Genomic DNA, 576,716 nt, shown 5'->3' with positions numbered 1-576,716 from the left:
TGAAAGCTGCCGGTACATTTCGCATCTGTTATTCAGAGAAGGAAATGGAGCAAACCTCCCAGTGCTGGGATCAAGCACAGCGGAGCAGCGCCGTGCGAGCAGAGGGCGCAGTGGCTGGTGAGGATGCCCGGGATGATGCCCACAGGGATGATGTCCCAGGGCAGTGTCCCCTGCAGGCTGGTGACAAAGCTCCCCCCTGTGGGATGTGCCTGCACCACACACGCATCCCAGCCCACCCAGCACCCACCCGTGTCCATATCCAGCAGCAGGCTGGGACATGTACGGCTTGGGTGGCCGGTGGAGATGTATGGATGGGACAGGCTTGAGTACCTCCAGCAGGAGCAGGGATTAAGCCACCCAGCAATCCCATCTGCTGGAGCAACCACCAATGGTGTTTCAATGCTCGTAGCCCATCCCATCCCATTCCATCCCATCCCTGGGTTTTCAGGCTGTACTGAGGAAAAGAAATGCCTGTATTGTGGCTCTGTGGTTCACCTGGCCACGCTCAGAGCAATGAGGAGCAAAATGTTCTTTCAGACAGGAAAACTTGTATGCATGTAACTGTTGGGAAATAATGGAGACGGTGTGAACAGAAGGAAGGATGCCCTGGTGTCTCTTGTGCATGAAGGAGGTTGATAGCTCCACTCCTGACTCCCATGTGGTGGAACCAAACTGCAATGAGATGATGAGGCTTGCTTGATGGGAGAGCCCTGGAGCACAGGTTTCCTAAATCCTGCCTGGTTCGGCTCCCTGGCATCCCACCTCACTTAAATCCCCCCTTGTGCCATTGGCACAATTCATATATACTAACCACAGGGTAAGCTGGATGCTTATTGTCCTATTATGTCTTATTATTATAATAATAAAAAAAACTATTATATGTCTTATTATGTCTTATTATTGATGTCCTTGAACACTGGCTGGAGGCACCCGGTGCCTGTAGGGAACCCCGGCCCTGCTCCCATCAGTGTTTTGGTTCCTCCTTGGCTCATGCAGGGGTTAGTAGTGCCTGGGGGAGTAATCTTCAGGTCCAATAAATCGCCTTCCCAAGGGACCCAAAGCAGAATCCCTCCCCAGGGCCTTGGTGTACACTGATGCAGAGACCAAGGTCACCCATGGGTGTTGGTGGTTGGCACATTTACTTCAGTGTCACAGAGAGATGTTTGGACATGGCTCTGGGGTTTATGTTTTTCAGCCCATTCTGAGGAATGAGTGCTATTTTAGGTGAAGCTCTTTTACTTCCACCTTGGCCGTGCATCACTGAATGCTTCAGACAGAAAGCTGATGAAAGCAGGTAAGGTAAAGCTTTATTAGTCCTTTGTACAGCCAGAAAATAAACGAAGCTGCAGTCAGCACCATCGAGGCAGGTCTTGCTTGAAATGGGCTTCTATTATCTCTTGTGAACAGGGAGGCAGATTCCTGCAGCTGATACAGCCACGCTGGTGTCCTGACACTTCCAATTCCCTGGGTATTCCTGGAACACATTAAGAGGGAAGTAAAACTAAATTGGAGCCCTGGCCGTGCACATTGTTCTTGGGATGTTAAAGCAACCTGGTAATAAAATGGAGCCAAAGGTAGGTTAAAGCAGAGATATGATGATTTTGGGTGTGTTAAAGGAGGTGATGCCAGTGTGGACAAAAGCAAAGTGTTACCAGGTGAGATCCATGCTGAAGCATCGCCATGGGCTTCGGTTACCCAGCTGCTACTGTAACAGGAGCCTGGACAGGACAGAAATCGAGTCATGAGGAGTAATGGAGAGGCTGGAGCTATTCTAAAGCCATTATGGAGCTATTACAGCACTGTCAGCTCTTGCTGCTCCTGCTCCATGGAGGGAAGGGTACCAGGAGCGATGCTGCTGCCTCCATCCCCTGCCCTTGCGCTCAGCTTCACAGGGTCTGCCTTCAGCCAAAGCATCTCACAGCTGATTTCTTCATTGCTAAATGAATGCTATAGGACCCACACATGTGTTTCTTTAACATTGTGAGGTGGTGACCTGGTGCTGCTAGGGATGGGGGAATCAGTCGTGGTCAGGTGTGACCTGGGGTAGCTTCCATGATGAGACTGAACAGAAACCCCCATTTCTCCTCTCTGAGGAGAATTATTTCCAGCCCCACAAGAAAACAAAGCAGACCAAGCGGGATTATTCTCCCCACACGAGATGCTGTTTGAAAACACCCACACGGAGTCACACATCGGTTTTTTTCTTCCCTGCTTGTTACAACATTGCCAAAAAATTGATACTGAGTTGGCCTCTAAATTCTCAAAACCAGCCTAAAATTCCTGAGATCGGTGGTTTATTCTGACAAATCTCAGTCTTTTCATTCAGTGCCTGTTGTTGGAGCCCCAAAAGACCCTGTTTCCATGTGTGTCTGACCACAGAAGCTAGAAACCCCCTTTTGCTCCCCCATCAACCTCTTGTTTCTCTGATTCCCCATCGATCCAATGAATTCTGCAGCCGGGCCTTGAAGCAAACAGAGGTATCGGGAGATTCACAGCCGATAGTAGGAGTTGTCAAGAGCTGCTGTCAGCACAGCGTGCGAGGTGTGTGTGAGCCATCCTCAGCAACTGCTCCTGCCCAAGCCAGCTCCTCTGACAAGACAGAAAGCACACGGAGCCTTTCCCAGCAACAGATTCCTGCTGCAGAAGATGGAAGCAGAGCGTACCCTGCTCTCAGTGGGTTTGAGCTGCGGGAGCACCCACCCACATGCACACCCCGGCTCCTACATACCCTGGCTCAACTCCAATCATCCCCATGCTGTGTTTCACGCTCAAGGCTGAGCAGGTTTTGGTGCTGGGACACATCTGGGTGCCCAGGATCGGGTTGGGACGGCTGGAGCTCACCGAGCACCCATGGACCCGCAGGGTGGGAGCAGGAGCAGGGGCCGGGTGCCCATGCCGTGGGAGGACACAGCGGCTTTGTCTGCTGTGTGCGGTGTGGGAGCCTGCCCCCGCTTGGCACCAGGTTGCTGCTATCAACAGGACCATTGTTTCCACCCTGTGTTTTGGTGAAAACAAGGGGCGAGCTGGCCAGAAGCACGAGAGACACCCTGGCTGCTTCTGCTCCAGTTCATGCTGCCATGGGCGCTCCCCTGGCTGTGCTCCCATGGCATCCTCCTTCCCGTGTGGCTGCAGTGCAGGCCCCGATTCCACTGAGTTTGGGTCAGAGTCCTCGTTCCCCTCATTTCTTTCCCCATTCTCCTCGCAGAGAAGGTCTGTGCTGTGTCAGGAGCACCACTGACAGTGAGCGAACACAGAGGTGAGTGTCTTAACCGGCAAATTGAAGTCTTCGTCTTCATGGAATGGGTAGGGTTGAAGGGACCTTAAAGCCCATCCAGCTCCAACCCCTGCCACAGGCAGGGACACCTTCCACTAGAGCAGCTTGCTCCAAGCCCCTGTGTCCAACCTGGCCTTGAACACTGCCAGGGATGGGGCAACCACAGCTTCTCTGGGCACCCTGTGCCAGCGCCTCAGCACCCTCACAGGGAAGAACTTCTGCCTAAGAGCTCATCTAAACCTGCCCCCTTTCAGTTTAAAGCTGATGGATTGCCCTCATCACTGCAGAGCAGGACCTAAAGATTTGCTGTGAGATGCCTCAGCAGCCACAGGGCCAATGACCCAAACAAGAGAGAAGACCCAAATGTGCTTGGGAAACAATGCCACAGATGCTTTGGGCTCAGTGTGTGGTATCTGAGCTGGGGCTGGCAGGGGGTTTAGCTCCAAGACACACAAACATGTGCCCTTTTCTGAGGAGAGCTGGGTCTAGGGTGTCACTGTTATCCAATGCCTGCTTAATGGGATTTATTAAATCAACCAGCTCCTGTGTAATAATGACAGGAATGTGGATTTCCTCTGCTCACTGAGACAGCGCAGAGCAATTAGAGCTGACTCTCAGGGCAGGTGGACTCAGCCATGATCCCAAGAGGGCTGGCCCTGTCCCTGGGATGCAGGGGTAAGGCTGGCTTCATGGTGGTGCCAAGGAAGCAGGTGTTTATCAGCATATAATGACTTCTTTGCTGTAACTGGATGAGCATGGAAGGTTCTTCATTTAGAGGGGTTGCAAGGTGATGTCTCCTTATGTGAAGGACCCAAATAGCAAAGGGCTGTTGCTAATTGGCAAAAGTATTTAAGTTGCCCACCTGGAGCAGGTTGAGTTTGCTGATGAAGCTGTCTGCAGCTCGGCTGTCCCCAGCATGGTGAATGGGAAAGGACCACAGCTCCTGGAGAGTGGGGTTATTGGAGAGTCTCAGCGCTGGAGGATGCTCTTCTGGGGAGTGAAGGTCAGGAGCAGGTTAACACCAGAACATGTTCCCTAGGTGTGGATAAGGGGTTTGGTTTGTAGCTCCCTGCCAATGGTGGGAACAAACATTTCCTCAGTATAATGGCTGGAATGATGAAAATTCGCTGTCTCAGCCTTAAACATGAGCAGTTTCCTGGTCTGTGTCCCCAGCCTGCCCTGCAGATAAAGGTTGCACTGCTCTTTGGTTAAGATAACACAGAGACAGGCCTGTCCCTGCTCCTGGCAGATCTTAATCTCATGCTCCTGCTCCTGGGCTGAAGTGGTTTCACAGAGCAGCAGAGGGAGACACTTCTCAAATCAGGGTATTGTAACTGCGTGTCCTTAAGCCTCTCTTACCCTGCTGAAGGTGAAAGAAAGCTCCCAGATCCTGCCATAAAGCTGTGTTCCACCTGGGGCAGGAAGGTGAGAGGTGGGAAGATGTGGCCTTTATCCTGGTGGAGTTTATCCTGGTGGAGTTTTTCCTGGTGTGCAGCCGCTGTGCTCTCTGCTGAGCCCTATGGCTTCCGCACTCAGATTCAGGGGTGGGGAGCCTGGCTGGAGTCTCATCTACATCATCCTCCCAATAGGGTGAGATGTGAATACAAGCACTGGCAGTATGGATTTATGTGTCAGGCTTTAAATGCAAACACCTAAATCAGGAGGAGGTTTCAGGGGGGCAGAATGAGTGGCACCAGGAGCAGCCCTGAGCCAAGCGCTTGGATAAATCTGGTATCTCCAGAGCTGTCGGCAGTGCTCTGATTTCCTGCATCACCCCTTACAGCCACGCTGCTCATCTTTTGTACAAACATGAGAGGACAATCTCTGTTTCCTCGCTGTGGCTACGCCTTCCTTCCCTTCTATCCACAAAGTGCAGGCTTGAGGATGCAGCCCGGACCTTGAGTCTCTGGGAGAACCTGTGTGCAGAGACATTGGCCACTGATTCAGTCCTGCCAAAGAGGGGTTTAGTGCTTTACAGTGCTTTGTGCTGAGCGAGTTGGCAGGTGCCTGAGCTGGCAGAGAAGGAGGGAGGTCATTGTGGGGAACAAAGCTCTGTCTTCTGGCAAAACCAAGGAGAGAGTCTGGTCTGTGGGCTTGGGCACCCGCTGAGTGCAATATGGTGCTTAAAAATCACCCTGTGGCACAGCAGTGAGTAATCTGGATGGATGGTGTTACCTGCATGGTTTCCAGCTGGTGGTGTTGCTCCAAGTTCAATCTCTGAACTCCTTCTCCATGAATGAGCCATCATCAAGGCAGATATTTAAACAACGTCAAAGGCTCTTTGACCCATAAGCGTGAGGGGAGGGTGTGAGTCACAAAGAAAATAGCACAGTGTTCCTTGTTGCTCACATTATTCACCTTTTACATAAAAATGAGTATTAATAAACCCAGCAGATCCTAAAAATACCCCAGCCTTTAGAATCGGGCACCAAGGGGAGTGAGGTCCTCAAAGGGGAATGTGCAGAAATCCTTGGTCATGAAAAGAAAGCAGCAGCACCATTGAACTGATGAGGGGTGATCGAGGCAGCAGTCTTTTTGCTCCTTTGAATTCCCCTGCCATTAACAAAGCCCTAACTCCAATCGCTAGTCCTGCGTGCTCTGTGTTCCCTGCGGTCTCTTGGCCACCTCTGTTTACTTTCTGTTGGCACCAGAAGTCACCCATTCTGTGGCTGTGCTGCCATTGTTTAATTGCAGTTGTGACTCTTCACGTTAAATGTCAAGTGTCAAACCACCCTGAAGTAAACACGACCTTTCTAAAGATCACCATGACCATTTGCTGTTGTTTTCTGAAGGCTGGTGTCTGCTTTGCTTTGTGCAGGTATAAACCCAGAGCAACCCTGTGGAAGTACACAGAATCATTCTCGTTCCACAGCACAAGTAGTACCACACCAAAGCTCCAGGGACAGCAGTTCACCTTCCCAGGGTAAGCACTTGCTTTTCTAACATGACTGCAAATTGATTCCAGACATAATGGGATACCCTGTAATTGAGAGTCCCCTGAGCTGGTACTAGGGTCTGGTTTTGCCAATACCAAGGATGCAGTGAGGTGGGGATGTTATAGCACCACCAGCAATGGAGATTTAGGGCATCCCTGCTTTCTTTGAAGGTGTGTGTCCTATGCCTCTGTGCTGCTGAAGGTCTCCCTCTCATCCCAGAAATCAGTGCAGTAATAACTTGTCTTTCCTTCTCCCACCTTCCTGCGTTGCTTGATATTAGATAGGCCAAAGGCTACATGTGCTGCTCTTGTCCCAAAGTTGACTGGATCTTGACAGGCTGAAGAGAGAAAAGATGTTGTGGAGAGGGTGCTGCAGCCCTACTCCCATTTGGGATGTTAATTTGAGCATTTCCTCAGCCCAACCATCAGTTTTTCATTGAATTTATAAGCAGGTTCTTGTCTCTGAGACCTCTAACCTGCTGCTGGATAGGACTGAAGTAGGCCGGTAACTTCCCATTGTATTCATACCTGCTGCCAGGCTGGGTTGATCTGAGTGTGCTCTTTAGATGTTGTGGCAGTGCAAACAGAGCAAGAAGGATGCTAGTAGGAGTTGCAGTGTAAACCCTATTTCTACAAGGCTCAAAGACAGCTCAAGATCAGAAGAAACCTGTTTATTGTGAGGTTTAGGAAAACAATTTTTATGCAAATTGATCTTTTTTTTTGGCAAGTAATGGGGTTGATACAGAACTTGGGATTACAGTTTTAAGAGTACAAATACACAGTATCTTGTTCAACAAACACAAAACAAACTTATTCCCCAGGGAACATTAAATGAGCAAACGTTTGCTAAAATAAATGGGCAACAAACCCATTTTGGGGGGTGGGAGGGACAAAACAAATAACCCAACTTGGAAGCTAAAACCCCACCGAAGAAGCAGCAGTCACATCTCCAGCTTTACACTCAGGCTGTACTTTCACTTTGTTTTTCCTGTTCGATAGCTGCCAGAAAAACAGAGGAAACAAAACCATCATTCAGTAAACATTGTAATGATTCTGTAGGATACACATTTCTGTGGCCATTTTTAAAGCCAGGGGATGGTAAATCCCCACTTGCTCTCTTTGGCCACCCTGGAAATGCCAACTCATTCCCATATAGGGTGTAGTTCACAATGTGCAAACCTCATCTTGTATTTACAGCTTGAGCATTGGTAGGGATAATAAACCAGGAAAAAGCAGGTATCTTATGCTGAGGGACAGTGTGTCTCCATGGCTATCAATATTAACACATCCTAAGCGGCTACCGATAGTGTTACGAAGGAAACTGCTCACAAAGTCCAGTCCAAATGGAGTGAAATGGCATGTTGAATGGGAATTACAACCATCATATGGCTGCCTGTGCACAGCGCATGTATGGGAGACAATCCTGCATGAGGAAAGCTTCCTTCTTAAGGAAGATTGCCTGGTAGATGAGGATGATGATGGGTTTCTCTTCCAGCCTTACTCCCAGAAAAGGTGCCTGGATTATTCACGGCCAGGGCTGTCAGCAGGTACCAGTGGGGGGCAGCAGCTCATTTGCCTGGTAACATCAAATCTGGCGCCCAGGCACCTTTGGGGATGCTGCCAGGGATGCAGAAGGGTTCCCCTGTGCGTTTGTGCCTCCAAAGAGGCTGGTAACATGGCAATTACAAACAGTTTGATCCTGTTACATGCAAGTAGCAGAAAAACTGGTTTTGCTTTTAGCAGAAGCAAGAGCAATCCCATCAGAAAGGCTTTTTCAGGCAAAATACACCACTGGTTACAATTACTCGTATCCTTGGAAGCCCAACACAGAGTACAAGTCTTAGTATTATCCCCAGTTACAGTCAGGGATGAGTTTGAGCCTGTAATCCTGTGATTAGTATTCATTTTGCATATGAACTGCATTACAGATTGTGTCCTTGCCACTCATAGTTCAAAGAGCCTCGTAAGCACTTACTTTCTTTAGTGGGCAGTGGATTTTTCTCTCTGGTTTCTGTCTTCTTCAGCTTGGTCTTGTCAAATGTTTCAATTTCTGCAAAATCTGGTTTGTCGGACATGGTGGGTGCTGACAAAGAAAGGAAAAACACACCCGGGGCTTCATTAACCAGTGCTGCGCTTTCAGCCATCTGCAAAGCATTTGCTGCTTGGAAGCAAGACTATGAGAATACCATCAAAATGCTTATTTAAATAAGCCCCCCCAAATCTACCACCTCGGTCTGGGACCTCTCCCTGAGGCTTGGCTCTTACAGAGTGAAAGAGGAAAGGCATAAATAGGATTTTATCTACATTTCTCAGCTGCAGTTTCTAAGAAAAATCATATTTGACACATGGAAACAAGCATATCTCAGTAAAGACAAGACAATGCATTAACTGCCAATAACCCACGGTGCCTCCTGACGTCAAACCTCTATTTTAAGCAACGCTGCTAACCAGAAAGTCTACAATAAACCTCAAATCCAATCTGAACAAAGAGCTTCGATTCTGATTTGGTTTTAATTCATAGGATTTGTCTTTATTCCAAGCACTCTGTCCTGAGTGCATACATACCCTGTGTCTGGATGAGCTGCTGTGGACACTTGTGCTTAACAATAGAGGACCGGTTCACCCAGCCCTTTGTTTGCTCTCGCACCCAATATCCCAGTCGCAGGCTCAATGGGTTTGATTATACTCTATCAGAAGAGAAATCCACAAAGCACAAGGGCATTCAGCACTTCACCTGTCAAAACTTCCCTAATCCAATCCTTGGTTTTAACAGAAATTCAAGTTAAAATCCAGCCTGGCCATTTTCCCCTTATTTCCATGGAGTTTCCCATCAAGGCGAGGTTCGGCCCGGAGATGGCTGATCTAATTGTATTTTTAGCTTCCTGAAGACAATCAGATTTCATTGCTATCTGCACTGAGACGACAGAAGCAAATATTCACAGGGAAATAAAAGCAATTACAAGCTACCAAACCCACATGGCATTACCGTCTGCTGCTCTCTCCTCAGCTGCTTGGTGGCCGTCTGAGGCAGTGTGAGTTGAAAAAGGTCAGGGTAATCCCTCCTCTCCTCTCCTTTCCTCTCCTCCCCCCGCCCGAGCCCATCGCTATTAATATTGATTAGTTTAGTGCTGGGATTGCTCAGCGTTCAGGGAAAGGACAGATTGCTGCTGCAGAAAGTGCACAAGGGAGGGAAATGGGAAAACTTGACACAGAAAGCTGCCAAAGTACAGCTTGGTTTTTCTTTTTGCCTTTCTCCTCGTTTACCAAGATGATCATATTGAAGTTTCCCTTCCTGCTCTTCTTTTACAATGCTGAGGTTTGGAGTTAAAGTGAGGTTCGAGATCATTTAAGGGCTGCTGCTTCGGGATTAGTTTGTAGGGAGATTCTGGGTGCATTCAGCATCGCATCTGGGGATTATCCCCAACCTGCTTGCCCCCTGTTCTGCACCCATACTGGTGGCATTGACCACACTAGAATTGCTTGTAGGAACATCTTCAGTTGCAGCAAAGGGAGAATGCACTGTGGTGCCATACGGTATAACCCACATAAACTTTTAAAATGGCCATCAGCCTTTGTCTGTATTTGCAAGACACATTTTGTATTAGATGTACAAATAGCTACCTGCTAGAGCTGCTGCTGTTGAGGGCTGAGGACATCCCTGTGACCCTGACGTGGCTCCAGGTACGCAGCACAAAACTTGGGGAATCATTCTTGGGGTTTGGAAGGGCCTTCCTAGATGCTAGCATCAAGAAACCCACCTTAGTCACAAAAAAAGGTGAAACAGAAGCTGATGTGGAGCATGTTAGGGCAAGCTAACAGTAGCAGCTATAAGGTGCACATTGTTTTACTGAATGGACTCTCAATTGTTCAAAGATGAGGTCTGTATTGGTGGACTTGGCATTCCTAGGGTAAAGGTTTGACTTGATGATCTTAAAGGTCTTTTCCAACCTAGCTGATTCTATGATTCTGTGGGTTTCCCCTTGTGTAACTTTAGATGTCTCCATCTGAATTACTTGCCTAGACCCTAATCAATAGGGAGGCTACTAACTTGGGATGAAGTTAATTGTGCCCTACGAGTATCCAGGTTTTTCTGCTGACTATAAAGGGAGCCTGGACAATGAGCTCGGGGAGACAGAGATGTCTCATGGCTGACTGAGAGTGCCAGAAAGGTGCTGTGGATCTTTCTGTTGGCATAATATGCTTGGGTGGAGTGGGTTTGAGACTGAGTTGTGTGTGTAGAGAAAATGGTTCTAATGTGTTTAAACACGGTTTAAAGGACCTCTTCTTCCAAAGGTTGTTTACATTAAAAAGATAAACAGGTTTGCAGTTGGACTGGATGATCTTAGAGGTCTCCTTAAAAGGCCTCTTAAAAGCGTAATGGCTTTAAGTTGAAAGGGGAGATTTAGGTTAGACATTAGGAAGAAGTTCTTCCCTGTGAGGGTGGTGAGGCGCTGGCACAGGTTGCCACTTAGCTCAGCCCTCTGCAAAGCTGGCTGTGCTGCTTCTGGACCTAAGATTGTTCTGGCAGCAATGTACCTACATTTCTGTTATCCTAAAAGCTCCGTTGACTTGTGCAGGCTGGCTCAGTTACCTCTGCACTTGCACTGACTGTCCACACCAAATCAATGTGTGAGTACCAGTCATACTTAGGGTCAGGACTCGGTTCCTTTGCTTCCATCCCATTAGTCCAACCAATTGTCAAAAATAGAAAGCTGTGCTCTTGACCAAAACCCCCTGGGAATAAGCAGGAAGGCAGCCACTGGGTGAATATTCAGTGTAAGCCATGGCTGAGATTTGGCACTGAACAGCCTTAGTGTCTGTTTAAAAAGAGAGCATTAACCTTTTCTTGTTAGGGTAGACACCAGATTTAGGAGATCAGAAAAGACTATAAAACACAATCTGAATGATTCATGAATTCAGGCAGTTCATGAGTTTCAGTTTTCTAAACATTTGTCCATTTTTACAAGTAAAAATTAGAATTCTTATTATGAAGAGCTGATAAGGGTAAAACCTCTTAAACTTTTAGACTGGCACAAATGCTCCTAGATGTAGAAATGAAGTGTTCAGGACAGCAAAGCAGAATAAACTCACTTCTGGCTTTCTGTGTACAGTCACAGGCTGGGCCCCTCACATCCACAGCAGAGATCAGGCTTTTCTAAACACACAAAGACCAGGTGGCCACGCTTGTTTTTCCACCACCACCATTTTAATTGCACGATTTATCAGCAGACCTAGTATTAAAAATAGTTTGAGATCTATTGTTTGAGGTTTAGGCTGCAGATGAGCAGGTTTTTATTTGATATTAGGTTGGGTTTCTCAGGAAGGTGCAACAGTGTTAGTCCATGTAATGTAATGATGAGAAATTACATGTTCCCATCCTCAGTGGAAATTAGTAGATACTCATCTTCATAACAAACATCTTGACCATTGCATAAAGCCCTTGTCAAGTTTCTGTAGCTTTCAAGTTCAGTACTGTGGTCAAACACAGCTCATGCTGGGTTCAGACCTCATGTTTACGTATTCTGTGCCGGACAGAGAGCCTTATGTGGTTTTCATAAGGAAAGTTTGGAGTTTGGCCTGAGGGCATTGTGTACTGCGTTGAGGCTGGTCACAGAAGCAAAGATGGGTAGATAAGATTTTACTCAGCTGCCTTTTACTTTAACTGAGGAATGAAATATCTTGCTATATGAGCAGCAAAGCAGTTATTTGGAAGGTTTATAATGGCAGGATTTCAGAGTCTCCACCTTCAGTAAGGGGAACATGGCATTTACCCGGCCTTGGGACAACTGTGGTAGCAATGAACTTTACAGATCCCATACACATAATGCGTGCAAAGCCATGCTGGTGTGGCTGTGTCTGAAAAGCTGCCTCGGATACAATGGCAATTGCATTTAGTTTCAATTTGCTGCCAAAGGATGGAGAGCTGAGTCAAACCTTCTAGGACTGACACCTCTGATTCCAGTGAGTCACCTGCCACCGAGAGCATTAAACCATGCCTGGCAGCACAAGCCACCGAGTGTCTGTCAGACACCCACAGAGAAACAGAGGAAAACAAATGTTTGCTACCAGGACGCAGTAATAGGCGGGAGGAAATGTTTAAAGGCAGCTCAAGTGCAAAGGAACATTCAGAGGAGAGTCTGAAGGGCATGGCTGGGAGGTTTGGAGCCTGCTGCCACTTGGCTTTGCCACTTGGCTTTTTCCCTTGGCTGCCGTCGCTTGGAAGCAGGGAGCCCAGCCTGCGTGGGGCTGGGGCTGCAGGGACCTATATATGAGGGCTGTGGCCTTTCAATGGGCTGGGAGGATGCTGTGCTCATGAAAATGCCATGTTTCATGGAGATTAGGTGGGCAACTGAAGGAAAAAGAGGATTCTTTCTCTTTGGTGCACCAGTGGGAATCAGATCACATCTCTTTCTATGTGGAGCTGAGGAGAGACAAAGCACCCTACTGCGAGCAGCCGGTTCGAGGAACAGACGCTCGAGCAGATCAGTGTCTGTAGCTGAGCCAATAAGCTGACACAACTGATTTTATAATCACATTAGTGCTGTCTCGAAATACCACACCCACTCAAATATAACAGTGATTTCATTTTCAAAACCTTGTGGTATTTTTGGTGCTAAAGGTAGGGGATTAATTTTTCAAGGTCAAAGGCTGGGCCAGAATCTACAAGCACCCTCATTCCTTTAGGTCCCTATGAGCACTGAGCACCTTCCAGAAAGGTAGCAGGATTGCATGTGTTCTAAACTATCCTTAGGTTTCCCGTCCTTAGGGGAACAGGAGGAAAAAAAAAAAGACTAGAGCTTCACTGAAAGGGTTTTCTTAGTTCTCTTTGTGCCTTTTGTTCCGTCTTGCTGCCAAAAAAAATATCCATGTTTGGGAACAGAGACAGGTTCCCAGGCTAAGAGACAATGAATCCTGGGGGTGTAAGGAAGGAATGATCTCTCTTTGGCAGAGTGTCTGCCGTAATGCTGTGCTGCTGCTGGGTAAATGCTCGACTCCTGTCTTCTACTGTATGTTTTATTACAAACTAAGGTGCTTCATTTTCCTTATCGAGACTGTTGAACCTTAATGGTAGGTGCATACAAAAGATGAGGGCAGAGGATGGTTGTAGATAGTCCTTCTGCTTGGGTTATTTTTTCCAACCCTATGTTTTCAAATAGCTCTGGAGTTTAGACAGTCTCTACTAGGAGTCCCCTTGCAATAAAGAGGAGACAGAGAAAACGTAAGCCAGTGGGACTGGAAATTTCCTCTCCCCCTCTTTTTTTTTGTCTTACAAAACTCAGTGTGGGGGTGAATTTTTACAAGTTTTAAGCAGATGGAGATTCTAGCAACAGAACTTTCTTGAGAGCTGACCCAAAGTGTGTCTTCAGCAGAAAGTACTTGGCTTCAGCCTGGCCTTTTCTAGCAAAATGTGGTGATCCATGTGTGCATTATTAAAGGAAGAAAAAGGAATACAAAATGTCGATGCACATGCTTCTCGTCCAAAGACAGGGTGGGGAAAGAAGCATGTGATGTGTTAGTCACATTAGTTACTATGCTATGGAGCACATGACAGTTTGTGATGAATACGGTCTAGAAATGCTAGTTCAGCATGAATTCCAGTCTTTGCTAACAGTCTTTTTTGTCTCTGTCTCTGGACAGAAGCCTCTCTTAGAAAAAGGATAAGACAGAGAAGTCTTGGGTGAGTGTGGGGAGTGTGCTCAATCAGGGTTCTCAGTGCAGCTGCTCTGGAACTAAAGAATCCACTGTTGCATTTCTCACTCCTTTTGCTTTAAACAAAAGGAAAATCACCATTCCTTATGAAGATTAAATTGTGGCACCCAGTGTGCAAAAAATAGATAAACAACCTAATCCAAGATAAGCTAATACAATCCAGAGATCTACTAACTTAATATTAACTTCAGATTACCGTTTTGTCTGGGGGAAAAAGACAGTGGGTCTGTTTACACGCCACATTGTGCTGGGGTAGATACGGAGGCCATGGTATCCTCAGCCTCTGGGGTACAGGGTTGTGGATGTAGTTTTGATGAGTACCTAACAAGCACTTCTCTTTTATTGCCAAATCAGTCCAGTTTCAGCACCCTCGCAGCTCCTGGCAGCTTAAGTAAGTTTTGCCTTTTGGGGAGAAGAAGATAAACCCTGAAGTTTTTCAGCTGCTTCAGGAAACAGGGCTGCTGAAGCAGAGGAACAAGACTAAGCATTCAAGTGTCTTTTCTAGCTGATCTCTCTGAGCGATTTCCAGAATCAAAACCTGTATTTCTACCTGAAGGGATTCATACTTTATCTGTTCCCAAAATAATTTTCCAATTTTATAATCTTATGATGCAAAGTAAACCAAACACACAGGTCTTACACACTGTGTACAACATCAACAATTATATAAGGAAGGGGTAATCAGTAAGTTCCACATCTGTTACCTTCTGCCTGTTCAAATGAAAGCTGCAAGTATGCCATGTTAAATGCTGGTTTTCTTCTCTAAAATGTGAAAAGAAACCACGCACACACGCAAAAAACAAACCAGGAAAGATGAGACTATTTTCCTCTCAGGGCATCCAAAGTGAACAGTTACAACCTGACCAAACTAGAATGTTTTCAGTGAGTACTTTTACAGCTTTTTCCTTACAAATGTATATAATGTGCAAAAATGGGTTGCAGTCTTATTAAGGTTATGTCTTCATAGGAGGGTTAACTTGAGCTCTGTACACTCAAACTGACTCCTCTGGAGTCAGTATACTCTGTCTGTGAGTGACCACACCATGAAATAACATGGGAGCAGCAGAGGGTGATTGTGTTGGCAACAGGCAAGTTGTACTAACTTGAACTCTAGCTTTCCCTAACTCAAGGTTAAAGCACTACAGCAGCTTAAGATCCTTGTGAGAGCAAGGAAAGCGAATTCAGAAGGGATGGGGATATTCAAGCTTTATTTCAAGTTAACTTGTAAGCAGAGACTAGCTTTAGGGCATGAGTTCACATCCACAGCCCAAACTGGTGAATGCAGAGAAAAGCAAAGAGGAAGTAGAAACCAAAAGTGTGCCATGTTGTCATTTTTGCCTCTCTGATGCATACATTGAATGATTTTTCCCTTTGGATGAATACTAGCTTGCATAAAATTCAAATAACTCAGCTGTCTACAGATGGGGGGAGGGAGTGTGGGAAGAGGAACAGAAGGAAGGAAATGGAACTGAGAAGATTGAATTAACCTTTCAATGTCTTGAATTTCAAGAAGGGAAGAATTATCTCCTTTTAAGTCTGTAAGCATGCAATTAAAATGTGAACAAGCCTTAAAAGCTACATTTGCCCCATATTCCTAGAACTCTACTTTAAAGAGAGATCTTACAAAACAAAGGTTCAGATATAGGAGGCAGGAAAAAAAAAATCTTATCCTTTGAACATCTATTTTAATCACACAACTCTGGTAGAAAAATGAGTAAAAATGTCTGACATTTACATTGATCATGTGCCTTTGATATTGAATTCAGTTTCAAAACATCCTTATGCATGTGTCTAGTAATGGCAGACAATCTTCAAGAAGGTGAATGGTTTTTCTCTGTGCAGGTTTCTGTTTCCATGAAATGGATTCTTTCAGGTATCTGCTTGAGCATTGTGAAGCTTCATTTGTTAATGCAGGGCAAAGCTTTAGAAAGGACTTTGATTCTTAAGTGCTCTGCTGGACTCTGTGAGTCAGAAGAATTAGATACCTGCTGATGCAGGAGCTTCCATGAAGAGTTATGGATGTCCAATGTGGCCAACGGTCTTGTGCTGGGCATCCTGAAATACAGTATTTGTTAGAAAATTTTATAATGCTGGAAAAGACTCAGTTTGGGGGCACATCCCTGTTTCTGTATGAAATATGCAGGAAGGAAAGGCATTTTACAGAGCAACTAGCTGGAACTTGTTACTGTTTGTTAGTTCTTTGGTATTGAAAGGACTCATGTTTGTCAATACTTTTGCAAGGTATCAATAGGATCCATTTAAGACACAAACTGAGCACTTCCAAGTCCAGCATAGTATATCAAATAATTTGCTTGTAGATGAAAAATTAAACCCAAAAGTAAATACTTTGCTGACATAGGGATAATTTTCCCACGAAATAAAAGCTGCTGGCACACAATATACAGGTATTACAGCAGACAGTGTCTTGCTTTGTTTTCCATTTCCTTCTAGTAAGATAATGACCCAGCATGAAGGCAAAGAATTGCATGGCAGGATACCAGCTTTCAAAGGATCAGGAGGCATTGCAAAATTGATTCAAATTCTGGAGTATTCTAGCTTCTATTAAGCTATTAAGTATTCTAGTTTCTATTAAGCCTTGTACAACGGTGAGCACAGTTGGGATAGGGATATTTTACTTTCATTTAGTTCATTTTCTGATGAGGAGTAACACAGGGCTGTTGCTGGAATTAGACTTAAACGGAGATGAAAGTGTTCAGAGAATATTTATTCTAAGGTTGTACTAGGTCAGGGCTGACATAGGGGATCCATGATGGAAATATGGCTTCAGTTCTTCTGCAACAAATACTGGTAATCATCACTTGTGGTCATGAATAGCTCTTCCTGAAAACAAGGGATTTTTTTACTAGTAATCATCTCAGATCTAGTGAGTTACTTTGTAGAATCTCTGGAAAACTTTAAGGCTGAACAACTTGGCTGGACTTGTACGATTACACACTGAGCTACAGAAATGGCTCACCCTTCGTGATGAGACAGGGATGCCATGGTACTCTGGCTCCTCGGTCCTAGGAGCCAGGGGCACCTGCCAAGCTCCTGGAGCTGTGCAGCAGCTGGGGAATAGTTCCTTCTCCTTGTGAGCAGCCTCACACTGGGGCCTTGTCACTGTGCAGGGCAGTGCATTGTCATATGTCCTGACATGTGGGTGACAGTCCGATGTCATGTGGTGGGACTGCAGCCGTGCAGTGCAAGTACTGGGGATGCTCTGCATGTGCCTGTGTGTTCAGAGGGGGAAATGAGCCTGTGTGAGCTCCATGCTGTCTTGTCAAGCTTGCTGAAACTGGGCTGGGTGTCTGCCTGCATGTCATGTAAGCAGGAAGTTACAAAATGCTACCATAAAATTTGACCTGTACCCTGATAAACACAAGGGGACAGATCCCACATTGCTCCATTGCAATTTTAAGCAGTGATCTGAGAGGCAGACACCTTTGATTTAGCTGTATTGTGGGGGTGTAACCACACAGCCACTCATTAAGTCGTTTCCTCCCTTCTCTATATATTTACTGTCTTAGAAAAGGTGTCTAAAGCATCAGGACTCCCAGGTTCTCCTCAACCTTTCAGAAACAGGCAACGAGAACACAAAGTGAGCAGAAAAGACTGAAATGGCAGCCTGGGACTGCATATGTCTGCTCCCTGCAAGGAACATTGGAAGCGTTTGAAAGGGAGGTAGGGTAAGCTGGCACAAAACGGGGCACTCGGAGCCAGTTCAGGGGAGGGAAGACACTGCCTTGGACTCCAAAGCAGTGAGCAGGTGCTGTGCAGTGCCTGCCTACCTGCCTGCCTCTGCTGTTTGTCTCCTCGTGCTGCATGTGTTTTGTGTGTCAGGTTTCTTGCCATTTTAGTCTTGTCAACTGGCCAACGTATCTGCTGAAGAGCCAGCTGGAGTCCGCGCTCTCCTGTGTTTCATCAACAGAATTGCCAGCTTGTTCTGATTCAGTATCTTTATTGTTGTTGATGAGGCTAAACAAATCAGAAAGAACACAGCTATGTATGCACAATACAAATTCAGAAACCTCAGCCTGATGCGAGGAAACGTCATTAGCTGTTCAAGTGGAGAAATCTGCTGTGGAAGCAGACTGGCTGCAAGTACAGACCTCCAGAGAGCTCTGTATCCCCTGATCCTACCCATTTTATTGTCTTTATACAGCACCTCCTAATGATACCAAATCTTCTAGAGGGGAAATATAGGTTTAGATCTCCTTAAAACCTAACCTACTGTGGGATTGTGATTCTCCCTTCTTCAGATTCTAAATGTAAAACCTCTTAATGAGTGTTGTTAAGTATGTCTAGATAAATTTTAGAATCCACATTGGAAAACCTGAAGCAAACCCCTTGCAGCTATTGGCAGTACTTTAGTTTCCATTAATTCCATCCTACATCTTATTGGGTTTTTTTTCCTGTCTCATATATTGTCAGTTTTTCAAAGAGGGGGTTGGAAAAAGCTTTTCCTGCAAGGATTTTTTAGGAACTAAATCCGAATTTCCTTAAATGCTTTATTAAACCCACCTCCTATGGCTGCTGGCACCGCATGACAGAGAAAGCTGTTGTAGTTACAACATGGCATGTGGGAACCGCAGACTGTGAGGCACGGCTTTTAACACTTCTACTGCAAGCTCGCATCTCCTCACTAACTTATGCTAACTTAGTTTAAGGGTGCTAAATTGTGTATTTTGAGACGCATTAGCTCTTTGTCAAAGGGCACTTCATTACTTCTGGTGTGCTTACACATTGGAAATGCTTGGGAGCGATCACTTTTGATGCTTTGATTCAGGAAATACTTAAATATGGTTACGACAAATGGAGAATCACAGAATCAGCCGGGTTGGAAAAGACTTTTACGATCATCAAGTCCAACTGCTCCCCAGCACTGCCAAGGCCACCACTAACCCATGTCTCTAAGGGCCTTGTCTACGTGGCTTTGAACACTTCCAGGGATGGTGATGCCACCATGTCCCTGTGCAGCCTGGTCCAATGCTTGACTACTACTCAGTGAAGAAACTGTTCCTAATAAAAACCTTAGATCGGATATAAGGAAGAAGTTCTTTACCGTGAGGGTGGTGAGGCACTGTAACGGGTTACCCAAAGAGTGGCAAATGCTCCATCCCTGGCAGTGTTCAAGGCTGGGTTGAACAGAGCCTGGGCTGACATGGTTTAGTGAGATCATCCCTGCCCATGGCAGAGGGTTTAGAACTGGATGATCTTAAGGTCCTTTCCAACCCAGACCATTCTGTGATCCTAAGCAGTGGTGACACCAACTGCGGTCACTCTCTGGGCACCTCGCAGCCCGCGGCAGGCGGATGCCTGAGTCACTGTACGGTCGATGAACGACAGAAAAACGCCAATCCCCGGGGTGCGGTTCTCGGGTGCGGTGCGGCAGTGCCTGAGGCGCCGGGCAGCTCGCGCCCATAACGGACAGCAGCCACCCCGCCCGGGGCCGTCGGTTCTCCTTCCTGAGGAGGCGATCCCGCCCGGGGCCCCGCCGACGGCCTGAGGCAGAACCACTGCTACCGGTAGGACCCGGGTCCCCTCAGCTCCCCTCAGTGCGGCCCCGCCCCTCCCCTCAACACGTGACCCTGAGGGGAGGGAAAGGGAAGAGGAGCGGGGAAGGGGGGCCGCGCGCGCGCTGCACCTGTCAGTCAGCGCGTCACTTCCGCCAGTTGCCGCCGCTACCGTTGAGGGACCCCCCGCTCGCGGTAGGCGCGAACGAGCGGCTGAGGGGGCACTGCACGGCGGCCCGGGGCGAGGGCACAGCGGCGGCGTGGCGAGGCCTTGCGACGGGAGAGCGGAGCGGAGAGGAGAGGCCCGCGCCGGCCCCCGGGGTAGGAAGAGGCGGAGGAACCTGCTGCTTCGTGTGCTGAGGACGGCGGGGAGGGCGAGTCACCCGGCAACGGTGAGGAGCAGCGGGGCGCATGCGCGGCGCTGTGCGGGCCGGGGGTTGTGGTGGTGATGGTGGTGGTGGGGTGGGTGTCCGCCCCTCAGCCGCGGAGATGGCGGCCCGGGCCGGGTCTCCGGTTCGGAGGTGGTTGAGGGGTAGGGACAGTGTGGCGTCCGGCTTCAGGAACCTTCTGGCACCGGTACGGGCGCGGGAACTTCCTCATGTGGGCAACGGCGGGCGCGCCGCAGGGCTGCGCGGTGCAGAAGTTGCTAGAGCCTCTCGAAGGGAGCTGTCAAGCGGTGCGCCCGCTTCCCAGTTGCAGCTGTGTGTGGCTGGGACCTCGGAGGCAGCCCTGGTAGCCTGCAGGGTTTTCTTGGCTCTTCCAGCAGAGTTGTCTGCCGAGCCTCTTCCCTCCTCCCACGGTGGATGAGCTTTATTCCCCCCTGCGATGGGGCTTGGCGCGCTGACAGTGTTAGCCTGGTAGCTCCCTGCCAGCGAAGTTGTTCTCAAGAAGTTAAAGAAGGGTAGTCACTAGATCTTGTGTGAATAAGAAGGCAACGTTTGCACCGAGAACACTAGCTTATGGGCAAGGCACTCCATCCTGTGACTAAATGTATCTTCTGAGGAATCTGTCAGTGTGTCTGCTTCCATTGTTCTTGGAAGCTCCTTAGGGGTTTAAACGTTTGAGTGTAAATGCTTCTTGCTACCAAAAAGTTGCTTCAGTATGAGATGCTCCAGTGTTAGAGTACTTCTTCTTCAAAGTTTGAAAAAAAACGCCCAACTCAACCACAAAATAACTGCAATCAAACACTGCAACTTGAACTTTTAAGACTTAATTCTTACTCGAGTTCCATGGTCTGGCAGCGCTTCTAAATTTTAACAAGGGAGGGGAAAAAGGTAATGAATGAAGGAAGTGAATAGCACCGAATCACTCTTGTGTGTTCAAGAAAAACAAAACTGACTATATAAAATGCAACACAGTTGTTTATTTTTTTCAGGCACGTATTCCCAAGTGTCCTCAGGGATGGAATAGTTAGTCTGTGACTGCAGAATAAATTGTTGAACTGGATTAGCATTTAGGGTTGAAGTTTTTCTGTCTTCTGTGCAGTTTAATCTGCCAGCATAAAAAAAAAAAAGAAGAGAAAAAGCTACTTTGTGAGCCTATATTATAACAAATTCACCGTCTTAGTCTGTTTCATATCTCTTTTTTTTTTTACTGCTTATTACCAGTAAACTGCTTTACATGTTCTCTGCTGCATAGCTTTGAAGGTATTTACAGTATTTTCTTACCTGCTTTGTCTGTGTTTTGCATGTTATCTAGCACCATAGGAATCCTTTCCTTGTCTTGACAATGTTACAACAAGGAATCAAATATCCCGATGTTTTGAAAGCATCAAACTGGAAATTCACAGTATTATTTTAGAAAAATCAGTTGAGTGTTTCATGGTTACATTTAAAGATGTTGACTAGGAGAAGCTCCTGATCATTTCTAATGCTTGCAGATTCTGACATGTACAATGTGTCAGAACACCTGAGCTTAGGAAATGACTGTATCTGCTGAGTCAGTTTGGGCTCTTGCTGTATGCACTATAACATTGGAAGACCTTCTAATAGCTCATAAAAAGACTTAATTTGATATTTATGGCTCATAACAGGAGACCCATGCAAGCAGTGAAGCTCTCTTTCTCATGTATATAACAGCATGTTTGCAAAAGCAGGTGAGGCTGAAGAAATATTCCATGCATTTGGAACAGACATTAACTGTCATGAAAGCCCCGACCTTCTGCGTAAAGACTTTTTGTGGTGCTTTTCCCCTTTTCAAATACTCAACCTTTTGATCTCTGCTGAAATGTTTATAGCTCAGCAGTGATGCCCTATTCTAGGACTCATTAGAAAGTGAATAAAATCTGCCAAGCCTCTTCTAGTTTCGGTTTTTGTTATTATTCCTCCTGAGTTCTTGTTTTGGTTTCCCCTCCCCGACCCTGCCCTAAGAAGCTGTAGCTCTAAGGAAGAGGAACTGCTATCAGTAGAAGAATGCCTTCAAGTTGTCCCTAAATCCTGTACATAACACCAGGTTATGTTTTGCTGCCATGTTAGCACACAAAACAAAAGTCTAGCAGCCATTAGGATGAGAGTGAATCGACTTCTTGCAGGGCAAGGCAGTATTTGCATCTGTGAGGGTGGAAGATGGTAAACCATTTTAACTTCTTTTCTCCCCCTTGTATTGCAGGCCCAGTTCTATATTTATTAATCATTTCAAATGTGGAAACTGTTACTTAAGAGCTAAAAAAAATAACACTTTATCCGGGATATTTGAGGAGGAGATATAGAATTGAAGGGGTATTTAATCTTCTGTGAAGGGCTATTAAAGAGGGAGATTTGTTACTTGTCATGCAGTTTTTAAATTAATGAATGTATCAGTTATTCAGCAGAGAGGCTGTATGTCTCATGTCAAAACTGTATCCAGGCAGAGAATCCAGGAATTCTGCATTGTTCCCTGAAAAGTCAGTAAAATTGGGCAAGTCATTTTGAGTCTCTTGCTGACCATTACCACCTTCAGATTCTAAATTTTACCTGCGAAGACTTTGGGACCTGTCTGAAGGCTTTAGCAAGTTCAGATTTGGCTTTATAGTTTTGTGCTGGCCTCATAGCCAACTGCTGGGATTTGTGAGAGTTTGGTCAGTTCAGATGAATTCTGTGTATTCTTACAGCCTAAAAGAGAATCTGTTTGTTCCCGCATCTATTTTTTGTAAAGCTGTTTTTTTTTTAAGTCTTAAACCCCACAGTTTAGGTGATGATAGTGCTGAAAGCCTGTTTTGCTTGCAACATATGGGTGGAGTCATTCAGTACAAGAAATGGGCAGTATTTTGCACCTGGATCTAGGACCATATTCTGATTATAGTGAAATTAATAGTGCTGATAGTAACAAACAAGGCTGCTCTTGAGGTGTCTCAGTTGTGAATGTGTGAAATTTTATATAGTACATTTGTCTTAGAAAAAAGATAACTTGAGCTTAAAATAAAGATGCTGCATTATGTTCATGTTCACACAGCTTGTAACAAAGACTGTGCCTGCAGAGGCTTTTTGGTATGGAGGGTTTTATTTTCCTAGCTATCTGGAGCATTGTAAGGACGTTAGGGTGGGGCAGCTGCTCGGTCAGAACAGAGGATCTGGTGGAAGCCCTGAATGGATTGTCCAGGTTCCAGTCTCCCTACCTGCTCTCTTCACATGTCTCTTCTGTTCAGTGTGTTCCCTGCAGTGTGTTCAGGATTAAATTTTGTGCTCAGCTGTGTAGGATAATAATACTTGGACAAAATTGAAAAGATGAAAGCTGGAATCTTATGAATGCCGTTCTTTCTTCCTTTATTTGCTGCCTCTTTTTTTAAGCATGTATATTTGAAAGGGTTTTTTTCCCCCTTTTTGCTGAACTTCACATTTAATTAAATCTTTTGTTGTCTTGTCAGTCTTTTATTGTCATTGGGTTACTTCATTTTTAGGCTGCAATGTAATTTCTAACCTTGTGATGCTGGTGATATCTTCAGATTTGGTCATGACCAAGTTGTGACAGGAATGGGTTGTGGAGGAGACCTCATTAGCAGTCCCCTCTCTTCTACCCCCTCTCCCCCTTTCTTTTCTCCCCTGCTCTTCCCTTGCAGTTCAAAGAGTCATTGAACTCTTCGTTAAGATGTCTTACTCCTTCAGTGGGGATGCTAAGACTGTCCTTTATATCAGTGGCACATGGTCATGGTGGTCATCGTTATGACAGAGGCAGTGTTTCCATAGCGAGTGGGCCATTTTGTAAGGTGTTGAGTTCCAATGTAAATTTCTGCTTACCTGCTCAGGAGGGAGAGAAACAGGCTGATGATAAATGTATGTAATAGGATAACTTATGTATAATAAATTAAGTGCATTATCTATTAATAGTTCGCTTTTATTGGTGTCTCTGTGGTAGCTTGACTTCTGTTCCAAAGTCTGTCTTAACAGCAGTGACAATTGTTAAGCTGCTTTGGATTTATAATGTGAACCTCGCAAGCTGCATAGTTTTACTGATAATTTCTTCCTGTCTGTTACCTCAGTGTACTTTTATAATGCCATTGCACTTAAGTTATTATCTGATGTACTGGCAATTATACATTTGTGGTTGGTGGAGCACAGCTTTACTTTGGGGGGAGGCAAGTAGCATGAATATAATTAGCTGTTACACAAGATACAAAAGCCTTTTTATTTATTAACTACTGTTGTTAAGAATGTGGCGGGATCTGTGTGAGCAGGAAGTTTCTTTATAATTCTGCACATGTGCATTGGCAGCAGCAGCTGAGAGCAAATCTGGCAGCGTTCAGTGGTGGGTGTGAAGCAGTGAGCAAACATCGACTGCTTTCTGGTATCGCTGATGGTTTTATTGAATTTCTCCTGCTACAGTATAGTTGTAGAAGGATTCCGAGTTGCTGTAATGCTGTTTAAAAGCCTTTGGAGTTCATCTAGTAAGTGAATATAAAATACTATTTTTGCATATCAAACCACTTGAAAATCAGCTCACATTTTGGTGATCTCTCAGCTTGCTCTTTTAAAATGTAAAATCGTTTTGGCATGTTGCTTAAATCAGTCGCTGTGTTTAAGGGTTTACTAATGCTATTGCAATGCAGCTGCTAAATGCTTAATTTGGTGCTTAAAATGTGAACCTTTGTAGGTTTTGTTTTTTTTTTTTCTTTATTTTGCATTTCATCTAACCAAAGCCTGCCCACTTTCCTGACTCTCATGAAGATCTGTATTGAATGATGGGCTTTTTCACAGCAAGTCTAATCGGGTGCTGGCAGCTGAAATTTTAGACTAAACTTTAATGACTGGAAAACAAATCCTAATCAATACTTTGGTTTCTTGGCTTGCAAGTTTTAAAAATAAAATCCCAAATTTCATCAATTTTAGGAATATCTTTTTTCAGAGGAGCTTTCGTGAGTTGTGTTGTTGCTTCCTTCCGTGGTATGGACATCGAGGCTTATTTTGAATTGGTCTAATTTGTAGATTAGGTAGCTTGCTACTGCATTTCCAGGAAGCAAAAATTGCATTCTACTAAATCTGCTGTTGTATTTTTTTTTTGTGCTTTTATTTGCGTTGTCACTATAACCAGCATTTTGAGTGTTTTCTGAGTGCTAGTGGCAGATGATGGAGAATTTCAGCTAATTGAGGTCATGTGTGTGTGTGTGAGAGCACACATGTGAAGGCATGTACATGCAAGTAGCAAGTTTATTAAATAGCTGGTGTTCCTGCTTCTGCTGACTCCTGTGATTGTGTGCAAAACTGCCACAAGCTTGTTGCCTTTTGATTCCAATTTAAGCAGAAAGCAGACGTGTCAGTGAAGAGTTAATAGCCATGTTAAGAAACGAAGGGAGCAGGGACGTCGAATGTGCTTGAAAAGACGTTTATTCTGACATGGTTTCCTTCAATGCTGTGAGTTAAATTCTGTAGTTACACTTCTTTTAAAACATTCTGCCTTCATGGGAATGAGGAGTAAATTCTTAAGAAGTCTAGCTTGTGAAATTTGAAATAACAGCTGAGCCCAATTGTCTGATTTGCCAATCCAGACTTTTGACTAAAATGCCTCCCAATAGCTGATTTCCTGTACAGTCAGAGCAATTCTTGCTTTAAGAGTCTGTTTCAAGCTAATCTTCTGGTTTTAAAAGGTCTATCCTTAAACAGTTTTTGTTTTGACTACTCATTTTAATGAGTGTTTAAATGTTGCTTTAAAATTGATGATCCTTTTTAGTGAAGGATATTCTGTGTGTATATTTAAGCCCTTGCCCAGCTCTGCATGTTTTCAGCTATTCTCTTGAGACAAATAGCACTTGTCCTTTTGTGTGTCCTGAGTTTGTGGTAGTGCTCTGTTTGCTTGCTAAAAGCTTGGGATAGGTGTTTTTAAGGGCTTTTAACTTTTGTTTTTTCTTTTCCTCTAGCTGTGTCTCCTGCCCCAACCTGCCATCTTTTCAATTTTGACTGGACTAATTAAATGAACAGAATACTCTTATTTTTACTTATTAGCCAAATAAAGGCTGAAAATCAAATGAGTGAAGGCTCCTTTTATCTTGTTAAAACTTAAGAGCAAAGAGCAGACTGCTGGTTGCCATTTTTTAAAGCCATAAACTGCATGTAGCAGTTGCCAAGCGGGGCTGTGTGTTCTGCAGGGAGCTGGTACACCAAGGTGTCCCAGGCAAACCCTCTGGCTCATGCTTATGCCTGACAGCCAGATCTGGGTGATATCCCTGCATGAGGAAAGTTTCTGTGACTCGGAGTTGGAATCTGTGTCCTAAGTTTAGGCCATCAGTTTGAAATTCTTAGGATCTGTTATAACTTTGAACATTTCAAACTTAGCTGAAAACAAAATTCTTTATTTGAATTTCAAAGTGTGTTTACTATATGCATCCAGAGGGATATCATGGATTTTTGCTAGTTATAAGAAAGTCATGTAAGTAACAGATGATTTTTTTTTATCAAATATAGAGTAAAAAAATAAAAACTTGGAGGCACCTTAATGTTTTTGAGGAATTTATTTGTAACTAAACCTCCTTGCCTGCAGAAATGATCCTCCTTGGAGTGGAGGATGTATATGGGTTCTGTTTGGAGCCAGTGTGAGGGCATGTGAGTGGGTGACAGGATGCAGCACTACGGACTGAAAAAGCCAGTCTCAACTTGAGGTGTGTTTCCGGAGAAGTAGGGGCAAGCGATTGCCCTTTAGCACTTTTATCCCTATCTCAAAATCTTACTTAGTTTTTACTTTTCATATTTAAAAAAAATCATCGCTGATGTCTCCTAATCCCACAAAATAATACATTAAAAATAGAGCAGAATGGCAGACATTGTTAGTTTTGATTTTGGCTTAACAGATGATAGGAATTTCTTGCTAGATAAAACAAACAAATAAAAGAATTGCTTAAATAGTTGAGACTTGCGGCAGAAATTCTACAGGCAGATGAATGTTTTCATTCTGATGGCATGGTTTCAGTTTGTAGCCTTTTTTTATCTTATTTTTACTTCTTGATTTTTCATTCCCTTGCTTTAAGGGAAGGTGCTGGAGCCTTGAGGACTTTAATTTAAAAAGACACCCATATATTTGTAATTTAGCCAGTAATGTAAAAGCTGAGCTAATTTTAAGTCTAAACTTTCATATGTATTCCTCAGATACTAACAGTTAGCCGTGTATTCTGTGTTTTTTTAGTGGCATTTTATATGTGGGTGTGAATACTTTGGTTGCCAAGATAAGTGAATGCTGTTATGATGGCAAAATGAAACTTGTGGTGCTGTTTTCCCAGCAGACTCTTGCCTGGTACTTGCCTTATTAACAACAGCTACATCAAAGAAACAACAACAAGCCCCCAAACAAAACAACAAAAACCCCCAAAATCCTTTTTTAATAAGGGATAAGAGCACTGAAATACATGGAATGAAACTCAGGGGTTTGCCCTCATTTAAGGTTCTTGGGGATGTTGCATAGGACATAGTAAGGGGTTTTTTTTTCAGCCTCTTTCAAAATTATGGTATAAGATGGTCACAAGAAGGTGTATTTCTAGTTGTCTATAGTTACATTTTGTAGAACATCAGTGTAGCTTAGGGGGTCTTTGGGTTTGTAGTGGGGGAGGGAGGTAGATGAGAAAGGTGCAACCAGACTATTTCTAATAAAGCACAAGCTGGTGTGTTGTTTTAATTACTGTGGTTCCCTTGATATTACTTGTGAGTCATGTAGGCTGTGAAATTGGGAAGCACATGTTCAAAAGGGTCAGGATAAAAGGGGCAAAACTGCAGATAGTTGAATGGATCACTTCCTGTTTTCTGAAATGTTTGATCATGGCAAAAAAACCCCAAACAAACCCAAAAATTAATCCCCCTCAGAGTCTTGCTTAGGATTTGTAAAAGACTCTCGAAGTAATACGGAAGGTTAGATATCTTGTCCTAGTTTTCCTACGTTGTCTTCATTAAAGTGGTGGACATCTTAAGTCAAGGGAGACCAAGTGGAAAAGCTGTTGATCAATATAAGAAGAGAAGATATATAATTATTTCTGAGCCTTTCCTTCAGTGATAGGTGATAGCATATGAATGATGATAAGCCCTATAAAACTATGTTTAAAGTATGAGCTTGGGTTGTAAATCCGGTTTGGCTGTAACAAGGAGACAATCAGGCTGTTTTGACTTCATTGTTACGTTGCCAAGCTAGTGAAAAAAGACAACAGAAAGACTTCTATTTTACTGTCTCTTGAATGAAGTTAATGTTCAGGTAGCCTGTTTGTCTGCAGCACCGGGTGAAAATGACAATGCTTTAATGTCAGCTAACTAAGCACAAAGTTGTCTTTGTTAAGGAAGCTGGACCACAAGATTGTTCATTTGGTGCTGAATTATAAAGAAGTGGTTGCTTCTAATTTGCTTTTTATTGGGTGATGATTGTTTTGATGTATATTTGAAGGTTGGTTAGTTGGTTTGAGCAAGGCAGCCTGAAGCATTGTGGCAGATCCATCAAAGGTTTTTTTCCCAGCTGCCATTAACCCCACTAACATGAGCCTGTCTGGTTCTTTGTGAATACATGGTTGACTTTGGTGGAACTTCAGAAAATAGACTGTGTGCATCTTCAGATCTTGAAAGTTGCATGATGTGTTGGGATTGATTGAAATCTGCAAGAGACAGAGACAGATGACAAAGAACAGGAGAGGATATTGGTCAGCATTGCGTACATCATTAGGCAAAGATTTAACCACTTTTAGGCATGAAATACTTTTTTCCTCTAGGCCTCAATGCAAGAAGATTTTGAGGAGGTTGAAGCAGTGTTGTGTAGAGCTTATGGTCAGCTCAGTGTTAATGCATGGGTGCAGTGTGGGGAGGATTTGGAGCAGGAAAATGTCAGTTTTTTCAGACTACTGGAATGGCTCTGGATTCTTGGTGTCCCAGGCTAGTGAATGGACTCACATTTTAGTACTGAAATGAGTAGTGGGTTTTGAAGATGAAGTTGATTTTTTTTTTTCTGATGTGGAATAGAAACAAGAGCCAATGTGCGGGAACAAAGAGAGGGAAGGTACTTTTCTCAAGTCTGTCAGCTGAATTCTCATCTTGATCTCAAATTATGAAATGGAAGGTTTTAAAGCCAGGGAAAGCTTTTTTTATTGTCTAGCTTTGGTAGTATGTGGTGTGTGTTGTGTTTGTGTGTGTGCATGTATGTCTCAAGCTAGTTTTGCCCAGTTACAGTTGCTTGAGTTTAATTAGAACAGGTAATAGGTGAGATTAAGGGGCTGAGATGACCCTTTGACTGTACGTGGGCATTGAATGAGCTCCACTGTGTCATGAAGCTGCAATTTAAATGTTCAGTACCACACAAGACCAAAAGGCAATTGCTGTGGTTTGTAGCTATTTTGAGAGCTGAGAACTTGAAAAATGTACAGATAATTGGGATTCTAAAAGGTCACAAAAATGTGACTGGTTCAAGGAAACCTAATTTGGGGAAGTTGTTTCCTGTATTTGTATCTCATGATGACTTAGGCTTTGAACGGGAAATTAGGACACATAATCAATTTCCTAGATCTGTACCACTGAAAACTTGTTGACTCTCTATGTTCCTTGGTTAGGACTTTGTTTTTGGTCATACCATTTAAAGATGGGGCGTTAAGCCAGAGATCCTTCTAAAAACTTTATAGCCATGAAATGTTTTAGTATGGTAGGTACTATAAAACAGTTCTGTCCAACCTACTACACCCTTTGTGGTTCTTTAGAAAAAGAATGAATGAGTCTGAAAATCATTTCATAATTGCTAAGGCTTAGCTGTCCCGTGCTTTTGCTTTACGTTTGGTTAACTCATAAGTGAAGAAAGGGATTTGCTTTTTTGTGTGATGAGGTCTTTATACTTTCTTGATCAGAACAAAAAACTGATGATTTAACAGGGAGAATTCCTCAAATGCAATGTTTAGACTTGTGCCTGAGTTTAAAACTGTTGAAAACTTTATGGTCTGATAATATTTTCCTTGTTTTCAGATTAACTGCTGAAGTACTGATCGAGTTCTGCTATTCTTCAATGAGGAACTACAGGCTGATCTTTTGCCATAATCTTAAACAACCATAAATGACAAAAGAATGCTTGGTCAGTGAGGGCAGCTGGCGCAGAAAACGTTTTTCAAACTCGGCTGTTTAAGTACTCTGAGGTGGGTTTCTTCAACTGCTTTACTCAAGCTATTAAAAAAGAAAAGGAAGTGTGGATTTCAGTGTGTCTCATCTGTTAGAATTTGTCAATCCATTAGTAATCAGAGGATTAAATTTGGTTGTGGTGCTTTGTCTGGCAGTCTGTACTTCATGGTCTGTGTGCCATCCTCTATGAAAGTGACTGCTTGCATTTAAGCAAGTATGTTTTCTTTTTGATTATTTATTTTGAAAAGACAGGTTTTTCTTTGCTAAAAGAAGTATTTTGGTTCTGACAGGATAACAGTTTAACTGAAACACAGTGTCTTTGATAGTAATCTACTTAGACCCTTTATCAAGCAGAGACTTGCAAATAAAGCTGGAGCTTCTGCATGGTGGGAAGAATGGTATCACTGAGCATCTAGAAACTAGTTGTGGGGGTTTATGTTTATTAAAATGTTTAATTTGATGCAGGTGTTGAAAGCTCTATTGTACAGACCAGAAAATGCTGAATATATTAGAAGTTGATTGCAGCGGAGTTGTGTACCACAAAATACTTTATCATTTCATGTAACTAAAACCTGTGGGTTTGGTTTGGTATGATCCAGTAGTTTCATTTGCTCTTGAGAGGTTTTTGTGTTGGGTTTCCAAGGCCTGACTGATAAATACTATCAGGAAACGTACTGAAGAATCTCTCTTCTGAAGCACCTTTGGACTTAAGCAATGATGCTATAACTAGAATTATCTGAGTTTTCTTTGCTGTTATATATGTTCTTCTCAGTCCTCTATTGAGGATTGGCCATGACATCTATCTTGGTTATAGTTGTTTCTCTAGTTAGCTGTACTTGGATTCATTATAGAACCTGTCATTAAATCAGTCAACAGACTGAGAGAGACCAAAGAGTATTTGCATTAGGTGATTAAACTAGCGTGCACTGAAGTATGATTTTTGGTTTTAATTCCTCTTACTTGACAGAAAAGACAGCTTTGATTTTTGGCTGCAAAAAGATATGAGGAAGAGCTCCTCCCCTTCCTTGAGTAACTGCAACTCTGTTCTTGCTAACAAAATATTTGGAATTCCACTTGATGAGCTGCAGCAAGAAGGGCAACCAGACAATGAGGTTCCATTCATAGTCCGCCATGTGGTGGACTATATTGAGGAACATGGTATGTATTATCTTGCTGTACTTGAATGTGTTGAGCTGTTATTCTTACAGAATAAATTGTGGGGTTTGTAAGCTGTATTTTTTTGAAGAGTACTTTTTCCTAAAGTTACTTATATTTAATTGGATGTGATTTAGTTGGAATTCTTTTTTGGTGATACACACTTTCTTTAGTCCTTCAGTTACATTTGATTATCACTTTTTTCTAACTGAGACTAATGCAGTCAGCTTATCAGGATAGTTCATAGGAAATGGTATGGTTTAGGTACTGTAACATTCAGCCTACTGTACTGTTAGCTGGGCATAAGAATGTATTTGCTGGGAAAAGGACTGCTGAAGTCTTGCAAAACTGTTGTCCAGGAAGTGTTTCAGTCAGTGTATGAATTGTACATATCTGGTTATCAGTATTTTCTGCAACGTTTGTCCATATTAGATCTAAAAGTTTATTTCTGCAATTTCTTTCTAACTCAGGGGGTCTGGAACAAGAAGGACTTTTTCAAGTCAATGGGAATGCTGAGACAGTGGAGTGGCTTCGACAACGATATGATAATGGAGAAGATGTGGACCTGGTTAAAGAAGCAGATGTACCCTCAGCTATCAGCCTTCTTAGGTTTTTTCTTCAAGAACTTCCAGAGCCAGTCATCCCTGGCAGTTTGCACATACATTTAATGCAACTTTCTCAAGGTAATAATTATTTTTTATTCAATTTTTGTATTATTTGAAGAGTAAAAAACAGTATTAAATGGAGATTTGTAGTGACACTGGGGTGCCTTTGGTGCTCTGTGTAATCATGTGTGTATCAGGAGGCATTTAAATAACCTTTTCTTAGCACAAACCCCAAATAAATAAGTCTTTTTAGGAAACTCAGACCACATTCAAAGGCACAGTTTATCCATCATAGAGGAAAACAGTGAAGCTGCCACATATCATGCTGATTGATTCGGAGTGTTCCATGTTCTTGTGCATGAATAGTGCGACACTACTCAAAGCTACTGGAATCAAAGTTGTGTGACATCTATTGATGCTTCAAAGTACTAGGAATTCTTTTGTCTGCTTTTCTCTTATTTCCTCTTAATTTCTCTCACTCTACCTATGCTTTCCTAGCAGTTAAAGCTTTTGTATACTAGAGATATTGAGCCCTATGCTCATGTTGTATTTGCTCTCCCACTGTGGATTTTTTTCAGTTTAAAACTCATTTGTAGGAGGAATACACACACCCCCCCTCCCCCTGTCACCAGCATATTGTTGTTGCTAAATGTTTTTTCATATCCTGCAAAACCTTGCCCTTTCACATTGATACCCATATGCTGGCACAGTATTTTCCTTACCAGTTCCCAACTTGTCTGTCTGTATCCAGTCTCCTGAGTCTTTTGGCCTCTGCTGTGTTGAGTGGTGTTGGAGTTGATTCATCACTTGACTAGTAAAAAAGCTTGTCTTGCAGCACTACGTTAGTAATGTCATCAAAGGGTACGTTGCTGTTGGAGCTCTGCACCCTGTGACATAACTGAGGGGTTTGCTGGTTGTCACTCTGCAGGAGCGTTGCTCATTTTCCAGTGTCAGTTCATACTTTGCTTCAAGTGCTAGGCTGTTCTGCTTTGGAAGATGCACGTTTTGGTTGTTGAGTTTATTCCTCATAAGAACTTGGTAGCGTTCATGGTTGTCCTGTTCAGAGTAGGAATTGGCTTGTGGGGTGAGTGAGTATAGCATGGTTTTTGTATGCTGTTACTTTGTATTTGCCAACTGCTAAACTGGAGGGTCATCTTTATAGAGTGTGAAGCTGCTTCATTTTCCTCCTTTGGTAGCCCCATACCATGAAATGTGGAATGTGGGGTGGGTATCTGAATAGCTGGTGAGCAGAAGCTGAACACTGATGTGTGAGGCACCAAGTAGTCTTGTGCTAGAAACAATTTTTGGAAGCTGCTGATCAGAGAAATTTGTTAAGGCTGAAGTTCTGTTTGTTTGTCCTGTGCAGTAATGAGAAGCTGAAGTGGACTGGGAATTTCATTAGTGATATGTCTGCTTTTTTGGGTTGTGTTGCTGATGTCATGGTTCCTTGGATCTCAGCAGCTAGTAAACCTGAAAAAGATGATAAATGACAGAAGAATGGTTAAGACAGTAATGCAGAATGCTGCTGGTTGCTCAGCTAATACTGCTATGCACCTTGATTTGCAATATCATGACTGGAAATGGGATTGAGGTGGACTCCCTTGGTGTGACAGTGTAATTCCCTTCTATGACTTGTAAAATACAGTGTGAAAATTGGTTTTTTTCCATTTTTTAATAGATGACTATGTAAAAAATAGATGGGTTTTTTTTACATGGGAGTTGTTTTGGGAAAGGAGTTTTTCTTCAGCATGTAAATCCCATTTAGTTCCTTTCTGTCAAATACACAGAAAAGCTTCTCTTTAACTTGCAGTTTATTTTCTTTACTGTCTTTCTTTAAAGTTTAAAATCAAATGATTTTAGAAAGATTTAAAGTTATTTACACCATGGAAATTGGAACACATGAACCTTTAAATGCTGTTTCCTGATACTAAAATAAGAGTTTCAGTTTCCTCTACTCAGGTTTTGGCTTTTTCACTGTCTGATAGACATAGCTCAGTTTCCAGGAAGAAGTATTTTTCTGTGCCTGGTTGCCTGTGTTCAGATACTGTAGATGTTACCTGTGTCTAGGTAAATGAAGTCCTGCATGTTACTGTTTGGTATTACTGTACATGTACAAAAGGGAATTTGCTACTTGGGAGTTGACATTAAGGACTCAGCAACTGCTCATCATCTTCAAATGTCTTCTTTCCTTTCTAACTGATCTAAGAAGAGTTTTCAAATCCTGAGAAAGGATGAGGGGTCTGTTAGTATCAAGTTTTCTCCCATTTTGGCTTTCCCAACATTTCCTTTATATGGAATTTCTCTGTTAGGTACAAGCAATTGTAAACTCTCTGAACCTTGTTGCTTGTAGGGCTTATAATGTAACAGATGAGATTGATAGGGAGATATTTTGCTGAAGGGTATAGTTAAATGTGGGGTGAGAATGAGGAAGTGTTATGATGAGCCTTTCTCAGGTCTGAAAAGGAGTCAGCAAGCGTCAAGCTAAGTGCATGTTAGATGATTGCATTGAGATTGCTTGTATTTATCAATTAAGTGTTGTAAAAGGAAGTAGAGTGCTGAGAATGGGATGCTTGTAGAGGAAGAAGTGGCAAAGGAGCTTGTGTGAAACAGGGAGAATTTAGGTTTTAAGCTAGCTTGCTGTCTCCGGAGCTGTTGCTGTCTCCGGAGCTCTTCTGAAAAGCAACTGTTGTGCAACAGTGGTAAAATGAAAAGGATATGGAGGAGCTGGCCTATGTAATCAGCATTAACTGGGGAAAACATGCTAAACTGGACTTGCAGAGGAGAATTTGGTGGAAGTCATTGGTTTAAGTTATCAATTTGTTTCACAGAAGAAATTAAACTTACAGTTTATCATTAGGGAAAGTAATCTGATGGTTCTGTGCTATGGAAACAAGACTGGGAAGGGTTTCGGTTTTTTGTTATGTATCCCTGTCTCTTCAACACCCATCCAGACCTTTGACATAGCTGAAGAAGAGTGACAGAACAGGAAAGGAGTTCTCAACCTCTCTTGGAGAGATCAGAGAGTAAGGGACTAACCCAGAGACTGAAATGAGAGGATGAGATGCAGGGACAGATAGATTGTTATGAAGTACCACCACTGTAAATACCCTTCAGATATGTGGGTTGGGTTGGTTTTTGTTTGCCTGGTTGCTTGTTTGTTGAGTTTTGTTTTTTTTTTTACTTTTTCCACGGAGAAATTTAGTAATGGAATCTCAGATCAAACCAACACAAGTCAAATGCTGCCAGTTTAGGCTATATTCTGTCCCAGTCATTTGTACTTCGGAAGCAAGTAATTATTGTCAGAGTCAAAAAGTCAGTCAATATTAAATGTGCAAAAGCAGATATTTATTTCTGTGATTAAAATACTTTTATTACATTTTCCAGATTTTAATAATGAAGATGAATTTGGAAGAAAGTTGAGGTTCCTCTTGCAGCAGCTTCCACCTGTTAATTACAGTTTGTTAAAGTTTCTGTGTAAATTTTTAGCTAATGTAGCATCTCATCATGAAGAAATCTGGTCAGCGAGTTCTTTAGCTGCAGTCTTTGGCCCGGATGTATTTCAGTAAGTTGGTTTTTAAAGTTCATGCAATATTTCTGTGTGAGTTTGACGGAGTACATCTGTAGCATGAACTCATTTCTAGTCCATGAGTAACAGTAGCAAGTACACAAGATGAAGTTCCTGGAGAAGTTATGGCTGCCCCATCCCTGGCAGCATTCAAGGCCAGGTTGGACGGGGCTTGGAGCAACCTGCTCTAGTGAAAGGTGTCCCTGCCCATGGCAGGGGGTAGGAACTGGATGAGCTTTAAGGTCCTTCCAACCCAAACCTGTTTATGTTCCTATGAATATGTTTTGGGCAGCATCTTTCTTTCTGTTCTCCCTACTCCCTCACTCCAGTTTTGTCTTACAGTTTTTGCTTATATTTAAACAACAGCTTGTCTATGAGCTGTGGCGTTAGAAACCAGTGATGTGGTTGTTGCATTACTGTAATAATACTGAGGTTCTCATTTTTTAGAGATAGCCTCTAAGATTATTATTTGTAGTGAGAAAGCTCTTCTGGTGTAAATGTATCCTGGGGATTCCCCTCTACAGGAAAACACTTACATTTTAAATATTTCTTATGAAAAGTTGATTGACAAAATAGTTTGTACTTTGTCACTTCTAAATGTAAGCTAGTATAAAGCTCTATAATGCACTGGTGTGAAGGCACACTGAAAGTTCTCTTGTGTTCTGTGAATGGATTCGGGATAATGGTGTGAAGTACAGCCTTTAGTCATAGAAATCATTCACAGGAGTCTTGGGGGAAACAGTTGAATTCATATCTCTAAACTAACCCAGTGTTGAAATCTTTAGCATTTACACAGATGTGGAGGATCTGAAAGAACAAGAACTAGTGAGCAGAATAATGGCGGGGCTTCTGGAGAACTACTATGAATTCTTTGAAAATGAAGAGGAAGATTTTTCATCCACCAATGATTTAAGCTCAATAACTGAGCAGGTAAGGATATTTTAAATGGCAATATGTTATCACTTAAGTATCTGTTATACACATTTATGATTATGAAAGATAGGTTGAAATATAACTTTATTATGCCTTTCTGTTTCTTGCAAACTGACAAAATGTGGCATTTCCTTATGAGTTTTCCAAACATAGGCATGCCTGTGGAATTGTATAGCTATGCTACGGAGAGACATACACTGGCACTGAACCAACAGTGATATCCTGCCCAACACAAATATGCTACATAAACAGTACAGCTTTTGAGTTACCTTTTTAGGACTGGAGAACTGTGTTTCAAGTGAATGCAGAGCCATGCTAGTGTCTCTCTTGGTCAATAATACATCCAGGTGTGTCTTAGAGGAACATGCAGGGTCTCGCACTCCACTTGATGATGTTATCAGTGTTGTTTCCCTATGCCAGAATTTCTTGAATGGTGTTTCTCATTCCAAGACTTCAAAACAAATTCTTGATATTAGTGAGGAAAAGTGCTGAAATTAGAGAAAAAAAGCCGAGTAGAACAGAAATCCTCTGGGTCTCAGGATTCAGCTGCCAGGCTTGTCAGAGTCACCTCTTCATGTGATTGATGGTATCCAGTGTCACTCTTCTGCCTTTCCTCACAACAAATTTAACTCTGTGCAGTAAAATACCATGTCATGCTGGGATGTATATAAATATCTATATAAATACAGAGATGGAGAGGTGTTAAGGGAAATGAAGATGTAGTATTCTTCTTATGTTCACAGATGTTTTAAATTCTAGGAAGTCATGGTGTATAAGTGATAATGGCGGAAGAAATACTTTTTTGTATTATCAAAGCCAGGTTTGTGGATTTATTAACAAAATCTTGGCTCAAACCCTTCCTCAGAAATACAGAAAGCTATAAACTATGAATTTTCTCATATTCAGTTGGCTTAAGAAGTGATATATTTTCTTTGAAGAGGAAAAAGGGGTAAGTAACAGCACTTGCTAAGGAAGGTAACGAGAAACACTGAGGTTTTTAAAGCCTCGCTGTGCCATGAACCCCTCCTCTAGCAAGACAGGTAAGGCAAGTCCTGAGGCAGCTGATTGCTTCCTCTTAACTGCAGGAGACACCTCTCTCACTCACTGGGCTGCTCTGCCAAGCGTGGGCAGCACGTTCTGGGTTGAGCAGCTTCTGCTCTGCTCGCTCCTATGGCAAAGTGCTGCAGCTTTGCAGTGTTTGCTGTCTCCGGCTCTTTTCAGGAGTGTGTCTAGCACGGAGAACTGACACAGCCCTGCTGTGAGCAGGAAGCTGTTGAATAAAGCTGGGCTGTGTCTTCTGCAGCCAGGCTGAGCGCTGTCACCTGAGGCTGGCATGACTGCTCTTTAAAGAATGGTTAGTCTGCTCTCATGCTTTGAAATTACTGACTTGTCTTGTGGGTCATTCTATGTTTTAGCAAAAGGGTTTCCCAGGCATAGCAGCCCGTTGGGTGTGTGGTTTTGGCTTTGGTTTTTTTCTTGGTGGGGTGTCCCTTTAATTTCGTGGTGTCTCCACCAGATGTCAACAGTGCACTGCTGCTGGGTCCTGCTCCCTCCAGGCCCCTGTGTGCAGTGCAGCAAGGCCCTGTCCCCACTGCGTCCAGCCCCACTATATGGGGCTGGGCTTGCCCGTGGGTCACTGCCACATCCTCTTGCAATTACACAGGAAAGTCAGGGATAAGTATGTTTCTTGACCTGAATGTATTTCCATGTAACACATTACACCTCTTTGAAAAATAAACAGCTTCTCTCTGCCTTCTGTGTAATTTAAAGTTTCAGTTTTTCCTTAATTCAGTGAGTTTCTTTTATACTCATGTAGAAGGTGATATAAAACATATATTCTTGAGGCTGCTGCTGCTTTAATGTTTGGGTTTGCAAGTTTGAGAGATCAGTAATCAATCACAGAGGCTTTGCAATCAGAGTAACTTTCTGTTTACCTTGTTACGGTTTTAACATAGTTGCTTTGTGAAAAGGGAAGGTGCTGTACTGAGGTGTCAGTTGCTATATTGTTTTACTTTTAAATTACCTGTATCTTACTGCTTCAGTAAACACATCTGTGTTTGGAAACAAAGAAACAAAAATAGACAAGAGGCTTTGGGGGAGCTTCTCAATACTCTTACATTTGCCTTCAGAAGTATGCATTCAATACCTTAAAGTTTGGATTCTTAGACTTATATATTGCTTTCCATAAAGCATTTGAAAATGCTTCTCATGTATGAGTAAGGCTTCCTATGGAATAGAGGAGAATTGGCTGTCTCTGTTTCGTATATAAAGGAAGAAAGGTTCTGTGCCTCATGACTTCAGCGTGGCTGGGATATTTTTGTCTTGATTCTGCTTGTGTTAATTTACTGCATTAGAGGTGCTTCTCTTCAGCTTTTGTCCAGTGTTTCAAAAGAGTTCTGTAGCTTTTTAGTGATGTGGAATACATGGTTTGACATAAAAGCAAGTCTAGTGTGCCTGTCTCTTTCTAAAAACTGAAAAATGTTCACCTCTTTCACGTACGTTGTTTTTAGACCTCTCATGCTCTTTTAATTCCTTGGACCTCTTTAAAGAACTTTTCCAGTCAGTAACTGTGATTAAATCCTTTTTAGATCAATGATCTCTTGGAAGAGGAGGAAGATGTAAAGCTTGAGCAGTCTGAAGAACTTCCAGAAGATGGCACAGAGAAACCTGTTGAAAGGCCGGCTGTGGTGCATCTAGATATGACAGGGAGTCTCTCAGATTCCAGGAGTGTTACAGCATCAACAAGGTAACCTGTTCCTGCCTTAGAGTTTGGATTTAGAGTCTGAAGTATCGTCTGTTCTGTCTGAGGGGAGCTGTCAGGCTTTTGAGCGGTGTGTCTACAAACTGAAGCTTTATAAGTAGGTGCAGTTATTGTTGTAGTAAAATACAGAAATAATAGTACAATACAAAAATAAAATAACTGCTCCCAGATTCAGCAGAGAAATGCCTGTAGAACACGGATGGGATTACCAATGTGATTTATGCAGAGAAAGGGAAAAAGGGCATATTGTAGTGAAACTGTAAAGCTGTATTTTGTGAGAGTTCCTGTGCTCAGTGCAGCCACAAGCTGGCTGCACAACGGAGGGGACTGTGTCCATGTGATTCATGTAGTTGTCTTCTACCCCCCTTTATGTCTTTGCCTGCGGGCTCAGTTTGGTGCTGTTGCCATTGCTTTTGGCTTCAGAGCTGCCACCAAGTGAATTTTATCGGAGAAATGTAAAAAGAATGTGAATATTTTTAGATGTGAACCCATTCTGAACCGTCTTTCAGTGGGAAATCCTGGGGCTATTTCTTGTCACGTGCTGGTCAGCAGAGCTGTCCTTGTGCAACCCTCCTTATTGTCTAAACCCGTGAGAATTTGTTTATCCAGATGTCTATTATGACCAGTTTGGTTGGGTGTTAAATGAGGAAAATACTTTCTGATTTCACTAGCATACAGTGGACTATATTGCATTCAGCAATTGTAATGAAGAGTCTATAGATGTGCTTACTTCCTGAAAATATGCTAGAGAGAGAAAACACTGGGGATGAAGAGAAAACTACATATAACCAAAAGGAGAGTGGGAGAGCAAGTGGAGTAATATTGACCACTAATGATTTTTAGGTTGGTATTTAGAGGTTCTAGAAAGGCCTTTAGTAGGAGCAATGCAGAGGAAATCTTGAGCGCTTCAGAGATGGTGTTTGTAAGGTTATATATGAGACTTTACAGAATGGGTTGTTGAATTGAGGGTCCAGAAAGTCACTTTAATATGAGCTGAAATGGAAACTCTGGGTTTCCTGTTTTGTGAAAGTTGACTTGTTCATGTACTTGTAAACACCTCAAGATCAATCTTCAGCTAATTTAAACTCTACTAACTAAATTTATCTCAGAGGCTGATGTTTGTTATATCAGTATAGGAGTGACATAACTGGCACCTATGCACAAGTTGAGGCTTAATTTGTTAACGGCCTTCTAGGAAAGGTTATTAGAAAAATACATAGAAAGCCAAGGTCTTGTGTTGTCCAAACAAGTATAACAGCTGCTGGAGCTGGAGGGCCCTGCGATACCTGCCCAAGGGCCAGATTCTGTAGAGAGATCTGTTCAGATAGGCTCTGCTGGGTGGGAGCTGGGAGCAGGTTTGGGAGCTGCAAAGTGGGATAGAGTGGGATTCAGCTTTTAATTAAGACCAATCTTCATAAAGGAGATGCATATACTTAAAACTGTGCTTCCCTTTGAGAGCTTATTTGTGTGCATTTGTAATACACAGGTTTATATTGTACTTGCTTGAAGAAAGCAGTGTTTTATTTTTAGGTCTGCTTTACTTGTACTTAGAGCTCACATTTTACAGAGAGCGAATTTTACCTTTTCCTCTTTGCAGCATGTGTTTGGTATGGGTATTGCATGTAAGAACTTGTGGGGAGAGATGAGGAAGAATCTATATTAAAAGTGTGACTGAAAGCAGAAGAGATGCAGGGAAAATCACAAATAAGGTTCTACCTAAGACTCAGTAGTCTTAAGAATGTGTATTTTGGGTTCCGTTGAGCTTCATTGCAGGGACTTGTAAAATACAAAATAATGAAAGAAACATTTTGGTCTGTAATTGAAATTCTATTTTAATAATTATCCTTGTCAGTAATGCAGGTGTTTAATCTTGGTTTGAGTTAAATGGAAAACAAGTTGCTGTAATTGGAATTTGTACAATTACAGTTGTAAAGCAGTTTAGCTGTTCGCAGGTATTCACAGGTATTTAGTTGCCTGTGGAATGTGGAAGCACAGCAGTAGTGACAACCTCAACATGTCTGAGAGTTTAATTTTGATAGCCTGAAGAGAAAAACATCTTTCCTCAATGTTTAGGGTTAATTAAATATTAATAGGCTTTAATTATGGTTGGCGTTTTCCATAATTCTTGTGGTGAAGGATAACAAGGAATCCTGCAGAAGAAGAGAGTTGTGACTGTAAAACCAGAACAACTGCAGGAAACATGAAACAAGAAAATACAATTACAGAGTGAGAGAGTGTGCTTTATTAAACCTTTAACAACCATAAATACTGTATGTTTCCAGACTTAAAGGCCTTCATAATACATATTTAATGGCCTTTCTTTGTTTTATTTTGTGCAAAATATAAGTAAAAAAGCAAATGCTGATGCAGCTTTATGGGGCTGTTTGTCTTGACATAGGGCCTGCAGCAGCTTGTAAAGGAAAGCGGAAGAGGAGCAGATCTCAAACGTGATTGTTGTAGTTTCTTAACCTGCAGTTTTGTGGCTTCTTTGCTCCTGACAAATTTTGGGGATGGACTATCTGTATATTTTAGTCTCTTTGTGGAGAGAAAGAGTACTGAGGTTGCATGTTCTGCATGTTAAAGATTGGTTATCTTGATCCATACAGTGCGGTATAGACCTTCCTTCTAGTTATTTAGACTATAACTTCCTTATGACTTTGCTCGCTTGCTTTTTTCTTGTGTTGTTTGTTCTTGCTGAAACACCTGACCTTCACGCACTGCATGGTGTTAATTTGAGTTTGAGAGAAACCGGGTGCGAATATGGATAATCAGTAATGCAGTTTGATTTAGAGACTGCTTGAAAAAGGTATTTAAAATAAACCTGTTGAGTGCTCTTTCAGCCCATTACCCCAGAGGGGAGTGTTTGTGAGTTGACATTGTGCATGTAAAGGAAACACCGTGTTCTGTTATCAGAAGCCTTTTCCCTAGGCTCTCCTGGTTTTGCTGTCCTGACTTTCGGAGGAAGGAATCTCTGACTCAGCACTGCAGCTGACTGTCAAGACGGGCTCTTGAAATAATCACTTTAGAATCCTTCTCTATCATTATTCCAAATATTTAATCACTGCACTTTGCCAAGCAGCATTTGCTTTACTCTTTGCAGTTCATCTTAAATATTGCCAGTCAGGAGCCTAGTGGAAAAAGTCTTGAGACGTTCTTCAGGCTTTTCAAAATGATATGTGTAAAAATATGAGATACGACAAGTTGCAAGTTCTATAAACAAGTTGACCTATATTAAATGCAATATAAGGGTCACATCCTCGCTGCTTGTGTGATATTTGTTAATGCTTTTTATTTCTATTTAGATCAGTGAGAAAGAGGCAATAACAGTAAACAGCAACAAAGCAAGACAAAATGCATCTATAGTAAAGCTGACCAAAGGTTACAACTGCCTGAATGGCTAGAAAATAGGTTATTGTTTTAATGTAATGCTCTCTTTACCATCCCAATACTCATCCCTACCTAGAAAATCTGTCAACAACATGTTGGGGAAGCTTTCAAGTGTTGATTGGGCAGCTTATTGTCAGGAGTGACCTCATGTTGCAGTCTATTTCTAGTTTAGACTGCAGGGTTTAGTGCAGCACTCCAGAAGTGCTGCCTGACAAGCAGCCATTGAAGCCGGGTGAGCAGCATGCACAGCCAGCAGCCAGCACCACGCTTTGCTGCTTTCCAAATGAAGCAGTTTTACATGAAGTGCTCGTTTGGGATAGCAAAAATCATCAGAATGGCCTGTAAAGTTCTGCTGCACAGGTAAATATGTGAAAGGGAAACGTTGCTTTGATTGCAAATAAGACTTTATTTAACTTGAAAATTACGTGTGATTAAATGTGTTTAGGAGATAGCATGAAATGAAATAGTCACAACTGATTTTTTTAATGAGAAATAACAAATTGTGTGAATTACTAGGAAAAAGTTTGATCTGGTTTCTCTCTGGTTAATGTATTTTTCTGTCTCAGGTGTGTTTTCACCGGAACTTTCTATGGGTAGGGAGATAGTGCAAAAGGGCTTCTCAGGACTGGGTTAGCATTATGAAACCAAGCTGTTTACCTTTGTGTGTCTTGCTGTGTCATGCTGCGTGTAGCGGCTCTGTGTGGCAGTATAATTTACAGCTTTTATAAAGTATCCTTGAGCTGTAGTAGCACAGTGGGGAAGTTGGGTTGTATTTTCACTTAAGAGCCATTGACACATTTCTTTCAAAAAGCACTTAATTGCTGAAGGGCTTAGTTGAAGATATCCTGTATGTAGTAAGAGGATTGTAAAGGCTTTGCAATACTGCTGATTTATGCAGATCTTTTGTTGAGTACCTCTAATGTATCTAAAGGTGTTTAACGGGAGCACTGGGGAATGATCCTGTGCTGGGAGCTTGAAGGTTACACAGTAAGATGGAAAATCGTGTTGTGAACCATGTCTGAAATCTTCGTGATTCTTTGGAGAGGAACTTGATTCTCCCCATTCTTGACATAATTCCTCATTGTCTGAAGCGGTAGAATAAAAGGATTCCAGGTCATCAGTTTCCTATAAATAGTGTTTGTACTTGTGCCCTTGACTGAATTACTTCTTTTGCTCTCTTTTACAACTGGAGTGCAGTGTTCTATGCTGTGATTGCCTTCTTCCCCCCCCAGTTTGTCCTAGGAGTGACTGTGTGTTAATCGTAAATTGGTTCCAGTGTATACAATAGTGTATTAGTACTTTTAGAATGTGAGCATACCTTTTATAATGTAGAACTTCCTGAAAACACTGAGATAGGGGCTGTGGTTTGAAATCTGTTTTATTCACTGATGTTTTTGCTCATGTTCCTCTCCTCTCTTGTTTGTGAAGCTGAACTTATTCACAGCTTCATGACTTCATTTTTGTGATTTCAAGTGTGGTCAGATCAAAATGTGTTTATCAAAGATCTTCTTTCGTACCAGTAGTAGGGCTGTGCTGGACTTCTTTGCACAGAAATATCAATGAGATGGATATATGAAGTTGTAAATTTTGTCTTCCCATTCCTTAGTTCAAAAGAAAACAACCAAAGTGCCATTGTATTCGCCCTCAGATGTTTGATCCAGCAGCTTTGAAATCAGTGGCTGCAAGATCTGCCTTCTATATGAGGTGTTTTAATTTTCCAAAGCTATGCAGCTCTGTCTGGTTTGAAATGGTAGTTTTGAGCTGCCTGTTCCGTCAGAGCATTTGGATCTGGATCTGCTTTGGTTTTCCAACAAGGCAAACACACCCATCAAAATGAGCTTGATTAAAATTCAAGTTTCCATTAAGAAGTGCTTGTGTGGGCACCTGCTTGTGCAGTTGTTCCATGGTGGGGTTTGCATTCAGTGCTGTGCTGTGTCCCAGGAAAAGTTATCTAAGGCAAAAGAACATCATTATTTTTAAAGAAATGGTTTAACCACTTTCCTGTCAGCAACTGTTTCAATGGAAATCCTTTACGGTTTGTGTTTCCTCTGCTGAGAGGAAGAGAAAACCAGTCTGCTTCAGGTGGTGTACTTATCTTACCTCTCTGGTGGTAGAACTACTACTACACTTGATAAAGTCTTACCAAGATACTCCTTGCTGCATTAAAACTATTCTTGGGTAAGGAGGGAGACCATTTGTGTGTTTTAGTGCAAGGCAGGCTGGGATCAGTCGGAGTATCTGGCAGAAGCAGAGTACCTATTGAGCTCCAGTGCAGTGGGAAGCTCCTTTGTATTCAGAGTTTACTTTATGCATTCATGGAAATAAGATTTAAAATCAGCTGTGGGTGCCAGCAGTGTTGTTGCATGGTAGTGGGTGGGCTAAAATGTTGGGTTTCAGCTTTTTAAACTTAGTTATATATAATAGGAAGCAAAAGCATTTGTTTACTTCCCTCCCTACCTGCCAGTTGAAATGAAGTTAGTATTTCTTTCTTTTGTTCTAAATGGGATATGTCAGTTGTACCTCACAGCTGTTCATAGTAGGGTTTTCTTCTTTTATTTTGTTTTTAGCATATTTATCATCACTTTGTCTGAAAGTTAAGTATTTTTTTTATAATTAGAGAATTCTGATCATATTGATTTAAGACTGTAGAGGGACCACATACCCATGAGTTAACTTGTGTTAGTTACACTGATCACCACCACCCCCAGGAGTTTGATGGTCTAGGCTGAAGTGGCTTGTGCTGGGACATTTCCAGATGTTCTCCAAACAGCTAGCTCCTGCCTCAAATCCTCTGGAAGGTACCTGCCTTGGACTTGAAATGCTGTAGCTGTCCTTGGAGAGTGCTGCACATCTGTTGAATGGTGCAGAACAAAATGAAGCAGCAGTCTGACAGGCAGGGAAACAGCTCTTATGGATTGCAACTGCAGAAGAAAGCAGTGATGTGGAATGTGCTTTAGGCAGCAAGGTTAAAATCTGCATTCTTAAGCAAGGTGTCAGGAAATCTTTGGAGACTAAGTGATTAGTATTTCCCATGGGAAAGACTGTACCTCTGAGAGCTTACAGCTTCAGAATGTACTGAGACAAATCTGCTTTGCTACTCCTACAACTTTCTGTCTTATGATGGCGTTCTTTAAGATTCCTTCATCTAAACAGTAAAGGGAATGCAAATCAGTGTTTTCTTTATGTATTTATTTTATTAGCTGCATTACATGCAGTCTTTAAATATTTTCTAAGTTGCGTCCTGTTGACTTCAACACTTTCAGTTAGTGTGATAAGTTTTTGCATTACGTTAACTTTCTTTTCTTTATTGCAGTGCTCACATCTCTCCCATAAGTATCTTGCCAGCCTCTGCAGAGTAAGTACAATGAAAATATGAAATGTTTGAGTTGTGCTGTTACTGGAATGTGCATAGAAGATATGTCTGCTTTCAAGAGAAGAAAATGCAGTAGGTTTGATGGTCACAGTTATGAATGAACGTATTCTAGCATGGAGTGTTTCACTTATGGCATTTAACACTAATGCAGTAAAAATGTCTGTCGGTGTTGACTGCAGAAGTGTGGTAGAATCTAGATTCTAAAACGCTTTGGTTTTATGCTTGGATACATCATAGGTTGACTTTTAAAGATCTGATAACATTCACGTTGTATTTTAGCACCACTTCTAGTTGTTAATACTGAGTACAGTTCAGTGGAAATTGTGTGTAGTAATGTTGAGGGGAAAATAAATGCATAATTCCAGAGTTAAAAATGGGATAAAATAGTTTAGGACTCTTACGGGCCTAATTGTGTATTTTGGATGATCTGGCTAAGAACCACTTAACAGAGTCGACTGCTTTAAAACAGTGCAGTATTTTTCTTGATGTATCTTTGGGTATATCCTGTGTCCTTCATCAGGTACTTGCTCATTGTCTCTGCCGTTTGTGGCTCTTGCCTTTTAAGATTACAGCCCTGTTCAGGAGGGATTGCAGCCAGCTGTGCTGAAGTGGTACCTGTGCCAGGGTTCACTCTGACCTCTTACAGACACAGGATTTTACTGGCACATTAATGTATTAGGCTTTCAGAAAACTTTATGTTGTTAAAAAAAATAGGTAACTGTAATGTGTTAATTACTTTTAAATAGATTTCATAATACTTTATGTAAATCTTATGAAATAAAAGATAGGTGCAGTAATTTCTGCTGCCTTTCTGGAAAAGTGAGTCTCTTCTTACCTTGAAGTACTTGTCATCAAAGATTCCTGTTGTGTGTAAAGTTTATCTCTGCCTTTCTGCATATTGATCAATGCAAAAGGAGAGTTCGTAATATGAACTTTTTTTTTCCTTGCAGCATTTTAGAGAGAACAATCAGAGCAGCTGTGGAACAGCACCTTTTTGACCTGCAGAGCAGCTTAGATAATGATCTTAAACACATACAGCAACACAGACTGGGCTGTAACAATGAAGCAAACAATCCCAGCGGGGATGAGGAAGGATCTAACAACCAGTAAGATTTTGTTCTATCTTAGCAAATTCTATAGGATTGTGTATCTTAACTCTTCCAAAACAAACCACCTCAACCCAAAGCAGAAGTTACGACTTTTGCTGTTCAACAGTTTTGCTATGAATTGATTTATCTCTGCATTTTTAACCAAATCAACTTCTGTGAGTTGTCAGTAACCAACAGCTCTTAAAGCAAATACTTTAAATTGATCTTGTAGCTAAAAACGTTGTTGACTGTAACTGCTTCACTGCTGAATTCTATGTAAATACTTAAATTGACCCAAGTGCTTTCATTCTTACATCACTGCTGTTACTTATGACATAATTTTACCATATGAAAGCTCTTGTACATGCTGTTTCAGTTTCTTTACCCTGTCTTTCCACATCAGCATAGCTGTTTTACTGCTCTGGCTGCCAGTGTCAATGAAGTAGCTAAAAATGGATAGAATGAGCACTGTGGGTCTGTTTGCATTGTGTTTCAGCTTCGTTTGATCAGCTTTTCTTTATATTGTAAATCTTGCCGTGTTACCAGTGTAGTGATTGCCATGGCAGCACTGAGAAGCTGGTACATTTTGGTGCTTTATTAAAAATAAATAGTCATGATTAATATCCCCACTCCAAAAATGTGTACTTAAGTAGGACTTCAGTACCTAAATTCCTTGGTTCAGAGCCTGAAATATCCTTTGTTCAGAGCCTGAAATATGTGAAGTATTCAGAGACTCAAGTGCTGTTTTCTAAATTCTTCAATCTTTACTGGTTTTAGAAGTCTCATCTGTGACAAAACGTCACACTAAAGTTAGCAATTGATCTTAAAGGTCATAATCATTGCTGGTGGTAATAAATTAAAACTGAGTTTTAGTGTTAGAGATTTAATGTCTTTGAAGTAATCTATAAGTAAGTGGTTACTTGCCCAAAAGACCTGTTGTAGCTGAGTTCCTTCAGTTACTGCGTAAGTGCTTTAAAGGCTGGCTGACTTCATAGCAGTGGAGGCTAAAAGTGCCATCGCTGCTGGCTGAAACCAGTGTACTCTCCTGGCACAGCAACTACTTCACATGCTCATCGTCATTCCACTGTGGATTAACCGTAATACAGGATCCATGCTAGTGTTCTTGAAAGAGATCGTCTGGGTCCTCTCTAGCAGTGCTGCCAGCAGACTGTACACATCAAAGACGCAGTTAAATGGAGAACTGAAAAATGTGGTGATCCACTGCAGATTTCTTCGAACTAACTTTAAATAATTGCTAAAGTTAAGAAAAAGGAGTTAAAGTCAGAACTGTTTGAGTGAGAAGGAAGTTAAAAGCTTGTGATGAATTAGAGAATCATTTGGTAACAGAGATGGTGGCATGTATAGAATATACGGCCACAATTACGATATAAGTTAGTTTTAATCTGGATGTACTGTTACAAGCCTTAAGTTGAACTCTAGGAAGATTAAATGTTAGAAATGATGGGATTTCTCACTAGAGGGCTATTAACTGACTGGCTTCAATATTGAGAGGAGCATAGGCACAGCAACTTCATGGAGTTGTGATAGTTTCAATATGTTACTGCTTCTGACTGTTGGTGCTTTTATTCCTTAGGTCAGCATAGTAAGGGGGGGTGTATGCCTGGCCCTTGATACAAGAATCAAATAAATACATTTTAATATGTCTTATTACATGCTGTTGGAGAAACCCTCAGAAATATATGTAAACTACATAAATAACTAGGTTTGTCTGCAGGTGATAGAGCTTGTAGATATTACCAGTATCTTTGGTCAGAGTAATTTTGATGAAGGTGGGAAAAAAAACCCCAACAACCCTGATGTTTGATACTCTTTGAGGAAAAAAACCCAAACCTTCCAGTGGTTTTTTTTTTTTTAATTTTAAAGGTGGAACACCAGGTTGCTAAAGCCTTTCTGTTCTTGTCTTTAGGAATGATGTTATTGAAGATAATGACACTGGTAGCAGTGAGAACACAGGAGACTGCTCTGAAGTACTGGTTTGCACTGATTTAAACAGTGAAGCTATGAAACGTGATACTGTAACTGAGGAAGAAGAAAGCGTTCAGGTGAGAGGAAGAGCCTCCTGTATATCATAGAATCATGAAGTGCTGTGGCTTTAGCAAAGTGCTTTGAAGATCCAGGTTTTCCTGGTAGCTCTGATGCAGCCTTACTTGGTGCTGTTGCTCTGTGCAGTTGTCTTCTGTTGTATGTATCATGGACGTGCACAGAGAATGTTTGTGTGCTTTGGGGCAGGCTGTGGGACTCTGACTAATGTTGTTTCTATTGGTCTTTCACAGGTACCAGCCCTTCCTTCTGCTCAGGTAAGTCAGTGTATCGGCACTACATCATATCACTACTACTATTACTGGCACAGCACCAGATAGAATAACATCTTGTGTTAGGAAAGGCTTCCTGAGTAGCAGAAGATGTAGAGCTGTGTCTGTAGCGTAGCCCACACACAGTCACTCCTTTTACTGTATCAAGAAAGGGTAGAAGTAGCAGTCGCCTTGAGACTCTGCAGCCTCTTGGCTATCCTTGTGCGAGGAAGGTGTGGGCTTGTACTTAGCTCACAGCCCTTTCTCACTGTTTCCACTTTCTTCTGTGGACAGGCATCAATGTCCTGTTCTTTTCAACCACATCTCCTTTCGAGTTGAAAGAGGTTCTGTTACTTCTCCTTGGACTTCGTTTAGATATTTGACTTCTGCTGTGCTTGTGTCCCTCCATACTGATGTGTACACTTCCAATTCTTACACTTGAGATGTTTAGCAAAAAAAATGAAAGGAAGTTGAACTTGTGGCCTTTGAGAAGGTTCAGCACTTAGTGGTCATCTTGAAAAGTGTCGGGATTGACCATTTGTATTCCAAAGCAGGAAAGTCTGTCTAGATTTGGCACATATTAGGATGTGATGCTGACATGCTTGTAAATGCAAAATGCTTAGCTGTATTCTTTAGGAACTATTTGACTTGGAAAATACAGTGTTACTGATACTTGAAGTTGCTGTTAAACTTCAAAAATCAACTGAAAAATCTAAACAACAGACTGCAGGATAATCAGGTGTCATAGATTCAATTTTGGCTTTGCTTTTCTGTATCATGCTTGAATTGAGCAGCTTCGTATCACTGAAAGAAGGAAGTATTGAATACAGCTTGAATGGCAGCCCAGTATTGTAGCAGCTGGAAGTGCTGAAATAACTGTTTTCCCTGTACAACAAACATTCCTCAGCTTTGCTTTGAGCTGCAGATTATTAGATCTTTACGTGCAATCCATAGTGAAGGTTTGTAGAACGTGTGGCCTGAATTTGTAATGACGGCCTGAACTGTAGCTGCATTTGTTACTAGTGAGCATCAGTCCAACATTAAGGGTATCCTTATGCAATCCAGCAATGCTATCAGATATTTGCTGACAAAAATGAAATAACAGCAATATGCAAGAGAATATGGTTTCTGCCACTGTATGAATAGCATATACACAGCTGTCAAATAAGCACTTGTAATGAAAAATTCAAGTCTATGCTTCCTTATTTATTTGGTAAAACTTTTGTTGTCATAAATCTAATGATGGATTCTGTGGGAGATTTGGTGTCCATGTGTAGAGAGAACTTTCTGCAGTGATTTTTAGCTTCTTGCCCATGAGACCATAAATCTTTCTGAGGGTTTCCTGAAAGATAACCAGATAAGCAAACCTATTGTTAGGAGCCTTCAATTAACTAGAAGAATTTAATGGGTCTGTGAACTTGAAAAGCTAGAAATGGATGCCTTAGCATAGTGAAAGTGTGAGTCTTGTTGGGAATCTAGGTTTTATTACAACAAAATGTTGCTGTAGTGCTTTTTGCTATTGTGATGTATTCTTCTCCCAGCCTTCTGTTTGCTTTCATGGATCCCAAATGACTCTAGAATCACCTTACAAGCCAAATTTGTCAATTGTTCCCACTAAACTAACATAGTGGTTTAGAATCCCATTCTGCAAATAAGAATTTCACAGGACGTATGGATCGTCTTGGGCTCTTTCCTGATGCATTAGTGCCAAACCTTGTTATAAAAATTACTGCATTATTGTCCTAGAGCACAAAATGCACAAAACATGGTGTTGCAATTAGATGATGGTTTATCCAGTTCAGGTGAACACTGTGTTTACAAGAACTCTGTTGTCAGTATAGGGCAGAGATCCGTATTTCTGCCATAAGCCTTGGTCTGGCTATTTTAAGTCTTGTGTTTGTAGTAGGTTTTCAGTCTGTTGCCATTGGAAGCCTTCAAAAGCAATAGAGAGTGAGTTCCTCCTATTAACTCCTAACACTGTGCTTCTTCCAGTTAAAATATATGTTGAGCTTTAGGAATCAAAACTCAGAAAATATAAACGTAGATGGAGAAACAAAAACCAGTGCAAATTGGTGGCTTTCCAGTGCATTTTATGTGGTTTCTGTGGTTTCAAAGAGCAGCTGAGAAAGGTGAATTATACTTCTTAGGAAGTATGTGCACTTCAGAGTTCCATGTTCATTACCATGCTTAAGAATGTAAAGGGGAACGTGATGCTTGGGGCCACGTGGTCATGTATAGATGCACTTCTGTTGTACCTGATGCCATTTTGAGTGTTTTAATGTTAGTTTTTATACTCTTAATACAGAATTTCAAACGCTATGGGAGTTGGATCTTTCAGGGAGATCTTAAAGGGAAATACACGGATTCTTCTGTGTGAAAGGAGATAGAGAGGAGCATGTAGGGTTGTAGGAAAGAAAGGAGCATGGGAGCTCTCCTTTGAGTCTGAAATAGAAACAGAAGCAGTTGTTCCCACAACTACAATAAGTGTGACTATGCAAGACGCACAGAGCTCATCTCCAGGGTGCACGTTACCTGCTGGAGTATGCTAAATGCTCTGTGATTAGAAATTGTTTCCCCTAATTGGAATTTGACTTGAGGACTGAAACAGTGTAAACAGAGTAATGGAGCTTTGTCTGATAAGGGTGGATGTTAACTGTCAGCAGTGTAGAACTGGCAACTATTTGGACTCTTGAGGTGATTTTATGTTTAGGTACTGTAGTGATAGGACAAGGGGTAATGGGTTAAAACTTAAACAGGGGAAGTTTAGATTGGATATAAGGAAGAAATTCTTTACTGTAAGGGTGGTGAGGCACTGGAATGGGTTGCCCAGAAAGTTGAGAATGCTCCATCCCTCGTAGTGTTCAAGGCCAGGTTGGATAGAGCCTTGGGTGGCATGGTTTAGTGTGAGGTGTCCCTGCCCATGGCAGGGGGGTTGGAACTGGATGATCTTAAGGTCCTTTCCAGCCCTAACTATTCTATGATTCTATGTTCAGACATTTTAAAGATCATTTGTGAGACCTTCTTAAAGTCCAAAACCAAATGTAATGTTACTTTAAAATCTCATATTTAAAATGGCATATAAGATACTGAAGCAATCTAGTACCGGGCTTTGATATAAATACGTAGTCAGTCTTCCTGTGCCAGCTTCACTGAACAAAATGGTGACATGTATTCATCTGAGCTTGTTTTGTGGGATGGTGTCACAGAAATGCCAGTGTTTCTTCATCCCCTTCCAGTTCTGTTGCTGCTTTATTTAGTAACAGGGATTAGTAGCTCCTTTCTGACAGACAGAAAGTCTGTCAGACTTGTTTCATTTCATATATACCGAGCACAAGTCTACATCCAACTGTTTTTTTTGAGACTAGGATATACTTACTGCCATGGTTTCAGTCACCGCAAACTTCATGCTGTGATTGACAATGTGCCGTAGAGTTGTTTGTGCTAATATTTAAAAGAAATGGTAAAATCTGTTTTGTCTGAAGGCAGAAAGTCATTGTCTGTCTTCCACTGACTAAAACACCTGGCTACTGACCTTGGTTATATATATATATAACCGGTATTGCTTGGTTAAAAAGTATGATTTCCACCCCCACACAAGAAGCCATGCTTTTAGTTCTTGAGGGTTTTTTTTGTGGTCAGAGATGATTACAGATATGTTTTCAGCTGAGAATGCCATTCCCAAATCTTGCTAAACGTACTTTTTGCCAACAGGCTGCAGATGTATTATTGAAAACATGTGATGAAGATGCAGATGTTGATGGAGAAAATAATAGTGAAGGGTATGTATGGTTTTTTTAGTCACTTACATGGCAGAATGTGTAACATCAGTTTTGGAACCTAAGTGTACCAAGCTGTGATTTGTGACCACACAGTGTAAGGTGGGGGAGTTGAAACTAAAAGCACAACTCTTCATGTGTGGAAACAGAGGAGATAAGATGGAGTTACCTTTTTATGGTGATGATATAAAAGGCATGGAACTTTATGTACTTAAAAGAGATGATAAATACAAGCCTGTACGATGTGGATCATGGCTTTTTTGAGGTTAAGCCTATGTTCTGGGCAAGAGAAACAAAAGAACAGGTTATTTTCTTTAAAATATTTTGACACATTTTATTGCTGTTAATGAGTAAAGAATTCATGCTGGTAATAGTGATTAGCCAGAAAGCTTTAAATTCACTTGCAATTTGAGTTCAGCACTGATTGAAATCTCAGTATGAGTTGAATTGAGTTTGAAGATATTTCCTCCCAGTTTGAGAATAAAGGTCTAAGCTGGTTTTATTTTATTAACTGGTCTCGGGTATGTAAGAGTAAAATGTAAGGGGAGTGTATAGTATTTACTGTCCATTAAGAACTTGTATTTAAAATTATAACTAGGTCTGTTTCTTCTCTTTAGGCAAAATAGTATATTGCTTGGTGGCAATGATAGAATATCTTCAGAGATGCTTCTGGTAAGATTATGATTTCATTTATATCCCGGTACGCAGCATCTTATAAATTTACATGAAATACAGTTATGAAGAAAGCCAATAAATTCGGCTTTTAACATCTTATGTTTGTTGGGCTCCTGCAAGCTTTGCAAAACCTCTGTTAGAGATCTCAGCATCTTGCATCACAGGATGTTTTAGCAGCAGAGCAAGCTTATACTTATGCATCTTGTAAGGAATATTCTGTAATGCAAATAATTGGTTGCTGTTGGGGGTGGGAAGATTGTTTATAATTCCTTGAGTCAGGAAAGAAGAAATCTTTCTCCAGTCAATTCCCAGCCATGCTGGATCTGGCACTGTTTGGGTACCTCATTTCCAGTTGCTAAATAATAATAACAACATTTTTCTGTTGTTTCAACACAGGATTCAAGTAACAAGGCTTGTGATCTTAACGCAAATACTGATTCAGAGATGTTGGGGGATGGCAACATTAATGTTTCTGAGGAAGCTCTGAGCGTCCAAGTACCACGTCTAGATCTGAAGAATGTGTCTGATGGTGACAAATGGGAAGGTAATTCTCGCCCTTTAGCTCACAACATAATTAGTAATGATAAATAGAATGTTTTATGGAGTAGAAACCAGCAGACAACACTTGTTTCCTTCGGTTTCAATCTGAACAGTATGTTCTGTACACATGGTAAGATGATCCAAGCCATGGCATAGATCCCATCTTGTTTCAGAATTATCTGCAACTTAATTAAGAACCTTAAAAAACGTGTAAAGAAAAAATAGTCAAAGGAGCAAATAAAGAAAGCAAAACAGCCCAAGTTTCATAGCAGAGGTTTTGCTTTGTCTGTTCTTTTTTCTTTCTTATTAATTTTTATGTTTTCAAGGTGACTTGTGGTTCCCAGAACCCTGAGTCTGTCATCCCAATGCTCCAAAACACCTTCTCTAGTTATGTCACACAGTTCATATTCACACTGGCTTGTCTGGTTTTCTGGGTTTTATAAATGTAAGCTGTTGAAGCTCTAATACAAGCTGAATTTGACTTAAAATCACTAAACTGCTAAATGCAGCAATTCATGTTTCATTTATTCTGCGAGATCTGTTGGTTGTTTTGTTTTAAACGTCAGGAATGTCAGATGTCCAAAGACATGGAAACCAACAACTTGAAACAGTTTTAATTTTTCTAATGCTGTAAACTAATTTGTCTAAAGCTGTGAAGCTAAAGTTGTAGATGAATATTATTCCTGTGCCCCTTCTCCCTCCATTGTTGGGATTTTAGGAAAGCAAGATGTTTGGAACACAGTTTTCTCTCAGGCAGGATTCCTTCTGTTTGTTACCTTATTCTTCATGGCCTTCCAGGTTTAACAAGCCCTGAAGCTTGTGACTTTACTGAACTTTGTTACTCAAATATCTGTTGTTTTACTTGTGAAAAAACGTAGCCCTTTCCTAACCAGAGTAAAACACTCTTGTCAGTATCTTCTTTTCAAGGTATTCACGTTTTTATGTGTTCCTTATATCCTGTTTCCTCTGCCTGGTGTTGATATTCTGAATCAACACACCTTAAAAAAAGCAAGTGATAGAGTTTGCTGAAATACTGTGAACTGTCACTGATCAATGGCCACAGTCCACTTGCTTCTAGTCTTAAAAACTTGGAAATGCAACTTGGCAGCTACAATACAGGTTTACTATGCAGGGATGAGGGTTTTACTTCCAACAGGCTGTTCCAGTGACAGCTCTTCAAGATGCCTGTAAGCATCATGGTCAAACATTAGTAAGACACTAGTAATGAAAGAATGGCTGCACTTGACTTCTGGTTGCTCTGTTATGAATACTAAAATCAGTGAGGTGCACCTGAAATGAGTGTAGTTTAACAGTGCAGCATACAATTGTAGCATGTCAGCACATAAAGCTTTTGTCGTGTAGCTCAGATTGTGATAACTTACTGTTCGTCACCAGTGTTGACTGTTTTCCAAATGTGTTGCCTCCTTGAGTCCATATTTCCCTTTCACAAATGATGCAGCTTGCAAATTGTGATTGGTTTACTTGCTGGTTGGCTTTCTTGAGCCCTAGCAAGCTATACATTGTATGTCATGTCACATAGAAACTGATTTGCAGGCATCTGGAGACACTTGAGTCCAGGTTTTTATTCTCATTGCCCAAGTTAATAACTTTGTCTAAAGTCTAAAAGCAAAAAAATAACCCTGCTTATGTTCTCAGTGTTTTATTTACATGAATTGCTTACTTGCACATCACATTTTGTTGCACCCTCTGTTTGTGTCAATCTGATTTAATACGGATTCTCAGAAGGTTTGTGGCTTTCATTTTCATTTTTCCTTAAATCTACTCGTAAAAGTTACTTTGGCTTTACTTACCCAAATAGCTTCATGAGTCTGACTTTGAAAAGAAAGTAGTATATCTGTATACAAACTTATATTATAAGCTTCTTGGTAGTAAAATCTTGATATCTTGCAAGAGGTGTTATTTCATTGCAAAGTATTTTAACTTTGGCTGTTGTTCAGTCCTGTTTAAAATGGTTATCAGGATCTCAGCCTTCCAGGGCACTGCCAGTCCTTGTGGCATTCCATTGAAGTAGATTGGCTTTGTAAAGAAATCTATGCTAGTCCAAATCTTGTTTGGGTTATAAAAGCCTATATAATGTAAAACCAACAGAGTTCTTGGAAATGGTTATCAAATGCTTGCTGGCTTAATGCAGAAATGCAGATCAGTTAATCTATATTTTGAGTGTTTTCTCTGCATTTGTTCTGCCTTTTGGAAATTACCATCTCTATGTAAGAGCCATGAGCAAAAGCATATTGAGAACTTGTCATCTGTTAATGTGAAGATGCATGAGCCTCTTAGTAAAATACAATAAGTCTTTACTATTCCTGTGTCAGTTCTCTGTAAACCTTTTCAGTAAGAAGCTCAGATTCACTAAGAACTGAGCATCCTCACCTGCCATTGAAAGTGCTTGGAAGCTGAGAGTGCTCAGGGCCTGGCCCAAAGGATGGGATGGTTTTCCCTGGTACTGTATCTTCCTGCTTTACATGTGATGTATAGTTTGTTCTGACTGTGCTGTGTGTTCACTTTAGTATTTTTGCCATTCTTTTTCATTTTATTAGCGCCATGCCCTATCACTTTCCCCCTCATTGATTTCAAAACAATGCATCTGCAGAGAGAAGGGGAGGGTAAGTATGGTTCGCCATACGTTCAGTTATCTGCCTTTTGATAGTTTATGGTTTGCTTTCTAACTAACCCTTCACCTGCTGTCCCGTATATCTTGGGAATATTCTGATCTGCAGTTGTTTTGCTTGCTTCTAAACAGTCCCCTCCTTCTATCTTGTTCTGTGTAAACAGGCAAGATCAGAGCTTCAAAACAAACCAAACCCCAATCATACTTAGTCAACATACAGTGGAAAGCAGGTACAAGGGTTATCTGTTTTTATGGGTTTTATTGTTGTTCTGCACACTTTGAACCCAGTTTTCAAATTTCAGATTTGAACTGGGAAATACAGGCAACTCTTTGAAAAGAAAAGGGGGGTGGGATTGTGAATTCAAGTGCTTGGAAGGCCACATCAGCTTCTTGTTAGACAGCAAGAAAACCATATCTAAGAATTGGAAGGGATGTCAGCAGCTTTATATAGGAATTTAAAAGATCTGATTGTTTTGGAATCCCCTGCCTAAAAGAAATCACCTTCCACAAATTAAGAAATCTCTTTTTCTCAGTGGTGTCAAGATGCATTTAAACTTAAAAACCCAACAACACTCCTTTCAGATGACTTAAGCAAATGGATATTGTACCTTAAGAGCTATTGTCAGGCTTAACTTCTTCAAAACCAAGAGGACAGTCTTTCAAAGTACATGTGTAAGGTATAAAAATTAATTTCCACAGCAAAATATCACAATGGACGATAAATACATCCTTCTAACTTTGGATTTCTGATATGTAAATAAGGCGCTCACACTGTTGAAACTGTTCAGAAATGCATACTCCCAAGATACACTTGGAAAAAGGGATCCTAGTGTGCATACTCCATTCTGGTACCTTTTTCTTTCAGTTGCTACATGACAGAATTTGTAGCTTTCTGATGTATTTCAGTGTTTATATCCGCTTTGTGTATGACACCACATCCTTTATAGCATACAAGACTAAGCAGTGGGTACGCAGTTTTGTTTCCTTTTGACTCTTGTTTATAATTCTGTTAACAGCCAAGTACCATTTTGTGTCCCTTTTTTATCTTCTAGATCCTTTTCCTGCTTTCAAGTCTTGGCAGGAGGACAGTGAATCTGGAGAAGCTCAGCTTTCCCCACAGGCTGGAAGGATGACTAATCATCCCTTGGAAGAGGACTGTCATCCGATACTGTCACATCGGAGCCTGGATTTTGGGCAAAGCCAGCGCTTCTTGCATGATCCAGAAACCTTAGATTCATCATCCAAAGCACTTTCTTTTGTTAGGTTTGTATTTTAATGCCATTTGGAGGGTGTTGGGGCAGGAGGTGTTACTACAAGCATGAAAATACAGCTGGTTAAGATCATCGTGGGTTTTCATGAAATGAATTAATTGAAGACCAAGGGCAAATGCAGCATCATATGGCCTTTTGGCTGTTCTGCCTGCCCAGGAACTGCCACAGTGAGTCAGCTCAGAGGTTTATCTGGGATGGTATCGTGTCTCTCAAAGTGGCCACTGGCAGATGCTGAGGGAAAGAGTATAAAAATAGGCTGAGCTTGCAAAGATTTCCCTGGCATTGAGTCTGGGCTGTAATGTTACTTCCTGCACTGAAGATAGTATTTATATCTTTTGTTTACCAGTCTTTACTGAACTGCTGGTCTATGGTTTTATGTAAGTTTTTCCCCCAGTAGCATGAATAGCTATTTTCATGCTGCATCATTTTGGATTTGTTTTGCCTAGCTGTTGTCCGCTCCCAATAAAGACACGAACCATTGCAACTGAAATGTGCAGTAATGGTCAGTGCAGAGGTAGGGTTCTTAGTGCAGGTCCTCTCCTGCAGATTTAGAGGATCAAGCCTGTTCTACCCAGTGTGTTAAAGTAGAGTTGTAACTAAACAAGCTGCAAGTTATTTGTGTGACACTGTTGGGAGTGTGACCCTCCACAACTGTATATAACCTGTGACATGTGCTGTGTACTACTGTTAACTATGAAAGGGAATTTAAGGGTCATTTCTGTGCTTGTTAGGGAAGAAATAAATCTCATAAAAATGAGAAAATCTGGAACAGGAAAGACCAAGTTTTGAGTTTCCAGTTCTGTCTGACATAAATTTATTGATGCAAAAAGGTACTTACCCAGGTTTTCTCCAGTTGGCTGCAGAAGATAGTTGATGAATACTGTTAAAAGGATGCACAAGACTGACCTGCAGAAAAGTGCTGATTGTACTCCTCATTCTGAAACCAATCAGGATCTGCACTAGTAGATGATTAGATTAGTATTTCTAATATCTTGAACTACGTAGATCTCACTAGCTGGGTTAAGGGATCTTTCAGGCTCCTTGTGTAATAAGCGCACCAGAAAGTTTGCATGGTCAATGTTGAAATAAAAAGGCTTTTCACAAGCAGCATCAAGGAGCTGAACAAGTGCAAAAGAGGATTTAAAACCAAAGTCACATTACTCTAGAAATGTATTAGTAAAGCCAACAAATGATGTAGATGTGTTTTAGATTAATATCTGATTACTTGCCTGAGACAGTGAAGCTGTCGAATTACCAAGGACTGTGCTCTTAGTCTCAGCTCTAACTGTGCCCAATACTTCAAGAAGGTATCTAGTAACTTAGATAAGTATCCTAGCCAGCAGAAAGATCTGAACTGGTTTAATGACAATGTAATTAGTGGTACATTAAAAATGCTGGCTTTCTATTAGGTGTATTACAGAAATTAGAGAGGAAAACAATAACACATCACATTTTGAAGGCACCAGATCAAAGCATTTTGATTCAGTAGGTAAATAACTCCTACTGCAAATGTGCCAAGAATGAATTATGAACTGGAGAAAAAAAAATGAAATCAGTCCTCTCTTGCTTAAATACACAAGTTATATGCACTTGTTTAATTTTTTAAATGACATTTAAAAACTGTTTTTAATACAGAACACGAAGAGCATCCTTTAGCTCAAAAGATGACAAAAGGGAAGACAAGACACCTTATCAGCTTGTCAAGAAATTGCAGAAAAAAATAAAGCAATTTGAGGAACAATTTGAAAAAGAGAAAAACAGTAAGGTAAGTTACTTCTGCCTTTACTCAGGATAGAGGGCTGCATGGTGGAGCCAAGTTATTTCTTCTGATTCACCACTGAATAACTGTGGGCTGACAAACGAGAACGATTCTGTTACACACTGGTGTCTGTGAAAGTGAACTGAGTAACGGCAATACTAGAAAATGTGCCATAATGCCTGAGGCCAAGAAAGGGCCGACAGTGTCATTATGCAGTGAAACTGAGAGGATATCAGATAAGTGGAGAGACAGAAGCATATTACCACTCTCTGGTTCAGCTTCTGATCTGTTGTCTCAAGTTATTTTCACAAGTGTTGGCTGTTATGTTGGCACTGAGATCTGACCTGATGCTGAGTCACACCCCTGTTACTAGTCCCATCCCCTATCATGAATATCACCAAATCTTGAAAGAAGTATTTGTAAGCAAGACTTAGGTGTTTTAATAAAACGTTTGTTTGTGTTACTTTTCAGCCCTCCTATAGTGATATTGCAGCCAACCCAAAAGTTTTAAAGTGGATGACTGAACTTACCAAATTGAGAAAGCAAATAAAAGGTAAGAGATGCTACAGCTTCTGGTTTTCTACAAACACAAATTATCTACGTGACTAAAATAGCAAAGTCATTCAGTAAAATTCCACAGACAGTAAAAATACTTCATTTCTATGTTCTGAAATATTCAAAACTCAACTTGTTCCTTTGGCTTTTAATTTTGTTGGTTTTAGTTCATTAGAAATTTTGCTTATGCAGACTGTTATATTCCTTTATTTGCAGTTAAACAAACAGAGTTATTTCTTTTAAACCTTTGGATTGAGCAATTGTTCTCATTTCAGATGCAAAGCAGAGGAGCTCAGATGGAGAATTCATACCTCAAACACGTCCACGAAGTAACACTCTTCCAAAAAGCTTTGGTTCCTCTCTTGACCAAGAGGATGAAGGAAATGGAGATGAGATGCAGGTTGTGCAGAAAGAGAAGAAGCCCACCAAGGAAGCCACACTTGAACTCATTTTGAAAAGGTTAAAGGAAAAACGAGTTGAGAGATGTTTGCCAGAAGATATAAAAGTAAGCATAAAACTACGGATAGGCTGTTTGTAAGAGAACAGAGGGAAACAGATCATTGTCAGGCACTTCAGGTATCACTTTATCAACAAAATGATGCCTGTGTCTAGCAGCCCTTTATAAGGCCCTTGCATTTCAGACTCTGTAGGGAAATAGTGATGAACCACATTTTCCCTCCTCATTCTTTATTAAAATATTCTTAAGTATGTGCTGACAATATTGAACAGCTTTAAATGGATGAAGGTGGAATGAATGGTATCGACTAAGTGTGTCTAAGGCATCCATATAGCTGATAAGGTAGAAAAACTGTTAAAATGACTTGAGTTGGATTAAATGTGAATTATTCTTCTGACAGAAAATGACAAAGGACCATTTGGTAGAAGAGAAAACATCTCTCCAGAAGAGCCTCCTGTATTACGAAAGTCAACATGGGCGGCCGGTAATTCTTGGTTTGCTTCATCAAGCTCTATTAATAGAGCAGTAACTCTTGTGCAGTAGTAGTACCAGAAGCTAGTTCGGGTGGTTTTGGGGCTTTTTAATTCTTCATAACAGAGCTATCTGTTGGTTTCCATATTGCTGTTGGGAATTTATTGTGTTGACTTCAAACTGAAAAGATGTATGTTTTAATAGGCCCTTTGTCCACAGATCAGGAGGTTCTTGGAGTCTGACAAGTGACTTGTGTCGTTTGGTGCCTTATATGTCTGAGGCAAGGAGAAATTGTACAAATAAATGGCTCTATTGAATTTCCTGGGAAAAGGCTTGAAATGTTATTCTGGATTTCACAAAACCAGAAATTAAAAGACTCTTCCCTTCCTCCCAAGTCTGTGGCATGTATCCTCTGTAATTGGAGGTGGGGAGGTTGGAGTGACTAGCAATTAGTGCCTGAAGTTCAGGGCTTTTGTTTTGGACAGTGTTCAGTATTCCTAGTCCAATCACAAGATCTTTCCAGTTTGTATTCCATCAGCCTTCTGGGCTTGGCACACTAGCTTTATAATCAGCACTGCTGTATAAATGTGACCAAGCCTTTCAGTCTTAAAACCAAGGAAGAATAATGGTCCTGGGGATATTGGCACTGTTTCTACAGTCCCTTTAGGGAGAAAATGCCAATAACTGTTGAGGATAGGCTTTAAGATTTGTTATGTTAGAGTACGCAGTGGCCAAGAGTTGAGAGTAAAGCAGATATCAGAGAAAATCTCTCTATGGTTTCATCTCTTTCTTTTCCACCCCCTCTCATTCCTCTAGAGTCATCATCATTGCTAGGCACACAGCCTCCCCCCCCAGTTCTTGGTCCCTTTTTTGGCTCTTTACCACATGTCTTTTAAAGATAGTTTGCTTCTACTGAAGCCCTCTTAACTTTTGGGAAGTCTTTAAAACTGCTTCCTGAAAAACACAGGGAATTAAAGTGAGAAAAGAGAGGAGAAGGAAGCACCAACTTCTTCCCCTTTATCTGCACAAACCCTATTTCATACACAGAGTTTAAACCAGTTTTATGTTCCTTATTGGCCGGTCCATGGCCTGGCATGAGAAGCAAGACCGCTTTGTGTTTGCTTGTATATTATTGAGTGACTGGTATAATTAATTCTGTGGTTTCTCTGCCTTTAGGTTACTAGAGAAGAAAGACATATTGTGAAGCCACTTTATGACAGATACAGACTTGTAAAACAAATGTTAACTAGAGCAAGCATTACTCCTATTCTTGTGAGTAAAACAAATGCTATTTCTATTTTTTTCCACTTTTTGAGCTGCTGGGCTGCCTTTAGAAGAGCTAGTAACACTGTTCCAGAGATACATCTTTCTTATGGAAGATGTAAGATCATGATGTCATTGTACTTGAGGCATTTGATTTACTGCTAAGAGCAGAGCAGTTCAAAGCTGTCTGTGACCTTGATGGCTTTTAGGAAGTACACAGTTCTTGGTGGAAGTAAATGAGCTGTTTTGACTTGTGTGGTTGAGATGCTCCCAAGTCCCTGTGCTGGATATGGATCCACAGTACATACTGTACTTTCAGTCCTCCTAAGAATAGTAACAGCAGTTGCAGTGAAGCTTGCCTGTACTGCAGGGTACTGTCACCAGAGGCATGAGTAATAGGATGGCCCTAACAACCATTTCATTCATTCCTGCTTCCTCAGTGTGAGACACGTTATCAACACCTGCAGCATCTGTACAACATCTGTGCTTTTTCACTGTGTTTGCACTTCATTTCCTTCTAGCTTGCTTTCTGTTCTTTTCTTTCCTCTCTCTGTGCTCTTTTAAGAGATGAGGAAGAAAAGTTCTCATACTGTGCAAGGAGATTGATGTGACCTTGTTTATAGTACCTGTAAAACAGTCGGGGAATGACAACCAGCTGGCTAGCTTTGCTGTTCATGAGTTGTAATCCGGATCTTGCATGCTGACCCAGACTTGCAACAGAACAGATTTGATATTAGCTGTTTGACCCTTTTAGAAGGAAGGGACTGCATAGGAAGGGATGTGAGATAATCTCTTTACGTACAGACAGCTCTCTACCAGATTTATGTAGCTGGCAGTGACTTACTCAGCAGGAACTTAAGCAGCTGTTTATGTGGACTCTGACTGTTTTCAGCTACCCCCTTTAAGCCCAAGTACATTGAGATGAAGAGGCCAGTTCAAGATCATTCCTTTCCTGTACATAGATTTTTGTGTAGTGGCTTTTACAGAAAAATGTTGTTTACACTGCAGTCATAATTCAGTTTAAAGGAGTTTATGTCAGAATCCCTTTTTGAACATTGGCACAGGTTGCATTTAAATACCTAAGCATTTCTCCATGATGAGTTACAGATGGTGCCCTTGACCAGTTGAGTTTTATCCCATCTCTCACCTCAAATCTGACTCTTCAGCTGAGATGCATTTTGTATTATCAGTAGTCTTATGGCTATATTGTAGTCATTCCTTTTTGTTGTTGTTGTTGTTTGTCTGTGAAATAAAGGCATGGCTGATAGGCAACCAATAGGATTTTAAATTCAGGAAAAATGTTGGTAACATAATTCCTAATCTGTGCTGCAGGCAACATCTGTAAAGTGTTTTTCACAGGCTTCTGCTTTTGAAACCTGTAAGAGATGTGGAGCTCTCTAGTTACCAAGGATTGTTCAGTGGCAGCTTCTATATAGACTATATTCAGTGCCAGGTATTTCAAGGGTTGGTCTTTGGTTTACATGATGCTCGCTCCCATGAGATCTCTTATGGTGTCACAATATACTAATCACATATGCTGAAGCCTGTATGGAAATGTCTAAAGAAGCAGGAAGTTTCCTTCCACAAACTAAAGTGTTTTGCCAAGTCACTGTCTCTGTGGCTTTCATGTTGCACTGTCCTCCTATTCAAAGAGTTCATCTGTTGAAATTGCTGTTTGGGGATACTAGAAGAGCAGAGTATAACGTGCGTGTGCTACAGGCAGCTAACGGCAATCCATGTGCAGCACAGTGGCACCTGGTTTAGGCTGAAATTCAAAGGGTTTTGCCTGGAAGGTGGCAACAGGTAACTCTTACACAGCGCTTCCAGTTGTGGGGCTTCAGAGAGGTCTAGAAAAAGAAACTGGCGGTCTTATTCCCAACGTATGCCTGGCAGAAGATAAAAACTGGCTCTGGCTTTGTGTAACTTTATAGTCTCCCTTTGGTTTGGTTTGGGAAGAACAAGAGAAAATGTGAGATTCAGAGATATCATTGCACTTTATGAATTGTCTACAAAACATGGAGTGATTTGTATATTCAAAGAAGAGTATTTTTACGTAGTTTATAAACTACAGTGTTTGATTCTATGTCAAGGATACTTTGGGCATCTGAGCTTTTAGGGTTATAGGTTATTTTGTTTGTACTCTGTAAGTATGTTTGCAGTCTTGTATTCTTCTGAAAGAAGAAATACCCTTGGGTATTAGATGACTTGACCAGAATTCTGACCCACCCAGCATTTAATGTCTAATTGCACATAATGGAACCAGCTTCAATTTTTGCAGGGCTCACCATCAACCAAGAGGCGGGGGCAGATGTTACAGCCCATTATTGAAGGTGAAACTGCTCATTTTTTTGAAGAAATTAAGGTAAGTACAGTGCATATTGTAAAAACACCTCCCAGCACCTTAATAAGGAGCTGAACTGTTTCATATTGGGCTTGAATTTCTGCTTTGGATTTCAGGAAGAAGAGGAGGAAAGTGATGGTTTGTCTGCAGACCTGACCGATATCCTAAAAACTGCTGTCCAAGCGCAGCCTGTTTTAAGCCCAGTTGAAAACTCTGAGTCTGATGTTGAAGATGGTCAAGAGAAACTGACCCGGGACCTTCGGCTATCAAGCACCCGCGCTGCTTCCATGTATGTGGAAATAACAAGTTCCTAATTCTAGTACAGAAGTTGCAATTACTGCACTTAGAGTCACGATACCGAGTATATGATGTTGGGTGGAAGCAAGTGACGTCTTCAGCACTTGTCAGGAAGTGTTTAACTGGAATGAGTTTCAGTTCACAGAGATCTGACTAAGATCTTTTTGTACTCAGTGTATTGTTTAGTGTTTTCTAAACCTTCCTCAGCCTTACTTGAGCTGTGCAGACAGCAGAAAACTTACACCCTTTTATTAACTACTAGTTTGTTCTCAGTATTTCACCATCAGACAGGTAGCATATTCCTCATGAGGAAGGCAAGTTCGTTACTAACGCAGCTCGCTCAGTTGTTTTAGAGCATGCTTTGAAGAATTTGAATCTTATCCTATGGCCAACAGTATTTTTCCTTTCACTTGGAATTTTCAGGCCTGAATTGCTGGAGCAACTGTGGAAAGCCCGAGCTGAGAAAAAGAAGCTACGCAAGACACTACGAGAATTTGAAGAGGAGTTTTATCAGCAGAACGGAAGGTGTGTTGAGCACTGAAGTGTTTGTTTAGCACAGAAGCAGACATTGTGCAGCCTCATTTTGCAGCCAAATATATTTTGAAGTCTTCTACTTGAATGTTGCCAATGGAATCTGATCTGGTTTAATCTCTGCTATGAATAATCTCCTGAAGAAGATGACATTGGTGTGCATTTTTAATAGCGGAGGAAGCTTGCTCCTGAGTTTAGTTTCCTCTGTTACAGTCTGTAAAGCACAAGAATGAAAACAAAGAAGTGAGGGATTTCCATTTAAATAATACCATTTAAAAATATTTACTAAAAAAAGTATTTTTTCATATAACCCCCCCAGATTATCCCTCTGTTTCTAACCCAGGGCAGGGCAATTTGCCCGGTTGTCCTTTATTCTAGTAGGGTATTTGCTTTACCAGTAAAGGGGTGTATAATTTTTATTCTTAACTAGCGGGCATTCTCACTTAACTGCACTTTCTACTGTATTTCTCCATAACTATAAACTCCTGAACCACTGGTCACATAGATTCCACTGGCATGGCTTCATCATGCACTTAATGCATTTGGGACGTAACTCCTTTTGACTTTCATGGCAAATAATGAGGTTAATAAGGAAGGGTTGGTTTAAAGCAAGTCAGATTAATAGATTTTATAATTCAGCGTTAAATAAGAATAATCCTCTGCTGTCAGTTGTGAGTCAGTCTCCATACAGTGAAAATGTAGATCAGTTAAAATTTACCTCTAATTTCCTGCAGTGTATACACAGGATCTGAAATGAAAGTTTTCATATCCTGTTAATCAAATCTCTAGAAGAACTTAGAAGAGCGATTCCTAAACAATGCTGAATAAATGCTCCTGGGTTTTGTAGTCAGTTCCTTAGGTGATGGCAAGTTTAACTAAAATATATTGTATCTATTATTGGTGAATAAGTTGTCAAAAATGTCTTTCCCTTCCCCAAAGTAACTGCATGTAACTGCTGTTGTGTTTGCTTGCTGCAGTGTGGAGGGTTTTCTTGCCACTCAAGTGTGCTTCTTTTTGCAGGAACGTACAGAAAGAAGATCGGGTTCCAATGCTTGATGAGTACAGGGAGTACAAGAAACTCAAAGCCAAGCTTAGGCTGTTAGAAGTCCTTATCAGCAAACAAGATTCTTCAAAATCTATTTAACTTATATTCCTCCAACCCATTGAATAACATGATGTTTCCATATACTACCACTGTACTTATTGGGTGCTTGTGTTCATTTGTCATGCACTGTTGAAAGAATCCAGTTTGTGCACTTTATTGTGGTGCCACTCTAAGGTGTTTGAAGGGTAAGTAGGTCCTGTCTAGAGAGCAAGTAAGGTTTCTGAGTTTGAGACTGCTCTATCCAACTTTAGCAAACACAGTTTCCAGCAGAGTTTTGTCTAACAGATGCATCCATCTTATTCCAAAACCACCATAGCTTTGGTTTTTTTAGCATTCAAGAACTGTGAGACACTTGTTATTACCAACTTTTTGCATTCTTGAAGAAATTCTTAATAACATAATGCTACACTGAACTATTTTTTATTGGGGGGGAGGGGGGTGGAATGTCAGCAAATTAAACGTACTGCTCTTTTTCCTTGGAACTTTAAAAAACCAGACTGAAATTCCTTTTCCAAAGGACTGCTGTGGAACAACTTTAAGCTTTGGTTTTCTAAATTGCACCCATAACACAGTAATAATTAACATCAAATGGATTTTGCTCAGTAGTGGTCACGTTTCCTCCTTGATAAAGATGACAGTGGACAAACCAGAAAGTGACCTTCCTTAGTGTCTTTTAAAACTTGGAAAACTGACAAGTTATATCACACGCTGCCTACAGGACTTACATTACTGTTGTTCATGTTCTCATTTATGGGTTATTGTTTCTCAGCTAGTGGTGACATAGTGTTTTGTCTGAATTGGATACTGCATCTCCACTTTGAGAAGATACGAGGAGCATAAGGAACATTGCAGTGCATGGGAAATCTGATGGCACTCCAGCAGGAAAGAGCTGGCTTAGGACAGTTAAAATTCCACTGTACCTGAACTAAGTTGTGGTATCAAGGGCTAAACTCAGTGTAGTGAATGCGCACCACAGGGTGAACTGTTGGGTTTGAGTGAAAAAGTGACTGCTGTTTCTCACAGTTTTGTTTTACAGTTGGAGAATAAAACTAAGTTATCTAACCCTTACGATGTAAGCAAAACAGTTTATGGGCCTTGCATGATTTAGCTTCAGAGTTGAAACTAAATGTTTTTAAGTATCACATCTGCTGTGCTGAATGATGATTTAGCTACTAGCTTTATGCTCCGCAACAGCCATCAGCAGCTGGTTTTGGATCTGGCAAAATCTAAATGTTAATTTTTAACTGGTGCTTTCTCAGTTCATTTTCTTTTTCTTTCAGTGTATGGGTTTGATTGTGGCCACGTTTTGCATGCACCTACTCTCACTGCATGTTTTTATGACTGGCTAATGTCAACGCAGCTATTATTCACAGTGCTTTCTGAAAGACCAAAAATGAACTTTCTCACCACAGAGAAGAAATGGCTAGCGTGTAACCTCATAGACTTGCTGTTCTGTCATGAAGCATATGAAATAGGTTGGAAGTAGGATTTTTAGTGCTCAGATTTCCTCTGTGTACTGTAGAATACTTCTTGTTTTGTCTTACTCTGCTTGTAGGCATGGAATTTTGGAATTCAGCAAAAGAAAAAGCACTAAAACTATTGAGCACTGATGATATGCCTTTGGTTTGGTTATTTTTTAGCTGCAAAATGATCTGGGACCTTAGAGAATGATGAGGTTAAACTAGTCTTGAGACCATTTCTCAATTTCATTCAGTTCCATTGTGCAATGTACACTTCAGTTACTTTTCTATCAGTCTGCAGACACGGGTGTATCCAAACATTGAAACTAATGTGTACTGTATAGTGTTGTACATGAATGTTTGTGTTTTATATACCACATGCAAAATGTCAATATGCACTATTTAAATGTTTTAAATAATATATTCCTCCTTTATAATGCTTAAATCTATATGATTCCAATATTTTTATAAGTGAGTGAGTGATCAGACTGGTTCCAATTCAGAATTAACAGCTGCTTTGTGTTTGTTATGCAGTGTTTGGCTGTTTATTCAGTATAGTAGATAAGCATGGCAACAGTTATGCTGAGTGTGTTTTGTGCCATCCTGTTGAGCAATAAATAAATGGTAGAACTAGGCATTTTGTGATATAACAGGTTTACTTTGGTAAAAACAAACCCCTATATATCTATATGGATATATAGATATGGAATATATATAACTAAACCAGATATAATTGCATTGCTATGTCTGGTGCTCATTGTATAGACTTTTATAATAAAAGTACCTTAACCTTTATTGTCGTATATCTTTTGTTTCTTATCATGCTTTCTCCTCCACTGCCATGTCTTCAAAACAAGTGTGAGTCCTTCACCTTTCCTGTACCTGTTTGTAGTTTCAAGGTGTTGCTGAGGCAGGTCATGCCAGCAGAGCCATGCATGCTGGTGGGAGCTCAGTGCTGAGACATCTCTTGGTGAAGCTACAGCAGTTTAAGCCTTACTTTACCTGTTCAGAGTGTGCCTCTCAGCAGAGACAGCAGGGAAGTGACCAGATCAGCTTCCAAACCAACACCGTGGCTCGTGGTCCATGTGGGCTTCAGTTCCTGCTAAGTGCCAGCCTGCTGTGCGGTGATGTGGCAGCAAACTGTGAGTCTTTCTCATTCCTGCTCCAACAGCAGCAATTTGAGAGTAGATGGGGCAGGGAGCCAGTTCAGCCATTACTGGGCTAATGAATTCACTGCCAATGAACACATGTCCACTGCTGAGCAGTATTTGGTTGTGTCTCTGGACCCATAACAATCCCTTTGCCTTAAAATCAGCATCACAGCAGTTGTGTTTGTGGCCGGAAAGCACTGTTACTGCACACACTGCTGTAAACACAAGGTGATGCTTTTCCTCTGAACCAAATAGATGTTTATTTTCATGGTTTGTTGATGTCAGTTCATATGAAAAACAATTCAGGGCTTTTGAACTGACTCTTCTGTTGTATTTTGTGGGAATCCACCTTTCTCCACCCTAAGCCCTGGTAGGAGGCAGAAGAACTCCTGAAGGTGAAGACTCTCTGGTTGTGTGGCAGTGCAGGTAAATGGGAACAAGAAAAACAACTAGAAGACTGAGGGAGCAAGTGAGGGAGAGGAGACAGAAGGCAGCTACAGTATGTTATTCAGGGCATCAATGGCTTTCCTCCAGAGATGGGTGGAAAGAAAGCACCAATTCTTTGCACACTGGCTTAAATGTGTTTTCCAATCCTTTTTTTCCTATTTTCTCCTATTTTTTCCTTATTTATTCAATGAAACTTGCTCTGATCAGGGTGCTAATAAGAAGACAAAAATCCTTCAAGTAATGGTTTAGTGGGAACTGCTTCAAATCCATGTGCAAGGAACTAAGAATATTCTAATGAAGAAGAACAACCCTGTGTTGAACACCATTAGAGAAGAAATGGCTATTTTTGAGGGTGCAAAAAGCTCAGTCATACCGGGACAGATCTTTCTTGCTGAAGAGCAAGTTCTGGGACAACACAAATCAATAGTATTCTAAGCTTTACCTCTTTAAACAGGTTTGCTTGAGCTATTATGTTACTGCAGGGCAAGGAGCTTGCTGGGAAAAGTGAGGCAGACTCTAAAGAGGCTTTCCTATGCCTCAGAGTAGAGCAAAGCTGAGGAGTGTTGGAAAGCTCTTCCAGGAAGCTCTGGGTAAGTAACTGTGTTTAAAGGGCTTGAGACTTCTCTGTACAAGGGGTTGCCAAGTGGAGGAAAGGTTGGAGCTTTCAAAGGTGCAATGTGTCTGCTTTTCTGCCCGTCAGGCTATTGAGTGACCAAGTAACACAGGTCATGATCTGTTCTCCTGGGACAAGTGTCCTGGGATACTGCATGGCACCAAGAACCTTTTGGAAGTGAAGGGAAAGGGGTGTTTTACTTTAAAAGAGAGAGGATGGCTTGGCTTTGCCAGGAAAGTGAAATGCAAAATCAGTGAACCCTGATGAGCAAACCAGTGCATGGCAATGCTGTGCCACTGGGCTGGGGTGATCTCTGAGTGCCTCAAGCACCCATCTGCTCCCTTCAGGACACAGCTCCTCCATGCTGTGGTTAGATGCAGAGAGACCTGGGGTCATGTAATACCCCTATAGTGCTCTGCAGGACATAAAGCTTTACAGTAGTATAAATCCATGTAGAATGGATGATTCAGGATACTTTGGAGGCGGGGGGTTGCGTGTTGAAACATACAGCAGCAGAATGTCCCAGGGCAGGGACTGTGTGGTGCAGGTGGGTTGTTGCAGCCTGGAACAGGGCCAGGTTTTCTCATGGTGTGTTCAGGTGGCATTTGTAAATGTGCTCTATTTCTTCCTGTTGCAAAGTCCCAGCAATGAACAAGTATTAATGACTACATAGGAGTAGAGAGCTTCTGGCCACAACTTAAAACCTTGTCTCTAAGGCAACGGGTATATGTGGATTTGGGAATAAAAAGGATGTTTGGAACATGGAGGCTGGCGCAAGGGTGAAGCAAAAGGCCCTCTAGTGGTTCACAATACAAGATTTGTTTCCTGAAAGAAGAATTGTGTTTCCTCTGAAGGCAACAGAAACCTGTTCTGGAAGCAGCAATGCCTGGAACAAGGATTGCTGGGAAGTAAGTGTTAACCTTGGCAGCAGATGCACTGTGTGGTGAACTGTGCTTGTGACTGAGGATTGCACTGGGTTACACAGGGCCAGAGAGGGAGAGGAGGCGGTGGAGTAGGCCCAGTATGACACCATGACTGGTGATCTGCTCTTCTGGTTACACATCAGTGTCTCACAGCAGCCCCCAGACAAGGCACAGGAATCAGTGTTGTACAGGCATCCACAGAGATGCCCACCCAGAACTCCAGCAAGGCTGCTCAGTTCTGAGTTAAAGCAGCACCTGAAGCTCTCAGAGAAGAGACTCAGAAGCAATGGTTATTTTTTAATAATACCTTTAATAACATTCCTGCTTCTTTTAGCCAGAAATAGAAAACAATAAAGGGGGTGGGACCTTTGGATGTATTTAAACCGGAACGAGTTGGGGCCATCTCTGTCACCAGCTGAGCAACCAAGTGTTTCAGCATGTCGGCCTGCCTGCAGCATCCTGCTGTTGCATGTTTCTTATGATTCTCCTGAGTCTTGCATTGGTGGTGTTGAGTTCCTTCCCCAATTCAGCTGTGTAACTCAAGAGCCTAGAACACACAAACACAGCCACATATCCTTGAGATGCTGCTGCTCTTCAACTTGCAGCCTTTTTGCTCACTTGGGTCAGCTGCCAAGGATCTAAGTCCTGAAATGCCACATCACAAGCACAAGGTCCTATGGTCTCTGTCCCCCTCGCTGGGCAGCCACAAGGAGATGTTCTGGAAGTGTTCTTGTCCCACCTCATTCTTGACTGATGTCTTTACAAGCTGCTCTGCTAAATCCTTTTGTTTCCCTTTTCCCTCCCTGAGAGCAGCTGTTATCAGCCAGTATAAAAGGACTTAAAATAGCTTAAAAATCACTGACTTTACGTTGGTCTTCTGTCTGTCAGGTGAGGGTTTCAGCTAAGGCTGCAGCTGCTGGGGGATGGCAATAAGAGTGCAAGAAGAGATCACACATACTTACTGCTGAAAATCTGCAATGGTGACATAGCCCTGAGCTGGGCCCGAGGCCATGTTCTGAGCAGACAGATAAATCATCTGATGTCTTCCTTTTCCTTTCTTTGCCTGTAGCTCTGATACCTTCGAAGGGCTCTGTTCAACGGCAGAGGGATTAAAAAGAAATAGCAAACATAGCCACAGCCAGCATGGCTCACTGGGACACCTGTAACACACTCACTTGTGCAAGGAAAAGATCTGTGCAGCTTTGTTCTCTATCTGAAAGTAGATTTTCCTCCCGGCCCTCCCAAAAAGACAGGCTATAGGAACGCACACTTCTTTTTGGAGTGCAGAGAGATGGCAAGTGTGTGCAGTAGTTTTCACAGTGAGCCAAGGGGGTTCCCTTCCCTTGTGCAAGTGACTGCTTAAAAAGTGTTTTAGAAGTACTTGCACAGGCTTACCCCAGATATGGAGCTACCAAAGACTATTAGAAACCCTTTTGTAAAGCAAAACGAAGCTACAGTGACCTTTCTTCTTCCTGTAGATGCAGCCTCTGACCCAACCAACTGATGTGAAACTTGTTTGTTTTCCATACATCTGTTTCTGTTTAACATTTGGGCAAATGCCCAGCTCACAACTTTATACCATTGCTAAGCCACACTGATCCCACCCTACAGCCAGCTCTGCTGTTGCAGTGTATGACCTTGCCTGAACAGGCTCCCATTTGAAGTGTTGCACATTATTAGGGATTTTTCTTTATTTATAGGTCTAGCTTTTACCATTCCTCTGTTGTTAAAAATAGCATCTTGTGGAGAAATAGCTTTTGTAAGTAACAGTGGGGACAACTGTGACTCCTTTTGTATTATTCAACCTCTGCAATATAATAAGTTTCTAAGAAGACAGGAAAGAATAAAACCTACCTTTTCTGTCTTAGAAACATGCTTCCTTCTAGTGGATGGTAATTCCTTGCTTGTCATTCACACAAATGAGAAGAGACAGAAGTGCTGTGAGAACAGGTCCGTGCTCAGTACAGGGGGTAAAAGCCAATGCTGAGGTCCTACCTTTCCAACTTCTCTGCTTCTGGTTGTGTGTCTTCCTCAGGTTTCTTCAGCTTGAGCTTGATAAGAGCATTATCACAACTCTGGACGTTGACAGGGAGAGTTAAATGTTAAATGGCTTGTGTTTAACCAGAGACATTTTGTACAAGGAGCAAACCCTCAGCACACTGCCTGGGCAGTTCAACAGAAGCCTCACCAGTCTCTCGCTTTCTTTGTTCCCTCAGCTCAACTCAGAGAACTTACCCTGCCATAGCTCAAATTGGTCATGAAAGCCCTGAAGGTAGTAGCCAACCAAACCCAGTAAAAGCTTCTGTTTTCAAGCATATTCAGTTTAATCTTACTGTAGTCATGGTAAGTAGGAGAATGAGCTTGGGTGGGAGAATCTGGACTGGGCTGTTGATGTTGTTGGGCTGAGGTCATGATTTCAGGTTGCACTGAAAAGATTTGTTCCCATTTTATACTCATTTCTGGCACATAAAAATGGTCTGAACTTTGTGGAATTTTAAAGGCCCATATTTCTACTTGTCTTGTCTTCCCCTGCACAGAAGATCTTTAGTTTCTCCATTTAGAGAAGCAACAGTGTTCTGAAGAATATGATGGGACATATCACAAACCAGACTGCTCTTAAATATTGGTTTTAAAAGGGTGAAGTAAAGGTAGGCTCCTTGCACCCTAACTCATACACTGCTCTTACCATTAGGAGCTCGTGGGGACTTGATAGAAGGATGTCTCTGCATCTGTCAAATGTTTACTTAAAGTGGAAAATCAATACTTGAGTGTTCTTACATGTTTATGGCCCAGCTGTTTCAGGCTCTTTGCTACTGATGTAGCTTAGAATTTCTCCTTCTGTCTGGAATTAAATGAGGTAGTTACACAAGTGTTTACTTACATGTCTAAAGAAGTGTCTGATCGGGAGTTTGTGACTGGGCATCACATCGTAGTCTGCTTTGACTTCCGAATAGGTGTCATTTATAATGGCCAAAAACATGTTCTGCACAGGAAGAATGCAGTTAGACATTTGTTTCTGGAAGCTGCATCTGTATTATGCTGGGGCTGTTGTTTGGGGGCTGCTCCATGCTAGGGCACATATGGACTTGAGCTTTTCTGAGTGCAGATGCACCCAATGCAGATACATTATCTGGTAGCATTATTGTCACCATTCAATGTGCTCGTTTTGTGGTGCAAAAGCCCCTTTTTGTGGCAGTTTGGAGGAAGGGAGAGCTGGGAAATGTCAAGGACTGCTGTCTCTGCCCAGATGTACTGAGGGGCAGCCAGGACAAGCCTGGTGTCATCTTAGGTTGAAAACCACTGTCTCAGAGCACTACACAATAGTTCTCTACTGCTAATGCAAAAGGATAAGCATTTTTAAGCTAATACTTACCAACAATATGAAGAACACAAAGAATACGAATGAGATGAAGTAAATGGGTCCAAGGATTCTGTTTACTGCTTCTGTGTTTTCAAACTCAAAATCTCCCAGGACAATACGGAACTGTGTGAAGCTGGGAGTAAAAAGTACCAGAGTCAGGTTGACTGGCTTCTGCTAAAGAGGAGCATTGTAAGCATCACAAGCAAACAAACAAGCTCAAATCAATACATACAACTGAGACTGATTCACCATTACCTTCATCGCTGAAATCAAAAGGTGAGCCAGGATAGTACAGCAGTGATAAACTGGACATTTAGCATATACTTGGGAATTTGAAAGTACAAAGGAATTTGTCCTGGTGTGCTTGTGTGAGAAAATTCCTTCATTTTGGATAAGTCATGTAGCTTATTTTAATGATTTCCCTTCTGTTCTGGCTTCATGATCCGCCACCTTCTCTTAGCACAGAATAAGCACCTTCTCTCAGCACATAGCATCCCCCTATGCTCCCTATAGGGGATTTTATTCCTAGTGAAGACAAATACTCATTTCTCTGTATTGCAACATCTTAAAACCATCTCACACCCGGGTGGGTCTAAACCAAGGTGTTTTTCTGGTTTACAAGTGCCTTAATTTGACATGAAAAGCTGCTTTCAAACAATCTGCTACACTAAAGATCTCTGAATTGTAAGAAATGTAGCCATGGGCTAAAACTCAAGGCTTGATGAGAGTGACAGGTTAGGGACCCTACAAAGTGTGAGGACCATCAAAGCCAGCTCCATCTGGTATCTGGCATTGATCTGATGATGATGCTACAGCGAGTAGCAGAGCCAGCAGATGGGATTCGGGCACCCTTTGCCATGCAGCTGGGTGTGTTCAGCTTGTGCTCTGAGCGTGTCTGCTTGGTGGGTTTATGCCATTCCTTCTGAAAGAGGTGAAAGAGGCAGCCTGCTCCATCACCCAGGGGCTGGTTACATGTGGCAAAGCTGAGAGCTGGGGGGACTAATGGCTCCATTGGGTGACCTGCTCCTGAGCTTCCCTTTCTGTGGCTCCCCTGCATTGTTTAATGCACATACGTCCTTTTCTGAGCACGGGAAGGCTTTGGGAGTCAAAAAGGGGTTTACTCTATGAGATAAGCTAAAGTGCTGGAGCCCTGTACTCTTAAGTTCTGCCTAGCAGAAACTGGTTTGTACCTGCACCAGTTTGTATCCCAAAGTTTACAAAGTACATACATGCATTTCCGGAACGTGGAAAACTCGTCCACTTGTGACCCAAAGACCAGATAGCCAAACTGGGCATAGGCAAAGAAGACGATGAAGAACATGATGGCAAAACCAAAGATGTCTTTGGCACAGCGAGATAAAGTGGAGGACAACTGCTCCATTGTTTTGTTAAATCTCACATATTTAAGTACCTGCAAGAGAACAGAACATATCGTTGTTGGGGGATCAAAATGTGTTGCAATTTCTTAACAGGGGTTTCTGGAATGTTATCTGTAATCATCATTTACAGGTTAAGTTGTACCCAGAAATGGGATGTATCTAGAAACACACTAGGATTGGGTGTGTTTCTGGAGAAGATGAATATTCTCTAGGGCAAATACGTGTCTATGCTAAAGCTAACAGCATGTTAGGTCTTTGCTTGGTACTGATATGTGTGATCAGTTCTAGCAGTTATGGACCCCCGGTCAAGGAGACCACAAGCCATTCCACCCTCCTGTGTCTGCAGAATTGGTAAGGAGCTCTCTTTTACTTTGGGTCTGAAACAAGGCCTTGAACAAGCTTTGCTCAATGACAGTCATTAATGATAAACACAGCTGTGCTACTGACTGAACAGTCTGAAGGGAGGGTGATGCAGGGGCTGGGGTACAGAAGGGATGTAGTGAGGAAGGCTGTGCACAGAACTGGTTAACAGCCAGTGCTCCCAAACAGCTTTTGGTCGGGCTGGGAGGTGGAGGAAGGCCAAAAGCCTGTCAATTTTAAAAGGATGTGACCTTTCACAATAGCCTGTGTTGAGGTACCTGGGACATGACTGTAAAGTGTGATCTCCTCTGCCAGATGTGAGCACCTCCCCTGCCTGTTTCATAGCTGCTTTGTGGTGGATGTTCTATAAATGCATCAGAGCAGAGGGCCTTGGGAAGCTTCGTCCAGTCACTGGGAACACTGAGGCCTCCCAAACTCAAGTCACTGCTGTCTGCTGGGTAAAGGGGAAGGGGAGCAGACCCCAGCCAGCACCAGCAAGGTTTAGCAGATACGGGGCAGTGGCAGGCAAACAGGCAGGGCTGGTTTAGCCCCAGAGCATCTGGTTAGGAACAAAAGTAGCTCCTAATCTTGGAGCAGTTTGCTGTCCAGAGATCAGCAAATCTATTTGCAAGAATGAAATGAAAGGTGGGCACAAAGCCACTTCTGAATCAAGTTCAGACACATTTTGCCTTCCTTTTGGCTACAAAAGCTATGAATAGCTTCACCTATTACAACCATGCCATCTGTATAGGTCAGGCTGTGACCTGGATCATATTGAGTCTAGGAAAATACTGAGTTTGAGGAGGCTCTTTGGCCATGGTCATTTCCCAGCTGCTCCAATGGAGACAGCTGCCCATGTGCAAAATTCCTTTCTAGATGGGCTTGGAATCTGTGTGACCATGTTTATGAGAAGGAGGTAATTTTAAACTCTTCTGGAATCTCATAAACAAAATTCTCCCTTTTAGCCCCACCTTTGCAATTCACCCATGAAAAGGTACAAGTGAACACTTACGCTATGCTTAGAAATGCTGATTCTTAAGTACAAAAAAGGGAATAAGAGCCAATACCTTTATCCAAGCAAAGAAAATGTTGACAGCAATCATATTGTTGTAAAGGACTTGCCAGAACGTAAGGAAATAGAAGTCTGGATATACATTGGCATCAGACAGCAGCTCTTCCATTAGCAGGGACACTTCTACGGTGCTGTAGATATTGAAGATGATGGCAAGGATGGATACCTGAAGGAAAGCAGAAGCCAGTGAAACTCAAGTCCAGTTACATGCCTTCTCCTTCAGGCTATCATTTTGCATGGGAAAGACTTTGATTTCAACATGCCCTTGGCTAGATTTGGAAAACCTGAGCTTTTTTGGTCATAATCCATATATACAAGACTTTATTGCCCAAAACAATTGTAATGGTACTGTAATAATTCCGGCCTTCTGGTATTTAACATGCTGCATACATTCTAATTTACTGTGTTAGCTCTGTTACATGCTACTGCTTCCCTGCTCTGCAAACATTAAGGCTCAAACAAACAAGGTCGATAACAAGTATAAAAGATGTGGAGCCACAGCAAGCTGCTAGCAAAGCTAGAAGAGTTCAGTGTGCTGAACCATGCTGGGCCATGTGGCCTCTTCAGTGCAGAACACTGGGTGGCTGACTCAAACCCGACACAGATTTGGGCTGTTTGGCTTGTTGGCTGTGTATTCAGTGCAAGCCTACACTGGCAAGCACAGAGGTTAAAGTCAAGGGGTAGCTCACCATCAGCAGCATCAAATCCAGCCAGCTCCAACCACTTCTGAAATACTGCCTTTTCAGTTTCACTATTTTTATAGCTTCCTGGATTATAAATGTAATGATAAAGAGGCAAAAGATGATTTCACAAGAAGCCAGGAAGTAATCGTAACTTGTGATGTATCTGAGGAGCTTCACAGAGTAGATATGTATAGAGGTGAAAGCACCACCGGTGGCAGGGAACTCTGCCACCAACCTGAAAAAAATTGGGGACTGGTGTTAGTTACCATCCCTTTAAATCATCTCAGCCCTTTATTTTCAATACTAATCATTACTACATTCGTAATACCTTGCTCGAACTCCTACATCTCTAAGGTCTTCTTGTAAGATACCTTCTCAGTAGAGCAAATGATCACTGTATCCTGAGTCTTTTCCCTCCCCTAGCTGACAACAGGACTACTAATCCATCTCTGACCTTGCGAAAGGCTGTGAAATTCCTTCCAACAGCAGCAACCAGCTGTACAGACCAGATACCCTCTACTAAAAAAAAACATAGAAAGGAAGGATCTGGGTCAGCTCCCTGCACTTCTGCATTCTTTAATGGATTACTGTCTTGCCAGCTACTACCTGGGAAACGTGGCTGCATATGCCTGAGGTGACCAGCCTTCCCTTGTGTCCTTATGAAAGCATCATGCCTCAGTAAACTGGACTTCACATGTAGTGAAGATAAGAACTCACTTGACTATACAGAAGAGGTTTAGGTTAGCGTTGTATGTTGAGAAGTCGATAAATACAACTCTGGTTCCTCTAGTGAGCCAGTTGTTCTCCTTCAGAGATGCCAACTTCTCTATGCTCTCCTGCTTCGATTTAGGTAAGGTGAACAAATACCCTCCACTGCCATACATGCCCATATTTCCCAAGTACCACAGGGTAAACGAATCAGCTGGCGTATATTTCCATCTGTCAGAAATGGGAAAGCAAAGCACTCAGCTTATGGAACCTGGACTGAAGTAAGCTTCACCTTTTATTTTATACAATACTTGCTAGTTCTTGTGTTCTGCATCCACGACTGACCAGTTAAGTCAGACCTTTAAATAATGCGCTTCTTTACATAAAGAATATGGCCTTAAGATACTCACATTTTATTTAGCTGCTCAGTACATTCACAAAACAGCAATTGGTTATGAATATGGATTTTGTCCAATGTGGGCCAGACAGTTAATTACCTTAAAACCTTTGTAGGCAAATGGAGTATCTCTGGTTTCCATAATTCATTGTTCCTGTGGCATGTTCACAGGTTCTTCCATTGCGTTAAATTCATGCTAAATGAAATGTGTGAAGCAGGCCTTTTGGCTTTGTTTTCAGAGCATTTTAGCATGATTCCAATTTATAAACATGGGATTTAAATTCAAGCCTCATATAATTGAGCGTTTCTCCAGAGATGTTAATGGAGATAGACCCACTAATGTGCTTCTGCTGAACTGGGTTTGCTGTTTCCAGTTCTTCCTGTCTCTCCGCTATAGATTTCCCATGCTAAATTCCCATTCATAATGTTGGCATAAAAGCAAATCCATGATTTATTACAATGTAAACAAGAGGAAAAACTCAGCTAACTGCATGCACAGTAGTGAGTAAGTGAACAATAGTGGCATTAAGGCTTTGGTTAGGTTTCCAAAAGCATTTCTGTGCTGGAGTAGGATGACTTACTCAGATTCGTTCCTTAGAGCATCGTCAGACCTGTCTTCAGCTTGGTAATGGTACTCACTGTAACAGTCGTCTAAAAAGCTACGGAAATAGGGGTAGATGGAGCACGTGTTGTTGCGCACTTTCACCTGTCGAACCTGGACTGCTCCTAACAGTAAGTTCTCATAGTAAATATGGCTGTAGTTCTGGAAGGGTAACGTCTTGTTGTTGTACCATTTGTCCCAGTAGAGTCCATCCAACAGTGGTCCCTGTACAAACTGCACGTACAAGTGAGGTTAAGGTTTCAGAAGATTTCAATACCGCTATTGCCCCTCTCTTTAGCATACAGATCTCTGATATCTCTAATATTATCTCTAATAGTCACAAATACAGGGTTCCCAGGTTATTATAGCTACAGAGTCTAAGCTAGAATACAAACAACTCCTGCCGATGTCCTGTCTTACACATATGATATATTTACATCTTTTTGCTATGAGTCAATTCTGTTCCCTATGCAATTCTATCAGGGATGTGTAATGGGATTATTCAGGGTAAGACTCAAACATCTCTTTAGAATTCTCCTGAATTCTAAACAAATATGTTTAAACACAAACACTATATGTTGTTTTAACAAAATCTGTGGGTTATCTTAATCTCTGACAGATCTGGTTTGGGATACGTTTCTGATTAGGGTTTTAGTCATCTGAATGTATTTATTTATGAAGGTGGGGAAAAACAATCCCTCTTTTCCTGGATGTTTCTTAGATGCCGAGAAAGAGCAATTCAATTTTGGGGGAGTATTATTCTGAGTGCAAAACAACACGCCCTCATGGTTTGGGACCATCTCAGCACGCATTACAACCGTGCCCAGTACATCAGCCCACACACTGTAAGAGCAAAGGCTCGCTATTTGATGGACTGGCAATTACAGACACCGTGCTAAGAGGGAGTGCAATTCTTCCCAATGAATTGTTATAGCCAGGCATTTCCATTTGTAAGGAAGAGCAGGATGAGAAACTTCGCCTCCTGCTGGCCGCTGGGCAATGCTGGTCATTTTGGGAGGTCCTCCACCTAGTAGTGAAAACAGAGACAAGTGTTCTGCAGCTGTCACTGACATACAGGATAATGTAACAGCAAACCAGGCGAGCCAAGGTGGTTTTCCACTGGAAATCATAGATCTTGGATTGGTTTTAATACCTGAAAGTCAAAAGAGCTGTAAACCCAAAATCTGTTTTTATTGAAGCTCTTTTCAAGCTTCACTGAGAACACAATGCAGCAATTAACTGGCCTATTGTTTTCTTCCACTGATTGATCAGAACTATCAATATTCGTGTGTGTTTGTACCCAATCCAAATGCATTTTAATAAGTTATTTGCCTTTCCTGTGCTGAAAGCACATCTAGCACATGGCTTTTAGGAGAACCACAGAATGGTTAGGGTTGGAAAGGACCTTAAGACCATTGAGGTCCATGAGCCTGTGTTGCTCGGAATTAACACTAGGAAACTCCTCACTTGTCTGTAACAAAAGCCTTACCTTCCAGAAGTCAGCTTTGCTCCGAATGCTCCCAAAACCCTCCTCGCCCTCAGCGGGCTCCGTGAAGAGATGGGACATGACTGTGTTCAGGTGGTACATGTCTATGCTCACCATGCCAAAGGCCACTGGAAAGAAGGGGCAAAGAGAGGATGCTCGCAGGCTAAAATTAGAGCATGACAACAGCTTCTAACCTTGCTTCGCTTGTCCCTAGGTCATCCTGCTAGAGAAAGGCAATTGGATTGAAGTGATGCTTTGGGGTGGATGACGGGTGGATAAAGGGGATACGGGAAGAGGCAGAGCTCGCACGGTAGGTACTTGTCAGCAGGGCTCAAGCCGTTTAATGACTTACATATACAGAGGTCTATGAGGAAGATGACATAGACAGCCAGCTCCCGCAGCATGTCCTTCAGCTCCTGCTCGCTGGTGCCGGTCTCCCGGGGGCCTGTTTGGGGAAAGAGCAGTGGGGGCAGAGCCTGGTCAGGGCACGGGGCCCTTAGGCCGCGGCTTGGGCCGCACCGGGCCACGGCCCGGCCCTGAGGTGAAGGGAGCGGGCCTGCGCCGGAGGGCAGCGGGGCCGCCTGACGCACCGCGGCTGCTCAGCCAGTGTTTCACCACGGGCAGCTGCACCGCTGCCGTGGGCTCCATGGCGGCCGGGCCGGGCTGGGCCGGCTCCCGGCGCTCCTCGGTGTGAATCTCAACGTGCGGCGATGAGAGCATTCCCCCGCCTCGGGCCGGTTCCCGGCCGCTGCCGCCCTGGGAGGCCGCTGTTCGCGTTGCTGAGTTTCGGTTCGGGTCGGTCCTGCCGCGGCGGGGCCCCGCGGGGCAGCGGTGTCAGGTAGAGCCCGCGCCCGTCGGGCGGGATTAACCGGTGAGTTGCGGCTGGTTGCGTCCGGTTAAACCGAGCCGAGCGAGGAGCGCAGGGAACATGGGAGATCTGCGTTTAAGTGTACAGCAGTGCAGCGCTGAGGTGCAGGTGAGGCTCCCAGAGGAACCGGGGATGCTGCTGTGCCAGAGCTGGAGCTGCTGCTCTGCGCTGACGCCGTGCTCTGGTCCAAGCGGTGCAGCATCTTTATGTTCACGAGAAGCATACGGGTGATGGGGTATCAATCTGATCAGCTCAAACTCACTGAAGGACTTACTTCAGTGTATTGCATTGCTCGGGCAGCCCAGAGGGGAAGGATGGTGACAGACCGGTTTTGCTTAGTTAGGAGTTTAATAGCCAGCGTTGTGCTGTTCAGAGCTGGGGGTTTATTTAATGGCACTGCAGTGTTGGGGGAAAGCTGAGGCTTTATTTTTTCCATGCTGGAAGATGCTGTGGGGTTTGCTGACAAGCAGCAGCATTGCTGTGCAACCCCCAAGAGCTCATCCACCCTCATACATTTCCTTTTAGCAAGTACAAATCTTCAGAGATCAGGTTTGTTGGATTGGGCAAAATCACATTTCATGGTATTTATTATTATTATTGTGAGCAAGGTGGCTTTGAATGGCACCACACAAACCATTTGGACGACTGAGAGCAATAGCTTGTTGAGAGTCAACAGCCAGGGGCCTTGATTAAAGGAGCAAGGAGGGAAAACAGCTTTAAAGCTTCAAATGAGGCAGGGCAGCTTTTGGATCAAGTGTGCAAGGACAAAGAGGATTAATGCTGCCTCATTGACATGGTTTAGTGTTAAGGGAATGCCAGCATCTAGTTTATAGATGTTAGAAGGGAAACAATGGGGGGAGCAGAGAGGGGAGGGAAGCAGTGACAGACTAGATGGTAAGAATCTACCTTTGCCAGGCTGCAGCTGATGCTAGACATGTGCAAGCTGGTTTTAACAGATCAAGGAAGACTCACGGCTGATGTTGGTTACTCAAAGGTTTATTTGCCTCTAATTTATTCTCATAAAAACACTCTAATCTATTTGGTTTTAGTATTCAGACAGCACAGACTTCTGATACGATCAAGAGTGATATTAGAGCAGCAGTACAAACCAACCTACTTCAGCATGTAACCAAGTACAGGTAGAACTAAACCCACCCACACTTGTACAAACTAATTAGCCTGCTTTCTTAGGCTTTATAGTTCAAATACAATACTCAGTAAATGGTTACAGTCACCAAACCATATAAATAAAATCTAACTTGGTAAAATGGGAAGAGCTGGATGTGCGAGAAAGTAAAAATCTGTAGATAGTCATTTTGCTATTTAGGGCAATCACCAGTTAACTGCATCTATGTTGTAATTGTCTCTTACAGGTGTGAGATCTCCTCTTCCAGTTAAAGTTCATCACTTTCATACAGTCCAGACTGCTCAGCCAACCGCTGAAACTCTCCTTCTGGTGAGAAAGCTTGTTTCACATCCAGTCCTCTTCCATTAAGTGCCAAATACTTGCTAAAAGTTGGTCGGACCCGTAACTGCTTTGGGGCTGGAAGTGGCTTGTTTGTATGTGCTGAAAGAGAGAAAAAAGCTTCTTTCAGTGTCTGTGGAAAGACTGAGGGCAGAGCAACCCAGTTCCTTTTTATCTGCAGCAGAAACTGGCAAACCCTTAGAAGAATTTAACAGACCAAGCCCATATCTCAGACACCAGAGATTTATATTCACCCTCCTTCTTGGTATCAAACTGTAGTCTTTAAACAGTGCCGATAACAGACAGTGTTCAAAGGACACGCCACAGTGTCCTGACACTCAACAAAAGAGTTTTTCCTGAGATAGTTACGGTTTTGTCTGGGTCACTGTCTTTGGAAAGCAATCCTCCCAGCACTCTGAGCTTCATTAGGTTCACCTTTAGGGTCTGCTCTGAATGCCAGTGGCAGTTTCAGTTGCGGTTGTGGCACTGTAATGTGGTACTTACTTGCAACCTCTAGCCTGGCGTGGCATGTGGCCACTCCCGCTCCATTGACAGCAGACACAGTGTACCAACCAGCATCTTTCTTGTTTGCATTATGAATCAGGAGGCAAATCCTTCCAGTATTGTCATGTAACAAGCTGAAAAATGAAGGTGTTTGTGTAAGTGCCACATAAGGAGAGAAGACATTGAAATCAGAGAGACAGTTTACACGCTGAGGAGCTGAGCAAGTCCTAGAACAATTCTTGCAGGGCTATTTAGACATAAACACTGCATTTGTATTGTAAGCCACTAGTGATGCCAGGCCAGGTTGGACGGGGCTTGGAGCAAGCTGCTCTAGTGGAAGGTGTCCCTGCCCGTGCAAGGGCTGGAACTGGGTGAGCTTTAAGGTCCCTTCCAACCCAAACCAATCTGTGATTGACATCATGTGAATCATATCATCACATCATTCATGTAGAATCAAGGCCCTTCTGAAGCCCCATTGCATCAGCACATGATGGATGCATTGCATGTTTCAATCCTAAGGCCAGGCTTCTCCATGGGCCTTGTAACTGCTGCTAGAATTCAACACGGCATCTGGTCACAGTTTTCTCCCTGTGCCCTCAAAACCAAGACTTATGGTCTTGTTCACTGTGTGTCAGAAACAAGGTGCAGATCTAGCTTTCCAGCTTGCTACTTTTAAAACCAGCCACTTTTGGCTTAACAAATACTGGTTATTGTTTTCTAACACACCAACTCATTAGCGGGATACCTTATTCGATCTGTATTATATTGTACCATTTCGTTGTTTCTTTTCCAGTAAATCCTGGGTGTTGGGATAGCAGAGATCTGGCATTCGAGTCTGGCTGTATCTCCTTCAAAAACCTTTTTGCTTTGTGGCTTGAAGATGAAAGTTGGCGGCGTGTGATGTTCTTTGGCTAAATTAAAGAAGATAAAGAGGAGTTACTGTAAGTTTTGAATGCCAATATCAGGCCTGGTTTTTAAGATTTCAAAATGTCAGTTCAGTGGGGCACATGTTCCTTACTGCATCTCCTTACCATACAGGCAATTCCCATGAGCATAATGGTGTAGTAGACGCAATCCAGTTCAGGAGGAGAGTAAGACAAAATAAGTTATCCATCTTGGGAGATTAACAACTCCCAAATTCTGGACATCCCACTACATCTAAATGTCCCACCAAAAGTGATTTGAGAAATATGGCATCCTGGATGTATGTTTTAAAACAGTCTTGGAAAAGGTAAGGGGTTTGTTATCATTTGAGTCTGAATATATAGAGATCTAGCTCTGCTTCTTAATTGGTTTATGTTTCATGTGGTCAGGTAGTTATCAGTGCTCTCAGTCTTACCAATGACTTCCACTTTTACTGTGAAAGATGCTTCTCCTGCACGGTTGACAGCCACACATTCGTATGTCCCTGCATCAGATGATTTGACTGCCTCAAAAATAAATGAGTGGAATCCCTTTTCTGACACTATCATTTTATGGAACTGATCTTGATGAACCATTCTTCCATTCTGATACCACATCACATCTGGAGTTGGCAGCCCACTAACCTGTGAAGGAGAGAAAAGCAGTGAAGAGTTAAAACAGGTTTTGGACTATAAAAGGTCTTCAATGCTATTGGGGATTTTGATGCCCATAAATGATCAAATCATGATCCAACCATGAAGTTTTACAGTCTAGCCTACTTTTGAATATTAATGTGGAGCTGCACAGACAGGAAGGCTTCTGAAGTGCTGTGGAAAGATGAGCTTTAGCTACAAGACGATAGAGGCTGTTCCTACAACCCCCTGTAAGTAGCTTTGATTAGCCAGATACTCATTGTGGGTTCATAGAAGGGGAAACTCTCCCTTTTCATCCCACAGCTCACACCGTCAGCAGTGCTGATATCACACTCTTTTGATAATGTATGGAAATAAGCTGTCCTGCAGACATGCTCCAGGTTGCCCACAACATTCAGAAGTTAAGCAATTTGCAGCAAAATGCCAAGTCTAGCGAGAGTTTACTTAAGGAAAGAGATTGGAAGCGATTAAGGGAAACCAAGCCAAACCAAAATCAGCGAACAGCCTTTGCAGTGAAGTTGCATGTGCAGATCTAGGTTCTTTCTTACCCTAGGGTTGAGGCAATGGCCATGCAGTTTCAGGCCATTTTGTCTGTTTGTAATTAGGGCAATTTCTCACCAGATCATCTGCTCCAGCAAGAGCACAGTTACCTCAGAGAAGGTGGTGGTCCATATTTACATATTTACCACTATTAACTTTAACCATATTCTTATGCAGCTCATTCCATTTACATCTTTCAAGGGGAAACCATTTCGCCATCTCCTGCTTCTAGATTTACACTGCCTGGAGAGACCGTGTACCATTTGGCTTACAAACGTGCAAAGGCACTGCCGTGCAGAGACCCTTCCATGCCACACACCCCACAGAGCTAACGGAACCGCAAGGGAAAGGCTGGCATTACTTTGAAGTCGAGCCTGCAGAATCGCCCCTCCTCAATAATTACGTCTTCAGGCACTTGCGTAAAACGTGGCTGGAAAAACTTCTCCTGGATTGAGTCGTGTCCACGTTCATCTCCTCTCGAGGATGGTCTGCTCCTGAAGAGTGGGCAGGAAAAGTTAGTTGTGTAGAAGCTACCACAGCACAAATGACAGAAAGCACTGATTGCAGCTCAAGTCCCTCAACACGTTTGGGAGTCCAACACTACGGTTCTGGTTTGGTTTTCAGCTGGAAGGCACAGGCTTTGACAACCACTTATCTTGCTCAAGTTGTTCAACACAGAAACACAACCTGTGAAGCCTTCATCTTTGGCCTAATATCCAAAAGAACTTACAAGGCTGTGTTTCAGCATTTACATTGTCAGACCTTGCTGTGACTAGAGAGTAATCTTCCAGAATATGAAGCATATTTGCCCTAGGTACACTGAGCCTTTAAACCTCCAGTGTTATACTTAGAATTGACTGGATTAAGATCAAAGGCATCATAAATGGCAGCGTTTTAGTTGAAAGGAAGAAATGGACTTTGTAATTACTACTTTAAAAAAGGTGATAAGTAGTGAAATAAAACCAACATTGTCTAGAAACATTTGAAATAAGGTCTTGAGGAGTAGCACACTAGCTCTTATGTAGTTTATGCATTACCTTATGTGTGTTGTAGGAACCTGCAGCCTGATGTTTTCTGCATTCTGGTGTTTGGAAAGAGAAGAGGAAGAGGTGAGTTAACACAAAGTTTTATCTATAAACTGAACAAGAAGCCATTTTAATTTCATGTACTGATTGCTGCTTGAAAGCAAACTGAATACTTCAGAAGTCATCGGGATAAGAGGTAGAGGAGCTCACATCAGGAGCTAATACACTGCTTTCACCCTCAGCTTTGCCATGACAGTAACAAGTACTATTAATAGAATGGCACAGCTCCTCATCACTCTGCACAGGTGATAGGTGCAGCAGCTTTTGTTTGGCTGGCCAAAGGCCTTGTGTGCCAATAACCTTTGTTAGAAGGGAATAGTACTACCAGCAGTATCTAAAATGAGAGCAAAGTACAAAGTGTCCTTCCCTATAGCAGGAATAGAAGTGGAATCGCTGGCAAGAGTGCCGTATTGTGCCCACTTAAATATGGTACCAAGAGCAATGGACACATGCTGAGCTGGAAAATTTTTCTCTTTCTAGATCACAGCACCAAGTAAGCTCGCTGACAACTCCACCATCACATGAGTGAATCTGCTCCATACCCAGGACTGATCCCTGCTAGGAACTTACATGTCTGGAAATGCAGTTTGTTACCAGTGACTCCTTTTAGCAATGGAGTCAGACAGAGGAGACGCTGCGTGGAAGTTTCTGGTGTGTTTGCAATTAGCCATTATGATGCTTGGTTCTGTGCTTGTAGTCTAGTCCTTAGAACATTTAAGCCAGGGTTTAAGCTTGAAGCACAGAAGCAGCCTGAAGTTCAGGGGAAGCATTACGTGGATGAGGGTTTTGCTGGACTGAACTCAATGCTAAGTCTAAAGGCAATTGCTTGTATCTGCTCATTTACACAAGTTCTGTACAATTATTACTTGTCTTGTGAAATGATGCTGTAGTGATGGAGCTGCTGATAATTCTAATGCTCTTATATGGACTGACTGTGTAGTTAAGCTCCTGAGGAATCAGGAAGCTGAATGGTGCATCAGTGACTACAATATTTAAAAATAAGACTGAACAATGGGAATAAGGTCTCCCCATCTCTCCTCCCAGTGCTCCTTTTTATGCAGCATTTCACACATCCTGAAAGCTGTCAGTTACCCTGTTTTGACTGACTGCTTCCTTGTTCTCTGCAAAAGATAGGGCTTCCCTTGCTCTGACATCCATAATATTCCCTTCTTGCCTGCTCTTGTCAGGTGATTACTGGGGATAAATAGCTCATATGGCATATTCCTCCCTTGCTGTGATCTTAAGTGTTTCTTCTATGGAAGAGTTTTGCTAACTGCACTTTGGAAGGTGCACGCCAGCCTGCTGGCTCTATGGGCACGCAGCAGGAAGGATGTTTTGCTGCACAGGTACCCGATGCCACATCATAGACATTTCCACTAACTTTGATCACAGGAGTGCCAAAGAGAGCTTTTAACTGGCCTAAATAACCAACGAGTGATGCAAGTCTCCAACTAAGATGCTTTTGAAGATGCCAGGAGTGATAGCTTCTCTTCTGTCAGCGTGTGGGCTGCTAAAATAACTGCTTTGCTTCCTCTTAATGAATGCAGGCCCCTGGAGGGGCTAAAACTCAGCCGATCCCACCCCAAGGCCCTGACCTCTTGTAGTGAATGTCACTTGCTCCAAGCAGTGACAGGTGTAAATCTTGCTGCCCTGGCCCTGTCTGAACTCGGGCTGTTAGAGTCGGTACCTGTATCACTCACTGTGCTGCTCTCTGCCTGTCACACAAGTGCTGTGCAGCAGCTGTTGTAATTCTTCCTTGGTGAGGTTATTCCTACAGATCAGGCCCAGCAAGGGGATGGTGTTTAAATTCCCTCCTCCTGCCACCACCACCCAAAAAAACCCCTAAAGTGAGAGCAGTCCGCTTCCATCTGCTGCACTGTCACCAGACAAACCCCATCTCTCTGCCCTGTTCAGGTCCAAGCAAGTCACAGCACAATCACCCATAAATCACTGTTCTAGAGACAGGTCCCCTTTTACCTGTGAGTTCTGCATGTTGTCTTCACTTTGTGTTTCCAACACGGATGCAGCATTTACTGGTCCAAGCAGCCTGCGAGCCATTCTTTCTTCATAAGTTAATCGCTTAAAGCAGAGTGGAGAGGAATTCTAGTCAGAAGTCCATTCACTATTTCAGGTCAGCTTGTAAGAACACATTAATATGCCACAAATTCAGGGTGTTGTCAATGGGAGCAGTGGCTGAATAGAAACTCCCCGTCTGTTCCAGAGGGTTTGCAGTCTGTGATGCCTACTGAAGTCAGCCTCAATATATACAGCACTGAAATGCATCAAAGATTAAACTGCCTGTTCATCAAAGCCTCTCTAATGCCATCTGTGGCCTTCCACCCCTCCTCTTTCTCCACTGGGATTATTTATGGGTAACTGATGGCATTATCTCAGAAGCCAGAGTAAGTCCCAGGGTACCTTTCTGTTAGAGCTGGGAAAACTTCCCAAGTCATTCAGCTGTGGGTTTACTTCAGCATCCATCATGGCTCTAGCTCCTATCTCACATACTCCCAAAAAAGCAAGAGCCACACTAGCAGCAGATACAGCCAGACAGCAGCACCACTACCCCTGAGAGCACAAGGGAAGCCTATGCTGGTGCAACAGCCACCTTATGAAGGCAGCAAGAACATGTTTCAGTAGGAACAATAAGTTTCTATAATATGGATGCAGCACATAGGGATAAATATGAGAGGAGTTAAATTCAAGTTCTGTCATCTGGGTTACTTTAGTCCAGTGTAGTACATGATGCCCCTGAGCACCAGAGCACCTGATTCTTCACTTCCCACAACATTTACCTTGGGTTTGATTTTGTGATGAGAGGACAAGCTCTCACTGGATTTCTGCTCTGTGTATGGGACGTGTCTGTAGCTACTACTCGGTAGGTAAAGGTTTAAGGAGGCTTCTGGGACTTTTCTTTAGAAGAGAAGGAGAGAGCTCTTGGAAAACCTATGACAGCTTAATATCCCCGAGGTCACTGTGGCTGTATCAAGTGTGGCTGAGATTGGCCATTTGGTTCAGGCGTTGTTGGAGGACAAGGGGAGGAGGACACAGCACAGCAATTGCATAAGCCTTATTTTTAGCCTGGCTTCCTATGGGAAGAAAAGCTGGTTTGCAATGGCAGGCTTTCTTACAGCAGATAGGACATTCCTGGTAGGGACACGTTAGGTCAGATTTGACCTCATATATTCTTTTTCCTTCAATGTTTAAAGTAATATATGTGACACAAACCTGTTCTTACTGATGGGAATGGAAAAACTCTCTTCTATTCCAGGGAAAAGAAGATGGAAACTATAAACACTGGGCTTTTACCTGTCTGCCTCCAGCCAGCAGGAAGGTTCCCACATTAGAGACCTGCTCACTTCAGCTTGCTGTTATGGGCTTCCCAACTATTTTTTCTCCTGGATTTGGATTTCTTGGTAAAGGAGATTGCATTTTGCCCCTTTGCAGAACAAATAAGTGTGTAGTGACACTGAGAGTCCTTATAGGAGACAAGATTTAATGATGAAAACTCATGTAATTTCTTTGATTTTCTGTTCATATAAAAAGCAAGCAAAGAGGTTTACCACATGTGGTGATGGTCTCTAGAATGAGCTTTCAAATATTGGTACTTCTCTAAGTGTCTAATGATTTGGGGTGGTTTATTAACCCCAGCATAGAAAGCCAGGGTGAAATGGTGTCTGGAGAACTGAGGGATTCTCCTTGGCTTTCTAGTCTGTAGATGTGATGTTCAGCAGAATCCCCAGCAGAGTTCAAGTTCGTACCATGGCTCTAAACAGGTACCTTTCTCCCAGTCCTGACCTTATTGATTTGATTGCACAAATTCAAAGACAGCTTGAATGGTGCGTGCTAGCCAAGAAGGTAGGATAAGAGGGAAGGCAATAGCAGATTAAACCCATCTTGCTGCATCAGATGGCTTTCAGAAGTTAACACATCCCTTCATGAACTCACGGAAGATGCAGATATTCAGTTGCCACAGTACATGCCTATGGACAGACTTACAGCAACCATCTCTTGCCACACATTCCGTGTCTGGGCAGTGGCATTTCCTTCTGCTTTCCGCTCAGTTTGGAGTGCCTTTGGGCACTAGAACTATTCTCCACATCCCTGCTTGCACTACTGAGAGTCAGAGCAAACTGGTTCTTCCCTCAACAGGTTTCCCTTACCTGGTTGCCATTCTGGAGAAGGTTGTCTTTGCATCGGAGTTTCTTTTCCAAGTCCTGAATGAGGGCCTCTTTTGTTCCTCGAATTTCATGGTCTGATGTCTTCTGCATAGAGTTGATGCTAGCTTGTTTGTTATACATGGGTTGTGAGTAACTGCTCACGCAGGAAGAGAAAACAAAGTTATTCCTGTAGGCCTGCTTGACTGCTACAGCTTCACAGAGCACACACAAGCTGAACCTGCTACCTAGAAACTGTGGTTCAAATGAACACGTAAAGCATTTGGGAGATAGATAGGCTGGGCGGCATAACTGGGTATCAAAAGGGGAAGCATCATGGTCTAACCAAGTCATTGAATTCCTCCCGCAACACTCGCAGCAGTTTGCTGTGGGTGGCTGTTCAGCATCCCTACACCCTGCAGTGGCCCCTGCCAGGACTTAGATGTGCGCTAGCAATGTGGCCCATTTGGGAGTAAGTTCTTCCTCAGAAACTGCATTCCTTTGCAATTACAATTGTTAATAAGGCCCTGGTGCTGCAAATCCTCAACAAGGTCACAAACTACTTGACTGGGTATGAGCAAATAACTTATTAATTGTCCTCTTCTTCTTGGCCCCAGAAAGCTACTTCCCATAGCATTTCTGTCCAGATGGTCAATAGCTGAGCTTACTCTAAACCAGGCTGGGTCTTTCAGACCCCCTCACATTACCTGGTCCTGTAATCCATAGCCAAGAGACACGGTCAAGTTTTGGAGTTAGATAATAGACTTGATTCTGAAAGGCGCTAGGAAAAGAGGAACATCCTTCAAAACACGTTTGCTCGAGGTCAGAGCACTATGCTGACAGGGTCCAACCTGGTTTGTTACACACAGCATGGCCCTGATGCTGCAGTTGTGTTCAGCAATTATTTCTATTCAATTATCATTGAAATATGATGCCATCATCATTCTATTCAAGTTATCATTCTGGCATGTATTCCCAGCACTGCTTGGACTTAATAAATTGCCCAAGTTATAACTTAAAAACGTTAATAATTTGCCCAACAGATTAATACATCTCCTGTCCCCATCTGCCACTTTGTAGCATGATTAGGAAAATAATTCCTCAACTCACGGGAGTTGCATTGAAGAACAGCTGATATGAAAAGCACAATGAGGCACTAAAGCCCTTTGCTATGAAAACAGCCCCACACTACACACAGAACCCAGCAGTTACTCCAGGTGCATAATTAACCCCACACACTCCTGCAGTAGTATTAAGCAACAGCGCACTCAGTCTTACCTTCCAATGCCCACAGTGCTGTGATTCAAAGAAATCCCACAAACATTCAGATTCCCTGACTACAAACTGGCACTTAAACCTGAATTTATACCCAAGCCAGCAGGACCCCAGCCCCTATCACCTTTCTAACATCCTCAGTTGAGTGTGGTGTGTTCTACACTGACTTTCCCCGGGACTTCCAGCTAATATTGGCAGGAATACAAGTTGGTGAGAAGGCAAGACCCAGCTCCCTCTGCCATCTCATTGACCTTGGAAGATATTTGGATTGCAGCCCAAAGGCAAAATGATATAATACATATTCAGGAAAGAATTTAGGCTTTGGTCTGAAGGGGTAAAGTTTTCATGTGGCCGCCTTTCTGTTCTGATTAATGAAAACTGTACTGGAGGGGAGTGTAGAGTCCCATCATGATGTGGAACATGAAAGTACTGCTGAGACTTACTAGGAACCTTGGCTAGATGTGGGATTACTACTGCTTTCCCCCCTCCCTCCCCATTCATGAGCCATGTTTGCTGAGAGAAACTTATTTGAGATGGGTGTCCATCCTCTTGTGAATACCCTTAAATAGGAGATTTCCATCAAATCAAACTGAACTGTTCAAACTGACTCCAGAAAAGCTGCCCAGCACCCCCTGACATCACCGCTGTGCAATTTAATTCCTGGTCGGATACCCATCTGTCCCACACAGACACCAAGGGCAAGCACTCAGCCTCCTAACCCGAATCATGCAGAGTCCTGCCTCAAACATCAGAAGTCAATGGGGGTTGTACCATTGGCTTCGGCCAAGCCGGTGCTTCACCGGATGGTTGGATTTGGGATGGTCAGTGCGTGGGAAAGGCCAGGCCAGAGGAAAGCAAGGGGAGGTTAGAAGCCTGTATATACTTACTGAGGTTCCATAGGAGAAGGAGTTTGGCTGTTATAGTCAGGCTGCGAGGGTAGCACTGAGCACAGGAATGCTGCGGGGGGTTGGTTAGGCATGGATATAAGCCGTTGCCCGGATGAGGAGCTAGCAGGAGACTGCGCAGATGCAGGAGTGACGGGATATGTGGATTCCTTAGGGGCACTACAGGAAGGCGAGGAGAGCGTGATTGAAGAGCTCAGCGATGACGAGGAGGAGAATTTCTGCCCGCTGGGGTTACGAGGCTGTATTAGGATGGAGGATTGTTTGAGTTGTCTGCTTGACTCTGTAGAGGCTGCGGGTCCTGGAGGCTGCTGTTGCCCTTGGCACACATTCTTAGACTGGATAAAGTGTTTTGGACGCTCGTAGTTAAACATGGTTGGTTGACACATAGAGGAAACGGATGGGAAATTAGGGACACTCATAGGAGAAGTTTCACGGCTGTCCTGGGTTTTTGTTGGTGATAACTGGCTTTGGATGGGTGCCTGGTAAAAACTAGGTGGTAGGCCACGAAAGCTGTCTTGGCTGGGCTCCTGGATAGAATGGAACCCTTGCCTTGCAGAATAGAGGCTTTCTTGGTGTGGATTTTCCCTTAAGGAAGACAATACAGATAAAATAAATCGCACATCACCATCTGAACCACAAAAATACTGTGTTGTGAGCAGTCACGAGCAATCCAAAGTGTAGGAAGTTCAGGCAACCGACAATTACAGCTTGAGCTTAAAATGGAGAGATTTAGGATTGATGAGAACTATTCCAGGACTGTATGAACATTTTGGATTCCAGTACCAGGTCATGCACTCTGACTCGGGTGCAGGGCTCTTATCTGCAAGAGCCCAGTAAAGGAAACAGCAATGGGTTTATTGAGATGACCCACACCTTCATAACACTATAGATGACTGTAGGTACTACTGCTAAGCAGGGTAATTTGCCATGTATCATCTTAACTAAAGATCTCTGGCTCGTACAGTTTTGTGCCCTGTCAAAATACTACATGTACTCAGAGAATTGGCCATTTGCGCTGAGAAACTCTTTATTCCACAGGGAAGCATAAAACCAGTTCCACTTTTAAGCCTAAACCTTTGAAACTAAGTATTCTGATTTCTTCTCTAACGGGTTTTGAATTCACAGCTTTTTATACCCAATTCATATTTGGCATTGAAATGCCAAGGATTATGCTTGTCCAGATTTGCTGTTAGGGCTAATAATTGCCAGCATGACATAGTTGCAGGATAAAGGAGGGCAAGCCAAGCTGCTTGGAGGTCCTGCAGTTATTTTGCATGTCCTTAATATCTAACCCCAGGTTTTCCATCAACTCAAAACCCAGGAAAGCTTCACTAGAGAGAGCTGAGCAAGTTTGATCAGAACTGACAACTTGAGCTGCAGGATAACTAAATAACCCCCAGAATAAACGTAAAGCTGCTAATAAAAAGTGAGAATATAAATCCACACCGTTACATGTGCTGGAAAAAATGGTAATCTTGCCCCAGTGAGCTCAGCTGTTTCACTGCTATATATACCCTGTATATTGTATCCCTATCCTTGCCGAGCCCAGGAAGGGCTCCGCGGGGTCATAAATTCCCATGGGGGGAGATGACTGAAGACATCAGTCTCCTTTTAAAGCTTCAGAGCCTTCACTTCCTAAAGGTAATTGTGAACATACGGTGTGAATTAACTGTACAGAAATAGAGGTTTTCTACTAAAAATTCCCTGACTTTCCCTTTGGCGTGCTCTTGGAATCTGGAGCTGGCTTAAATTTTAGGAGCATATCCACAATATGCTCTTGTTTGCTGATGCAGAAAACTTGTTGGATCTTGGTTTGATACCATTTTACATTATTAACTGTGCACAGATCCATTCATTTAACCTCCGGGCTGCGCACAGAAACCAACACTTACTTTGTTCTCTAGAATCAGTTTGATTTCTTGAATACTGCACTCAGACTAGCGCACAGATTCACTTGTCACAGCAAAGGGGAAGTTCCTCAAATTATTGCCCCTTGATGTGGGGTGGAGAAACGCCATAAACCCAAAGAGCCTTTTGACCTTGCAAGCCGAAAACAACCGGTAATAACAGCAAACCGCTTTTTTCCCATGGTTGCCTCCCATGTTCCCTTTGCCACCGCCGCCCCGACGGCGCTCCCCGCTCATCACCATCTCACTGCAGCTCCCTAACCGGCTCCGGAGCGCACAGTGACGTTGAACCCCCCCAGCCGCAGCCCCGTACCTACCGCCTGGGCGCTGTCACCGGGCTGCGACCGGAGGGAGGGTCGAGACGGGGCCTCACCCGCGCACCGCGGCCGCGGCTTTAATGCGCTGCCCGCGGGTGGCACCGCGCTGCCCGTCACCGCTGTCAGAATAAGAGTCTCCCGTCCCCGAGGGGCGGGAGCGGGCTTTGGCAGGTGCCCGCGGTCAGCGATCACCCGCCCGGTCCCGCACTCTCGGGTCTCCCCGCCCCAAGGGGAAGCCGCCGGGGCTCGGTGGTGCCGCTCGGTCCCGGAACGGCCCCGAGGGGAACTGGAGCAGCCGAGAGCTATAGGACAGAGAAGTCCTGGCTGCCCCGAACAGCCGCCGGGGAGCAGAGAGGACGCACCCCTAAATCCTGCTTCGTTATCTCACTGGAATTCCTTTTTTAATCCATTCGCTAATTAGCTGCCTCTGCAGTGACACTGCTCTGCTGCTGCTTGTAAGGCTCTGTGGTTAAAGGCAACACTTGAAAGGCAGAGCTCTCAATAGCCACCCAGCAGCAGACCCAGCCAAGCCTGGTGCTGCCCTTACCTCTGCTTCATCAGAGCAGCGGCAGTGCTGGTGGATCTGTCTGAAGGGTCATAAACGGGGTAACACAAATAAAATACATTTGATGGTAAATGTTATGTGATTATGTTGCTGTTTGTGTATATTGTTGCAGATATTTACTTGGATTACTCGGACCTGTTGGAGTGAGTCCAGAGGAGGCCATGAGGATGCTCAGAGAGCACCTCTGCTCTTCGAGACAGGCTGAGACAGTTGGGCTTGTTCAACCTGAAGAAGGCTCTGGGGAGACCTTATAAGAGTCTTCCAATACCTAAAGGGACTACAAGAAATCTGGAGAGGGGCTTTTTACAAGGGCATGTAGGGACAGGACAAGAGAAATGGCTTTAACCTGAAAGAATGGATATTTAGGTGAGATATTAGGAAATAACTCTTCCCTGTGAGGGTGCTGAGGCGCTGGCACAGGGTGCCCAGAGAAGCTGTGGCTGCCCCATCCCTGGCAGTGTTCAAGGCTGGATTGGACAGGGCTTAGAGCAAGCTGCTCTAGTGGAAGGTGTCCCTGCCTGCTGCCGGGGTTGGAGCTGGATGAGCTTTAAGGTCCCTTCCAACACAAACCAGTCTGGAATTAAAAGATGCAACTGTGCTATTTTCACCCGAACAGCAACGGATCCTGCTGGCTGGCAAATTAGGTGATTTGTATCCCTTTAATCAAGGGCCTCAATGCTTAATTACGTCTTACTTAAAACACTATAATGTTAATTTATCTTAATTATACTTTAGCAACTCTTGCCTAACATACACACTATTATCTAAACCCCCCCATCCCACAGCTGGGCTGCACGGGGTCCCTCAGTTGCCTCCCTTTGCTGCACTGGTGGGTCTTAAAGCAGAGCTGATCTTCAGGAGTTAATCCACACTTCGTGTTTGTATTCAAACATCAGCTCCTCGTTTGTGAACTAAATCTACATGGCAGGTGTTAATTGAGTGCTAATTTACTTGAATTCCTCGTCCTGAGAGTGATTAAGGGAGGAAGTGAGGCGCTGGCTGTTGGAGAGGTAATTTGCTTTTTAAGTAATAACGATTAAAAACCCCTGTAGTTTGCACAGAGAGAGTTGAGTATTAAAAGAAGGTGACTGTAGGGAGCTGTGAGCATGTTAAAGGTCAGGCTCTGTGCTCACACAGGCTCCCTGCTCCTCATCTTCTTCAATGAGAGTGCAGCCTGCTTGTTTCAGAACTAAAGCTGGCTGCAAGGCATCACTTTATGCACCTAAAGACTGGACAAGACTCGGATGGCTTGTGTGGAAGAGAAGGAACAGGAAAACATGAGATCCAGAAGGCAGGAATACCACTGAAAGAACTAGAAACTGGATTGATAGAGGCAGAGGAATAAACCTGCCAGCCTATGCTAAGGTAACTTAATAGCACTGCGAGGGGTTAGAAACAGCTTTTCTGCACTGCTTCCATTTACTTTCTCTGAACAGTGTTGGGTCTGATTGGGTTCTCCTGCTTGAGTCATACAGCAAAAACTGCCTACAAAAACGTTAAGAATCTTTTGCTGATTTATTAAGGCCTCTTAAAAGCTACCTGGGGGTATACTCAGTGCCCAAAGCCTCTTCTTTTGCTTAGATTAAATAAAGCAGTATAGATTAATTCAGGATAATTATTATATATACCTATAAATATAATATATAATGAATATATATAAATATAACATATAATTCATTCAGGATTAATCAGCATAGATTTTGTTCTTCCTCTTTAAGGCTATTGAGAAGGCCACTGTAAGCTGCAGATACAAAGGGCTCAGAAAGGAGTAGCTGGTAGTAACAAGTCCTGTAGAGCTGCACTTTGTAGCTCTTGTAGAGTGACTGTTGCTAAGCAATGATTTGTAGACTATGAGTACGAGGACTCCGTTCACTTTATAGTTATTCTCGGTAGCAGCTTTGTTCTGTCATACACTGTTGGTATTGCTTCTTGTCTCTGGTAATACAGTTGCAACCATGTACGCTACACGGGAGCTGTACAGCTAAATCTGGCTAACAAGACAGTTATTGTACAGCTCATCATTAGAGATGATTGCTTAGTTTGAGGTAACAGCAACATTTACAATGCTGAGTCCTATTCAGAATGATGTTTCAAAGCACATGGCAATAAGATCATGGGCTTTAGAGACATTTAAATTCTCATAGATGGGTATATCTAGAAAATTAAAATAGTTTTCTTGTTGTCTCTTGAGATGTGTAAATGCCTTCCAAAATGTCATTCAGCATTGTTGTCAATCAAAAGCACTCTGCAATTCTAGACTAGTTAATGCTTTAGATAACCCCAATTTTTAAGAGCTATTACATAGCTGATTTTGGTGGTATTTTATATCCCTTCATGTGGGTATCAGGTGCTGCAGCTCCCTGCTACTGCTGCAAGTGATAAACTTTACAAGCAGTCATCCTGAGCAGCAAGTATCTAAACGAGCTTCCCCATAGCTTGCTTGTTATGAATGCCAAAACACAGGCTTCTTGCTGCCTTTAAGAGAGGCTGGAAAGCTACTCCTGTTCTAAAAGGACAGGCAGCAAATATCTCCTCCTGCCCCATCCCTTCCAAGAGGTAATTATGCTAATGATTATTTTATAAAGGCTTTAATTTTGCTCTGCATACAATTAGCAGTGTGCTCGTGCTTCAGTCATCGTGTAATGATTCCAAGCAATGCAGTGTTGTTCTGCATTAGATACTCCCCAGCAAACAGCCTTACCTTGAGGTGTTTGGACCTGGGGTGGTTGAGGGTGAGTTGACTTGAACAGGGTGCTGCCTTCACATGCTTTGCTTGTGATGCTTGAAGGTGACAACAGCACGTGCAGGCTGCATGTAGTGAGTTTGAAGAGGGATGTTCAGAACTGTTAAATAACTGAGTTTAATTAAAGTGGCTGAGTACATCCTAAAGTAATCAATACCACGGAACACTTTCTGTATCGCACAGCCATTTACACACAGTGTAACAGGATCGCTGCAGTGCAGCAGTGGCATTCAGCTGGGAGGAGGCACACGTCTGCCTCATAGCTCTTCCTTCACAAAGACAGCTGAGGACACTCCTCTGCAGGGCTTGGACCTCTTAACTGTCACCATTTGAGGTCTCTGTTCTGCCTATAAACACCTGAGAAACGCTACAGAAATCTGGGATGGAATTGCTAAGATGTGCATTCTGGCTTGGTTTGCTTCTGTGGAGCAATGAAACAGGATAACTAACAATGCAGTAAGCGCATTAGCTACTTGAGAGCTGCATTTGGGGCAGAAATTGGATCGACTCTTGTTATGAGGTGGAACACTTTGTCCTTGGGGAAAGCCTCCATCTCCTGAGCGAGGAGTGTTCTTGCTGTGGCACGGGACAGTTTGCATTCTATCCAGTGGGTTACTGGTTCAGTACTTCTCCTCCACAAAGTCCTTTGCAGGTACCAGCTGCACCACACTTCCAGGATCTCGAGTTTTATTGCTCTCATTCAGAATGGGAAATGGAAACATGAGGTGATGCCATTTGGCTGACACTACAGAACTGTACCTTGACATTTCCCAGGTACTGTCACCTCTGCCTCATGCTCTGCTATGGAGCCAAAAGTCTTCTAGAGACGAATTATTTGGGGTGATGCTTTAAGGTTACTTACAGATAGGCACTGCTGCAAATGCTGTTTACTGCATCTGCCTATTTCCCTGCTCAGGTATGGGGTCTCAGGATCCTTATGGTTGAATTGTGGGGTCACCAGACAGTCCATCCCCTAAGGACTGTATAAAGCTAACCCAGGATGTGATGCTGTCTTACCGCAGAGGTGAAGCCTGAGGTGAATCCTCATAAGCTCCATGAAAATCATCAGCTTCACTCTTGGAATTCAGCTGCCCGAAGTTTGTGGCTTCTCCTCGACTGCCCATGCCCGGGGGCTCTGTGCTGTAGGACAGCCCAGCCGGGTCTCGCTCCTTGGCTCCTGCCTGGCTGCTCCTAGGGAAGGTGGGTTTCTTCATGGTGACTTGCACAGCAGGCCTGTGGGCAGCACCCGCAAAGCTTTCCAGCTCTTTTGCTCCTGGAAGAAGAGTTGTCCACAAGTGAGTGCTGGTTCAGCAGTACAGCAGGATGAGGTAACAGGGCAAGGGAAACTGGTCTGTCTGTGCAGGTGGATGGGAGTTCAGCCGGCCTGTGCTCTGCATAGACCGAAACCTGCACAGCTGCATCAGCCAAACCTGGCTTCTCGGCTGGTGGGCTTTGGTTTACATGTGCAGTGCTGTTCTGTTTGGAGATGCTTTCAGCACAAGCCAGACGAGTCGTGTGCTGTGATAAACAAGGTTAGATACAGACAATATATTGGGCTAAGCTGGAATCCCTGAAGGGATGAAGCTTGGGGATGAGACATCATTTGCACCTTGTCATCCTTGACTTAGGAAGAAGAGAGGCTAAAAGCAGAGACACAGAACAAATGACGTCCAGCTTTGAGAGGTACCCAAGCAGTCTGCATTTTTGGGACATTTCTCTTGAGCCTACAAAAGTGTTCGGATCTGGCTTCTGCTTGGTGAATATCTGTGATTCTGCCTGATGCTGAGCAGCAGCAAATCCTCTTGTGCTTAGCTGCTTAGCTAAGAAACCCACGTGCTTACCTGGGGACACAGAGAGGTGTGCACTGGATGCTGCAGATCCAAATTCATTTTCAGCCACACATTTAAATATCCCAGAGTCTTCTGGAAAAGCTTCTGTAATAACCAGGGTGCAGACTTCCTCTGGAATAACAAATTGAGGCATGCTGTTGTACCATCAAAGCCAAGTGTTCACTTGTGGGAGGTGGTTCTTGCAGAAGGGCTGTTACTTAGTGACGGGGGTTGGCAGCAGTAAAGTGCAAAAAAAGGGATGCAAAGCACATAGGAAGTCAAGGGATTCAGAAGGAGCAAAGTTGAGGAAATAATCTTTCCTCCTGTGACTTTAGTGGAACAAAGCATGTTTTCTTTCGCTGAAGTTTTTCTTCTCTTGCTCAAGTTTAAACCTCAGAAAAGATTACAGGTCAGAATGGGTGATATGTTTGCCCTTGACATACAGGGTACTGTGTTGAGAAAAACTTCAGGGTCTTTCAGATGCTTGTGTCAAAACTAAGAACTGGAGAGCTCTAAATCTGACACTGGATGTTATCTCTGGCTACCCTCTGAGCATTATTGTTTTATCTTGGATAAGGTGACAAGAACTAAGTGTGGGGTAAGTAACTGATGAGATGTCTGACAGAAAACGCACTGTGTACTTACCAGGAAGTGCCGATGAACAAGCCTCTGCTCAAAACAAGAGAGAAAGAAATCCAATGGTTATAATGCCAGAATAAAGACCTTCAGCCCTCGCTTTCTTTCCCACCTCAGCTGCCACCCCTTTGTGTCTATCATGAGAAATACCATCCAGATAGGGGAAGCTCAGGTGTGGATGGGGAACCTGATGGTACAACCACATTTCCACTGAGGTGATACAGAAAGAGCTCCACTGACTCTGGAGTTAGTTACTGTGCATTTGCTTTGCTCCACTGCAGCTATGAGCTCATGCTTGGGAGTATCGTAAGTGGTTTAAAATGTACTTCTATTTCCTAAGTTCATCAGTAGTTATAATATACAATGCCTCCATGGCTCAGTAGTGCTTCCATTAATAACTAACAGCATGGCAGTCTCCTCCCATCATGCCTGATCTGCTCACATGTTGCCAGGGGAAGCTCCAGCACTCCAGTCTGTGATTCCAGCTCATCTGATACTTGTAAACTGAGCTCTGCCTCTATGGACATCTATAATCTCCTAACTTTTACAGCAGTTCTCGTTCCTGCCCTATCACTGCCCCAGTGAAATGACATCAGACAGGCACAGGAATACCTACTTTTCCTTAGGATTCGGAAATCAGCAGAGTCTATGATCTGGTCATATTCTCTGTACCAGTGAACCTGTAAGGTGGGTGTAGCACGAATGCGGCATTCAAACACCACTAACTGACCCTTCGTAGCTCTTATGTTTTGTAGACCCTGGAGGAGGAAAAAATGCTGTTAAACTGCTGATGGAAGCATTTCCCCATTGAAGGAATGATTATGGAATGATGCCCCCTTCAATGAAGATGATCAACTCATGCCCATATTTCTGTTACTTAGGATAGTTGATATGATTCTAAATGCATTTGCAGTGGGTTGTGAGTAGAGGATTTTCTCACCTGTAGAGCTGTGCTCATTAAAGGGCTTTAGCTTACTTATGCATTTAAATAATGATACACAAGCAGGAAAAAAACATCTATTCCAGTGGATACAGCATAGTCAGGGAGGTTACTATGCGAGGTTCCCACTCCAGCCTCTTTTGTAGGAAGTAAATGAGATGAATTCATGTAAGTGGTTCTGTCTGTCTGGATCATTTACTAATTAAGATGTTAGTTTGATAACATCGCTAATGAAGCATGCTGGCTCTTTTGAACCGTGAATGAACCAATGTTCTAACCTCAAGATACCTTTGGATGGAGCAAAATCAAAATCTAATGCTAGTAGTTGCAGAACAAGCTATGTTTGTGCTCTTTACCTTTGTGAACACAGGAGTGCTTCCATAGGCAGACCCGGTCAGGCTTGCTGAGGGACTCTGCATCTATATAGCAAAGAAAAGTGATTTTTGTAGCTTGAATTTCTCATATGCACAGACCCAGCTGTGTTGCTGGCACTTTACTTTGAAACAGAAGAAGATGTCAGTGTGTTTTATCTATTGTTCATGTGCCAGCCTAATAAATACCATGTGGAGAGGCTCCATTTGAGTGCTCCAAGAGGAAATGCCTCTCTGGATGGTGAACACCAAGTTAGCAGAAAGAAGAGCTGATAAGCAGTAAATGCTGCTGATCTTGGAGCTGTAAGCCAGTTAGTGGCCCATATCTTATAGTCTCTATTTAAAAAGCAGTGCTGCTTGCCAGTAGTTGTCCTGTTGTACCGACAGCCCTAAGTAGTTTAGCTCATCCTAGCGACCTGACTACAGTGAGGCTGAACGTAGAGAAATAAGCAGAAACTTTGGTTCTCTGCCTGACATCCTCCTTTAAAGCTCAGCTAGCATACAGGTTACAATCAGGTCTCTATTAAAGCAAGAAAGGCAGTTTTAAGATGATCAAGTACTTGCAGTCCAAGATATGTGCTTGTTCCATGGTGGAGCATTGATGTGCACTCAGGTAAGGGCAGGATGGAGACAGACACTTTAGCAGGCTGATTATACTTGACCCAACAATGTTTGTACTTACTGTGGCATTCCTCTGGCTCTGCCAGGATGCTGGGACTTGCAAGGAGGCTTAGTCTTTGGGTTTATGCTATGAACCTGAAGAGATAAACATTAATCAGCGTGTGTTTAGAGCTGCCTCCTTCCCTTACAATGTGCTGATGGCTCTGTTTGTGAACTGAGCATATGCTGGTTGTGTCAGAGAAAATGAGAGCATCCTTAGTATTTGAGGGTAGGATCAGGTCACTTCCAAAGGATGGAGGCATTTAATCAAGGTTGTTGATACGGATCCAAGTCACCCATAAAACCTGGCTTCATGGTGGAATTAGGGTTTTCTGCATTTAGATGGAAGAGTCTAAAGAAAACCCTTGTTACTCCAGCTGAAGTGAAAACAAATCACCTACCAGATCCTTCTCTATAGGGACTGTAGCATAGTGGATTGACACAAAAGAAGTGGTTACTGGTAGCTTGTTAGCTCACAGTGGCAATAACAGCTTTACGGATTTCATCTTTGCTTCCCTTTGCTATAACAAGAGAGGCTGCTCCTGCTTCTCCTGGGCTCAGCTGCATCAGTAAAGCTGCCTGCCTTGATGAATAGCTTGGAGCAGAGCAGCAGTGCTGTTGTCATATGCTCTGCTTTGGGAGTGAACATTAAAAAGGTGGCTCTGGACTGAGAGACAGCAGCACGTGTGAGACATGGGAATGGTGCTCCTGCGTCTGCCTTGTGCTATAGCTGCGGGGAAGGAGTTGAATGCTGTTTGTCAGCAAAGAGAAGGCGTGGAAGCAACTGGATTGACTTTCTGCTGCCTGTAGGAGCAATATATGGTGTCCCCTGGTGATCTGTTTGGTGTGATGCAATACTCCCGACTTGCTGACTTGCTAATGGGGGCCCTGGGATATGTGTTCCCCATCCATTAACCCAGCCTTTCACCATCTCTCCCATCTTAGCACCTGCGGTGTCAGATTCGGAGCCTTAGTCTACATTGACTGGTAGCTGATGCTGTCATACCAAGTCCTATGTTTGTGTCTGTGGTCATGCAAACAGTACCTTAAGGCATTGGCAGATGATTGCAAAGCTGTTGTTTGTTTAGGGATCAGTTGCTAAGGCCACTGTAACTGTTCCCTTGTGAGCTCCTGCCTGTTCAACCACAGCGGCAGCTTTACTTTGTGCTTGCAGCCTGCTAAGTATTAGATGTGACTGGTCATGGCTTGGCAGGTCAGAAGTCTCTCCTTAAGGCTGCAGTTGTTTCTCTGCTCTAGGTCAGACCAACCTGTGTGTTTATCCGGGGTCTGAATCTTACACTTGATGCTCCCAGTTCTGTATGGCATTGTTTGGTACTTACATTTGTAACACAATAGGTAGAGTAACTGCAGATTTGGGGTCATCCAGCTGACTGCCACCCTGTCTTGGAGTCGTATTTGTAGCTATACAGATAGGTGCTAGGTGTAGAGATACGGAGGCACATCAACAGACTAGGATTTAGTTACCTCAAACGGGTCTGTAGGCTACAAAACCACCCATCTCATCAGATAACACCGGTGCGTGCATCTGAACCCTTCAGAGGCTTTGCATAGCTCTTTGGTCCCAATAATGTATTTGAGATCTGCTCTTTCCTGCTTCCTGTCACTCTCACTGGTTGGATTTGACTGATGCAGCCACGTGACAACTGCAGGCAGGCACGTGAGGCAATCACTGCTGTAAGGCAGTCACACATTCCTGATGAGAGCGCTCGGTGGCTCCTCCAGACCTGCAGTAAGTTCCCCTGTTGCGTATGGACTTGGACCACCCGTGGCTTTCATATTGCTGTCTGTTGCTTTTGAGTTGTAAGTGTCTCTCAAGCCGTTGAAGGGTGGCTCCTGGCCAGGGTTATGTCATGTAGCCATCAACAGGGCTGTGCCGTGATGCAAGGACAGCTTGGATGTGGGAGGAAGGCCTGGGAAGCCAATGTTATTGAGTTGCCCTGGGTTCCCGCCGCAAACCAATCCTGGCTGTAGGCCACCACAGATTCCTGTGGCACTGATTCCATCGCCTCCTTGCAGTCATCACGTAGTGCTCAGCACAGTTTCCAGGACCTGTAAAATTACTTGCTTTGATCTTTCTGGCTTTTTCCCCAAAGAAGAAGGGTTGTGATAAAGCAGATTGTGGAAGGAGTTCCTGGGCTGACGTACCTGCTTTAAACATCCTTCCACACAGGAGCAGCATTAACAAAACTGCATTGGAGGATCTATGGCCCTATTTTTTCTGTACAACAGAAGACTTAATTCTCCTATAGACATGTCCTCACTCTTGGTTGTTCCACTCTGTTTCCAAGTCCGTGATTGGTCTAGAATCAGGCAAGGCACTCATAGAAACAGAAGGCACAGACTTTGCAAGAGCAAGCGGGGTGGTCAGAGTGGACAGCCTGTGGTTTAAGATCAAAGCACAGTGAGGTACTCCAGGAAGCTTGCTCAGAAAGGTTGGACACACTTTATCTGGAGTGAGAAGAGAGAACCTGGAGAGGGCTTGCTCCAGTGAACTGGATAAGAACAGCCTCTGACAAGTTTCCAGCCACCATGAAACAAGAACTGAATTTTAGCACTAAGCAGGAATAGGATTAGCTTCTGAATTTGTGCTCAATACAGTTACTCAGTTGTGTGGCATTAGTTCCTCACTGCAATGGTGATTGCTATGGCCTGACATGGCAGAGTCCATGGCCAAAGATGATGGCTGTCCAAGCTGCATGTGAAACTGGACTGATGCCGTGTAGCGTGCCAAGCAGTTGATGTTCATGCAGTTAATACAGGCAGTTCTATAGGTGATGCTGCAGCTGCCAGTGCTAGAGGAAAGCTTGGCTGATCTCTTGCCAGTGCAGATCCTACAAATTCAACTGAAGGAAGACCCCATCATTGGGAAGTCTGTGCTTGGCTGCTGAAGCCGTCCTTGACACCCACATTGCTTGCAGCACCCTGGATTGTAGACAAACTCTTCCTTCACATGCATGGTTTATGTTTGATGCTCTGTTCTCATCTGTCCTATTCCGTGGTCCTTCCACTTCACAGTTTGCTTCTTGTGAGGGTGTTGAATGCTTTCACTGCTGATATTGGATTTGGGTAAAGGAGAGTTCATGGGAATAGATAAAAGGGTTATAAGCTTCGTCACCAGAACAGTCACTGGTTTAGTCTGAATTTTCTGGTTTTGATTGAGACTTAACAACATTAGAGCTTAGGAAATGTAATAAACCAGGAGACTTTCAGGTGTGCTGAACGCGATGGCTGGTGCTGCTTTACAGGGCAGAGTGAATTTGAGAGAGTAAATGCACTGAGGGCGTTTGGACACGGGCTGCAACGCTGACCAGCCCTGCTACTAGTGACTGGTTTCATGTGACTGAAGTAGTGGGCTTCTGTGCCAGTGCAAAGCTGTCTTGTGTGTGAGACTGTGTCTGTGGCTGTCCAACTTAGCAGTAAAAGCAAGAGAAGGTCATTCAGGTTCCAGGAGGACTCTGAAAGGTCGCTCTGAGGTAGCTGGTTTCTCCCTGACACGTCTCCTTTTCTTTAGTGATGAGCGATGCTCCAGGCTTCTTTACCATGTTTCCAGACTCCTGAGTCCTGCCGAGCTCCACACATGACGTGCCCCTCTCTCTGGGTTTGCCTTGCTAAGCACAGAGCTTTCTACTGCAGGTCAGCAGATCCTTTTCATATGAGAGTAGTGACTCACTCCAACAGGGTGCCCAGAGAAGCTGTGGCTGCCCCATCCCTGGCAGTGCTCAAGGCCAGGTTGGACACAGGGGCTTGGAGCAAGCTGCTCTAGTGGAAGGTGTCCCTGCCCATGGCAAGGGGTTGGAACTGGATGAGCTTCAAGGTCCCTTCAACCCAGATCAGTCTGGGGTTCTATGAAATGTCGGCACTACACAGCTTATGCCCTTGAAAGAACAGATAGCCAAGGTTTTACCTTGGTGAGTCATTTTAGCAGTCCTAGTGTCTCATGTAAATGTCAACCTTTACTTAGTGTAACTCTAGATCTTTGTGAAGGAGACAGAATTAGACTCAGCCAAATGAAGAGCTCAAGGACCTTTGCAACCCAACACCAGAATGATTACAAGGTACATACAGATCACGCTGTTGACACAGACCATAATGATGACATTCTAGCATTACCTGAATAGTTGACATGGCTGCAGAATTATGCTACAGGCAACACTAGGCCAAATTTAACACAGGGTTAGGAAAGTATTAAAGCTGCGTGGAGCTCCTTTGCCAGGTGTTCAGATCATGGAAAAGCCATTAAATCTGTTTTAGGAACTAAATGAGCATCTGCTGGATCTGAAATACACTGCATTGTAAAGAGTGTGCTTAGGGTGGGGGAGAACATGCTAAAATTTACACTTGGAAGTGGGGCAGACCTAGACTGCATCATCATGTTCATGTACCAGCATTAGAGAAGAGGCTCAAATAGATCTATGAACATAACAACTTTCAGTCAATTGGAAAGCAATGCATTTTGCAAGCCATCTGTGTGTACCTGATGGTGTTACTCATTTTCATAGGGGTGTTCAAGCTTTGGGAGTGGATGCTAGACACTTGCATATCTTGTGGCACTACCCTGTGCAGCTTAACAGTGATCTGAACATAGGACTGCAAAGAATGAGACTCTCCCAAAGGCAGTGGGCTGCAGAAAGCTCTGTCTCGAGCTGTATTTCTTCTGTGCCATATGGCTAAACAGGGAAATTATCACCACCACAGCAGCGAGCTTTCTAGTTGTGAGTTACTTGGTGATGTGAACGTGTGAGTTGCAAGTGGCTTCTGTTGCTCCTGGGGTGTGAATAACAGGGTTTCTGTAGGAAGTGAAAAGAGTGTGATTTGATTTCTCTTCCCACACACCACGGGTCCCGAGGTGACCGCTTGGATTGCAGGGAAAGGTGTGATGCTCTCCAATCGTGCAGTGATTTCCTCAAATGAGTGTTCTTTAGGAGGGGAAAAGGGCAGGTTTGCAGCAGTTAGATGTAATAAAATACAGAAAAGAAGCAAATAGCTGGAAGAGGTTATTATAGCCATTGATAAGGCATTAATAGAAATGCAGAATCCTGATTGGATTTGAGGCTTGCCGAGAGTCTTTTGTCTTGTATTTTCAGAACATGTAGCACTGAAATAAACTATTTCAAAGGCTCCTTTTGTATGGATTAGGTTTTTAATGCCTCCCATTGAGCAGGGAGGATATTGGGTTTGCATCTCAAGAATTGTGTATGGCACTCTTGGGGGTATTTCCATACATACTGTTCAGGAAGGCCAGTAAGGAGCACAGGCTTTCCAAGGACAGGCTCCCTCTGGGATTAACAAAGACTCTGAAGCACGGAGAACAGCACGCTGCTGAAATGTGCATCCTATGCTTCATGCTTGAAAGTCTTTGTAAGCTGAAGATGATTTCATGCGTTGTACAGAGCAAAATGTGGCAAGGAAAAGAACATCAGTGATCAGAGGGCTGGAGCAGCTCTGCTCTGGAGCCAGGCTGAGGGAGCTGGGCTGGGGCAGCCTGGACAAGAGAAGGCTCCTGAAGGGGAGACCTGAGAGCAGCTCCAGTGCCTAAAGGGGCTGCAGGAAACCTGGAGAGGGGCTTGGGACAAGGGCCTGTAGGGACAGGCCAAGGGGAATGGCTTGAACCTGCCAGAGGGGAGACTGAGATGAGCTCTTGGGCAGAAGCTCTTCCCTGTGAGGGTGCTGAGGCGCTGGCACAGGGTGCCCAGAGAAGCTGTGGCTGCCCCATCCCTGGCAGTGTTCAAGGCCAGGTTGGACACAGGGGCTTGGAGCAACCTGCTCTAGTGGAAGGGGTCCCTGCCCGTGGCAAGGAGTTGGAGCTGGATGAGCTTTAAGGTCCCTTCCAACTCAAACCAGTCTGGGATTCTCTGATGTGAATATGATGACATTTGGGCAATGGTAGCTTTAATATAGGAAAAAGCACAATAGAAACTTAATCTTGGAATCATTTCAGGCACGTCCGTGATGAGATGCTGAGCATCTGCAAACACACCCTGTGAGTGCCTCTCATGGCCATAAGGTCTGTGGGATGTCGGTGTCCGTGGGCAGCGTGCAGGGGTGCATGTACTCAGGGTGGTTTTGCTCATGGCAGACGTCCCACTCCAAGTGCAGTGTGAGGAGATGGGGCCCCGGAGTCTCTCCCTTCAAATCACCTTTTGATTGCCTTGAAGGTCCCTGATCCAGCCCAGAGTCCCTCCTGGTGTGGCTCTGGGGCCGCCTAGTGGGGTCCGCTCAATGTGGGAGAGCCAGGCTGTCCATCCAATGGCTGGGAATGGCTCAGAAGCAAAGGCTGAGAGGGAATTAATTTTATCCCTCCTATTACATGCCTTTTTGGAGCACAGCTGTTCCTCAGGGCTGGAAAATCCTGGCTTTCCCTCCCCTTATTTGGATAACAGCTGAACTACCGACTGATACTTGAGTCAAACTGGAGTTCCTAGAACCAAGTGACCTAAATCCCTTTTTAAACACCGACATTAAAAGACGCCTAGAGCTTATTTTAAGAGATGCTAAGCTTCCATTTGCAACCATGAGGCTCCATACTTGTTGAAGTGGATAGACCCATGTCAAACAGGGATCCTGCTCATTTGCTTCCTTCCCTATAAAAAACCCCAACCCTACCCCACTTCTTTGCATGCCAGAGCATTACAGGAACGTGGAAGGATTTTGAGCCCAGACTGCCTGACACGTGAAGCCTGCAGGCCCTGGGGAGTGCAGTGTGTGATGGTTCTGGTGCCATGGATGTCCCCTGCAGAGTACGTGCAGATGGGAGTAAAGGCAGCAGTATATGTGGGCATCCTAAGGCACCTGCCTGCTCTCTGCTGCTTGTGCTCTGTGTGCCTTTGGTGCTCCCATTGCACATCCCGGGGGCTGTGTTTGGTGGAGGTTGAGCGTCCTTTGGGTGGACCTGAGGACAAGTGCTCAGTGCTATGGGAAGAACCTGGGAATGGCTATTTCTGCACTTAGTGCTTGCATGGAGAGCTGGTGCACTGGGGCAGTGCGGAGCTGCTCTGCTTTGGTGCAAAGCTGTGAGCCATGTGCATGATCAGTTCCCCTCCTGTCTGCATGAGCCCAGCTGAGGATGAGGAGGGGAGGAATCAAGTTCCTGCTCTCCCTTTCATTGCAGACTGCTGGAGGATGCTATCCCCATTCCTCCATGGATACCTGCAGTGAATAATGGAACAGCATCATCCTTAATACATAAATACAACCCATGTTTTTCCATTTAAAGTAGAAAGCATCCCAGCTCTGCAGCCAGCAGGTATGTTAACCTCTCCACCCTCAAACACACTGATAGCTCTTCGGTGAGTCATGAAGAGGATTAGGTTAATGGAGCCAGTCTAGCCAGCTCCATCCTTCACGTGGGCACACCTTCCCAGGAGGTGGATATGTCATTCCCCCCTTGGGAGAAGGTTGGGATTGTGTGGTCATCGTGTAAGTGTGTGTGACTCATGGCTTTGCTATCCATGCTCCAGTGATGACTTGCTGCTTCTGCAGCCCATGGCTGTACTGTTACACTGGCACTTCCTGCAGAACACGGCGTGTTCTGAGCTCTGCTGTCCCCAGACCAGACCTGTCACTCGTGTCCCCCCTTCTTTGTGAAGTGTAGCACAGGATGTCTTTACTGTACCAGTTGTCACCAAAATGGACAAAGAGCCTTATGTGTCTCAGAGCCTCCTGCTTTGACTTAGCTGATTTAAATTGTTTTGAATAGGAATAAAGTATATCCTCAGGTGGGAGCACGTTCCAGTGTCTGCAGGCTGGTAGCAGTACAAAGGAATCTGCATAGTATTTTTCTCTGAAGTGCTACCCAAAGCAGCGTGTGCTATAACCTCTGTCACCTCCTGTCTCACAGGTGTGTTTTGGGTGAGTGTCCCACAGCATGTCCTGACTGGTGGTCTGATGCTTCTGCCATATAAACCTGTTGTCACCAAAGCTGGTGGATCCAGAGATGAACCAAAACTCCTGAGCCTCCTTATCCTCTCTTCCCACTGCTCGTGAGGCCGCTGTGCTGCCCGTGCTCTTGTGCAATGAGAGGGCTGCAGTGACAATGGAAGTGAGTGACTGAGTTTCATGCACTGTGTCTGATCCCTGGTGCCATAAGTGCTGCTTCCAGCCTGTGCCCCAGGCAGGGAGCCCGTGCACAGAACAGCAGCACTCAGTCCTCCAGGCTACCCATTGCTGCACTTCATCACCTCACATCTGTGCCCACAGTGATTTCTGCCCTAAACCCCTCTGTATTCAGCTCCCCCAGCACCGCTCACGCTGGGCACACGTTTCTATGGAATCACGGCTGAGGGCTCGCTCCTGCTCCAGCATGCCAGGCCTCCAGCAAAGCCAATGCCAGTGCTTCCAGAGTGGGGCAGTCAGTGGGTGAGATCTGAACTCAATGGCACAAGAACCCCAGGATCCCCCTGGAGACTTTTGCCTGAGGGGGCTGTTAGTTAAAGCTCTCTGGTCTCAGTTTCCCTGCTGTGCCGGGGGATGGTTTTAGCTCAAGAGCATCTGAGCTGCTGGGGAGAGCCGTCCCCTGTCCCCGTGTCAGTGGTGTGAGGATCTGGCCAGAGGCATCTTCCTGGAGGTGTCACAGCAGCACTAAGGGGTTTGTGGTGAGCACATGAACCATGCGGGCAGCCACTGCCCATCATCTGCACCACTGCCTGCAGTGCCGTGGGGTGGGCAGGCCTGGGGGTCATCCTATTGCATGTGCTGCAGTATCCCCACGAAGCCCAAACCAGGGACCTACCTGTTGCACTGTGAAACATGGTATAAAAACTATTCCAGCCTCGAAACTCTTCCACAGAGCATAAATCATGCATGAAAAGTGCAAATAACCAGAATATCGCTGAACACTGTAGTTTAGAGGCATGTTTGTAGAACTACGGTGTGGATTACGAAGCAGTTAAAAGTGCCAATTCCCAAACCCATCATTATTCAAGTAGCCTGAATTAAGCCATTGCTGTACAGTCAAAAGAAGCTTTTTCTAGGGAAATAATTTTACAAGCCCCCCCAAGCCATTTCATAGAAACCTGAGCTGGCACCAAGTATGACATACTGTTAAATAACTTGCATGGATGCTTCTTGAATGAAACACAAAAGCGCACCTGGTCTAATGGTTATTTTCTGTCTGCAGGAAGCATCAACGCTGGAGTGTTTAAGCTCTCACAAGCACCTCGTATGACAGTGAATGTGCCATGCCCCGTGCCCAAGGAGGACAAAAGGTGAGTTTCAATGAATGGCCGTGGCATTTGGGTTCCACAGGGTACCGTGTGCCTGGGTTGTGCCGAGCAGGGAACTCCTCATCCCTGGGGAGCCCACACAGGAGGATGGGGGCTGCACAGCCAGACCCACTCCGGGAGATGTGACCAGGCTAATTTTAACTACATGGACAGCATTTGGTATGGAAGCAGCTGGTGTCATACAAATCCACAGGCCTGTCAGGCAGCACAGTGCATCGCTAAAGCAAGGATGTTCATTTCCACCCAAAAGCAACATAGAAAGCCAGCCTTGATTTAGTTTGCTCTTGACCCAATGTTGATCAGAGCTGTAGCTCTGTAACCATAGATGTGCAGTGCCCAAACTCTTAGATTTTAATGCCGTTTCATTAGAAAAGTGAGGCAGGACTCATATTGCATTTCATGCTCGTACATACCTGCTCCTGTTTCCAACTGGTGGAGAGGTTTTCTGGTCATACTCTCTTTGTTCGCCTCTCGTGACAAGGTTTTCTACAGTTAAAAGTTTATCTAATGAAAGCCAGCACCATACCTCCACTCTGCACAGTTCCCAGTGCTATGGAAAGACTCTCACTGAGAAGATGCATTATATTCTCTGGCTCTGTAGCATCTCTATCCCTTCTCTTTTGTTTTTAACCTGCCTGTGAGCCCTGTTTAGGAGGTGGCTGTGGAGCCCAGCTGATGGGCACCTGAGCCCACATTCAGCTGAGTGTCTTGTGGACCACTTGCCTCTTCTCTCAGCCCAAGGTACTAAATGAAGTATTGGTGGATTGGCTGCTTGCAAAATGCCTTGTTAATAAAGCTGGATGTTAAAGGGGGCAAAGCTCATGGCTTCACCCCATGTACATGTGCTGTAGAGCTGGATGCACTCTGGTTGGCAGTGGAGTCCTCTTGCTTTGGAAACCACGGGTCCTGGGTTTCCTTGGTGTGAGGGCAGGAGATGCTCATACAGGCAGGAAGACTGAGCCAAGCTTGCTTTGGGGTAAGAGCTCCTGGTTTGCCAGGATGCTCAACTGACCACCCTTGTGAGCCCATAGGTAAGAGCAGGGCTCAGTGTGCCAGAAAGGGGGATGCTGCTCTCTGAAATCAAAAATCACATCCCTGCCTCTCCTCCCCACCCCTGAAAAGCCCTCAAGTAACAGGAGAACATGATTATTGTGCTAGAAATTAAAGTGTTACTCACCTCTCTAAGCCATCAGTTTGGGTTTGGGGCTCTTGCTGCCAGTGCTGAGTCTTGAAGTGGGAAGTCTCTTCTGCACCAACTCCCCTCTGAGGACTGAGGCTGTCTGGGGTGGTGGGTTACATGTCTAACGTTCACATCCCTGCTTGTGAGTGATGGCATGGCGGGAATGTCAGCTGGATGGGAATAAACTGCAGCAATTTATTCTCCCCAGCCTGTTTGGAAGTCAGCAGAGCGGCACCGTTAGCTGGAACAAACCAGCTCCGCTGTGGTGAGATGCAACAGTGGCCAGATCCGGACTTACTCATAATTTATCAGTCCTGAGCGATGGAAAGATGCCAGCTCAGGTTGATTGTGATTCTCTACTTTGAAAGAGAAGTGTAGTGAAACTTCATTAGAAGCAGGACTCTCATACAGATCTGGAATGTAAAGCATTTCCTATTCACTTGGAATATAAAGAAAACCTGAGCCTCTCCCCTCTCCGCAGATGCTGAGGAATGCAGGGAGATAGCTTGGGTTTGGTATAGCCAATTCAGGTCTTACTGACCTGAACAGTTTCACATTAGCATCCTCCAGGCTTGGTAGAAGAGCTGTGTAAAGCTTATGGGAGCTGAAGTAATGTCCTGATGATGCCAGAAGCACAGTGCCATTGGTGCTGAGGTTTCAAGCAAGGTGCTTTATCCAGTGAGGTGCCATATAGAGAAGGAGCTGAGGGCATTGCTGAAGTGCAGGTTGTGTCTGTGCCCAGTGCCAGTGCAGTGTGCTGCCCTGGGAATTCCAGTGCTCCAAATCACAGTTAACAACTCATTTGGAGGAATTGCTTTGTGTAGATGCATGAAGGGCAGGAGGGATCCCCAAGCAAAGCTGCCCATTGCTCTCAAAGTGTCTGTAAATCAGCTGGATCTTATCTTCTACCCTAGCAGTGCACTCCCAAGGCTGAAGGGGTGTTAGACCATGCAGTCTGGGCGCTGTCAGCCTTCACCAGTTTTGTGACCATGCAAATAACCTTGGTGCTTTGCACAGCCCTGCCCAGCAGTATAAGGTACACTGAACTGGTCACCTTCCGTGGGGTTCTGGAGCTATGGATTCCCAGTGGGAAAATGCAGTTTGCAGACTGGTTCCAGTTACCTGCCTGCTTCGTATGTGCTGAGTGCCAAAAGCTGTGCGAAAAGGTATCAATCACTTCTGGCTAAAGCATCTCTCCTGGCACTGTTATTAATGGCTGTATCACCTTTTTGTGTCCCTGCAAATTGCATCGAGGCCATCTGGGCCTGAGAATGGGTGGATCCTGCCCTCCTGGTGTAGGGATGCTCTGGGAGCTGCCCCTGCTTCCTTTGGCTGTACTTTGCCTCTCTGGTTCTCATCTGTGCTTGAAGACCTGTGAGGGGTCTTGAACTCCAGGAATGCTGCTCTCCCCCTTCTGCGGATAAGGAACTGTGCCACAAGCCAGTGAGATTCGCTTGCATCCTCTGGCTGCACAATCCAGCCCCAGCAATTCCAGCTATTGCTCACCTCTTGATGGCGTAATGGGCAGATGAACTTTTGATGCTGGCTCGAGTGCAGGCTGGTGGGAAGAGACCGGCTTATTCCAGCCATCCTAAACCCTTCCCAAAATGGGAAAGCAGCTGGCGCGAAGGCCACAAGTGCTGGGGCCCTTCTTCCTGAAGTGCTTTGTCAGGGGCCTCTGAAGTGACATTTCAATTTATACCCCATCAGACTCGGGGACAGATGAGCAGTGATTTGGTTTTTCTTTTTCCCAAACTTATTTTTCCAAAGGGATTTCTGAATGGAGGAACGTAGGTAATGAATGGTCTGGGTGTGAAAATGAATGGACCTGCCTTGAAACTAAGTGTCTTCACTGGCAAGTTGCTGTCTAGGGTAGTTTTGGCAGTAAGAGTTGAATTAATTCTTATGGTAGATTCATTGTTCAGGAAGAAACTTCTCACTTTTGTAAGGAAATCCAGCACACATTGCCACTCCTGTGTGAAGAAGCTGAGTGTAACTGCTGTTCACGTCACAGGGAGCTTGGAATGAGGAGAGAGCTTGGCAGAGGAGCTCCTGGTAGCCTGGCAGGCTCCAGTGGCCTTTCCCAAAGAGTGGTTTAGCTCTGGTTGTCAGAGGCTGTCTGAGGATAGATGATGGAAGAGAGGGCACCGAGCAGACAGGTGGGCAAGGACGGTGCTCTGCATCTGCATGCTTGACAGTGGTGATGCCCATTGCTGCTAATAGTGCTCTTCCATTAGATCCTCAGTGCAGTGCAATGGACACCATTGCAGGTAAATAGTAATCATCTACCAACAGAAGAGAGGCCTGGGGAGGTTTAAATCAGGTGGAGGAGCCTTTGCCAGAAGGTGTCAGAGCTTGCCTGTGGTCCAGAGGCAGCAGAGCGTGTGCCGGGAGGCCCCCCAAGCCCTCCCTATCTTCTCCCCACTGAGGTCTCCAGGTGGGTGGTAAACACTGAGGGGCTCAGCCAAGTCTGGCTGATTGCACTCCCTCAAACCTGTCTGAAACCGGCCTCACCGGTAGGCTCAGCCAAGTCAGTGATTGAACTGAACCAAGGCTCTGAATTCAGCGATTGTTGGGCTGCCTCCACCTTTGACAGTTCACTGCTCCAGCCCCAAACTTGGCTTGGGATGGTTCCTCTGGCTTCAGAGGAGCAATGCAGGGTTATGGGAGGGCTGCGTTTGCACCAAAGGACACATTTAACCTCTCTCCTGCCGTTACTGGTTGTTCCGCTACAGAGATGATGTTCTCATCTCATCATAGAGAGATGATGTTCTCACTGAGCCAGATGCTTATCATGAGTATCTTGGTGTAAATTCATATTATCTCAATGATGTTAGGCAAGTACTCATCTCAATTATGCTGGCACATCTTTGTAGACTTCAAGGGGATTGAGCAAGTGGGGTGGAAAAGATTTGCAGATGGGCTTGAGTAACGTGGGACCGTGTTATTGAGTAACCAAAGTGGCATTGCTGGCACAGGTCCTCAATCATCTGCCACTATTAACCTCTGAAAGCAACTTCGCAGAGGTGCCTGCTTGCTCTCCACACACTGAATCCCTGGAGCAGGGTGTTCGTGGGGAGGCTGACTACCCTCAAATTAAATATCACTGACAGCGCTGCAATAGAGCCGTTCCTATGCGATGCCTCGAGGCATCTGCTTATTGGATGATCTTACAGCTATGTGTTAGGGCAGCATTCCCTTGGGTTTAACTACAGACGTTTTGACATATCTAATATATTTTCCACTGTAACTTAAGCCTCTGCCAGTCTGGGCTATACAGACTTATCTATAGGCAATCTGAGGAGTGGTGAGCATGGCTGGATATGTGCCAGTCCTGGGTGGGACACTTACCCTCATACCTATAGAGATAGTGCACTGATGTGCCCCCAGTTGGGTCCTAACAAGCCTCTGCAGGATGCATCATGTTGCAGCTCCACAAAGCATGCCGGAATTGTATGGGAGTGTTGCCCATTGGCGGGGGTCTGGGTTTTTTCCAGCTAGAGCTGTTTCAAGAGAGGGATGTTTTATCCTGGCCTTTCCCTAAGCACCCTAGAGCGGAAAAGATTGCATTCGTCATGATTCTCCTTCCCTTTCCCATCACGACAGTGGTTTTACAATTGGCTTTTACTGGGGTAGAGAAGATGTCTGAAAGCAGAGGCTCTGACCCGGCCGGAGCTGGCCAGGACAAATGCAGTGTGTGGATCGCCTGCACTCGGCTCGCGCCGCCCGGGCGTGCTGTTTATAGCTCCCTCTGCATGCTCCGAATGCCACCCCGACAGCTGCAGCTCCCCATGGCCACACAAGCACCTCTGGCCCTCCAACCCTTGCAGGTTTCAACGCCCATAAGCAAGGACACTTAAAAACTGCGCTGTCTGTGCTCTACCTGCCTTCTCTGTGTGGCACAGCACCTTTTGTCAGTGGTTAGTGGGTAGGGAGAGGCACAGTACGTGGTGTGAAACCTGTGGAGAGCAGGCTTAAGTGCTAAAGGCAGGGCACAGTTGTCAGTACAAATAACCCTCTGGAAGGACAGTGGGAATGATTCTCATACAAAGCAGCTGAATTGGGCCCCAGCAAATTAACACCCTCCTTTGTCTGACTTCAAACCAGTACCCCGGGAGCTGCCATCTCTGTATCAGGTCTGAATGCGAGCTGAGCATCTTGAGAAGGCAGTTCGGCAGTGGTTCTGTTGCAGTCCCACAGGTCACGGGCTGCAGTGGTGTCACCCTTAGCAGAGAGGGGGCAGATCCCCTGTCCCCATGCTGGGTAGAGATACCCCAGCACTTCCATGGGGATTTGTCACCTCCTGCCCCACTGAGGGGGTCCTGAAAGCAGAGAAAGTGGCTTTGCTTGAGGAGGAGGAGGGCGGTGGAGGAAGGCTTCAGGGAGGTGACTCCCAGCAGCATGAGGGATGGGGATCTGCGAGCCTCTGTCAGTGCCTTCAATGGGGGATGAGAGCAGACTGGGTTTCTGTCTGGGTTTTGTGCATGGAGCCGGTTCTGTGTCCCCTCAGTAGCAGGAAAAGTGCTTGGTGTGTTCTCCTGGGGCCTGCTGGGTTTATGAGCTCCAGGAGCCGTGCTCGAGGAGCTAAAACTGAGCTAAACTAAGAGTAATCTCACCCTAAAAGTAAGCACTTATCTCTGTTCTTGCCCCCTCTTTGTTTCTGGAAGGATGCTGTGTCTCATTTCACGCGGCATTAACATCTGTGTCAGCAGGGATTTCCTTGTGATATTTCGCATGTAAATAAATCCTGCCTAAAGCCCCATTTATCCCTAAACTGCCACAGGAGACCCTCGGGCATCCCAAGGGTTTCCTTTTACTCCGGATATTAATTTCTCAAGTCATTCCCTCTTGCAGGCTGTTACTTGGCTTGCCCGTGCTTGCCAGTGCCCAGCAAACGGCAGATGGCACCAGCGCCCTGTGTCTGCTCGGGCCAGCCACAACTGGCTTCAGACCATCTCAGAGCTGGGCCGGTGAGGTGTCGCTGAACGATTCAGCTGTACAGTTACAGCTGCTAGCTCTGAGTCCTCCGGTAATTCTCCTTCTTGGGTGCCTTCCCGCAGTGGTTTGTAGCCAAGCAACCTAAAAGAGCTGATGCCTGCTCTGTGGCTCAGGGATGGGACACTCCTTGTCACCCAGGTGAGCACCAACCGTCCATCCTCAAGGCTGAGACAGGAGGCAGCTTGGTGGAGTCATGGGAAGGGATGAGCTGCTTGGCCGCACCATGTGTCCGTGTGTGACAGCAATGGTTGGGAATTGTAGCCTCTATTTTAACCTGGCCTCCTGCGTGACTTGGTTTTGTGGCTGCGTTCCCAACCTTTACATCATCACAACCCTGTGTCCCACAAACACCCTACCCTCTAGCACCTTGTTATAAGATGGCTTCTTAATTCCTTGTATGGCTTGGAGGCGGTAGGAGCCATAGAAGAAGCTTGTCAGGCTTTGGATGTCAAAGAGTAAGCTGTGATTATATAAACAAGCAGAAGAAACTGTAGTTAAAGACCTCACAAAGTTACAATTGCCATGGCTTGCCTTTAGTTTTATGACAACTCAAACCATAGTGATGGTTCCTTGTGTCCATCCTATGTTTGAAGAGGTTCCTATCCCTGTTTATTTCCTCTGTGTAAATGAGCATCGAACTGCTGCCCGGAGTCTGTTAGTTTGATTTGCATTATGTTGTCCATGTGCTATAGAAAATAACAACCATACACACAAAAAAACCACTTCTGTTCAAAATGTGTCGCCATCCATTTGTTAAATTTCATGTGTAAAATTGAAATGGGCAAAATCCAAACGAGCAGAATCATTAGGCTCTTGTAGAGGTTTCTCATTTGGCAAAGACATGAGCTGTGGCTCAAAGACACCCTTTGTGTGAGTGCCACGAGCAAACACTGTGGCTATTTTTAGAGAACATATTTCCTTCCAGTCATTCCTTTGATAAGGCTCTATCCCAACAGGATTTGATATGATGTTAGGTTTTGCTGCATGTACTAATACACATCCTACCATCGCAATGCAACAGGATCTTGTATTGAGTCTGTTGAAAGCGAGGGCCGAATCTCTCTTTGATTAAACCATGCATCACGTGCATCCTGAGCTATGTAAGTACCCGAGATGTGGCTGCTGCCTGGTCATGGGCATGGCTTGTCCTCCATGTGCGCTGTCCTGGCTCCAAGGGGCAGCTCTGCCCTGGGCACACCAGGGAATGAGAGTGTTTGCAGCAAGGAAGATTGATCTTGAGAGGGGTTGGAATAGCCAAGTCCATTAGAGCTTCCTGGGAAATATCAGCTCGGATTCATGCTGGCGTACTTGGGAAGTGTTTTAAGAAATCAATGCATTGCAAGGCTCCCAGCTTGTCATTCTGACCCCATTAGGAGATTTGTGTGAATTCTGAAGCTAATCTTTCTATTTTAAATATTACTTTGAATGTAGTTTGAACTTGTCTATCTGGCAGAAGGGGAACAATTAAAGGAAAGGGAAGATTACATTGTGTTACTTTAATTGTGATGGATGGAATCGTCTGCTGAAGGAAAATATCTGCAAAGGAGATCTAAATGCAGAAGCAAAGATGAAAACGGGTTTCAGCTATTCCACTCCCTGTGATAGATGTATATTTATGTAATGCACTCCTCGTATCTCGATAACACACTGGGCCCACACTGCAGGGTTAATGCCACTGAGAACAGCAGTGAGATTATCTCTGAGCCTGTGTAAGTGTGAGAAATCAACCTTTAGTTTCAGGTCCTGTATTTATCCATTTATACTTGTAAAACTGCATAAGGGAGAGGAGAAACGTCCCTGACTGGGTGCACTGCACCAATGTCTAGTGTAATTCAGGATACAGGAAGCTATCACTTGGCTATTGCCAGTGCTTGTCCCACTGTCAGTGCCATGGGGCAGAAAGTGCAGGTTGGGGTGCACAGGATTTTATGACAGCTCTGTATTAGGCAGTGGATTTCAGGAGAGCAATTCTTAGGAAGCAGCTTTAGGTGGTTTTCCAGCTGCTTTGCACTGGGGCAAAACATCTCTTGGGAGAGAAATTCTGGCCTAAAAGCTGCCTATGCAGGCAGTTTGGAGAGAAAACCCAAACCTGGCATTGAGGCTGGACGTAATTCACTGATCCCTGTGAGACCAGCTCATCCCGGAGGCCTGGGAAGATGATTCAGGAGCCCCAGATCTTGAGCAAGGACAAACCCATGTAGTCCTATTCTGTCCTGGTCCCCTGCTCTAATCACTGCACAGGACTGGATGAAAAGCAGTGCAATGAATAGGCTGGGTTTGCAGGTACAGCGTGGAATGTCTTGCTGAAGAATAGTTCATATGGATCTGTGGGATGCATACACAATGCTTTGATCCCTGCTTCTCCTGTCCCCAGCTGTTAATTATAATTGTTAACTGCAGGTTTGGTAACAGAGTCCTGCACAACCGCACTGATTGTGAATGGTGGCATTTCTTTAGAGGAAAAATCACTGTGTTTGCAGGAGCACTGTGAGGCTCCAGTCGCTGGTGTAAGTGAATGTCCCGTGGTGCTCTGTAATGAGAGCACAGTGGGTGTAAGTGGGAGGGTTATAACAACTTGCATCCTCTGCCTTCCCAGGGCATTAATGCTGCATCTTGGAAGCTGTAAGAGATTGAAGGAATAGAATCTAATCTTGCCATAGACTCTGAGTTAAGCAAGGTTGCTTCGGTGAGGATGAAATAGAAGCATCAGCTCCCTTTCTCCTCTCCCTTCAGCTGCTGGGAACTGAGGTACTCATAGTCTAAATGTATTCCCATCTCCCTCCAGTGTAAGTTAGGGACATTTGAATTCCCCTTGGACCCTGTGAACACCTTTGCTGCAGTGTGGACAGGGTCCTGCTGGCTCAGTGTCCATCTGGGGCTTCCCCCTCAGTCCCTGGAACCCTAAGTCACATCTAACAGCGTGTCAGGCCCAGTGTTTCAGTGCAGAGGTGCCAGCCAGGCGTTGCAGGGCAGGGAGGGTGAGTGGGGCCGTGCCGTGTGAGGGAGGAGCTGTGGAGCATGCAGGATGCCTCCTCCCGCAGTGAGAGCCCAGCCAGTCCCTCTTTGCACCTTCCACTCAGTGACACGACGCGTGGTGCGAGGCTCTCACTGCCCAGCATAGCTGCTTTGTGACTGCTGTGTTCAGCTGCACACGTGCATTTCTCACCTACTCTGCCATGGTAACTTGCTGCCATCCAAGGGGTTTTGGTGTTTGGGAATGTCGTGGGAACTCGTGTTTGGGGGAAGGAAAATCCCTTTTGTTTTCTCATCAAGCTGTAGGCAGCAAAGCTCGTCCAGCCTGTTCTTTTGGATGTGGCTGGTAAAGAGGAGCACATAGGGAGAAAGGATATCTTCAGTCAACAGCATGTGCTGGGTCAGGGTGGTGAGAGTGTGCTGCTTGTGGGAGCAGAGAAGTTTTCCCCATCTATTCCATAGCTCAGAAAGGTGTTGAGTCACTGGTGAACCTTGTATGACTTCTGCCTTCAGAGAATCAGACAAGCAGTGGCAGACAAGTGATGACTTTATTAAAGCTGCCCTTTTTGGAGCTTTAAACTAATATCTAGACAGTGATCTATACACCAGGGTCTCTGGCTGTAATTTCTGTGGCTTGGCGTTACCTGGAGGTGTGCTGGGTGAGCGCAGCAGTGCAGATCCCAGCAGTGCCATCACCTGCAAGTTCTTGGTACCTCGAGGGACCAGCAGGTACAGACAGAAGCACAGCAAACATATACGCTGTCTGATGCTTATTGTTAGCTCCCTTCAGGATGTATCATCTATCTCTAAGCTATTTCAGTTCCCATTTCAGCCCATACGTTGCTGGCAGCTGCTTTGCTCTGTCACTAGAGCTTCTATCTCGAGCATGGGAGTGACACTGGTAAATGCTGCTGGAGGTGGTGAATGGTTTGTGCGAAGCTGAATGACATTTTGTCCAGGAAGTGATGTTTTATTGTGAAAGCCTCATATGTGCAAAGGCACTGCAGCAGCTTTTGCCTTTAATCAAAGCTGCATATGGAACCTATGGGGCAATTGGGTCTATGGAAACAAAGCTGCAATGTAAGTGTTTAAGTCTGAGTGCTGTGGTAATAAAGCCGTTAATATTTGAGTGTATTGCCAATGTGTATTGGCCGTGCACTGTCCTTTTCTGCTCCTTTCTTGGTTAATGGAAGTAGCTGTTGGATCAAAGTGTCAAGGGTTTGCGTTGTGCAGATGTGAGTTTGCACCTCTCATCACTTGAAAATCAATCTGCAGAAGGTCACTTGCTAGGAGCAGCTGATCAGCGGCTCTCTGTGCTTTCCCCTTTCAATAAAACCCCTGAGTCGAGCAACAGAAGCACTATCATTAAGGGGCAATATTTCCCTTTCCCTTATGTTACCAGCAGGGAACCTGGCATCAAGAGGACAGAAATGCCTCTGCCCCATTTGTGTGAGCCCAGGCTTCCCCTGTGCACAAGGGAGATGAGGATGCTCTTTCTTTGCCAGCTAGCAAGTGGTACCTCGAAGGTAAAACAAGAGCCACAGTAGACCTTGATTCTAGTTTTCTCTGTGCATCTTTCTCAATGGCCCCCAAGTTAGATGATGATGATGGTGCAAAGATCTTCTGACCTAGCAGAAGATAACTTGAAGGTTAATACTCTCTACTCCTGTATTTTACCCTGGAGAGTAATGGCTTGAATGTAAAGGAGTGGTTCTGAGATGCATTAAAATCACAGACTCATGCTCCTCTTACATGACTTCCTTGTTAAAAGGTATATAGTGCAATTTGACCGGCAAGGCCATAAGTAAAAAAGGGGCCTCAGTGAACAAAGCTTCGGGTGTTTTCTGACTGATGCTTTAGATGAGGAAGAGTGGTACCTGGTGTTCCACCAGGCTTGGACTGGAAACTGTGCCCTGAGGGGTGGCACAGGACTGGGCAGTCCTCAGGAGGTCTGTTTGTGCTGCAGAAGTGGCTCCTTGTACTGATGGTGGATGTCTGGTAAATGGTGGAATGAGGCTTTCAAGCAGTGAAAGACTCACTTCATTGCCTAGAGTATAAGTTTGCTTTCTTTCCAGCTGGATAAAGAATGTCAGAATCAAAGCACATTCAGATCCAGGTTTGCAAGAAGAAAGCAATGTGGGGAAAACTACGTATAAGGAATTAGGTAAGGAAGAGCAAAGTGTGTGAACCTGAGTTAGGAAGGGACAAACAGGGGCATCTGAAGGGAGCACGGCACAGTGCTGGTTTAACTACTAGCAGGACAAGTCTATGGTGTGGTCAGCAGACGTCTCAGCAGGACCAAAGCCTTATTCTAAATCTGTCCCTTCCAGTTCCAGTGCTCGAAGCCAGGCACAGCAGGAGCCCCAGATGGTGAGCACAAGGCAGGGCCGGGAATGGGGGCCAGGCTGTGTGCTCTGTACAGATCTCATTTCAATGCTGAGCGTCAGTTCCACACCTTCAGCTTGTACAGCAAACGCGGCGCTAATCTGATTGTGTTAAAGGTGGGATGTGAGCACTGCCTGCCTCAGGGACCCGTGCGATTGCTCTAAAGGTAAGACACAAAAGTCACTATAAAAGGTTGACACATATTTCTGGAGATCAGATTTGACAAGCATCCTCCAGACAGATTTAATACAAATGTAGATGGCAATGATTTGCAGGGTCTCTGGATTCCGATCATCTGAGGCAGTTCTGTTGGTCTCTTTTTCTTATATCCGTACCATGTACTGAAACATTAACTCCCCAACCCATCAGGACCCAACAGATGGAGTGGGCAGGAAGCTCATTTCTATGGATTTCAGCCCTGGTTGGGTCTGTGGGGTGAAAAAAGAAAGATAATGAATTACTTCTTGCCTTTTACATCTGGCCAGATGTGTGAGGCTCCTGCTTTGTCGCAGCTCCGCATCCTGTCTCCACATCAGCTGGTGGCCAAAGTGGCTTCCAATGGGGGATTTTGATTTTGGCTCCTGGTTTGCCAGAAACATGAACAGCGAAAAGGCAGAGATAAAAAAGCAACCTCCAGTGTGAGGAGATGCTGAGCTGGAGCCAGCAACAAGCTTCCCATCGGGATCAACAGTGCTAAGTGCTACGTGATGGCAGGAACACAGGCGCACACCCTCACAGCTCCTCCAGGGCCACATCTCCCAGGAGCAGTGTCTGGTGCAGATTTAATTGGATAAATCTGTGATTATACTTCAGGAAAAGCATTTTATCTCACTGAGCACAGGATGATCTCAAGAGGTCCCTTCCCGTCCTTGGTGATTCAGCCATTCTCTATGGTTTAAAGCCTTCTTAATTATTAAACTACCAGTTGAGTTTTGATCTGTTCCAAGGAAACAAGCAGCTGCTATTATTCCTTAGCAGCAGATGCACTGTAACTCTTGATTGTATTAATTTAACCGTTCATCATTTGGTTATGTTCATTATTTGCTGTTGCTATTCTCAAATGCTTTTCATACAGCTGCTGCAGATCCCTCCATGCAGACACATACTGGAAGTGTTTAATTCCACGCAGCCTTTTAACTCAATGGGAGTACGACTCTTTGTACACTGGATATTTTCCTTTTGGAAAGAGGTGAGGACTCAAAGCTGCCTAAGCAAAAGGTGATGACCTCTGTAGGTTGATGAGTCAGCAAAGGAAATGCTGCTAACAAGAGCAAGAGTTACTTTTCCCTTGAGATATTTGATTTCTCCTGTATTTCAGTGGTTACAGAAGTGAGGTTTAACAGGATGCTTGGGCTCATGTGATTGTTGGGGTTTTCTTCCCTAACGCCCTCAGTACTTCCCTGCTTAGTCTGTTTGCGTGATGGGGATGGGAAGAAAAAACCTTATTGTTCATCAAAGGCTTCCAGAATGCCTTTTTGTTATTGTTTCATTTAAATGTAGTGCCAGAGCCTGGGTTTCCTGGACCATCAAACAGTCTCCCTGCGGCTGACCTTTCAGTCAACTCGGATTGTGCTTTTGGATTCAATACTAATTCTGTGGCCAACTTTCAAAGGAGCTTCAACTTCTTTAATTAGAAGCCAGTAGCTTGTGTTCCCAGTCCGTCACAGGACTCTGACTGGTGATTCAGTGTAGTATGTCGATGGTTTTATGTGCATGCCATCATCTTTACGTAAAGGTAACTTTACAGACAAAGCTTTAGCTGGTTTAGTTAATAAAGAGCACATCCCAATATGGATTTACCCTCATATGCCTCAGGTTTATGGTTTTCTGCCCACCAAGTGTGGGGTCTGACAGTGAGGCTCTGCAGTGCTCAAAGGTTGTGGATGCCCTTGGAGAATGCGCTCTCTCCGGATCACGTTTACGGTCACTACCCCAGATGGCAGCATTCAGAGCTGCTGGAGTGTGACATTTCCCACAGTTCCTGCTCAACAAAGAGCTGGACGCAGGGGGTGCCTGCAGGAATAACCCTATGGAGAGCTCAGGAGAAAGCCCAGCCTGTCTGAGGCAGGTATCTAGTGATACAAGTCCCAAGGAGGAGATCTTTAAGCCTGATTCCTAATCAGTGCAGGAATGTATTTGGTGTAAGTGAGAACTCATCCTGCTCACACAGTCAGAAAGGTCTGTGGATAAAAAGCTAGAAGCAGTAAGACACTAAGCTATCTGAAACACACAGGGTACCACACCGTGCTGACAGCCTTGCTAGGTGGGCTGATAAAGATATGCTTTACAAATAGTGGGATATTAGGCCCGGATATGTTAAGTTTGCTGACTTATGGCAATAGTTGCACTACAGAAGTCTCCAACCTAAAACTGGAGCTGGAAAGGGAGTATAAGCAATTCTCTTTAGAGGGACCCTGGACTCTGGGAGCTGCTTCTGACGCTAGTAGCCATTCCTGGTAGGAAAAACTAATGTGTGGTGCTGTTCCAGCCTTGTCATCTACATGGATTAACAAGTTTTCCTCACTAGGTATGAGGGTGAAATGAATTCTGCACCGAGAACGGCTCCACACAGGTGCCAATTCCATCACATTATGTAAATAGCCTGTGACTAATAGAGAAGCCTATGAAATGGAATAAAAGACATCAGTCTGCATTTGCATGGAAACCAAGCAATATGCCAAAGGAGCCTTGTTTAAAATTGAGTGATAGCAGACAAGATAATTCTAAGGTTGCCATTGTAGAACATATTCAAGGGTCTTATTAGCATAGATTTGAAAGGACAGTGTGGTTTTGTATGTATGCAGTCTATGAGGTTCCACTAAGAACATCTGCAGTCCATCTGACCCTTTGCTGTGAGGTTCCTCAAAGCTTTACTATAGATTTGCTCTCCTTTCCGAGTACTGTTCAAAACAATGAAGAAGAAAATGAGATATTGATATGGTGAAGCAAAGTTCATACATACCTCATGGCTTGGTTTGTTACTCATCTGCTGGGACGGGCCTGGGGAAAGTGGGGACTTGAGATAAAAAGAAGTGAGTCTGTGAATGTGAAGAATGATTTTTCCCCTGAAAGCCAAATCCTATTTTATTTCCCTCAAATAACACCCAGAACTCAAGTGAGAAGATATGTGTATGGTGTTCCAGCAGGGGTTGGAACCCTGCGTTTTGTCTTCTCACCAGCCACCATACTGCCCAAGACAGGGGTGTAATAACCCATGAAACACTTATTCTCTTTCCAAGCTGGTTAAGGTTGGCCAACGACTCAAATGTTACTGGGATCAAAAGGACAGAAGCATAATGCTATAAAGTTGGTTTCTATAGGAAGGTAGGCTAAAATCAAGAGGTGCTTCAGGAGACACAGACCAGAGCTTGCTAAATAAGAACCATGGTGTAAAACAATGCATTGGGATTGCCTTTTATGGCCACATTTCTATGAGTATGTAGTTAATTGCCATAACTTCGATTTCCTTCTAGAATCTGGGTACGATTCAGACACTTCTTGGATGCAAAATCCATCTCCCTGAAACTCAGCTCCGGTGTTTTTCAGGATTCTACCTCTTGTGGGGCTGTTTGGTGCAATGTTAATTTGGAGTCACGTCACAGGGAATTATTCTTGCCTTGCTGCAGCTGTGATGGAACTTCGCAATATATGATGCAAGAAATAGAACCTGGGTGTCATTTGCCACTTGCAGTGGATCAGGGTTGGGTAAAATAAAAGCATCTCATCTTCCAGGCTGGAATGTGTCCCAGTGATGTGTTACTGTTAAATCCCTGGAGTTTTGATCACATGTGATAAAATATTGATAGTGCAGCCAAATGTGGTATGAACATTCTGGCTTAAGCAAGAAAAATCACAAGTGTCTTTCTCCTACTTAGATACCGATGGATTCAAACACAGTAGTAGATGCTGCTTTGGAAATGTTTACTCACCAACTGGGCTGCAGTGCAGCACGCAGAAGAGCTGTCAGTGTTTGTGCTGCAGTTTAGATCTCTGAGCTGCTGAAGGGAAACTTCCACTCTGACAAATGGCACAGATCTGCAAAACGTCTAAGAAAACAGAACTGCAATCACATTGACTGTGTTTGAGTGCAGATCATAAAGTACCAGAGTGAAAAGTCGCTCTGCCCTTGAGGCATAAATTCACTTGAAACCTCCCTGGTTAATGATTCTGTCCTTTTCCACCATAAAGTATGTGAGCACTATGAGCCTCAGGAAGGTTTCTACCTGTTTTTAAGTCCTCCTCTCTTCTGGAACCAGCAAATATCTAACTGTTCACTGATCTCTGTTTATCTGATGAGTGAATATGTGAAATGCTAAACCGGTTCCCAGAACTGTTTGTATGAGAACTGCCCTGTCAGTGTTATAGACAGCAAACTTCAACAGCTGGGCACCACGGCAGCTTTATACAGGGTGATATTTATTTGGCAATAGACAGGAGGAATCAAAGTATTTAACTAACACACAGCAATGGCACTGCTTTTGTCCACGTACACAATTACAGTCAATAATCAATTGAGTTCTCTGTTCAATAGAATTGTTTTCACAAAGAATGCCACTTTCCAAGTAGCTGACTCTAGTTACGTGTGCTTACAGTTAACCCAATCAGCTACAAAATACAAATACATGTAAGGATGTATTCATTCACAAGGATGTTTATAAGTACATTGGTCTGATCCATGTGACCAAACCACTCAGATGCAGTGTTTTAAAAAGCCATCACTGCTACGATGTTGTTGTACATTTGGATGAGATTCTGGAGCTCAGGTTCTCCCTCCAGCTTTCCATAGTTAATTCCATGTTTCTGCTCCCCCAAGGAAGCTCACAATCCTCCAGCTGGTTGCATCAAGTAACAACAGTGTGGTGAGCAAGGCTGTTATAATTTGGTCTAGTTGCTATACCAGTAAAATAGGGAAAAGAAAGTTACTGACATTACCTAACACAGGGCAACAGTTGTCAGTTTAATGTTAGGTTTGAGCACTCTTTGAATATTGGATATTGCAGTTTCATACATCCCCATCACACACTGTGTTGGAGCCCATAATACGTATATATGAACTTCTCTTTGGCTGTTCCTGTTCCTACCAAAGTCAATTCACTCGTATTCACTTGCCTGGAAATTAAACATCAGACTGAGTGCAAAGCCAGTGGATGTAATGAGAGAACATGCAGTGGGAAGGTGATGTCCTTGGTACTCTCTTCAGTTAGCAATGATTTTTAAAGTGCAGCATTAGGGAAAGACATACTTGATAACTGAAAGCTCAGAACAGAAACGGAGCATCAGCACTTGAGTCGGATGAGAGCGTAAGAAAGAAATGATAAGAAATCAAGGCACAAGTGTAATGATTCACATTGGATTCTGAAGCAGTCTCACTGCTCAGAGAGCTTCCTCCTGCTAACAAAGAGCCCTCTTACACCAAGATTCAGACTGGAAAGGCTGATTGCTTCACTCTGATCAGGGTGTCAGGGGCAGGCAACTGGTGCTGCAAAAAGCAATGGGAGCCTTTTTTGCTTTGCTGTTTAATGCCACAGAAACGCGCTGCCCGAGCACTTGTAGGGAGACGCACTAAAGGGAGATCACCCATCAGCAGCCCGTCCCTCCCATAAGGTTACAAGAGTTTCTGCTGCCCCACTGACCATATAATTTAGTCTAGTGCTTATTTTGTGGCTGCATTTAAACCACTTGGGGCCTGACACTAAAACTACTTCTGTAAAACTAAGCAAGATGGTGAAGGCTTAGGACAACTCCAAGGGCCTTCCTTACTCTGTGAATTGCTATAAACTGTTGTACAGATCAACCATAGGTGGGGACAATGGAGGGGTGGAAGATTAAAGGCCAGAAAACAGTGAAAAGGCTGATGCAGTTAGGAATGCTACAGTATTCCTGGTTTCCTGGGGTGTTAATGAAGGACGACTGCATCAGTGGCTGAAATAGAAATATTTTTAGCGGTGCTAAGGTAGCATGCCAATGACTTGGAAATTGTGGATTAAAAAAGTAAGATGTGAATACTCTTTATAATTCATTATTATTAATCTTTAGCACTCCTGGAGGTGGTTTATTAGCATTAATACTGTCATAAGAGTGTGCCTATGGGAGCATAATCCTCTTTTTGCTGAACTAAATGGCAACAACGTCCTCTAAACTCAGTGGTGACATGATGTAGACCTACAGAAAGTGGTTATCTGCACCAAAGTGCAAGACTTTGGAACCTGTTGGATTAGTTTAGATCTCCACTGGGGGATTATTTAATTTCAGAGATCCCTTTGATGCGTCAGTTTGGAGATTTGAAAGGGCAATGTTTTCATATACCTCTTGTGATGCTGAGCATCTGCAGTGGTGCACTAGTACTACCAAATCCTTCTGAAAGTTCTTGTTGAGGAACCCATAAAAGATGGGATTGACACACGTTGAGATCATGGCCACGAGGTGGCATATTGTAAATGCTAGATTATGATTACAGCTCATTAGTGCCTCGTAGTTCCAGTCAAAAACAACATTGAACACATTGAGAGGCAACCAGCAAGCTGCGAAAGTCACAACAATTGATATTAACATCACGTTAATCCTTTTGTTTTCACTCAGTCTGTTCTCATTCTCTCTCATCCTGTCTATTTTCCCGTGTCTCCTTCGAAGACATACAAATATCCTGAGATAACAGATAAATATAAACCCCAGTGGGAAGCAGTACTGGAAAACCAGCAGACTAGTGGTAAAAATGAGTCTTTCTGTAACTGATGGCCATGCTTCGATGCAAGCAACTTTGTTCTTGTAGAAATCACTATGGAAAGACAAGTGTTTGAAAGGTTCATCAGTTAATTGGTGAAATATTAAAAAAGGAATGGATATTACAAGGGAAACCCCCCAGATGAAAAGAATTCCCCAGTAAGCATGTGAAATATTAGGCTTCCAGCCACGGGGGTTCACAATTAACTGATATCTCTCAATAGCAATCAGTACAAGTGAGAAAATGGAGACTGTGACAGATATACTTTGTATGAAGGAACTTATTTTACACATAGCTTCCCCAAATATCCAGTAGTCCATTAAGGTATATGCAACTGTGACAGGAATACACATGATACAGATCAAGACATCTGATAAAGAGAGGTTGGCAATCAAAATATTGGTGACGTTTTGAGCTTCTTTCCTTCTTTTTATTATAACAATCAGGCAAAGATTTCCAAAAAGCCCCACGATTGTAACTAATGTGTAGGCTGTAATAAGCAAGGATTCTGCAAGGAAGGAAGGTTGGCACATATGAAAGTTCAAGAACTGAGAATAGCTGATGTTAGAGATAGTCTGATTAGCCAGAATCTTGCTGGGATCCTGAATGGCTTTATCCATCATGAAGCATTTCCCGTCCTGTGAATGAAACCTAGTATTATTTAGAATGCACTTTGTATGAAGCTTTCCAAGGCAATGATTAACATGAGTCTCTCGTTGTAATTGGTACCCTTTTTCTGTTAATTAGTTTAGTTTAGTTAGTTTTGAGCAAATCTAATGTAATTACAGCGCTGGAGAAGCCAGTGGTTGGGTATTAGTAGTTTTTTGTATATAGGTGAATGGAGGTTGATCCAGGTTCTGCACTGACAGTGTTACAGACCTGTAATGATTGTGGCATATAAGAAAGAGCAGTGATAGCTCTGACTAAACTTGTATGAACATTTTCATACAAATCCTCTTTTACAACTGTCGACAAACTTTGCTTTTCAAAATACAATATTTGAAGATCTGTGTCAGCCAAAGATTTAGCAAGGTTTAAGGAATTCCAATGAGGATAATCTGTTGCTTTTCCAGTATCAGGAAAGAAGAATTGGGTTCTGCCATCATGTTGCTAGCTTAGGCATCACACTTACATTGTCTCTAGAACTAGAAAGTGATGTGAGCTAAAATTCCAGCTCCCTCTGGCTTAACCAAAATGACGTCTGCTTTAGCTTATGGGATATTCAACACCCCAATGAATTACATATTTAAAGGAGTCTCCTGTTCTGCTTGTGTATTACAGATAGTATGTCCTCTTTCCTCCATGTAATCTGAGAAAAATATAAAGCAAACAGGTATCACATCAGTTACACACACAATTATTGCCATATCAGTAGCTGCCAAAGCCTGTCTCATTTCCCTGCACACCATTAACTGTTGTGCAAGTCTGACAAATGAGACCGCTGAAATTTCCTGCAGGGTGTACTCAGGATACACACGGTTGATTCCTCTTTCAGTTCACACTTGAATATGTGTCAGGCTACAATTCTGATATTAGTACAATTCTGTTGTTATAAAACTACTGTTAATGGGAAGAATTAGGCTCAGCAGAGTATCTCGATGGGTTTGAATTTATCACTGAGGAAACAAGTTAATCTTAAATGAAAGGCTCACCAGCTTTCTGGCCAGAAAGAGGTTGTTTCCAAGCTGGCAAAGGAAAAAAGAAGGATGTAAAGCATGACTTTTGAAACTGAAACAAGGGATAAGTATATTCTATACATACACCTTTCAAAACTCTACTGTAACTCACCTTAATTCCTTTTTGAAGTAGGAATTACTGGAAAAACTAGCTGGAAGGAGGTCATTCTTCACCCCTAATAATAAATACCATAGTGTTGGGAGCCTGTGGAGAAAGGAAGATGAAGAAGCAATAGAAAGTTAAAGAGGATGCACAAAAAGAAGGGATAGGTGGATGTTTTGTTATTACTAGAAATAATCTGTTTAGGTGTAGAAGATTTATCAACCTTTTAATAGAAATTATTAATTATTTCTAATTAATTTATCTAATTAACTTAAGATATTATTAAATTAATATATTAATTTTAATAATTAATTAATAATTAAATTCCTTATTTAATCACTAAGGAATAAAAAATGTTTGATTGCTTGCACGAGGTTAAACACCAAATCCAGGGTTAAACTGGCGACTATGGTTCTCTAACCATTTACCCCCAGGCACTGAATGAATATTCCAGCTAGAGTTATATCCTGGACTGCTTTATCCTGATACTTCTGCGAAAGAAGTATCCAAACCAACACAACCAACTTTGGAGCATCTATTACCACTCTCATTCTGATTGAAATATACTTTTCAAGTAGTGTAGTCATGTTGGGGTGAGAAGCAGCTGTAGAGTTACATGACTAGATTGTGGACCTGATGTTCCCTGATGTGACTTTGTGGTCAGGGGCCAACATTAAGCCTAAGTCTCCCTAAATAACCCACCCAGCGTGGCCACAGCTATATTGAGGGCATGGCACAAAACCTGTACAGTCATGCTGCGAAAGCTGTTGAAGTCTAGTGGCTTAGATAGACTTTGTAGTCCCTTGCAGGTGTCCCTGCTCTATAGGACAAGCACAAGAGCTATGTACCCTACAGTATGCGCACCAGCTTGCAAAAACTCTCCTCCTAATGAATCCATGAGAAATGAAAGGGATTCTGAAGCCAGCACAGTCACAGCCTGGAGAAACCAATGCTGTGGCTGGGCAACAGCACCTTCAGGTGATACGTATCCTGTAATCCACTTTTCCCTGGAGCAGTGCTAATTGCCTGGCTGGATTTATCAGCACACAGAAGGATGCATGTGCTGGAAGGAGAAGAGGTCAACCAGTGGCAAATGTTGCTCTGGTGAGTTTTACGGCCACTTCAGATATGTGAGGGTCTAAAGTCTGAGCTGCTTTATCCCAAGGGTGACTTTTCTCTTTGGTATTCACCTGACTCGCACAGATCTGAGCCCTGCCTGGCTTGGAAGCAAGACGGCTTCAAAGATGAGCTTTGCTCTTCCCTGCTTTTTATGTGAGCAGGAGAAGCTGTGGGGACTCAAAGGACATGAGGCTGAGCCAGGTTTGTAATATTTTATGCACTATTTGCTATGCCTGCTTATTTATCTCTGGTTGCATAAGATGGTTTGATGGGAAGTGCTGAGCGTCCTCTCCCAATAATTCAGTGTGGGTGTGGGGCTTCTTTGGCACTTTCAATCATTAGGGAACTGCCTTCTGATCACTTCAATCAGTAGATCAGCTTTAGGCACACTCATCATCTACATTGTCCCTTTTTTCAGCAAAAAGCTTAATTTAATGTCACTGTTTGGTTTGCACTGTGAGTTAAAAGTGTAGCTTTAGTACATGTCATCCTGCAAGGCAATTTAAACATTTCTTTGGCAATAGAACTATTACATTTGTCCTGTTTAAACATCTGGAGGATTCACAGCATTAGGTAAATAAGTTACACAAGTACTTACTGCAGCATGATGGACTATATTGTAATATATACTGTCATTGGTTTAAGCTAATAGATACTAGTGGAATCAGTATCCTTGAACCACAACTACAGCTGATATCAGAATTGGATTGTTTAACAAGAGAACCAATTACTTCCATCTGTAATCCATGCATTTGGAGAAAGATTCTTTGCTATATTAAGAGTATATTATGAGGAAATGATAATCCACTTAACCTACCTGTTTCATTCCTCTGGATGCAGAAACATTACTGAAACATGCGTAAGCAAAAGGAAGTTAAAAACAGAGTCTAAAATTCAAATGAGTTTTTAAAGGCTTTCTTTGCTAAGTATTTGCTTACCTATGTTAAAGATGCATAGTCCCATCCCTTCAGAGTGACCAGTGGATATTTCAGTTGCAAACATCATCTGTTTATTAAGTTCCAAAGTGTTGCACAGATAAAATGTGGAGGAAACTTTCATTCAGTTTTAAATACAGGATGTACAGACTACAACAATCCTTCAAAAGCTATATTTCAGTAACTTTTGCCACAGCTGTATGGATTTTTCTGATTTCTTACCTGATACAAAGTTTAAGTCAAATCCACGCTGCCTTTAACAATTGATCTTTTCCCGTTTTGAGTTGATTACCAAGCCAGCACACACATCTCCTTTGTGCATGAAAGAATCCGAAGCAAAGCCATCTGCTGCTAAAGCAATTCTTAAACTCTCCCTTCTTCTCTTCCTGAAACAATCCACACTTCCACTATTTCCAGCTGCGACTGAATCCACCGGTCTGCTGAAAGGCTGCTGAGGAATAAACCAGGCTCTGGAATCCAGGAAGAGGCGAACAGCAATGAGCAGGGAGGAGAAAGGACCAGGAGTCACGGGGATGGATTTTCCTCCACCGTGTGGCTTCCCTCCACCCTGTCAAACACCTTATCTTGCAATTTCATTTTCAATTATCTTATCTGCTCCACAGTACAAATGTTTTCCCTGTGCTGGATTTCATACGTAAACATCTGCAGATGGCTTATTGCTTTCTTAACTGAGGGAGATAGGAAAACACCGTAAGCTGCCTGGAAAGGGCATGAACATCTTATTAAATGTATTATTTGCTCTATTGCAATTAAGATAATGGTATTTTCATTATAAATTGCTGCTTTAGCTTATACTCCAGAGATATAAAAATCTTCCTGAAAAGCGAAGCATTGAATATTACACTGTCACATATTGAAAGGGGGCTTTATTATTGTCAGTTTTCCCAGTAAAAGCCCAGTATAGCTTTTATAGTCCCTTGTTTATAAAAATCAGCATTTAACATTTCCTTATTAAATATTTACAGTGAATGTTTATGAGACAGGAAAGGAACTGTTTTATTCTTAGGATGTGCTATTTAGTACATTTCTGTTTAAACTTTTGAATTCCTACCTGGATCCTCTTAACCCCTGGTGTCTCAGTCTCATATGAAACAACCTGTGGCTCCCTGGTACTAGGAGAGGTAGAAAATAGCCCAGAGCTAGAATGTGTTTGTGTAGGACAGACTCAGGAAAACTAGATGAGAATTCTCTGTTAAATTAGAGAAGTAGGAACCTGCAGACAAAGCATTTGAGAGTACTCGAGTCCGTCTTACTGTGTCTTGGGTGGTTTTTGAGGGAATGATTTTGAAAAGCAGCAGGATTTGAGGGATGAATGAGACTGATGCTGTATCTAAAGTGCAGGTAAGAGCTTATTATCCCAAAATATTGTTAGTGGTCATGCTATTGTATTTGTAGAATATAGAGGTGGAGGGAGCCTCTGAGACCAGCTGAACCTCCTGCTTCTAGTATGTTTGTATCTATTCATGCTGTCTAATCTGTTTTTAAACACCTGTGGTAATCTAAAATCAGGTATTCAAGTGCCTGATTTACTGTTAGGAAGACATTGCCCCTAAAATTTCCTTTGCTTTAGCCCATTGCTTTATATTCAGAAAATTTAACCAAAATGCTACAATCCAGCAATGTGAATGGACTTTTCTAATACATTTCTAGCACTTGCTGGCTTTGATTATGTCAAAAATACTGGAACAACAAAGCTTTTCCACTGTACTTTAGAATTTCTGCTTCTGGTTGCAGTGTAACCCAGGAAGTTAATCAGGACCTAAACATGCAACATCCTAGGTACACATCAGAACCTGCCATAAAAATGTGTTATCTGTTTATAAAAGAAATAAATCAAGAAAATTAGAAGATGTTCTGATTCTATTTATAAATGTCAAACAAAGGGCAGGCTGCTTATTTACATAGACCTCTGTTTCTAATATAACACTGCATACAGTCCTCCTGTGGGAAGACTGAAGTGTTTAACACGTGAACCCCTTGGTTTTACAGTCATGTCAATCTGCTGCGTTCTCTGGCTTTAATTCTGTTGTAACCTGGTGTGAATTAGGTCACATCTGACATCAGAGGCTTGTGGGCGTAGCTGTTCTTGGTCTGTTTATGCCTGATGTCAAAGGTATGTATGCAAAGTGGAATCTATAACCGGGTAGGAAGGGATCAGGGTATATTGTTTTCAGGTAAATGCTGTAGCGTCTGTTTGTAAAACAGGCTGATGGACAGCAGAATTGTGTTTGCTTTGTATAAATGATCAGGTTATTTCTAAATTGCTCAATATTAAATGATTCAAAAATAGCCTTTATCAGTAGACTCTGATAACCAACTGGGAGGCAGGACTGCAGCTGTAATGGGAAGCAAACTTTATGCGTAACCTGGTAACAAAAAGTTAAAATATATTGCAGATAAGGCTGCAATTGGCTTGGCAATGTCCAGTGTAAATTTAGTAACTCTGCCTTTGTGGGATTTCAGTAGTTCGAAGATGGCTCTATCATAAGAAATGGTAGCAGTTGTGGCATGAGTTTTTAAGAGTTTTATTAGGGATTTCTATCGCAGTTTGCAAGGCAAACAAGTGAATAGGAAACCTCAAAACAATCAGTGTGCTGATTGTCACTTTACTAAATGCCAATCATTAAACTGATTACCACCTAAGCACAATTGTTCCAATAAAAGACTGATCCTAAAAGCTTGCCAGGAATGATATTCATATAGAAATCAATTGGAACATCTTTTCCAAGCATCTGGTTGTACAGCAGCTCGAGGCATGAGCTCTGCTTGTGTAAATGTTCCCAAGCCAGTTTTAAACCAGGTAGCGATCAACCATTACAAGCACAGAGGTCGGGGCACTATTATCTAAACCAGCCAGCTGATAATAAACAGGGTCCACATGTCATCTTGGTTGCAGTGAAGGTGTGCTATTACTCTGGCTCCCAGGCTCCGGCATACAGACTATGGGCAGTGTGGAAAGTCAGGGTAAGTGATTAGGTGTCATAATAAACAGTTTTTCCAACTTTAAGATTGTAACATCTGTTGGGTTGGCAACAGTCTGTTGGTGAAAAAATTCTGTAACATGCAAGTCCTTTGAGTTCACCTTTTGCTTTGGCATTTACATGATTCCTTGCTGAGCAGGAATCTCTGCTGATGGCTGGCTGCTCTTGGTGCAGCTCCCTTCTTCAGAAAGCAAGGTTTAGTAGAGATGTATACATACAATTTCTCAGCCTCCTAGGTGTAATAGTTCTGTAATAGCAGTTTGGCTAAGAGCTGGCTCAGTGACCCATAACATCTGTGAAGGATCTGGAATAGTTCTTCCTCATAACTATTATTCTTTATAGCACTTCAAAGATGCACAGAGAAAGAAGCAAGAATAATTGGGAATCTCTTATTTTAGTGTCAGATGTGCTAGATGGTGTCAATAAAGTGAGATAATATGTTATGATGGAGGAAAACCACAGCCCCTTCTCACTTTCCTGTTTGATGGAGAGATCAACTCCGTATTAAGTATCTTCAGCAAATGGGTTATAATTTGACCAAACTAGCAATATCTGAATGCCAGCTAAGTATGAGCAGTAAATTTTTCTCCAGAGATCACAGAGATGAAGAAGGGTTGATATCTGTGTGTAAGTGGGTGCACTGCTCCATAATTTGGAATTTTTTTTCCTAATTGGAAAAGATCACAAAAAATCACTCGGTTTCACTACCTGGAGTTTAGTTTTCACTCCATGGTATTGCATAGCTCTAGAGAACAGCTTTGCAATACCCTTAAGGCTTCATTCTGTCCATACCTCTCAATTAGGTCATGCTTAGAAATGAAAAGTCAACTGTTTTAAAATGTGCTTTAAGTTTAAATGAGTTACTTATAATAGCATATTCATTTAAAACATTATATTATGCTATGAGCTTTCAGCTGGCACACAGTTGAGATGAAGATTGATACACTCTGGCTTGAAGGTTAGCATCTTTATTTTTGGGGTCAGCCAAGTTACTTTTCTTACTGAAAAACAGATAAGATGTGAGTAATTGTAATAGGAGTGTGACAGCATTAATTCATATTGTATAACAGTTTCCACTGTCCAAACCCTGATTCAATCCTTTGTAGCTCTCTAGAACTTCTCCAGCTGATGTTTCCCAAGAGTGATCTCTGCCAAAAAATGAATTATTTCAATAGCTCATAGATTTTGAGGAAATACAATTTTTATCTCTTATTTTTTATTCTACAGTCTTTTTCTAACAACACAGTGAGCACCAAACCCTGCTGTTCTCACGCCACAGCATCTTTCACTGTCCTAATGGTTAGTGAAGAACTACTTAACTAATCAAAAGGGTTTTCCTGTTAATCTCAGTCTGTTTCAATTTCCCTGCATGTTTCAAACTGTAATGACAGTTTGATTTTTCTGAATGAAAAATATGAATTCTAGATTGCTGTTTTGTGTCTAGGAAGCCTGGCTTTTATGCACCTAGTTCTAAAACTTCTTGAATAGCAGGAATATCTTGCAGCTAATTTCAGGTACTTCATAGCATAACTCTTCCTGCTGTTCCCAAACAAAGCTAAGTATCAGTCATGCACCACAAAAAAAAACCCCACCCTACAGAGGCTCTGTGGAACAAGAAATAGATGGGACCTAGGAATAGGCAAGGGACGAAAAGCAAGCAGATTTTAAGTGGAAAATACGTAAGAAAGATTTGCAGATGAAAAAAGATCAGAGCATGGCTGAGATCATTGCTGGCTCCAGGTCTTCCTTTGGCAAAACTTATGATCCTGGTCTGCTTGGACTAAGATACAGTGAAAGATGTACCCTCTCACATCTGTCCCAGCATTGCTGGGTTCTTTGATCCTTTACAAGAAGCTTGACTTTTGAGATGCAGTTTTGCTGTCTTACTTTCATCCTATCACTCCAAATGATGACCTGATCTTATATGAACTTTTGGGAAAGAGAAGAAAGGAAATCATCAATTATGACAGAAAAGTGAAGAGATGAAAGAGGAAAAGAGAAATTGAGCTTCAGAGAGAAGAGGAGAGAGGCAGGATTTAAGGAAAAATGGTACCGTAAATCCAAAGAAAAGAATGTGAATTCAGTTCTCTGATGTCTTTCTTCTTCATTCTTCACAAAGGTGTGTTCCTCTCTTTCAGCACACTCCCCCTACAAAAGGCTCAGGGAAGGTTTTGTTCAGTAAGATGAACTTTTGAAACTACTTACTGAGAAATAGTTCCTGTGAGTTATTCTGTAGTTACTCTTTTTCCTGTAGAGTATCTTATATTGTATTAAGCAAATAAAAGAGAGGGGTAATGGTTTATTCCCCATCTGAATTTGCATTAAGTAGAAATCTTTCTCCTGAAGAGTCTCATATTCAAACTTCAGGTAGCAAAAGACTATCTAGTTTCCTCTCAGTGCATGTTAATCAATCTTTTTCAATTAAAAGCCTCTCCCAACCAGTGCTAATTCATGATAGCCTCAAAAGTGAGATCACAGGTTGGTGTTTATGTGGATACAAGTGCAATCAGCAGAACAGAGGGAAAGATAAACCTATTGCCAAAAAAGCAAGAGCTCTCTCAAGGATTGCTGCATCTCTTTTAAGTTCTTCAGACTTGTAGCTAAAGCCAGGGGCCAGGATGGGGAAGTCTGTGGTGCTGCTGCATGTTTTATCAAAATGTGCCTTCCTGTGAATTGCAAGATTACTCTCTGCCTGAGGGGATGATTTAGGTAGGAGGAAGGCTTCTACAAGTCTAGTAATAGCTGTTTGAAATGATGAGATTAAAAATCCTTGCCTGAAAGTGTGTGGATCTCGGAGTGATCTGGATAATTATGGTTGAATCTGCTCTATTTCCAGCCATTTCCGCCTATGTATATTTAGAAAAATCAAGATGAGATCTATATCAATGATAATGTTATTACAGTCTGTTGAAAGGTAAAACCAGACCTAAATCTAGAGGATTGCACTATACTAACAAAATATACTAAAAGTCCAGCTGATAAACTTTAATTGTTTTGAAAGAGTGAGTCAATACTTGTTGATTATGGAAGCCAGCCACACTGATATAGGCTAGATTAAAGAGGTTGAAGCAAATTAAAAGCATATGACTTTGTGTTTATACAGGGGTTTAGGTAATTAAAATATTACTTCCTTAATAATTTATTTTGTATCAGCTTTTACTAAACAGTATATGATACCACAGGAAGCTTACCCCTAGAAAGGGACTGTTCAGCTGCCTGTTTTATGATCTCTTGAGCAGTAATGCCCTCCTGTGGACTCTAGGTAGTATGATTTCTACTGGAATAACTGGAATATTTTATGCATAAAAATGATGTGGGTTTCCTTCCAATACTCTAACGCCAACTAAAGTATCCCTAGAAGCCATTTAACACTATGTATTATTTGGCCAGTGCCTCTCATTTGAGAAACACATTTTCTTTAGGTGATGATACAGGTGGAGCTTTTACCTGTCTAAGAAACTTAAACTGCTTGTACAATGAATTTTTATTCTATACGTTGCTATCACAATGGAACCAATATAATGCTGTGACTGCCCTGTCAGGAGGGAAATGTACGTATTTCCTCTTCAATGGTGTGTGCCTAGAGAAATTTTAAATACATATTATGCATTTACTCATATGTAGTTCAAAGCAGATTGAATATGTGGTGGAGAAACTGCTGTAGCTGTTGGAGTGTTGTCTGTTTTAGCAGACTTGTCACATCCCACACGCCCAGCGTGAGACTCATTCTTGGGTTCTGCACTCACGCTGTGGTACCCGTTGTATCCCACGCTTGCAGTGGCTCACCCAGCTGTAGAGGGAAAAGACACATTTCAGGAGCACGTAAAGGCACATAGTTCATAGGAATGTGTACAACAATGATCTGGCATGCTGACTGGGTGCCTTACCAGGCATGAATCCAACAGAAACTGGAGAGGATTGGTTGGAGTCTCTGTGATGGCTCAGGTGAGCTGCTACGAAGGTCTGTGGGATATGTGCAGGAGGAACTCCTGTTTAGCTGTCTGGGAAGCCCTGCATTGCTGAAGCCTGGTGGTATGTGCCAGGGCACATGTACATGTGCAGTGCGCTTGGCTCTTTCAGTGTGGGGACTGAACGTGATTTTGAGTGAGTACGTGAACTACATGAGGTCACTTACACAGTAGCTGGGAAGGGACAGTGGACAGGAGGACACCAGGTCAAGCAGACCTTGGCTGTTCTGTAGTATCAGAGGAGACATTTCTATCTGCAAGACATGGGTGTATATATTTTAGAGGTGTTTTCCTTTCATTAAATCAACCAGTCAGAAGTGCAAACAGAAAAGGGAGCGGCTGGGCTATATTTTATACTTTAGTTGTATCAGTGATTTGCTCACATCTTTAAGACCCTCATCTTCTCTTGCTGAAAGTAGTGACTTTCTTTGATCTCTTCCCCGGCCTACTTATGTCTTGCATTCAGGGAGAGAAAGTGACTCATAAACAAGTGTTCTGTTCTCTTTGCTACCCACTGAGGCCAGAATTAGCTCCTCTTAATGTAAATTATTAAGTGTCTGTAAAACTCTCATGGGTTATTTTCTCTATGAAACAGATATTAATGCATCTTGGGAAGGGCCACACATTTTTTACAATAAGTGGCAGGCAAAATGTATTTTTGTATTTCCTGTAATTGTGCAGAGCTTGCAGATGGCCTCTGGAAGGGAGGTCTTTGGGTCCTTTTTAATAGAGTGGGATTTGTTTGTTTTAAACCCTCAAATATTCCAGTGGCATTATGGACATATTATCTTCTCTAAAACTAGATAAAATTATCATGTCCCTGCATTGAGATAAATGGAGCTAAACACACGACATCTTTCCCTGTAAGTGGTTGTCACACACAGACATTTAATATTCCTGTCATATTAATAAGTTACTCTTAATACCTGGCTATAAAAGAATTCAATTTAAGAAAAATAAATTAGATTACTGCAAGTATTAATCCTACTGGTTAATGGTAATCGTGGCTTCTTAGCCTGAAGCATGAAAACTTGGCCAGCTGATAGAAATGAGTACAGGTTTCACCAGCAGTGTTAATCCCTGCTATTGACATCACCCGAAGAGGAATAAGGAAGAATCTTTGTGCTGAAATGTTCAGTCTCTCTGGACTCCAGCTGGGGCTGTAGTTAACTAACCTTCCAATGCAGCCAACGTTACGCTTGTGTCTGTGAGTCTCTAAGGGTGCCTTTCCGCAGGAGTTGATCTGATCCAGGGGGGTGTTGCTGTTCTGCTTCCTTCCCCTCCTGCCAGCACCAGCACTTGTGGGACCACGCAAAAAACTGCTGCAGAAAGCTGAGGCAGCTAAAACTGAGCCCTTCTTCGTGATAAAGCAGTTTTGGCTGTCTCGGTTCTCTGAGGTGCATCCCTGCGTGATGCACACATCCCTGCTTGTGAAGCACAGCCATCAGGGCTGGCACATAGGAGAAGTGTGGCAATCCCAGCACAGTCAGTTCAGGCAACAGTGGAACTACATCCCGGAACAAATCCATAACAACCGGGTCAGGAGGGTCGGAATATTCAGTCCAGGGGGTCTGACAGTCATCTCTTATTAACCCATTCCCCAAATCCTCTGAACCTTGAGCACTGCCAGGGATGGGGCAGCCACAGCTTCTCTGGGCACCCTGTGCCAGCGCCTCAGCACCCTCACAGGGAAGAGCTTCTGCCTAAGAGCTCATCTCAATCTCCCCTCTGGCAGGTTCAAGCCATTCCCCTTGGCCTGTCCCTATGGGCCCTTGTCCAAAGCCCGCCCCCAATGTATTTGATTATGTGGTTATCTTTTCAAACAGTGTCTAAATAGAAACTTATCTCATTGTGGCCATAATGAACAAAGGAAGAAGCTACCTGAGGAGGTTGTGAAATTGCCTTCACTGAGGGTTGTAGAAGCAGGTTAGACAATTACCTGTGAGGAGGACTCAGTTAACATGAGCTTCAGACACTGTGTGATGCAGGAGCCCCTTCAAGGAAAGAAAAATTCACCACAAAACCATTATTTTCTCCTAGATAATTTCCAATGTAAACCTCAGTGTGTGTAAGGCCAAAACAAATCCTGTTTCTGATGGAGGAAAACCAATCACTCTGATGAAAACAGTGCTGCAGTCTCCAAGCTATGTTTAAGGTAGTGTTGAAGTGTGTATATATATAAAAGGAAATGCATCTCACTACTAGTCACATTAGGAGGTATTTAGAGAAAAGACCTCCTTTTTGGAGCTACGGAGAGATTAAAGGGTGAGACGAGGAGGCAGTGGTGGGGTTGGAGAGAGGGCTGGAAATGGGGAAGGGACCAGTAGCAGGAAAAGCCAGAAAGAAGCTGCCTGAGGCAACAGATTGGGTGCTCAGTGACTGAGCCAGCTTGTGCCCAGGCAGCCAAGAACCAGCGGCATCCTGGTCTGTACCAGCACCAGCGCGGCAGCAGGGCCAGGGCAGGGATTGTGCCCTTGCACTGAGCACTGGTGAGACCTCACCTCGAATCCTGTGCTCAGCTCTGGGCCCCTCACTACAAGAGAGACATTGAGGGGCTGGAGCGGGGCCAGAGAAGGTCAATGGAGCTGGTGCAGGGCCTGGAGCACAGTGTGATGGGGAAGGGCTGAGGGACCTGGGGGGTTCAGTCTGGAGAAGAGAAGGCTCAGGGGGGACCTGATGGCTCCCTACAACTGCCTGACAGGAGGATGGAGCCAGGAGGGGCTGAGCTCTGCTCCCAAGGAACAAGTGAGTGATAGAACAAGAGGAAATGGCCCCGAGCTGCATCAGGGGAGGTTTAGACTGGAAATTAGGCAGTTCCTTCAATGAAACTATGACCAGGCACTGGAACAGGCTGCCCAGGGCAGCACTGAAAACCGTGTAGATGTGGTGCTTAGCGACACTGGTTAGTGGTGGACTTGATATCTTGAAGGTCTTTTCCAACCTCATTGATTCTATGTTGGAAAGCGGGACATGGGCACAAATGAGTGAAGAGCAGCTAACTGACGCTGCGAGGGAGCAGACAGAGGCTGGACAAAACGGAGTGGATAAAACCCCCGGCGAGAGGAGTCGCTGCCCGTCAGGAACGTACTGCCCTGGGATGCCGCTTTGCTGGCGAAGGTGCGAGGCTGCGGCCGGCAGGGGCGGGGAAGGGAACGCGGCCATGAGGTAAGCGCAGCCCTGGGGCCAGGCCCGCGGCAGCGCTGTCAGCGGGTAACGCCGTTCCGTGAGGCGGCGGGGGGGGGGGCGCGCGCCGGGTAACGGTCAGCGTTTCAAACGCTCCCGCGCGAGCCGCCCGCGGGCCACCCCCCGCCCCGCAACCACCACCCGCGGGGCGGGGCCGCGGGGGAGAAAAGCGCGCGGCGGGGCCGGAGCGCGCCCATTGGCTGACGTCCGCGGGCGGGACGCGCTGGCGCAGCCCCCGCCCCGCCCCTTCCCTCGGCGCGCGCAGGAGGTACCCCGCATCACCGGCCGCCACATCGCGGCCCTATTGGCTGCCCGCCTCGTCTGTCACGGGCCAACCCCCGGGCTCTCTGCCGACGCGCGGAGGAGGTCGCGCCCTCTGATTAGCCGCCGAGCTCGTCGATCGCTGCCGGAGGCCCCGCCCCTAAAAGGTGAGTGGAGGACGTCTCCGGCTGCGCGCTTTGATTGGCTGTGCCGGAGCGGGGGGCGTGCACGGCGGCAGCCGGGTGGGCGGGGCTCCCAGCGGCCCCTTTGTGTGGGCACCAGTCGCCGGCCGAGCTGTGGAGAAGCAGCCGCCGCCATTTTGTGCGTGTCTGTGTTTTGCCCCCTCCTCCACCCCCCGTTCCGGAGGAGCGGCGGCAGCCGGGACGTCCCTGTCTCTTCTGCTGGTCAGGTGAGGCGAAGCGAAGGCAAGGCGTTGGAGCCAGGCTGAGGGAGCCATCGCCGGCGGCTGCCGCAGCCGTGAGGTAGCGCCGTTTGCAGTAAGCGAGGGGGAAGAAGCGGCAAGACGGAGAAGGGGGGGAAAAAACCGTCAGAGCTGCCCCCCAACAGGAGGAGGAGTCTCGGCGCCAGGCCCAGGCGCAGCCCCGGCACCGGCGGCAGCATGGAGAACTCGCAGCTATGCAAGCTGTTCATTGGCGGCCTCAACGTGCAGACCACGGAGGCCGGACTGCGGGAGCACTTTGCGGCCTACGGCACCCTCACCGACTGTGTGGTCGTGCTCAACCCGCAGACCAAGCGCTCCCGCTGCTTCGGCTTCGTCACCTACTCGGCGGTAGAGGAGGCTGATGCCGCCATGGCCGCATCTCCCCACGCGGTGGACGGGAACGCGGTGGAGCTGAAGCGGGCCGTGTCCCGGGAGGACTCGGCCAAGCCGGGGGCTCACGCTAAGGTGAAGAAGCTCTTTGTGGGCGGTCTCAAAGGGGACGTAGGCGAAGGGGACCTGGTGCAGCACTTCAGCCAGTTCGGCCCCGTGGAGAAGGCCGAGATCATCGCTGACAAACAGAGTGGGAAAAAGCGCGGCTTCGGCTTCGTCTATTTCCAGAACCACGATGCAGCCGACAAGGCGGCCGTGGTCAAGTTCCACCCGATCCAGGGCCACCGAGTGGAGGTGAAGAAGGCTGTGCCCAAGGAGGATATCCAGTCGGGCGGGGGAGGCGGCGGTTCTAGGCCTTCCCGGGGCGGCAGAGGCGGAGGAAGGGGCCGGGGCGGCGGTGGATCCGGCAACCGGGATCACAACGGTCTCTCCAAAGGAGGCGGCGGTTACAATAGCTACGGCGGTTACGGTGGAGGAGGAGGTGGCGGCGGTGGCGGTTACGGCTCCTATGGCAGCGGTTCCTACGGAGGTGGCGGCGGAGGGGGAGGCGGCGACTACGGCAACGGGTACGGCGGGTTCGGCAGCTACAGCCAGCATCAGTCCTCCTACGGCCCCATGAAGAGCGGCGGAGGAGGTGGAGGAGGGGGCGGCAACTGGGGGGGCCGCAGTAACAGTGGACCGTACAGAGGAGGCTATGGTGGGGGAGGCTACGGGGGCGGCTCTTTTTGAGCTGGAGCGCCCATACCCATTGGGGGTGGCGTGGAAAGCCCTCCCTTTGATACGGGGCAGCTTCGAAATGGTTTCTCCCCTCGTTCGCCGAAGGGCAGCTCCTTTTAAATGCCTCCCTGCTGTGGGAGCAGCTCCTAAATGCCCCCTGAGGGTCGCCTCTGCTGCCTGTGCCACTTCTTTCTCTCTGAAGATGGACTGGGCCCCACATACACATACTTTGTGTTACAGTCATTGATGGACTCTATTTTTTTATTATTACTTGGACCTTGGTCGTTTTTATACTAGCAACGAAAAATGTCTTGTTTTAATTTGTTTTGTTTTGGTTTTTTTTGGGGGGGTACGGGGTGGGAAGTGTCTTGTTGATCTGGAGTAAAAACTGGGAAGGGTTATGGGGGAATTTCCTTTGTTGTAAGGACTCGATGCCTGGCTCCTACATTTTTTTCTACAAAACCTACTCGGATCCCATGACTGAAAATAACATTTCTGTAAAGGAGGAAAAAAAAAAATCGTTTTTACGTTTTTTATTTTTTAAATAAATCACTGTGTTCATTGGCCTTTACATGTCTAATTATTTTTCCTAGGATCCATTCCGTACGGTTTGAAGGCTTTTGTAGGTTTGAAGCAAGTGTTCCTCTGCTTTCAAAGCTCTCTGTACCTAGAGTAAATATTTTCTTGCCAGTAAAGGTCCTAACTGACTTTTTTGCTACCCCCTGCTAGTGGATTCATTGGCTTTCAGACGCTCGACAGAGAAATTTTTGAAGTACTAACCCGTGGATGTGGTCTGTTTTTAAATCCCTTGTTCTCCCCCCGTTTGTGTGCATCCACCATCTTGTACTGGGCGGTTTGATGTGCTGACATGGTCAGTTTTTTCTATAGGACTTTTTTCCATCAACGTATGTACTGTGTAGTTTTGAAGAAATAGTTTGTGTTAAGCATGTGCTTCATTCATATGAAATGTTCCGAAATTACGATTGCTTAGTTTCAAGTCCTCTTCTCGGTTTGTCTGTGTATGATTCCTTCCAGGAAAGGGTCGACATTTATCCCGTCTTAAAACGCGTACTTGTTTTCATAGTACCGAGTTAACAGACTTTTCACTCTGAACTATTGTCCTTCTTTAAAGTTCCCCAAGAATCTCTCGCAGCACCATCTACCGACAGGATGGCAGCCCCTTGCTGCAGGCTTCGTTACAGCAGGAGGAAAAGTGGTTTGCTAACGATTGTACTAGACTTTGGAAAGGTATTTCATGCCACTAGATGACTGGTGTCGAATGCAGTAACATCCGCATGTGAATAAAGATGGGCTCCATGAGTACAGACTGGAAAAGGAATGGATTTGCAATGCCTGCCTCAGCACCTATTCTTTTCTTTCCTTTGATTTTTAATAATGACAATTGCCCATGTTTCAAAATGATAATCTAAACTACGTGGGCAAAGTGCTGTGATAAGTGAGCCAGCAAAGTGTACCAGCAATGTAGGTGCCCGTTGTAAAGCAAGAAATCTCTGTGTAGTCTGCTTGATTTAACAAATGTATATTTGTAGCCCTTTCACGCAATAGAATTGGAAGTTTGTTGTTTATTAAAAAGCATAATGTTTTAGGGGAAAACTGCCTTCCTGCATAGAAATAGAGAATAGCAAACGTTTATGGGTTTATGGATATCAAATAAAGATTTGAATTCCTTATATACTTGAGTGAGAGTATGTATGGTACGGGGCATGACTTGAAAAGTACGAAGTTACTTTGCCTTCAGGTTTCTAAGCACTTAGTCTTTAATGCTGATGGTTTTTGGGACTGCATCTTAAAAGCTGGTTTTTTTGCTTGCTCCGGATATGCAAGATACTAGGCATGTAATTCCCACTGATTCCAGTGGACAATTCAAATTCTAGGGATTTGTGCTTCTGGGCTGAAGGATTTAACATGAAATGTCAAGGTACTGTCAGTCTGACTTGATGCTGATTTTGGTTGAAGTTAGTCTTTCTGTTGCTATTAGGAGTAAAACTAGCATAATCTTGATTACCTGTGTAAACTTACATAAGCAGAGCAACCTTTTGGTGTCACAGGGTTTAAACCAAGAGCTGTTTCCTCTTGATTCTGGTCATCTGTGTCTCTTACAGTGAAACTGGTTTGCTTTGACTTTGCTTTTATAAATACGTTCCAAGAAACTTGCTGTTTGCTATTATATTGTTATATTTTTATCTTAAAAGCCTGTTTTGCTTCTGTGAACCAGTATCACTGATATGTTGTTGAAAATGCAAGTGGTTTCAGAGAAGTGTTTGTAAAACACTGCAGGTGCCAGCTCTTGTTGGTGGGCAGCTTCAGGTGCTTGGTTTTATTTCAGTTCACGGGGCTTGAAGCTTTTTACTTTACCTTTGGACTTTAAAACTGTGTTGGACAGTAATCCTTGGACTTGAAGCACATCTTTCCTTGTTGTAGCTGAAGTGAACTGTGGAGTTCTAGGTCTTGTCTTGTTTTGGGCAAACCATTTGGTCCCTTGCAGTGGTGAATTGCCTTCACCTTATCAAGGAAGAGCCTGGTTTTGAACGAGATAGTTAGATGCACTTCTGTGATGTGGCTTGTCATTAGACTTGGGAAGGTAAAGATTTGTGCACCAACTTTATGGTATTCTCACGTGTTATATGCCATGAAAGAATATGTTGGTACTAGAAATAAGTAGGTTTTAAAAAAAGTGGCTTTCTGTGTGAAATCTGATGGTTTGTCCAAGCTATAGCTTGAGTTTGATAACTTGTACTGAAGCATGCTGTCTGATGTTCTGTCTGTATGTGCTAGTCCTCTCGTAGGACTAGTGTCTTCCAGAATACAAGTAGGTCCCAGAAATTGCACCTATGTTAGGCAGTTTGCTACCTAATTTCTCCCTCAAAAGATTGTTGTCTGTTTAACAGTGTTGTGGCGAGTGTCTTGAGTAGCTGGGACTTGCTGTGCTCTGACCTCTTGTGTCTTGGGAGCAAGAAATTCCTTGTGACAATGCGGGTAACATTGGAGAGGCTCACTAAGTGTCTGTTAAGTAATGGCTAGGATGTACCATGGAATATAGAAAGAGATGCAGATTTATATTGGTTAGCATTAAAGACACAGGGACTTTTAAGACTCAGTGGATATAAACCTGTTTCTATCACAGTTCTTAATAAACAGAAGAGGTTTGCTGATAAAGCCTTGCTTACGTATTTAATGGTATTAAGTAACTTTCTGACCCCTGGGTGGATTTGTCTGCATAGAGGTGCATAGGAAGAACTAAGATGAAACGAAGTATATAGCTGGCATGTAAATAAGTCTGGGACTGTGCACTACGATGGTCGTGGAGGTAGAAATAAAGTAACGTTAGTTTGCTGTTTGGCAGTTTGTAGTTTAGTTTTGAAGTACATGTATGTGAAATGAGCTCAGTAATTTAATTACCTTCTGTTCAGGAATGAACACTGGGTTGTGCTGGTTTCACCTGGGAGAAATACGAAGTGAGAGCAACTAATTTACTTTCAGCAGTTAATAATGAGAGTAGAAGTGCAGCAGTTTTCTTAAAGCACAAGTATTCCTTTTTATAATCTGTGAGCAAGAGGAAATTCCCCAAACCAAAGTTTTCAGAGACTGTAGTATCATAGCTTACCTCGTGAGTTGTGATGCGCACAATTGTTTACCTGTAATGTGTGTTCATGTCTACTCTTAATTTGTTCTTGATTCTGCTCTTTGTGTGACTTGTAAATTTTATTTGGCTAATAAAACTAGCCTAACATCCACTTTTTATCATCCTGATGACAACATTACAAAGAAACATGCTGAACACCTGTACATGTAATGAATTGATACTGGCACAAATCAGTGGCTGCACCTCTCCCTTGTTTCAGTGTTAGGGGATGAGAAGGTAGTAGAAGAACAGCAGTAACAGCTCAAACAGCTTCAACCACAGTCAATCTCAGTGGGTCACTGTAGTACAGCTGTGGCAGACTTGCAAAATAAGCTGCGCCTTACCCTGCAGGCTTGTGTGGACAGTCTTTATCCTCCAGAATTGAGCAAGCTATAGGGTTTGTTGTGGGTGTTGAAATAGTTGTCAGTGGTGCAGCTGCAGTGCTGGCTCTACGCACAGGAGTTCAGACCTGTGTGAGGCCAGTGGGGTGTGAAGCAGCGGTGCTGACCGGAGCTGTGCTTGAGCTGCTGTCAGGCACTTTGTGCTTTGACCTCACCATCAGTGAAGCTGAAATACTGGAGATGGTTAAAGATGTAATTCAAGTCCTCAGATGCTTTATGGTGTTCTTCCTCCTCCCCTTCTGCAAAGCAAATTTTGCTTTCATTTAGCATTGCAAGACCTAAGTGGATAGTATAGGGCAGAACACTGGTTTATTATCCTGCCCCGTCAGCTGATACTATTGTCACACTCTATTGGCATTCCTGTTGCTGCTGAAAAGGGTCTGAGCCTGAGTGGTGCTGGGGACCCCAACCTCCCCTTCAAGTCTGAAAATAGAGCAGCTTCTTTGTAATACATACCTCAATGTTCTTCCTGAAATACAACGTTGGTTTAAATTGCTAATCTCTATAAATTAAAACTGAAGGGCACCCTCCTGATAGGCACACAGTACACGAGTGTGGTGTGCTTTGTGAGAATGGGATTTGGCTCCTACAGTCTGAGAGATGTTGGTTTTCTAACAGAAGGCAGCTTATCCAAACTGTTTAAAAGGAGTTGTTTGTCCTGTTGTAGCTATTATGGATCAGTGATATATATATTATATATATCTATTATATATCACAGAACCAACAGTTGGTACTGCGTTTACTTGGTATGCCTTGTTATGGACCTCTAGCTCCTATGCGGTTTAATATGAAGATGGCATTTCCAGTAAGTTTTTTCAAACACCTTGGATTAATATTAGGTGTTTGAAAGCGAAACCCCCCAAAATTCACACTTTCACCTTAGCCAGAGGTGTGACGTACAAAGCAACAGGTTGTTTAATATTTGTGGTGTAACTGATGCTCTGATCTGGTGTGTGCACCCCTTAAAGATGAGTTTTCTGCTTGTTACTTGTTTATTTCTTAAATGAATAAAACAGTTCCATTCCTGCTTCTCTTTGAAACGTGTTTCACAATGCAAGCACACTGCAAGGAGTTCAGAGCCAGCCTCAACAAGCCCTATTTGCTTTTGTTAATGGGCTTTTTCTAGGTCCCCTGTTGAAGCATTGCTACTCTGTTTCTTCTGGTATGTGTGTGTGTGTGTATGCACATGCAATACCTCCAATTCCACTTCAATGATCATTTATTTGTACTGTAACAAAAGTACTATTATTATTGATGGGTGTCAGATGTGAATTTCTTATACTGAGATGAAAGTCTCCGCTGTATGTCTTTACCTAGGAATTTTCTATCGTTTACCTCTATACTAGAACTTGGAAAGGGCTGATGGAGTTGGGTGTGTTCCTCCTTGAAGTTCCTTTGACAAATCCTAGTCTTTCTGCCACCTTTTCTTCCAGAACTCCTCCGTTTCTGTTATATAAAAAGGGAAGGAAAAGCATCATCACATTTGAACTGATACCTCTCTTTTCATATGGTTCCAAAACTGTTTTAATCATATCTGTATTCCCCTTAGAAACATCTAACTCATGGGGGAAATAGGTAATGGGAACACTGAAAGAGCAAGGGCTGCAAAGCTGTAGGTTGGTGCAGAAGAAACACTCCTCAGATTCTTGTATTTCCATTGTTTCTCCTATCTACTGAATAGTCTGAACAGTTGAGAAGATGGAACTCCTCAGATCTAGGCTGTGGCAGAAAAAATAAAGTGCAAGTACTGTTCTCTGCCCTTGGTTCATTCTTTGCAGTAGGAGCCCTGAGCTAAAAGGTGCAGCAGCGTTTCCCCAAGTACCTTCTCAGTGTCACTTGTTTTTTCGGTTGAAAGTCTGCTAGGCAAAGCTGTGGTATTGCCTAGAGTTGTTACAGAGAGCATCAAGCTTAGAGCACTGGCTATTCTCAGATTGTCAGCCATCCAAGTCACCAAAGCTCCTTAACTTTGAAAACTAGGTGTCAGGCCCAGTCAGACTAATAATGCCATCTGTGTGAGGCAGCTGGATATTAACCCTCTTAGCTTGATGCACACAGTTCCATTCCTGAATGCTTTCACAAATGGAAAATACACAGATTTGGAAAGAACAGCTCTTCCTCAAAAAAACCCCATCAAAAATCCCAAACTCCACTTGCTATATATAATTTTGATACATATTCCATTCATTAAACTACTATAAATAGTTACTCTCCATGTGTAATGCAGTAAGGAATCGATGCCAATTTAGAAAGGGATTCAGTTTCTGTCTGGAAATGTGTCAAGATGCTCATTTGCTCACTACCATCAAAGTACAAATCACTGATGAACATTGCAGAACAATTCCTTAGAAGCAGAAAGGGTCTGAAAATACTTCAGTTATTCAAATGCTACTTTATAGCATGGATTTGCCAAGTAGTTTGTCTCGCAGAAACCCTGTTTTCATTGGGAATACTGTTTTGAAGTGAAAGACTTCTGAAAATATGGTGTTAGTCTGTAATCTAGTCAATAGAAAGGATAAACGTCATCTCAGTCTCTTCTTCATTTCTGTATCTCTTGCTTTCTGTGGATTTACAATGGGCTTTTGCTCTCCACAAAATCCTGAAGGGAGTCCAGTCACTGCAGGCACTGACTGGGAAGAAGGAAGATTGGGAATCCGGTTCCTATTTCCAGCATAGACTTGGATTAAAGCAATGCTGGATGAAATGTGCAAGTAGTGTTTGGGACTGCAAACTCTTTTTACTTGTTCTCTTTTTCTGTGGATCAATACCTTGTTTTCTTTACTTCACACTAACAGAGTTTCAGTGGAAAGCCTCCCTCTCCCAACCACACACCCTGATGAACAAATTACAACAACACGGGCAGGGCATGGCCCTGGGGGGAGGCTGTGCTTACCTGGCTGTTGGATATAATCACAGCCCTGTCAGCTCTGTTTTGAAACAGTTTATTCCCATTTCATCCTCCATATCCTCTCCCTCCTCAAAAGGGATGTCCTCTGGATTTGGGCTCACTGACTGCTCCCTGGCTGGGTTGCAGAGTGGTGAATCAACCTCACTAGGTAACAAATTTAGCCAAAGTCCATCACTGTGTGGTTTCATTTGGGCTTCCTTAATTGTATCCTTTCCAACACTGTTGGAATAATGATGCTTCATTTACTGGAGGGAGCTGCTCTGGGTCCTGTCTGATTGCAAGTTCAGGACTTCTCCTCCTGACATCACTACAGGATAGGGTGGTTGTCGTTGTAACTGCTAATGCCTCTTACATAGGGTATTTAGCAAAGTGTGTTCTGCCAGCCCAGTAATGCTCACTTTCTACTGTTATTTGCATGGAAATATATGTATCCTCCTGAAAAAGAGATCCCCAAGGGGTTTCAAGCCTTTGCAGGAAGTAACCATGAGTGAATCACTGTGCCTTTTCCCCTTTAGGCCCACTGGTCCATTTGGTCCATTATTTTCTGCAATTTTAATTGCAGGCAAGTGATTTTTTCTGTAATTATATCACTTAGAAGTTGCTATTGGAGTTTTCTTTTACTCACCCAGCACCAGGTAGAATCTGGGCTCCTGCTTTACTTTTAAAGCCTCTTCAAGGCATGAGCTTGGTGGTGGATCTGTACCATATGTGTTTTGGAAATGTTAGGTTTGTGTGTAGCTGGTGGCAACGAGGAGCTCTTGTTTTTGATGTGCTGGAAAGGAGTTGGGAAATGTCGCCTTTGGAGGGAAGATTGGGAAAGGAAGAGCTGGGCTTCCTCCAGAGGCCAGAAGTGTTGCAATGAGCTGGTGCCACAAGCTCTGACGCCTTCTCAAAGCGTGTTTTCTTTCCCCCCCTACAGGGTGCACTTCTGCATGGAGAGAAAGGGAAAGCTGAGCTCTGAAAAGCACACCACAAAAGTCCAGTAAGTGAAGAGAAACCCGAGCTGAGCCCCTGCCATACAGTTCCGACTCTGAATATGCTATGAAGATCGAGGAGAAAAAGGTGTTTGCCCAGAAAATACCAAGCAGGATAATGAAGGACAACCTGTTACCTGCAAGGAAGACTTGCTGCACGAGCCAGCTTTTCTGCTCAGGTAAAATATGAGTGCAGAAACTATCTTGCCTGAATTTCTGTGTAGCAGCTGTGTGATTTACTCATTTGCCTTAATGTTGCGGCATGTAGTGTTGTGATACGGGGGTGATGGACGGAGTTTCATTTGCAGAGGACAAAAAATGGAGTGTTTTAAAACATTTCAAGGAGAGAGCGAGTCAGTGAGTATACAAGGAGTAATAGTAAAGAGGCTTGGACTGAGGTGGCGAGATCCTGTGTGAGAATAGGTTGGTTTATGCTGGTCTCTCAGAGTAACACTATACAGATATTAAGCCATACAACATCTTTATGAAGCATATGGATAGTTGCCCCTTATTATAGAAGGTAATAGTGGAAGCATTAAGAGATATAAAGACAAAGAATCACATTAAAATGATATTTTAACACTTAAGCAATGCAAAATTCCCCACTTTTTGGACCATAACCTAAACTTTTTCTCAAGTCCTTGTGTTGAGCCTATAGCAAGAACTGTACACTTCCAGGAGGTGTGGAAATGGGAGGCAAAACTAAGGACTCATGAGGCAGAGGGACTTGGGAGTTCTTAAGGCATCTGAGCACCGGCTTTTGCCATTGTTCTAGTGCCCACAGCAGTTGGTTTCACAGCTTTCTTCCTGAATGTTAATTTTGCCTTTTGAGAAATTCCAAACCATAAAATCTATCTCAAAATCAACCAGCAAGTTTCTGATGAATATGTAGTATGACTGCAGGTCAGGAAGTCTGTGCTGCTGACATGGCTGGATGAGGGTGATATCAGTTGATTGTGCTACAGAATAAAGTAAGAGGAGGAGCGGGAAGAACGTCTTCAGCTGCTCTGTCACTGATGTGTAGGTGAGCAGTAGGATGGCTGGGGTGAAGATGGCCAGGTGGTGTTATTCTAAAGGTGGTGATGTTATGAAATTTGGGGTAAACCCATTATTTTTATAGGAAAGGTGCTGTATGTTAGAGATTAAAGGAAAATGTGTTTCACAAACTCCAGCAGATGAGTGGAATCGGGACATGTACCAGCAGAGGGCAACAGCCCCAGAAGCTGGAAGTGCCGTTAGCTTCTGCAGCATCTCAGCCTGCAGAGCTGGGCGCTGGTGGGGCAGAGTGCTGGGTGGGGGCTCCAGTCCACTCTCCTCTGCAAACCACACACTGCAGAAAGCAGTGCTTCAGTGGAGTCCCTTTCCTCTTAAGCTTCAGCTGCCAAAACATCACTGATCCCAGCTCTGGGAAGGTCCCTGCCTAAAGGGTCTCTTAGAGCTTCCTTGTGAGCCTTGTAGTAACTTGGATCCCTGTGAGTTGCTTCAGTAGCTAAACTTTAGCTGCTGTTTTGGTTTTGTGAAGTGAAAGCAATATGGCATGCTCTAAATCCTAGCAGCGGTTGGGCAGCAGATACTTTCAGGACTTCTCTGCCAAGGCACTTTGTGCTCTGGGCCTGCTGGGAGACAGAGCAGTACCCGAGTACCATCTCCAAGTGACTCCAGTTAGCCACCAAGATACGAAGACATCTATTTCAGTTTGATGCTTTTCACTGTTTTTCTTACATTAATTGCTTTAGTGGAGCTTTCCCCAGAAAATATTGTCTAAATAGAGATCTGTCTAAATGAATATTTATTTATTAGAATCACAGAACAAGTTTGGTTGGAAGAGACTCCTGGAGGTGATCTGGTTCAAACACCCCTCAAAGCAGGACCAGCTTCAAGGTTACATCAGGTTGGTCACTCAAAGATGTATTTTTCTGGTTACTGCTGAAGCTGTGGAGGTTGACAGTGTGTTGTCTGAGTGCATTGGTGCTCTTCACAGAACTAAGTCCTCAGAAGCACTCAATGTGCTTTACTTACAACCTCAGGGTTAAAGCAGCAGCCAGACTTCAGGCTAGGAGAGAGTTTTGGATCAGATTGGCAGGGATTGTTTAAATTCCTTTCTTTACTGGCATTTTCATTGAAGAAATTCCTTGCAGTTGCAGGGACATTGGCAGTGCTTTGATCTCTCCTCTCCCTACAGCTCACAGAGTTGGGGTTTGGTCTTTCACTGTAGGTCTGAAGGTTGTCACAGGAGTCTGTAAGGATTTTGGTGGGCCAAGGGCTGGTGGTACTGGCTGGAAGGGGTGTTCTGTGCACCTTTCCACTCTGAGCATTGGTTCTATGGCTGTCAGTGATTGAAGGCAGAGTAGATGTAGGAGGAATTTGGGGCTGCTCGGGAATAGGCATTTTGAAAGAGACTGAAAAAATTCCATCCATCAGGTGTTACTAATTCCTTTTAGCTGGATGCTTTTCCAAGATACCAATCCTTGCATTTAAAAACAAGCAAGGAATTTTTGCACTGGGGTTGTTACACAGTCATGATGAGTTTGCAAGGCTGCTATAAAGATAATTTCTGATTACCGAAAGATGCTTTTGTCCTATTCCAGCAAGGACTATTGACTGGTTTGCTCGTCTGACCCTGGGATTTACCTTTCCATGGCTGCTATTGGCATTTACGGAGTCCAGTGGTACATGTGCTGGTGGGGTGAAGCATGTAAGAAGGTGTTGCTGGTTGTGTCAGGACCTGCTCTTGTATCTGGACTTATGTTTCCTGGAGGGCTTACTCAGTGGAAACAAGCTCTAGCCCTCATTTTCTAGGTGGATTCTACTATTTGTAATAGTTTTTCTTTGGTTGGAACACTTGTGTCTTGCAGTTTTGCATGTTGTGCATCCAGAGATGACTGAACGGACAGTGGGGAACTACTTGATGATCTGGATGTCTTAAACTGATTGCTTAACAGGATTCCTAAAAGGAAAATGCAGTAATTTTGGCTGAGTCCTGTATGAGGTTTGACTTCACAGCATTATCTGTATTTCTTCTGCTTATGGGGAGGCTCCTAAACGGCGTTTGAACAACAGCAAGACTCTTCACTCTCCATCCCCATGGGACTTTGATTAAGTCCTTTAAGTTCCAGGTGTGTTAAGCTTCCTTACCTGAGGAATGGGGTGATGGCTATTAAGATTCTCAATGAGCTTTTGAAACCCTGATGTAGAAGGTGCAGCAGCATCTCTTAGATTGTCACCACTGATACCCAGGACAAAAATGAGGGGAAAAAAATAGATTTATGTAGCAGTGCCTGTATTTGTATCAATTAGAATAAAAATGGCAAATGTGGTTTAATCCAGTGCTTTGGGCTAAAGAGCACCTGCAGTTTAGAAGGACTTAGCATGTGTTTGTCCTGATGGATTACACAGAAGGACAGCAAGATTTTTATCCATTGGGGAACTGGAGGCTAGATCCTACTTTCTGCAGTGGGACTAAGGAAACTTTGGTGTGGCTGGGACCTTCAGCAGGTCCAAGCATCACCGGCCCTTTCCTGCTGCTGCCCTGTGCAGGGGCTTGACTGGAGATTTTCAGTCTGCTAAAATCCTATCCAAGACCTGAAATCATTACGGGCCATTCAGCTCACCCACCATCTCCACAGAGGCCAGCTCTTGAGCTGAGGAGGAAATGACACTGATTTAAGGATGAGGATCAACAGCAGAAAGATGGATGGATGGGTCTGGAGAACAAGTGTGATGAGGAATGGCTGAGGGAACTGGGGGTGTTTAGCCTGGAGAAAAGAAGGTATCTTCAATTACCTGAAAGGAGGTTGTAGTGAGGTGGGGTTGGTCTCTTCTCCCAAGTAACAAGTGATAGGATAAGAGGAAACGGCCTCAAGCTGTGCCAGGAGAGGTTTAGATTGGATAGTAGGAAAAATGTCTTCATCGAGAAGGTGCTCAGGCATTGGAACACAGGTATTGGAACAGGCTGCCCAGGGCAGTGGTGGAGTCACCATCCCTGGAAGTGTTCAAAAACTGTGTAGATGAGGTCCTTAGTGACATGGGTTAGTGATGGCCTTGGCAGCGCTGGGGAGCAGTTGGACTTGATCTTAAAAGTCTTTTCCAACCCAGCTGATTTTATGGATGAATGGATGTGTGCTGGCAGGACCAGAGCTGCTTCCCCGGTGCCAGCTCTGTCCCGTGGCTCTGCCCGATGTGTTCCCGCTCTGTCCCCCCGCTAGAAGGGCTCGGGGTGGTGCTTTGACCGGTTTTGTCCCCTGCTGCCGTGGCCGTGCCCGCGGCGTTAACCGGAGCCGGGGCCGGGAGGGCGCTCTCGGGGCCGGGAGGGAGCTCTGGGGGCCGGGAGGGCGCTCTGGGGGCCGGGCCGGGCGGCGCGGAGCGTCCTGCCCTGTCCTCCTTCCCTCCCTCCCTTCCCTCCGCCGCTGCCGTTGCTCGGAGACGATCGTAACTCGCCGGGGCAGGCGGCTGCGCGGCGGCGGGGGGCGGTGCGGCTGCGGCGGCGCTGGTGGCGGTGGCTGCGGCGGGGCGCGCCGCGATCGCAGCGCTCCGCTCCCGCAGTAAGCGGCCCGGGGCGGGGCGGCCGCTCGCAGCCATGCGGGGCCCGGAGCGCTGAGCCTGCCCCGCCGCTCGCCCTGGCCCCGGGCCTGGCCCCGCCGCGCCGCACGATGGAGGAGGAGAGGTGGGTACCGCGGCGGGGCTTTGTGTCCGTGGCTCCGAGGGGTGCCATTCCCTGGGGATGGGGATGGAGCTCCCAGGGATGCGGCTTGCAGGGATTCCCCCCCCACCCTCCATCTCCGACTCACTCCTGCCCGCTTGCAGAAGCACCTTCTGAGATGCGCGCTGCCCTTCCATGTCTGGGTGTTGCACTATCATGGTGACAGGCTGCTTCAACCCGTATCTGCACAGCGGAGGAACGGAGAGGTTTTCCCTTTGGATGTGTTAGATTAGCGAGGTGGGAGAGCGGCTGCTCCGGGGGGTGTTTGCGGTTTGGTGCGCAGAAGGGTGGACAGGACGTGCCTCGCAAAGGCTTGTATCTGCTTCGTGTGTACCTGGAACTGACTTGGGCATTCAGCTGGGGATATTCCCATTGATATCTGCTGCGGTTTTAAGTCATGAATGAAACCGGGTAATGTTTGTGGAGCCTTCAGGGGTCAATTTACCTGTCTGTGTAGTGGAGGCTGTACGCGGGTGCTACAACAGGCAGCAGGGGATCCCGTGTCTCCCTCCCATGGGAGCTGAGCCATATACACTTTATTCCCTGCAAGGCAGCTGTTTCGCTCCAAGAGCTGTATGCGGAAGGGCGCGCAGAGTCTACCTGATGTGTAAAAGAGGTTATTGTTATGCATGGACTTCATAGATGCCAGAGAGATATTGAGTGTTTCGGCTCTGCCTTGGTTCTTCCTCCCCTCTGTCGGGCAGCCTTTCTCTCGCTTATACAGCGTCAAACTAAACATGAAGCTGGCTTGGGTTTGGGATTTTGGTGTTTCTTTACAAAACAGGATATGCCGAGTGCTTTCTTTTGTGCTGGTGACCTTGCAAGGTGGGGGAACAGAGAGGGGGGTTCGACCTGCTGGTAGTGCTAATGGCCAGGGCTTGGCCGAAGTTTTGTTTAAATGTGATCCATTGGAAAATCAAGCAGGGGTCAACCCCCGAATTCTGGGAATGTTCCCTCTGCCGAGGAAAAACACTGGCAGCAGCCAGTGGGAGCTGCTTTCCAAGCTCCGAAGGGCAGTTTTCTACCCTTATGTGACTCAAAGGTTGAAATTGCTTGTGTATTTCATGTGCAAAGCAAAGCTTTCAGCCTGCCGTGTCCCTCTTTAAATGACACTGTAGGGCTTCTGCTTCCCGTAAGGGTGTGAATGGCATCTCTGGATATTAATCCAGATAGCAATTAATTTCAAGTAAAAGCTTGTCATGCTTGATACTAGCCCATGGAATGGGTTTTGCTTCTTGTTTTATATATATATAAAAGAGCCTAGTGCTTGAGGAAGTGGAGCAGGGCTGTTTTGATGCCCCAGGCTGGGATCATCCCTGGCACTATTATTACCTTTGTATTCTGGTTACCAGCAATGGTCTCATTTTGACTGGAGGCCTTTGGCTGGGAAAAAGTCATCAGGAAAGTACCTGGACTGTTTTGCTTCATCCTTTTTCCCCAGACCATCTGTTTTTAGGACATGAAGGACCATCCCCATCAGCACATTCTCTGCCTCTGGAAGGGAGGAATGATTACCCGAATTGCTGCTTGTATTCCCAGTTTTCAGGAAGAGGAAGGCGGTCCTGAACTGGTTGGGGGCAGTAGTAATGTGGCTGAAAATACTCACCTGCTTTGTGGTGCGAAAGGGCACGTTGTGTGGCTCTGTGCTGGGGCTGCTTTGTCTGCTCTGAGCAAGCTTGGGAGGAGGAGGAGGTGTTAAAATGACCTTGATGTGTGAGCACCGTGGGCTGGTTTTGTTCTTGTTTTGTACTTTTGCTTCCCATTTCAACTCATATGTGTGTCACGAAGATTAGACCTCGAATTTTACTCTGTGGGTTTCACAACAGCAAAATTCCCTCTGGTTTTTAATGTTACTGCTTTGTCCATTTTTGCAGCGGGTGAGGAACACGTTGTTGGTGCTCACATCCCCTCTGACACTGGTCCTGAGCCTGCCCAGACTCAAATATCCTGATAACCTGCACATCCGAGTGCTTCAGTGGTATCATGTGCCCATGTCACTGCACATGGGCAGCAGCAGCAGCTGGGGGCAAGGGGAATTTAACCTAAAACATCTACATATGGCAAGAAATCATTTCAGAACCCTGTTTTCCTTTTACTGTGCTGATAGGGGCTTTCATTTTATGGAGAAATTACATAAGGCTTGGGACTCTGGTTCTGAATGTGCAAGATGTATTGAGCTTCAATAGGAAAACAACCCTGGAATGCTATTTTTTGGGGTTAAAGAATTAAAGTGCTCGTAATTTTGGGTTTGAGAAATACAATATTTGCCCTTGAAAGCAAATCGTATTCTTGTATTTGAGTTATTTTATGTTGTTTCCATTACTGTCAGCAAAGACTTTTCTCCTCAGTAGTTCCTGAGGTCTGTTTTTCCCCTGAGGTCTCCTTTGATATGAATATCCTTTCTGGGGGCTGTTGTGTACCAGTTGTGTGTTTTTCTAAGCTGATCTCTCCATGCTGATGGAGGCACCGAAAAAAGTCAACAAAATAGGCAAATAATATTGCCATTAAAAAGCCCATAATCCTTTCCATTCTGCTTCCTCCCATACGTTTAATGGGAATATGTCTCTCTGAAATCCTCCCCAAATCCATCTCAGGTTTTGCATTCCTTCAGTCATGGCTTTTTTACTGTCTCTGTTTATACCTAAAGGCAAATGCAGAAACTGAGATTTTTATGAAGAAGCCATTACACTGACACCTCTTTCTTACTGTGTCTGCCTGACTTGAGAAATAAAACTGTTGGGCATAATATATTTGCACCATGATTTTGGCCATTGATTCTAAACAGAGACTTGTGCCAGTTAAGGTAAAATGATTTTTCATTTGCAAATACTAAATATTTTAGTCGCCATTTATTTTAGTAGAAGCATTTAAGTTTTGATCACTAGTAGATGCTATTGGGCATCTATCAAATTTATAGATAGGAGCTATGTCAAACCTCTCAGAAACTGAACATTAACATTTTGATGGTGATTTTTGTAACATATCCCACAAAGAAGGTCCATTTGCTTTGAGAATTTACAGTCAACATGTCACTTTTAAGTCAACACAAGGAGATGAAGTGCCTGTGGAAGTGTTGGATTGCTCATGATGTGGGAGGTCACAGAGCCCTGACAGTGTGATGGGACCTGTGATGGGACAGGAGAGCAGATCCCAGCCTGCGCTGTGCAGTCAGCAGATGAGGTCAGCTCTCAGAGACCCCCCCCAGTGCTGCTGATTGGCATGAGGCTGAGCTGGACATGTCCCATCATCTCTCCAGCATAAGGACTGAAGGAGAGCACGTTTGAGATCTGCCCCTTCTTAGGGTGAACTCCTGGCTTGCGTAAAGCCAGTGGTAGGATTGGTTTTGTCAGAGCTGGGATTTTTGTTCCTGGGGTTTACCAGCTCCCTGCACAGCGATAATCTTGCCAGGGGACAGTGTAGCTCTAAGGAAGGCTTTTATTCTTTCATGTAATCTACAAAGACATCTGTAATTACTGCTGGTAACTAAGGCAACTCAACTTTATAGCTGGTACATGCGTGCAGCACAGCCACGGGTTATGGGGTTTAAAATACCTTCCTGCTGGGTGGTATGTGGCCATGCTCAGGCAGGAGCTGTGAGCTGAGCCCTGCTAGTGGGTGTTGGAGAGGAGGAACATGGTTTGAACAGTGATTAGCTTCTCTGGTTTAACTGGGGACTCTCAAAGCAGGGTTCTTCCTGGGGGACAGCGTTGAAAGGCTGTGCAGGAGGTGGTGGTGTGGTTGGTGCTCTTTGAAAGGCAGAGCCTCTTTGCTTATTTTAGGAGAATCCTGCTGTGTCCCTAATGAGGATGTTCATCTAGCCCAGGGAAATGAAATCATTTGTCCATTTGCTCAGTGCATGGCCTCGGATAGCCCAGGAACAGAACAAATAGCTGGTGGCAGCCTGCTGGAGCGTCCTGCTGGTGCAGTGGGACATCAGCCAGGCAAAATGTGAAGGTGCTGGGGGGAAGTCTCCATGGTCATGGGGTGCAGGAGCTGCAGTCCAGCACATCTGGGTGTTCTCAGCTGGTACCTTTGATCAGAGGACCCTGTTCCTTGTTTGCTTTGCTCCATTAATATAACAGCATAATAAGTGTAATAATTTTTAGTACTGTGGGGGAAAACCCCTGTGCAATGCAATGTTTAGGTCTTCTTGGAGGTAGTTTTTACTTTTGCAGGTTGCATTTTTCTTGGAGCATTTGGGTTCTTGCATTTCTCCATTGGAAATGTGTCGGTGATCTCTGACAGTGCAGGCTTGGGGGTGTGAAATCTTTCTCCCAGATAAACTCATCCTCTGCCCATTACTGGAACGCAGCTCTGTGGAAGCTGAGTCAACTCCGAGATGAGTTAAAGGCTCTTGGCCATTAGTTTTTCAGATGTGTTTTTTGTGAGTCATATGGAGAATAACTTTAAATAGCATAACTTGGGGTTTTCTGAACGAAGTTCTGAACCAGACAATCCACAGTGTTTTCTTATGGTGAGCCTGTGGCAGAGTGGGGAATCCACTCTCCTGATAGAGCTGAGCCTGTCTCTGGTAGGAGGCTTTTTAGGAAGAACTGTTTGATCTTTCTGAGGAACTCTGAAACAAGGTTTTCGCTTTTAAAATACACAAACATGGGTGTAAAATGGACAAACACTGGTGGAGTGCAGGCTTTATGAAGGCTTGTTGATCTGACATTTACTTTGGTGTTCACTCAAACTTACCATGTCCGTTGAATTGCATCTTTTGCCAGTGGTGGTGAAGTTTGAACCTAATCGTTGGTCCCTGGCACTGGAGTGCTAATAAATACATAAATCTCAGCAGTGTGCTTTTCCCTATTAAGGAATCCCTGTGATTTTTGTGTGCATCATTTGATTATGGGTCCTGTAGGTCTGTCTTTGACCATGATGGCAGCAGTGTTCGGTGGCGGAGGGACTGTCCTCCCCGCAGCGATGGGTAGAGCTGTCACTGCTGCTGCCTTTCGCTTTCACTTTCCTATTTTGCATTTTCTTTCTGTTTTGGTTGTTTTGCTTGCTTCCTGTGCGTGCTTTGGCTTTGGAGACTGAAAGCTCAATGAAGTCACTTGTGCTTCCACAGCTTCATCTTTCACCCCTTGGCTCCGGTATGCCGTATATACATATATATAAATATATATATATACACACATGCCGTAATATATATATATGCCGTGTATATATATATATATATATGCTGTAAGGGTATACATATATATAAATATATACATATATATAAATATATATATATTTAAAGCCGTGGTCAAACTTCACTTGGTCTGAGGTTTCAACCAGGGCTTTTAATAGATACAACACTGAGGTGTACCTGAATCTGGGGTGTCCCTGGAGCAAGGAGACTCTCTCATTGGGGGGTGCAGACCTGAGTGCTGCTGCTGCTCTGTGCTTATGAATGCTGCTGGCCATACATGCGGCACAGAATGAGGTCGGCTTTCCTCAGTGATAGAAGAGCTGGTTGTGTTGTTGCCTGGTGCAGTCCCTTGAGTACTGAACATTTAACACGAGGTACTCTTCTTCCTGAGGTTTTTTCCCTTTCAATCCAGCCATGCTACACTAATTGGATGACGATTATAACAGAGCCTGGGAAGTTGTCTCCCGCACCGGGACATGTGCTGAGTGGTGCTGTGCTCAGCCTTGCGGCTTCACTTACCCCTGAAAATACTTCACTTGCTCAGCAAAGTGAAAGAATTGGACTTGGCTGGTGGTTGGCATTAACCTTTGTGTCAGGCACAAAGCTGGAGGCCGCTCAGTCTGCAGGCGTGTATTCAAGCTGCGTGCAGCTTTGCTGCTATTCAGTGGCTTGCTTCTAAGGAGGAGGACAGCGCAACCCACTGAGGACAGCTGGAGGCAAAGAGCTTTGTGTGGTCTCAGGGGACACGGTGCTGGTAATGGGGAGGGTCTAGTGTTCAGCAAGGGCTTCACACCCTGTTAAAGTGTACATTGTGAAAAATTGTGTTTCTTTCAGAGGAAAAATGGGTAGATATACATGTGCATGCATAGAGGCTGGAAGGCTGTTCTGGGGGAAGATTCTTCCACACCTCTCTGGCTTTGAACCCTTCTTCAGTCATCATCTTCTGGTCACTGGTAGAACCACGATGCTGGGCTGCCCAGGCTGTTGGTTTAACCTGATTCAGCCTTTTTTATTGCGATACAAGCCCAGCCAAAAAGGTGGTAGGGAAGAGGGGACAGATGTGAAGCTGAGGGAGACTGTATTGGAAGGAAAACTCCCAATAAGGTCTCTAGCCAGGTGCATGGTGGTGATGGGGTTACCTCCTGAGGTTTGCCTTTGCCTGGGGTCTGCTTTTGAGAGGGACAGCCTTGCTTGGCTTGCCTTGTTTGCGTTTGCCTGCAGGCAGGTTGGAGGGGTGAGCTGTGGGTGCAAGCAGAGCAGGGACCTGGCTCTAAATGCTGCTGTTTTCATAGGCAGAGACCTTTAGCTCTGAGTGATTTCTCACACTTAGATCAGGGAGGTAAAGATATTGACCCGATGTCAATTCCATATAAAGAGCCAGTGCTCCCAACAAAGCAATGAGGACACGTATGTGCCTTAGGCACCTGTTGGCCTGGTTAAGCACAGCACATAACTGGGTGCCTCTGGTTTGACATTACCTATATAACTAGTGGTTCTGGTAGGCAGGTCTGGTTTAATGATTCTTTCTATACATTATAGTGGCACTAAACAGTCCTATTTCTAAAATGGAAATGGGATGTGGCCTCTGTAATGCTTGGGAAGTGGTGCAGGGAGTTTTAATGGTCCTTTTTTACTTGCCTCTATAGAAGACGATACAAGTCATGTATTGTGTGCTGGCATTTTTCACATGGGACTTTAAAGACTAAACTTCTCTTTCTCTGGATGGATGTTAAAGTATCCGTGATACCCTGGTAGTTCCCAGTGCTGAAGTCTCTTTCTATTCAGTGAGGCAATTATGTCCTGGCTTGAATTTCAACTTATACTGCTTTCCTGGCCTGAAGCCTGTGAGGCTGGGCTTTGTCCTCAAGTGTTTGGCACTTTCTCCTTTTCTTCCCTGCTGACTGAAATGTGGGCTGGGTTGGCTTTCAACATCCATACAGAAGCAGCTGTGTTTTGTGATGCTCTTCATATGGTGAACCTGAGCTGACTAACAAACATCCGAGCAACTCCGTGTATAATACCCTGTGCTGCAGTTTTATGATACTTCTTTTTTTAAGTGTCACTGAATCAAACTTTCTGCTGCTTTTTTTGTCCATGTTTTCAGCATTAAGCAGAGTTCCCGATCCTCCGAGACAGCTGAAGATGAAAAGGACCAGTGCACAGTGACAGTCAACCCCTCTCACATGAGAAAAGCATTCAAGGTCATGAATGAATTGCGGAGGTACACTTTTGACTTAATGGACACCCTCTTTGGATTAGCAGAAATGTGTTGATTGGGACAGAAAGGCTCCTGGGAGACTTAAAAGCAAATATTGTGTGCCATCTGTGTCACTAATGGTTGCACGTAGGAAATTAGTCAGGAAGTGGGAAGAGACAGCTAAAATATAGTGGTGGGTTGTTCTTCCCGATCTCAGACCTCTCTATCCTCCCCAGCAGAAGGAAGCCAGCTATGGCTCAAAACCATTAGCTGAGCAATAGCCTTCATTTGCAGATGACAATTCATTTAGTCTTTTCCATTACTTACAGCAAATTCAGCTGTAAAGGATGTTCTTAGCTAATGGTCTGAAAACCAATAATAGAACATTACAAACATTAAGACACCTCCGCGTAATTACAGACCAAAGATTGTGAATGTTCTTACTCTTTTTGACTGGCAGCATCGCTCAGTCTGGGCTCAGCACTCCAAAAGAGGGGGTGTAAAAAAGGCAGCAACTCGGGAGGAATGTCAGCTCTCACCTGCAGGTTGAAAACCCCTGATACTGGTTAAAAGAGAGCACCTTTGGTCTCTGCACAGCTACATGGGCACAGGGAGATGGAGCTGAAGAGCATCAGCAAGCTGAGTCTTCAAGATCCACTGTTGGTGCGTTAGCAGTGTGGTTGGTGGCACTGGTTAAACCTGGGCTGTGTCTTGGTTGTTGTTATCCCATGCACCACCTAGAAGTTCAGTGGGCATTTCTCAGACTAGTTCATTTAAGTCCTTTGCCATTCAAATAGAGACTTAGAAGCACAAGTTTTAAAGAATTCCTGTGGGAAGTACGTGTCATACACATGGATGTATGTGCTCCCTCACGATCCAGATGGTATGATGAAAGCAGATAACACCCTTTACTCTTCCTGCACGTTCAAAGTACTCGAGCTGTAGGAACCACCTCTCTTCTGTGGATTAAGTAGTTTCCCCATTTATATGTTCTCTGATGTGGGGAAGGCTTAGGAATGTCTCCTTCCACAGATGCCTGACAGTGATTCTCAGTTGCATAGGAACAGAAAATGGATATGTCCTTCCCTTGTAACGATTACATGGAGTGGAGTATGGCATTTCTTGTTGAATTAGCATCCTTCTAGTCCTTTCTTTGTCCTAAAAGCAAAGGATCTGAAAATAGAGGTTCGTGCAGCTATATTCAGGAATCTATTGTGCTGCTCTTATTCCTTTGTTAATGGAAGCATAGTGGGGATAGCTGGAGATGGACAATATTTACTCGTGCCTGTAGTTAACTAGATCTTGTGCAATACAGCAGTGGTAAAACATGTCTATTGTATGTGTGTTGAGGCTGTGATCTGTTAAGCTGCCAACAGTGTTAACAGCTACCTTGAATAATAGTGCCTCCATTCACTTGCATGCAGAAATCTCATACAGAGGGTCTAGGAAAACCTTGCTAAGCCTTTAATCTCTTTGCTATATAGTATCATAGAACTGCTTAGGTTGGAAAAGACCTTTAGGATGGTTGAGTCCAATCGTTAACCCAGCACTGCCGAATCCACCACTTAAACCATGTCCCCATGTGCTACTTATGTTGCTCACTTGAAATTTTTAGCTTTCAAATGTAGATGAAATTAATTTCATGAGTGGTACTTTAGATAACTGTAGTCCAAAGAGGAATTGGGCAGAGCACTGTTTGCATAAGCTGAAGGAAATGAGGAAGCCTCCATTAAGAGGTTGTTAAAGGGCTCCCCTCATTGTCATGACCCCTTCCAAACTGGGGTGAATGTAGAGCACAGACTGCCAGTTCCTACTTTCTTCCTGTTTTTCAACTATAACCCTCCATTTCACAGATGTTTTCTTCATGTATTCCAGTATATGGAGAAGAGGAAACATACCAAGTCCATTAGAAGCTCTGTGTTTATTTGATATACAGTTTCCTAAAGACAAAGTGCAGCATGGTGATAAGCATTTCTGAAAAGAAAGCAACATCTAGATTCACAGACCCTGCTCCTTTTTCAGGCTTGACATTTGAAAAGAACACCCACCCTCCTTTTGCATTTGTATGCTCACACATCTTAAACCAACTTATTGGGAGGCTGAGCACTTCGAGCTGTCAGCATCTCCAGAGCCCTGTGCAAACATTAACTAATGAATCCTCAAAGGACATATGTGGGGTAGCAGAAAAGGTCAGTAGTTAATGAAGTGACTTTTCCAAAGCTGCACAAGGAGTCACTGGGGGAGCTCAGAACTTTTTGGTTTCTGTTTGGAAACCAGTTCTTTATCCCAGTGACTCTTTAATCCCAGACTAATTCATGTGGTAAACCTCAGGCCCATGGATAAACACCAGTGACTGACATCTCCTCACTGAGGCAGCCTCTGCACTGGTCGGTGCCAGGAGATGCTTTGGTGGTCGTGTTCTACAGGGACAAACATGTAAGGGAGTACAGAAATAACTCAATTTTCCCACTCTATTTTTCTCCTGTGGAAAGATGAAAGCACTTGCATGGCTGTTTTTTGTCTTATAGATCTAGTAGAGCTTGGCTTCAGGTAGTGCCCCAAACTTAGGCTTTTCTGTGCCTTCTCCAAGCCCTACTTGTTTGAGGGGTGGAAGGAGCCCCTTCCCCATCCATTCTTTGGGCAGCATATATAGTTTGGCTTCCAGATCGATTTATTTTGTTCTGGGAAAAGCAGAACCACAGGCAGGGCTGCAGCACTGAAGGATTCAGGCTTTGGTTTGTGTGCAAACACTGATAAGAGCTGGTAGCTGAAGGATTAGAGGACCTTCTACTGGGATTTGGCAGAAGCTCAGGTGCCTTGTCTGTAACAGCAGGTCTTCTGCTTGCTTTTTCAGGCTGCACTGATGTAGCTTTCTGCCTGACCAGCAGTTCTGAAATGACCTTTGTCTTTCCTGGTGTTCTTCCAGCAAACGGCTCCTGTGTGACGTGGTGATTGTGGCTGAAACCGTGGAGATGGAAGCACACCGCGTGGTGCTTGCGGCCTGCAGCCCTTACTTCTGTGCGATGTTTACAGGTACTCTTCTTGACACCACACACTGTACTTGGGTTTAATGGGCTATTGCAAACCCAGGGGCTTCTGGCTGTGTCTCTGATAGGAGCTGAGCACAGGCAGTAGGAATGGCCTGCAGGGAAAGGGTTTCCTTAAGGAAGAAGTAGTAGATGGTTAGGTCTGCAGCTTGCTGCACTCGCTGGGTGATGCTGGTCTTCCTTGACTAATTCCTTGAGGCATGGTGTATGGGTGTGGGGTGAGTAGGTAGCACGTGAGTCATGGGAAGGTTACTATGAGGTTTGGCCCACTGCTTTTTGGGTTGTTTTTTCCCTCCTTAACAAGACCTTGGGTCATGAAAACACATCATTAACATCAAGCACGTGTGCAGTGCCCTAAATGCTCATGGTGCACATCAAAGGAGTAGCTGGCAGAGAAGTTGTAGTTTGAAGGCTCAGCCCTGCTGATGCTGATTTGCAGTCACAGATGTTTAATCTCCCATGGCACTGTTTGCTGTTGCCCAAAATAACACTGTTGTTCTCTGGATCCCAGTGTGTTTTGGCAGCCTGATATATTTTGGTAGCGCAACTTCAGTGTGAAGGGAAGAAGAGGGCAAAATTTTTACTCTCATTGCCTGATCCTTATAGCAGGTTACTTTGGAGGCAGTGCCCAGGTGAGGCAGTGAGAAAAGCCATGCTAGTCCCAAAGCAGGGCAGAGACCAGCTTATTTAAGTCATTCTAGCATTCTAGCATCCTTCGTTTTTGTTGCAGTCCTTTCCAGGAGCTGACTTAACCAAATACAAAGAAATGCTTGTACTCTCCATGGGATGGTTGTTACCGTGAGGTCTGAGTTTTGTCCCTGTTTCATGTCCCTTTGCCTGCAGTCTGGGAGTTGCTTCTTCCTTTTTAAAAGCCATTTGGTTAGACCTTGGTTTATTTGCTCTGCTGGATGCAGAGCACAGTGTTTTGGGTGCTGAGGTGCTGGCACAGGGTGCCCGGGGAAGCTGTGGCTGCCCCATCCCTGGCAGTGTTCAAGGCCAGGTTGGACACAGGGGCTTGGAGCAAGCTGCTCTAGTGGAAGGTGTCCCTGCCCGTGGCAGGGGGTTTAAGGGGTCCCTTAAAGCAAATGCTGCTCAGAGGTGACTGTTAGTGTAGGTAACCTTGAGGAGGAGCTGCGAGTGTTTGTGATGCTCCTTCCTCATGAGAAGTTTAGGAAAGAAAAATGATTGTCAAACCCCTCTGCTCCTTAGAGGTCACCCTATTGGGAAGGTGGTGGTGTGGGCTGCTCATGTTTCCGTGCAGGAATTCTCCAGGCTGTGTAATCCCTCACACTGTGAGTTAAACAGTAATCAGCTAACCACCGTCATGTGGCCCTCTCTGCAGCAGCCCTGGGCTGGGTGACAGCCTGTCTCTGGGGGCAGAGGGTCACACAAAGACCAGTTCTCCCTTTGCTTTTGGTCTGGTCCCAGGTTTCTAAGGTGTGAATCTCTCTGTTGCAAAGACAGAATGCATGATGTTCTTCCAGTTGTGTGGTGGTTCACTCTCTGGAGGGGGACATTATACAATCACAGCTTGAGTAGTGGTTGATTGTCATGGCTTGGTTGTTTGGGGTTTGTTTCTGCACATCAGCCAAGCAAAACAATGGCTTGGGGCAGCCACACCACATGGGTGTTCGCAGGATGGGCAGGAGCTGCTGCTCTGTCCGCACCAGAGGAGCCAGTTTGTGGGGGCACATGGAGCTGGGGGGTCTCCTGGCAATGCCAACAGTTGCATGGTAGTGAGTGATCAGTGTCAAGCTGTGAACAGTGAGAAACAATCTGACACCTTCAGCTCATCCCTCTTTGCCTGATGCTTGCTCTATGTGCCCTGTCCCTGTAAGTTGGGCCTGACTTGGGGCTCATAACCTTGGGGGTCTTTCCTAAACTATCTAGTGTCCTTTGGTTAGCTATTCCACTTTGAAATAGCTTTGGAAAGTCTGATAAGCAGGCACATATTCCATTTGTATCTTAGACTGCTGAAGGAGAGATAGTATCCAGCACTTCCTCGAGTGTCCCTTCCCATACAAGCTTTCTAAGAGCATTTTGAATGGTGGCAGCTCCTCGTTGGCACCATTCTCTGGGGATGATTTGGGACAGTAATTTCTATCCATTTAGAGGAAAACCCAATCATTTCAGAAAGGATAACAGATACTTCAGGGGTGCTGCCAGGACTGCTCCTGTGAGATACCCCGGGGGAGCTTCAGCAGTTGTGAAGGAGGAAGCAGAAACCTCCCTTGTAGGTCTTGTGTGCTGCTTCAGAGCGCTCGTGCCATGCATGAGAGCCTGTGGTTTCGTTATCCAGTGCACTTGTGTGCTCCTTCAGCGTATCTCTGACTTAGGGAACAACAAAAGCTGGAGAAAGCAGGGAAGCCTCCCTGGAGCACAGTCCGTAGGAGGCAGGGCAGGCTGCTGTGCAGGGTAAACAAGGCACTGCGGGCTGCTGTGGTTTTGACTGTGGTTTGTCTTGTGACAACGCAGGAGAGCTCTGCCTTCTCCCTGCCCTCATGAGCAGAGGGGAATGGAGAAAGCACTGCAGGGTGTTGAGGGTGATGCATGAAGGGCTTGTCTTCACGAGGGGCTGGTGTCTGCAGAGTCTATCACCTAAGGAGGGGCTGTTAGGAGCCACTCTGCCTGTTTACCTGCCTTTGCTCCCTCCTACCCTGTTCCCTGTGTCTGCCTGACTGCAGCAGTGCGGGGTCAGGGTCTGTGCAGTGCCTGGTGCCGGGCAGCCCTTATGTATGATGTGGTGCTAGTGCTTTGAATTACTCTGTAATTAAGGTATCAGGTAAGGCTTGAGTCTTGAGGTGAGACATCCTGGAGGGCGGGTTTTGTGGGCTTTAAAGTGTGGGTGCTTTTTTCTGAAGGAGTGTAGGATAAGATGCCCAAATTGACCCACCATTCAGCTGCCCTTAGCCGTGCTGCAGAGGCTGCATTTGCCTTGGGTCTGTGTTTGGAGAAGGGTCAGCTTGTTGCCTGCTCCTGTTGTGCACCAACCCCTACCTTGGTTCACTTCTATCTTCAGGTTCTTCCTTACTCCACAGCATTACAGACATGCCCAGAGCAGCTCCCTCAGGCAAGTGGCAGGCACTTGATCACAGCAGCGTGGCTGGGGGGCTGGATCCCATCCAACCATGAAGCCCAGCACACGAGGCTCCCTTTCCTCGTGGTGTGCAGGGCTGTTAGCAGAGCAGAGCAGGCTGTTAGCATGCAGGGCCAGCAGCTTGCTGGTGGGTGTGGGAGCCCACACAGCCTTTATTTTTGTTGCCTGTATCACATGAACACTGCAAAGACAGATGATGTTATCGGATCGGTCCCTTCAGGCTGTTTCTGTGTTGGTCTCTGCATGCTCCAAGCCTGCCCTTGGCCCGGGGCTCCAACTGCTCCATGTGTCCAAGGGGGGTGCTCCACAGGCACCTCCAACTCCACGGAGGCTGATGGGGACTGGCCTGTTCTCAGAAGCCCCCTCTCATCTCTGGAGATGTTTTGGGTTTTTTTGGGAGGAAGGAAGGGAGTGAAGGCAATGACATTTATTTTATCAACTAAAGAGTCCTATCTGCTTTGAAGGCCTCCCAGATGTAGGTCACTCATCCCTTTGTACTTGTGCATTGGTATTCATGAACTTCTCTGGATAACTTTTTACTGTTTAATTTTAAAAATTGAATTTGGGGCAAATATTGTTTCAGTCAACGTTTCCCTTGGGACGTTGTTGGCTCTGCTAATACTTATGCTCTGACCCCACTCCTGTTATTTACCTCCTTATTGGCATAAGTGAAGCCTGCAAAGGTCGGTTTCCAGGATCCAGATTTTGCTCAGGCTTGGGGCCCCCTTTAGCATCTGACTGCTGTGCACTTCATGTGCCCTGGCCACGTCTTGTCACACACTGTGCTGACATGTAGGCTGTAATTACCTCTCCCATCGGCTGCAGGAACTACTTTTCCTCTTAATCCCACAGCAGTAGTGAGTCACCAGGTTTCTTAGAGTAGTGATTATTCATGCCCAGGGTTAAGAGTTAACATTGCTTCGTGCTCTCCTTTGTTTAGCTTTGTTCTTTCGCTTACCCATTTCTTTCTGCTTGGGAGTTGATTCTTTCTTCTCTGTGGTTCCTCAAGATCTCGGTGATTAAAACCTGGGTGAGGTCACTGTGTGCGTGGGTGCTGGAGGGACCCTGGTGAGCTCCTTCTCCTCCTCCACACAGTTTGCTTTTGTTCCTCTGACGTGCTCCTGCTATGCATGGGGTACGTGTGTATGGTGCCTGCACTGCACATTCGCCGTAACAGCGATGGGGAAGGTGTGCATAAAGCACAGGTTCATGTAGAGTCTTTTACACAGATATGGGTTTTACTTGTGTATTCATAGGGGAAATTGTTGCTTTAGTTCTGTGCTAGTTACATATTTTAAGTTATATATTTGGAGGAATGGTGCAGTTTGGCTCCAAAGGCTGCCTTGCCTCTGAGGTGCGAGGTTGGGAAGGCGAGAGGTGAGAAATATGGCTTCCTGCAGAGATGCTCTGCATGGGGTGTAACTGTGTGGACAGGTTACAGCAGGGTAGATTAGGAGAGAAGCTTGCAGTGCACTGGGTGTAACTGGTAGCATGTGTGCTTGGTGCTGTTTCTAAACAAAGAGGGTAACGCTGCCTTGCTTTTATTGTAGGGTATACTCAAAGCACCCTAATTTAGCTGTTGCAGCTTACGTATCTACCCATCTTATCTATCCATCTCTATATATTAAATATATATAAATATATATATATTAAAAGCCCTCCTAAGACTTGTCCACACTCTCTTTGTCTCTGTGCTGAGACATGGTTGAGGGTCATGGTCGTACTGAAGGCTTTTTAGCCCCTATATGTGTTTGAATGCAGGTGAGCCATGGCAGGTTCGTTTCTGTCAAGAAATAGAGCTCATTGCATTTATTGACTTATTTTACAGTAGTGTCTTCAAATGTTGAGGTGCTTTCTAGGTGGCATTAGGAAGCTTCTGGGAATCTCACTGGCTGTCCTATGATGGTCATGGATCATGCCAGCGCAGTCTCTTAGTCAGATACTAGGACAATGTGCTGGATGTATGGGGAGCATAGTTCTGCATAGAGGTCCTGCAAAGCAAGCTATAACAGTCCTTTTGCAATGAATTTCAGGAGACATGTCTGAAAGTAAAGCCAAGAAGATTGAGATAAAAGATGTTGATGGGCAGACCCTGCGGAAGCTCATTGATTACATCTACACTGCCGAGATCGAGGTCACGGAGGAGAACGTGCAGGTAGGTCTGGTTCAGCACAGAGACCCAAGTGTAAAGCTTGAAACTCAAAGGCACAGGTCCTTTTGGGGGGGTGAGTGATCTCTTCAGCTGTAGAAAGTAGAAGGTTGAGCTTGAAAAGAGCTGCTTCAAGCCTCTGTTTAGTCTTGAGGCACTGTGCTGCTTTCCCCACTCTCAAATCGTGTTGTGTTTAGCTTTTGTGTTGAGCTTTTATAACAAGAGCAGGCATTTGCCTTCCAAGAAGCTGTGCTGACTTGTGGGTCACTCTGTCGAAGGTCAGAACACACTCAAACAAGCAGTGAGTCTAACGCTGTTTTAAGGTCATGGCAGAGGAATCTGGCTGTTAGTTTTTAAATCCTTCTGGGTAGTTTGAGTTGTTTGGCATAGCTTTGCGTCAAACACACTGTTCAGATGAGGCATTCTTCCTTTTTCCTTTGGTGTATGTGTGTGTACTCAGTCTTGAATTTCTTTGAGGTAAATATTTGTCCAGAAGTGGAAAGAGTAATTGAAAGGCAGCCTACAGATAAAGTGGGATGCTCAGGAAGGGAGCGTTTTGCAGCATCACGTGGCTGTGGCTGCTGGTAAAGCTTTTTCTTTGACTCTGCTTGTATTTGTGGTATGAAAACAGCTGTGTACTTAGGCACTGATTTCTGGAAGGGATGCTGGGTGCTCGTGTGGGGATGTGCTTTTTGGTTGGTCTTCTTTTTTGTTTGCAAGTGGCAGTTTGGATCTCTGTGACTTGGTCAGTGTCAGTGATGCCGGAGAGATGAACAATATTGCATTCTGTTGACCTAATTAACATGGCAAAATTAGACTGGCTGTGCTTGAAATGAGGTTGTTGCTGTGGATGGGACATGCTCTTCTGCTCTAGTCCTTCAGGGAGGGTTCTTGTTGATCTATTGCTCCTCCTGCAGAACTTGGACAAAACCCTGAGCTGTGTCCACTCTGCAGTCTAAGCCCTGGTCCATCCTTCATGACCTAAGTCTGTTGGTGCTTTTCTTGCCCCTTTCACCCTCCAGTTTTACAAACTTGACTTTCTGGCATGCTCTTAACCTGACAGTTGTCACATTGGAAGAACTGAGACTCTGTTTGCCCTATGATGAGGCTGAGGGTGAGCAGCAAGGAGACTTTCAGGATGCCATTACAGCAAAGAAGCTGTGTTCAAACACAACTGTGTGGGTCGTTTGGACTAGCTGTCTGCTGTGTAGCCCATGCTTAATGGCAGTGTATAGCCAGGGTCATAAGGACCTGAGATACATTACTTTGATGGGGAATTGGGATATAGTTCCTTGGACCGCTGGGATCTTCCATTACTGGAAGAAAAATGTCATTTACACACTCTGAAGCTGGTCTATTTTTCTGTGGGAAACGTGCAGGCTTATATCCATGTGCTTTCCGAAACGTATGCTTCCTTCCATGCTGCTGGTTGTTAGGTGGCCCAGGAGCACCCACGCAGCACGTGGGACGTGCCATCTGCTGAGCTGGCCCCACTTGGTTTGCTGAATGAAGCATTGAAGTGACTACACGTGCTCTGGCTGCTTTCCCATGGGAGCATTTCAGTGCTCAAGTGCAGCTGTACCTGGTATAAGCAGTGCTGTGTGAGCTGGAGCAGGCTGCAGAGCCCAGTCCTGCTCTGTGCTGGCAGCATCGCTCTGCCCAGAAGGTCTACGAAGCAATCCAGATGTTACCTTTGCTGAGCAACTGGAAAGCTATCTATCTTAGTAAAACCTAACCAAACCCTGCCTTCTGTTTCTTAGGGATTACAAAGAGTTAAAGTAAAAGCCCTGTCTATATTCTGGCTTTCATCTCTCAGACAGTAAGATAAAACAATGTGAGTTTGGTGGATACTAAGGTTTGGGCATAACGTTTTTTGCCCAATATAGTAAAGTAGGTCCTTTTACTGCAGGATTTATTTAAATGACTACTCTGTGAGTAACTCTTCAGGCTGGAGGTAAATTAATCCGTGGGAGCTAAGAAATGAAGCTGATCTCATGCAAGATTAACTGACTACTTTAAATTTTATGAAGTGATAAAAATGTCCATGCTGCAAACGTTTGATGGAATTTAATGTATTTTTGGTGATGAAACCAATAGTTTAAAGAGAAATTTCCATCCTGTCTCTGGGTGTTTTATCCCTGAACAGAATTCCATGCTGGAAAGATGCCTCTGTAGTGCCTGTCTGCGTTGCTTCAGCAATGCTTGAGCATGGCGAGACTTTGTTTTCTGAGCAGGTATCTCTTGAGATCTGCTATTGCCTTGCCATGCACACTGATTTCTAGCAGGGCAAGGGTGCATTTTTATAGGGACTTTTCAGGCTTCCTCAGCAGCTGGAAGAATCAGTTTCTGGATGTAGGTGCTGGGTGATTTCATTGTAGAAACTACAAGAAAAAAGGTTGCTAAATGGTATTAACTGAACAGATGCAGCTGAGCTACCCAGACATGTGAATGCATAAAAGACAGAATCTTGTCAGGGAGCAAACCAGAACGAGAGCAGAATTGAAATGAGAAAAAGATGAGCAGTGAAGGAACATGCAGTGCAGCAATGAGTGTTCCCAGGCGTGCTCCAGTGCTGAGCTGCGCCCAGCACTTTGCAAGAAGCCTTTTTACAGTACTTTTGTTGTTTCTTTTCTAATATAAACCTAGGGTTTTTTTTGCTTTTATAAGCCTGATATGGTGCTCAGGAAGTGAGACTCTTTCTCTAAGCATATATTTTTGTAGCTGGTTGTAATTTCAATGCACCAAGTGTGCTTTTTGTTTTTAAGTAAGGAAGGATGTGTGTACAAGGGGCCAAGCTGTCCAGTCAGTTCCAGTCATCGCCTGGGTAGTGAATTACTGGAGGGGTTCATGCAATTCCTCCTCAACAGGATGCCCCAAGTGTGAATGTAAAAGGGGATTTTCAGTCCACCTTGGCTCCTTGAAGGAGAGCACTGAGCCCACGTGGCAGCAGATACCCTCTTCTAACCCCATTAGGGGTATGTGGGTGAGAATCCTGCTTTTTATGCATTGGAACCTCATTTTTAGAGCAGGATTTCAAGGCAGTATAGATTGCAGTAGTAGGAGGGCTGAGGGATGGTGAGTGACAGAGAGGCTTCTGTGCTGAGCAGTGTTTTGCCTCTGAAGACACATTTGGGATTTAACCTCCCACGTGTTTGGAAGGTGTGGAGCAGAGGAAAGACTTCTGTCTTCCATTGCAGTCATGGTGTAGCCTCAGAAAAACTCTTCCTGGGATTTCTTTCGCTGCTGCCTTCTGTTGCTCCTCTTCCGTTGCACCTCGCATCAAGGCTGGTTGTAAAGATTCAGATGAGTGACAAAAAAGATGTCATTCATTTGAAGGTGGAGCTGGATGAATTTATTTGGATGATAGCTGTACAGGGAGGAAAACTGAAGAGAACAACTTGGGGAAGTTCACAGGTGCTCATGTGCAGCCCTGGCTGGCTTCAATTGAAACTGTATGCACATGCTCCTGCTCCCTACCTGTGCGGAGTAGCTGGCTCTTGTCACATACTTATCCCTTGAACTTTTCAGTACGGCCTTGATTTGCAGCTGAACTGGCTGTATTACTCCTTGCTTTCCAATGCTCCTATCAAACCTGCCAGCTCAGTGAGTAGTGAGTGAGGAGCCCTCTTGTCCTGTGAAGACACTTGTATCTCTGGGTGTTGACAGTGAATACCTTCTCAGGGTGTCCCACCCGTCCTCACTGATGGCCCTTAATTACCTGCAGGCAGCCTGAGAATTACCCTCCCAGTTAAGAAAGCCACTGCCATTGGGGTTGTAATGATTCCCTGGGAAAAGGCCTGGTTAACCTGATTCCACAGTGAAATCCTTAGGAGTGAGGTGCTGCATACCACGTGTGTGATGTGTCCTTGTGTATTACCACAGCTGGAGACATGGCTCATATAGACAGAATGAAATCTGAAATCAGTTCTCTGGAGGAAATAGGTATGGAAACTGTCAGCTCTGCAGACATAGTAATTGTGATGAAAAATGGCTTGAGAAAGGAGGAAAAAGCTTTGCTAGAAGTTGTAGCATTTCCTTTTCAGAAGTATGCTTCTGCACCTCAGCTTTCCCTAGGGACTTGGGACTTCACAACAAGGAAGGAGAGCATCTGTGGCAGATGGAGTTTGAATGATAAAGTGGATAAGTGGGTCAGTTCACTCCAAAAGCTGCAACTATAGTAGGAACAAGCCCAGGATGAGCTAGAGTGCCCTCCAGCTCAGCTATAGGAGATGCAATAAATTGTCCTCCCTGGAGCAAAAGCTCTTTGCCATCCATAGTCCTCCTAGACTGCTGGAGAGCTCTGGTCAACAGCAGCACTGACTTCTCCAAGGTGTTACAGCGGTTGGATTGGGCTGTCCTAGACCTATTTTAAATTGGATTGCCCTAAGAGAAAGATGAGGAGAAAGTTGTGGATGTGGCACCAGAGGACTGTGCTGTGCCTGAGGGATGTGTCTCCACAGTTTCATCCCACTGTTTAATCAAGGGATATCTGCTCTGTGCGGTGAAGATGGAGAAGGCAGATCAGGAGGAAGTTGCCAGTGGCTCCCCTGTTTTCTCTTTCACCTCTGTATCCCTTGTCCTTCTCATGCCTGCTCCGGGGGAGGTTTTGTCCCTCATCTGTCACACATACCTCTGCCTGGGCTGTTTCACCCCAGGTGGAGCAATTAAGAAGCATCGTTGTTTATTACCCTCTGCACTGCCTGGTAGCAGCTGGGGAGTGATACAGCCCAATTGCCTTCCTTGCACTGAAAAGCCACACCACAGCGATGTATAGTTTTCTCTCTGCTGCTTGTGCAGTTTAGAGCTGTTCATTTAAAACTGAGTATTTAACCTGCCCTGCAAACACAAATTGTGCTTGTTTCTCTGGTCACAGATTCCCTTGGGAAGGTGCTTGTGGGAGCTGTGGCCCTGTTTGGGCAGATGTGCAGTCCCAGCTGTGGCCCTGGATTTTGCTGACGTTACCGCCACTACTTTCGATTTGCCTTCCAATTTGACTTGATTTTCAAAGCTGCTTTTAAGCTTTAGTACATTCCCTGCCTTGGGGATGCTCCCAAGGCCAGGATGCTCCTTTCCCAGTTTCTCACAGGAGGAATGGTGCAGGTTAACTTTTGGCTAAGGTTACCTGGAACTAACTCCAGTCTGAAGTCCACCATTAATGCCCTGCCTATTGAATGAACTTTATAGCAACTCAGAGCACTTTTGGATGAAAGATGTTTCTAGTTCAGAGACATCAAAGGTTCATGAAAGCATTTGTTTGCACAGCCAATGTTGTGTCAAACTTGAGATTGGTACAGTCTGCAGAGCGAAAGAGCACAGCAGGTGAAATAGATGGTTATGGGAAATATATATATATATATATATATATATATATACACCCCCCATAGATGAGGTTCTGGGCATAACTTATTTAGCAAAGAAGTCAATCTCAGTAGTAATAGCAGATAATTTTGGCATAGTTTCAGAAGCCAGTTGGGTTTTGGTGCAGGTGCTGATCTGGTAGAGAAGCCAGCTCCCTGTAAATCATGACCAGCGGCTGAAGTTCAAATATTAAGAGCCAAATCCAGACCCAAGTGAGTAACTTGCCTGGATATTCATGGTGTTGCAGTTTGGTCCTGCTGCATGTTTAGGCAGGGCATTTCCTCTTGTTATTTCTAAAGGAAACAGACTTCATGCTAGCGGATATCCTTTGCTTGCTTTTCGCCTTCCCTGGTAAAAACAAGAGGAGTGCTGAGATGTTCAGCTGGGAAGTAAGGAAGAGAAGATCCACTCATCTCTCAATGAGCTACTTATATAGCCTACTTCTGAAAAGTATTATATGATAATACCCTTTCCTAATAACTGCAGTGGTGTAAGGCTTCTTCTACGCTGCCCTCTCAAGCCAGCATGAGGCTGTAATAGCAGTACTAGGATGTCCAAAGGGCTGTAGCACGTGGATATTAGTGATGGTGGTGAGTATCATCACAGCTGCCTGGTTTAGAGGCAATATCCCAAAACACTCAAGGTAAGCAGCCTCCTGGATTTTCAGGCATGTGCACTGGATGGACAGGGATTGCATGGGGGAAGCTCTGCCGGGTATGTGGCCAGAGACGGTTTGCACAGAGTCTGATTTCTTCACCCACAGCCTTTATATAGCTCAAGTGCTCACCTTTCTGCTGATATAAAGAGATGGTTCAGGTAGACAGAAAGTGATTCACAGCTAGGTTTCAAGACTACCAGAGCATTGCTATCTTGTTTTGATCAAACACACACACTAATCTCCTCCTGGCATCAAGTGGCTCTGGCCAAAACAGGCTCCCTGATTAATTGATTTCTCTTCTGGTTTTATTGCTGCCCAATACACTGTACAGCTGCTCTGGAGCTGGAATGAGTCAAGGGCCGAGGAAGGACTTGGGGCAGGTTGTGAGCATCCTGCCTTGATGTGGAGCGGCACTGTGGGGCAGGTGAGCAGGGGCAGGGAAGGGGATCTCTTTTTCCCTTCCCTGCCATGAAGACCCAAGAGGTGAATGCTTGTAACCTGCTTGTTTTGTTTAACAGACACTTGAGTCAGGAATAATTTTCCGGATGTCTGTGCTCAGATGGTGAGCACAGATGCCTTGTTGGAAGGACATGTGTGAAGCAGCCAGAGCCATGGAAGAGCTGGGATAAGACACGTCTGCAGTTGTTGTACGACATAAGAAAGGAAGTAGCTGATGTCACAGGCTGTAACATCCCGACCAGCTCTATTTTCTACTTCCTGCCCTGCTCACTGACCTCAAAGGTGTTTTTTCCAGCAGATGTCACATTCCTGATGCACTTCTGGCTCCCTTTTTGGCAATCAGTTTTGTAGATACAAAGCAGTACCTCATTTTCAGATGCAGTCATGAGCCACAGGTATCCACAGCATTTAGTGTGACTGAAAAAGATGAATAGTTGGCCCCTGAAAGCTTTGATGCCACCAAAACCTGCCTGAGCTTCTGTGCACTCCCTCTCTTACACAGCAGGTTGGGCACCCTGCTCACAAGACAATATGGTTTTGTTGGAAATAAAGTTCAAGGTTTTGAGAAGTGCTGGGCTGCTCTGCATGTGATGGTAATGCATCAAATATAATATCTATGTGCAGGACCTGCTTGCAGCAAAGCCAGAAATTCAGGTGCATCCATGGTTGCTTGCATCTTGTCCTCCCTTTATCTGCCTTGAGGTCTTGTGGGGAGAAGATGTGAGAAGAAGAGTTCTGCTTTTAGCCCAGCTGGGATAGCTGTTTCCATCTCTCAGAGCACGGATGGGGATTTTCTGCATACAGATACTGCTAAGACTTTAACCTTCCTTCCTGTACCCTACAGAGATGTGTCCCCATCTGATGGGAATTGCATCTGATTCTTGCAGTCTCTGAATCAAGCTTTCTTTGTTGCTAACTCTCATTCCCCTTTCTTGCCAACTCTCATCCCCCTTTCTTGCCTCTGCAGGTTTTGTTGCCAGCTGCTAGTTTACTGCAATTGATGGATGTCAGGAAAAACTGCTGTGATTTTCTCCAGTCCCAGCTGCATCCCACAAACTGCCTTGGAATCCGAGCTTTTGCCGATGTGCACGCGTGCACCGAACTGCTGCAGCAGGCGAATGCCTACGCAGGTGAGGGGAGGGTTGTCTGTTTATTGAGCTAAACCTGCTTCTAGGTACAATAACTTGTAGGTTGAGCAGGATCAGCACATCCTGGTTGGTTTCTTCATGCTTCTGCTATGAGAACAGGGAAGGGAATTCTTTATTGGATTGTAGACTTGTAGCTTTCTGTGATACTGCAAGTTGTGGAATGTGGTTCGATCACATGGGAACACCTAAAGAGGTAAAAAACCCACTGATCCTCTGGATCCCAGCCCACAGAATAGTTCCCTAGTATGTTCCTAGTAAGCTCTTTGGCTGCCTGTTCAACAACAATGTTGGCATGCTGGTGTCCTCCTTGGGAGAAAAGTAGGCAGTGCTGGGGATTTGTGCATTCTAGGAGTAAATGGCATTGGGCAGAGTGAAATCCCACCTGGAAGCGGGAACACTCAGCTAAAATTTCCCTGTAGTCTGAGCCTCTGATCTGTGGAGCAATGGCCACTTACCCCAGGGGGTGGATAGGCTCTTGTTTCCTTGAGAGTGGATGTGCTTGTCTGCAGTAAGTATATGCAGGCAGTGGCTTTCAGCATTTCTTCTCTGTTGTAAATACAAAGATTTTCAAGCAGCCCCATGCTCTTCATTCCCAGCACTTCCCAGTCTCCTCTGGCAGAGCTGCCCTTGACCTCTGCTTGGGAGAAGCTGGTTTTTTTTCTGTTTTTCTATCTATTTGAATAGGGAAAAATACACCTGCAGTCCCCAAGCACCTGCAGCCCCCAAGCACCTGCAGCATGTTTCTTGGTCTAGTTTTGTCCTTCATGGGACCATAAGTAGGCTCAGTGGAATAAAAACGTGCCCACCAAGTCCTCCCCTATTCTGCTGCAAATAAAAGTAAAACCTTTTCAGCTGCTCAGGCTGTATTATCCCCTGGAGGAAAAGGTACCCTGGAAGGAATGGTTAATTGTATAAAGGCTTGCTTGTAATATCTCGTTATCCTTGCTTCCAGGCCCTGTTTAATCTTTAACCCAACAAGCAGCGCATTCACTGTATATTTATTTGGTTGTTTGGCGATTAGGAAGTCTGCTTTGTTGTTTTATTGGCCTTCGTAAGTCCCAGTTAGTACAACGGCCCATGTAATGTTAATGGAACTCCATTAATAAAAATGCCATTAAAATTCTTTTCACTGTTGTTTATGTAACAGAGTTAAACCAAGACAGAAGTCCCCATGCTCAAGGGTCCATGTGTGCATGAGCTCAGTGTCTTGAGAAAAGCTTGGTTCTGGCCACTGGATAACTTGAGGAGGAGGAGGAACCTCCTTGATGCAGGCACAAGTTACTGTATTAAAATCAGTAAATATTTTTACTTGCTTCCAACTAATAACAAGAGATCAAATGTCTTTCTATTGCCAGATGCTAGTCCAGAATGAATAGGAGATTGTGTCCAGAAGTCAGAGTGCATCCAGCTTACTGTGTGGGGAGTATTTCCTGCTTCTCAAACACTTAAGGCCAGAAGACTTCATTAGGTCTTATTTCCAGCATAATAGAGTGTTAAACTTTATCCAGATACTGCTGTTTTTAGTCAGAGCCTTTGGCTTAGCTGTGGTGTGTTGGCCCCATCTGACCAAGTGGGGTTCATGGTTGGACAAGCCCAAATGCCCTCAGCACCAGCGTTGGTGAGGAGTTGTTCAGGTGTGATCTCCAAACTGCTCCTCTCATGCCAGCTTGTGTCCCTGTGATGCTGCTTTTTGGTAGGCTAAAGACTTTGCAGATGTGAAAACTAGAGGCAGATCTTGCTGCTGAGGGAGCTCTTTGGATAAATGAGTCTCAGCTTCTCTAAAGCTGAAGGATTAAAGCTTTAAAAAAGCATTTTCAGACAGTGTGCCTGAGATCCATGTTTCTGTATTTCAACCAAAGATAAATGCGACTCAGCTAATGGCAGGTGAGATTAAATTGGCGTGTATATGTAACACATTCTTGCAGAGCTAAAACTGCCTGCAACTGCCTAACAGTGATTTTTTTTTACCTGGAAATTGCTTTTTAGAAAGCAATTCTTTCCTAGTGCCCTTTGGCTAGATGGGAAGCTTGCCAGACTTGATGAGCCTTTTTGGACCTGTATTGCAATCAGTCATAATTCTCCCAGTCTGGGATTATAAACAGTGATGTGTATTTTGTGGCTCTCAAAGTTACAGCATGTAGGGATTTAGAAGCAAAAAAGGAGAAGAAGGGATTTGTTCAGTTGCAGACTTCAGTGGAAAGGAAGAGAATCTTGGGGAAGATGGGTGCTGGGGGTTTGGAGCAAAGGGAAAGGTTGAATTTACACATTTGGGGGAAAGAAGGAAAAGGTGGAAGGAGAGACATACTGATCCCATACTGATTTAGCGGGGTACCCTAGGATCCTTCACTCTTTGCTGCTGAGTGTATGCACCAAACTTTGGCTAATTCATGTTAAAGATGGGCTTTCCTTTGAATACCTACAAGTATGAAGGACCTGGAATCTCTCATCCAGGTTTGAGCAGATCTGATTCTGTTTAACTCATTGAAGTGGGCAAGAACTGAATTTCAATGTGGCCAGGTTATGTGCTACTTCAGAAAGGCACCGTCTCTTCTGAACTACCACTTCTAAATCCTATTTGTCACTTTGCAAAGGTACTTGGAAGGTACTTGGTGGCTTTGCAGAAAGCTCAGCTCCCATCTAGTGTCATTTGTGAAAGTGTCTCATGGGGCTTGTGTTACTGGCAATAACATCCCATTTCTTTAACCTGCTCTGAGGCTGTTTTGTGTTTCTGTTCCACCATGCAGCCGCAGTGTATTGCTTGTCTCTGGTGCTCAGAGCTGTGACGGCAGCAGCTCTCTGAATGCTGTAGTCCTGTTGACTTGGAATGTGGATTTCATTATAATTTTCTGTTCCCCCTTCTCGTTTGTTGAACAGAGCAGCACTTCCCTGAGGTGATGCTGGGAGAAGAATTTCTTAGCCTTAGTCTGGACCAGGTTTGCAGTTTAATATCAAGTGACAAGCTCACAGTCTCCTCTGAAGAAAAGGTACAGTAAATTGTATAGCAACAGCCAATGTAAGAATGCCTGAATATTTCTAGATCTTACACCAGGAACTGTTCTCATGTTGTGCTCTTTAGGGGCCATTTTCCAACAGATTGCATGGAAAGGAAAACTAAAAATAATGTGAATCCTAAACCCACATAAAAATGACCTTCACTTGCTTGTTCTTTGTAGGAAGTAATGATTTTCAGATCTGTATCACTTCCAAAAGCCCTGGGGGGCAGAACAGAATACCTTCCCTCTCTGGAAAACTAGGAACCTCCCATCTGCTCTTGTGTAAATCTCTTGTTACCTGCTGTAAATCCCCCCCAAAGGTGAATTTCATTAGGCCAGGGAGCAATATTGGCTTCTGTTGCATATCAGGCAGGACAACTAAAGGAGGCCAACCAAGAGGGAAGGAAGGAAACATTTTTCTGACATCATCAGTATTTTTAATGGCAGATGGGAGAAAAAGGGCACAGTTTGATGTTATTTTGTGGCTGAAACGTTCAGCACACCTTGTGCAGCCTGTAGTCCTGGAAAGGAGGGTGACCAGGGGTTACAGCACTTGGTGAGCACCAGGTCCAGCCACTTTCTCTTCAGTGGGCTTCTTGCATGATCTGTAGCAGGTTTGTGGGAGAGGTGTGTGCCTCGAGCCCTTCAGCTCACCTCCAAATTGTCACTGTGAGGAGATGGATGCTTGTTGGAGGCTACAGGAGAGCTTGAGGATTATGGGGCTTATAACTTCAAGACTCTTGTTGGATGCCTGCGGGATGAGGCCGGACCTGGGTGTGCTTGATAGCGTGTGCACCCATCCTGCTCAGCCCCTCCGGGAGCAGGCAAGAAGATGCTTGGGCCCATAGGGACCACAAAGCTTGCCAGAAACCCCACACTATGTGAGGGGCAAGTGCAGTGAGGCTTCATTCACATTCTGAGCCAGCAAAGTCGGAACCTTCAGGAGTGTGCTTCCACTGATGTATGTGTCTTGATGGGATGCTGTGAGGTGCCACAGAGGCAGGACCAAAAAGGGGAAAAACAAATGGCATGAACTCAAAGCAGAATCGTTTTGCATGAGCCAAGCAGGCTGCAAAGGGAAGTGCAAGTTTGGTAACCAGTCTTCCCAATGCTGTGCAGCATTGTTAAAAAGCTTTTATTGGCCTTGTGCCCAGAGAAATCAAAGTGCTCCCTCCCTCATCTGGGCTTTATACAATCAAACCCGGTATTTCTTTAGCTGATTGTAAAAGCTGAGAATGCAGGGCACTGGAAGGAAATATAAGCATAAAGCTCCACGTTCAAAACAACAGATATGAGTAACAGGAGAAAGGCAGAGAATGGGATTGGAACATAAACATTAAATATGTGCTAGCCTCCAAAGAAGTGTTGAAAATTGAGGGCAGAATCATAGGATGCTGCTTTATTTTAGCTTCACTAGAGACAAGCAGTTTGCCTGACCTTTATTCTTCCTATCTGCTAGTGTATGGTATATATTATAAAAAATAAATAGGGGTATATATATATAGGTATATGTGTGTGTATATACATATATACATATCTATGTGTATACATGTGCACATGTGATGGATAGACAACTATTTTAAGCATCAAGATGTACGTAGATAAATACTTCAAACATCCGAGAGCCAAATTGCCACAGGCAAATTCCACAAGAGGCTTTCTGGTTCCTATCCTTGCCATGTCTCTCACATGTGCTGCAGCCTGTGAGCCAGAGTGTTGCCATCTCTGGGTCACTGGGAAGTGCTGTAGCTGAGTCCTGCCGGGGCCAGAAGGCAACAAGGCCATGGATGGAAGTATTGCCCTTAAAATGCTTTAAGCCTTATGTGCCCAAGAGCTTGTGTGTTCTCCCCTTCCTCTGCCACCCCCAACTAATACCAATTGGCCTGATAACGTATATTCTTTATCTGCACAAATTTTGGCATACTTGTCTCCCTGGTCCATTGGGACTACAAAAACTCTGCTACCGCAGCAGTCTGTGTTAATTGTGAAGTGATGACATTTCCCTGTTACTCAAAGGTTATCCTCTTTCCTCTCCCCCTTGCTGTTGCCAGCCTCTGCAGCTGCACAGACCCTTTCAGCCCAGGGCACAGGTTTATTTTGGTGCCTGCCTGCTCTTTTTGCTCTAGCTGAATACTTTGAAGACAGCTTTATCAGTGCTCTCTGCACCTGACCTGGTTTGGCTCATTCATTATAGGGGTGTACACAAGCAAGGAAAAACTACAAAAAATGCTGTTTGTTCATATTTGTTAATGATGTGTGAAAAGGAAGGACTTCAGCCCTTGGGAAAGGGCTCCTGCCAACTGAGTACAGTGACAAAAGACATTTTTAAAAGGGTTGGGATATTTGGATTGGGGATTTAACACACACTCCAGCAGTTGACTCATCGTCTCATGCTGTAGAAGCTGATGCACAGTTTAGTCCTCCTGGGAGTATCTAACAACTGGATTTTTGGCTGAAGAGACTGGGACAACATCTGGCCTTGCTGTTTGCTTAGGTATTGTGCAGAAAGGGGGTATCCCAGGCTTTTAAGTTTCCATAGAGTGAGAAATCTGCTTTTCCCAAGCTTGGGACTGCTCCTGCATCCAGGCAAGTGCTAGGCACTAACCCAGCCCATGCCTCTCAATGAAGCCAGGTGGGAAGCTGCTTCCTTCCATCCCAGCCTGGCAGCGGGTATTGAACGGCTGGAAAACCCCATGTCCTGGGGGAGCAGCAGCTGCTTGGGGTGTGCAGTGGGCACAGCAGTAGTGGAAACAGATGTGGCCTTTAAATAGAGATGTTGCTGTCTTGGATTAAGATTTTTTTCCACCCGCTTCTCATAAAATTAGGAATTGGAGCCAATGGAAGGTGCCAGAATCTGATTTTTTACAAATCTGTGTTATTTTTAGCTGGGTAACATCAGTGTGTGCCTAACCCAGGAGCAGCCTCCAGCACTGAGAAAGCACTTTATTCCTTATGCACATTTGCTTTACCTTCCTTTAAGACTTGTTCCATGTCATCTTGGTCTGTAACTGAGTACATCCCAATCCTGTGCCTTGTTCTGTGGCTCAGCATTTGTGCAGAAGAGGTTAATGAAAAGCCTGTTTGCTGACTGAACATTAGCTTTTATGCTTCTTCCACACTGATCTGCAATTAAAAATCTCACAACAATGTGGTTTCTACTTTAAATGCCAAAGTGAAATGGTTTGTTTGTTTTCATTTTAGAATAGGTTCTGCAGTAGTTATTTTCCTCTGCAATTGCTGGGGTTTGATTACACAGATCCCTGTTGCTCATCGCAGTGTCCTGAATTCCAAACAGTTCAGCAGGAGCATTTGTTGGCATAGGAAATTAGGCTGCTGCTTTACTGCTTTTTTAAAGTATATAGTATAGCCTAAGAGGAAGAAATCCCTTTCTGCTCAGCCTCCTTTGTGGGAGGATGCTGCCTCCTGCAGATTACATTTGCCAGCAACAATTGGGGACCAAGAGATGATGCCCTCAGTTCTGGTTGATTTTGTCAAATTAGTGACCTTGGACCAAACAAAATGGTTTCTTGGGGAGGGATGGAAAGAAAGGGGAAAAATACCTGTGCATATTGGCCTGATCTGTCAACCAGAGGGAAGCTGAACCAAGGGCATTTGCTGAGTGTGCTGGGGTGAAGAGCCAGCGATACTTTTTGGGGGTCCTACAGGAGTGGGATGTGCTCAGCCCCCCACTGGTAACCAGGTAGGGAGAACACTTGAGGAGGGAATTTTGCCTCTTGATATGAGTTAAGGGTTAGAATTTAACTCTCTATGGGGAAACCCCAGTGCAATGATCCAGATCCTGTTGTGCAGTGTCAAGGCTGCACCAGCCCCTCTCCTTGCCTCGCTGGAGGTTTCCTAAAGGAAGCTTTCCTAAAGGAAGCCTTTCCTGCTCCCAGTGACGTTTTTAGGCCTTTCTTCTGGAAGGAGTGAGGCTCATAGTTACATAAACACATGCATATTCATGCAGGAGCCCATGTAGGACACTTCTGTCTGTTCACTGCACAGGGCTCTTCGTGGCTCCTGCTGCATGTGGTCACGGAGTCCAAGTTTGGATGCTTATCTGAGCCGGTTGGATCTGGGAGTACAACTACAGTTTGGTTCAGACCAGAACTCCAGCGTGCCCTTGTTTCCTGAGTATTATTAGCAGTGAAATGCATCCAGCTCAGAGGCAGGGGCTTTTCTGTGCATGGAGGACTTGTCCAGAAGGTGTTGGGTAGGGGGACAAAACCGGTGCAGTGATTAAATATGATGGTGAGTGTAGTGTTTTACCGTGTGGCCGGACTCCTTTGGGAGGGGAGCTCTCTGTTATCAGGAGTAATTGTTGTGGCTGATTTAATGAATAATGTCCAGTGCAAATGTCAACAGGCTCATTAAGTTTCCTGGCTGCCTTCCAGTACTGATGTCCAAGAGGTATATGATTGTCCTGGACACACGCTTAACTTTGAGAATGGTGCAGCACATCAAGATATGAAGTTGCTTATTAATATGCATGGTCAGCTCACCCCTTTGCTGCCGCGGTGCTTGTGCTCTGTGCATAGTCACGACTTTTTCATCTGTTTGGTAGAGATCTTGCACCTCCTTGCCTTGGTAACTTAAAATCTCAATGCTTCTGGGTTTGGGCAGGTGACTGTGCAGCTGGTTCTCTCTTCTCTGTTTAATTGTGCTTTATCTATGTAGGTCTTTGAAGCGGTTATTTCTTGGATAAATTATGAGAAGGAATCTCGCTTAGAGCACATGGCTAAACTGATGGAGCACGTTCGCCTGCCCCTTTTGCCCAGAGATTATCTCGTACAGGTTAGTCTAATACTTAAGCTGCTTGGTAGCTCCTCAATCAATGGCTTGGCTGTTTGTGTCTGAGATGGGTAATTCGGCATGTAGCTGAGTCAGTAAACAGAGGAACAGAAGGAAAACTGGGTGAACTCTGAAATCAATGTGTGTGTGCAGAACCCTTGTAGTAAATATGACCTGTGTTCTGCCAGGCAGTGCTGAGAGTGGAGCTCCTGCCTCTCTTGGTAGAAGCATTTAGAAGTTAATATCTTGGGATTCTGCACCAAACTGGTGGTGTTACTTGAGCAGTTTCCCCCCTAAATTTAGCTTGATGAAAACACATTGTATGGTAATTTTGGCTTAAGATGTGTTCCATGCATAGAGATGGGTCGTGTGAGTGACGGGTGAGATGCTCACTGATGTAGTCAGATTTAGAGGTTGTTCTTGGCAAGTTAATTCCTAGGATCTGGGCTTTAATAATGAGCTGTGAATCCCCAAAGAAGGGGTTGGCGTACAGGCTCTTCGGCTACTCTGCTTTTATCGTGTGTCTAAACAATCAATAGAGTTGGAATAAAATGAACCCATTGTGGGTTTTTTTCTCTCATCAATATGATCTGATTGAGTAAAAGATACCGCCTCTCCTTAAAAATTCTGGCCCAAATAAAAGAAATTACCTATTTTTGTACCCAGCTTCCTGGTGAATTCTCCTCTGCTGAGATAAATGTTTGGCAAAGGGTGGTAAAATTGAGGGAGCATTGCTGCTTGTGAGTGATACTGAAGCTTGGATGTTACTGCTTGGGTTTCTTTGGGAAGAGGTGGAAGTCTCCGTGTGACCTGTGCCACTCGGTACTTCAGTTTAAATGATCTTTCATGTTGTGTGCATGTTCTCAGACAGTTGAAGAAGAAGCTTTAATCAAGAATAACAATACCTGTAAAGACTTCCTTATCGAGGCCATGAAATATCATTTGCTTCCTCTGGATCAAAGGCAACTGATCAAGAATCCCAGAACAAAGCCGAGGACTCCCGTTAGCCTGCCAAAGGTAAGATGGGTTTGTTGCTTTCTGTCACCTCACACTGTTACTGGTGGCACTTTCTGTCTTTGAAAGGAGCTGGCATTCTTACATCTCACTAACTCCACGATAATCCTTTGAAGTGTTTTACTCCCTCTTCTGGTACTGCCTGTGCCCACCGAGGATACATAATTGAGTTGGATGAACTGAGTTAAAGCCTCAGGAGAAGCAATATCTCTGCTCCCAGGGGCAAAGGTCTGCTCCTCAAACGTTGTCAGCCACAGCTCATTTTGTGAGTGGCTTGGAAATCACTGACCCATGGAGTGGCAGCGAGCAGCTGCCTGTAATGCTCAAAGGGTTGCTCGAGGTTTCTGCTGGCTTGTAGCACTATTGTGGAGCCCTGCTGAGGAGGGTCACGGTAGGTGTCTTTCCTTTTCCCGTATCCATAATCAGAAGCCAGGAAAGCAGGAAACAACAGCACCCAAACCCGTGGGCAGGAAGTCTGAAGCAGATTTTAATAGACTCAGAACAGCTACTGCATTAAATAATCCTTGTTATTCCCTGCAATGACTCTGCACGTGTGTGATGCTCTGTCCACTGCTTTATTAGTGAATTAAAAATGACAACAGAAGCTGTTTTCCCTGTGCCCCAGACATAAACACAGTTTGGCACAGTGTCCCTCAACAGACTGTTGCTGAAGTTATTAATAAGCATTTTGGAGATTGTAAGACATCAAAACCACAGTGTATTGTTTTTCTAAGCACAGATTACAGGAGGCTGGGTTTGTGAGATAGTGTATGAGATCTGTGCCATCAAGGGCTGTTAAGATGTTTAGATGTTGGACTTTCCGTCGAGAAATTATTCTTCTGCAGAGTGTGTTGGCATGTTTTTTCTGCTTTCTGCTCGCTGGTGTTGAGATGAAGTTGGTAGAACATAGCTTTGGGGGTATCATGAAGGGCTGTTGTGACCCTTGTTCAAGGACTAAAGTAGCTAACAATAAAGCAAACAGCGAACCAATGAGTTCAGAAGTTCTCAACATCTACAGTGTGACCTATGAGTACAAACCCAAACCTTCTGCGGGTCTCTTCTCCCTTCTTTTTAGCTGTAAAGAAAGAGAAGGTGGTGATCTTCCAGCAATCCTGTTACTGAGAGACTTTAATCTGGTCTGTTGGTCCTGCTGGTGGGGGATTAGCATTAATTCTGTAATCACGTGAAGCTCTGCAGCTTTCCGTGGAAGGCTGTTACGCAACTCATAGACAGGCTGCTAATTTAGACTCACTTTGCTTCCTAATGTCATATTCTCATCGCTGTAGATCAAACAGCTGCTATTTTCAGGCTCTTCACATGCTTCAAATTGCTGTCTAGCTCTGTGCTTTACAACAGCCCAGACTGGAGTTGAGCTCGTTACCCGGGTGATCTCGAGTGACAATCTTTTATCCCCTCAGCTACTCATAGCTGCCTTGCAGAGGCTAAAGCCAGTTTGCCATCTACACTTTGGCTATATCTAAAGCGCTGTTATCTTGCTTCTAGCTCATTGGCCTTGTAAAAATCAGATTGTCTTGAGTAGTGTTTGCTCCTCCTGATGTGCTGAGATAAGGGGAGCAAATGCTCCCTCTTGATGCCATGGAGGGTTGTGTTCAGAACAAAGTGCAGATTGAGCTGTTTGTAGGTTCAGGTTGGTTGGTTTGCAGTGCCCAACTGGGGCTCAGCAGTGATGCTGAGTGCAGGTTCCTGGGACCACTGCAATTCAGCAGGTCCATGGGGAGTTGTCTTCTGATGGCAGACAGGGCAGATTTGGGAAGAACCACACTTCATACTGTCCACATCTTCTCACTTTTCCACCAGTGTCCCCATTTGCCAGTGCTGGGAATGGAGTCTGGGGCTGGGTGAACCTTTATCCTGACCCAGCAGAGCAGTTCTTTCATTCCAGAGGTTGTCCTTGGTCACCTTCACATAGATCTTCCCTATCTATAACGAATTTGGGGCTTAATTACTGGGTTTGCACCAATACATATTGCAACCAGAAGCCTTAATGAAGCTGACAAATCACTTCCTTCAGCAGCCCAGCACCCTGAGTCTTAATAGTCCTGGTGATCCCCTTGAGTGTCATCTCCCTGCAGGTGGCAATACAGCTGTCAGGCTTTATTTGCTAAGTGGCATCGATTGTTTTTAGCACCACCATAGAGGTAATGACTAAACACTGGGCTGGCTGTGGGAATTACACTGGGATCTGCTTCACTTAACAATACTCATGCAGAGAGCCTTGCATGTACCATGGTTCCAAAGCGGTTTTGTGTTTCATGGGGAAACAGGGCACGTTGCCCACCTTGGAAATGGTAAAGAAGGTTTAATGGGGCTGCCGTATTTAGTGTGCATTAGATTGGAGATAACTTGTTCCCTCTTGGAATAGAACTGACTGAAATAGGTATTGCTGCAGAAGCTTGTAGTGGGCCTGCGGCATGTTTTTAGCTTCTTGTCTTCCCTCTCCAGGTGATGATCGTGGTGGGTGGGCAAGCACCTAAAGCCATTCGCAGCGTGGAGTGCTATGATTTTGAGGAGGAGCGGTGGGATCAGGTTGCTGAGCTTCCCTCCCGGAGATGCAGAGCAGGTAATGAGAATTTTTGCTGCAACCTTCTTTGTTTTCCTAGTGCAACTCTTCAGCACTGGATACAGGTCCCTCAGTCATCCCTTTCAACCAGCTTTCCTTGCTGGTTTCCTAGTGAAAATCAAAGGAGCTGAGTCAGTCCCTCTGAGTGCTGAGGAATAGGTGATGGAGAAGATTTGTAAGTTGAGAGTGTTCCCCTGAAGCCGTCTGACAGGCCTGTGAATGTGGATCACCATCTGGTGTTCTCTGTGCCCCAGAAAATTACTCATTCAGGTGTGAAATGCATCTGTGCCTTATGATGCCATTTATTTATGTGCATTTCACCTTCCATATGACACATATGTTTTATCATACTATGTTTCAGTGCTCTTAACCTGCAGAAGATGCCAAGGGTGTGCCAAGGTTCTGCTCCTCCTCCTATCTTACACACTCTGACAGAGGTCTGATGACACTCACTTCCCAAACCGTTTGTAAAACCTCTGTGAAATCCCTTTCCTCTGTTCTCAGGTGTGGTGTTTATGGCTGGCAATGTTTATGCTGTCGGGGGCTTCAATGGCTCTTTAAGGGTACGGACGGTTGACGTGTACGATGGTGTGAAGGACCAGTGGACATCCATAGCCAGCATGCAGGAAAGACGAAGCACCTTAGGCGCAGCCGTGCTCAATGATCTCCTGTATGCAGTGGGCGGCTTTGATGGCAGCACTGGTAGGTGATGGGGCAAAAACCAGGCAGTGCCTGACCTGACAAATGTGTTCAGAGACCCTTGCAGAGCTTTAGTGAGATTCCTGCCCCCTTCCTCTATGATTTGTAGAGAAAGAGCCAGGGATTGGGTTTACTGCATGTTGTAACTAACCGTGTGCATGTTCTGATCCATCAGTAGTGGCAGGAAATCTCACCCTAGTGCTTTTCCTTAGTGATACAGCTCCTTCAGTCTCATTCTCTGTGTGAATATGCTTTTTCCTGGACTGAAAAGGGATTTTTTCCTTGTTTTAGTTATATTTTTTCATAGCAACACATATAAAATGCCAGCGTGGCACCTTGTGGGGTATGTGTGGCTGGGATTTTTCTTGGCATAACTGCATGTTTAGATTCACACCTCTGCCTCTGCTCAGAAGCTTTGCCACTTGGTTAAGCCCTAAATTATCTCGGCTGGTGATGAGTACAATTGCAACAGGGTTTGGGGGTAGTTTCTAAACCTCTGCATGGACATTTTGTAATGCTTGAAAGGATATAGGACTTCTGGGCTTGGAATCTGGACTCTGCTCCACCTTGGTGTCTCCAGCACATTGCAGGGGCCATGGGGTAACAGTACTTCCTGCTGCTGAAATGGCATTGACACATTGGTGCCAGCCTGAAAGACAAGGGATTAGAGAATTGGGTTATAGGAGTGTGGGGGGAATTAGGGGCTTGGGAGGAGGTGGAAGGCAGATGAAAGTGCAACACCAATCTTTTTTTCTTCTCTTTTTTTTTAATTAGAAAACCTGTGTATCCCCTTTTTAACTAGGTCTGGCATCAGTTGAGGCCTATAGCTATAAAACCAATGAGTGGTTTTTTGTGGCTCCCATGAACACAAGAAGAAGCAGTGTTGGAGTTGGAGTTGTGGAGGGTAAGAAAATCAGCAGCCATGTCCATCAAGCAAATGTTACTGTGTCAAAGGGAAGCCTGAATGCTTGAGTGCAATAGGAGGGAACTGCTGGGCCTGTTCCCTAGACTTGTTGGTAAAGATTTATTTTATATGATGTAATTGCTGCAGCTTTTCCCATTCTCCTCTTTATCTCAATGAAAAATCATATGTAGCTTTCCAGGAGCCTCAGACCCGTATCAGCCCAACCCATGCCTCCTGTGAGTGCCATTAGGTGTGTGCAGGATTCTTTCAATCCTTATTCTTCCTGGGCAGCTTCTGACTGGTGAAGGCGAATGGTGGCACGCAGTGTATGCTGGTGCCATCAGGAAAGAACAGGCTTAAGTAGGAACCTTTTCTTCCTTTAGCACAATTGATTCTGAAGCAAGTGAAAGGGGTTTTGACCTTGTCTTTAACATGACATGTACCAGTTTGCAATTAGTACAGTGCAGAGCAGCTGCTGGAATGAGCCTTGTTACAAACTGCCCTTTGAAGTGGTTTGGTTTGACCTGTTCGCATGGGGAATACCTGAAGTGTGCTTATGTGTATATGTGAGAAGAGAGAGGGAGATAAAGTTAGAGTAAATAGTGGTGGTTGTGCTAAATTTGCATGTTTATTTCAGAAGCATCTCCTTCAAAATTGGCCTATGAGTGAGGTGTTGGGCTGGTTGGGAGTCAGTGGGATTTGCTGAAGTGATTTGAATGCAGAACAAATACTATGTGTGTTCGTGAGAGATGCTTTTCTATGGACACGTTTTCTACGGGAAACATAAAATCCTTTCCCTTTGCTTTGTTTGAAAGTGCAAATAAGTGTTGCACATGTTGGAGTCCATGAGAAAACATAATGAGAGCATGTGATGGGAAGAAGAGTTGATCATGTTGTAGGGAACAAGCGGCAGCTTGTTCATCTGAACATGATAAAGATTGATCTGATATCTGTGGGTACTGAAAACATCTACTACTTGATGCCAGCTAGGGAGCTTTATCTTGTCTTGCCTAATGTGGCACTCTTGCCTTGATTCATTGACTAACACCAGGTGGGTTGAACCAACAGCACAAACAAGAGTTTGAAATGTTTAAAGAGACGGGAAGATGCAGAAGGAGCACAGTCACAAACCTGATCCTTGGAGACCTCTCCTAATGATGACAGTGTGAGGAGGCTGTAAGTGGAGCCATGGGAGAAAGGGAAGAGCTGGCCTGTTCTTGGAGCTTGTAAACATCAAGGAAACAGGAGGATGCAAAAGCGTAGGACTGTAGATGATAACTGCTGGTGGGAGTCTCATGTGTATGCAATGAATTGCATAGCTCATTTGTGGCCAGGCTCTGCTGATATGGGTTGAAAATTGGTCTTATTTGTGGGGTTTGTACAGAAATGGTGTTAGAATTTTCCTACCTATTTGTTGAACTTTGTTAATGGTTGGTTGTTGTAATGAGGCCTGGTCTTGAATCAGAACACCTTTGTGCTAGGTACTGTAGTAAAGAAGCACAGGGAAACTCTTCTGCCTAAATGCAAAACAAGCTGATAGACGATACAGGGAGACAAGGTGAGAGTGTCCGAAAGGCCTCTGAAAACAGGACATAATGAAGCATCAGCCTTGTTTCATATATGGTGTAGTTCCATGATACCTGATTGAGACCAGAGAAGCACATTAGTTGTATGTTATTCAGCTTTCCTTGAGCTGAGGGTAGGGAGGGACAAATATCCCATGCTGTGAGGGTTATCTTCTGTGTTATGATCGCTTGACACAAGTGCACCAGCTGGCCTCAGCTGTGCTAGCAGCATTGGTTGCTTTGGATTTGGCCCAGGTTCTTCAAGATCACGTCTAGGTTTCCATGCAGGTATTAGATTAACATATGAGGCTGTTGCATATTTATTGCTCATGTGATACAGTAATTAATGTACAGTATTGACCTTTGACTGCACACCTTGCCTGAGCAGGAGGAAATGCTCGATCAGCTTTGATGTTACCTCTTCTCCTGGGCCAACAAGTCATTTGGAAAACCCTCTGGGCTTTTGGCTTCTAATTAAGCTATTGTGTTGTTTCTTTGTCTTGGTTGACAGCTTTAATAGATTTAAATACAGTCATGTGAGTCTACTTCAGATCCTTCCGCTAGGATGTTCCTCAGGCATCCCAGCAGGTTTAGGCACATCTCCCAGGGATTCTGTCAACCAGGATCTGTCCTCACCTGGAGCTGTGAGGCGTGATGGTAACAGAAATCAGTTGTAGCTGTAGTGCTGATGCCAACGTGTGTCTTTTCCAGGGAAGCTCTATGCGGTGGGAGGTTACGATGGAGCATCCCGTCAGTGCCTTAGTACCGTCGAGCAGTACAACCCGGCCACCAACGAATGGACCTACGTAGCTGACATGAGCACTCGGCGCAGCGGGGCAGGTACTGGCTCCAAGATGTGTTCATAAGAGCAGCTGATCACTGGGTTCTCCTCTGCTCCTGGAAAGGAAGGAGAAGCGTGTTTTGGCATTGCAGGGCTGGCAAGTGCAACCTGTTATTTCCATCCTTTTCCCATGAGGGGAAAAACCATAATTGCTTGGAAGATGTGTGCTGCTCTCCTGACTTGGTTAAAATCTTGCCAAATTGAAATGAATTTCTCGATTAATGAAATGATGTTCAGTGTTTCTAAGTAGCCTTGCTAACAGATGCAGCTCACTTGTAAGCTAAGAGTCAGCTTTCCAAATTGCCAGCTGCATGCTCAGCTGGGGACTGGAAAGCCAAGCTGCACCTCCTTCTCTCCTGTTGTTTAGGGGATGTCAGATGGGTTTTCCTTGTGGATCTTCTCTGCAAGCATCCGGTGGGTGCTTTGCAGCACAAAGCACATCTGCACTGGTTGGTGTGCTGATCTAGCCAAGGTAACAGAAATAATCTCAGATTGTCCCTGCTAAGCCAGTTTTTAGTGTACCTTTTGCTGGCAAGAATTGGTTATTAAAGGAAAGGACAGGTTAAAAAAGAGTTATATTCTAATCTTGATGGTTTCTAATTTACTATGTGATGTTAGGCTAGGTAAGCACTTGTCCTCTCTGTGGCTGTTCCTGTCTGAAAGTGATAAAAGCTTTTATCCATTGCATTTAAAATCATCTTCAGATATGTAAGAGAATGTGTCAGTATTGGTTCTGTAGCTCAGCGTGTGCAGGAGGGTCCTTCCTGATGTCAAGGCTTGGACTTCTCGTTGTACAGCATTTAAAGCGGCAGTTACCTGGAGATGGCCAAGCCTGGGGGCTGAGATGAGCCTGCAGGTTAAGCTGTGCTGGGAATTCCTTTTTGAGCTGGGCACTTGAGAGGCTGCTCTCCACACATGGTCTTTCTTTCCTCACTCTAATACCTTTTCCATAACTCCAGGAGAGGCAAATACGATCCCACACTGCTGGTTTGAATTTGGTTTAAGAGGTTTTTAGTATCTGCTCGATGCTTAAACCTATCTCAGTGCAAGCTTATAGGAGAACAGAATGAATATCTCGTGTTGTTGACAGCATGCTGAAACACAGCAAAACAGTTTGTGCCTGTAAATGGATTTTAGTGAACTGTCATTGTCTGAAAGACTGAGTGCTGCTTTGCAAGTACATCCCCATGTGGCAAGTCCCCAGTATTAGGGAATTTGTACTCACCTGCCAAATAGCCTTGCAATTCTCTGTTCCCAACCTGAAAGCTGAGCTTCTCAGGTTGTGGCTGTCACCCAGATGCCCCTCCAGCAGTCTGTGGGGAGGGGACAGCCCGGTGCCACTCATCCCCAGTGCTGCTGCAGCACAATGTGTCTACTGTACCCCTCCATCACTGAGCCCGTGCTCAATGCTGGCATTGCCATCCCGATGCTGACATCTAGTGGAGGTGAGGACGGATGTCCTCAGCTCTCTGGAGTGATCCCGAACCTGCAATTAGGAATCAGGCTAAAAGCAAAGGACCCCGTGGCAGAAAAGAACAGGCAGATGGCAACAAGGTGGGGTGGGATGCAGTGGTCAGGGATGCAAAGAGAAGAAAGAACGAGTCAGTCCAAAAAGGTTGAATAAAGGCAGTTAAATGCTGTGGGACTAGACTTGATCTCAGATAGCATCTACCTGAGAAAGGGCCCAGCCCTGGAGGACACGATGTCTGCCAGGGGTTACTGTGCAGGTCTGCTGTGGTGCCACTCATGGGTGGGGAGTTAACCACATGCTGGATGATCTTGAGGTGCATGTGGCCCATGTTTTGGATATACCTTGGAGAGGCCAAGGCAATACCCAATAGGAGAACCAGGGCCATGCAACCCTGTACACTTGGCTAACGTTGGGCTCTGTTTGGCAGGTGTTGGTGTTCTCAGTGGGCTGCTGTACGCTACGGGGGGGCACGATGGTCCCTTAGTAAGGAAGAGTGTGGAAGTCTATGATCCAGGAACAAACACGTGGAAGCAAGTAGCAGACATGAATATGTGTAGAAGAAATGCAGGTAACCACAATAAGAAGTTCTGTGGTGTTTGGTTTGGTTATCTGTGTGGGTTTTAATGTGACTAATGTGCTAGTGATGTAAGTGATCAGTGTTGTAAGTGAAGAAAGTGGAAGATGAGGGATCTACTGGGGGATGAATCAGTACATAGCAGGTGATGTGCTGTGGGGGATGAGTTAGCCCGTATCTAACCATCTGCGCTCTGCTTTGAGGTGTGTGTGCGGTGAATGGGCTCCTTTACGTGGTGGGAGGAGATGATGGTTCCTGCAATTTGGCCTCGGTGGAATACTACAACCCCATCACAGACAAGTGGACGTTATTACCGACCAGCATGAGCACAGGGAGAAGTTATGCAGGTAAATAGTCAGTGGGAGAGCTGGTAATGGCTGAGGTCATTCATAAACTCGAGGGCTGTACCTCTTGAAGCTTTAATCTTACATTTTTGTATGGTTTATGTTGCTTTCGGCAGAGGAAGCTTTCATAGAAATAGTAGACACCTCTCTGCTGGCTTGTGGTTGGTCTTTGGCTTTGCAGGATGACCTTAGCCCACATCACAACCCAGGAGCTTCTCATGTGATAACTGTATCTATCTGTCCATCATTACAACAGGTGTGGCTGTGATTCACAAACCCTTGTGACACACGATCAAGCCAGTGCGAGGAGCAGAAGTCAAGTGGATCCAGCTTGGTGGTGTTGGGAAGATGACTGACCTCTGACTTGACCCATCTCATTGCTGTTAACGTCTTAGCATGACCGGTGATACGTTCCAAACATCATCTGCTCTTTGGTGGATCATGTAGCGAAGCGAAAATCCCTCTGGGGACATGTTCCATGCTAGACACGAGGTGTTGCTTGTTATCTGTGGTGCAATCATCTGTTCTTCTCAATGGCTAGTGTCCTGAGATAAACACTGTGCTTGAACTGCAGGCACCGAGTTTCTTGTGTGAAACAAAACTGCTACGATTGGGCACGTGAGTGAAAATGAACTTTCTGGGTTTCTTCACTACTGATGCTCCGTGCACATTATCTTGTTGAACTACTTACTGTGCCTGGAGGGTGGACTTTACTACTGGGAGTGGAAACTTCTGAGTACCAACTGAGAAAAGCAGTCAGCAGAAATGAACTGGAACAGGGTGCTCTGGCTTGAGTGTGCCACTGTCTCAGTCATACGTTTGTATATGCCACTGGACTACTGTATGTATCCCTGAAATGCTTGTCATGTGGTGGAAATAAATACCATGTGATTTTTCTACTTGCCATGAATGCTGTTTGCTGTACGTGGTGGGACCTGCTGGGCAGTGCCTTCCCTGGGGCTGAACCACACAAAACTTGGCAACCCCACAAAACCCGTGCTGCTCTGATGGGGTTTATTGCTCCTGGGAAGCAAACGTTGCTTAGATAAGAAAGTATTCCCAACCCATGTATTTCAGCTGTGCTGAAAGCCCCAGTTCTAGCTCTGTCCAGCATCTCAATGCCATTTCATAATAGAGCATTTAGATGTTAGAAGAAATACCTTATGGTGCCATTAATGTAAAGATATTGCATACAGTGAGAGCCCTCTGTCACCCAAGCAGGGATTAATGAGCCAAGCAAAATACCTGCAGTGTTTTAATGCTTCCGGAGATGGAGATTAACTAATCACTGTCACTGTAATTGCTATTTTTATCTTGCCCCTACTGAAGGTGTTCCTCTATTAGTGTGAAGAATTCAGAAGATCATTGAAACCAGACAAATGTAGATCCAGCTGTAAGGCAGCTGTCTTACTTCCCAAATTCTTAGAGCTTTCTGTTTAAGATATTTGACTTTAAAATACCTTTCTGTGTCATCTTGTGAGCCTTGGCATGCTTCAGCAAACAGGGGTGGACTCCCAAAGGACTCCCCAGCTAAAGGGACCTCATGAATATTTTCTCTCCTCTTTTCTTGTTGTTCTTTTGTTTCCCCCCCTGTAACTCAGCTGAGGCTTTTTGCTGGACAGGGCTGGGCTCAGAGCCCTTGCTAAGGATGAATGAGGCTGTTCCTGGCTGCAGCTAGTTCTTGATGGCAAATGACACGTTTCTTCCTCTCCTTCACAAATGTTGCAGTGTTATGCAAGTCAAGTGACCTCGTTTTCCAGCTATGCAATACGAACAACCATAACTTGTGATGAACCAGCTGTATCCCCCCCCCCTTGAGATGCTTTTTGAATTTGTCTGTCTTTGGTGTGTGGTTTCATGTTTGTATTGTTACTTCTGAGCACCTGAGCCAGCTCCTTTACAGATTGCCTTTTTCTAGGACTGAAAACGCAGCATTAGTGATAACAAATCTCACTGTAAATATTTTTATAAGACAATTTGAAATAACTTTTTGATTGCTTTTTATGGTCATCAACGATGCTTCCGTTCAATCCTGGATCCAGTTCTTACACCCAGTGCAGTTTTTGCTGGATGTGATGAAAGTGTGAATCTGTTTTTTGCACAGGAAATCACGTTGTAACTAAGATCTGGGATAGCTCTGATGTTGATGTTAGTAGGACAGCATTGGGCTTGACATTGTAGGCTAAATTGAACTCCATTACCTCAGTCACCCGTAAGCTCTTAGGTTATCAGTTATTTTACCACCATTTCAATGCTCTGATTTAATTTTCTCGTGCCATGTGATTGTTTCCTGGTCAGCTTGGCGGACAAGCTGTCTTTTGGTGGTTTGGTTTCTCAGCTCCAGCATGGTGCTGCTGGAGGATGGAGGATGCCACGCACACAACAGTGATTGTGCAACCCCCCCCAGGGTGCCAAAACCAGTGTAACTATTGCAGGAGGTGTTGTAAAAGCTTTACAAACCAAGCTCAGGCTCCTTCCCCTCAGTGGTCCTTTGTGAATATGAAGGCTTTCCTCAGCTCTCTCCAGTTGTTGGCTCTTTTTGGGGGTCACCATATGCTGATCCCCTGTGGGATCCCAGCCTTGGTTTTCCCAAAGGTGACTTTGCTCTTGAGGAGAAAGCATCCCCAGGGATGTGCCCCCACAAAACCAACAGCATCCATGAGGGGATGCATACCGCTGGGTTTGGAAAACAGCCCTGTGTATGTGAAGTGGGACAGATTCACCCCAAGCGATCTGTTTAAACAAGTTTGAATCAAGTCCATCTTTTCCATTGGTGCCTAATAGATCAATTGGGGGTGATGAAAACCAATTTTCGATTCTTTCAGTTTAGCCAAATACTTTTTTTGTCCAGATGTGTACAGCACTGTAATTACCATACATACACTTGGCTGCATTTGCATGACACCACCATGAAAGCTTAGTCCTGTTCTCTCGCTCGCAGTGTTTGGAGACCAAACTCCTTAACACCCAGCAAGGTGTGCTATTCATCAAGCTAACAGGATGGTTCAACAGATAAATACAGCTCCTTTTAACCTTTGGGATCTGTTACTAATAAACTGTATCAAAAGCAGTTGCCCCCTTAGCTTAACATCATGCTGCCAAATCACATTCACATGAGCATAAGTTGTTGCTCAAAGCTACAGCGTTTGGGAGTGTGCTCGACAGAATAGGCTGGAAATAAGTTAATTCACTCTTTTTCTCTGCCTTTATCTTTGTTTATGGGTCTATAAATTATTTTCCTCTACAATGACAATAAATATTGAGAGTTTTTATTTGTGTATTTTCTGTATGAAACCCTCTGAAGGGTAATGGATGATTGTGAACTAATTTACCTGGGTGTGAAATTCTTTGCTCCTGTGAGGCAGACGCGGTGGGTTCAGTTCCTGACACTATAACACAATGAATTGGTTGACTGTTTAAGCTTATTTTCTTAATTAAAGACTTTTTTGCATGAGTGTGAAGGACCAAGGACTCTGCAAAGTAATTCTCGTGACAGCTCTCTTGTCCAGTGTGATGAATGGCTCGCGAGCCAGTCTTCACTGACGTATTTATATTATCAAAGGAAATCATGTTGTAGTTCCCCATTCTTTAATTTGAATAAAAACTGGACTAATGAAACCTGTCTGGGTCTGTCATGGTTTTGTCAGCTTCATCCCTCCGCTTGCCTCTTTTTCCCCACCTCTTTAATGACAACAAATACACACACTGGATTTACTTTGTGTCCTTGGGAGTGGGACAGCGGGACTCACACATGCTGATGCTGGAGGGGATGCTGCCCTGGTGCTCTCCTGGTGTCTGTGATGCTCCTTTCCCAAGGGAAGTTTAAGGCTGTTTGGCTGCTGGGATGCAGGAGAAGAGCGTTTCTCTTTGGGATGGAAAAGCCCTTGGTTAGGGGCAGCAATGGCAGAAGAGAGAAAACATGAAAGAAGAGCCCCGTGGGCTCAATATTTCTTAATAACACCATAAAGTAACGCATTTCCTGCAGCACTGCAAAGATCAACACGTTTAACCAGTAACACTTCTTTTTGTCTTAGCTTACGCCTCACAGTGATTAATGGCATTGCTTCATATAATGTTATTCTGCACCATAAACAAGCACAAAATCACTTGACTACTCAGTGACACGGAATATGCTAAGGAATTTGCCGAAGTGATTAATGTTAACGTTCTTGTTCAGCAAATTGAATGAGATTTAATTGGCACAGCTGCTGAAGCTCGGTGCGTTTGATTTGTCCTTGATTTACAAACTATGTCATCGTGAGCCTTCTCCTCTTCCTTTCATTGCCAACCACCGCAGCCTCTGCTAAGCATCCTGCTCAGTGAATTACAGGTCTTAAAATGTTAAAGTCTCCTTTTTCAATCAATAAAACTTCTGAAGGGGCCCTTTAAATGATGCGCAGCACCTGTCCCAAAGACCTGATCTGCTTCTTTAGAGCATAAGTGGTTTGAATGTTGTTTTTCAATGTCCTTCTCATATTTCTTTGCATTATACTCTTTCTAGAATGTTCTCTCACCCAGTGGTGAGTTTGTCCCACTGGCTGAATGCTGAAATACAATTTAAACCATGTTCTTGAAGTCAGAGTTATTTTGGGGCAGAAATTACTTAGTAAGACTTTATTGATACTTATTTAAGACTTCATGTGATATTTAGTAAGGATTTTTAAGCACAAGCAATTTCTGCTGCTGAGTCCCTGCCTTCTGCACAGGCAACACCAGAAACACCATACTCGTTCATAAGACATTGTAATTGCATTAGAACCCAACGTATGTGCCGCCGACTTCTTTCCTTTCTAATTTTCCCTTGGGAAGAGGCATCTCTTTCTGTTCCGCATCTTGTTCCACGCAGCGCAGCTTCCCTGAATCTACCTAAAGGAATTACTGGGCTCTGGTTTTGTGCCAGAGGAGCAGGGAAAGACGCAGGCAGGCAGCAAGTTTTGGTTCAATTTATGCTTTACTCGCACCCAAATCTCCTCCTGGTGCCCCATTCCTGTGATTTTCCCACCCGGAACGTTTCGCCTACTGTGTGTATTGTAAAACAGAGCTCAGGTGTGAATCACAGAATGGTTTGGCTTGGAAATGACCTGAAGATCATCCAGTTCCAGCTCCCAAATGATTGATATGAACCTGCCAGCTTTGCAGGGCTCCTGCACTTGCAAAGTCACCTTACTGATGTGTGTGGGAGCTCAGCCAGTGCCCTTCCAGCGGGAGCTATGGGCACCTCAGCCAAATTAGAGTTCAGGTCTTGGTGACTGGGAAACATTGGATGCAGTCCCTGTCCAACCGGGCTGGAGCCCTTGCCAAGTTTGGGGGTTTATGTTCGTGACAGGTTTGCTGTTTTCTGATGGAAACTACAGTATTTATAGAGCTGCAGCCTTCCAGGCAGCGCCAGTTTAATGCAGAACTGATAATACTGCTTACCTGGAAAGGCTAGTTTAATGAACTATCCATCTGCATGTTACCGGGTTAGTTTTAAATGCAACAGCATATATAAAGCATGTAATCCCATGTGCTTTAATGCATCGCTGTAGCTGTTGCATCCCAGGGCACACATTGTGTGCCAGTGTTAGAGCTTTGACCCAGTGCCCAGAAATCCCCAAGGCATCTGTGTGGACCTGAAGTGTTCACAGACCTTTGCTAGTGGAAAAAATGCTGTTGATGAGTTGCAGCTAATTTGTGGATTAATGGAAAACAGCCTGGGACATGGAATTCGTGGTTACCTGGAAAGGGGATCGTGATAAAATCATTCCAGGAGCAGTAGATTTTGTCTAAATGGACTTTCCAAGTTCAGGCCAGGTTTGAGGGTTTAAATGCCTGGGAGCTGTTACATTAAATGAGTTTCCAAGGCTTTCGGACCTATCTCTACCACCTGACGTTGTAAATGTTTCCTCAGTCCTAACCCATTTGTATCTAATTAGACATGAACCCACAGCAAGCAGGGGTGTTCAGCCTGGAGGAGAGAAGGCTCCTTAAGGGGAGGCCTTAGAGCAGCTCCAGTGCCTAAAGGGGCTGCAGGAAACCTGGAGAGGGGCTTGGGACAAGGGCCTGTAGGGACAGGACAAGGGGAATGGCTTGAACCTGCCAGAACAGGGGAGACTGAGCTGAGCTCTTAGGCAGAAGCTCTTCCCTGTGAGGGTGCTGAGGCGCTGGCACAGGGTGCCCAGAGAAGCTGTGGCTGCCCCATCCCTGGCAGTGTTCAAGGCCAGGTTGGACACTGGCAGGAACAACCCCAGGTTCCAATATAGGTTGGGGAACGACCTGTTAGAGAGCAGTGTAGGGGAGCGGGACCTGGGGGTCCTAGTGGACAGCAGGATGACCATGAGCCAACACTGTGCCCTTGTGGCCAAGAAGGCCAATGGCATCCTGGGGTGTATCAGAAGGGGGGTGGTCAGTAGGTCGAGAGAGGTCCTCCTTCCCCTCTACTCTGCCCTGGTGAGACCGCATCTGGAATATTGTGTCCAGTTCTGGGCCCCTCAGTTCAAGAAGGACAGGGAACTGCTGGAGAGAGTCCAATGCAGGGCGACAAAGATGATGAAGGGAGTGGAGCATCTCCCTTATGAGGAAAGGAGCTGGGTCTCTATAGTTTGGAGGAGAGGAGACTGCGGGGTGACCTTATTAGTGTATATAAATATATAAAGGGGGAGTGTCACGAGGATGGAGCCAGGCTCTTCTCAGTGGCAAACAATGATAAGACAAGGGGTAATGGGTATAAACTGGAACACAAGAGGTTCCACTTAAACTTGAGAAGAAACTTCTTCTCCGTGAGGGTGACAGAACACTGGAACAGGCTGCCCAGGGGGGTTGTGGAGTCTCCTTCTCTGGAGACATTCAAAACCCGCCTGGACACATTCCTGTGTAACCTTATCTAGGTGTTCCTGCTCTGGCAGGGGGATTGGACTAGATGATCTTTTGAGGTCCCTTCCAATCTCTAACATACTGTGATACTGTAACACAGGGGCTTGGAGCAAGCTGCTTTAGTGGAAGGTGTCCCTGCTCATGGCAGGGGTTGGAGCTGGATGAGCTTTAAGGTCCCTTCAACCCAAACCATTCTATGATGATTCTAATTTACACTCTTAGTTAAACCCAATGTTTATCAATATACAGGTTGACACAAACTCCAAAAGCAAAAGATCACATCATCACTGTGAAATGGGCCATTCAGCATGATGTGAAGACAGAGGCTTGGAGCGTCGGTCCTGTAACTGTTGGAATGGCTGTAGCTATAACTGCCCCTGCGGTTACTGGGGCCAAGCAAGGACTGCAGTTGCTTTGCTTAGGGAGCTACCTTAAACATAAAAGGGTGGGGGGGAACCAGGTGGAGGCAAATTACTGAAACCAGGAGCACCTGGTTGATGCCTTAACCGTGACCAGCTGCAGGTGCTGACCATTTCACTTGCGACCATTTCACTTGCATCCATTTTCGCCACTCTCTCCCTGGCCACTCTTTGTAGGGGCAGTTTAACTGCTTCTCTGGATTAACTTTTGCCTTTTCTGTGCAAGGAAAGTGTTTTACTCCTTGTTGGAGTAGTTTCTGTGCAAGTTGCTGTGGTGGAACTCATGGAAAGCATGGACTGTGGACATGGAAAGTGGACTGTGAAGGGGATGCACCAGAGTGGACATTGTGCTGCCTGTGGCTAGAGGAGTGGACGTGTAGAGCAAGGATGAAGCCACAGGAGACATGGTATGTACAAAAGGGCTGGAAGCTCTTAGCACTGGGTTGTGTGGGTTGCATGGATAAAAATGGATGTCAAGCCCCTCTTAGAGCAAATGAGGTGTCAGGCACTGTGCAGATGGTGAGGGTATTTGTGCAAGGTCACAGTGAAGTCTTAGGTTTTCTCTGTTGTGCTTCCCTTCTACATCCCTAATAACTTATGCTGGAAGAAGAAAAAGTGTAGGGACTACTCCTTTAAGCATAGAGGATGTTTTCCTACAGGGAGATGATGCATGGAGGACACACAATCACAAACCCTCTCTTTGTTTAACCTGGCCTTGGAGCTGTGTGTTTTTCTGAATGGCTATTTTACATTTAACTACTTCCAGTGCTTAACACGCTTGTTTATAGCAAAACATTGCACCTCAGTGCTAAATGGAGCAACACAGGGCTCCTTCCTGCTGTAATCCTGCTGGTGCTGGGTGCTGAAGCACTGACTGCAGCCGCGATGCTGCTGCTGAGGGGCTCCAGCTTGTTTGCAGGTGGGAATCATGGCTCTGGTTCCCCTGGGGCTGTCCCAGCATGGGTGATGTATTGGTGTTATAGCGCTCTGTTTGCTGACACAGGGCTTCTGAGTACATAGTCCTGAATGATACATCAAGAGACATTGCTCTTCTGATTCGCTTCCAGGGTGCTATTTGTTATTACCTTTGTTCTTTCCCCCTGCTTCAGCACTTTCCCTTTGTCCCCTGTGTGCACACGGAGTCAATGACAGCCAGCTCTGCAGCCAGGACTGTATTGTGGCTCCAAATCGGTGTCACCAAACTAGTGACAGAGGGGATTCAGGGGTGATGTCCTTGTTCACAGGCCCCTAGGCTATAGCAAACAAGTGTCAGCCTAAGAGGTGATGCAGCAAAAGGCAGGGGTAGGGAAGCACAGCTGAGAGCAGAGATCCTATCTTCACAGGAGGAGATATAGCGATGGTAAGAGATTTATCAGGTTGCCACTTGTGCAGGGAGGAGAGGAAGGTTAATTCCCTTCTGGGTTGTGAAAAATGATTCTTTCCTTAAGGCAAAATTCAGTTTATCTTCTTCCTAGGCTGAAGGTGGCATTGAACTTTGGGAGCTATAAGTGCATAAGCATTGAACTTGCACAGAAAACAAACCTTATCATTGAGCTGACCTGAATTTGGGAAGGGGGATCTGTGTGGGTCTTGTAAGTATTAGGTGCAAGAAAGATGCTTCAGTTGGTTCCTAGATCAAAGGAGAAAGCACAAGGCAAGAATCTGATGCTAACAAATGACAATACTTTGCCTGCCCCTGAGTCCACAGTCAAACCAGTACTTTAAAGCTTCCAGTCTGCAGATTTACCTGTGTGAATCCATGGTTTTCAGCAGAAATGCTGTGACCAAAACCACACCATGAAGAAGTGTTAGCAGAAAACATTGCAGTGAAGATACCTGCTCCTGTGATGAAGAACTCTCCTGGGTTGACATACAGGGTAATGCATAGCAAATGGTGCCTGCAAGGCATGCTTCTGGTTAGTGCCCGTGGGGAGCACTGGATGATGCTATCTTCCTCCCCTCCCTGCTTCCCAGAGTATGAACATTACTGGGTAATGGCTCATTGGAGTTTTAGCAAATAGGTGCTTTTTGAAATACCAATTTTTACTGTTTCCAAAGGCTGAGAGAAATAATTGCCCATTCCCAGCTCAGCTGTGCTCTGGAATGCCATCTACTGTTCATTGCCAATTTATTATGATTGCACCTTAAATTCATGATGAAGCTTATGGGTAGAAGGTCTTGTGATGCATTAATCTGTGTGTGAATTAGATGAGTATCTGCAATTATAAAGCAGCCCAAGCATTGGGCAGTATGACAGAAGGGAGAAACACAGACATGTTAATTGTGGTAGTAACTGCAGGGGAGTAAAGCAGGTGGATTGGCTCATCTTTGATAGTGTCAAGGAGCAGGCAGTACCATGGATACACTGAGTCCCAGGTGTAAGGGGTGCTGAAGCCCTCTGAATAGAAGTAGCCTAAAATGAATGCTGGTAGAGGGAAAGTGGGGATTCTTATAGTGAGATCTTGACTTCTCCCATTGCTCTTCCTAAGTTTCAGGCCTGTAATAATGTCTGGTTTTGGGGAATTTGGAAGTTTAATGGATGTGCTTTATTGTCTTGAGCTCTGAAATGAAGAAACAGGTTTTTTCTTCAATAAAACCAGAGAGGAGTTGCTTGGTTTCCAGTGCTTCGGCTAGTTTTGGTCTCCATCACAGTGACTTTAGCATTGCAAAGGTTAATTTCTCCTATACAGCAACCACCTAAGAATAATTAACCTAAACTATCAGCCTCTGTTTTCTGTGTGTTTAATGACTGTGCATTGGTATGTTTGACAGCTGTTAATATGGCAAACAAACAGAAAGTCCTAAAAATGTGCAATATGAAATAGAAAACAGCATCAGCTTCCTCCTGACTCCAGCAGCACAAATAAAGGGTTCCCTTTGGCACAGCTGGTGCTTATCCAGTGATAATGCAGGTTTTCCCAGGTGTGTGGCTGGAGATCTTGGGTATAATCAGAAACCTTCCCCAGGACTTTCTCTATGTGCTTTTACTGTAATCCCTACCCATGTTTTCCCCCTTATCCAGCTAATTCTGCAGTTTCTGGTGCGTGCAGTGGTTTGTGTCGGCACAGGGTAAATATCCGTTTTCTCTCGTGCTCCCAGGGAGCAACCATCCCCAGCCAGAGGGAGAATCACTTCAGCGCAAAACCTCTTTGGATCAGTGGCAGGGGATGGAAACTGTGCCGGTGACCCGATGGGTTTCGGCGTTCGGATGTGCCATGCAGAGCAGCAGACTCTGGGGGTCAGCACAGCCAAATAAATGAGCTCAAGCCTGGCTGGCAAGAGCCATTCGCAACGCAGGGTGTCCCCCTGGAAACAGCATTATAATATATAAAACGGAGTACAGAAATGCTTCTCAAACAGCGCAACTTCATAACACAGGCTCCTGTGCTCCGTTTGCACATAGATTGGGATAAAAGGTGCTGTAATGCAAGCCTTTCCTGCTCTGTTTCCAGCTTCAGTTGTAGCCGAGCCTCTCATTTGGTGGCACACGTTAAAAATAACTTGTGGACAAGAAGCTGGAGTTCTTACAGAGCACTTTTTAAGCCATGTAGTTTGTCATCTCTTCTCTGGTGTGAGGTACCTGAAGGGGCAGGGAGCTGAGACACAGCTGATGGGACAGGGAGCCTTTAAATAGATGTTAGGGGCAAAACCTGTGCACTGGGAGGGTTATAGCCTTGATTAAGCTAACACTGACTACCTGTGAACTCTTAGGGGTGTCATTTACCCCACTTCAGTTTGATTCTCTGCTAAGTGTTAACCCCCAAAAAACCTCAAAGCAGAAGTTATCCCTTACTGATGGGGGTGGAAATAGGGAGCATGAGGCTGCCTCTCCAGCTGAGAGAGGATTTGGCATCTTGCTTCTTGTCTGCAGGACTGAATCCTGCCAAAGCTTGTGGTGTCCCTTGGGCGCAGGTGACAAGGACCTGGACACTCAGTGACAGTGATTGATCCGTGACACTGTGCTGGAGCAGCAAAATGGGAATGAGCTCCAAAAGGTGCAGGCACTGGGAAATGTTGGTCATAGGGACCTGCAGGGAACCTGCTGGTCTGAACAGGTTTTGGGGGCCCACCTTCTCCTGTTGCTTGTGTCATCTGCACCAAGTGTTACGATGAATATATCTAGTGTGTATATATAGATATATTAGCTGCTTTGAAGGAAGATGTGAGGTGAAACACGCACACCTCACCGGTCCTTACGGTGCCTCGAAGGAGAAGGGTTTGGCTTCTGAAATCCGTATCTTTTTGCGGTTAGCTCATTTTAGAATTGCCATTTAAACAAATGAGGCACAGATTCCTTAATTCTGCTCTCCCTAGACAATACCTTTCTCCTTCAGTTTGGCCTCTTGCTTTTAATGAGAGATTGCCTGGATTTAATGCCAAGGAAAAGTAAAAGCAGCAGGCAAACCCAAGATCAAATACTTGATGAATGTTACCATTACAGAGATTTAGAACTAATTGAGCCCTTTCAGTTATATATTTTTTCCTTTCAGTTATATATTTTTTCCTTGACGTTTTTAGTCTTATGAAGCTACAACTGATTCCCCAAATCTCGTGATTTATGGATGGGATTATTAATGGAACCTGATCTCTCTGTGGTGTCTTGAGGGAATTACTAACTTCTTGAAGCTCTTTTTGCCTTCTGTGGCAGGCAAGCAGCTTGACACAGGCAAGCCAATGTGGAACGAAATGTAACTTGCTCTGTTTGATCACCTTGAAATACCCTCTAAGCTGTTCAGGGCATTTGAGTTTCAGATTTGGACAGACCAACAGCTGACAATTTGTCTCATAACCTTTGGTAAATCCAGCTTTAATTAACTGACATTTTAATGGTCCCTAAGTGGTCACTGGCTTCAATTTAATTTAATTTGCTGGGTATGATTCTGCTCATATCAAGCCCGTAGCCAAGCTCGTGTTCTCATCACTGCTGCAGCAGTGCCAATTGGCCATCAGTCACTCACAGGTGCCGTTAAGAGCTGGTCCAAAGCCCAGGTATAAGCAGTGTAAGGATAGCAGGAAGCTTCACAAGCTCTCCATGTGAATCTGTAGATTTATTTCTGGGGGAAAGTTAAGTTTTTAGTTAGGGAAGTTAGGATTTATTTCTTTAAGGCAACTTCCCTGTTGGAGTCATGTCAGGTATAGGATGGTGCCTGGAGGGGTGCTTGCTGTGGAGCTGGGGACTCTGATGCACATCAGTAGACTCCTCCCTAACTCAGTTTAATATTACCCAAAACCGGTGATGAAAACTTACAAAAGACACTAGGAACGTTCTGGTTTGTAACTGTGCAAATGTCTGAGGTTGGCTTTCTAAAGGGACATAGGGGAAAATCATCATATCCCAGTGCTGAGTCGTCTTTGAGCTGCTTGATCCTTGCTGTGTTGAGGGGATCTGTCTTCAGAAGTAAATATTATTTGAATATTCTCTCTTCTCTAAACCATGTGTGATAAAATAATAACCACAAACCTCTCTTTCATTATATATATTTTGGTTCCACTTTCCACCCTGTATCTGGGCTCCAACCCTGGAAGACAGACCACAGAAATACTTCCACCCTCTCTTCTAATGCAAATCGTATTTGTCCTGTTGAATGAAGCCGTCTGTAGCTTAAAAGTACACAAGAGATGTGCAGAGCATAAGCTGTACAAATGTTAGCACTTGAGTTTGAGAGCCTCTATTAAATATGCCTACATGTATTTGCACGTGTATTTACTTAATTCCTTCCTTTTACCAAATATATTCAGTATGTCAGGGGAACGCTTCTCTGGTTTACTTGCTGGCAGGTCAGCTGTATTGCTTCTCACCCACAAGTGGTGTTGCATCAATCTCTGTGGGTTGCCAAAGATGTTGATTTACTAAGAAGCTAAAATGCTGTGTTTATACCATAAAATTAGCAATCGAGGAAAAGAAATGCCTGTGTTTGATAACTTATCTGTGCTGGTCACCGTGCCTTGAGCTGGAACATGTCAAGTTGGTTTTATAACATGTATACTTGTTCTTCATGGCCAAAGAGTACAGAAATGTTCTATAATGCTGTGAACTGGTTTGATATGTTTCATAGTGCCTTTTTGTTCTGATGGTGCTGTATGGGAGTTTATACTGCAGTAGGTTGAGACTATCAATTTTTACACTGTAATTCCTTAAGGGCACAGTTAGCATCTGGATGAGGTTTACCTCTGTCTTGGGAGGGTGGAGAATCCTGTCTCAACCATGTTCTGCAAGCAGATTCTATTCAGTGTTTTAAAGATAAATGGTGTCACAGCCCATTTTAATCTCATAGCTATAATGAATGGTAGTTTGGTGAGCTTACCCTGGGAGGCTTGGAAAGACCAAGCCAACCTTGATGTGATGACTTTGCTGTGTCTGGATTCATCACCTGAGTCACTTAGAGACAGTTTCTTTTGAGCTTGCGACCTTGACAGCTGGTTTCCATCCTTCTCTTCCCTGCTGTGTGACTGCCTCATCTCTCAGCCTCCTTCCGCAGGGGTTTAGGGTTTATCTAAACCAGCAGTAATGGAACTGGGATATAGAGGAGTTGCGTGCAACCCGGCAACATAAGGCACTGCCAAGAACAACTACGGAATAAAGATGACAAGTCTGATTACAACCCCCTAATGCTTATAGGGCTAACCCTTGCAAATAGGAGGATTAGTGAGCTCAGCTACTGACAGGTAGTGATTCAGCAAGTGAAACTCTTATCCTAGGGGCAAGACCATCTCCAGCAGCAGATCCAGATGTGCGGGCAGGAGGAGGATGCTCATCCAGCCATGCCCTGGCAAAGCCCGTTCAGGGTCCACTTCAAGGCCTTTCCCTAAGCTCAGCATGCACTGAAATTAAAATGAAATAATTAAATGTTAATTTTCTTTCTTTAAATGGAACTATTACCTCTGTGCATCAAGGATTTAAAGGAACAAAATAACTTCTTGACCCTTTTGGTGCAATGTTGCTGCCACGAAGCCTTCAGCAGAGGATGGGAAATACTCTGCCAGTGTTGTGAATTCTGCCAATATCCTGAATGCTGCTAAATGTTGGCTTTAGCCATGCAATGTTTTAGCCCACAGAGGATGAAATTAATGAGTCTGATGATAATGAAGGTATAACTGAACAGAATGAGCATTAGGCTCAGAGGCTAATCATCAAGTAATTCAAGTGAGGCTGCAATTATAAGATTAAGGTTTGTGTGATAACATTGTTTACCTTTCTATAAACCAAAATCCAATACTTCATAAAGCAACAACAAATTAAGTTAGAGGAGAATAAAGTATAAAGAGTTCCCCCTCCCCACTCCTTATCTCTCACAAAGCAGGTAGGTGTAGCTGTATTTGTTGTTCAGAGAAGCCCGGCATTTCTGCAACCTGAAACACGGAAGAAAGATGCTGGAGACCCTTAGGGGATGTGGGGATCTCTCCAAGGCTGATGAATGCATGGTCTATAGTGGTTGTATCACCTCTTGTACAGGGCACAGCAGGCAGCTGTGGTGGAAAACCCAAACAGGAGCTTCCTAGATTTTAGTAAAGCCAGGATGGCAACTTAACCCCAATGCACTGGAGTGAAGCATTGCAAATACAGTCCTGCTCTCTGTATTCTCTGCCTGTATCCAGGAGCTTCTTTAAGCAGCAGGTCTTGGAAATGAAGAAATTTCTTGGTCACTGTCATTCATCTGCAGGCTCGCTCACATGTATGAGGAGGTTTCTAGTGCTGGTGTCACTCAGCTTTTGCTGGTTGATAGGCAAATGGCTCATCTGACCTATACTGGGACAGTAAATCACATCTCAAAGCAGGTGACAGTTAAATCCAGAGGCTTTTTGAAGGCTGGAGGAGATCCTTGAGGTCAGCACATCCCACATTCTCAAGCTCTTTTGACCCTGTGAAAAAGACAAAGTTAAAGCAGCAAATTCCCAGCTGTACCCAGGCTCCTGCTCCCTTCCCTCCGATCCAGCGCTGCTCCGTGCTGTGCTTGCACCATTCCCCTCTTCAGCTTCCCCCAGATGAGGTGCCAGGAGTGCTCAGACAGAGCCAGGGCAGCCTGGGGACCCCTGGCCATGTAGCTCTGGGTGACAGTGGGTGTCTCCTGCTTGCAGTTATGCTGTAAGCATCAAAGCCTGGCTTGCTGCAAGTGATGCTCAGGGCAGTGGTCCTAGCTCTGGTACCCACTGCTACATGGGCTGGAGCTGTAGATAAGGAGGGCATGGGCAGGAGTGATGCAGGTCATGCTCTGTGTGGTTCAAGGGAAGTAGTCTGAGTTAAGATGGTCCATGGATGCTTTAGAATGGGTATTGAGTGTAGCTATCTCACCAGGTGGAGATCTGACATATGCAAAGAACCTAAATGGCAGGTCGGGGTATGTAACTAATGACTGATGAAGCAATAGGCAATTTCACATGATAGAGGAAAGAGTTTTTAGCAAGGCTGCTGGATCTGTGTGTGCCCCTCCTGGTCATTCTGCCTGCCAGCACGCTTTCACAGCAGATCATCCCAAATATGCCAGATCCTGTTATGCTTCACAGCACCGGTCACCCTGGTGAGGAAGATGGAGTGAGAGAGATAGGGACCGGCTCATTTTGCCTGAAGGGAGGTTATATTCATAGATTGAAGTGAAGGAAGGAAGACCAGACTTAGATAGATGAGGTCAATACACAGAAAAAGATGCGAGTAGAACATCTAGGTGTATGTGAAACATTTCTAAGTGATATAAAGGAGGAAAGCAGAGATAGGGTGGTGCAAGCAATATACTGTCTGTTTTTGAGAGGAACCAAAAGTAGGGCAAGAACAAAGATGTCTGAAAGTGGTGAGTTTGTGAGAGAAAGACTCAGCAAAAGAGAAGAAATTGAGTTGTGTAACATAAAAGGTAGTGGTCTGGAAGCAGCTGCCTCAGTGTGGGCTGTCCCTGGAAGCACTGGGGATGCAGGTTTAGTACCTGAGCTGTGAATGAGGAAGAAATCTCCGTGCAGTTTCAATTCCTAAAAGCTCATGCTTCAGCTAATTTTACAGTGGTGGAAGAGCCATTTAGGGTTTAAGGGAAATACAGTTCTGCAGGCTGGCAGTCCGGAGGCTCGGAATACAGTCACCGTGCCTGTAACACAGGGTTAGTCAAGGGTTGTTTTGCCTCTTAAAGGAGACTGAAACCATCAGGGGACTGAAGGCTTTCCCACCACAAGATGGCATCAATTATGCAGCGAAGGAAGGAAAGCTTAAAGAAAGGAGCTCGGAGTGGAGGCGGAGTGGGTTTGGAATAAAAACAACATCTTAAAATTAATAGCAGGCTGGTACAAAACAAGCATTTGTCACACGAGTCTCTCTTAGAAAATTGTATTATGGAGGAGCATAGTTTGGATGCATAAAATGCAATTACCACTCATCAGATTAGCCCGTGCAGCTGCTGAGTGCGATGCTGCTGGCATGAACAACATCTTGCTTGGAAATGCTTCTCTGCTGTCTGTGCATGTCAGATCGAAGCGGGTTTATGTTTCCCTCATAGGCCTCCTGAAGCCTATCAGTTGTTTGCTGTAAGCTAACAACAATATTTACCCTTCTCTAATACTCATCTAATGTGTTCCAAAGGTCTTCAGTGCGGTTTGTTTTATGGAAGTCCTCATTTAGGTGCTTGATGCTTCGCATATATATGTGTTTCTTCTCCAATCCTTTTTCAGAGCTTCGTTTTGACTCTGTGTGGCCTTGTAAAGTTTGTGTAAAGTAAAAATCCACCTAAACACTCATGTTGCCTCATAAATCTCTGTGAACAATCACCCCCTGGCCTGAGATTTATGTTAATTTGGGTCATTTTGTAGTTACTATTGCAAATCTAGTAGTCATCTACTAGTAACCCTGAAATACCTGGGTACTTTTTGGTCTTCTTTTAGAGATGTCAAGTTGTGGTTTTTATGTTGGTTTGGTTTTGGTTAAGAGAGGTTCCTGAAATCCACTTTTGTACCCTACATCTGTGTTATTTTCTAAGAGGAAGAAGCTCTTTACAGCATCCCGGTATGGCCACGCTCTATACAAAGAACCAAAAAAATCTCATTCCTTCTGCTCTTAATGATTTATATCTCCCTCTTTTTTTTGCTGATTTGGTTTTAAAAGCAACAGTTATCAAAATGTCATGCTAGAGACTAACTCGCTGTGTCTCAAGATTACAGCCAGGCATTTGGAGATTTATCAAGTGCTAACCATAGGTTCCCCTTCATTGTGTTTTACAACTTAGAGCTGCCGAAGGCTTCTTTCTTTCAGTTGTTGTGTGTGTTGCTTTGGCTTTCATAGGACTGACAGAACTAATGTCTTGTTTTCTTATTTCAAGAAAAAGTAATGGGCTTTAAAGTCTTTACTGTGTGCTTGTACTAGAATAGGAGTGTAAGATAGCAAATTGTAGAAGCCCTTCCAGTCTAATCAACCAACATCTATGGCCCGAGCAAAGTATAAAACAATGCTGAGCTTCTGTTCAGTTGCATGCTCTTTTGTTCCTCTTGCAGCCATCCATTTATTTCTGAAGCATAAGTGCTTTGTAAGTGCACATTGTAACAATGGTTGTGCTTGATCTTGCATGTATTTCACACATGGAAACTCCGCTGAAGTCGATGGGTATTTGAGCTAGCGGGCTTCCAAGCCTGGCCTGTAATTGCTATTTAAAACAACATTCAGACCCTTAAAAGACAAACCCAAAAGATGTGGCTTGACTTGATCTATGTCTTCAGTGTGGCTGATACCAGAGAGCTAAAGAAGATTAAACTGAGGTAGAGATGAGGAAGGGCTCTTTCAGAACAGCCTCCCTCTATAACAGTTACACCCTGGCTCCTCAGTTAGTTCTGTCTCGATGGGCTCTGCCAAATTTGCCAGATTAGCTCTTCAAAAGAACCAGGAGGTGGTTGCTTCCACAGAGCAGCCCTGATGTTAACGGAGGAGGGAGTTATGTTTGTACTCTGAGCGCAGCCAGTGCTGAGACATCGGGGGATTTTCTGCTATCCTCATGATGTTTTAGGTCTTTCCTTTTTCAAGTGGAGGGAGCATCAAAGCAGTGACCATGTCTGTGCCTTGCAAACTGCCTGCAGCAACCCTTGCCCTTTTCCCACCAGGACTTGCTTAGCTGTCCCACTATACTCATCGTGGGGTATCATGGTATCATCTGCATTTCCTTGCAGTGAGCTTTACAGCAGGTATTCCAGGCCATGTCATTCCCAAATAGTGATGGCTTTGTCTTTTCACTGGCAGGGCAGGATTGTGCCATGCTAGGGAAAATAAGGTTTTTCTCACCTCCATCAGCACAATGGTTGGGGAGTTATTGTCCAGTTTTCCCTCTTTCTGCAGAATTTGAGGGGGGGTTAGAGCTGTGGAGGCTTCTGTTAACCCACAGTTGTGAATCTCCCATAGTGTTCTCTGGGTTTAAGTGTGCTGGCCAGAAGCGCTTACTTGAGAGAAGAAAACGTTCATTTCCAATGTTTGTTCTCCTTCCTGCAAGCAGAAACATTGCTTTTAATTTTGTACTGCCCCAGGAGGCAGGTTTTTGTCTTTTGGTCTCAGAATTATTTGACAACTCGTGTTTCCAGCTTTCTGTTTGAAATGTGCTGGGAGTACTCCTGTTATTTTGCCTTCAATAATACCTTCCTTTCATAATTCGTTTTAACTTCTCAATCACAAAGACGTAGCATCTCATTATAGACTTTCTCCAGCCACATGTCCACTCAATGGATTTTTACCCTTCTTAGTTCAAGGCACTTTTTAATTAATCCTTCATCAGTTTATTTGCAGCATTGATTTCTTCTGCTTTTTCAGAAAAGGAGATAAGAAAAGAAAAAAGCAAATGATAAAGTTGCAAACTTGGTTCTTCTGGCATCAAAGTTCTGGCATCTCTGGCAGGAAACCCTCAGGACTCCAGAGCCTGGTGTGTGACAGCAACCCTCCAGCAGCTTTGCATGTGTTTTACACATAGTATAGGAGAGATTTTGCTTCATTTCTGCAGGATTACAGCCCTGCCCCTTGGACAGCTATTGCACAACCTTGTGTTTTGTGGCACAGCAACTTGTTGGGTTTTAGCGGAATGTTTTACTAGTGCTGGTAGTGAAGGCAGAGTGCAAAGGCTCATGCCCCTGACCTTGTGTGCAGCTTTATGTGTCCCTTCTGATTAAGAAGCACTTGATGGAGAATGTGTCTCAAAATCTACCACTGGTTTTCTGGCAGTGTAGAGTCTTCACCTGCCAATCCCCTACTCTAAGAAATGCATCTTTGTATTTACTCCATGAAATTCCCATACTGGGACTGCGCATGGTGTAAAACAGGGCAGGGAATTTGGCTCTTCCCTCTTTCAGCATTCAGCCTTTTTTATTTTAACTCCATTTGTATAGCTACACCCTCATACATAATGTATCCCTAAAAATGTACACAGGGTTGAGCTGGCGGAACACAGTCCCCCGAGTTAGAATCAATGGTACTTGCAGCCTAATAATCTAGTGAATTTGTCCCCATGTGTGGAAGATGCTGGGGGTATGGGAATGAATCTCCTCCAGTGTTGGGGAAGTGAATCAGCACTTTCAAAGTAGTGGGAGGATTTCTGGAAGTGTTTCTGGGCTTCAGAGAGGAAGAGAAGAGCATCATTAAGCTTCAACGATGCAGTCTGAACACTATCATGGGCAGGGAAAGGAAAGAGGCATCTGGATGCTGAGGGAAAGGGTCCAGGGTCAGAGTCCAAGCAAGGCAGAAGCCCAGGTTTGAAACTGGAGCAGCTTGGAGCTGCTTATCTAGAAACGAAAGTAATACTGCATCAGCTGTAATTCTAAGGATTTCAACTCAATGGTGATTAAAAGTTCAGTTGGATTCAGATAGAGGTTTCTGGACTGGCACGTTTGTACAGAGTGTTGTTTGCATTGCAATCCTGTATTCAGCAGCCATCATCTGCAGTCATTATAATATGTGCAATTCTTAGATGTTTTTAATAATCACAAAAATGCCTTTAAAGCCTTCACAGCCAGGGTTTTGTGTTAGGCAGTGCTGTACCCTGATGCTGCTTTTGGAGTGTGATGAGGGTAGCATGGACAGTGTTGGTACCACGGTCACCAAGCATCACACCCAGAAGCTCCATCAGAAACTGGAGGAGAAGGAGTAACAGATCCCTCTCTGCTAACCCCTCACTAGCACCCTGTTTTGCTGAAGAGAGTGTTGCTCTGGTAGAATTGCTGTGATGTTTTCCTCTGTTGGTAAATGGGGAAGGAAAGCTTTTTCATCTAACAAGAGGATATTTCCTCACTAATCAGCAAGCGGCTGGGTCAGCCTCTAAATTCTTGGACCCGACTTCATAGCAAGAGATAGGCATATGTTTGTGATGATTCTATGCCAGCGTTATTTAGTAATGGGACTGTTGGCAATAGCTGTTATTGGGAATTTTCCCTGTATTAATTTAAACTGAGATTCATCAGATGAAATTCAACTGAAGGACGAGGAACTCTGAGTCCAACACCTTTCCTCTCCTCCTTTTGCCCCTGCTCCCAGTCCCACATGTAACCTGTCTCTGAGGTCCAAGGTCAGCTACCCTGCTCCAGCACAGCAAAATCTTCTCTGTTTGTGAGAACAAAAGCTGTAGTGAGCCCCGAGCAGTCCCCTCAGACAGGCAGCATGCACACAACAGGAAACAGATGCTGGTATTTTTTGTAAACCCAAAACCTAATTATGCTTGGAGCAGTCCCACAGGTCTGGGGAAGAAAAAACCCAACCTGATTTATGGATTCCAGTCATCGCTGCTGGGTTTTAAAGCAGCAGGATATGTTTTCCAGTGACGCTCCCTCTCCTTGACCTTGGGAAAGCAGGCAGGAGCATTACCCGAGCAGGAATGGTGGTGCGTTTGGTGCCTTCCCACTTCAGGGTTGTGTGTTGGGGCTCTCCATATCACCAGTGGGAAGCCGAACTCTCACTAGGGCATAAAACAGGGAATCTGGCGTTTAGTAGACATGCAGGTGTGAAACAACAGGTTCATTTAGTAAATGGTTAGGGCTGATAAAGTGGCTTCTGAAGTGCTTTTAAGGATATCTGTCATATCGCAATGTCAGACTCCAATGTGAATCTACACAGCTGCTTATTTTTGCTGTTTCTCAGCAGGTACATCTTGTTTCCATTTATACTGAACAGACACCTTATTCTTATCATAGTATCTGCCCTGTGAGCCTGCATAGCTGCGCAGCCTTGACCCTTTTCTGATTCAGGCTTCCAGAGACTCAGATCTGGATCTGATGCACGTAAAGAATGCAGCTGTGCTCTATGGTGTTGGGTGATGGAGAGATGTGACAGCCTGTAGAAAAGTTCATTTGAGTTGTATTTGCGAAATACGTTAGCAATAAGTAGAAAGTAAAATAGAATCATAGAATGGTCCCTTCTGGGTGGAGGTGAGATAAAGGGATGTGGAAATAGGGCTCCCTGGGGTAGCTGGGAGGTGTCCCTGTGTGCTGGGGAGGTCTGTAAGCTACCAGGATGGCCTGGGCAACTCCTCCAGCACAGGGAGGGTGGACCCAGAGGTCTGACAACAGCTTTTGACATCAGGTCTTTTGGCAGAAGGGTCTACTCTTCCTTTGGAGGGATTCAGGCTCATGACAGCTGAAGTTGCACTAGTTACTAGAAGATGTGACTGAGGCAGCAACTTGGATTTCAGAGGGTGACGTGAGTTTGTAGAGGGATGAGCTCTGACTGGGGTTAATGGATGCTCCATGCTGATTGAAAATCCACTTGGTGGGGGCATGTTTGCCTGGGTGAGCTGTGGGCATGTGGCTATATCTGCAGCATAACAAACTGTGGTTTGGATGAGGGCATACTTTTGAAGTGAGTCCTCTGATTGTCCCCACTTCTTGTGCCTTGGTTTGCATTGCAGACGTGTCTCTGAGTGCACAGAGCAGATTCTTCCAAATGAACCCCACTGGAGCATGTAGAGGGAATATGGTCCAATGCTAACATGCTTTTGGACAAGGGTTTGTGGCATCTATAGTCTGGCTGCTAGCCCCCAGGCCCAGCAGTCCGATGCTGCACATCCTACCACGGAACACTGTGTTAGATATAGCTTTGGCACGGCTACAGGAAAGCTAATGCTGAGAAAACAGTTGGACAGAACAGGATCAGTCTTTTGAGTACCCTGCCATGATTTGTTACAGCTAAGTCCTTTCAGCAAATCCTTCAGGTTTTCAGCAGCTATAAGCTTTTTATAGCAAATCAGATTTTTGCACCCATCTGCTTGAGTGGTTATAACATACATTTCTCAGGCTGGCTTGTTATGTCTTGTCGGTATTAAAAAGAAAACCCACAATGTGCAGTGGAGTATTCATCTGTATCTGCTTTTGATGACTTATGCCTCTTGCAGATGGACACAAATAACCAGGAAAATCAGTTTGCATGTGAAATCCCAAAGACAAAAGCTCAAGCACGACAAAGCAACAGGTTAGAATGTTGGAAACATCAAAGCAGGCTGACTGTAATTGTTGCTCCTAGTCAAGCATTCTGGTACAATGAAGAACATATGGAAATTGATAGTAAGCCGCCTGGTTTTTAGGGGTGCCAGGCATCCAGCAGTCTTGTCAGGCTGATGTGCCTAACTTTCAGCATCTGTACGCAGCTGTATTGACCTGGGCCTTCAGTCTGAGCCTTCACTGAGGGATAAGGAGTGTTAATTAATTTTCCTCATTTCCTCTGAAGCCAGCTAATTAAAGAAATGTCTTATTGATGGCCATTTTGGCAAGTTAAATCTGTGTTTTGTGTGCTGTGAACATGAGGAGAACAGTTTGCCATCAAGGGTTGCAGGCAGTAGCAGTGCATAGCTACTCGCTCAGCAGTGCTCTACTTACTGCTCCCTCCTACTTGGTTGTTGACATTTGTATTGTTTCCTTGTCTGGTTGTAGGTATTTTGCATGGATTCAGCAATCACAGCTATATAGGGTCTGAAGCATTTTTTGCCACCAGAATCTAGCAGCATAGCTGCAGTACAGTCACAGCAGGTTTAGATCTCAACGCTGGTGCAAGATATAGCCCAGACATAGACATGTAACATAGCTGCAAATCTGTTTGAGGCTCTAAGTCCCACTGTGTTCCACAAACATACAGGTTTCCCCAGTTTAAGGTACAGAAAGGATGCATCTGCCTTTCTGACCAGTGCGGTGCAAATGGGGAAGAGCTTGGGTTTGGTTTGCAGTTGCTTGGTTAGACTATGTGCTTAATCTGCAGGTGGTAGTTGATATTAACATCTCCTCCAGCATGTGTGTGAGTTTTGGACCATTTGAAGTGGAAAACTTCAGATACTCCACTACAATTTATTGAAAGACGCTATTTCCACGAAGCAATGAAATCAACTGAATGAAGGATTCATGTTAAAACCTCTTTCTTCCCCATCCCCACTCCACCCAGCATTGTCTAAGAGGGAAATTGAGAGGAATTTAAGGAAAACATGGTCTGGAAGTGTATGGCTTTGGGCTAGCTGCCAGCAGCCATGCTTCAAAGCTCATCACCTGTAGGTTGAATAAACACTAAAGAGAGAGACTGCTACATAGAATGTGATATCTTTGAAGAGGGAATACACGTTGCAGTATAGCCTGCTCCTTCCACAGGGCCTTTCAGGCTGCTCAGCTGTTATGAGCTTTTTATAGCAAGTCAAATTTCTTCACCCATCTGCTTGTCTGCTTATGAAAATGTATCCCTCTGGTGCACTTGTTACATTTCATTACTGTTAAGTAAAATAAAAAGTCAACATACCTTGCCCATTGGTTTAGTCATCTGTATCCGCTCCTGATGAACTGCATCGCCTATAAAAGGAACACATGCTCTGGACGTAAATATCACCCCCTGTTACAGCTTCCAGGCCTCTAATAACAAAATCAACTTCATTAATGATGAGTATAAAGGTAACGCACACCAAACGGAACAGCCACACTGGGAAGCTTTCCAAGTGGAAATATGATGGATACGTGATGCAGATGTTGTCTTTCATGAACAATTAAATTTCCCTTGATTGCACCATCTTGAGAAGGAAAAAGAGAGAAAGAATCAATGTTATTAATAGTCAGCTTAATTCCTGGTTGCTTAAGTGCCTTTACTAGGATAAGATTCAGTAAAAGAATGGAAATGTTAGACAAAACCTTGCTTAGGCCTCAGATATTCTGTCTATCAAATAAATCTCATGCTGTAACAATCCCTTGCACTCCCTTTGTAATGCTGTTGGGTTGGTCATCTCCTCATGGGGGAAAAAGTGGCACAACAGCCCTGATCTCCAGGGACAGCCCCAATAGCTTGGCCTAATTTGGCCTAATTTTGTCTCATTGTCGTTAAGGTCTTAAAAATTAAGAGTGCGTTTGACTGTGCTGCACATAAACAGCCAACCCCCAGTGGGGAAGTTAATTATAATGTCCAATGCATCATATTACCGGTCATCTGAGTAGTGCTCAGTGCTCTCTGATCTCTGATCTGCAGCCTCCTGAATGTGATTCAGTTTGTACACATGCAGGCACATAAAGACAGAGGGAATTGCAAGATGCTCTTAGTCTCAGGTTCATCATGTGTTAAAAACCAACTATTATTTGTTGTAAAGACAATGTCTAGAGTCTGGTACAGTATCATGCCAAGGAATAACACATAGCTAACGAAACTGTGCCTTAGATTAAATACTAATCCCATCCCCTTTCCTTTTTCTTTTCTCTATCCTTGTTTCTAATCATTCTGGAGTTTCCAGGCCCACTTGCTCAAGGTTAAAAGGGCTCCATTCCATTCTGGCTTGCTTTCTGTACCTTTCCATCATCTTAATGGTTTTTCTTTTCTTTCTTTTGCTAGAATTTCCTTAGCTGGTTGATGGCTAAAGTGGATTAAGAACCGATTTTACACTTTATGTTAAGGCACTAATATCCACTCACACTGGCTTCGGAGCCCACTTTAGGTGATTGTGTTCATTGTCTTTACGCTTTCTTGTCATCCTATTTGGAAATGGTGTTCTCTCCATCCAGAGCTGGTTTGCAGCTAATCAGATGCCATGTTTCTGTGGCTGGTAAAGTGATTCCTATGGGTATTTAGTTTGAAAAGCATAGCGGTTTTCCTTCAGTAGAGGGGATACTGTGGGAATGCAAGATGATGCTGCATATTCCTTATCTTGTAAGGAAAAGTCTCTGTGCATGATCCAGGCATTTAGGTGCTGCTCATGGGACACTGAGTTTATAGCTGCATTTATAATGAAGTTCTTAGCCAAGTCTGTGGGCAGCACCTCACACCTTATGACCAGACAGTACTAAAAGTCAGTACTACAACACATAAACTCACCCACCTTCCCCTAAAGGACCCCAATTTTTCATTCAAATGGGTCTACCATTATAACATAATAAAACCATGGCCTCTTCATAAACAGCTGATGCTGCAGTCCTGCTCTGTGATGTACTCTGGTACAGTAGCTCTCTTTCTGCAGGGGATATCTTAGAAAGCTCTGACTGCTCTGTCTGTTTATTTATAGGATCAGGATTAATGTAGTGTGGATGAAAAACATGTTTATTTATAGGATTGTGACTAATGTAGTGTGTGCATTCTACATCAGTAAACATTAATGAATATCCCTCTGCGTGAGGCTGAATAAGCGCCTTGACTGTTGCACTGCTCCCACATGAGGAGGCTGGGTGCTGCAGCGGTGACATGAAGCAATTCTGGCTCCATCACAGGACCTCATGTACCATACACCCATTAGGGAGGCCAGGAGCCAATGTTCCCATCATGAGTAATGACTTGGGGTACTGAAATGTTTGAGATTAGCCGGGGTGACATTAAACCTAGGGGATGGCAGTGATAGAACAGAATCCCTTTTTTCATGCAGAACCCTTCAGACTGAAGATATTTTCAAGTGCTTGATAATAATTGAAATCCTGAGCGTTTGGGGACTAAGTTACCAATTATGGCAGTTGTTATGAAATGAGGTGGAAAGCAGTGAAAGATCTGAAAGCAGCACCATAAGCAGTGATAACGTAGCACAACCACCCAGTCCCTCCACCTCAGCCCGGTCCTTGCTGTATTTACCTGTGGGCAGCAGATGACCAGAACCTATGCTGTGTGTGCAGAGCCCAAAGAGGCAGCTGAGAACAAGAATTCGCTGTGCTCTTTAGGCACAAAGATCCTACTTGTAGTTCCTCACCTCTGAGACCTTGAAGCACTTGCCTAAGAGCGAGTGTAACCCCTTTGACAGAGTAAGGAATTGCAGTATGAATTGCAAGAACCAAGTCAGCATCACGGTGTTCTTGTTTTTAACTGTTTGCTGGTTTTATTGTAACCTACTTGCTTTGCCGTTTATGTGCTTTCATTTCCTCTGCTAGTGGCTGCAGTGCTGATGGGCTAGGATGTGCTTCCATAGGATGTCCAGCATGTGCAAAGGCTGCAGGCCAAGAGTAACTGCCCTCTACCCTGGGAAACACTTGGGAGGTGTGAAGACACTGCTCACCTCCAGTTTCAGAGATTTGAAAGGTTTTTCTCCCATCCTTCTTGCAGTTCCTCTCTAGGCACACTGAGGTACGCATTCAGGATAACCTACCTATGAAAGACTCAAAATAACACAAAAATTTGCTCAAAAAATCAAAACAAGTGCTCAATGATATGTGAAAAATAACCACAATATAATAAACAAAGGAAACTCATCATGATGTATCTCCAGGCAACAGGCTTTCCCTGCACGTGCTTTTTACTCTGTTTGAAGAGCAAGCCCAAGTGAGTTGCCTCTTTGGATCTGGATCCTGCTTGGAAGGGTTATGTTTTTTGGTGCAAGAACCGAAAACGAGGGGAAGTGGCAATGTTTGTCCTTTATGGTCTTTACGATACAGTGAACTCTTCAATCCTTCCTGAGAAGGATGGCCAGAAGCATCGGCTTTTGGGGAAGTTTTATTTCAGTGCCGTTGAGCAGGGCATGACTTGCCACAGCTCTGTGTAACACCAGCGTTAGCAGATGTAGACTGTGTATACAGAGCTGGTTTGCCAAGCCTTTTACAGCATCTTCATTTTACACACAAGTCTTGGCAGCGCAGGAAAAAGAAAATACAAAGGATGCAGAGACCTGAATGGGAATTTGAATAAAACACCATAGAGCAGTTACATTCTTTACTTGCATCAGATCCAGAGAACCGCGATAAGGCGCAAAGGTCTCATCCAAAACAACATCCCTCTCAGCTCAGCACCCCGCTGTTATCACTGTGCAATGTAAATGCCTGTGCAGGATTGGCACCCGAGGGCTGCCAGCCCCCAGGCAGGAGCTGCTGCCGGAGCTCTTCCTCAGCTTTCTTTCAGCCTGACAACTCCCCTTACAGCTCCTCAGCCATCCTACATGTTTGAGTTCCTTAAGCAGGTCTGTGTGCAGCTCCTGCAAGTTCATCTGGATGCAGGAGCCGCTCTGCACGCTTTCCCTGTCTGCTTGGGTTGTCGTGCACAGGCTCTGGGCTGGTAGGATGTGCAGTAATAGCATGAAACCTGCTGACAGTCCTGCCTCCGAACCACGTCATGCAGGTGATGAACAAGCTTTCCCGGTAACGCTTTACTGTGCTTGTTGGGCTGTCTGCGCAGAGAGAGGTGGGGAAAAAGAGGGCAATAGGGACTGATCTTGGAAGACAGGGACATGTGCTGTGTTTGACATACTGAACTGACATATTCGTGCATCAGGTATTGGCTGAGGGAACCGCATCAGAGCCTCTCTGTCTTAAAGGGAGAAGCATCTTTGGCTGTAGCTTGTATGTGACCTTGGGGTATCATTTGCAAAGGTGTCTGCATGGCAGATGCAGTCTGCGGTGAGAGATGAATCCTTTTGTGGGAGCTTTAAGCCATACCTTGCTCGGCCTTGTTCCTGCCTCTTCCTTGCTCTCTCCCAACTTGTTGTATTATTGCTAAACCCTCCTGGCTATGGAATAGTGAAGGACCTTGCTCTGCAGCTGGTTCTTCTGGCACTTCCTTCCTTTGGAGCCCTGGAGTTTAAAGGGGACAGATTGTGCTGGGAAAGTAGTTCTTGTCCCTGGCGGCCACGAGTTGGGAAATAAGAGGGAGAGCTTCCTGCAGGCAGCTTTATTGGATAACCCAGCAAGAATAGAAGCTACTAGCCAGGGAGTGGGCTGCTTTGGAGCCCCAGATGAGCTCCTTCCTGGGCTTCTGTGAAACGCCACCATGCTGCCTTCTTCCCCATTAATATTTTATCAAGCAGAAGAAGAAAGTTTCCCTTTGAAGTTACACATTAGAAAATCAGCTTCTTATTATGGCATTAAAATAGAGACAGTTTTGCTTGGAGGGGGGAAAAGGAGGCAGGCAGCTCAGCTGTAAATACCGTATTGGAGCAGTTAATCGCTTTAGGAATAAGCAAGTGCTACAAAGTAGAAATTTACTTTCTGTGGCCCCTAAAGCTGAACCTACAACAGCTCTGATCTTGTTAGTTCATTCTTTCATCCTTTCAGATCCTAATACAAAGCCTTGAGGGAGCACTTCAGGCCGAGATGGTACCAAATACTATGGTACCATAAAAAAGAACGTTTTCAGGATGGTGTTAGCTGGGAACAGATGCAGATATAAACATCCTGGGCTTAGACCTAACTTTTTCCGTCAATTACTGCAATATGACAAAATGTGTATGTATCTTTATTGTGTAGTTACTGCTGGTCAGGCTAAAAGCTTGCCTGGGAGAAAAATCTCTTTCCTAGTAGACATTAAGGAAAGCACTTTGTCTGGTAGGCGTAATAAAAACTGACCAGCAGAGAGTGTTGTAAAGATGAAAAGTGCTGTAAATGTGTCACTACCTGTTATGTGGTTTATATGAGAGATTTGTAGCCGTTGAGACAAGCTGCCCATAGGAAGTACATTGGGAATTTGGGAAACAGGATTGTACTTACAAGAGGAGTGGACATACAGATCCCAGTGTAATCCCTTCCATGAAACACTTTGCTGAAATCTCTGTTATCAGTGGCAAGGCAGTACAATCTAAATACAGGTACATTTCATCTATAGGGTTATCTCTGTTTTCGGGATCAAAATAGGTCTCAGCAAGGCAGTTCCGCTGTAATCACAGAGAGGGAATCAAGAAACCCCTTTTCACTCTCTGGATCAGTGCAAACATCATTACCAAGACTAAGCATAAGTTTGACTTATTTGCTTGAATAGGCAGAAAAATACTTAGAAGCCTTGATAAAAACGAGTTGTCCAGGCAGTGTTTTGTAATGAAATCTCTTCTGATGGCTTTGACTGAAAAGGAAACTTCATGCTGATCAGCTGATGGTAAGTTTAATTTAATCTCATTTCCATCTCATTTCCCCTCAGGACTCCTTGTCTGCCCCATTTCATTCTCTCTCTGCAATTTGTTCATTTGGGAAGGACTCTTTTTTGTCATTGTTTTTTTCTGACTATATGCTTGTGGAGCTACTGGCATGACCTGAAGTGCATCTGTCAATAATGACTATCTCATAAGCTGCTAATGAAGACATGTTCTGTGCAGGCACAGGAAAGCGCTTGAGTGCCTCAGACCCAATGCTGTTTCCCTGCTCCTTTACTCAGCCCAAGTGAGACCTCTGCTCTATCCTGGCTGTCTTCAGCATCATCCTGGGGAGAAAAAACAATGTCATTACGTAGATTTCACATATATCTTCAAAGGCCTCTGATGTTTAGAGTTAAAAGCTTGGCCTGTCTTATCCCTTATTATATCTAACTAATGTGTTATCCATAATAAAAATGAAGAAGGTAATCCTTTAAGTTGATAATTTAAGGAATCCATCATAATTCTAGATGCCACAATTTGCTTTCTGCTTTCAGATTTGGCTTAGTGTAAACTGTGTACCTTCAGCTTCTCTGCTAAAAACCAGCCAGAAGATCCCCTTTGAAGTGATGGGCTCTTTTATGGCTTTTTATCTGTTAATAGTATTTATAATCTAATGGAGAACAACTTTCCAAATCTGTTTGAAATATTTCCAAGCTGCTTATCATGATGGAGCATTATCAGCCAGCACTAATTCACATTAGGCAAGGGTTGGATTTCAATTAATAGTCGCAATATTTAAGTTTATTTAGCTAAACCATTTGCATTGGTGTGGCGTTCATAAAGTCAGCAAGCAGCTGTATAGATTTCTTCTCGTAACTTTGAATCAATTTTGTAAATTATGTATAAAAATTAGCTTTTTGAAATATATATTTTTTTAAAGTTTTTAAATCCAGGAGGCTCTGAAGAGAAACAAGGCAAATATTTCCTTGGTGCCCAATCTTCTTCTATTTCCTTTTCAAACCTTGACAGAAAGAAATAGCATGAAATCCCAGTACTGCCTTGTGTGTTCCTGGCCAGACTTGCCCTGGTGGTAACAAACCTAAGCTAGTGAGAAGTGACAACGTGCAGATCAGAAAGTACATTTCACAATTGCCATCGGGCTGAGTTCAAAGCAGTTCCTTTTACCATTTCATCCTCTAAATTACTTGAACAGGATTCACTCACTCTCCTGGCCTCTCTGTGCATATTGCACGAGTGCCCCGCAGTACAAACCACAAATAAACATCAAAGCAGGGAAAAGAATTTGACTTCCTCATCTTTTTGTATGGGTCTCTTTTATACATATGTGTGTGTGTATATATATATATATATAATTCCTGAAGTAGCCTGTGGCTTATATTAAAGTGCCAGCGTTTGAAAGAAAGTGACAGTGATTTATCTTCCTGGAAAAATAGGAAACTTCTAAAGTGATGTGCTCAGATCCTGAAGCCTAAAAAGCATACAATAAAAGAGTGGAGACCTCCGTCCATGGAACAAGCCTGAGCTAAAAAGGAAGATTTTCATAGTTTTACTGTTTTTCTTCATCTTTCTGCTATGGGGCAGGACCTTAACAGCTTCCCTGGGGAGCAGATGGATGAGAGGGAGAAGAAGTGCCTATAGCTCTTCTGCAGTTGTTGACCTCTTCATATGTCTGCCTTTTCCCTGTCTGTCACACTCTAATTTTGGGTGGTATCTCTATGTCCCACCAGTACCTGGTGCAGGACCTGGGCAATGTTTGTTCTTTCAGGGTGTTTAAGGTTTGGAAACAGGCAACAATGGGATAAGAGCAAATGCTTCATTCCAAGTGGGTATCAGCAAGTGGTGTTTTTACAGAAATGGTGCCTTGAATGAAAAACTGAGGAAAACTGGGGGGAAAAAAAGTGCCCTCCTGTGCTGAGAGGCTGCGAGGGTTTGGAGCAAGGGTGTGCAGAGCCAGGGTTGTTCCAGCCTTCCCTCTCACTAGGCTCACTCCTCATTAACTTGCTCACTCTTGCTCCTGGCATCATTATAAAGAGGGTTTTTGATGTGAGGGGTGGTTATTGTGTGTTTGCGCACTGCAAGAGAAATGGAGAGCATTAGGTTCCATGTTGCTTCCTGAAGTGCCGAAAATAGTTATTTGGCAATTGCTGTGGAAAAGGGACTTCTTGGTGGCATTCTTCTGGGTGAAAGAGCCATGGGGCTGCATTTGTACCCCATGGGAAGCCAGCAATCAGTCGCTGAGGTTGTTTTTTGCCTTCAGATACGTTTGGTCTGTGTTTACATTTCTCTGTCACCATTTAACTCCATATATTTCATAGAATCCTAAAATAGTTTGGGTGGGAAGGGACCTTAGAGCTCATCCAGTCCCAACCCCTGCCACGGGCAGGGACAACTTCCACTAGAGCAGGTTGCTCCAAGCTCCATCCAACCTAGTCCAGGGATGGGGCAGCTTTGGGGCACCCCAACCCCCGGATGGGGCAGCCACAGCTTTGTCTTCTAGGGTTGTGAGTGTGTGAGAAAGCCCAGGTGCCTGTGAACCACCCATGTCCATTTACCTGGTGCCTGACAAGCAGTGCGTTCTATTGTTCACTGCCAGATGCACATCTCACCTCTTGCTACTTCTTGTGTGTCCCCACAGCCCATTTTGAAACCTTCTAATGTAGCGGGATGAGCCTGGGACTGACCCCGAGGTATGTTAGCACTTGAGTGGAGATGGGATGTGGCACCCTGTCACTCCATCTCCTACCCTGGATAATCCAGGCTGGCTGCAGCAGGGTGCAAAGCCTCTGGCTCGCCCGCAGACAGACAATGATGGTGTCAGCATGAACGCTGCTGCTTCAGCATCCGCTCAGATCCTGTTGCTTAACGGCTGTCACATTTGTCTAATGCTGCTCAGGGGTGTGTGTTTGCTTGCCCATCACTTTGATCATCAGCAAAATGACACCTCGAAAGCATGCAACTCTTCCACAAAGGCACCTTGAGAAGGTGGCACTCAGTGAGCCATCCTGCTCCTCACAGTCCCATTTTTCACTTGCTTATCTGCTGCAGTGGTTTGGGCTATGCCCTTCTGTGGCAGGATGCAGACCTGGCCCCAGGCTTTGTACCTCTACTGACTCACACACGTATTCCCTCCTTCACTCCATGCACAGCTCCCAACTAGCAACAGCTTGGATGTTTTCTGGCTAGGGTAGCACAGAGTCATCTAACTGTAGGTGTTTCATTACTTGAATTGCACTGGGGAAATACAATGCGTAATGGCTTTGTGTCACTTGGTCTAACGGTCTCCTCTTGGGCTGTGTAACGTGACGTATAGAAACGGTGTTGAATTTGCAGCCTACTATGATTTTTCCTTGTCCTGCTGGGACTTGCTCTCTTCCATTGCTCACCAGTTTGCAGGAGGCACCAAGCTGCTTCTCTGGTGAAGGAGGATGGAGCCATTCTAGCAATATGAGTTACTGGCTCTGTCCTCCTCCTTCCCTCCCACCTTCCTACAAGACAGAGTACATGGCTGCTTCCCACAAGCAACTACAAGTCATTGCAATGTAACAGCTCTGGTAAAGAACAGCTTGTGATACTCTGCTTTTCAGCTTAGCTTATTTGGTTCTTTACTCACTAATATTTTTAGCTTCAGCAACTTGCAATGACGTCTCGGTTATTGGCAGGAATGAGCAGGATTTGACTGGCTGGCTTTCCAGAATAAGCTTGTTTGCTTTAGTATATGTCATCTGTATGTGTATGTATACATATATATATATAAAATCTGAACCTAAAGAACCAACAGTTTATAACAAATTTGTGTAGCATAATGCACGCTACGTGGTCAGTCTAAAGTCAGTGTATATGTTTATGCAAACTCAACCAGAGGACTCCAGAAGTCCTTTGTTCCCTGTAGTTAGTAGATACCTTCAGCCTCTGATGTCTGCAGGAGAAACTGTTAGAAGCATCATCTGTGGCATTTGCTGATTGACGCATTCCAAATGCCCAGTTTATTCTGCCCTCAGAGTCCATTCAACCAGTAAAAGGCAATTATGATTCCAGTCCAACTCCTGTTGGCATGAGCAGAGCTGAGAAGGGAGGTGGGTAAGGACGGAGCAGCTCATACTCATCCTTCCCTGGGTGCTGCCAAAGGCTGATGGCTCCTCTGTGACAGTGGTTAGTGCTTACCCAGTAAAGCTGTTCAACACAGAGCGGTGCTGAGGGCTGTTCCCCCTTTCTTTTAGCCCTGTAGCATCCTCCTTCTCTCTCCACAAATATGTCCTCTCATGTCCCCTTTGTGGGTGGTACACTGGTGCTCTCCAGTACAGGACTATGGGTTCTGCCCCCATCTGCAACCCACTACAGCAGTTACCTTTCTATACAGTTTACTTTCATTTAATACTAGTGGGAACATGCTTTTTATGTGAACTTATTTCCCAAGTACACTCTAGAGACAGTGATTTCTGGGAATCCAGAAACCATCATGGGTTTGCTGAGCCTCATGCAATACACAGTGCTGGTGGGATTCAGTTAGGGAAATTATAACAACTGCAAAGAATGGTTCAGATGAAATAAAGGCATTCTCTTGGTAGCGTTATGTGTTCCTCACAGCTTTGTATGCTATTTATAGCAATTTATTTGGCAACACAGGTTAAATACATTCTCCTTGCAAGACTCAGATTTGGAGCTGGAAAACCCAAGGTATCTGCACGCCTGTGTGCAGCTGCACATTGAATGCTGAGACTGCATTTGTGTGTGGGTTTCTTGAATTCTTTTAGGGAGAAAACAACGTTTTATGTTCAAGTTGTCTGTGTATTTCAAGGATGCCATTTCTCTCTGAATTTGCAGTTTGAAAACAAAAGCTTTCAACTCTTATTTGATTGCTTCTACAGTGGCTTTGAGTCCACCTCTTGTTTCCTCCTCCGCTCCACTCACCACCTGGGTAGGGCAGCCCTGCTCCCGGGGGTGTTTTTAGCTGAGCCATGGGTAAGCAAAGGCAATTTACCTGTGACTGAAGCTAATGTGGCTGTGGGAGCAAGGGAGTCCCTTTGCATCCAGTGTCGCTACAACTACTACAGCCATGCTCCTTCTGCTGCCTCTAATCCTGGCAGACAGTGAGGGGGATGAAGGAATGGGTGGAGGTGTGAGTTGTAAATCAGCGGGGCATCCTACAGGCTGTCACCTTGGGCTCACAGTATGTGTGATGAGCGATAGGGACATTCCTTTCCCAGGCACACTACTTCTTTTTACTTCTGGTTTGATTTAGCCTGAAAACATGCAAAGGGATTCACAGGCTTAAAGGATGGGAGGGCAATGTTGATCCACGCTGCTGCTTCATGCTGAGCTGGGTGGTTTTAACAGCCAGAATCCCAATGCTAATCTCTAGGGGTTTGGGAAGTTCATAAAGAGTAAAGATTAGAGATTTCATACCTGCTTAGGAGAATCTTTGCCATCAGAAGCCAAAGGGAATTATGGTCCCCAATGTAGAAAAATTCCACCCTGAATCAGGTGTAGATTTTTGGCTGTGACCATGCCATAAATGAATAAAAATTTAAACTTAGGGGAGCCTTTTTCCTCTCTTGCTTCCCTTATATAAAATTCCTATACGATTTCTTCTTTAATAATAATAAACATTTTTACTCCAGAGATTTCTCAAGGCTCTGGCTAATTACCAGCTTCAGACTTTAGTGAGGTTCAAATCTGGTGCTGAGCTCCTCATCCTAAACAAGTCTATTGTCAGCCATCACTCAAGCCCCTGATTTCTCCCTTGACTTAAAAATTACACACACACCCCCCTCCTACCCCCCCATTTCTTTTAGCATGATTTGCACTTTTCAACTCATTTTCTGGCTCTCTTGAGCTTTAAGAGCATTCTGGGAAATAACAAGAGAAAAGACGGAGAGTTGATTTAGTGCTCAGCAAATGTTGGAGGGAGATTTGGGCATGTGATTAGAATTCATTCTCTCCTTATGCAGCAAAGGAGGGTTTGATGTAATAGCTAAGAACATACATGGCAGAAATTTCTGAAGAAGCCTTTTCAATGTTGACAGATTATGAATTTCAAATTAGCAACTGCAAGTCATAGTTCAAGCATTTTTAATGGGGTGGAGAGGGATTTCTTACCAGTGTAGGTATGACTACAGTCAACAGGTACAAATCCATGGCACATGGTTGCAAGGAATTCTAAGTGTGACAGAAACATCCCAAGAAATGCAATTGGGAGAAGTGTTTGGAAAAAGGAGAGATTATCCAGCAATTAAAGAATTTCCCACTCTTGTTTTGTTTGGCATCAGGCCCTCATTCAAACCCCATTCTGCTTGGGCTGGGAGCAGTGAGTGGCTACAGCCCCATAAAGCTGAGTTCTGGCTTGGGCCAGTGACTGCTGAAGCATCTTCTGGGCTCCTGTGTATGAGATAGGGAGGCTGGAAAAGCTGAGCTGCTTTGATGTCCAGATTGAGGTGTGTGAGTGTTATTACATTGTGAAGGAAAGACCTCATTAGTCCACCATGAACCAAATCAAAGACACAGAAGAAAGGAAGTCAGTCAAGGGTGATGGGAATTAGAGAAGAAAAACCCTGGGTATCTGGAAGAGGAAGGCATCTCTGTTTGAACAGACAGCCTTGTAAGAAAGCGATATAAAAATAAACTTCATGTGCTTCCTAACATGACACTGCAGCAACATAAGGTTGGAATAAATCTTGAAATGACTTATTGGAGAGAATATAGAGTAAATCTTGATCCAATTCTTTGTGTATAACAAATGAAAGAGCATGTAAGAAAATGGAGTTGTATTGTAGAAAAAGTATGTTACAGAAGGAAAACAGACATGCGGTTCCAGTTCAGCAAAGCCTGTAAGTGATGCTTTCATCTCTCTTGCTGCTGAGCACAAGGGGACTTTGTAATGAGGTAGCAGGAAAGAAGGCGCAGAGTCAGACCTTAGACCTGCTGAAAATTGAGGAACTGCATGGATCAAAGGGACTGAAGATGCCCAAGGGACACAGTCATAGCTGACTGGCTTCAGTGGAGACCAAGCAGCTGTGGCTCATGTGCCAGCTCCAGCATCTTCCAGGGCTTGCACCTGGGTAAGCACTTAGTGATTCCCAAAGGGAGATGAGAGCAAGTAACACGTCACTGCCTTCTAAGTTATAATATTAAAGCATACCTGAATTGGCTAACAAATGAGAACCTCAAAAGCATTTTGAAAAGTGCTGTTGATTCTTGGTTTTGATGGCAATGAGGGCAACAGAATCTGAGCAATTAATCAAACACACTGAAGTGGGATACTATTAGCAAAGTACAGTGGTATTGTGTCAAGATTTATGTATGGTAGGGAAAAAACAAAAGAGAGAGAGAGAGTATAGCAAGGCAGATGAACTGTCAGACCTAAAAAGTGTCGTCATTGTGGAAGCAGCTGAAAAAAGTCAATAGAAGACAATTGACTTTAGATATATTGTCAAAAACATGTCAGCACTTGAGGTTAAGAGAAAGGTCTCTTGACAATGGAAACGTATCATTTGCCTCGATAAAAGTCTGTTAAGATCATTAGTAATGCATTGATAAGAAGTTTATAGAGCAGCTTTGAAAATAAATGATGAAAGGAAAATGACAAAGAGCAGCTCTGCCAGAGGTAGGAGAGCTACTGTGCTGTAGCAAAATGACCTCTGATAGGGAGAGAAAAATGGAAAGTAAGGAAAGGAAATAGTTTTTTCTTGATTTCTACCTTTTTATGATCACAAAATGCTTTGATATGGAATGCAACAGAAATGTCTTATAAATGTGTAGTTCCTAAAACAGAGTAACCACTATGAAAGTTGAGGTATACAAATGACTACTTTGGTAAATATAGTGCTTGTAGTGCCGAAGACTCATTTTGCAGTCTTTGCTCATAGTGGTGGCTGTTTATTCATGTGAATTGTCCATTTGCTTATTTCCATGTGCTATGAAAAGTGTGAGAAGAAAAACTGAGTTTTACAATGTTTTCATTCAATCAGCCCTGGGGTGCTGCAATGCACTGCAGGGATCCAGGAGCAGCATACAGATATCCTGGGTGGCTGAGGTTTGTGAGGTTGTGGATACACATCAAATCAGAGCACTCTTTAACTCTTCAGAAACCAGTTTTGGGAAGATGCCCTTCATGGCATTCACTGCTTCTGCCAAGCAGTGCTGAAAGCAGGATTTGATGCTAAAATGGTCCAAACAGTTGTGTGGATGCTGTGAATACATTGCGTTGGTGGAGGGAGAGTCGAAACAATTGTTCTGCTTTGAAAAGAATTATGGAAAGGGTATAAGTACTCATATCAGTGTCTGAGCTTCAACAGCAGCAGAGAAGCTCCTTATAGACAGGTTCTTCCTATGCCTTCCTCTGTAATACAGAGATGGGATGCTAACCTGAGCAGACTGCCTGCGTCCGTCAACATGCTGATCCTGGTATCCACATTTGCTTGGGTTTAAATTCCTTGAAGCTAATAAAGTGGGATATTGGGTTTGCTTTGCATCCATTTGAAGGAGATCTGCGTGCAGAGTGAAATATGATGGTCAAAGGACTTTATCTTGGTATGATTTATTTAACTCATGAAAAATGTAAGGAGATTGAATTATATTGGCACTATATATCATATTGCTGGATGAAAAATTAAGATAGATTAGTGGAATTTAAGTGACTAGTTTCTCACTTAACTTGCATTATGATTAGCCCAGCAGTGTGCTCTGCCATGAACGTGAACAAGCAGGCAGGTTGCCCAAGTGCTTTAGGAACTTCAGACTAAATGGAGTTCCTAAAGCTCCAGACTAAGTAAAATATGCAGAGGTGTGTGGCTGTTACAGAGTCAGGACTTGTCTGTATTTGATGATATCAGGCTCGATAGAGTGGCAGGAAAAATGAAGAAGGAGGGTTTCCAGTAGGGAGAAGAGCGTGTGGGAAACTTCAAGGGTTTTGTTCAAGCCTGAGGAACAAAGAGTGTTCTCTGAAATCCTGTAATTTGTCAGCAACAGCAGAAGGACAGAGACAGTTCCAGTAATCAGCAAGAGAGGAAGAATTCTTAAGAAACCATCGAGAGCCCTGTTCCTGCAAAGGTTTTCTGCTTATTAATAAAAAACAGGGAGGAAAAATGAAGCAATTAGCAGACATTGTGTTTAAGGTTATTTTCTAATCCTAATTTTCAGTTCTGCTTTTTTATTCTTTTTCTAAATATTTTAGTGTCCATCTCCTAAAGGGCAATATGCTTGAATAAAGAGAATTTGAATTTGTATTAATTGCATTCTAGGTTTTTTTTAACCAATATTTTCCTACTCAGCTTTTCATGAAATACATTTTAATTCCCAATTCTTCAACTTGTAATTTAATAGTATAGTCTATTAGCTTTACAATACCTAATTTTGACCTCACCCCTTGTGCCGTGTTTGACTCGGTGGATGCAATTTCAGGTTTCTATGCATGATAAAGTGATGACAGAATGGGGTAGCTCCCATTAAAGCATGGCTGGATGATGCTGTGCTTTGTCTGTTTGGGCTTTTCACCTGGTGCTTGCAACATGCTCACACTGCAGAGCATCAAGGCCAGGTTTTAAAGGAGTTCTTGAAAACGTCATATAAGATACAACTGCACGAATTACCAATCCAAAGGTTATGGATAGAAAAGAGCGGTCCAAGGGAAAGCTACATCATGTTTGAAATCTAGACTAAGTGGCTTAAGAGGGCAAAATTTAATTAAATGCCTGGAGCCAGCCTGAACTGTCAGGAATAAATCTAAATTAAATATGATTACAAAGTGATCTAATAGAATGAGATAAGTTATAAATAAATTAGAGCTAGCTCGCACGACAGAAACAAATCAACAGAAAGTCCTTGGGTGTAGATCAGTCCTGGTACATTTTTATGACACAGATCAAAATAGGATGAGAATTCCTGACTGTGCAGCAGAAAGGAGCCTATAAACATGATTGACAAATCTGCCAACAAAAGTTGAGTCTGTGCAAGGCGGAGATGGATCATGCAGAGGTTTCTCTATAACATTGCTGAGTGGTTATAAAGTATTACAAAAAGGCTGGGTTGCTGCTCTGGTTCTTGTAATAGTAGAAATGGTGGTAGATTTAAATGGAGATGATACAAATATTCGGTGTCTTCCCATAGTACACTTAATGGTTTTACCTTATTTTCTGCCAGGGAAACATGGCTTGTGACCACAAAGATAAGCTGGGAGAAATAGTCTACTAAATTGGAATACCCTTTCTGATTAAGCCAGGTCACAATTAACAGAGTAATCCAAGGATCTGATCACTGATAAAACCATTTTACAGCATGTTTGTGTGTTACAAAAAGCAAACTGTAATTAACTTGTAGCTGTTGCTTGAGTAGAGCCAGTAAATAAATTAAGATGAGGTTGGCTGCTTAGCAAATTGCATCAGCAGAAAGACAAACCGAATCAAAAGACACCTCTTCGATGACAAACATCAGTGTTATTACAGCTGGCAAGAGCCCATCTTCCCCAATTAAAACAGCCTCAAAGAGGATTCCAAGTCTGTTATAAAAGAAATAAGCTTAGAAAAAGGGAATATTTGTACACAACAAAACGTACCAATTCTTGTTTTTTGGCATATTTGCCTTTGAATGTTTGTGTGATGTTTACTATTTCTTTTAGCACAGTGATACACAGTGTGTTTAGGGGAGAGAAGCATGTAGACAGCAGACCCAAGGGAAAAAGTGCCAGTGAAATCAAGTGTTTGAAATCTGGCTCTATCAATTGGTTTTTTGAAAGGAAAGGATGAACATAGGAAACGGCAGGAGTGTCAGGAGGCAGGTGAGGCTGCCCATAGAATTGCAGTCTCCTGGGATAACAGCGTGTGACTGTCTGATTCCGTATGACAGAATTTGATAGTAACAGACCAGTTACTCCTGAACAGATGTCAGCATCAAAAAGTAGCATTTTTGCTAAAGTCTTCTTGGTAGGCTTTGAAGGAAGCCAGAGGCAGGGTAGCCTGGAGTGCTGAGTGCTTCAAAATCATCCTTCAGTGCCAGGAGCAGGGAGTGTTGCAGAGCTGCTGACTCTCTTTGGTAGTACCACGTGTTGTGCAGTGGAAGAGACGAACTTGTTCTCTATTCACAAAGGGAAGCTAAAAGTGTTTCTGAGATAAAGATGGAATCTGTTTTGAAGGTGGAAGAAAAAATATAATCCCCTTTTTCTGGTCTAGGAAGTGCTCATGGGAATCTGTACCATGGCCCTTAGGACAGTGTAGAGTATCACAGTATCACAGTATGCTAGAGATTGGAAGGGACCTCAAAAGATCATCTAGTCCAATCCCCCTGCCAGAGCAGGAACACCTAGATAAGGTTACACAGGAATGTGTCCAGGCGGGTTTTGAATGTCTCCAGAGAAGGAGACTCCACAACCTCCCTGGGCAGCCTGTTCCAGTGTTCCGTCACCCTCACTGAGAAGAAGTTTCTTCTCAAGTTTAAGTGGAGTGTGCTTGTCACCTTCTTACCACTCCCAATATCCCAGTTTGGGTGGTTTTCTTAGCCTGAGCAGTACAGCACAGATATTCAGCAATTCACTGTGATGAACTGGAGAGTTGATGGGGAGAACCAGACCGCCTTCATCTCTTAACTTCACCATAAGAGAGGTCAGATTTCTTGTGAAATCATGGTTCTCACAGCCTGCATTTCATTAATTGATCATAGAACCTATTGCAGTAACTGATGATCAGCAAAATAGGACTGTTGTAAGCTGCCTCTTTCTTTTGGGTAAAAGCATGATGTTGCCTTTTTATTTTCTAGTCCTTATCTTGCTTTTTTAGCACAGTGTGAACCAATGCTGGCATGGAAAAACATGACAGTATCCTGAATCAGCAGTCATAGGTGTAAGAATGAATAGGACTTCTGGGGGAAACTTATTAGGCTTAGAAATAGAATTATAATGTTGGTGGATAAAACATGGAGGAATATAACCTTGCACAGAGAAGATGAAGCAGTCTTCTTCCTGGTCTTCTGCCTACTTTTCAAAGTTGACTCTGTACAATCTCAAACAACTATTTCCTGGCCATCCTTGCAATTATTATTACTCTTATTTAAGACCTATTTCCATTTTGCTTTGCCCTTGCCTCTCCCATGCCCTGAGCAACTGGATGTGCTTGTGGCAATGTTGCAGAAATAACATCCATAGCTGTGTTTAGTGGTAGAGGCGAGCGGGAGATGAGCATTTTTAAACGAGGGTTGTAACTTGGTGTCCTCTGCAGGAGGACAGGAGGGGAGCCAGGAGAGCTGGAGTCAGCAACTGCTGTGTCGTTTCCCTTCCCTAAGACTAGCTGATGCTTTGATCTGAGCAGGAAGAAATATGTTTGGAGAAAAGGCTTCACAAATCACACCCCTATGGCATTAAGTAGGTTGTAGCCTCAGGACCTGAATTTATCCTGTAAGTGTGACTCGATTTGTACTTTCCTTGCGCAGCTCCTCTTATACTTATTTAAAACACCAGGCTCAGTCCCGAGTAGGTCAATGCTGCTTTGCTGGGGGGTTATGCTCTAGCCATGTGGCTGAGCATGATGGTGGGATGCCCTGCAGGAAATACGGATGGAGGCATCTCTCTGGACCAGTGGGAGGTGCAGGGCTGGCCCCAGGCAGTGCTCACCGATATCTGTGCTTCACAGGAGCCACCTCTTCTGATATAATCCTGTTCTCTCACACCTGCAAACACTAGAGCCAAGCTGAGCAAATAGCTCATTTATCTGACAAATGCAGCCTTTTTCTCTGTATGAGTGTCCCTAAGTCAGCTGCAATTTGAGTTTATGCTGTGGTTGGCTGTCAGATGGGTAAAATTTGGAATTAAGGCTGTGGTTTGGTGACTGCTGACAGGAGCACAGCCTCTGCTGCTCAGCCGCTCCAGTTCATTTGCTACCATGGGGCTGCAGATTTAGAGCTTGCTTTAGGAGCTGGGTGAGTGCATTTTCAGGAATATTGGATTAAATCTCAGTTACATGAACACCTGAGGAGAGAAAGTACAGAAGGGCCACAAATGCAGTCAATACCAGCTCATTCAAACCAACATTTTCTGAACCACCTGGGGACCTTTTTTATTGCTTTTGTATTGGAATCCTTCTCCTGACACAGCCTTATTTGTTAAAGATATCCATACATGAAAAGTGCACTGCAAATACTCCGGGTCAGATTTAGAGCTGACTTTGCTGCCCTGCTTCATCTGGAGATTTGTCCTCTTTGAAGTTAGAGGGCAGTTGCTCCTGGTCAGAATGCAGCAAAACACATTCATAGGTTAGATGTTAAATGAATTTACTTACAGGGCATTAGTCATTCCTGCCATCTCTAGTAACTAATGTCCCTGGTCAAGTTAACTATCCTTAATTCAAAGCCAGAGAAAAGCCAGGATAAGTAATTGTTTGTTGTTGGCATCTTAATTTTGGAGCTCAGCTCAGTCTATTTGCTTGTCTCATAGATCTAATAATTACTTTATTTGATATCCTTGCCCTGGTCTGTAATCATTCTGTAGTTTCATTAAGGAGAACAGGATATCGAGATAAATCCATCATCCTTTTCTCCTCATCATAGGGCAAGTTCTTTCTCCTGCAGAGGAAGAAGTTCTTTGCCACTCACTGCACTTTGATTTCACTTGACTTCATTATATCTTGGGTTCCCACTGAACTGCTATCAACTCCCTTGTCTTGAGTGCAGAATTTGGTGTATTGAGCAGTGCTGGTTTTACAGTTGGACTTGGTGATCTAAATGATTCTATGATCCTAAGAAAGTGCTGCACATGTTGTCAGAAGAAGCTGTAGCTGCTTCCTCCCCTAAAAATAACAATATTGTGCTGTGGTAGAGCCCTGACTCTTTATAAACCAAAGGGCACAGGCAGAGCCTTACTGATGCCGGAGGGAAGGATGCTCAGTTACTGCCATTGCCCACCTCCAACAAGCAGGTGCTGGGCTTGGACAGCGATGGGCATGCTGCCCGCATGGGCTATGGCTGCTGGTGTTGCTCAGTGTTGGCCAAGACTTGGCAGCAACTCTAATTTTGGGCTTGATTTCCATTTTTATTACTGCTGCACTTAAAAAAGAATGAAGAAGTCGTTTCTGTCAGTGTTCACATCCGCGTCTCCATTGTTAGCCATGACCTAACGTGCCATGTTTTGCTGTTGCAGCACCCAAGTGAAATTGCATTTCTTAATAAGGAAACTCAGCTCCATGGCGTTTGGAAGGTGCTCTACAGAAATGTAATAACTGCTTGTTCACCTGTCAAAGTCGAAAACAAGTTCGGTTGTTGCTTCGAACATAGTTTTTGCTGCTGCGGCACCATATTAGACTTGGATTTAATATGAAATAAATAAGAATTCATGAAAAAGGCAGCTCCTTTTTACAGTGTTAAATGGGTTTTGAATACTGCCCTGAACTGACAGAAAAGGCACTGAATGCAATGATTGCACAGGCTGTAGACCTTTAGACTGCATTTGAAAAGGATTTAAATACATCCTAAAGTTGGTTTTCAAATAGGTGTGTGTTTTCCTACCCTTTCCTGCCCCACACTCCCCCCCCTAAAATCATGAGTATAAACTCAAATATCTTGGGAAAGTTTTGGCACAAATATATGTAAATTTAAAACCTCTTTAAAGAGATATTGTCAAATATGTCCCTTGAAATAGTTTTCAACATCTTTGTTCACTTCTCTTGCTTGCACAATTTGCAGAAGTGCAAAACCATAATCCTCCTTGACCCTTAAAGGCTTTTCCCATTTATCAAACATTGATTTTTGTGTGTTTCTACTAGAGCTTGAAATTACCAGAACCGCGCTGATAATTAAAACGTAAATGATCATAGCAGCAGGCTTTTCATATGTAGATCACTTGATATAAACATCTCCATAGCCCTCTGTAGCCATTATGTATCATTTGTATTTACAGATCAAAATGGAAGGAAACTTGCTTAATTCCATTTTTTTAATTGATTAAGGAAAAAAACGCACTATAAAAGATGTATGAATCAGTGGGATGAAATACTTGGGTCCTTTTATACATTGGAGTTGTTGTCTTGCTGCTGGTGACTATCTTGGCAGAGGTTTGGGGAGGATAGGTTAGGCAGCACTTCTCTCCTGCTGCCAGTATTAAGCTGGGATCGTAAAGCAGGAGAATGGGAAGTGGCTGCTTCCAAAGGCACCGGCTGCTCTCGGCCTGGCACCCCATGGAAAGGCGTCACATCAGCTCTTCTGCTGCTGTCACTTCACAGTGTTCCTGCTGCGTGCTGAGCAGAAAAACCTTTTACTTTTCTAGCAGGAACATTTGTACCTGCCTTGCTGCCTCCCTGTGCTCTTGCCAGCACGAAAGACTGCCCTGGCCAGGCAGGATAACTTCTGCTGGTTTCTAAGGCAACCATCACCAGCACATCCATTCGGGCACATTATAGGAAGCAGAAAGAAATCGAGCCCACACCCGAGCTCCTCCTGTTTTTCCAGATCTAGGTATCAGAACGTTATGCAACGGTGTGTGCACACACACCTCTGTTGTTTGAGCATCTTCAGGAGACCACTCTGCATGTGTGCTTTAAAGATGCTCAGAGACAGAGGGGAAAGTAAATATACTTAAAATAGGCATTATCAGTTAAAAAGTGAACAAAAATGAAGTTTTGAGGCATTTGGATGGACAGACTATCACCATCCACTGAATAACTCAGTGTGTCAGTATGAACTGAGAGCATCACCCTCAGACAGATTGTCACCATCCACTGAATAACTCAGCATGTCAGTATGAACTGAGAGCATCACCCTTCCTATAACTAGGAAAACCCCATGATGGGATGAGGAGGTCCAGAGCTGAATTCTTTTGTTTGCTTTGTACAGGAAACTGCACCTCTGGGTGCTTATAAGTAGCATTGTCTCCGCCTGCGTTCGGAAACATGTGCTTGCACACAGGCTGTGTGGGGTGGGCACATTGTGTTCAAGTGACACCATTGAGGGTTGTGTGAGATTGTGAACTTCAGGATTAGGAGGCTGAAGTTTTTAACAGTAATGCTTAAACAACAACAGCTCTCATGCTTGGTCAGGAGTCAGTTTTAAGCTGAATTTAGGCCAAGGAGGTGTGAAACCTGATGCTAAAAGAGTGAATGATTTCTTGGTACGTGTGCCTGTATCCAGAGATTCAGCAGAGGCACAACCACAGAGATGCAGATGGCATTGCTTTGCAGGGCTCCTGCTGGAGGTTTTAGGTGTGAGTCAGGTTGGGAATGATGTTCACTCTTCTTTGGCAGTTCATTGCAGTGAGAAGCATTTGAGTTTTGTACCTAAAAACTTAAGTGACTCAATGACCCCTTTAAAATGAAAAGGAAAAGAATTTGGTTTAACAAAGCAATCTTTATTCAAAATAGGTGAGCTAAGGTGACCTTCTGCCCTGTTGGTTTGCTTCATTTCTTTAGGAAGAAAGTACTTGACTGCTTTTTATAGTTGAAGATGATAATACATAAAACTTCCCAATGACTCTTTCAGAACCACAAGTGTTGCAGGGGAAAAGAAAGGAATGAAAAAAATCTATAGGGTTGTGAGTGTCCTGCTGCTTTCTGTGGCAAGCAGTGAGTTTCTTGGCTGTAAGCAATAAGCTTTTATCCTCTTTCCCAGTCATCCTGTTGCTTGGTGTGTTGTACCCCAATGACAAGCAGAGCGCTGCAGGGCAGGCGGGCAGGAGCCTGGCTGCTATCCCATGGCCATATTCCAAAGTCAGTGGGTGCCTTCAATGGAGCATATGGGCAAGGGGTGAGTGTGTGACAGTCCCTTGTCTGGAGGGAGAGCTGGTGCTGCTGGCACGGTTGGCTTCAATGAGGGGCTGGATGAACTCACTGCACGCCGCAAGGGCTGTGTGTGCCGCTGGGGAAGGTCACCGGGGATGAAGCCTTGTATTGATTGTACCCTTGTACCTTGAATAAAGGTTAAGGGAAACATTTTGTACCATATGAAGTGAATATTGATTTCCCGAAGCCAGCTGGGAATTGCACTAAAGCTACACTTTCTTTTACTGAGATAGTGTCACTTTTTGTCCTTTGAAAATCTGATTTTAAGGGCCATGGTGCTTCTTTAAGCAAGCTCTCTGCAGTCTTTAGTGGTTAAGTGGTTAGCTTTCCATTTTTGTGAGCGATTGAAATAAGAGTATAATTTTAATGTTCCCTGTTGCACCACCCACCAGTTCTGTGTCTATAAGATTTCATTAACTTTAATGATAGAATAAAAAAAACCCCAAACCCTAATTAGTGTAATAATGCAGTGATGGTAGAAAGGGAGTAACTCAAAGTAACTTGGAGCACTCCTGTTGTTAACGCACTCCATATGAGATCTTGTCTTTAGTAATTCAGACAGCAAATTTGCAAGGTTCATTTGATCTATTTTGATACCTCAAGGACCAGTATTAGTGCAAACCTCTCTGGATGGGGATAATTCTGGCTTTCACTTGCTACTCTCGCATACACTGACGTAATAGGTATGTATGTCAATAAGCAGATACCTGGTTGAGAAGATCGAATGGCTGTGATTGAGCTCTTGCAGAAAATGATGGACGTAGGTCTTCAAAAAGACAGGGAGGTACCACAAGAGTATGCAGTGGTATAAATTAAGAGCTATAGACCCCATCTTACCCCAGACTATTAACCAGCAGTGATGCTTCTGATTCATAACTTACCAGGGCACAAATGCTGACTTCTTCTTTCTCAATACATGGTTTATTCAGCAGTCCAAGGCGACTACAAAATTATCGCATGCTCTCATGCATCTCCTTGCAGATAAGGTTTTGTCTATACTGATATTCAACACTTGATACAGCCTTGCCTTGAAATTGTCTGGCCTTGTCACAGAACCCTCCCAGCTCCCCTTGTGCTGTGACCATTCTCTAAAGAAGATGATGATTTGTGGTTTATTTTTGCAACAGAATGACTGTGAGTGGGGATCACAATTTTGCAAGGCTGATTTAACTTGTTTTCTTGTTTCAAGGACAGATATAATCCTATGCTTACAAAGTAATTACATGGTCCTTCATGTATAATACTTGGTCTGTTTGTGGAAGCTATTCATCAAATCATTAAATGAATGGTTACCCTTTACAACTTCTTGTAACAGGTAGAGTCTTCCAGATTTGTGCAGTACTAAATACAGCTTTACCCAAATAGCAGATGCTGGTTAAAGTGACCAAAAGTTTTTCTATGTATATACATACACACACGCATATAGAAAATATTATATATATAATATATAATAGTATATATTTTTTTATATATAATATACACCATTATACACCTAATTATTCTTTCTATTGTTTTTCTTTGAGATCAGTTCAGGTGCATGAGTATTTAACTGGACTTTGAGCTTTTTCAATAACTGATGTTCTGAGGAGGGTTATGTCTAAAACCAAGGATTAGAAAACAATGGTTTTGCAATCTCCTGAAGTAGCCCCATCACTCGTGTCTGTCCTGAAAAGCCCGAAGCTTTGGCCAACTGTTTAGAACATTCAAAATAACGATAACGATTTTTCATTCATTTAGCAAAAAGAGGGAGAAAATGGACGAGGGAAACTGAAGTGACCTTTTGCGGTAAGCAGGAATGTGCCAATATTGAAGCACAATTATCTGAAGAGCCTGTGGGTACCAGCTTCCTGTTGATAACCTGTGGTGCTAATTATCTGCAAGAATTCAGGGCAGATATTTGTGACTTGAATTAATTGGCTCTCAGGAAAGACAGAGCTTGCAGAAGCTATCGACAAGGAGCAACACAGAATAGCAAGATGGAAAAGATGCTTGTGATGAAGGTGGAGCCCTTTGGTTCTGGTTTCCATCATTCTCCTCTACATGTGTGGTTGTGCTGCAGCCCGAGTGGCTGAGCCAGTCTGTGAGGTACCATGTTTTGTTGCACTCCTTTGACCTTCCCAGGGATTAGAAATGTGATTTGGCAGCTTTTTCACCTTTCTGTCCCTCCATAGCCTTGCAGACCTGTGGGGCAGAAGCAAGGTGGCCAGTTAATCAAAATGCAATGTACTGAAAAGGTCAAAATAGTAGAAAAGACTCTATATATTTTCTAGAATGGGAGGCATTAATATTCTGTGTCTTCACAGACCACGGTGTAATGTCAAGGACTGCAACAGCTGAGCAGAAAATAGAAAAAAGGCAATAGATTCCCTTGACAAAGGTTTTAATTAGAATGAATAATGGTACTAAATTAACTAGCGGGTGTTTTGCATGTCTCAGTTCGGAAGATACATGGAATTGTGTGGAGTGGCTCAGAGGATACTTTGTTTTGCAAAAAACCCAACTAATTTGCACAACGCGTGAAATCAGCAACTTTGCTTTTGGAGAAAGAAGTGCCCAAATGCCCTCTGATTATAGCAGGATGAGGTGCCCATGGCAGTTCTATGCCTAAGCCTTCCTTGCTCATCTTCTACAGCTGAGCTAATTTGCACATACCCTGGTGAAGAAGTAAATTGGTGTTACAGTTTAAAAGAGATTAAGGGGGATCAGGTTTTTCATAGATCTTGGTGCCTACCGGGGTGTTAAGAAGCCAGCAAACTTGTGAGGGCTTGAATCCTGCTGCCCCTGAGTCCTGGAAGATGATGCTTAATCCAGGGAAACTTTGCAAAGCTAATCTTCATTGCCATGCCCCAAAAGCAGCTTGGTTACTTCCACATAGCCACTGAGCCACTGAAGATGTGCTTTAAGCTTTTGAAAGGCTCTGTTTCCCACAGCTCAGCCCCTGTGAGGATAGCCAATATCCACACACAGTGATGGCAAAGGGTGGGTACTCAATAAGGTACCTCCATCTGCTTAGTTAATGCAACCTGGCCATGTCCTTCCAGTATCTGAAGGGGGGCTATAGGGATGCTGGGGATGGACTATTCATCAGGGACTGTAGTGACAGGACAAGGGGCAATGGGTAAAAACTGAAACAGGGGAAGTTTAGATTGGATCTAAGGAAGAAATTCTTTACTGTGAGGGTGGTGAGGCACTGGAATGGGTTGCCCAGGGAGGTTGTGAATGCTCCATCCCTGGCGGTGTTCAAGGCCAGGTTGGATGAGGCCTTGGGTGACATGGTTTAGTGTGAGGTGTCCCTGCCCATGGCAGGGGGGTTGGAACTGGATGATCTTAAGGTCCTTTCCAACCCTAACTATTCTATGATTCTATGATATTCCCAAGGTCACACAGCCAGCCCAAGACAGGGCAAGGCTGAGGGTGTGCTGATGCACGCTTTCTGACCTGTGGCTCCTCCAAAAAGGTGTGTTTTGGCTCCCATTCTCCCAGTGAGCCCCCTTTCCCCTCTCAGGGATTCAGCTGGTTGAGCAGCACTCAGGCAGGCAGCCTGACCTTTTCTCTTGCCCTGGTGACAGATGTTCCTCACAGACATGTCAAAATACGTTCTTTTTACTCCCTCTCTCGTTTTCAGGGTGTCTTTTTATTGATTAGCCCAGGCAGGTAAATCTGAGCCTAAAGTAATTACTTTCTCTTTGTTTCATAAGGTCCTTGGGCCCAATATATTTTAAATGGCTTTCCTCCCCTTTAATGGCTATCAAACGATGTCCATCATTTCTCTTCAGTGACACTGTTGGCTGGTTACAGCTGGTTCAGACAATTCTGGGCAAACAGGCCTTTTAAAGATAATTAACATTCAAAAAGGTCAGTTATCCTTGCAGGTCTGCATGCTGATGTTCAGCTGTAAGACAGTTTAGCTACTCTTTATTATAAACGCAGCCAAACCCATTTGTAATAATCCCACACAGGTATGGCTTTCACTGCACAGTGTATGAACATTGAGCTTTTGATTTTTATTCCACCTCTTCTACCACCAAACTGCTCAGTTATTTTGGTACCTGTAAACTGTTTACAAATCTCAGCTTCTCCTTCTGCTTCCTGCCTGCCCACCCCAGCACTCACCTCCTCAGTGTAATATTTGCATTTCCTTGTCGCCTGACAGCATAGAAGAACCTTTAATTAGAGCTTTCGGAGCTCTAACATATGAATCTACTCCCTTGCTCATCTTGGCCTACCTCCATGCTCCTTGATGAAAAGCACTTGCTCCTGTCCTGCACATTTATCAGCTCCAGCTTGGCTCCTTCTGGCTGTGATTTATAGGGAACATGTACCCAAAGGAAATGTCTTTGAAGGTCAGGTGGGAAGAGCTGTTTCTGCTTGTCAGGGTAAGCAATAGTTAATACAGTACTTTCACATGCTTTCCAATGTGTGTGTGTGTGTATATATATCCACACACATATACAATATATTTTATGTATACATACATGTGCATATGAATACATAGGCATGAGTACCAGTCCATTAAGATGTGAAAAATGCATTGGTGCTTTCCGGAACTGGAGCTGCTGTGAGGGCAGTTGTGTGTGTTCTTGTGATACAGCTTCTTTACCAGAATATGTATTTAAGGGATTGCAAGGCCTGGAGATTGTGATCAGATGGTAGGGGAGTTTTGCAGATACCGTCTTTCTGTTTTGGCAGAAGAAAATGGCTTGGTCTATTTTATTGCACTTTGAAATGAGATTGAGACAGATAAATGTTTAACCCAAATTGCTGAGGTGAAAGAGTCCCAAGGCTGACTGTATGGACAAAGCAGCTTTCCTGGAGAATGAGTGCATACACAATTATGCGTCTGACCCAAATAAAAGTGCCCATTAGAAACCGCAAATGAAAGTGCTTTCTGAATGCATGTCCTCCTACAGACTGAACCTGAATTGGGGATTTTCTTTCTTGAGAAAGCTGTGTCTGAAAACAAATGTGTTTTTCAGCTCTAGCTGCAAGGGTAGTTCATTAACACTGAGCTTCTGAGCTTCATTATTCCAGAGTTACATGTTTATCTGCCAGATATTTGTCAAAGCAGGCTTCCCTGTGGACAAGAAAAGCAAAGGGAAAATGCAATTGTGAACAAGGATCACAAGTTCTGGCCAGCAGTTAGGTATCCCCATGTCTGCCCTGTCTTTGATTTTCTTACTTTTCGGTGCTTCATTTTTTGTGCAAAACTTGTTAATTCTCATCATTCTGCATCCATAGATGGCATGGCATGCATCAACAGAGGCATCTTGGGAACAAGCAGACCTTGTGGAGGTAATGGGTATATCAGGAATGAACAACTTAGTGATAGTCAAATGCCTGTAATCATGATTGGTAATACCTGAGTTTCTGGGTTTGGGTGGAATATAAATGATAAAATGAGGGACAAGAAAGGTTTTGACCAAAACAGGCCCTTTATCTCTTCTACTTCTGTCACTTCTAAGATGAAGCCCAGTTCTGCCCCACCATGGGTGCTGACACCCACTGCCCTGAGGTCAGCCCCCAGCCTGCAGCTCAGCATGGGGCTTTGGTAACTTTTTCTATTGGGGTTAGGAAGAAATGCTGCCTCTGCTGAAGCTGCTTGCCTTGCCACATCATAGCAGAGGGCTCGAGGGGTTTTGATTTTGGGGCATCCAGATGGTCCCAGCAATTGTGAGTGTCACAGGGAGGGATGGTGGTTTGAGAAACAGATGTGGAATTTGTTTTACTTCACAAGACTGAACAAACCCATGAAAACATGCAATCTCAGCCCATTTATACCCGCTGTCTTTAGTTAAACTACTGCTAGAGGTAATCATTCAAAGCTGCTCAATTGCACTGATGACTTTGGGAAAGTCACTGCCGGCACCAGCCTGGACACTGTTGGACAATATGTTACAGCAGGAGTAGGTGTCAGTTCTCCAGTTTCATTACTGCTGATGGTTATTACTGTCTCCTGGAAATCTCCCTCCCACTGATGGCTAATCAATGAGCTTGGCATTGCTCCGAAAGAAGCTGTAGGTCAGGAGTAAAACTGCAACAATTAGCAAGTTTGCCTTTTGCGCCAAATATCGCAGCATATTTCCCCACCTCCTCCCCAAATAGTCTGCTTATTGAATTGTTACTTTTCTGACACTAACAGATGGTTCCTCGTGGCTGGCATCTGTAATATTTGGGAACAGATTGATGAAATTGGTAATGACCAGTTTCTGCAACAGATGGCTTATGGGCAGGTTTTGGTGTAAACTGACAATGTTGCTTTTAAGGAGAAGTTTCCGATGAACTCACACATTACAGCTACAATTACAGCATTATTTAGACCCTGAAAAATGGATCTAAGCTTAGTGTAAGCGCTATGTGGTGTCTAAGACAAAGGTTAACAAAGACTGATTAGATAATTAGCATGGCTTTATTAGCCTTTCACCACAGCTGCACAATGTTTGTACATAAACACTCCCTGCCTAAAATTGCAGTGATGATGTTTTAATATTTATTATGGAGATAGGCGAGAACTCAATTTATGTTAGAAAATATAGCGGCCTCAGATTTGCAACCCTCATCTAACAGAAAACTATGCACAGAAAAATCATAACACAGCATGAGCGAGCCCCACGCTGTGGTGGGATGCAAACATGCTGCCTGCAGCAGTGGCCTTTCAAACCTGCTCTCACTCAAGTGAGTGGAGCACTATTGCACTTCCCAGCGTAGACAGGCTTGGAGTGTTGCAGTGGCTGCAGAATTGCCCTGGTGTGTTGGTCCTCTGCTCACCAACAAGGCTCTCCACAGCCCTTCAGAAAGCTGTGATGCGCCCATCTTGTTTTATTGGATAGCAAATGTAAGAACATCCTTGTGATGTGGTGGGGCTGTCATTTTGACAAGGGATTTTGTAGCTTCTATGGTATTGTCCTGGGTTCAGCAGCAGCAGTCAGTTTTTCTCCTTCTTAGCAGCTGGTGCAGTGCTGTGGTTTTGACTTTAGGCCTGGGACAGTACTGATAAAGCCGATGTTTTCAGTTGCTGGTCAGAATGTTTACCCTGACCAAGGACTTTGTGAGTCTCATGCTCTGCCAGGGAGGAGGAGAAGCCGGGAGGAAGTAGAGACAGGACACCTGACCCAAACTAGCCAAAGAGGTATTCCATACCACAGCACGTCATGCCCAGGATGTAGAAACGAGAGTTCCCGGAAGGGCTGGAACGCTGCTGGGTGGGGGGTGAGGTATCGGTATCGGTCTGTGAGTGGTGAGGTATCGGTCGGTGAGCGGTTGTATTCTCTTCCCTTGTTATTTCCTTTATCATTATCATTATTGGTGGTAGCAGCAGTGATTTGTGTTATACCTTAGTTATTAAACTGTTCTTATCTCAACCCATGGGAGCTGCATTCTTTTGATTCTCCTCCCCCTCCCCTCCAGGAGCGGAGGGAAGAAAGGTGGGGGGGGAAGCGGACTGTGTGGTTCTGATTTACGGCCTGGGCTTAAACCACGACAGGCATGAAAGGAATCCAGCTTTTCAGTACCTTGGCATCCAAGATGGTGCTTGCTGAGCCCTCTGACATCTTGCAATGCCAGGCTGGAGTAGCTCCTGGGTTTGATGGCATTATCTCATGTCCTGTGTCAGAGCATATGCTCTTTTGCTTTGATCACATATGCTTTGGGTGAAGATTGATTTACTTCGGTTGTGCTCCTGTCTTGTTGGTTCATCACCATGCTTTAGTTAGCCACAGAAAATGGCTTTGGGCAGACTGTTGGCTAAGATTAGTGCCAAAGCCCCAAAGCATGGGCAGAGAGAGTGCTGCTGTGCTGCTGAGCTCCATGGCTGTGGTGCTCAGGCTGTCATGTTGCCACTTAATATGAGCTAGTTCATAAAGGCAGCATTCAAGTGACACGTGCAGGAGAACAGCAATGCCCAGCACACTTGTGTTGGAGATCTTTCCCACTTCTGGCACGTTGCTTCATCCTCTCTAAAACTGCTGAGCCATTTGCTGTCCTCCCTATGTTTGTCACCAATCACTGCGACAACCCAGGGACTTTTGACACTGTGAAACAAACTATTCAAAAATATTCAGTCAATGAAGATGTATGCAGTGTGCACTCCTCATAAACTCACCTGCCTAAAGAAGTCCCATCAGGGTTGCCTTGGGTAGATAGCGACAGGGATGACTCTTCAGAAGGACCATATTTGCATCTTTACTGGTAAGGCTGTTGATTTCTACCCTGACATTGTTTTTCTGCAATGAGAGAAGTGAGATATCGTAGAGGGTACAACCACAGGAGGAATTCAGCTTTCAGTTGGTACATTTGGCAACATGGGTTGATTTTGTTTATTCCCTGCAACTGTATTTTTAAATCCAAGCACTCTTCCTGTAGGCAAAATTGAAATAGTTTAACTAAAGTGAGTGGAAAACCAAATAAAACTGGAGCAAGATCCCTTAGGGAATAGCAGTTTAACTGAAATCAGTTCCTTTGGTTGAATTGGACAAAGAGACTTCAAGACTGAGCTGCATTAATTTAAGCAGGTAGTTCTGGAAATACGTGTTTTGTTGGTGTTTTACAATGCAGAAGCGCAGTTAAAACCCTCCGAGCTCCCTGCCCTGCAGAGCTGTGCATCTTTACTGTTTTTCCCAAGAGAAAACACTTTTAATTCGTTTCTTCCTAATTTCCTTCCTTTTTTAAATAGAAAAATGTGTTTTCCAAGCATCTGCACAGGTTCAGGTGGCTGGGGATGGTGTTAGGGTCTCGCAGGGATAAAGCCCCAAAACTCCTTTCTTCTGAGTGGCACTTCCTCAGAGCTTGCCTGAAAATCTCAGCTCTGGTTCTGATACAGGCGTTGTGATTGATGTGCAATTTTCGTTGGGTTTGAGTAAATCTGAGGATTTGATATCAACCTGAAATTGCATTGGTAAACACAGAATTGGATTTGGCTGCAGTACTTTGCATCCACGATCAGATTGTGGGAAATAGTTGTCCACCAAATGAAAATGAAATACTAAAATTCTTGAAGCCCTTTAATCCTTTTTGTTCTTATTTTCTTTCCCTTATATGAGATTCCTTCAGTGTCGGAAAGCAAAGCTCTTGTGCAATACAAATGTAACAAACTGCTAAGGTTAGTTTATTTTACATAAATGCTGCTTTCACCATCTTCCCTAGATTATTTTCAGTGCAAATCACTGCTGCTTGAATGTGCAGTGCTTATAATGATTCAAAAGCTATTATGGCTTCTGCTCCAAGGGATGATCTACTTCTGTAGCAATGCCCAGAGAAATGTTCTGCTTCCTAATTGTTGCTCAAAGGCAGCTAATTTGCTCTTTTTCTGGTGTCAGGAAAAATGAGGCATGCTTGCTTTGGTTTTTATTTATCTGGATTACTTGGGCTAAGCAGAGATAGGGAGAGGGGGGTGGTTGGTATGAATGAAAGGATCTGCAGGTCTTGGCTGCAGGCTTCTCCCTTTGCATCTCTGTGCTGTCACTGGGGACATTTTGGGTCTCTCCTGTAGTGAAAAGAAGGCTGGGGCATTTCTGCCCTTGCTGTTTGTAGACAGCAGCCTGGGTTTGAGCTCAGAGGCTTGGGTTTAGGTCTGGGTCCATCCTCCTGAGCGTGAGAAGTTCCATCCTGGGACTGTTTGAGTTTATTCCTGTTATTATTCTTTCTCATGGATTCTGGTTTCCCACATACTCGAGAAGGTGTTTTTAGCACTCATCTACCTTGGTGATAGAATCATAGAATAGTTAGGGTTGGGAAGGACCTTAAGATCATCTAATTCCAACCCCCCTGCCATGGGCAGGGACACCCCACACTAAACCATGTCACCCAAGGCTTCGTCCAACCTGGCCTTGAACACCGCCAGGGATGGAGCATTCACAGCCTCCCTGGGCAACCCATTCCAGTGCCTCACCACCCTCTCAGTAAAGAATTTCTTCCTTATATCCAATCTAAACTTCCCCTGTTTCAGTTTGAACCCGTTACCCCTTGTCCTGTCACTACAGTCCCTGATGAAGAGTCCGTCTCCAGCACCCTTGTAGGCCCCCTTCAGACACTGGAAGGCTGCTCTGAGGTCTCCACGCAGCTTCTCTTCTCCAGGCTGAACAGCCCCAACTTTCTCAGCCTGTCTCCATACGGGAAGTGCTCCAGTCCCTGATCATCCTCGTGGCCTCCTCTGGACTTGTTCCAACAGTTCCATGTCCTTTTTATGTTGAGGACACCAGAACTGCACACAATGCTCCAAGTGAGGTCTCCTGAGAGCAGAGCAGAAGGGCAGGATCACCTCCTTCGACCTGCTGGTCACGCTCCTCTTGATGCAGCCCAGGATACGGTTGCTTTCTGGGCTGCGAGCGCACACTGAAGCCGGCTCATGTTCATTTTCTCATCGACCAACACCCCCAAGTCCTTCTCTGCAGGGCTGCTCTGAATCTCTTCTCTGCCCAACCTGTAGCTGTGCCTGGGATTGCTCCCACCCAGGTGTAGGACCTTGCACTTGGCATGGTTAAACTTCATAAGGTTGGCATCAGCCCACCTCACAAGCGTGTCGAGGTCCCTCTGGATGGCATCCCTTCCCTCTGGCGTATCAACCGAACCACACAGCTTGGTGTCATTGGCAAACTTGCTGAGGGTGCACTCAATCCCACTGTCCATGTCACTGACAAAGATGTTGAACAAGACCGGTCCCAACACCGATCCCTGCTGTTTGCTAAGATGTATTCCTGGTGCTAAAGATAAGTCTCTTCCTAGTCTAGTATCTTTTTGATCAGGCTTTAAGGAAGTCTTGTTTTATCTCAGCTACTGTGAATCTCAGCATCTCCCCACTACTGATCAAACACTGCAGTTGTGGTGGCTGACCTACTGCACATCATCACCACATAATGAGGAGACATTTGCTGCCAGGGAGCTATAAGGCAGCTTGTTCTTCAGTTTGATGAAGGTAAAATAATTCCATCCAAGTATGAACTGGAAACCAGCCAGGATACTGAGTGTATTCTTATTCTCATTGTAAAGATGGGAGAAGATCCACGGTGTTTCACAAGGTTTATGAGCCAATGATCTAATATCATTGTGGTATAGGATTAAATGCTGACTGAGGTGTTTCTTCTTCTTCCCTTGTTTTAAGTGCACAGTTCTTTCTGTCCGTATCAGATGTCAGGCTCCCAGGCAATGGGAAACTCATGCCAAGAGGCAATGGGAAACTTGGGTTGATTTTTGGGAAGAACAAAGGAACTTCTGTCAGTAATCATCTCCTGGTGTAGAAATAAAGGAAATCAAAGTCTTGCCTGGAGCATCAGTGAGGATTTTCCACACTTGGTCTTTTAAAGGAAAAATACAGAGAAAAAAGGCACAGGGAGAACATATTAGGAAGTTTTCAGAAATAAAATATGGGCTGAAACCTGTGGCTTATGCACAGTGTTACTGGGTCTTCGGTTGCCTTGTGATCATATAGGTACAGGTAGTGGCATGCAGTTATCACACACTGATACATCCCAATGAAGTTTTGTGTGGGTGCTCCCTCCCCACAGTCACTAATGCCACAGGAGGTTTGAATCACAGTAAACGACCAACAAGAAAGTGCATAAACTCTACCACATCAGAAACTGGAGCTTCAATAAAAACTTGAGGCTTGCTGCTGTAATGAATATTGAACTGTATTCTGGGCTCCTAATAGACACCATAAAAGGGGGCATATTAAAAGGGCAGCCAGTTCCTATTACATCCAGCAGATTCAGGGACTGTTTTCTGGCTGTTGCAATGAATAAGAAAAATGAAATATTCATTCTGTTTTCCTATTTGCTTTTTCTAACCTCCCGAGTCCCCAGAGCGCTGTGGAATTGATGTGCATCTCTGAATGACAGAGGCAAGAAAGCAGCTGAAAGTCATTTTTGAATTGCTCTAAGTGTAAGATTTACAATTTGAAAAACCACGTGAGGAGCATTGTTTCTTGTTAGTGAAGGAATTTATGGGTTTAATATGTAAATGGTAAGTAGCAGCCCAGCAAAACAGAGTGGGTCTCAACAGGAGGCTTGCCTACATTTGGCTGCAGGCTGAGGTCCCAGGCAGATCTTATTTAGGCTTGTAATACCACGGTGGAGGAACTCGCATTACCAAAGGTTTTAGGGACAAATTTCCTTTTGGGAAAAGCTGGCATTGTGGAGCATGCTGCTAGAGTGGCAGTTCCAGTGTAAAAGTTCAAGAAACATTGGATGGGAGCCAGCTTTTCAGTGTTTATTAGTAGCGCACTGATTTCTTTCCGCCTCTGTAATTGTGTGGGTAGGTACCAGCCATCTCCTGGGATGTTTATTCCAGTAGAAAATGTGCTCACACCCAGAGTCAAAAGGACTTAGGTAATAACAAATTATTCTGGTAATTCTGATCTCTGTTTTTCAGATACTGCTGGCACACAGCTGCTGAAGGGGCAGGAAAAAAAGGCACTTTTTCCTCCCCAGTGCCTGCGACATGCATAATCAATAGATGCTATTTGCTGCACTTACAGTGTGTCAAAAAGGGATTTGCTTTAGAACTATTGGGGCAGTGGTGCTTAATAAACAGCTGATTATTAAGGGAGTTCACTGAGGAGTAACAGCTATTTGGTATCTATGTAAAGCTCGAGCTGTGTGTGTGAAATGGGATTCACAAGCACTGAAATCTTTCTTTAAAGTCCTCACTGGAACATCACATGTTTTGCTTCAAGCCTCAGTTGCACCTTTCAGGGTTGTACCAAGGCATCCAGCCATCTTTACAGCTCTCCCTGGTTAGTGTTTGCCACTGGCTGATGGACGGTGTCCCACAGGAGTTAAAAGGACCTTTGAGGGACAAGTCCTGGCTACAAGGGATGTAGCAGGGCTCTGCCCCTTTTCCAGTGACCAGTTCCCATGTGCTGTCACTCATCTGCACTCTATGGCACTTGCAGATGGGGCTCTGGGAGAGGTAGCGAACTGGTGGGTATAAACTGCCTTTCAGATTTGGATAAATGCAGATGTTGATTTGGGACATATAAATAAGGTTTCTTTGGCGGATGCTGACGAATGGCTGCAGTGTGTCGTTGTTTCACAAAGCTTAGTCCCCCCCATATTCCACCGCTGATGGCTGAAAACATGGGCGAGCACCCCAGAAACACCTGGGTGTTCACTGTCCACTCCTTGTGAAGGTTATATGGGCTCAACATTGTGTTGGCTCATTGACCTCCTTTAGGTGCCCTTCATCCTCTTCCATTCCTCATATCCTGTTGCTTCCTTCAGTGAAGCTGCTCCTCTCTAACCTCTCTTGTCTTCCCTTGCATCTTGGCTTTATTTGGTTTATGTGTGTGTATATATATATTACTGTTCTGACTCTATCATTTTATCTTTTGGGACTGCATTTAGTACTGTTTTGCTTCTTTCCTTTTATGTTCCCTACATCTTGAATTGCTCAGTATATCACCAAATACCATCCTGTCACTCCTTACCATACCCATTTACTGCTGCTTCAGGCTGTGGCTCCATCTAAACAAGCAGGTGGATAAATTACCTGGAAGGCTCACATCGCACCTCTCATGATCCATGGACAGTGCTGCAAGTCATGTTTTCCCTGGATGTGAAATGATCTTTTACCACTATGGGCTGTGGGATAATAAAGGAGGTCCTTACAACAGAGTGGGCTTAAGGTGACAGAAAACAGGGAGTGATTTACGCGCTCTGCTTTTGTTTATAACCTGTCACTTCTTGGGAAAAAGAAGTGTGTTTTGAAATCCATTTCTGTATCGTGGAGTGAAGGGTCCAACCCAAGTTTTGACTTAATGATCCCATGACCTGACATAATGTGACAAGAAGAGCAAAATGACAAATTACCCTTTAAAATGTGTGCAGGTGTCACTGAGTGTAAATTGGGCACAGAAATTGATTTCATGGTATTTGCCTCCTACTTTGAGGTAACAGCCTGAGCATTCAATAGATTGTCAGTAATTTGAGGCACTTAAGTCTCTCCCCAGACTTGCAAAGTACCCAGTGCATTGTGTACACAGCAGCCCTACATCCTCGCTTTTGGGAACTAGCATGTTGCTGCTGCCCATGACCAGCACCATTATCAAAACAGGGCAAAAATGGATATTTACCATTGACAAAATTTGCATCACGGTGTCCATTTTCAAAAAAACCTGAAGATTCATGAAAAAACATTTACTTTTTAAAGTTTTTCAGGTGGAAGCAGTAATTTTTATGGTGTAATCCTTTAGGGTTCAGACCTGGCATCTGGGTGAAGCAGCTAAGAAAATTCTAACACCTGCATTTCCAGAACTACATATTTTTCCTTTCTTGATCTCACAACCTGAAATAATTTGACTCTGAGATTCCAGAAAACAGGAAGCATCATCCTCTGTCACACACCTCCTCTGCTTGTGTGCCTACCCAGTAGGTGATATTGAACTAAAAGAGACGTTAGAGCTTTGCTGTGTAGTTACCTTCAAGTACAGGCGATGTTTGTGTTGTGGTGTTACCGCAATCACAGCAGAGCAGCAACTTTAATTGCCAGGCTCCCTGTGAAGCGTAACTCCCTTTGCAGAAGCTGATGCTGTGGCAAATGTGAATAGATTGTCTTAAGTAGATAAAATAGGTTACATGTTTTTAAATGGCAAAGGGGGTTTTCATTTGCTAAACAGTTTTCCTGTTTTCAGCCATGTAAGAGGATTTTCATCATGCAAACTGGATCCTAAAAAACCAGCCTCTCACGTTATGAATTTATCTCTGTAACCATAATAAAAATCTTTATTTTTGCTCCATTTAACACAGCAGGTTTAAACAGCTATTTAGAATGACAGGGATAAATCTCAGTTCGCTATTCATAAAATAGGTCAAATGTATTAAAAGCCCCCTGCTTTAATGTGACTTAATCACCAGATACTAACTTTGTGGCATGAAATACCCAGATTTCTTTGGAGGAGAGCAGCTTTGGAGTGAAAACTTCTACAGAAGTGCTGCCTCCCCCATGGCACTCAGTGTGACAAGCACAGTCGACTGCAGACACTCACATCTTTGTCCTTTCTGTGTGACCTACAAAAGCTCTCTTGTGTTCCTGAAATAAATTATCTGGGGCAGAAACAGATGTTTTGTGGTTTGGGGTCACAACTTGTGGCTCTCGCTGTACCTGGAGGTTGTTCCATCGCACTGATGCAGCCAAGAGCTGTCAGTGCCAGAGATCTGCAGCACTTTCCTCTGGCCATATCTAGGAAGGTGGTTAATTCAGAGCACACAAACCATCTCATTGACTCGATGCAGAGCTGAAAAACACTTGTGCAATATAGTACATCACACTGTTGGCTCAAACGAGAGCTCACGCCTGGCTCTGAGTGGCATCAAAATCACAATCACATGGAGTAAGCTGAAACATAGCAGTTTCAGCTCTATATGTGTGATATTGCTATTTAAAAAGTAAATTTAGCTATTCAGTTTTGGAAATATAGCAAGTGCACCAAGAGCAGCTATTTGACCTTTGCCTGAAATGCAATGAAGCACTCACTGTTTGCTGGACGGTTGTTCTTGTTTTCTTTTGTTTTAGAGAACTTCAATCTACGTTTGAGTTCTGGGGATGAGGTGATCCCCTTCATCAACAGCACAGCCTCCCCATCCCATAGCTACAGCTGTAGGAACCTTATCGTTGTAGGTACTTGTTACCCCGCATCCAATGGTTGTGCTCGGGACGAGGTGTTGGGAAGTCACAGGGATGTGCTGAGATAAATGAGTGTGAACTTGGCAATTAAATTTCCAGCCACCTTCACAGTTGTGGACATGCACAAATGGAACTGATGGAGTTTCCTTTGCCTGCTAAAGGAAGCATGAAACACATTATTTTATGCCCAAAGTTTTTAGCAGATCCATGAGGGACTTCTAATTAGGGAGCTAATGTGCACTTTGCCAGTGATTAGGTAAACACATTTTGGTGTTATTTATAATAGCTTCCATCACACGGATTCAACTCATTACAAAAGCTTCCCTTGTAGAAGCCATTTACAATTGTAATTCCAATTATTTTTTGATAACTCAGAAACATTTTTCCTCCTATTCATCAGCAAGCAGAAAGTTAATCCTTTCATTACCGCACTGAATGGCTGATTTGAAACCAACCATGGATTACAAAGGCTGAAGGTGAAAAAAACAGGACTTTGCTGTGCAGGAAGTTGGGAGGGGGAAAATAGCTGTAAAAATACCCCAACAACACACTGTAAAGCATCAGTTGTTGAAGAAAGGCAGTGGTGCATCTGCAGCTTGAACAGTGGTGTTGAATGAGCTCTTTTGTAATGGCAAAAACATGGCAGTAGCAGAAAGTCAGGGACATGTTTGCCCAAAATATCCTCTCTGAAATTTCTGCAGCTTAAAGAAACCTGTTCAGTGGGCATAAATCAGGTAGTGTCAAACCCCCATTGACTCATGTTGAGGCTAAAATGAACCTGGATACAAAGAAAAGTCGTAGCTTGTATTTGAAAACAGTGGGAGCAGTGAAATACAAACAGCCCGCTGGTCTATTTTGCTCTCTCCACACTCAGCCATGGGATGGGGCTGCTGTTTCCTAGCCCATGGCTGGCTGCGAGCATGAGCTCCAGCTATGTGCCAGCCTGGGACATGCAGGGCAGGAGATAGAATCATAGGATAGTTAGGGTTGGAAAGGACCTCAAGATCATCCAGTTCCAACCCCCCTGCCGTGGCAGGGACACCTCACACTAAACCATGCCTTGGATGTTTCCCTCTCAGAACAGAAATGCTTTTGATTGAGCTGGTTTTGCACCAATCTTAAGGGAAGTAGGGAGAGCACCCTAAGGATGCTGGAGGATGGGGCTTGTTGCCGTTGCATCCCAGAGACATACCCCAAATCCCACGGCAGTCTGTTGGAAAGTGTAGGTATCTGTCATGTGATAGCTTTGCCTTTAAAAATATTAGCTTTAACATAAAACATAAAAAGAGCAAAGGTTCAAGGTGCCTTCATAAGCACTGTGGGATGACAGTGAATCTTCTGATCCAAAAACTACAGGTCAGGCCTCCCTGCTGGGCGTCTCCTTAAGTTATGCGCCTTCAGTAGAGCTGCACTGATTTACAGCCTAGCCAAGGAGCAAATGCATTTCTTTTAACCTAAATGGCCTTTTATTTTTAATGTACCCAACCTAGGAATTAAACATCCTATCTGATCTCCCATTTGTAATTTTATTACCCAGAGCTGTAAAACACATACAGCCTTTTCTTCTGAAAAGTGATTATGCTCTTTGTTATGCAGTCATCTCAAATCCTACCAAATTTGCTTCCAGCTCCCAGCTTTGTATACCAAACTCCAAATTTAGAGCCCTATAAAACTACTTTCTTGAATTCAGTGTTGAAAGGCTTTGATTTCAACACATAAATACTTAAGAAATGTATTCTTATTATCTCTTACCTTCTCCAAATAGTTATTTAAATACATTTTTTGGAAGACAGTTTCAGCTCTCATAAATGAACTGCTGCCTAAAATGGGCTTGACAAACCACGAATGCCTCATTTAGGTCAGAAGATACCAAATGTTTTAGTTTTGAAATACATCTTGTAAGGCAGCTGCGTGTCTTTTGAAGGTGCAAGCTCCAAAGGTCCATCTCAGCTTGGTTTTTTTAGCTGGACAAAGCTGGCAAGTGATGTTTGGGAACCATCTGCCCTGACACCTTGGAAAAGGCTTTGCAGGGAGCAAGGCAGAGGCAGGGAGGAAGAAGAGGGATGTGAAGGATGTTACCTGTGAACACAATGGACCTTTCGGTCCTTTAAAGACATGGCCTTTAATCTGGCTGTTCTTTTATTGCAGCCACTGTTACCAACACTACTGATGTGCTCCAAATACATGTTCAGCAAGGAAAAATGAGAGGACAACAAGGCGTGAGGGCTCAGCTGCTTCTCTGAGGGCACCAAACTCATCCAGCAGCCTTCACCTTTCCTGCACGTAAGAAGTGCTTCAATGAGCATCTATTGTCTCACCCTCCTGAAGCCTTTTGGGTACCCCCCCCTCTCCTAGCTGACTCTTTCTAAATCAGTCTGGAGATGAGTGCCCAGTCTCCCTGTTATTGGTACTGTGCTGTCGCATTAACTGCAGCTTTTGCTGAGACAGACCCTGATTTGCTTTCAAGGACTTAACAGTCACACACAGTTGCTTTAGATCTGGTTAACACAAATCCTCCCTTGCAGCCTTGCTGGACTGAATAAATCGGATCATGGAAGCAAAACGCTCTGAGGCTGTAAGGGTTCAATGACAAAAACATGGTGGAAATTTGGTTTAGGGGCTTCAGCGGAGAAACCACAGCTGAATTTCTGCTGAATATTGGGCCTCAGAGCCCAAGGATGAAAAGGTTTCCTCTAGGCCTAAGTCACTGCTGAGCTGGCACTGCTGTACAGATTGTTCTGTGTCCCAGCAGACTACTTGCTCCCTTCCTGCCATGTCTCTGAAAACAAGCCTCTGAGACAAAGTAGGGGCTCATTCTTCTTCCTTTCTTCTTCCTTTACCCTGCTCTGGTGGTGGGACGAGACTGAAACTGGGGGCGAGATTAGCTCTGTCATAGCTTGGAGGTGCAGACCAGTAACTTCAGGCTGGACGCTGCTGGGTATTTCCTGGGGATTCTAGGATCATGAGAGATTCCATGCTAGAGAGCCAGAGCTCAGACTGGCTCATCCCTGGCAGCTTAATGAGCATGGAGAGGAGGCAAAAAGCAGTAGATCAGCACAGCTGAAGTGTTTTCCAGCATATCTGCTGCACTGGGCTATTGTCTGGAGCTCTATAAAGCAATGGATGCATTAAAGTATTGTGATGGCTTACAAAGGCATGGGTAGCAGCACTTGCCAAGCTCTGGGCCTGTGATGGAGACCACTAAAAGAGCAAATACCAGCAAATGCGTGTGTCATCTCTTCAGCTTTTTGGAGAGCCACATCCACAGGAAAGGCCAGACTGCCTTAGTAAATGAATAAACACAGGTAATGAGTCCTAGAGCAAATCACATTGGATGACTTCCATGGAGGAGGTTGGGAAGGTTTGTGCTTTTCTGCACTCATCGCTGTAGAGCTGATCCTCCTGCCTGAGCATGGAAACCTATAAAGCTCCAAAAGCTAAATCTAGACAGCAGGAAAAAGATGCTCCCTGCCGTTAATAAGCAAAGGGACCAAAGAGGCTGGAGCAGAGGGAATGCACTTAACAGCCCCACCTGACCAGGCAGCCTTCTCGTGACAGCACTTTGTTGGGAAGCATCCATTTGCTTTGCAACCAAACCCAGTGATTTGCAGGCAGCTCTTTCATCCTCATTGTAAAGATGATTACTCCGAAGGGAGCACTATGTCTGAGGTCTGCCAGAGCCAGCAAGGCTCAAGGACCCTTTCAGCCCATTGGGGTTGCTATGTTGGCCCCCAAAGTGACCTAGAAATGCTGGTAGGGAAATAGCACTGAGGGAGCACATATAATTTTAAGGTTCTAAGACTCACATGGGAGGAAGGAAACTGCACCAAGACCTGAACCAATGTGGACTTGATGAGCAGGTCAGCAAGTGCTGCCGATGGAATGAGCGCATTGCCTATATAAGAGTACAAGTCTCCATAGGAAAAAGCTTTGCAACTCTTTCTTCTCTGCCCTAGACTCGCTGTCATCTTCAAATTCTCTGCAAACATGAAAACAAATCATGCCGTCAAAAAATCGTGCATTAGAAACAAATTATGGTCTCTAAATGCATCTTGGCAATGTAATTGATACACTGTGAGGATGCGAAATAATTGAAAAAGTAGGGGGGGACAGGCAGGATAAATGGCTAAAATAGAAAGCAATGAACACGTGTAAATAAGAGCCATAATCGATAAATATAAATTATGGTGTGACAAACTGTAAATAATCAGAGCATTTTGGGCCTGAAATGTGATCCTTCTTCCGGGAGAACTTGGGTTAGTAAATCTGCAAAAGCCTTAGAGAAGGAAACAAGACGAGGTTATCAGGGCTCTTTGAACTGGTACAATGGATTAGCCCTTGGATTCATTACTCACACACTTCACCAGCAGTGTGGAAGTAAGATGCGTCACCAGCCCACTTCCCACCTCCATCCCAATGTACAATTGATCCTGGCAGGAGTGATGCCACCAGCCTTTCTCGCACCATTATAGATAGATTAAAAAATAGGGATGCCATTTATCTTCCCTAATTTAGCCATGTAGACGAGGCTTTTGATGGCTAACTCTTGTCTCTCGATTCACTCCGCTTTCCCCCTCTGTCCCTGATGTCTCAGAAAGCCTTGTGATATTCAGAAATAAGTGGTCACTGTCCCTAGCTTCTTCTGCAGGTGCATGATTTTGAGGCAGTTTTTGCCCAGCATGTAGAATTTTAACCCTTCTCTTGGTTTGCAGGTCCTAAATCCTTTCCAAATTCCCAGGATTAAATTCTCATCAAGACCAGCCTGTGCTAAGACTTCAGTGCAAGCAGGACTGCATCCTGGATTAGGGATGAGGTTCAGCCACTGCTGCAGAGCTTATAAAGCAGCCAGAGATCAGTGCTGAGGATGGACCCAGCAGTGTGGGAGGAGATTTGGAATGGATGATGGCAGCGATTTACACTCTGACCTCCTGGTGACTCTTGACTTCTGAAAACCAAGGTGAGGGATGACACTTAGACCTTCATTTGCTGTCTCAGGATAGGGTTGCTTTGTCTTAGGATGGCTTTATCTCATGGCACAGAGCACAGCAGGAAGGCTCCTGCTCACCTGCCCTCCATGGGTGGACTAAATCCCTGAGTGTTTGATGAATCCCAGACTGGTTTGGGTTGAAGGGATCTTAAAGCTCATCCATGGGCAGGGACACCTTCCACTAGAGCAGGTTGCTTCAAGCCCAGTCCTACCTGGTCTTGAACACTGCCAGGGATGGGGCAGCCACAGCTTCTCTGAGCACCCTGTGCCAGTGCCTCACCACCCTCATAATAAAGAATTTCTTCCTCATATTTAATCTAGGTCTCCTCTCTATCACTTTAAAGACATAGCCCATTGTCCTGTGGCTGCCTGTCCTTGTAAAAAGCCCCTTTCCAGCTTTCTTGTCAGCCTCTTTAAGCATTGGGAGCTTCTCTAAGGTCTCCACAGAGCCTTCTCCAGGCTGAACAACCCCAGTTGCTGTGGGTTTATGTCTAACTTAGATATAAGTGGGTTTGTGTTCATTGCTCCCCTCCACCTTGCTGCTGGCTTGCAGACTGTATCGAGTGCTCCATGTCTAGGAATAATAAGAAGAAAAGCAATCACATTAAAATACAAACTATTGTCGGTGGTTATTCCCACGGATAGTCCTGTCCTCTTCAATAGCATGGAATCTGTCATTTTGTGCCTTATTTCAGCTGTGACTGCTCCTGAGAAGAGATGTAGGTCACATTGTGTAGAATGCAGTGCGTTTGAGAAGAGCTCATGGTGCAGTTTTCAGGTAACAGGGGAGAAGGGTGGCTTTGCCACTTCATTTTATAGCCATGCTGGCACTCACACTTGGCCAAAAGTGGTAGAAAATGTCACTAACTAAAGCTGGCTGCGGGGCTGTAACCACTCTGGGTGATGTAAGTGATGGCTGCAGGTGTGAAGCAGGAGAGGCAGCCTTGGAGTTCACAACTGCTGCTAGAGAAAGGGAAAAAGAGGGACAAGTTTAGAAGCTTTGGAGTGCAGGTGAAAACAAGGTTCACCCATCACATCATGCATCTTTCCAGCAGCCCCATTAAGTTAATGTTGTGCCATAACTTGCACCACAGACCCTGGGGGAGACGGAGCAGCCGAAGAGTCCTGACTTTATTGTAACCCTACAAGCAATGGGTTGGGACATAGCTGTGCTCTGTGGTTTAACAGAGGATTTCATGAGACTCAATTAGCAAGGTTATTAATTAATCAATTATGTAAAGCAGATGAGCAATCAGATCCCCTATTCTACAGTGATCCAGCTTATTGTTAAAACTTAATTAACACACAGGCTTGGGGACAAAATAAGGATAAAATAAAGGCAGAAAAGCCCCAAACCCTACAGAAGAATCCGTCAGCGGAGAATGATTTCAGCTGAGGATGGAAACTGGGCTTGAGACCAGTCAGGACGACAGCACTGCTCCGAGAGGATATCAGAGTTATTCTGGGTAGTTTGACAACCAGCCCGATGTTTGTCTGTACCACTGCATCCAGCTGAGCCAAATTGTGCTTCCTGCTTGCCAACATAAATCTATGGCAATTCCATTTGTGTAACAGAACAGTGCCCACCTTCCAAAGCTGGCCGATGTCATACGTGACAAGAGAAGAGTTCAGCAGACGTATTTAGTTGCACACCATCTCTTCTGGCTGTAGCAGTAGGAGTGGAGGTGAGTGCAGCATTAGTGTCATTCACAACCACAAAAGCTTGTTGTAGTGTTGGATTCTTATGTGACTTGTACCAAAAGCAATGGGAATATCGATCTTCTGTAACAGCCCTTTGTAACTCCAAGTATTTCAGTAGCCTACATTAATCTGTGAAAACCTACATCTTGTTACAGTCTCAGTTTTATTTAGTTTTACTTTAGGCTAGTAGTTATTTAGGTCAATTCTTTGCCAGGTGTGATAAATTGATACATCATCTGTGATGGAGCAAAGCTGTGTCTGCATGCTCCTAGTTGCAAGACTCTTACCTAAATAGATTTGCAGTAACAGGATTTGTGCTATTCAGCATAGAAAAATCAGTGTCAGAAACCTGCAAGACTCTCAGAACCTGAAAACAATGTCAGAGGTAATATGTTAACAAAGCATACACCAGTCTGCTTCTGGACCTCTTTAAAAATATGCTCTGGGGTTGATTTTTCCCATGTTTAAGGGCCAGATTGCAAATGCATTGCCTGGGAATGGAAATCGAGTCATGCTCCAGCAATGATTTTTATTGAGTTAACTATAGATGAGAAAAGGCAGTTGTTAGTACCTGGCAAAGACCCTGCATTCTTTACAAACTCTCTCTGCCCAACCCTTCAGTGTGGAATTGTGGAATTTATAGTGAAACATGAAAGATGCTGATACTCAAGACCAGTACCTGCCAGATACAGTATTTCTTCCTAAATCTATTGTCAGCACAGGGGTTTCTTGCACAGCTACAGCTGGGAGGGTGGTTTCATAGCCATCGAATGCACACATTACAGCTTCTTACATACTTCTGCCCCATTACCAGGCTGATACAGTGCTGGCAAAACCTGACTTTGCTCCTGGCCTTGCTCTTCCCCTCCTCCAGAGTGCCACAAAGTGGGTCTTTTAATCCTAGTTTTCAGGGATTCATTTCAAGCAGTTACTAGATACGGCACACAGGGGACAGGGCCAGCCCAGCTTGTAGCAGGAACCAGCCTCTGCAGTTTATGGGTTGTGATGGGCTGATGCTGAACTGCTCAAGTCAGTGGGAATTTTCCACTGAGGAACAGCAGGTTCTAGCCTGAAAGCAGTGGGTAGGGGTGCTGTGCCCATGCGCAGCGGGTCTGTCCCTCTCTTTTGCAGCTCACCTAAATATATACGTTTCACCATTTCCTTTTGCTTTTTTCCCCAACACTGCCTAAAGCCTGCTCTTTGCTCTGCCTCCTCCTCTGAAATAGATGGTCTAGTTTCAAAGATGGGAGTGCTCAGAAAGTCAAAAGCTTATTAATAGCTCTCGGCCTCCTTTTTAATCTATTCAAAGAGCCATACAGTGTGCAAAGCTGTTGTGACATGACTTCTCTTTTTAATATCTCACCCTTTGACTGCCAGTAGTTAAGGAAAAATGAAACTAATCATCAGTGAAGGCTGTATTGCTGCTGCTTTACAGCTGGTGTGGAGCCCAGTGGAAAGTTTTATGGGAGACTCTATAAGACTCACTGTGTGTATGTGTTTGCGAACCTCACAGTGGGGGCTTTGCAGAACAAACCCAGGCAGTACAGTCATCAGCAAACTGATATCAGTAAGGTAAGGAAAACATTCACATACAGCAGGAAAAAAAGGCTATTTGCAAAAGGTTAATCTTGTAATTTTGTCTTCTGTGTCCCTTTCAATATTGCCCTTCAGTATTGCCCATATAGAGGAAATGACACTTTTAACTCTGTAATTAGCACTGTACTAATGTTGGCTGTTTAAATTAGCTAATAATATTAAAGAGAAGCTCTAACTTAATAATAGAGACACAAACCCAGGTATTTCTGACCGAGGATGGCTTCCCACCTATTATATTCAATATCATTTTGTCTTCATTTATACTGTAGATAATGGCCACTGCAGAATGGGGCTGTGTTTATAGCATTGTCCTGGATACCTTCAGAAGAGACAGAAAAACATCACACTTTGCAAACTGAGGAGGAAACAAAACTTAAGGCTCTCCCCCTCCCCGCCTCTGCCAGTTCCTTAAGAATCAATTTGAATGTAATTTGAAAAGTTCTGATTTTGGTACAGTTATTACTTTCCATTTGGAAAATTAAAATACATCTTCTTAAGAGACTTCACATTAACCTCGCAGATTATAGCTGCCATTGGGCAGAGGTATAAGGTATAAACCAAAACCAGAAGACCATCCATTTCCATGTATGTTGATTCAAGGTTCTGCAGCGTGCTTGATCCCCAAAGTTTAATGAAATACAGGACAGGCAAGAAGGAGTCGCAGACAAATTAAAATTTATTGAGACAGACAAAAATGCAACTATTCCAGACTACAGTTAAGCATTTACAGTTAACCAAAGATAGCCAAATGCTCACATTCCACTGAACTCCTTATGGAAAAAGCATTCAGAATTTACTATGCAATTCTACTTACTATGGTAGGCTACGTCCATCTACAGTAGGGACATCAAACTGAAACACGTAATATTTGGATCTCTCCTTACAGATCTACACATTTAACAGTAACGGACATCAACAGCATTGAGAAAAGTATAAAAAGACCAAAACCCACCTACTGTAGAAAGGGCTTTTTGATGTATAGTAACTGTACAAAGCGGTCTATGTATTAAAGGAACTTGAATGGCATACAGAAGGGACTGCAGGAAAAGCCAACCAATGTAGGAAGCTAAGCTGGATCTGGTGGTCTGTATCAAGAGGTGACCTCAGATCTACGTCATTTGCTGCTTGAGGGGAAAAATGCTACAAAACTTCTAATATCAAAATATTCCCATGCCAGAAATGTACACTGAAACGAACAGACTAGGCTGGAGAGGCAAAGAGAAGCATTCACTAACAAACAGTGTTGCTTTAAATAGAAACTTTACATTTTTAATAGAAACTGTAGAATAAATATTAAATAAACATTTCAAATGGTTTAAAATAATAGTTGAGAATAGGTTAAAAAAAAAAAAAGGCAAAGAAAAGGAAAAGGATTCTTTGTGTTCACAGCAAAGACCAGTAATGACCCAAAAAACCCAACTGTGCTGAAACCTGAACTCTAGATTTTGATTTAACCACAATAGTTAAAAGAAACCTAAAGCAATACCTAACAGTATTTCATAGTCTCTAATATGAAAAGAAAACAAGATTAAAAATTGGTTTGTGTCTCTAAAAGAATGGAACAACTCTGATTTCATTTTTCACAATGAGCAAATGTTTGGAAGGTTAATGACTTGATGCAGATGGGAAGCCTTGCTTTGCAGAAAGCAAAAGCAAAAGAAAGGAATTAAATTAAGCTGGAAGCAAATTAAATCCTTTACAAAGCATGAAGAATGAAAGGGGCCTGATCTGGTTCTTGGTAGAATTGCTGGTTTCTTTTGAAGGAATAAAACACTGTCTTAATGCAGCTTCCCCAATGGGACACACACATTAATGTGTATAAATGTATATATACACACACATATATACACACAGATGTACCTATAGGCTGCAGATCCTGCAATCACTGCAGGATGCCAGTGGATCACAAAAGGGTTTTGCTATATAGTGTTGTAATATTTGGGAACTTGCTTTTAAAGCAATCTATAGTCTGAGCTGCCCTCCCAAGCATGACAGCTCATCCACCCTGCTCCAGCCTAAGACTGTGACACCCTGTGGTTTGACAATATTTAAACTCTTTGTAGTTGTACCCAACTGAACTAGTCAATAAAATGGTATTTTTCCAGCGCTGGCCCTGATGCAGAAGAACACTTGCACAACTGAAGCAGGTAACTGAATGATCACCTGGCCTGGGGCACTGTCCTGCATCTGGGCCAGGGGGCTTAGAACATACTTGTATGTGTGTGTGTGTGTGTCTCTGTATAAAGGGAAATGTGCTACCAGAGATCAGCTGAACCACCCAAGGCATCTCTTGCCTGCACACCGCTGTTTGACTGGGATTCACAGCATTGAGCTGGGGAGTTTGAGAGACAGTAATTGTGTTACAGGTTAAGATACAAACCCTTCCAGCCCTGATCTGGAATAGTTCCATGCTCACATTACAGCTAGGAGAGGTTCAGTGGTGTAGAGAAATGGATGGTGGTGTCATGTAAGCTGAAGAATGGCCACATTCACTTTTAAAGGCTTATTTAACAGCTTTTCTTTAACCCTCTTGCATGTTTGCACATGACACAGAAGGGCTGCAATCTTGGACCCTAGAGCTGCCTGCAAGGGCTTGGTTAGACAGGGTTTACCCTGGTGAGGTGCTGGCTGAAGGGATTTACTGTGTGGCCTTTGAAGTAAGGCATAGCTTCAGGATAAGCTGTTGCAAAGGGACACAGGACTGCAGAAAACAGTTGTGTGGAGAATAAGTCCAGTCAGGAGGACGAGCATAACGCTACTGATTGTGGACTTCAGCTCTGTGTCAGGGTGAAATGGCAACTCTGTGCCTTAGGCAGGTCCTGCACAGGACAGCAGAGCTATATCCAGAGTATGGGTTTAAGCAATAAAATACCAGAAGGCAACCAGCCAAGATGCTTGAGAAGCTACTGATGGAGTTCAACTGCTTCTCACAGAATCACACTACTTAGGGAAGCAGAAATGTTGGTTGTATCTGATTTTGAAATAAATTATCAAAAGTGATAAGAAACCCAAAGGGATTTGAGCACAGCAGATTGCAGGCCACTTGCAAATGACTGTGATGGCAGATTTTTGGGAGGATGCAAGGGCATGACACAACAGACAACAAATTCCTCATGATTTTACACATCTTTCTGCATTAACAACAATTATGCAGGGTTGCTTTTTGCTCTCGGGTCATTGATCTAGATAAAATAGGAAATGAAAGAGGAGAAACCAACTGAGCTCCTGGAACACATGGTGTCTGAAAGGAGTTCCTCTTTGTAGTGCTCTTCTGACCATGTCTGAAAGCAGACATCCTACACAGACAGCTGAGGACCACAGCTCTTGGGCCAGTGTCCCTAAAACATTGTCTTCTGCCAAACACATGGTACTTTCCTGCTTTTGAGTGAATACGTAACTAGCCAAGTGCTGGCTCCATACTGTCCCCACCTCTAACCAACACTAACTCAGAGGGAAAAGGTAAATCAATCTAATTAGTTCTCTGTGTAATAAGCACATTTTCAGTTCTGCAAAATAACTCTTAGGCAAATCACAAGCACTGCTAAAATACTTACATCTGCCACCTAATGCAAGAGTGGGGCTAAGGTACCTCCTTCTGTTTCTGAAAACAGCAAAGAGAATACAAGGTCACCACAGTACATTACTGCGTCAGAGAACTGCAATGGGAAAGGACACAGAGAAGAATTTAATGTCAATATGCTGTGATACAACTGAAGAGCTATGAATATGTGACATGCTGAAGGAATCACAGATTGTATTTTTAATACTCTTTCACGTGTGTTTATTACAAGTGTGCAGCTTGTCACACTGAGCACAGGGTTATGCTTTTGACACACGATCACTTAAAGCTGCCTTTTAAAACAGGCCAAATAAATATTAACTATTGAAATTAAAGAAATGACAGCTTATTACTTTTGATGGTTAGTGCCTGTGACAGCTTTATACCATTGGAATGAGGGATTGCTAACAGAAAATGAAGAACAGGCAGATCTATAGCATATGAGCAGGAAGTAGAGGCTGCCTGCGCGATGTTAGTGCCACTTTTAGCGCAAATGAGTTTGGACAGAAGCTGAGGAACAGATATGGAGGTGGTTATGATGCTACAAATTCACAAAGCACTCTACAGGAAAGGCAGATGGACTCGTTCCCTGCCTGTAGGGCTTGGCCCATTATAGCTGCAGGTTCTCAGCATCTCTTATGATCAAAGCCGTGTTCCTTAACCAAATAACGTGTTAGTGAGCTGCTCTGTGCTCTGGTGGGTGCTTTGCCTGTTGGACTCATTCTAAGAGAATGTAAAGAAGAGAAAAATCCCACCAGTAAGTTTCTTTCTGGATTAAATCCCTGGTGCTGGGCTGCCAGAAGTCACTATCCAAAGAGACTTCCTCTTTACTGGAATGTAACAAACATGGACTAGAAAACGAGGCACCTACGTTTCCGTCTTCATAAAAGAAAAACAAGTGTTTCTGATATGATCCAGGTAACAATTTGTGACACAAATTCCTTAACATGAGAAGGGTTTCTAAGCTTTGTACAGGTTCATTGAGCCCCTTCTGCAATTCTTTTTTCAAGGATCTATCTCATAAGCTGCGCAAGTGAGGATTGAGACATGAAATGTTTTTGAAACAAAACTCATTGCCCCTGTGGATAGAACAAAAATGCCCCAAACCAAGTGAACAAAAGCTGTATTCCAAACAGTCCTTGCTGGGAAAGAAAAAAAGCTGTCTCCTAAATTAAATAGACTATACAAAATTAAACTCAGTAGAGAGGGAATATTTGTGCCAGGTACTCTCAGATACAATTGCAGATATGATATGACTTGCAATATTGTGCAAAACATGAGTCCTCATTATGAAGGGCACTACCATATATAACCAATTTCATCATCCTTATCGTCGTCTTCGTCTTCATCGTCTTCATTAGCTGCTCTTACATGAACCTTCACTTTCCCTTCTTTGTCTTTCTTTGCTGCTTCAGGTTCCTCTTCCAAATCATCCAACAATACAACAGATCCACCACTGCCAAAATCCCCTGAGGTTTCTTGTTCTTCTTCTGAAACAGGTGAGAAGGCAAGGTAATTCCTTCACACGATACCACATCCCTTGTTCATAACTACCCTTGTCATCCAAGCCACTATCACTTGCAACGTTACTTGTAAACTTCATTGGTTTAACTATTCATGAAACAACCTCTGAATTTAAATTTTCATCCAGAATTGGGATAAATTTAAATCCATTGACTCTAAAACATACTTGCATAAAAAACCATGTACTGCCCTCCTCTTACAGACTTGACTGGAGAGGCTCAGTTTCCATACATGCAGGCCAGAAAGTCATTACTCTCATCCCATTGCAACTCCATACACCAGGCTAAAAATATCCCACAGAATGATTTTATTTGACTGCAGAAACCATGCTCTGCAAATGTAACTTTTGAGCCTAACATCTGTGGTGTGATTCTGGGCATCTCGGACCTCGTAGGTTCTCCTTTCTGCAGCCACAACCATTGCTGAAGCACTGAAGGAATGCAGCTGAGCTCTTGCTTGCCTAGGTGTAAGAGCTAATTGGTGATTTCACATGTGTAAATAACAGTGCCCTGACAGCAATTTTATTGGGCTTGGTTATTAATTTATAAAACTGTACACATTTAGGCCTTTCTTTGCCTGGAAAGACATTCATCAAGCCCCAGTAAATGTGCACTCCACAGTACACAGAACAATATATTTAATAACCATGCCTAGCAATTCCTTAGCCTTAACTGTAGCATTTTATTACATTCTCCAGGCTGGCAGGACAAGTATCAGTGGTTGTTCCCTGTTAACTCCTGCTGCACCCCCCAGCCCAAAGGACCAGTACGTATATACAGCCCCATTTGTAGTCTGAATAGGAAAACACAGGAGTACTTTGAACACTGGTAGTCATGTTTCCACTTTTGTTATCGTACTCCATCGTACAGCAATGGCACAGCTTACAACAGCGTTAATTCCTTTGTTGTCTGAGGCAAGCACATCATTACTCACCACAACTGACTGTCCCTTGCTTTCTTGAGCCAGCTATCTCATTCCCGTACTTATCAACACACCAGCACTGCCCTGTGCTGCCATGGCACTGAGTGGCTTTGTAATAACCTTCTTCATTGCACCGTGGGATGAAAGCACCTGAATAAAATATAAGGTATAATCAGTCATACAAGCCTCTGTAGGAGCAAGCAGGTACGTAGAGTATTATGAACTTGTCACTTATTTACAAGATCTTTACAGTGTTGGTAAGAAAAATACATGTGATTATCTGGTGCCTAAAAGAGGGCAGAAATTATATATGATTGTTTTCAGCTGCTCTGGTCACTGCACAATACATAAATGTTTGTGCATATACAGGACATGCAGGGTGATGGCACATGGTACTAGAGATGGGTTCAGTCTGCCCCTGAATGATTAATACTCCCAAAGAGACCCTTTCAGATTTAACTCCTGGTTTTAAACTTTTCTTCTCTAATGGATTATTACCCTGACTTCATTAATTCTGCATTTCCCTTCCATTTGTGCTCCTTCAGTGTTTATCATGTAAGTCTTTCCACAACACTGTAATTATCCCTGGAAGGTATCTGCCATCTGCTTGCTATTCATACTAATCTCAAGCACAACTTCTGACTTACTGAGAGTTCTTACGTATAAAAGGAGAAGTAATACATATGCTTTACAGAGAGGGACAACAGGATATGAAATCAGTAAGTGTTTGGATTTGAAGCCCAAGATTTGCCTCACAATAAAGCAAATATAGTTCAGCCTCATAGAGTGTGGCTCATTCTGGTTTCTGCAGATAGAGAAGCTCTCAGGAGAAACCTGTTTTATTGTTCCCACCATTTTTAGCAGATACAGCAAATGTACTTCAATATGAAAAGCCCTCTTGTCTGTCGAGATGAGTTAGCTTTATTCCCAGGGGAGGTCAGTACAGTCATTTTGCCTTCTTTGCCAATTGCTTCAATTTGAAACATGGTAGAACCCCACCCTTGCCCCCAAATTTCTTGTCTCAAATGATTTTGGAGAAAGTATTTTTCTCCTTTGTCAAATATAACAGTGATTCACTGGTGTAACAGTAAGTTTTTAACTAGTTCCATGTGTATAGCATCTCTTCAGACACTTTAGGTGTCAAAGAGGCTATTTCTGCTACATTTCTCACAGAAAAAAATGAATGAGGAGGTGCTGCCCAAATGTCATGAAATTTCCTATATAAAAGCCATAAAAGTGGAAGTCAGTCAATCTCATACACACACACATATCTATACAAAATGAATACATGAATTTCCAAACTCATCACAATACAGATCTCATCTAATGCTTGAGTGCCACTAAATGTAGGCCTGGAAGATGAGAATAGAAACCTTTGGACATCTGCAGAAATCTTTGAGTATTGGATCAGATTTGGAGAGCACTTTATATCCATTATTGAGAGTATTTCAAGTAACTTCAAGGCATGACATTATAACAGGTTTGCTTACAGGTACCATAGTTATGTTCATGTACAAACGGAAGCATCCTGATGACTACCAAAGACTCATTATCACTACTGACAAAAAAATGGATCTAATAACACATATATGTATTTGCCTTTGCAGGTTTTTGTAAGTTAATGCTCACTGTTCAATCCTTTATCTCAATATTGATTGAGAAAGGTTTCTTCTCATATTTATGCTCATGTCCTCTCTCTGTTAAGCTCTCCAGGTGTTTATCGCTATACACAACCTCTGGAGAAGTGCTTAGGTGCTGATATTCATAGAATCATAGAATCATAGAATAGTTCGGGTTGGAAAGGACCTTAAGATCATCCAGTTCCAACCCCCCTGCCATGGGCAGGGACACCTCACACTAAACCATGCCACCCAAGGCTCTGTCCAACCTGGCCTTGAACACCACCAGGGATGGAGCATTCACAACCTCCCTGGGCAACCCATTCCAGTGCCTCACCACCCTCACAGTAAAGAATTTCTTCCTTAGATCCAATCTAAACTTCCCCTGTTTAAGTTTTAACCCGTTACCCCTTGTCCTGTCACTACAGTCTCTGATGAAGAGTCCGTCTCCAGCATCCTTGTAGGCCCCCTTCAGATACTGGAAGGCTGCTCTGAGGTCTCCACGCAGCCTTCTCTTCTCCAGGCTGAACAGCCCCAACTTTCTCAGCCTGTCTTCATACGGGAGGTGCTCCAGTCCCCTGATCATCCTCGTGGCCTCCTCTGGACTTGTTCCAGCAGTTCCATGTCCTTTTTATGTTGAGGACACCAGAACTGCACACAACCAGCATGGCTGTCCCTGGGCCACTAGAGCTACCTGTCGCGTCTTGCTCGAAGGAAGAATCAAAGGGGGAACCTCAGTGGCATTATAGGGCAAGCAGAGAATGGCCTCTGCACCTAAAACTGTCTTATGCTTTCTCTTTTCCTTGGGCAATGCAACCTTTCACCTTCTTTGAAACAGGCCTTTTTTGCACAGTTTCAATGTGTTTCTTGTACGGTATTAAAATGTTCCACACTGCTGTAGAAGCCATAGATTTAAAAATAAATTATGGCCCAGGCTCCCTGCCAACATAGCTGTGTGTAGAAAGGATTCACACTTTGGGTCACAGTGAAGAGTAGAAGGCATTTTTTCCTTCTGCATAGGAAATTTGTGCCAATTTGTATTTAACACTGGAGCTTTCAGTATTTAGCTATGCATACTAATGTCACAGTATTTGCCAGTCATTAGAGAGAAGATTACAGCATGTCCTCTGCAATGTGTCAGGTGCAGGTGATAATCTGGTGAGGATAGAGAGTTACTGGGAGCAAGTGCTGTACAGTGTGAAGATCTGTCCTGTAAATCCTACACAAATCAGCCCCTGTGTTCATTAGAAATAAACTCTGGGTTCAAGTTTTGCTATTCTGGAGCGCAGCATCCAGACAGCCCATTTAGTGGGAATACTTCACCCCATAATTTGGTTTGGTATCAGAACATATGCAAGCTTTGGAAGGAAAAAGTTTTCCTCTCCAGAGGTTCTTGCCCAGGTAGTGCTTTCTCACAAGCATGGAGAGGACCGCTGGGCTGGTGGACCAGTTTTACTATTAAACACTGCAAAATGTTAGTCATTCCCCACTGAATTGCCTCAGGATAGTGAATCCTGCTTCTCCCATCTCTCTGCCTCATGGAGTGTTTCATTCCATGCAACCTTGAACAGCACTGCTGTATCTACATCCTCTTTCTGGTCCAGACCTACATCTCTTATTTTCCTGCATCATTTCCTTATCTGTATAATACTCTGCTTCCTCACAGAACACGGGGAAAATAATTACATGCTAAAGATAGTGAGGCACACAGGTAAAAGCCTGACAGAATTAAGTGCTAGCCAGCACACAGCTCCTTGTATTAGCTATTCTATTAGCTGAATTCACAGGGCTGATACTGAAGAAAATAGTGACGGGAGCAGAAATTCATCACCTTAGTGATGTGGGAGAAGCATTATCAGGCTGCACAGTTGTATGCTCTAAAAGTACACTCTGCAGTTAATTGTACTCTTGATAAATCTGGTAGGAAAAGATGAATAGTGCTGTTTACTTTTTAATTCAGTCCCCTGGGATGCTAGGCTCTATTTGAAAGCCTCCACATTAAACATATCTAATGGCAATGGCTTTGAAGTACTTTGGTGCAACTGTCCTGTGTTTGGAAAAATATAGAGAGAACAAAATATCCAAAGTCGTCATTTTTATCAATGGATACAAGTTAACAGAAATCTTCTTCCTGTGCACTGCTCAGACTGTAAATGCTGTGCTCTGTATGTCAGGAAAGAGAAGAATTAGAGGCTAGTTTTTCTGGATATATTAATCTCTCTTTTCAATCTTTCTTGTTGCTACAAGCGTGTTTTGAGTCACGTGTATGTTTTGGTTTCCATTTGTATGATTTTTCAGTCACTGAAGACAAAAGACAATGTTTTCCGCTGCATAAATAGCGATGAGATCAGATTAAAATCTCACAGGCAGTGCCACTATGCAGCCAGACTTTCAAGGTAGGTGAAGCAAAGAGTTCCTCTCTATATTATAATTTTCTAGCTTGTGGAACAACCTTATGCCTGACACTTCTTGATTTGTTGAGCTTTACCACCTTCATCCGTCATCCTTTTAATACAGTTAACAAGAAGTTATTTGTAGTAAGGGACCATTCTTACTGCTTTTACTTTGTCATTTTACTCCTGCTGTTGTGATCAGATACCACTGACATGTGTTACAACTGCCTGAATGTTCCACTGCCTGCAATATAGCCATCATTCTTCCTCGCACACCGGAACAAACCACTTATGTTTCAGCCCAGATGACATTTATTGCATATAGCAAATAACAGAAAAGCATTAAATAAATATGGGTTTGCCAAAGCTATCTGTTAAGAACTGGGCTTCTTATTTTAGGTGGCTTTGAAAATCATGACACCCATGAGACAGAGAACACCGCGACTTCCATGCACTCAAACACAAATGCAAAGTACTTACTGAATGGAACACACATACAACCAAGCAATCAATCCTCCCTTCTCTCCCACAGCTATGAACAGCAGGAGCTGTAAGTCTGAAACATCTTAATCTTTATGTGAACTTGCTATGAAAGGATGATGGAATTAAACCATAGGCCCTGTAGCCTTTGGGAGTGTTTATTATTAGTTTAAATCAATGAATCCAGGTTGGGATTGTTCATAAGGTACTGCAGGTTTTGCCAAAGACGAGTTTTGCAGAAGCTCTCTTTGCAGGGCCAGTGACAGATTAAAATCAGAGTAACCAGAGAAGCAGACTGCAACCTGAGCAGCACTGCAGCACAGCTGACATGAATGCTCCAGGCTGCAGTAAGTGATGCTGTAAGACCCTGACATGAGTCCTCAATGATGGGTTGAAGCCTGGGTTTGAGGTAAGCCAGGCTCTTCAAGGGTGAAATGCAGAGCTTTCTGGAAGCAAAAACATTGATCTGTACTGGTATGGCTCATGTGATTTAGGTACACAAATGCACAAGGACAGAAGTTTCAATAAGATACCACCACATAAAGGCTAGACTACGTAACACTGTGTGATTTCAGAGTATGGAGTTAGCTACCTTGAATTTACTCACTTCAGCAACCTGATTTTTTAAGCAATTAAATGGGAAAATGCCGCGTGGGGATTTAACCTAATTTTAGATATCCATCAGAGCCGTGTAAGTTATGAATCAATTCAGGCTCCCAACAGTCAATAGAGAGAAAGGAGGCCATTATCACATCCTGCAGCACGAAGCATCCTGCCGGGCTGCCTAAAATGAGATGATATAAATTCCTGTTTTCAAATACATGGGATATGCTGAAATATTTTTAAGGGTGAGTAGGCAAAACTGAACCCCAAGGAATGCGTGTACTGCATCAGAGCTGGAAGAAAACATGAACCCATTGGCTGTGCACTGTGGCACCTTCAGCCCCCCCTTCCAACATGAGAGGCTTGAGTATCAAGCAGTCTCTGTACTTACTCTGACCTCGGAGGTGATGAAGGCAGTGTTAAGCTCTATGCAGATCAGGTTTGCATTTCTGGAGAGCTGTAAATTAGTTCTGAACCCATTGCCATGCTGACACCTGTTCTGTATGTTGCTATCTCATTATTTGTTTAATTTCATAGTGTCAGGCCTATACTCCATGGTGCATATTCCAGACTCAAAACATTAGTCTCTAATTGAAAAACCATTACTGCATATAAAGTTACAATAATCACAGACGCTTTAATTAGTTGAGTAAATGAATAGGAAGTAATCGAACTTACCCAACAGACTCTTCCCTCTACTTAGCTTTTGAATTCTATTCATTTCATTCTGGCAAGGAAGACCTAAAATATAATGTATAAGAATCAATTTCCAGATGGTACGGGGCAGGCTCTGCAATGACTGGCTTCACTACTGACAGGGAATGTAGACTGCTGTACACCTGGGAACGAAAGCAGCCCATATGCTGGCACTGCACTGCAAAACAAATTTATGTCATTAGCTCCACTAATTAAAAAAGAAAAAGAAGGCAACACACTGTAGTTGACAATAGTGTTTGGGGCCATTTTCAATAGGAAACCCATTTTTCCTCCAAACTAATATAATGTCAGCTCCCTAATTTATGATTTGCTAACGATGTCTGGAGAAAAAAGTAAGTTCTTGAGTTTTTTATCAGCAATAGGGCTTGTTACTAGACTGTGGGCACTGGTGCTTACTACTTCTTTGTTTGAATGATCAAGGGATATTAATATCGTTCATCTGTGACATTAAACATTGTTACACACTGCCCTTTCACACCAGTGCTGGAGAAGAGAGCTGTTTAATGCAGCTGATTGCTAATTACCAAACTATCTCTATCAGCAGGTCAATCCAACCTGAAACACGGGGCAACCCAAACAACTTCTCTTTGTCCTGTCAATCGCACAACTCACCGCCTGGCTTCTGGAAGCAGTAGCACCACTCGTTGTTCGAAAGCTTTCCATCTTTGAAGGAGTCACAGGAGTTGAAGAGAGGCTTGACACATGGCTCGTACTTATCCAGATAAATGGCACTGATCTCCGAGGGATCCAGCAGCAGGTCATAGTTCATGTCAAGTTTGTTGAACATCCAGCCTAAGGAATCCTTGCAGATTGGTAGTATGCTGGTGTCAAATCCTGTAAGAAGACAGGCACACATCCCCGGCTGAACCCCAGCATGCTCACTGCACAAGAATCATTGCTAAGCTGAAGCCTTGATAATACATTTTTGGCTGGACTCTGAACATTGACCTGACTTGCCCGAAGCAGAACAAAAGTCTGAGACTGAACTGATTGTATAGAATTTAAAACCCAAGCACAGCCACAGCCCCGAGCACCGCTCACACACATTTCAGGAGCTGCGGGGTGGGAGGGCTGAGCTCCACAACTGATCCCTGTAATTCAAAGTTATTTCTACTCAAAAAATCTCACTTTCTTTTCTCCAGTCCTCATTCCAAGTGGGTTGGCCTTGTTCCAAGAAGCTGAAATGTGATGAGAAAAGGCTTCATCCCCTATAGTTTCAAACTAGACTACAGGCTCATTGTGGTTTAAATCCTGCTTCCCAGACCTGTTTCTAGTTCCCTGACAAAATTCTTTCTTGTTGTGCTCTCACCTTCCACCTCTCATCTCAGCTTTTCACTCTTCAAAGCCTTGCCTTGTGTGGTGGACAACAAAATGCTTTGATCTGGGTTGTGAGCTATGTGGGGAAGAGAAGGGGTGAAGCATCTCTTTTGCTCGCACCACTCTGGAGAATAGCACTTTAGCTGCCCATGCTCTTGTATGCCATGCCAGCACTATCCCTTCTTACAGCCTCCAGAATTGTACAGCATTACAGGATTCTGCTCTTCCAGTGCTTTGGAAACCATCATCATCATTCATTTTAATAGCCCAGATCCTTAAAAGACGGCACCAGCAGCAGTTATCAAAGAAAGACCAAGTTATGCATATAGATACCTACAATGTATATGAGGTACATGTGCCAGTATTCTGCAGTCTCCACAAAACCAGTGGCATTGCCTTCTTTCATAAACATTATAAATCCATACTGCCACTGTATTTTAAAATGCTTAGTACAAACACAGACTAATTATCTATGATGCAAGAAAGTATATTTGTAATACAGAGCTGATAAATAAGGATAATGGTTTCACCAAGGACCTGGAAACATGCACACACTGCCTGGGGATTTAGAGGGACAGAGGCACCTGAACTACACATCCTGGGCCCCCTGCACTCACGCTGTTCCAGCTGCTTGTGCACTGTTCATTCTGCTATGGGCCACGTGGAGAAGCCTGATGGGCTTTTTCCTTTTGCTGCATCTTTCATTGAAAGAGGTCAAGCTTGGCCTTATTTGCTGTATGTGTCAAGTCCCATTTCAGGATGTTGCTTTGTTAAAGTGAAACATAAGATGCTGCTGGAATCATGCTGACAGTTTGCTCAAGCTCTGCAGCCTACCTGCTATTTTAAGTATTAACCCAAAGGAGGGCAGTGCTTTATGCTGGAAGCAGTGCTTTTTGCATGCAGCTGAAGGTTGTCAGTGACACGGAGGAACAATCAGAAGGGTTAACTAATGGGAAGGTTTATGTCATTCATAATACATGTTGCTCTAAGAAAGGAAGAAGGTAACATCATTTCCTTGCGGCTAGAGGCAGCTGGGGCAGGAAAGAGAGAATTCATGCTGAACATTTCATCACATTTTTGTGCTCTTATCTCCTCTAGTGTTATCTAATCGAGTTTGAGCACAGTGAAAAAGAAAAAGGCTATGTGAATAGATGTAGGGAGGAAGCCTGCTTGCCTTGCTGAAGCAATTAGGACTATTGACTTCAATTATTTTATTCATCTGAAGAACACAAGCAGGATTTGGTCACTGTGCAATCGTTTGTTGAGTGAAAGATTTCATCCTTTACTTTGCCTTTAGAAAGCACCGAGGAGCAGGGCACGCAGTCCTGCCTTGTGCTGATATATGCTCTGTCTGATTCCCCACCACGGGGCAGGTTATAAGTAGTAATCAAACAGGCAGGCGTGGATCATTCAATTGCATGGTGGAGCTGGGATCAGTACATGCTTCAGCTATCCCAGTTTAACAGCTTCCAGGGGAAAACCAGCTGTGTTCCACTGGCTGCTCTTTTCCTGCCCAGATCCCCTCTCCGGTGATGGTCTTTATGCCCTGTTGTGGCATTTACTGCTTCTAAGGTGAATGACCACAAGGTATGTTGTACAGGTTGAGTACAGTATGTGTTGCTCAGGCCTGTCTCTAAAGGTCACCTCCTAACTGGCAAGTATTAATGCAGGGAGGAGGAGATCCTCGCATGAACTTGCCCCTGACAGTGTCTGTGGATTGTTTCTGAGTCCTGTTTTCCTCCCTGCCGAGAAGTCTTTATCTGTGTGCACAACAAGCATTCAGGATACACCACCAGCATGGCCTCAGCACTGATCTGCCTGAGCAGATCACAAGATAGTGACTGATGTGACTATGGAGCTGCTCTGTGACATACTGCCGTCAGGGCTTGAATGCAAGATACAATCATGAAAGGTCACTTACAAAGGCAGTTGCCTTTCAACTACATTAGTTGAAGAGGTTTTGATTGTAATTTCTTATAAACAAGGAAGCTTTCACTGGTGTGACCAAAGTTCCAGATTAGGTTTATTAAGAGGCTGAATTATTGAACAGTGCTGGATTATTAGACAGTGTGGTCTGGAAGTCTTTAAATATTACAGTGGTAGGTGTTATGGAAAGCTCTTAGCTAGATGGGTGTATCAGTGAAAAGGTTAATTCTTTAATTGTCCCTTAATATGTGGCTAAAGGTGAATAGTAGTATCTATCTTGACTTCATATTGTCTCCTGGTAAAAGCTACTGCCTGTAAATCACCTTTAGCAAGACTGCATCTGCAGTGCAAGACCAGCAATCCTGGATGCTCTTGGCACCCGGCAACAGCAATGAGAGCGAAGTGTGCCGAGTGTGCAACGCAGGCTCTGACTTACTGTGTAACCAGGGCAGCTGATAGAAAATGGTTCTTGGATCTCACTTACCTTCACCAGGAGGTCATTGTGCTCCCATCAGCTCAGCAAAGCCAATTAGTTTTGAATGAATTAACTCTTATCTAGAGTCTTTTGATATACTTGCCTATAAACATGATGCAATAAGCTGGATGAAATAAACCACATACTGTATTGTAATGAATTATGTGCTATAGTCTGGACTTCTACCAAAACAGACCTGGAATAACCTCAGTGAGAACTTTTCTGCATCTTTCTGTGCATCAGCTCAGTGCTGCAGTGCCTATGGGGAGAAGCAGGAGAGTGCTGCAGGCTCCACATCCCTCCTGCTCTTGGCTCCTTGGCAGAGGATGCCAACACAGATGCCAATTAATGTTAAGTTGTGGTGGTGGTTGCTCTTGTTTGGACACCTGCTTACAAGGACCCGGACTGACACCATCATGCTCCTCATCCTGACAGCTGTTCAGCATCCTAACAACTTTCATCCACAGCAGATCTGGAAGGAAATCAAGCCGGTGCCCTACATGTGAAAGCCTCATATGCGATTAACACATAAAATGCTCCACCTCCTCTAAATTAAAATGGAATTAAATTAGAAAGTCTTTAAGTGGAAATCCTAATTAAAAATAAACACATCTTCCAGCACATAAAATTATTTTCCCCCTTCAAGAGCTGACTTACATGAGCCAGCTTTCTTTTATTGAAGTGTATTACAACTAAATTAACAGGGGAATAATTAACCTAATTTCCCCCATCGCTTAAAATAAAAGAAGGAGGAGAAGAAATGTTCCTCAGAAAAAATCCTTTATATTGCATGGATCTCTAGTAAAAGAAAAACAACTCCCACTCCAACCAAAGAGACTATCTAGATAAAATACGGGAATGTTAGGAATTATCAACAGGGTCAGGAGCAATTTGAATCTGATCTTACTCCCTAATTAGTTTTATCATTTCCTTATGTCAAAGCATGTCCCTGAGATGCTTCTATTATTTACTGAGGAGATTTCAATTGTACAAAGGCTGCAGAAAACAAAGGTCCTGGCCTGTGGTGCTTTGCTGGGATCTGGGAGATAGCTCATTGAATGAAGGTTTGAGATTTCAAGCACAATGATTTGTCCTCATCCTTTTCCTTTCAGGAGAGTAAGAAAGAAGAAAAGAGTGCACTTTTCAATTCACCTGGGGGTGAACTTAATAAACTCAAAAAGCTTATTTACGCTCACAGTAACATCTTGAAAATTTAATGTAGCATAAAGAAATCTCTGCTGGAACACCTTCTCTAGACAGCTGATGTGTCCAAGGCATCATAGTCATCGCATCCCACCATCTGTTCCTTTTACTGCCACAGGGGCATATCCAAAATGGGTTATTTTGAGGATGTGCATGCCTTTTAAGACTCTACAGGCATAACCAAACCAAGTTCAGTTTAATGAAGTGTTCAGCCTGGTGAGAAGAGCAACACATGCAGAGCAATAAAAAAGGGCAGTGTGTACATCAGAGCTTATTTCCGGAGCTGTGTGTGTCCTTTTTGCCAGGATTCACATAAATTCCTTTTTTCAGCTTGGCTTTGTGAACTTTACTTTGAATTCTGAGCCCTGTTTAAGATGTCTTTCATTGTTAGAAATGTTTAAAGTTAGAAGAAGCCAAACACTGCTGTCCTTACCCTGTATTTTCAGTGCTACCAGAGAGAATTGGAGCTGCAGAATTTGGTACATGCAGAGTAATTCATGCATACTGTTGCACACTCTTCAAAAGAAAACCATGCCCAAGTTTTGTGGCATTCAAAAATGATTTAACCATCTTCACTCACAAAGTTTCATTCTTTTTAACTGACATATAAGAAAATGTGCCAAACTAAGTCAACAGTCTAAAAATGAACATTGTTGAGATCAAGTGTTTAAGAGCATCAAGGCAGCCTTTCATATAAAAGCTGCCAGGAATCAAACTAAACTAAAAAGAGATAACAGTTCCTCTGTGAATCACAGCAAACACTGCGGAATTACCAGGAATGTTTTTCTCACTGAAATTGCTTCAGCAAAAAAAGCCCAGACCCAACACCTTTAGGAACTGAATTTGGTCTTTGGCCTTTGGTAAGGTCCTCAGGAGTTCCTCACAGGTCATCTGCATGAAAAACACATTCTTTTGACAACATGATAACATGAGATTTCATGTGGTTCTGGGCCTGAATGACAAAGTTTTAAATCTCTGCTGTTTTCTGCCATTAGGTCTGAATTCACACCTTGAAGCTGTGTTTAGCTGTACATCCAGTTGAATTTTTGCACTATGGTTTGGCTTCCTCTGCACAATAATATCCCTTTTTGAAGTACCATTTAAGAAATAAGTAGGACATATGGTTTTATAGATACTGACTTTGTCGTAAATACTATAGAAAATAAATAAGGGACATATGAAAAAGATCCATTTACACAGAACATAGCTTCTTTCACCACATAGTTTTAAGATACCATTACTTGGCATTAATGAGGTTTGACTACAGTTTTAAGCAATATAGCCTGTGGTATATTCTGTCTCTTTAGGAAGAGGTAATCTTAGAAGTAGCACAAAAGAAGAGTGGCTGTCTAGGCATGGATCAAGAGCAAATGCCCATCCTGATGTGCTGAGCCTGCTCTACTGCACCTTTACCATCTCCAGTCTCACACTACAGGGAAACCAGACAGTGGGGTCAAAAAAGCTGTAAAAGGGAGCAGTTGGCTGAACCCTTTAAATTCTGTGTTTGTGGACCCTGGCTTTAGTCAGCTTGTACTAGAGAATCAGGGCAGAGAGGTGAAGGGAAGTCACACACCTAGATAGAACTTGTGCATCTTACTTTGCAACTCAAGAGACCACATATTTTGGGACATACTACTCAAAAGGATTAATGAATCCTTATAGAAAACAAAGTTGCATCTGCTCTCTGATGAACACGACCTCTTTTGATGCTGTTAGCTGAATCTTTCTGAATCCTTCCCTCCCTGGTGGGTAAATGACATCAAAATGAGTCATGTTGGCTTAACCCACAGAGAGTAAATGTCCTCTAAAATGTTCATTTTCTTCCTTCTTAAAAAAACCCAACAACCAACCAAACTCAAAACATCAAAGGAAGCAAGGATGGTGTTATTAAATACCTGGGATTTAATTATATTCTACCTTTCCACACTGGTTAACTATTCCATCTCCGTGGCTGTGATGTGGATGTTTTTATTATTCTTTCTCTTTTATAAAGGGCTAGCAGGAAATTGCAAAATAAAATCAAAGTGAGTCTTTTCCAACATTGGCATCATTTTCCCTATGCTTGTATGGCACGTTTTTTGGCTCATGCCACTGACATTGGGTTAGAAAATGCCTGGCCATAAACTGAGGAGGTAAGCATATGCCACTGCCTGTCCCAAAGAAATGATTTGGATGCAGCCGCATTGACATGGAGGGTGATGGAGTTTAACTGTACAGACACGAACTAGCTAACCTCAGGGCTTAAGAAAAGTCCCTGAGGAGGTTTATTTACTAGCACAGTTGTGACCTCCATGGCCCTCAGACACAGTTATCTGCCTGATTAACTTGTAAAGGCCTCTTTGTCTCAAACTGCCAATTTCTAGAGCAGTTTGGGCCAGAAAGAGTACAGAATGACTGCATCTCAGATAGATAAGGATGCAGCTATTTATCCACAGGATCAGGTCTCCTGAATACCTGCTCACTTACTGGCACCTGCTTGACATGACATTGTGGCACTAACAGCTGTGCTCAGCTCAATGCTCTCTCAGGCTGGAAAGCTGCCTACAACACTCAGTGTTCAAAGGGAAAGGTGTTTTCTTACTGCCTTGTGCTGTCTCCGAGCTCGTTGGTTTGATGACACGATTTGCATCCTCATGGAGAGCACCAAACCAGTCTTTTAGTCGAGAAGCGAGATTCCTCAGTTCTTTGTCTGTGCAAGCTAGAAAAAGAACAAAGCATCAGGCTGAGTCAAGAGCAGCAGCAAAAAAACCCCTTTCTTCAGATAGGCTGTTAGAAAAATATTGTTTATGGTTGTACAGTTCTTCTCATTAAGAGCTCTGAAGTAAAAGAAAAGGTTAGGGAAAAGATGAAAGTTAAAGAGAAAATGTAAGTCATTATGCATTATAAGTTGTACTCAAGTACTTCCTCGGTAGCTGATGTGATTTGTGATGAAAGAAGTGACACAGAGAGCTATCCGCAGGTTCTCAATTAGAGCTATGTGACTATTTAACTTAAATGTTTTCACCTTTTAGGATTTCAGAGAAAAATATCAGTCAAACAGATGGGGAGGAGGGACAAACTTGCCTAGGCACACTACTTGAACAAGATGCTAGGGATAATTTATAACCACATTTGGCTTAGTAGAAGGCTATTATCACAGTCATAGGAAACACATATACTTATTTATATACGTGAAGAAGAAAACTGTTGTGTTGCTCTAGTTCTACTGCAAATGAGACTTTGCCACCTCTGAAGGTTGTCAATTCCATTTTGCTAGCTAGGTGTAATATTTTTCTTATACATTTTTACTGAGGAATATCTAATTTTCCCAGAAATTTCTGCCAAGACAAAAATGTCCAAAGCAAATAGTTTTAAAGAAGAAAACTGAACCAGTCACCAGTTTCTGTCAGAAAAAAATCCTTGTTTCTTTATCATGTTTAGTGCTTAAAATCCACATGTTCAATTTTTTCACTCCCGCTCTGCACTCATTCTACATTTTAAATGACATTTCTTGGAATATAGAGCAAGATTTTATGCCATAGAGGCAGACATCCTTCACAGGGCAAGCCACAATATGTCTTCTCCAATTCACTGCACATTCTAATATTAGTTAGATATTCGTCCTTCCACCTTATTGAAGAACAATTGAGTCCCACAGCTTGTCTTCCCCAGTGAAACTCATTGCTCCAATGACTGCAATGGACCCACTGATATCTTATGGCTGTGGTATTTGTTCTCATAGGAGGTTTTTTTGGGGGGGTCTGAAGTTAAAAACAGGACATTAGAGCTTTTTCTAAGTGGACAGGCTTTCAGCATTTGGTGGGGGGAAAGATTTTTCCTGTTTTTCTCTAAGGCTGAGTTTGATAGATTTTCCTATTAAAGATAAAAATATGAAAATCCCATTAAAAATATGAAGATCCCATTGAGTCGACATAGGGAAAGATCAGGTCTTAAAGAAAAACAACCCACAATTAATATAAAATAAGTAGAAGACAATACAATATTAACTGTAAAGTGGCCTACATTACCAAAAAAGCTTATCACTTCATTTTCTCACTTAACATATTTTATTCATTTTAAACTACCTTTGCAAGTTAAGACGAGTGATAGGATTTTTAAGCCCAGCTGCAGTAAGGAACATCTTACACCGCTCTTGTTCCTTGGCTGTTACAAAGCCTTTTATCACAGAAAATCACAACAGAAGCAATAGGAGAGCAAATTCCATCCTCTTGCCTCTTAACAATATCCCATCAGGAGATGTTGGCTGAAGGAGCGAGGGGATAGGAAAACTAATTTTAAAGGTAATAAATATTCAGGAATGCCCTAACTCTAGACAGGCACAAATGATTTCTTCTTTTGTAGATTTAGATTCATAAAGATGTTTCTATCATGCGCTAATTTCAACATGAGCTGGGCACCCAAATACACGTTAGAAGTGATGAAGATACTCTGTTACCTGGGATGGGAGATGCTGTCCTGCATCCCCTGTTGAATTGTCATTAACCGGTTTTCTCCAGGCATATTTGTTGCCAAAATATGATTATTAGGCACTTACAGCAATATGAGACCATGACAATCTTCTTTTCAGTACCTGTCTTCACAAATGTTTCCTGGTAAGGATCAATAATGTTATCACCTTTCACAATTAAAAGCAGGCAGAATCTTTCTTTCTGCCAAGTAGCTGTCTTGTCCTTTGAAAATCAGCTTTGCAAAGGAGAAGAAGAAAAATATGGTACATAACAAGTAGGTGTTGTTCAGCCAATACCTCAACTGTGACAGGTTATCCCTATGCTCAAGAGTATTTCACAAATGTATCTCAGTCACAGCCACGCAGAAACACAGCTTTGACTACTGATTATGCATGGAGTGGGTGAAAAAGAGGGTTCAGTTGTCCAAGAAAGAAATGAGTAACATCATAGTTTTATTGTGCAAACCTGATGGTTATTAAATATTTATTGTAGCACATGACATCTTTAGGAAGCCAAAGCTGGACTACGAACACCCATTCCTGTGCCTTCCTACACCCTCATTGTGCGCTCTCGACAGGTATGCTGAGCTTCACAGCCAACAAATCACAGGGAAAAGAAACAGTACTAAAGCAAATACCCTGTCGGGCTGGTTTCCTTGCTCAGATTTGTGTACTGACAAACAGACAACTCTGGACACCACAGAAACCTGAGTCGAGTCAAATGCTCTGAGCAATGCCATCCTGCCAGTGCAGATATCAGGCAGGAGCACGGAGCACACCCTCGCCTCCTCTCCCAGTCTCAGCACCACACAGCATGGCATTCCCAGTGAAAAACTAATGTCTCTAAAAGGAATTTCACTAAGCAGTCAACTGCACTGCCTGAGGTAATTTGAATCAACGCTTTTGAACTGCAGCAGAAAACAGGATTGAGAGCACAGTGTGGGTGGAACAGAAGTAGATTAATTAATGGTAAACCAGACTTGAATTGATTTCTCTGTACAGTCCAGCCAATCAAACATGTCAGGATCTGTAAAATGCCATTTATAATGAAGCCATTATATTTTTTCTCTTGTCTGTAATACTAGCTGTGTGGAGAACCAGCTTTTACCACACACATTCCTACTTACATCAATTCTTTACTGTTACACAAGTGCTGCAATCCATAACCTACATCAGCTCAGTTATACCCTACGGCTGCTCAGACACCAGCACCCCTACATTCTCCTGTCTTTCGCTAACTATATTTCTCTTGCTTTTCATGGAGCAAAAACCAGCTTTCAGCCTCTTCTATGCTGTAGCTTCCTCAAAGACTGCCTCATCCACTCACTCTAAGGGCAGCCTTTAAAAGTGGACCTTGACAACTTGACAGTAAGCCCAGAACTGGAGTTTTCTGCATGCTGGAAGGTATTTTTGTGAATAACTGAGATATTCTTTAAGCACATTGCTTAAAGATGATTCAACAGTGGGTATTATGCTGAGGTTCTCTCTCAGGACTGTATTCTCCTTCACAAGAATAACTGCTTTTTCATGAGTAAACCGGGAACCAAGTGTGCTGTTAATCTGCAGTGAATAATACATGTCTTCATGAGACTTCCAGAATTTAATGCAAAGTTCAGTTAAATATCTATTCAAGCATTTCATGCCCTCAATTTTACTTCTTCCTGCACTTTAAAATAAAGGAAGTATTATTTTACATTTTCTGTATTCAATTTGATTTTAATGCTACCATGCATGGTTAAAAAGATTCTGCCTCTTGGCTCTCTACCAACAGAACTTCACTCTTTTTACTGATTTTATTTGAACATCTTCAAAAGTCTCTGAAGTTGAGGATTTGTTTGGGACACATTATTTTAGTCACTTCAAAGTGGATTGACGTTCAGAGGGCATGAGTTTAATACAGACAGAGTGAGGCTCAGCCTCCAGCTGGGTATCCAGGAACCAGAGCACTTAATGACTTATTTCTGGTGGTAGAGCCCATTACTTACATATCAAACAATTAGGAAGCATAGCTCTGAGGAGCCCCATATCTAAGATCCTCATATATAAATCTGCATTAGTATAAGTTATAAAGCATTTTTAAGAACCCTCTTCATGCAAAATGCACTGCAAATGTACCTCTTTACTATTAATAGAAGTTTCAAGTAACATTTCTTACATGAGAAGAATGGGGATGTAGAAGGAATAGAGGGGATAATGGGTCTCTTGCTACTTGAAGGTCCATAAGCAGAGGATACCTAAGTTGCAAACAATATGGATAGTGGTATGACTTGAAGCACTCAATAAAAAATCTGGAATGAAGAGAAGCACCAAGGGAGGAACATCTCCATAGTCCCTCTCTAGCAATTGGGATCTGTCCAGTCAATTGCCAACAACTATTTAAAGCTCTAGTGCTGTGAAAAAGACACAAATGCAAACATATGCAAGTATGCATCTTCACTTCTGCATGTATTTTCCTCAAGATAAGAGCATCTTTTAAAAAGGGGAAACCCACAAGATTTTATCATTGTTATATTATTTATGTTACCTATCATGTTCTGCCTTAGCAGCCTTCTGATACCAGGTCCCTACTTAATATTTGGATTTTTCACTGCTGATGTGCTTCAATGAAATCCATTCACAGCCCACAGCTTCCCTGCAGGTCAGTACTGCTGCTGTTAGGAACAGGGATGGTGAGGCAGGCTAGTTGTTTAGCATCTAGCTCATCAACCCGATCACAGTGTGCAGTGCCCTGCATCTGACGTGGTGCATCTGACCACAAGCAGTGGCAGAATGTGTCACTTCTCTGAGTCATGGCAATGTGAATGCAGGAGGATCTATTTGCGGCTGGATTCAGCCGACATCCTCAGATCTGAACCTGCAGATGTTACAAATCAGCTTGCAGAAATGATTTAATAGTGAGCACGGAAAGTACAGATTTATTCCCAAGTGTGAAGCAATTGGTCCAACAGTTATTTATTCCTAACAAACTGAAAGCACTGTTGCTAAATACCTATTTCCACCAAGCAGAAAACATTAATCTGACCTAATGGAAAGCCATTAGCATGCTGTAAAGGCTCAAGTTTTTATAGGCGTGATTCCATTATGGCCTTTTTAAGCCATACAGATACTAATCTATAACACTGGTGGTGAAAATTAACAGTAATATGTAATTTTGCTTTTTCAAGGAGGGACTTTCAAAAGTGCTCAGGGCCAGAAATCAACATTAAAGCTGAACTTACCTGTAAACACGTAAGATTAAATCAATATCGAAAGTTTTCTCACAGGGTCAGGATGGATGGAGCTTGGAGCAAGCTGCTCTAGTGGAAGGTACAGTCCCTGTAGCAGGGGTTTGGAGCTGGATGAGCTTTAAGTTCCTTTCCAACCCAAACTATTCTATGATTTTATGATCCCATCTTTACTCCAGCCTGGCAAAACAATACTGTAAAATCTCAGATGGTAACAAAACTAGCTTTATAACTCCTACTACAGTTGACTCCAAACAAACTTAGTACTAAGGAAGTACATTACTGCATTCATGTCTCACTTACTGCCATAATGTTCTGGTACTATGTGACAAGCAAGGAGTCCATACTGTCCAGTAAAAAGTTACAGTGATATATTACACTGTATTTCACAATAAGCAAGCTATGCAACAAGATTCACAGTGTAACACGTTTCATGTCATTTGACTTCTCTGTCATCTATCTAGCATTTATCTGTTGACTTATCACAACCATTGTTATTATAATAAAAATGGTTACAAATAGTACTACATTACTGCCAATTACATGTGGAGAGATTGGTTCTATAGGTTCATATTATTGTTGTTCAATACTAAATAGTCTCTGAGGTAGATATTGAGGAGCAAATTCCCTATAACCTGAATGCCAAAGTGAAGCATGTGAACGTTCCCTGGGCTAGTTTCAGCTGTTCCTGTACAGACTTGGAGCAGTGAGAGGGAGTGGATGCGTTAATGGAAACTAGCCCTGCTTGCTGCTGGGCTTGCACGAAAACCCAGCTGTATTCGTAAGACATATTAGTTGTAACAATCAGTTCAGTCATTTGTCCTGTGAGCCTGGAGGACAAATCCATTTTGTTTTGATTAAAATGTGATATAGCACAAACCTCCATGACATTGCCCAACAGTGATGTTATATTCCTCCAGTTAGAAAAGGGACAGGCATAGTTTCAACAATTCAGAAGGGAAAGAAGTCTCATTTTTGTATTTCTGAAGAGTAACATGACAGTTATAGGGTAAACCACACATTTAAAAGTACTGTAATAACACTATTATACAAAGTTTGATGTAAATGTATCATAGCATTGGAGCTGACAGGAGATAATGCTTATCTTTTGCACTAAGTTTTACATTATTCTTTGTGTGAAAAGAAAATGTAGCAATTTTAACAATGCTTTCTCTGACAAGCATCACTACATTTTCTCTTTTGTAGGTAAAGTCAACAACTTATTTCACCCTGCTATAATTGTGTCCGTGTGTGTGGATTATCACAATGGGCTTTAAAACTAAGGTACAAAAACGTAGCAGCCTTCAGGCTTCAGGGAATGGGTTTGCTTCCAGTCATGCAAAATAGAAAGTGTGTTCTAAAAACTGCGGCTGCAGGAGCTGATTTGAAAGTAAATGTCAAGATAAACTCAGTGCTGTGCTAACCCCCACTTCAAATGCAACTACACACACATGGATAGAAACATACACATATATATGTGACTTGTAGAGGACACCAAGTGTTTTATATGTGATATTTTGGTGATGCAATTGTGGTGATCACCACCTCCACACATATTTCACCATTCTTGGTTGGAAGGGACAATGCTCTAATTTGCTTTTTTCACTGGGGCCTTGGACAACTTCTCATAACAAGAAAAGCATGAAGTATTATGCCAATATCGGTTGAAGTTAGAAAGGAATGGATTGTTTACTGGAAGGAAAGGAACTGCATTCCAAACATGCCTCGCTGGTTCGATAAATGAACATCTTTCATTTAAAACCCCTCCTGTACACACCAACACTTCCCAATAAACTTCTGTGTGGGTCTATTTGTTGTGCTGCATTTTCAGCATTCACTGGCTATTCTTCTACAGGGCTGACACCTATGCTGATAACCACCTCTGACCCTTCTGGCACTTGTTTTGCCTTGTCTTATAAATACAGCAGCAGATGCCAAGATCCTGCAATTCAGACTTTGAGATGATTACAGGAGCAGCTGAGGCATTGGGAAGATGAAATTGGCTTTGATCTGAAGCTTCCTTAAAATGGTACATTTAAAACACAAAGCTCAGCTAAAACTGTATAAACAAAGATTGAGAGCTACAAAGCTCACTCTCTAAAGCTGTAGGCAAAGCGTACATCTGCTTTCATAGTACTTAACACTAAGTCGCTTTTCTGCTCACATTAATCATGAAAACCCTGGAAAGTACATCTTAGCCAGGTGTTTAAGAAGCCTCGAGGTTTATTTAAAGACATCCAAGCTGTATTGATGCTGGGGGTCTGCTGGAAGGATTGTGGGAATAACACCTCTTGTGATATTTTGTCCACGTCAGGTACAAATTCAAATGTTATCTCCTGCATGGTTCTTTGCCTCCCAAAATTCATTTGCCAGCTCACCCTAATGTTCTCATTTAAATTCTGTCATATCTGAAAGGTGGAAGAGACAGAGTTGTATCAACTGAAAACTAAACCAGAGGAAATAAAAATGTCTGAATGGACTTTTCCATGCTGTGCTCTGGATGGAAAAGTCTTAGAATCGTCATCTCTCCTCTTGCCTCCCTTCCTGTCCTCTCTGCTCTGTACTGATGTCTTCAACTTGGCACACACATTTATGTACCCAGTGCCTTCTGCCTTTGGTTGTGGCTTGTCAAGCACTGGGCAGTCACGCAAGAGGGCTGAGCTCTTCAAAAAACGCTGGTTTGATTTTGCAGCAGTGTTTAAAGCAGACCCACAGCTCACAATCTAAGGTAGGTTTTCAGAGAGATGTGTTTTTGCTGCTAAGAGCTTAGCAGATACTGTACTATCAGGCATTTGAAACACTAAACAAACAAAGCTGGAAGAATAAGTAAGAGTAGAAACAAAATTCACTGGGGTTAAAATGAGGGAATTGACAGTTATTTTTAGGCAAACCATAGTGTGTACATTTGAATGTTGTTGGAATTGTTTCCTATAGACCTTCCAAAGCCACAGCTGGAAGCGTTAAGACAACCTGCCGAACCTTCCCACATCCAGGAGGTTGTTTTGCTCCACTTTCTAGAGCTGATCAAAGAGATAGTTTAGATTCTGATCGTCAGTAAAACTGGTCTGAATTACAGTAGTTAGAAATAACTTGAGCTGTTGATCTTAAGGGCAACTGCTCATTTCTATGAAGAAAATGGCCCTGAGCTTGGAAGAGCAAAACTCAGGTAGGAGAGTTAGTAATTTGACAGTGTTTGAGAAGATATGGGCAGAGCTATTTCTGTTCAGTCAGAGCGGGAAAGCAATAGCCAAGAATATAAAAGATTATATGTAGAGAAAAAATAAAGCACATGAGATGATTTCACAGAATGGCTATGGTAAAACATAAGCACACGAATGCTTCTCAAAAAATAAGTTGAAAATATGGCTGTATATGAAAAGAAATGTAAGAGACTTCCAATTTCTACAGTTCCTTGTGCAACCACAATATGGATTTAAACTGAATTAGGAAAAATAACCCCAATGGCAGTAGACCATTTTTGTAAAGTGTCATGGTAAGCAGGGGTATTTATTATTATCTGGCACCACTCTTTTAAAATGCATGAGTTTTTGAGTGGTTCACAGGATAAATCTGCTTTTTTTACATAATTCTGTTCTTTTAACACTGCTCCATCTCTGTAAGTTGCTTCAAATCTAAAATTGATGAGCTCCCAGATGACTATTGGGTTTTTTGCTTGTTTTAATGAGAAAAGGTAATATTTTTATGACTAGCAAGATCTAAATGCCAATGTGTGCTGGATGGGTAGATGACTATTCTGGAGGTAAAGTTTGGGCTATCCACCCTTCCAGTAATGATCACTGCTGTCACCTGAAAAAACTAAGTGCAGAACCTGGTAGAGAAATGCAAAATCAGCACTCTTATTATGCAGCTTATATGCATCTATCATAGAGCATTTCCAGAGGGCCAGCAAGCACAATGACTGATCTGCTTTCTCATAGGAAAAAAAGACCCCACATCCTTCTCAGGTGCTGTGATTTAGGATACTGCCTAAAAGCTGCAAGAGGGACCCAGGAATTTATTAGAAGGACTCCTTTCTGCCAGGAACTGGTACTCTATCATACAAAGAAAAAGGGGGAAGCAACTGAATAGATTCCCTTCATTTTTTTCCAGAGTCCACCATCTTTCTTTGCTTCCTCGGGGACCCTTGAAAAGTGATAGATAAATCCAATTTGCCCATGCTTGAGCAGGATGGAGAGAGAGATACTTGTGAGTCAGCACATGCCAGCAGAAACTATTTTTCTCCCTCATTAACTTTTTTGCACATCAGCTGGTCTTTATTTTATGCTGTGTATAACCCTGTGCTTATTTTCTATGCTCCCTACTGAACGTTATCACATCTGATATCACCAGGGCTTCATTAATGTAAAATGTTGTCATGTGGTGAATTATTCTTAAATGAGAAAACATAAGAGAACCCTAGAAGAGAAAATGAGGAGCTGCTGGACCACATGGGGCTAGAAGTATTTGAAGATGTCCCACGGGAATTCTTCCAGCAAATTGTTGGGGGAACTGACTGAAATGTGCTAACAAAGTGCAAATGAGGCAACACAGCTCCCCACTGGATTGCAAAGATCCCTTGGAAGGAAATCAGAACTATCTCTGCACTACTGCACCTTGCAAAATCAAGTTAGGCACAAATACCAGTGTAGTTCCACAACATTCAGGGCAATATGAGACAATCAAGTGAAGGAGTAATCTTAGTAAGGAAATACAACATATTTTGAGAACCAAATTTGAATGGATTAAGATCTGAATAGGATTTTATTGGAGCCAGCTTTACATTAGTGCAGTGCCATTAACTTCACAGGAGTGAACAGCTATCAATACCTTAGCAAGCACACTTGTCTGGGTTGGTTCATCGATGCTCAAATGCATCACATTGGCAAAGGCATTTGGAAATACACTTCTCACTGTAGATGACACTGAAGGTGAAGGAGGAGCACCACAAGCAGGGGTCTGGCTTCTGTTTAGACAATTGTCTGCTGTGGTGTGAGCAAAAGGGGCTGTGGAAACACACCAAATAATGGGACCTTAGCTGGGTGTGAAATGAGGAAGAACTGCCTCCTTTACAGAACCAGTGGTCAGGAACTTGCTTTGGATTTACACTGGCAGAGGCATGGAGTGGCTCGATTTTTAACAAGCTTTGCTGCACTTGCCTGAGGTAGTCACTGATGCTTCAGTCATTATTGCCTCTGCTCCTGGACTGAAGAACTGGGGAGATGCTAAAGCACAAAGCAAACTTCTACAGGATTAAGAAGAGGACAGCTAAGCTGAGCTGGGTGTCGGAGAGGGCTATAGATATCAAAGCCTCAAACCCTCACTGGCTGTTGTTTACCTACTGTGACATGTACCTCCTAGAGCTACAAAGCTTCATTTAACAGTGGAAAGAAAACTACGAGATGAACATACTAATGACCAGCTGGTCACTTAGATGCTGTGGGAATCAATAACTCCAAAAAGTATGGGGTGGAGTTGCACAAATCTCCTCCTAATGTGTATTTTGTAGAAATGTCAATTCTTCTCTCAGCTCTTCATGCATGTTTGTGTATTTTCCAAGTCTTTTAGAGGGAGGATTGAGTTTTGTGCACTCAAGGATAGGATTAATTGAAAAGGTCCTGATTTTGTTTTTAAATATTTGCACTATTAAAATATTTAACATTAAAAAAAAAAGCAGCAAGTGAGATCAAAAACCACCCTGTGGCATTATGAAAACTGTGAGCTTAGCAATTGGGAGCAAGACAAAAATGGATTGTGTGAAAGGAATCTGTTGGGTTTTATTGTTAAATGACACATTTGGAACTGTGGTTGAGAGAGGTTTGAAAGTGGCCACCCTGACAGGGTGTACCGCACTTGTAAGCCTTTGTAGAAGCAATTATTATCATCTCCCCAAAGCACAGACAAGTCTGCGAGCAAAAAACCAAAGCCAAGGAGAAAAGGCTGGCTGGGAAGTAGACCTCCTTTCCCAGGTTTATACGCTTACTTGCTGATGCCTTAAGCCAAAGTGAAAACAATCTGAATCTAATTTCAACTTTAGTCATTCTGCAGAAAATTAAAGAGCTGGAACTGTACCTGCTGAAACAATGGGCAAGGAAAGAGCAATGTCCTGGGCAAGGGCCAGCAGCACTCGCTTGGATGAAGATCTAGTGTGGTTCTTTCAGACTCATCACCTGTCATCCCTCATAAGTGCTCTTCAGAAGAGTTATTTAATCAGAGCAGCCATGGATCAATGCTCTCAAAGTGTTTGCAATTAACTAATTCTGTAACAGGTCCAGCAAGGCATCCTGTAGAACTGAGGATTTGGAGCTCCACAGAAAATTCTACGTTGTGCAAACATCAGCAGCTTTCCAGTGGCAGCTTTTTAATTGGGAACATTGAGGCCATGCTTTTGCCAGGCTTCTCTTACACAGGACAGAGGCATCAATAGGAATTCATCCTTTAGTTACCCCAGTATCTTGCCTAGGTTTTTTCATTCTCAGGCTGTCCAGTTCATTTCTCCTATTTCAAAATGTTTAGACCACACTATGAAAATTAGACTATAGGACTGATTCTGCTTTCCCAAAGGTTCTGAATTTACTTGGGTACCAGCAATGTCCCCTTGTGGCCAAGAAGGCCAATGGCATCCTGGGGTGTATTAGAAGGGGGGTGGTCAGTAGGTCAAGAGAGGTTCTCCTCCCCCTCTACTCTGCCCTGGTGAGACCGCATCTGGAATATTGTGTCCAGTTCTGGGCCCCTCAGTTCAAGAAGGACAGGGACCTGCTGGAGAGAGTCCAATGCAGGGCGACAAAGATGATGAAGGGAGTGGAGCATCTCCCTTATGAGGAAAGGCTGAGGGAGCTGGGTCTCTATAGTTTGGAGGAGAGGAGACTGAGGGGTGACCTCATCAATGTTTACAAATATGTAAAGGGTCAGTGTCAGGATGATGGAGCTAAGCTTTTCTCAGTGATGTCCAGTGATAGGACAAGGGGTAATGGGTGTAAACTGGAGCATAGGAGGTTCCATGTGAACATCAGGAGAAACTGCTTTACTGTGAGAGTGACAGAGCACTGGAACAGGTTGCCCAGGGGGGTTGTGGAGTCTCCTATGTTGGAGATATTCAAGGCCCAGCTGGACAAGTTCTTGTGTGATGTACTCTAGGTTACCCTGCTCTTGCAGGGGGATTGGACTAGATGATCTTTTGAGGTCCCTTCCAACCCTTGGGATTCTGTGATTCTGTGAAAGTTGAACCTGATTTCTCCAGGTGTAGTATACTGAAAAGACTTTTTGAATATATTATTCACTCTCCCTCCAAAAGAAGTTTTGTGCATTTAGAATTCATAATTCCTTTGATGCTCTTTAAAGATACAAGGATGGATTTTCACACTCTGGCCCTTCTAATTTTATTTATTTATTTATAATTCACTACACAAATTGAAAGTACTTAGGGATATAATATTAAAACCTATACCTGAAGCTGGATAAAGTTACCTATTAGGACATTTGAGACTATTCTGAGCTATTTGATTTGAGGAAGCTTTAATGTTTCCCTTGCTCATTTAAAAAAGAAACACTTGAGCAGGTACACAGCACTTGTAATGGGCATTAACTGAACAGTGATTTGAAGAGTAATCTGTGGAGGCTGGAGCTCCCTAACTGGAATAAACATTTTAACAGTGATGCCAAACTATCCATTTTGTTTCTAAACACTGCCCAAGTAAAACACAACAATTATGTTCTCTATCAAATACAAAAATCGCTTTCTTCATCTTTTCTTGTTTATAATTTCCTTTTGGCTAGCAGAAACAGTGCTGCACTGCTGGTGCTTTCACATCTTTGTTTTCAAGGCTTGGGCACCAAGGGATGCTTTTTATCTACAGAGGCAGAAGTAATTTTATTCTTGGTTTCTTATCAAAAGATGATGTGCAGTAACAAACACACAAAAGATTTATACAAATATGTTTTAGGAGTGTTAATATAAACCTTTATAACGGAGTTTCAAGGGGTAGTTCTGGGTGATATCTAGAAAAACAGTCCTATTGAGAGGTTAAAGTACCAAATTTGACTTTTTCCCCAATAAATAAGTGTGAGAGTAAAATGCTTTGAAGGAGTTTGGGGAGAAGATGTTCACTCAGTGGTGATGGAGGTTGGCTCACTTCTGTGGGGAGGGAGGGAAGAAATGAAACCCAGGGTAGTGTGTTCTCCTGTCCTAGGGCTGTAAGCTACAGTCCAATCCATTAGAGCAATAATTATTTCCAGTCACACAGACTTGTCTTAGGTATTCCTTTTTAGCAGAAATGCTGATGTGTATTTCAACAACCAAACACAACAAAACGAACAGGATCTGAGCAAAAAACTGCTGATACACTTCAATGGTACAAACATAACTATTAAAGTATCAACATTATTTGTACTTGAAAAGTATCTGCTTTAAACTTGGCTAAACTCTGGCAGAAAGCAGACATGAATGATCTGCTGGTACACAGCTTGATAGTGTGATTACTGTTTTATCTGGACTGCTAAACAGTATTTCTTTTGTTCCATGGTGAAGGTGAATCGCATTGAAAGAATTACATTCTATATAGATCGAGTAGACTAGTTGAGATTTACTCTCACATAAATTGGAACAGTGTAGATTTCAGTTCACTGAATAGCGTTTTCTTGGCTAATTGGTTGTAAAATGGGTTTGGAAGTCAACCCAACATTTTTAAAGCTATTGCAGTCAAGACAGTGAGTTTGTGCTCTTCTAACAGGCATTTCTCAATAAGGACAGCACAAAGCCTTCCAGCGTGTGAAACAAAACCATACATTTTTTTAAGGTGTAAAGTTCTCAACTATTTTTACAAACATAAGGTTTTGAAATGCTTTGTTCATTTGCTATGGCTGTAACTAAACACAAAGGAAATGCGTTTACAATGTCAAGAAAATCTTACAGAAGTCACTGAGAAGTTTTGTCTTTTCATGTCCCTGAAACCTTCACTGACAGAAAACAGGAGATTGGATTGAAATATCTATGTAACAACAGGTGAAGGACACACATATTCAATCTTCCGCATAGCAGGCAGAATCACAGAGCTACCCCCATACAAGAAATAATGCGAGAGAAGCCTCCTTCAGTTGTCCTAAAGGCAGGCAGTAAAGAGAAAAAAATCACCCTTAGATTCATATCTACCTGGCTGTATAAAGCACTGCTGAAAGCCCAATTATTTTGACAGATACTGAGGAGAGACAAAAAAATAAGGACTTATGTAAATTTCAGTGAAAGAACTCAATGTGTTGCTAAAAGCATCTCAGGAATTTACAGTAAATAATGCTTTCAAAGGAAATGGTAATCACTCTGCAGTGAAAGCTTCTGATCTTACCATCTTTACTTCAGATCGTATTAGTACTGTGCATCATTACAAGAATGTGTTCTTTGAAGCATGTGTCCTCTATCTCCCTTCTATTCATCATAAATACCCTCTCTCTGAAAGTACACTCTGCCACTGTGCACACATTTTTCTTTCTAAGATTTAATTCATTTCCTAAAGAAATGTCACACAGAAATCAATCTTGCCAGTACAAGTTCACAAGGCCTGATTCATTTAACAAATGATTTATTGACAACTGTGAGATAGAAGATAATGGAATGTTGTTATTAAGAGCAACATTACACACTTCCAACAGTGCATATAGAGAAGGTATATATGGAGGATGTTAATATTCGTTCATGAACAAGTGATACATTGACAGAAGAAAGAAGAGACTTTCCATGGTTAATGATTGGCTTCCGGCTTCTATTCCAGCTCCCTCTTTGTACTCTCAGCTAACACTATTGCATAAATCCTGGCCTTTACTGTTGCTGGTTTCATTGAAAACAACAGCTTGTAGAAAAAGAGAAAAGAAAACAAGTGTCCTGCTACAGAAAATGTAATTTTGATTGGTATCTAAATGTAATTGGCTCTTCAGAGAAAATGTGAAAGTTCAACCAAAACTGTGTATGTAGCAGCAGACCGCAACTGAGTGTGTAGTTAAGCTGGGAGACACCTAAGCAATGTTACACATGGGGATTTTAAATACTTCTTCTTCTCCTTTACCTTCTTTCCTTTCCCTTTTCAGTCAGTGCCAAAGAAAGATGTGTTTGCAGCATTCCAGGCTGAACACACTTTGGATTTCTTCAATGGTGTGGATATAGATCCTTTTTATTGTCTGCTACACAAGACATGGAGAAAAGAACCAATTGCCTGCCCTCCACATTTATCTATATATACCACAAGAATGGCGGGATCCTAGGGTGTCTCATAAAAATAAAGAAGATTTCCCAAGAGCTGTCCTCTGCTCTCATATTCATCATGACTTGGGTGATCAAATGTGACCTTCAGCATAAGTACTTTGGTGTCCCCAAGTCAGGTGTTAAATCATCCAAATGATTTTATTTCAGTGCCTCCTGGAAAAGAACCCAAGCCCTAACGTCAGATACTTGGCACACTGGGACTCCTGCAAAAGACTGTTTTGACTCTCAGAAAGCAGCAATGAACCATCACTGTGCTGAATTAGAAAGCAAGCTCTCAGTAAGGTCTGTCCCACCAGACTACTCCTCAAGGGACTTCGACCCTCTGCCATATTCCTAAATCCCAGCACTGCATAGTTGAGAAGTTGGTACCTCTGACTAACCCATCATGCTAAATGCTATGCAAACATAGGGAAAACCAGCTCATGCCTGGAAAAGTTCATGCTCAGGTTTTCTTTTGGAAAACTAAACCAAATCCTCATTCCTTCTTTGTATTCCTGAAGAAATCATCTGACAAAGAGCAGGAAAACAAATTACTTCTACAGATTTGTAAAGTGCAAAAAGTGAGGAATATTTGACATGTATCATTAAACACAGATAATACAGAAAACTTTTTGAAAACATAAAGTTGAATAGGATATAATATTTGCACAGGACTCCATACAAAAAGAGAAGGCAAGATTAAAATCTGTTCCCAGAAACATAATTTAACCCAGAGCAATACATTCATTTCCTCCTAGTAATCAGTCTGAAAATAGGATGATTTAACTGAGACCCTCAAAATCTCTGTAACACAAAAGCAGGAAAACCTGTTGGATTCAATTGCACTATATTGCACTGTCAAAACTGTAAAAATGAAAATGCTAACTTAAGCTACAAGGCCCTTTTACGGTGTAACAGGATTTCAGAAGTAATTAAAAAAATCTCAAGCACCCATATTTAATGAAATCAAGGCTTTACGTTTTCCTGTGTCAGATCTGTGCTGAAAGGAAAACCCAGGAGGATACGAACACACAGGCACTGATGCACTGACAGCGAACAGTCACAAGGGAGCAGCACAAAGCATTAGTCTAAGGAATTGCTCACAGTACAGAGGCGGAGGTGATGTATCATCAGCACACAGCTGGAAGCGTGGAGGCAACATAACTTACCACAATGAAGTACTTAGTGGGGAGTAAGTTCAGTGCTGGGGTAGCCTGTGCTAACCTCTGTAAGCCAGAGAGCAAAAGTGTAATATAAAGAAAGGACCTTTATGGGGATTTACTGCAGACATGAGAGATGTGTTACATGAGCCAACATCAGCACACAATAAGAGCAGGTGAATGTCTGGTAGGGTCATGGAGGAGAACCTTATGTCTGGCAGCGCCTCACAGCTTACAAATTGGTTGCTCAGTTCCTGAGCTGACCTGTTTCTGAACAAGAAATGATTGTTTTCCCCTTTCAGTACCCTCTACACACACTTTTTAAAAGCAGCAAGAGGAAAAAGGATATACCGAGATTCTCTACGCTTCATGTATACAGTAGGATGCAATACGAATGCATGGACAGTAACTTGACATTCTTGAAAGTAAGTAAATCCATATTCTAGAAGATAAATGCAAAGATCAATAGGTCAAGGAAGATGAAAAAATGAAGCAGCACTCACAGAGATGAACTGAGATCTGCCAGATAGCTGTGGCTGAACAGTCAGAGATTTTTCAAGAGCTGAATTTTTTGGCTATTGATCTGCCAATCACTTTTTCTATATGAGGAAATTCAGTTATCCAGGTCTCAGAGGGCCTTTTTCACCTAGCTGTTTCTGTGGGAGTTGTGTTTGTTGTACATCCACATCTTTTGTTGTATCTCAGAAGAAAACATTCAATAGTTGCCCATTTGAATTCTAAAGAGCACTGTTCTATTTGTTTAGAAAATGGAAATGATTCCAGCTTTTCTCTCCCCTTGCTCCCACCATCTGATCACTTTCCAGCAGTTTGGTATACTTTACTCAATTAAACAAATGGATCTTTCCTTAACTGGTGTTGCCTGGGCAAATGCTGCAGATGTGCCCAACTATGGCACTGTCCCTTGTCGTCAGAATAGATCTGTAAAACTCTGTTGAATAAAAGCTCTGTAGTATAGGAATCACTATGACTTCTCTCTTTTAAAAGGTAAAATAGCTTTTCTTTACTTACTACAGTTCTCCAATGCCAGTAACCTCCCCACTGTCTGGAAACTCACTGAACTTCCTGTCTTGTGCCTTGGGTACCATCATCCCAAAGCACCACCAGGATTTCCTCTCCAGCTCAGCATCCACATCAGTAAAGCCAGATTCATTCATTGCAAATGGCCTGTGTCCAGCTGCCACTGATGCCAACTGCTCTTTCTCTATTTCTTCATCTCTCAGCTACCTTCAGTGCAGTTTTCTCAAGAATCTTGTTCTCCCATGGCTCTGCCTCCCATGTTTTTCTGCCTGTTTTCTACTTGTCCCATTCATGCTCTCTGCAGCTTGGGAGAAGTCCTCTGTCCTCACCCTTCTCCAGTCCTCCACAAATGCATACTCAGTGCAGTTTCCAACACAGAAAGTAGAAGACTGAGAGACTGACTTTTTCCCCATCAAAGTGAAATTTTTGCCCATGTTTCATACAACTCCCCACAAATGCCAGCTTGTCAGCTAAAGACCCCACAGGCACAACTGATCTCCTCATCGGTGCGTTCTAGAGTTCAAACTTCTTTACTGGTTATCTTCTCCCTCCCTCTTTCTGTTACCGTTAAGTGGGGCTGTGGCCTTTCCCAGGACTATCTCAAACTTCAGCTTTGCTCAATTTGTTTGCAAAGTCAGCAAACGATGGTTTAAAACATGACTTTTCCAATCTCAGATGTTAGCAGCTTTCATCAGCTTTCCTCCTGACTATTCTCATACCCTTTGCTCTGCCCCCTCTGAGTCTCACCACCTCTTCTTCATACCCTTTCAGAAAGCTTCTGTTGAGATAATTTTGCTCTGTTTCGGGAGCCTTACCAGTTTCTATTTTACTTCTAATCGTACCTCTACAAAGCCATCATTGACTTCTCTCTGTTAATGATGACAGCCTTTATTACCCCATTGCTAAATTTTGAAACAGGTATCTCCAGCTTTTCTTGTCATACCTGTCAGAAACTCTAAATACCTGCAAAGTCATGTTCAGAACACTTCTTAAAACTCAGCTTTAACAAGATGCTTACACAAGCCCAGACAAATGCATGGTAGCAAAGCCCTGAGGCACTGACTACAGGACAGCCCACACCGCTGACCTGTACTGTCACATTTTCTTCTTTGCCTTATGTCAGTTGTAAACTTTTTGCTTAGAAACCATCTTTTTATTCTGCTTACTTGAAATGGGCACAGCCAATATCTGACTCCTTTACTATCTTAAGCAAGTACATTGTTAAAAGAAAGCGATCTTAAAATACAGAACTTTATAACCCCTTCCAGATGTTCAAAGTATTTTGCAAAGGACAGAAAAAGAATACCATGGAATCATAGAATTTGGCACAGTGACAGAAAGAAACTCACTAATTGGGATGGATGATGAGGAGATAAACAGAAAATCCAACATTCGTGGCATGATTTATTTCACCGTAAATCTGGGAAAAGCTCTACTGGTATCAATGAAGTTATTCCATATTTGTTTAACTGAGAGGCTGCACAGGATGGAATTCAGCCATCTGTGCTGTGCCCATCTGTACTTAGAAAAGTACTTTACTGTACTTTTGCTGTCAGACTTTGAAGGCATTACAAGACATGCCAAGGAACACAGAATGGCAGATGACAGCACATCAATTAAGATCTGTCTCAGATTGTCTACAGACACACTTCAAATCAAAATCACCAAAACTTCCAAAGAACTCCTTGAAATTATCCCCTCATTCCTATATTATACACGTATTTCTACTCTTCCAATGGAAACACAAACTACCATCAGTCAATAGTTTTATATAAAAATAAGAAAATAAATAGTGCTTTAAGTAACAGAAGTAACAGAGACTTAGAATCATAGAATAGTTAGGGTTGGAAAGGACCTTAAGATCACCCAGTTCCAACGCCCCTGCCATGGGCAGGGACACCCCACACTAAACCATGGCACCCAAGGCCTCATCCAACCTGGCCTTGAACACTGCTGGGGATGGAGCATTCACAACCTCCCTGGGCAACCCATTCCAGTGCCTCACCACCCTCACAGTAAAGAACTTCTTTGCTTCAAATTTGTTTCCTGGGTCTCAACAGCTTAAGCCCATAACTCTCCTATGCCACATGTGTCAAAGCCATCCCCGAATTCCCCCTGAAATACTTCCAGTCCCATAAAACTATGTGGAGCAGCTGCAGGGACTTCGCTGCTGTCTGTGTGACCAGTAACAGGCCAGGCAGCCCAGGCAACTGCTGAGCCTTTCCCTTGGGTCTCTCTTTTCAGCTGATCTCTCAAGTTTGTCCCAGACCAGATAGGAATCACAACCTCTACTACTCTGAGTTGACTTATAAGGGAGGGCAGCAAACATCCTTTGTTAACAATGCCTCCAATATATCTCCATGCAATAAAGGAAACTAGTTCTCAATACAGAAAATTCCTCTCTGTGGGCTTGTTTATTTTGATATTGAAAAAATTGTGTTGAAGCCATTAAAGTGTAGGCGTTAAAGCTTCTTCCTCCCTCTGTGACTGCTATGAAGAAACAGCATTTCTGTATAAGATAGGCTGAGAAAGTTGGGGCTGTTCAGTCTGGAGAAGAGAAGCTGCGTGGAGACTGCATAGCAGCCTTCCAGTATCTGAAGGGGGCCTACAAGGATGCTGGGGAGGGACTCTTCATCAGGGACTGTAGTGATAGGACAAGGGGTAATGGGTTCAAACTTAAACAGGGGAAATTTAGATTGGATATAAGGAAGAAATTCTTTACTGAGAGGGTGGTGAGGCACTGGAATGGGTTGCCCAGGGAAGCTGTGAATGCTCCATCCTTGGCGGTGTTCAAGGCCAGGTTGGACAGAGCCTTGGGTGACATGGTTTAGTGTGAGGTGTTCCTGCTCATGGCAGGGGGGTTGGAACTGGATGATCTTTAGGTCCTTTCCAACCCTAACTATTCTATGATTCTATTTAATAAGGCACAGGGACAGCACGTCCAGAAGTGCTTGCAAGTTTTTGCCATTGGATGTGACCTCCTTTCACAGAATCTTAGAGTAGGAAAAGACTTTTACCTTCATCGAGTCCAACTGTTAACCCAGCACTGCCTAATCCACCACTAAACAATGTCTCCAAATGCCACATCTTCACGTCTTCTAAGTACCTCCAGGGATGGTGACTCCACCACTTCCCTAGGCAGCCTGTTCCAATGCTTGAAAACCTTTTTGGTGAAGATACTTTTCCTCATATCCAGTCTAAACATCCCCTGGCACAACTTGAGGCCATGTCCTCTTGTCCTCTCACTTGTTACTTGGGAAAAGAGACCAACCACCACCTTGCTACAACCTCCTTTCATTAGTTTTCTTGCCTCTCAGATACATCAATAAAGGCAGCTGCAATGAATTCCTATCTCTATATTCAGAGAACATTGCAGTTAAGTACGAGTGGTCTGATACAAAGCCGTAGTACCAGAGAAGTATGTCTACACTGCAAAGAAAGCAGTAAAACCCACTTAGCCATGATTTAACACATAATGAACAACCGACAATAATTATTTCAATACAGTGCTCCTGACCTGCTTCAGCACTTCCTTCCTTTTTCTCTAATCATATTTTTTAGAAGGTTGTGCACTTGTTTTCTTAACCACAGAGGCACTTCGTAGTTTGCATTTTCCATTAATTCTCTATATAATAGTAAGTATCACTTCCCTCTGAGACAGAATTGTAAATGATTGGCGCTTTATTTTCTAATGATGAGAACGCAAACCCTGTGACTTGGGGCTCAGCGGAGCTCAACACATCTCATGGACCTTTACTCTGATAAGACTTTGCTACAGAATGAGAGAATTCAGTGAAGTGTGGTGGGTGTAATTAAAATTGTGTTGTGCTGCTGATCCACAGGCAGATAAATTCTATGAGCATTAAATTGCATGGGTTTGTTAGAAAAAATTGGCTGTTCTCTTCCTTGTAAAAAACGACATCAATTTAAAGATGGTGAAACTATAAAATCTGAAATGAATTACAGTAGCTCACAAGTTTCTCAGGATAAACAGAGGTCTATGTACCTCTCTACCAAGAGACTTAACACTTCATGCGCAGCGCAGTGAAGCAGTTTAATAACAATTGTGAGCTGAAGGGATCTACATGACTGGTGGTATATTAATCCACTTTCTTCTATCCAGAGTATAAACTTCTTAATGGAAAACACAGAGATTTTCCGGGAACAAATGTCACGGTTTGAATCAAAACATTTTGTTTGCGATTTTGTTATTTGCCATTCTTTGAAACAAATGCGACTAGGTGAAAATAAGCCTGGCATCAAATGTCATGGATGTGTTTGCTCTGATTGGAAGGAAAACTTCTGGCTGTTTTCCGTGTGTCAGAATGGCAATATTTCATCATTGTTAGGACTCTGATCACAATATGCTGCTCTACATGGAATATTATAAATCAAGAGCCCTGTTTACTTGTCACATGGGCTAGCAAGTTCAAAGAGACTGGCCTTTTTGGAAAAGTTACCCTTTACCACGTTTATCAGTCTGTGAAAATCAGAGTAAAAAGTCATCTGTTACAATCTTGTCTTTGTCTAACAAGATATTAACACATACTCTTTCACAGACCACAGCAATTACTCACAGGGCTGTAGAGATAATGGGAAGAAACTAATTGAAGGCTTTACACATGCAAGCAAATTCTTGCGTTAAAATCAGATAAACTCGCACCAGGTTTTAAGCTGAAGCCACACAGTGAGTTTTTACTTAATGGGCATGACTTCATTCTGAAAAGAACATTAGCTCATACTGTGGAGTATTCTTCACAGAGTTACCTATGAATACTGTCAATAAAGTGAATAATGTTTACTATATGATCTTTTCCTCAAGTTATTCATGTAGTTAAGATGAAGAATAAGACATAATGAAGATTTTATAAGTAGGATGAAATATTAGGGCCAAAGAGTTGAAGTACCTCATACCTAAAACGGAAGCAGATGGACATTTCCTAGAGAGAATACATTTATGAATTATTGTGCTTAGAATCAGATAGTCAGGAGGAAACAAATGGATGTGGGGAAAGAACCAATTTGTATGTGCTCAGGGAGTTTGCTGGTTACGAATTTAACTCTTTGGGAGCACATGACAGATTCTGAGTATGGGAAGAGTGTAATTTTTTGCCAGACTAGGTGGCTCTGCAGCTGGGATAGCAGCATGTGAGCTGTCGAGAGAGGACAGAGGAGCGTACTGATACACAGAACTGAGGCGTAATAGAGAGGGAAGAGAAAGAGACTGAGTTGCACGGGGGGAAAAGAAACACACCTCAGGAAGGGAGATATAATAAAAGGGATGAGAAGACATGGCTTTCTTCCTGTTTTCATTTCATTGCCATGCACACGTTGCCTCAAATCTCATTTTCACATTGATTTTCCAACTCAAATAATCAGCTACATCTTTATGTATAATGTCAGCAGTTTTTGAAAGAGTCCACTGAAATCCTCCATTTCCTTTTTAATTTAGACTCCCAAAGTTCCAGTAGCTAACAGTACGGAAAGATGGGACTTTAATTTTGGTAATATCAAGCAATCTCATTTTTCACTTCCAAAGCTGTAACTCTGGCAACTTTTTCACCCTTTCTTGAAAATGAGAACATAAATGGGTACTTAATGCTAAAATCTGAATGCCTACCTTATCCTTTTTCGTACTGTGTTTTTCAGCTAAGCAGCAAATCTTGGAGGAAAGCTTCCATTCAATTCTATCTGTTGTTCCCATTTATTTGTCTTCTGGCAGATACCTGCCAGTTCCTTAAGTATGCCATTCATTACTAGGCTTTTAAAAATCTCTTCTGCAAATCTAAAAATTCTTGTAGAGTATCAGTAAGAGCTTATTTACACATGAATTTATTTATGGACAGGAAAGAACACATCTGCTTCCTTCAAGAATGATTCCATGTGCAGAAAAACCCAAGGCTATATTATATTCTCAAGGAATTTGCACAAAGTTAGCAGAATAAAGTGGTTAAAAAGTGCTTTAGGGAAAAGTATCTTCATATCTTGTCTAGAATTAGGCTACACACAAACTGCATACATTTACATTCTATTCTAAAGCATGGTTGAAGCTGGGCTCAAAGTTTCCATGGTTCTTCCAAGTGTATGGACACCAACACACGGAGCCCATCAACAGAGGAAATGAGCACTGAAGTCACCCAGGGAGTGCAACACAGAAGGAAATCTGGTTTTGCTTTGCTTGTTTTTCACCTCCAAGTCCAATTAGGAGGAGTTGTGCTGGTGGTACTTTAGAGTGATGAAGCTATGGGTACGGCTTCCTTAAATTTACATATTGAAGCTCTTTGTTCCTTCCTGTAATTGCTGGTGTGCCAAGCACAAGGTAAGATGAGTGCCAGTTCCTACCTGGGAGTGCTCAGTCCTCAACCTGAGCGTGAACATGTCGTGAATGCTGAGAACATGAAGCAGCACAACCCTGCAATGTTGCAGGGGTAGGTTTAGTGTAGAAAGTAATGTTTGAATCATTTCCCATTCTTGCTACAATCATTAACATAAAATCAATTTATGTTGTGACATTTTCAGTTCTCATTATTATCTCTGTCACAAGAGGGAGGTTTTTAATCCTCCATAAAGTCTTTAAGAGACAGACGAATAATACACAGCAAATGCATTATACAGTTTCTAATATGACCTTTTCATGGGTTTTCAGTTTGACTGCCTGGTCACTCCTGTTCTTTAGCTGCCTCAGTAATCTGAGAGGAACAGGTGGAATGGTAAATAGTCAAACTACTGAATCTTTAAAAGGTTAGCTTCATACTGCAAGTGACTCTTTTATAGGTTATATATACTGTGTGCGTTCATATTCTGCAACCCAGTAAAAAGTAAGGAAGAAAAGTAAATGACAGACAATGACTGTTCTCATGGCAGTGATAAAAAATATTCAGGAAAGGAGTAAGATGGCTGTGTGATAGGTACTAATTTTATTCTGCCAATAGTTCACCTCTATTTATGCAGTGTGCAACAACCTACTCCTTTGGAGATGTGGGAAACTTTAAACACCCTTCAGGTCTGAGAACCTCAAATAGAGCAAGATTCTGAAATGGAAAGTATATTATGACCCAGTGTTAATCTTCTTCTTGCCACTGTGGTTTGGGACTTTTTGAGGGGTTTTCTTACATGAAACTTAAAAAGTAATCAAAAGTGAACCTGAGTAAAGTAAGCGGCAGGTAACCAACCCTCTTCTCTCATTCTTTAAACTGTGGCATGTCCCATGCAAACGGGTCCAAGGGCGTGAAAGAAAAGAGAGGACTGCAAGTGCTGAGAGAAAACAGGGAGAAGCCAATATATCCACTCAAAGAGAGCATGGAGCAAATGTGGAAGATATGACCCATCATCTGAGTTTACTGAATTAAAACTAGAGAATCTCCTTTTGACTCTCTGATGCTGCTCTGATATTACTTTCCCATAGCCAGGCAGAAGACTTCTCCCAAGAAAAGGGATGGGGAGACCACCTGAGAAAGGAGATAAGTTCCTGGAATGATTTTTGTACAGTAGCAATAATATTTTTCTCAGAAGGGCTAGACAAAGAGCATAAAACACCATGTGTAGTGATAACGTAAGCCCACAGTGCAAGAGAGGAGGAGAAAACTCTGCTTTAATGGGATTTTAGGGAGAATCCTATTATCCAGAGAGCAGCAGAGCTCTGGCTAGAAGGGGCCTTTGGGTGAGCAGGGTCACCTAATGAGGTGCTGCTGAGTTTGTCAGAGCCTGGGTTGGAAGTTTCTGTGAAGCTCTAATGTTGCATCCCAGTTAATCCTCGTAACAAAGGGGGAAAATGGGTTTTCAACTAGTTGAAACTCATAAGCAAGTTAACTTCCTGCTCATATGTCTAGGAAGACTTTCAGAAGAGGGGGAAAACCCACAACCAACACACAGAAGAGCTCCTCTCTGTTCCCTACTAAAATGGCAATAATCTCTATTGCTTTGTAGCCTGCAAAGCAATAAAGAGCTGCTAAGATTAATTAAACTCTGAAGGGAGGCTGAAGGGTTTAATCAATCACCAATTCTGTTTGCTGCCACTATACCATTCATTGAGATTATTATATAGCAATTTGAATTACAAAGCAAGGCATTTGTAATATAAGAAGGGCACTGCTAGTCAATTTTTGGGTATCTAGTTGCAGGTATTGAGGACCTGCTTCTTCACAGTATCTGAAAGCTGTTAACAAGTTCACTTCATGCCGACCATCCACTGCACTTGTGGGTGCTCAGCACTTCTGCAAACGAGGCCTCAGAGTTTCAAATCAGGAACCTGGAAAATTAGAAGCAGCAGCTAGCGACCCTTCATGAACAATCTGGCTTAGCAAGATGGGCAGCATTACAGAGGGAATCAGTGCCAGGAACCGCACAAGAATTAATTTCTCCAGGGCAGCACACATCAACTGCTCTGCCTACGTGACTCTTCTTTTCCCCTTAATGCTCTTCACCCTTTGTAATTTGCTGCTTCTTGTGCTCTGCAGCTTTGGCGAGCTACAACATGTTCTTTGGAGAAATAACTGGTGTCTCCTCTACTATGCAACCTGACATACGGCCAAACCAGGGACGCTCTGCACTGAATGAGAAAATGATGCTATGGAATAAACAGTAGACAAATATGTAATTAAAAACTGTATCATATTGAATACAGAAATAGGGTCGAATTAATATAATAGGAATTAATTCTATGTGAAAGATGGGCTCAGCAACCTCTCTCACTTTCAGGTGTACTTTGAAAACCAGTTATTTGGGAATGATTTCAATTATCAAAGGCTCTGAAACCACATTCAGGAAGCTTCAAAAGACACTTTTCTTCAAACAAGTGAAAACATGATCTTGCATAATTCCCAGGCTGGTGACATTCATCTGAGGATGATCAGGGGACTGGAGACCTCCCGTATGAAGACAGGCTGCGAAAGCTGGGGCTGTTCAGCCTGGAGAAGAGAAGATGCATGGAGACTGCATAGCAGCCTTCCAGTATCTGAAGGGGGGCTATAAGGATGCTGGGGATGGACTCTTCATCAGGGACTGTAGTGACAGGACAAGGGGTAACGGGTTCAAACTTAAACAGGGGAAGTTTAGATTGGATCTAAGGAAGAAATTCTTTACTGTGAGGGTGGTGAGGCACTGGAATGGGTTGCCCAGGGAAGCTGTGAATGCTCCATCCTTGGCGGTGTTCAAGGCCAGGTTGGATGAGGCCTTGGGTGACATGGTTTAGTGTGAGGTGTCCCTGCCCATGGCAGGGGGGTTGGAACTGGATGATCTTAAGGTCCTTTCCAACCCTAACTATTCTATGATTCTATGATTCAGGTGTGAGACGAGAAGAGAAACATGATTATAAACCCTTGATTTCATGCACAAACTCTGCATTTGTTAATAGCATGTTTGCTCTTGGATTCTAATAGTGCTTAAAATGTATATTTAGGGCAGCTTGGGGAACACCCCCAAAATTATACATAATTCTAATTTTCTAAGAAGGTCATTTGCAGAATCCTAAGTGTATATAATAGCAATGCGATGGGTCACACTTCCTATGCATTAGTGTGAACTGAACTGCTTTAAGCTCCTGCTTTTTCAGATTTCACTTTATTTCTGTTGAAAGGAAGAGGCCATCAAAGTGTGGATACTCCAGGACAGGTCTTCCATGGATATAAATCAGTCCTGACTTTAATGGAGCAATGTGGATTTAAAGATTGCCCAGAGAGTGTTAGAGCAACTGACAACTCCACCATCTGCAGAACACCACTGAAAATAGGTATTTTGTACAAATGCTGATTTTTGATCTCTGACAGACCAATGTGTATAGTAGAAGCCACTAATACTGAGAGAATTAAAGCCTATTTGCAGTGAAACAATCATGAAAAGACAAGAAAGAGAGTTTTCTATAATGATACTGTCACTTTCTTTATGACACATATATTAAGCAATCAAAGCACTTCAGCAAAAATCCCATTCATTTCCTTTCATAATATGGTCAGGCATAATTTCTAGCACACAGAAGTGAGAATTGTCACTATAGCTTTTTGGAACCGTTTATCATGTGCTTCAACAGAGAGCAGCAAACTATTTCAGGAGTAATCTGAATCACTGATGTGGTTGATGCAGGAGCTGGTTGTGTCTCCCTGATATGGAAGGATAACCTATCACAACACTGACAACGCACAGAGCAACTATGAACTATCCTTAGATAAACTCCAGTGCTGAAGAAGAGAAATGACGTTTACTTTCATGCCTTCTTGCTGGAGCTGGCTCCATTTTGCCAAGTGACAAGGGCATGTTCTGAGACCTAGGGAGACAAATAAGTGCCTGGGGGACAGGATGCTATGGAATAAAAGGATATGGGATGGTCATACTGGTTGCATTCAGCCTAATGCTCTGTGATGATTGCCAATGCCCAGTGCCATTCAAGAGAATGCACAAGCCGTATCTCTCCAGAATGTTCTTCCAGCTTCCCATGATTTTATTGCTATTTAGAGCAGAGATAGATTAAAAATGTGAACAAGAGGCTAAAATGCAGATGCAATGTCTCTGACGTATGCCAGGAACTGAAAAACCTTCATAAGCACATAGAGTTACACAACAGCAGAATCACTGCTAAAAGTGAATAACTAATACCATGGGCAGTTACTGCACTCCTGGGGAAAAAAGGATGACTACTATTATTACTGTTATTATTATTATTTGGCATAGAGTTTCTGTGCTGGAAAATGGAGTTTGGAGATGATCAAAATAATTTACAAATAGGGATTGACAAGCTGAAGCACTGAAATGTTGAAATTAAGCTCATTCATTTCAAAGTGATGTCTCAGCTTCAGAAACTGTCAGATTTCATTTTTAAAGAGGTTTTTTTAAAAGGTCTTTTACTTTACCGTGAAGCATTACACTCTTGAATCCTGCCTCTCCAGTCCAGTCAGGAAACTGAGAAATCAATTATTTGCACAGTACTGGTTTGGGGGAAACAGGCCAGAAGAGAAGACAAACACATACAAGAATCAGTGGGGAATCAAATGGAGAGGGAGAACAAATAAACACGTGATTTATCTATAGGGCTGACAGAGCCTTACAAAAAGCTAAGTGCTATTCCTCATTTAAATTCAGAAATGTATGGGGAAAGACAGGAAAAGAAACTTTGCTGAAAGTGGAAAAATCTGGCAAGCATCACATCCAGAACCCAAGTACTCCGACCTGGCAAAAGGGAAGATGGCCTCTGCGAGCAATATTAACACGTCTCAGCAGAAGACAGCCATTTAAAACAGTGAGGGGAAACCTGGTCTCCAAAACCTGGAAACAAATGAAAAGCATCTGCATGGCACAACAGGCCCTGAAGGAAGTGTCTACACAAAAGACCTGAGCAGAATTTGGAAGAGAGCCTTCTGGCAGTCCAACTGAAATGTCTTTCCATGGAGGAAAGTAATTGTTTTGGAAAGAAGCTGAGTCCTGCAAGTAAAACAAGAACTTCAAACCTCTGCTAAAGGTTTCCTGAAGTGTGTTATATGAATCATAGAAACTGTGTGGGCATTTATTTACCTGTGCATAAAACACAATCCCTAAGGCAATGTGAGGTTGAATCCATTAACACCAGCAAAATGCCTTAAGAATTTAAATAAAGAGTTTTGATGGCACAAAGTGTCAAAATGCCCACAATGGGCATATTGGTTAGTATGTAATAGAAACCTGAGGAAATGGATTAAGGACGTATTCAAATGCATAGACTGTGCTTACTTATATTAAGCTTATACAGGTTATTTGAGAAGAGTAATGAGGGAGCAAGCACTGCACACTAAATGTGATTTGTCAAGGACACGTAGCTAGGCCACATGGCATCTTTCCAACCCAACTTCTTTATGCAAAACAAATAATTTTGCATAGATTTGCATGTTACTAACATGAGAAGAGACTTATTAACAACACAAATTACATCTCACTAAGATTTCATTTATTATCCTAAATTAGCTGGTGAGTGACTATCCTCGTGCCTTCTCTCTCTCTATGTAGGCATTTACAGAGCACTTATCATTGTGGCATCAATGCCACTTTTCATACTTGCTATAATGCCTGGAATATGTATTCAAAACAGTCATCTGTGAAATAAAGCAAGCTAAGTTTAGCTTCGTGTCTGGGTATTCTGAAGGAGGAAGCGAAGTCATTTGCAGAAGCCCAAGGCTTTCTGTTCTGTTAAAATATATTTCCTGAAAGTATCTACAACTGTTAGGGTATTTTAATGCCCTACAGCATTAAGACCAGTATTTGCAATAGAATGTGTACACCCAGCTCCAGTCTAAGTTTGAAACCAGTCTTTTACAGCCAGTATAACAACTTTCCCATAAAACCAGCCCACTGCCTGGATTTCTTCTCGCTATTTTCTTCTCCTCTTATTCATTGTGACCTACAGCTAAGGACATTTTTCACACTGCAGACCCATGGAAAAGACTCGCATAATCTTGTTAAAGGCTGGCATACTTGACTTGCAATACAGAATCCTGCATTTGTCTCCTCAGGGAAATAAACAGTTTTAAAGAGCCTTTGGATTTCTCAAATGACTTGAACAAATACAATGGCCACAAGTAGTAACCAGTGAATCGGTTTTCTGCTTCTCACAAAGATGTCTACAGTGAGGATTTTATGTGCCCCTATACTAAGTCATCGACTGCTTTATTTTTTCATTGCTCACAAGTTCTCAAGGGAAGCCAATTTCTCTTTCAAGCAGCAGTGACTTTAGTAAGTCAAAGCATCCAATTGCTAGAGGAGGGTTTACTTTACCTCTCATCACTGAAACCCTGCTGTGGAATACAATCTGTTTGCAGAAGAGCAAAGAGGTGAAGGACAAAAACAAATGGCAATTACTCAAAGACTGTGAAGAGCTTGGAGACTGATATTCTCTCGCATTTGAATTAGGGTAAGAAAACACACTGGTCAAAATGTTGCCAAGGAAAATGCTCTATCACAAAGCATGGTGAAATTTGTCTTCCTGTCATCTAGAATCTGAAGCTGCAACATAATAGTATAGAATATTTGTATTTATGGCTGCTTTTTAAGAAAGATTGCAACAGTTTGTTAACTCTCCTTTAGGACAGACATTGGGCAAGGACATGATAATAGAGTCACAGTTTGCACCGATAATTCCATTTTTTCATGAGTAAAAACTTTCTTGCTGTTCTCAATCCCCTGCCAGTGAAATAAGCTTCTGAACTTCCCCCTTGACCACAGAATCATAGAATAGTTAGAGCTGGAAAGGACCTTAAGATCATCAAGTTCCAACCCCCCTGCCATGGGCAGGGACACCTCCCACTAAACCATGCCACCCAAAGCTGATTTTCAATTTAAATTCACACCATACCTTTCTTATTGATTCCACCAGTGCAAAATATGACACATTTCATCCATACCCATGTTCTCCATCAGGCAAGGTGTTTGAAACCTTAGAGCTTTTTGCAGTAAAATAAGAAAACAATCTCTCTTTATAGTAAGATAAATGCAGGAGCTACTCTGTGTCATTCACTAGTTCTTAGAGCATGACACACAAGTCCAGGCTTGCTTAACGCATAAAATGCATTAATGTAATTCAGTTTCCCAGGGTCAGGAGGAAGAGTTTATTTCTGAACCCCTGCTCTCAACAGCAGTGTCATGCAACATGAAATAGCACCATCACGTAGGAGTAGGCCCTGAATTTCCTTTGGAATGCAAAGACCTACCAATGAATCTGCTTCTCAGAAGCTTAATATATTGTTTTCACTTGCATGTCCTTTATTGCCACTCTTTTATATCTGTACTGCAATTGCACAGAGCATCTTTCCTTTATTGAGGGCTGCCGTTAATCAGGTGGTTCCATAAAGCACCACATAAATTCTGTTTTATGAATTCTTTGTCACAAGAATGCAGCCAAATGCCTTGTGCCCCAAGACTCAGCAGTAACACATCACCTTTGTACAGCCTTGCAAAACTGGGATGGAAATTACAGCAGCCCAAGAACAGAAAACTCCTCACTCACCCTTACTATGGCAGCATCAGTAATGAAAGAATAGAATCTACTGATGTTTAACAGACAGGTCTTAAAAAAAGACAAGGAGAAAGAGAGAGAAAGAAAACCAGGCTGGGTATATGAGTGGATAAACGTTTGCAAGGTTGCCTTTGAAACAGCAGAACCTCGACAGCATGAAATGATGCCAGGAGCTCTCATTTTCCAAATCTCCTACAAGCAGCAAATGTCTTCCCCCCTTCCTCAAATTTCTCATTCATTTTACACCCCAAAATATATAACTAAAAGAAAATCTAAAATTACCTGCAAAAATACACTCTTTTTAAATTAATACATACTGAATAAATTGACACAAAGCTGTATTTATGCTATCATTTAAATACCTATACCAGCCTAATGCCTTCTCTGAAGTGGCTGCAACACATCTTTTCAGTAGTGCTGTGGCATTAACAGTTAGGAGATGGGACTTTGTTTTTGTACCAAGTGCAAAGAAGTCAGTGACAGGAGCAGTTTAGCTCTAGACTGAGGCAGAGAAAAGCTCTCGCTCTCCTATTTTATCTTGAAATCATGTCTGATGAACATCTGTGACCCAATTTACAACAGATTCCAGATGGGGTCTTACCAATGCCCTGCAAAGCACTAGAAATATTTCTGGAACTACTCCTCCTGATGTAACAGAGGATTACTGAAGTCTTTTCACAGCTCATAGTTGTTCAGTTATTCTGTGACCAGCTAGCACACTAAGGTCATTTTCTCCTTTAGACATTTCTAACCAAAGAGCTCTTGGATCAAAGCAGATGCTCATATTATTAGACCCCAAGTGTATAATTACACACTTTGTGCTAATGAACTTCTTCCCATCTGTATTGCCCCAGTTCTCAAGGACATCCAATTGAAAACACAAAAAGGAACTTGTTTAAAGAAATGTGAAATATTGCCCAGTGTTTCTGCAACCAACTTGATTTCATAAAAATGTAAACTGAACAAATAATACTTCCTCCCACTTGTTTCTTTATTGAAAATCTGTTTTAATTATTCACTGCCTTCTGGGTAACTGCATACTCAAATGTACTTACTGTATACGCTATATAGCAGTCACCGTATGTCCTTCCTCCTCATACAATCAAAAAAATCAAAACACTTAAATATATTTGCTAATAAGAACAAACTTTACATTAAAAATTCTGACCTGAGGGGTTTTTTTATGGTGGAGAATTTCTTGCTTGTTTATGGGATTTTACTAAATTGAGGAAAGTGATTCATAGATAAGCTTCATTTAACAATCTTAAATGTATAAGGGAAGACTAGTATGATTTTAAGATGTCCAGAATGATAGTGTTAATAAGTAAAATGAAAGGGAAGCATGATGCATATTGTACAACGCTGTTTAGATTTGTGCTTTCGGCAATTTCCCTCAAAGTAATCCTTCCCTGCCCACCAACAATGTAATTTAGAGGTAAAGGGCTTCCTCTATGAGACACTTCTTTCAATGCTTCTCCAGCTCAACAGGCTCAGAAGAAAGGACTGCAAATGAGAGGCTTTGCAATGTTACACAGGCCAATCTCATAGCACTTTTGGAACTGTAATTCACTTTTTCTGGATGGGATCAGCTAGAAATAAACACTGGGTGTGATGCATCCCATAATGTTAACAAAAGATGTACTATGCTTGAGAAATACTTTGGAATTCCTTTTTCATAGCAAGTTATCACAGAGATCAACAACAATGTACCATAATTGTTTGGAAAATCATGCTGTAGACAAAGAGTTATATATGCTTTTTTCTAACTTTACAGTCCCAAATGAAACCTAATTTTGGTTGTTTCAACTAAAATGCTCAAGGAACCATTTTCCAGATCAGATTTCTCCTCCTTTTTTTCATTTTAGATTCTCCAAGAATACTTGCAACCTTTTCAAGAACTGAAAGCCTAATTCTGAATTTCAATCATGAAGGATCAATGAGGCATTTGGAACATGCAACTCATTGCCTGAAATCACTGTGACGTGATTTTATTTTACCCAGTTTTCATTTTTCCCATTGACAGGGATTGCCTGATAAGCGAGTACTTGCTGTTATTGACCATACTTACAATTTAGACAATAAGAGAATCGGCCTCTTGTCTGTGCCTGATAACTCCTAGGCCTTGACTATCATTGTAAACAAACTGAGAAACAAGACATGATGATACGTAAAAGCACCTTCAGAGAGGCAAGATAGAGCCAAGATCATAATTTATCAAACCCAAGATTATAGTGGTATCATTGACTAAAGTATATTCCCATAAAGGAAACTGGTTTTCCATAAACATACCCTTCTAAACAGTTAGTCACTAAATTACCTCACTTTGGGGAACAGATATTAGAAAACTGCAATTAAAACTAAGTTGGAAAATCATCATACAGTAAACAAATTGCTTGGACATAAACTTCACCGCTTTCTATGTTACTATTAATTAGAAATCTTATAAAAGCATGTCTGAATTCCTATAGGGAACTAGGGCTTTGTAATTCAGCTCCAAATACAGATCTAACCATCTGAGTTAGTCCCAAGATCTCCAGAGAGGCTGGATACCTGCAGGGAAGGTTAAACTGCAATCCTGAGTGACCCAACCCAGTCTTCAGAGTTTGAGCCTGTATCTGAAAAAACAACTGAATAACTTTATGTATGTTTTAACATTTGGAACATAAAGATCTGTGTTGGTTGCCTGAACCTTCTCTAATATTGCCATTCAATTTTTTGTTGCAGGGTATTTTAGTGTTTTCTCAGTGGATGATGGACTCTGGTCTGATAGACTTGAGCCAAATTGTCCATATTTTAGTAACTCACAAATGCAGATCCTGATACTCATTCTAGTCCATCTCTAAGGGGAGACATTTGCTTTACAGCAAGCAGATAACATTAATGTTGGTTTAATTTACACACAATCGATTAAATTGAATTATAAAAAATTGCAGTTCTTCCAAGGAAAATGAACGCAGAAATGTCCCTGTTGGGGCAGTGAAAGCAGTAATGTATGTAAGCGTATATATTTGGAATGAGGCGGTTCCATCTCTACTCTTGTGTACTAATAAACAGGGACTTTGAAACAGAAAAAAATCCAAACTAATTTGACACAACACTATAAAAAGTAATGAACTCACTGGAAAAATCATCTTGTCTTTAGTCCATACTCATTTACACCATTGTAAACTCAGAATAATTTTACCAAAGGCAACTAGCTCAACATTGTTGATGGAATGATTCCAGATTTGGATGAGTAACCAAAGATGGAATTTAGTCTCTAAGATACCAAGGGAAAAAAAAACCCAAACTAAACAACCAGAAAAAGACGTATTTGCAATTTCAGAAGTCTTATTTTCTCCTGTATTTTATTGAAAAGTTTGGGGTTTTTTTTCCCCTCACACTAAAGATGTTTTACCTTAACACTGCAGTGATAAGCACTGTACTTTATTTCAATGTCAGGTTTCTGGAAACTTTATTAACTTGTATTCTATGTCAGGGAAATATTTCCCCCAAATGCAGAAATCTATATCCATGAGAAAAAACTACATGCAACCACTCTTATTTATTCGTTTCGGTTTATGATGAGAGAGATTTTAGTGCTCTAATTATCATTATCAGCACACAAAGACCTGCTGTTACTAGACAGTGTTTCTATTAACACAGTGTGCCACTTCAATAGCTTTCCGTTGGCAATCCAAAATCAAATTACTTCTTGTCTGAAAACTGTTACTTGCTGGCACTAAGTGTTTACCGTGTCTCTCATCTTCTAACCTTTTTTTTTATGGTTAGAAAAAAAAATCAATAGCCAATTTAATTTTTTGTTTATCAAGTGTTTATGAAACTCTTGAGTACCACTAAGCCAAGTACTCTCTTACTGCATTTTGTGGGTCTATACACCTCAGTGGTATTCGTACCCTTTGTGTATCAAAGTGGGAAGTTACCTGCAGGGGCAGTGACACAGGTCATGCCCATACTGCCCTTAGGCATGTGCTTGGCTCAGATTTGTGTTTGCTGACTCAGGTGACTCAAATGAGGTTGGCCAGGCTAGAAACATCAGCTCCTCTCTATCTCACCTCAGTTCTGTGATTGCTGAGCATTGGACTTGCCAACTACCCCACTTTCCTGAGTATGTCCCTGCAAGGCAACCACTACCAGCACTGGTCTAACTCATTCCTCCACAGCTTCGCGCATGCCCCATGCTGGACCAGACCTTGCCTGCTGCAACTCTAGAACCTCTGTATTGAACATAATGTGGAAGTGAGCAATCCACAGCTGCTGGTTTATACAGAATGAGACCCACCAAATCAATTAGGTTATATTTCCAGGTTTTTTTAGGTGGTGCACAAGAGGTGAAACCCATATCCACTGCTCAGCCTGAAGTAACAGTGCAGCTATGTTTATGAAAGCACAAGGACGAGCCTCAGCCACAGACAGCTGCCAGAGAAGTACCACAGCCTGAAGCTTCCTTTCATAAAGTTTCAAAAGGATTTAAAAAAATTCGTGCTGTTTTTAATATAATTACACCTCGACACAGTTATTTTTATGCAGTTCCTGTCTCCCGCTGCTGTCTAGGATTAGTCGTTATTTAGTGGTGATGAAGAGTTATGTCTCATGTCTTGGTTCAACCTCCAAAAAATTATGACAGGAATTCTGGCTCAACGTTATCCTATTGACGTTACCTTGTTAAAGAGATGCATTAACTGAAAGTGCAAATCCTCCTGACAGTGATGTTCCTACTACAGTCAACATCGCTTCAGGAAGTACCTAAAAGATGCAAAGTACGCTGCTTCTACCACTGCCTTTTCCTCCTTGCTGTCATTTTTGCCTCTAAAACAGACGTTGGCTGTTATATTTTGGAGCCTGCTGTAATTTGATCAAATCTAAGGAAGATCATGCAGAAGAAGCGAAAGCTAGTCAATGGATAGTATCACCCCTAACTTGTTATCTGTCTGGGATGTGCTGTGATCAATGTTTCTGTGCTAACCTTAGAGCCAGACCAAAATGCAGAATCACTTCCACAGGGGACAGTTCTTTCTCCTTTCCCAGTTCATGTCAAAGCAGATACACCTGGGTGCTTTGGGTGCATAATTGTTGGAAGTATAAAAAATATTTTGATTTATACTCTTAGTAAAAAAATCGTTCGGGTATCAGGTTCTGAATTTACTCTTCAAGCCAAACAACGCTTTTTGGGCAGGCAATTCTCCTGTATAACACAGCAGCTTTTGAGTTGATCTCCATGATTCCAGCTGCCTCCTTGCTGCCTTCGGGGAAGTATCATACTTTAAAGAAGCGATATCTACTTATCATAAGGCCTAACAACATCTGTCCTAATTTGCCAAAAACACTGTAGAAGATTCTGCAAGTGATTTATCTGCAAGGGTTTTGCAGTCCCTGAAACTGTTCTGCATGATGACTTGTTAATTGTACACCATGGAAACTCCTTCCACCTCAATTCTGCAATAACAGCAAAGGCATTAAAAAATTTTTGATGTTTTTGAGGGTAAATTACATTGATTAAAGATGTTTCACTGAATCTGAAGGAGAGAGGTAACTACTATTGATCTCATTATACATAGCTAGCCTAGAAATCAATGCAAAGAAGAGGTATGATTTGATGGGAATGTAAGTGATATAATTTCAGAGCTACATAAATAGAAGCAGTTTTAATGTTTCCAATTCAGCAACATCTATTGCTCAGTTATAAATGCTTTGCAATGATCAGTTTTTTCAAAAGGGACCAGAAAGAGCCTTATATGTACTGAGCTCATGGAGAACTTCCTACCCAGGTAAGCAGTTATGAACACCAAGCTTTGTTAAGCAGCCCTCTGTAGTTTGTGGATGTGGTTAACTATTAACCACACAATCACACCAACATTTCCTTCAGCAAAGAAGGAAAAGGCCTCTCAATTAAACCTCTTGAAAGGCCATCACCATCTTTTTGAGCTACAGTAAAAGGACTTGCATTTAACAGGTGTTTTTCTGAGCTCTTCCAAGGCTAGCTCTGCATACGAGCCTGTACAAAACATACCTTGAGAGACATAGCAGATGATGTCAGGATGAAGTGGTGTAGGAATACAAAAACCAATCAGGAAAAACTGGTGCACCAAAGGAAGATGCATGTGAGGTCAAGCAGCAGAACAAAACATCTCCAGCCACCATCACTTTGCTCTTTCTTCAGACCCTGGCATGAACTTCATTTTGATGCCTCAGTATTGAAGCTTTTTGCTTTTGCTTCTGACAGGAGTAAGTGATGGTGATGGCATCAACGAAGAGCAAAGGTGTTTGTTCTTGCCTGCTTCTCACTTTCTTTTAATTAAATATTAATTGGGTGCAGCCACTTCACTACTCACAGACAATTTCTAGCAGAAATGAAGAAAGTTAATCTTTCATGCTTTCAGGAAAGGAATAATAAAATTATCTGCTTGTGTGAAAACTTGCAGGCAAAATAATAGTAATAATAATAGTAACAATTATTGTTAATTACAGATACAGTTATTTACATGATAGATTTATTTGGGTGAGGACATTTCCTCATGTAACAAATTAAAAGACTTGAATTGCAGTTTTCACACAGAAAATTTTGGATCCAAAATATCAGATCCTGCATAGTTTAGAGCTAATAATCCTACTCTTTATGAATGAAGTCCAGAGAAGGATCATGTCAGTGTCCAGAACATACATCACTGCCTTCCATGACCTTATATCTGCTCTGCATTGGAAGTCACTCTTTGGTCTGAACCAACACAGTTTCTTTTCTGTAAAACAGTAGAAAACCCTCCTAGTTTTTATAAGGTATAACAAAAGCTTTGAAACTTTCATCAATCTTAATTTTAGAATAATTTTATTTTACCATTCCCAGAGTTCAAGACTCAAATATATGATTTAAAAGTCTACCTGGAAATTCAGTACCAGAAGGAGTCTTTTTTCAAAGCTAAAGCCACAAGATGAAAAATTTCCTGGCAAATCAAACCCAGGAACCAATTTCGACTTTACCATGTTCATGACTCACACTTCATCTTCATAAACTTTAAAATGATGTGCTCTGTAGTCATGAAAACCTGTGAATAGCAATTTGAAACTGAAATATTTGCTGAAAGTGGGTTTCAAAGAAAGACTTAGTTCCAAGACTTTAAATTCTTTTAGTTGTCAGTCTTTCGAGGCACAAGAAGCAATACAATTCATTTGGGAAACATTTCTTCAAATGAAGTTCATGCACTGAGTGCTGTTGTTATAAAGGAATGGAACATTATATCTTCTTATCCATCACACCCAATAGGGCTGGTAGATAAATGCTACAATTCATACCTTAAACTATACCCCAAACAAGGTAGATTCTTGCTAGAGCTTGCCAAGACCTGTTCCTGTAAGTTAAAAATGTTCTCTTGGTTCCCTTTAGAAGTTTAACCAACACTCAGTGTAACTGAATATATTTGCTTCTGACTATTGACCTTACATCCCCTTATATCAAGATAACAGCATTTTCTTAGAAGTTGCCTTGGGTATTTCTGCAAGGTCAAAAAGACACAATGCACAGATAGCGATAAACCTACTTTGAATTACTGCATCCATTCATGCTCCAGCGGTTCTGCAACTCTGATGGCAACAAATGAAGACTAATATGTTGGGAGCATAGCGCTCAGCTTCTTAGAAAACACAGAAAGTGGTTATGGTCAGAAATAGCACACAACCAACAACAAACATTTACTATCCTGCCTGAGCTACCACACTGCTAACACAGGTACAAACAAGAGTCATGCAGGCATAGGGGAAGCCGACAGAACCACATTATTGCAACTATAAATTCATATTTGCCCGGAGATGCCCTAATCATTGCCCAATGTTGTCTTTTAATAGAATCAACTGCATATTCAAGGGAAAAAAAAAAACCACCTCTTTCTTTGTCAATAGGTTCTGAAGACTGCAAGTGGCTGTTCTTCATCTGAAGTACTTTCTTTATGAAGGGATTTTAGAAGCTTCAGCTAGTGTCAAATTAAGTCCTGCTTGATGAGAACTCTAGTTAATGTTGCAGAGCTTTCGTAAAGAGGTACCTGAAAACCACCAGAAGACAGAACTTTATGTCTTAAATAACTTCTATCACCTAGATGCCATTAAGAGTCACTTACCAGTCCTTTTCTTTTGTTGAAATTATAGCCTTATTCATTTTATAATATTAGATAAAAGGGCACATATGTTCTGAAAGGGCAGCTAACCTCAGGGCAGACTACAGCTCAACCTTTTTCTCTGAGTACCCAAGCTGAAAATCAGCAGTTATCATGGAAGCATATTGTAAAGCTGGGATACTGCTGTGAACAATGAAGCATATCAAGTGTTTTGATAAACCCAAGGAGTCTAAATGGGCCTCAAAAAGCAAAAAGCATTAGGACCTGCCTTCTTTTCCAAAATCTTCCATTAGTACCCTCATGGAGTCTTGTTTTCCACCTCTTAGACCCCGACTCAGAATTCCATTTAAGAAAATGAAGAACATGATCCTGCCATCTCTTCAAAGATTTAACTTTATAGTAGAAAGGTTTTATTGTTGTTAGTTACCATTAAAGGTAATAATTCTGGTGCAGTTTTCTTTTGCTCGCATCTGTGTTATTTTATTAATGTCTCCCTAGTACCAGTTAGCATTACAAAAGGAATTCCAGTTTTTAACACGATTGTTAGTCTTGATTTTCATCCTCAAAGCAGAGATGCTTTTGGAGAAGCCTAAGGAGGAGGAAGGAATACAACTCAGACACTGCAGTCAATTGTCACCTCTGAACACATAGGCTTAGATTGCTTTTCTTTGATGCTGCTGCCAATTTTATTCATAAGCATATGAAAAAAAAGGTCATGACATTTAGAATTACAGAACTCTGGAAATTAAATGTTCCTTTACATTTTTAATTTCTGGAAGTAATTTATCATGGAATAATATTTGAATATGATTGAGCGAATGTGCAAAGATTAAAGCAAACTATCTTCAAATTGGAAGTTTACAACCACACACATTTAACCTTGTTGTATAATAGGCATAAAAAGTTTAAACGGTAGCTCCAAGAGCTGTGTTGCCATTTTGCTGGAAGTGTTTGCACTGTAATTCTCCTTAATATTTTCCACTGATACATCTGCATAAGGCACGAGGTTTAGCTCTCTACCATTTTCTATTTCAAATTATGCTATATTTGAATGGATTTCACAAACCTGGCAACTAAATAAGGAGCAGAAACCAAGTCCCAACAGTCTACACAACTCTTTCATACCAAGTTTTATATGAGATATCAAACTATGGATTTTTATACCAATCTGGCAATGTTAACAATACTATCATACTATAAGAGGAAAATAGAACCATTTTGTGTGAAGACTAGAGAAAACACTAAGGTACCAAGCAACCACAGTGCGAGTCAGCAGCTCCAGATGGAGAGGTCTGGAGATTTGATGAAGGGGACATCACTCACGTGCTGCAATGACCAGGCTTCAGGGACTGCCTGCCACATGATTGCCTTGTACATCTCACACATGTCCCCTCAGGTACTAGCCAGGGCTTATTTCTCCAAAGCCTGGTGACACTACTTGTTGAGCAAATAAAGCAATCTGATGAAAGGCAGTGCTATGGAATTTGCGGTCAGTGATTAGAATTCATAATTCTCCCATAAATATAGGGAAAGCTGGCTGGCTTCCAGACTGTAAATAGCAGACACACACACCACCAAATCTCTTCTCAAGTGCTGCTTAAATTGCACCTGGGTTAAATTTATACTGGCATATAGAAATACTCATGTTTTCTCCTGGGAGCTCTTCTTTAAAAGCCTAGCAAACTCTGAAATATTCAGTTTGAGACTCCATTACACAGTGGGTCAAGTGAAGAGACAATGTCTGAAGAAAGGAGACTGAACAAGGAAGTTAAAGGAAGTCTTTAACGGAAACATCACTGGCACATTCAAAAATCCAGAAGAATATTTGAGATACAGGAACTTAGAAAGCCTGTTTGCTATTGATTTATTCTCAATACCAAACTCTTCTGTGGGCATTTCAGCACCAGAAAGAAGCAGACAGTGATAAAGCAAACTATTATACTGCTATTATGTTTTTCGCACATACATATATATGCACACACACAATCACTTCCAGGCCTGCACAAGTAATCTGTTTATAACACTATAATCTGGCTCATGAGCAGTTGCTCACATACATCTCTATGCAGGAGATGACTGGTCTCTCCAACATTTTGAATGCTTCCATATATACATGACTTCCCTATTTCCCAGGTGACTGTGCTCCTCTCCAAGGGGGCAGAACACTTTCTTCATGCCACACTGAAGACGGCAGAATTGAGGCATTTAATATCCTTGTACCAGGGCAATGCCAGGAGCAGCATTAGCTCAAGTTTGGGCTCTTGAAAAAGCCTTCAGGAAAGCTGCTCCCCAGATCAACCAATCCATTAAATTAATGCTTTGCTGGCTGGAGTTAAAGTTTTGAATCAAGCAAAACAAAAGCCTGCGTTTCAGAATACGTATTCCCTGTCAAATTGCATTTATCAAGATAAGGGTTATTAGAAGCTTTTTTCTCTTGTGTGAATGAAATTGTAAGCTTAAAATGTCACTGAAGATTTATTAATCTGATACGCTCTCTGATAAGGGCAAAGAGTTAGAAAGGGCGGAGGAAAAGAAATATTTCTTCTAGCTTGATAAGGGCTACAAGAAATAGAAAATATGAATAAGGCAATTTATCAGTGGGTATGCTGTAACCAAAAGAGTCAAGCCACATAAAGCAATATTAGAGTTATATATTGATTTCTGAACTTTGCCATCTAAAATACTCCATCTAAGTTTGATAGTTATGCAGAAAAAAGTCTGTGGTTTGCAAAAAAATGGAGCAAACCTGAATTTTCAAAGTCTAGGCTGGAGAATCACTTCTTGTGTTAGGAAGTAGATGGAGATCTAACATGCAAACTGTTGTTGTGCTGGAGAATATGGTGCGTGGATCACCAGCAGCAGCAGTGTTTTCAACTGAAGTGACACGGCCCGAACTAACCAAAGGAAGCGTTGTTTAAACTTTGGCTTTCTGTTTCTGTGCCTGTTACCATCAGAACATGTCCATAGTGGGGAGGAGCGCAAGCTAAGAGGTTCTCAACAATTTTGGGTCGAACGGACCATTGTTAAAGCTTCACCTTTTTTATACTCTATGTGGTGCACAAAGCAAATAAATGTTTCACTACTTCGCACAACAGAGCAAACCCTGTGTAAGTCATTGCTTTGGCTTTGTGAACTACTAAAACACACAGAAGCCCAGCAGCTGAGTTAATCCTCTTAGCACTCCTCCTAAGAAAGAGGAGACAACCCTGAACTTAAAAGCAAGCTAGTGCTCCCTTTGCCCCAGATGCTCTCACCAGCACATCTGCACTCGTATTAAGAAACGACATCCACGAGTAACAACTCTTCTCTTCCAAAGGGCTTTCTCCATGGCAGGGTGGAAACGCTTAGACAGAATCTGACTGGGGCACTTGCCCTTATGCTGGACTTGTAGTCAGTCTCTTTTGCAAGGACTAATTCCCTTTAGATGAGGTCACTCTGGGACAGCTTGTGCTTACTTCCTTGGAAAAGACCTGAGGGACTGAATTACCTCACCAGGCTTTCAGACATAAATAGAGAACTCACCGGAGAGCTGGCAGGGAAAATGGCCATTTGTGTTGGGACTCCAGCCTTCAGTTTTATATAACATTGTTTGCAATGGGTTTGTTATTGAAACGATTTCCTGTATAAATAAGTATTTAATATATATTTGACTTCTAATGATAACGTTAATAGAGATTAAAATGATAATTCAGACCCCATGTAATGTATATGTGTGCCTTCAAATGACTTCCTGGTTAACACGCAGACTATTGATGATTTTTTTACCCTAAGAAGAGATGAGCCATCAAGTAGCATTTTTTCTTTCCTGTCTTCTTTTATGATGATTCAATATTTTCATTCAAAATATTTTCACTCAGAAATGAGATCATTAGCCAGAACTCAGGTTTCCTATGAGACTACCAAGTGGGTGTTAGTTTTACTGCAGTTAAGATGTTTGAAAGCACTATGTGCTTAGGAAAGGATTAGTTGTACCTTCACTTCTTCTCAGACACGTTACATATAAAATCTACTAGTTAAGTAATATCTTCTGTTTTTCTAAGAACATAGCATGAACCAATTAATCTGCTTTAATTCCATTAGCAGCTTAACTTACCAGCCTTCTCTGTCTTGTGTTTTGAACTTTCAGGTGCTGGAAGGCAGGGGCAGGGCCCTTCGCATCGAGCTGTGATGGTTTTGCCAGTAGTACAGGCATGAAATTCCAACTTGCACTAGAATCGTTAAAAAAAAGCAAGAAGACATTTTGAATTAGGACCAGACATAAAAGCAGCAGCTGTGGATGAAATGAGAAATTGCATTTAGCAGTAATGACATTGGACAGATTGCAAAACTTCAGTGTATTGAAATGCCATTGTTTTTATTATTACAGATAACAATAATAGCTACTTCCTATGCAGAGTTTTGCATGGCACTTATAAATGTTCCTTGCAAAGTGTTGTTATTTCCTCCTTAAATATATGGAATCTACAGCATAGAAAGCTAAAACAATTTCTTCCAGGTCACCTACTAGATCAGTGGCACAGCTGGGAAGAACATACAAGCCTCCAGAATCCCATGTGTTTCCTGTGCTGCCTTCCCATGTTTCAGGTATGAAATCATGTCATCTATTACCTACTACTATTACCGATTTATTAGTTTGGCCTTTTGAGGAGTTTGGAGCAATAGGCTGTGTCCAAATACCATGAAAAGACACCAATCCTCACAATAGTGAGAAGCAAATCAGCTCATTATTTGATGAGAGGTCCTTGAACATGTTAGCTTCTCTGAACAAGGGGGAAATCTTAAATGACTCCTACCAATAAACTGCTTTAACAGTTAACAGCACCACTCCTAAAAATAGCCATTCATCTTGCAGTCAACTCCAGAAATACAACCAAATTGTAAAACTGAAGTGGAGATTAAACCACGAGCAGTATAGCTCCCTATATCTGCATATTGTTAGTCAGAAGCACAGAATTGTTCAAGTTGGAGAAGACTTTTAAGATCATCAAGTCCAACTGTTAACTCATCACAGCCAAGCCCACCATTAAACCATGTCCCCAAGTGCCACTTTTCCAAATACCTCCAAGGGATTGTGACTCCTCCACTTCCCTGGGCAGGCTGTTCTAGTGCCTTCTTGGTGAAGAAATGTTTCCTAACATCCAATCTAAACCTGCTCTGGTGCAACCTGAAGGCATTTCCTTCAGTGCCCTTCCTTGCTAACTGCCGCTCCCCATGCACTGTTTCTCACCATATGGTGATGCTCCCAGTCACTGGTGCTCCCAATGGCTTCTTTTACACACGTGAGAATGCTGTCTTGGCTTGCTCCTGGCCCTGTCCGGGTCCTGTCAAGCACTGGGGCTTGAACTGGGGGCTTCTGACACCACCCTCTGCTCCCCTAAGGTTCTCTTGGTTTGGGAAACCCCCCTGTGCACCATGCCAGAGCACTCACTGCTGATCATGCTGGCACTGGAGCTGCTCATCTCAGTGACCTGTTATCATCCCTTCCTTAAAAGCTCAGCAGATGGGATTTACAGCACCTCTTGACAGTCACCACATTCAAACCATTTAGGGCAGCAGGACATGTGCAGTATTGGACAGATGAGACAACTCAGGAGAATTTACATTACAAAAGTGTGCCGGTTAAAAGCCCTGATTTATAACATACTGACTGCTCACAGCCTTTGCTGTTTGCATTACATGTATTTTAGTGCTGACTTCCCTCTAAGAGCTTTGTGCCTGTGTAAGTTGTCCTCTCTGCAGTTAGGACCCCAAGGGCATTTTCCCCAGACCCAACGCAGCAGCAGGGCTGCTGGAGACCAGACTAATGTGCTAATAAAATGGAGTAAAAGAAAACAGCACATGGAAGCAGGAACAAAACTGCGTGTGTGAGGCGTTCTCCTTGGCTTGATACCCAATGAACTGAATTCCTTTAGGATTTTTGTCATCTTCAAGTGCCGATTTTACCAGATCAGAATCCAAGGGCTCTTAGTGCAAGGGGGAGTGTTGCCTGCAGCACTGAGGCTGGCACTCCTCCCTGCAGACTGCCTCCTGCCAGGGGAAACTGGGAACGCTGGGTTTTAAAATCCCTTTGATAAGGCTGAGTTTTGCTGTACATTAATTCTTGTTCAATTAAAAGTAGGCAAGCACGCTTACACAGTGTGACACAATGTGTTTGGAAACATGCAGCTTGTTTGAAGGCTGAAGGACACACAGTGTCAGAAGATGGCGTTACCCAGTGAGGATGCAGTGGGCAACTGGAGCTTGTCTAGCAACAGCCGCTGATGAAAATCACAGCATCATCTTCTGTTATTTTGATACAGTGGAAGCCAAGAGAACAGAACAGGATGCTGTGACAAGATAAATGCCTCCTGCTTTGAAAGTACTGCAAATATCTTGGCTTTGCCTCTGTTTGTTTCTGTTAAAAGGGATCATCTTTGCCCAGGCTTTAATCTAGCAGCAGGAGACCATTATCCTGTGCCTACATCTGTTGACATTATCTCCTGGCCATTCTGAACTTCAATGCACCAGGGTGGCTGCAAGCTCTGTGTGATGTTCTGCCCTTTTGATTTAGGAAATGCACAGCCACACACGAACACATGCAAAGCTCAGCTTGCACTTTGCACTAATTTCTTGCAAGACTGAAGGGAATATAAGTACTTATTATGCATCAGTTTACTACATAAATACACTCTGCACAGAACATAAACGCAAGGAGAAGCACATCAGAAAGAAAGGAAAACAGAAAGGACAACACTATCTCAGTGCACAGTCCTGAAGGCAACGCCTCTTTCTGCAGCCTATTCTGATAGTCAATATGTTACTAAGAACACAGGCATAAATCTTCTTGCAGCTGAAGTTGATAATTTAATCCTTCAAAGAACATCAATTACTACATACTTTATTATGTATAATAAATGTAAATTATGTATCTAAGCATTAGCAATTATACTTCATAAACTTCAAATATCACCCTTTAAGATGGTAAGGCCTATTTCAAGCCTGGTTTTATGTGCACTTAAGAAAGAGTTTTATACTTAGAAACAGCAAGGCAAGTTTTGCCTCAGCTTTATGAGAAATAAAAATGGCAACCAAAAAGCTCAAAATAAACCAAAAAAGAAACTGCTTTAAAAGGGCTACTTCTATCATCTGAGTGTGCAGAGCAAGGAGGGCTAAACTTGATCACAACAGTACAATCACACGTGAGTAAATTTATATCTGTGATTAACCACATTATTTATATTACCACCATGCTTGTTTAAGGTGTTGGGTGTTAGTCTGTATTTGTATAAAACTGGGATGGCAGATTGGTGTTGGGGGAAGAAGATTAAAGAATTCCATTGCTGTAAATATTAAATTTGGATAATACTCATTACTTTTCAACACCTAATCACTGTATGTAACTTTTTCCCTTCCCTAAAGAAAAACAGGAAGTATATTTTCCATGTGATGGTATTCTTACTTGCTGTAATAAACTGTATGAGTAGCTCAGCTTTGGATTTAATGCCAAACTAAGTGATGGAGGCAGAGTGGCCACAGGTGATGTCTTGTGGAGCAATAACAAAGTCTTTGGACTGCTCAGCCACTGCATCTGCAGTCTAGAAGGAGCCTGTTGGCTTTTTCCAGACCACGAACACTGCATTTCCACTTCTGTCGAGAAAACCTACGTTCCCTCTTTCCTTTTGCCATTGTCATCTCCTTCTCACATGGAAATAAAAAGATATATAGTACTAGACAAAACATTAAATGAAGCTATGATCCAACCTACAAGTCTTTTGCATCAAAGGGACATTGCGCATTTTGCAGGTATGAATGATGAAGCTCCTTGTAGCAGTTCTACAGTGGACTCATGGGGAGCAGTTGCACAGTTTTGGGGCTGGTCCATCTAGTTTCAGGGGACTCATCTCACTACTGTTATGACTGTATGCGCCTTGACTCCACTGAGCTTTCCTCCTAGCAGGACTCCCTGGGTCCTGCCAAGCTTCATATTTCTCTGCTACCTCCCTGATGTCTGAGCTGCATTTGTTGACTATGAACCCCAAGGCCCACATAAACATCTCTAAACTGTTTTACTGCAAATGGAAAAGGAGCTCTGTTATTTGTTGCTAAATGCATATGGAGATCAATAAAATATATGAGGGGAGAAACGGTTGAACATATTCATGGAAAATTCATAAATTAATTTATTCAACTAAGATGTGGGAAATTATTGCAGAGTGTGTTTTGGCTAAAGTGTTCCCTTGAGAATCCACTACCGGTATAATGATTCCCTCTTTATTGTCAGCAAATCTACAGCAATGTGTTTTGCATAAGCATTCACATCTGAGGGAGAAAGAAAATAGCTACATAAAATTTATTCTGAGCTATTTTATTCTTGTCTGTCAGTCTTCATTCTGGAGTCCCTCCTAGAGAATAATCTGGATATTTTTTTAATGATGTAATAAAACAGTGTAGCTCTGTCTTTATTCTGGTTTTCAACTTTTGGCAGCTGGGTTTTGACTCACCTGCATGTAAGTAATATTGTCGAGTAAGTTCCTGTAGTCTTTTACACATCTGACTAATAAATGTCTACGTGGACAGCTTAGTACAGTCTCCAGATCACATTAGTACCTTGCAGAGCTTTGAATCCTGACACAAGGAACTCACATTATTCGGTTAAAATGCATCAAGTAAGGCAGCAGTGGGGTGAAAGATTGGTGGGAGCATGTAGGAATTAGAGCACAATATACATGATGAAGATAAAGTACCATGACATCCCCTTCTCATAAGGCTGAAAATTGCAATAGGAGGTTAAATTTTATAGCAAGCTAATTAAAACCTATGTTAAAACCCTGAAATGTTACATCTTACTAATAACAGTGGCTCTAAAACTCTGTTGATGAACAGTGTTCTTGCCTGGAAGACACTGCATCTTCTTTAGCATCCTGCAGCTTTTTACATTCCCACTGAGAATTATTTCAGTGCAGTTTGTTTTATGGCGCATCTTTTGTTCACTCACAATATGTCTCTTCTAAACTTCACATACAAATAACAAAAGCTCATTATTTTCTACCTTATCTTTCACTCAGTACCTGCCACCGGCAGAAGCTAAAACTTTCTGAAATTACAGCATATATATATATATATATATATATGTGAATGACAGAGTTTCTTCATGTCAGAAGTTTTTTGTACCTATCTGTCTTAGCAGATAATTAGAACCCATTGGAATTCAGGCACTCGTTTGAGAGGGGTTGTTGTTTACAAGCTTTAGAACGGTGCTTGCCATTGCTTCCTTAGCTAGGACTGTTGCCAGCATTTTCTTTACACGCCTCTGTTCAGTTTTCATCAGAAGGAAAATGCCATATCGAGGACACACTCAGACCAAGAGAAAGGTTCAGTATCTTTTCTTCAAATCCCTCAAGAAATGTTACATGGCCCATTCCTGTTGCATCCATACATTAAAGGTTTAATGGGAATGCTCCAAACTTTTTAGGCTCTGTAAAACCTGAAAACACATGCTCAAATAAGCATCCTGCAGCAGGGTTTCCTGCCCTGCATGGGCTTTGCTCCAGGATGGGCCTGGCTTGGGTTATTGCAATAAAGGGGAGGATGAGGAATAAATTGTTGCTTTCTATTAGAATAGTTACTAGATGAACATACAGCACTTTATCTTTGCAATAAAAGCTGTACAAAGATAGCTTAAAAACCTGGAGTTCTAATCAGGAGCTCTGTTCTCCTTCTGAGAATATATAGCTGATGCTGATATTAATGGGAGTAATGCATGCATACCAGTGGCAGAATAAAGTCTAATTAACACAAACAATCTATTGTGTGAATACATATCGAGCCAGTTTTAAAATGCGGGCTAGCTGTAGCTTTGAAGCAGATGTTATCGCTGATTGGCTCTGAAATTCCCCTTTCTGCAAGAAATGATACAAAGGGCCTTGTATCTTGGGTAAACAACAAATATTTGAGCTAGTCTCTCTTTGCACACTTGGCTGATGGGCCAGTGGGCTCATAATGTGACAGAGAAAGAGAACAGCTCCCAGGTGTGGGGTCAAGAAGAGACAGGTTCCAAGGCATCGCTATTAAAGAGGTTGAACAGATTTATGCAGCTGAATGCAGTAACACCAGAAGGTCTCACACAGCAAACCTCAGAGGGTCACAAACTGTTCTGTGCTCCATGGCTCTGCCCTCTGAAATCCTGCAGCTCTAATGAGGGAGAGCTGCAGGACTTTGCCCTCGGGGCAAAATTAACCCCAGAGCATAAAGCAAGCATGAGACCCAGGTGATCTTTAAATATCTCTCTTTAAGTCAGCAGGTCACATCCTCTATACTGTCAACTGCAGATGCTCCAAGCACATAGATCAGGTCCCTAAAACTCAGCTTCTGGATTTTAGGATTTTGAAATTTAACACCACTTCTTTAATTTTTCAGCTACCTTTTTTTTTTGTTAGGTCTCAGCCATATGCAGTCAATAAGTTACGTGGTTTTGACTCTTATACCAGAAGTATAAACAACTGACTGTCAATTCCAGAGCAACTGGAAAGACAGAAGGTTCACCTTCCAGGAAAAGGCAATCGGATCCTGGCCTGGGCTTCAGAAAAGAGCAAACTGAATTGCAAAAAGCAGCTCCCCTGCAATTCAGGATGGCATCAATTGCATTATTATGTGGCTCCACACTATAATGAGAACTGTGCACTCCTCTAAAAATAGTTTCAATTTCTTAATGGGAGAAGAACAGTAGGGGCTCCTTGTTTTCATCAGTTAAAGAGTTGTTTTAGAATAACAAAGAGCCTGAGTGCTCAGGAGAGGGTCAGCTCTGCTCATAAAAAGAGTTCATGCCTCTTCCTTGCCTTGAGATTAGCACGAGAGATCCTTACAAGAGAGGATGTGACCATGGGACACAAATCCTACATGCCACAGCCAGAAGAAGCAGTAGTAAAGCTGCCCAAAGAAGAAAGAACTACAGACGTAAAGGGGGGGAAAAAACCTCCAAGTATTAAAAGCACCATTTCTCAAACTGTCTGATAGCTGATGAGTCAGTACAGGGACTGCCTGTAGGCATATTGAACCATTCCAGTGTTTGAATGGCAGGACTGCAAACCAAGGAAATTACCACGTACTCATGCTACTGCAAACTGCGCTTATGGACAGGGCAAAACTCAGCTTATCTGGGGACTTGTAGACAGAGCACTGAAGGACAAAATGCTGTTTTAATACAAAACAAATTGCCCTGAGAAATAGCTGGCAATCAGATGCCATTAATTGCATCAGCTAGATGATATGGCATGTAAGGTCACAGCACTGGATACAGGAGGCAGAGGACATTCGAGGGACCATTTAGTAGCATGACGTAACAATGAAAACAGCGAACAAACAAGAAAACAGTTCTAGGCACCTAAATCTAGCATGTTATAGAGATATTAAATTTGGTTTTAGAAACAAATTTAGATGCCACTTCTCGAAACACTTAGGCCAAGGTGTGTGGGGGCATATCTCAGTTGGTTTATCATCTTGTAAGAAATTCAGGTGCTTATTGGGTCCAGACAGTGCTGGAACTTGACACAGAAGAGTCAATTTGTAAGCGGAAACGATCGTGCAATGCTGATTTCAGCTTTTCCTTTGCTGGCTGAAGAGACCAAGCAAAGTTAAAAGGTAAATGAAGACAAAGCACTTCTATCACTATGAATGGACAGGACAATATAAAGACACCCATCCCTCCTCCTTCCTCAGATTTAACACAAAGTACCAGACTCTTAAATCTGCCAACCGCCCTGCACACAAGGCAAGCACACCATTGTCATCTCCTCAACAGAGTCATTGAAATCTGGACTTCAGCCTGCGGCTTGATTTGGTGACTACAGATACATTTTGAGTACCAAGGCCATACCCACCCTCTGGGCTGTGTCGGCTGGTTCCTTGTGCGCCAGTGCTGGAGCTGGTGTGCAAGGAGATGATGCAAAGTCACCCATTGCCAAGGGGCAGCTCTGGGTCCCAGACTGCCCTGCCCTTCAGCCTCCTCCTGCACACAGAGGACTCACTACCACAGGTTGGCATTAACTTGGGGATCTCGGCAGAGCACTTTATTGCGGGGCATAATCATGCACTATGCCTGGTAATTACTGCTAGGAACTGCCTTTGGAGATGCTAATTACTGAAGAATCAGAATCTAAATGCAAATGGAGGCAGCAATGCTGACTTATTTAAAAAAATGAAATATTAAAGATGTATCTTATAGCCCAGATTCTACATTCACATCCAACAGCATTTCCTGTTGCTAAATGTCTCCTCCTTTTTCTTCCTGTGGGATTTGCATGATAGCTCACTAATGATGACTATTTTCCAGCTGCATATGAGAGTTTTTGCTTTCCAGTACACTAGCCTGCCACATCCCAAGATGTGGACCTTAAAAATCTCTTTCCCATTGCATGTTTGCATTCATTTCTATGTACATATTATATTGCTTTTGTCTCTATGAAATCGTTCTCTATTCTAACTCTTCTTAATTATGAGCTGAGACTTCATAGCTAATAGCGTTATTCAAAGTGGAAAGAAGCCACTTGGTTTTTTTTAATAGACCAGAGCCATCTTATATTAAAAGTAAAGAAAATCACAGGGAAACAATTGGAGCTTTGGAATGATCGATGTTGCTTGAAACGTACTTGCCATGTAATTGAGATGCGTTCCCATTCTGCAGCCATTTACTGATCACATGAGAACAATGATTTGTCATTTTTACTCGCTTCAAATTACTAAAGGCAGTTTAATTTCTCTCATGGAGATGACACATTAGATAACGTGAACATAATCAAGAGGTAACGATCTGTGTCTCTATGCACATACAGATACTCCAGCTACCAACAAAACAACTGCCTACATATGGCAGATTGAAGGCAATGCAAGACATTCAGATCCCCAAGCACAGGGTTTCCACCCAGATAAGGATATTTCAAACAGCAATTTAACTACACCATACAACTGTATTCATCTAGATTTCAGATGAGGCAATGCTCCATCTACTCAGCCATTCTCATATCCATCTGTCCATACCTGGGCAAAAAAGCAGCATCTGGTGACCACTATAAAGGGGAGGCACGCTCCCTTCAGGCTTTTATGCAATTGGTACGATGGCAATATCTTAGCACCTCAAAAACCTCTCAGGCAAATCTCCCCAATCAGTCAGTAACTGCAGGCAAATGCCTTCTGTTTGGAGATCATCCAGCCCAAACCCCCTGCTAAAGCCTAGAGCAGGTTGCACAGAATCACATCCAGGTAGGTTTTGAGCATTTCCAGAGGAGACTCCACAACCTCTCTGAGCAGCCTGTTCCAGTGCTGTCACCCTCAAAGTAAAGAAATTTCATATTCAGATGGAACTACATATGGAACATTCATCATGTTCAGATGGAACTTCCTGTGTTTCAGTTTGTGCCCATTGCCCATTATCCTGTCATTGGGCACCACTGAAAAGAGGATTCAATCTGGCAGGGAGCCAGACTAAGTGCACCTTACCCTTTCTCATCGCATCCATGCATGCTCTGACAACAGACCTATATTCCTCCCCATACATCCCTTTTTCCATGTTCTGTAAAGTTCCTTCCTCCGTTTGAGTTGGATGTATGAAATGTATAGTATCAATTAAACTTTCACATCTCAGAGGTTTTGTCTGTTATTTTATATTTGAACCTACACTTCAGACTTGCTTCGTCTCTAAACAGCATCCTGCAGTACCACTGCTCTGGTTGCTCTCAGAATAGCAACAAGATTTAAGTGCTAAGAATGCCAATCTATCTTTTAATTGACTTCTCAGGATTTTTGTGAGGAATAAATCAAAACAAAAGCCAAACTGAAAGCCCCAATGCTAAGAAGCACTGAAACAAAACATTTGGCAGTCACTAGCAAAGAAGCTTTAGGATGTGTTTTGGAGCATAACAACCAATGGAGAGTAAGCTGGCTTAACCTTTGAAGTGAAAGCTTTCAGCAATGCTTATGATTTCTAAAGATGACACAGAAACAATAAGAAACATTTTAAAAGGAAAAAACCAACCCCCAGGCCTAGTACTATGCTCAGTGAATGGACTCGCTGTGAAATACACCCATACAAAGAAAGCAGAATTAGTCTGTTTGCTCAGAAATCAAGTAACCACAGCTAATCCTTTTGCAGTATTACCCCGGTTCACCCTTTAATAAATCTGCTTTAAATTAAAGATGTACCCAAGCCAAGAAGCAGCTCCTTTGATGTTTTAAATGGCTCAAATAAGCTGTTTGCTGGTAAAAGCTCAAAATATGAATTCTGGAACTGAAAAAAAAAAGCTAAGAGGCTGGCACCTCTCAGGAAGGTCAGAGCATTTAGGATCACAACCTTTAAGCACCTCAAGCATTGGTGCATCTTCTGCCCATGCATAAAGAGAAAAGATCCTGGAATATAAGTCTCCTGCAGGCCAGATTCCCAAAAGCAGCTAATCCCCCTGGTTTACAACCCTTATATCTCATTGCCTGGATATGGGAACAAGGAGTTTTACATTTTAACTGAATGCAAACATGGAGCTTGGAATAAAGTAACTAAATTAGTGCGAATGACATCTTTATTTAAGCTTGGGTAATTACCTATAAGTTGACACAATAAACTCTAAGATTGTCTTGTTTCCTCTTCCTGTCAAGAGCACAACTTTCAGTGCTTGAACTTTGGCATATGATTCACCATGTAACTGATTTTTCTCCTATTTTGACTCTGGCTGCAGAAATGAGGATTTTAAAAATAATACTGGCTTTACACGTAAAACATACAACAGCCAAGTTGAACTAAAGACAAAAGTAATCAGGTTGCCCTCAGTGCAAAGGTAACGGTAGACAGACAAGTGTATGTAATTGATGGGGGTTTAAGTTCCGTCCATCACATGCCAATTTGATTTGGCAGTCGCAAGTGTGATTCTAATCAAGTTGGAAAAGGAGCCCTGTGATTACCATCATCGAGATTGGTAGCTTCCCCCAAAAGAACAAATACTGTGTTTGCGATCCTTACTTATTGCTGACTTCTCTTGAAAGGTTGTTCTCTTGCTCAATGAAAAGCATTCACTGCATAGGGTAAATCATCAACCAGCTACAGGCGGCTCAGACTTAGTTGCTTCATGCTTTGATCATCCTGTTCAATGGAAGTTGTTGCAGCTTTAGAGGAAGGCCTGGGAAATTATTGGACTTCTCTATAAGCTATATAAATATTCAGATGTTTGCAGGTGTCATGGTTAAATGCAAGGAAGCCACATGCTCCACTGTCCTGTGGCCCCGTCACCATCCTCTGAGTAGTTGGACTCACTCAACAAGGGTAATGATGGGATAAAGCCACTTAGCCATAAACCACAGCACCCCCATTGTCAGGATGCAACCATGACATTTGCCTTCATATTCACTTTTCCCTCTGCCTTTCTCAGCCATAAAATCTCAATCTTACAGAGTCTGAACTAGGGAGATGCTCAAGACCTCTTCCCTTCAGAGTACACAGGGCAAAACATCCCTGACTCAAAACACATTCAGCCCAGAGGCACCTGCCTTCTGGATCCTGCTGCAGTATGAATTGATAGACAGCAGGGAATATTACCAAAGGGGAAATTGCTTAAAGCATTTTTAATTACATTCACTGTAGAACAAATAAATACCTCAGTTTAAGACAAGCTGAATTACAACTTATTGTGGTCCCTTGTAGTTTTCACCTGGAGCAGTACGTATTATTTCCCCCTCCTTGCTGCCTTCTGAATTCTCATTAACCTTTCTGTCAAGACTGCATTAAACACGTCCTGTTAATTCACCATGTTCTTTGAGAAATCTGACATGGATATGACAAATGCTTATCTAAAAAACAACCCTTCTGGTTTAATGAAGTGCATAACAAGAAACACGAAATTCTAGTTTGCAACAAGTTTGACTTCAATTGTGCTACTTCAGTTAAGTTCATCTATCTGAATAGCTTCAGTATCTCTCCTTATGGGAACAGAGAAAAGGTCATAGACCCTGAAAAATGTAAAGGCTTCAAGAACCTCTTCCAAAGTTGAAGCATTCTACAGCACGCTTGCCTCCTAAATAAAAAAGCTTTACAAGTACCACAAGCCACTCTTACTCTCACACTTACCATAGGTCAAGGCACTAAGTTTCTCAAGAAAGTTTATAACCTTGTGGGCACTTCCAGTGAGAAGTTGTTGCAATCTTGGTGCAACACAAGGTAAGGTGTGAACATTTATATTCAGGTAAGTTTTGTGAGAGAGAATATTGTACATTCTGTAAACCAGGCAGCTAACAGAGCACTGTTAATGCTCAAATAAGATCCCAAAGTACTTGACTGGTATTGATGTACTGCATCTGCCCTGCTTAGCATTCTCTGAAAACCATTCAGTAAGACAATTATGCAATGAAATTCCCATTTATATGTCTTTTTCATCTACAAAGGGGTCCATGTCCTCTGTATTTATAAGGGTATAAAGACATACTTATTGCTCAAGCGCGGCCAATTCTACAGCAGGAAATACCAAATGCTCTGCATCAGCACAGAACATAATGGGTTGTACAAAGGGAGCGATGATATTTAAATCCAGAAAGACAACACCACCCAGTTAACCAGAGCAGACAACTAAACATACACTCTAATACGAGGGGCTTTCAGACTTGTGTTTAGTTACCAGCACTTAAACATTCACTCCACTATAGCATGACTTTGAATCTCCTGAAAATAGCTTTGCTTTTCTTCCATACCTTTTGCGACCAACGAAAGTAGTTCATGGATCCTATACACACCAACTGTTCAAAACTCCTCAGTTTTTCTCCATTTAATAGACAACTTCAAATCCAACAAGTTTATATTAAAAAACCCTGTAAAACTGCGGGAAACGTCATATAGGCTGAACACTAACCAAACTACTAATTCTTGGGAATAATGTATTCCCAGAGTCCAGCTAGCCACTGTGAAGAGGAGGTTTGATGCATGTATCTTCTTGTCTCTACTATAAATTAATCAAGAATGAAACTTTTCACTAAAACTTAGCTATTATCTCCCAAAGAACTCTAAGACTCCAGAAGATTAAGAGTGTGCTCCTGCAATGAGATGTACAACAGCCTCATAAATATTAGTAGACCTTTTGAACTGGAAAATGCCACCTACTCCAGCTTCTGTGTAATATTACAGGCCTGAGCAAAATAGAATACAAGAATGTTTCTGCTAAAGTTTACCCCCATAGAAGCCTAAATAAAACTGTAGCTTGAAGTCAAATTTGCATGCTCCAGGAATCCATGAAAGACACTTGGAGAATGCTTTTACAATTTTAAAGAGGATTCAGCCCATTAGGCTAAGATTTTTTTTCTAAAATATAAATAGCTTAAGAATCAAAAGATTTACTTAACTAAGAAATCAGTATTTCTCAACCAGTTATATACCTGAGCCCTCACTTCCACTGGGAGGCATTTAATAAGGCAGTGATTACGGGTCTCCATCTCCCAGGAAAGGCATTAATCCCTTCTCATTCTGAACACAGCCTGACCAGCCCTATGGATAAACACTCATTGCCCTTAGGCATTTTCCTCCAGTCTCTGTTGCCTCATCTCAGCAGGGAGGATTCCACTCATCAAGGTTCTGGGTCTGATCTGGATCATTTGGTTTAGAAATGCAATGAGAGGGGGTGAACCGTGCTGTCAGAATGATGCTGAAGGATGACAGCCGTGCGCAGAAGTCAACTGCAGCCCTGTACATGGGATCACCAAAGAAATCTATCCCCCAAGCAGTGGGCCCATGGCTGGAAACCGAGGGAACGTGACTGATTTGCACAACAACCTGGGTAAAAACACATTTAATTTAAGAAAGATTAGATTGTTGCAACTGCCCCTGACAAGAGTGCCTGTCTAGTGAGGCCTCGAGCCTGTATTCTGGGCTAGCAGTGTGCTCTAGCCAAGACTTCAAGTATATTCACAATACAGCCTGTCACCAGTTCTGCATTTCCTTGTCACTCTCTAGGAGTGACTGATTTGCAAGATCAAGACTAAATTCATGATCAGCAGCAAGGGCACCTAACATGAATTATACAACTGGCTTTCCTTCCCAGCCTCCTGGATACGCTAAAGAAAATGATTTCCCTGCACACATTGTTGCTTTTTATATCCACACCACATCCTCTGTGTAACCATGTGTGACTGCTCGGCTCTTCCCACTGTCTCCTCCCTGTTCCCAAAACAAAGATGATGCCCAGGAACAAGGAGGGTATTTGGCTATTATTATATCAAAGCTTGTATTAGAAACTGGATTGATAGCATGGCAGTGTCTTGTGCACAGGATAAAGTGGAAAAAAAGGTAGGATAGAGGTGGTGATGATTTTAAGTGAGTTTAACACCAAGGAAAGTGACTGTCTGCTTAGTGCAGCTCTCAAGAGGCAGGGGCAGTGCCTGTGCAGAGAGTTCCATCTATGGAGACAGAGCAGCTCTCCATTGAAGATAAACGGGAAGAGCACAAAAAGATGAGAGGAAAGAAGGGATAGGAAAGGATCACCTTTCCAAAAATCATGGATACAGAGATGCAACTAAAGTCACTATGCGGAAAATCTGAATGCATAAAGAAGAGCCTGTGAAATCAAAATTGGCTTTTTACATCTCCAACAGTAGTATCCCAGGGCTGAGCAGAAGCAGGGAAATGACTGTTCATACAGAGGAAACACAAGGCTTAGAGAATATCATATTCTGGGAGGTGGCAAATGATTCTCCTCCCAAACCCAGGATACAGCCCAAAGCCAAAGCTGTAAAATGAGGGAGCCAGAGATGAACAAGGGACATAAAAATCCAGAGAGTGCTCTCAGCTCACACAGTAGTGAAAGACGATGTCTTGAGCATATTAACAAAGCAATAAATCCCACACAGTAATCTGCCACCCTTAAAGCACAGCATATGCTTCGTTGTGAGAGCTTCTGCCCAAGGGAAGAAGATAGTGGAGTTTCAGTGTCAGCTCATATCTCAGATTTGCTTCTAAAGGTACCTTTAAGTGGGTCACTCAATTTACTGGTAAACTGCTAGAGTTGATACTGAAGTTGCACAGCATCTTCTCTGAGGAAGAATTAGATGATAAAGTTTTAGACATGGATGGACTGGGTTTCACTCACCACGTCAGTGTAGAGATAACCAGTGATAACGAAGAAAGCTTTCTTCAAGGCATTTCAACTGAAATTCATAAACACCACTGCAGACAGTTATTTGGAATTCACCAGGTTTATTCAAAGCTTTCCCAATAGAAGACCAGAATGAATGAGAAGATTTGAGGTTGAAATACCAGGAAACTGTTGCTGACTACCATTTAAATATTCTGTTGCAACCACCTGCAGGGCTGTTTTCCAAGGAAATAAGTGATTAGTTCTTCTCATTTGATTTTTCCAACCAATGCAATCACTGTTTAGTCATGGCTGTTAGCCTGGCTGTTGCTCAAAATGATCTCCCACTACTTTGCAGTTATGATCCAGGTCTGAAAACTACTGTAATAAAAATATATGGAACCAACAAACAAAAGAAGAGCAGCTGAAATTTAGATAACAATACTACCAAATTTATCACCATAGCAGAAACATTATTCACTTTCACCTATAAATCTAAGGAGTTTTTCACCTGTCATTCCTGAATTACAGCTATCACATCATCTAAATCCATGTATTATTCATACTTTTCTATTATTGCAGCAATCTGAGAAAGCTGACTGAAAAAAAACCCTAACAAACTTATCAGGCACTAGGCTGTATTTCAACATCAGAGAGCAAATCTATGGCAAACATGTCTGGGATCACAGCATTACCCTTGCAGCGGTGGATTAGGCACTTTTGGAGCCTCAGGTTTTGGCCCCAATAATCCTGATCACTTTTCCTGCTAATTGGAAAGTCTTAATTAAGCAAGAGCTAGGAACATCTCTTATTGAATTTTCTTTGATGCTATGAGCCTTTAGCACAGATGAAAGCTGTTTGTTGCAGATTCAATTCAGATGTCTTCTGCTTAATCCTAACCTGTAGTCACAGCCATCGATTTATGTATTATTCATTTTATTAACCTAATATCTCACTCTATTTGACAGCCAAAGCTGTCTGTGTATGACCATGTGAGCTCATAACATTCCTGCTTCATAAATGCATTTTGAATTAATCTTTACATGCCCTATTTCCTATTTCCATTTCCCAAGGAACAGCTTCTTTTTCTTTTTATAGATGCTATATGGTCCTAAGAAATAGGTAAGTGAACACAATAACAGTTAACTGCCCTCAACCTGCAGCCCGTAACTTTTGGCATCAGTAGGAAGGAACACTTAGAGCTGCAAGACTGGATTCAGTATCTCCAAGTAAAATCACTGCTGAAAAGAAAGACAAACAACTGTGAAGACTGAAGTGTCCCCACCTAACCCCTGTGTTAAGCACCAGCATCTACAGGATAACTTTATCAAAAGCACTGATACACCCTAGCAAAGCTGAACAAGATTTCCATAAGAGAACCCCAAAGGCTGACTGTGCCTTCTCTCGCAAAAGGTACAGTCTCACCCCACCTCTGATGTAGAGATGAAATGGCAATCCCAGTGCCTGGTAAAAGTAACTGCTTGAAGTATTGAATGTGTTATTCTGGCAGCTTACAGCAGGTAAAACAAACTTCCCATTGAAAGTATGCTGCCTATGGATGTTAGCGTGGACATATCCCTTGCCACCAGACATAGTGGTACATCCTATTGGAGCACAAGCCTTCACCCTGTTTAGGCCCATGTTTGTACTGAGTTGACCACATTCTTTGCCTCTCAGTGCCTTCTCCTGGGCAAGTCGCCTTAAGGTAGCCAAACAGTACACCGGAGAGCCTGGAGGTGATGTAACTCAGTCTGGCAATAAACGATCAGGCGTATCAGATAAATGTTCAAACTAAATACAACAAGATTTAGAACATGTTTTTAGATTTAAGGAAAAGTGTAGTCTTTAAATTACTGCTCTGGAATTTACTGGCTTAAAATGAAAGAGCTTATGGCATCCCATCAAAGACTTGTATAACTCAAAAGGGTTTTCTTCACTCAGTGTTGCCTGTGCAAGATATATTTAAGTAATAAAACACGCTTCTGCTACTAACCCTTCTGTAGAGGCTCTATGACGACAGATTTTAGTTCTGAAGATACAGAGAGGTCTCTGTACAGGCTAGCATTCCTCTTCCATTTTCCTTACAAAAGCTTTTGCTGGTTATTTTCTACTATTTGTTTGTTTGAACTGAAAGGCTTTTGATACCAACTTCACAGCAGAACGTGGTCATGATGCATGTCCTACAGTCCCAGGTTTGGCATCCAGCACAAAGCAGACCGTATTCAGTCTAGTGCAGCACAACAGCAGAAACAGCCTTTCATTTCAGTCTCCCTGCAATTTAAACTGGGTACATAAGATATATAAATGTCTTCAGGCTTCATGCTGTGTCTTACAGCATCTAGCCCCCCTGGGTGGCAGGTGCCTCTGACTTATCTCTCTGTTAAACACAGAGACTTTAAAACTGGAATTTCTAGCAAGTAAATTTCATTTGTGTGAAAGGCAAGATATTCCTAAAATAACTTGCAAAGCTAAAGTTAAGAGGGGAAAAGTTCATTAACAAGTTGAAGCTTTGATCTACAGGAGGCTTTTAGCACTTTATCTAATCTAATTTGTATTTAATAAGACACTGCTTTTCAAACAGTGCATCCGCAATCCCCAGTAACAACCCCCCGTGAATGAAATTAATTATTTTGTACTTTCTGCAGAGTTCAGTTTTATATCTTTTGATATTCTGCTTCAGATTTATAGATAGTCCAGATATTGCTTTTGCCTTGTAATGATGTCATTTCCACAGATAATTAATCCCATTGATTAATTCTATTTGTTACGCAGCTAAAAACTAATAACAGTTTTTATTTGTGATCTTCCCTTTACAATTCTACTCTAGTTAGGTCAAAATGAGACAAAAAGTTGCCCATAAAACCAAGAACAGGCTGTTAATTATGACCTGGGTCAAGAAGTCATGCAAGTTGTTATTTATGCACTGAATCTGAAAGTATACTTTGCTTCCACCCTCTGGTTAAGTTGTGGATGCTATTTCTTTGGTAGGCAAAATGAGTGATTATAAACTCATTTGAGGTTTAAAACACCTGGGGACACAGGTAGTTTTCACATTTCCTTTTAGTATTTATTTCACTGGAGGTTCTTCTCACTCCTATGTGTTATCGCTGCCTATAAATATGTAAAGATCACCTCCCTCCTCAGATTTACCCTCACCTTTCATCACAGCTACACTCTGAAAGACACTAGAAGAGAAACTAATGTCACACACTTGTGACACCAGATGTGAGGAGTCTATTCCGAGCCATTGCAGGAGTGTGCAGAAACCACACTGATGGATTGTGGTCATCCTGTTTGCCTAGTAAGTAGTGGTGAAAGTAATGGAGCAAAAATAATGGGAATAGCAATTACGGGAGCCAGGCTTTCACATCCACAACAGAATTAACTATATATGACCTATTGTATTGTCTTTTTAAAGTTGTTTTTAAATTTGATAAGCATTACTGTGCATTTCTGGATATATACCCTTGCCAATGCCTCTATTTGAGAACAGTTTTCCTTTCCATTGTCTCTGAAAACATCATCAGTTCTACTTTTACCTTAGGTCAATATTAAAACTGAATCCATTTAGCAGGGTCAATAGCATTGGTCTGTGCAGCTACAAATCCTAAAGGTTGAGGACTGTCTTTTTGTTAACAACTTGAATTTTAAATTTAGGGGTAGGACTATAATTCCAGCTTCAAAACATGTTAGAGAGACAAAGGGGGAAGATGAAAAGCATCTCAATGACTACAATTTAGCCTCAGTAATAGTCTCATCCTGTGAAACAATATTGGAAACATTCTCTACCTTTTATCTTTTGTTCACCTATGCCCAACATTTATATAAAATTGTCTTTCTTGCAAGCTGAGATTTTAAAGTAGAACCTTTTCTTCCTTATTTATTTTCAGTCTTGTGGCACTGTGTGCCAACAGTCTGAATGAGAGCAAGCTTGGACACAAAGGCTGCCCACTCACACCATTACACTCACATTGCTACAGGCACAGCCCTGTGATAGTAAGCACAACTGTTACACAAACCTGGTCTTCGTTTGAACCACTACTGTAGTACTTTACACAAGTCTTGAGTTCACCCAGCAGCTTTCTTCACAGCAAAGCACTTGTGATCTGCATCTGCTCAAGTTTAAGGTGCTAAGCAGTGCCCCCAACCTTTAAAGGGAGCTGTGCTGCAAAGGGAGAGCATTCTGCACTTCAACTGGGTGATTCAAAGAGGGAGCTGCTATTGGAAATCCAACTATGCACTTCAAGTCTTCAAATCAGCTCTCTACTTTAAGCATGCTGAAGGAAGAGAGTTTTTATAGCCATAACAGAAGTGGGGGTTTACAGACATTATGCTGTGTCATCCTAAGCTAGGGAGGTGTGAGAAAGCTGTGGAAAAAAGACACAATTCGTCACATGTGAGAGGAGGACACAGCTGCTGACTAGCTAAATAAGAGCCAGATTTCATCTCTCCAGTTAGCTGGACCAATTTAACACTTCACTTACCCAAATATAATACAGAAAATGAAAACCAAAGATTCATCTAAAGCCAAAACAGTACATGGTGGCAGAGAAGGACCATTACATGATGTGATTATATGTAAGAAAAGAAATGCTATGAATTAACTCAAAATATTAGACCACAGGCTAATTTTCAAGAACCACGTTCTGCAGACAAACAAGAATAGGACAAAAAGAAACATTCCCTGGCTGAGTGAGCCCCACCAGCAGTTCCAGCTGACCACCCCAGAGCTCACACAGGGTGGATGTAGTCTGCAGAAGACATGCCATCAAACGGAGAGGATTTGCATGCTGCTGCCATGTACTACCCCAGAACACAAGATCTATTTGCAGAGGTCCTGCGGGGTGAACTCTACAAGCAGGCTGGGCAGAACCCCAGATTAGATCTGTGTCCTACAAGTTTTCCTGTCTTTTCTATCCTACACAGGAATTGGCATTGTTATTCAAGGTGCCTCTTCCCTCTCCCCTTAGAAAGCCTCTGCTTTTCTATTTGCATTCTTGAACTCACTCATCTCATGAAATGCAAATGAACATAGTACTGTGTCTTGTCACTGACTGAAGAAAGCCATCATCACCTCCATTCAACTGCTGAAGTTTTTAAAGGCTCTTTACCCTGTCCATGCTACATGAGGAAACTTTTCTTTAAATGACATTTTGACATTCCCTCCCCCCCATATTACTCATTTGAAAAAAGTTTTTTCTTGATGTAACAATGCAGGTTACTAAAAGATTTCTGAGATGTCTGCTCAATCAACCGGCATTACTGAAATCTAAACCACGAAACTTCCCTTTCTCCTTTATTTCCCTACCTTTTCATCAGAATCTCCTACAAGAAAAAGTGAGCGCAGCTGGCTAGACCTAAAAATGACCCACTCATATTCTTTTCTCAGTATAAACAGGTAACTACAATGGGAAGACAAAACTTGCATTAACAGGAAAATATCCTCCACTGTCCTAGATGTGGAACAAAATATATACCATTATCTTCTGCTAGGATTACACTATAGCAAAGTAGAAGAATGTATTTTTGACTGCAGTCCTTTCTTCCAACATATTTCTAGCTGAAACACATTAAAACGGGTAAAAGAAAAATATATACTGTCAGAGAACAGTTCAAAGCACATGGAAACAAATTAATGGGTATAACTCCCTGTATTCTAAACTTTCTTCTCTGCTTTCCTCCATTTATGATGAAAATATCACAAATATGAGGGGAATGTAACTAGTTGAGCTCTCCCTTTCTGTTTTGTGTAGTATTACCTTTGGGAAGAAAACTCTCAGTGAATAAAATTAATTCCACTTGTATCATCTAATTGCCAGTGACTGGGCACAGACCCAGTATGTGTAAGTTGTTCGGCAAACAGTGAAAATAAGCCAAATTTCTCTGTGAACTCACATCCCCTGTATCTTCCCAGCCCCACTATAATATTCTCAGCTGTCGTGGTTTAAGCCCAGGCCATAAATCAGAACCACGAAGTCCACTTCCCCCCCCACCTTTCTTCCCTCCGCTTCTGGAGGGACGGGGAGGAGAATCAAAAGAATGCAGCTCCCACGGGTTGAGATAAGAACAGTTTAATAACTAAGGTATAACACAAATCACTACTGCTACCACTAATAGTAATAATGATAAAGGAAATAACAAGCAAGAGAATACAACCGCTCACCAACCAGTACCTCACCCCCACCCTGCCATGATCCAGCCCTTCCGGGAACTCTCAGTTCTACCTCCTGGGCATGACGTGCTGTGGTATGGAATACCTCTTTGGCTAGTTTGGGTCAGGTGTCCTGTCTCTGCTTCCTCCCGGCTTCTCCTCCTCCCTGACAGAGCAGGAGACTCACAAAGTCCTTGGTCAGGGTAAACATTCTGACCCACAACTGAAAACATCAGCTTTATCATATTATTCTCAGGTCGAAAGTCAAAACACAGCACTGCACCAGTAGAAAAAATGACTGCTACTGCTAAACCAGGACATCAGCGTTCCTATTTTTCCTTCCCACAGACTCTACCCCAAGACCATCAGTTCCAAACCACCTGCTGCACCCTCTGCAGCTGATCGCTGCAACGTTCCCAGGTCCTCTCTACATCCCAAACTCCCTCCTGCAAAAAACAAATCCCAACCCAACAGAAAAAACCAACCCCAACCCACCCACCAAAGCGCTCCTTATCTCCCCATGAAGAACCATCAACCTGTAAGTTGTCATTGAGCAGTTCCAGCTGACTGACAGCCCCAGGTATGGATATTTTGAAGGCCCAGGCAGGTTCCGCTCCAAATTCTGCCTTAGTCTGAGTGCAAGCTCAGAGCAGTGATTTTGCTGAAAACACTGAGCTCAGACTGACACTTTCTAATGAAATGCTTTCACTCAAAAATGTGCATATCATTCTACCTGTAATATCACAATATCTCTTCAGTGTGATGCATATAATATCAATGTGATTTCTTTCCAACACCAACTAAACACATTTAATATGATGCAATTCCTTTGTGCATGGCTATTCAAAACCCAACTTAGTTGTACACCTATACTGCACACAGTTTTTAAAACACAAGTGCTCACTTGTGCACTTCACGCCACACTGACAACTTATTGTGTAATGTCAACCCCAAGATGCATTTTCTAGTCTAGTTATACTAGAGGGGCACACTTGAGCATTATGCACAATATAAAGAAGATACTCCCATAAATCCCATTATTGTTCGTGGAAACCATGCACATTGCACCTCCCACACACTGCTTAAAAACTGTGCCCCACAGAATCATTTTAAATAACTCATATTCTACACGGTATGAACTTGTTATCTCAAAAGTATTCTTTTGCCTGCTCTATTATACAGGGACAAGAGACAGTTTACAAAGAACTAGCCTTATGGCTTCAGTCCCTTTGAGTTTCTAGCCTTTTCTTTTGAATGCTAAAAATGTAAAGCAGCCTGTATCATTCAAATAATCTAATTTTCCAATCCACCTTCATTAACATTGCTGGCTGAAGCCAATTACAAATGCCTTCAGGCTTACAGCCACATAAGCATAATGTGACAGGTCAAATTCCATTGTTTGCTCCATCCATCATTACTGACACAGTAATTCAAAGTACACAACTCACAGTCTACTCACTGCTTCTCCTTTTTCCCTGTGCACCTGCTGTAATTTTAATGTAGAAGCTTTATTAATAAAGTACATCATCTTCTGTCATTCAGTGCTGGCTTCTTCCACACATGTGAAAAGCAAAAGCCACAAGTTATGCTTTTCTTCTAGCAGTATCTAATGTTCTCCCCTTTGGGGTAACGTGCCCAAGCAAGTCATTGCTGGTGATGCGCTTCATAGAATAGCTAGGGTTGGAAAGGATTTTAAGATCATCTAGTTCCAACCCCCCTGCCATGGGCAGGAACACCACACGCTAAACCACGTCACCCAAGATTCTATCCAACCTGGACTTAAACACTGCCGCAACTAATTCACAACTTCCTTGGGCAACCTGTTCCAGTGCCTCAGCTACAGAATAACCAGCACCAGAAAAAAACCCAAAGCAAATACAAAAGCCAACAACTTTTGGAGTGATCTGGACAGCTAACCAAGATGTTTGCTTATGATGTAAAACGTGGCTGATAGGCCTATGTCTTCCACTCTGAGGATGGGCACATAACTTCAGTTTTCAAGATGTTGATGAGATGTGGTCTCATGTAATTCAGCAGGACTTCAGCACATAAATTTAAGAACACTCCCTAGGTTGTTTTTCTGAGTTTCTGGAATACTGAGCAGCCAACAGTGAGAGCGTTACATATTCAGACTTGTAATCACTGGCAGCAGTTACCTGCGTGCCCAAATAAAAACATTACCTTCAACACTGAGAAACCCATAAATGGAAAGGAAAAAAAATCAGTGACATTCTAAACATTTCATCCTTCCATGAGAAGTACATGTGGGTAAATCAGAAAGGCACAGGGAGCACGCATTTCCTGCAATGAGCTGCTCTTCTTCAGCATTGGTCTTTGCTAGGTAAGGAAAGTCAGTTTCTCCCCTTAAAAAAACACCCCCCTCAAACAAACAAAATCCCCCCAAAAGCCCAAATGACACCCCCTCCCCTAAACCAGAACTCCCACAAAACACCAAAACCAGAATGAAACATGAATCTATATTAAAACTATTTTAGCATGCTTAAAATATGGCTGCAGATTGCCACTAAAATCACAAGGTATTCATTGTTATTTGGCAAAGAATGTTTCAGATGTGTATAACTCACCCCCCATTTCAAAGATGGCTTTTATTTGGGGGGGGTAATCTGGCAACAACTGACATGTAAGTGTGAGGAGCTTCATTATCATACATCAGGTCTAATTACTAGAGACTTTTAGTGGGTAAACATGAAATGAATATACCCAATTTAAGGAAGATACATTTAAGTGAATCTTAGAAACTGAATTCTACTCAATTCAAATGAATGCAATAAAACTCAACCATAAACTCCACAAAAGTGTATTACTTTTGTTTGACTTAGACTTTATTATCCTGTGGGAGTACTGCTGAAATTCAGTACAACTACCACAAAATTCTACACCGTACTGAAAAGATGAGCTCTTTCAGGTACTTTATAGAGCTCTATGAATGTTATTTGAGCCACTTGGGACAACTGGCTTGTAAAGAACCTCAGTGAGTAGGATGTGAGAGGATCAACTTTATGTTGCCTGAAACTTCACCTCTTCCTGTCGCTCAATGATGGTGCAAGTTTGCTGGAGACCTGGAGGTTAGTTAATTCTGCACAGGTTCTTACATTGCCTTTCCCAGCAAGGTATTTATACATCACTGCTGCAGCTACACAGTGAGAAGGTTTTATTAGGGAGTTTAAACTGTGTTTTCTCTGTACTCAAGTTACCAAACTAATAGGAAGAATGAATTACCACTTGCAGCAACACACCTAATAGGGACATTTTATCTCAATTTTCCCCACATTCTGGGGGCTTCACTTAATAATTAAAACATTCAAACTCTGACAAGGCTTAACTATGGTAAAATACTAGATTCTGGAATTAAAGAGAAAAATACAGATTCGGCAGCTGACAAAATATGTTAATCACAAAGAGCCTGGTCAGTGCAAAGCCAAATTGGTTTGGACTGAGCAATGTTAAAACATGGAGAAACAACCTAAAAATATCCTTTCCCTGCTAGGCAAGGTTAAGAGAGAAGAGACAAACGTTGCTATACTCCAATTAGATCAACTTACTTATCCCATAATTGTTAAAACTTGGAGGTACAACTTCTGGTAAGTTTTGCTGTCTGTCAGGGCCTTTTGCTCACTGGCTTTAGTGGAAATCAAAGCAGTAGGAATTTGAACTGATTTCTCTTTAAGAAGATTATACCAAAGAAGAACCAAAGCAGGTTGTGATCCACCCAACTCTGTCCCCACAACGTCTTCAATATTTCTCTGCCCTGCCTTTATGTAGGATACAAGAGATCACACCCGCTCCAGCAGAACCAAAGCAACTCCCTTCTGTTTCCAACACTGACCAGTGGCTTTCACCGAGTTTTAAATAGCCACTTTCACACAAAACCAATCAACATCCTCTGTATGAGAGGATTCTTCATGGGATTAAAAAGATTTCTTGGTGGGGTTTTTTGGTAAGTTGGGGGCTATTTTTCTCCAATCTCTGTTTGCACAACTGTGTTAATGAAGACTCCTTCTCCAAAGACTAAAGGGACAGCAACAACCAGTCTCTGAAAGAAGTATACCATGACTTGGGCCCTAGCAGTTTCTCATTAATTCATGCAATCTCAAACCTGGCAATAAGACAAAGCGGCCCTTACCCTATAAAAATTGCCCAGCGCTCTTGTTTTCTCCTCTATCTGTTGATTCACTGCAGAAGCCTCTATTTTGGCTGTTCTCACAATTCATATTAAGCCAGGTGAAAAATCTTACAAACATGTATAAATTCATGGGGTTTAGCTGGGAAGCTGTCACAGACGCAGCCACAACACACAGCTCAGTGGTTACATAAGTCCGGTTTTTCCCAGTTAGGATATGAATTGGCAGAACGCTGTCCAGGACTTTGAATTTACTTTCTCACAGCACTGAAAAGCAAAAGCTTCTCCAATTAAAGATAAAACTAAATGGAATTTGTAAAGAAGCTCAAAAATTTGCTGAATTATGTGGTTATTTGAACAGAGTTCAAAAGTTGGATTTCCCAGCGCCCTCAGAGCTTAATACAGGTTACTCTAACCAGGGGAAAGCACAGATCTCTTTGTCCTGGATTATTTGTGGCCAAAACACCCCTAGAAGGCAGCACTAGAATGAACGCAGGAGACAAAAAAGCGATTTTTTGAGTCCATTGACTGAACAAAAGATATTGTTCTTTGAGCATATGCAAAGAAACCCTTTGGACATACATATCTTAAGAAGTTAGCATGGGTTTACCAGGTACACAAGAATCAAGATCTACCTTATTCCTGATTCTCTGCTCATTCATTGAGAGAAAAATATATCAACAACAGGATGTCTTTAGGATAAACAGCACTTGATCAAATAGCATTGCTCACCTCATGCTTCGATTCAAATAAGATGTGCAGCTGTGGTGGGCAGAGTACAGAGCTCTGTGTTTTGCCAAAGTTTATTACTTCCAGCTTGATTAGGCAAAACCAGCTTCATACAGCTTTTTATCTATAGGACTCGAGTCTCACTGGCCCAGAGTACAGGCTGAGGAAACATCTACCTTGTTGGGAATACAATAGCCAGATGTGCCTAAATCAAACGAGTGATATACAAAGGTACTTGAAATTAGGCAAATTCTAGTTCTCCCATAGTCCTGTGGGGTTCCCCTGTTGTTATTTCTGAGAATGAAGCCAGTGATGCTGAAAGCATCATGCCAGGTGTATCGCTACAGTTAAGAACCCCACTGCAACAAAATGAATTGTAACGAAATAGGAATGAAGGTTGAAACAGGAATGAATGTTGAAATAGGAATGAATATTCCTGCTGCTAGAATAAAGAAGTAGTAACAAGGACATAAAATATTTTCCCCATAGAAAAATCCATCAGAAGAGTCACATCCAAAGACCCCTCTTGATTTCCACACAAAGATACTTGAATACTCCATTAAAAATCCCGACCAGCTTGATCAGAAAACTCCAGGAAACTTACCAATGGTGATGTCATTTCTTATATAAACACATTTGATTTAACACAGATGAAAGACAACATTGCCCTCCCAACCCCCCCCCCAAATCATGCAAGCTCTTTTCATCGTGACTTCAGAGTTGCTCTCCCAGTATTTTATTAAGGGAAAGAGTCCAGATCTTTCCAAACTATGACTGAGGAAAATGTGACTTGCTCAGCATCACAACATAGGTCAGTGGAAGAACTGGGTAGTGTAACAGATCTACCATGTACAGGTTCAAACCATGATAGACTATGCCAGGCCTAGACCTTGTACTCAGAGCAAAGAGTTGAATTCATAGATTAAAACTAAGAATTCATAGATCAAAAATAAGAAAATGAAGAAAAAGAGGAGGTGGAGAGAAGAAACTAATTTATTCCTGTACCTCCCATCAACAATCTTTAAACTCTGTACAAAGAGCAAATGCATGAGGATGACTTAATTTTCTTCTCCACAGATTGCTTTAACCATATCGTACCTTGTCTTAATCTTCCCTGTCTTACTCCCCACACCATACCCTGTTGCACTTATTTCCTTAATTTTCCCTTACAAAACCAAAGCAAAGATGAACGTTAATACAGAATTTAATCCAACTCTTCATCTAACGGAGGGCAGGAAAGGTCTTAATGCTTTCTAAGCCTCTGCTTAGTATCTTGTTTTCCATCAGGAAATGCTAAGTTATGCCTTTGACAAACCACAGTGAGGGAAAGCTGTGCAAAGCCACAGCTGGATGACAGCAACCCGCACATAAAGGATGAGTAATCCAGCCAATGACTGGATTATGGAAAACCAAACCATGTTGCACTAAATACTCAACACTTGGACACTTTTAACAAATCCTTATTAACTGTGCTTCTCAATACAGATTCCTCCTAATTACATGCAGCAGCACTCACACTGCACCCATTTAACTACTAGCATCATTATTTCAGTCATTATTTTCCCTCTCATTTCAAGATTGTCAGAAAATTATTTCTCTTGCACATCCCTCAATATCAAATTTGTTACCTAATGTTATGACAATATGAGGCAATTTTTCCCTTTTCAGACAAAAAGAGACATGATCATGGCCTTAATCAGTTTGCAATGATTTAATTAAACTTTGCAGAACAACAATGTACCTAATTAGAAGCATAATAATTATACCAATGTACCTTTCCATCTTTGAAAGGACTATTAGTCATGGAGGTGGTATGTTTCATAATTTAAGATCATCCTTATTTTCATTTTCTGATTATTTAAGTGCAGTCTTCACCATGTTCAGGTAATTGCTTTATTAAATGGCTTAATTAAACTTCCCGTAAAACTGACAGCTACAGAGATCTTAATGTGTTGCCGACAAAAACATTAACTAATTACATAGTGCTCTTCCCAGGGCTTACTTACCTCATAAGCTTAATTCATTAGTACTTTAAAGAGCTTTGAAAACTCAGATTGCAATAGACTATGGAGGTGCTTTGTATTGTCAGAGTATTAAACAGAGCTGTTATGCTCAGGAAACAGCCATTTCTTTTTCATGAAATCTCATTATATGACAGAGAACGTGGGCATTTTAAAACATTTGCATTTCAAGCAGTAGCTACAGAGACTCAGTGCAAACCTAAAGCCCATAGAGTGCAAAGATAACAGGAAAAGGTGATAGAGACTTTTTAAAGTTTCCAGAAACATAACTAAATAGTGAAAGTAAACCAAAAAATGTGAGGAACAATTGCTGGAAACAGTATGAGGACTGAGCAGATAAAGGCCACATCTGTGTTCAGATTTTGTCAAGCACAAGCACTGAATTATTGGCATGACTAAGGAATCCCATTGCTCAGAAGAATTAGTTTGTCATCTGAAAACCAAACAAGAATAAAAACCCCACTGCACACCACAGCCAAACATCTTCATCCCCTTCAACATCAGCACTTGTGTGAAGCAAATGAAACAACCAGGCCAACAATGGAGACAACTTTTGAAGACACTTCAGAATAAGAACCAGAAATGCTTAAAGCATAAGGATTGGTGAGATTTTTCAAGCAGTACAACTCTCCCATATGAAGCTGACTCAACTTAAGACCCATCAAAGTACTCAGTATGTTGTATCTTATTGCGATAGTTTAAGTGACACTTTGAAATCCCTTGTAGCACAATACCTGGGCATGGCCTTCTCATAATTTTCAACATTTTTCCCATTTACCTTTGTGTTGGAAACCAATACCTTTAAATATTTCTCAATAGAAGATTTCTTTTTTCAAAGAAAGAGAGAACTGTTCCTTTGACTAGTCCTCAATAAATTAATTGCGAGCCTGAAGGCTTCTGAGTATTTGGAGTAACTGAAAGACCACATTAAAAACCCTGAGCCTCTATATCAACCAGTAAGCTTAAATGGTGGCTTACAGTTTACATTTCACATTTGATATTTTTCCCTGTGACCCTTGTATTACTGAGTGCTCTGGGTTGGATCACTCTGTCTAGTTTCTTGCCTCTAGGTCTACCACGTCTTCCAAGAAACAGCCAGAATTATTCTGAGATCAAGTAGCTAAATAAGAGCTTGAGATGTGTGTATCTGGTTATTTTCCCTTAATGTGAATTTCGCTGATTTATTGACACTCAAGTTTCAGCTGCATTTTACCACAGTCAATTATACTTCTGCTATATCCTTTTCATTCATTTTTACCTCTAACATGGTTCATGTTAGTTCAGAACATGTTAAGTCAGTTCAAAACACATTAAGAGCAATCCCTGGTACAAACATTACTGATAGTGTTGAATGGTAGCCCCCAGTCATTAGTGAAATGCTTTGATGGTGCTCTGCCAGGCCATGAACTGTAAGCCCAAACCCCCTGCTGTGCTGGCAGGAAAAGGCAAAAATCAAACAGAGCCAGGCTGGATCAAAATGCTGGGGTGTATGCACACACTGCCTTGTGCCTGTGTGAATAGATAGCCAATGTACCATTTCAGAAGGCTTTTTCCATTGAAATGCAGTGGCCGCTCTCCATCTTTTCTTTACAAGCTTTGCAGGAATACTGTCATTTGCCCAGAATACCATTACACATTCACCTGATGCACAGCCAGGTATGAATACATACATACAGATGCAAAGCAGTGCCCACACTCAAATGTCCATCTTGCATTTTCACAGTCAATACTATGTCATGCCACCAGTGCAGCGCCAGAAATAATATATGTCAACAGCACTGCACATGAAAGAGAATTGCCAAAGAAAAGCTTTGATTTTAGTGACTTAAGAGCAAGAAAGAGGGATTACAGCATCTGGTGAAAACTGCCGGTGAATTTGAGGGAAGCAGTTTATTCTGTTTATAAAAGATACCACAAACCCAAGATCATTATTGACCATAAAAATGTTATTTGTTAGGACATTAAAATATACCATTTAGTTCTAATGCTCTGCCTAAAGTATTTTCAGCTCATTTACCAAAATCTGTCTTCTGGGAGAGGTATCAATGAAGCAGAGCTTTCGGAAGAAGTTGTAGAGACAATGATGGTCTATAGGTTATACACTCTGAGATTTACCATGTACTCTGTATAGAAAACAGTAACACCATTGCTATAAGCATCTGTCTGAGATTCCATAAAGGTTAATCAGACATGTATCCACTTGCTAGGACTGGATGCTACAGAAAGATTGCCAATCATCATGACACTGGAGGAGCCTTCAGTCAAAAGAAGGCTTTAGAAAAAGCAACTACAAATACACAATATGACAAGTAATCGCTCCTGCAGAACAGTACTCAGAAAGCAACGAAACTCTCTCATCCCCAGGCAGTGATGGAGAACATGGAAAAAAATTGTGGAAAAGAAGTTGCTACACTTGACAGACCAATAACATGTTGCAGTTTTCAATTTAGAATCATAGAACAGTTAGGGTTGGAAAGGACCTTAAGATCATCCAGTTCCAACCCCCCTGCCATGGGCAGGGACACCCCACACTAAACCATGGCACCCAAGGCCTCATCCAACCCGGCCTTGAACACCGCCAAGGATGGAGCATTCACAACCTCCCTGGGCAACCCATTCCAGTGCCTCACCACCCTCTCAGTAGAGAATTTCTTCCTTACATCCAATCTAAACTTCCCCTGTTTCAGTTTGAACCCGTTACCCCTTGTCCTGTCACTACAGTCCCTAATGAAGAGTCCATCCCCAGCATCCTTGTAGGCCCCCTTCAGATACTGGAAGGCTGCTATGAGGTCTCCACGCAGTCTTCTCTTCTCCAGGCTGAACAGCCACAATTGATAATTAAACACACAATAAACGAAGATGAGACAAAGTGTCTTCTGAATGAATCTTTCAAGAGACTCCTTTAAACAGAGACAACTTCTGGGTGGTGTGTCTTTGATAGTGAAGCATGTCAGGAACAGGAGTTGTTTGATGTCTTAATTATAGTTGTCAAGCTTTATTGGTAGTCACAATAGATTGGCAAATTTATGACACTGGCAGAATTTCTTATGAAAAGCATTTGAATCTTAGGGTAAGAAATACAGAAGGTCAAAAAAGAAGACTCAAAACTAACAGATGCAGGGAAGATGCACAGAAATGAGCTCAGTAGGATGACAGAATATGCAATGAAAGCTGTTTACTACAGAATCTTCCATACTCTCAAGAGTTCAGACAAAAAAGCTGTTTTCAAAATGAGCCCAATTTTAATCCTAAATACCAATGCTAAATTACTGCCTTATATACTCCCGGAGGGTATTAAAGAGTGGCTTGTATAACAGGCAACTTGGAGCCCCTTTTCTGCAGTCTATATGTGCAAGGATGAGAGAGTTTCTGCTGATTTGCTCCTTTGGCCGTGGAAATCCTTCAGCCAGAATAGAAGAGAGGCTTAAATGGATTAGCCATGGCAGCATTTTAATACTGTGTCCATTAATGGATGAGGAATTCAAGCTGCTCAGCTGAGAACATAATGTAGCTGCAATATCATCATCACTGTTTAATAACATTACAGTAGAGATTTTCTTTTTCCCTTGATCATCTTATTTTCCTGGATTTTTATTTCTTTGGGCATAGGGTGCATTTTTTGATTTTAAGGGGTAGTTTTACTGGCTGTCAAACCTTACCCTGCATCAGGAAGAGAAGAAAACCTTAGGGGTATGCCCTAAACATAACTTCCAGTGCCTAAAGAACTGCTTTTACACATGCACCTGAGACATGAAAGGCTTTATTTGCTAATGGGAGAGCTGGACTGCTGAATGGCTGTGAAGCCAGTTTCTTTCATTGAGTCAAGCCCTAAGGTGATCATATTTTCAATATAACAACAAGCCAATTTATCCTCACCGGGTTATGGGACTTTTTTGATGGTACCATACATGCTACATCTGGCACACAAGCCTATTAAAAGTGTGGTTTAAATGAACTGTAATATGTTATCCATGCAGCCTGGGAAAAAAATTAATTAAAACCCCCACAAAACTACCACAGAACAATGATACTGCCAAGTTATTACAGCATTTGGAGACCAAACCTTAAAAACGGGAACTATCCCAAAATCCTCTTGCCTGAACAAGCTCATCTGATCAACTGAATTTTCTGTTGTATCATCAATATTGAAAGTCTTCCACTTCATTAGCAAGAATGAGCTATTTAGAGAAACATGAATCATGAAAGTCATAAGATTCTGATGTGCCATTCTGATTTGCTGTTTCTCAAATATGTAAAAACCTACATTTATCAGCACTTTTTACACAAAAATATTCTCAAACTAAAGTAGACTGTTATTTAATGCCACCTATTAATGAAAGCTATTTCATTTTCATACAACAGCCTGGATGACCGCTACTGACAGGGTCACCAGCAGAACTCACCCTGGTAGTGTATGTGTGTCCATCAGATCCACAGACAGCATTGCCATGCGTCATGGGGCAAGGCTTGCACTTGGCTATGTTAGCTGGTCCAGCCCAGTGCTTCTGAGCCAAGTTCCCTTTCTTTTGTCGAAGGCTGTAAAATAAGAGAAACCAGGTTTATTTGAACATGCTTGTATAAAGCAGAAGAAAAAAGCTTCCCTGAATAAGGCAAGGCCAGATTTTCAACAGAGCATTAATAAAAAGCTTGTAAATTAAATATAGCTCTTAACAATGCTTCTATAACATGGCACAGTAGAGCAGGCAATCTAAAAAGTCATAAATTGGTAGGTAGTCCTACAATATCTACAAGTATCTACAATACTTGGCAGCTTCATTTTGATTTATAACTACAAATGATTTCACTTAAGAATAGAGTATTTTGTTGAAGTACTCAGCGCTCCTGGTGAAGCAGGCAAGTAATGTTACATCAGGTTGTATTCAGAGACATTTCCACCAGGCCTCCTCCAAGTCACCAAGTTACTGTTGAGATAGTGATGATTTTAAAACAAAACCCTTTGAAAAACATTGCAATTTATATTATGCCTATAAAAACATATAAAACAACTTTGTCACTGCACATGCCGCAGCCCTCTTCACATGCCAGCTATGGAACAGCTGTTATTCTCAGATCAATCACAGTCCCCCCAGGAATGCTATAAAGCAACAGGAAGCATCTCCAAATCCACAAATGCCTTTGTACCATGGGAGTGACTGCAGTTGTCCTCAACTCATGGACCACTCAATTATTCCATTAAAAATGTCTATGAAAAGACATCTGCTCTGAAAACTTATTGCAAAACATGTGCACTTGATTCTGATTAATAGCTCATTTTCCTGTCATAATCATCTACTTCACTGATACATATTCAGTAATTATCACCAGCCTACTGTTTCAAGCTGGTTAAAAGTTTGCTTTAGAAACCACAAGTCCATGTTACAATGCAGATTCATTTCGGCCACGTGTAACTGTTTTTCACTTGAAAGGCTTTACAAGGGAAGGCATCGCATCAGGTTTGCTGGAGACTAAGGAAAATAACTGCCATCTGTTCTTTTGCCACAGTAGAAAAAGATCGGATATAACAGTTCAGCTAGAAATACATTTCAATGTGCTGCTGAATGACTTCATCAGAGTTTGAGAAAAACATATACAGATATTTTTTAGAGCAATTTCACTACAGCTTGCAATTTGCCACACAATACTGACTCTGATGTAATGACACATTCAGCTGCTAACATAATAAAAAGTCTATTCTTTCATCTCAGTTCTAGTTTTCTTCAAGTCTAACCTTTGTCAGTGATGAATAGCACTATTAAGAAACTTGTGTCCACAGAAGGAACCTAATCATGATATCATAAACTATGAAAATAGAAGCCCAGTATTTAAGACTAAATTTCCTTGTTATTTTGAAGAAGCTTTCTTAATGCACAGAGCAGCTTTTCCTCTTTCAGATGCATTCTGCCTTGCACAGTTACTGTTACACCACATGCTAAATGCTGCAGATGGGTCGTTGCTTGTCTCTGAACCCCAAATACCGCTCTGCAGATGTGCTCTCTTATGCTGGGGCTGCACAAAGCACTTACATTTTCCAGACTGACTTTCCTGCAGCCTCCTTACCTCCAACAATGCTTTGTTACTAAAATATGATTACCTTATGCTCCATCTTGATACAGGCAGTTTTGTCTTTTCTTCTTGACAAGAACTTTCTTCGTTCACTACTTATAGGCCTATACTTCTAGAAATGCACAAGCTGAGTATCAAGAACATGTCTAATGTAGCACTGTAGATACTGATGAGCAGAGGCTGAGAGATCTACGAAAGGTGCTGTGCTTTTGCTTTGGAGACTGCAGAAGGATGCGTCATAGCACAAAGACTTTTTTACCTTTCCTGACTTTGATTTGCATAATCTCAAAAGACATACCCTTTTCTCTGTGCGAAATTGTTAAGAAGAAAGTTTTAGTCCTAGTTATAGGAAAAAACCAGCTAAGAAATACTAAACTTGAAGTGTATGATTTAGTGCCATTGTCATCAAAGCATTAGCAGCAAAACATGCAGGATGGAGATGAGTGACTGAACTAACAAACACCTCATCCAAATTAAATGTAGATTGAAAGTCTTAGCTCAACCGCTGCCGAAAAAAAAACCATCACAGGAGCTTGAGGCTCCAAGTGGCAAATATACATTGTACAGCACTTCGGGACCAAACTGCATTCAGGCATTTTACACTGTAATCTTACAAGTCCACTCTGAATGTGGCTGCTTGTCCTTGTCCGCATAGCCTTACATACACCTCCCTCCTAATTTGTTTAAGAGGGATCTTGAAGAGACCTGCGTTGGTCTCTTCAAGATTCATATTGCAAAGCCAGTTTCTACTGGAAGGCTCTTCTACAGCTACTAATGTTTTCCACATTCCCATCATAACTTTAAAAAGATAAAGAGAAAGCAATTTAATTTGCCCATTTCAAACCATTTCCGCAGCTCATCAAGCTTGGTGGCCCTTTCCATCACTTTACTGAGAGGAAAAAGAGCATACACAGCCTCAAGCCTGAGCTTTGTTCTCACTGCAGCTGCCTTGCAGGCATCAGCCAGCCAGGTGTGTAAAAGCAGAGCCTAACCCTTAACTAGGAACTATAATGCTTTCACCTGAGCTCAATTTGCAGTGTCTCACAGATGCTGAAGGAAACATTATCCTCATCCCCCTTTTAGGATCATCTTTTGCTAATGAAAAGGAATTTATTCTCCAAAGAGAGTCATATCTAACAACAAGAGCAATTCACAGTGGAGCACATCTCAAAGCGTTTTATTCTATTAAAAAGTATGCAATTTAAGGATTTCATATAACGTGTGTATCAAGGCAGGGGATTGCTGCAAGAACCTGCAGCAGCCCTGACTTCCGCATGTGTGATGTGATTAGCAGCACAGCACAGGAGCCATTTTGGCTCCAAGAACCAATCTGGGTTTCTAAAATGAATATATTCTTTTGCAGCTATGGTTTTGTCAGCAGCAGTAGTGTGAAAGGCCTTTGAAGTGAGTCAAAACCAATTTTGTCAGCTTGGCCAAGTAAGCAATAGCTGAAAGTTTTAACTGGATACCCAGATTCCACACCCCTGCCAAAAATACAGGTAAGCACCTATTTGCCAAAGAGAGAACATCTATTTTCCAAAAGTAAACATGCATTTTTCTGGATTGGTATTTTGAGAAGCTGGATAAGACTTTTGGAACCTTTTCAATCCTATAACCCCTAACAACATATCAAACATCCAAACAAACAAATTAAAACTTAGGCAAGAATATTGGCTGCCATGAGCAGCCAGCAAATCCCTTCTCAATGGAAGTGCACATTCACATAGTCTGGGAACATGTTTTGCTATGCTAATCATCTTGTTTTAGAATAAATAAATCAGGAGCAAGCCAGGCCAAAGCAAATTAGGCCTTTTTGTTTTCTCTCCTGACAATTTATCCTACTTTAATCCCGCTTTAAGACTCAGATTTGAACAGATCTGCTACAAATCACTCAAAAAAAACAACTGTGCAGAAAGAACCAACCAGAAACTCCCCACCGGGGTAAAAGCCTGCTACACTGATAAGGACAAGAGGGCCACCTATTTTCAATATTCCAGAAGCAAATAGACATGAATATCTTATTCAAGTATTTAGAGTTACAAGCAACCTTCGCTTGCTTTTGCTTTTCAGACTGGAGAATCAATGCACAAAAAGGTGTCAGATTTAAGGAGTATTAAGTCTTTCTTACAGAACTCAGCCTCTTTAACGTTTTAATGCATAAAGAAATCGCAAAGGTTTAAAACATTCACACTTCCTCGCAGGGAGAACGTACGCTGCCTCAACTTCATTACTCATTGCACATACTACTTACCACATGCTGTGAAAATACAGGGAGACTACATCTGTTGTGCTTGCACAGGAACAAGGAGAATGCAGCAGGGTTTCCAGATGCCACCAGCCAGATGCTAGGACCGTACATGCGAGCTCTGCACAGCCAGCCACAAGCACCTGCACTTCCACACAGGCCTTCCAAGCACAAAGCTTTGGCAGTGGGAAGGAAGCTCAGAAGCTACAGGAAAAGTGGCTCCACCCAAGATTTAAAGGCTTCCAGGTGCACCCTGAGGAGCCAGAAGCTGAGCCCTAATGAGAGCTGCGATGTGCAGCTGTGGCAGCCCCAGGGATGCTAATCACTGAGCCTGGTGCCACCTGGCTGCTGGAGCAGGGCTGCTGCTGGCTGTGAGCACCAGCTCCTGCCACTGAGACTGCCTGCTGGGGGGGTCTGAGCTCTGCCTTTGGTTCAGCAACCGTTTGTCAAACCCAATGCCTCAAACAAAACATGGAACCATAGAACGGTTTGGCGTGGAAGGGACTGTAAAGCTCATCCAGTTCCAACCCCTTGCCACAGGCAGGGACACCTTCCACTAGAGCAGCTTGCTCCAGGAAACTAAACTAAATGCTGTATGTCACATACAACTCCTTATCAGTCAAGCCCTATTGAAATAAAATTAAGGAGTTCAGTGCACCAAAGCAGGTACCAAGGATCTGTGCTTCCTTAGAAGCTGAAAGGAGCTCTGACAAAGAGGAAACTGAACTGGTTTCCTGAAGCTGGAACGATTCACTGTGGAAAGAGTTTGAAATGTACACCCTGTACCTCCTCTATGCCTTGTGCACAGTTTGTTCTTGTCTCCCTGAAGGAAGCTTATCACACTAAAGATAAACCCAGCAGTGCCTGGCTGTTGCTATCTTTCCTTTGCATAAGCTGTTTCTCTTGTTCTTGTGGAAAAGAATGACAAAGCTGAAATTTGCCAGCATAAATGGCAATGCTCTCTTCTCTGTTTGCATCATTTCTGTATTCTGTTTATTAGAGCTAAGAGTTCGGCCTCATTTCTACAACCTTTCATATTTTTGATAAGAGCTGCATATACCTTGAGCCACCACCAGTCTAGATATGTGAAGAGTCTACAGATACTGCCTTGAAAAATAAAAGGATGCTAAGCCTTGAAATTATTTAATATGACTCCTTATTTAATACAAACACTTTAAAATGAGAACAGAGAGATGATCAGAGTAATTTTTCTACCTGGAATTTATGCCCTCACATAGAAAAAATAATAACGTGCAGAGCTGCCTTGTATTTCAGCATCATCCCATTGGACTCGCATCCTACCACTTGCTTTGATTTCATTATTCAAATAAATAATTTCAACTATCTGATTGTACTAAGGGTGTTCATTACTTTCTCTTGCTGCCTTTATATCTGCTCCTTAACAGATCTGGCTTAAAAGAGCCATATGAAATAAAAGGCCTCTGCTCACTGTATTTTTGTGGATGTGCAAAGATTCTTAATGGAGCATGGTGGCGACTGGGGACGTTCCGGCAGAATGAGGCTTGTTCAAGACTCTCCCACAGTAAATGGATATTCTACTTGCATGCGTGTCATTTCAAACAATGACACTGATGAGATTATATTGGGAATTCAATCTGTTCGTTGCTGGAGAGCACCAGCAGCCACAGGACTATTTGCAGGAAGCAGGCTGGACTCAAGAGATAGAGTTGGAGAGGAAGAATTTAGGGAAGTGAAAAGGAAAATCTTGACTGTTGGGGTGAAAGTGTATGAGGTGTCATTCCAATTAAATGAAAATAGGTATTTCCAAGGAAAGAGGAAGAGGCAAACCTCTATTTCTTACCAACAGTAAGAAGGCAGCGTAAAAATAAGCATGGGGGAAAAACAACGTAACAGGAGGAACCTGTCAGTTAGGTACAGGGAAGGCTGAAAGTTTCGGTATAGCAATATGTTTTGCAAGAAAAACCCCCGACACATCTTGCAGAGAAAATGTCATGAAGATTCATACATGGATCCTGCTAGGTCCAGCTAGCAACCAACTCCTGAAAGAGACTAAAGGAACCCAGGGTGCTCAAGGTTATGTGTTCTGCAAGATGAAGAATCCTCTTCATTTTCTGTGTTCTTCTGTGTTTGAAAGGAACAGAGGGTTTGGAAAAGCTGACACAGATTCCAAGAACCCAGAGGGCCAGAAAACCCGTAGTCTGTTTGACTGATTCGATACAGCTGCTGCAGGTAATTACCGAGATCCAGCAACACTGAGGCAAAGAACCCTCTGAATACATCCCCTTGAGCAAGGCTGCTCAAACACCAGCAAGGTCTGTGTCTGAACAGCTGTAATAGGGCATTTAAATATGGATACTCCTAAAATGCCAGGACAGCAAACTCTGCACAATATCAGGATCTCTCAGTACCCCAGGTATCCTTCTGAGATGTTGGTACCTGGCCTTACTTATTCCCAGATTAATATGATAAGATTGTTTATTAAGGTCATTAGAGAAGCACATGGATTTCTGCACCACATCTGGAATATTGTGTCCAGTTCTGGGCCCCTCAGTTCAAGAAGGACAGGGACCTGCTGGAGAGAGTCCAGCGCAGGGCGACAAAGATGATTAAGGGAGTGGAGCATCTCCCTTATGAGGAAAGGCTGAGGGAGCTGGGTCTCTATAGTTTGGAGAAGAGGAGACTGCGGGGGGACCTTATTAGTGTATATAAATATATAAAGGGGGAGTGTCACGAGGATGGAGCCAGGCTCTTCTCAGTGGCAAACAATGATAGGACAAGGGGTAATGGGTATAAACTGGAACACAAGAGGTTCCACTTAAACTTGAGAAGAAACTTCTTCTCAGTGAGGGTGACAGAACACTGGAACAGGCTGCCCAGGGAGGTTGTGGAGTCTCCTCTGGAGACATTCAAAACTTGCCTGGCTGCCTTCCTGTGTAACCTCATCTGGGTGTTCCTGCTCCGGCAGGGGGATTGGACTAGATGATCTTCTGAGGTCCCTTCCAATTCCTAATATTCTGTGATTCTGTGATTTGGACACTTTAATACATAAAAATGGGGTTTGAGAGGTCCACTCAAATTCTTAGCTAACAGATTGTTGTGCTTACAGGCAATTTATTTCTCAATCTAAATTCTTGATGATTTGCAACTTTTAGACCTAATACGTATGCTCCACAGCTGCATAGATAGGAAAACTGGCAAGATACACAAAGGCAAAGAACCAAAACAAGAAATCCACACAAACAGAAGATGCTGGTGTTTTCAGGAGTCATTATGCTCTCCTGAATAAATAACACAGCTTCTAAACTCTGCGTGTTCTCATGAATTTTCATAAGAGAATTATTTTCCTTTTCATCGTTATTTTTCCACTAACATAAAAAGGAATCTCAGACACCAAACTCTGTAAAAATAAAATGAAGTGCCTTAACTTTCAAAGGAGGAGGGGAGATAGCAGGAAGTTCATAATTGAAGCTGAAATCTTCTCTGCCATTCTCCTCAGTTTGGAGTAATCTTCAGCAGCCACTTTGGAACCCTGGGTTTTGCAGGCTGTGTCAGATGCTGTAACTTGGCACAGAGTGCTTAAAGGTGAAGAGTGCAGCAAATTTAATACTTTTGTACTTTTGTACTAATACTTTAGTACTTTTTAATACTTGCCTTCCTTCTATGACATTTTTTTCCCTGCTACCAGAAAAGCATACTTTTTAAGGGGATGAATGTACCTCCTCTCTGGCCAGGACCTGATTCTTTTGATATTAATATATTATATTGATCACGTCTGCCTCCTCCCACCGGCAGAATTTGCCAAGTTCTCTGATGAAGCTGAATTACTGATGGCAGGTGAGATTAGTCTGAGCTGTCACATTTGTTTGGGAAGGAAAGCTGATCCTCACTCATTCTGCCCTGTTTCATGCAATTAGACAGCTTCAAAATTGTTTTCACTAAATCAGGCAGAGCAGTAATTTTCCACCATTTCCCTGCTACAGCTCATATTTCTACTTACAATGCTGAATGCTGTGCGGCTGAGTAGCTGTGCAAACAGAAAGGTGCAAGTTACTCAGTGGGGCTAAAAATCGTGGCAGGTATCTTGGCAGCATTTAATAACACCAGAAAGGTCCAACATGACTCATGAATCCCTCAGATAAGCTTATAGATAAGCTTTAAAATGGGTCTTATTCTCAGCCAAACACAGGATCTGGCTGAACACCATCCAAATCCCAATGTCAGACATTCAGCTTTTTGGCAGAGTTAAACTGTTGGGACAAACTAAAGGGTCAAAATAGGTGGCAGACCCACACCAGGATCTTTAACAGCTCTAAGTCCTTCCATATGGTTTATAACCTGGCCTTATTTATTCCAGCAGTGGCAGTAGTAGAATCATGTGCAACACATTCCTTACTTCTACACTCCAAAAAGCCCTACTGCCTAAAAAGTGTGAGTCTGTGAGTTTTCTAAAGCAAAAAGGTTCAGAGATCTTCTTGTCACTTTGCAACTGCAGGGAGAACTCAACGACTCCCCCCAAACCAAGCATCCTTAGACAGCTCAGCTGTGTTCTGCTTCGTTATGTTGATCTTGCTTCTCCTAAGGCGAGTAACATGCAATCCTCACAAAACCTGACATATTGCTGGTAGGGATGAGAAAGTAATGCATTTTAAAAAACATAGTAATAATTCTTGCCCTTAAGGCACTAAACCAAATGTTTCCTTTTAAAAATGACTGCACAGGACTTCTGTTGTGTGAATACTTGCTACCATGGTACAAACAATCAGTTACAAGCTGTGCTAGCAAAATATTTGCCCCTTCTGACACATTTTATTATGAGAGGCTTATTAAATTCTCAAGAAGGCTACAGCAGATTAAGCAGTTGAGGATGTCTACAATTAGCATTGATTACCTAAGTATTCATATATGATTTCTGAATAGAAGTGGCTTGTCAAACAAGACAATTGAAAGAAAGTAATCAATCCCAAAGCCACCTCCAGAGTGTAGTCAAAATCCACTGTTCAAGGTTGGCTTAAGGAAATAATCAGAATGCAGTTTCCTATGTCAGAATAAAATGAATGTGAGTGCAATGCATGCTAACCAAACCAGTTATAAATATTGTAAGGAACTGGGTAATTTTAAAATCCCATCCTTTTTAGCATCTAAATAGGCTAATGCTCCTGTTGCTTATTCAGCACTGCTGATTTACAGAGCTCAGTACTATGAATGTCTAAGCATTCTGCTGAATTTCTCAACATATTCAGTGCTGTCGGTCTGGTTATTTGATGCTAGAGATGGAGCTCATAACATCCATACCATTCCCAGCTTCTCAAATGAGGCCATCAACAGCATTACCCATCTTATATCAGGCTATGTCCTAATGAAAGGTGACTAGAGCTTCAGGAAGGTCCCAAACTGATAGACAGAATTTACATAATCACATTAATTTATGATACTAACTGAATGCACATGATCCAGTCTAGAGACAGCACATGGGGAAACACACCTTCAGGTAAAATTTGAAGATGAATGCAATCGACATACTTGCAGAAACTGCAAGATATCCATTTCATGAGTTACTTCCACTGAGTTATTAAGATTTCACTTTGCTGTGACCTTGAATCATGAAGCCTAGCAACCATGCATTACAGACCATCCAGTCTTCAAATACGTAGCTCCATAGGCACCCCTACCATGAAGGCTCAAGGTACCATTAAAATGCAATGTAGCTATGCATTTACACTTTAGAAAGCTTCAGCATTCAGCAGCAGCTTCCTCAAAAGCATATTTTACCATGTGAAAAAGTGAGACACAACCAGTGACATATTTAGAATGCAGCATAACTTCATCTGAGACTTCTATAGCCTTTGTAAAAACAAGAGATGTAAACACTTTGCTGCTAAAGATGTAAATACTTTGCTGCTAAAGTATTAATCAGGAAATGGTTTAGTGCAGCTGATGTTGTTGGCCTAGTATGTGCCACCTTACAGTCACTCACTCATTCCCACCTGAGTTTCACTTCAGCATACATTTCCCTTTGCTTACCTTGCTGTGATCAACCACATATCTATGTCCCCACCACTCTGTTTTTGTCATCTTTTGTCCTCTGTGACTTAGCTATGAAAAACTAATGGACCGAACAAGAGTCAATGTTTCTTCATCTCTAGCAACTCATTTGGACTAATCCTGAATTAACCATCTCACCCATAAAACGTGGCCATGGTTTTGACGATGTTCTTGTGAACTGAGCTCTACTCCTGTGAGCTCCCAAATAGCTTCCTCAAGATTCTATTTCAAGCCCCTTCTCTCCACCGTCCTACTCACTATTGATTCCTTGTGCCCTATTCTTTTTCTTGTCATTTCATTCCACCATTTCTTAGCTGCTATGGTGGAAATCCAGGGACTGCACTATATTTTTTTCACTGCAAATTAATCCTATTCTTTTTTCCCCGCATTGCTGCCTTTCTCAATAAAGCACTCTTCTGTCAAAAGCTGCTGTCTGTAATCTACCTTCTGCCTGACTCACATCTCTCTCTGCCAGCCCTATTTGCTCAAGATCCGGCCAGCTTTTCAAAGGAGAATTTTATGAAATTGTGAAGGAATTGCAGGGCTCTTTCCTACTTCCTGCTGTATTTAACCATTTGGAATCCATTCAGCCTGACCACTATGCTCTGACCTCCTCCCACTTAATCTCCTTTTCCTCTCACTTTCTTCCTCCTACCTCTGAAACTTTCTTCTGCTTCATTCAACCTCAAAAATGCAGTCCCATGGAGAAGCAGTTATTTCACCCACTTTTAACTATTCTTTCCACTTCTGCTAGAAAGTATCATATTAAGTATTATATTCTCTGTAGATGGTCTCTCAATATAATTTTGGTAATTCACCTGTAATAATCTCGTCCTTTTACCTTTTTACACTTGAATTCTTGCTAGTCTGAGAAACTTTGTGTCTTTCTGGTTTATTTTTCTATCTCTTTGTATTATTATTGTGATTTCTTCTTGAGAACGTCTTGTCCATATTAGAAGTTCATTATGTCAGAACCAAGCTTCTTCTCACATCAGGTTCTCCATTTTTAGGCCACTGTTTCCCTATCAGGACATTTATCATCTGGACTTATTCTTTAACTATAGCCTTCTTTTCCCAGATGCAAGCTATAGCAAATTATCCTTCTGCTTTCTACTATGTCCAAGAGGAAAATATAATGAATATAGCTATGGTCATACACCATCTTCCTAAAATCCTTCTAGATCACCTGAACAATCATTCTCACATTTTGCTTGTTTACAGTCTATTCATTAATTTTCAGTCTGTGAGCTGCTTAAGATACAAAATGTACTTTTACCCTTAGACCTGTCAGAGTTCTGGGTCACTATTAAATAATACTTTCTGTGAGGGAAGGAGAGATTTGCAAAGATAGAATACAGAAAATGAGCTTGTTTCTTCCCAGAACTGGAAAGTAATTTTACACCTTTTGCATGAGCCCAATGGCTGGTTAAATCCTACTCTCAGGGTTGTCGTAAAGCAGCCGTAATGCTCTAATGATCCTTATTTTTTTCTTACCTTTTAGAATTTAGCAGAGAGGTGAACAGGTAAACTGGAGTAATCACACCACTGAGTATCAGGAACACTGAAACCTCAACTTGTGTTTTCTGACCAACAGTCTATAGAGTATTTATCTCATCTTGATCATGATCCTAAGGTGTCAGTGACAGAGCTTTTCTCTACTCAGCTGTGAAGAGGGCAGGGTTTCCATTTCAGCACTCAACATATTGCTGGTGTGCTGTCACGGGCTGGGTGAAACTCATTATAGAATGAATAGCTCTTACTGTGTTTCATCACAAACTAGAATATAAGTTTCTGAAAGGACTATGAACCTCAGTTTCACAGCACAGTTCAAAATGAAGCAAGAATTCCTGAACGAACAAAGGAACTAATTAAAAAAACTCCTCAGACTTGAGCTCTACCTTTTCTAAGCTAAAATATTGTTGCAAATGAAAAATTTATGCACAGATAAAACACAGGAGCTCAAGAAATTAACTATGGATGAGGTGCTAAGCAGGAATGATCGCGGTGTAATTCAATTTGGCAGTCCTGGGCTTCAGGTAAACTGGGTTAGCTAAGACTAGAAAAATCTGTCAAGGGACTTGAAAGAGGTTTAGAGCCAGATGACTGACCAGAATAATGGCACACGGCATTGCAACGTACAGCAATGAAGAATGGACAGACTAATTTATACAACGAAACTACAAGATGTCCTTTCCGTACAACACAGACCACCAATTTAAATGCCAGTAAGGGACAAAGAAAGAATTTCTAAAGAAGAGGAAAGAAAAAGTAGAGGACATATAAGTTTCCTGTGTTTCTATTTGGTAAGTCATCTTCTGAGCAAGGCAAGAAACTGGATGCTACACTAGAGGAGCAGGTTTGATTCTTTATTCAGGTTTTCAACTCTTTTTTAACTAACCCTATTCTCTTGGCTTCTTAACTCATTGAAAAAAATGAACAAAACCCTCTTACATTATGCTTCAGTACTAAAGGTTAATGAGTCTTCTGCAGTTGATGATCACTGATTGGAACAACCAACTAATTAGAATGTTTGCTTTCATAAAAGAAGATGTGGTGATCAAAGCTAGAGGCTAACTCAGCAAAGCAACATTCCCAACTGTCACTCTCCATACATATCAGATAGCATTTTCCTAAATATTATCATAATAAAGCAGTGACAGAGTTACAATAACAAAACTAGCATAAGCAAACCATATTAGGTCTTACTATACATAGTGTGAATGTGGATGATACAAAGACAATTCTCTTCAGCAGCTGCACAAATATAGATTAATACCAGAAATACAGCATAGCCATAAGCCATAACAAAGTGCACCTGAACAGGAAGAAGCAAATGCTGACTAATTGAAATCATTCCTGGGAAAATGTTTTTCCATATCGGGAAAATGCTGAAGGAGAAAAGAGCTAATCTTGGCAAAATGTTTTCCTTACCCAAATTCAGAGTTATTTGCTACTTTATATTTAAAACCTTTTTGTATTAAAATGAAGCTTAGACCAGAAGTTGTTAAAAAAGAAACTTCAAAATCAAGCCGAAATATTTCAAAGTAAGATGAACAAAGGCCTGGAGCAATTTGGCTGGACTTTATTTTGTATCTATCTAAAAACTCCAGTTTTGCGAAGTGATAAGAAAATAGTTTCTCACCCATTCCAATAAAGAATACTAATAAACTGATTTAATGAGAGTGATTAGATCACATTTATCCTCTGTATTTTATGAAGCCTTTTGAGATTAATACAGTTGGAAAACTCAAAATTATAAGGAAAAAAAAGGTGAAATAGAAGAAAAAGTGCCAAAATTGCAACACAATCTGAAGTCTTAAGGCTGCGTTCTCCACCAGTAACTTCACAACAGTCAGTTTTGTATCTTTGAGGGAAATTATAAACATCTTAAATCTGAGTGTGAGCAATGTTGTTAATAAAAAGTTGGCAAAGATTTCTGTGCCCAAGAGAAATAACGTTGTTCAAGTACCTTCTCCAGAACTTTTGCAGAACTATTCCTTTCTAGTGGAGCGTGCTACATGAAGCGTTTTCAGATGATTGATTTACTTTGGGTCAAAACTGGGACTGCAGCAGAAAGCTCCTCTAATCCAAATCCTAACTCTTGGGACAGTCCTTCCTTGACTCCCTTCAAAAGACGGCTGCACAATAAGAAGTGTAAAGTAGCACAGATTCAGTATAGAAAGAAAGATGAGAAAAATCTAAAGACAAGACTATAGATTAGGCCAGAGGATAAATAAAAATACATAAAAATAAACAGGAGATAAAATCTATCAGTGAAAATAATTGGGATCCCAATGAGCTGCACAGCATAATTTATAAGGTATATATTTAAGATTTGCTGCACAGCATGATTTATAAGGTATATATATAAGATATAAGGCTATATTTTCCTTTTCCTGAAAAGTAGCATGATTTGGAAGTTTTACAGGGTTGTAAAAGAGCCTCAAGGTACTAAAATTGTTCTTTATTTTAATACTGCATTATGCTGTACAGGAGCACGCTTATTCAGACGTGTGAGATAACATAAGCCTTCATTAAAAGACAAAAGAATTTCTTTTCAAATCTTCTAGGCACAGAAAAATACAAAGACTCTCAGAGAATATTTATTTCATGACAAATCAAAGAGTTAAACTATATTATAAGCAAAACAGTGCCATAGTTAGAGTGATCACATCACTAAGTGTTCATGAGATTGGTGAGATTATTTCTGCAGAATCCTGCAGGTCTAGTAACAAGTCCTCAGAACACTCTGAAGCATCTGCTTTTCCTGGAAAAGTATGAAGAGAGGTAATGATAGAAATTGCCTATTCAGTCTGCACGGAGACTTCCACGTAAAAAAGGCTAGCTAAGGGCTATTGGCAAAGTCTGCTTTGCAATAGCCTCTTACTAAAGATATTGTTCCAGAAAATGGAAAAGAAAGGAGACTGGGAATTTTTTTGGCATTTATGAGAAGACCCAGGCAAAGGATTTTATCTTTTAGAAATCATAATCCACTATGCTTCATCTCTACCATTGTAGAAATAAAATATGAAATCAGCAATGATAGATCACTTCCAAATAATAAAAAGAGGAGAGAAAATGTCTCTGGACACTTTTCCAGGAGCAAAGCCATACTCTGTCTTTTGAGATAATAATGAAAGAAAATAATGTCTTATTTTCTCCAGGTACAAGTGGTAATTGAATCCTCAAGTCATTTGGGGGTAACTATATACTACAGACTCTCTTCACAACCTTAATATGAAATAAATTTGTCATACCATCAAGACAGGATGCAGTGATTATATCAGTCTGATTTTACTGACTTCTCAAAGCTGGAGTGAATTTTTACCCTTCTGTTAACAGCAGCAGTACAGACTTAGTAGAGCTTGAGTCCCAGTTGAGTGCCACCAGGCTACTGAGTGAATTTTGCATAACTAATAAAACATTCATTGGGTCAGACATGGACAGATACCGCTTTGACAGCCCAGTGACTAGGGCACTCACCTAGGCTGGTGAGATCAAATCCCTTCCTTGTTAGCACCAAGCAAGAGGACTAAAAACCACAGACTTTCAGGGAAAGCCATAAAGAAAAGCCAATAACCACTTATCAGAAGATCCAGGAGACACTTCTACCTGAGTGACAAGGCTCTTTTTCACATTCTACATTCAAAGTCTCTTCACCATCCTGTTCACATTTCTGAGGTGAGAGACTTTCTTGCCAAGAACTATTCTTTATGTTCCTAGGAAATGTTTTGTAGAATTGACAGGAAAACCACTTTGTCAGAAGGCTCCAGAACATATCTACTGAGCATGGAAAGCTGAAAACTTGTTTTCATTTTAACCTCATTTCTGTTTCCACTTCCTCATAATGTTCCACTGTTAAAAAACATCTCAGCAGGGAACTGAGCGCAAACTGAGACTCCAAAGGATATGCAGATAATTCTACAAAGTTAAGAACTAATCCAAGAACATTAAACCCCCCAGTTTTAAGTAATGTATCTAACTGCAATATCTGATTTCATAGAGGTGGCAGTTTTACACTGGCTGCAATACAAGTTTTCTTTTTCCTTTTTTTAATATATTAATTAGAGTAGGAAATAACTCTGGAATCTGCTGGAAATTTTGACTTTTTAAATTGCTATCGCTGAACATTCTGTATTTGCAATAAATCTGACAGGATTTCATTGTTAAAGCAGAGAGCATAAATCCAATAATTGATAGCAAAATGAAGGCTGGATAATTCTCTCTCAAGTAATTTGAAAACTTGTTAATCTTCATGCCCTTGCTATTCCACAAAGATTTAATAGCACAGATCTGTAGAAAATGTTTCCTGGTAATTATGTGTCATTAACGTAACAGAATCCATCATGATACATTTGCTATTTATTTATTCATTTTAGTCAGTTCTACACTATTGCCAGTTAAGTGTCCTAGAATGAATATACAGTCCTTGATAAAAGATATACCAATGAATTTACAGATGAAAAAGGAGAATATAGAGCCTCCAAACATAAAAATGAACCCATTGGCTTCCAAATCTACAGATACGTAATTATGAGATGGGCTTTAATCAGTCAATATATTCCTGTTGAGGAGTTCAGCATCATCTCATGGACTGCCTGCTCAAAGCCTCCAGACCATCAGATCCACTGGGTCAAATTCTGACAGCTGTGTGGTTCTGAAATTATAACTCTTTAGTGTTAAGGAACCATAAAGGGACTTGATATGAGATAAATTTTTTGAGTAAAAATCTTTTGACTACTGGCACTGAGAATTTTGCACAGACTTTCACAGCACATGCAAAGGAGAAAGAATGAGGGGAAGAGCTCAAACCACGAGAGAATTTCCTTCTTTTCCTTATTGGTTTTTGAAGTTCAAACATTTGATCATCTCTTCCAATTATTAGAGAGATCACACAAGCGTTTTGCATTGGTGATATGAACTGCAATTACAAGACATAGTGTTTCCTTCCTTGACTCCCTTAGAAAAGCCTGGCTGCACAGTAAGAAGCATAAAGGTGTAACACAAAAATATGACGACTTTTTCCACCCCTCTTTTTAAAATGCAGAAGATGCTCATGGGAATGAAATTATCATCTATTATAAGACTGGTTTAAATCTAGAAACACAGGCAGTATTCATTTCAAATGTGTGTAAAGGTATTCTACTTTTTGCCTAATAAGTTAATGGCACAACACTGTCTTTCTATAGTTTTTAAGTGGCACTGTGACACATGAACAGATATATTTAAAGAAGAGAAATATTTTGGGTTGATTTCTATTCGTCATTAGTACTCTCTGTGTACACAGCTTTAAACAGACTGCACTTTGGTGGCTCCTGTCTATAAATAATGTCATTTGTGGTTCACTGGTTGAATTAATCTGATATAAAATGACTAAATTGAGAATCTGTAGGTTGAGCTCTTGATGAGTTCTGGCAGAGCACTAAGCAGGCAATCATAAGCTTATTAATGAAAAGAGAAGGACAGAAATTGAATTATTAAAGAAGCAAGAAGTAAGAGATTAAAAGTTAATTTTGATAACATAACTTGCACCAAATAAGAAAATGATTGATGCAAGAAGCTCCTTTTTACTGTTTTCATATGCTGCTTCTTTCAAGAGAGCCATTAGATGGAACTGCATGGCTGCAAAAGGGACAAAATACCTAAAAATACCTTTTTCAACTTCTTGTATTAGCTGACATTCATGCCTTTGTTGCTAATCTAGTTTGGAACTGGCAAACTTATGTGGAAATGTCTTCAAAGTATAAGTTTTTTGCAACCTTTAAGTCAAAAAAAGAAAGATACTTGCTGATGCTCAGCATGGTCTTGGATATGGCTTCATCATTTTTCCTAGTGAAGTTTTGGGACTGAAATGATGTCGAATGAGATAGGAAATTCAGCAAAACTCTGCAGAAAACCACTTCCACCATCAGAGGAGGCAGTTTCCCACCCAACAGAACCACAGACATATGGTAGGAAGCTGTGAACTATCCAAGGCAAGAGATGCAAACCAAGAGTATGACCTAGCTCATTAGAATTTTAGCCTGTTGTTATCAATGACTTTCACTAGCGCTTTAGAAGCAATAACAGGAAAATCTCAGAATTGTAATGGTAAAATATAGAACTGTTTTATCAACAATAAAGATCAGTCTTTGGTAGGTTTAAAAGTTACATATGTTAAGTCTGTAGCATATTCAATAGACATGATTGTAAGCAGCAAACTGACCAGCATCAAATAAAACATATAAACTAAAGCAGTATTTTTGAGGCCTAATTTGTAAATTCTATACAAAATACATAGTTTGTAATATTCACTGCAATTGGAATATATAATGCCATTTATCAAAAGGCAGATTTTAAAGTGCTGCACATTTAATACTTTTTCCAATATAATGGGATGTTGGAAAGTGAAGAAAAGCTTTAATAAAATTCCTTTGCTGTAAACATCAGTGCCGACCTTACAAAAGCAGGCCTTTTAAAAAGAGTTTTCCACTGAACACACTGATGTCCTGGGGCTTCTACAGCAAAAACCAGCAATAAATTTAGAATCTGCAGTAAACAGATTACTGTATAAATACAGAATCATTTTCAGAGCATTGGAGGTCACTTGTAAACATTAAATAATAATTTCTGACTGACTGGATTACTCAACAGATTTAAGATAGGGATAAACAGCAAAAAAACAGACACATATTAAATACTATTACCAGTTTGCTTCCAGCAATTCTATGGTTAAGAAATTGAGCATACAGAAAATACAAAGAGTGTGAATCAGGAAATACACCCTTAATACATCCTTACCACAGCCCATTAAACCCAGAAATATTGTAGAATCCAAGTCATGTGAGGATTAATGTAGACATAGAGAAAGTCAGCCAACAGCTCAAGGTGAAAAACCATGCATGGGACCTATAAGGCCAATGGTCAAATTTAGTCCTGCTGACAGGTATATGGAGAGCTTGTATAACTGTGCTCTTGTCCCACATCTAAATATACCTACCTGTTTGTCTTTTAATAATAGTGATAATGATGATGTGTTAAAGTTGTTTGACAAGGCACTGAAAAGCCAAGAATTACCAAGCTACTCTGTGTGCAAAACCTAATGTCTTCTTACAAGACGTGTACAAAGGCAGTGAGTATTCATTTGTTCATTATTCATTTGTTGGCAAATCTCTTGACATTTGCCAAGCAGATGACATTTATACCAATTACTGTTTTCATTTCTTGCTCACTTCAGAGTGAGCAAGAGGAGCTTTCTAAACAGCAAAAAAGCCAACAACCCTTATGTTATAAACTGATCACAAAAGCCAGGAACAGACAAATGCCATAGAAGAGGTGAGTGAACTTTTAACTCAGCCTTATTCCAGACATCTCAAGGGAAATAGCTTTTGGATGCTAACTCAGTTTTGGATGCTAGCTCTTGGCAAGTTGGTGAGAGCTGTATCTAGAGGCTTATATATGATCAATTCTGCAGTCAACAAAAGAATCCACTGAGATAGTAAAACCACTGAAGAACATTGTGTTGCCCTTATTTTATATTTCATATATTTAAGCTTTCCTGATGGCTTGTGTTCCCTATGAATCTGCTGCACAAAGTTAAATTCACATATTAACTTTCAGACATGTATTTTCCACCATTATACATTTAAGTTTCCTATTGGCCAGATCTCAGAGCTCTAAACACTGAATTTTATATATAGTTTCTGTGTAATGCCCAACTAGGTATGTCGCAGTTATTTCAATCTCCCTCCTCCCTATCCTTTTGTTATCATGTTCATAAAAAAGGTTTTGCTCAGAGAAAAGTAATCTTGGCTATTGTATGTTTCTACTGAGGACAAAAGAGATATACAATGCTATGTAGAAATCCTTGAAACAGCAAATTGCACATTTACCTGCCATATGTATCGATCCAGAGATGCACAGAACATCAAAGCCAGAACTGTCCTCCAGAAAGCTCAGCTGAAAGCCTACCTGGAATACAGACTTCCAAATTGCAGCTATTCTACCAGGCCTCATGGAAGGACAACTACAGGTTTAAAGCAGGCATGGAGAGAACAGGCACTTAGAAGAGGGGATTAATATAAGAAATAAAGATTAAAATCTTAATAAGCAATGACTCAGAGGGAATATAATACCTAAAGATGTGTAAAGAGTTTAAATAGCAAGAAGACAAAGTGATAATTTTGGGTTTCATTCTTTCCCTGATCTCAGCATCAAGCCCAATATGCTCTGCTACAAAGGAAAACTGCAACATTCAAGAGAAATGTTTTCTTTAAGAGAGCTTTCTAGTAAAAGAGAAACCTAGCAAAACCAGAGGTCATGATTTCCAAATAAATACTGAAGACCCAATTAGGAAAACTCCTCAAATTTTAGCTGGATTCAAATAAATTTAGTCTCTATATTACCAGGTTCCTAACCAGAAAGCTTGAGATGCTAAGGATTCTTCTACATGGAGTAGAGGGGGCAATAAACCTTATTATCTTTAAGACAGAACTTGGCAGGCTAATGAAAAAGTTTATATGATACTGTTGCAGAGGAATTGGACTTAATGATCCAAGAAGTCACTTCTGGTCTGTTTTTATATACTTCTAAAAGTGTACAACTAGAAATACTATGAACAGGAATATTACAAAGCAGTTTTCAACCCATTCCATAATATTATCTTTATATGCACAAACTATTTATGTTAATTAAAGTGCAGAAGAAAATAGGTTATTTTCTTATTCTATTTAATAGAATAACTTTCTGATGATAACAAAGGTATCCAGAGGTACCGAGGTGGTTTTCAGTCAGTGCTCTGATACTGGTCTAAAAGGAATTACACAGCAGGAGAATGTCTCAATAACCATTGTGTTTCCTTTTGTGCTCACAGCATCCTTACAGTAAAGTAGAGCACAGTAAGATAGGAGCTGCAGCATAAAAGACGATGACCTTAGCAGTAAGACATTCACCCCAGCAGCCAGGTTTTTGGTGACTGTGAATAAAATAGAGCAAATTCCCTGTTGATAGCAAGAACAAGTTCATTCATTGCTGTTGCCAAAGCAGACAGAGGACTACACATGCTAAAATCCATTATAAAAGAGCTACGCACTATCACGTATATTAAAAATTACTCATGTCCAATGGGAGACAGTCACCTTGCACTACTCTAATGAGCTCTAAAGCTGATGAAGCATGACTAGCAATAAGTTATCAGCTCTGGGGAGGGAAGTGCAGAGTGCCTAATTGGCCTGGGGATGCAGAAAATTTCGCATCTAGGTTAGCGGTGACAATCTTCTACCATGGGAGGTATCTGTGCTCTATCTGACCATACTTTAGCAAGTCTATGTTCTTCTGTGGAAGTCTGAAAATGCATGGAAATACCAAAATGCCAGGTGCAAAACTTGGGCACTTTTTGCTTTGAGTCAGGAACCATATTCAAATTCAGCATTAAAGATGACTGCAGTATTTAAAAGCCAGAGAACATGGATCATTCCTTCTACATGTTTGCTAATATTCAGGGGTCTTTTACCTCTGAGTTTTGAAATACACCATCTACAGCATATCTACTGCTCGGGAGAGCCAGAAAACTGCCTAAAAGGTACAAGAAGTCTTGTCTATTGAGAGGAGATACCAGAGCCAGCTTCCTTCTAATAAATGGAAGTATTTTTGTGCAGAAACTCCTGGCAGCAAGTAGGTCACTCTCATGACTCAGAACGGAACTAGCTCATCATCTTGACTGATAAAAGCTAGTCCCTCCCTGTACAGACTCTCCCTACGGTCTCTTTAGTTAAAAGCAATTTACCTTAGGCAGAGTTGAAAATGAGAAATGGACCACTTGGAGAATGAGTCCTGCAGTTTACAGATTATCCTGTTCAGTAGAGTAATATCTGCTTTTAAAACCAGCGAGTGCTGTTCCAATATTACAGCATCCTTGGACTGAATCCCAGGCTGTTAAAGATGGAGACTGACTTGGAGGAAAAGTTATTGACCTTTGGGAATTCATGCCTAGATCGTAATTTTCATAATCAAAATCTTAAAAATAACTGGAACAGGGAATAAAGGATAGAGCCAGACTCTTGTGTTGTTCTCTTTTAATATTCAGTGGTCCCCCTGAGCACTTGTAGATTGATGGCACATCATACCACGTGCTCTCCGTCTTATTAAAAGGCAACTTAGCCCACACAGGAAAAACAAACATTCCTTTCCATGTGTCTGCTGCAAAATCCAAAGCCTTTGCACTGTAACAGAGGCATGCCTTTGGTGTCAGGCAGTCCAGAGATGAAATGCTTTTAAAAGCTTTCATGTTTTCTCTAAGGACCTGTGCACATCACTTGCACACCACTTGCACATCACACTATGTGCTGTACTCGGCTGTGACCTCAAAGCCCCCTTTCTCTTTGATTTTCCTGGATTCTCATTTATTTTCTAGACAAACAACATCACCTACAGTTAAACCCTGCAATGTACCATGAGTGATTAGATATCAGAAAGAATAATACTCTTTACAGAGTAACACACTATAGTTTACAAATTACAAAAAGAAAAGCCATTTACTCCATCCTGTTCATGTCTAAAGCTTTCATTCATAGAGGATTAAAACAATTTCTCCAAGATATCTGTCAGAGGTACCCTTGGGAATAATAAGCCTAAACTTTGGCAATTTTCCCAGTACAATATATTTGTTTGGGAAAACCCCCTAATGCCACCTGTTGTTTTGTTGTGTTTAATCAAATATTTCAATGCTCCTTCTTCAGAAGCAAAAATCTGTGCCAGCAGCTAACAGAAATCAATGCTCGGCATTCGAGGTGGATGAAATGTTTTGCATTAAACCATTCTTTTTACTAGGGAATCCCCAGATTTAGTGACTCCAAAACACACTTTGCAGAGTGAAGTAAATACTGTTGTATTATTATCTGGAAAAAAGATCCAACGCATTAGACATGGTTTTATTTTTTTTCTATAATAAAAGTAAAAAGATTTTCTTTTTGCTGTGAACTGGGCAGTTTTCTTCCCTTAATTCTGAAATGGTAATAAACAGAAGAATTCCTTTGGTTCCCCTAAAGAAACCTGTAGTAAAAATTAACTTTTAACCATGGAATTCATCCCAGAACTTGTGAAAAAGTCCACGGATGTGAAAAATGATTTTACGTTCTCTGCATCCAGTGCGCACATTCACAATTTAATCTTCATAACAATTTTATTATAGAACCGCATTATCCTAAATTATTGAGCTGAGTCCCACATCTCACCATTAAAGTTACAGAGGCCTGTTACTCCATGAAGGACTCAGTGTCCCAGAACATACTTTGACATGCTGCCTGCCCACGATGGATGAACAAACTGTGTTCCACTGCAGCACTGTTGAAAATAACTGCATGTTTCCTCAGCTAAGATTAAATAATAATTGAAAAAACAGTATTTTTACAATAGATTTTCCAATTTTTCTGCATAATTTTGACTGTTTTGCATCCGCCAGCTTACAGAAAAGCAACAAGACCAGTGAAACAGGGGAGAAATCACCCTATTAGGAAGGCGCATCCCTTCCCTCTTCATTTTAGCCCAAACTGAAAGAAAAGTAGGGATTTGCAGAAAGGAGGGAAGTAATAAAAGCTTACTAGAAACACTAGTTGGATGGCCTCCATGGAGAAAGTAAAGGAATGAATAAACTACACAGTGGTCTTGTCCTATTATTGTCTGGGTTCTTCTGTCTTCTGCTTGTGGTAGTCCTTTCAAGAAAACATGTACAAGTGAAACGCGCACAATTAACACTGATAAATAAACCACCAGGAAGCTGAACAATGTTATTTTGTAAAGATCCCTCTGGGATATGGTTTTTTTTCCTGAGTTGTACTTAAGGCACAAATGAACAACCATTATTTTTTTGAATCAGCATGAAAATGAACAAGAGACTAGGAAAAAGCTATGAACACAGCAAGGCTAATTGGGGAGCAAGCAGATGTTATTAGTAGATCCAGAGAAAATTAATCATCTCCCAGGTTTAGTTCTATACAACAGCTCATGCAGATTGTTCACATATTCAGGTTCTAATAAACATTACCATATAAATCATGCAGAATTAAGCATCATGAGCTTAAAATCAAGCCCTCCCTCACATCTTTCAGGCCACTGAGAATGTGGGAGTCATGTTTTCAGCACAAGAAGATGTTCCCCCAGAGGAACCTTTGGTGTTGTGCCAGCCTTCATTAGCATTTAGCAAAGCAAGCAGGAGAAAACACAGATATGTATGAGTCAGAGGATAGCAAAACAACAGGGTTAGGGTTTATAGACCCTATGTTCAGTGCATTTTAAAAGGTAGCTGTTGATCCAGTGCATAGACACTGAGGAATAACAGTGTTTAAAATCCTTGCTTCTGTGCACAACTTTCCAGTAAATCCCTAAAAGTGCATTTGATGCAGTCAAAGACTGCACTATAAAGGTCCCAAGCACTTCTTGAAAGCAGATGGGTCACTGGCATTCTTGCAATTATTAATTTTTCTCATTAGTGAATTCCCTTTTGGATACAATATAAAACACACAAATAGCACATAGAATAGCAATGGTGTGAAAACGCTCAGTTTCACATATGGGGGCGTTTTACTGAACTTATTTTAAACAGGGTCCTTCCTAACCAGAAATGGTGTGTCAACTGCAGGGTTTGTAGAGGAAGAGAGGGAGATTTGTCTGTTCATTGCGGCTAAGTGTAGATGCCATCACTGCCACATTGGTCAGCCCAAGCTTTTGATAGGTAATTTAGAAGAACAGATGTTTTATCTGGGAACATGTCCAGATCTTAAAAAAATTCACGAGGAACTCAGTAGTGGCCTCTTGTGTCAGCAGCAACAGTAATGAAGAAATACCGAGTAAATAGCTGGATTTCTAAGTCACAGCAGAGAAGCAGCGACGTTGCTTGATTACCTTTAGGAGTGACATAGGCTGCAGTGATGAACTAATTGGTGATTGCCAGTTAAACGGACTGAACAAAGCTGGCAACCCTGGACATGTTAATAAGCCCATTATATTTTTCATCAATCCTCTTTTCTCATTCTGTTCTTTTCAAAAAAGCCCAGGAGTGACATCTTTCCTTCCATCAGCTGCACTCGCAACACCAGCAGAGACAAATGGCATCAAGCTTTACAGGACTGCAAATGGATGAGAAATCTGTGAGAGATTAACTACTGCATTTCAGGCAAAACTGAACTAATAATGACTTTTCCTCATAGATCATGTTCAAACTGAAAGGGCTTTTAATCCATACAAAATATTCTGTGAGGCTTTATCGTTAGTCCAAGGACTATTAAGCATATAAGAAGGTACTTTGAAATTTATCTTTTTCATACTCTTCAATCAGTGCTCAGTCTTGCCTTTTCTCTTAATGCCCTGTCTAATTTGTACTGGAAACACCTTAGAGGATGTCCTGACAAAACGCTATTACAGAATCATAGAATGGTTGGAGCTGGAAAGGACCTTAAGGATCATCAACCCTGTCGCAGGCCAGGGGTTTCTGTCTGAAACACCTCTTGGACATCTTCTCCCTTATCTTCAAGACCAGCACTGCTCACCAAGTGACAGGGGAAGGGAGGAAGAAGAGGGAAGGAGGGGACTGACCAGGCTGCCCCTGGGGTATGGGACTTCCAGAAGGCTCCTTCGGCACCCCTGAGATAACCCAGGACCAAACCCACCAACACTGTAAGCTGCTCTCCCATGAGCCCATCCCAGTGCCCTGTCAGGGGATCCCACACGCAGCACCCAGCAAGTCCATCACGGGCAGGATCAAAGCCACTGCACTCTGAAATATGTGACAGCCATGCTGCCAGATGTGAAAGTCTACTCTAAAGGCATGAAACTGAAAGCCTTAGAGGCTGGGTTAGCCATCATGGAGCCAGGGTTTGAGTAAATCTAAAATAACAAGCTTCCATTTAACTCAATTTCATACGCTGTTATTGTATTCCTGCAGTGGTTTAAAAAGTGCATATCCCAGCACAAAGGATACAAAACAGGAACGGCATTGCATTGTCACTGGTGACTTCAAAGTTAGCTACACTATGCCTGGAAAAATCCAGCTTCCTTGTGCTGCAGCAATTCAGTGGGCCAGGTAATCAGGTGCTGCAAATCAGCGTAACTCTGTCTGGAAGCCTCAGCAATAACACAAGATGTTGCTCTCCAGATTACTTTTTGCTGAGCCTACATGCTTTATAAAGCCACTACAGCAAGTTGATAATGATGCATGAAATGAAAAATCCTTCTGAGCATACCCAAAAGCACTGTGGATGTGCAAAGCAATCGCAATGGTGCTGTGTTCTTTGATGGTTCTTAGTACCCATATGCCCACACTAATATATCCAGGCTTTCACTGGTTTTAAATAGGTGCAGCTCCACCTCTTGCAATGCATTTTACTCCTGATTAACACAGCCTTAAATATGAGTGGAGTCAGATACACAGCAGTATTCAGGTCAGGCCCAGAAAAAGGAACAGAATGTTGCGGGACTAAAGATGAAAACCATTAGTGGTGTCACTCCACTGATTCAAAGCAGCAGAGGATTTGGCCTGGTTACTTTCCTCATTGCCATGTCCACCCTCTGAGGCAAGGGTAGCTGGGTATTGTGAGAATAAAACCACTTTGGGGATATATGTGCCACTATCCCACAGCAGCAGCGTTTCTTTCAGCAGTACAAAACTTGCTGGAAACTGTTTTGGAGACTTTTCAAAGTAAGTTTTCAATACTTTTCATCTCCATAGTCACTGTGCTGCTCAAAGGTTAGCAGAAATAGCTGCAGGCAGCGGAGGGATCGTAGAGAGATCACATGAAACACAGCCTGGTTTCTGGAAAAAAAGGAGATTCAGCTCCTCCTTTATACCATTACTCTGTACCACTTTGACCATTTTGGGGGCATTAAATATTGGAAATAGCTCAGAAAGCATTTGGCTCAACATCTATGGCTATATATCATAACGACTACTATATAATGCAACTGCTTTAAATCCATCTTAACCAGAAAATGTAAGCTATATAATGCCAAAAATGTCATTAGAATGTAAGACTGCACATAGCCATACTCCTAACATCCTTCCAGGGTTCATTCCATATTGAAAACCAAAGATTAAACATACTGCCTCATGCACATTACACCATTAACTTTGTACTATAAATCAAAGACAGTATTTTCTTTACTGCACTGGCTTCCTCAGCCAGGTACCAGTGAGATGAGATGTAGCACTAAGTATGTGGGAATCAGATCATCATGAATTCAGTTTGGCTTAAACAGTTGTGGAACTACAATCTCAGCTGCTAATGACATTTAGGGATCTGAGTTTTTACAGACAAATTTTTGCTTCCCTACAGAATAGGATAGGAAACTGGAGACAAGTCCCCAGATTTATCACTCAAATGTAATGAAAGCAAGACAACATGTTTTTCTTAAAGCACAGACCAACCACTCAGAGATGCCCATTACAGCAGTACAGGCTTTATTTGACATCTATAGGTAAGTGGAGAGGCTTATTTCATAGAATAGAATCAGAGAATAGTCAGGGTTGGAAAGGACCCTAAGATCACCCAGTTCCAACCCCCCTGCCATGGGCAGGGACACCTCACACTAAACCATGCCAAACCTTGATTTTGTTCTGGATCTTGACTCACAGAGACTCTGGAGATACTCCAGACCACTTTCCTTACTAGTTCTACTTGCTCTGCTTCCAAAATTGGGCAATGTTAGCTTGTTTTCTCTAAATTTGTTTATAAATCTCTTGATTCTTCATTGTTTGTAGCATATTTCAACCTATGCCCAGTAGGCTTTCCGTTGTTTTTTTGCAGCTTCTCTCAGTGAAGTTCTGTGGTTTGATTTGGACATCTTTGCTAATGCTTTTGACACATTAGCTATTTCATTTGCTCTTAATTCAGTCATTCAGTAATCAGATCTGGAGCTTTCTATAATTACGTGACTCCTCAGGGAGCTGCTCCACAATGTTCCACCAACATTTTTCACTTCTTCACCAAATTCAAGCAGATGTTTGATATATAAAAAAACCCCCCATCTTTAATAATCTCTTTTTAATTGCTTCTAATTAAGTTATTGCAACTGTAGATGTCTCATATTTCATAATGTTTCATATTCCAGGTTTTCAGACTTTAAAATCTGCACAGTTACTGCGCTCTGGGAGGAGAAAACCACTCCCAGAACTGAAGGAGCATTCTGCTCTCCACACTACATGGTGTACCATATTCTAATTAATCTTTTTGGAATAACCTCCATTATAAATAACAATAACTTCAAAGTAATGTTTTAAATTATAGTTTTTAATGTTCATTTTGGAGTTTTCTCGTTTAATTTCTTTTCACCATCGTACAAAAACCTCGACAACATGAAGTTCCCTTACCTGTGTACCAGCTGCTTGCGGCTTACACAAATAGCAGTTTCATAGTCATGAGTGACACACACTTTATGTGGGCTGCACTTCACCTTCAAACATGGATCTTTAGATGGATCAAGGGCTATAAAAAAAAAGATACATTAAAAAAGAAAGTGAGAAATGTATATAAAGTTATCTCTTGCTTGGCAGATGACAACTGGTTAGAATGAACACTCCCACTGCTGAGTGAATAAATGCTTTGCCATTTTATAGTATATGCTGTTGTTTTCAGACTGCATGCTAAACAGAGATTGAGAGCTTAAAGACTGATTATTGAACAGTGATTTGAGTATAACTTGGCATTCACATTAGTATTAGATATGATACTTTGGGATAAAGTTCTGGTATAATAATCATGCAGTTCATTTCCTAAAAAAGTTATAGTGGCATAAAACACAATCACAAGTAACAAAAGGACTAGTATTTTAGAAGCTATCTAATAACTGACATGCAACCCTGCATTGGAAAGTGCAGGATACTAGGGCTTACCCTCTGGTACCCTCTTTACAGTTTTGATTAGGAAAGATCCCATGAACCTTCCTCCTGAACATATCCCTTTAGCAATCCTCTTGCTAAAATCTGCCTCACAGCCATACAGAGAAATTTCATCTTTGTTTAAGAACTGATTTTTAGATAGCTTTTTTGGGGCATTATTTTGTATGGATTTGACTTTCTGTTCCTCTACAATGTATCCTCAAATCACATTTTACCTCTTCTCTCCCTCCCCACATAATGGGCCACTCTTGGAAATGAGCAACTCTTAGTTTGGTTTTGGGGACTGTATGAAGCTGTTATTGCACATTACCATAACTGAGTTTCCCGGTTTTACAGAACCATTAGAGAAACTTTCAAAGGACACTCTCTGAAGTACAAGAAGCTTCACTTCACTATGTACCAAATCTCTTTATATGACAGCAAATGTCCTTTCATCAAGCAGAGGATTCTTCTGTTTTCCTGCTGTGCTTAAGTGCTGCAGCTGTTCCGTGTTGGTTTGAACAGCCATAGCTACAAGTTCTCACCATATTAACACCCATTACACATTTGTGATGGGCAATTGAGCTTCAGTAGTGCATATGTATTTAGTGGAATGCCTTGGTGCAAGACATGGGGAAATCATAAAAACAAAACAAAAGAGTTAAAAGCTTTTCTTTTTAAAGCCATTAAAACTGATGGAAAAGGGAGACCATGTGTTTCGTTCACCATAAACAAGAAGACATCAGCATCCCATGAGTTGCTATTAGGACAATATATAGGCACTGTCTGAGGGGCCAGGGTCTGCCCCACTGAAAAGACAAAAGGCTGTTGCCTTTTGGTGTCTTTTCCAAGACAAGACTAACAGGCAGGAGACACAGCCCATCCCTTTCTCTTTACCTTCCCAGAACACACAAGGTAAGATCTACTTAATCCTTTTACTTTGCTCTTATTGGAGACTGAGGCAGATATATGACAGGGATTTAAATGGTAAGCCACAGTTTCCTGACCTATTCTTAAAATGCAGACCAGAGCGAGATACCCTCCTTCTGCAAAGCCTTTGATGAGTGAGCACTACTTGGAGCGTGAAGGGTCACCAGAGCATTGGTTGAGGGGGCTGATGAGATTCAAAGGTCATATCCACATGAAAATATTCAATGACCAGAAGTTTTGCTCGCCTGCAGCTGGCTTTGCTCTTTTACTGCAGCACATGCACATTGTCTGCTTTTGCTGGTGACACATCCTTGATGTGAAATGCTGCATCAACAGAAACCATTGTGCAAACTGGCTAGCAGCCCAGGGCTAATAGCTGCCAACATTGCTGGGCTGCTGGTGAGTGCTCTCTGGCCTTGTGCTCATAGTTTTCTGTCAGCCAGAGTTAGTGGGAATATGGGTTTAGCCTTGAAGGTCAATATGATTTTGTCGTGAATAAGAGAAGCAAGATTTAGGCCCACATGGTCTAGGGGACATCTTGCACAGTTTCAATACTTAGCGTTAAAGAACTGTATCCACTTCAGGAATTCCTTAAATCTTCTAAGGCAATAAAAATGCATGCATTTCTGAAGTATGTGCTCTGAAACAGCATCACACAATACATTATTGTTAAAAGAGACCCAACTTTCAAATATTTTGCAATTAAAAAATTGCGTATTGAAAAAGGAAACTATTGTAGAATGGTCATCAGTTGGAAGCAAAGGAATGGGAAAAGATGCAGTTGGAAATTCCAGTCACTATTCCTTTCAAATCAGGCCTCAACTTCTCTCTACTGCTGTGTCTTGTTTCTAAAATCTGAAAAGAATTACCTGGCAATAACAATAAATAAAGCTTTTCCCTTCTTGCATGCTGGATGAATTATTTCATTCATGGTGGAAAAGCTCATGAAGGTCTTTAAGTGGAACACACTATAAAGATCATTTATTATTCATTACAAACAGCCCTTACACACAGTTCAAAACCAGTAGAAGGAAGTTTACTAAATTGAAGCAAAACTGTGGGCTATGTCAGAAGACACCAAAAACCCCCACAATGTGAATTATTACTTAAGGGTTTTTTTTCCCCACTTATGCAAAATGCATGATCCATATGAACATAAAAGGGTCAAAATAGGGATTTCTATGTCTGCAAAGTTCCTCAAGATGTTAAGTAAGTTTGGAAGGTTGCTCTCCTGATAAGCAACACAGGCCCTAAGGAGAGCTTATAATAAGAAACAATTTCTGGAATATGCTAATCAAAGATCCTGCTTTGTTAATCAGATTTCTACATGACTAGGAGCAGATGCTCATCATCAGCAGAAGAAAAGACCCTTGGGAATAAGATGAAATGCAACAACCGTATTTGTCATCACAGTTCTTTTTGTCCTAAAGCAATGAGTTTGAAAACTTTGACAAGGGAGAGCCAAAGTACAAATAAATAAATGAAAGTGGGAAGAGGAGGAGTGAGGAAGAAAAAAACACTAAGTTTTTTATCGTAAAGATGTTATTCTATCAGCTTGAAAAGAAAACTGCAGCCATCCTTTTTCTGTGTCAAAGAGTCTGCAGATAGTTACTTGGGTCTGTCTGCACATTAGTAATAGAAATACCTTAAGCTTGGCTTTAATATGTGCTATGGTTAATATTCCACTTTTTCTTTAGACTGTGAAAGGTGAAATTGATATGGTTGGTTAATCTGACCTGGCAGTAGCTGAGGACTGGTTCAAAACTTTTGGAGGGGACATATGTCCAGCCAGTGTTAAAATTAAAGGTTTCACATGAAAATAAATTCTTTCATGAAACCCCACTTGAGTCACTATCTTTTTGTGAGTCCAGCCTTCATATTGTCTTGTCCTCAGCTTTTCCCATGTTGATCAAATCTCTGCACAATTGGTATCCAAGGGAAATACCCATCCCAGGAGACAGCTGGCTGAAGCACAGGGAAATGCAGTACTGCACATCTCTCAGTATAATCACTTTCAGAAGCTTTTTACCCTGGGAAAGCTTAGAATCTCTGGCTTTTTATCTCAGCTCAAAAGCCTCACTCTTCCTCACTGCACACCTTCATGTTTCTGTTGATGACACTTGTTTCAAGGCCTACTGTCCTGGCACTCTGAGCTGTGAAGTCTCTTCCTGTCTGGCAGAGCACAAGTGAAGAAGTGTTTAGATGGACTCAAGTTTCTGCTTCATTGGCCACAACATTTCTGTAGGAAAACTGTACTCATAGGTTAGCTGATTGCACTGCAGAGGGGAAAGGCTTTCAGATGTAGGCAGTGACCCAAAACCTGTGCTGGATCCATTTGTAAAAATAGAGGTGTGGAATCCGAATTCCTGCCACTGAGAGACTAAGGATTTGCATCCCTTTTTTTGCCAAGTTTTTATTATGCATAGCAACCTAAATTCCCTCTTAAAGCTTTGAATCTTCTGTGGTTAACATACAGAGATACCAGAGTAATTGGAAAATAAACACCAGTGATTGCATCAGACCATTAGCAACCTCCTCTTGCTATGCTGTCATCTCTTTCTAATCCCCAAAGTATTACAAACACCAGCAGTATCCCAAAACCCTTTCTCTCCCAGCTCCATAAAGACCATCAGAGAACTTCTGCTCATGAACTGAACCTACTTTCCTCTCCCCTCCCATTCACCAGAGACTGTGAGTTCACAATATAAATCAGTGTTGGACAAAGACCTAACACCAGTGTTTGAGATACTTTTCTATTACATTTCATGTTTTTAATATATTACCACAATAAAAGAAGACTTACGACTTGCAGGAAACCCCTTTGTTCAGACAATGGCAGTACAGGGAGAACTTGCTTTGTAAGGCTGTAGCTCCATACGCTGCAGTTGTGGGTCATTGTGTTAATCATAATGGAGTACATTTATTTTTCACACATTTGACTTTAAAAGGGTGATAACAAATAAGTACTTTCAATGTCTTGCAGCAATGGATGTGTAATCCTGCAGAAACTGTACAACTAGTTCACAACAAGATTTATGAGCTTGATTCTGGTTTTATGACCATTTGTTTGGGGGAAAAGAGTAATTTCCAACTCCCAGCTGCTTAGTGGAGCTGAAACAAACTACACAATCCAGAAAAATGGCATTATGTAAATATTGGGGGGGTTGTTTTCAAAATTGCCTGACAACAAGCACTATGATCACTCACTGACAAAATACTTCTGCATAATGAAATGTCAGGAGCAGTTGCTTTCATGCAATCCCCTTGGAACTGTTCTGACTATATGAGAAAAGAAAAACATCTGTTGACAAAGGTATGATGAAGCGGAAAACAGGACCTGCTGACTTTAATGCAGAGATCCTAGTGTGTATTTTAAGACAAAAGAGACTGATAATAAACCAAAGGCTCTCAATTTAATGATGCATTACGTTATAGGTGTGCTGTTTAATATTATTATGTATTACTTGATTCCAGCAATACACCACAGGCAAGCATGAGAAGGAAAGCACAGCTCCTGACTGTACAAGGCATCAGCTAGGGCACAGGAGTGAGAAAGCTGTGGACTGAGCTGGCCTGGGCAGGTAAGGGCCAAAGGCTGACTCCTCGCTTGGCTTCCTCCCCATTCAGCGTGAAACTCAAAAGGCAGCTCATCTAAGAGGTGATGCTTCGAATTAGCATCTTGTCTCCATTTGCAGCGTGGTGACAGCCAAAGAGAAAGTGTGATCAAAGCAGAGAGGTCGACTTGGAGGAATTTTGCTATATGCTGCTTTAAAAACTGTTGCATAGCAAACGTGCAAGAAGCCATACAGCCAGCTTAAACATGTATTAATAAAAACCTCTACTAACACGGACCTTGATTTTTTGCTAGGAAAGGGGATGTTTTCAACACACAATAGCTAAAAACAGTTTTGGCTTCAAAATTTCACTTGTTTAAAGTAAAGCATAGACCTCCCTCCAGAATTAGAGCTTCTACTCAGCTTTAAAGTAGGTAATTTATGCTTTGCTTTTCTTATGGTGAACATGGCCATGCATATTACCTTAAAGAGCACTCAGGTGAACTTTGCTCTGCTTCTCTGTGAAAACATGATAGTTTCTAATACTGCAGTGATAAACTCCAACCGATCCATGTGCTGAGTTTAGACTGCTAGCACAGCTTAATCTGAGTGCAACAGGACTACCCGATTGCCCTTGTATGAACAAGACACATAAGTGAGCTTGTGAATGACTTCAGATGGTTTCTGCCTACACTCTTCCCCCAGATTTTCTTACTTCACGTCATGCTGAGTGGCTGAGACCATGTTGTTCATCGGAGCCGAGTGTCACATTTCTTCTCAGAGCTGAGATTGTTAATTCTGGGTTTAGAAAATGTTATTTAATAACAGATTACACCCCCTGCCCTGTATAAATTGCAAATAATTACCAATGGGTTTTATTCTGCTTCTGCAAATCTCGCCAGAAATCATTCTGCTTCATTAGGGAGAAAGTTGGTGTTAGCCCTCCCCCAAGTCTAGGGGAGAACATATCTTCGATTAGCAAGCTCAGATATCTAAGTCTCTTTCTCTCTCGCATGCTTCCTCACTGCATAATTACTCCGAGCAATTTGCATACAGAAATCAATTCAGCTGAAAATTAATTACCCCAAGCCTGAATGTTTCAAACATGGATGTGAATTATTTTCAGCAAATGGAATTTCTCAAGGCAGTCAAACAGCAGCATCTCAAACCGTCAGCATTTATTCCATCCCTGTGAAGTATCCTTGTATAGTTTTGCTTTGGAGGACTCTAACATTTGAGTGGCTGAAGCCGTTGGTATAGTGCATAGAAACATCTATTTTAATTTTTACAGGCACTTTAGAAAATCTTTTCTTACAACTGACATATAATTGCTTTTGACATTGCTAAGGGCCATCCAAGGCAAGAGATGCTTCAAAGGACTCTACACATTTCCTTTTTGAAGCAGAGGATAAGAACCTGAGTATTTAAATGAGTTTCTTTGACAAATATACAGAAATCTGATGCAGAGAAAATAAGTGAAGGCAAAAAAAGATAGCAAATGTAAGTTAGGAAATGTGCTGCTACTGGTGGATGTGATAATCCGTCACAACCAGCAGGGTAGGTATTTGGCCAGCAACTAGCAAAGAGACACACAAAAGACCAAAGTTATATTGCTAAGGAGTCATAAGAGAAAAGCTCCTGTTTTGATTTCTGACAATGAATCTTTCTGGTTTATATCTTAATATACTGCAAATATACCTCAAATACTTCCCTACACTGGGGCAGGTTTTAAGTATCTCATATACACGAATATGTTTAGGGAAGACATTTTTCTTTTTAACATTTTCTTTTGAATCCGGAAAAACAAACATCCACTGGAAAAAAGAAGCTGTGGAACACAGCTGGGTACTTGCTTTGCTATTCAGCTAGCACCAGGTTCACTTCTAACCAACAACTCTCCTGCCTGCAAGGCAAAGGTTCAACCAACATGCAGGTACAGAGCACTCACATGGCTCAATAAAGTCTAATCTGGCACCAGTGTGATGATGTTTCTCCCAATTCCAAGCACTTCCATTATGTGATAATTTGTGCTCATGTGTGCCATACCTCAAGGGATGTTTCTGCATATCCCGGTAAGCTAAAGGCAAAACAGACCTAAAAGACCCACAGACAGGACTCTGGTCAGATGTTCCATTCAATTATTAATTCCAGGCAGTAGCGATGGTACAAAAATAACCCAGTTTTCCAGGACTCACAGGGCTTTGGCATATGTTCCATGACAGCAGCTCTACAGTTTGTTTTAGAGTCCCCAAGGTCCCTGGGGTGACCCAGCCTCAAGCTTCCCTGGGACAGAAGTGTAGAGCTTCAAAAGATTGCTCTAATCTTTATTTGGTGGAACATGAGAAAATGAAGAAACCTTTGTTCCTGCCCTGCAGGGAGGACACAGTTCTGCAGTATCTGTCTTAACAGATACTTAACAGGAGCTAAAAACTGTTTCCTTTGGTCAGCCTCAGGTCTCTGCTCCCTTTTCAAAGGAACCCTGTAACAACCCAGTCAAGCATCTCTGACAACAGGCATCCTGATACTCACTCCAGATGATCTCCACCCTACCAGCTTGTCACTGCTGCTCCTGGGTGCCTCCAAGCCCAGCCCCTGCCTCTTCTGGAATGAAAACTGCTCCCTTAGACTTTCAATCACAATTTTCTAGCAAATGAGTGTGAGGAAAACAAAGAGAAAGCACCTGGATCTCCACACTGGTACAACTGGCTAGCTGATAACTGCTTGTGCAATGACTGTCAGTCAGATCTCAGTTTTGTAAGAAGCCTAGCCTGCATTTTCCATCTCTGTGATTGAACTGGAGTCCTGCAATACTGGCTGATTCCCTTAAATCTCTAGACCCTAATACCAGAGTAGGACTTTGGTTTTCTCTTCAAAAGCCAATAAGATTTTATTCTTAGTGCTACTGGGGAGATATAAAAAACATAAACTAGACAGATTTAAAAATATCAAAGCCATACAATAGACTCGGTATCATTATTTATATCTGTATATATGATATTTCAGATAGCTTTGAGGTTTCTGAATGCTTGCACTTGACAATCCTGTGGTGATTTTGAAATGCCAGATATAATTTTGCCTGTGAACTGACCTAGACCAGGTCTGCTTTCTGTTACACTGCAGTGAATTGTCATTCATTTAGTGGGATTTCATTTGATACAAATTATTTCACTCCAAGGCCAATGAAAGCAGGTTATACCTTCTTCAGAATATAATATTTTAGATTATTCATGTATAATTAAAGATACAGCTTTCCTATTTCAGATTAATACAAACACCTACTTTGATTTGCCTGGGGAGAAGTCACATTGTATGTCATGAAACACTTCTGTATTAATTCTGAAGCTGTTGTGATTTACACTTTAACTGAAGCAATCATATAATGGGAAAAGAATTACAGCTATTTAATTCTGATATCAGTTTGTGAGATAGTGATCCCTTTTCCAACTTTGATTAAAAACTATAATCAAGTGTAATACTGTGAGCTGAGCAAAAAATTGAAACACTATAGAACTCCCCTGTATTTTTCATTGAGAAAAATCTCTTACCAATCAAATTTGATTATTCCTCAACAGATATTTTATGCCATTAAATCTCCTTTGAAAATGTGAACAACAAACAGATCTCTTCATGCTTAGTTTTTAGAGGTAACGCAGAAGCAAAAGTGCATCCCTGTTATTATGGCTTCCATCAGCAAATAGGAAAAATAAGGACCAAATGACTGTTTTTATGAATCAGTATTTCAGTATGGAAACCTAAAGTTCTTTTCTAACACAGTACTATGGAGAGCCAGGCAAACATTAAACATTCTGGATATGAATTCTCTGAAAGGCTGCCGTGTTTGCTTTATTTGTCCACAGACTGAATGTCAACGTTGTCACAGTTACAGCAGTTCCCAGCCAGGCACCTTGTGTAGCTCCACATACTTGTATTTAAATGTTAAACTAGGTAAGACATTGCAGCCCTGGACATGAGAAACCCTTTACTTTTTCCATTAAGTTCTTTTGCTTATTTGCTAGGATAAATAAAGCAGAATTTAGCTCCAATCATTATCTCCTATTAGGTATAAAATGTAGGATCTCATTTTACATTTAATTAATAAAGTACAACATGGATGGCATTCTTTGAATTGGTATGCCATGGAACAAGTCCCAACCTTCCCTTTGCTCTTGACATTCTCAGCATCTTAGTGCATGGGCAGTGACTGTCCTAGTCAGTGGGGAAGGAGGGATGCCCATAGATGGTCTTTTTGTTCTATCATTGTTTCTTTTGTAACTGGGGATAAATGAGTTAAGCCACTCTGTACTTCCCTCTCTTGTTCAGCATTTAAAATGGAGATAGTAATAATCACTGTCTAGAAATCATGCTGGTGCTCTTGGAAGGCATCTTAGAACCCAAGCAAAGGGTGAATGATTTGTAATGTAATAATATCAAACTAGTTAAATTCTGCAGAACTAAGAGCTGTTTCATGTTCATTTGTGGCAGTCTGATTGTTGCCATGGAAACATGGGCAAAACACTTCATTTCTTACATCAACAGAGGAAGATTTGTTTCCATATTAGTTTTAGTTTGCAATGAGCAAAACAAACACAAAGATAGGAGGCTTTTTCAAAGACTGATTTCATTCTGAAAAGACAGTTTCAATCCTATCACACGGAAGCAGCTCCTGCCAACCTGATACCACAGTGGAAAATCTTGTGAGATGGGCAACATTCTGCAAACACCTCTGGATTAGGGATGAAATAGAAAAAGCACAGACCTGTAGGTCTATAGGTAAAGAATTTACTGTCAGAAGAAATCACTAGAATTAAAGTTACAGGGATTTTAGCCATGGGACATGACCAAAACCCCCCCTACAGAATGATCACTGCTGTACTACACATGGCTTTTACATCACCTAGAAATCGGTGCAACACAAAACACATCACAAGTGTAAATTGCTGGGGGCTGGCTGGGTTAATAGATTGTTGCCTGGTGTAATTTTCATTGCTTTTGAGAGCAATTACCTAAACAGGAAATGATGAAGTTCCTCTCTGGATAATCAATTAGTCATATAATTGGTATCTGGAAGAGGCTTAAATGGGAAACAAATGAAAGGACAAACACCTGTCCTGCCTGTTTCTAAAGTGTAGTAAATATAAATACAGCGAAGAGAATTCCTTCTTCTAGCATGAGTTTAACGAAAACAAGTGCTGTGAAAATCAGTAAATATCCAATGACATTCCTCACAGGGCAAGAGAGAATCTCTAACGTGAAACAATCAAAACAAAAATTCATAAACTACAAATTCCTTTTGTAAAAATTAAGTCCACTCTGCTGGAATTGACCAGCCAGCACTGGAACCGTGCCCAAAGGCAGGAATTTTGAGCCTGGGAGTTTCTAAACAATAGGAAACTGGTGATCTTTCTGCACAGAATGAAATGAAAGGGTAAAATAAGGAGCTCATCTCAGAAGTGGAAAAAGCAGGTTGTCAAATGGGGTGGAAGACAGAAAGTAGTCACAAGGAAAAGCACTAGCATTGCAATTTAGAAGTGTCTAGTGGTATGATAGCAATGAAAATATGAAGGTATAGGACTTGTACACTCCTGCAGAACAATGCATACAGAAGGAAAAAGCCCAACACAGAGGTCTTTATACAGGCTTTTTTCTTGCTATAATTCAGTTGCTAAAGTAGTGTGGAAACTGATGATCAACTTTTAATTCATACAGCTCCTCTCTTGGTTTTGTGACCTCTAAATTGATTTTTAACAACAGAAGATCACCTCTACAAAGCTGCTGCTAAACCAACACCCTTTGCAGTTGGTGTTTTATAGTTCTCTGGCAAATGCTAAAATTGGAGTCTCATTAATGCATTCCAGGGCATCTTGATATATCTTTTGGTAAGTAATTGATAGTAATTTTAAACACATAGGAACAAAGTTTATCGAAGGCATTAAATGGATTCACAGTTTAATTAAAACGCTTTATGCTTCTCAAAAAGTGATACATTGATGAAGATGTCAACTGACAGAGGAAAAATGCTATTTCTCTTGCCAATACTTAGCTAAAATAATTCTGAGAGAAGACGCTTTATGAAGAATTAAAGTTTGAACTGTTCCTTGTGGATACTTGGGTAACTGTCTGGAATAACTAAAACGTTGTTTTGTCCTTCTCCTATAGAGAAAGAGTTGAGGGTGCCTCAGGCGATACAGCAGCAAATTCTGTAACCTTGCACTCAGCATGGTAGTTAAAATCCACTTCTACAACAGAGCAGCAACTGCTCATAGGAGAATTGCTTGATTTCTGAAATATCTAGGCAAGAAATGCCTTGAAAAAGAGTGAGCTTCCTGAGTTATGAAGTAAGACTGAATTATTCAGGGTTCCTGATGTACATGTTACTTTTTATTAGAACAAAGATAAAACTTAGAGTTCTAATAAAAAGGAACCAAGTGTGCCAGCATTGCTGAATAATTCAAACACAAAGTAACAATGGAATTGGAAACTGGCTTTTACTGTCTTTCAGGGAATACACATTACATTTCCAGAGACAACTCGTCTGACCTATCTCTAGACATATCTGCAGGCATTGCCCCAAGTTCAAGACAAGAATAATGCGAAGAGCAAGAAAGTGCTACAGTGATTTGGACACAGGAGATGGCAAAGAGGAAGGACACTAGGGAACTACTGCTATAGTTCTAAATGAACTAACTTCATTCAGTTTTCACCTGAAAAGATGTAAATGCAACCTGTGACTGCTATATATCCCCTTCTAGACTTTACTGTTCCTAGTGGATATAGAAAGCCCAGGAGGATAAGCAGTGGATCTCAGACTGGAAGGAATACCAAATAATGCCAGATTCTTTTCCACTGTAAGCAAGATCCTTGTTGGAAAATGACACTCAGAAGATAGAAACAACATAATTGCGACCTCAGTATTAAGGAGAAAAAAAACATTTCCATTTATATAAATGTGCTGTGATGTTAAGGGAACAGAAATTGTATTTTCATCATGATTTATCCATCCCACTGCTTCTTCTATAGCATATGTTTCTATTTGATTTTAATGAGTAAATTGACATTTTAATAAGGGTGCACCACTACAAAGAGGTCCCCTCTACTGTAAGAAGAGGGCAGAACAAGCCATACAGTAAGACAGACCATAAGTGAGTATCTCTGCTCCTTTTTCATTCCTCCTCCCTCCCCTGTAGTGTTTGCAATACTCCCCTGTGTTACTTGGGCTGACACTGAACTGGAAAATAAGTTTAGCTCGATTTAACCATATTCAAACATTAAAATCTGCTCAGAGAAAATGTGTTTGCCTGACATGATGACTGAATTTGCATCTATAATTTGGGCAAGATCACTTTTCCAGCTGATTTCATAGCACTTTCCAGGATAGATTCACTGCCAGAAAACCTAACTCAAAATTTTCCTCTACTCTAAGTCATGTCAGAACAAGGACTATGGACAACCTGAATATGCTCCGTGTGCAGGAGAGAAAAATCTAACCAAGAGCTTCCTGTCCTGTGTTCTGACCATTTTCCAACACTTTGGATATTATAGCAATTTTCTTTATAGAGATACAGAGGTGGGGAACAGCTGTATGAACCAGCAAGCTTAAGCAGCAGTTAAGTTATAGCCCAATTGACTAAATCACAAGCCTTGGAAAGAAACTGCCACATCAGCTTCTACTGTTGCCACAGAAGTAGTTGTAGTGTTCAGTACCGCGAAGTTCAGCAACAACAGAGTACTTCTGCCCATAAGGCTTGAGAGCCATTAAGTTGTACATCACCGCCTGGAAGCAGGGAATCAGTGTTCCAGTTCAGGGTATTTAATTCAGCTACTTTCATAACCATCCTTTGCTCTTTCATACAAAGACATATGCACCAAAAACTTGAAGACATTAAGAAATCATAATTAAAAGAAGTATTTTAATGTATTATTCCCTGTACATGTCTGGTATAAATGAGCTATGGGGATATATCACAAGAACTCAGATTAAACTTCAGCAACAGCCTTTGCTCTCATGTGTAAGACCTAATGAGAGAATTCCTTTCCCTCTTTCTCACACAGTATCAATTTCATGCCCTATAGGTTTGTAAATGGCCCACAAATCTTTGTGATTTGTCTTTTTCTGTAAAGGAAGACTACCACATCAGGTCTTTTAATGTGAGCTGACCAGTCAATAACAGTCAAGATATCTATTAGGCATAATAGGCTCCTTAAACATGGAAGATTCTATATAAGACATGGCCATTAGTATATGTGTAGCCTTTACTACTGGCTCTTGGTGTTTGTTGGAGGTGGATGGTGGTACCACTAACACTAATATCTAGACAGGGTTTTTTTAAGAGCTTGGTAAACAGTTCATAACAGCAGGTGAAGGTGTCGAAGTGCCAACATCATTGTTGCAGAAGAAACACCCTTTCTTCCCTCCTTTCAGTGGACTGTCTCAGCAGCTCCTCCTTGAAGTTTCCTATGAAGCTAATCAGTTTAGCAGGTTTTCAGGCTGCAGAATGATTTGAAACTCAGCATGTTCTCCTGGTAATTTGTTAGCATGTCTAAATTTCCCATCACTTAACTACATTTTCAGGTGGATTTCTGGATCATTTGGTTTTATACTGTAACAGGAGAAAGCCAAAAGGCTGTGGCTAAAAGGGCTTTATTGACCCCTGCTATTTACTTACAGCCTGAGAAAGCAAACCAATGAGGAGCAAGTTTGGCAAACTACAAACATGGAAGAGTGATATGTGTTTTTACTGGCAGTGGACTAGCAGGTTTTCTAGTGACAAGAAATGACCACGTAGTCTCTCTTTTCAGTGAGTAACCTCAAGAAAGCTTTTCATTGTGCTTAAAATCCCAGAGTGTTGACTGCTGATCCTGTAAAATGCTGTTTATCCAGAGCTTCCTCTGGTGGCATTAACTGGCAGCCTCAAAAACTGCCACAGAAAAGTCAACATCCATGAAAAGCCACTACCTGTATGGGAAGCACTAAGCGCCTCTACCAGAGAAAATGGAAGCCAATCATTAGGAACAGTTTGGGTCAATGACTCTACCTCTGCATGGTGTTTTGGCTCCAGTATCTTTGTAACTCATACTTGAAAAAGCTCTCAGAAAGAGGGGACTGGAATAGCTAGAATCTTTAATTTTCACCCATTATGGCAGTTCCCATGTAATGAATAATTCACATCTATGTTATTTGCTTGAACTGCTGAATGCTGGGACTCACAACCACATAATTAGCTAATAAAGAATAGTGGATGTTTGCACGCTTCATTTACCAGTTTCTCCAAATTAATGTAAAGATGACAACGTGCATCCATATGGAACATGTACACAAGCAATGTTGGAAGAAGAAATCCTAAAAGCATCACATAAGTACTACTAACATCTAGGTAATGTATGTAGCTTCAAAATGGTGTTAAAATTTGTCCACTGCTACACTTGCACATGTGGATTTACCATGCAACACATACCATTATACTGCAGAAAGGTTCCTACATCTTTCTACAGCTGAAATCAGAGATAGAGAAATGCGCAACTGATCAAACTGTCTTTCAGAATGGAAGCTTTTGGCTTTCCCCAAGATCATCATCTGGAAGCCACTTTCTTAGGTTAGGTTACGCATTTAATTAGAATTACATTACCCATCAATTTGAAAGCTTTTAGACATCTTTTACTATTTCTTTAAGATTAAGTGTGCCTATTATCAACTTGCCTAGGTCATACCTTAACAATATGCAAATGTACAGCACAGGCTTAGATTTAGTGGGAACAGATGGAAAGCCCTTAGGGGACTACTGCTGCCCATTAATGACATCTCAAGCTGTGCCTACACTCCCACCTCTAGGGGCTTCCTCTTCAGCACCATGAATTTTCCAAATCCAGTAAAAAAGGAATTGCAATATTTTTATTAGACAGGAGAAAGTGCAGTCGGTATTTTGGTAACATTTGAAAGTATTCAAGGCATAATTTGTACATCACAGACAGGGATGGAATAGGGCATGAAGCCCTCTCTCTTCTGTCTGAAACTGATACAGGCTTTAATGGAGTTACACTGGGGACCTGGCTTAAGTGGGCTGGCAAGAGAAGGAAACAAATGTGGAATAGTTAATGAAGCAGAATGTGAGTGAACATCAACCAGTGTGATAGCCTGTGATGACTCTGAAATAAAGACATGTGCTCTTCTTGTAGAATTGAGAATTACAGACTCCTGAGGCAAACCTTTAGCAGAGAACACCTAATTGAATAACCGCCAGGGAATACTTCATGTCATATGAAGAACAGAAGGCTCCCTGTATTGGTAAGTGAAAAAAAGAACAAACCTAAAAAATATTAATTAGTGCCCTTGGAAATGCCATGAGAGAGAGACAAGTACTCAGAGACAAAAGTATCAGAGATTATTCTCGAGTGTTGCATCTTCTGTGGGCTCCCTGACTCCATTGCTATCTCTAGCACACACATTACTCAAGAGCTTGCAAATGCAACTGAAGTGCTACAGAAATGCTGTATTTCAGCATGCCAGAATGCTTGGGGACTTTAATCACAGGTCATCTACTTGCTGACATAAAGTAATCCTAAACCCCCCCACTAAGGGTTTGCCCAGCTCTCCTTTGCTAATTCAGCTTGCAGCCAGTTTAATTTATCTCTAGGCTACATCCTCGTCTTTGAGGAAAGACCTACTCATCTCACTTCAAATGACTCAGAGGATTCAATATCCAATTAACTCGATGAAAACCTACTTGTTCCATAATTTCGCCAGTTGGAGTAAGTACGCGCTAAATTTACTTACCAACATCATCTTCTTTTATTGTAATCTGACATCTTATCTCATCAGCACTGCTTTGAAATACTGACCTGGGAAACTACACTGGTGGATGATGTATGTGTGTGGTGGAATTTCATTAATTAGCCACCTACCAAATTACTCTGCCAAGAGGGAGCAAGTATAACTGATACTACATTTCCTAGATGAGTCTGCAAACAGCACAAAGGCAAGAACAAGCATCTATAGCCCAATATGATCTTAAATCTTAGACTGTAGGATAGCAATCAAATTCTGGTGTAACTAAATACCTCAATGCAGTGAAAACTATAATTTGCAGTACTGCTTACTAGTTACTTAGAAATTAAAAACCTCATCTGTCCACTACCCAGTTGAAGTGTAAGTTGCCCTTGCTTCTGCCTGATAACTAAATGAATCCTTCTGCACTGTGGAAGACTACAAGCAGCACACTATCCTTTATGCTATTTCAGTTGAGGGCTTGTAAGTTTTAGTGACTAACAGTAACTTCAAATGGATTAACCAGGTATTTGAAGATCATATGAACATATCCAGAGATTTCCATTAAGCTGAAGTGATAGGATCTTGAATCTACAGAAAAATGGGTACCAATTGCAAACAAGCTCCAACAATGCCTTTCTTAGCCTTAATTTATTATCCTGAAAATTGCTCAAATGTATCAAACCCATTGAAAATTCACGTGATTCAGATTAACAGGTTGCCCTAGAAAATTAGAAGGAAACAAAAGGAATAAGCTGTATTTACTGATGGGATATCCGTTAAGCTACTAATAAAGTAGAGGGAGTGATCATAGAATCACGGAATCAGAATAGTTAGGGTTGGAAAGGACCTTAAGATCATCCAGTTCTAACCCCCCTGCCATGGGCAGGGACACCTCACACTAAACCATGTCACCCAAGGCTTCGTCCAACCTGGCCTTGAACACCGCCAGGAGCACTCACAACCTCCCTGGGCAACCCATTCCAGTGCCTCACCACCCTCACAGTAAAGAATTTCTTCCTTATATCCAATCTAAACTTCCCCTGTTTAAGTTTGAACCCGTTACCCCTTGTCCTGTCACTGCAGTCCCTGATGAATAGTCCCTCCCCAGCATCCCCATCCTTATAGCCCCCTTTCAGATACTGGAAGGCTGCTACGAGGTCTCCACGCAGCCTTCTCTACTCCAGGCTGAACAGCCCCAACTTTCTCAGCCTATCTTCATACGGGAGGTGCTCCAGTGCTCTGATCATCCTCGTGGCCCTCCTCTGGACTTGTTCCAACAGTTCCATGTCCTTTTGATGTTGAGGACACCAGAACTGCACACAATGCTCCAAGTGAGGTCTCACGAGAGCAGAGTAGAGGGGCAGGATCACCTCCTTCGACCTGCTGGTCACGCTCCTCTTGATGCAGCCCAGGATACGGTTGCTTTCTGGGCTGCGAGCGCACACTGAAGCCGGCTCATGTTCATTTTCTCATCGACCAACACCCCCAAGTCCTTCTCTGCAGGGCTGCTCTGAATCTCTTCTCTGCCCAACCTGTAGCTGTGTCTGGGATTGCTCCCACCCAGGTGTAGAACCTTGCATTTGGGATGGTTAAACTTCATAAGGTTGGCATCAGCCCACCTTATGATGGTGATGACAACCAGAACTCCAGTTACAGGATGTGGTCACCCCAACTCTTGGGAAAGGAGCATAGGTTTGGTGAGGTATTGCAAAACTGGATTTGCAAAGCAGGCGTTGAACCCAGCTTGCATGGTATCATGGCATAGATTTTAGCTGCGGCAGGTCAAACCAGATTGCTATTTTGAGAGCCCCTGAATTCATTATGTGCCTACCTGTAGCCTAGTCAATGAATACACATTTTATCATCTTGATGAACAGCATAAAGAATGATTTCCCTCATTAATACAAATTGAACTTTCATTTCCAAGCAAGTTAGACTACAAGAGGCTGTAAGAATGTGGCTAGCCCTGCTCTCTTACTCAGGATATGGCCCTAATTAACATCCTTGTGGTCAGTTTTCTAGTTTTATGATTCAGAATTTTGTGTTTCAAATGCAATGTAGTGTTTAGAATATTCAGTAGCTGGAAAATTGGAAAAATATATTGATCAGATATTCTTATTTTAAGAATAAGCTTGTAAGCAATATGCTATTGTTGTGACATCCTGGTGAAACACAGGTTACACCAACTACTATATATTCCTATGTATAATTGAAGCTTGTATTTTAAAAAACAGAAGACCAAGCTCGGATTCTATGGCATTGCACTTGCATGTGATAGTGATACAAGTGGAAGTTTCATCTCAGCATCTTCCCTTGCCTGTCCTCTCCTGGTTTTAGCCCTCCATGACCTGAGAGTTCTGTGCATGAAGACACAGTACTGGACAGCAATTGCAAGATGCCAGAATTTGTCATTCAAGGTTCTAAACTATTACAGCGATGACACAGTTCATTAAAAGGTAATAAATACCAAGGACAGTATTTTAAGTGATGATGAACACATGCTGAGCTTACCACAAAATGGGATCAGTCAACTACATGTCCAGTTCAAACTCTTATTCAAAGTGGTTGTCTGAACCTCTGCTGCGAGAAATCTGTGGTATGGAAAGGTATCACACACAGCTTTGGTGTGCAAGGACTGCTAATGGTGATGGGAGCTGCCATGTCAATAACACACTTTCAAACTAAAGCATTTTTTCTATTAGCTGAGGCAATCTGAAGTGCTTGGTATTTATTTAATCTAAAGGAGAACAAGCCCTTGTATACATTGTGTTTCACATTTCCTTACGGCCTAAATAATTCAAAGGGACAAATACAAATGTGTAGGATTCTCCATTTGAGAGGCTAAAACGAGCAATGAAAACATTTGTATCACTTCAATCTGACTCACTCACACTTCCACTTAAGTTTAAAAATACCTCAAATTCTCCAGTGTTTGACAACTACCAGTTGGGAAATTAGGTTGCTGTAGAAATGTCAAGACATAAACATACCAGGTGGGAAACCATCTCATTTAACATAGATTCCCACACTGTAGGAATCTAAAACCTAACTACTCCTCTGGCTTGTTTTTTGACAGCTATCTGAATATGAGATGGATTGCACTCTGGAGTATCTATTTGCCTTTACCAATGAGAAACTGAATCCAGACAATCAGATCCAGAGTAACAGATACCTAAATGTAGATAAATGAATCCCTAATATCTATAGGGTGATGATGCACCCTATAAATATTGCAATAATCTATAGAGTTAAAAAAGAGGTAACTTTGTCTGGCTTCTATATTACTGAGGTAATGCTATCAAAAATAGTTAATTACTAACAAAGCTACCATGAAAAAATATTAAACTAGAGGGAGTCTCACACAATTTGCTTGTGAAGAATCCACTAATTCTGTCCTTCTGCTATCTCGTGTTTAAAGTGTTTTCCTTAGATGGGGGTATGTTATGTTCAATTACTCATCGAAAATGTTCCTGGCTTTGAATTTAGCCAGCAAATACATCAACAGGTACCATATTTGCTTATCAAAGAAGCAGTATGCTCAGTCCTGTACCTGAAATCTAATGACCTGTCCCTGCATATCTTTTGAGTATGGTAAGCAGGATTACAGATTCCCTGTTTAGACTATATAAATTACAGCGACTTTCTTAACCTGAGCTTTTATACTTCAGTTATCTATCAGAGCTGGTAGCTTGTTCTGATAGATAGAGCCTACCATTATCAGCACCTTAGGAAGGTTTTTAATTTCTTTAGTAATCCTTCAAGAACATTATGAAATTGCTGTACCTGCACTTTAGCCCATGGGAAAATGAAAGGAAGAGGTTTATCAGTCTTAGGCAAGGAAATACGGAGAATAAAATGCAGAGCTAGGCAGAGAATTCAAGCATCTCTGGCTGCCAGTTCTGTGGCAGTTCACTGAAATATGCTTCTCTGCCATCATGAATTATCCAAATTGTATTCTGCAGTCTGTATTTGAAAAGGTTGGAAGCTTCTGGATGCAACTGCACCTGGAAACACCACTAGGAGAGTGGCCTCTACTGGCTATTTGAAGGATTGGTATTGACAGAATTAAAGAGAGAATTATTTGTGCTGTAGACAAGAAAAATCCCTGCATATTCATCGAAATGTGAATAGAGGCCTGAATATAACATAGTAAATCTTAGAGGAGATGCAGGCTACACTCCTCATCTCAGAGCTCCCTCCTGATCTATTGCAGAGATGTACTGTGAAGCAATTTCAGAGCATACTATGTCTTGCACTGCCAGCCAAGCGATGAATAGGATGGTGCCTGCCTGGATGCCCTGGGGCTTGCGAATAAAAAAAGCAGGACATGAAAATTTCCTGCAACTGCAAAGTTTGGTGGATTTGGGGATAATTTCTCCCCCATACACAGTACTCCACACCACACTCCCTACGAGGAACAAGTAAAAGGACGAGTATCAGCAAATGAAAGAATTAGAATTAATAGGCAAAGTAGCATTCACATGGCATTAATAAATCATAGAGAGGTTTGAATACAATTAGCTTAATGGACATCAGCTACAGGAAGCAATCAAAGTGAAACACGTTGCTGAAGCCATAAAGAGACAGTTTACACTATAAGAAGTACTGTGACTGCACATGTATTTTGTATTTGTGCATTTCTCACATAGAAGTTGCAAACTTAGGAAAAGACATCTTTTCCAGACCTCAATCTAAAATCAGATTCCAAACTTCCTTCTCCCTCTGTCAAGCAAGTAATGATCAAAGTGTGCTAGACAGAGAAATATGCCTTCTGACAACTACTCTTCAAGTCAGAATTGGATCAGACAATTTTAAGACTAGGAAAGCACCTCCATATCCCCATGCCTAGTGACAGGCTTTATCCCTAGGAACACCTCCTTAATATGAAAGCTCATTACTTGTTGGTTCTTTCAACTTTAGATAGAAAAAAAAAGATTCCATAATGGTCTGAATGCTGACATAAATATTAATTCTTTCTCCTGTTGTCTTTTTATTTATGCACTTGTTTCACATACAAAGAGTTTTTAATGGTGTGAACAGTCCTCTTTGGGAAAACAAATGGTCTAAGCAAAATGTAAAATGATTTTTAGTTTGTTATACTAATAGCAACAAAAACGTGATTACTGCTGAAGGAGATTTGTGTTCCTCCAAATCCTTCTGATATTTATGCAAATATTCCAAAAGGCTGTGTTCTTCCCTCTGTGTAGGAAATCTTTCATACCACAGTGTAAAAGCAGAGTCTATATCCCTTCCCACTGAGTAGGTTAAAGAGTTTGTCAAGCACACTGTTAAAGCAGGGGCATCTCAAGGAACAGAGCATACACAGAAGACAGATGGAAGCAATTCAAAAGCCGCTTGAAAATTCCCAAAGCAGTAAGGGGCACATATGTATTTATTCCCTAGGCATTGGCTAGAAGAGAATTGTACCAGGTTAGCTGATGCGCCCATGGAAAATACAATGATAAACACCAGGATTTTGGTACTGAGGGCCACCAGTGACATGGATTTTGGGAGATGTTTGGTATTTCCAGATCTTGTACTGCCTTAACTCCTTTGCTAAACCTTCCTACAGATTTATGGAGAAGGAAGCAATCTGGTTTGACATAAAGCAGTTTCAAGCTCTCTGTGTAAAGTTCCCTGCTGCTTTATTAGGTTTATTAGGCTCTGTTCTCCTGCCTCTTTCCCTGTACTGTTGTAGAGTTCCATTACATCTCCACAGTAATCTTTAACAATTGAGTCTGAAGTGAGGCTATTACGAAAAGACAAAAGCATCTTGCTTCAGAACTCTTTATAAATGAGAAACATATTCCTAATTTCATATTGGTATTTCATTTATTTCAGGCTTATGAAGGGCTCTTATTCTCTAATCATACAAATGGATAATATATTTCCACTTCCATTAAGCTTCTGATGTCAAATTTTTCTTCGGTATTGGGAAAATGGAATTTCTCATTATTTTCTCATATGTTCCACTGCAGATATTTGGTCTTTATTTGTAAATAAATAGAACAATAAGTGAGGGGATAATAATGGTTTATACAGAGGAAAAGTTTGCCTATGTTACTGCCCCTCTAAGTATTCTGGATTCTACCAAAGTAAACCTCTCAAGGCTGTAAGTGAAAGCCACTACACCCGTGTCAGGCTTTACACTGATAAAAAGGGCATGATAATTAATCACTTGCCTTATTAGAAAGATATGATTCTTCACAATGAATAAAAATGACTACAAGAGCTGATAACCTGTTAACTCCACAAGAAGGCACCTTTGTGAATGTAAGAAACAATAACTGCAAGTTATGTCAGCAACAGAATACAGATGAACTGCACAGGAAATGGTAAGGGCTGTATTAGCATCAGGGAAGAGATTATTCAAATACAATGTACTCTAAAACCACCTTCTGCTGAATTAAAGGAACACACTAATGGCATATGTGATTAGGTGGAAAGAAAAGCTCAACAGAAAACTAAGGCTGAACCCTTTCCTAATTATGTCTTTCCAATGTTATCACATTTCTATTCCACAAACGGACCCACAGGGCTCACTTTTGGACTATTATTTGCTTAACTAATGGTATCTTTGGCTTCAAGATACACTGCTATTTCCTCCCTCGTCACCTTGCACCTTATCTCTATGAACCAGGTTATGCGCAAGACCCGAGCAAAACACAAGACATCTGAAAAGGACCAGCTGCCTTGACACACTATATAAACCAGAAACACCTTCAGCAACATAGAATCAGAATGGTTTGGGTTGGAGGGGACCTTCAAAGCTCATCTAATCCAACTTCTCTGCAATGACAGGGACACCCTTCGCTGGATGAGGTGGCCCAGAACCACATCCAGCCCAGCCTTGAATGCACTGCCTGAGCACAGTGTGGGGTTGGGCACCCCAGGGCACCCCTCTGCTTGAGGGATGGTTCTGGGAGTTCAAACCCCACACATTGCACTGTGTGTCCCCATGACTGAGTGGCCAGGAGGGTCCTGGGCTGTGCCATGGGGCTGTATGGTGGGGCGTCACTGCCGTATATGGGGGATCTGTGCATGGAGGGGGGCCTGTGCACAATGTGTCTGGTGTGGAGGGAAATTTTGCTGTGACCTAGTGATATCCATTCTGGTGGGTCATGATTGGTATGGAGATCCTGTATTGTTAAACACTAGATAATTACTTTTAAGTGGTTCTTTCCCTTCTCTTGATTAAACAATAGGTAAGAGAAAAGAGGCTGAAGAGACAAGGGTACAGAGTTTGTCTGGGGGACACAGAAGTCACACATACATTTAAATGTGTGATGAAGCTCAATACCAGCCCCAGCACACACACGAAATCTGCCAGAAGGCTGAAAACAGGCTCAAATGAGCACTGCAACGAAGCTCAGCATCTTAACTTGGATAACACTACCCTTAAACAATGACAAAAACCCCTCTTTTGAGTCTTTTAATCCATGGCTTATTTTGATTTTTATGAGCTGAGATTTTCAGAAATCAAGGCACTGTGACTCAGCAAAGATCCTGCTGCCTGAGAGACCACACAGCAAGACTAGAATCAACGTCTGGCTCTGAGAATGCATCTTCTCAGTGTCTTCCTCTTGTACCTGGGGAAGAAATGCCTCAGGAATATTCTTGGGATATTAATGACAGCAAACTACTTCAGTTCACACTTTCTGCTGACTGCGACTCATTAGCCTTGCTTGCCCACCCATGCTTTATCTCCTCGTAATTTCTTACTAATTATCTTCTACATCAAAGCTTTTGGGTGGCTGTAATGCTGTAAAATCATCTATGAAGTACCGTACTTCAAATCACGCTTTATGTAACAGCAGGTTCTCAGATGGATAAAATACAGCAGGAAAAATGCCCAAGTGCAAAACCACTGGAGCATTCTGTGATGCTCAGGACCCTGGCAATAATGACTGAAATATTTAAGCACCCAGCTGCTGGCATTTCCTATAAGGGAGTGCACGTGTGAAGGGTGATGGACAGCACCTACCCCAAGTTACAGTGTTAAGCCTTGATTATGGGGAGTATGTGAACACGCAACACAACTGAAAGGCAGTTTCTTGGATCCTCTTTTTCAACTCTGTATCCAAAAGCTTTGTCAAGACAGTGCTATAAAAAATGTGAAGAAATCATGAAAGCGATGGTTCAAAGCTGCTTATTCTCTGTAGCCTTTAATATCAGGCTTAGTAACCTCAAACAGACTAGGAATAGGTGGGCATGTTGCCACACTCCTGCTACTGAAGTTATTCCAGTGTCAGCAGTGCACCACCTGCCCAAACACGGGATCCCTGCTGTTTGACAGCACGGCCGGCTCTGAAGAGCCAGGCAGGCACAGGAAAACACAGAGATGACATTAAAGCAGCATCTCTGTTTCAACTGAAAAAACACCCAGGCTCCATTTGCTGTTTCCTCTGTTGAGGAAGGTGGTAAACAAACACTGCAGAGAGCTTTCCCAGTGTGACAGCACCGTCAATGCAACAGATTTATGCACTGCTCTGTATATTGGCTTTCATAAAGAAAGGTTTAGGATTAAGGCTGGCATCAACACTACTTGCTCTCAAGGCAAAAGCGCAGACAGGTCCTGTTGGTACAGCAGGGGGAATTTTCTCCTGGGACGTTTGAACAAGCTTTCCAGGACTGAAGAAATATCAGATCCATGTGTGCGAGATGCTCTTCTTCAAACATGACACTTTGTGCATATAAATACAAGCTCCAATATCAGGAAAACTAATTCTTTGCTTGTTTTCTCAGAAGTCAAAACTTTGGCTGCTGCATGGAAATCAATACTCAAAAGTGCAAAACACAGTGGGTTTTTTTTCGTGTTGACCCAATCCTGAACAGAACTGCAGAATCACTGCCATGAGAAAGTGATGAAGCTCATAACGAGGTCCCCAAAGGATTGGGCATTTATGCAGACAGCAAAAATACCTACAGCTATCATAATTAATCACACAAAGGATTTTAAAGGTTAAGTATTTCAAGGCTTAATCCTATATCTGCAAAAGATCAGAAAACCTAATGGGAAGATGGGTGCCGCTGTGATGGACGACTGACAGTAGCTGTGCATGGCTTCCTTTCTGGTTCACTTGCCCTCTCTACATATGGTGCCTACTGGCATCCCAAACCACTCACTGGCCTATTTAGAATCCAGGTGTGCTTTGGCTACAGAAGGTCCTGTTTTCTCTGTAGCATTCCTGCTGCCCTGCTGTCTGCAGCTGCAGGAAATTTATCTGGTTCTGAAGATGGTTTTGGAGCGGCCTTCAAAGGATGATGTTGTGTATGTAGCAAATCCCTGCCTATTTATTTACTGCGCAATTCTGACACATTTTTTTCTGATGCACCTGCCTCAAGCCACTGTGACAAAGGGACATTGGAGCACTTTGTGTCATTTAGAAGAGAAATTCCTCTTTTTCTGTGTTGGTTTTTTTCCAACCAGATACACAATAGACCTCTGCTGATTTAAACCCCAAATAAGCTGTAGCAGTGGCTGCCTTATGCACAGGGTGAGACTGAACCTTGCAGAGACAGTAAAACAATAAAAAATAACAAGTAATGGGTGGCACTGGGCCTATAATCATTTATAAGAACATCTGGAGACCCCAGTAAGAGGTCAAGAGTGCACTCAGGCACCAAACATACATGAAACAGTGAAAGAACCCCTGTCTCTTGCAATGTTTGGCTAACACTAGCTTCCCATCTGGACCTGAAAGGGAGTTATTACTACAGATGTGGCAGCGCACCAGGACCTCTTCATGTTTCTATGTCACAACTGTGAGTCTTCCTATTCCCATAATCCAGTCATCCAACAAGTGGAAACCTAGGACATGGACTGCCTATTCGCAGCCGTATGTGTGCTGCAGCCATTCCATCTGCAGCCTGTTCTGCATGCCAGTTATTTTTGAGAGACTGGACTGGAAGTAGGGCCCATTAGATATCCACAGTTAATTAATAACATTCTCTTTGCCTTTTATCTTCTCTGCCTTTCATCTCTGGATATTATGCTACAACAGATGCTGATGTACCTTTAGACACAGTGCTACAGTGGCTTAAATATAATCCCCAAATAGTTCTAAAACATACTGATGTGGATGGGGGGTTTTACTTATTCAGTGAAGTTAATATTGGTAGATAGAGTATTTAAACAAAACAGCTTCTTTTGATGTGCAGATTGGCAGATCACATAATCACTGAGCTCTTTGAAAAGCACTGCAGCATGCATATGCTCATTAGAATACAATATTGCTACTTATCTAACCACTGAGTAATATTTATACAAGGAATAAATACAGTTAATGTGAACAGTTCAATGATTTGAATGCCTGGATGATGCGTTTGATGTATTTGGCACATGAATAAGATATGCCTTACATTTAATTTATCTAAACGTAACTGAAACTAGACAACCTGAGCAACTGCTACAGACCATGGTTGAAACAGTTTATTGTATTACTTGTTTGCCGTCAGTGGGATATGTACAATATTTCTCCAAGTACAAAAGGTAATTCAATCTCAATGTAAAGACCTAGTCATGCTAAAAATCAGATATATAGTTATAAGAAAGATGCTTTAGTTAGTGTAGCATTGAGATAAACCAGACCTTGATAGCATCAATTAGCATGGAATTTGCTAATCCATAAATCATGCTAAAGAACAAATCTCAGAAGAAATAACCCCCACCCTGCAGGCTTCCAGGATCTTTAATGCAGGATAGAGCTATAGCACTTTTTCATTGTTTTACACTGCTGCTTCTGGGTTATCTTGGTGACATGAGAAAAAAATATTTCCTTCCCAGTAATTCATCCATCTTAATCCTAAACCCTTAAAGAATATTAATATGTACATATATATATATTAATATGTACATATACATACATATATATATCAGGATAGTTAAAAATGGCAAAAAAAATATGATTGTTAACATCTGGTAGAAAGGGAGTAGACTAATCCAGGCAGCACTACTCGAACCCTTCTTTACAAAGCATTTGCTAAGCAATTCACCATCTTCAAAATAAAAACCCAATGACTTTGGAGCTGTAAACAGAATCCCCCAGTACCCAGCAAAACTCACATGCAAATACAGAGCCTGTGAATGCTCCTGGCAGCTGAATGACTTCTCATAGCTACAAATGCAGCATGATAATATATACCTAGTACGGTTGGGTAGCTGCCTGAACTATTTGGAGTCTTATCAAGTTGTTGACCAACAAGCTCTCTGCCCTCTCAACTCCCACTCTGCTTTAGAGAGATGAAGGAGAGAGCTCAAGACGTTTTGCAACTGATATGTGTAGTTGCTTCTCGAATCTTACTGTAACAGAAGAGCAAACAGGATGTGTTTCACACATTTCTGAGACACTGGGAAGCATGAGAAATGAGTCGAGAAGAATTAGAAATGAGTGGATGCTTCATCCTCCATTTGTATATACACGGGTGACAAGACTGTTGTCTAACCAGAATCTTAAAATGCTGGTTGCTGCCTCCCACAGGCTGCTTATGTGCTTGTGCACAGATTATACCAGAGGCTGAGGATGAGGGCTTTATGTTTTAAATCCACAGTCCAGCAGAAAGGCTGGCACCTGATGCACATTTCTGTACAAAGGAGGAAAAGAACCTGCTATTAAAATCTTGAAATTAAGTAATGGTCTCATAGCCCTAACTTATTTCATGTCTGTCATCACCACTTGACCTCTTGCTTCCTTGTACCATAGGTGCACAGTGATGACTTTTCATCCACCACACATGGCAAGTACCATCAACTTCCTGGACGCATGATTAACTCTCTTCCCAAATTGGTTTCTTGGTAAGAGAAGCAATGACAGTAATTCTGCAGCTTTAAAGCATTATAAGGGCCCAAAGCTGCCAACAGTCCTGCAGATATGAAGCAGGGTTAAATTCCTTGACACACAGCTAGCAGAGCTTCACCAAATACTAGTGAGAACTTCAGTGATAATTGGTGCCCAAGATGACATTTCTTTGCTTACGAAACTTAAGAAGTGTAAAGATTAAAAGCACTGAGAAATATAAAGCAAAAATGACTGTAAATACATATATCTATATACTAACTCATGCATATGTACAGCACATGATATCCTCTTCTTTTGGTGACTTACACTATATTTTGCTCCCCATACATTTCTGAACAAATTACATACTGGTTTTGGAGTGGAACTTATTCCACTCCAAAACCCTTTTGAGTGTTCTTGTTCCACATTGTTGAAAACAGTCTCTCTATTGTGTGATGTGACAAAGCAGCTCCAGAAGACTGTAATGTTTGACAGTACCATGCTACTCAAGTACAGCAAAGGACATGGGCTTTGCCCTATTGAAAGATGATGAAATGATGGTCTCAATTACATGAGCTGATTGAGTCTCCCTTTTTAAATTCACGAAATTAGTAGGTGGATTAATGCCATTTTGGGAATGAGAGGAAAAGATACCTACAACAAAGGAAGGCTGTAGTAATGGGCACTTGCGAAAACAGAGGCAGTGCTTGAAACCTACTCTGTAACATCAGCAGACACCTGGGTTTGATCATGCTGTGGAATATAAAATGCCTCAATGATATGCTTTGACCGAGAGTTGTAACAAAAGAGTTCTTGTGAAGGGTGCAGAGAAGGGCTAAACAAGCCTCAACTATTACCAGAGTCAGTGGGAGTTAAGGACACTTTGCATCACCAAGGAGATGTACAGTACTTTGAAGAATCAAAACCTACGTATTATTATAACTTATAATATTGGCCTAGCTGCTACTACTGCAGCCCTAACCCTTTAACCTTTGCACCATCCTGCAAATGACAATGCCTAAAAGCCATCTATCCCTGACTGCTTATAGAGAGGGGCTCAAGGACCTGTCCCAATGTATCATCCCCAAGCTCTTCTGTCTCCATATCTACTGCAGCACTGTGTTGTATTATTGGCATGACTGTCACATCCAAGTCACGTAGCTACAACGTATTTCACAAATGACCAAGGGCTGTGGCTCGAGTTTGTTGTAATTTTTAAAATAGCTCACTGAATTTCATTAAATGTCTTTGTAGAAGCTATTTCTGAGTGTAGCTCTGAAAACAGATGTCTGGAGAGTGGCATGTTACAAACCTGCAGTGAAATGACAGATCAATCTTTTTTAGAGAGATTTCTGGGGATAGGGAAAAGCCTGACTCTGTGCCAGCAAGGCAATGAGAGCTGCCCAATCAGGGCAGGAAAAGATACAGCAAATCACTCCTGTTATACTCAGTGAGAGCCACCCCTGCCCTCATCCTCTACTCATACAGAGAACCCTGTGGCAGGCAAGCAGATGTAGTTCTTCTGCAAGGGCAGAAGAATAATGGAAAGATCTGCCTGGACCAGCGCTGCCTGCGTGGGATTCGGACCAGCTTCATAAATAGGTGCCTTTCCCTGCACATACAAAATCTGGCTTTAAGTACAGTGGGAGTGTTGATAAAACATGCAAAGAGAAAGATTCTAAAACTGTTTCTCAGACCCCATTGCTATTGATGCTGAAACACAGAGATAATGTACCATTACCTAGGAAATTATGGTGTCCAATGCCATACAAGTACTATTCAGATGAAAAGGAGAAAGGGAGAGAAGGTGGGAGGCAAAGAGAAAGACAAATGGACCAGAAGTATAATAAAACAAACGATTTAAGGAAAGGGTTTACTAAGAGAAGTTATCACAACTAACAATACAGTAAAGGATGTAGTTGTTTCATGGCTTATGGAATCCCATCCCCTCACTATTGTTTACACAATGCCATGGGGCTGGAATAATTTGCCTCCAGGGATTACACACACACATAACAGCTATTTGTGGTACATTCCTAATTAACATAATATTCTTTAAAGCAGCCCAATCTTTTCCCAACTCAAACACAGACTTCAGTCCTGCCAAGAGGTTCTGTACACACTTAATAGAGGTAAACGGTCCCAACTGGAACAGTGACCAATGACACTGGTATTTAAATCAGAGCAGAGGGTTGGGGTGTTTTTTTCCAACATATAGCCTAAAATATACCCACACCTGCATTTTTTATTCATGCACAGCTTCAACTGAACTCAAAATGTCCTTTTAAGGTCCACTGCAAACTATACACTTACACCAGGGATATGTGTGGTCTGGAGAGCATGCTCGTGAACATACTGCAAAATTGGCCCCAGAAGGATCTCGCCAATGCAGCAGTTTAGAGCAGAAATGTAAATTCTGCTCATATTCAGCACAGAACAAAAGAAGATACCAGTGGTAACTAGGAAACAAAGGCACTTGAATAGGAGGAGGTGCAATAAGTAAAATCACAATGTCCTTCATTCAGCTCCCAAACTTATGCGTATTTTCTTGTTTATTTATAATGCACATAGTATGGAATAGTAATATAACTCAAGTGGCACTAAAGGATTAAATTGCAAGGGAGAGTAGCTTAAAAATCCTTTACAAACTGAAAAATATTCAATAAAAACATAACACCCCTTCAATTTCTTTTCTATAGGTGGTGTTTTGGTTTTATTGGGTTTTTTTCCCTTCTTCAAAACAGCAATAATCTGTTGTGCAAAAGCTGGTAAGGGAAAGAAGTGGGATCTTGTATTTAAGGCACTAGACTGTGTCCCCTGAAACCTGGGTTCTGTCCTGAGGACACATCATACCCATAGCTACAGTAACTGAACCTCACTTCTGCACAAGTAATATTACCATTCTTGCCTACTTCTAAAATATACTTCATGAGAAAGTGCAATAGACTGTGAAGGATTCTTATATTACAGTGACAGACACCGTAAAATCATCATATTGTAATAAACTGGAAGAGTTACTAGCTAAAAAATTTGAGTTATTGAAGGTTTCTGTCTGTCAGGAGGAAGACAGTCAGACATGCCTTTGGTGAAACCCTTATTTAAAAAAGGCAAATAGGCTTATTTTCTAGACAAACATAAATAACCAAACAACAGATAATAGCTTCCTTTCCCAAACTTGTTAACCTCCTTTCTCAGCCAGCAGTCTGCTTGAAAAGCTCTCTGCTGCTTCTACAGGTCACAGCATCCTTGTTTCCATGCTACCGATCTCCTCCTGTGCTTTCTGTTGCATGTACAACCCAGCTGGTTTTGACCCCACACATGCTTTCTAGGCACATACACATGTGCCTACTGTGAGAATTGTGCCTACATTTCTCATACTAAGCACAATGAGAGGCAGATGCTAAATATCAATTTCCACTATATTTGACCCTCATTTTTTCATTATAATTTACTATTTGGTGACAGCACCTCGCTGTTGCAGTGATGGATTGGAACACAATTTCTCTGAGAGCTACAAAAATCCACACTAAGGTGGCTTTGCAATTAAAACTAATTCAAAAGCGCCAGTTCTCTGAAACAGGAATGTTCTGCAGAGAGAAGATTTCAACAGTACTCAACACAGATGTGTTTCAAAGTATATTAATTTACAAATAAACTGATTACAAAAATCATTATATATCATAACATAAATACAACTCTACAGTATTCTCTAACATACTGTTTGCATCATAATAAAGCAAAAGAAGGGCTATCAAAACAATTTTTTCATAGTACATATATTATACGGGAGTTTTAACTTCTTTTTCTATTGATTCGTATTGGCTCTTTGTAGAAATACCACTAATTTCTACCATAAATGAGTTCTGTGTGCTGTGAAATCCAGTATACACTTCCAGTTATGATTGCACAGGAGAATCACAAAGAAGTTTGTAAAAGACAAGCATTGCCTTGTGTTTGATAGGATGAATTAGTTCTGTTCCACAGGAATAAAGAGATCATTACATACATCTCGAGAAGGCTGCTGCCTTACAAATGATCACACATTTTCCTCTCCATCAGCATCCTAATTTCCTGAAGATAACCTCAATTTATCACTAACACACTGGAAGTCCACAGTTGAAATCTGCCTGAGATGTATGCTGTAAACCTGCTTTCAGCTGAGTTTATTGTGGGTTTTTTTTCATGCTAATTGTGAGATGAATCACAATCTGGATGAACTGAGATCTCTGAAATCACCAGCACCAATGTGCTGTCAACACTGGGTCATAGGCTGTGCTAGAATCCTGTATAAATTCATCACCATTCATCCTCTGGTGATGGTATTCTGCTGTGCAAACGCCTAGTGAAGCAAAAGAATTCCCTTACTGAAATCAAGGATATGTTCTGTACCCAACAGAATAGCCATGCAATACATTTAAAACAGAAAATTGATTTGTATGAGCTGCTCGAGAAGTAATATTGTTATGCAGTCAAGCCTGGACAACACTGAATGGGTGGATAAATATGTAAACTGAAACCACACAGGGTCATCGCCTAATGCACATAGTTTTAAAGCATATATTCACTTGCCCGAGTGCCTCAGCATCATTTGAATACATCTCTGGAACAAGCACATTTCTCTTTTCTTTTCATGACCACAGAACAACATCACAAGATCCAAACACACAGGGTACAAGTTCTCGGGGATGCTGCTGCATCACACTGATCTCATGGGGCTCTCCTTTATTCCTGACAGTTCCCCAGCTCCTGCAACACCTGATCTCCTCCCTCTGGGCTCTGCTCAATGGGCCAAACTTGTTTAATTCTCCATCTCTGGAGAGAGTGAACAGCAATACCAATCATGCTTGCATTGCAACTCACATTCATCTCCAAATCTAATCTCCTCTTTTCATTAGATGCTACGATAACTTAAAATACTATGAAAGGATAAACAGGATGCAGTAGAATGCCAGTCCTGGGGAAGGAATTCTCTCAACTCAGACACTTCAGGAAGCTCAATACCAGAAGGCCTGTGGCTTTTTCTCTTCTGAGCCTCCTTACTTTGTAGGTCTTTTTGACTAAGCGTGCTTGGAGATAAATATCTGAGCTGCACGTCGTCATGAATTTTGTAGCTGAAACAAACAGCCCAAGTCACAGTTATCTGACAGCAGTGGGGAAAAAAGGTTCAGTTCATGCTGTGTGACTTTGGGAATGAGCATCTTTTGTCTCATCATTAGTTTTTAATACTGATTTTGATCCTGTTAAGATAAGTGGAGGTGACACTTGATTTTTGCTCTCCTCACTGTTCCAACATTTGCCAAGCACTTCTTTTCTTAAAGCAAGCAAAAATCCCACAGTTGAATCCTTTCCTAGGGAATACTTTCAACTTCATTAATTTTAGCAGTCATTCAGGACTTTCAGACACTAACTACACAGTGAAGAGGTCAGAGAAGAAAAACTCTGATTCCAAGTTAAAGTCTGACACAACTGCACAAAACCAACAAAACATTTCCACTGAATGTATTTAATCTTTGCCTTTGCCTGCATGCTTTCATTATGCAGGGCACTGCCACAGCAGATTAAATTCTGCTTATCAAAGACTCCTTTTAATTCTTTTCTGGTGTTCCCAACGCCCTGTCGCGTGCTCCTCTGACCCTCATGTGCCAAAGCTAAACTCCACAGTGAATTTTAGAGATGACTTTTCCCCTGCGGCTACTCTTCACTATTTACTTCTTTCTGTAGCGCAGTTGACATTCCCTCTAGCAGGGACAAAGATGTTTTCCCAGGTTCTGTTTTTCTTGCTATGTATTTCAGAAGAACCTTTTAGGAAAACATACACGGAACTAAGTGGCTGTGAGATCTTACATTGCAGTCACTGCCTACTATACAATAAAACAAGTCATCCAGAGAAATTCTCTTTCTCCTTTATATATTACAGGAACTTGAGTGTTTTTCAACCTAAAAATAAAAACCAATTCAGAAAAGAATTGAATCTACTATGAAGTAAAGCAAATAACAGGGGAGCTGTTATGCTGCCTTTATCAATTCAGGGATGGGTCTCCTGATTTTCTCATAAGGTTGCAGAAGGCCTTCAGTGCTTTAGGGGTTTGCGGACAGAGACTCTACTACAACTCATTAAACTCTCCTCAAAGCATAAGAAAAGTTTTCAAAGAATGATAAAAAATATCATCTCTACTCATCAAACATTAAAGGGGATAAAGATATGTGACATGCTGGAAACTTGAAACTAGTTTTTACAAAGAATACCAAGATGTACAGGACTATGTGGTGATATTGTTGTCATGAATCTTACTGAAATGAACTTATTCATCCTTAACTAATTCAGCAAACCAAGAGGTTTTAAATCAAAGCTGTTACTGTAACAAGTCATGCAGACCATAAGATAGCTCTTTTTGAACAGCCGCTGATTAATCCACTAAGCCTGTGAGGAGCTATCACTAACTTAATTCTTTCAGACTAAATGAAAACATGCAACATAACCAGAGCCTTTTTTCTCCCCAGATGATACCATGCTCCCAGGTTTCAGACCTCATTGGTTGTTTTTATTATGTGCCTATTGCTTTAATATGTATATACATAACCCTTACTACTACTATTACTATTGTTACTTAGTCAGGTTGGCACATAGTGGCAAAAAGACGCTACAAAGAAGCAAATGGAACACTTAGGTTTAAAAATGTCAAGAGGAAACATTCTGACTTTAAGTTTCTCCTTCAAAACCCAACAACTTCAATGCACGAATGTCAATTTGTTTCTGTCACTTTTTCAATGAGAAAATCTCTTCCCTCCTTGACAAATCTCGCTGTCAAATGAGTCTCTTGTCAAATTGGCTTCTTTGGCAAATCCTGAAATCTTTGGAATCTCACTGGACTTGTATCTATTACAATTGCTAACATGGGATTGCTTCCCCCCCCCTCCCCCTTCTCTGGGGTTTTCTTGCACTGCAGTCAGGACTTAAATCATCATGTAACTCTTTTGTCAGCTTGTCAGCTAGGTGGACAAAGGGCAGTTCTGCTTGACAAGCGTGTTATAGGCGTTCAAAATTCCATGAACAAGACAACAGAACAGGAACTGATAGAACACTAATAATCTCATGGAAGTTAATGGTGATAATGTGTATTTGCCACTAAAAACTGAAACATCATTAATGTTCTCATAAAGGCACCCAAAAGCAAAGATGTTTGCTGTGAAGTCAGACATACTTATCTGCCTTATATAACATTAATGAGGTTTCCTGCTGCTTCTGAATTAACTTCAAGCACTCTCACTGTAATATTTGTTTATAAAACCTTAATGTTATTGTATTTCAATTTTCTTTTATGGGGATTTTAATATTTCCCTTGCTAATACGTTTAGCTTTATTCAAAAAAACACAAGTCCCAGACAGTTCTAGCAGGATCTTCTCCAAACCCTGCTGCCAATGTCAGATTTCATCATTTGAAATTAATCTGTGTTAAAATTTGACATTGATAGCTATGTAATGTAATATATAGGCTATCCCCCCAAACCCCAGTGATTGATTGCGACAGTATAAATCTCCAGCTAGATGAGATGACTGAAAAAGGGACCAGAAGGTTTAATTCATTGAGATTCAGTTAGAATCTGTATGATGGCAGCAGAAGTAAGAGCTTACCATGACACAGTAACACAGTTTATGCGTAGGGAGTAGTTTATGGTTTTCAAGTGCAGCAGAACACATTAAAACTCTCCCAGGTCTGCTATATGGAAGATACAATTAACCCTCATTTTATCAACGAAGAAAGTGCACCACACGGAAGTGCTTTGGTAAGTACCAGAGAGCTCCTTCATTTGACACGAGACAAATAATCCTCAAGGTCAACACTTCATCAAGCTTAGGCTGGATTCCACATGCTGCAGAGGTGCAGCCCGCTTCCCTGCCACCTGCCTCATGGACATCGGGGCTGAATGTGGTTAGATACAAGTGTCTGAATGCTCTAGGTGTTCGTAGCCCAAAAAGCAAAGCTGAGTAGATAAGTCTGCCCTTAATTTACACTTCCAGGAAGAGTTCTGACACTCCCAAGCTGTTGATAAACAAAACAAATCACATATAAGGCAGAAATCATGTCAGAATTGTTTGCATTCCACATATCCAGGACTCATTTGATGTTAAAGAAAAGCACAAGTACCTATTAAAACACTCCCTTGGATAACATTGAAGACCTTTTCCTAATTCTGAGCTCTTGTTTAGGTACACCCCTACTGAAAAAGAGATTGTAAAAACCTCACAGATTAAAATGATTGTATCGGGATGTACTAGAGACAAGAAAAACTAAATCACACGTTGGTTGTTTTCACAGATGGACTGGCTGGTCATCAACAGCCACCTCCTACTTAAGGGCCAAAGAACTGGATATTTCCTTTGTAAATAAATGTCTGAATTAATATTAATTAACAGTAAAGTATTCAAACTTGCTGGACAAGTAACTCAATGAAAAGTTCGCGTACTTATCTGAGGAGGTTGATTCAGAAATCTCATACATATTCAGTACTTAGATGTTTCTTAATCAACTCATCAAAACACTTGACTAATTGAATGTTGATTGCTTTCTGCAGTAGGGTGGAAGCTCTTCCAGACCTGGTTGGTGTCATTCCAAGGACTGATTATAGCTAGTTTTTAGAACTGACTTATTCTTAACAACTGCATTATCTCTAATGAAAATTCATTCATTCTTATTACTTCAGAAGAAGCAGCAGTTCACTGTTGCTACCAGTTTTCTTTCCAGTTGTCTTAGCAATGCTTGATAAACTGCACACTTGTCTATGTATATTTAAAAGTAACCAGGAAAATTACTATTTGGGCTCTTGCTAGGACTTTCTGGACCAGAATATTTATACTTGCTCAAGTCAAACCGCAAAATCTTCTGTCACATATACCAAAATCTTAGGAGAAGATGATTCCCCTATGGGGAATCTAGACAATAATTTTAACATAAATCTACCTTTCAAAGTTTCAGTATTAAAACAAAACAAACAATATATATAATATAAAAGCAGTTCATTTACCTATTACATTCATTCTGGATAGAAAAATGTATCATGCAATCACTTTGGTACAGCAACAAATGGACTAATAGAGAAATTTTGAGTTCACAAGAAATCAGCCTGAAGGAAAAGGTGAAAATATTAATTCCTTCAATAACATGCTCCCAGTCTGGAGGGAACTTTCTTCTAAGCAAGACATCTACACTTTAAGGATCTAGTCACACACTCCTATTTGAGGCTAAACCTGCAGAGCTGGCAGCATAATTTGCTGCCACCCTGGGACTGCAGTTTTACTGTTGTATACAATTTCAAGGACAGCTTTTTTATTTTACCTTTACTTTTACTGTAAGAGCCAGAACTCCTTCTCCTTCTCAGTTATTCCAGTGTAAATTGAAAGCAAAGCCTTGAAACTCTGTAGCATTACTGTGGATTTACAGGTTTATAACTGAGAGCAGAAAAGTGCTCCTAAATATTCTAGGTTATTGTGGAATGGTTTTATAGGAGAGAAAGATATTACTTTAAGGATAAAATAGGGAAATTAATCAGGAAGGATTAAAGTCAGAAAAATCTGACACTTTCAATCACTTAAACAGCACAAGAACGAAATCAACTTGTCTTACCATAGCTGTATTACACTAATCCATTTATTTATCTTTTTCCAGAGGAAGAGGTGTAAAGTAATTGCAGAACTAGCTAGATCCCAAGAGTATATTGCTGTATAAGAAAAATAATCCACTGAGAATTTTCCAAAAGCTTTATAGAACAAACTTTACTGCTAGACAAAAACTGCTCTTTCACAACACATTGATGTTTGCTTTCTATGAGACACGTGTCTGGTGAAGTGTTAAGGGTATTCTGGTGAGCACGTGCTTGTTCTTCAGTCTTTCTGCATAGATGGTCAATGGTGACATCAACAGCTTTGTGTGATGATGGGGAGAAGCAGGCAGCATATGAAGAATCTTGTGGGACCTCATAGAATATACCACAAAGACCAGAGGAGGAGCACAGCCCGAGTTGGATGCCATGGGTTAAGTTGCCGTCACCATTGTTGCTTGTAGGAGAAGGTGGAGAAAAGTCATGAAGACTCTCAACATTCCTACTCCCAGGAAGCCTACAGTGGCTAGCCAAACACTGAGCAGAGCGCTGCCACAAGAGAACCAAAGGCCAAACACTGAGATTAAAGACTTTCCCAAACTTTTTGAAACCCATTTTGATCATGCCGGCAGAACTCCAGAATGCAGTCTGCCAGAAAGCAGCCATGCAGTTTGCAATGACTTATCTGACACTCACACCAACCAACAGCTGAACCACTGACCTCAGTATTTATGGGGTTTAGGCCTGGAAGAAAAAAATTAAAAGGCTGAAAAAACCTAGTTTTTAAAAAGAGAGCAAGAACACAAACGTTCAGTATTTCAAGATCTCTGTATGTATTGTCAGGTCCATGGACTTTACCACTGACAAAGATGGCCCCCAAAACTGTTCTAGCCATAGAGTCATAAAATGGTTGGGGTTGGAAAGGACCTTAAGATCATGCAGTGCCAAGCCCCTTGCCATGGGCAGGGACACCTCACCTGAGGCTTTGTCCAACCTGGCCTTGAACACTGCCAGGAATGGAGCATTTACCACTTCTGTGGGCAACCTGTGCCACCACCTCACCACACTCATAATAAAGAATTTCTTCCTTACATCTAACCTGAACTTCTCCTGTTTCAGTTTTAACCTATCACCCCTTGTCCTATAGCTACAGCTCCAACTTTCTCAGCCTGTCTTTGTATGAGAGGTGCTCTGGCCCCCTTGTCATCCTCATGGCTTCCTCTGGACTTGCTCCAACAGCTCCATGTCCTTCTTATGTTGAGGACACCAGAACTACACATGGTGCTGCAAGTGGGGTCTCAAAATTTGACATATTAACCTAGGATATTGAAAAATATTGACAACTTAACCCTAAGAAAGTATGACAGAAAATTCATTCTTATCAGAGTATATTAAAAAAGAAAACAAGCTTCAGCAACACTTTTTCACATCTAGATTTGTTGCATGCTTCATTTTTTTAAGCTGATGCTCCTAAAAATCTCAAAGGTTTGGTGAACAAGAAGCCTAAGTGGTGGAAGCTGAGATAGAGTACTTTGAAATGTAAGAAAACATCTTCGATTTTGGATTTCCTGAAACTGATAGAGCATTCTAAATTTACTTAATAGAAGTAGCAAATGGAGAATGTTAACACAGGCAGGGGATATGAAACTATTTTCACAACAATTTGTTCAGCCAAATATCAGGAGACTCTTAATTCCCACCTGGTGAAAAAGATTACGAAATGCTGCGTTCGACTGAACCTGACTAAACAGACAATTTCTTGTAAGAAAGGCCTTTAAAGAACTTCAGGTTGAAATCAGTTAAAGGAGAAGCAAAAATAAGTATTTTGAGACTTCAGCAGAATCATGGAAGTGAGAAAATATAGAGAGAACCTGAATTTCCACTGATTGTGTATTTATCACTTTGTCTTTGCTACTAAAGAACAACAAAACTGTAACATGACTGATTTTCAACTGTCTGATTTTCAGACCAATAAGAAGGTTCAGTTGAGGAGCAGAGGAGATTTAACTCTTTTAGCAGGAAGTTTAATATCTGTGGTTCCCTTCTCCAGGCTCTTTGTAAGTAGCCAATAAAGTCCTAAGAGAGTTTGTGGACCACATAGTTGAAAGGCACAGCATTACAGAAATACAGCCTATGGGTAGATGAGGACAGAAAAAAACCTTCTAAAAGGACTAAAAATACAAAACCCCTAATTGCAGAATGCAAACCTAAATGTTACACCCTTGATTTAGTGCATATTATGATTTCTGATTTCTCATTACTGAAATGCTTGATTTTCATCTGTTCCTCCCTGTAATTTGCTGGCAAAATTTCCATGGGAAAATTGATTTGATACATACTTTTCATTTTAGAACTTGTATCTGCAGTAACATCAGACTAAATGTATTACTCCCTATAGTGACACAGTTCTCATGTTTCACTTTCCCCCCCTTTCATGATGTTTTTAGGGAAAAAGTAGTTTATATGGATAGGCAGGGAGAAAGGTTTTATTTTCCTTTTTTCCTACAGTGGGACAAGATACAAACTGGTCAATCACAAGTATGGGACACATTAATTTTCTGTAATTAAATTCTCTAATGGTAGCAGTAAATAAGTCCAAGGACCTGTCAGCTGTTGGAATTCTTTCTTTGAAACCAGGTATTTTGATGGTGCTCCCATACAAAAAGACATGCAGTTCTATCCTCTATTTTATGTCCAACAAACACTTTCCTGCAGTTAGCATCCTCCACATTCCTACGTATTACCTGCTGCATAGGGATATTAACATATTATATAACATGTTAATGGGAAGCTCTGTATCTCAAAATACCTTCTGTCATTTTATCTAAAAAAGCAATATTAAGCATGAATACCACAACTAGCCTATTTACTCAGCATTTTATCATACTCCCTTAAAATCTTACTGACACAAACCAGGTAAAAGTGTACTGATTATAACAAAGATCATTATGTGATCAAGTTTGCCACTCTTATTTCAGACTGCAGTCTATTTCTACTGGTTTTTGGGGTCTTACTTTCATGCCTTCACATTACACAATGACTTATGTACAAACCTACAAGCTATTTAATGCAATAAACTGGGAAAACTCTTCCTTCTGATGATAACAGAATGTGTTATAATTGGCACTGTGGTGGTGGTGTTTGGAGAGTCTGTTATCCTTGCTGTGGTTTCCTTTAGTGTCTTACTAATTAAACCTCACTGGAGCACCTGCTTCAGTAGATAATTTTCATTCCTGTTTGTAGCCTCTGAATGTATTAGTGGCTTTATGACAAACGACCCACTGGTTGACAGGTTATATGAGAAGAGATTTATTTGCTTCTGTAGCTTGTAGCTTGCAGCTTGCAGCTTGCTTCCAAGTAACTGATTTATCTGGTGGAAATATTTTGATCTTGACAGGATTTCTAAGTTGTAGTTTGTGGGAGATTCTGACCTTGGTGGATGCATTAGCTTTTGCGTGCTGCTTCTCCTTTCTGCCTGTTGCCTCCTTGACTAGTGCTGCTTGCTGTGATGCTCAAGGCAGAAGTAAGCTCCTAGCCGCACACCTTGACAAGAAGTGCTCTCACTGGATAGCAAGAGAGGCCAGCCATGGAATTCTTGTGCTTTCAGTAATTGCATGCCAAGAGGTTTCTTTGTTCCTTACAGCTTTTTCTAATTGGGTCTTAACAATTAAATTCTCATTTGGCCTCCTTACGTGCTTGGCCACTGTCATGGTTAAACTCTCTCTAAGGATATTTGGAATCCAATCTTCCCACATCCATACAACATCATCAGTTCTACACAGGTCCTTGCATCCTATTAGTACTTTTTGCTTGCAGCATTGACGTTTGTCCACCTGCTAGGCTAATCCCAAATGACACTCTTCTGCATCTGTATCTGTTGGCTGATGTCCAGTATGTGGTAAACTAAACTGCTAACATGAATTTTCCCTTCAATTTTCCCATCTGGAAGTTTGATTTCTTTTGCTGCCATTACAGCAAGAGTCCCTACGCTGGTTATTTTCCATTATTATGTTATTCTCTGCACTACACACAGGTATTCTATTGCCTTTTATCTACTAATTGTATATTTCTATTTTTACATGAGTTTAGTTTCAATTCTTTTAGCTGCTTTCAGGAATTCCCTAACTTCATGAATTATTTCTGCTCCTTTTATTCTCTGGTTCAGTATGTGCCTGCTCACCAGTGTTTTTTAAATGCCCAGAGATCTTGATAGACTTAGGACAGATTCTCTGAATGCTCATTTGATCTCCTTTGTTCTCATTACTAATCTATCAGGAATTAACTCACCTTTTAAGGTTTGATAATTGCATGAGCCAATCATTCGGTACAGCTTAGCTAAACACTCCTTTAGTGTTTACTCAGGTCCTTGATTACACAGGTTGAGTATCTTGTGACATTTCTGTGGTTCGCAAATATTCCTGGAGTGCTCCTACAGCTTTTATGGATCCCTTTGTTTGCTGCTAACTAATTGCTGGTGGTCTGTGTAGCAGCACTTCTGCTCAGGTTTTCTATGCCTTTTCCTATAGCACCCACTGTGATCTGAAGAATATTCACTAGTAAACACATCCTGTTTCACGTCCATCTGCTCAAAGACCGGAGTGCAGTATTTTTCCATTAATACTGTTTGAGCTTTGCTTTCTTTGCTTACATGTACCTTTAAGAGTAGCCTCACTTTTAACATTATGTTATCTCCTCACCATAAGAAAGATCAAAACCATGCAACGTTTAGGCTGTGTCTTTTCTCTCTAAAGATAATTTTTCCTCTCAACTATTGCCCCTATCGATTACTACCTAATATAATTCTCCCTGTTGAAAGAAGTAAATTGCTGCTAGAGAAAACCTTTCTCCAACCTCCAACAAGTTTCCTGTGGCCCACAGAGCTGTGTTTTCAACCACCATCTGCTGGTTCTTTAATTAACTATTTACTCCTTGCAGCTTTCCTGTAATGCTTTGAATGAATGTTTCTCTGAATGTGGGGTTTGCACATACTGACAGAACACAGCCAGAAAAGTCCACGCATTTCATCTGTCACTGTCATGAAAGCAGCCAACTACAAATGATCTGGCAAAGCAACTTTAATCTAACCTGCTTGTCATGAATTTGTTAGACCAAAACCATACAGTTATAGAAAAGAATCAGTTCACTTCCAAAGGAGAATTAGGAAAGAGAACAAAATCTTCCCAAAATCTGTAGAGGAGAATAATGCAGATTTATACCTTTATCTCTAAAAATGTTGCAGCCTAAGATGAGACTGGCACTCTCAGATTTCACTAGATTTGCTGATTGCTCATCTCTCCATATATAACAAAGGAAAATCTTGACTTCAGGACATAAAGTCTGCCAAGCAAGTTGATTGCATTAACTGGAGATCAATGCTAGAAATAGGGAAATTACTACAAAGGTATATGGAACCTTCCAGAGAGACTCAGAACAGCCCATTCCCAGTCCAAAATTCAGAGATATTCTAGATGGGCTAAGACACCATTTGCACTGGATTTGGATTGGATTTGGTACCATTTGAAACAAGCACTACCAAGTGTTACTGATTCAGTGCACGTATTTAAGCTGAGCAGATCACTGGAAGAGCAGACAGCGTTTCAGACTTAACCAAAATAGATGTTCCACATTATAGCAGTGGTGGAACAATCAAGTTAAAAGAGGAAATTGCAGCTAAACCTGAAGTTAAAAATTTGATTGGTTTATATTAACAATCTCAGGAAGGTTTTCTTCTTCCCCTTTGCTCCTTAGGCTCCCGCCTGTCCACCTAGATGGTGGAAGTATGATTACTCATTCCCAAAATTCATTTTGAGGACCCTGGAATTCAGAAGGCAGAATTTTAAAGGTGTATATATGTTAATATCCATATGCAGCATGTACAATAATCATTATCATAATCTATTTAACGTCACATTTAAAACGGAATTGCTTCCCAAAGCCATTCTAGAGATGATATCACTAGAGATGATACCTTCTAGATGTGATACTTCCTAACGGTGACATCATGAAATGTGTCTTTGGCAAGTTTCAAACCAAAAGTGGCAGATAACATTTGAAAATTGGACACAGTAGACAAAGCCTCTCCTTTAACAAAGTTTTATAGGCAAATCTTTCAGCTTGGGTCATGCATTAACTGGAATGTAATTCCTATAACCTGCTCTCTATTCCTGCGGCAGTCATTTGACATAAACTCAGAGGGTTGAGTCTGTTTGATGCAAAGCTTTTTACTGCTTTACATTACTAAATCCTTAAAAATTTAAGATAAGCAACAAACATGCCTACAGGAAAAGCTTTCATCATATAAACAATTTGTCCAACAAGCTGCTTACATAAAATATGGGAGTTTTATTAATAGGAACAAGGCTAATAATGTTCAAGCTGGAAGATCATTCATTCCAAATGATGTGCACAGTGGTAGGTATTAAGGTTTTTTGCAGTACAAATCCACAAAGCGTGTTTCATGAATATTAACAAGAACCTGTAAGAGCAGATGCAGCGATCTATGATGTTGGAATCGAAGATGTCTCCAAAATCTCATTGGTAGCTGCCAGGGGGGACTGGGGCCGATACCACTGGTCCAGATGGTTACACAGGTGTACAATCAGTTAGAAAACTACCTCTCCTTCGCAATGGCAGGCTCCTGATAGTAAAGATAGCATTACTTGAATACAGTAACTATATGATTTTAGTCATTTGATGTCTCTGCCTTTAGCCAACAAATACCAATAAATAAATTTTGTGGTAGAAGCCAGTAAAGGTGTCTCTCTCTAATAACATGCAAAGTTATTTGCACTTACGGAGAGTCAGAGTAAAGTAGGTATAAACCCACTGTTGCTAACAAAGCCAAATCTCCTATACCCATTTTGCACAGAGAACACAACCATTTCCCAGGAAGAGGATAATAAGGCCAATTATTTATTGGTTTATCTCTACCACAATTATAGAAAGAGCTACCCAGAAACAGTAAAATCTCCATCATCCTAAATCAAGCTTGATTTAGGAGAGCAAAAAGTAGCTCCCATAGAACATTGCATCTCTTCCTATTGACATTCCTGTTGATTTCAGTGAGAGTTGTTATCATTCAAGACTACAGATCACAGCATCTGTCAAAATCAAGCACCTGAGTAACAATTTCCCCCCCATGAAGAGGTTTATACTCTCAGGGCTCTACTGATGAAGCATAAATAGTGAAAGCCCCATCCTTTTTAGCTTAGCTAATATGATTGCATATGCATTTGTTGAATCCTTTTATTACATATCAAAGACATCTACTACTTTGTATGAGACTTGAAAGAATAGTTTGAGGATTTGCCAGCAACAGCTTATAAAGAAAGGTTTACAAGAAAACAGAAGAAATTGCAGGTATTCAGAACTATTCAGCATATAAGCCTAAAAAACTGAAGGAATGTACTTCTGCACCACCTGAGAACAGCTGCTGCGCTGAAGTAGCAACTTCCATGAAAATCTGATTGAATAAAAACAGGAGAAGAGAAATCGTTGCTGTCCATACAATCTAAAATTAATATAACATACCCTCAATTTGGGTGGACTTTGGGGAAAACATTCTGACCTCCACAAGGAATGAGTAGCGCCATAAATGCATCTAAACTTTGCTAATGAGCAGGCTAAAGGAAAATCCGAACAGCGTTTGTGACAGCTTATCTTTCATCTGTTCAAACAGCTGACCCTGGGATTCTCTAAGTACTGTTGGGCAAACTTTCCCTCCTAGGGAAAGAGCACACACTTGCTTCTAGCTGTAGCTGTAACTTCCATCTTGAGGAGCTCACACTTTGCAGTCGTGTGACCTCTGTGATAGCCCCAGTATTTGGTCATTCTCAGACGCTTCACTGATTTAACAGAGTTAAAATGCACAAGTTTGCAGACGGACACCAAAACAAAGCACCTACGTCAGGTAATGACAATTTACGTAGTAGTCCTAAACCATGCTGTGATGTCTGTTCATACTGTAGACCACTGGCTGATAGTGAAGGTCACATCAGTTCAAATCACTTCTACTCATCCAAGTGTCCCCAAGCCATTTTAAATTCACTAGTTGTAACTGAAGAAAATGGAATAAATCAATTTTCAGGTTTGCAAAAAACTGCTTCTTTTCCTGTAATGACATTTTGTACCTCTGTCCATTCAAGATTTTATAACTTATTAACAACTATTTTAAGCTTCCACAACTTTTTCTCAGTGCCAAGAAAACAACCACTAGAATACCCTTTTGCTTCATGAAACACTTCTGGACTAATAGCAGCCAAAATGCAGATGCCAGAAAACTCATATAGCTCTTTCTTGCAAATGAATTGTCATGGCCTCCCAATTTTGCTGCCTCTCTGCTGACATACTGGGTGTGCTCTTTTTAATCCTGCACCCACCTGAACAAACGGCTCCAGCAATATCGAAGATTAATAAAATGTTGAACAAAGTCAAATGGCTTAGATCTTACTCCTGTTCTGATGACTTACTTATGCGGCCATCTTAGGTCATTCCTTATCTATTTACAAACAACCGGAATCTATCCGTAATCTTTCTTTCCCCTCTACACATTGATTGTATTTATGTTTTCCCTATTTTTCATTAATTTAATTAAATCTGGAGAGACTCAAATGATTGGAAGTTTGATTAACTTTGTCACTTAAGCAATGATTTTATGGTAGGTTTGGAGCCAATCTTCCATCATATAAAATGTATTACGAGCATTACAGCTCTCCTTCAATAGAAGGCTCCTGCCAGAGCTGAAATACAAGTTAAACTGTTTAAAATCAAGGGCCCCATTATATCACTCATTTCACTGGCTGCTCTCCAGGCCAACAGCCATTATTTATTCTTCTCACTATATTACACAGTTTTAATGAAGAGAGGGGTTAATGTCTATGGAATAAGCAACAAAGAAAGCAAAACTCTTTCATTTCAGTGCAAATCTCTGGACTTTTGAAGAACTATAAAATAATGATATGCCTCACTTGCAGCAAATTTCAGTAGAACATCAGCAGGTTTTTTCCATGAGAAACCTCAGAAAACGTTCCAGACTAAATCAGTGGCAGCAGACCATTTTCCTGCTCTGTGAATGTAATCCATCTATTATTGCCACAGTAAATAGGGAACTGTTTTCTTTCCAGCCCTCAACACTATGCTTATCAGATCTTCAAATGACAAATCAGGGAAATATTGCTGAGAAGATTCAGAAGGAGGCAATTTCAAATAAAGAGTGCACTTCTACATTCAAGGCAGCTATAGAGCCATTGTTACCCCTGGTGCTGATGCTATTCAATCATTTAAATGGACTGTAATTGAATTTGAAGAGATCATCACAATACCTACCAACCACCAGTTCTTATCCTGGCTCATCCCCTATCTGAAGACTCCTGAAGCAAGGAAGTTTCTTCTAGCACAGTTTTCTTAGCTTAGTGGGAAGCTGCAAGCGAACCTCACAGGGACTACACAAGAATCACTGTTGGAACATCACAACCTACAGAAACGCTACCAAAAAAAGTTGTTATGAGCTCCATTGGCCCTGCCATGGGACAGGTTACACACAGCAGGGAACAGATGAAATGGGAAGAGAAGAAACTCAAGACAATTCTACTGAATTCCTTAGGAAGCAAGTTCAAGCCCTCATTTTCAACAGTACCAAGCACATGGTATTCCCATCTATTCAGTTGAAGTCCTGAAGGTACATCAGTTACAGAATTTCCAACAACCTAAGGAACTAATTCACACTGAAAAAGATTCAAAAACCCCAGCATCTTCTCACACCTCCAGTGTGGGTTATTTTCCTGAAGGCTTATCCAAGAAATTTTTCTTCCATTTTGTCCTGAGTTATAACACACAGTAAATACACAGTAAAATACACAGTAAAATACACAGTAAAATACACAGTAAGTATTTGAATTTGATAATTGGGTCCCAAGTTAGAAGAAATGCAAATTCTGGTTCCCTGCGTGCCTTTTATTTTTATGTTTTACCTGAAATTTTAAGGGCAATGGAAAAATTGCAAGCTTAGAATTGTCTCAGATCCTACTGTTCATTATAAGGCAGAAAAATGATCTGACACTGAAGAATTAAAAGCTTATCTTCCTACAGCCCATTTCTGAAGCTTTAGGACACCAGGAGATACCCTTGGTGATGTGAATTTTTCCTGCACAGACCTATTTAAAGTTATGTATTCATACAGTTATCACTTGATGACCCGTATCTTGGCAGCATATCTAACAAACAGAACTTGCCTGCTACTGCCACTAGTTGTAGTGATACCACAACTGCATCACTAGAAAACATCCCTAATTGCCAAATTTCTATAATTTAAATAAATAAATCACAGCTATACAGCAGTGTAACAAGAAAGCCATACTTTGTTTCAGCAAAGCAATACCACTTGGTCTATGTATGAATTATATGGTGTTTGAGGCGACAGAAATCTCTAAAAGTAGTATTTGGGGCAATTAAAAGGAATTAAAGTTCACAAAGAATATTTTCTGTAATTTAAATCCATAGCTTAACCTGGGAGTGATTTGTTTCAAGAAAAACCCCACAGTATTTCCAATAACTTTTAACTAAAGAAATGACAGAAAGAACACAACTTACATAGAAGAATGAGTGGAATTTGCCTGGGAAATAAGAGCTAAATGACTAAGAACTACTTCTTCTAATGTCATATCTATAATAAATGAGTCAAATACCTGATAAAAGTATCTTGCAATACCTTGTACATCAATTACTACATAGCCCCACATGTTACGATGCATATGAAGCCCGTTTGAGCTGGAAGGAGTATTAAGCAGCTGTTCCTACAAAACCTTGCATAAAAACATTTCTAGCTCAATATTGTGCCTATTTAATCAGTGTTGCCATAGTATCGCTAATTCTGATGAAATCTTTCTATGTTCCTCTGCAGCTTCTTTTCCATTCCTTGCTGTTTGTTGAATCCAATTTTGGGCTCATGCTCAAGATTACTTCAGCAGAGACCAAAGTTTTCTGCTTTTTTCTTATCACACTCAGCGGTAGCTGTGAGTAACCTCTGTTGGGCTTTTGAATGGAAAAACAAACAGAAGTTGTAGATTCACTTGAAAGTTAAGGAAAAAAATGAATCAAGATATGCTGGATAAAGTCCAAGTAAACTGAAGGAATACAAAGCTAGGGTTGGGAAAGACAGCAGAGTTACACGAATCAGGAATTAGAAAGGCTTAAACTGCTGCAGATCCAAATTCTAAGCTGCATGCTGAGTTTTGGCAACCTGACTTAGAATGAGCTAAATGAAAACACAAGTGAGCTGGAACAAACTGAAAGATGGCTTTTTGCTCTTATCATGCCCAGAATGAAACAATGATGGGTTAAAAAAGCAATAATGAGGATTTGGAAAGAAAACATGGAGACACACAAACATCAGTAATGAAGGTAAAAGCATTTAGCAGGCTTAAAAATATTGGTGTACAGAGACCAAGCAAAGCAAACCCAGGCTTTACTGTTTCTAATAAAAACGTACGATGTGATTCTGTATCTTAAATAAAATGAGAAATGGGAAGGATGTCTCTCTAATAATCCAGGCAATTCTCCTCTGAGGGATAGCAAGACGGCTACTTGTGCATCTCATCAAACCTATGCATTTTACAAAAGCAATTAGCAAGCTCTTTACTATGCTCTCTGCTGGGGAAACTCACAGGACTGAGGTGGCCACAGCATTGCCTCATCCAGGGTCCTGAACCCAATAATGAAGAATTCTACAAAGTGCCACATGAAGCTGATGGAGTGAAGTGATGCAACGGATAAGTGAGTATTATTAATGTTGTATGTGTCTGGCCTCTGGGGTACCTCAGTCAATCAGCTGCAAGCAAAAAATATTCTGGATTTAATAATCAGCAATTCCAATCACTGTATCCTTAACGATCTGACTGCAAAGAATGAATGCACTTTTGTCCATTTTCCCCCTTTCGTAGCTCAGCTGCTTATAAAGAAATCAATTACAATTTATTATAGTGTAGTACAAGAATACGGAAAACCTGTTGAATTTAAGTATTATTAGGACACTTCTCAATCAAAGTGTGTTCTGCACAGGATGTAGTTGCAGCAAATCATGCCTAGATGGTAAGCAGCAACATATAAAAGTTAACACAGCTCCTTTGTTTTGTATTCAAAGATGCTTTCTCAGTATTTTTCAGAGGAAAGGAAAAGAGACCAAGGATGGTTATTTTCTGGGGACTATAGGAAGGACCAGGCTTTTAAAGTAAATGAAGAATGCTAATCTCACTAAAAACTGTCACAAAGTCATTGATCTAGTCAAGTAACTAAAAACCTCATTCTGATTTCAATGCTGTGGATTTCAGCTAAAGAGCTACAGCCTGCAGAACGTGAGACAGGTTGTGATGAGGTAAAAACTGTATGATTACCAGAGGTACTCAACACTTGGTGATGTCAAGAATTTGGATACAGATATGTAATTGGCACATGCATTTTGACTCAAAGGAGAACTGTAGGAAACCTTGTAAAATAGCATCTGAGAAACAAGAGAAAACATTCATTCAGTCTTATTTCATGTCAGTTGTAATTAATGACTGAAAAGTCACCAAGCTTGTGTTATACACTCAGTAAAGAAAGCTGAGCAGACCATTTCTTGCTCAATCACCTTTTAAAGGCTGACCCTACTGTCTCTCCATGCATGAAACTCCTACTGCAGTCAACAGGAGCTCTGCATTGAAAGGAAGAGGGATACTGAATCTAACTATTGGAAAACACACAGCCTTAACTCTTAAGCCTCTGAGGGTAGATGTGTTGGGTTTTTTTAGAACTTGAATGCGTCACAATATGACTTTTATGATCACAGGCACACAGGATCTGAACCCCAGACCACTGAAATCAATGGGAATCTCTTTTATTTCCATGTTTTTTTGATTAGACTCACAGCAGTTCATTTAATACAAGATATGAAACCATTTACAAGGTTAATTTATGCCCATTTTTTCCCTCTTGTACATGCTGTGCAATATATAATACTATAAAATGGAGTGTGTTCATAATAGCCAGGCCAATTTACAACAAACTCTCAGATTCTTTTTGCAGAGGTAATATCAATTCCAGTGATATTCTTCATACCTAAAATGTTGGATATTTCAGCTACTTGTAACGCTTCTAAAATTGGAATGAACTTTTAAAGTGCATCTACTGTAACATTTATCTTTTGCTATCATTATAGGACACTGTGAACTATTTTACTAGATAGGGCTAATAACAACCAGCTGAACTAGAAGTGACTTTGCAGCATATAGGTGACAGGTTGTACCTTCTTGCATGTACTTTATCAGCTGCTATTCATGGGTAAGAAACACAGGTTATTCTGCAAAGCTGCTTGAAATAAAGTATTTAGTATTGTCCACGGGTTGAGAAGTGATAAAAAAATGCAAGCTAGAATTAAAACTGTGCTTAAAGAGAATGAAAACTGGGAATACTGAGGATTTCTCAAGACAACCCTATCAGTTGCTGCACACATTTCTGTTCAGTTACACCTCTTTTACTTCAGAGTTAATAAAATTCTGCTACATAATGCTTCTTTATGGAGATTGATGGATATGTTTCACGCTAATTCCCTTCTTGAGTTAGTAAGCCTTTATTTGCCACGTCATGGCAAAAATGGTGGCAGGCAGCCTAGCAGAAATGCCAGTGCATAATTTATAATATCATTAAGCTGCAAACCAAATTAAACTATTGACCAAATTAAACTGTTTACCACACATACCATCTATGCCTTGCTATCATTAAGGGCTGAAGTGACACCATATGGGTAGCAAACTGCATTTTACATAACTGACACTCAGACTTCACAGCAGAGACCATATGATAATGTGCCTGTGCGAGGAGCATTGATGTGTTTTCCCCATGCACTGAACTAGCAAGAAGAAAATTGGGAAACATATCAAAAATTATTGAAATATGCTTCACTTAAGGGTATTTGCATTTTATATATTTACCATAATATTCTGGTTTGGAAGCCTGCTGACTCGGAGAAGCTCTAAAGCCCAAAGGACTGGCCACAAAGAATGCTCCAGTCCCTGCTGGCACAGGAATTGCAGGATCCAGTGGTACAACTGCCCACCACAGCCTAGCACTGACTCCAACGGTCACATACTACTTGCCCATAGCTCCAGCCATAGCAGTCCTCCCATAGGCAGCACAAGCACAGTGCACAAAGGACACACTCTCAAATTTAAGTACTGAGATATGTGACTTGCATTTCTTGTTCTATGCATGTAACTTCCTCATATAAAATCTCTCTTTTCTTGTTAAGTTTTCAACAGCTCAGTTTCTGATTAGGAAAAAAAACCCTGACAAAACCACCAACAACTTCTTGTTGTCACTTTGCCAGTACGTAGGAACTAGTACTTTGCTCCTAATGGCCTTGATTTAGGTTCAGGCACTATCAGCAGGAAAGATGCTGAGTTCCCAACAGGGAGAAACAGGCTCCCGGGTTTTGACCATTTTGATAATCATTTTGCTGAACAGAACAAACATTAGCCTGGATCAGCATCCTGTTCCCAAGGATCCGTGAAGCTGGTACATCTGTTCCTTTCCTATGGACTGCTGGGCAGGCTGAGAGCCTCTGGAGGCTCAGTCCTCAGAGAATGTAGATAATACCAGGACAACTCAGAGTAACGGTTAAGCAGACTACATCTTTCCTCAGCCCCCAGGTACCCCGAAGCAAGAGCACCTAGCCAGCATAGAACACACCAAAATGAACACAGGGATCTAAGTTTTAGTTCCTTTAATTTACATTAACCTGTCTTCACATGAGGGACTTGTTGCTAATTGGCATGATTCAGTTAAATGAGGAGATTAAAAACATAGATCAGCTGTTTGGATAATGGAATGGGCAGCAGACTTATAAAGCACAGAAATGAGGAAAGGAGCTGTCATGCTCTGGAGGTTACAATGAAAAATGGTCTTGGGAAATGGAACGAATGAATAAGGCAACAGTCAGTACACACAAAGCAGCACCATTACAAAGCAGAAATCAAATGAATAACAACAAAATGGGGATTGACTAGGTAGAAATAATACAAAGCAGGATGCCAGAGTATCAACAGACTGCGGGCTGAACAGGAATCAGAACTGCCAAGCTGCTGCAAAAAAGTAAACTCTTTTTGCTAGAGTGTATTAGCAGGAAAGTCTTAACTAAAAGATGGGAGATAATTATTCTGCTCTATTAAGCACCACTGATGTCCTCGGCTGGAATATGGTTCTGTCTGGGTAAAAGTATAAACAAGATATACAGGATAAGAGGATAAGATGAGGATAAGAGTTCAGGGGGGAACAGTAAAATTGATAAAGTTTTGAATATGACTTGTAAGGAAATGAAAAAAGGAAATAGATTGAACTAGTCAAGAAAGGAAAGACCCGACAAGGGAGCTATGATATGTCTTGAAATGAGCAAATGCTTGTCATAAAGCAAGCAGTTATCCTTGAAGATTGTTCTCCGTATCTATGAAGACAGAACAAGGAACAACAGACAAATTACAGCACAGGGGTTTTGGTGAAGTGTGTGGGGTCTTTACAAGGAATCAGACCACCTTCTTCAGAAGTTTATGGTTAGGCTGGACAAACAACTGTTAGGCCTCTATGACCTCTTTGAGACCTGTGTTGGGGCTACGTCCAGCGGAAGGATGGGAAGGGAAGATGAAAGCATTCCCTGCTGCCTTTCTGGCCCTAGAGGCTCAAAGGTTCTGCTAGCTAATTCCTCTCTTTGGGGAAGCAGTGAGAAAGAGCACTGCTCACCTCACTGGGAAAGAGTATGAAAAGCATGGAGCCATGGTAAAGGTCTTGTTTCTGGTGAGCTGGTTTCACGTGGTAGAAGTTTTTGTAAGTGGAAAGAAATAATGACTTTCTGGGAACCTCAATTCTTCAGAGACAACCTTGAGAAATAAGATTCTTTCCAGTTGAACTTGACACATCCTCGTTCTCATTTTCCTGGTCATCTTTGGATACTTTAAATGTGAGACATAGAGGCTCTGGGAAATGCATGAGGGATATTTACGTGCATTTACATACAGTAAGTGTATGACAGTCATATTAGGAATAATTTCTCTATGACTAACTGCAAAAACTACTCAAACCCTTCTAGCAGTATCTTCTCTAATTATCTGCTTTTGTTGAAGTTGATTATAATTCCATTGCAGGAGTACATAAAAGTAAAAACGTTACACATCTTCATAGGACAAATTAATAAGGATATGGCCAATGTCACTATATCCATCTACAGAAAATGGCACCCTGTCAAATCTAGTGAAAGCCTAATAAAGATACACATTCTTCATTTTAGATGATGTTTGGAGTGACAATTATGGTGTAGAAGAAGAAATAAAGCTTTCTGAGAAAATATAAATACTATTAAGCAGACAAAGGAAAAAATTAAAATAACATATTCTTTTGGCCACTCTTCCATTTCCCTGTGAGCAAATAAAGCAGTTGGAAGAATGATCATTCCCATCAGGAGGTTCTGAAAAGACATAAAATAGATTAAACTGCTCTTGTCTTTGTGTTTGAATACAGAAGCAACAAAAAGTAATTTCAGTTCAGAGAAGCTGAAGGTAAACAACAGTAATCTTCAGTTTCATTTTCATTCTGGCAGGTCTCTCCTGGCTGATGGTTTGCCCTTAATTGCTTTTCTAGTAACTTAGTTGAGCATAACTGTCTGAGGTCGTATTTAAACAAACTCACTTTGTTTTCTTAACGCCTGCAGAACCAGCTTTATTTTTTGGCCCTGGAATGTGCAGTTCTGATTTCTGTGAGTAAAAGGTCAACCTTTTAGCTCTCTTTTTTTAAGACTCAGTATTTTTAGTATTACTATTTTCTGTCTCCATATAGACATGCAATATTTGACAGCAAGCTTTTCAGAAATGATTCCCAGTTGCCTTACATTCATGGAAGCATCTGAAAATATCCTATAGTGGCAGAAGGTCTAGTGAAAACTCTACAGTTATTTGGAGCATGGTCTCTCCAGGATGCTTTACTGCATCCTATGTTTTACCTAAACAACAATATCTCCCCTTTTCTCCTGTAAATACTCCACAAAATCAACCTAGAATACTCCATAATCAGTCTAGTTGATTTTGAAGTAAATAGACTCAAAAAGAAAGCAAACATCTGGATTGAAATTCTGCCTTGACTAAGATAAATGGCAGAATTCCCAATGACTACAAGGGGGCTGATATTTCATCCTTAGAATATATGGGCCTGTAAACTTTAAATGCTTCTGGATTACCTAGAACAAACAGTGTCAAAAAGATTTCATCAGTTTTTTCTTATTAATTCATAGAAATTAGCAGTTGAAAGGAAGACAGAGATGTAATGATTTTTCATCTGAATGAAACACTGGATAGAATTTGCATGATCACTTTCAAAAGTTTGGTAAAATTCATTTGGCCAAAGGAATAGTCCAATGGCACGAAGCTGAAAGAGCTGAAGGATCATCATCATCAGTGATTAATAATGAAGCCACTAAATGGATGTGGGGCAAACAGGAGTTTTTCATCCTCAGTGACAGCTTGTGGGTGCTGATCAGTAAAGGGCAGGATAGTATGTGGCAGAGAAAAAGGCTGAAGTTGTTAAATGGTAACTGGCTTATCAGTGACTGCTTCACAACCACTTGGAGAGGCTCCTGCCCCTTTTTGCCCACTGGTCAGTCTGCTCCCTCCTTTCTGTTAGTTCATAATTATCTCAATAATGAACACTGATTATTGAACAGTGAATCTTGGAAGGATGATGGGCTATATCGGAAAAGGAGGGATGGGAACAATTTGTGGAACTGTTTGGTTTTTTCCCCATGAATGGTTCTGCTAAAACTAAAAGGGCAGCTATAGTAAAGAATTACAGAGCACCCAATTCATGGAGGTCACACACACATGGATTTAAACTAAAAAGGGGAGTAGGGGAAAAATAACATTTTATTATTCCAATTACATGCAGAAGGAGCTAAAACTCAGCTTATATGAGCTCATCCCCAGCTGGCATTAGAGCTGGAAAACAAAACCTTATCTCATGATTCTCAATCTAACTTTTCACGGAGTTAGGGAACAGATTTATGCACAGATGTGAAAGCTAGAATTATCCATCAGAACATCTAGTGTCACAGTCTACGTATTGTTATGAGAGAGTGCAGGAATAGTGATTTAGATAATCTTCTATAACTTTCCGTGGCCATTTTGCATTATAGAGAAGATGCACAATTTAGTTGCAACCTCTAAAAATGTAAGTGTGATTTCCAATTGAATTAATCTGGGTTTACTTCTGGCAGTTGTTTTTCTAATTTTCCTCTGTGAGATTAAAGATGCTTTAGCAGTCAGAGTTTTCTTCAGCATCAAGGAATTTATACTGCACAATCCATCACCTTCCAATTTGCTTTTTTATAAACTAAACCTATCAAACAGTTTAAGTAGAAGGTGGCTGCGATGGCACTTTCCCTAACAGCTGTGCTATAAATCTGGCAGCAAGATGATGATCACAGGGGACAGATTCCTACTGGAGAGGAACACACAAACAAACCAAGTAGAAACAAAATTCAGACACTTTATATCATGGTCCCAGCTTGTTCCTAACTTGTTTAAGGTTATTTGCATGTATGGGAAATACCATTTGCTACACAAGCAAATAGACTACAATCCACAAACAAGAGCTATTAATGTTAAAGTAGTAATAAAAAATAACCGGCAGTTTGCAATGCATGAGGGATATGTGCTATGTATCAGTGACTGTGTTCCACAAAACCAACAGTTTGAGGGTATCTGAAGGCAGACATTGACTGGATCCTGTGTTCAGTGTTCTGCTACTCTTTTATCTGCACTCTTTCCATTCAACTTACCCTCACAGGTTGCTGTTTCTGGATTAAGGACATTCTCAGGAAGCCTCCAGCTGTATCCAGAGTAGAACAATATGTAGGACGGCATATCCACCCATTTGCTTGCCCTTGGCATGTGGAATGCGTCGCTCAAGATGGCCATTGACCAAACCTGACTGGTTTTCCCATCAAGTGTTCTGCACTTATGCCTTTATGCCAGGAAAATAGGAATTGTGCTCGCTTTATGACATCTAGTTTATAGACAGCTTCTGGTGTTCAAAATGTCTAATTGTTGTGCAATTGTACCTTTGTTCAAACCATCAAGAGGAAATTCTGTGGAAGAGAGGGGGTGTACAGAACACATTACCTGCATTACCTGCACAGCCTGTCTTCTACTGAACTGTACTAACTGTGCCAGTCAGGAGTTGACCCAGATCTTCGGACAGGAGCAGCTGGGCACAGAAATTTCAATCACAGTATTGCTGCTCAGAGTCAGGTTTAAGCATCAGAGTTATTCTTTGTCATATCAATGATTCACTTGCAGCGCCAAAAAAGTCAGCCCTCCATATAGCAAAGATTTTTTACCTTCCTTTCTTTTACTTAATTTGATCCAGGAGACCATACTATCTCAAACCACACAAATCAAAGCACATAAGCTAAATCATCACTAGCATTGAGTGATTCAGGGAGAGAAGTATACACACTGAACACACATAAATCATACAGGAGCGATATCCTGCAGGCAAAAGGAATTATTTTAGGCATGCACAATACTTTTAAAGTTCAAAATGTAATTTATAGATGCTAAACAGTACCCGGTAATCCTCATGCTTTGTTTTATTTTTTCTATATCTACTGTCATACTGTGTAAAGGAATTCTTCTCTAATAAAATGCCATAATTTAATGCACTGATGGCAATGCTGATTCAATTTTCTGCTTCCATAGGTATTTTCTAAATCCATATTATACATAAAAAAAAAAATCATTGGCCCTAGGTGTAAAAATCTGTACTTCTAATCATCTATGTAGCCAGAATTAATGGTCCAGTACTAGCTGTCATGTGATAAACTGATCAATCACACCCTATCTGTGCTACCCACCATAATACAGCCATCCACTAGTAAAAACATTAGCATTAACTAAAACAGATCTCTTGGTTCTGAGCATGGATTAAAGGATTGTTTAACAAAATGAAACAATGACGGTGAAATGATTTCATACAATGTGGAAGCGCTGCTTGTTTCAAACTGAAAACTGGCGATTCTGGTGAAGAGCACAAGGAATGCAAACATTAGGTTGGGTTATTTATGGAAGACACAATCCTTGGAAAAACATGAAGTTCAGGGAAGAAATGCCCATGTTCTTTCGTTTTACATGCAAAAAAGTTCATACTGAAGAAAGATCAAACTTATTTTGATCAAATGGATGTACTGGGACAAGCACATTCCATCAGACTTATACTCTTTATGTGCCTGAGTAATTACTAGTCCCAGTTTAGGAAAACCTTCCCACATTTCATGCCTGGAGCTTTATAGCAGGTGCACACATGAAATCATATCTCAGCTCTCTGCACATTCAAAGCACATAAACCAAGGTGAAATTACTGAAGAGGAATGACAAATCAACAGTACATGCCCATGCTTGCAGTCAGGAGAGCGGGGTTTTGCATCATAGACCTTTGGAAAGATGTTTAAGGAATCTCAGGTGCATGGCAAAATCTTGATTCTGGCAATTCTGCCAACTCTATAATGCCAGCAGTCAACAAGTCCAAGGGGATGGAACAGATTACAACCCTTTTCAGACCCATAACACATTGAGTAACACATAGGGTGAAAAAGGTAGGGAAGAAGAATGTCATAGATGTCGTTTATCTGCCCTAGTCATATCCTATGTTTGTTACAGTCACAGTTGCATATGCAAGTTCTACTGTTGAACTGCAAATTAAGATCTTAACGCACACACACTCCAATGTCCAGGTGCACCAGCAGTTAAGGAACTGGGAACCACAAAGCATCTGGCATGGCCCCTGGAAAACATATCAGCAACTCTTCATGATAGGAACTGTGTTACCACTTTTATATCTTGGGAGGATGTGACAAGAATCTCTCATCTCTCATACTATCTAGTTTAACCAGAAAAAGCAGAATGTAAAAGTGCCATTTCAAATCCTACTGCATATTATTCTTGCTCCTCTGATCCTGCCTATTTGCAATACCAGCACCATGCCCACATATGCATAGACTGTTCCACACAGAAACACACAGACACATTATGGTTTAACCCAGTGGGCAGCTAAACACCATGCAGCTGCTTGCTTGCTTCCCCTGCAGTGGGATGGGCGAGAGAATTGGGAAAAAAAGTAGAATTCATGGGTGGAGATAATGACAGCCTCATAGGACAGAAAGGGAAGGGAAAACAATGATGATGATGGTAATAGAAGAATTAGAATATGCAAACCAAGTGATACACAATGCAATTGCTCACCACCCACCGAATGATGCCTAGTCACTTCCCAAGCAGCAGACCCCAGCCAGTTTTCCCCCTAGTTTATATACTGATCACATCATTATATAGCATGGAATATGCTTTGTGTCAGTCTGGCTGTGTCCCTTCCAGATTCTTTGGTCCCCCAGCCTCCCCGCTGGTGGTGAGGAGCAGAAAAGGCCTCAAATCTGTGTAAGCACTGCTCACTAGTAACTAAAACATCAGTGAGTTATCAATGTTATTCTTATCCTAAATCCAAACCACAGCACTTTACCAGTAACCAGGAAGAAAATTAACTCTATCCCAGCTGAAACCAGTACACATCTACATAGGTATACCACCATACAGAGAAGATGAGCTTCTACTTCCTAACAACTTGGTTGCTTGGCATCTGCTGTCATGAGTTTGAAATGACCTGTTTTGACCAGTTTGAGAGAGGCTACAAAGGCTAGTACATCATCTATCTGGGAGGAAGAACTAACAGATCTGTGATTAAGATGACAGTGCTGAAGGGAAACATTAACAACAAGCCTTCATATAAAGAAAAGGCCACCAAATTTAATGTTGCACCCAATTGTCATGTCAATAGCACACAAGTTTTCAATTCAAAGGTCTGAACTGCAAAAAGGGAAGTTCAGGTTACAAATTTCTAATGGTTAAGAATTCCTGGGAAGAGTACCAGAATAAATTGCTGGGAAGACTGTGTCTTGTGCTGCAGCTCTTTAAGAACACAGTGAAGAAGTGTCAGGAACGATGCAGATATGGTTGATGCTGCCTTAAGGGAAAGGGTGGATTAGCCAATTCCTTGAGAGTCTCTACAGATAACATCATCCTGTGTCACTTACAAAGCTTTGCAAGTTCTGTGTACTAAGGAAGTGATGAACTAATTATTTACGTGAGGAGTCTGATAGGATGATATATCTACTAAACTAAGATTTTGCTGGATTTATAGTTTGTTCCCTGCCATTTTCATCTCTAGCAGATGAGGTGTGAAATTGCTTCAGTAGAAGGACGCAGCACATAACAGCATCAGACAGCAGTTAGAGGAACAGAACTAAGACTGTCAAACTTGGGGATCATGCTGAGCTCATCGCTACCTCTGGATCTGGAGATTCTTTCTTATGGAGTATTTGCTAGAAAACTGTGGAAGTCACAGATCTGGTCACGTGCTCATTTTTTAGTGGATGGGCTACTGATGTTTTTACAGGCTGTTCTGTGAACTCATCGCATAGAAAACAGCACTGACCAGCAAACCGACAAAATGGGACTAATGCACAATCCTTCGGCTTCATGTGCTTTATCCGCTTCGGAGCTTCTTTCAAACCCATGGCCTCATAATACATAAGCATTTGAAAAATAAGGTCAGGTACCTCGGAGACCATCAACTTATCCCCAAATCTGCTAAAATAAATATGCCCATGCACATATAAGAGACATGACAAGGCCACTGGGATACTGGTCGCTACCCAGAAGGACTCCAGCAGAATTGATGGAGTGATCTGAGGCACTGCTGTGACTACTGTGTTAAGGGAAGGCAAGATATAAGAAGGTGGCTTCCTAATCCCTCAAAGGTTTTAGATATTTCTACCAACATTATCAACATTGGTTTTGCACCTTTGTACTTTTATCTGGAGGAGAAGTGGGCTAAATCCATAAGCCAGGATAAGCAATTCACTTAAGTGTTATACGGAGAAACTAATTTGGCCCAAATTTGCTCACGTATTCCCATAATATATGATGTCTATATGGATAGGAAAATGCAGCGATACAAATGCCCAATGGCCAGGTTCACATCAGAATGACTGAAAAAGAAAAATACCCAATAAGCAAGCATTTTCCATCCAAGTCACGCAAGTCTAAGCTAAACTTAAATCACTGTAACTTTACCAAGGAGCCTGCACATAACTGAGGGTGAATTTGACACTGATGCAATTCTGCCTTTGTGTTCTACCTCTTAGTAATCCATTCTAAATCTATTTGTCATACACGTCTTCCAGCTTTATAAGCTTAAAGGAATTTTTAGTAGTTCTGCTCTCCCCAAACTAAAAAGAAGATGCAAAGGAATTAATGAATTAAGATTTAATGCCCATCTTTAATTGCCAAGACAGTGCAATTATATTACAATTCATTAAAATAAAATCCATTTGCCACACACATCCTCACCCTAGGCTCTTTATGTTAAAGCCACGTCATGGAAATTCACACCAATCAATGGAAAATAAATGCTACTACTGATTTTTATTAAAATGCTGGTTAATTCACATCTACCATAATTGAACTACAAGAGAACACATTGTTATTAGCTTCCGACTACAGACTGTACAAAGATTTTAATGAACTTTTTCATTTAGTCAGCATGCCAAAAATTAATTTCTCAAACTAAGAGTTCTTACCACTGAAGAAATTGCCTGTGTATAAAAAGGCCTCTTTTAATTATTCAGTGTCTTAAAAAAGTATGCTTGTGAATATGTCGGACTTCAATAATTTCCATTTGAAACAGCTTATTGTGCCAACGTACTGGACAAACACATGCAGATACCAAAAGAGAATTTAATGTAGACATCCCCAAAATTAATAAAATTTAATAAGAAAAAACTCTGCTCCAGACTTACCTTCAAATCTTCTCTTCTTGGCCTCTCCACTGCACAGAAAGAAATAATTCCATTTTATGCTACCTTGCTCCAGCAACCTGCTGAAACCTCATCCTGTTCACTATTTCATTGAATGCTAACTAGAAGGGAGATAAAAACTTCATATCTTAAGGTCTGGAGAGCCTGGATTCAATATGTTAATTCAAAACAATAATTTTTAATTTAAAAGCTGCATAGAGATCACAGAATTCCAGTTCTTTCAGAAAAACAAGCAAAAAGACTTGTTTCTCTTTGCTAGACTGAGAGAAAAGACAGCATATTAATGGACAGGTAAAAATCAGCTATGCCAAAGGGCTGTCATACAGAAAATTCATTATTAAACTATGGGATTCCCCCCCAAAGTGTTAAACATCATCTGCTGCATACTCTATTTCTACTTCTTTCAACTCTTTATTCCTTATCTCTTCCCAACTCAAATGAAAACAGTGAAAGTGACACTATAAAAAACTTTCAGCTCCTACAGCCTTCATCCCACTTCATCCCAACACACCTTCTCCCCCCCCATTATCTGGTGCTTTGCCACATTCTTAGCTGGGTGTTCTTCAAATGCTCTAGCCTTCACAAAGATGATACAAAAGCTTAGAGTCGTGTGTTCCAGGAGAATCCTGCTGGTGAAGGACATTTCTCATGGCTATTTAATGTCACACGTTTCCTACAAGTTCTCTTCTTCATTTGAAAGCCTGACAGAATTTTTTGTTCTTTAACGTTACAGAAAACATGGATAAAGCAATTTCCAAGTATCTGGTGTCACTGTAAAACTGAGTTCTGTCTCATCAGCACAGCTGTTGGTGCAAACCTGTCAACTTTAGCTGACTTGTTTTAGTACACCATGTATGACCCATCTCTTGTCCCACACAACAGAATGAACTTTGAACAGCTTTTTGTGCCCCAGGAAACTACACAGGCAATCTGCTGATCATCAAGAAGTGTAAACATGTTCAGAAGTGTCCTGAACAAGCACACTGTGGGCACCAGCAATGGCAACAGCAAGTCAGTAAATGGACCAGTTGCTAAGGACATACTGTCTGTCCCATCCTATAACTAAGGGAACCACAAAATTTGGGGGAAGACTTAGAGGGAAGAGACTAGAGGGAAGCCAGAAGAAAGGGGAATGAAGGAAACTGAAAAGAATCAAGGACCCTGCACCAAGACTACCACTATGAGTCCACCCAATTCTTCTGGACCACAGCATCCCTCCTGCAAAAGGAGTAGGTCATGTAATGAACTACAACAACAACCCGCCCAACTTCTCTCCTGGACTACACTATCTCTTCCACAAGTCATGGAAGTAGTTTCAAGCATAAGATTTACTAATTTAAGCTTCAAAACGTGGACAGGATCCTCATAAATTTAACAATCATTGTGCTTCTGACCTCTTCTTCTCTTGGGAAGTTGAGATCACAGTGTCTAGAAGAGGTCCCCTTATGCATTTTGCTCTCCTGGACAGGATCTGTGCTATGTCTGGTTCCACCTACCTTTAGCCTTCTGAAAGTTAATTAGTCTTAGATAGACCTCAAAGTGGCTTCCCTAATCTGAACCACTTATTTCAGCGTCTGCTACAAAGACAAGTTGACAACTACCTCAGGCTAGGCATCTGGCTTTAGAATAACTGCAGATGAGATGAAGCTAGGCAACTATGTTCTCTTTAAAATTGCAACCTGCAAAAAGGAATTTATTTACTGGATCATTACAAAACCAATATATATCACTTGAGTGCACTCCTCTTGGGCTCAAGCTCTCTGCTCCCACTAGATGGGTGGCCTCTCTCTCTTCTTTCATCTCAAACCTTTATATTTTTCCAATTTGAAAAATGCAGTGACTGACTGATACAAACAGACCTATTTCCAAAATCATATCAACAACTCCATCTGTCAAAAAATTCATCTTCAATGCAATTTCAAGAGCAGAGCTATCTGCACCAGGTGTTTGCAATAGTTCCATACATCAAACACGCTACGCACAAATGCACCACATGGCATTAACAGAGAATATAACTTCCCATACAAAGTCAAGGGAGAGCAAAGATAAAGAAGAAAGCAAAAATCAAGATGATAAGAAACAGATAAGAAGATAAGAGCAAAGAGAAGGAAGAGAAAATGTTTTGTGTGTGGTGAACACCAGCTGATAACAATTTTTCTTTCAAGTCACAGTATACTTAATTTATTTATAGGCACTGAAAAATGTTATTTGCAGAGTCTTGTGTTGGAAAATACACTGGAAGTGCTACTTATTGAAAAAGCAGTTCAGAAGGAGAAACAAAGAACATGGGGGGCTATAAGGATGCTGGGGGAGGGGCTCTTCATTAGGAACTGTAGTGACAGGACAATGGGTAACAGGTTAAAACTTAAACAGGGAAGTTTAGATTGGATATAAGGAAGAATTTCTTTACTGAGAGGGTGGTGAGGCACTGGAATGGGTTGCCCAGGGAAGTTGTGAATGCTCCATCCCTGGTGGTGTTCAAGGCCAGGTTGGACAGAGCCTTGGGTGCCATGGTTTCGTGTGAGGTGTCCCTGCCATGGCAGGGGGGTTGGAACTGGATGATCTTAAGGTCCTTTCCAACCCGAACTATTCTATGGTTCTATGTTGCAACGCAGTTTCTACTCCCGCCCCCCCCCTGGAGGGATGGGGAGGAGAATCGAAAGAATGTAACTCCCACAGGTTGAGATAAAAACAGTCCAGTAACTAAGGTATAACACAAATCACTGCTGCTGCCACCAATAATAATAATGATGAGGGAAATAACAAGGGACGAGAATACGATACCACCCGCCGAAAACGAGTCCAACAGAGCAGCGTGTGCCCTTCTGCGTAACTCCCAGTTACATCCCCAGGCATGATGTGCTGTGGTATGGAATACCTCTTTGGCTAGTTCGGGTCAGCTGCCCTGTCCCTGCTTCCTCCTGGCTTCCCCCCCTCCTTGGCAGAGCACGAGACTCACAAAGTCCTTGGTCAGGGTAAACATTCTGACCAGCAACTGAAAACATCGGCTTTATCAGTACTGTCCCAGGCCAAAAGTCAAAAACACAGCGCTGCACCAGCTACTAAGAAGGAGAAAAACTGACTGCTGCTGCTGAACCCAGGACAAGCTGGGAGCAGTTAGGCATGAGAACAACTAAGTACAGCCTATACTCAGCATGTAGCAATGGCATATTTAGGAGTTCTACTGAGGAAGTATCTACAGATGAAAACTAATAACTCATGATCTTTATGCTCTAAATGACCAAGACCGATGTATTTATGTTTCTGATGCTGGGGCATGCCATTCACATTAAGGTCCTGCTGATATCCTTCAAATAGGCTTGTGCTTTTCATGGCCTTACTAGAAGATGGCTTTGCATGGTTTGATTTGGACACTTCACATGGTTTGACCTGTGTAAAAGTTGTCAGGCCAACTGGACACTCAGATAGATTGGATGTTCTCTTACCATGCTAGTTGTGGGGGATGGAGGGTTGGTGAAAGAAAAAAGAAAGAGAAAAACCCAAACCAAATCCAAACCAAAAGGAAAGAAAGGTGAAATTGCTGAAAAACTTTTAAGCTCTATCATGAATGTCAGGTTTTAGGCGATATCCATGCAAATGTGCAATTTGAAGGGTTAGAAGAAGTAGTCTGAGCCTTGATGTACATACACGCAGAAGGACCAGACAACCTCAGTATTGCTGGAGATAGGCACTTTTTCTAACCATGATTTTTTATGTCAGCAACCTGAGAATCTCTCAAGATTTCATAAAACCCCTCACATAATTAAACAGTTTTTTCAACCACTCAAAGCTATTGAGCTTACTGAAGTAAGCAATGTGGAAGACAGTTAGACTACCTGGAGGATGAATAAAAGCCTTTGGCTTTTGGTTGTATAAATGCCTATCAGCTGGATATTCACTGTGGTTATTCACCACCACGAAGGGGTGCTGAGAAGCTTCAATTTAAAAAGAGCACTGCTACTTGAAAAACTAGATGAAAATACAATGCCTTTCTAAGGGCACAGTGCAGACAATCACTTGTACCACTTGCACGTCAGCCAAATTGTAGAGAAACCCAGAGGGAGGGAGGGAAACAACAGCATTGGCACCTACAGAAGAATGGACATTTTTCAGTTCTGCCATTAACGTCAAGGATGCAAGGTGGTGATGACTGATGAAATCAAAGGTGGAAATGCTGCTTACAGAAGAAGTACACCACTATTGCACTATGCTCTCCTTTGAGACAGATAAATATAATCTGGATTTTGAAGATAAATAAGTCCTATGGGTTAGAATGAATTCACTGCAACTATAAAAACTATTAGTGCTAGAGTCCAGAACAGAATTAACAATTCATGGCTACTTTTTTTTAGCTGACACTGATTCCTTAGGTAGCTTTATAGTCTGTTAAGAGAGAAGCAGACACATTTTTCTTACATATCTATTTAACACTATGAAAAGCAGGGGCTCTTCCCTTCTGCTCTGCAGACTTTCTGCAGCCTGTGTCAGTGCCTTTTCATTGCTTGGTTTTAAACATGAAAGGTCATTACAAAGGTCTCCACTGAACAGAGAAATAGGCTTAGATGCTGGAGCCTTCACAGCAAAGACACATTTACTCTTAGAGCCTACTACATACATTTTCCTCTTTCCTTTTTTAATGCCCAGCAATTAAAGGCAAAGAGAAACTCCATGAACACACTGATGTAGCACATTAAAATAATTACAATAATCCTTACTTACACTGCATTAAAGATTGCTGTAATGTGCAATGATCCCTAGAATTGCTTATCTGTACATCCATCTATCAGAGAGCTCTGTTTATCTGTTAAGGATAAGATTGCAAGTAAGGGACTAAATTATTTAATTGCTCATCTTATAAATTAAAGCTATCCCAGGAACAGAGCCTACTCATAGTACAGATTTGATTCTACTGTCTTGCCTTGTGGTTTAGCTAAAGTAATAGTTCTGGATTTTGGGGCAGCACTTGATCTGTATGCATCCCTCTCATACAGCTAAAGAGGCAGTGCAAGAATGCACGTATCTAAGGCAACAATGCTGTTTACTAATCTCCGCTAGATAAAACAGATCAAAATCAAATCCTCAAGCAGAGGTTCCAAGGAGAACAGTGGAAGTCAAATTCTTGTCTTCAGATGCAGCTTTCCTGTCCCTACACTTTAAAGGCAATGTATGTAAAGTTGACAAAACCTTTAAGTAAAGCTGCTGGGCAATAGCTGACAGCATGGACACACATCAATAGCAAGGTGCACTGACATACTGCAACCAGAGGACAGAGACAAAAACCAGAACATGATAAAATGACTAAATGATGCTCACCAAACTGATATTAATTTTCAACATACTATGCTCAGAGAACTCTGTAGTGCAGGACATCTCCAAAATACGTATGAAAACTTTCTTTATGTAGCTTGCTGTGTACTGCCTGGCACCATTGTAGCTTAACATTCCAAATGACCAAAGACTGAACGGTTAGAATGCAAGCAACCAGATTAGAGCAGAAATAGTATTTTATGCAAATATGTTTAATCTGAAGCAATAAGAACAAGAAGAAAAATAGCTGTGATTCAATTAGTGTTTTGATGACCTGGGCAATTAGGTTTATAGCAGAAAGAGATTTAATTCCTAAATACACATGCATTGTCATGCTTTATCTAATGAATTGAAAGATAATAGTTAACTGACTTCATGAAAATCTTCAGGATTAGAGCATGACCTTTATTCCTGCCTGGACAAAAAACCCCACAGATATCCAAGTCCAAAACCATCCATAGGAAGTGCTCCTGACTCTATGCTAGAAAGCAAGATAGGGAATAGCAGTCAGAGGAAATGGGCTGCCTTTTGCCAGTCCCTGTTTACACTCATGGAGGTTTGCAAGCCTGTGACAACCATGGTTAGTATCTATCTTGCAGTTTCTGCACATAACACCCAACCAGTAAGAACCTGAATTTTTTCAGGTGGTGCCAAAATGTCTGTCAAGGATACTGATTCATTTATTTTCCCTTCTTCGCTTTGACTGGAAATCTATTTTAAGAAATACCTTATTCAGCATTTCCTCTGCTTTCAATGAAATTAGCTGCTTTCCATTAATCAAAATACATTCACAGAATCACGGTGCTAGAATGGCAACGCTGGGAAGGATGTTGATTCCATTCTCTGCTCCATCTGTGATCAATGTGTCATTATCTGCAAGACATTTGTCTATTATGTTTCAGGACACCTTCAAAGACAAAGGGTCTACATCCTCTTAAAAATCTCTCTCCCAATGCTTAACTATTGCTGTCATTACAAAGGCTAAAATTAATCTTCTTTGCTGTGATGTAAACAAATTGCTCCTTGTTGTCTCCACAATGGACAGAGAACAATTCCTCCGTTCTGCAATTAATTTGATGTATTTCAAAATAGGATTTGTAGGTTGCTTTGTTTTGCTGCTTTGAGGTTTTTTCTGTTGTTTTGTTTGTCTTCTCTTTGCAGCAGAGGTGCTTTTCTCCTTCAGTCTTCCTTCACAGAGTATATTTTCTGCAACTGTGATCATATCTGTTACTTTTTTCTGGGTACTTTCCATCTGATTCATACTATTCTAAAAGCCTGGGTCTCAAATCTGGTCAATGTATTCCAGCCAAGGTCTTACTGGCGCTGACTGGAGCTGAAGGATTACTCATAGTTACACATGCCAGAGCAACATTTGCCTTTTTTGCAGCAGAATGACATTATTGACTCATGTTCTGTTTGTAATCCATTGTAATCCCCCACCATTTTTCTCTGAATTATTATTATCAATTGTTTTCCATCCTGGTTTGTGCAGATGATCATTCTTACTTAACTTTGCATCTGCCCACATTGAGCTTCATCCTTTGTATTCAGACCATTTCTTGAATTTCTTAAAGTGACTGTGAATCTTATTGCTGTGCTACATTTAATCAGTCTACTAAGTTCAACATCTACAATTTAATGAAATGGTGAATACTACTGTACTCAAAATAGATCCAGAAGAACCTATGCAATTTATTCTACCAGCCTGACATAGAACCATTGACAGCTACTACCAGCATGTAGCTTACCAACTGATCTTGTATCCACTGCATAATTATTTCTTTTAGACAATATTTCTTTAACTTGCTTATAAGAGTAATGTAAGCCAATGTCAAAAGCCTTATTAAAGTCAAGATACATGATACTGCAAGCTTATCCCTGAGTCTCAAAGCCTGTAAATGTCACAGAAGAAAATTAGTTTAGCTTGACATCCATAGCAGCTTTATTCATCCCCCTGTCTTCTCAATGCTAACAAATGTTTGCTTTAGTATTTTATTCTAGTACTATTTTCTTTTTGTTCAGGGTTTCAGGTTCAACTCATGGGATATCATTTCCTATTTTCTTCCTTTCTCTAACTTCAAAAATACGGATGTTGCTTGTCCTGTCCAGTCTTCTACAATTTCATAAATTAAAATAACTTTTAATATCTTTATAACTCTTTCAGCCAGTTCATGTAAACCTTAAGCAATTCCAGCTGATTTGCAAACATCTAATTTACTTAAGCCTGTTCTTTCCCTAATGTAGAATCTTACACTTCAGCTGGAGATACTAACTATGATAGCTATGTGGTCACAGCTGACCTTTTAAAGCAAAGGAGGGTAACAATGTTCTGGCCTTCTCGGCAATGCCATTTCTGTGTCTCTCTCCACCAAGCACTGAGTCATCATTTTTCTTGAATCTTTTCTTCCTTTTAATACACTTATAAAGAATTGTTATTCTTAAATCTTTGGCCAAACATTTTATATTTGGCTCTCTGAGTTTAGGGCTAGCATGTGCGCCCACTGAAGAGCTCAACCTAGTTGTACTTTGAGTAACTTCTTGCCACTGCAGTCATGAAGAGCCTTGTCATTCTTGGCTTTTGGATAATTTGTGTTTGTGCCTTCTATACTGAGGAAGTGCCAATTATCTTGGTTCTTCTTCCTCTCATTTCTGTCTTACGTTATTTTGAATTAACTTGTTTTTATTTTGATGTTCTTCTCTTCGTCAAAATTCTGCCATGTACCTTTTTATGGCCATTGTCACTCTGCCTTCTACTTTTAATTCTCCACAAGAGTTCCTGTTTTTCCTTTAGAATCAAATGACAGTCTGTAATCACTTATTAACTCACAAGCATATAAACATATTTAAATATTGTGCAAATTACTCTCTGACTGGCTAGTGATTTAAAACTCACTCTGACATGCACTATAAATCTACTGCTATGCCATCCAGTATTTAAGTCAAATAATATTTCAAAGCTGAAGACTTAGTCCCTATTGGTTTGACCTTGTTAAACCAGAGCACAAACCAAAGCAGCTAGTTTGAATAACACCCTGGGGGCTCTCTTGCAGCAAATAGCAAAGAAGCTTAGCAGGCATGGGGTACTTTTAACCCAAACACCTTCTTTTTAAAGGTATAGGTAGGTCTCCGAAAATAGCTCCTATATACAAAGCAAAAGGAAGGAGGCCCCTGCTCACTATGTGATGTCAATAAGAGCAGGGTAAGGCCTCGTGGTATTGCCAAAAATGTATTTACTTCAATTGGAGCCAGATGAACATTGGGAAGCATGGATTTCCCTTTGAAAATCATGTCTGCTTCAGAAGCAATAAAATTAGAGATATTAAAGCAAAGCCAGCACCATTATTGACAAAACTAACAAGTGCTCCCCAAGTGCTAATAAAATTCCAGACAATGCAACCTATCGATCACTGTCTCAGTTCAAAGCACATCTGCCATATACAATCACAGACAAGGCCCCCATCTCTGTCACTTCTGATGCCGTATTTAATGACAAAATTGGCTGCTTACAAGCTTATAAGGAATTTAATATTGTGCCTCTAGCATACAGAGAACCACGTGCATCTTCTGGGAGGATATAAGCAGCCATATGTGCTTGAAATGCATTGATGGAAGATAGCGTATTTCACGTGCTGCATCTGAGCTAGTGTTTTCTGTTGATTCAGTTAGGGCGTTTTTAAATTGTACTGATTTACTGAAGATTTACAAACATAATTCATGTGCAGTTGTCCTCTGAATAAGCCTCTAAAACTAATTCAACCACAGTCAAAAAATAAATTGCAAAATAAGTTACTCAATTGAAATCTGCCATCTGAGGCACTGTAATAGAAAACATTTATTATAAAACTAACATGTATTTGTGGCTAGAGATGTGTACGGTACTAAACAACTCCTGGAAATGAATTTATTCAGGCTTTTCTGAAAGAACATCTTAACTGGGCTAACAGAAAATTACATGTTCAAAACTAATGGCAGGTTCTATGATTTTCATCCTACATCACAGGCTTCCCATTATCATCGTTTTTGTTTTGGAAGGCTTATGAATTTCAGGCAAACTTTACTCTGCACAGCTGCAGGAGGCTTAGATTTGCCTGTTAAAGATACTGGAAAGATATAGGTACAATTCAGCGCAGAAGGAGAGGAAGCATGAATACTAATACATCCATCTCTAGATACAAAGCTTCAAATTTGACAAATTCACTTCCATGGGGCTGCTGGACTGTGAAAGTTGAGGATATGCTATGCTGGAGGCCACAGTGCACTCAAAAGCAGTGTTTCCTCTTCAAAAGTGAGGGTATTTTGCCCGTTCAGACTTTCATTAGTGCTCAAGGGGAATTCTTTGAAATGATAGAGAGTTCGTGTCTGCAATTAATAATGATAGTCAAGTCTACAGCAGCATGTCTGACACTGAAGTCAGTCCCTGATAGGTTCAATTCAGGCAGATGAAGGTTTCCACAGAGTACAGTGGAAGAACGATTTGGGAATTTTTTTCTTGCCCACCCAGGGCAGACAATGAAAGCCCTGAGCAGTAATATCCCCATTCAGATTTCCCACTTACTGGGAAGAGGGCTGGGAGTAAAGACAGTGAAAATAAAGACAAAGGCTGGAAGACAAGGGGGAAAGTTCAGAGTATTTCTACAGTTTTCTTGTTAATAATAATGGCAGCTCAATGCTCTAAACATTTTTGGATTTGGAGCTTATGTATCTGCAATACAAGTGCATCCTGTTAACTTCCACAGCTCCTTTGTCCTGCGCAACAGTGCTTTACAAAAAGCCATAGGGCAAGCCCATCGGACATGACCCCAGACTGCTTCCAGCAGCTTTAAACCTAACAACGTCTACTCTTACTCGTGCAGCTTATCAGGAAAAGTAATAACATCTCTTTGTCCATAGAATAATTTAGCACAGCTATTGAGAGGTGGCTTTCAGCAGAAATTTTCAGTAACTTAGACTCATTTTTTTAGTTAACAGTTTTCACTTATAATAATACATAGTCTGAGTGAGCCAATTTTCTGGCAAGTCTGAAGAGGTGCAAAATCTCAGACACATTCCATTACCATAGCAAAAATCTTTTCCTTGAGAATGTTATGCTAAACTTTTTCCCTGATCCCCTCTTTTTCTTTCTCCCATGCAGATGGGGAAGACTCGGAAAGTATGTCAAGTTCGCTGTCAAGCTCCTTAAGAACTCTCAAATGACCTTGTCAGAAGAAAAATAAATCCTAACCCTTTGATTCATATTTTAAATTCCTGACTAACCTGCCCCTTCCACTCTGCTGCTTTGTGGCTTCTGCAGCTCTGACAGAATTGAGTTCAGTATTAATGACTAGCAATCATTTTCAGGCTATACGCTCTCCTGCCTTCTGCAGACCAAATGCCTCGTTAGCTTAGCTCTGCGGGTGAGATGCTCACCTTTGTATTGGTTTCTCCTGGGTTCAAGACTAACAAAAAGCTGGGCTTGTAGCTAGGCTAAAAATAAATTCCCATTACTCAAATGCCCTCCAAGACACAGCTGAATCATTCAAGTTGATTTGAAAAGGCACGTTCTGCAAAGGTACCTCGTGTGACTCTAGGGGTGGTTTCATTGCAAGTCATGTGCCAGTCTGCTTGATTATGCTGCTGGTTTTTTTTCAGTGCATAATGAAATAATTCAATCTGCTGAATAAAGCTAGCTTTATTCTAGAAAAGAATATAGATTTGGTTGGACCCAGCAGACTCTTCTATAGACGATGCAAATAAAGTACAAGCTTAAGGCAGAACTCTGCTGATTTTCAAAACCTTTGAGTACTGCTGGGTTTTAAATCTGTTAAACATACTGAATCCTCCAGTTACCTTTGTGAGATCACTTCTGGCAGGTAGCAGCTACCCTCAGCTACTTCTAAATCTGCCCCCCAGCTCCTTCATTGGGATTCTACAGTCTGGCTCCCATATAATGACTTCACAATTAGAATATTCAAACATGATTTTCGATTTAGAATTGAGAAATAGATTTTAAACATGAAGAACTTGTAAATCTGTCTCACAAGTGGATATTCACACAAGTTAGCCTTGGCTTAACGACGCTAGACTCCGATTTACCCAGAAAACCCAGGGAGAGAGGCAGCTGTCTGCTTTCATTCACCCACTGGAGAAGCTTTTTCTCTTCAATCACTGTAGGAAGAACCTTGGTGTTGTGAGGTTAAAATTTGCCTTTGGGATATCTCTCAGAATAACAACTGTGTGGTGAGAACACAGAGCTCCTATGCATCTCAGGAACAAATCAGGGCTCCTTACTGCAAAATCTGCATATGCTCTCTGGATACAAGAACCCGAAAGAATACAAAATAAAAGCATTTCTATCTCCAAAATTATATAAGAGTACAGAGGGCATTTAAACACCACAAAGCCAAATGGAACAACATGGAAAAAAATGTCAGGGCAGGAAGAATGGAGAACTAAAGACTAAAGACATTAAATTTTCTTGCAGCTTGCACTGCATAAAAGACCAAGGACACATTCTTCTGACTGTTTATTTTTCCCTGTATGGAAAATGCCAGGAATTAAATGCATGGTGGAAAACACCTGAAAAAGAGAAAATATTCCTTCCTTCCTTCATCTCAGCACTTTCTATTTGAATAGTTCTCTCTATAGATACACATCTATAGCACATACACATTTACACACGTACATGTAAGTACATATAAACTAAGGATATATATGAAGAATGACTTATTGGCCAAATACAATCCATTTGTAAGATTTAAATGAGGCAAAAGCAGTGCACAGCTCTCCATGCAAGGCAAAGTATCACACCCAGACTGCATCGCCCAGCCTGCATTCTGCTTTCTTACAACAGGCTATCCATAGCCTTGGAGAAATTTTCCACTGAAAGAGAAATGATCCTTTATTTTGTAAAGAGACAGGAATCTTTAACAGATGCACAATTGTTTGTATCGCTTCAAGGTATCCACTTGTGATTTCACAATCTCTAAAGCTATCTGTGGTTTTGCCCAGAGTCAGACGTCTCAGGAACACAATGAACAAGACACTTTTAAAGCAGCTCTAAATCTTTTGGGAATATTTTTTTTCTTGCTAGGATTTACCTTTTTGTTTTTCCTCTTAGGAAGACAGAAGGGTCACAAGGCCTCTGAAAATGGTAGGAGCATAAGTTCCATTTGAAGTCAATAAGATTTGTAATCCTAGATCCCTCAAACGCCCTTGAAAATCTCTGTTGATATATGCCTTGGCAAAAACACCACCTTTCCCTTTCCTTTGACACTGAAGTTCCGTTTCCATAAAGACAGAGAATCTACACTTTCACCTCTAACATATATAAGCCTCCAATGATATTCCTGTGAGCTACCTACACACAAAACAAGGAACATGTTTGGCAAGGAAATACAGAAATAGATTCAGTGAAGTGAATTTTCAAAAGCACCTTCAGAGACTTCCAATGGGTATTTTCTTCCTAAACACTTCAGTAATTTTGAAGATTCAAATCTCTGATCAGCAAAGCTGCCTCCTTTTATGACTCCTGTTTGTAAAATAAATGACCGGCAGAGCTCAAATTGAAAGTGAATAAAGGAAGCATTGTGGTTTCATCTCCACTGGTCTGTCATTTATCTAGTTACGCCTTAATTCGTTTGTTCACGCCTTTCCTTCTCCTTAACTGATTCACTCTTTCTTCTCATTTGTGGTATGATTCATGAGCATAATTTCATACTATTTGATTTCCAGATGCATAAAAACATTTCAATGTAACATGACTTCCCTTTTTTTAGGCAATTAAAAATTAGCTCAGTAATAATATTATTAGCTCAATAATTTGCTTAAGCAATTTGCTTATAGAAATACCTTTTCTGAATGTAAATCTCAACAATTCCATATCCAGAGAGCCACTTCACATTCTGAAGGGCAAAAGAAGTCTCACACTCTATTTGAATGCCACTTGATTTTGAACATGGGATTCAACAGAGGGGAGGACTGTGTAATGGACCTACAATAACTGAAATTCATTTGTATTGTAGTTACCATGTAATGATCATTCCCTTCTATATAACTTTCAGATAACATCTTTGAAAATCCTTACAAATTTCAGAGCAGATGTAGATTGAAATTTATAGAATACCATTTTGAATAACATCTAGGACACTGGTGTTCTGCAATTTAAGAGGCATGGTGTTGAATAATGAACCAAAGCTAGCCAAAGAAATCCAGGATCCTAAAAATGCCTTAAGCACTGGAAAAAGTCCACCATCTACCTGTGATGTTACAGCTGTAATATTCTCAACCTCAGATGTGCTCTCGAGCGGGAGATGTATGAGCTTCACTGAACATTACAAACAGGAAAAATGAGCAACTGTCGAAAGCAAACAGAGAAGCTAACTGACCTGCACTTTTCTGTTGTGTGGTGTTATCCTCCACAAATCAAACAGCCGAGAGCTGCTTCCACCCAATGAAAATATGTGCAAAATGTAATCTTTACCATTTGTCCTGAAAAAAGTACTTTCTAGAAAGCTTGAAGAAATAATGAAGTATAAGACTCAAGTGGTGTCAGAGTGACAGATACAACGAAGAACAAAGTTAAAGTACAATATTCCGATTTTAAGACAAAACTATGGAATGCTATCAGCTTGCACTGGTTTTGTATGTGCCTTTCAGGAGATGGACTGCTGAGATCCTTCGCATACAGTGTTTTTTACTGACAAAACATTAAGTATCCAATACAACCCACCACACCTAGCAACATCGGTGTTTTCCAGCAATGTTCATCTATGGTATTAAGAACAAATGTCTTTTATCACCCCATCTGAAAAGCTTTCTGCAAGCTGTGAACACCAAGCAGAGAAAGCTTGATAAGTTGCTATCTGAGGTCTCTTTTAAGTTGTCAATTGAAGTTCTTTCTCCTGGAATGGATGTTGTTTCCACTGCTATCCTGGTCACAACAATTAGAATGGTTCTTATTAGTATTTTCCTATCCTTTGGTGGCTGGCCTGGAAATTGTTGAATTACTGCCATAATGTAACAATTCACCAAAAAGAAGTGCAAAATGTCATTTGCAGAATCTATATCTGAATCAGGAGCATATACACAACACCCCTTCCTTTCAAAAAACAGCCCTGAAATTCATACATCACAACTGGTTTCAGAGAACTAGCCCCTTGCATGTTAGGAAATGCATTGATTACATTTATGGCATTCCTTTAGGAAAGTTTTGAACATGAAAAGAAATGTATGTGAAGATACCTGTTTTAAAGTGCACGTGAGACCGATATTCATGGTTATAGAAAATCTTTCTAAGCGTATATATTATCACTGAACATAAACTGGAAGGGATGGGGATTAAAAAACGTGGCTGAAAAATAGAGAGATGAGTCACACCCTTATACATAAATCACCTTGAGCTGTGACTAAATTGGGAAGGAGATGTAAGTACGAATATAGCTCTTCACTAATGCATGGGACAGACGAAGGAATAAAGGCATAAATTACACGGGGACATAAGAAAATAGCAGAAAAGAACCATAAAATATGTACCTTGATCGAAAGGCTTGTTTGGATTCCAGTTTCTGAAATAATCATCCTAAATGGGGAGAAAAGAAAAGGAAACTCAGGAAAAATATAATCAGGTTTTTTCAATACTATATTAAATAATTAAAGTACAAATGAATCAACTCATTGTTTGATTCTTATATATTTAGCCCAAATCAAAAGGTTGTGTCCTAAAAAGTTGTAAGTACAGGTTAGAAATTGAAGAATAAAAAAATCGCTTGGATTCAGCACCCTGAATTTCTCCTTTGAACTGTTTTTCAAACTGTGACCGTTATTATATAGTCTCTTCTATTATTGCATCTCAATCTACAACTTCTCGTATCAAAGATAAGAGCATATTGTTCAGCTACCATAGCATAATCTACACCATCTTGGTGTGGCAAAAGGTCAAAGTAAATCCAAAAATACTTCCATTCATTTGGACACATGTAAATCACACCATTGTGAATGTACAGCAACACAGCAATAATATCATAAGCATTATAAAGTACAGCAACATCCAGGAGCACTTGCAGTGAACACTTCTGTCACTGTTCCCACTATTAAGTTTCTAAAAGCTTCTTAAATCTGATGTAAAGATATTATTCTGCTGTGAGTCTCGTGGCTCTGTTTCACGTAAGAGTGATTGGACTTGAAAATGGAGAAGGTAGGAACTGTCAGAGTGCCTGAGCAAAAGATTGTGTTGCAAACAAGTCTCTCTACAAAAAGAATGGAAAACTCCTCTGTGTGTTGGATCAATTTGTATTCTCTGTACTTCGCAAATATTTACCTGAAGGCAAAGTTCCCCCCACTTTGTGTGACACCAACCCTAGCCCTGAGGAACAGCTATATTTAGTTTCAGCATATTCTGTATCTCTCACTTGTGTCCTCTTTGAGAGGACGTGACAACAACAGAGTAATGTACTTGAAGTGAGGAAGCACGGAAGATTGATATGACTGTGATATTTTTCTGCATATCAATATTAATTTCCTTTTTAATATATCCAGTATTCTATATTCATTTCTTGAGGGCTGCCACTGAAGAGATGTCTTTATCAAGCTGTCCCGAATGACACCTATATTTCTTTTTCCTGCCAGGACAGTTTTCACCCAGCAGTGTGAGAGGCCTAAATTATTTCTTCCATAGGGCTTTCTTCACTATTTATTTCTAGTACACTGAATTTCACATGCTTTCATGCTATCCAGCCACCCTAACCTGGAATATTTTGGGAGACTTGGAAGCCAGCATGTCATGCTTTCTGGGGTCAGAATAGCCTACAGGGCTGTTACAGGAAAACGGGGGACTCTCCATGCCCTTGCTGAACACCAGGAGATGCACCTCATGGCAGCACATTCTCTCCTGAATGCTATGGACATCATGAGAAGCAGAAAGTGCCAACACTTCCAGCACGGAGAACTGTGGAATGTGCCATCCTGCTCCTCTCTGCTGCTCTGGGGCAGGCGAGGATGGGCAAATGCTCCCTGTAATGAAGTGGCTGGATGTAATTCTGCATAAGTATCAGGAAGAAATGTATTTTCTTTCTCCAAGCATATTGATGCTCAGTGTCTATACTGACTTATGGACAGTAACGATGTTCCACAATAAAAACAAAGATTATTTTTCACCATTTATTTCAGATCCATCAAAAGTATCAATACTTTTTCTTCAGAAGCATGGGGGTTTGGCACCGAAAGTACAATCACAGACTTGCCTTTGAGTTCCATAGCTTTGTTAATACAAAACCCCCTCATGCCTAGACAATGCTTTGTAATTGATTATGATGTAGTGCTGAATTCACCAAGCATTAATCACTGTTCACAATGTGCTGAGTTTTAAGCTTTTTGAGCAGAATAACTATTTTCCAGCATCAAAATATTCTCTTTTTTTCCCTGGGTGTTGCTTTGCTGTTGGGTTTGCAGCATCAAAACCTGTTAAATAATTCAACTCCCCAGAAAGATTTCTTATGCTGGTGGCATACAGAACCAGGCTTGAAATAGAGATTGGAAAGGGGGGTTATCTCAATTTCAGTATCAATGGAATGTTTTACAGAAAATGCACCTTCCTCACAAAATAACCTACAAACCACCCATCTCTTCTGTAAACCTATTCTTCTCCTTTATGCAGACCTCTTTAGTATTCCTTTTTGAAAATGGAAATTACGTTTGGTTTAGAATATGCCTGAAACTACAGTGTAACAACGTAGGAAACTACACAAGTAAGAAAAAAGCCCTAAAGAGTAGAATAGAGGAGACCTTCTAGGTTTTCAATATATAAACCTCATTATTATTTATAGGAGTAAATAATGACTATACATACATTAGAGCAATACGGTCAACAGCAGTTCAAAATCACTTATGCCAGTTGTACAACAGAAAATAGAGCCCTAGAGTTTCACTTCAGCACGGATGCCAGCAAGAACTGCAACTGAATGGTCATGGCACTGTAAAGGTGAAATTCCCGCTGTAGATATGGTTGAGCAGGAAATCTATGTCTTATTTAAATACACACCTACAGCTCTGGCTTGAAGAATGGTCAGGGCTTTGTGCCAGTGCTCTGCAAGGTGCTGAAATCCATACATTAACCTGAAATGGCTTTTGTTAGGAGGAGGAACTCTTTAACAACTCCAAATGGATACCATCATTTCATTGCAACTTCCTCCAACAGAAAAACAGCATGTTGATGTAGCAATAACAGTGCCTAAACATAACATGAATTTCCAGGGGGGTGTGTGTGTATACACATATATAAGTACAATCAGCTTTATTAATAACATTTAACATTCCAATTTAATAAAACACCTTCCTAACAGACAACTGCACAGAAATCTATGCGCTCCTGAGGTTTCCACTAGGACAGATACTAATGTGCTTAAAACACCTTATGCCTACAGTAACATACAAAGCATCATCTTAATATTAACATGTTAATAAATTGATATTAACACATTAATAATTAACATGTATCGATACATTTCATTTATAACAATATTAACAGTTGCTCATAAGAGTTCAAAGTATAATATGAATTACGATATGTTATAAATACTTTTATTTACTCTACGGATATTTACAAGTTAAAAGTGAAAAACCTACCTCAACTTCCTGAGTACGCAAGCATTACAAATGAGAAAAGAAAAAAGAATGAAATAAGCCAATATAAAAATATGTTAACATTCATCAGTTTTCTCCTTGGTGGCTTTTTAAACGTGAAATCACTTATTTCAGATGATCTTCACCTCCAAACAAAATAATGTCTCTCTTTTCTGACCTTTCCACCTTTGCTGTCACAGCCCAGTGTTCATCTGCTGTGCTATTAGCACGCTGCTCTTGTAAAGCACCAAGAAAAGGCATTTTCAATTCCTTTGGGCTGACAAACGAACCAGAAAGTATTTTTCCACATATTCATCTGTTACATACCTGATATAAAAGAATTATTTCTTTTTCCCTAGCTGCCTTTAAAGACTTTGACAGACTTTGAAGGGAAGGCAAAACCAGGCACAGATCCACTTCAATACAACAGGTGACAGCAACCAAGAAGTATTTTTGATGACCAAATATTTAAAAGTATCTTTCTCCTTGCACAGAATTCACACTTTGAAGGTTTTGCCTGTGGTTCAGTGAGTCAGTCTTTTAATTAACTGAAGGGACTCTGCACACCTAAAAGCGTGCACAAAAAGAGAAGACCTGATACTGCAAACCACAGCTGGATCTGACTCCCTTAACCTAACCCTGCATTAGATAAATGTGATGTACTGGCTTGGTGTCTGCACACAGCCAGGAATGAACATGAACCCCAGATTCCAGGAGGATTCAATTGCAAGGCTTGGGACAGGAGCTGCTTTTCGCTTCTGTGCCTGTTCATCATGGAGAATCATGGAATCCTCCTTCAAAATTTTAGCCTCAGGAAATTTAACTGAGAAATAATTTACAAGCACAGCAAATGAAAAGCGAACAGAAACTGCTGGACTTGGGCCTCGGCTCTGCATTTTTATGAATTTGACTGAAGCAATCAAGAGATGAGGAGATGAAACACGTTCTGAAGTGATTAAAATCCCTTTTGCTTTACCATGCACAATAAATTATTGCTTCTTAACGAAGAATCTTTCATCATTCAATACATAGGCATCAACTTAGATCGATATACCACCAACAAAGACAACCAAGAGAATAATCATATGTTACACTAAGTATGCAAAGGGCATATTAAAAAGTGCGTATTTAAAAGTTCACAAAAGCTTTCTTACAGGCAAAACTATTCAAAATGTCACTCATCAGACCCCATAGATCCATCAGAACTCATAGAGTGGGTTCTGATTTGCAAAAATCAAACCTCAAACTAGATCTGGGCCTGCCACAATTTCCTGTTAGTCATAACAGAGATGTTAGTAAATAGAAATTGACCCTAAGAGCAGGACATTAACGTGTGACTGCTCTTCTCTTAACCTCCTGTACCACTACAATAACAATAGTTAAAAAGCTGAAATTAACAGTAAAACCAAACAGACCTATCCTCTTTCCCCCCACCAACTAGGAAAGCAAACAACAGCTTCTTGTTCTCCTGAAGTTTAAGCGTTTGAGTTAATCCCACCAAACCTACTCCCTTGTCACTTATTGGTTTAGTTATTACCTAAGACTTGGTATTGTGCAAGAGTTAACGAAGCATGGTTAATTTAACACCCAGGCACTCTCTATACTTATTTTATTTACTTGTCAAAGAAGCTCCTGCAAGATGCTCTTGTTTATAAATAGAGCCAAACACTAGCTAAATGGGTGCATAAATATTTATATTTTGCTGCATTAATTAAGCTTCTAAGTTATTTGTATGAATCAAACAGAAATGAGATGCTGACTGAAAAACCCTGCACAGAAAATCCTCCCCATCACAAACCCCTCATCCCAGGTGCTTCCTGAGGAAACTCACACGCAGGGTGTAACCCCAAGGACTGGCAGATAACCCTTAGGAGGTAAGCTTCATTCCCAGCCAACAAGAGCTTAAATTTCAAAGTATCTCCAGGAGGGATGTTTATTAACACTGGTTTGCAGCCCGCTCTATGGTTAAACCTTTGACTCTCACAGAGACCAGCTGGGCACAGTGGTAATAACTAGCTCATTGCTTCGTTTCAAATGAGGAAAGATGCAGCTGCATTTTCTGCCTCTGTACCTTGCAGTACAGAAGAGCATTCCAACACCAAGCAGTGTTACAGCACGAGCTGCTACTTGCTAAAGTCAATCTAGCCTGGGTCAGAAATGTCTCCCCAAGGCCTATTGCCTCTTGTAAGCACATAGGTTGTGTCAGCAAAGCCAAAGTTATTTATTTATTTAGAGGAAGAGAAAATATTTTGCCCACCAAGTACTTTAGTGAATAAAGATTTCCCAAAGGAAGCTCAGGGTCTGCAGTTAGGAGCTGACTCTAAACTCCTAGGCACATTAAGAGATCTCTAACTGCCTCTGAACTCTCTCTCCCTTCAGGGCATTCAAGGAACCAGGGACACAAGATGCTTTTGGTTAGTGAATTAGTAGCGCTTGTGCTGGGAATGTTTCACTTTACATTTAGAAAGAGAAATCTTTGGCAAATCTAGTGCTGTATTTCTCAGAAAGGCCAGGGATGCAGGGGTTGACTCAGAAAGCCAGCAACACTAACTGCTGAAATGAAAAGCAACTACTCCAGACTGAAGTAGTAGCACACATCATGAAAGGTCTGAGGAAGTCAGGACCTGCCTAAAATACTGCAGCTATGTCATTAATAAAAACATAATTACATGCTTTAGCCTAGAATGAAATGGTAGAAAGGAGTCACATTGGACTTGTATATAATGCTAAATCCATCAATACCTGTTCATTAATAACAGTATAAAATACATAAATGCATATCCAAGTAAGTGCTCAGATATGCATGGCATAGAAAAGCTCCTTGACCATTACAATGTCAGGTGTCCGACAGGACTCAGATTACCATCACATCACCTTTTTGTTCAGCTACCACTAACATGCAAAAAGGTATCTTCTGCTTAATACGGCCCAGAATGACACTTTTTTTTCTTATTTTAATAAATTAAAAGAGGTGGTTTTGATTGTTTGGGGTGGGTTTGTGCTATATGAAACAAAACTTGTTCCTCCTGTTTTACTGGAAGACTTTTCCAGAAGTTTCCACAGGCAATACTCAGCGGTAGGCAAAGCTTTCAGGATAGCCTTTCTTTACCCCCAGTCACAGTGAGTCAACTGGGGGAGCCAAAAGTTGCAAAAATTAGATTTAAAAGTTTGGAAAAGTATTCAACAATAAATTCCCACTGAGTACACGTCAGACAGAATAAGAACTGTCAGCGCTCAGAACTCAATCGTATGGGCCTTTCAGACAGAAATCTTCCAGCAGCTCTATTGGGGTTTTGTGGATTCTTTCTATTTTCTGGGGAGAGGTACAGGGATAAAAAGACAAATAAATATAGTAAGAATTAAAAATATTTCATAAAACCCCCATACTGCTCTTTGATTATTCACAAGAACCATGCCAAAGGATATGTCTGCAATATCAAGGGTAAACAGATGTTCATTCACTCTGCTTGTGCTTCAAGCAGGATGAATGGGGGCCAGCTGGGAGCCAGAAGCTACAGAGCTGCTTTAGCACAGCACTGTGCCAACATATACAGCTGATATATCTGGGTGGCTGGAACAACCACTTAACTGCCTACACTAGGTTGTGCTGAACCTAAAACTGAAATAAACCCCTTCGTTTGATTATTCCTTGCTGGCACTTTTAGTAGACTAACTTTAGAAATACATCATCACTTCTGCCTGGACTATTCCTCTCATCAGCATGTGTCAAAAAGCCTCTTAGCCCTCCCTAGACCCTAATTTTACTTTTGTAAAGTTTTTCACACTTTAGTATGTCCCAGCATCCACAGCAGGTGATGCGGCAAGCTACATTGCTCTTGCTAACCCAGAAAGGTAAAACTTAGGAGCCTCCCAAGGTATGGGCTCACTCACCCTTGTGTTGGATGTGCCGCACTGACATATATGCTGCAATGCCAAGGCCAGATTGAAAAACAGAACATTATTTGGTTGCTTCTGTTCTAAGCAGGTTCTCACCAGCTACAGTGCCTCAGCCACACAGAACTCTCTCAGGGGCACTGCAGAGTTACACTCAATGAATTTTTTCCTCCAGCCATGAGTTCTGCCATGACCTTTACAAAGGGCCTCCACTGTGGCTATTAGAGAGGCAGCAAACAGAGGGAGGAATTGGGATGGAGGGAACACAGGCAGTGGAATATTTCTGACAAGCCTGAGGATGACAGGTGGTGTAGTGATGATTTACCATCTCAGCTGAAACGATTTCCTCAGGCAATCAGATCCTGGGGCAAGCTGCAGGAAAGCTCAATAGTTACTGACCCCTAAATCTGTGAGGTCCTACTGGCTCCCGCATTTGGTCCCAGACACTTCTGATTTCTTTGGTTACTTTCTGATAACACTCCGATGACTTCATCATGTTTATGCAGATCTCTAATTAGCCAGAACTCCCCATCCATCTCCCTCAACAAATACTCTTAATTCTGAATTTCAGTGCCAGTGATAGACAGGAGATAAATTTATAATCACTTATTCTGTTTGGGAGGGACAATGTGGGTCATAAATGGGAGACAAGTAAAAGGAAGCCAGCAGCGCCAGAATTCTGGGACAAAGAGCACTAAAGCTCCACAAGGTTCAAGAGGTCCAGCTTGCAGCAGCTCTTTGTGGGCTCATTACCAAGGAGTTCCCAACCAAGAAGCCTAGCCCAAGCAGAGTGGCACAGGGTAGCAAAGCCAAGTGTCCTCATGGGAGGCCAGAAAGCAAACATATTTCAGTAAGATAAGCTGATAAAACAGTGTTTAGCACTTGTACTATCTGCCATGCAATGTATATGTAAGAAAGCAAAAGTCTGCTATGGAACATACTCATGTCAATGGAGTTACACTGTTTTCAGAGGAGTGGGAAAATACCCCAACAGGGTTTTTATTTCTTAGCGAGAAAGTACACATGACCTCTTCCCTATGAGCTTTGCACTAGTCCTCCATTTGACCTGTGAAGAAATGCTTATATTGTGCAGCTGCTGCAGCACAGAGAACAGACAGAAGCATCCATGGGTATCATTAACTCCCCCTTTCTCAAAAGGAGTAGCACCCAGTCTAACCGGAAGCAAGCAGCAGAGTCACAGATTACAGAAATCTCTTTCCCCTCCTTCCAGGTAGAATTCCTTAAAGCAGCATTATTTTGGATCTCTGAACTAACATTACGTATGAATTAGCAACTCATTTAATCTAGTGCTCCTTTATAAGGCTCCAACTAATGCATAAAAATAACATGAGTGCCTGCTCTGGAACTGACGGCTCACACACTGGGAACCTGGCCTAGTGCTGTTTTCTCACATAATCATTTACTCATTTTCCACTTAACACCACCACTGTGCCTTTTTTGAGGATTGTTATTGTGAATATGGGTGAAGAATGGCCTCCTGTAGGTTCTCCCTCTGTAGAGAATAGTATTGTTAATAAATCATATTCTCGATAGGTGTAATATTTAAAACCTACCTTGAAAGGAGAGCTACTAAACTCTTTCCACATCTTGATTTTCATTCAAAGTCTCAAATTACATACTTAGAAGGCAATTCTTTATAGGCAGCTCGAAAGCTAAACACATTAAGCTTGAAGGTTATAAAGCTACTGGCAATGTTACTTTGCTTTCAGTATTCTTGTTGCTTTGAGAGTACATTTGCAGTAGCTGTTTCTGACAGATTCACTGGCCCTTTTTAGCCAAACATTTGGGGTTTGTATATGGAGAAGAACATCCACATAAAAGAATCCCAATCCTACCACTGCTTTCAGATATGAAAACTGCTTTACAGTGAATAACAACTTACATAATGATTAAATACAGAGAGTTATTTCTTGCTTTATCTTACAAGAAGTCTTCAGAAATCTGTTTTGAGTCATGTGTTGGTTTGGGGTTTTTTTAATTTACCATTATGGGCCTAATCTCATTATGAGATAAAGAGAGAATTCCCCCAATTCCAAAGTTATAAAACAAAAGTTATGAATAATATCATAGTGATATTCCACTTAGATATACAAATTCCAGTGGTTAAAACGTACAAGGATACAAACAGCAGTTGAATAAAATGAACTTATCTAACTTTGATATTTAGTGACATAATTTTCTGAGATCCATCGAGACTAGTTATTATGTCTTAATTTTTTAAAATTGCTTCTTTCAATGCATAACTAACAGACTAGAAAGAGACTGCATGAATTACACTGAGTTATGAGCAATGATCTGTCCCTGGGAGCATGCATGCATTTGTTTATATTTCATTTGTAGCTTCAAAGGATAATCAAGCTCTAAATACTGTTGAGAAAAACCTTTGCAAAAGGTGCAATCAAACGAGCCATGCGGCTGAAAATAGCAACTTTGCAGCCTTAGCCAGGATTTGAAATGTCTTAGAACTGCAGCAGGAAAAACACAGTCATGGTGAAGAAGCCTATGAAATAATCAGCTGCTGACTGAGACACTTGTACATTTTCAGATCAGAAACCCTGTGAGCCATTACAAATGTGTGGTCTCCATTCTGGGTTACAGTATTATTCTGTTAATTGTTTCTGGCATTTTATCCATTCTAAAAGAAAGAAAGGAACACATTGAAAACTGTTCTGCAAAACTCACAGGAAGCTTAATGGAAACAAGAGCAAAATACTTGCATCAATTGCTGCAACAAGAAATCCTGTCCTCCCTCAAGAAAGGGCTCCTCACTTTGTTTTATCATCAGTAGTATATTATTTTAAATATCATCATCATCTTATAGACGATGGTATTTAAAACCTGTGATGAGATTTTCCATAACAGTTGGGGCTGGTTGATGCAACTGAAGCCCCTCCTGATCATGTTTTGATACCGACAGGCTTGCATTATGTCTAAAAAGCTCCTGCAAAATCATAAGAGGTGCATGACCATAACATTTTCCTATGGTACCTCATTAATCTATTAAACTTTAATCTAGTAAAATAAGACAGATTGTTCTTAATAATAAACTAATTTCTTGTGTCAGCTGTAAAGTAACAATAACAAAAAGTTACCTTTTATAAACAATTGCTTTTTGCCTTCTGCTTGAAGCAACTGTATGTTGGAGAGAAGCAGGCTTTGTCAGAATAGTATTTCAAAAGATTTATCTCAAATAATATACTAATAATAATAATAATAATAATAATAATAATAAAAGAAAAAAATATAAAAAGGCCAAAGAAGCAAAATAGTCCCGTTCAGACAAAGGATCGCTAACTGGCAGGAATGGCTCCAGTGGGATTTAAATGCCAAGGCTGTTAGTGTCCACAGCACAAAGGTCTCCGAATGCACTGATCCTATTTTATTTTAGCAGAAGACAGGACCTGACTGCCCAATTCGTGCATAATTTGTTCTCAAGAAGTCCACAGAACACGGTCTAAAGGCAGCTTCAGATCTGTGCTGAATATTTTAAGCCACGAAAGTCACACTAGAGTTCCAGTTGCATTTGTAATGAAGATGATCTAACAGCTTAACTTGCACACCTCCATTTGCTTGCAAGAGTCCTCTCTAGCACATCAACATCATTATTACTGGATAAAGATTTTACTCCATGTGGCCACTGCAACCATCTTAGTATCTTACCCTCAAGGAGGGAGATCCCTCACACCTTGCACAATGGGCCCAGGACTACTGATCCGAAAGTAATTGCAGATACTACATCATTATGTCAGTTACAAATTGATATGCTAACAAACAGCATGATGTCAGCTATACTCAGACTGTATTTCCATTTTGCTTCAGAATTGTGACAAATGAACGAGCAGAGATTCAAGCATGATACACTGATGTTAGACTAGTTCAGAAACTTAGAACATCTTATTTATGCTTTCACTCACTCTTGATTCATCATTTAAATTCTTAATTGAGTACACAGGGAATTTCACTCAGCACACACACCAAAACCAATGTTCAGTGTGAACATTGACAATTACTGACACATGCTCAGAGCTTCTCAGAAAAGGATGAATTAAAAGTATTACATACATGTATCATTAAGCTTCCATAGCTGTGGCTATGGTGATAAAGCAACATTCCGGTTAAGTTCTTCTGAGCAAATTGAAAAAACTAAGTGACCTTTCACTTTTTTACAGTAGCGTGCTTCTTGGATCGAGGACAGACATCTGAAAGAGCCTCCTGTGGGGAGATACAATGCACTCTTGAACTTGCCAGAACATGTGCCTCTGTGAGCAGTGATAAAAGGTCAGTATGTAGCGTGGCACCGCATGGAATGAGCAATGACATGAGAAAGTAAGATGTAGCAAAACTTTATTGTATAGTCTCAGGAATCTTCTAACCAAGCAGATACAGCTCAAGAAAATATATAATTTCCATATCTGAAAAAGGCATTTTTTGAGCTGATCTTTTGTAAACAGAAGCATGTTCCTGACTTCTACATATTACAGTTGCTCACTCTTAAAGGGATTAAATCATTAAATGGGTCTAAGCAAATCAACATGGCATTTTAACAAAGCATAGAACCTGAAAAAAGGAGCACTGAGACACACTGAAGAGTACTGAAGGTCATAATGACTTCTTTAGGCACAAGAGAACACCTGAATTTTGATCAGCTGTAATTTTACATCTGAGGTCTAGTACAACTAGCTATTTAATTCTAACAACTGAGAGAATAGTTCAAACATGCAGTGTAACTAATCTCTTAGAGATGTAAAATCAGAGGAAACATATCTTAGAGAGCAGCTGCATCTAGAGAATATGGGAATACTAAGTAAATGTGCTGAGGATCTCCAGAAACACACTGTAATTAAAGCCACCCTACAACACAGAGACACACATTTACGATGAATTTTACACATCTATAAAGATTACAGCGGGTAAACCTCAACATGAATCTCTCATTCTCCAAGTAGTATTCTGTTTCCTGTTCAACAGCATGCACATTTTATACTCTTTCCTTTGGTTCAGTGGTGTGTAGTAGGAAAAGGTTTGAGGCAGATGCTTTACAACTGATCTACCCACTTGTAGGGACTTTGCTTCCTTCTGTTTTAGTGACCCAATTAACGAACATATGCCTTAAGTGCGCTAAGCCAAAGCAGTGACTTTATTCATGAGTGTCACAAGCAGCAGAAAGCTCTGACAATTCTCCAGCAAGATGAGATGTTTTACTTGCAAATTAATAATGCAGATTTCTTTAATAAACACCAGTATTCACCCAAGCTACCAGCCGAGATTTAGTGTCACCCTTCTATTTGTTCCAATACATACAAGAATGGGCTTAGAGAGGAGTTCATCTTAACAGGTTTAGCAAAAGGAGAGATTAAAACCCACCCTCTAAGAAAAATGTCCTGAAATGGTCCCATCTCACTTTATTAAGTATTCATTGCTGGAGACAGGCACAGATTTAGCATTATCTTCACAGCACCCAAACACTATCTTTTTCCTGATTTTTAGCTCCTTTCTGCTTCCCTGCTGTTCTGGAAGGTGATTTCTTCAACTGCAGAAGTGATTTGCCTTCATTCAAAACTGCCTCCACTTACTGGTTTTGCAGCTTATTGTATCTAGTTCTGCATGGTAAATCTAGAATTCCTGCCTCAAAAAGTCATTAAACTTCAAACTAAGGTGGGGAGGCAAAGATTCATTAATCATAAATCTTCGTAATTCAGGATTTTAAGACCTTCAACATCTCCTGAATGCCTCTTCAACTTTATAGCTTTTCTCCTGAACGTTTGTACTAACATCAAAGAAAACTGCACAATTACCTGTATATCTTTTATTTCTTTCTGCAAGGTTCAGCGGTTCTACATTTTACAAACACTGTAAAGATGCCTCTGCGATTGCTGACAACTGCAGCAGCAGAATGAGTGTTTAGTGAAGATGGTTAGCAGTTGTTTTTCTTCTGTGACTATAGCTTCACCTTTAGTATGCAACTCCCTGAAAGATTTCTCATTACCTATGTTTCTTTGCCTCGCCTCAGATTTTGTTCTCAGTCTGAGTGAATGCAAAACCAAGAAGCCCTTTGCTCTCGCTACAGTGTTAAATATCCCTCAACTTCATACTGGGTTTCCGCCACCTACATGAAATATTTCCAAAAGAGACAGTTACTGTCTTCTGTCTCTTTCCCTTTTTCATCCAAATAACTTGATCATCAGGATATGCATCCAGGGTTTTTTATTTCCTCTTACTATAGCCTTAGCCTGGATTTTTGCCTTTCTGCAATCTACATCTCCAATGTATTCTCACTATCTTCCACACTGGCATTCTTCATCAACTCTTATTCTGCTTTCTATTTCACTCCGGCTGTCATCTAGATATAACCATGATTTTTCACTGTCTGTCCTGGCACATTTGATGGATTCTCAGTACAGTTTCTGTCTCCTATATGTCCTTGATATCTTTAATTACATACTTCTTTGTTTAATTTGCACTCTCTGGGATAGATTATATTCTTGGCTACATCTGTATAAATCACAAGTACATGAACGGAAGTTAGCACATTCATGCAGATGTAAAAGTGGTAGAAATGAGAGCACAATATGGACTAAAGAATTAACACCTGATTATTTCTATACAAATATAACTGATTAAGAGAAAATTATTACCTGGGTGGTGGTTAGGTCGAAGAGACTGTTTTCTGTTCTCTCCGCACTCCAATTCATGACCTCTCTCTCCTGCTGTCCTGCACATGTTGCAGCAGCATTTTCTACCAGAGGTTGCTTAGAAAGATTGGATTTTGAAGCAAAACTAGCTTTTCACTTCTAAGCGAAATGTGTTTTACTTCAAAACATACCTGGGACATACCCTGTGCTGTAAAAATTGGGAGTGTTCTTGCGCCTCTGAAGCAATCCTTGTACACCAAACAGCCTTCAGTTTCTGTTGTGTTTTGGGGTTGTTTTGTATGTTTTCTTCTTCTACAAATTGTCTATAGGGGAAGCTGACCTACTGTAAGCTTGCATGGAAATGAACAAGCTGTTCATTCTGGGGATGTGTTCTTTGTGCTCACAAAAGCTATAAAGTTATTCTGATAAGAACAGCTGGATGGGCTTTCCTGAGGAATTAGCTGCATTGTATGCAGACAGGACTTCAATTCACTTGACAGATAGCCACAGCTGAAATGTGCTTTGGGAAGAATTAGCAGAAGCAATAACAGCTCTTCTCTCAAAACACTCAAGTTTTGTTTCTCAAGCCCAGACATATTAGGCCATCTGGGCAGCCATTAGTTGTGGAATGGTTTAAAGTTTATTTCAATTGCTGCCTCTTGAGCGCAATTTTCTCTCTATAGTAACGATCCCACTCCCCACACCCAACTTGAATCAGGGATGAGCAAAAGTCTCCAAGTAAGATAACGCTGTGTGCGAAGCATAACAGAACTCAAGCACAGGACAAGTGAAGTAGACTCAACTTGAAAACCACTTCAAAGAGAATGGAGAACCCATTAGGAAAAGCTATTTGCAAGCAGCTCACTTTTGCACACACTCAGGCCCGCTCAGCAGCCAGGCTACAGGAAACAGTGAATCTCCAGCACTTCCGTGCTGTGTATTCACATCTGTGCTCAAGAGAGGCTGCCAACATCAATATTGACTGTGCTGTCCAGTCCAAAACACACTATATATGTCACAGATCTGTGCCAGCTGAATCAGCCAATACTGAATATGGGGCAAGTGCCAGAGCTCAATGGCAAGATTGTGAGAGAGGATTGTTAGTTTCTCTCAAATCTCTTCCATAAGAGAAAGACATTTTCTTTGACCAATACATGTTAGGGGGTGCTGGGAAGGAATTTGATTTTCAGGGGCAGTATGAAGAAAAGTGGAGGAAAATCCACAGAATTGTCCATTTTATTAAAAGATGCCCATTTTGTTATGTTTTTAAAAACCGAACAGAAAAAGGCACACAAAACCCCACACGCACACTCCTCAAACCCAGACGTTTTAATGTGCCCTATTTGACGTGTCTGGTTTCATTCAAACAATTAAACTTAGCGTTTCAAATAAGAGAGGTAAGACAAATGCAAAATACATCAAAGGGAGGTCTTTGGGAGAGTATACAATTTCCATCTCGACTGTCTGTGTGTTTAAGAGAGGTAAGCAATGCTGCTATCTGTTCACTGGCATTTCTTACAGTCACAGTAAAAGGGAAACAGATACTGAGGTTCTTCAGTTGCACTCATGCTGCCCATTTAACACTACAGGATAGTAACGACATCACCAAAAGTGGAATCTGATCCATTTTTCTTATATAATAGTTGGGTTTAGATAAAATATAAACTGCAGAGGTTTAGCCTTTCCATTACGTAATTTAATTGCCATCCTCTCCCTCCTTTACACAGAATAAAGATAAATGCCCTTTTTGGCTTCTTATTTTGTATCCTTCAGACAGACAAAGCATGGATGAACATAATAAACATAGAGTTGTTGAATCCTGGTGAGAGTGAGGGGATCATTTGCTTTGCCTCTTCTGACCTGCTATGGAAAACTATAGCACATTAATCATTTCTGAGCCCAGTCCCAGTGTGAGGTGGGAGCAGAGTAATTTACTGTGTCTGCATTAGATTTTTCCCTCATCAGGCTTTTATACAGCCCAGTGGAAGAAACTAATACCTATAAACTTAACACAAATGTATTTCTGTTGAGGCTATGTTGCTCTTATTCAAAAGTGGAAATTAATAAAAAAGTCTCTCTTAAATAAGCATCCATCATATAACAAATCCAAAAGTCATTCATGCCATAAATTTAACTAATTATAGTAGAGATGTTTCTTCCCTAATACACAACAGATCCGTAAGCACTGAGAGCACAGTGATGTTCATAATCCAAATGCCTACCCAGATTAGCCAAAACAGACAGATTCACAGATATCATTAGTGGTGAAATGGATTAACCATATGCTGTTACTTTTAGAATAAACTCTCCATCTTTATTCATGATGCACTGTTCCTCTCAAGGCTGTATGAACAGCCATGACTGTATTACAGTGACAGCATTTACTTCCTTGGGTGTCGGTGGTACCTTCTAGAACACAAGGACCAGGTTTGAAGACACTGCAGGGCAGCATTGCACAGGGGAGGGAACAGCAACACATTCCTCCTTACTGGCATGGGTGGGCCATATTTTCACAGCTGCTTGAAAGTGGAAAAGGCTGAAAAGATATCAACCCCACCCTCTGCCATTATTTTTTCCTACAACATCTCTTCACTGTCTCAGCACAAGCACTTACACAGCTAACTATGTGGTAACCTGGACCAGGAGCTACACTGATTCAAGCTTTGAGTGGGTTCTCTTTCTCTCTGCCTCCTATTCATCTTTCCCTCCCCCACTGGATCTCCTTTGGAAATGCTAACAGCTGAAGCCCTGATGGTACTGAGCAGAGCAGTGCCTAGCTACTATAGGTACTCTCCAGGACACAGAGGTGTTTGTCATTTGGTAGAAGGGCAGAACTAACAGGTGATCTCAGAGCCCTCTGCAAAACCACCGAGGCGGGGGGAAGAAGAGCCAAGAGAGGAATTCAGCTCCCTCTCTATCTATCAGGATTCAAAACACACTACACCTGCTTCTAAGAAGAATGTTGTGTCCACTTGACTTGTGTCTGAAAGGAAGAAGAGCAGGAGGTGGCCTCCAGTGCTCTTGAGTTTTCTAACAGAAGATTCATGAGCTCAGAACAGGCAATTGTATTCTCTGTCATCACAGGTAGAATTTTTTCTTTGCTGAAAACTGTGTCTTGACTGATAATGAATAATAGTTCACTATCACATAGAAAAATACATAACGCAGCACCCAGCATAGTATTTAATGTACCTAAAGGGCTAAATTCATCTATTCAATCCACTTTTTTATAGATGCTTTGTGAGACTTGAACAACAGTCAGCGGCCTATCAATACAAGCAAACAGCAGCTTTTCTTATTGAGAACTGGCCAAAACATGCAGAAGACACCAAGGAAACTGAGGTGTCTGAGAGAGGAAACTCTATATTCCTCTGTAATTCCTTTTAACACATCATGAATTCCCACACTAAGACATCCATATGTATTATTGCTGTTCTCTACACATTTGATTCTAGTCATGCCTTGGTGATGCAGAGAACATACTGAAGTGAACATCCAGACCCTGGAAGGTGTTACTGAACCTTTGGTTCTCATGTTGCTCATTCTGTGGGCAGGAAACTCTGACAGTGCTCGCATATCCCAACTGTGGGATACAGAGGTAAGCAACAAAACCAACTTTTCCAAGCAATATTTTTAAGTGCCTCAGTCTGGTTTCAGGTCACTTCTGGCTCAGATATCTTCTTTTTCACAGAAATGTCAAAGCTGTTTACTTCAAATTACGCAAAAGCAAAAATCCCACAAACCAACAGACCAGTTAAAGCACGATGCTCTAGAACTGCAAGTGGAAGGGAGGTCAGTGGCAGTTAACTTTGTCACCACACATCAAAAGATCTGCAACACGCTGTGCTGAGGCATACATTAGCTCATACCTCTCTAAAACCAGTGGGAATGGTGTGCTCGAAACCCACAGCACTGCAATGCCCATGCAATAGGTCTGGCTAAAAAGGTAGCTGGGTCTGAAGACCCATCAGAACGATAGCAGCAGATGGACTAACAAATCACAGAGGACAGACCTTGAAAGGAATAAGGTGTGTGTCTCTGCCTGCTAAACAGAACTAGCCACAACAGTAAATACTTGGTGGGTTCAGAATGAGTTGAATCCATGAATCCCTGCCACTTTCCATACTCACAGGTTTTTATTTTGCCTGGTGTTTATACATGGTTTGCTCAGTGCTTGCTGAGAGCACATAATGATGCTGTAAAGGGTCATGGCCTCATTAGACTTGTCTAAAATTACTGAAGATTCCAACCAGGTACACTGGAAAAGGGATCTTCCCCCAAACCATACGGACAATTTCCATGCCAAGTTTCAAACCTAGCAATGTTCCTGTTCAAAAAAATGCTTAGAGTATTTCCACAGAAGGAACTCTGCATATTCTACCTTTTCCAACAAATGAAAACCAAGTATCTTACGAGGAAGGGGCAAGAGAAGTTGGCAAGAGACCAAATGCAGTGTTCTTTAACTGCTCCAGAAAGCTCTGAAGGTAGAGGGGTGGCTGAACTGGAAACAAATCATAGCTTCAACTCCAGGCACCTTCTTTGAAATCATAATCCAATTATTTCTCATAATTCAGGCTTTCCAAAAACAGACAGGACGACTATTCCTGTACTTATATGAATGTTGTCTCACTCACTGGTATCTTTTCAAACCAGGAGGCATCAGTGAATGTCACCATTAGGGCATCAATATTCCATCGCTGACACCGGTGCAAATTCAGAAAAGGAACAGCATTTGACTTCCCAAACACCATGGAAATAACTGGGCTTTCTTGTGGTATCCCTATTTACTACACCTTCCTTGGAGCATAACAGACTCCCATGACTTAATCACCAGCTCTAAACATGTTTTCTTTAATGCTGCTTCCCAACTTGCTTTAGCAATTTTCTGTTATTTAAAATGCTGAATGCAAGTGAAACAAATGCATGCATAAGCAAAAACAAACAATGCCACTTCCAGACATCAATACACACTGGTGAATACGCAACTGTAATAATGGGCACATTATGTATTCCTAATGTTTCTCATTAATCAAATCTTGTTTGTATTAGGAGAAGGAAATAACTGTATCCAAATTAACTTGCCAATATGATAGCCATTAATAATAATGGAGAGTGAAGACTTATGGAATGCAATCATGTTACCAAAGTAATAGTGGTACAAAAATAAAACATGATATAGTTGATACAAGGAGTGAAACAACGCATTCTCAGCTGCATATATAAAGGGTATTTTGCAGGTTCTTGCTTCTCTAATTATAACTCCTTAGAACTGATGATATCTGTAGTCCACTCAACAGCTCAGAGGGGCAGATACTCCACAGTGTCACAGTCTTCTTCCCCACTAGCTCATGTTTCAGCACATGGAGACAGCCTGCTTCTGCACCTACAAGTTTTCCTTCTGGAACACTGTCCAGCCTTCCTAGACTCCTTTGCCCTTCAGGACATCCCCTCAAGGGACTCTGCTGACCAGGCTCCCGAGCAAGGCAAACTCTGTCCTCCAAAATCTAGGGTAGCAGTTCTGCTGACTCCCCACTTACTTCTCTGGGAATCAGAAACTATCATTCCATGGTTGCTATGCCCAACATGGCCTGCAGCCATCACATCACCCACAAGTCCTTCTCTGTTCACAAACAGGTCCAGCAGAGCACCCTCCCTAGTTGGCTCAGGAAGTTCTTCCACACGCTCTAGGAACCTCCTAGACTGTTTCCTCTCTACTGTATTATATTTCCAGTGGATACCTGGTAAGTTGGGAATCCCCTATGAGAGCACAAGGGCTGAGACTTTTCCCAGCTGCTTATAGAATATTTAGTCTGCCTCTTCACCCAGGTTGGGTGATCTACAACATACGATGCACTTCAGTTGGGTTATGGATCCCACCACCTTTTTGGGGGTACAAGCCCTAATTTCTATATGACTATCCTCAGATGATTCTGTGGTTTCTAACACTTCAATAACCCTTTTGTAGAACATATGGAGACAATTTTCATCCATATCTTTCCTAAGGTAACAAGACGATATTTAGCAGCAGAGAAACCAGCCATTTACTTTATGTAATTGGATTAAGAGTATAATTATAATTATAATTTTTCATAGCTACACTAAATTTCTAGTCTACTTTCTTAAGGATACACTGTTTATAAATTCCTTCGGGCGTTAGTGTTTGAGTACAGGTCTTTGCCACCAAGTTCTGAATACACTGATCTTAAATCAGTGTGACAGAAGGGTAGGGCGCCTCAAAGATAACTACATCCCAACATGAGAGATGGATGAGAAAAGAGATTTTCTAACTGCCCCTAATAGAATACTAAGTGAGAGGCTGTGGTATGAACACATATATTATTCATGTGCCCAAGGCGCTATGAAAGCTGGAAATGCTTTCACATGGCACAAATCTGTGGGAAACAGAGCCTTGTTATTTTGCTGCTCAGAGAATATTTGTTCATTCCAACCTAATTATCAGTGGAGACACTGCAGACTTATCTGTATTTTCCAGTTCCACATGTGTGATTGTAAGATTTTGGCATTCGGCCTACAGCTGACAGGGGATGCAAGCAACATGAACAGCCTGATGCAAGTGTAGGACTAGTTTCCACTCTGTGACCAATTAGTCCACTTGCTATGATTTAAAAAACAAACAAACCAAAAGACTAAAAACTGGAAAGGTTCTAGCAAGCGTAGCTATCTTAAAAAATACAATTTACAAAGCATTTGGGGACCTAAGTCCAACTGCTCACATGGCTCTCATTGGAGGTAATGCAGCATGTTCATAACACTTTCAAAACAGAAGATAATTTACTTTATATATCTTCCCTGAAGAAAACATGATTATCCCAGCTGGGAAAAAGACAATATAAGTCTCCTGCGTTACTCTGACACATGATAATCAATGTTTCACACCTATATGAAAGAATATACCAGAGGTCAATACTCGAAACAGTTAGTTGGTGAAGGATCTTGACCAACTGAAGCTAAGATTTCACACAAGGCATAGGTATCACTTGACAGGCCTGGTACTATTTGTCTGGCTTTCATTCATACTGCCATAGTGATAAGCAAGAAATAAGTGAGGAAAGTGATGGCATGGAAATACTGTATCAGTTCTAGACACTACGTATTAAGCAGCTGCAGGCAGCTGACAGCATCAAAGATAAGCAGTGTCAAAACAGGTCAGAAAAATCATTTCTTTATAGGAATCGAAGATGTGATTTAAAAATTGTTCTAGTTTGGGTATATGAGCTGAATTCTTGTTATCGACCTGTCAAGAAGCCATGTTGCTTAGGAATTCTTGAAGGCAGAAGAAACTATAAGCATATTTTCATTGTTTGGGGCTTTTTTAATGCTATAAAATATAAAAAGGAGACATTTCAAAGCAGCCACTACGCGATGGATTTTGCCACCTTTTCACATTGCAGAACTACTCAAAAGGTAAAATGTGATTAGCACTGCGTAATGGCAAAGGTAAGACAAAGATAAAAACTAGCAGAGCAAAATTCCAGTGCAAAAATCCAACCAAAACCCCAAAGAAACAAACCAAAACTACATTATGATGTTTATGCAAATAAGTAAGACTGCAGGAGTCTGCAGCTTTTCTGTTTGCTTGGCTCAGCAGCTGAAGCAAAGATATGAGAATACTCGGTTAGGGTCAGCATGCAAGGGCAGCTTTATTCCCACTCATGATTAAAGGCATTCTCTGACAGGTTGCAGGCCCCTGCTCTGCCTTGGAATTGTTTATTTGCCTGCTGAATATTTTCCAATTTGCATAAGATACTTAAATATTGATTTATCCAAAAGGCCAGACAGATAACTTTTCTATTGCCAGCTGGATAGAAAAGTTGGAAGACAGCCCAAACAGACCCTAACACAGGCTTCCATTAATATGAAATGTAACACTATTAACCAAGGAGTCAGAGAATGCATAGCATAAAATACGTTGCTAAATATCTCACTGTCTAGGGATATGAAGGTTAAACCTCTAAATAGGAGAAAGATTTTAGCAGGGCACGCCACCTCTTTGATTAAATGCATTCTGTGCTTTGAAAGAGCAGTCCTCCTGAAACAGTGCGCTTTTACTGGAAGGAATGCAAACACGCACTTGCCAAACAGAACATTTGCCCAAAGCACAGTCCAGAAACATGCAGCTCTGTGATTACCAGAGCAGAGAAATGCCACAGTTTGCTATTCCTCTGCACAGCTTACAGAGAATGGAAGTAAAACTGTGATGTAACATGCGAGTTCAAGTTACGCCTGGAGACACGAAAACACTTCCGCTAAGCTTTCAGTAGAGTCCACATTAAGTACACAAGTCATGGCAACAATGCTTCTCACAATGTGATGTTTCTTGTGCTTTTAGTCAAATAAAACCTGCTTTAAAATATCAGCTTTGACATTATAGCTGAAACCTCATCTCTAGTGTCAGCAGGCCAGCTGAGGTCATTTCACGTTGCAGATCTCATTATTTTAACATGGACTATCTTCTGATCAAAAATACCTCAGTGCATACGCTTGAATCCTAGATATAACATGAACAAGTTAACAACTATGTTGTCTGAAATACCTAAACCAAAGGTTTACTGTACATTTCACTTGCTGCTGTGCATTTATACAATACAAACAATAACTGCTGAGGGCCAAGTAAGGGTGTTTACCACTAGGCTAAAGCATCCTAATGTTCTTGTTTGGTCAGGAACATTGGTGCCTTTCCTGATGGCCTGAAGATCTTCAGAATTATACCTCCTTCAGGATGTACAAATTTACCTATTACACTCCTAAATCATAATCTTTTCCCAAAGAACTGACCATGGGGTCAGGGGCTCCACACATGTAACAACCAGACACAAATGGTTTATTTCCCATCCTGTGCTGGGCTATGTGGATGGAAGTACTCCTGTATGAACAGTGGCTCATCAGGGCACCCACTCTACATTTTCTTGGTCTTTCTTGAAAATATGGTCATGTTCTCTCACAGAGGGTTGAGATTTATGGCCTTTCCTGTCCACTCTTTTTGCTTCGATCAATTTTGAATTATACAGCGTGAAAGCTCCAAGAGAACAACTTATAACCGGAGTCAGATGGTAACTGCAGCAACAGGTTTGAGCCCCTTCTTTAGCAAAGCACACAAATGAATGTTGCATCCTCTTCCTGTATGTCTCTAGAATTCAGACACTGATATAGAGCACCTTACCCAGCTCTGCTGCTGGAGATCCTTTTGAAGAGCTTTAAAATAAAATGTAATTTGTAATGATTTAAACTAATGACCTTTAATCCTGTGAAATGGGATGTAAACAGTAGAACAGATTTTCCCTACCATGTATTACACCTGGGGACCTCAGGCCCTCTCTGCTGCTCCGATTGCAGCAGGATTGGTCATGTCCTTACTGAGTGCTTGTCCCTGGTAGCTGCAGACTGAGGCTTTTTGCATAGTGCATTTCTTGCCTACTTTGGATCTCCTCTTGGACTAAATGTGAAGCTCAGCTCCAACACACCATCATTTCTAGGGCCCAGTTTTTTACAGTCCTATGTTAAAGGGTCTGGCCCTTTATCTGGAACTCCACAGGACCAAACTCTTGCACATTCTATTTAACTGATTTTAGAAGAAAAAAAATAATATATATATTACGTTTCTATTGGGAAAAATGCAAAATGAGAAGTCTCACCACCTTGAACTGCTTTCCAAAAATACCTTCTACTGTGTGTTTGGTATATTCCCTGAGGGTATAGCCGTCCCGCAGAGGATACAATTATTGCAGAGAGGGAAGTAACACATCCCTCCAGAGCTCCCTGCAGAACTTCACCCTGTAGTTTTCCTCCTCTAAGACTTTACTGTGACCAATGATTTTGCAGCCTAAAGAACAATCCTGACAGCTTTGAGTCCACTTGTATTGATAAACCCCTTTTCTCCCTGAAAATAAAACTCAACCCTGTATATAACTTTGCTTAAGTGGACTGAGATTTCACCTGAACAATTTATCATCCTTCAACAGAAGGCAACACCAATCTTATCAGCATGGTCTGAGTGCCAAGAGTTCAATTCGAATAGTTTGTAGCCGGCTGTCTCATTGAAGCTGGGTGACCCCAGGTCAGCACTGATTGCGTATTTATTGATGTGGGTCTTTTCTTGACAGTTGTTTAGAGAAACACAAAAGTAAACAGAAAGAACTACACATATAAAACAGCTTCAGGGAGAAGCCCATAACAGTGCTGCAAAATAAGCAATTCTTGATTATACCTCATCCCCTCTAATGAACGATGTTGCTGTTGGGGGTTAGAATCTCTCTCTCAAATAGAGTCAGATGACCAAATTTTACATGTAGCCCAGATCAGGTTTAGGGAATGTACTTCCTTTGTTATCTTAAAGCTTCAAAACTATTAAAAGTTACAAATGTTAGCAGATTCCAATGCTGGAAGGATTGCTTTAACATTGCACTGCTTTAATATTAATAGCAGTGCAAAACTAATCCTAAGAAAGTTCTTTCAGTGGTTTTCTTAATTCTGTCTAATGTGGGGTTTTTCACATGTAAGGGATAAGAATACACTTACAGCTCTTGTGAATTCCAATATAGTGATCTGTTCAGAAGTCTCAGCGTGACAATGCAACACAGATTACAAATGCCCTGTGCTTCTAAAGCAATTCTAAGTTTAAGGAAAAGCTCAACATCTTATTGACAAAAAACCCCAAACCAACCCATCCCCAAAAAGGCCTTCTATCAAAAAGAAAGATATTTTTGTTTTATGGTCTAAGAAATCATCTTATAATAGGAAACATTTTTACACAGACATCTCGTGAAATACAGGGAACAAAGATATGGAGCTACAGATTTATTTTAAGATATCCATTCTGGAAACTGTGGTTTACCATTGCCTTAAAGAAGGTCAAGATTTCAGTGTGAATAACTATGCAAGAAACCTTTCAATACACTGTGACTTTCTAATTGATAACCCAAGAAAAACAGAATGGCCTCAGAGTATTTTTTCTTCAGCTCCAGAAGAGTTCTCTGAAACCAGATGCTGTTCTCGATGTGTTTCCTGATCACTCTTTCTTCTCAGCACCTTTTCTCTGAGTCAACTACTTCTAATGACAAAAATCAAAGCTCAAAATCCTGCCTGAATCAACATCACTTGGAAAGAACACATATAAATGAATATTGGATAAACTGCAGTTAGTACATAACAGGTTATCAATGTACTCAGGATATATATAAGCATTCTAACTCCAAAAAATCTATTTGCCAGTTAAAACTATAACAATGAACAGAGGCTTATTCCACCATAAGCACAGCAGCAGAGATACGTAATAACCACTTATGCATATAACAAGGAAGTTTATTCATTTATAAGAAAGAAGCTATTCCAGTAATTGTCAGATACATCCTACTACAGTTTGTCTACATCTAGTCAAAGAATTGCACATTCTAAAGTGATTACACTTGAGTGAAACCACATTCATAACCCTTAACCCCAGTGCCTGAGTACTTTTGGTGGATTTTTTTATAATGGATATTGAGAAGCTATAACGTCTTTAGCTTTAAATTATTTGAGTGGACAATTAATTACCTGCTGCTCCCACAATGTGGGGATGCATCAACCTCCAATATCGATGTTTTGTGAAGGACAACAGAGCAGATAATGTTTAAATCTTTCTTAAAAGCAAATAACTCTGACTTGGCTAATTGTTAAGAGCAGTGATTTCAATTTAATTGAATGGAAATAAAGCAGTTAAGCATTTAAGACTTCAATAACCTTCCTAAAAATCAATGTTTCTTCTAAACTAGCTTTGTAGGCAGGCCTCAGATCTCACAGCTTTAAGGAAAACAAAAATGAATAAGATCACAATACTTCATGTTTTTCCTTTTCACACGAGTTCCCTAAAAATCCGTGTCTGAAAAATTGTTTAAAAAGATCTTTTTTTTTTTTTTGGAAAACTTTCTAAACAAAGTAAAAAAAAACAAATAAAAAAAAGAATCAATATTTTGCTGGGGACCAGACTGCACGGAACGATTACTGCTTGCATGCATATGTGTGGCTGTCAAAGAATGACCGATTGCCCAGATGTCCGATGGTCAAGATCAATAGTTTCTTTAAAAGGAGACAGTGGAAGGTATTGGATCCAAATAGTTTATTGGTTTGTGCTCATCCTTTTGTTTAATGGCAGCTCTCAGAGTCACCTCAACCATTATTCTTTTAAGTTCACTTTCAAGTAACTTGTTCATCACATGGCCTTTTAAAAATACTCTTCAAAAGCACTATCTCCCTATCCCTTAGCTTTTAAAATATGGGCCATGTTACATACTTCAGCATCACAAAATGGCACTTAAATCTGAGTTATGCTATAAGGAAACTTTATAATTTACTTCGAGCCTCTGAAGCTTTACCTCTGGGTTTAGTTGTTGGAAATGTGTTATATTTGTGGTGTTAACTTTAGTCAAAAGAGCTGGCAACCTATTGCCGTCCAGGTAAGCATCCAAATATCTGTGGGCCCATCTCAAAGTTGAGCCAAAATTCAGTTTACTACAGTGGTCTGGAAAACCATATTCTTCTATCATTATTTGATCATAATTCAAAACAGTCATCAAGTGCAGTAGGTAGCCTTCATTGCTCCATAGTTCATGTAGCAATGAAACATAGATTGACTTAATTCATAATTGCCTCATAGCTGTATTTTCTAGCTTCTGGCCAATTCAATTATTCTCTTTACAACATTCTAAGTGTCTGCCCATCCCCTTGCTCCCACCTCTAGTTTTGTAAGGAACCTGGTTTTGCTATAGTAAACTAGGCTGAATTCTGGTCTCAGTTACTCTGGTGACACAGTAAAGTGCAGAGGGCAGCCTCCTGCACCCATCATATCAACACACACACAAGGGAAGCCAACAACACAGTATGGGACTGAGTCGATGATGCCAGAGCCTGCCTCAGGCTTAGGTGCAAGCACACCACGCTCCTCACTGCAATATAATCTTTTCTGTGTGCATCAGCTGCCAAAACTGGTAAAACCTTTAAGTGACTTCTTGACAAGCTTACTTCACATTTATAATCATGTCTCAAATGTAGAATATACAACCATCATTAAAACAAAGCTAGGATTAAATATAGCGTCAGAGGCTTGTCAGATTTTCAGCTGTGAGGATTCAGCTTCATGACTTGAAACCATGGTGACTGCATGATAGACAAGCTTGTATTCTCTTGCTAGGAGAGAAATGGGTAGATTCAAGACTCACAGTACCTTACTTCAGTTTATGTTTATTCATCAGTCATGGAAGCGGTAGCAAGAAACGCAGAGAACATCTTGCAACTCAAAAAAGCTTGAGAAAAAGCAGCAGCAACTCTTAGATAGAATTTCTTTCTCCTTATCTGCTTAGGAACCATGCCTACCTCCTGTTGGCACCATGCTGCACTCTCTGCATCAATCACTGCTCTGAAACGGCTGCTTTGTCCACCCAGTTATTTGTTTCACACCCTACCTCTGAGGTAAAGCCATGCCACTAGGTAAGGAAAGTGAAATGCCCTCTTTTCGGACCACTGTTTTACACAACAAGCAGCAAAATACCATTATGGAAGCTGCAGCAAGCAGACATGCTGTATGTACTGCTCTGAGCAAGGAAGGCACAAAGCAGACTTGATACCAGCTATTCAAGCACTGCTTGCAAGTTTCCCTCATTGTCTGTGCAGAAATACAGAGTATATACGCAGTAGTTGAGAAGCTACTATTAAAGCCCCAAATTCCAGAAAAAATACCCTGTTACCATATGTATCCTTATGGGCTCCTTCCCCAACATGTCCTGTTTGCACTGACGTATTCTCTTCCACATTCAACATCCCATCTAGTTATTCCTGCTCAACTGTACTGCACTGTGGGTCGATAAGTTCTGCAGAACAAGTTTAGCTCTTTGGATGCCAGACAAAACATCATGTCCTTTTCCACTTCAGAAGATTTAGATTTGATTCTATACTAAGCCTTCAGTAAAGCCACCAAATTTAATGGTATGTGTTATTACATGAGTATTATATTGTATCTATTATAGAAATCAGAATGCTGGCTTTACCCTGCCTACGTCATCGGGATATAAGCTATTTTCCTTATGCCAAGTGAATACCACAGATTAGGATAAATTCCTCACTCGAGCTATGTTTAGTTTGTCACTTTAATTTGCCATGAATCTTTGCTGCCACAGAAATAGTAAACAGGGACTTTCATATCTGTATCAGACTGAAAACTCATCCCTTTTTCAGTCAGCCTGGTTCTCAGTTTTCAGATCTGCCTTCCTACACTGCCACAGAGCACTTGGAGCAGCACAGGGAAGGAATGACTCCTTTCAGTGCCAAAGAGAGATGTTTTATATTATCTTTCAGAATAAAACAACCAGGTAACCATGGCTGCAGCTCCACTGGTGTGAATTACCAATCTGTTAACACCCAAGTGGAAATAGTACTTCCACCATAGGCACATTCTAACAATCAGAAGCAAATGAGTTAGCACTTCTTAAGGCAGGTATCACCTTGAGATGAATAATGGATAAGTAGACTACTTGTGGATTCCTACTGTATACCCAAAAAGCAATGTGGGATTCATTTGCCTGCCTTCTATTGCAGAGCTGACCACAGGTGGGGTTAGGGCACACTCTCTGAACAGAAAAATAAACAGACATATCTTACTTTGCCATAATTTGTATTTCTATAACCCCAGCACCTTATCAGCACTAGTAGCAAAAGTCAAATAAATTACCAGTCATGCAAATACTCAGCACAGCAATAGCATTTTCCCTGTGTGAATTTTAGAAGGTTTTATTTGTATACAATCATATGGGTTTATGTAAATTAATTAGGGCTCATAGTAAGAGTAATACACAAAATAAAGGATGTGCCACTTCCAGAGGTTAGATTTCAATATGAAAACTTGATTTCAGTGTTATTCACCTTCCTTTACTCCACTTGGCAAGAAAGCGATGCCAATATTCAGAGCTTTTTCTTTTGTCATCATTTTTATCACAATCCCAAGAGAAATTTAACAACAATGTCACTATACTAATTTCTTCACTTTTTTTGCATATGTATTTTGTGTATACTTCATCAATGTGAATAAGCAGCCAGTCCTTGGAGAAATAAGTGCTTTGAGTGCTTTAGCTTCTTCAAAGTGAGTCAGACTAGCTTGGTAGTCCATCACTGTGTTACTCTAAGTGGCATATTGGCACCAGTGTCAGGGGCCCTTCCTGTGTCCAGAACAAATGTCTCTCCCATCAGATAAAAGCAGCTCATTTCAACATAGGGGAAATATGCAGTGTTTATTAAAATAGTGTCAAGTATGCTCCATCAACTGCCAGAGAACAGCTTTATCATCCGAGTGACATGTGCTGCTAACAGCTGCAAGGGAAAGCTACTCAGATGTTCCCTAAGGAATGCATCTTCTAGCAGTCTGTCCACTCTTGTTATGAAAACTGTTCCAGATATTTATACAGAGGACCTGGCTTTTTCAAAAGAAAAAGGCACAGAAAAGGACAGGTAAATAACAGAAAGGCAGACAATGGGTTCTGGAAACCACCTACTATCTACTTCTTTCACATTTTCACAGTAAAATATTTCAGATGAAATATGCTAAATATATGTTTTTATATAATTTCTTCTTGTTCCTTTCTAGTGACCTCAGAGAGCTTTGTTGCCTGTTCTGTTCTCTCAGTTTCTTGCCACTCATTTCCTTCCCACTTTGCCTCCTGCACCCCCAAAGGGCAAGCGTGGGTGGCAAAAATGAAAGCTGTCATTTCTCTGAGTCTTATTTATTGTGGAGGAGAATTTTGTTATAATTACAGTTAGTGAATTTCTACCACAAGAAGAACCAAGAACAGCACACAAGATCAAGCACAGTTCTTGCAGATACATCAAAGGGACAAATCTTTCCTGACCATATAACTTAGTCCCTCTCAGTTCAGCACAAGGTCTAGAGACTTTCATTACTAGAGGAAGAATCAGCCCCAACTATGAGGAAGACGCAGAATTTGGTTCTATACTGGAGAAACTGCATATCAGAAGAAAATAGTCTGATAAAAGAACCTGTTAATTCCTATTCCACACTCTTTAACGTATAAGGAACAAATCATGAGAACAGCAGTAGTTTCTAGACAGAAGCAAAACCTTTGGCAAGAGGGAGAAGGAATCTCTCTGAGGGCACAGAAATAACTGAGGAGTTGCCTCATGAGTACCTAAGGGAACTACTACTACTAAGGTTCTCTGCACCTGTATCCTTGCTTTTTATCCAGACCCCCAGGTAAGGTCTGGGATAGCCCTGAAACCTTCTGTTTGGTCTTAAGTCAAAAAAACCCAGTAAACAGTCTTTTATAACTGCGGGAGAAGACTTAATCCAACAGGGTTTTTTTCAGAAAGACTGAAGGAAAGAATGGGTTTCAATAAGAATGAGACTTAAAAATCTTCCCTCCAATAATTAAAAATGATGAATTCTAAACTAGGTAAAGAGCGAAGTAATCTGGTATCATAACAATCAGTTCTAGCTCTTTTCACCTTCATCTTATTTCAGTCAGGTAACAGTTGAAATCAGTGCAGGCAATCAATAATAATTTCATGTCTGCATAACGTCCTGTAACAGCAAACAGTCTTCCTCTTTCACATTTAATTGAACATATATACTGACTATTTTCTTTGTCAAATGTTTGTTTTCAAACTCCTAAACCAGTTGCATATACAGAACGATTGCATCAGAAATCTGTTTTCATCGGGCCAGATTTGTAAAATGAATTTTAGGTGCTGAGATACATTTGATTTAGTACAATTCCAAAAGAGAGCATCACTGCCAAATCTGCTTCAATTTCTTAAATAAAACTGAATTCATGAGCTTGAGTTAATAAACAGGAAGGCAATTGGTGACAGACGGAGGAAGCTTCATGCTAACAGACGACAGCATGTCAAGAACCCAGCAAACCTCAGCTGACTGTAGCTGAAGCAGTGCTATGTATTCCAACCCTATATAGGAGCTGGAAGGCAAATGAAGTGGTTATATCTAGACAGATAAGGAAACCAAGGTGCAAAGCTGGCAATGTATTTCACAAGGTCACGCAGCAGGCCAACACAGTTGAAAAAACAACCCACATATCCTGGTCCTGTCCCCCCATTAGGCTGTCTACCCAGAATATGCATCTCGCACAAAAGCATCCTCTTCCACTCTCTTCCTCCTATAATTTTGTTTAACGACCTGCAACTGTTACAGCATATGTAGTTCTCTCTAATATTTATAGCCTCTGCTTAAAACAATTGCAACCTATTAAAGTGTGTTATAACCTCACAAAAAATAAGCTTGTAAAAAAAACCTCCTCAGCTTAGTATCTCTAAATCTTAACAAAGAAATGTAATTGTTTGTGGTAGATATCAATCTCTTCAAAGCATAAAAGAGCCAAACATCAGACAACTATATTTCAGAATGTAGACACACCAAGACGGAGTAAGGCTCCTGCAGCATGAATAAAATGAGGGTCAGGGACCCCAGGCACAGTGCTGGAGCTAAAGCACAGAGAACAGAAGCCAGATGCAGAACACACAGCATATATGTGATGCAGCAGCCTTGCAAGCATCCGAATAACCTAAGTAATAATATTACTACACAGCACAAGCTCAGTATGAAACACTCAACATTGTGAATCTACTTTCTGTTCAAAACCCTAACAATAAAGCTAAATTGTGAAGGACCTTAAGTTAAAAAATCCAGTGTTACGCAAATTAAGATATTCAAGAACTGCAGAAACAGGGAAAAAGTATGAGTTACCCCCACTTTCTTATTTTCCATTTTTATCTAAGTGAACAAGGCAGTTTATACCAGCCCTCTCTCAGATCACAGGAGTGAAGACAAAGCAAAACAGTTAAAGAGCTATGTTCCAAGACAACTAAATCTTGACATATTAAAGACAGCCTACTCCTGAACATTAATGAACAGCCAGCACAGAGATGCTGAGAACTGTTCTGACATGTTGACTGAACAACCCACTGCTAAAGAAGGGGGCAGATACATTCAAAGTCTGCAGCATTTCAAAGACAGCACTGGATCATGTGCACTATGAGAGTGTAGGAATAGCCAGAACATTCTATCTTGAGGGAAAACTAACCTGCAGTTCGCTAGGAATATAGCGTATGCACAAGAAAAGGTAACACTGATGGGCTGGGAGAAAAGAGACTTTCTCTTGACTTCACAAAGTCATGTGGTTAACACCCCAGCAGTATCTCCTTTTTCACTCCTTCAGAAACTTGTCATTGTTAGTTTCTAGCCATATGGATTTGAACTTGATTACTCTGAAAATCCTGAAGGACAATGCACTGTACGGTTCAGTGAACACAATTCAATGAAGAACCATTTAATACACCCCTAGATGTGAAAATGTTTTAGGAGCAGAACTTAATTCACTACAGAAGATGGGTAAACCAGAAACCATGTGAGTCAGAGAAGCCCCATTTACACTGCAATTCTGGAGATATATCTAACCTTGAAATTCTAAGTGCGTTATTCCGCATTCCTTCTACTTCACTTGCTTCCCAGTGCCACCACTGCATCTTACTTCTTGTTCTGACTGTATTTTTGGGCTTGTTTTTTCAACATGTATTGGTTAGATGTATCACAGATGGCTCTCAATTTGTTCTCGTCTATATGGCTTTACCTTCTCAGTCCCTGCTGATCATTTTAGCAGCCTTCCAGTATCTGAAGGGGGCCTACAGGGATGCTGGGGATGGATTATTCATCAGGGATTGTAGTGACAGGACAAGGGGTAACGGGTTCAAACTTAAACAGAGGAAGTTTAGATTGGATATAAGGAAGAAATTCTTTACTGTGAGGGTGGTGAGGCACTGGAATGGGTTGCCCAGGGAGGTTGTGAATGCTCCATTCTTGGTGGTGTTCAAGGCCAGGTTGGATAAGGCCTCAGGTGGCACAGTTTAGTGTGAGGTGTCCCTGCCCATGGCAGGGGGGTTGGAACTGGATGATCTTAAGGTCCTTTGTAACCCTAACTATTCTATGATTCTATGTTCCCACCTGATTACGTTCCCAGCTTTAGTTGTATATGCAGCTTCTTCTGCTCAGTGCTGTCTGTACACTTCATTGATATGCTCTTGGTCTTGCAAAGACTTGTTGGTCTTTTACTAAAGTAATCTGGGTTTCCTCTCATTCTCTGAAGCTCCCCACATTACCTTCTTCACTTCACCTTCAATAAACTTGTGTCTTGCCCAGCCTTATTTAATAGATTTTCCTAATGAGAGATGGCAAAATCCCAAATAAAATACTTCAGTGAAATTTATCTGTCTTCCAAATGATGAATTCCTAATGTCCTTATGTAATATTTAGGCTCCTATTACAAAGATCAGAAAAAACAACTTTGTTGCCTCTTCAGGGCTCTATTCTCTGTCCTGGTCACAAGCCGCATATACATAAACCTAGTCTCAGATTTGTGTACACAAGGAAAGACACTTTGCCTGGCTATTTTATAACCACCCTTCTTGCAGGAAGGTCAGTGTATGAAGAAGAGCCTCCCGCTGTGCTCCTAGCTTAATTACAGAGAGTGAAGAATAAGTTGATGGATGACCTTCTCATGAGATCACTCATCGCTTGGCCTCCATGAGCTTCATAAAGGATGGGGAAAAACTGTAGCAATTCATGAAATGAGGAACTTCAGACTTCTGTGAAAGGCAAAACCAGTTTTAAACTGCAAAACCTCGTGACAGCACTTGAGAACTTTCAAATCTGCTTTTATTCTTAAAGGTCCAAAGCTGACCCTGTTTTTCACCCATCACTTTGTGATTTTCTTCCTTTCACATTTCTAATTAGTAACTAAATTGTTTTCATTTCCCCTAATAGCCTGTTCTTTCCCTCAAACCAAATGCAGCTGTCTGCGTGGCAAACACAATCATCTTGACTGGAGCATCACAACTCAGTGGGCTGCAGAGGCAGGTTTACATGGATTTGCCTTAGAGTAGCATTTCACTGAAAAGATACTTGTGGAAATGCACAAACCCTTCACCCCAACAAGTCAGATCAAGGATTCCAGGCAGACATGCTATATCCAAGCTGATACTTTAAATGACTGGCTGGCTCTCATTTATCTGTCTCAATACAGCTTGGATATGAAATCCCATCCTGTTAACTGATAAGAGCTCTGTGGAAACAGATACCTTCCTGCAAAACAGATTTTGCTTTGAATGAACTTGTACTTTTCAAGAAGGAAACGTTAAAAAACCCCAAACTACTTAGATAAACCTTGGAAATGCAGCTATTCATAAGAGGAGGTAATTTTCTGAAGCCCTCAGCTTATTCCATCGTTAGAAAAAGGTAACACAGTTTGTCATTTAATCACTTGGATTCATTCTTCCATGTAAGCCTTTTCTATTTATGTATGCATCAAATTTTGATGGCAAAAATCTTACAGTAGATTTGAGCTGTTAGCAAAACTCAGAAATAATACTGTATGCTGACCCAAATGAAAAATAACCCCAAGTTAAAATCCATAATAAAATATGTTTCATTTAATACACTTCTACTTGCCATACAGATAAAAGAAATACGTAACCTAATGGGTCAAACTCTCCCCAAACTATCTTTCCCTTGTACAAACTGTGTTCTTCAGATTAGAACGACTATTTCCCCTGATTGTTTTTCAGCTTCAACATACACTCATGTTTTCTCCCTACAGTATATTTTTATGTCACAGCTAAATTTACCTGCAAGTGATGAAAAGGGTTTCCTTCCATTTGCTTTCTATAAACAGCCACCAGTCAGAACGCGGTGATATGTTTTTGCAGATCTTTTTCAAGAAACTTTGCTAGGGTAGATTAGGCATTTAAACAGATTTTTTCCTGCATCTCCTGCTGCATATCTAGCTACCCTGAAGTCCAATTTAATAGGCACTCAGTGATATCATTAAATGACCATAAATCCCACAGTATAGGAAAATATAGGATAGCTTTTTCAGGTATCATTTCTGGAACTGAAGACTGAAAAAATTCTCTCACAAGCCAGTTGGTCTCAAAGGAAAGGTACTGAAACCGAACTCACTAGGGAGTCTTTCATGTGAGTTATAAACGAGAAATACTTGTTGGGGAAATACTGTTTAAAACAATCAGCCTTATTATCAGGGGAGCATATAACTCTATAGGAAAATAGCACACTAGATCCATGTCGGAAAGATGCGCTTTCCATACTCTTTCTCAGTCGCACCAGGACTTGAGATGCGAAAGAGAATATATGAGGCCACATACCCTGAAACTGTGCAACAATGTTGGGAGAATAGGAGAAAAGCGACAAGAATTAAACAGACCAAATTAAGTACATGTAGGCGGATTACATTAACACTTTCTGACATATCAATAGGTTCTATTTTTTGATGGTGGTGGTATTTTTTATTCTATAAAAACCCTGAATAGCATGACTGGCTTGTAGGTGTAAGAGTTTAAAACAGCTGGAAGAGGAGCTGAAAAGCAAGTCGGATTTTCACGGGGGCAGAGGGGAACTATTCTGTTGAAAATGCTGAGCGTCTCATTCCCTCCTCAGTTTTCAATCTGAGGACACATTTCCACAAGAACAGGTTTCCCAAGAGCACCATCACACCCAACTTGTACTGAAACATTAAGGGGAAAGCAAAACCAAAGACCAACAACAAACATCTACCTACTCTTTGGTAAATGTAAATTATATGTAACAGTAAGCAACAACCCAGCACACAGGATAGCTTCAGATGCACCTGATCTTCACAACCAAGTGTTAGCTGCCTACAACGCTTTATAATGTTTATTACTTTCAAAATGCAGCTTTCCCTGCCTACTCCCTCAAGAAACAAAGATCAAGAAAATAGCATCTGCCATTTTGTCATTGATTCTCTTTAAGAAACTCTGCACTTTATTAATCTCTGTCAAGCATTTGGAAGCAGACATTCATACATCCCAACAATTGAATCCAACTCCACAGGCAGTGCCAATTCTTCTCCAATGCCAGGGTGACATGCTGCACTGCTCATAGGTCATCTAATCAGAAGTGAAACTAAGAACTGCCAGACCTATTAAAATTTAAGCTATCCACTTGAATGAAATGTGCTGCACACACCACGGGGAATTGGGGTACTCAACATGCACTGCAACATTTAGAAGCCTGACTTGAAACTCATTCCAACTTAAAGGTTTCCATTTTAATGAACTTGTTTCTGTTTACACAGCAGCATTTTGCTTTGCCATCACAGCACAGCATGGGAAAGTACAGCAGGATAAGCAAACAGAGATCTCTAGTCATGCAATTTAATGTAAGAATAGAGAAAATATAGAGAGCTATATATTGCCCTCACATATACGCATACAGCTGCAGTGGCTTTTTCTGCTGGGGTGAGGGTTTAATTCAATGAGTATTTTGAACTTAAAAGACAGAAGGTGGGTCAGAATCATAACTGGATAAATGTTCACAACCAGATATTAACTCAAATCTCCTCATTCTTCACAGAGCATCCAGGGAAGATACAGTTTTGCTAACAGAGGGCAAAAGAGGCCTGTAGCAAGAAAACCCAGCACCTGAAGCACTGCTGACACCATCTGAACCATACGTTGACCATGAAGAGCCCAAAAGCCTTCTCAGTGGCTCAAAAAAAACCCATTGGCAGCTATGGGTTGCAATGAGGAAAGAAACAGGCCTAAAAATGGAGGCAAATGAATTTACAGTCCGCATCTTTCTTTGTAGCTCTCCAGCCTCGGCACAGCGAAAGGTCAACCTCTTCAGCAGACAACGATTAAAAGCAGAAGCTTTTGTCTTTTCAATAGCCTTAGTGAATGATTTTGCTTGAGAGCAATCTCTGATGCTAGGAGAGGATTTGACTGCAGCTGTGCTGGCAGCTACAGATTCTCTCTTTAACCTGATTCTTCTTTTTTTCTTTTTTCTTTATTAGTTGTTCTTTATCTGTTTATTGGCCCAGGGAGTACGAGGTTGGAATTGAATAAGAAACCCAAGGGAGTTTCAGTCTCAGTCAATGCAATTTTCTTCTCTTTAGAGGCCAAGAACAAATCAAATTGCTCTCCAGAGTTCCTTAAGATCTCATCCACCTATGAAACCATATTCATCATCTTCATCCCTACATTATTCTCACCTAACACACTGGTCCTTCAAGTCCTACAGCCTATGTTTTTTCCCTGAATCTTAATGAGACTCAAGAAACCTCAGCAATGTCTTTTTTTAACTGCAGCAAAACATATAGAAACAGCTTTTATGTACGTAAATGTCACATTTAGTGTGCGTAACAAGAGGATGTGGGGAATACAATTAAGAGGCAGTTAAGCAGTAGAAGGCAATTTAAGTGAACCAGAAGCCATATTAAGTTGTTCACGGACCCTGAATCCTTCAATGGGCCTTTGGAATTGATCCAGGAGTGGAAGCTGGGGAATTAACAGGATCACAGAAACAGCCAGCAAATGAACAGCACTGAAGGAAAATCATGCTGACTTTGGGAATGGAAAAAAAACAGATACTGTGCCCTCTCAAGAAACCCATAACATGTGCAGTCCACAGGTAAGATAAGAAAGTCTTCACAAGACTAATGCAGAGAAGTATCTTTATATTCATGTAAATAAGACAAGAGCTGAACCCCTGAAACAGGATTCTCCAGATGTGCTCTTACCTTCACTGACATTGCAAAAACCAGAGAAAAAGGGACAAGCACATTGCCTATCTTCATCCTGCTGCTAGAGAGACCTCTTCATAATATGCTTTATCTATGCACCACCTACACTTCCGTTGCATAAAACCCATCCATCCAGCTTAAATTAGAATTTCCATAGAAGACTTTGCTGATTAAACTCAAACAGACTCCAGGGCAATTAATGTACATACTAAAAGCTTTAGGCCTTTGCTAGGGCAATCAGGCATACTGACGTTTTAGCCATTCCAAACAAGCATGAACCCCCTAACATCACTTTGACATTTGAGACAGACTGCAGGTAGTATCACTGCCTGTTCTTGTAAATGATGATTTTAGTTGGCCACAGATCTTTTTTCTTCCTATCACATTTTGACTTCGCACACAATTCTGGATGGAGCCTTCCATCATTGGCAGTTTCGTCATGCGGTCTCCAAGCCTGGTCCTGCACTGATATGCTGTGACTGCCTGGAACATATGGGCTAATGCAAATACCACAGGATTTGGTTCTGTGACATCTGTAACCGCCTTGTCTTCAGCAACTGGGTATTCCCTCCTTGCTGTCTTCAAATGTTTGCTTAATCAGAACACTTAGTCGAAATCTATGAGATTTTAAGTTTATTAATGTAAAAATCTCTCTCGAGCTCAATTTATATCACATCATAATTTACTGCATTTTAAGCATGATCAACTATTATTCATGCAATCAGAAATGTTTTCCTGATTGCATTTATACAGTTTTCAAACATGTATTATAACTGACCTTATTAAATATGCTGAAGCACCACTTACACCAAATCACACAAAAGCACAGTTCCTCGACTGAACCTTCAAGTAGCACTTAGAACCATGAATCAATGCTAATTACTTCACATTCATCATCTCTGAAATTACACTATGGGCAGGAGTTCTCAAACAAACAGCTGTGTAGGTCACAGATTGGAAACAACACACTGGGCAACTTATTTGCTCCCCACCCACCCCCAGCCTTTTTTTTTTTGTCATCATCACCTGTATATCTACTCAGAATTCAAATATACTCCATCAAAATACAGTAAAATAAAGTTATGACTTCACCATCTGGAACCTGAAGTTCAGTTTCTAAACAGAGTCATGGACTTTATATGCAGAAATCCCGAGACTGCAAGTATTCTTGGTAATTTATTGTAAGCCAAATAGTCTAATGTCATGATTTTATGTGTGTTTATTCTGAGATAAAGTGATTCATTTAATGTTCATATGTTCAATAAAAATCAAAAGGAGGAAAAGTCAACAAATTCTTTAGAAACACATGCCCTTTTTCTTCAGTAGGCAGAAATAAATTATAGAACTTGACTGCCCACAACTTTCATCCTTGTACAGTCAATGACCCTTTCAAAACACTTGCCACAAACATCCTTCAAATTCAGTCGCAGAGTGTTTTAAAACTGCTTTTACTAAAGTGTGAAGTGGTTCCATGTAATTGTGTCTCCCAACTGCTAGCTATTAAGGTCACCCCATGCTGACTCCCAGCAGAAACGTTCTGAGTTATATGTTTTCCAAGTGGCATCAGTTTACATCAGGAAATAATGTGGTCAACAGCTGGGGTGGTGGTGTTTGGTTTTTAAATATATCAGTATTCATACAGCACTTGGATATTATTTATGAAGTGAATGCTTGAGAATTACAACTGGGGACACTTACTTGAGCATCTAATCAACAACTGGCCTTTGGAAATCAAGGTGTGCAGAAAGACCACAGCGTTAGTGGCTGGAAAGAAAACAAATAAATAATAACCATCCTAGAAATAACCTTTCAGACAGTAAAAACATGCTGTTATTGCCTGAAGGCAAAAAATCCAAATACGTGGATGTTAGGGTGATGTACAAAGACCTTGATTTGGAGATGGAGCACCAGCCACTCATTTTCTCATTAAATGGCACACAGGAGTCTAAGAACTTCTACTAATCATAGTCCCACAGAACAACTATTCTTTTCCTTTTCCTTACCAAGCAAGGTAATCATGAAGACAACCTATTAAATTTGGACAAAGGTGAAAGACTTCGGTGAGAACAGTCCTTGGAGAATACAGAGATGGTTTGGACAAGGTGCCACCCTTCCTTTTGACAAGAGGCTAGGACAGAAAATGAAAAGCTACACCCCAAATGACTCATGATGGGCTGACTACTGACACACATTTCTCCATTGAAATCTTTCTGGATTTTACAGTGCACAAAGAATAGAGGTAGAGAAAACCTGAGCATGCTTATGCAATGTATTTCAACTGTGTCCCCTGTACCAGTCCCCTATACTTGGGCCGGACTGAGCATCGCTACAGATGCATGAAGATGGTATTAGAGGCAGGGTGAAACAGCTTCCTCCTTCTGAGCAGCTTAATCTCTCTTTCTGCTGCACTGCTGTCTGAAAGTTCCACCTGTTTTGGAGCTGAAACTGTAGGGTGGTGATACTAAGTCTGGAATACTTAGCCAAGCTATTAACTCCCTATAAGGATCCACCCAAGCCTCAGCTATTCCTAAAAGAGGTATCATTTACTTTTGCCCAATAAATCCCTCCCTTCTTTTCTTTGCTGCCAAACCAAGAGGAGCTGACACATATCACAGCTGCCACCAGCATCACTGCAGACTCCTGTTAAGATGTGTCTTCCTTGCTTCCAGGGGTTTACTCATCTTAAAGACACCAGCTTTCTTCCCAGAAACTGGCTCATTTGTGATAGTGAAGAAAAAAACCCCACAACTTATCTCTTTTCTCTGCTGTCAAAAATGAGATGAGTCTGTGGTGTGAGTCCAAGAGAAGATGACTATCTTAATAAAGACACTTGTAAATAGAGAGCTATAATCACAAGTGAAGTACAATGGCAGTGAGGGGGAAGTTGAATGGGGCTCAGAAAGCTAATTTTACTTTTGCTTCAATTCTTCCTGATTTATAAAATGGGAAAGTGGAAAGGCACTTTGGACTGGACTGGTGAGGAGCAAGACTTTAAAACTGGGGATTACTATTCTGCTTTAAGATTAGAAGTAAAACTTGTCCTAAAATGATTAAACATTAAGTTGATTGACAGAGTTATTAATATTCCCACACTACTGTGACTTACATAATGTGATATGTGGCCCTTCTTGCAAAGTAGGAGAATGCTGCACATCTGATTTATCTTCATAAATCATTTTATCTTTAGCTCTAACAGCAATGCAAACTACCCAAGAGTAATAAAACCAGGCCTGAACGGTACTGAATTCTCACTTCTAAGACAATTTGATAATCAGATGCACGTCTGTTTAAATGGCAAAAAACATCATGTAACTAATGCTAACAGGGCTATAAAGGGAACAGAAAAGCAAAAGGTGAGGAATGAGAACAACAAATTCAAAGCAAGAGGGAGCTGAAGAGGAATGAAGCAAATGGCAAGAGATGTTAAAAAACTTGAGAGAGAAGAGAATTCTACTTCGAAATGTTGGCTCTGCTTGGTGGCACTTACTCAAAGAATAGGCCAGGATAATACGCTGCAGTAAAATAAAGACACCAGGGTTCATAAAATGCATCCTTTTTTGGCATTTTGCTGAAATGGTGAAGTCACCAGTGCATTAAGAGAGGCTTCAAATGAGTGATACCATCTCCCCCCATCACACATAAACCCATTATATTCTTTTCCGCAATAATGAAATTCCTCTTATAATTATTCTTCCTCACTCCTGAGTTTCTGTCTATGAAAAAGTGTCCCTGAAGAAACAAAGCCAAAGCAGAGTTTTGCCTTTATCACCTTTGGCAATGACAAAGCATTCACCTTGGTAATATTTTCCTAGCAAAGTTCATTTTAGATTAAGTTAATAATCAGAAACAGTTATGTATTCTGTCTTCAGGAAATATGGAGAGAATATAATAAGCTGCTTCAAAGTTGGGGGATGCTTTTTTCCCCTCAAAATACAATATGCTTAAAGTGATGCACAGTTAGACTGGTTGGAAATTCTTCATAATTCTTCAACAATACGCTGCTTCTAAAGGACAAGATCTGCTGTACTTAAAAAATGGGAATGTTCTGGTTTGCCAGAGCATTTGGAAGAAATCTTTGTATTCACTTAGAGAAGATTTCATTAAGAAAAAAGTTTTAATTTTTACAGAAAGAAAAAGAAGAATATATTTCACTTGGTTCTAAACATTAATGAAAACAAGGTTTAATGGTTGGAAAGATGATGAGGGGCAAACTCTACTGACACTTTACTGAAAGGTCCTTATCACATAAGGAAAACACTGCCAAGTATATCAGTTGCCACAGTTCAAAAAAAAGAGACTGCATAGCCATGGTATAATGAGGAATTTTTTCAGTAATCTCTAAGAGAATATATTCAGAACTCTTCCTCTGACATATTTTGTTTCAATTCTTAAGGGTAAGGGCAGAAGAATGATCCACTGACAAATATTTAAGGCAAATGACACTAAAGACTTGGCATACCTAGACCAAGTTCTTTTGAGCAAAAATGCTCCATTACTCCATAGTTATGAAGTTTCTACACAGTATGGACTTACTCCCCTTAGCTCTAACACTTCCTGTAACAGACAGACAATGCATCGGAAGTAGAAGAATTCCAGGTGCTTTTAAAGAGTGTTTTTGTATAAATTCTGACTGTTCACTGCCTAAGAGGCTTTTACAGAACATTTATTTTTAGTGGCTGTATAAGCTGTCTTCTGGATTGTCTTGGGTCCTACCATGGATTCTGCAGAGCAAAAAGCTTTGCTCATCCATTTGCCCAAGTTACTTGAAAATTTTGCATAAAATTAGTCACAAAAAGCATCAGAATGCCTTAAATACTAAAAACACATTTCAAATTAAGGGAAAGGGCTGATTTAGATCTATGGCATCATCTCAGAACCATGTGGCAAGGCACGGAAAACGGACACAAAACAGCTGCCCATTTGCTTTGATTTTATCACAATAGAAGTTGGCTTGCTGAAGCTGACAGGCTAAAATTTAGTTCAGGACCAGGCATATACACAAATGCTTTTGATGAAAGGGATGAACTAAGAATGAATGAAGCCAACTATAATAATCACAGCCCAATTTGAAATGCAGCCTGATGAGCCTGGCACAACAAGGTCATTTGCTTTCTCCAAAGTACCAGAGTTCAGAATTTTAATACGGGAAAAGTCCTGCTTCTTCCTCCTGCACTGATGCCTTTAAGTTCTCCAACTGCCAGTAAGGAAATGTTTCACACATACAGTTATGAAATATGTTGTTTTATATAATTACCAGAAATTTCATAGATCTAATTTTCTGCTCTATTAAATAGTGCCATGATTATTCAAAAACCAAAGTATTTCATGAGTCTGCATTTTCCAGATTTGCATAAAATCTTACTGTTAAAGTTCTTGAGATACAAGGGATGCTCTGGACAGTAAGTTTTAATTGTGGAAAGTCTATAGGCCCTGATGTGTCAATAGCTTTCATAATTTTACTTATAAATTGCAGATAATAATCGTAGTACAATTTGGGTGGGAAGGGACCTTAAAGCTCATCCAGTTCCAACCTCTGCCATGAGCAGGGACACCTTCCACTAGAGCAGGTTGCTCCAAGCCCCATCCAACCTGGCCTTGAACACTGCCAGGGATGGGGCAGGCACAGCTTCTCTGGCCAACATGCCAATATGCTGGTTGTGTTTTAACAATTCACAATATGTCTATGACAAAACATTTTCCACATTTTTAATTAAAAACCTTCACCATTTCCCACAGGACAACCTTTGCTGATTACGAGGTTTTCAGTGAAGAACTGAGCAGAGTAAGGCACAGAGGAGGTTGTTAATTGACCTGCAATCCTAACCCCTAACCAATAATCAAATAAGAAAAGAAGGTAAGAAAAAATTCCAAGAACTCAATTGTTTCTTCAATGCAGTTTATGGCACTGACTCTGGCTTTCAATCTATTGACAGGCTTGATGTTCTTTCCCAAAACATATCTTGTTGTTCCTATACATTTCTCACCAGTGGCCAGCTCAGTTCACAGCTCCCTTGGCCTGTCCAGGTCCCACACTGCCTTGGTGCAGCTTGTTGCCATCATAGTGCAGTGAGGAAAGGATGGTACCTAGAAGTCTTCACTGAAGAGTGCCAGGGCAGAGGGTACACTCAAACCAAGCCACTGCTGTCTACTACACAGCATGCTTCCCCCTACACTTTCACAGATTCTCAGTAACTTACCAAGCTGCTTAAGTTATTTTTTGTGAAACTGAGAAAATGTCAACAGGTTTAGCATTAAAGACCTTTATATACATGCCTCCACCTTAGTATTCTTCTGATCACTCCTAATGCTAAGCTATGAACCCTCACACAGGAACGAAACTCGCAAGCATCCCATCAAGCTTTCCCTTACTAGAAGTTGTTCTCACAAAAGGAAGATTCATTTAGAAAAAGACTTATGAACACCTAAGAAAATATCTAACAGTTCTTAAGTTAGAGACACAGACACTCTACAGAAACAAAGAATTTTGTAAAGCAATGTAAAAAAGGCAATTTCTCCCTGTTCCACTTTCTCTAACCTGAAGGCGGGTGTCTGAAGCAAGACTTAGAACTGCAAAGTCTGTGATTTAAGTTATAATCAGAGATCTAAATACAAAACTCTAGGTAACTGTTCAGGAGAGGGGAAAAGAAAAACAAGAACTCCAGCAGCTCTTCCAGTGCTTTAATACATGCACTGGAAGTGCATGTATGAAACTAAATAAATAAGAGGAGGGCACAGGACCTCGACCTCACAGCTTAACAATTCCTATCACAGAATTCTGAGTCCCTGTGTTACAAAAGAAACTAAACAGGAGTTATGCCTAAGTAAAAAAAACCAACCAACCAACCAAACCCAAACCAAACACCCCTCCTGCCCCACAAAACAAACCAAAAATAACAAAAACCACTGCAACCCGACATGGCAAGGAAGAAACTTAACACACGACGCTAGTTCAGAAGCATGTCTCTTGTTAAATTCAAGAGCTCTGGTTTTGCAGCCCTCAGCAGGAAGCTAATATCAGCCTTTCATCACAACAAAGATGCACTGTGCATTTGAAATGGTTTTCATTACCCTGAATATATGTTAATCTCCTTAAACATAAAATATATCAAACAAACAGATTCATCCTTACCTCAAAGACACAGAATACCCAGAGTATACGAGAAAGTGTTTCTGAGGCTTTAATGTATGAGAAGAGAGACTTAATGTTCAAAAGGTGCTGCTAAGATGGCAATGTCTTTTTATGCTTACTTTTTACGAAGCTGTTTGCAGGGCAAAAAGCTTTCTTTGCAATGGTTCCTAACAGCTGAGGTTGTCTCAGAATTTTTCAACCCTGTAATAACACAAGGGAAGGAAATTATTTAGTGCTTAATTTTTTCTTCATCTCCTCATTTCCTTCATTCTATTAATCATCTCTTATGTATGACATGACTGCAAACCCCCCATTTAGACAGCCAAATGAAGCCAAACAATTTTTGGCAGACAGACATATCAGTCATTGGTGCTTGACACTCAAGTGGGATAGTTCCTTTCAAGTTTTGCTCCTTCAGAGGATTCAGCAAATGAGCATTTTTTAAACACTATTTGGACCTTATTAACTGCACTTAATAAGCAGAAATAATGTTACTAAAAAGGACAATTCCTTTTGGTAAAATGAGCCAAACCAAATACTATCACCTTACCACTTAGTGAAGTGTACCATTTTAGTTAATTCTTTCATGAATTGTACACAGCTTTGAAATTGATACCAGGTTTCAAGTTGTGTTACATCACTTTTAACAGTCATGATCTTTTCCTGCTAAAAAGGCACATTATCCATCATATGGTAGTCTCACTTGTGCCTCCAAAACTCCTGTTGAAGTCAGGAAGACTTTGCAATGATCAAGGCCTAGCAACTATGCACATGCTGACTTTACTTTGTTTATGCCAATAGGCATAGTAAGCAGGTTTAGGAGCCCAGCTTCTATGAAGAAAGCCTGCATGAGGTTATGGCTCAGAGAAACAAGGTCCTTTATCCAAGCAGAAAAGGCTGAATGCCATGCTTTCTTCAGCAGGGAAAAATTACTACTGCTGACTCAGGGACATCCTTTCCTTCTTGAAACTCAATGAAACTACAGATCAAAGGTATGTCTCTACACAATGTAAGTAGCAAATTCAGGTAGGAAAGCTTCTTCACTTCATCTACTACACTTTGGTGTAGTAACCTTAACACCAAAGTACCTTGAAATTGCATATGGAAGACATGGAACCTGTTTTCCTTTGTTGATTAGTTTGGACACGTGCACACAAAGGAGAAATCAATTTTATTGGCCATGTGGCAGTTTCCTGAGTGAGCTGGCATATAGCAAAGAAAATCTTTAACTACTGTAGGAGAGAGGGAAATTCCAGAGGCCCTTAGGAGTTCTAGAGTAGGAACAGTAACACTGGATATAGTAACTTCCAATGACCATAGGCTGTAGCCTGCTCTGTATTTCTGCAGCATCCTCAGGTTTACTCTTCTGCCCTGTTATGGGAATACTCTACACCCTGTGGAGCTTGTAGCAATATGCTTATAATCGACTAGCAGTCTTCTAAATTGCCCATTGAACAACATACCACAAGGTTGTTTTATACTTTGCATGTAGCAATTACATCAACATTTCAAGTTTAATTACAAGGAAGATAAATATACTTTCAGACATACTGCACAGAAGTTTCTGTGCCATTCTACTGGAAAAACATGCAAATTACTTCAGCTTTCTTGCTGGGCTCTAACAAGATCCTACTTTTAAGAACCTACTTTACATATATATACACACACCTCTCTTAGGTAATTTTACAAGGACGACTTCATCATTCAGCTGCACCTTCTTTTCTCAATTCCAGAGGAAGATTTAAGAGGGACCATAATGATGACCAGACTGGGCTGGTAAGTCACTTCTCAAGAGCTGCCACTGAAATCTGGAAATTAATTGAGAACAGATCTCCAAATTGCCTCTAGCCCCATAGAAATACACACAATGAGACTAAACAGCTTGTCCATTTTACTGCATCAGCTAAATTCTGTGCTCAACATATTCATTGCAGAAAAAAACCAAACCAGATTTCACTTATAAATGGCTACAGACCACTTAGAAACACAGCAAAACCACAGTTAATTATATTACTCTATAATTCTAGGTTAATATTCTTCATCTGTTATCAATGATGTTTATTTGGACATAAAAGATCGAACATTGTTTTTCTAGGAACCACTCTAACAAACTGTTGGAGCTGTCAGTACAGCTCCATTCATCTTCAGTCAGCAGTCAGGCTATCAGGAATGTTATGCACTGAATGTGCTATACACCTCGTGTGTTACCCTAATATTATTTTTGTAATTTACTTTAAAACCACTTTGCCTCACACAGCTTTAACGTCAACAAGCCAATCCTATTTCATTCCATTTTAACTAAACCACAAATGCACGGAAATATTCATCCACACTTTATGCTCTTAGTGAGAAATATTCCAGTTGTTTCAGGCGGAATTTCTGTTCAGATAAGATTATTTTTTAAGAAAAGCATAACCCAAAAAATTCTCCTGCACTTACTGTGATGTAGGATGATCAGCATGCAATAAAGGACAATAAAATCAAGTTGTTGTCTTCTCTTGTATCCTAGCAGCCAAATGAAGGCCAGAAGCAGTGAATGTAGAAAAAAGATTAACCAGAATAGACTGAGGTTTGTATTTCTCAATCTCTGAGGCAGCAAGTCTTCTAAGCATATCACTGGGAAGTGGTGGAGTCACCATTCCTGGAGGTATTTAAAAGATGTGTAGATGTGGTGCTTAAAGACATGGTTTAGTGGTGGGCTTGGCAGTGCTGGGTTAACAGTTGGACTCAAAGGCCTTTTCCAACCTAAAGCATGGTTGTAAATGTCTCAATTGCCACAGCAACTGGTTACCATTCTACTAAAATTCAACCACTTGAAGCCACGAAATCTTCATTCTAAGGGTCACAAGAGAAGACATTTCTGGAGTGTTGATCTGAAACTGCACAAGGTCAGAGTCGTCACAGTCAGCACATTTATGGAATACAGAGGAAAATTTGCTTCCCTGGCATTTAACTGTCTCCCTCTTTCTGACATGCTGTAAAGCTTAGCAGAACATAACCTATAACAGACATAAGCACTATTTCACCAACTGGATCACGATGCATGCTGGACGCACACTAAGCAATCCCTGTGTTCGTAGAACACCATTACAATCTCCACAAAGTCCTCATTATGGGAATAAGTGGGAAAGTTTAGCTAAAACGCCAAAGCAGGACACATACAGAAGATACAAAACATCTTTCCATAGAACAAATGAAGCAGTCTTCTACCAGCATGGGGTTCTTTTATCTACAGTATGCACAAACTCCTTGAACAATAAAGCAATGCCTCCTACCCCAGTTATGGTTTCACTGAAACTGATTTATTTTTAGAAAGAACTGGAAAACAAACAAACAAAAAAAATCACTGAAACCGATTTTTTTTTTTCCTTCTCTTCAAGTTTTTCTACTCAGAAACTGAACTAGAAGATTCACCTCTGCCACTTAAGCTGACCCTGAGAAGTACTGAGCATCCTTAATTACAAAATATAACAAGATTTACAATTATTCTGCTTTCCTAGATTAAGTTTATTGAAATTCAGTGCAACAGCTGCAAATGATCCATGGAGAAGTCATTATGGAAAATGTAAGGACAATAAACTGCTCATGAAGAGAGTGGGCTCAGTTACTGGTTCAGCCTGCTCTTCTGAACAATACCTGAATAAATCTACAGGCTCTCTATTGTCTACACCCCCAGCTGCAAACTAGGATAAATGATTCTGTAACTCAAAACAATCTTACAACAATGAAATCCATTACTTACAGTCATTCAGATGATACAATGAAGAAGAGCACAAGAAAGAAATCTTCTAATATCTTCAAACCAGTGCCCTCAACTGCCAGAGAACAGATCATTCCCTTCACATTGCCATTACACCTAAATCTGATGACTAACCTATTCATTTTGTTCAGCTCCCCAGTAAATTCGGGATTTCTCCCCTGGATAGATTAGTTTGAGGCTGTAATATCCTCTGAACAGTAAGGTTTCAAGGATTTATTGTAAAAACTGCCCTTTCAAGGATGACATTCTTGTCCTGCTGTACCTATATCAATAGTACCATGGCTAGCAGTAGTGCTGCTGAGAGCTGCCTGAGCACAGAGCCTGTGCTCTCAACATCTGACCTGTTAGAAAGCCTCTCTTTGATCTCCACATTGCTTTTAAGTAAACTATTTAAACTATTGATTCTCTTTCCCACAATCCAATTTTATTTAAACTGAAAATTTAAGAGAACCAAATAACTCTATTGACCATGGAAAGGTTTGCATCTGTTAACGCTGTTAAAAAAAAGGCTGGGATCTGGTGGGCAACCCGCATTCATTTTAATAATTCACTTGTCATTATACATAGCACTTTTAAAAAGATTTAGACTTATGTAATTGCTGCAGGCAAAAAAAGAGGAAAGTGCACAGAGCTTTTAGAGCCATTCAAAGGCTATTCAAGATGTTGAAGAGTTGCATTTTGAATGATTTTTACAAGTGCTTTCTGTCTTTTTCATCCACTACAATCAGCATTAAGTAACTGTCAGCTTTTGCAAGACTGTTCACAGGGGTAGAGATGCTACTCCTATGACTTAAAAGAGTCTACTGAGGCACATCTCTTGAATGTGGAAGAGGAAATAACCCAAGGGGATACTTCAGTGTGTTATGACACATGGAAATTAATCCAAAATGCAGAATATTTTGATTAATATTTTCTAGTATACTTCTAATATTGTGCTTTAAAAAGAAATCTATTTCTATTTTAAAAAAAACCCTAAATTCTGAGACCAAGTTTCACACATGTATCTTCTGTTTGGTTTACAGTAACTATCACAGGTACTAGGATTCAAGTGTTGGGACACATACAGAACAGTCACTGCAACCAAAGGCAACTTAGAGAGAAGACTGAGCAGGAAGCTTCAAACTGTGAACCAGATGGCTCTCTGAGGAGCCTCCCCCTCAAATTTTCCTCCAAGTTATTCTGGCCATTTAGAATGAGGTTTCCCTGTCAAAACAGCAGAGTTTGGAAATATGTACTGTGAAATCAATGCAAAACTTCTGGAGAAATACAACAAAGTGTCTTTTGTCTTCAGGGAATTCCCTTCCCACCTGGTATAGCAGTGCCAGCCTGGTAAGGGTCATATTGAAACGTTTCTTTCAGATCATGCAACTCAACTCTTCCTCAAAGGTTGTGGGTTTAGTGTTGGGTGATTTTAACTGTTATAGGACATTGCTTCACACCTAGATCTGACATGGTCTAGTGTGAGGCATCCCTGCCCACAGCAGGGGGTTAGAACTAGATGATCTTAAGGTCCTTTCCAACCCAAACCATTCTGTGATTCTATTATACATTTGATGTTAGAGAAGGAGAAAATAACAAACCTTTTCAAAATAGTCTTCCCCAAATGTCCTCTGATTATCAGCACAAGGACCATTTACTTAGATTTCTGCAAAACATCTGCAAATTGTTTGCTTCCAGATATAGCAACCCCAGCATCACATAAAAAATACCGTATGTATCGGCAGACAGTACTTTCAGCAGTACTAACTCCACCCCATTCAAAGAGTAAGAAAGAAGCTACTAAAAAATAGAAAGAATAGTCATTCAAAACAAGAAAAGATTATAGCATTAAGACAGATAAATGTGTGAGCCTTACAGCTTCTGACTGGTATGTTCTTAACTTCTGTGCAGTCCTGAAAAACATGAAAGATGAGATTCAGATATAACTGAACTCTAAAAATAGGACATTAAAAATAAAGGAATAGGACACTAACAAGAAATTACCTTCTGCAAGTGTCTAGTGTTCTTACATACCATATTGTGTCTTTGGGCTCTCAAACTGGCTCTATGCAAATAATTCATCTCCAAAAGCACAGAAAATAGTTTTAGATACACTCCTCTGAGGCAGAGCACAAAACTTAAAGTCAAACCACCTGACCTGTGCACCCACTGGTTTAGTTTGATTTAACTTTGGAATCTCTGAAATGTCCTTGGTTGTGCGATGAGTCATGTGCATTTTCATTTGAGAACTTTCATTTGAGAACTCCATGCTAATTCTTTTCCAGCCTTCTCTAGAAGAACTTCAGAATGGATGTTTCTGACTGTTCAATTTAATTTACATTAGACCGCTATCAAATTGTTTTTGCATTTAATATTTACTTTATGAATACAGACGTATTTGTACAAAAATTTGTATTTGAATACAAACATTCAAATAAACTGATGTTGGAATACACCAGAACAGGGATTTTCAAGAAAAGTATTCTAAGCTGTTACTGCTAAAATGTGGTTTTCTTTCCAGGGGGAGTTTGATAGATTAAAATAATTTGTTAAAAAACATGGAATGTCGTAATAAGCAGTAAACTACCTTGTAAATGTCATTCTGCACATTAGAAATCCAAATCTCCGAAATTCTCAGCAGCAACTGCATAGACTGGATTGTGGAACTCTACTTATTAGACAAAAGCGGGGCTCAATCAGTCAAAACTTACTTTCAAGTTCATTATGTCAGAAAATTGTTCTTCATGAAGCATCTAAAGCAAAACTCCTGTCACATTGACGAAAATAAGGAAAAAAACCCATTTTGAAATTCTTCTTCTCCAGATGGTGTAGGAAGATGGAACATAACCATAAAGCTGCATATTTACAAAGCACATGAACCAAAAGATTATAACATGAATGAATTCTACTTTTCACCATCCTTTTCTTAATAATGTGTTTTTTCCAACCCAGCTTCTCATTTTTGATTAATTCTTTTAATTCTTCAGAAATCCATAAAATGCCAAAGATCTTATTTCCCCCTCCCCCAAATGGCATTACCATATAAATGAGGAAAAGCCAGCAGGTATAATCTTTTATTTTAGGATGAAATGAAGTATTATCTGAACAAAGTTGTTACCTAATGTGCCCAGTAAGTAGCTTGATCATGGACAACACCTTCAAATTAACAGCTCATATAATATTACAAAGGATGAGAAGTGACAGTGAAAAATGGTGTAGACCAGATGTTTCATTTTCAGATCTAAGTGAATAATATTTACCCTCTATGGTAAGGGTGTGCTTTGCTCTCCAGATCTGTGTTCTCCTTAGAGCAACACATTGTCCCTTTGAAGCGTCTTCTGCAGTCTGTACTTCAATATGCAGACAGTCCTACTAACAACTTACTATTGTCTCTGGCTTCTCCACATATGCAGTGGTTTCAGCTCAGTATTTCTGGGCATACTCAAGTACTTGCTTCTTCCTTCAGTCTACACATGGAAATCATGAATCTGGCATCTTAGAGCTAAAGATAAGATTATCAAATGGCAATTTGCACTTTAGCTCTTAGTATCTGAACCCCATACCTCACGTAATGCCATTTCCTTCTGTGAGGCAGTGTGAAAAATTAAGTATACTTTTCCATGCCAAGCTCCTGTGTAGATTTCCAATCAGGAATCCCAAGAGTCACTAGGGTATAACAGAGAAAAGAATGCTCTACTTCTACCCTCTTCGCAATATTTTCTTCTGTGGCCTGCTTCTTTAAGGTATCTTTACTACTGGAGAGGGAAGGCCACATTCCCTCACATTTCCCACTGGAGATTTAAATTCCTTTGTCCTCTTTTGCAAAACAACTAGATTATTTATCTTTCAAACAGAAGATCACTACTGCATATTAAAGATCAAGATTTATTAGAATCCTACCTTGGCACCAATCTCTTCCATGCTGCTGACTGCCTCTCGAGTGCACTAGCTGCATTCATTTATATTCTGTAAAATCTACAAATCACTTTAGCCACTACTTAGTGACAATTATGTCAGATGATCCCACGAAGTTTCGTGTCTATCTATCCAGAAATGTCTCTCAGAAAGAAAATCCCAAAACAAGGCAGATTAACACAACCATTATCTTTTGAGGACATATAGAACAGAGCTCCCACCTGGTGCAGGGTGTTAAATGCTCATTAAATACTCCTGCTTATTCAAAAAGAATTTAGATGTTATGGAAACTTTAAGAACACATGTGTGTGCTGTAATCCTAATGCTCAAGAAAGGAAGAGAGGGGGAAAAGACCAATCAGTTATAGCAAAAGAATCTATGGAACAATTCAGAAGGTCTGTGAAGAATGCTTAGCAGAAAAAGCAAGAATAAAAGCGCACATAACTTGAATGAACCCAAGTGATATCTTCTGCAGCCACAGTAAATGGGAACACAGTTTAATGCGTTTGGAATATCCAATATCCATAACTTTTTCATGTGTACTGTACTAGTCTTACACTTAGTGGATCTTCTATGATTCTACGATTTCCCCAAACCAAAGTGAATAGCTCCTGCTGAGACTTCACCCAGGAGCTGGATGTTTTGGTGCCTTTCATGTCTTGAACCACCCTTAATTACCAATGCCGAAAATTTATGGCCATCTATAGACTATAAAATATTTAATACTGCAGTATTTGAAGAATTGCACATGCAGTTGGTCATAGAAAAGTTACAACATTGCAACCAAAAGACATTGACTTGGTAAGATTTGGTGCCATTTAAATAAGAAAATATCTTGTTCCATTCAGAACTGTATGTTACTTTAGCTTACAGTATCAAAAGATCATGTATCGGAAGATAGCTGAATATCGATATGAAAGGTAGGATTCATCCATGTTAGTTGTCTAGGTTTCCTTTAGTGAATAGGCAGGAGCAGGCACCATTCATCTTATTCTAACACAGATAACCAAATTAGGTTAGATGAACCACATCCCAGGATTAATTGTCTGCTTCACTCCAGTGGCTGCAAAATGAGTCTAACCAGTTGGTTGAAATACAACTATAGTGTAGCTAGCTCAAGTTAGATGAGATGTATCACATTTAAGTGTACCTATTGCTCTGTTAAAGCATGAAAGATCACCAGCCTGGCAGAATTCTATAATGAAAAATCAAGACTGAAATACCACTGCACTGCTTACTTAGCAGTACGGACACTGATGCCAGTTCACGTGGAGCAGGATTTTCACTACCCCTTCATGACTTGCTCCCTTAAAGTAAGATCTGTCCTCCCCTTCCAAAAAAATGATAATAGTTTATAGGTGACTTTGCCTTGCTGAGCCAACATATGGTACTTCAGTTTAATCATGCAGGTGTTCCTGCTGGAACCCTGATTATTTCAGCTCACCGTGGAATGATGAACGGGGAACAGAAGAATAATGAGAAGCAAGTATGGAAAGGAAAGGTCAGGGAAAAGTCCCAGCACTTTCAGCACCTGAGATTTTAGCTTACAGAAAAAAGTGAATTCTGCAGAGTTAGTCATTCACACCATGAGGAAACCATTTCCTACAGTCCATCTAAAGAAGTTACGGGGTGACAGCACAGTGATCTTTGCAAGCCTCACAAACACTGGTATGTTATCTGTACAGTCCCTACAGGAACAGCAAGTAACACTGTTCCCACACCAAAGGGGTTTGGGCAGTAAGCTGGGGTATGAAGTAACTGAGTGATGTCAGCCGTGCAGGAAACCTGAAGGGACATGAAATAAAAGCTGGTTTTCTAAATCCCACACTTGCACTTTCTTGATGGATCCACACTTCCTCTGCGATGTGGTCACACTCAGAAGGTTACAACTGAAATTCCTGCATATTCATCTCCTTTGTGAAAAGATCCACCCTAAAGGCTCCAAGACAGTGGGATAGACTTCTCTATGCAGATGTGATGGATGGCTTTAACACAGTACATGTGACACCTGTAGCTGCTACTCCAGCTCTTAGATTAAAACTGTGCTACTCTGACCTGCACTGATACTCTTCACTCCAGTTATGGGTAAGGTTGGTAGATTTTACCTACAGCCTGGTTTCAATTTGGTGTAAAGGCTGATTAATCAGGTTGTATGTGGGAGAAACTGATTTCATTTAGATAGAAAACTCAGTAACACAGTAGCAGCTGTGTTGTACATAAAACAGCATGACTAGGCATGCATCTGTGGGTACATAAGAGCTAAAATAACACCCTTTAGCTTGCACTATAGAAATCAAATCAAGTCACCAGATGATATGACTAATATTATAATGAGGTATTTATATTTATTTGTTATTTAAAATGTTATAATAAGGTATTGTGAACTAAAAGCAGTGAACTGCAATATCAGAAACAAAAAAGAAAACCCAGAATTTGAATGAATTCAAGTTTTTCCTCATGCAAAGTAAAATATTTATCGTTTATTTTTAAGCCATTTTCCATCATCAGATGTATTGAAAGTGAAACAGAAATAGTATAGAGCATACCTGATGAGTTAGTGTGCAGATTCAAGTCCTGCACTGACTCATATGAAAGCAGATGCATGTCTCTCTACACATCAGACAAGCAGTATCACAGTAGTGTGGCAACTTATTCCTCTGCTCTTTTCTGATCCCTTTTAAGAGCCATTATTTTTCCTGGCTTGCAATAACATCTAGCAATTCTCACACTTCTAACACAGGGATTTGAGAAAGACATTCTCAGCTGTGCAATTTACTTAGCTGCAACCACACACACCAGAACATGTGCCCCTTTAGGAGCCTGTGACCAGGGTTTAAAGTGACTGGTATCTTCTTAAACAGTTCCATTTACTACTAAATAGAACAAAACATTATAGAACATTATTTCAGAATATAACGGCTCAGTTCATCTAAACTTGTGCTTCTCTGCTACCCAGCAAAGCTATAGGAACAGGTTTAATTTATAGTCTTTTAGGACATTGAGTGCTCCTGTGACTACGACTTCTCTCAGCAAGTGAATCTCTCACTAAGCCTGTCAGGGTTCACACCATTACCTTTGGCCAACGAACCGTGCTGGAAAGTACTCTTTTTGCCTTACTCACTTTCAGTCCCATCAGTCACCCAAAGAGCCACGTGTGAGCTCTCTTCCACGAAAATCCCATCGTTTGGCAGCTAAACACTGTAAAGGCACAGACGGGCTGCTAGAGCGCAGCCACCCTCCCGCCTGCATCCCAACACATCTGCATGTGTCTGCCCTTCACCTGCCATCTGAGAGCTACCAGAGCTGATCACTGACAATGCCATTTCGTCAACACTTGAGAAGTTTCAAATTTGCTCCTTTATTTCCCAGTGGAATAAAATTCCTAAATATTGGAAAACTTTTGTAAAAGTACAAGTTTACCATGATGCCTGTTTTCCAGCTGGAAAAATAAACAGAACTGAAACATTTTCAGTGCTCCTCTCTTACAAGTTGTGCCAAGAGAGCTCCGGAGCTTGGAAAACAGTCAAACTTGAAAATGGGGCATTTCAAAGGTGCCCACGAAACGTTTGGTGTTCAAAACAAATGCTGATTTTGACAAAAGTACTCTGAACAGTTCTATTCATGACAGAGGAATCTATGCAAACGACTGTGTGGGGAGAAGCATACTGTGTGTTTGCCACCCACTAATGTTTCTGTATTCAGGCAAGTTTTCAATCGCTAAGGAAATAATTTACATTAAGATGATTTAAAAATAATAAAGAGACTTTAAATCCCTAGGAAAAAGCATGTTACAGGTATTGAAGAGAGAACGGAGTTGCCCCCTGCTTGAAAGTGGCTGGGTAGCTGAATGTGGAGAATGTACCCAGAAATATGATGGATCCTGATAAAATAAAGCAAGTATGTACGGCCTTTTAAATCTGCTTGAGAATTCATTAGTTATTCTATATTAACAATTGTGGCAGGTTTCCTTTTCTCCTTCACTGTCATGCAATTCTTATTTACACTGCCTGCACTTTAATGTAACTTTGCATTGCCAGAGGAGCCAAAAGAGGCCTCAGAGTAAGTAACAGTTAAGCACCACAGCTATGTAATTTTATTTCCTTGTTTTACTTCTCTGCAGATCTACATTCTGCAAACCTGATTTTCTATGTGGGTCTTCAACTTCTTATCCCCTTATTACTGTGCTCTAAGTATCTTGTTTTCCCAGACAGTCAGAATGACTTTATGTGTTAGAATAAACCACCAATTAGCTGTTACCTGCTTCTCAGATCATACAGAGTGCAACGATCGTTTCCTCTGATATTTTCAGCACTCTTCTATATGTATCCTTTGCTTAACTTCCTTTCTGATGACATGTCATTTAAAAAGGTTAAACTGGGGACATCAAAGCAAGTTCTCAAAAGATTTCAAATGCCAGCTGTCCTTGAAATCAAACCTTTTCCTAGCAGTTCTGAGCAACAAGTGGAAAAGAAGGACAATGGCAAAATACAGTGAATTCCAGACTCATTTACATGTAGACTTTTTTTTCCTTTAATGTTTGCTTTGTTCAACATGCCTACTATGAAAACAGAACCATGGAGAAAGGGATTCAAATTTGAAAAACTACTGCTGAATTTTCCCTTTAGAACAGGATTGTAAAAATTGTCCCAACATCCAGGTAGAAATATTAGCATCATTAAAATACAGAGAATTATACAAGAATTGAAATAATAAGACCAATACGCAGATACATTTATTTTGCCCCTCTCTAGCTATTAATATCAGAAGAATGAAGAAACAAAAACAACTGACAAAGGCTGAGAACTCCAAAACACTCTCTTCTATTTGTATATTTGCACACTATTTTTGAGGATCACCTCTGAGTATATGGCGTAGGGGTATTATTTTTAAAGCCTACTTATAATCCATGTAGGTATTCCCACTCAAGGAGTAACCAGAAACAAAACCTCAAGGCTTAGGGGTTAAACAGAATCTTTTCTTCCTTGCCTCATTTGCTGAACCAGCTTGAAACAGTTACATAAAGATGATGCAAATATCTTTCAGAGAAATCTGAAAGAACTGTACTACTACTGCATAAAGAGTAAGAAACACAACACCCTAATACTTAAAAGCCATATTTTACATAAGCATCAAGCTTAGAAAATGACAGCCACATCCACCGAGAAAGAACTCCACATCTCAACTCCCACAGAGCACAGCTCAGCAGGAGTCACATGCATCACAAACGCTCATGCAACCACTCAGTAAGGACAACAAATTTCAGCTACAAAGGATCATCAATAGTTTATGAAGCCTCTGCCCCTTTTTTTTTTCCTCCAGAAAAAGGAAGAAATGCTGCTCATAGGTCCTCTAGAGCTGTTTTCCTGTGCCACTTTCTGTAACAGAAAATTATGTTTCCATCAGTCACATCTACCCACACTTATAACACAGAAGCAGTCCATGCCACCTGGTTTTGATTTGGCCGTTATAAGACAGTAAGAGGAGAAAAAACAAACCACTCCAAATCCATTTGGTTGAACATATCTGTATCCGGACACAAACCATAGACTCACCATATCCTTCAAGTGAGAAGGGACCACAGAAGGTCTCTAGTCCAACCTCCAAGCTAAAGCACAAATACACAACTGTTTTCATCTGGGTGTTACTGAATGCCCAATATGCACACAGAAACAGATGATTTTTTAGATGAGTCTGTGATGTGCAACAAAGTTTTGGGACTGCCCTAATTTTCCATTACTTCCAAGAATATGCCTTGCAGTCATTTGTTCTAAACCTGGTTCTGGCCATGTGGGCTCAATCATCTTGGTACCTGTTCCTAACAGGAATCAGAAACTCCCACTTACTTCTTAGAGATATTTACCCCAGTTCCAATGAACAGGATCTCTCTGGTCTTTCTAGCTGCAAAGGTACTCTTTATGAACTAAAATGAAGTAAATATGATCTGAAATACATAGTAAAACGGCACAGGCTGGTCAGAAGAGAGGGCAATGTTTATACAGTGCTCTGGGGTGTTTTCATATCACAAGCTCCTTTTCTGCATAAGCCAGTTCACAGAATTGACTTTTACCTATCTCATTAAAGGCAATAACAGAATTTTCTAATATTGAGGATATGTGGGACAACTCCTCTTCCAATTGGAACATCATGCTTTATCATGAACAGTATTGTCAACCTATGGCTTGTTCAGGTGCAACACGATGTATTACTTGACCTAAGAGAGTAACATTTATTTCTAATGCTTTTATTGATCTTCATTTTTGTTATTTGCCTGTATGCTGTTAAAACCATGGTATAAGCAAACCAGCCTAATACTTAGAACATGCCAAAAGTCTTAATATATGACATTAAATCAGCCATGCTGATCAATATTTTCCTTTTAGCCAGTGGTGGAAAAACATCCAGTTACCTTTCAGAAACTTCTGTAACAAGTCATTAGGATTAAGAGATACAGACTTGACTATAATGGATGCTCTTTTCAGGCCAGTGATCATCAGCTTTTTCTATGCTTTCAAAAGGCTTTTATATTATCACTTAAGTGATGCTACTTGCCAGGTGACATACATATGAATTTTGATTATGCCTCTTCTATGCTAACAGAGAATCCATATTAATCAGGCAAATCTATGTGATTCTAGAAAAGTCACAATACGCAACAATAATAAAACACATTACAATTTCAGGAACACAGAGTCTTTGAGTTTTCTGAGCCCCTGAAAAAACATCCGGTTTACTTAATCCTGCACATACAGAATTATTGGAGTTATATCAGCAGACTATTGGCTAATAGCCAGGCCTGAGTCATCATAACAGTACTGCAGTATTACGCTTTGTGATTCCATTAATTGCATTATTTCAGTGAAGTTACACTGGTTTAAAACAATGACAGTGAATTAGGCTGACAGTACATGAATTTATTCTGTAGACTGGCTTGTATAGAACTCTGTGGGATGCAAAGAAACAAGGCTAGACTTTGAGTTATTTGTAAGAATAATTAAATAGAATACTAAAAAAAAAATAATCTGTAAATCATTAAGTAAATGCAACAAGAGGAAAGGAGTATCACACTTAAGAACTGCCCCAAAATGTAACAGTTGATTTTCAGCAAAAGCTACTACTCAATGGGTATGCAAACTCACTCACTGTACCCAGTCTTTGTCAGCTCCATAGATCACAAAAGATCACATACAATATATTTAAAGTATAAAAAGAATTAAATGACCCCCTGAAAGACAAATAATCACAAGTTTAGAAACATCGTGGAAATTGATAACATATATATGGAAACTTATGAATCATACCCAATTCCCAGTGGTAATAACAGAATAATGCTTAATTCATTAATCACTGGAAAAGACAGTAGTGTTACAGAAGAGATGGGTTAGGACTGATGCATTGATGTTTGCCTTGGTGAGATTAACGTGTGGCCTACACAATAAGAACCTGACCAGTGATACTGCCATTTATAAGATGGAACCTTCCTTCTGTCTTAACCTTTTTATTCAACAGCCTGGCCTAGAAATCAAAGCTATAGAGCATGGTGGTTTTTCTGATCACACAGCATCTTTGGTTTGCTCACAAGTCACAACACTAGAGTCACAATGCTAACTTTCTATGTTTTAAGCAGCATCTTGCCAAGGTACCAGTGTAATATTAGGTTTGATCAGACACAGTCTCCCCCAGCAAACGCTGGAAGAGTGTTCCGAGTGTTTTAGTGGCAATTCTCAAGAGCTGGTCAGTAACTGTTTCTGTATCTGCAGCATTTCTTAACTTGTTCCAATTCCTTCTTTAATACCTATTTGACATGTTCCCCATACATAAGTTTCCATTACAGCAAGGGATTTGTAATAACCAGCTGATAAATACATTTCCCATAGGAATCACTGAAAATCTTCCACCACTTGACAGAATTACCACGTGAATGGTAACACACAAGTACAGTGGCTTTCAATAAGTAAAAACCAAAATCATTAATTGCAGTTGCATGAAGAACATACACAAAAAAAAAGTGATATTTGGCTGTCCCAAATTTGCTTGCAGCTGGGTCAGCAAAGCCTCAAGTAGCAGCAGGCTGAAAGAATTAGGCAGGGCAGCTAGAGCAGGAGCACACTGCAGAGACCCAAATTCTATTATTGGCTCTGCCCTTCACCCAGCAAAATGTCAAAACCTAAAGTTACCTCATCCCTCTGCTTCAGATTCCTGAAGGGGAAATGCACTTTGTGACTGCAGAGAAAGCATGAGCTGTATGAGTAATGGTTTCCAACGTCATTAAAGGTGTTGAGTGCATTTTTACTGCTGCGGACACATTAAGACACCTTTACATCACAGGAACAGTGAGAAAGCCTTGTGGTCCTATCCAAGAATGGCATCAAGAGCCTGATTTTCTACCGACTCAGTTAAGGGGAAGGGGGCATCACTTCGAGTCAGTAAAAGAAAATCTGGTCCCAGTTTATGTATTTCATGGAGCAGCTTCATTGAAAAGATCAGTGTTGAATTAAAATACTCCTTAGTCTCTAATGTCAGTGCTTGATCAACCAAATTACATCATCAACTGACATCTTCCACAGACTTCTGTGCTTTAATCTTGCTATTTTCAATGGTATGAACTTAAACATCATAAGACAGGAAGTCACAGAAATCTGGAGATCAAATTATCAGCCAAGATGTTTCAAAAATATATGTGGAAGGGGTTGGTTTGCCTTTTAAAACATTTCTAGTACATCTTACCTACATTTTCAGCTCTTTCCCAAAACTTTGAAGATTGAAACAAAAACAAAATCTAGATGAGCTGATCTGCCCCCAAGAGTTGCTTACATCCAAGATCAAAGATCTTCAGATACTTGCTACAACATACAAGAATGATTTTCAGCTAAATTTCTCTCACATTCAGATGCCAAAGTCCAGTTAAGGTGCGTTTCATTCAGTATCCAAATTCTGACTCAACAGGCTGTGTAGCAGGACTTGCCATGTAACAAAATGACCACAAGAGTCCTGCAAGGTACCAACTCTGTAGGATGCTCCCATCTTCCTCTCCCCTTGCATAGCAGTAATTAACCTGATCACACAGAACGTTGAAAGTATCATGAACAGCCTACAAATTAAGAGTGTTAACTTGGTCTGTGAAGCTCCCTTGCTCTGTGATGTAGACCTGCTAGTTCCCAGAGGCAGAGGTACAAGCACACTTGGCCTTGATTGGATACAGCCTGCCCCAGGCAGACAGGAGGTGATGGAGCCAGCAGCTGACAGAAGTCAGGCAACTCTACTCAACCTCTTGCAGCAGGGTTAGCCTACACCTTGTGGCTTTGCTTTGATCTCAAACACAGCCAGAGGGACTTTGTCCAGAACATACTGTGTAAACTTACCATCTGCCAGGCATTAGATGTCTTAGGCAGCAACTGCCATACAGTGAAACCCCCAGACCACATTTGGATCTCTACTCACAGGACTTCATAGATAACTACTGAAAAACCTTAAAAGCTACAGAAATAACCCCTGAACCAGAGACTGAAGCACAGGTATCACCCTTCCAGGTGTTACCTATATTGTGGTTTGGATTTCCTTTTTTTTTTAATTGCTTTTAATGAATCAGAGATTGTCATCTAGTGACCTGCATTTAGAAACTCGAGTCTTGGCACAAGCCTGTAATGCTTTGGGATGAATCCAACTCAGCTTACATATGGGTCACAATAGCTCTGTTTCTGCGTTTCTTCCTCTCCCAGACCACAGTTATTTCTGCTGCTTTGATAAAAGACTAATAAGAGGTTTTAGGAAAAACATCTAAAATTTAACTGAAGAGAAAAAGAGACTATGATACATCAGAAAAAGATACAAAAAATGTGAATCTATGGCAAAAAGTAATTCAGACTGTACCTAATTATATAAAAGTATTTTCCAAGTTCTAATAGCTATAAATGAGGAAACAATTCATGACAAATTCCAATTACAAAAAGGAATTATCTGCTCTGCAGCAAGTAGTTTGGTGACATTTATAATACACAAGAAATCATGATGCTTAATTATTTGAATTTACCAGTGCTACAGATGCTGCACTGAAATCTAATTGAATAGATCCAGTAAGACTTACAGATGGTAGGCTACAAATAGGGAATTTGCTGATCCATGCATTGTTCTAAAAGGAATTAATAATGACCTCTAAATAAAATTAGAATCAATCTTTAACATGTTACACCGTGGAAATACATTGCAAATAAGGAACATATTTTCACCTTGATTTAATGTCCTTAAATCTATCATGATGAAGAGGGTGATATTTTCCTTGGTCTCAGAATATTTCTGCAGGAACACTATCAATTCTGTGTTGCCTTTTTTACACGCTACAAAAGGCATGTCTCTTGCACTGAGATTTTGTCTAGCAATAAGAAAAGGAAGGTTCTCTTTACAACAGACTGTGTCTTCTCCTTACTTCTCCCGCCCTCTTATCCACGTTCTTAAGATTCTCAAATGATCTAGTACAAAGGGGGGGCACAGGTTTTAGTGAAGTCCAAAGATTCCTCTGGGACTTCCTCTGTCTTTTGAGCTTCCTAAATAAATAATTTTTTCCACTATCTACAACTGTAATGAATTAACAGAAAATCACAGCAACTTTGCAAAGTCATCACACAGTGATGAAACAGATTTTTCCATAGAAGAAACAAGGTATAGTGGCTGCATTCCTGGTAGGCTCCCATTTGTCATGGGTACTCTGAAAAGCATGGCAGAGGTGAAAAAATAAAAACCTTACTAGATTTTCCAGAATCACTTTGCAAAGAATTCACAATCCATCAGAATTTTCTGAAGGATTCTTACATGCGTGCATAGATAGAGGTACAAATAGTGCTCTGCATTAACTTTTCAAACTAGAGCTCCTGGCATTTTCCAAATACTATGCTCTCTAGTGGGTGCCAATGAACTTTGCATCTTCCATTAGGTACATCCAGTGCTAGTAAATGTCACTTACCAAGAATAACATACACTTTTAGTTCCATGTTCTGTCACGATTCAAAATGGAGGACTCAAAAACACACACCCACACCCAAAATAAGAACTCCCAGGACCAAACCAACCAAAGAAAACAAACCCCAAGCAAACCAACAGAACAACAAAACAAGCAACCCCAAACAAACCAGAACAAGAACAAAACCAAAAACAAGAAAGGAGAAGTGGCTGGTATCGATGGCTTGCCAATTTTACCCCTTGAATAACATGGGTCATTGCCTGAACAATTCCAAACACCAGCAGAGCACTCAGGGTTGAATGCAAACTGAATATTCATTCTCCCACTCCCCAAGCCTGTATAAGTACTACCACTTACCCCAAATCCTTTCAAAATGAAAGTAACTTTGTTGCTCTTTTGAAATGCAGTTTCATTTACTGAACCCTTGTGCTCAGAGCTGTGTCTTGGCAATCTGTGTCTGATTAAGAAAAATTATTACAGCTTTTCTGCTCTCCTCCTGCACTTCCATAAGCTTACAAAACTCCTGCTGCAGTAGTTATATTTCTCTTCAGCTACAGGTTGTTGCAAATTACTTGGAACATTGCTTCTTATTATGCTATGAATTTGTATTGCTGATGCATTTGCTTTTCTGTCGTAATATGCAGTACCACAAACAGCCTTTAGGTAGCAGTTTGCATCTCTCCAGTGACTTTTAGACAGTATTTTTATTCAGATTAACTAACTACATTTATGCTATATTAACTGATTCCTTAATTTCTCCATTTGGTGTCTCTAACATGAACACACTATATCCCCTGAGCATGGCAAGATTTTATCTAGATGGAAGTTTGTGGCTCAGGACCAAATCTCTTGGATTAATTCTTTTGCCACCCCAGACACTTCAGCCACAGACATACTCAAAACAAGAGATACAATCAGACATCTCCAGACTGATGCAATACTCTGCTGGACTAGAACAAGGCATTACAGGCACAGAACCATATCCTTGCTGATCTGGCACAGAATAGCCTCAGCACCAAGGGCATATCGAGGACATTTTGAGTCTTTACCCTGTAACTTGCACTAAGCAATACTTGGATCTTGCTTCTGCTCTGTTTATTGCTGTTCTTTTCATTATCTTCATTAAAAGCTGGCTCTAGTTAAGTGGCTGGTATATCTTTCTAGCTGCATGGCAATACAGGCAAAATAGATCAATTATTTGTGACATGCTACTCCCTACTGCAGAACTGAAAAATATGTAGCATATTAATCAGCATGATGTTAAGATTCCTGAGCAATAGAAAACAGGTAGATGAGTCTGAATGCTTTGACACTGAATATCTCTAGCATTTACTGTCAAAGTAAAACTCATTGGGCTGTAGACAGTAAGAGCTGTTTTACCGTGTATGCCCCATTTCCTGTCGCAGGATACTCAGTGACTAGCACAAGGCCAGACATGAAAGGTATCTATCTCTTCCGACTGCTACAAAGCCTTGACAATGACACAGTCAACGACCACATCGATGCATCATGTAACGTTTGGATCAGGCCTCAAAGCAGAAGCAAAATGAAGATGAAAAAACCTTCCCAAAGAAAAGCTTTTCATGAAGAATCTGTCACAAAGAATGCTATTTCCTCTCAAGGTCAACAAGTACTCTGTATGTCACACTAACAGCGACAAACTTGCCAATGAACTCTCACTGGAAACAGCCTGTGAAACTTCCCATCTCCTTGTTTTACTGAGAAGCCTTTTCGTGCCAAGTCCACCAGCATTTAGTCTCTTGGGTAACTGGACTTGCAGTAAGTGTGAGTCAGACAGAGACCTCCATTCTGGTTTCCCAGTCACATACAACAAAATTCTACCTTCAGCAGCAGCGATTAACTACAACAGGGGAACTGGCTGTTGGACCCTGGAAGTCAACAGTGATGACTTTTGACAAGCATGTCCTATAGGAAAGCAAACCAATTCCTTCTGTCTTAGGTTACAGGTGATTTCTCCTTGCAGACCTTTGTGGCTGGAAAATATGAGCTGAATCTTGGTTTTAAAGAAGAAATTCACATTGCAAGAATCCAATTTTACTTTGCAATAATGAGGCATTTCTCTTCCATCACCTGTTTCTAGAGCAGCACTGTCTAGACTCCTGCCAGGATTCACTCCACACCATGATCTTCAGCAATCACAAATGTGTCAGCTGCCCTGAAGACAGGCCCTATCATTCACTGATATGGAGAGCCATGCTAATGACAAAACAACTCTTGAATGGCTTCACATTACTTAGGTCGATTGATACTACCAGAAAAAGGATCCTGCTTTTATAGGGCTACACTAAATTCAGGGAGAGATTTGCCAGGATGATAATCATCTCTGAAATAAGTAACAAAAGACTTTTCAGTAACTTACGAAAGAAGCAGAAGGAACTGTATGAAACTGGGGCTCTCTGTGAGGTGTGAATTACAACTCCTACATCTAAACTCATCTACCCCTCCCCACTGCCATTGGGAAAACATGCATCACCACATCAGGTGATATTACTTCCTCTTAGTGCTTTCACTTGGAGAAGTCAATGTTCATTAATAATCAGGGATGTTTACAATTGCTCAATTATATGTAATGGCATTTAATTTCTCAACTAGAGAGCAAAAGACAGCACACATTCATGCATATATAGGAAAAGGCCAACAAAAGACATACTAAAGACTTAATCACTACTCAGTTTTTATGAGGTCTGCTGTTTAATTTCATCAAGGCTTGCTGACTTTAGCATTCATTCAGCAGGAGACAGTGGTTCAGCTCCAATTCTTCTGGACTCTCAACAGATGGCCAGCATTTCATGTCTGCCTGTAACTGTTCTTCAAAACACTGGAAGGAATACATGATCTCTCTGAAAAAACACTGGCATTTTTCCACAGACCTCACAAAAAGCAGTCCATATCAGAGACCAGCCTTTGCATTCTACTATTCTGGAATGTCCTGCTTTACCTTCCAATTCACATCAAAAGCATTTTCATCTGAAGTGATGATTCACCCTTTTAGGTGTGAACTGTGCAACACCCAAGACATTCACATGTTTCTAGATAGAGTGAGAGAACACACTCACAACCCACTCCTAACCCACTCCTACTGCTGGATTTAGCTGCCGAATTCTGGACCAATGTAGTTATTGGCTCAGGAGATTCTTTAAGCATGCAGTACCTAAACCGGCTGTCACAGCAATCCTGCATCACACTGTGGAAAGAAATGGTGCAAGTCAGCACAAACAACATGTGCTAGAGTAAAATAACTGCAGATGACAATAGCTGTTACTTTCTTGCTACCTCTTCCAAAGGCACAGAAGTCCTTCAGCATCACTTAAAGGCACCACAGGTAAACAGAAAGCTAGTTAAAAAACCCTTTGTAATTAACTACCTGGTTTTAACCTACTCTAAACACGTGCGGGCAAGTAGCCATGTTTGATAGAAAAGTGATTGTTGCCACATAATTAATCATATGTGATAAAAAGTTATTTCCATTATCATCCAGAATAATACATAACAGATACCACAGAAAAGTCTCCATGGCAGAAAAAAAAAATCCACAGGAGGATCCTTTCACACGCAGGAAATATTTCCCAGTAACCAACAGCAGGGCACTGTATAATGGGAATGTCACTCACACCCTCTGATCTGATGTTTAATAGTTATCTATTTACAGCAAAAACCCACAAAGCACAATGACCAAGGACAAGTGTATAATAAATCAATAGCAACCTTAAATCAAAGAGTAATTACATGAAAGGTAAAGAAAAAGAGAAGAAACCAAAATAGTGAGGTGTTTCCAGATACCACAGCATCATTCATGAATGTCAATGCAAAGACTTCATAAACTACTAACCAGCAAGACTACTTTGAAATAGGAATCCAAACTATAGCAACTGTAATGTAACCCATGGAGGTGGATCCAGTTAAGAACAATAGATGAGGAAGAGCCACTTCTGTTCATTCTCTTAACATGATCCTTCTCCTTCCCTAAGACTGCCAGTCTCTTAATAAAATCAATGTGTTGCTGCTTTGGAGACGTCTACCAGACTGCATTACACAGCATAATACTTGGAGTCCATTCAATCAACAGCGGATAGTGCCACGTTTTATTCTGTCCCAAAACAGTGTATTTATTTCTTCTTTTATCATCCTCCCTTGCTGTTCATGTCCAGTACAAGTGAATTAATGCTTTCTGATTGTAAACTTCTCACTGCTACATTACTTTACTTAAAAGCTGAAATCAAATACAGCACTATTGTCCAAATGTAGCCATTTCAGTCACATTGGCAAGCTCCTGTCACTGCCAATACCTTGTTACTGTGGATAAGAGCACAAACAGAGCCTAAAAAGAAAACCTAAGCAAGGGATTTTGTTTTAAGCCCTCTCACATGATTTTCCAGGAGACACAAGAATGAAAACGTGGGAGTTTTACTCAGCTTTTTATTTTGTAGGTCTTTTTAATGTTACTTTTCCAGTCATACCTTCAACAAAATAAGCACATAACCGTATATTTGCACATTTCCCACAGCAAAAGTTCATGAGATTTATATGAATCACTGCCATCACAAAATTACTTTTGAGGAATATACCCTACACACCTGAACGCATATAGTTCTATTTGTAAGAAGAATAGGATATGCTTTTACTGTATATACTTGAGTACAAAACAACTTAAGGAAACCTCGATGCAAAGCTTCAAATTTGCCATAAAACCTCTTCCAAGGAAAACTTGGGAGGTCACTATGAAGAACACCAATAGATCACTCAAACTCTGGATTTAACATTCTCATCCAGTTGGTATGCAAACTGAAGCAGTACAAAGTACTATATTTGGAGCACTTTGGATGGGTTGTCAGACAAAATGCTAGCAGTAGAAACTGCCATATCAAATGCAATATTACAGGGAATAAAATCAATAGAGAAGACTGCCTGTATCTGAAATTACTCTCAACTACAGTATCAGAAAAGACACAGACTGAGTAGAAATACCAGAACTCCTTATATTACGGCTGCACATTTAAACAGATTAAAGCTGCTAAATCATAATCCCCCTCATCCCCTTATACAGGCAGCAACATTTTAGACAAAGCAAGACCTCAAGGGGGTAGCTCAGGATTTGAGTTTTCTCAAAGGAGAAGAAAACAAGTTCCATGCTGATCATTTCAATCATACCTTGCAGCAAGCCAACCAACAGCTCTTTTACTGAGGCACTGTGACAAGCACAGCAGTAACAAAGTGAGCAGTCTGGAAGCACATACACTCTTATTCCATCTTTGTGCACATTCTGCATTCTAACAGAGATGTTTCATATGCAGAGTATAAAACACAGAGGAATAAGGATGCTGCTCAACAGTCCAACTTGAAAAATAACAATGAAGATTGAGTTTAAAAATTAAAGAATTAAAGATTGGCTTTTCAATTGGTGTAAATCAGCTTCAATGACTTCTTGGAGGCTGCCTACCAAGAAAATAATTTAGATTCCAGTTGGTGTTTCATTCTGACCTGCTATAACTCCTTAGTAAAACTACGTGTTCTGGACTACTGCATGTTGAAAGTGTTCCAGAAAGGCACTTTCAATTGAATCATGTGAAAATTAACCATAATACATAGCAATATCTTGAATAATTCCAGCTGGTGAAGGACCCACTGGAGGAGATGAAAGAACAGAGAAGAACAAAACAGGAAATTAAGAGAGAATAAAGGTATTGGAAGCAGAACACAGGGCAAAGGAATACAGAGAAACACACACTAATAGTTAAAGGATGAAGTATGGTACTAAATTGCTTAACTTCTCTCAAAGGTATTGGTATCACTTTGAGTGTGTGCCCCCCTCGCCATTCATGTTATACTGAAGCAGAGAAATCCATGCTCCTACAGTCCTGCCCGTGAAGGTCCCTCTCAGTTCTGGCTGGTACATAACTTCTGAGGAATGCTTGAGCTCTACAGCAATGGCTGCCATTAACGGATGAGAAACAGCAACTCTGAACGAAAAAGTAACGAGTTTATCATCTGATGTGATAATTGGAGGGAAGGGGACTATTGATCTTCATACCTATTTAGAGCCATGATATTAAAACCAACAAAACTACAAAAATAAAGCAGCTTATTCTATCAGTTGACAGCTTCAAATTGACCTTTAGCTAAAATCCGATTTTAAGACTTTAGGTCTAAAAGAAAAAGATAAATATGACAATTACCAACATCTGGAACTGAGAAACATCTGTCTCTTGATAGTGATTTAATCAAGGCAGGCAACTAAGAACTACCAGTAACAGCTCAGTAAGAAGTCAGCAATCACAGCAGGAAGGCATGTGCTAAATAGGAGTTCTGCTACTGAACAATTTCTAAAGGCCACTTCCAATAGTTTGCCTGTGTTCTGCCTTGAAAGGTATTTTTGTGCCTACCTCTCTAATTTTTTAATTAAGGTTACTGACTTTCATAGTGAAATACAGAAACATTTAAGAAAAAATAGGCTTTTTGATGGGATTATTTTCTTCTCTTTGGAAGGCAAGATGTTTTAAATTAATCTGTGAGGTTTAACATTTTCATGGGGAAAACATGACCCCACTAAAGGTAAATGTGACTGACTTCAGTGGGTCCACAATTTCAACCTTGAACACCAGGCACTTCAAAACTACAAATAAGTAACATTTTTAAGTGGCTAAAAACTGGAAAACGTTGTGAGAGGTTCAAGTTCAGGAATAAGCACTTGATTTTGATCAGCAACAGAGGGAAGAGCGCTGTACATCAGATGTAGAAGCGTTCAACCACAAAACAACAGCTATGACAACCATTAAGGTCAGTTTAGTTTTGTTTAAAGCAAAAGCGTCAGAGCACCAATATGTCACCAGACTTCTCAAAAATAATGGCAAATCTCTCCCAGTGGCTAATATTTCAGCCCTGCCAGCATTCAGAGTTGAAGAACACTGAAATCGGGAAAGAAAATACCTTCACTTTGGCATTCTGAAATGGACCTATAATCAAAACCATTGAAGTGGGTTCACAGAGAAGCATCAACCCCACCAAATAAGAAGGCAAGCTCAACTTTAAAAATTGTTAGGTTTCAAAATGCCTGATCTTTCAATATGCCTGATCTCATAAAATAAATTTTATACATTTTGTGATCCCACTAAGTAAAAGACAAAATGGCACATTCTGTATCGTCTACAAGACCTGGTCATTTATTTGGAATTGTCAGTAGTTTATAGTGTTTATTTCAGGTCTGCCTGTAGCCTTCTAGCCTCACACAGTGATTTTGTCAGATACCAACCCCCGCAGGGTCAGCTTGGGTTAACTCATGTGTGTAAGACCAGCTGCTACATTTTACCCTGCAGATAGCTGCATTTTAAAGGCAGGTAAAGCATTTCAGCTTCCTGAAATCTTAGGAATAAGTCAATCAGTAGAAGATTTTCTCAAATACCATTTGCAGGATTCAAATACATCTATTCTTTTAACAACGTATTTATGATTTTATGGCATCAACATATGGTCACCACAACAAACACACAATTTCTGATTTATTACAACCAAAGTCATCTTATAAGGGCTGAGTGACTAAATTACTGAAACAAGGAGCTTTCCAGTGAAAGCAAACAGATATTGACACTTGCAACCATGCAAGTTCCGGGGTTCAAACCACTAGCTAACCATATGCATCCCTAAATATAAATCCTGAACACAGCTACAGAAGACCCGAATTCGGAGTATGCACACTAGTCCCCTGGGTTCTTAATCATTACTCTTCCAAAGATGAACATAAATATTTGCAAATTTGGAATCTCTTATGCATTTTGTCTACATATTTAACAAAATTAATTGTTGACAAATATGTTACCAAAATTCATAAAAACTTATAAAGTCAAAGCTGGCTTTCCTTTCCCCAATTCCCCCTCCTGAAGCAGCACTTTACAGAAGCAAGAATGGAATAGATAGATTTGCTGCAAGTAAGCTGATTATAAAATTCCAGTTGATGTTACCTATTGCTATACCTTATTATATCATACACAAGGCAAGAATCATAAGAAAAATTATCAGAAGGCAACTGAATGGAAAGATAACTTCTACTAGTATTATCAGCCAACTGAGTACAAAAGAAAGACATTATATACTTTTTTTACTTTGAAATGTAAGAAGCCCAATTGCTTCAACAGCTACTGGGGTCTACAAAAAGTCTCCTGGTTGTTTTGGGTCTAAACACAAATGTAAAAATAAGCACATGTTAAAATTGTTGGACAATCAGAACTCCCTTGGGGAGAATGGAAACATGACAGATGTTTATCCCTGTGGGTACATGATGTGCATACAGCTGAAGTGGAAGGATACCAACAACTTGTGCAGATTTTCTTCCAGAAAAATGGAGTGGGACTTAAAGAGGTAGTGGTATCCCTCACACTTCATTTTCTCAAGCTTTCAGGGAAACTGCTTTGACAGGTAAGTGACCAGATAAGTTGAAACTCTGATTTTCCATGCAGAAGATGAAAGAACCTTGGGGGGTTATTATGAATTTCTGAAATATGCTGAAATGGTATCTTCAATCTGAACATGATAAAGCTTTATCAGGGTGAGCACTGAAGTGCTTCATTATAAACAACAATTTGTTTGAAGCTTTAGGCATAGTATTGAAAACATAACATACCCGTGCCGTCTGCTTAGTACTTCTGGCTATAGAAGTTAGTTAACATAATATTAACTTAATGAAAATAATGCATTTTAATTCTGCAGCAGTTCACATAATAATGGTATGGCTACCATATTCCTGAAATAGAGTGATGCTTATGAATTATATTAATTTCTGTAGCACCTATAAAATGCTGAACACTCAGTATGAAGTGTTAACCTTGGGTTTCAAACAGGTCTCACGTAATGCAACTTGCTTTATACAATACCTTTATTTCCCACATTAAATGAGCAAAGCTGCTTTATGTTAGTGTCTGTCCTTTGTGCAGTCTTCCAAGAGGCTCTGTGCAATTTCTTTTCAGGGCATACAAAATTACACTTGTTAATGATCTCCTGTCTAAGAGAAAAATTCATGTTCTTAACTAAAGCTTTAAACTTGCTAGAAAAATTGTACTGATCTGCGAGCTATACACCACTTTCTCAGGAATGCAAACTCTTCCTAATCTGATATCTATATACCACTTCCTCAGGAAGTCTTATGGACAAATGTTATGCTAAAACATTTATTTAGAGATGAACAACAGGGATGCCTGCACAGGGCCTCACAGAGATTGTGCACAAGTGCAAAAAAAGATTTCGGGATGATGGATGGTCTGAAGTGGGAGATCGCTGTAAAGCTTTTTCAGTAGCAGAGTTTATGGCCATTACCACAGCAGATTGCTTCATTGTAATTTTCCATGTGAAAGGAGGCAAAAAAGAAAACAAACCAACAAACCACTCTCCCCTTCACTGGACAAGTGAGTCAAGTATAAAAATACTCTCAGCAAATGACAGCTTTTTAGTTCATCTTTACATTTAACAATGACAGCATGTTTGCATGACTCAGATGCATGATTCAGCTGGTGTTGTCCTCTTAGCTCACTAAGAAAGAAGGGAAGGAAAGAAGCAGTTTATTTTTAAGTATGCCTTGCTAACAACATTTTGATGAGAAACGCTTTCTTTCCTTGAGAGCGGAAGTCTTGGTTAAAGTCAGCTTCAGAGATAAATAAGAGTAGATAGATGGCTTTCAGGGAATCTGGAGACAAAGCAGGAAGCTTTAAAGAACATACTTTGAAAAGAGAGTGATGACAGGGTAGGTGCACAGTCAAGTTGCAAGCAAAAACCAAGAGTCAAATCCCTGTTTGAAAAGGGGTGCAGAGACCTGCAGTTTTGATAGTTCTGAAACAGCATAATCTAGTGGCTTATTAATTATCGGAGAATCCAGACTCTCAGCAGACTCTCTTCTTCCTCCCCCATAGCCATTACAGCTTTAAAGGCTGTTCAAATTAGTCAAGAGACAAGCTGGACAAATGAACAATTCCAAGCAGATGTTTTCTCACATCAAGAGCTTTCAGAGACATTTTGTCTATTTCTCTTGTCATTCAAAATGAATCCAGAGTTAGATGCTGTAATCCAAGATGCTTTAAATTCTAAGATCTCCTTATCTAGGGTACGAACCACAACATTTTATGAACTAAAACTCTTTCAGGAAGTACATCACCTATCCCTATATTGTTGATGAGCATTTCAAATACAAGATTTTAAATATCAATACAGAGATTCCAAAGGAAGAGAGCACTGCCTGAAGGATAGTCTATATTCCTAACAGGCCGTTTCAGAAATACCAGCTTAACCTTGAATTGAGCAGGAAAGATACCCTATATGTTTTTCAGAGACACTTAGGCCTAAAATGTTCACCAAATGGGCAAAAGTGAAAGAACTGGTCACCAGAATGAAAAATAAAAGGCAGTTAATTGTTTTTACTTTCTCTAGACCACACTTCAAAACAGAGGTAGGAAACATCCATTTTTCATTCTCAAAGATACTTTTCTGCTTAGGAATACGTGAGAATTCATATCCTCAGAAATGACGAAAGTTTGGCCTCTGGTATCACAGTCTATTATTTGCACAGGAGAGTTCAACATGTGATAAGGGATTCCCTCACAGTCCAGCTCACTGCTGAGTACAGCAAAGGAACAGACGGAACACCAGCGATTTCTGACAGGAAACTAAAACACTATCAGAATCATACAATACGTCTACTTTAGTTGATAGCAAAGACAACAGTACCAAAAGCAGCTTGTTTTGCTCCTGAATATATCTTTGATGACAAAAAAGCTCTTAGAGAACAAAGTAAATTAATTCTACAGATGACATCTTTATAAAATGTGCATGAAGAGTCCTGAAACATTTTTGATGAAAAATACTACAGATTTTTCAGTGAGAATAAACACAAAACTTACCCAAGCAGCCTTATATTTAGGCTTAAAACTCTGCATCTTAGACAACGGTTTGAATTAATCGCCTTTAAGTGTGAAGAGTTTTCATGCAAGCTATCTGCCAGCGACAGTTTCTATCTGGGTTTGTTTCATCTCTTTGTTTTAACCTCAGGGGTGTTTTACCCTCAGAATCTCATTTAATAGAGAAACAAGTGCTTCATAATGTCAGAACTTCTGAAATACTTGAAAATGCAAGCGAATCCTTTCCACTCAGGTCCCAAGCACATTAGGACTCCTTTCCCAGAGCAGCCATCCTACTCAATGGAGACAAGCAGAAAAATCCCTGTGCTCTCCCGCAATAGAATTGTCAGGAGTGAGAAATGATTTAGTGGTGCAGTCCACTTATGCACTGTCATACTCAGGCCAGGCATCAACCCTCTCCTGGGCACCAATCTAGGAGCCCTGCCAGTTGTACAGGGATGAAAGCAGCATCAGTTGGATATTCTCTTTAACACCGGCTGGGAGTTTGCCATTTCGTTTGTTGAATGAGGCCAGCCATAACTTAGTCTGGCACTTTCTTATTGTTTTTATTATCCAAATTACAGCGATAGCTCCCACAGCTTCCCTTTGAGAATTTACCATGAATCTTTGAAGCATGATCTAAGGTCTATCTCTGGAAAACATCCCTCTGTTTCTTATATTCACTAAGGTATAAACCAGTCACATTGATTTTTAATCTCTGAAATTTTGCTTTGCTTTTCAGAAAATGAAAGCTAAAGTAAAAATAAAACCATTTATGTAACACTAATGATAAGGCTGAAATGAAGGAGGAGCTATTGCTGTAGTGTTCTAGCTCTTGCCGTTTGCATATTGCATGCATGTGAAAGCAAAAGATAATAGAAGGGCCCTTGACTAAACACAGAATTGAAATCAGTGCCAGATTTACATGCAGTGATGAACTGGAAGACATGGATGAAAGGTTAGGTGGTTGCTGTGTTCTATTCAGGAATATAAAGGAAATCACTATACATCACATACCTATGTGGTCTCTGTGCACAGGCCCAGTAAAAAGGGATTTGTAGTGCTTGGAAATGGTAAGCAGGCAAAGGCTTAGCACTGCTGCTGACATATGTAAAGGAGGTGGGAGGAGAACAAGTTGTATGATTACAGCAGGATGCAAATGTGACATGTTTTTAGTTAACACTGCATTTGCCTTGCCAGAAAGCTCAGGAATGCACTCTATAAACAGTGTTTGGGAACAATAGTGAGTAACAACTTGCATTTTCCTTCTCCCCAAAAGAAACACTCCCTAGGCAGCAAATGAAAATCTGCTTTACAAAATTCCTTTTTATGTGCCCTCCTGTCATTCCTCCAAATTGTTAACAATAAGCTGTTTACTTCCTGTCATTGGATTTCATGTGGTTTTCTATAGCACCATACCAGGCATATTTTTCATGTTGTACTGCTGAGCAGAGTAACTTAATGATCCTTCTACAAAGGACCAGTCAGGTCTCCAACTCTCACTACCTTCTTGTGGTATGTCCCTCATTCTTTCTCAGAGTATATGCAGCAAGTCAATGAGCAGTCCTAAGTACTACTCTCTCAGTGGTACTGGAAGAGTGGGTTAGGTGGTCTTCATTGCTTCCCCATCACATTACTGCAACTTACAGTCTACCTGAAATGAACAATTCTGTAACTCAGCAGGGAGTGGTAAGCCCTGTCATTATAAGGAATGCTACAGAGTTCTTCAGCCTTTTAAGGCAGTTAAATTGCAAGTAGCACAGCTGCAAAACCTTCAGATCCTGGGTGATAAGTCACCTTGTCTTGTTATTCCATACTTTCAGCAATTCAGAAACATCTTCTGAAGCCATGAACATGCAACTAAGAGTCACTGATGTGCTCAGGAATCACAATGAGAAAAGGAGTCTTAAAAACTCACTGACCCAGCTTCAAAAAACAAGGGAAGAAGCAGAACTCTTCTGGGCAAAGTTTCTATGACTCATGTACCTGTTGGCTCAAATGATTGTAATAAGCTAAATAATTTCTGAAAACTCTTGATCAAAGAAGTGTTTCTGACTACAGTTTGAAACAGCTCAGGCTTAGTTCTTTCATAGGGCAAATGAAGTTATATTGCGTTTGTAGTTCTTGTAGCTAAATGCCAAGATGACTAAAATGGTGTTCCAAAGAACATGATGGTCGTGACTGTTTTGATAATCTTTAAATTTAAAATACTTCAGGTAACACAGTAAAGGCTATTCCTGAACCCAAACTGGTTTTATGAGGTCTATAAGAGGAAAGGGAAAGTACGCAGGGCTCAGCAGAAGTCAAACTATGTGCAAGTGCTGTTCTTTCAATAAACGTAGCTGACGTTTGTTTCTAGTACAAGCAAAACACTCTTATCAAGACCAGCATACTGAGAAGGCACAGAGATGGTCAACTAAAAAGGACCCCATACTGACACAGATGTCTTAATTTAGTTCTACTGCTGACCACATCAAGTGGTGATAAAGATTAATTATTTGTATTATAAAGTTTGTACTGGTCAGCAGCCCTTGCAAAGATGACAGTCCCCAGTGAGTTGGCTTCTGCATGAACACACACATAGAAGTGTTTCCACCCCAAGAAGTTTATGATGTAAATACATTCAAGAATTCAAAATAATAAGCACAAACAATTCATTCAATCTTGTTGATGAAGAAACCAGCGCAGTAGGAAACTTTCAATTTCATACTGGAAAAATTCCAAGTCAGTTTTACATGGAAATTGGCCATTAGAACAATGTTGAGGCAAACACAAACCTACATGTTTATCCTGTGAATTACTTATTGTGAGGAGATACAGGGAGGTTTTGATGGGAAAAGAAAACACATTTCACAACAAATTTAAATTTATAGTTGAGCATATGGAGAAAAATAGAAGCTATCAAAGATTGCTTCATTGGCTATTAAAGATACTGCACAAAATATTTCATACATAAAGGCAATGGCATCAGTTTTCACAGAAATATTTTATGTCTATATCCATAGAGTCTGCAGGGAGAAAGAGTGATATAAAATACTTTCACAGACTAGGAGAATAGTTAATTCACTGGGACTTGAAGGTAAATACAGGTCATCTCACAGAGATAAACATATCAACATGGATTCATTTAACAACAAAAAGGAAAGAGAAAAAAGAAAATGTGATCTTGACTAGGTTGATCCTCACAAAAATCCATCCAGCTCCTTTGGGATACAGAATGTCTTATTTTTACTCTACTGATAGAAGCCATATTTAGAGCATTTTTCTCTTTAGCAACCTTCTGTTCTCCTCCTTGCTTCTGCCTCTCCTTATAACCAAATATTTTAGGGATTTGAATTTAGAGAATGGAATCATGCACCTAATCAATCAGCCTTTAAATCCAAGATCTCATCATTCTGAACAGAACCTCATACAAATCGCAGCGATTGTGCCTGCAGGGCTGCCACTGCTTTCTCAAAAGATTACATGGACCAAAAGAAACCACTTTGTTTTGCCCTCTGGCTTTCTATGTGAAACAAGTGTCACGGTGAAATGCTGACAAAATCCTCTCATGTTTTCTAGCTTTGAAAAATTGCAGCACAACACTAATGTTGGAGCCACACAGCAAAATATATGAAGGGGGGTTTCTTTGTTTTGTTGTTTGGGTTTATTTTTTTAATAAGCTACAGTACATTACTTCCAAAATTTAAGCAGAGAACAGAATTGTTCCCTCTGTGCAGAAATAAGGACATGGGAAAGAAGCAACCTTATGGGCATTTTGTTATATTTACTCTATATATGAATGTATAAATAATAGGTTTCAGCTATGGAGGACAATAAAGATTACATTCATCCTTGTGCAGCATGAGACCAGCATCCAGGAAATGGTTTGAAATTCCCTATGTTTTCCATGCTTTATATATGTCCTACACACTGAATTACACTAACTGTTACAAATTCTATCCTTACTTTACTCCTGCACCACTGTATTGAAGCACCATCCAAGGCAACAGAGCAAACTGCTTCCCAAATAAGCTTGCAGCAGCACATGAGCACTCAGTGGATGTTCTGTTTCAAACCAGGCTTTTGCCATCTGTTCCCTTGCTAATTATGAATGCTACAGATATCCACAACTACACTGGAAGGAAAAAAGTGATTAAAGCATACGTATTCTTTCCACAACGCATCTTTGTTGTTTATCTCAAATTAAAAGCAATGCCACCCATGACACAACACACAAGTCACACAGTAGGAAGACCACATAAGGGCAGATGTTTATAGTTTCTCATCTGGCCACAAGCCAGCAGTGATTGCTTGGAGTCCGAAATGTATTGTGTAAACTCAGCAAGAGAATCTTTACAACTGTGCCCAGAATCACAAACATTTCTTAGGTAGAGCTTACCAGTAGCTTTGCTGACAAGAACACTTGCTGCCCAGGTCAGGATCATGCAGAATATTGATCAGCAGCTAACTAACCTTCTGTTGTACACCCTCTAAATCCCCTTCTGCTCTCCTCTCCCTCTGACTATCATCAACCCACCATTCTGAGGTCCTCTTTAATGAAGCAGAACATGTTTTTCTTCTAATGGAAGGTGTCCTTGGCAATGGCAGGGTGTTGGAACTAGATAATCTTTAATGTCTCTTCCAACGTGAGCCATGCTATGATTCTGTGATTCCTTATCTACCTCCTTCCCATTCTGTCTTTATAAATTGATTACCTACATACACACACCACCACATGCCATGTTATTCATCTTCTCTTTCTGCCAAGCGTTTTTCATGAGGGGAGATTCCTGGGCTGTAGAAAAGATGGTTCCAGACACGATTTCTCACCTAACAGAGCATGTCTCCATCTCAGCCAGGATTCCCCTGGCTGGATCCACTAAATTATCCAGCATTCATTTGCCTCTGACACAGATTGTATGATTGGGGGGTTTTGTTGTTTGGGGGTTTTTGTTGTTGTCAGGTTTTAGTTTGTTTCTCTGTGTTTTGTTTTGAGTTGTTTTTTCCCCCTCATTTGTTTTGCACCCGTATTTTCTCTTTTTAAGGAAAGACTGAGGAAAACACACTTATTCTATCATTGTAGTTTCAGTAACTCCTAATTTCAGGAAGCTTCAGTTTTAAAATCAGCCATGCCCTAAGGCTTCAGCTTAGTATCTTATTTTATATCTATGTATCTCCTAATTGAGTTCAAATGTTATAGACAATCTTGCATCGCTCTGGATGGAAGACATCAACTGCACCATCCCCGATATATCAGGAATGGTTTCACAATAATGGAGGTAGGTTTCAAAATTGCTTCCTGTTTGCAGCTTCTTTCATTGCTAATGAAAGCTGCAGCCATAATGAGCACATGCCACATCTATCTCTGTACACTGCCCCGCTATAACAGAATATTACTTCTTCTTGATTACACAGGGCCATATTCTGCCATTAAACCACAGATGGAGCATCTCAACAGAAACTGATGAGGAAGTTCTGCAGTTACTTAAAAAAATCCTGATAGCAGAATATGGCCCATAAGAAGTTGTTTGGATATTTTTCCTTCACATACAGAGATGGGACTATTCACAATGGCAGACGCTGGTTTAGAAGTGGAAGTTTCAATAGATTTTAAAATGGTTCTGAAATTGTTTATCTTTTTATGAATGCTCACAAATTGTCTATTTATACCCATTAAAATTTCTTGTACTGGTGTTCAGTCTTCTTTTCTCTTTTACAAGGCATTGCACCTCAACAGGAAATGACTACTCACAATCTCTAACAGCACTGTCTCTGGGGAAGAAAGATTACCTTTCATCTCAGGTTATAAGAAGTTCATTACAAGCCACAAAATCTTTGCTCTGCCAATCATTTTAGCATTTAAGATAAGATACATGCGTAAGACACAAAGCATCTCTTCATGCTTCAGGCTTTATAGAAAGCAAAGGAGACCCGATAGAAAAATAGATATTTGTGTCACATAAAAATCCACATTTCAGTCTATCTTGCCTCATATTGCAGTGAAAATAAACCATTAAGCATCTTGTTATATCCAACTTTGTTACCTAAGCATGAAGAGACTGTGGCCACTGATCTGAATTACTATATATTTCCTATTAGCAAATATAGCTGGTTTACCAGTTTCCTTCATGTTGTAGAACTGCAGTTACATGCATGACTGAAAGTTGTGCAGTATTTTTTCAGTTTATTTTATTTTTACTTTAATTAAATGCAACATAATTTCTTTTTGGATGCTGTTGTCCTGAGTGAACAATAATGTGGAAATTCATGGTTGTGTTTACGCAACATGGCAAACAATTCTGTATTTAAATCACTAATTATCCTGTGCCTATAGATATCCCTACTGAACACAGCACTCTGGCATTCTGTTGTGTGAAACAATTTCTTTTTCAGCCCCACAAAACAAGTTTTAAAAAGCTCAGTTGATCTATAAATCCAAACAGTCACCAGTTTCACCAGCTGTAGTTTAACATAAAACAAGATACTGGAAATCTGCTTTGCCTAATATCCCTGCTTTAACAGAAAATAACTAGTCCCCCTTCAATATGATGTGAAACTAGAGGTGTACCTACCTCACACTAAATAGGCAGGTAGACAAATAGATAAATAATGTCTGGCTAACATCAAAAAGATTAGCTAGCCTGGCTTCCCTTAGAAATAAATAAATTTTATCTCTTCTATACCTTAAGTGAAGCTTATGCTAGCAAACAAGAAATGAATTTGACTCTGTAAACAGTGCTGTCAGATACTGGCACATATACCCAAAGGAAGAACAGAGATCTGCTTAGCTTTGCCTTTCTGTATTCCAACCCAGCGCATAGCTCAGTAAAGGAGCACTGCCCTGGGACTTACACGACATAACATTTGTTGTTGGATCTGGCATTAGCTTGATTGATAACTCCAAGCTAGATTTATCCTCTGCTTCTACGTTTGTCTAATCTAGATATACATCTCTTTATGCCTAACCCCATCGGAGCAGCGCTCTGAGCGCAGCAAGGAATACCCCAGCAGCGGGCTGTTCCCAGACCAGGCGTAGTGTACAGGTTCAGCACTGGACAGCTCAGAGCCGCACTCCACGGCCCCGGCTCAGCAAGGCCCCGCCGCCTGCAGCACGTCAGTAGTGCTGTGCACATAGACGCTGGAGCACGAACAGAGTCGTCCTGGAAATCAGTATTGAGACTCTAATCATCAAACAACAGATGACAGAAATTTCCGATTCTCTAAAAGTGATCTTTATTAACATTTATCGATTGCAATCAAATTCTACCAAGATCCTCAACATCCCTAGCACACACAGAAACACTGCCCTGGAATTATAATTCTCAGCCTCCCTCCCATTCCATTTTCTAAAAATCTAAGCCTCCCCCTGCCCAGTTCCAGTGACTGCAACTGCCTCTACCTCAATCTCCTGTTTGGGTTCAAGCTCTCTGACTGCTACAACTTAAAGAGAAAGGCAGGGAGGACAATAAACAAATTCTAGAAGACAGTGCCGAAATAAACTTCTGAACAGCCAAGCGAACTCAGGGAAGGAAGGACGAAGACAGGTCTCCAAGCTAAAAAGCACATGCAAACTATTCACAGAATATGCTGTGCAGTTTCACATGGAATTTGTATACACAGCTGGATTTCCTGACTAGTCAGCTTAAAACCACCCTGCGTAAACAGACAAGTACCACTGCCTCTATCAATCCCAGCGCCAGTCAGAATTCAACTGTAAGCCATGATCTATTGAAACCTTTTTTCAAAAACCAATCTGAATACAGTTACTGTAACTGTAATTTTTAATCAAGTATTTTTCTATCTGCCCAGGAGATCAGTGAAGTGGATTTATGACATCAAGTTCATTAAGAGGACGGCTACGATCACAGAATTAATTGATGCCCCTTACACCCATTTAATGAGAATGATTTTCTGTTAGCTTGGATTACAAGCCAAACTATAGAAGTGACACATGAAGACCAATCAAGTCTCTGCCAAAACCTCCATTCAGTAATCTTTATCTGTAAAGTGAATTTTAAATTCTATCTTGGCCTTGAAATGCATTAGAAGTTAGATGTTCAGTCCAAATGCATTTAGCTGCCAACCCACAGCAGAAAATCCACCAATGATGACTGCAGGAGTTACTTGCCTGATGACAGACTAACACAGAGTTATAACTTGGTAACCTCGCAGGAATAAGCCCCTATGCAAACCTGGCACAGAGTTAAATGTCGGAAGTACAGAAATCCACACTTGAGGCAGCAGCATTACCTTAACTGTGTTCTGTTTCAACTCCACTTTGTTGTTTTGTTTGAAATCTGTAACATGCGTACTTTGTAGACTGTAGATGTTTGATTTTCAGATAGTTTGACTATTCCAGGGACTTTGATGGAGCTGGCCAGACACCTGACTATTCAGTGTCCTCCAAAAGCCAAAGAGAACTGTTTAATCTAACTGCTCTTTCATGTACAATTGTTCGTTGTCTAAGAGAACAGGAAGATGAGGGATATGAGAATCAAACTCAGGCCTCATGAAAGTCTTTGAGAATTTGGTCATGAACTTCAACATAACCAAGAATTCACTACAGCTCTTTTAGATTAATCTCATTTTTGGTTACACAGGGAAAGACATAATCAAACATCAGTTTATTCAAGGGCTGCTATCTAAAAGAAAAGTTTTCATATCTTAGATGTAATATTTGACCTCCATTTCCCTTATGAAGTCCTAGCTGCTGAAAAAGCAGCTCAGCTGCCTGACCCCAATTTCAGACACTCTCATATTTTATCCTCAAAAACTGCACACATTGTTGAAGACTGAAATGGGCTGAAACTATATATTTCTAGCCTCCTAGTTAAAATCATCAGTGTAGAGCAAACAGCTAAATATCTGAAACAAAAAAAAAAAGGGCAATAATCTCCCGGACAGTATCATAACTAAGCTTTCCCTTTTGGCACTTGAGAATAACAAGCCTGATTTTCTCAACCCTAAGCCTAGACAATTTACCTAAATAAATCTGATACTATTTACCCATGGAAACTTCAGCCTGATAACAGTTGTTACAAACACATCAGAATTCAGCCTCCTGAGACTATTTTTAATCCCCCCATTTTCTATCACACCCACATGGTTTGATATGACACATGGCTCATTTGTGAAGGGCTTTTTTCCCCTTTTTTCCTTTTAAAAGAGTTTTGATAAATACATAACCAAAATCTATCCCAGTACTGTGTGCCAGGTTTTGATTTGCTGGGCTTTTTCTGCTCCCCCTCTCCTCCCAGGTGCTGACACTGCAATACATCAAAACTTGCTCTTCCACTATTTTTATTCTTTTAACCAGTGATCAAGAAACAAAATATTTCTCTTTTGTCCTTGCAAAGGTGCAGAATGCTCTTCACATCATTGCATTTCCTATAGCTCCCATTGCAACTCTTAAAACATACATTCCCCATCCAGAAAAGTAAGAGAAGAGTCGCTTCCCAGGAATCTGACAAAATTACAGATTAAATTTGTAATAAAGTGAGCCCCTATGGACAAGAAATTCTATAAAACGGTGGGGTAGGGAAACAGTAATACAAGAACAGTTACTTAAAAAAAACCTATAAAACATCTTAGTGAAAACTTTATCATGGATATTATTTGTGACTGCAGTCTACAGAAAGTGAGGAAACTATTCAAGTTGTAATCTGAAACATGAAATATTGAAACTACACACTGGTTTTCTGGTGACCTATTTAGCTTTGTAGTCTTGGGTAATTCCTAGGGAACCTGGATAAGTGTCAGTTAATTACAAAAAGCTGGCCCTCTGTACCTTCCAAGTTAATTATTCTGACACAAATGCCATTACTTTTCCCCTTGTCCACTGCAGAAGGAAAGTGTGAAGTTTGAGGAGGGCATTTTTAATAAGTATATCTGTTTGGAAGGAAATGATAATGAGTTACATTTGCACAGTCTCATGTTCTGCTATTCTTTTAAACTTCATTCAAGTACATCTTAGTTCTACTTTTCAATCACATTTATATTCCGGCCTTGTCCCTCTGTTGAGTAAGAACTGGTGTAAGAGACAACCTATGCTAAGAGTGTCTGGGTAGTTATAAATCACATTTCAACTCTGTTGTACTTCTGTCCACTGGAATCCATACACACTACCTTCATCTTCAATTAAACCTCAAGGTGGGCTTGGAATGATAAATCTCATGAGAAATAAGCCTGAGGTGCCTCTGTTCCATTACATAACCCCCTCACTTTACTGACTGAGTGTATCCATTACCCAGCAAGTAGGTACTGAAGTGCACTGTAATCTTCTGTATGATTATCTTCACTGCTACATAATTAGCAGGGCCTGAATGGTTTCTCAAGCAATGTCCATATTGAATGTGCTGATAACTGAATCACAGAAAACCTGTGCTTAGGTTTGAAGTGAAGAAAGTAGGAAATGTGATGTTCCGGTAATAAACTGTTAGAAAAATACTTCATTCTGCCTGTAGACCTGAAAACAACAGGAAAATAAAATGTGATCGCAAACTATGATCTAGCATTATCAGGTGGTATCTAGAAAATGGCTGAGTCTTTGGCAGCAAGATCACATTGAAGGCAGGTATCTAACAGGAAAGAGACAGCAGAAGGAACATAGTCTATGTTAGCTCAACTGTTAGCTGTTAGCTCAAAAATCCCAAAGGATCAGAGGATCCTTGGGTATCACAGGTCAGGTTCCACCGCTCTAGAAGCTGTATGGGTAGGCAGCAAGACAACCATCTGTGAGGAGCTTTAAACTTAACGAACAGACACAAGTGATACAAGCCTGCAAGGCCTCTAGAATCAACAAATCCAGGTTCTTTCATTACAGTTTACTATATCATGACCTTTTCTGTTAACATGCAAGCTACATACTGAAACTGAAGTGCTCATTAAGATAAGTTTTTAAAACATAACTATGGGTGGACTAATATTTTCGTCACAAATTATCTACTTATTTCTTTATCTCAGTTTCACACTAAGTAGATTTTGCTGTACCTCTCTTCTGAAGCAAATCTACTCTTATGCAATTAGCTTTGACAAGTAACCTAATATAGCATATTATTTTAAAACAAGCTCTTTTCCCCTGTGATGCTGGAAGGCCTTTGTTTCACCAACTCCAGAAAATTTCTTGGATTTCAGTGATCCAAAGTGCTCATAACATTTGTAATTAAGTATTCTCTCCTATAAATTGTACAATTTTATTTCTTCAACAGAACCAGAAATCTTTCATTTTATACACTCCTACAATATATTTGCTCTCCTCAGAGTAGCATTACTTTCATTACTTAGAATAACTCTGCAAATCAATGAAAGTACACAGGTTTTCCTTCTCATCTATTTCAAGCTGAGCTGTCAGGACCCAGAATAAATTCATGTTAGCTCTCAATTCCATGACCTTCTACTTTGTACTTCTAAATTTCATTTCATTTCTATTACTTGAGTTCTCAAGGTCTTCCAATTCTGCCTGCTTGGTATTCCAACCCTTCTCAGTACTGGTCATGTTTTCCAACATTCTGTTAACAAGTTTCACTACCACATTTCCAATTTAGGGCTAAACAAATCAGACAAAGGTAAGCACAACAGGGAAAGCAGTGAAGAAGTATGAAGAGCCAGCCCAAAATCCAGCAATCCATCAGTGACAGGGCTAAGAGCTGGGGGACCTGTATTGTTCCAGGCTTGCATTTGCTTTACCACCTCATTCTGCACTTCAGAGCAGGCGTGAGGAGAAATTCATAGGCTCAGAAAGGTGATGTACATAAATAACTGGCAAAATTGTCTCTTCAGTGGATTGTATCAGTGGATGGTAAACTATGACCTCCCTGAGAAATCTGGTAGCTAATGTAATCTACTTTATATATAACTATTCACAATCCTGATAGTTATATATATATATATCTATCCACAATAAATTCTGAGAAACATAGACACACAGATGATGTGCTTCTTAGACATGCACAGTCTCAAAGCATCTCCAGGCATATAATGCATGGTGGTTTTAACATGATAGCCTGGACTGAAACTCTTTAAGCAATAAAATTTAGAGAAACAGCTTAGTTAATGCTCAGAACGTGGTCTGGCAGCCTGCCATGCGTGAGCATGCACTGAAACCAGAGTTCATACCAAGATTCTTAGCTTTCAACTTCACAGAAATTCCTTCTATAGTTTATACTAGATATTGTCCAAGTTCATTTAATTTTTTTCTTCCTTTCTGCAGTTTAATTCAAAGCTAGTTGAACTTATTACCTTTTTATAGATAAGTATTAATAAAATAATAGTTATAAGTCCAAGTAGAAGTAATAGAATTAGTCTGTTCATATAATTTTGATTAAAGACGGGCCTAGCACTAAGAGGACACTTATTCCATGTCTCCTGTGCCAAACCTCTGTGAACACAATGATAAGCTGCTCTGTGACCTGTTACAATTACCTGTATGGCTACTCACATAATAAATGTTTTCTGAGACTTATAGGAATTGACTTCACAATCAGGTGTCAAATTTGTGCTGAAGATCCTCTTAAGCCAAAGGATCTTTCTCAACAGATTTGACTGAAAGATCAAGGCCTTAATATTTGTGCTCATGATATCAAAAGGTCTAATTTGATCCTCATCTCCTTGATGTCTGCTTTCCCAAGCCTGAAATCTGTGCAAAGGAAATAGCTGCAGGTCCTTCCAACCTTGCTTATTTTTCCTCCTTTTCTAGCAATAACTATACTGAATTAGATACTTACTAAACTAGACCTAGTCAGTTACTCAAGTAAATAGCAAGCCATATTCTGCAATAATATTGGATTAGGGGAATAATGCAGTTCAGAGGAAGACAAATACTATTCTCCCCAGCTATAAAACAGAAATTAAGACAGAGCTAGGATTTTGTCAATTGTCACATAGAAAGTCCATGGCAGACAAGGAAAATGGGGCAGAAGACAGACAGGAATATCAAGTTCAGATGGTACTGAAAGCCTATTAATACATAAGACATTTAGACCATGATTGATACTAGACAACACACAAGATTTTGAACAGCATGTGCTTCACAACAGATCAGTCACATTGGTCTCAACATAAATTTACAGGCTCTGCTGTTTTTAAAAATGGAGCACTTGAACATTCTACAAATTGTACTCAAATCATGTAAAAAGATTGTATTGTAAAGTACTGTTTTAAACAGATCTCTCGAGGCCTTTTGAAAGTGTTGACAGGTCATCATTTCACACTATTAAATTCAGAAAGACTTAAATATTTAGCCTGATTATGTGGATCTAATGCAGACATCAAATGAGGTGTACTTCTGTGCTCTCTTTTCCCAGAGGAGTAATGACTGCTGGGCCACTAAGTGCAACTACCATGCTGTCTTCACCCAAAAGAAATATGGGTCATAGTAAAAAAAAAAAGATCAATAGCTGTCTTCTCAAATGAGGCCACATTGGACCACAGCTCAATAAGGCTGGCCAACCAATTGATTTTGAAAAGAAGAACTGAAAAACTTCAGAGAAGGCCAATTTAAAATTTTATATTCAATTATATTTCATCTGTAAAAAAATTCTCAAGTACTGCAACATTATGATAGATTTATAGGCACACGTGCACGCAGATGTTTATGCTGCATGCACGTAGAGTTGAAAGTCACCACGTCCAAATCAGTCAAATCTTAGCTCCATTTGCACAAGTGTTTCTCCTACTGTACATAAAGACACAGTTATGTAAATATTTGTGCAATCTTATTTATATAATACAACAACAATTCAGAAAGCTACTGAAGGTAATCATGATAATGACTGCAACCTTGCTTTTGCTGATTTACAGGGTATGAACTAAGCCACCTGCTCTGCAGTAGCTGTAGTGACAGACCCCAGAAGGATTTAACTGAAACACTACTTCTATACTCCAGCCCCTGTGCAAAGCCTATATCAAGAATCTCATCTAGTAACAATGTATGGTATGTATAGCTACAGTTTGGGAACTAAGGGAAGATGGGAAGACAGTTTCCCTGCAATTCAACCATTATGAATGAAATGCTAGTCTATCTACCCCATACACAACAGTTAATGCCGATACGCTGCATTTCATCAGGCAGTCTTTTAACAAATGTTTTAACAATCTATCTCCAACAACATAGCCATGAAGCAAGGATCAATTTTCTTCTAATGGCATGCAAGAAGCGTGCTGTCTCTGTTATACCTATTACCTTGGCAGCAGCTCTACCCATGCATGTCATCATCTGTGGACACAGAACCTCTCAGAAGATTATGATACAATAAATTACTTTGGTTGAAGGCAAGTTATTATGAGCTTAATTACATGTGCAAGCTTTTTATATTTTCATTTTGGAAAAAGCTTAGCAGGAGGTTATTGGTAGTCTCTGTTAATTTGTCCCATAAAATATTTAATGGATAATCATATGCATTGGTAGCATGCTAGCTTTGAAGTAATTAAATAGAACCATAAAGATGGCTGGGTAGAAAGATACCTAAACTTAACATGAACTTTATACCATTTGCTTTTGCTTGGCAGAGGACTGGTTAAGAGGTTTTGGTTAAGAATCATTTTATGAGGAAAAAGTTTTGAGGCTTTACAGTTTTGGTTAGCATTTTCAGCAAGCCTAAAAAAGCATTTTCAGTTCTGAAACCTTAAAACATGACAGAGGTAATCTTCACAAACATCTTCCACAGGAAGAGGAATAATTTCTCTGACAATTGCACTTGGGAGATTGGGGAAGAGGATGAGAAATTGCAAGGCCTCCAGGTTTCAGAAAAGATGAACTTTAAGCTCAAGAAGTGCGATTAATACAAGGCCTCAGTTTGAAAGAAGACTATTGAAAGGTGTCCCTTGCTATAGGTTTGTCCTTTGACATACATTTGTCCCTTGCCATAAATCTGTCTCTAGTTAAAAGTGTTTTCAGATTAATTTGTCAGGCCTTCATTCAACGTACCATTTTCAAGTGCTGCTGAATTCAAGTTGTACATAGAAATTAACAAGTGAAATCCTTAACCTGTTCTCCTCAGGAGTCTAAACCAGATATTGACAGATTCCCTTGCCACCTCCTAAAAATCTATGAAACCATATTAACCGTAAAATCCCCTTAATAAAATAGTAGTTACTGTACAAGCACAAGCTTTTCCAGATACCTATTATATGAGAACTTCAACCATCCCTGTAGGTAGGTATCACCTCAGCGACTGCATACAAATATACATTCTGATGTATCTGTTGATACCATTCTTAAGGCTCTACTTTGTTACACTGAGATTGAGAGCAGCACGATTTCTCAGACACAGAGATGACTACAACTACAGAAAAATAGAGAATAAGCTAGGCAGAGATAGGTCACATTTAACTGTAATATTCTGACTTCTTTGCAAGGCAAGATACACTGTTTACACCACAGAAACAAACGCTTAACACCAGAGCTCCCTAAACAAACGAATTCTCACAGAGTAGCACTAGCAGGGCTGCTGACCAGCTCTACTCTCCGCTTTCCCACTGTCACACTGCAGACACAGTGCACAAATCCCATGCAATAAAGAACACTTAACCTCCGTGTGCTCATGATTAATGTTAGCAGTAACGATTCCTTTACTCAGTCTTCGGCAGACTGAAGCAGGGTGTTCTGTTTGGGCTCTAAGACAGCTTTTCAACAATACAGACAACACACGCCTCACCAGGAGCACCGTAAATGTTACATTTGTCATGAGCATTGCATTTCCTTTCCCCCAGTCCCTGTCTTAATGTACACAACTGTATTTAAACTAGGGGAATTCAAGAATTAATTTGAACCTTAAGTGGTCTGCTTTGTACAGATACAAGTCATAATACATCTTGAAGATGCCCCTGTTTTCCAGGCTGGAAAAAACCCGAGTCAAAGCATTGCTTCCTCCAACCCTATACCAGAGTCAAAGACCTTCATGAGCAGAATTGACAATAAAATGTTTTCCACCAGATCTGCGGGCAAAACGAGCTTCTCTGTTTACCACCTTGTGGCCTGAAGTGGTAACTATTCCTTTCTTACACACACACCGCTTCATCATTTTACATTTAAGTGCCTTCTTTAGCAGCAAGCACAGAAACTTCGCTCAAAGTTCCTCCTCAGAGGAGGCCGTATGCTCTCAGTGAGACTGACACGAGCCCAAACTGCCCCAGTTCATGGGGTAATCGAGAACGTTTGGTTTCCAAACAGCTCTGAACATTCCCCATACAGGCAGCAACCGGTTGCCCAAGCAGCAATCCTCTACCCACCGCTTCTAAAAGCCAGCAGCCACTCATTGAAACGATGCTGCGCTCAAAGGAAACGAACAAAAAGCATGCTGTAAACGAAGTACTTACATCCCTGAATTTGTTCCAGTACTTGTCTCTATCATACTGCGAAACGGTGCTCAGCCATTTGTCGTTGTCCAGGAAATTGCCATGATTGCTGCTACTCGTGATGATTTCAGGATGCCGGCTCTCCACTTGCAGGAAGCACCAGGCAGCGATCACCAGCACCCCCGACATCTGCAAGGAAAAGAGAGGAGCGGAGCAGGCAGGGAAGTTCAGAGCAGACCCAAGCTCAAGCTCGTCTCCCCTCACGCCCCTCGCCAACTTCTGCGTGCGGAGCTGCCCAGACCCGCCCAGCCTGGAGGGGCGGGAGCAGTAACACCGGTCCAACAATAAAGGTAAAACCGGTCACCTGCAGCCAGGCAGAAACCAGGCAGAGGGAAATAGCGTTGTGAAACCCCAGCGCAGCCTCCCGGCCAGCGCTGCCTGCGCGAAGTTTAGCTGCGAGGGCGGAGAAGAAGCCCTTACCTCCAGGCAGTGCCACCGGCCGGGGCTACGAGCACCGGTGCGCTCCTCTTCCTCCTCCTTCCCGTCCTTTGTGCGGGTCGGAGCGGCACCGAGCCCCGCGGAGGCTCCTTCAGCGGCTCCGGCTGTGCCGTGTGTGTGTGTACGCGGCGAGGCGGACGAGCGGCAGCGGACGAGGTCTGGCTCCATCTACCTGCGGCGCGGAGGCAGCGCAGGGGCGGAGCGCGCTCGAGCGCCCGCCTGAGGGAGAGGCGGCTGTAACGGTCGCTCTAACGGTCACTCTAACGGTCGCTCTAACGGTCATTCTAACGGTCACTCTAACGGTCGCTCTAACTGTCGCTGTGTGAGCTGAAGGGGCTGCGGGGCCCGGGCACGTTGTGTGTCTGTGAGGAATGGTGGGATCGCCCCTTCGTAGAGGGGGCTTCGCTACCGCTGCAGGCTGAGGAGTTAGAGAGCTGTAAAACTGGCTGTAAAACCAAGAAAACACCAACAAATGTCAGCTTTTATAAGCCCTGGGAGGATGTAGAATCATGGAATCACAGCATAGTTTGGGTGGGAAGGGACCTTAAAGCTCATCCAGTTCCAACCTCTGCCATGAGCAGGGACACCTTCCCTAGAGCAGGTTGCTCCAAGACTCATCCAACCTGGCCTTGAACACTGCCGGGGATGGGGCAGCCACAGCTTCTCTGGGCACCCTGTGCCAGTGCCTCAGCACCCTCACAATAACGATGTTTTTCCTAATATCTAATCTAAATCTGTTTTTCGTCAGTTAAAAACCATTTCCCATTGTTCTATCGCTGCCTGCCCTTGTCAAAAGCTCCTCCCCAGATTTCTTGTTGGCCCCTTTAGGCACTGGAAACTACCCAATAATACGACTGCCTTGAGTCAATGGTTTTACTATTTGCAAAAGTAACGACGTTCCAAAGGTGCAGAAGTCATCCCAGGTTGCGTCATTCCTTTTGACAAGGAGGTCCTCTCCCTTGGCCAACCCATCCCATGCCATGAAGGGGTTTCTGCACCATGAAGCAAGGCACAGCCCAGGACATCTGAGGGGGTGCAGGGGAAAGACATCTTCCATCTTAAAAACAGGAAGGAGACAGATGAGGGGAACTACACAGAACCATAGAATAGTTCAGGTTGGAAAGGACCTTAAGATCATCTAGTTCCAACCTCCTGCCATGGCCAGGGACACCTCACGCTAAGTTCTGGTCTGGGAATGAGGGGGAAAGGAGAAGACGTTCTCCAGTGAGAAAGAGGAAGATCTCCATTGTCAACTGAGGAGGAGGGAAACAGGGCTGGGCAATTTCACACACCACGTTTTCCAGACAGACACATCAGATATTCCTTTAGTAACACAGAAAAGGGTCATGTTTATTCAGTTTTTACTGCTGTATCTGAGCACTGAACTCAATATATAGTTCTGCTCCTAGATGGGATTTTAAATACAGTTCCCAAACACTGCATAACCACATAAAAGCCTTTGGGACTGGAGAAAACAATAAGGTTCTATTAATTTTGATAGCAGAGAGCAAGCACATTTGCACACAAGCACCTCACATTGTTTTATCTGCTTGGTGTGCATATAATCTAATGAAAGCTACATGCCAGCAGAAGGGCAAACTATAACCCAATAAAAGCAACAAATAGAAGAAATCCAAACCAAAGCCCTGCAGATTTGGATGTAAATCCAGATCCAAATGCCCTGTTCCATCTTGCCTTCTATACTGGGCTATACCATTCTTCTGGTGGTGGTCCAGGATGGGTATTCCTCTCAAATACCTCTCAGTTGTGCATGGATGTTCCTATGAAACTGTTAGCTTCAGTGACAAATAAGGTTTCTTTAACTTCTACCTGTCAGAGTGAGTGAACACAAACTTCCTCCTTCCTTACTTAGATTAACAGAGTACTGTGCAGTTTATTCTGTATGGGCCTTTTCTGTAAGGCTTTTAACAATGGAGAATTTGTCTTCTCTGCACAGGTATTAAAGAACTTGCACCATCTTCAATCTCACAGTTAAGAGATTTCCCTTGTGAGCTTACAGAAATCTATTGCCATTCAGCTGTAAGCAGCTTTATTTGACTCATGTGTTTCACTCCAGACATTGCTGCATTTCAGCAGTGCCACGCACAAACCGCATTACCTACTAAACATGGGAGGATTTTTATGCACAAGGAACTACTGGAAAACTGCCAGTTTTGCATAGAGGCACTGATTCTTTCTTGATCCCACTGGATGTCAGACCAATTTAATCCCTCCTTGACCATTCAACTCATGAATTGCCAGGCCAGGCTGGCGAAAAGCAGCAGAACATTGTTTCCCCCAAACCCCATCAGAGTTCTACCCATTTATAACAGCAGTTAGTTCATCTCTGTGAAACACCCTTATGAGCACAATAAACCAGGTTCAGTCCTTCACTGACTTCAGTAGACTTCGTTCAGTGTGAAGCAGGCTTGCCAAAGACCTGAATGATAAATTACAGAAACATTGTATGTAAAGTGACTAATTACATTCTTACTCGTAGCACATTTGTGTCAGAAATGTGTGCTCATTTATTTAATTATTTCATAATCCCATATTCAACACATGGCTAATCTTTCTTGATCCAGTAAAACACAGGCTTCCTGTTTAATCCTGATAGCAATCTCCATTACTTAGCAGCTGCAACGTTTCACCTCCACACTGTTTATCACCCATGACTAGAATTGAAACACCCTTGTCAGCTGCTTTTTTTAATCTCTGGACAGTGCTAAATTGCCTCTAATTCTGATCCAAGAATATAATATTAGAGATCCCTCTGTAGTGGGTGACTCAAGTCTTTGATATTTTGGATATAAAAAGCTCCTTTGTTCCAAGTTAGAACAATGACTGAAGAGCTAAAAACCACTTTTTCTATGTGTGCCTGCAGCTGTAAAAGGTGCCACAGTATTGATTTTGGATATTATTTGATAATTCACTTCAACTGTATAAATCATTTGGTCAGAAGTTGTAATTACAACCCAGCCAGCTTCTCCATGCTGTAGCCTGTCTGCGTTCATTCTGGAAGCAGAACCTCCTGGTGCAGAAAGCATTTCACATACACAAGAATGAAGGGCCAGATCTCCAGCTAAATTTCCCATGCAGAGGAATGTTACAGTTGTCATAATAGGTCGCTCTGGGACTTTCAGTTAACAGAAAAAGCCTTCAGCACCAGTCTTGCAGACAAAATCTGAAGCACATTTATCTTTCTCCCTGACCAAAACAAGGATGCCTGGAGCATCAAGTCAACCACTCCTATTCTCCCTAAAGCTACACTGAGCTTGCTCCCATCATAGCCAGTAGCCAGCAGCTGTGTACCCAGCAGTGTAAGGTCAGTAGTAACAGCACATAAGCATTGTTATGTGAAGGATTTTACTTCCCCCAGTTATACTTGGCAGTGAGAATCACTTCATGATTGCTTCCACAGTTCTCGAGGCAGTGGCTGCAGCCTTTGTAGTAGAGCCTTGAAAATCTTCTGCAGACTTTTATTGATGGTTTTTCCCCTCCTCTTGTGAGGCACAATTCCACTGACTTCATTTTTTAATACATTCACTCAGGAAAGAAAATCTTTACAGTAACAAATGTTTAAAGTACATTTCTGTACTTTACTGTGTACCAGAGTCTTTCACTACTGGATTAGGAAAATTCAATCTTGTAATTTAACTGGATTTAAAAATATATCACTAAAAGGGTACATGCAGTGGGACGGACCTTTATTTAAGGTCCCTTTGTATCTTCCATATACTGCTGTATCCTTTTAATAGACAGGGGGTTTATTTCCTCCTGCGAATCTCAGAACTGCAAATTCAGCTTTGTCAGCTCTGCTGGGCAATTGTGCAGAAAAAAGCTAGTTTAACCTGTGCAATAAGTGACTTGGCTCATACAAAGTTCCCGAGATATTTGTTCATTTTACAACAGACTGTAATTTCTCTTCTTTAAAAATACTACAAATACAGGTTTTGATTTGACCCCTTTATTCACCTCTGCTCCTGGACTCTCCTCTAAACAACATCCACATTTTATGACAGCAGTGCCTGGAACTTTGCAAGAATTTGCTAAATGCAAGCAGAAACACTGTTAGTATGTCACATGGCAGGAAAACTATGGATTTCTAGCCGGCAAAGTGGTGCCGGCTGCTGTGGAGACATTGCAGTTGGTGCAATCCCCTGTGTTCTCATCCTTCGGAAGCACTTAACACCAGTATCAGTCGTTTCAGTGTAAGAGAAAAGATCCACTGACCTGGAAAGATCTTACAACATGTTCTGATGGTGTGTATTAGTTGTAATATCCCAGATTAAAGTGAATCTAAATACTAACAAGTCCTGGTCAAAGTAAAAGCTGGACACAGTTTAGGGTAAAGAGGTATAAGAAACAAAACTAAAGCAAAAGAACAGTGAAAACAATAAATAGACTTAGCACTTACAGAAGTCAGAGGTGTATTTCAGGACTGAGCTTTTCCCACTTTGCAAAGCTATCTTACCCACAGGTGTCTAGAAGAGAAAAGAGAAAAATACATCAAAAAGACTTGTGTTCACATAAAACATATAATCAAATACAAGGTTACACTTAAACTGAGAGATGAGATTGAGGCAGGTATTCGCGATGTTTAACTTTTGCCTTCTGAGGCTAAGCCTCAATTTCCTCTGTCATAAGAAAAAAGGAACAAGTCCTTCTGAATGATGCCTCAGAGCAGAAGCCTATCCTAGTTGCTGTGGATTGTTTTCTGAAGGATGCTGTTGACTCCAGAAAGAGCCTACAAACCAGAGACACACTAGGAAAAAGCTAGGCCTTGTGAATACTGTCCCCAGGACCTGCAGACTAACCTAAAGAAATAACTTTACTCACATGAATCAGTCTATTCAGACCAGAACATACATCAGTTTAAAGACTAAATATTTAATGGGAAGATAATCCCTGCATATTTGACAAATGGTTTCACTTTATCTTTGTAGCAGATATGGTCATCACGATGAAAGTAATTTTATGGCATTTCACAAAGTATCTTGTAAAATGGCAACCTTATTTTACAGTGGCTTTTATTACTACTGGAACTTTTACTAGGAATTGCATCACAAAAGTCGGTTAACATAAATATTGCAGTAAAGAGCTCTCACCATTTTACGCCAGAGTTAATTCTGCAAATGCAGCCTTCCTTTTCAGATGGAAAAGGTCATTAGAATTAGATTTGTCCTTAGACTTCATACTTAGCTGGGACGAAACACTGGGTTGAAGTTTTGTAGCTCTGTTCAGTCTGGAAAATACCATCCCAACATTTGCCATTGACAAGCAGCCTTAGAGAGTCACCTTAAACCTTCCCTGTAATGTATGAACAGAAATAGAGATTTGGAGATTAACATGTGGAATATTAAATGGTTTTGTTCAATATTTACCAGAGTAAGATCCTGTTTTGAACAACTGAGATAACACAACACCAACCAATAATAAGTAACACCATTTACATCAATAGTCAGAGTTCAGAAATTAAATTTGCATGGAAGAGGGAGCATCATCAACGGCTGAACTACAAACATGAAATTTGCATTCATATAAATGTGAAAGAAGTTTCAAGTGTGTTTGTTCTTTCCCCATGTTTCCCTTTTCTTCTTTTTAAACTTCCTCAATTTTCCCCATTTTTGCTACTTTTTTCCAGTTCTCTCAAACACGATCTTATGCAGCCATTTCATTTTGAGGTCTTTATGGATCTTCATGATAATTTCTTCCATTCTTCCAAGGAAGCTGTGAATGCTCCATCCCTGGTGGTATTCAAGGCCAGGTTGGTCAGAGCCCTGGATGACATGGTCTAGGGTGAGGTGTCCCTGCCCATGGCAAGGGAGGTGGAACTTGATGATCTTAAGGTCCTTTCCAACCCTAACTATTCTATGATTCTATTCTATGATTCTTTCTTCCATTTGCCATCATTGACTTACTTTACTTCACTCTTTCCATCCCCCTTTTCTCTTGCTCATATGAACACACACTCAGATCCTTACAAAAGTAGCAGCTTTCCTGGAGATTATGGAACCAGTCTGGACGCAGTGCTGCTTGATGGACAAAGAGTTCCAGAATATCTTGCAGCTCCAGAGGCCAGGCTTGGCACCAGCCCAGTTTCGTACGGTTAACATCAGATCTGAATTTGCTGAGTAGCACGAAAACAGCAAGATCTGGGGATTTATTGGCTCTCACTAAACCCTCTTTTCATTAAAGCAAATAAAACAAAAGTATTGATGTCTGTAGATGAGGACAATGAAGATGAGCCACAGAGGAGCGGTAATGGTTTGCATACTCATAAACCTTTCTCAGTCTTTGTGCTTCAATGTTTTCCTGTGGGGGATGATGTTGGGAATGTGCTGGAATGCAATACTTTCAGGTAATGTAGAGAAACAATTTTATTTCTCCCTGCTGCTACATTTTAGGCATGAAGCTTAAGCTGTCTAGGGAAGCTGATGATTCTCTTTGCCAATAACTTGAATCCTTATGGAAAACCAAATGCTATCTCACACAATCACTGAATCCCTTGAAGTCAGTGTGCTTAAGATGAAGGGTTTGGGTAGGGAGGGAGAAGAGGCATTAGCTATGGCAATAACTGAAAGAGAGGTAAAAGGTGTGAGATTGGGTCACCTGCTTCTTAGAGTCAGCTTCAGGCCTTGGGATACCAAAGGTGACTGACAAAAATATGACCGTTGGCTCAAATCTGCTACAAGACTGCATCACTGCACCTATCCAGCACAGTCACTGCTCAAGTATGGCAGGGGCAGACCTTGACCCAGCTACATGGTCCTCCTGCTGTAAACAATCAGCTTAGTCTCATGTACTTCAAGTGGATCCTCACACCAGAGACAGCAATCTATGAAGGATCATGTGGTGGTCAGAAAATGAACAGAAGAAGAATTCCAAACATCTTCCCCTACTTTAAGCAATTGATGAATGGTCTACGATAACAAGATCATAAAATCAAAGAAAAATAACCCCCAGACCCTCATAATCCTCTTAGGGGCAGGAATTATAAAGGAGGAAAATGCTTTACCCACAGTGACATTCTCTAGAAACGTGGAGAATACAAAACTTGCCCTTGTGTCAGCAGGCATGGAGACTGGCAGAAAGGAAGACAGACAGACAGTAGCTTTATTTCTCACAGTAAGTGATTCTGAAGTCCTCGATCTGTTTTCAGTTAACTCTGCCCAAATTTGAAACTGTTTTAAAGGAACGTAAGTATTACTTCACTCTGCATACAAATCAAAGATGAGTGTTGAGTTTCAAATTCAGTGTACAAAAAGAATAGAAGAATTTGTTCATGTTCTAATGCAGCTCAAGGTCTTGCAATTCCAAGGTGTGTGGGAGGAAATGAATCCACCAAGGGAGGAGGAAACCAGCTCAGAAGTGGGAACAAAGCTCTGGAAAGAAACTGCAAAAGACCCAGAATTCACCCCAGACAAAGCAATCAGAACCTGCTAAATAAAATTCCTGTTACAGTGAAGTTTATGGAAGGTGGGCAGTGCTTTGATTCCATAGGGAGTAAAGATAATTTCAAGAAATTATGCCTGTGGCCAGGGATATATACAGAACTAAATGTCAAAGTCCACACAGAAAACAGTACATGGGGTAGCACACTGCACCATATATTTGAGCCAATGCCTGGAAAGCAATGCAATAATGGCAAAAGCTTACATAATTCCGTATGCCCTAGAAGAGCATGTGCTGCATCAAACACCATGACTGCCATTAGCAGCTCAGAAAGATTCTTCATAGAAGCAGCGCATAACACTGTGGCAGCAGATGGACTATTTGCCTGAGAGGAACTGAGATGTAGTAATGCAGGTTGGATTTGGGTGTACAAGCCAATGGAATGCCCAAAATAGTATTCTTAGGATTAAAAATAGTAGAAAGAAAATAAGCCAAACAGAATAAAGTGACAGTGGCTCGGGGTGTTTGAGTGAGGAGCTCACACGTTCTCTTAAGAGGGTTAATCAAATCTGCAGGGACATGAATTTCAGAAAAGCTACAGATTACATTTGCCTCAAGGGAAAATAAGCCAATGGTTTGATTCCTGCTCTTGATGATGCCAAGTCACTGGAAAAGCAAAGAAACCAAACAAAGTAAGGAGGAGACGCAAGTGTCTTCCGGGGGATAGAGGAGGTATTGCAGAACACAGAAATACCTATGAAAGTTCCTTTTCCTTTAAGGCAGAGATTTAAAAAAAAGGACAAGCTAAAAATCAACAGATGTGCTTATTGCTTTATCCCAAGGGAAGTATTCCCTTGAGATGGGAAAACGTAGAACTTTTTCCTTATGATTAGACTCAAACTAACCGCATAAACTTTTCACCAAGGGGCAGAAGTCCTTGAAACAATACACCTTTCTTCCTTGTGCATCACCAGCCTCTGCAGGTCTGTAGGGAGGGAAACGAAATATAAGCAGACAAGATGACTTCTGAGACTTTGGAGATTGTTAGATCGCTTCTTGAAGTCTTCCCAACCCTATGCTTTTGATTCCTCCTTCTTGTATGTTCAACATCCCTTCCAGGAAAGACAAGTCTTTTTCCATCCTTCCTGAGGTGGGTATTTGGTGGAAAAAATAGCTCCTTTTTGATGAAACAAAAGACATGGAGGGCAAACCCACAGTACTGATATAAAATCTCCAGGCAGCTTTGGACATAACGAGAGCTAACAAGCTTAAAGACCCCACTGTTACCTAAATCTTGGAAAATAAGCTCTTGTTTAATTTGGTATCACTGCAAATAAAATTAAGTAGATTTCATGCAGTAGAAACAATAAATGAGACAATGAGAGAAGCTAATAGAGTCAGGAAGATCATCCAGTGACACCATGAATATATTCCTGCAACACAAAAAAGGACAAAATAAGGATTTCTTGAATTAATCAACTTCAAAAAGGTATTTAATATCACTTCTGAAAGGTTACAATGGAGATGGAATTTAACTCTGGATCACAGTTTGATCCAGACATTTCTGGTTTAAGGTGAGAGAGCTGTATTGCTCATGTAAGTACAAGTTAGCCCAGCTGAAAACCAGATGGTCTGTCTTACAGAATACAGGCTCCTCACACCAACACCTCTAAGAACAGTTCCACTCTGTCTGGACCCAGTTTTGATCTTGCAAATCTATTTTGACTTGTCAACCATGTCAAACTTTAACTGATTTTGAGTCTGGGACTCAAAATAACAGAAAGTGAACCAAGTTTGCCATAGATATTTTTTCAGACAGACTAGTCAGTTCTCTTACTCTGGAGACCATTATGTCTGAAAAAATGTAATAGCAATATGCTCACATAGAAAAGGAATTTTTCACCTCAGTCGAAGGTTTAACATTTTTCTTAAGTACTTTAGGATCCTAAAGTCAGCTCAGACTTGATGGTAGACAACTTATTACCATTGCCAGAGGATCTGGCAAATAACCTGCTGAGAAGATTATTTTCCCTCTTCTACAAGCACAGGATTCTTGGTTGCATGCACACACGCTGGAGCATTTGACGGAAGCGCAACTGAGAAAAGTGCTGAGCTTGATTATATATAAGTTTTTCTAAATCCACATCACAAAACCAGCCTGTCTGACCTCAGGTGAAGTACAAACTGCAAGTTCCAAAGCTACAGCTGAGATGCCCATGAAGAAAGAAATTAATGCTATTAGCATAAGTCAGGTCTGCATGTTCCTGGCCCAGGCACTTTTAAAAATGAGATTATTAAATTGTTAAAGGGGCAAAGATAGTGATCCCCCAAGGCTTCATAGAAAGTGTGTGAACATATACACAAAGGTGACTTTAGACATTGAGAAGTCTAAGAAAAGGTCTGAAGCCTGGCTTCAAATGAAGCATGAGCTATTAAATATCGTCACCTAGGCCAGCAATAGAGACCACACTGAGTGAAAGAGCACTTTAAGAGGCAATCACCATTGCACTGATGTCACATAAAAAGAATTGCCTGTCCTCTGCTATCCTCTCCGATAAAAGGATTTAACAACAATGACTAGAAACAACTATATCATAGTTACATTGCTCTCTGTCTCTCTCAGCCGCTTTCCTGAAGGATATACAATTAAATAGACAATCCTGTGTCTCAATCTATTCTTCTAGATATGTAAATACTGGTGGAGACCTCATAGCAGCCTTCCAGTATCTGAAAGGGGGCTATAGGGATGCTGGGGAGGGACTATTCATCAGGGACTGTAGTGACAGGACAAGGGGTAACGGGTTTAAACTTAAAAAGGGGAAGTTTAGATTGGATATAAGGAAGAAATTCTTTACTGTGAGGGTGGTGAGGCACTGGAATGGGTTGCCCAGGGAGGTTGTGAATGCTCCATCCCTGGTGGTGTTCAAGGCCAGGTTGGATGAGGCCTTGGGTGACATGGCTTAGTGTGGGGTGTCCCTGCCCATGGCAGGGGGGTTGGAACTGGATGATCTTAAGGTCCTTTGCAACCCTAACTATTCTATGATTCTATGATTAAGCTCAATAGGCAGCTTAGTACATGTGATTTTAAGCCATCAATTTGAAATGCAACTTTGGACTACTGACCAGTATTTCTCATCATTTATAGCCCAAAGGGTTGCTGGAAGAAAGTGTCAAAAGAACAAAGATCCTGCTCAGACAGACTGAAGTTGTTTCCAGACTTCACATGAAAATTAAAAAATAGTTTTAGCAAAACATAGACCATCACTTGCTGCTGGTTTTTTTCCAACAGAAAACTGAAAACGTGTTGCCTGGATGTTCAAAAACTAAAGCTGCACTCATCAGAGACACAGAGCTAAAAAGTCATAAGAAGGTATAAAACCAGCAGGGTGGCTTGGGTTCCACATTTTTCTCACAGCTCATGCTCAAGACTTCTCTGTCTCCAAATCTCTGGAAGAATATAAGGGCACCAAAACCTGACTGTTTCTGGTTTACTGTGATAATTCTGTTTTCCTTATTAGGGATGAATGAAAAGTGTTGTGCTCCCTGTGAAATGCAAGGAGTATATAATTAAGACCATATGTTTACATCCTGGTTTATGCCTAATAAATACACAGTGACAGGGAAGCATGTGAAGTACAATTCAGCAACAGAAAAATGTAATAACATTTTAAGGTCATACAGGAAAGCACCAAGTAATGAATTTTCCTCAACTGGGTAGTAAAAATACAACTTCTTCCCTCTTTAAAAAAAATACAAGCCACCCTTTCAACCAGTGGGACATCTGTAACAGAGATACACTGTCATCACAGCATAAGACCATGTGTTATCACGGACAAACCATAACTTTCAGCCTTTATAAATAAAGAGAAGGAATAAAATGAGATAAAATATACGGAATAAGCAAATTTTCTGGTGAGATAATGTTACTGAAACTCAGATATTTGCATGACTATTCAAAACCACTAAGATTTTTATTTTAAACAGAATGTCTAGAAGGGCAACTAGACCAAGGCCAAAGGTTAGTCAAGCATTTGAGACAGAGAGAAGTGCCTGGTGAGCACACAAGAAGAAGCAAGTTTGAATATTAGAAGTGTCTTATTTAACCCTTTCTTCAATTACCTTGTAAAAGGAATGCACAGCTTAGTACTGAAGTCTATATAAGACACTAAACACGGAGGTATCAGGATGAAATGAAATACAAAAGAAGTCACAATATGAAGTTTTACACTGATGAAGGCAAACAGAAAAAACCTCTGAAAACCTCAAGAATATGGAGTGGGTTTTTTTAATTTTACAAAAAAAAAAAAAAAGTCCCTTGGCAAAATGATACATAATTTATATTCTCTACTCATTTAAACAACTTGTGCACTTCTAAAACACAAAGTACAGATTCTTGGAAGAGCCTTTGATTAAAGTTCCTCACATCAACTGTGTGTTACAACATGGATACTAGATTCTTTGATGGAGACTAACAGAGCATAAGCAAAAATAATTCAGAGGAGATGTCAACAAATTAGCACCTTCTGTGGATCCTGTTAGAAATTTCGAATTAAAGTCATATTAGAGATTTAGTTTAGAAAACCATCTTGCAAAAGTGTGAGATAATGAAAATGAATCAATTCATATTCTCTTGGGCTCAGTTTTTGGAGTTTGAAGACATGTCATAGTTCCATGGAAGTAAAAAAGAGCCTGGTGGTGGTACCAGACACAATTATCCCAAGACTTAGGCCTGCAGTAATCACAGAAAAATCACTTCCTCATTCTCTCTTGCACTGGTGTAGCAGGGCCTGGGGAAGGACAGAGACAGGAGAGACTCTGGCTTAATAAATATAGGATGAATATAAATAAGTATTGCCTAGCACTAAGATCTAATAGACTGTGCAGTGAACTCCCAAAGGATACATTGCTTGAGACTTAAGAACAGGATGATTAAGGCATTGGGTAATATACCTAGGGGAGCTATCCCGCAGTGGCACAGGAATGGTCTAGAAGACAAAACATGTAACTTCTAACAACTTCAAGGCACGGAATTCCATTCCCAACAGCCCTTCAGAAAAGTCCAGAGAGGCAAGGTTATTTCCTATGTACATAAAATTCATATGTGAGAATCAGAAATTCCTGTATTCAGCATATAAATGCACACAGTTGTGTGATCTTAATACAGACTATAAATAAACAGTGACAGAGATGCTTAAGTTATACACACAGTAGCTGACAAGGTATTGCCTTCTACAGTTCTGAATGCAAAATGGGAGATGGCTGCTCTGTATTATATTCTTTTTGATTTTTCAATTTCTTCTATATTCTTTAAGGGTCAAACTACTCTTGCAATTTATTTCCTCCTAGCATTAAATAGTACCAAGGGTGAATTTACATCTGAACCTTAATCTAAATGGACTTTCTAGACAATTAAAATGTGTGTTTAAAATAAAAAGTTTTAATATTTTGACATTCAAAAGACAAGTAAAGGTTTTCACTGATTATAAGTAGAAAGAGGAAATAATGTATTATTCAAGCTCCAGAGCTTGCTTAATGCAAGATCAATTTTGTTAAGTGTTGCTTAGCAATGGATTATGAGTACAGATGCTGAATATTAATGCAGGATGGGTACGGCAGCAACTCCTGTGAAAGTACACTTTAAGAAGGAAAGGATTTTCCTGGTGAACCACAGACAAATACATACCTGCAGAGTTCCATAAACAAAGAGAGCTCACATCTTCTCCTCTTGCATCGTTTATTGGTTACCAAGCCATATAGCAGGGACTTTTAGATCATCTTTGTTGTTTTCCAAGTATGTACCCAAAATGTTGAGTGTCTGCTCTGCCAAAACCCAAAACCTGAGGCAGCAGCAAAACTTTACAATAGCATAGTATTAAGTCAAAGCAACAGGATCAGGTCTGGGTAATAGTTTTCCAGAGGATGTGAAACTTTCTTGTGATATTGTGGATTTACAATCTGCAACTCTTGAGTTGTTTATATCTATCATATATCTAAGACTTTCATCTTCTCACAGACAGTTGTGGTTAGTTCACCCTTATAATCAGAGCAAAGACCTTACTGCTTGGCATTTAGCTGCTTTTGTTGTTGCTATAAAAGAAAGTACCCATCACCTTATGCAGAAAAATCCTGTATCCTATTTTACCCTGTGTTTTATTTTCATATGGTCTGTAGAAGAGATAACAAGTGCGACAGGCTACGCTGCGAGAATGATGGACTACTGGAAAGAAACAGAGGTGCAAGAGCAATGGAGCCAAGAAAGATTTGCACCTGAAATAGAATTTTTAAGGTGGGCTTGCTTTGATTGAGATCCCTTGCACAAACTGCCTCATACATCTAAAGACAGTCTACTCTGACAACACTTTAACAAAGCACTAACAATGCTGCTTTGTTCTAAATATATACCCCTCTATATTTAAGGTTGAAGAACCGTGTTTCATGTAAATTGCAACTTCTAACAACAGCTTTGGCAAACCCTAAAGATAGCAGAATGCCATTTTGACCTTTAACACGGGATATATTCTGTTGCTTTACTTCAATTCCTTGATTTTTTTTAATGGAATTGAAACCAAATAAACATTTTTATGTTATACCATCATTAAAAACTCCTGCATGTTCATTCTAAACCCTGATTTTGTTGAATAACATTTTTCTGTCACTTCACTGGCTCAATCGTAGAGGATGAAGCTCACTAAGATCCTGGTTCCAGAAGTTATCAGATTTCCTAGCATCTGTCTACATGACTTTTTGGGGACTTTGATGTTATTTTTTCTATGTCTATCTCCGCTAAAGATGTAAATTTATGAGAAAGTACTTATTTGACTCTACTTTCCATGCAACTTGGGAAATACTACTTGCGTATTTTTCTCCCCTCAGACTCAGCTTTATTTACTACATCTCATTTTCTTTAAATGTGGCTTTAAATGAAGTACAGATTGGTTTTGTGTATCTCTTTGGGGAACTGAGGAGAAAAATCTATGTGTATGTAGATATGTGATTGTTGATCCTCAGACCACTTTCAACTAATAATTAGACCGTAAACTTTTCAGGGCAAGGGCAGCTTTATAGTCTACATCTGTTACAGCAAGGGGATCCAGTAGCTGACTGCTATCTTCAGCCATAACATTAAAAATAATTACTGGTGTTTATATTATAACATCAACCAGGGATTTCAGAGTTCATACATAAAATATGAGATAGTCCTTGCCAAAACCCTAATAGCAGAAGCAAGTATAGCAATAAGCATGACCTTGTAAGTAAACTTAGAGGCAACTTCTGTTTTCTTTCTTTTGGATATTTCTTATTTTCCTTTAAAGCTCTTGCTATCTTTGTAGTAACTTTGTTCCTTAGCAGGAGGGAGAAGTACTTGCCTTTTTATTTCAGAAACATTTTACTAAGGTTGAATATCAGAGAAGCATGATACAGTATCTTAACCCGACCATTAGTGACTTCTTTCTTCCAAGTTCAGCTGACAGCTTAAATGTTAAATAATTCGCACTCAGAAATACAATAAAAGCCTTCAGAGACAGCTTCAGAGAAACCTTATTCCTCAAGATCAGGATGCTCTGATTACTCGTGTCTCAGATAAGCGGCAGAAAACCTGCCAGCCTGTTTATTCATGCAGTTTTCTTGATTGGTAAACCCTAGATAACATTTATTTTCTCTTCCATTCTCATGAGTTTACATACGGAGCTTTTCTTTTGTTTTAAAGAAAGCTGCTTTCATTCACAGTTACTTTAGACATTTACCTTTAATTGAAGTCCTTGCTAAGGTTATGATTTCATTTTGCCTGATGTCATAGGAAGAAAGTGGAATGTTGTGTCAGTCTATAATACAAGAGTGAAAATTTTGCTAAGGAACTGGCTACAGTGGGTATGTTCAGGGCCCTCTAATAAATGAATTAGATATGTTCAGCTGTGTCCAAGGCTTGCAAGGGCAGGTATTTGAATAATTCTTTCATGAAAGGCTATTTTGGTGCAGGCAACATGGTCCATGTAACAACTGTTGTCTGCAATAACCGACAAGAGTCCAGGTTTCATGATTTTGAGTCCTCTTTGCCATGTGTAAGGAACTCAAAGCATCTTGCGTGTTTCTTTGCCATAGCATCACTGCATTCACTACCCACAGCACACAACTGTGTATTCATCCAACACTTATCAGGCACCTCCCATACCCACATATACACTAACTCGCTGAATGACAAAGCTTTTCTGTGAAATGGACATCTCCCCGAACCACTGTTCCTATCTTCGAAATTCAGCTGTGCTGCACAGTTTAGCATTCCCCATCTCCTGTCTTCAGCCCCAACAATAATTGCTGTGATGTAGCTATGGATGATAAATCTAATGAAAATGGGTCAAAGCGATTGCTGAATATCAGTATGGGCAGGGCTGTGAATTTACAAAGAAAACCAGTCAGACCTGATTCTAGAATTCATGTTTACAGTGTACAATCTTATTCATGAAAACAGCCTGCCTGAAGTCACTAAAGTCTTTATCATAAATATTGCTCACTAGACATGAATATGAAAAGCAGGTCAAAAATGATGTTATTATTCTCCTCAATAAAATTTTCCTGGAAATGTATCTAGGTAGCTGAGATAAGGTGAAAAAAATCAATCTCTGAAGCTAGGAAATGCTGCAATGACCTATAATTATGTGCCAGATTAAGACTGTGTCACATTGAATTTGCACATAATCAGACTAGATTGCAAAATCTAGCCCATTATTCAGTCTATAGTCTATAACAATTGTGTTTAGGATTTGATCCCAGTGTATTAGATA

The 576,716-nt window shown here is 41.7% G+C and overlaps 7 protein-coding genes across 10 annotated transcripts; 3 read left to right on the top strand and 4 right to left on the bottom strand.

The window, feature by feature from the left end:
• The first annotated feature begins 19,672 nt into the window (after window positions 1–19,672).
• FAM13B (family with sequence similarity 13 member B) lies at window positions 19,673–68,691 on the top strand. Of its 4 annotated transcripts, XM_080627079.1 has the most exons (24): window positions 19,673–19,824; window positions 29,809–29,975; window positions 30,926–31,116; window positions 31,584–31,796; window positions 35,103–35,280; window positions 36,069–36,213; window positions 38,805–38,962; window positions 45,678–45,719; window positions 46,688–46,843; window positions 48,753–48,888; window positions 49,120–49,143; window positions 52,849–52,916; window positions 53,531–53,585; window positions 53,985–54,132; window positions 57,810–58,020; window positions 59,664–59,793; window positions 60,259–60,340; window positions 60,618–60,847; window positions 61,200–61,283; window positions 62,447–62,542; window positions 64,812–64,895; window positions 64,991–65,163; window positions 65,595–65,696; window positions 66,723–68,691. In XM_080627079.1, exons 3-24 carry the CDS (start codon window positions 30,960–30,962, stop codon window positions 66,844–66,846), a joined length of 2,796 nt encoding a protein of 931 aa, XP_080483205.1. In that variant the 5' UTR covers window positions 19,673–19,824; window positions 29,809–29,975; window positions 30,926–30,959; the 3' UTR covers window positions 66,847–68,691. The 4 variants fall into 4 exon arrangements, with proteins under 4 accessions (XP_080483205.1, XP_080483202.1, XP_080483203.1 ...); XM_080627076.1 differs by lacking the exons at window positions 19,673–19,824; window positions 29,809–29,975; window positions 30,926–31,116 and having other exon boundaries at window positions 31,676–31,796; XM_080627077.1 differs by lacking the exons at window positions 19,673–19,824; window positions 29,809–29,975; window positions 30,926–31,116; window positions 62,447–62,542 and having other exon boundaries at window positions 31,676–31,796.
• A 3,742-nt stretch (window positions 68,692–72,433) lies between these two features.
• PKD2L2 (polycystin 2 like 2, transient receptor potential cation channel) lies at window positions 72,434–82,168 on the bottom strand (the record flags this gene model as incomplete). Its single annotated transcript, XM_080627308.1, has 12 exons — window positions 72,434–72,491; window positions 73,397–73,476; window positions 74,283–74,384; window positions 74,775–74,895; window positions 75,992–76,173; window positions 77,569–77,739; window positions 78,263–78,491; window positions 78,974–79,195; window positions 79,943–80,196; window positions 81,452–81,576; window positions 81,801–81,893; window positions 82,039–82,168. 12 exons carry the CDS (start codon window positions 82,166–82,168, stop codon window positions 72,434–72,436), a joined length of 1,767 nt encoding a protein of 588 aa, XP_080483434.1.
• Window positions 82,169–83,710: 1,542 nt separating this feature from the next.
• Window positions 83,711–94,222, bottom strand: MYOT (myotilin; the record flags this gene model as incomplete). Its single annotated transcript, XM_080627269.1, has 9 exons — window positions 83,711–83,883; window positions 84,286–84,419; window positions 85,031–85,196; window positions 85,625–85,832; window positions 86,743–86,875; window positions 87,419–87,462; window positions 89,444–89,545; window positions 91,630–91,780; window positions 93,786–94,222. The coding sequence occupies 9 exons, from the start codon at window positions 94,220–94,222 to the stop codon at window positions 83,711–83,713; spliced, it is 1,548 nt and encodes a 515-aa protein (XP_080483395.1).
• Window positions 94,223–130,768: 36,546 nt separating this feature from the next.
• Window positions 130,769–131,893, bottom strand: LOC308225723 (neuropeptide Y receptor type 6-like; the record flags this gene model as incomplete). Its single annotated transcript, XM_080626824.1, has 1 exon — window positions 130,769–131,893. The coding sequence occupies one exon, from the start codon at window positions 131,891–131,893 to the stop codon at window positions 130,769–130,771; it is 1,125 nt and encodes a 374-aa protein (XP_080482950.1).
• Window positions 131,894–145,821: 13,928 nt separating this feature from the next.
• Window positions 145,822–147,862, top strand: HNRNPA0 (heterogeneous nuclear ribonucleoprotein A0). Its single transcript, XM_080627367.1, has one exon. It carries the CDS (start codon window positions 146,137–146,139, stop codon window positions 147,076–147,078), a length of 942 nt encoding a protein of 313 aa, XP_080483493.1. The 5' UTR covers window positions 145,822–146,136; the 3' UTR covers window positions 147,079–147,862.
• Window positions 147,863–159,546: 11,684 nt separating this feature from the next.
• On the top strand, window positions 159,547–201,109 carry KLHL3 (kelch like family member 3). The gene is made up of 15 exons (XM_080627291.1): window positions 159,547–159,652; window positions 166,933–167,049; window positions 169,952–170,058; window positions 175,203–175,324; window positions 182,761–182,923; window positions 185,816–185,925; window positions 190,612–190,728; window positions 191,593–191,742; window positions 194,203–194,320; window positions 194,825–195,022; window positions 195,822–195,923; window positions 198,200–198,328; window positions 200,228–200,368; window positions 200,578–200,721; window positions 200,975–201,109. The coding sequence occupies exons 1-15, from the start codon at window positions 159,639–159,641 to the stop codon at window positions 201,001–201,003; spliced, it is 1,761 nt and encodes a 586-aa protein (XP_080483417.1). The 5' UTR covers window positions 159,547–159,638; the 3' UTR covers window positions 201,004–201,109.
• Window positions 201,110–275,690: 74,581 nt separating this feature from the next.
• Window positions 275,691–560,232, bottom strand: SPOCK1 (SPARC (osteonectin), cwcv and kazal like domains proteoglycan 1; the record flags this gene model as incomplete). Its single annotated transcript, XM_080627170.1, has 10 exons — window positions 275,691–275,881; window positions 276,849–276,986; window positions 282,610–282,672; window positions 283,261–283,482; window positions 290,151–290,267; window positions 333,828–333,942; window positions 366,247–366,379; window positions 394,012–394,126; window positions 469,891–469,936; window positions 560,065–560,232. 10 exons carry the CDS (start codon window positions 560,230–560,232, stop codon window positions 275,691–275,693), a joined length of 1,308 nt encoding a protein of 435 aa, XP_080483296.1.
• Window positions 560,233–576,716: the final 16,484 nt, after the last annotated feature.

The sequence above is a fragment of the Psittacula echo genome (genome assembly GCF_963264785.1).
Source record: "Psittacula echo genome assembly, chromosome: 11".
NCBI lineage: Eukaryota > Metazoa > Chordata > Aves > Psittaciformes > Psittacidae > Psittacula > Psittacula echo.
Note: the sequence above shows the minus strand (reverse complement) of the source record. Positions and strands in the feature narration are given on the sequence as shown.

Bases quoted from the DNA above. Each gene is read 5' to 3' on its own strand.
- HNRNPA0 (XM_080627367.1), top strand. From the start codon at position 146,137: ATGGAGAACTCGCAGCTATGCAAGCTGTTCATTGGCGGCCTCAACGTG.
- KLHL3 (XM_080627291.1), top strand. The intron at 190,729-191,592 runs GTTAGTCTAATA...GCATGTTCTCAG, and splicing joins CCAGAGATTATCTCGTACAG to ACAGTTGAAGAAGAAGCTTT. The intron at 198,329-200,227 runs GTACTGGCTCCA...TCTGTTTGGCAG, and splicing joins CACTCGGCGCAGCGGGGCAG to GTGTTGGTGTTCTCAGTGGG.
- FAM13B (XM_080627079.1), top strand. From the start codon at position 30,960: ATGAGGAAGAGCTCCTCCCCTTCCTTGAGTAACTGCAACTCTGTTCTT. The intron at 38,963-45,677 runs GTAACCTGTTCC...TCTTTATTGCAG, and splicing joins AGTGTTACAGCATCAACAAG to TGCTCACATCTCTCCCATAA. The intron at 58,021-59,663 runs GTTTGTATTTTA...TTTTTAATACAG, and splicing joins AAAGCACTTTCTTTTGTTAG to AACACGAAGAGCATCCTTTA.